General features: G+C 41.6%; 7 protein-coding genes, 3 long non-coding RNA genes, 2 other non-coding genes and 2 pseudogenes across 35 annotated transcripts; 6 read left to right on the forward strand and 8 right to left on the reverse strand.

Annotated features, from left to right (window-relative positions):
* Positions 1-42,492: 42,492 nt before the first annotated feature.
* Positions 42,493-54,112, forward strand: ARL14 (ADP ribosylation factor like GTPase 14). 4 transcript variants are annotated; one of them, XM_059686924.1, is made up of 3 exons: positions 42,493-43,072; positions 44,305-44,387; positions 46,604-46,650. In XM_059686924.1, the coding sequence occupies exons 1-3, from the start codon at positions 42,621-42,623 to the stop codon at positions 46,633-46,635; spliced, it is 567 nt and encodes a 188-aa protein (XP_059542907.1). In that variant the 5' UTR covers positions 42,493-42,620; the 3' UTR covers positions 46,636-46,650. The 4 variants fall into 4 exon arrangements, with proteins under 4 accessions (XP_059542907.1, XP_059542904.1, XP_059542905.1 ...); XM_059686921.1 differs by lacking the exons at positions 44,305-44,387; positions 46,604-46,650 and adding an exon at positions 53,612-54,112 and having other exon boundaries at positions 42,493-43,230; XM_059686922.1 differs by lacking the exon at positions 44,305-44,387 and having other exon boundaries at positions 42,493-43,230; positions 46,604-46,692.
* On the forward strand, positions 46,964-47,788 carry LOC132229144 (PHD finger-like domain-containing protein 5A; annotated as a pseudogene).
* Positions 54,113-55,462: 1,350 nt separating the features above from the next.
* On the forward strand, positions 55,463-79,061 carry LOC132230070 (uncharacterized). Its single transcript, XR_009451799.1, has 3 exons — positions 55,463-55,950; positions 58,764-58,884; positions 78,493-79,061. It is a non-coding gene; the product is annotated as an uncharacterized LOC132230070 (long non-coding RNA).
* Positions 63,161-63,295, reverse strand: LOC132232192 (small nucleolar RNA SNORA43). Its single transcript, XR_009452331.1, has one exon. It is a non-coding gene; the product is annotated as a small nucleolar RNA SNORA43 (small nucleolar RNA).
* A 12,378-nt stretch (positions 79,062-91,439) lies between the features above and the next one.
* Positions 91,440-338,433, forward strand: PPM1L (protein phosphatase, Mg2+/Mn2+ dependent 1L). Of its 2 annotated transcripts, XM_059686926.1 has the most exons (6): positions 91,440-92,606; positions 265,374-265,409; positions 274,982-275,156; positions 331,358-331,519; positions 333,959-337,163; positions 337,196-338,433. In XM_059686926.1, the coding sequence occupies exons 1-5, from the start codon at positions 92,208-92,210 to the stop codon at positions 334,303-334,305; spliced, it is 1,119 nt and encodes a 372-aa protein (XP_059542909.1). In that variant the 5' UTR covers positions 91,440-92,207; the 3' UTR covers positions 334,306-337,163; positions 337,196-338,433. The 2 variants fall into 2 exon arrangements, with proteins under 2 accessions (XP_059542909.1, XP_059542910.1); XM_059686927.1 differs by lacking the exon at positions 265,374-265,409 and having other exon boundaries at positions 91,441-92,606.
* Positions 273,121-273,585, reverse strand: LOC132229219 (ubiquitin-conjugating enzyme E2 L3-like). 2 transcript variants are annotated; one of them, XM_059685967.1, is made up of 2 exons: positions 273,559-273,585; positions 273,121-273,462 (listed from the first exon to the last, which is right to left on the reverse strand). In XM_059685967.1, exons 1-2 carry the CDS (start codon positions 273,583-273,585, stop codon positions 273,121-273,123), a joined length of 369 nt encoding a protein of 122 aa, XP_059541950.1. The 2 variants fall into 2 exon arrangements, with proteins under 2 accessions (XP_059541950.1, XP_059541949.1); XM_059685966.1 differs by having other exon boundaries at positions 273,121-273,585.
* LOC132229220 (uncharacterized) lies at positions 318,941-327,743 on the reverse strand. Of its 2 annotated transcripts, XR_009451657.1 has the most exons (4): positions 327,603-327,743; positions 326,513-326,614; positions 326,363-326,414; positions 318,941-320,072 (listed from the first exon to the last, which is right to left on the reverse strand). It is a non-coding gene; the product is annotated as an uncharacterized LOC132229220 (long non-coding RNA). The 2 variants fall into 2 exon arrangements; XR_009451656.1 differs by lacking the exon at positions 326,513-326,614 and having other exon boundaries at positions 327,603-327,729.
* A 9,711-nt stretch (positions 338,434-348,144) lies between the features above and the next one.
* On the reverse strand, positions 348,145-352,870 carry LOC132230072 (uncharacterized). The gene is made up of 3 exons (XR_009451800.1): positions 351,913-352,870; positions 351,226-351,817; positions 348,145-351,001 (listed from the first exon to the last, which is right to left on the reverse strand). It is a non-coding gene; the product is annotated as an uncharacterized LOC132230072 (long non-coding RNA).
* Positions 352,871-355,203: 2,333 nt separating this feature from the next.
* On the reverse strand, positions 355,204-370,150 carry B3GALNT1 (beta-1,3-N-acetylgalactosaminyltransferase 1 (globoside blood group)). Of its 11 annotated transcripts, XM_059686934.1 has the most exons (6): positions 369,200-369,338; positions 368,167-368,244; positions 367,427-367,517; positions 364,796-364,892; positions 358,264-358,359; positions 355,204-357,283 (listed from the first exon to the last, which is right to left on the reverse strand). In XM_059686934.1, exon 6 carries the CDS (start codon positions 357,249-357,251, stop codon positions 356,256-356,258), a length of 996 nt encoding a protein of 331 aa, XP_059542917.1. In that variant the 5' UTR covers positions 357,252-357,283; positions 358,264-358,359; positions 364,796-364,892; positions 367,427-367,517; positions 368,167-368,244; positions 369,200-369,338; the 3' UTR covers positions 355,204-356,255. The 11 variants fall into 11 exon arrangements, 8 of the variants coding, with proteins under 8 accessions (XP_059542917.1, XP_059542911.1, XP_059542914.1 ...); XM_059686928.1 differs by lacking the exons at positions 368,167-368,244; positions 369,200-369,338 and adding an exon at positions 369,676-370,122; XM_059686931.1 differs by lacking the exons at positions 368,167-368,244; positions 369,200-369,338 and adding an exon at positions 369,676-370,122 and having other exon boundaries at positions 355,204-357,291.
* Positions 370,151-402,574: 32,424 nt separating this feature from the next.
* Positions 402,575-402,698, reverse strand: LOC132232172 (small nucleolar RNA SNORA28). Its single transcript, XR_009452315.1, has one exon. It is a non-coding gene; the product is annotated as a small nucleolar RNA SNORA28 (small nucleolar RNA).
* Positions 402,699-430,013: 27,315 nt separating this feature from the next.
* Positions 430,014-430,817, reverse strand: LOC132229221 (pre-mRNA-splicing factor SPF27-like; annotated as a pseudogene).
* Positions 430,818-440,638: 9,821 nt separating this feature from the next.
* On the forward strand, positions 440,639-443,796 carry LOC132229145 (U4/U6.U5 tri-snRNP-associated protein 2-like). Its single transcript, XM_059685898.1, is given in 4 exon segments — positions 440,639-440,778; positions 440,835-440,959; positions 441,951-443,019; positions 443,021-443,796. Coding segments are annotated over 4 exon segments (1,701 nt in total). The 3' UTR covers positions 443,388-443,796.
* Positions 443,797-450,055: 6,259 nt separating this feature from the next.
* Positions 450,056-482,232, forward strand: NMD3 (NMD3 ribosome export adaptor). 6 transcript variants are annotated; one of them, XM_059686939.1, is made up of 17 exons: positions 450,056-450,146; positions 450,774-450,834; positions 452,198-452,332; positions 454,561-454,657; positions 456,308-456,388; positions 459,223-459,351; positions 459,616-459,706; positions 460,864-460,942; positions 461,625-461,721; positions 464,720-464,837; positions 466,708-466,853; positions 474,518-474,630; positions 475,403-475,475; positions 478,534-478,640; positions 479,645-479,715; positions 480,128-481,011; positions 481,801-482,232. In XM_059686939.1, exons 2-16 carry the CDS (start codon positions 450,791-450,793, stop codon positions 480,256-480,258), a joined length of 1,512 nt encoding a protein of 503 aa, XP_059542922.1. In that variant the 5' UTR covers positions 450,056-450,146; positions 450,774-450,790; the 3' UTR covers positions 480,259-481,011; positions 481,801-482,232. The 6 variants fall into 6 exon arrangements, with proteins under 6 accessions (XP_059542922.1, XP_059542920.1, XP_059542921.1 ...); XM_059686937.1 differs by having other exon boundaries at positions 450,067-450,211; XM_059686938.1 differs by having other exon boundaries at positions 450,067-450,211; positions 480,128-480,960; positions 481,873-482,232.
* A 53,507-nt stretch (positions 482,233-535,739) lies between these two features.
* SPTSSB (serine palmitoyltransferase small subunit B) lies at positions 535,740-566,514 on the reverse strand. 3 transcript variants are annotated; one of them, XM_059686946.1, is made up of 4 exons: positions 565,598-566,514; positions 555,211-555,303; positions 543,704-543,747; positions 535,740-537,779 (listed from the first exon to the last, which is right to left on the reverse strand). In XM_059686946.1, exon 4 carries the CDS (start codon positions 537,745-537,747, stop codon positions 537,517-537,519), a length of 231 nt encoding a protein of 76 aa, XP_059542929.1. In that variant the 5' UTR covers positions 537,748-537,779; positions 543,704-543,747; positions 555,211-555,303; positions 565,598-566,514; the 3' UTR covers positions 535,740-537,516. The 3 variants fall into 3 exon arrangements, with proteins under 3 accessions (XP_059542929.1, XP_059542928.1, XP_059542927.1); XM_059686945.1 differs by lacking the exon at positions 543,704-543,747 and adding an exon at positions 550,352-550,432; XM_059686944.1 differs by lacking the exon at positions 543,704-543,747 and having other exon boundaries at positions 565,598-566,504.
* Between the last annotated feature and the right edge of the window lie 10,202 nt (positions 566,515-576,716).

A 576,716-nucleotide genomic window follows, 5' to 3' on the forward strand; every position in this document is an offset into this window, starting at 1 on the left:
AAGATAGAAATGAGCCCTGACTGGGTAGCTCAGTTGGTTAGAGTGTCATCTCATACACCAAGGTTTCAGGTTCAATCCCTGGTCAGGGCACATACAAAAATCAGCCAATGATACATCAATAAGTGGAACAACAAATAGATGTCTCTCTCTCTCTCTCTCTCTCTCTCTCTCTCTCTCTCTCCTCTCTCAAATCAATAAAAACAATTTTAAAGAATCCGTTTTAAAAAGGAATGATACCTATTCTATCACTGGATTGATATGATAAAATCAGCTAAGGTTTTTTAAAATTATCAACTTTATATATGGTAATCAATTTGTAATGTGGAAGCAAAAATAAGCTAAGTTTTAAATTCTTATTTAATGTTTTCCTCTGCAGTGGCATTTGTAGTCATTTAAGCTATAGGAATCTATTAAAATCAGTGTCATTGGTGGGAGAAATTATTTTTTCTAAGTAGATTTTGGATATGAATCAGCACCACATCCATGAAAGGGAAAATGACGCTGCAGTTTGTATATTTCTAAACACCTTTTGTCTGAGAATATTGGACAGCACAGTGTGAGCTCCTGCCGGGAAAAGAGCAAGTAGAATCTTGACTGAATTTTCCCCTCAGCTCGGCTTCTCTGTGTCCTCACCAATATCCAGGTTTCGACCCAGACAGTTCTGGGTAATCTGGGCTGTGGAGATTTCCAGATCGTAATGACTTCTCTCATACATCAAAATGCCTCTTTCTGCACAACCGAGCTCAATTCCAACTGGGTCACAGTGCTGAGTGTTGACGGGACAAGGCCAAGCAGGTTGCTTGGCTCTGGGCTCCAGCCTGTGGTGCCTGCTTGGCAGCCTCGGAGCCCTCACTTGGGCTTCCCTAGCCTTCACCCTCTTACTGACCTGCCTCTTACTCTCTTACCTCCCTATTTTCTCTCTTCCTTTACAGTGTTTCAGTAACAGCATTGCAAAGCGGTTTTTAAAAAAGAAAGTATACAATAAGTCATGTGAAAAATAAGCAATATATTTTTTTCTCCTCTTCTGCTGAATCTGTATGCAATGTTCCTCCTTCCTGGTTTCTGTTTTTTAATTACATTATAGGTACCTAGTAAGTTAGAACCTTTTTTTTTTTTTCTTTTAAATCTAGTTAGTTAAACTAACCCCAGACTTGATTTGGATTTCACTAGTTTTTTTTTTTTTCTCTATGAATGTCCTTTTTCTGTTTCAGGATCCCATCCAGGACACCACATTATACTTAGTCATCATGTCTCCTTGGTCCTTGCCTGATCTGCGACAATTTGTTAGGCTTTCTTTGTTTTTCCATGACCTTGACAGTTTTGAGGAGTACTAGTTTTCATGACAGTCAGGTATTTTGTACAGTGCATCTCAATTTGATTTTTTTTCTCAGATTAGAGTGGTGTTATGGGTTTTGGGGAGGATGGCCACAGAAGGGAAGTACCATTCTCATCAAATTACATCAAGAGTATCTGCTAGCAATATGACTTATTATTGGTTATGACTTATTATTGGTTAACCTTGATCATTTAGTGTAGGCAGTGTTTGCCAGCTTTCTTCACTAGAAAGTCACTTTCCCCCTTTTCCTATAGTCTATTCTTTAGAAGCAAATGACTAAACTCAGCCCACAATCATGGGAGAAAGAGGGATTAAACTCCATCTCCTGTAAAGGGAGTATCTACGAAAATTATTTGAAATTCTAATAGAAGATTTGTTTTTTCTCCCTTGTTCATGTTTTCAATCATTTATTTATATCACATGGACTTCTGGACATGAATAGATGACGAGACCAATATAGGAAGTTTTGTAAATGCCCAAGCTTGGGCTCCAAGAGTGGAGTTTCCCATGCGGTTGGTCTGAAATGGGGCTGAAGCATGTGTGCTCTTTTTAAATTTCTCCAAACTCTACCATCCTGCCCAGGTTGAGAACCACTACTTTGTTTTTTTCTTTTTAAATTTCAAGTTCATAGGACAGATTTGATCCTACTCAGCTCATGGCATGTTATCATCATTGGTCCATGCGATGTCCTTCTCTAATTTTGTTAATTCCAGTTTTGTCTTCCATTTACACTGCCCCCAAAGATTACCCTATAATTACCATATAGCCCATGGCCCTGGCAGTGTGGTGCCTGACTGTTTTGTCTGGTGTGCAATACATAACTCTAATGTATTAAATGAGTATGTTCTCTTTGTATGTGCTTTTGTAAAATGTTTTGTTGTTTTATGTACATGCATGTCTCAATTATTAAAACAGCACTTTGTAACATAGCCCATTCTCTCTCTCTCTCTCTCTCTCTCTCTCTCTCTCTCTCTCTCTCTCTCTGTTTAACTTTAAAAACCATTAACAGACTTCATTTTTTAGAGCACTGTTAGGTTTACAGAAAAACTGAATGGAAAAATACAGAAGGATCCTATATACTCTTCTTCTCCCTACCCCAGTTTCTCCTTTTATTATCATCCTGCATTAGTGATTAACTTTTCAACTTTAGCTGTCTTAGAAATGAAGAAGAGGACAGTGCTTGTGGTAAGAGAAGCTTTTGACTCCCAATAAATAACTTTCTTATGAATGGATATAAAAGAGATGTCTTGGGATATGGAGATGGATACCATGAGACTCCAAGCTCTTTAAGCAAAAAGAGCTGGATCATTGAAAAATTTCTTTCCCTTCTGACTTTAAAACTCTTGACTCATCTTCAGAGAAAAAAGAATGTAGGTCATTACAAATATCATAGCAAGATTTCAAGTTTTGTGATTTCAGACTTGTGAGAACTAGTTTCAAAGTAAGTTCTCAGTTCCATTTTTTTGGGAATTAAATTAAAAAAGAAAACTGCATCCAGGAGGAAGGGTCAGCTTCTGAAGGGAGGTGGTTGAGGTTCTTCTGATGGTGACTGTCATGGGCGGGGGGGGGGGGGGGGGGGGTGGCGCAGGACACTGAGATCGCCACAGGAAAAAGCCCTTTCTGTCTCTCCCAGGGAGGCTGCGGGGAAGCAAGCCCCTTCTCCGTTTCTGGGGAATGCTGTAAACCTCTCGGAGAGGCATTTTTGGCAGCTATCTGTCAACTTTTCACAGGCGTCTACCTTCAGATCCAAGGAAATTCTATTCAGGTTGGCCTCAATCTGGAAGTTATTTCTTCCCCAGAGGAACTGAACTGGCTGTAAATCTTACTGAAAACCTCAATATAGGCAGAGCACAGAGACTGCTGGTCAGAGACAGGCGCAAAGCTTCCAATGTGGAAAAGGTGTTGCTCCCCAGCAGTAAGAAACTGGCGGTAGGTTCCGTGTATTCAAGGGAAGCGAAGCCCCCGTGGCCATTGTTCAGAGAGATGTCTGGGTAAAATCCGAATGTTGAGCAATTCAAATGCAGATCTGAAGGATCCTTCTAACTGATTTGTTAAGGCACACTGATATGTGGTAAGAACAAAGTGTGGTATCTGGAGGAGGATCAGTGACGTCTAGATCATATGAAAAGTGAAATTCAGTTGAGAACCAACACTTCCTGAGCGTTGCCTAAAAATTTCCACTTCCTTAGTGGAGACATTGAAAGATGACACCAGAACGCATCAGCTCAGTATTTGTTCTGTAATATTAGGGGTGGGAATAGTTAGTGGACTGCATGCTTTTTCTTTTACACGGTGATTCAGTCAGTTTCAATTAGTCTTTGTATTGATTTCATAAAACCCCAAGCTGAAGAACCCCTCCAGATTGCTATAGATAATCATCAGGGCTGGGTGGACCCAAATGACAGTTGCAGGCAGTTGCCTGAGTGAGGTGACCAGGTGGCCCGTGGCCCTGGCAGTGTGGTACTTGACTGTTTTGTCTGGTGTGCAGCTGTTACAGTGGCACTAGGCAGGAAGTAATGTTCATTATGGAGACTTGGGCCCCAGAAGAAAGGAGCACTTTATGTTTAGTCTGTTCTGTTTCAAAAGGCAAGGAGGTGTGTGATGTATTATAGAGATAGTTTTATGTAATGAGTAATTTTTCAGTTTTTATGGTCGAGAGCAATGATTCTCTAACATGACTGTGGATCAGAATCACCTAGAGTGCTGTTAGGACACAGGTTGCTGGGCTCGTCCCTCAGAGATTCTGACTCATTAGGTCTGGAATAGAGCCCGGGAATTTGCATGGTAAGCTTTGGTTATCTAGAACATCCAGATAAATGTCTCCTTATCCTCATGATGCTGAACTTAAAACTTCAGATGTTATTGCCAAATGACGTGGACAGCAGGATGCGCGTTACAACAGGCCCTACTTCCTTTCCTGCACCAAGGGCTTCTGGGATCAATTTGCTCCACTTCCTCCATCCTCTACCAACGCCCACCTCCAAATCAGAATCTAAAATGAGGACTTCACTCTCTCTTCTCTTTCCCCCCAGTTTCTGGTGCTAATACATGTAAAAGAATAGTGAATAATATGTGGCAGTATATAATTGAGCCATTGTATTTCAGGAGTTCAAAGACAGGGCAATCAAGAAAGACCCATGGTGAAGGGATTAAGAAGAGAAGAAGAAAAAGAAAATTCATAGACACAGACAACAGTATGGTGATTATCAGAGGGAAAGGAGGGGCTGGGAGAAGTAGAATAGGGTACAGGGGGGATAAATGGTGACGAGAGGAGACTTGACTTGGGGTGGTGAACAAACAATACAATATACAAATAATGTATTATATAGAATTGTACACCTGAAAGTTATATAATTTATTACCCAATGTTACCTCAATAAATTCAATTTAAAAAAATAAGTAAACTAATAAAATGTTTAAAAAGAAAGATCCATGGTAGAATTGAAATAGAACTTTGATCTTGCCAGAAGAAGGGCACTTGGCTAGGCAGATAGGAGACAGCATACATTTCAGACCAAGGCAGTGTCTTGGGCAAAGACCCAGAGGCAGGACAAGTGAGACCTAGGCCTGAGAGAGGGGTGTGTGTGCTGGACAGAACTACGAAGGAAGAATGAATAGATAGGGTGGGGCTAGGAAGCCAGGCAGAGTTCAGAGTTGATTTCCTAAGAAATGGGAAGGCCTTGTAGGTTTTATAGTGATTAAAGGCCTGCTTCAGCTGGTTTGTTAAGTGATGGAGGGTGCGGGATGGCATGATGGTGGAGGAAGGTAACATCCCTAGATATTACCTCAGTGGGTCTGGGCGAGCTGGGCCACGGCCACACTCTGCTCACTTTCTTCTATTTAAACTTTCTGAAAATCACTCTCACTTATGTTCAAAGTTTGGCATGTAATTGTTCAAACTGATTTTAAATAAAGCCTTATCTTTTTCAGCTTAACACTCTACTCTTCCCTTTTCACAATGTCAGTTATTGTTTGTGAACCAGCCTTTAATGTCTTTGTACCACCTCACTTTCTCATCCCTCCAAGCTTTTTCTTTCCTACCTCAGTAACCTCTATTCTTCATTTGATCATCTAAACCAGTGGTTCTCAGCTTGTGGGTCGCAACCCCTTTGGGGGTCGAACAACCCTTTCACAGAGGTTGCCTAAGACCATCGGAAAACACATATATAATTACATATTGTTTTTGTGATTAATCACTATGCTTTAATTATGTTCAATTTGTAACAATGAAATTGGGGGTCACCACAACATGAGGAACTGTATTAAAGGGTCACGGCATTAGGAAGGTTGAGAATCACTGATCTAAACCTAAATTATTGTTACTTCTTTTTCACCCGGCTTAGTATAGAGGTAAGCATTTTCTTTTGCCTGATGATCAAGCTCATTAAAAGATACACTGACAGATTTTTCCCCTAATATTGCTTCCACTTAATTTATGTCATATATGATTCATAGAGCATCTCAGAGTAAAAATAGGCTATTTTCCTCATTTGAGTAAGGGAATATGAGCACTGTCCCCTCTGTTATATGTGTAACCACATTTCCCTAGTTCGTGCTGATGAAACAGCCGCCTGTCCTCTCAGTCTTCACCGGCCTCAGGTTCCTCACAGAGGCCACAGGGGATCTGCTTCAGAGGGCATGCTCCTGGCTCCAGCATCCTCATTTGCCTTCCTGATGTCAGCCTTCTGTGTCCCACTACCCTCACCCCTCCTCACTCCAACACAGGCATGTTCACGCTTGCTCCTTAATTTCACTTAATGGCTGTCTGTCACCCTTCCCTCCCTGCTTACCCTCCTCCTGGGCCCCAAAGCAGATGTGGGTTTTGCGCTGTGGTTTTCAGGGGCTCTGCTCTTTATTACTGCCCCTTTCCAGGAACAAAGCCCCAGCCCGGAAGCTGAGCTCAGCTGCAGTCACAGGGACACTGCACGGTGCTGCCTCATTGCCATCCCCCCTTTGATCTCCTCCAATGTGCCCAGATCCAGCATCTGCGCCTCAACTCTCCTCTCAGAGAACAAAGAGAATCGTGAATTATGCCGTGAGATTTATGTAGTGATTTCATAAACATTGGGTGGTTTTACTATGGTTTCCACAACTATAAAATGTTGACTTTGGGTAATTTTGAAATGATGATGAGGTACTGCAGGGGTTATAAAAAAGTAATGCTTTTTCTCCCACCTTCGAAGTTCATCTAGCTGGGCTCAAGAGAGACAGATTAACAAGAGAAAGTTCAAATTTAATATTTGTGGATAGGGTATATATGACATTTTGGACAAAGAAGAGGGAGGTAGGGACCGGGTTCTTAGATTTCAGAAGTGAGAATGAGTGATTTACAGGTAGTTGAGGAAGAGTGGAGCAAATGTGGCCGGCAAATTCTTGCTACTTGACTCAGAAACAATGAGACCCAGGGGAAACCTAGCTAACAGGCTTCTCCTATTTACCATACTTCATTCAAATTAGGCTATTCAGGCTAAGGGGGCCATCCTGAAGCAGATTTAAAATATATACATATATATATGTTTATTGATTTTAGAGAGGAAGGGAGAGGGAGAGAGAGCTATAGAAACATCAATGATGAGAGAGAATCATTGATTAGCTGCCTCCTGCATGCCCCACTGGGGACTGAGCCCGCAACCCAGGCATGTGCCCTGATTGGGAATCGAACCGTGACCTCCTAGTTCATAGGTCCACGTTCAACCACTGAGCCACGATGGCCAGGCCTGAAGCAGGTTTTTTTATTTTAATCTCTTGGGCAGGAAAGGGGGGAGTGTCAGTACATTTCCCCGTGCTTTCTGTTTCTACCCCAGATACTGTACATGTGGCCTCAGTGTGCCCAGGAATGGGGTTTCTGAGGCTCTCATTCAAAACCAAGTGTAGCTCTCAGCACCCCAAATGCCATCACAATGTCTACGTTTCCAATGTACACAAATTAGATCCCATTCATTCATTCATTCATTCTTTCAAAATACATTTTTTGAGAATTTACTCTGTGCCAGGCAATATTCTTAGCACTTGGGTGATAGCCGTAAACACAGCAGACAAAATCTCTATCCTCAGAGAATATATATATATATATATATAAACAAATAATATCAGACAGTGAAATGTGCTGTGAGAAAAATAATACAAGGTAATGTTAAAGACAGTGATGGGGATGATGAGGGAGGCCTCTAGTTGAAGTGGTGACATTGACCTGCAATTCCCCAGAATAAGAAAGAGGCAGCCATGAGAAGCCCTAGTCAAAGAATACTCCAAGCAGAAGGAAGATTAAGTGTAAAACATGAGTTAAATGTGGGGGAGGGGGGGAGGGGGAATGAACAGGCAATGAAAAGTCAGTGAGGGATGAGGAGTAAAGGGAGTGATGGGGGATGAGATGAGAGGCAGTAGGGGTCATATCATACAGAGCCTTATAGGCCTAGGTAAGGAGATTAGATTTTATCTGAGTGCTATCAGAAGCCATTGCAGAATTTAACCAGTACCAGTGGAGGATCATGATCTGGTGTAAGTTATTTTTTCCTGTTGATTGTTTTGAAAATTTATAGTTAAGATAACATAAATGTCACCATTTTAAAGTACATAATTAATTGTGTGATTTTTAGCAGTTCATAATGAGAGAAACTATTACCACTAATTCCAGACATTTCCATTATCCCCAAAAGAAACCCTGCATCTATTTTTAAAAAATACATTTTATTGATTTCTTACAGAGAGGAAGGGAGAGGGATCAAGAGTTAGAAACATCGATCACCTGCCTCCTGCACACTCCCTACTGGGTATGTGCCTGCAACCAAGGTACATGCCCTTGACCGGAATCGAACCTGGGACCCTTGAGTCCGCAGGCCGACGTTCCATCCATTGAGCCACACCGATCAGGGCGAAACCCTGTATCTATTAGCAGTTACTCCCCTTGCCCCTTTCCTCAGCCCCTGGCAAAAAAATAATGTTATTGGTCTCTATGGATTTGTCTATTCTGGACATTTCACCTGATGGGATTGCTATAGTAGGCAGTTAGATAGACATGAGTGGAGTAGGAAAAGTAGGCCAGGTGTAGAAAGCCCTGGGTGCCCAGCCACAGACAACTGTTAGGTGGGACCTTTCCTCCCCTAGTATATCACTAGTTGAGGGGTTTAGACCCCCTGACTTTTCATATCTTCGGTCATGTGGTTTGGACCCCACCACCACCTTTCCTCTTGGCATGTCACTAGTCATGCATTTTAAACCCCTTCAAAAGAGGAACAAGGGGCCTGGAGAAAAGTCTCATATGACTCCCATACAAGCCCTGCAGGAACACTCACTTCAGCATCAAGCCCTCAGGACAATGAAGTTCTGACCCGCATCAAATAATCTTAGGAACAAAGCGTCCAGTCTGTGGACCACAGAGACAGAGTTTGGGTCAAACCAGAGATAACATCTAGCCCTCACCTGAGCTTCAGCTCCAGGCCCAGAAAAGCAGCAAAACCAGATGTACTGTGCCATAATTGATATCAGGACCAGCTGAAATGACTAATGACCCTCAATCAGTAGAGACCATGACTTCCCCTAAAATCCCTGCCTTTGGAAAGCAGTTAAAAGCCTTTCAGATGAAAAACCCACCTCCCTCTCCCTCTCCCTCTCCCTCTCCCTCCCCCTCCCCCTCTCCCTCTCCCTCTCCCTCTCCCTCTCCCTCTCCCTCTCCCTCTCCCTCTCCCTCTCCCTCTCCCTCTCCCTCTCCCTCTCCCTCCCCCTCCCCCTCCCTCTCTCCCTCCCTCTCTCCCTCTCTCCCTCTCTCATGCCCATGCCTTTCCTTCCTCCTTTCTTCTTCCAGGTGTGTTATCTTCGCCTTTCTTTCTCCTAAGTTCCACAGGCCCTTCTTTTGCCTCCAACTTGTTTCATGAGTCCACGTAGCCAAGCTGGCTCATTTCTTCTATCTCTGTGACTTTCTAAATGAACTTTCACTTGTGTTTGAGTTTCTTGGCTCTGAATTATTTTCTTAGCCCAACTCAAGGATGGAGGTCCAACATCCGGTGCTGTTTGACATTAACAGAATCATATAGCCTGTTGTGTCTAACTTCTGATACTTTGCATAATGTTTTCAAGGTAATTCATTTTGTAGCATGTAACACTACTTCATTTCTTTTTATGGCAAAACAATATTCCGCTGTATGTGTATGCCATATTTTGTTTATCCATTCATCTATTAATGGACATTTGGGCTATTTAACTTTTTGTCTTTTATGAATAATGTTGTTATGAATGTTTCTGTATGAATATATGCTTTCATTTCTTGTGGGTATATATTTAAGAGTAGAATTGCTAGGTCATATGGTAACTCTGTGTATAATTTTGAGGAACTGCCAAATTCATTTCTAAAGTGGCTGTACCATTTTATATTCCTGCCAGCAATGTATGAGGATTCCACCTTCTCCACATCCTTGCCAGCACTTGTTATTTTTCTGACTATAGCCATCCTCAGGCTAAAATATCTTATTGTGGTTTGACTAGCATTTCCCTAATGACTAATGATGATGAGAGTTATTTCATATGCTTATTGGCTATTAGTATATCTGCTTTGGAGAAATGTTTATCCAAGCCCTTTGCACATTTTAAAATTGGGTTTGCAAAAACTTTCTCCCATTCTATGAGTTATCTTTTCACTTTCTTAATAGTCCTTTGAACTTATGCAAGTTTTTAAAAGATCATTCAAGCAGCTATGTGGCAGATGACCTATTGGGAAGCAAGAATGGTGGTGGGGAGATGAGTCAGGTACTATGGTAGTGATCCAGGCAAGAGATGATTATGGCTTGAATGGTAGATATCATCTGTCTTTAAATTATTATTGCCAGATCTAACGAGGTAGTGTTAAATCAGCTGTCTGAGATTTTATTCCACTTTATATTGTTTTGAGCTCAAGAGAGGAAATTTTGGCACAACTAACATTCATAAGTCTTGTTCATAGACTCAAGAACCAGGCCTACCATGTGACCTTAAGTGGCTGTGGATTTGTTATACAAGTTTAACCATGGCTTTAGATCTGGAATGCCCAAATTGCAAATCCCCCACAAAAAGATGGTAAATTTTATTAGTAAACTCATTTCCATGGAACCTCTTAAAATGAAGAGAATAAGCAATTTTATTGGGTTGAGGTAGAAAAACAACCCAAAAGCCTGTGCCTGAACTCTCCGTCCCCTGCAATAGTCTCCTCAGGAAATCAAGGAGGAATTGGAATAATTTGAAAGTTATGTAACAGCTTGATTACAAGAGGAAAGGAAGTGGAAGAATGGAATCAAAGTAAAGGAAGACAAGATGATTATCTAGAGGGAGTATAAATTTTTCTTAGGAAACTCCCTTAGTCCAATTGTGTTGCTATAACAAAATATCATAAACTGGGTAGCTTATAAACTGCAGAAATTTATTTCTTACAGTTCTGGAAGCTAAGAAGTCCAAGGTCAAGGTGCTGGTAGATTCAGTGTCTGGTTCATAGACACCGGTTCATAGACAACTGTCTTCTCTCTGTAACATCACATGCTAGAAGGGATAGGGAACCCTCCAACCTAATGAGAACTCCACCCTCATGACTTAATCCCCAAAGACCCACTTCCATTAAAATGAATTTGGAAGGCTACATTCAGTCCATAGTGGAAACAGAGTGAGCACTTAGTATATACTAGTAGACTGGGCATATAGGAAGACCAGCATAAGCTCTTGGAGACAAAGGTGGTTATGCACAAAAGGAATAGGATGTGTACTCAGACCTAATTATTTATAAAAAGGGTATTAGAAAAGTTAAAGATGTTTTAATTATTACTGGCTCAGCGGTAGGCGACTGGACCCCATTAGAAAACAAATGAAAAGAGGTAAGTAAGACCTCTGACTAAATTCATCCCCTCTGCCTGCAAAAGGCCAGATCCAGGAGTAAACTGAGAGGCCTTCTCAAAGGAGCAGATGAAGAATCCACAGTAACAGCAATTGGGGAACAACTTTTAAAGACTGGGTAGTTATCTCAAGTGGTCACAAAGAATCTGGACAGATTTGAGAGCAGAAAAGCATGAAATACTCAAATAATGGTTGTATGGGTAAGATTCAGAGACAGGCCGTTATTGCAGGTGGCAAGCAGGTTTTGCCTGTGCCTTTAGGGCGTGTGTTGGAGAAACATAGGAATTTGGCATTCTAACATTAATCAACTAAGTCTAGGCCCAGATTGGATGTTGGTTTGATGAAATAATATCTTCCAGGTGGGACTATCCAACATGGGTAGGAGAAAGTGGCCAAGATTTGTTTGAAGTGTAGCTTTTAGTAGGCTTATAATTGATTGATGTCATATGCCTCCCTAAAGTGGACCTCTATGCATCAAACACCTAGAGGGATATACTAGACAATTTATTTTCTGGGTTACAAGGCAAAGAGAAAAATTAAAAAGGCCTTTAATCCCAGCCCTTCCTGTGTTAGAAAAGGAAAGTAACCAATTTAAAAAGTAGGTTGAACTTTTAGAAAGTCAACTGAGTCATCTGGAAGGAGCAGAGTAACAGTGGAGGGAGGTGAAGCACTAGAAGCATATACTAGGACTTTAGTTAAAGATGTCTCAGAAATAAATGCCATCCCCGGCCTGGGATATTTAAAAGTGGAGGGAAGACAGAGAATCAAGGGCGCCATTGGAGAGGAATAGATTCCCACAGACCACAAGAAACACAAGCTTTGAAAGCATCAACAGTAATTCAGTTCAGGAATCTGCTAGATTAATTAATTCTTCAGTGGAATAAACCAGGTGACAACTAGGTGAAAATCTCTTTTCTAAACAGATTTTAGATTCTAAGCAATTTCATAGCAAGAGGCAATGGAAAGTACCCTCTATGGCCTGGGACCAAAGAGGCCTGCCGATGGGTCTGGTGATGAGGCCCACATTCGGTTCAGCACTGGGATGCCAGAAACATGGTGCTCAGAGGGAAAATGGAAAGCTAGAGATTATGAATAACTAGAAAGGTAGGAGCACATTAAAAAAAAAAAAAAGCCTGGTTATTTGGGCTGCCACCAACACAAATTTCTAACTTTACAAGAAGATTGTAATGTCTCTAATGCTACTATCTTAGGAAGAAGGCTATGTGCATATCTTCAGTACTACTGCCACCCTCCCCCCTACCACAATCTATGCTAATAAAAGGGTAATATGCAAATTGGTCAGGACGCCCTCACACAATGACCAAACAGCAGGCTGCATGGAGCGACCAGGCCAGCAGGGGGTGCAGTGAGGGGTGACCAGGCCCACACAGGGGCAGTTATGGGCAATCAGGCCAGCAGGTAGATGGGCGGTTAGGAGTTAGCGGTCCCAGATTCTGAGAGGGATGTCCGACTGCCGGTTTAGGCCCCATCGCTGGGATGGGGCCTAAACCGGCAGTCGGACAACCCCTGAAGGGTCCTGGATTGGAGAGGATGTAGGCTGGGCTGAGGGGCTCCTCCCTCTCTGTGCACGGATTTTGTGCACTGTGCCTCTAGTATGTCATAATTAACTACCAGATGGGAAATTGATCCTGACTCAGTATAAATTCAGAGATTATGAACTTTAGGAAACTAGCCTGGACTCACTGGCATCATGAAGAGGTTTTCTTTCATCCAAAACCACCGAATCTCTACTAGGATCACTGGTGACACTAACTGTGGGCTCTGGACACATCATTTTACTTATAATAACAAGATTGAATTGTTTCCTAGATTTGGTGAGTTGGGCTAATGCTGTGATAGTTTTTGTGTTCTGGTATGTCTTAGAGTTTTTAAGCACAAGACATAGTGCAGATGCATTCCATATGCTTCCTTAAAACCTATATCCATTACATAGAAGATAGTCCAGGTTTAGCAACCAAAGACAGCATATCTACCTGGCAGCAAAGACCCTTTTAGCTGAGAGGGGACAGAAATTGGAAATCGCAGAGGATAAAGTTTGGACTTTAACTTTTGGATCTTTAACTCACACGTGCAAGAGAACATGATTTTGAACTTTAATTCTTTTGACCTCTAAAATCTTTGGACTAATTTGCATAGAATTTAATCTTTAACTTTATTTTCCTCCCAGGAAAATCCATTAAAAAGGCAGTAACTATTCAAATTTGGGACTTTGTATGTTGATGGCATTTTTATGATTGGAATATGTTTATGTTGTTATTCTATCCCATTGCCAAACCTTTGACAACCCTCCCATAGTTGAAAGTAAAACACTGCCTACCAGCACCCCAGAAGAGCCATGATTCATGTTGGGGGAATAATCTTTTGACTGTGGGGCTGGGATTGCCCAAGTAGATTGTTAGCCTTGTCTCCCAAGGAGGGCAGTCACACCACTAGTTCAAAAATCTGGGGAATGTTGGCAGAAGGGACTCTTTCCTGTGACTTCTCAGTAATCTTCCTGGTCTTTCCTCATTCCCACTCACTCCTCCCAGAACTTGTCAGGCAGTGCTGGGTGATATCAGCAGGCTCCTCCACCGTCTCCCTCCTTCTTCTTGGAGATCTGCCTGCCTGCTGCATGTGCATATTCTGCTAGGTTCCTCCATGTTGTAAGTGATGCTAGCACAGGAATTCTGCCCTGCACAGGGGGGTCTGCGACTTGCTAGCTCTGGGGTCACACTATTAGGATTCGTTTACTTGCTGGTAGAATAATGAGCTATCATTCTGATTTCCATCTGTGTGACTTCTGTGTCTACTTCTCCATTGATTCTTAAATCAGCTTGGGAACATACGTGTCAATTTAACTCCTTTTAGCTCTGTTAGCATTACTATGCATTTTTGAAGGGAGAGCTGATGGTTTCTGATTAATTTGGTGTGGGGTATGAAGGAAAAATGACAAACCAAAGATGATTCCTAGGTTTATTGGCTTGAGTGACTAGGTAAAGAGTGGTACAATATAATATAGAATAATTAAATATTCTATATTTAATACAGATCAGAGGTATACATGTGGTGAGGTGTACATGACTAGCATGTGTTGAGGGAGGTCTTGCATGTGCTGAGTCTTTACTGGAGAGTAGACGGGCACTATACAGATAGTGAGAATGACTTGGAAGAGGTGGGATGGCTTGAAGGCCAGGAGAGTAGAAATCCATTGATGTAGATCAGGTATGGTTCAGATAAGAAATAAAGGCTTCAAACTTGGTGCTGGGAGTAGGGAAAGGGGGATTAATGTAGGAGACATTTAGGAGGTAGAATCAATAGAACTTGACTAGTGGATATGAATAGAGGGATGAGGAGAGGGAGTCAAGAACAACTTTAAAGTTTTACATTTATGAACTTGCCCATCTAAATTAAATATCTGGTAGTTACAAAAATATATTAATTTTATAGATTTTTCAATTTTAAATATGACTACTCTTTTAGCCACCATGAAGGCATGCAAGGTATAGGGAGAGAAAAATGGAAGGATTAACTTCTCCAGAGTCTATGTCTCCTATTCAAAAGAAAAAACTATCCCAAACATTAAAAGCAGCAGCTAAGATTAATCCCTCTGGTTGAAGTGGTCTTCCTTTAAATGTGATATACTACATCAGGGGCTGACAATGGAAAAATATCCTCCAGTTTTTCTATAAGGAACCAGATAGTAACTATTTTAAGCTTTGTGGACCATAGGGTCACTGTTGTAACTACTCAGCTTTGCTGTTGTGGAGCAGAAATAGACAGTAATGGGTATGGCTATGTCCAATTAAACTTTACTTATAAAACAGGTGGTGGGCTGGATTTGGCTCACTGGCCATAGCCACGATTTGCTGATGTCTGCAATTTACATAATACCTTACATGGATGATGAAGTTGCCTTTCCTTCCACTCTTACTAGAGAGCAATGGCTGATCCCCAAACTAGTGAATAAGAGGGCTTTGCAATGTTACACAAGGCTGGGTGGAAAGCGGTACTTGTTTGATTAATAAGTTCCTAAGTTATAGTATCAAGGGAAATATGATTCCCATCTACCGACCTGTTCAGGGTTATTGGCAGGAAATGAACAGCCTGAGGCGAGATGTCTAAATTTGTTTAATGGATGGCCAATGCTGAGGGGAAGGGGAAGAAACAGAATACAAATCTCTCCAGCCCATGTCCTTCTGTCCACATCTCCACCTTCAGGATATAAACCTTCCAGTTCCTTCTATCCAGCGGTAGCAACAGACAGAAGAGAGAAATGTTGTGACTCATAGCGCCTCAGCAAGGACTGAGGATTTCCAGGACCAGGAGGAGGACAAAGGCTTTCTAATGTGGGGAAGGGCCACTCCTGGAGAGGAAAGGTGGGGACCACATAGGGGCAAAAAGAAGTAAGTAAGCCCAGCTGGTGTGGCTTGGTGGTTGAGCATTGACCTATGAACCAGGAGGTTGCAGTTTGATTCCTGGTCAGGGCACATGCCTAGGTTGTGGACTCCATCCCCAGTAGGGGGCGTGCGGGAGGCAGCAGGTCACTGATTCTCTTTCATCATTGATGTTTCTCTCTCTCTCCCCCTCTCTGAAATCAATAAAAACATGTATATTAAAAAAAAAAATAAAAGCACAGTGGTTGTAAAAGGGAGGGGTGGTGTGATGAGAGATGAGGGGTTTATGAGAACACTCTCCATGGCCATGGGAGTATCCATGGGGGAACCCCTCAAGGTCTGGTCAACGAGGCCTGTGCTCATGGACCATGCTCAGAGATGAGCCAGTTCAATAAGGACGGTAATGGTGAACTTCTTTCCTCTACTAGACTCATACAGTTTGGAATCTGTGGGAATACTTGAGTTAAGAATCATTTGACTCCCATTTAGCAATTTTCTCACACTTCTATGCAAACAACCAGGAATTTAATAATAAATAAGTATAGCTTTTTAAAAAATTATTGCATACTAATTAAGGAAATTAATATGCAGCACAAATTCTATTGTTTTATTGTGTGAGAACTGAACAAGTATAATCTAATTGCTGTTTTTAAGATCATTAAATATTTAGGGTTTTTTCATAGTGTGTTACATTTTTTTTTGCTGTTTTTGCTTTCAGGCAAACCCAAATATATTTATTTGATACAAAATAACAACAAATCTTTACTCCAGTCTTTTTGTTGTTGTTGTTAATCCTCACCTGAGGATATTTTTCCATTTATTTTTTTCGAAAGAGTGGAAAGAAAGGGAGAGCTAAAGAGAGAGAAACATTGGTGATGTGAGAGAGACCCATCAGTTGGTTGCCTCCCACACATGTCCCAGCCAGGGCCAGGGATCGGGCCTGCAACCCAGGTACATGCCCTGGACTGGGAATTGAACCTGGGGTCCTTCAGTATGGGGGACGACACTCTAACCACTCAGCACCACAGGTCAGGGCTACACATTTATTTATTTTGATTATGAAACACATAATCTCATTTTAGATACCATTTGTGTATTGATCAGGCTAGGTTAGGCTGTATGCTATGGTAACAAATTAACTCCCAAATCTCAGTGGCCTACCATAACAGATTTATTTCTTGGTCACATTACATGTTGTATTTGGGTCACTGGGGAGTGTTCCCCCACACATCTTGTAGCTGCGTCATCTAGAACATGAGACCCCATGGTTGCTGCCACAGAAGAGAACTGCAGGGTTGCACACCAACTCTTTAATGTTTTGCCCAGAAGTGACACTCATGATATTACCTGATAAAAAGTCTTTTAATATAATTACAGTGCTCTTCTGAAGTTCAGAATGACCTTCCCTTTAGTTATGTCACCCTTCATATAGCTTTTATTGGGTGAATTCCAGTTTTCTTAGCCCAGCATTCTTAGATATAGACAAAGGAATCAAGTCTAAGTCATTTAAATAAGAAGGGACTTATAAAGGGAGATTAGAAAGTCCAGGTAATCATTGGAAAGGCTGGAGGAACAGGTTCTAGGGCAAGTTACCACCAATCCCAGCACCAAACTGTCTTTGTTGCAATGGGGAAGCTACTGCTCCCACTGCTGTCCACAGAACTATGACATTGAAACCACCCCTGCCAGCAGAATGGCAATCGGGACCCTGTCTGTTCTTCAGGTAGTTTCTGACAGGTGCAACTGAGACCCAGAAACTGAACTACAGAACCTCACCATAGACTCAGACAGAGGCTCCAGAGATTAGGAAATTTTAAGTTTTAGAATTCACTTCTTCGAAGACAGAATTTACACTGTGGAGAAAAATAAAAATGTGAGGCTGCTTTGAATCACAAATGTTTACTTTCTTTTACAGAACTCATTTTCTTTGTACTTGTTAATTTTTTTTCTGTTACAAAAGTAATATAACTAGAGATAAGAAAGAAGCACTCATATTGTCACTACCCTAACACAGCTGTTACTATTTCGGTGTATTTCTTTTTCTGCTCCTTTTCTGTGCAGAATTCTTTTTCTATAAAATTATGTGACAATGAATACTGATTTCCTGGTGAAATATTAGAACACAAACATTTCCCCCCATGTTGCCACATTATCTTCAAGGTCATGAATTTTAACGGCTGTGCAATATCACAACCATTGGAATGGCTTTACTATGTAAATTTACCGTGTAAATACAATTCTGTGGTGTAAGTCAGTAGGTATAACGTTTCTGATTACAACTGTAAACTGATTCTTTCATTTTATACTGCAATTACATCAACATCTTGATAGTTACCTTATTTTGTAGTTTTCATCATGATGTTTGCCCTCACAGAGACACAGCCCAAGACTCAATGATAGGGAAGGAAATGTGAACATTTCAGGTAATTGTTTCATTTAAGTACAAAGACAATCTCTACTCTTTAGAAAAAGGGACGTTAGTATGTATCAGCCATCTTGGCAGTCAGTCTTACTTTATATAATGCAGATCATTTAAAAAGATTCCAGGTAACTGTTCCATTATTCATGTGCTTATGTCATCATAACTGCAGTGCAGTTTCTAACTATTATATACAGCAAAATCCAATTTTGTTAAACTATTATCCTTCTCCCCAAAGAAAATGTCACATATATTATAGCCTTAAGAAAACCCATTAATTCATTTGAAATGTATGTATTGAACACTCACTCTTCCAAAGAACTCTGTTATCCATGATGTATGGCATGATTCCTGACAAAGAGAGCTTTCAAATCTCTGATCAGGAACTTTTATTTCCCCTAAAGCAACAAACAGTATATTGTAAAGCCTTTTAAGTTTTATTTAAAGGCACCAAAACAACATTGGATTGACAGTCAAGAGACTTACGTTTTATTCATGGTTGTAGCACTGTGTAATTTTTGACAAGTTACCCAATCTCTGGACCACAGTTTCCTCATCTATGAAGGGAAGTTATTAATTGTGTGACAGCTCAGATTTCTCATTGCCAACGTCCTAAAAATAGGTGAAATATTCCACAGGCAACCAGTGGTTCTCTAGCAAAAAAAATAAAAATAAAAATATATTTATTATACATGTGTATATTTATATACACACATACACATAGGAAAGATATTTGCTTTGAAAAGACTTATAAGTCCCGGTGGCTCCGTGGTTGAGCGTCAACCTATGAACCAGGAGGTCATGGTTCGATTTCCAGTTGAGGCACATGCCTGGGTTGAGGGCTTGATCCCCAGTTTGGGGCATGCAGGAGTCAGCCGAACAATGATTCTCTCTCATCATTGATGTTTCTATTTCTCTCTCCCTCTCCCTCCTCTCTGAAATAAAAAAATATATGTTTAAAAAAACGTATAAAATGGGTATGCTGTGTAAAATGTATGAACTGCTAATATAATCTTAAAATCTATCATGAAAAGAACCGTTACTTCTGAAGAGTCATCTCTAACACTTGTAGCTGTGGAAGTCTTGATCGGTTTCAGTTCTGTCAAAGTGCTAATGAACCGCTGGACAACATTCTCTCAAATGGGGTCATTTAGGTACAAAATCATGTTCAGGTACAGGATTCAATGTAAAGAGAATAGTTACTATTTTTAAATGCCTAATAGACAGCCAGCCTCTGCATAGGTGCTTTTCCAAGTAAAATCTCATTTAATCCTCACAGCAGCCTATGATGGAGGCATTATTATTTGTTTTATAGACAAGAAACGGAGACTTAGGAAGTTAAGTAATTTGTCCACAGCCGTCCAGCTAGCAAGCAGCGGAGCCAGCCAACCCAGGTCTGCCTGTCTCCAAGGTCCATGCTCCTTCCATCCCAACCTAGTTTGTCGCCTCTCTCACTGGACTTAATTAATATTCCCCTTATGGTAATAATCATATCTTATTTGAATTAATTATTTCTCATATCCTGATGTGGTCAAAACCAGTACATTTTCCAAATGAAGTTTAAAATACAGTCTTACTTAAAATCTAGTCTTATTTAAACACACACACATTTGTCCTGGCATTAGTAGGAAGCATCATTATTTAGCGCATAAATAATTTCCTTTATCGGCTGTCTGTCTTTCCCATGAATCATTCTAAAATGAAGTAAAGAAGAGCTTTTCCCCCTGAACCCCGACAGCTCAAGAACATTTGAGTCAAAGTTTCTGAGTCTCAACCATTCTCAGATGAACCCCAGAGTAGTTTCTTTGGAAGGAATGTCTCATTTGTAATCACTGCTACTTCATGTGTAACTACTGCATCAGACTTGCAAAGCCCTTTACAATTATTGTCTAATAAATACTTCCAAGAGCGTCTGGTGACACCAATATTTCACAGAAAAGCAACATGAGATGTAGATATGTTCATGCACTTGGCCAGAGTGACATTCTGCAGACACAGCCAAAGGAACGCTAAAGCAGTCCTGGGCTGTTAGGACAGAAACTCTGCTCCTGGAATAAAACCATTTGACAGTCGTACCGATCCTGTAATTGCAGAAAATGAATCAGTGGGAGAGGTGCCCTTACAAAAATCTAGTTTCCAATTTACTACCCAGAACTGATTCACTTCCTTTTCCAGTTACCTTGGAATCAAGGGTGTGCCCCTGAGTGAACTGATGTAGTTCTTCATTCTTACCTTTAACTTTTGCACTGATTTCAAAATGAGAGAAACAATGCTATTTTCTGTCATAGGCTTTCCTGCTGCCATTGTGGACAGCTCTTTTAAATTCCTGTACTCACATAAGGCTTGATGCAAAATAAGAAGTGTGAGAGAGAAGTTGCCTCTCTCCCCATAAACAGAAGTCCTCTTGTATTTGACTTCTGGCCAGATCCACATGAACATAGGTCCGTGTTATTAAGTCGATACTTTCTGATCCATTTTATTGTTCACTCTTGGCAAAAGGAGCTTTCCTCTTTTAACCTTTCTGATGACTAAGCTGAATGTGTTTGGATGAAAACTTACATAGTTCAGAGAAGGCAGTGAATCTTTGCGATGCGGCTAATAAATACAACTGTGGCATTTTATACTTGATTTCATGATGCTTCGGATTTGTCGTTAATAAGCAGACTTTCCAGCATCACATTACAAATGAAATGCCGGCTTCACTTCAAATTTTATGTTAGGTCATCGGATAATTTGACAGTAACTTCGATAGCTACAAAGGAAATCAAACGGCAGCAGGGTTTACATAAGAAGCTGTGTCTTCCTGTGCATTCAGAATCAGAAAAATAAAACTCCAGTAACAAAAGCACTGGTGTGTTTTATGAGGTAAAATCTGAACAATAATCTTTAGATCAGTTTATGGGTAAATTTACACATGGGATATTTATTAATTTCTCTGAGGTATAATTTAGAAATTTTGGAAGACAATGTCCTTACTTGACAAATACTGGCAGCCCCCTTCAGAATTGATTTTTCTCTGAATGGTTCGTTAAGGATGTCTTCTTAAAATTAATTATGATGAAATTTTGTTTAACTAGTTTTATTTAATCTTCTGAATTAAATAACCTCTTTAAAATATTTATGGAAGGTCAGATTTCTTGGCAAATCCAGAATAAGTGGCAATAAATTTATGCAGCTGAGAAACTTTATATATATATATATATATATATATATATATATATATATCTCCAAAATGTACATAAATCTAAATTCAAATATTTCTGTTTGACGGCCCTAGGGTGATGAATTTTAGTTTTTATAGAATTAATTGGGAGAAAATTTAATTATCAAAATGATGTTTCTGTTACCAGATTAGGTAATTGACTCATTTCTTGGCAGAGGGAGCTATCCATATGAAGTTGCCACTAGACTGGGGACAGAATGATTGGGTCCAAACCTGTCTGTTTGATGATGAGTCACTGATGTCTGGTATTGGGCCCTCACCCATAAAATGTTATAATGATATTTTTAGACTTCAGTGGGTGGTGAAGAATATTTTATTAAGTACCTATAGAGTGCTTTAAAGGTTCCAAGTCCTGAATGTTATTAGATCACAACATACAGAGTAGATAGATATTTAAAAACTGCTCACTCATTACTGTCATGCTTGAATGGATTTCCTAGGATTGGGAAACTTAGTTAGCTAAATATAGAGCCCAGTTGCTGGCATTGGGAGGAAAACTGCTATGTTAGACTCACTGAGCAAGAGTATGTCAGTGTCTAACAGAGCATGGGTCTAGAATTACATCCTCTATTTGACTTTACTTATTGTGGTGTCTTTCAAACTGGTCCTACGGAGATTTCATAATTTTAACTGTGAATTATTTATTTTTAATATTACTTCTGGTTCCATCCAATCCTTAAGGGCAGGAAGATAGTTACTTAAACCTGATCACAGAAATGTAAATGGTTCCACTATATATGGGTGACCCTGTTGTTACCAATGCTCCGATGATTGTGTCACTGATTGTAGGGAGCTCCGGTTTTTAGCTGACTTGGTTACGTGGATTTTACTGGGACTCCTCCTCTCTAAACCACCGAGACGCCTTTGCTAATAGCCCTTCTGAGAGTCTCCAAAGTAAAACAGACATAAAACCTCAAAATCCTGAATATTAGCAGGCACAGAAAATTATATGATCAATGAAGTCTCTTCTAGGCTCCAAATGCTGTAATGCTGCAACTTAAAGACAAAAACAACACACAAGCTCTCCTGACAGTTTCTACTTATCCCACCCAGTGGAGGGCACACAGGTTGGTCTGCTGCTGCCGAGCCAGTTCTTCACTGTTCCGTGAGGAGAGACCTGGGGCATTGAGGTGCAGATAACTAGGCTGCCCACAGAGAGAGCGGGGCCAGGATGTGGAAGACTTGGCGGCTGTCTTAGACACATGTGGTTGCCACTTCTACCCTTTCCTGTTTACCTGGCCCTGCCTGAGAAGTGCCCACAGGTCCCTCTGCTCTCAGATCTCTCAGAAAGAAGTTTTATTTCCAGGTGGGAGAAAGCAGCAGGGTGTAGGCTAGGGGAAGGCAGTGAGGCACCTGGGATGCAACGTTTAAAGAGGCATCTGCTGGCTTGATCCCCAGTGTGGGGCATGCAGGAGGCAGCCCATCAATGATTCTCTTTCATACTTGAGCTCTCTCTCTCTCTCTCTCTCTCTCCTCTCTCTGTGAAATCAATAAACATATATTTTTTAAAAATGCAGAGGCATTTGATCTCAGGGGCAGTCTGAGGGTGAGTGCCTCCTTAAATTTGGTACCCCAAGAGCCAGCCTTAAGAAGGTCTTAACAAGGTCCATGCCAGGGAGAAAACAACCAGCCACAACCTGCGAATCTCCAAGCTGGCAGTGTGAGTTGGAGAAGCCAATCAAACAAAGAGCTGGAAGTTCTTTGGTTTCTGTTGTTTACTGTCCCTGGCTTCAGGGTACCAGATCCCAGCAGTTCCACAACCTTAATGGCCCCCCACTAATTTCCTGCTCTCTCAAGAGCACCCACAAAGAGGAAAGGACTATTAATTATGGGGGTCAATATGGAGACAGCAGGAAGAAATAAGGTGTGGGGTTGGGGGGAAGGCAAGGTCAGATGAATTGTGTACACAAAGGTGGGGCCATGAAGTTCCTCCTATGTCAGCATTCTGTCTGCGGGGCTGGGCCTGGTCCTTGATTGAGGCCACCCTGACAGCCAGCGTTAAAGGCCTGGCTGAGCTCTGAGAACCTCTTTCACCCTCTTGGTAGTTATTGCTCTCCTTTGCACAGAGTCCAGGGTAGACAGACCTGTTTTCATTTCACAAAACTGAACTTAAAAATCTAGAACTGAACTTAAATTTCTATTTCACGCTTTCATTCTCCCTGATAGCAGAAATATAGTCAATAGATTGCAGATAAGCTTACTTCTGGCTTTTTAAAAATCTTTTCTGGTAAAGTCTATGAATTGAGAATTTCCCCTTTCACCTCCATCTCCTTAGAGTGGCACCAAAGTTCTAGGGGTACATGGGGTGGAGTGTGGAGTTCCAGGCTGGCATTCACTGCTTCTGTCCACGTTCCCATTGTCTCCCGTCACCAGGCCAGCACTTGCAGCAAACTTATCTTCACTGTGGTGATTATTCCCGAGCCACATCCTCACCCTTTTAGGGACTAGCAAACTGTTGTCCTCTTGTGCCACTCTGATGATGTCTTAGACCAGCCGTGGGCAAACTACGGCCCTCGGGCTGGATCCGGCCCATTTGAAATGAATAAAACTAAAAAAAAAAAAAAAAGACCGTACCCTTTTATGTAATGATGTTTACTTTGAATTTATATTAGTTCACACAAACACTCCATCCATGCTTTTGTTCCGGCCCTCCGGTCCAGTTTAAGAACCCATTGGGGCCCTCGAGTCAAAAAGTTTGCCCACCCCTGTTTAGACACATCTACACACTTCTACCCTTTCCTGTTTACCTGGTCCCACCCGAGAAGTGAGCAGGTCCCTCTGCTCTCAAATCTCTAAACCCACCTGAGGATTCTATCAGCTATTGTGACTCCTCCTCTACTAGCACCCCTGAGGTCTCAGACATAGCTTTCTCCCCCTCACCCCTCACCCCTATTTTTCTTCTTTTTTCCCCTCTTTTTTTGGGGGAGGGAGAAATAAAAAAAAATATTTTTATTTATTTCAGAGAGAAAGGAGAGGGAGAGAAAGATAGAAACATCAACGATGAGAGAGAGAACCATTGATCGGCTGCCTCCTCACGCCCCACACTGGGGACTGAGCCCACAACTCGAGCATGTGCCCCAAGCGGGAATCGAACTGTGACCTCCTGGTTCATAGGTCAACGCTCAACCACTAAGCCACGCTGGCCGGGATTCTTCTTTTTCTTCTTTCTTTGTTTTTGGGTTTTTTGTTTGTTTGTTTGTTTGTTTTCTGCAGCCATATCTGAGCCACTTGCTTTTGCTTTCTTATATGATCTTCTTTCTCTTCAGCTTGAAGAATTTCTGGCACTACATTGTCTAACATAGCAGCCATTGGTCACATGTGGGATGGGGGTTAATATAACTGATGTTATACTAACTGTGCTATTTTAGAATTTGCTCCCCCCACTCTTACTAGTAGCTCTTAGCAAGCTTTTCCTATCAATGGACACCTACTTTATCATTTTCTTTGTGCTGCACAGTATTAGATGGTTTGGGGACATTATTTACCCTGCCTCCTCATGTCAAACAGAATAAGCTAGGCCATGCAACACTAACAAACTTAGAATATTGGTGGTTTATAAAAGAACTTTGTTTTCAAGCTCATGCTACCCTTCCATTGTGAGTTGACTGAAGGCTCTAAATTATGTGTATATACACACGTGTTTCTATACTTCCTAATCTGCTCCATTTTAAAAATTATTTATTACTCATGATTATTATTGGCTCTTTTTGCTCATTTTCTCTTCCAGGTCAAATTCCAATCAGCTTGTCAAGTTTCACTAAAGAACTCACTTTCGACTATGGCTTTTCTCCTAAAGTCCTCTTCTCCCTCATCTCAGTAAAAGGAATCACTATCCTCCCATTGTTTAGTCACAAATCCTACAAATTATCTTGGGCTCTCTCTCTCTCACTCCCATCTAATCCATTAGTAAGTCCTGTGGCTGCTGCCTTTAAATTATAATTTATAAGCTGACCACACACACAAATATATTTTCTGGCAAGGGTGATATGTCCCTAATTTTTTTAGAAGTCCCAATGTATCCCACCCGGGATAGAAGTGGCCAGGAAAAGGCTGATGTCTGATGACATCAGAGGCACCATGTCTGGACTCCCTCACTCTAGATTCTTCACGTGTGAGCAACATCAACCTCCAATTTATTTAACCCACGGGGTGTTTTGGGGCATTTATTGTCTGAAACCAAAAACAATGCTTAACAAATAGGGGGCAATTAAATCAATAGTATAGAAAAATGTACTGTACATTTGGAAACCAGGTATACTATTCGTCAAGAAATTTCAGAGAGATTTAAGATATAACCCTAAAAAGCATGATGACAAAAATATCAGATCATCAACAGGGTGAGGCAGTTATTCATACTCTTTGTGGAATAGATCTGGCTTGCTTCCTTTCTGGGCGCACAGTGGGACTGCACTTCCTGCCTCCTGTGTTTACATGGGGTCATGAAACTGGTTTTAGCTAATGGGTTGTGAATGGAGCACTTAATTCACTATTTCATAGCCTTTACCCTCGACCATGGTGACCAGCAATGTTCATGGTAATGGCTGCTCCATTAACCAGGGCCCCAGAAAGAGAAAAGAAGCTGGGCATCTTGTTTGTTTATATACTTATCTCCCCCCTCCCATCTTGTATTACAATGTGAACTTGAGAGAAGGGACTCTATCTGTAGCATTCACCACCGTACCTCCAATGTTTAAAATATAACTGACTCACCAATAAATGTTTACAAATATTTGTCACTGATTAATTTTTATTGGACTGAGTCAACTTACTGATTAAATTAGGAGTGAACTGACATTTTTACAATGCTATATCTGATCCTTTACTTGGTTATTTTTTTTAAGATTAATAGTGAAAATTTAATATTTTCTTCATACAGGTCTTGCACATTTATTATTGAGTTTGTCCTTCGATATTGTACAATTTTTTATTGCTAATGAGAATGGGATCTCTCTCAGTTATTGGTGGCTAAGAGGAACGCTACTTATCTTTGTATGCTGATCTGGTATCTGTCCACAAGGACGTCTTGATTTGTCATCCAGTTCTCTGGTTTTTTTAGGTAAACAGTCATGTCATCTGCAACTCTCCTTCCCTTTTCATAGGACTTAGGACTCTTGGGTGAATGTCTTATGTTTTTGGGCTCCCTGGATGCTATTCAAATTAATATTTCATGAAGGCGTTGGTGGTATAGTGGTGAGCATAGCTGCCTTCCAAATTAATATTTCATGACTTTTCTATGTTATAAATGTACTTGTTTGGCATTCTGGGTGGCAGCTGAGAGGCTCAGCCCCGCCTTTTTTCTTAGTGAAGATTATGCCTGTTATTTCAGTAGGCTGTGTCAGGTATTGGGTTATTATGAGCCTGTAGTGATGGAATTCTGGAGACCACTTACATGTGGGTGGGAGAGAAAAATCATTAGTAGACATCTGTGGAAATGCGAGAAGCTAATAACCTGAGCTGAGGACCCGCTTGGTCAGGTCGTCAAGCTGCGGATGTTGGCCAGCTAGCTCCTGTACAGAATCTGAGAAACAAAGGCGCTCCTCCAACCGCAAATGGGAACTCTGGAAGGTAGCTGAAACAGGAGGTATCAAGATTCTATTTGTGGTCCTTTCTGGCCAAACCCCTTGAGAAGTAGCACTCCATTGGAGGAATACTTTGAAGGAAGAGAAAGCTGTGGCTTGTAGGAAGGGCCCCCACAATCTAGACTCTCCAAGAAAGGTTCAGATCTGACTGGAGCATACTTGGTTATCCTTGGCAGTGGCATCATCAGCGTAGTTTATAGGGGCTCAGGCCACAGAGCCACCCTGGGAAGGATCCCTTGGTTGAAGGAAGACTGAGTCACAGATTCTTTCACTAAAGCTTCTTAGGAGCCTTGGACTCTAACTTTCAGGGCAAAGCCTTTTTTATCTCCTACCACCTGGCACAGTGGTTGGCACATGCCAATTAATAAATATTTGTCTGATTGCTTGCATATAGATATTTTATGATGGATACATTTTATTTCTGTCAACCCATCAAATTGAAAAAAATAGAAATTTTCTATACCAAATTCAAGGGAAAGCCGCATTCTATATTTATGAACTTTAGACCTTCCTTACTTTTGAGCTGTTACATTTCATGCTGAGATTTGTGTAAATATATTAATGCATACTTATGTGTATAATATATATATATATATATATATATATATATATATAAATTACAGAAGCCATGCTTCTTTTTTAATTAAAAATATTTTTTATCAATTTTTAGAGAGAGGAAGGGACAGAGAGACATCAATTAGTTGCCTCACACACCTGCCCCAACTGGGGATCAAACCTGCAACCTGGGTATTGAACCCACCACCTTTTGGTGTACAGGACAATGCTCCAACTAACTGGCCAGGGCTTTATGTGTATATTTTTTATCTGGCAAGTATTCAGTAAAAGGTTGGCAGAGCAAGACATGCCAACATGTAGTTGGATATAAAATTGATGGAGAATATAGAGTGGGCAATAATGAGAAGCCCATACTCAATAATCAAGAAGTTTTTAATGTTTTTTTTAAAAAAAGGCTTTATCCTGGAAGTTAGATTCCAAGGGTTACGGATGCTAGTTTTAAAAGTTTAAAAAAACACAAATGATTTGAGAGAGAGAGGAAGGGAGAGAGAAACACACACATCAATTTGCTGTTCTACTTATTTATGCATTCAGTGGTTGATTCTTGTATGTGCCCTGACTTGGGATGGAACCCACAACCTTGGCATATTGGGACAAAGCTCTAACCAACTGAGCTACCTGGCCAGGGCAGGGATGCTAGTTTTAGAAAGTGTATGGCAAATGCAAGTGCAAGTCAGGGTACTTATTTCAGGAAGGAATTGGAGTGCAAGAAACCCAGTACCAGACTTGAGTTTAACATCTGCGACTGGGACTTTTTTTAAAAGCTCCCCCGCTCCACCCAATTAAATAAAATTTACAAAGGCAGTTGCCCAGTTGTTAAAATTAAAATACCCCCGTTATGACGAGGTTAGTGGTAAGGATGACTCTGTCCTGAGTCTTAGAAAGGAAGATTGGAGCTGCTTAAGTACTTGATGTCTCAGATTAGGATTGAGACTACAGTTAACTTCTAAAAGGGGATCCAGCGGCCTCAACTATGAGAGGAAGAATTATAGGCTTGGGAACTATGCTGTATCTGAATCCAACAATTGAGAATGCAAATGTGGTACTATTCCCCTCCTACACTCATAATAGACTATATTAGTCAGGATTCTGCAGAAAAATAGAACAGATATAGATAGAAATGTATAAAAAGACATTTATTGGGAAGGATTGACTCAGCTATACTAATAAAAGGGTAATATGCTAAACAGACTGGATGTCTTCCAGATGACCTTCCGGACAAAGCCATGGTGGTGGGGCTGAGGCAGAGGCAGCTAGGGATGATCAGGCCTGCAGGGGAGAGGAGTTAGGGGTCAGGCCAACAGGGGAGAGCAGTTAGGGGGATCAGGCCAGCAGGCAGGTGAGCAGTTAGGAACTAGCGGTCCCGGATTGTGAGAGGGATGTCTGACTGCTGGTTTAGGCCCGATCCTGCAGGCCTAAACCAGCAGTCGAACATCCCCCGAGGGGTCCCAGATTGGAGAGGGTGCAGGCCGGGCTGAGGGAAACCCTCCCGTGCACGAATTTTGTGCACCAGGCCTCTAGTGTGATTATAAAAGCTGAGAATTCCCATGATCTGCTGTCTGTAAGCTGGAAGCCTAGGGAAGCAGGTAGCATACTTTTAATCCAAACCCAAAGGCCTGAGAACCACAGGAGCCAATGGCATAAAATACCATTATACCAGCAATATCTCTGCCTGATACTGTATTCACAGTCTGAATCTGTAAGCCCAAGAACCAGGAGGATGGATGCCTAAGGGCAGGGTAAAATGGATGCTCCGTCTTAAGCAGAGAGCAATTCACCTTTCCTTTGCCTTTTGTTCTACCAGGCCCTCAGTGGATTGGATGATGCCCAGCTGCATTGGTGAGGATGATCTTTACTTAGTTTACTGATTCAGATGCGAATCTCTTCCAGAAACACTCTCCCAAACACACCAGGAGTCACGTCTATCTGGGCACCCCTTAGTTCAGCCAAGTTTTGCACGTAAAATTAACCATCACACAGACATTGATAATGGACCACAGTACTCTTTCCCATGAAGCCAAGATACAACTTTATACTCCCTCTCAGGATGTTGCTAACAATGAATCTCATTTGGCCAGCAAATATAGATCCACCTGTTATCCCTGTGACCAATCTATAATAATAAAGGTGCAATATGTTAATTAGACCAGATGTCCTTCCGGATGACCTTCTGCATGAAGCTGGGGCTGCGAGGGAAGCCCGGGTCCCAGTGCCTCCCGGTGGCCAGAGGGAAGTTTGGGTCCCAGGTGCCGGAGGGAAGTCGGTGCTGGCAGCCAGGGGAAGGAAGGCTTACTCTTGCAGGAATTTCGTGCATTGGGCCTCTAGTAATAAAATAATAACAGCTACCGTTTACTGAGTGTGCATCATGTGTCATGCACTAGGCTGTGTTGTATCTCATTTGTTCCTTACAATAACCCTGAGAGGCAGATAATATTATTTTCCAACCTACCAATGAAGAAACAAACTTGCTTAGGTTTATACTGGGGGGGGGGGGTGGGGGTTGGAGGGGAGGGGGCGATACAGTTGTGATTGGAAGCCAGGTCTGTCTGATTGCAATCTGTGTGTGACTAAACCTGGAAAGTTTAGGGCTTCAAGCCTATACGAAGCTAAATGCTTTGATTTACTTCTGGAGTATTTAATCTGTGTCTTGAAATATCTCATACTGGAGTTAATTTTAGCTATGCACTTGAACCAGTTGTGCACCGTGGGTTGCACTATTTTGAGGTAAGAGGGCTACTTATGGAGAATAAAAGTGCAAGGGCCAAATCTTTGATAAAAATAATTTCATCTCATCTGACCCTTGATTGGTATTTTTGGGAAACCAATCCTGAGGACCTGCAGCAATGGGCGGGTTTGGGGAACCTTGGGGAGGTGCCATATCTCTTGGTGGCCTGACTTACTATGTCATTGTCACTTTAAGTGTGATAACATTTTCTTTTCTCTCTTATTCTACCATTTCTTTTCTCTCTTCTTACTCAAAAATTCCTGTGGGAATTTCTCATCAAAAATTGTTATTTGGGTATATTAGTATATGGATAATTATTTATACAAGTATTAAACTTGGTCATATACTGTATTCACATCCATTAAGAAAGTGAGACCTGAATCATATTAAGTAATATTTTTATGCTCAACATTTTTACTTTCGCACTTATCATAGGGAGGAATTATTTTTTTAAAGATAAGAAAGAAAAGAGGAAGGCAAAAATAAAATTTGTTGCTTATATGAGTACTAGTGCTCTCTGAAACACAGTATTTTATTTACATACTTCTAACAAATGTAATTAGGATGCATTAAAAATGGCACAAGATGAGCTTTTCCATTTTGACCCTATTAAGGACCATTTTATTTTATTTTATTTTATTTTATTTTTTTATTTTTTTTTTATTGCTTAAAGTATTATAAAGGGTATTACATATGTGTCCATTTTCCCCCCCGCCCCTAGCCTCCCCTATCCCCCAGTGTCTTATGCCCATTGGTTATGCTTATATGCATGCATACAAGTCCTTTAGTTGATCTCTTACCCCCCTACCTCCTGCCCCCCAACCCTCCCCGGCCTTCCCGCTGCAGTTTGACAATCTGTTTGAGGCAGCTCTGCCTCTGTATCCATTATTGTTCAAAAGTTTATAATGGTCTCTATTATCCATGAATGAGTGAGATCATGTGGTATTTTTCCTTCATTGACTGGCTTGTTTCACTTAGCATAATGCTCTCCAGTTCCATCCATGACGTTGCAAATGGTAAGAGTTCCTTCATTTTTAGAGCAGCATAGTATTCCATCATGTAGATGTACCACAGTTTTCTAATCCATTCATCTACTGATGGGCACTTAGGCTGTTTCCAGATCTTAGCTATGGTGAATTGTGCTGCTATGAACATAGGGGTGCATATATCCTTTCTGATTGGTGTTTCTGGTTTCTTGGGATATATTCCTAGAAGTGGGATCACAGGGTCAAATGGGAGTTCCATTTTCAGTTTTTTAAGGAAACTCCATACTGTCTTCCATAGTGGCTGGACCAGTCTGCATTCCCACCAGCAGTGCACAAGTGTTCCTTTTTCTCCACATCCTCTCCAGCACTTGTCGTTTGTTGATTTGTTGATGATAGCCAGTCTGACAGGTGTGAGATGGTACCTCATTGTTGTTTTGATTTGCATCTCTCGGATGATTAATGACTTTGAGCATGTTTTCATATGTCTCTTGGCTTTCTGAATGTCCTCTTTTGAAAGGTGTCTATTTAGGTCCTTTGCCCATTTTTTGATTGGATTGTTTATCTTCCTTTTGTTAAGTTGTATGAGTTCCCTATAAATTTTGGAGATTAGGCCCTTATCAGATATGACATTGGCAAATATGTTTTCCCACACAGTGGGTTTTCTCATTGTTTTGTTGATGGTTTCTTTTGCTGTGCAGAAGCTTTTTATTTTGATGTAGTCCCATTTGTTCATTTTCTCTTTAGTTTCAAGTGCCCTAGGAGCTGTATCAGTGAAGAAACTGCTTCGGCATATGTCTGAGATTTTGTTGCCTTTGGATCCTTCTAGAATTTTTATGGTTTCCTGTCGTACATTTAAGTCCTTTATCCATTTTGAGTTTATTTTTGTGTGTGGTGTAAGTTGGTGGTCTAGTTTCATTTTCTTGCATATATCTGTCCAATTTTCCCAACACCATTTATTGAAGAGACTATCTTGGCTCCATTGTATGTTCTTGCCTCCTTTGTCAAATATTAATTGAGCATATTGGTTCAGGCCGATTTCTGGGCTCTCTATTCTATTCCATTGATCTATATGCCTATTCTTGTGCCAGTACCAGGCAGTTTTGAGAACAGTGGCTTTGTAATACAACTTGATATCTGGTATTGAGATCCCACCTACTTTGTTCTTTTTCAGGATTGCTGCAGCTATTCGGGGTCTTTTTTTATTCCAGATGATTTTTTTGGAGAGTTCGTTCTAGATCTCTGAAGTATGCTGTTGGTATTTTAATGGGAAGTGCGTTGAATTTATAGATTGCTTTGGGTAGTATGGACATTTTAATGATGTTGATTCTACCAATCCATGAACACGGTATGTTCTTCCATCTGTTTATGTCTTCCTCTATATCTTTTTTCAACATCCTGTAGTTTTCTGAGTAGAGGTCTTTTACCTCTTTAGTTAAGTTTATTCCTAGGTAGCTTAATTTTTTTTGGTGCGATGGTAAACGGGATTGTTTTTATAATCTCTCTGTCTGAAAGTTCACTATTGGTGTATAGAAATGCCTCAGATTTCTTGGGGTTAATTTTGTATCCTGCTACATTGCCAAATTCATGTATTAAGTCTAGTAGCTTTTTGATGGAGTCTCTAGGGTTTTGTATGTATAATATCATGTCGTCTGCAAATAAGGACAGTTTTACTTCCTCTTTTCCAATTTGGATGCCTTTTATTTCTTCTTCTTGCCGAATTGCAATGGCTAACACTTCCAGTACTATGTTGAACAGGAGTGGTGAGAGGGGGCATCCCTGTCTTGTTCCTGTTCTTAGGGGAAATGGTGTTAGTTTTTGTCCATTGAGTATGATGTTGGCTGTGGGCCTGTCATATATGGCTTTTATTATGTTGAGGTATGATCCTTCTACTCCCGCCTTGCTGAGAGTTTTTATCAAAAATGGGTGTTGAATTTTGTCAAATGCTTTTTCTGCATCAATTGATATGACCATGTGGTTTTTTTCTTTCAATTTGTTTATGTGATGTATCACGTTTATTGATTTGCGGATATTGTACCATCCTTGCATCCCTGGGATAAATCCTACTTGGTCATGGTGTATGATCTTTCTGATGTACTGCTGGATCCGATTTGCTAAGATTTTGTTGAGGATTTTGGCATCTATGTTCATGAGGGATATTGGCCTGTAATTCTCTTTCATTGTGTTGTCTTTACCTGGTTTTGGTATTAGGGTGATGCTGGCTTCAAAGAATGAGCTTGGAAGTGTTCCTTCCTCTTGAATTTTTTGTAGTAGTCTGAGGAGGATAGGTTTTAGTTCTTCCTTGAATGTTTGGTAAAACTCCTCTGTGAAGCCGTCTGGTCCAGGGCTTTTGTTTGCTGGAAGCTTTTTGATGACTGCTTCAATTTCTTCCATAGTTATTGGCCTGTTGAGATTTTTAGATTCTTCCTGATTGAGTTTTGGAATGTTGTATTTTTCTAGGAATTTGAAGGACCATTTTATTTTAAAATGGAACTTTGAAGCTCTTATGGATCTTAGCTTACTAGTATATCTTGATGCGCTTTACCCATGTTACAGGTTTGAGCAGAATTTTTGAATTTATTTTCAATTTAATTGGTGCAAACACCCAGGAGAATGTTGACACCATTTCCCTCTACAACCTTATGGTTTAGAGCTGGGCACAGGGACAGCAGGGGCTAGTGGGATGGGAACTTGAAGAACTTAAGAAGGGCTCTTTTGCTGGCTCTGGGTATAGGAAATCATAATGTAAAACAAAAACAAAACCCAATTTGTGAAGTGAGAAACTTGTTCACCTAGTCTGTAATACATAATAACAGTTCATTACTTTGTTTCTGGCCACTACTCTAGCATTTCACAGACCTAACCCAAACAGATAGAAGAACGGGGAAAGAAATTAATTGAGAGGAAAAAGGATAGAGCAAGGAGGTAAGAGGGTGAACAGAGAGAACCGAATGACCTAAATCCTAACCACTCCCTCCACATTGCTGTCCATTCTCTTTGGAGGCAGTATGAGGTAATAAGTACGTCAAGTAGATTTTATTACCCACTGTGTCCTCTTACGACTTTGACATCTTGGTTTATCCTCTAGAATAGTGTTTCTCAACCTTCCCGATGCCGTGACCCTTTAATACAGTTCCTCATGTTGTGGTGACCCCCAATTTCATTGTTACAAATTGAACATAATTAAAGCATAGTGATTAATCACAAAAACAATATGTAATTATATATGTGTTTTCCGATGGTCTTAGGTGACCCCTGTGAAAGGGTCGTTCGACCCCCAAAGGGGTCGCGACCCACAGGTTGAGAACCGCTGCTCTAGAAAGACCAGAAAGGAGAATGCCAGTGAGTGGCAGTGGACATACTTAGAAGACGCTATGCGGACATGGCACTCTAATCTTTCCTCCTGACACTGGCTCCAGCGTCCTCCTCTCATGAAGCCAGGCAAGTCTCAGGGGGCCTCTGGTAGGGTGCCCACAGAGCCTAGTTTTCCCAGGGCTGTCCTGCTTTCTGACATACTCACCGTAAGTACCCCTTCCACTTCCAAAACTGTCCAAGTTTGGATGATAAAGGATGCGAGCACCCCATGCATGAGCCATGCTTGCTTCACACAGACCTGCAGCCCCGTCTCCTCTTATTCCTCTGTCACCACACACGTCAACTCCACAGTTGGGAAACTGCTTCCAGTTTCCTGGACACAACTTGCTATTTCACCCTTCTTCTTGATGACTTCTGTGCTTCCTTAAAGTTTTATTACCTCACTGATAGCCATATCTCTGCCATGTTAGTGTCTGTCTCCTTCTTAGACTATTAGTTCCTTGAAAATGGAGACTAGTTGGTTTATATCCATATCACCAGTGTCTTCATTATATACAGACATGTTACATGCTCAAAAGAAGTTTGATGAATGAAGCCATGTCAAAGTTATATATGTACATAAACTAGGACAGGAAAAATATAGGCAAAAGTGAAATTCATAATCATTAGACTTTTGATGTCTCAGATGACTGGAGTTTGTTTAAATATTATTTTTAAAAATATATTTTTACTAGGGGCCCGGTGCACGAAATTCGTGCACTGGGTGTGTGTGTGTGGGGGGGGGGGAGAGTGTCCCTCAGCACAGCCTTCCCCCTCTCACATACTGGGAGCCCTCAGGAGTTGACCCTCATCACCCTCCAATCGCAGGATCGGCCCCTTGCCCAGGCCTGACGCCTCTGGCCTAGGCGTCCGGCCCGGGCAGCGGGGACCCGCAGTGGCAGCGGGTGGCGCTGCGATCGTGCAGGCTCTGCCCCTGCCCCTGCAGGACGCCTCTGACTGAGGCATCCGGCCCGGGCAGCGGGGACCCGCAGCTGCAGCGGCCCCACGATCGTGGGCTCCGCTTTAGGCCCAGGCAAGGGACCCCTAGCTCCTGGGACTGCCAGCTTCGACCGTGCCCAGCTCCCATCGCTGGCTCCACCCCTACTTCCTGCTATCACTGGCCAGGGCGGAAAAGGCGCCTGATTCTCCGATCATGGCTGGGGGGCAGGGCAAAGGTGGCCCCAGGGCCGCCTTTGCCCTGCCCCCCAACTCTTAGCTCCCCCCTGGGTTTCTGATCACTGTCAGTGGCAGGGGGCTTCTTCCTGCTTTCCCTTTCGCCTCCCTGCATTGTGCCTACATATGCAAATTAACCAGTTAATTTAGCCCTGATTAGCCAATGAAAAGGGTAGTTCGTACGCCAATTACCATTTTTCTCTTTTATTAGTGTTAATTGATTTCAGAGAGGAAGGGAGAGGCAGAGAGAGATAGAAACATCAATGATGAGAGAGAATCGTTGATCAACTGCCTCCTGCACGCCCTCTACTGGGGACTGAAGCCGCAACCCAGGCATATGCCCTTGACCAGAATTGAACCTGGGACCTTTCAGTCTGCAGGCTGACACTCTATCCACTGAGCCAAACCAGCCAGGAATTAAATATTGTTTTTAAATAAATTTTTTATTTTTTAAAATAACAAGGTTGTATATAGTGTTATTTTGAAAGACTTAAAAAAATAGTTTAACCTTCAGTTACTTCTTAAAGGGGGAACTTTGTTATTCTGAACACAGCAGATAGACAGGGCTTGCCACTTAGTGGGTTCCACTCAGTAAATGTTAATTGAATAATCACAGATTTATCATGAGTTAGAAGAAAAATGAGAAACTATAAAGAATGGAGACCCATGAAAACCCATGATTTGCATAATTTTTTTAGCTGAAGTGAAAAAGAAACCAATTAAGGTAAGGTGGTCAGGTTGCACCACCCAGTTCTTTGGTTGCTGGCTGGGCAGACACTCAGAGGGAACTATCTATAAATTACAATATATCAATTTTAAACAAGGAATAGTGGGGCTGCCCCTCCCAAGTTCCAGATGGCCCTGACTGCCCCTTTGCTGTTGTATCATCTTCTTGTTCATTTTAATCTTCTTTGGAGCAGGGGCAATAAAAATATTGGGGTGCTGGGAAAGAAGTCCAGCACACAGTAATTTATTCTGCTAGGGCTGTGGTCGGCAAACTGCGGCTCGCAAGCCACATCATGCGGCTCTTTGGCCCCTTGAGTGCGGCTCTTCCACAAAATACCACAAAATACCACGTGTGGGCGTGCACGTACAGTGCGACTGAAACTTCGTGGCCCATACGCAGAAGTCGGTATTTTGTGGAAGAGCCACACTCAAGGGGCAAAGAGCCGCATGTGGCTCGCCAGCTGCAGTTTGCTGAGCCGCAGTTTGCCGACCACTGTGCTAGGGGAATACACTGATGATAATTATCAAATTAACAATTTGAAAATTGCAGGTATCCTATCTAATAAAAGAGAAAAATGGTAATTGGCATACGACGATACCCTTTTCATTGGCTAATCAGGGCTATATGCAAATTAACTGCCAACTAAGATTGGCAGTTAACTGCCAACAAGATGGCAGTTAATTTGCATATGTAGGCACAATGCAGGGAGGCGAAAGGGAAAGCAGGAAGAAGCCCCCTGCCACTGACAGTGATCGAAACCCAGGGGGGAGCTAAGAGCTGGGGGGCAGGGCAAAGGTGGCCCTGGGGCCGCCTTTGCCCTGCCCCCCAGCCATGATCAGAGAATCAGGTGCCTTTGCCGCCCTGGCCAGTGATAGCAGGAAGTAGGGGTGGAGCCAGCGATGGGAGCTGGGCACGGTCGAAGCTGGCAGTCCCGGGAGCTAGGGGTCCCTTGCCTGGGCCTAAAGCGAAGCCCACGATCGCGGGGCCACTGCAGCTGCGGGTCCCCGCTGCCCGAGCCGGACACCTAGGCCAGAGGTGTTAGGCCTGGGCAGGGGCGGAGCCTGCAACCACGGGGAGCTGGGGGTCCCCTGCCCAGGCCTGACACCTCTGCCAGAGGCCTCAGGCCTGGTCAAGGGGCCGATCCGGTGATTGGTGATCGGAGGGTGATGAGGATCAACTCCTCTGGCCGAGGCATCAGGCCTGGGTGGGGGGCAGAGCCGGGGATTGGGGGATATGATGGTCCCCTTGCTCAGGCCTGAAGCCTGGGTCAGAGGCGTCAGGCTTGGGCGGGGGGTGGAGCAAGCGATCAGAGGGAGATGGGGGGTCCCCTGCCCAGGCATGATTCCTGGGCCAGAGGCCTCAGGCCTGGGCGGGGGCCAGAGCCAGTGATCAGGGGGAGATGGGGGTCCCCTGTCCAAGCCTGACACCTCTGGCGGAGGCGTCAGGCCTGGGCAAGGGGCCAATCCTGCGATCGGAGGGTGATGGGGGTCTACGCCTCTGGCCGAGGCATCAGGCCTGGGCTGGGGGCAGAACCAGTGATGGGGGGCAAGTGGTCGATCCTGCGATTGGAGGGTGATGGGGGTCAACACCTGAGGGCTCCCAGTATGTGAGAGGGGGCAGGCTGGGCTGAGGGACACTCCCCTCCCCACACACACCCAGTGCACGAATTTCGTGCACTGGGCCCCTAGTTTTTAAATATTAGCTAATACACAAAACTTCTAAGAGGAGAGAAAGAAAATTTTTATCAATCATGTCCCAGGTTCGGCGAAATGTGTTTTCACATTTATTTTATGTAATACTATAAGTAATTATCACAATAGTCTTGATTTTATCACCATTCAAAGCTTAGTAAGTGCCAGAGGCTAGATTTGAATTCAGACCCAGTGGTCTACTCATATGACCAAAAGAGTTCTTTGTCATTGGGGATGTGGATAAAAGTGCTGGTTCTGTCTTGGAAAAACAGCATTTGGAAAAGCTTTGAAGGTTGGAAGATATCATTCTTCATAGCATCAAAGAATCTCAACTATGATAATGAGTACCTGTTGTTCACATCACATGTTTGAGAACAGAGTATATTTCTGACAACTGGTGTAGAAACATTTGAAGTCTGGAATTTTCTTTGCAACAAAAAATGGAAAATTAAAAATGTAGCCTCGCTTCAGTGGTGATTGCATATTTATGATTTTTGCATTTTTCTATGTATATATGCTACTTCAATTTTCCAAAAGTTTATTTTTTAAAAGACTGATAAAATAGTCCTTGTAGATAAAACAGGGTATATTTCAGTTCGCAGGCCGATGCTCTCTCTATCCACTGAACCAAACCAGTCAGGGCAAAACAGGGTATATTTGAAGTCTGCATAAGCTAAGCAAGTCGCATGACCACATCCTGCTTCTTTTTTATCTGTGAAATATAATGATAATGGAATAAGTTGCCATTTTCTTCCAAGAGATATGTTTCTATATCTTTCCTTGGTCAGTACATGGTTGAGTTTCTAATTTAGGTATATTTGCCTCCCATTTCCATGGTAAGAAATTAAAGAAAATGTTTCTTTCATTCCTGTATTTTAAAGCAAATTTCCTGTGCTACTCAGAGCCTGCCAGTAACTCTCTCCCAATTCTACCTTTTTGCATAATCTCAGAATGATTTACAGAAAACAAATACCTTGCTGATTCCCTCAGGTTTGGCTGGGACAAATGAATCCATAAATGTTGTGGAATAATAGGAAAGGATGTTGAAATATTTGTGGACTTTTAAAATGAAAATTAGCATGGAAAAGAAGTTATTTTACTCCCTTTCACAGAAGAATTATCTTTTCATTTGGGTGTAATATTCATCTAGAACTTGACCTCGCATTTGTTTGGCTATCCTGAAAATAAGGCACAAATTGGTCAAATAGAAAACAGAGTGAAGGCATATATATATACCAACAGTGGGTCTCATAAAGAATATATCAAGTTTAATAAAAAATAAATCTTAAACATTTAAAAAGATAATTTATTGAAAATATGGAATTGGGAAGAGCTCAAGTGGTAGTGTAGTCAGGGTTCCTAAATTCACCTTTGGAAATACAGTCTTATCACAGGTGTAAGCTGAATTATATCTCTACATTACTTCAGACTGCAGTCTAATTTGATTAGCTCATTTCATGAAATTCTTTTTTTCAAGATGTTATTTTGAAAATTTTCAAATCTACAGGAGAGTTACAAAATAGTACAATGAACACCCAATACCCCAACTTAATTCCACCAGTTATGAGTGCTCTCTCTTTATATGTGTTTGCTGAATCAATTGAAATTAACTTGCTGATATCACCCCTAAGTACATTATCAGGTGTCTCTTTAGAACAAGAACATCTCTTATATAACCACAATACCATCACTGTACACAAGACATTTATCATTGATAAATAGTAGCATCTAATATAAAGTTCATAATCAAATGTCCTCAATTGTCATACTTTCTTTAATCATTTTTTTTGGACAAAGAATCCAATCAAAGATAAACATAATCTATTTAGGAATCATGTTATCTTTTAATTTAGAATATTCTTCCTCTCCTCTTTTCTATCTTTCATGATATGGAAATACTTTGAAGAGTCCAGGTCTGTTGTCTTGTAACATGTCCTACAATCTATATTTGTTTTCTAATAATAGTTAAAGATGTTTGTAGGAAAAAAATACATGTGTATGTGCTGTGCATTCCTGTTGTTTCCCCCATACATGTTATATTTTCCCATTTCTGAGACCTTGTTCACACAGACCATCTCTTTAATTACTGCCCTCCCCCCACCACATCTTCACAAGGCTCTGTTCAGTTTTTAATCTTGTCTAGGTGATTTCCCTAATGCCTCCATCCAGAAATAATCTTTCAATATCCAGAATACTTAAGCTTTTCTTTTCTTATTAGAATTTACAATTTTTTTAGTTTGTATTATTATTTTTATTTATTCACATTTTTTTTAACCTTCTCTCCAATGAAAGCCTCCTAAGGGCAGACCTAATTTATTTAGATTCCCTGGACTCTAGCATGATGGTTCACAAAGTAGGCAATCAATATGTATAGTTGTTGAGTGAATGACTAGATGGATGAATAAATGAATGAAAATATTATCTGTTTTCTGAGATATAGTGAGTTGGTTAAAATGTTTCTTTAAAAGGTTAAAATAGCCAAAGCCGGTTTGGCTCAGCGGATAGAGCGTCGGCCTGCGGACTGAAGGGTCCTGGGTTCGATTCCGGTCAGGGGCATGTACCTGGGTTGCAGGCACTTCCCCAGTGGGGGATATGCGTGAGGCAGCTGATCGATGTTTCTCTCTCATCGATGTATCTAACTCTCTATCTCTCTCCCTTCCTCTCTGTAAAAAATCAATAAAATATATTTTTAAAAAAAGGTTAAAATAATTTCTTCATAAGTGTACTTTCTGCATTCAGAATAGTCTACTTAATTAAGACAATAAGATTTTAGTTTTAATAAAAATAAAATATGTATATTATATGCCTTGGTATAAGCTGTTTTGAAAAGCAACTTGCTAAGCATTGAGGGAAGCCTTTCAATCTGGACAGTTCATTCTTTCAGTTTGGAAAATAGTCATATTATTTTTTTGAGAATTTCCTCTTTTGCATTTTTCTATTCCCTCTGGAATAAAGAACTATGTCAGACATTGAAACTTTGGATTGATCCTCTACAACTACTATCTTTTCTATCATATTTTCTATCTTTTACTTTCGAAACTATTTCCTTCCAACCTATTATTGATCTTTATTTAAAATTTGGAAGTCATGTTTTTAATTTTCAAGTTTTGTTTTTTGAGTGGCCTTTTTAATAGCATTCATTTGCTGTTTTATGGATGCAATATCTTTTCAAATCTTTGGAAATATAGATTAAAACTTATTTTCTTCTGTTCCCTGCACTAACTCTGTTTAAACTTTCTTTAAGTGTTCTTATTTCTATCTTGGTCTTTCCCTCATTCACATTAAAGGCATTTTAAATATTAAATATAGACATCTATAAGTGCTGAAAAGCTGATTGGAAACTCTGTGTATATGAGCAATGTTTGCCAACTGCCAGGATGGCTATAGGTCACTTGAATGTTGAGTTAGGCATTAAAATGTGAAAACTCCCAAATGCCAAAACATGGAGGTCTCTTTTTCTGACATCATTCAATTTCTTTAGAAAAGAACCATTCAATTTTTTTTTTTTTTTTTGGCCTAGGGAGTAACTTGTCATTGCTGAAATGTTACTCAGCAAAGGTGTGTGTGTGTGTGTGTGTGTGTTTTGCTCCTGATTCAGACTTTTAGCTGACCCCCTATGTTTTTAGTCCCTCATTTCACTCCTTCCCTCTGTAACCTATGAATCAACATCTGAAGCCTCAATTTCATCCTGTTGCATCAGTTACCACTCATCTCCCATCTATATTCCATCTGCCAGAATTTTGTTAAAATCCCTCACCCTTTGATGGACTCTCCTGTTATGTGTTTACATGTTCTTTTTATTTTTATTTCACCATCATTTTGGTGGAATCTTGAGAAAGAGAGGAGATAAATACAAGAAAATATTTTTTAAGATATTGATTCCAAATAAATCAACTTGTCATCTTTAATCAGACTGTGTGCTTAATTTTAAAAGTGTTTGTGTGCCAAGCTTCCTCCTCTGTAAATCTGGACTTATGAATAGTGTAAATTTTCTGCCTAGAAGATTAAAGAAGTGATTCTCTATGTGATTATGGGAGTAAGGTTCAGACATCCTTGGGTGGTTTCAAGTTTCCTACCGAGTAATCTGGACAAGGGGAAAGTACTAAAGATACTGCATAGGGAAGTATGAGATAAACTCTCTCTTTATGACTTCAGAAGGCTGGTTACTTATTTGCTGCTGGGATAAGATAAATGGTCAAATAATTGGAGAAGTTCTACAAACCGCTTGTCAAGTTAAGTTTTATTCTGTCGCCAACTCTTACATCTCCAATAGCTGGAGGAGAACAGGCTGCAGCACCACCCAGGCAGGCTCCTCCTGAGTCCGACTCACCCACAAACTATTTCCCCCTTGAGCGACTATGGCATTGGCTGGTTACTCACACCAGGGATTCCTGGGGATTGGTTGGGACTGCAAATAAAACACTGTTTGCCCATCATCAAGCCGATAAGCTGCAGTATAAATACACACAAGTTCCTCTTCTCTGCATACAATGGGAAGCATTTGCTCTCTGCTCTCCTCCTAGCATTTTCATGCAAGACCCGGAGAAGAAACCTTGTCTCTGGCCGGAAGGGGATTCATGAAAAGCTAGAAATGGGCCTGTCGAGTTCTAAAAACCCTAAAGTCAAGCAAGCCCAAATTCTCCTTCTGGGCCTGGACTCTGCTGGCAAGTCCACCGTCCTTTATAAACTGAAGCTTGCTAAGGACATTGTGACCATGCCAACCGTGGGCTTCAACGTGGAGATGCTGGAGCTGGGGAAGAGCCTTTCCTTCACGGTCTGGGATGTTGGCGGCCAGGAGAAGATGAGGGCCGTGTGGGGCTGTTACTGCGAGCGCGCCCACGGGCTGGTGTACGTGGTGGACAGCACGGACAAGCAGCGGCTGGAAGCCTCCAGGAGGGAGTTCGAGCACATTCTGAAGAATGAACACATGAAAAATGTGCCGGTTGTTCTGTTAGCCAACAAACAAGATAAGCCGGGAGCTCTGACCGCCGAGGACATCACCAGGCTGTTCAAGGTAAAGAAGCTCTGCAGTGACCGGAACTGGTATGTGCAGCCCTGCTGCGCCACCACCGGGGATGGGCTGCCCGAGGGCTTCAGGAAATTAACCGAATTCGTGAAGAGCTACATGAAATCGCGAGCGGACACCTTCGCGTTCTTCAAGCAGAACTGAGGTCCAAGCAGGGGAAGACGAAATTGAAAGGGTAATTTTTTTTTTTTTTTCCTCTCCATGCCGAGTGAGAAAAGAAAGTTGCTGAGATGGCAAACTTTTTTTCTGAGATGTTATTTCACCCAAATTAAGATAAACAACTCATAATAATAGCTATAAAATACTACTTTTGGCTAGTTGCTTTAGCAGACTATGGTAATAATAATTGAGAATGAAAAATTTACTATTTTGTGCATGTTGAGTGGTTCAGAATAATTATATTTAGGACCAAATAAATTATTTATTATTTTTATATGACTACTAAGTAAACTGTCTCCTATAATAGAGCCAGCATTCTTTCAGATTGTTTTCAGCTGTTTCCACCACACTCCTATGCAATCGTTGGATGGTGTAAAAAAAAAAAAATCAACTTTAAATTATAGAGGGGAAAAAGTGTGATGTTACCATTTTGTAAATCCCTATCTATTCCCTATATAAAATTTCTCTTCTGGGTTCCTGCCAGCTTTTTGAAACCTATTGCTGGGAACTGTACAGTGAATCAAACAATGAACTGCTAATTTACCAGAGGCTGTGTTCCCTCAGAGGTGGCAGAAGTTTGTATCTTAAAGCTCTGGGGATCAGGATAACAGAGTTTAGGGCAAGGCCTGGGATTTAGCTGCAGCCCCAAGACCGGCTTCAGTATAATTTAGCAAAACAATCATTACTTGAGAACTATGTACAGCTCACTGTACTGATCAAACAGGAACTAGAGCCAGACTTTGCTCTCAGAGACCTTGCCGTTCACAGGGGTAATGACATAAAGCTAATCGCTAGAAGAGGACAATGAGCTCTATGTGATATAACAGGAGAGACTCTTTCTGACCTGGAAAAACAGGAAGTGCTTCATGCAGGGAGTGGTATTTAAGAGGGCACCCAACTCCTGGGGACCCCACAAAGTTACAGGTTAGTCACTGGAAGTTCCCACCAGGAGGAGACTCTCTAGAGATGCCATGGGGGGAGGGCAGGAAGAGTGAAGGAACTAGAGATTGAATTGGAATTCCCCTAGAGGCTCAGAACTCCTAAGGAGGCCCTGGTACTAACTCTTTCTTCCTACCCCACCGTTAACAAGGATCATTTGGACTAGAAGAAGGCTTCAAACCTCCATAGCAGACCCTGGGACTCCAAATCTTAAGGTCACAGAGAGAAACAAAGGTATAATAATAAAATAAGGGTGCCAGGCCCTAGATTCCTTTCTTGGTTTTCTTCTCTCATCTTGGCCATGATTTGTTTAGCAAAGATCTGAGCAGCTACTTTTGTGCTATGTGGTAGCAATTCAAATAATAAAGTAGGCATACACATAATACTAGTTCCCATTGGTTGAATACTTGGGTATGTTCTAATATAAACCCTTTTATACATCTTCTCATTTAATGTTCACGACTGCCCTGAGAGGAATAGGAGTTACCTCAATATTACAGATGAGAGTCCTGACACTAAACAAGGTTAAACAACAACCACCACAACCGCACACACACACAAAAGACTTAGTATTTTAACTAAGGAGTGGCAGAGCCAAGATTCAAACTTAGCTGTGTCTAACTTCAAGACCTGTGCTGTTAATTGCCATGATATTGTTTTGTAAGTCAGGTTTGGTCTCTGTCTTCAATGACCTTACAATACACAATTAAGAATAAAACCAGGCTAAATTAAAAATAGAACTACCATCTGATCCAGCAATCCCACTTTTGGGTATATATTCAAAAAAATGAAATTGCTCTCTGGAAGAGATATCTCTCCTGTCATGTTCAGTGCAGCATTATTTACAGTAGCCAAGACATGGAAACAACCTATGTGTCTGTTGATGGATGGATAAAGAAAATGTGGTATATACACACAATGGAATTTATTCAGCCACAAAAAAGAAGGAAATCCTGCCATTTGCAATGACATGGATAAAACTGGAAGGCATTATGCTAAGTGAAATAAGCCAGACCGAGAAAGACAAGTACTGTATGATCTCCCTTACATGTAGAATCTAAAAAAAGCCAAATTCATAGTAACAGAGTAGATTGGTGGTTGTCAGGAGCTGGGGGAGGTGGGAGGATGGGGAGAGATTGCTCAAAGGTACAAACTTTGCATAAGATGGGTAAGTTCTGAAGATCTAATGTCCAGCATGGTGACCATAGTTAATAATACTGTAGAACACACTTGAAATTTGCTAAGAGAATACATTTGAAGCATTCCCGCCCCCCCACACAAAAAAGTTAACTATGAGGTGATGTCAATTAACTCAAGTGTACGAATCCTTTTACAACGTATATCAAATCATCAAGTTGTATACTTTAATACACTATTATATGCAAAATATAAAATATATTTTGTCAATTATACTTCAGTAAATCTGTGGGAGGAAGAGACTAAATCCAGGCCAACATATGGTGTTTTAATAAGAAATTTCTTTGAAAAAACAAGCCAGACAAAATAAATTGAGTATAATAACAGAGATATAAGAAAAATGCTGAAAGATTGTGGAAAAAAGAGTTTCTGATTTTAGGAAGGCCTCAGGGTAGTAGCAATGTTAAATGCTTAATAGCAGAGTTTTCCCAAAGTTTCACAAAATGATTAAAACCTCAAGAAATGCATCTTTAAAGAATATGCATCATCCCTTAATATTTTCCCTATGTGTTTTAAAAAGATCTTAATCTTAAAATTAGGAGTCACTAATTTATGTCTATAAAAAATGTCTAAATAGAAAACGTGTCCCAGTGTACTGAGATTTTGGTAGTTTGAATTGTCAAGTCCTTTGTGGCCCAGTCTTAGCATAATATAAAATTCAGAGAAAACCGTCCTCCTAAAATGTTGAAAGCAAATAAAACTTTCACTTCAGAAAGCTCTAGGTGTGTGCGGTGGACAGATGCACTCTTTAGAGCAAAACTTATAAAGTAGCTCTATTCTATCTGTCGTTTCAACATCCCTCCTCCATACAGTGGCTATACCTCAACATCTTTACTAATATTTTCTCAGAAACTTGAGCACTTTCATGCCATTTCCCCTTTCTTCCCTGAGATCAAATTTATTCTCTTCCATCAGTCAATTGCTTTCTTTGCAATGTAAATTTTACCAATCTTTCTTTGGTGTTTCCCTCCTGCTTTCCTAGTCTGTTCTCCTCCAACACACACACATACACACAACACACACACACATACACACACACACCCCTTCACTCTGATCTACTAATAAAGCCCTAAACCGAGGGAAGAGGAAAAGGTTAGGTAGACAATAGCAAAATATTGCTTAGCAGTTGAGAAGAAAGAGGCTGTGAATAGTCGTGCCTTGATATTTATTATTATTATACATTTTATTCTTTGTTATCTATATGTAATAAAGCAAAACTTAAAAAAGTATTTTTTATTGTGTTTTGTTTTTAGAGAGAGAGGAAGGGAGAGAAACATCAATGTGAGAGCGAAACATTGATCAGCTGCCTCCTGAACGTTTCTACTGAGGATCAAGCCTGCACTGGCCAGGGCAAAGCAAAACTGTTAATTTATCCAAATAAAATAATGACATGGATCTACAGCAACCAAAAGCAGAACACTTCTGAAATGTTCCTTGTTTAAAGATTTAAAGAGCCTGAAAGGAAATATCAGTTAAGTATTTCTAGCTACCGTTCTAAGTATTCCCAGGTGGAAAAAAGAAATCCCTCCAGGGTATAAGAATAAAGAATGGCAAATAAATAAAGCAGCAGCAGTGACTGACACGTTAAAATTGTCAGTTTAAAAAGCTGATGTTTGGACTTGATCTTTTGCTGCAAGCAAGCTGCTGTTGATGCCAGAAAACTGTGTGAAAAATGTGGGGGCTAGTGTGTGATCTGTGACTCCTATGTGCACATACGTGATGAGTGTAAATGTGGCTCCTATCAGGGGCTGTGTGATCTGAGGAGGCCCTGGAATCTCTGATGCCCATCATTATAAGGAGTGCTCCATGCAGGAGAAAGATAGAGATGGTTGTCCAAAGACCATCAATTTGGGGAGCTCTAGGACAGATCTATTCTATGAACACAAAAAATATGGCTTCAAGAAGAGGTAATTGGTGGGCGGCCTCTTCCTCCCCCATCTACTACGACAGAAAGGCGTGGAGAGCAGAACATCGCCCGAATGGCCTGGCAGGACACTGGCACCTTACCACCCTTCCCTCTCCTCTTATCCAGATAAAGTGGTAGGAATGGAAAAGGACTCTTCACAGACCACTCTGCAGACTGTATCAGAGAAGGAAATGATAGATTCATTCATGGTTTTTCTTGAATTCAAAAGCAAGACTGTTTTCCACACTGGTAAGTTCTCTCTGCACCAAGAGCTTCTAAGACAGGAAGAATATCTTTTCAGCCTACTGTTTGAAGAACTGACTACGATGTGTTCTTACAGCAGCTCTGATGGTGGTTGTCCTTGATCCAACATCTGCAGTGTGGTGGGGAGCTCTCAGAACAACAAACTGTGGGCATTTAAACTTGTAACGTGTACCAGGTGGTGCTGGTCCATGTTATTTTTCTTCTAAGAAATTGGTAACCTTTCTTTTTCTATTGTATTAATAAATGTAATTATTTTCTGGTAGTCAGCCACTGTCCCCGTAAAAAAAAAAGTACACACTCATGTTTTCCTTATGTTCTGATGATGAACAGATTGGTTTCTGCTAAAACAAGGAAGGCTGGGAATTTCAGATGGAGAGTCCTGAAGTTCCTGTCCCTTGTAAGTGGCATGGAGAGATAATCCACAGAGGCTGCAGTGCATTGAGTGGGTGGAGGAACAGCCCAAAGACAACACCTGTAAGGCTCTTGTAGACCCTGTGGTTGGCTGCTTTTCTTTGCATGAGCTCTCTCTCCAGAGAGAGACTATGATATGGAAAGAAGACAGAGAGACTTCTCCTTTGGTGGCTAATGATTATTTAACATATTTTGGGATATAGGGTCACAGGGGTTTCAGTCCACCAGCTTTTTAGCATAATATTAACTGTTAGTAAACTGAATTGCTTCAAGCACAAGAAAGCACATTTTACCTTGAAAGTGCCACACAAATATTAAAGTTGGTTATTAGGTGACTTAACCATATGAGTAGCATTTTTCACAAATATTACCTCATTTTGTTCTTGTGAAGTCTCATAACGGATCTCATGACAAATATCAACACTATTTTAACAATATGAGGAACTGATCGAGAAGTTACTGAATCTAGTCCTCTTATTTCCAAGATTTAAAAACATGTAACTTTTATTATACAATGGGTTTTACAATAATGCAGCACATACCACACTACCATTAAATTTGTTTCTGTAACCAAGTGGGACTGGTCAGAGTATTTCTTGGACCCAAAACTTAGGAGCCATCTTCCTTTTCCCCTCATATCTCACATCTATCAGCAAATCCTGGTACCTCTCCCTTCAAAATACATTTCTCTCTGGCCACTTCTCAATCCCCACTGCTACCACCGGACCACCATCAATTCTCAGCTGGATGGCTGCATTCTCCACACAGAATTCTGCAGGTCTGAAAGGAAAGTTAGATCACATTGCTGCCCTGCCTTAAAACCCTCTATTTACTTCTTACTCTGTCTTGTACCTGCCTCCTATATTTCCCACCTCTCTGCCTCTCCAGCCACACTTGCCTTAATGTGCCAGTATCACTTCTAATTTGTTACAGCCTCAGGGCCCTTAAACTTACTGCTTCCCCAGTTTAGAATACACTTTCCTGAGGCCTTCAAGTGGTTCAGGCTTTATATCCGTCAGGGCTCCAAATATGCAGAGGTGTACCTGAATCCTTCTCTGTCTGAACCTCCTCCTCCCTGCCCCTCAATACCTGTTTATCCTGCTTCATTATTTTTCCATAGCTTTTATCATAGCTTCAGTTTATTATTTACTCATTTACTCCTTGTTTCTTTCCCTCCCTAGCAGGTAAGCTCCTTGGGAGGGGGACTTGGTTCACTGTTGAATCCTAGAATAGTACTGAGGATGTTAAAGGTATTAAGGGATATTTGTAGAACAAGCGAATGAATGGTCTGGATCTACTGCATTTGGTCATATCACTTTTAATTTAGAATATTTAAAATGAGGTATCCTCAGGATCCCAGGCTGCCTCTCAGGATAGAGTATTGATCCAGTCATGGAGAGTAAAAGGAATGTCAGATTTGGGTTGACAGCCTCGTCCTAACCTCAGGAGCATGTACTGGGCTGAGAAGAACATGGGCTTTGGAGACAGAAGTGGGTGGGAATTCAGGTTGCCCCTGGTTTTGGCTTTTACTTCACCTCTGAGAGTCTGTCTTCTCTACTAGAACAAGAAATAAGTTTTTATTGTGTTAAGCCACGGAAATTTGGAGGCTGTTCCAGTCATCACTGTCAATCACCCTAATAAATTAGGACCATGGGCCTTGCTCCTCCCACGTGTCTGGAAACCCTCCTTTTCCTAGTCTTCTTTTCCTCACAAATCCCCTCTTCCCTAGACCCATTCTAGGATCTTCATTGGACTCCTCCAAGAACAGGAAGGGAAAAAAAAACAATTTTTCCTCAACTTTGTATTTTGAAAATTTACAAACCTTCAGAAAATTTGAAAAAAAGAGTAAAATTAACACTGATGTGCTTTTCACTTAAATTAACCAATCATAACAATTTTGCCATATTGGAGCACACTCACCTCTCTCTCTACACACACACACACACACACACACACACACACACACACATGCAATAATCCTGACACTTCACACTAAATACTTCATCATCCATCTCCTTAGAATGGACCTTCTCTTACATAATCAGAGTATCATTCTTACACATAAAATTTTAAGCATTAAGTATCATCTCATAGTTTATAGTCAAATCCCCCCAAGTAGAATTTATTTATAGAATTTATTTGATCCAAGATCTATTGCATTTGGTTATATCACTTTTAATTTAAAATATTTTCTCTGCCTTTCCTGTTTTTTTCCACAACCTAGAAATTTTAAAGAGCCCAGGCCAGATAATTTAAAGACTATCCAGCAGTCTGGATTTGTCTGATTGTTCCTGCATGATTAAATTCAGGTTAAACATTTTTGACCAGAATATTGCCCAGGTGATGGTATACTTCCCACTGCATCCATTTAGGAGTCTCTTAGTGTCTGTTTGTCCCCTTATTGATGATGTGAAATTTGATCACTTCCCTTATGATAGGGTTGACTAGATTGCCCCAAGGTAAAAACATAAACATAAAGCCACTGTTAAACATTGTTGAGCTTAGTTAAAAACACACACACACACACACACACACAAAACAGGTCATGAATTATAACACATTGAATAAATAAAAACAAAAACTGGCCCTGGCTGGTGTGGCTCAGTTGGTTGAGTATAGTTCCATGTACGGAGAGGTCACAGGTTCGATTCCCAGGAGGGGGCTTGTAGGAGGCAAGTGATCAGTGTTTTTCTGCCATTGATGCCTCTCTCTCTCTTGCATAAATAAAAACATATTTTAAAAGGAAGGAAATTAAAAAAACAAAAATTGTAAGTTCATTTAATAAATATCACTAACAATATAAGAATACGAAAAGAAAAGGTATAGGGTAGAAGAAAGGAAAACTCTTTTATACAGAAAAATGTGGAGGGCATGATAAATTGGAAAGCCACTATTTTGCAACTGCAATGTAATAGCTAACCTTGGGTAAACACATCTTATTTGTATAATAAGATCACAAAATGATTTCCCAAAATATCTTTTGGCTCTTCTGTGACCTAGGATTAACAAACCTTTGAAATGAAAAGCCTTGATCAGATAAAGGAAAAGCTAGGGGATCCTTCCTTTTGCATATTTTTTCCTTTCTCCCAGAGCTGAAAAAGTCACCATTTACAAGTCCAAGATGAGCAGATTTCCAGTTTTCTAACCTTGGGTTCTTTTAATCTTTTGTCATGAGGCTACAAGGTATATTGGAACTACCTGCTAAAGGAGGCTTCATCATAAACAAAATTGAAGACAAATGTCAAATTGTGAGTTAATATTTACAATATATACCATAGATAAAAATTGAATGTCCTTAATATACACCTTATATTGTTTTATATTGCTACAGCACTAGAGAAAAAGATCCTACTTAGTCTGTTGAGCTAGATAGTGCCCGATTTCCAGCCTAAATCACGTATTTTCAGAGTAAAGCCTCCCAATATTTCCTTGGTTTCTTTCTAAGAGACCAGGCTAGAGGGTAGAAGTCCATAATAATGTTGTTCCAACTTGGAGTAGGGTCACCATAGGTCACACACCCATTTCATCCTGCTATGTCTGATCAGTCTATGTACACCTGTTGGCCTGGTATAAACGTTAATAGTACTCCCTTTCACTCTCCAAAGTGTCTTAAGTTTGGACTACAAATCGTTTCCCTACTTCTAGGAGACCCCTGATGCTTTTTAGGGAAGACTTCATTTGGTGGATGTTGAAGGGTAAATGCCAAACTGGAGGGACGAGCAAAAAGACTGGAATGTGATAGGCAGAATAATGATCCCCCTAAAATGGCCTTGTTTTAATCCCTGGTTGTTACCTCACATAGCTAAAGGAAAGGTGATTAAGTAGGTTGAAGTAGGAAGATTAGCCTTGGATTATCCAGTTGAGCCCAATCTAATTTCATGGATCCTTAAAATTGGAGAAACTTTCCTGGCAAAGTTATTAGTTAGAGTAGTGGTTCTCAACCTTCTGGCCCTTTAAATACAGTTCCTCATGTTGTGACCCAACCATAAAATTATCTTCGTTGCTATTTCATAACTGTAATGTTTCTACTGTTATGAATTGTAATGTAAATATCTGATATGCAGGATGGTCTTAGGTGACCCCTGTGAAAGGGTCGTTCGGCTGCCAAAGGGGTCGCGACCCACAGGTTGAGAACCGCTGAGTTAGAGGAAGAAGGGACTATAAAAGAATGCTCAGAGAGATGCAACATTGCGGACTTTGAAGATGGAATAAAGGGATCATAAGGAATGTGGGCAGCCTCTAGTGGCTCAAAAAAGCAAGGAAACAGATTCTCCCCTAGAGCTCCAGAAAGGAATCCAGCTCTGCCAACATCGACAGAACTGTAACTTTGTATTGTTTGAAGCCATTAATTGTGTGGCAATTTGTTATAGCAGTAATAGGAAACGAATACATGGAATTGACAGCATTTCTAATGAACCTTGAAGGGTTCAATAAGTCATCCATTCATTTAACAAATATTTCAGTCCTAATACATCCCTGAGCCAATGGTAAATAAGATGAACTTCTCAAGGATGACATGAATTATTTAACAAGCACAGGGTAGTAAACCAGGATATGTAAACATGGACGAAGGATATCCCAGGTTGAAGGGATGGCATGGGTGAAGGTTCAGGCAGGGGTTTGCAAGTATATAGATTAAGGCTGTAAATAGCCAGTAGTACAGTGTGGCTGGACCATAAAATGAATGGGAGAGAAGAAATAGAAGTGCAGTTTGGAGGCAAGTGGTAAAGGGCCTAGAATGCCAAACTAAGGGTTTGGACTTTATCCCTCAAAGCAATGGGAAGATACTGAAAATTGTAAAGCAGGGAAGGGGACATAACCACATCTGTGTTTTACAGAGATACCTCTGCTATACCACTGGGAAAGAAACCAAATTTGGTTTTGCTCACTATGTACGTACTTATCAATCAGAAGAGGCTAGCTTATGCTGTGGTAACCAACAATCCCAAAAGTCTATGCCTTAAGACAAAAGAGGTTTCTCTTTCCCATGCTACATGTCCATCCTGGGTCAACATGGGGGATCTGCTCATCTTTTTTTTTTCTTCTCTGAATATAATACTTTAATGTATATATTTGAAAGTGCTCGACAGCATAACAATTTTAAGGCTATAGAGAAAGAACATAGCAAGAAGCTATTGAAGCTATTTTTGTGACCATCTAGCTCAATATGTTGGATCTTTGAGAGTTTTCATGTGAACGCACAGAAGTTCATATTCTACCTATGCCTGTGTTTGAACAAAAGATAACCAATTTCCCCTTAAGCCAGAACATGGAGTTGGGTTTATTAACTGAACCAAGTGCCATGGGAATGGGAGAAGTTAGGCCAAAGAGCAGTGACTAGTGCCAGAGGTCAAGAACATATTACTGTACTCGCGTTCTTGGCTTCAAAGAGTACTAAGAAGGCATGAGAAGTGCCAGGGCCTATACGACAGCCAAGAGAAGCTGGTAGAAGAGAGGGGTGCTAAGATTGTTCCTGGACGTGAAGAGGGAAAGGGTTGGCACATTCTCCAAATGACCTCTTTTTTCACACTGGTGAAGCTGACTCTGTACTCAGCACTCATCAGCAAACTGTGGTCTCAAGAGTTTTTATTTTCTCATAGGGACTGGGATTGTTCTGTGTCTAAAAAACTGTTTCTTTTTTTTTCTTCTCTTCTCCCCTCCTCCCCCCATTACTTTTAAGCAACTGGGAGCTGAGAGCCTAAAGAAGAAGGCTCTCTTCATGGGCAACTGTGAGACTTTATACATGGTGCTGGGCCAGGCCCTGGGGATGAAGAGCAGCATCCCGGCCCCAGGAGCTAGTCCCCTTGGCATCCACGGCATTGTCACAAGGGCCACTGCCTGCAGAAGCATCCAGGAGGCTGTGTCTACTGAACACCTTCATGAGAAGTGGATAGCAAAAAGAGAAAGCCGGAGAAAGAGAGTGACAGAAGGGACTTCTGCCGAGGACACATGTCACACAAATCTGGGTACTTTCAGAAAGTACAGACATTTAATAGGAATTGTACTATTTTTTCCTACATGGATCAAGACAGATTTCCCATGTCCTGTTCATTTGGGTAAATGCTTGGACGGTTTCTTTTAAATGTGAATGCCGTGTCGGGGTTAGGTGCAGAGTCAAATTAAATCGTTTATTTCAAAAATTGACATCAGGTCAACATTAGCCATGAATATGTATATTGTTTAAAAACATTTAACAGTTTAGCTGACCTATAACTTCAGGTGGCTCCCGATGAAGGAGATAAATAACCAATTCTATGGGAAGTTAAGGAACTTAGGGGAAGAGGCAAGAAAATGTAAGAGAATGGAAATCGAGGTAACCCAGTGGACACTTCATGTCACCACTGAGGGTCATCATTGGAAATAGGATGCCTCTGCTCATCTTAATCAAGGATGCAGGCGGAGGAAGCTATCGCCATTTCGTGTTAAAATAAAACCAGGTTAGTCATTCATTTAGCTTAATTATTCATCACTGTGGAGACACTTTTTCACTATGTAAACGGCTTACCCCTGAGCCTTGTTCCACGTTTTGGTCTGAGTGCTCCAAGGTTGCAAACTGTCTGTTCAGTGTGTGCACAATACATTTTTACCAGTGATTCATTGGCTTTACTTTGGCTCTTTCTGAACCTTTGGCATTGGAAAGTTGCCTGTTGCTGGGCCAGAGGGGAAAAAGCTCTGGAGCGCCTCAAAGTGGCAATTAATTACAAGCTGTGTCTGAAAGCAACCGGTCCCATCCACTTTCATCTCATTGATCCCGGGCCAGAAGTATAGTCCCACTAAGTGTGCAGAAGGAGTAAAACTGGCAACGTTTGGTGATGCTTAATGACTAAGCATCAGTAAACATTCATTGGACAAATGAATCAATTGGAAAGAGTAGGTTAGAGGTCATTTGATGAAGTCTTATCTAGTGGAAATAGAGAACAGGAAGGAAAAGGAGACGGGAGCCAGTGACTAATCAGATGTGCAGGGCGTGAAAGAGCAGTTTGATTTTCAGTCTGGAGGAGTGCAGGAAGGGTGATGCCAGTGACACACACACACCGAGAAAGGCGGGCATTTGGATGTGTGCCTACGTGTGTGTGGTCAGTAGAGTGCAGCGGAGACACCTACATTGTCTCACCCTTTGCTGGGTAAAATCTGCAATCGCGGCTTCAGGCCCTTTGCTCTGTATACAAACTGTTTCTCTTTTGTGCCGAGGCGCGGGGACCCGTTTGGAAATCAGAATTGGTCGCTGCTCTGGGTGGACGGCCAGACCCGCCGCCGGAACTAGGATGTGAGGCGCTGGACGCGGATCACCTCCCAGCATTTCCTAACATAGGGTTACGTCCCTTTCACGGTGGAGAGAACAGTGGAGTGTCTGGAATGCAGCTCTGCTGAGTCATTTGGGCCACATCACTTCACGGCTGAGCCTCAGCTCCTTCCATTGTCAAAGCTGACCACCACCGACCCCGAGTTTGTGAGGATTGGGGGGGAAGGGCCAAAAGTCCGAAGACCTACCGATAGCGCGCACGCCACAAACCCGCCACGCCCCCCCCCCCCCCCCCCCCCCCTCGCACCTGCCGGCGCCTGAGAACCAAAGGAGGGGGCTGGGAGTGGGGACGGGAATGGGGATGGGAGTGGAGTTGGGGCTGGGGCTGGGACTGAGCCCCGCCCCTTGGCCGCGCAGAGAGATGACGTCACGCCAGCCCCTCTCCACTCACCTGGAGCGGCCGGCAGCCGGAATAAAAAAAAAAACCCGCACAAAAAACTCCGTTGGCGGCTCGCGCGAAGTGATGACGCCACGCCGCTTGCGGCCTCCGCTGCGCGCTGACGTCACCCTGCGGGCGTCCTTGCCCACCAGGATTGTGACGCTCGCTTGCGAGAGGACCAGCGCGCGTGGAGCGCGGCGGGGCTTCCTGAAGTCGGTGTGACACCAGCCAGCAGGGAGCGTGGCTTTGGGCTCCCGTGTCCGGAACAAGGGGCGCCTGGGCCGACGGTGGCGCCGAGACCGCCTGCAGTTGGGGTTGGGTAGCTCCCCAGGGCAATGTAAGTGCTTCCTCGCTGAAGGGATCGCGGAGGAACTTGACCTCTAATCCAAACTCCTTTAGTTAGTAGTTGAATTTATTGGGGTGACACTGGTCACCACAATTATACAGGTTTGAGGTGTGCAGTTCTACAACACATCATCTGTCCACTGTATTGTGTGTCACCACCCCGAGTCACCGTACATCACCATTTGTTCCCCCTGTGCCGTCTTACCGGCTTCTTTATAGAGTTGTACACACATGTTAGCCGCTACTCATTTTCCATTCACTATCCACCCGTGCCACACGTTAAAGATTAGTTATTTTAAAAAGGTAAAGTCACAAATATTTTTGTATGCAAATTAAAAATGCACATGTGTCAGAGTTTAATTCATTAAAGACCATAAAGTTTGTAAGGTATTCTGAAATGAATTTACATCTTTCCTTCCCTGACTTCCCCTCCATCCAATAGATCAGCAAGTTTTTTTTGTGTTTTGTTCCAATTTTAGTATATGTGCTGCCGAAGCGAGCACGTGTTTTGGTTAAACTCAACTTTCAAAATTGGATTCCTTGTCTCCATTTTTCACAAACACTATCTCAGTCTGAGTAGAAATTATCTATGGATCGGACCACAGCCTTCCAACTGACTTCACCCCCAAGCACCTCCCCCCAATTAGCCTTACCTCCCAAATCCATTCTCTACACAGCTTTCAAAGTGATCAAAACAAAACAAATCAAAACAAAAAACAACAGTAAGTATAATCTAGATTATGTTGCTCCCTTTCTTAAAATCCACCAATAGTTTCTCCTTTGCCTGGAGAATTAAATTCACACTCCTTATGCTTGCTTTCAAAGAACTACTACACGATTTTTTGTGCCTCTTCATCTACCTCATCTGACACTTTCTGATTCTCTCACTGTGCTCTAGAGCCTTCTGCTTCGACAAGGGAGGGAGAGCACATGTTGGGACCTTCTGTTTTGAGGGTTTTTAAAGGCTGGAGGCTTAGGGAGGTCTTGGAGAGGATCTCAATAGAATATTCATCATTTTATGCTGATGCACCAAAATGAAATTTATTCCTTTAATTTCATCTGTCCTTGGGTGTGGTTGGCACAAATGGCACTAATTGCTATCATCTTTCTGAGAAAGGTGATTTCAGCTATTTACCCTCTGGTTGGGGAGACGGGTAAACCATTTACTCCTAAATGTCTTTGGTTACAGAAGATACGGTTTTGTTATTTGCTAGATGGCTATATAAACTGCCTGGCTAACTATCTGTCTCACTTCCCCTATTCTGCTTGTCCTAGCTTACTAGCCAATCTCAAAGGCAAGGGCAATATTCACGAGAGAAAAGTAATACAATTCAGATCCCACCTTTACACAATCTCTTTTACATAGAAGTCAAAGATCTAGCTTTTCTTTCCCTACTTTCCTGCTCAGTGACTGATGGCCACACCACCATTCATTCAGCTATAAAACCCTGGGCATCATTTTCAATTCTTGCCTCATTTTATTTCTCTTACTTAATTACACATCAAACTATTGCCTCCAGTTCTGAAACTTTTCTAGAATTTTACCCTCTTCTTTACTCATACTATTATGGCCTTGCTTGATGTTATAGGAAACACTTCCTTCATTACATTATAGCTTTTTCGTTTGCTTCGCAGAGGAGGTAGAGTGAACAAACTGACTGTTGAGCAAACTGAGGTCCATGTGACCCTGTCCAAAAAGATAAATTATGTGTAATGCAATAGGGAAGAAAACATGTCATATTTGTCAAGTTCCTGTGAGGTATCCTTCTGCATACAGGAATTATGCTTGCTTAGATATTTATTTTTTACTAGAGGCCCAGTGCACAAAATTTGTGCACTGGAGGGGGGTGTCCCTCAGCCCAGCCTGCACCCTCTCCGGGTTTAGGCCCGATCCTGCAGTCAGACATCCCTCTCACAATCTGGAACTACTGGCTCCTAACCACTCGCCTGCCTGCCAGCCTGATCAATGCCTAACTGCTCCCCTGCCAGCCCAATCACCCACAACTTCCCTCCCCTGATGACCATCTTGTGGCTGCTATCTTGTGATGATGTGGGGGTGGCCATCTTGTGATGACATGAGGGCCACCTAGGCTTTTATTAGTATAGATTAGAAAAGAGGTAGGAATGTGTTCTTCAGTGTCCTGAATGAGCTAGAAAATTGTGATTGGTTATCATAATTGAATCTGTTTCAAGTGATGGAAGCAGGTGTGATGAGGTGTCCCCACAGGCTCACCCTTCCTGCCTCCCTTCCCCCATCAGGCCCCACTCCCTGATCGAACTCCCGGACAATGCTGGTTGAGGGGACAATTTGTATATTCCGCTTTTATTATATAGGATATTCAGATTAGTAAACAAATAATTTTTGGAAAAGCACTTGTGAGCATTTATGTCCAATATCAAATCCTCAAGGTCCATATCCCAAAAAGTCTGGGGTCCCAGTCCATGGCTCCAACTTTGTGCACATTGAGAGCCATGTCATATGGTAGTAAGTATAGCACCTGCAAGGTCATGTTAGCAAAGGAAGTGAGGTTATTGTCCCAGATGAATCCTCTGGAGGGAAACTGTAATGCTGACGATCCATGAGTGAAGACAAAATGACATCCAGCCAGCCTCCCCACCTCTTGCCCAAGAGAGAAATGATGAAGCCAGGCCTGCTTTTTCCAGGTCCTTCCAGTTACCACCTCTGGGTCTGAAAGGGCAAGGGGAGGGGTAAACTGAGAACTTTCACTGGGAGATCCCTCCCGGGATGGGGGGCTGGGAAACCTGGGCATAAGTACCATTATCTAATTCTCCTTCCTCTTGCAGATCTCTTGCCAATGCCTTCTCACCAGCAATATTTTCTGATTGGACCTGGAGGTCAGTGTGCAAGAGAGGATTAGAGGAAGTCCACACTGGTCAGCATTCTGGGGAACAGAGCAAGACACAGGTGAGTGGAGAATGTATCCAGAGAAGCAAAGGAAAAATACTCCACGTACTTTCTGAGATTCTGGGGCTTGCCAGCATTATATCTCTCCTTGTTTCCTTTCCTACTGCTGGGAAAGAACCAGCAGAGATGGGCAGAAGAATCCTGCCTAGGAAATTATTTTCACAACAGAAAGCCACATAGAATGGACTCAGCATGGCTATCCATAATTTTTGGATTATGCTTCTTTGGGAAAGTTTTTTGGGTTCCTTCACTACCCCAACCCAGGAAGGGTGCTCTGTCCTGTGACAATATTTTATCAGCACATTGTGTCTGTATTCTACATAGTGTCTTATCTTATGTGCCCAGAGTCTAGCCAGGTTTAGCACAGAGTAAATGTTGAATGGAAGGATGAATGAATGCATGAATGCTTAATCAGAGGATGCTAAGGAGTTTATTAGGGAGATAACAGTATCTTGAATTTCTCTCACTCTCCCACAAGATGGCAGCAATCACCATGGTCCAATTTTCTTATGTGAGGAACTCAGCACATCTTCATTGAGTGCCTTATGAACACAATAAGTCTATTTTTCAAATCATATCAAGGACAAAATAATACACTGATGGGAAGGAAAAGAAAAAAATAAAACTTAATATTTACTATCACTAAATTATTGGATATTGTACTATACATTTTACTTTAAAAAGCATTTGGGAAACATGTGTTACTGAATTTGTGAAAGAAAAATTGCCCTCTGTGCAAATGTTAGATGAACAAATGAATTATCTCTGACCCATGTGGTACCTAGTTGTTATCTGGTCTCCTAGAATCACTCTGTTGGGCTCTTCCCGTACACCTAGCTCTGTTTTCTTGCTCTCAAAGTTAAAAAGTTCATAGGTTCCAGGTTCTCAGGTGGCTCGCTTCTTACTCCAGCCACTTCAGTCTGTGCAGAGACCATACAGTGCTTCTTGTACTGGACAGTGAATGCTTAAACTCATCCCGGTATCAGATCATATTCACTTCTGAAAAAGGACACGACTTTCAGAAAATTGTTACTGAGTAAGTATTCTTTACAGGCTCAGAGGTGAGAGTGTCCTAGTGAGGTTGAGGGTAACTTAGTTTTCTTAAAAGTATTTTATATATATATATACACACACACACACACACACACACACACACACACACGCAGTATACACACAGACACACACACACTAGGGGCCCAGTGCATGAATTCGTGTGCCTTGAAAGGAAGTGTGGGCCGCAAGACTCTGGTGGGCACAGGGGTGGGTCTTGGCCCATCCTCTGCGCCCCCCTCCCGGCCCTTCCTGCTGCAGCCCCCCTGTCACCTGTCTGCTGGCAGCCCTGCTGATGCCACTGCTGCTCCCACGTGCTGATGGCACCGACCCGCTCGCACCCACTGAAGGTGCGAAGTGATTGGGGCCAGTGCCATCAGTAGGTGTGAGCGGCAGCTGCTGCCCCGATTGCCCCTCAGGAGTAGGAGGGGGAGGTGGAGTAGCCCTCAGGGGCCATCAGGGCCGGCAGCCGCCACTCGCACCCGCTGATGGCACCTAGCGATCGGGACTGGCACTGGGCACTGGCAGTGAGTGCGAGCAGCGGCTCTGGCACTGGCAGTGGATGTGAGCGGGGCCGGCACTGGCAGCAGGTGCGAACATCTGACAGGACTGTGGCACGGGGAAGCAAAGATTTTTTAGTAACCACCAGAGGCTTGCCCTGATGACAGCAACTGGCGCCCCACCTTGGTCTGGCACCGCTGCTCACCTGCTTCACTATCCTGCTGCGGCCGCCGCCCGCCATGTTCCGCCTACGCCCCTTGGTGGTCAGCACATGTCATAGTGACCAGTTGTTTGGTTGTTCCTGTTGTTCTGCCATTCAGTCTATTTGAATATTAGCCTTTTATTATATAGAATTATTTCAGAGAGGAAGGGAGAGGAGGAGAGTGATAGAAACATCAATGATGAGAGAGAATCATTGATCGGCTTCCTCCTGCACGCTCCCTACTGAGGATCAAGCCCGCAAGCACAGGCCAACGCTCTATCCACTGAGCAAAACCGGCTAGGGCCTTAAAAGTATTTACAGTTTCTGAGTGTCTTAGAAATCAAGAGCATGGTTCCTACATTAAAAAAGGAAACGTAATTTGCAGAAATCTTGCTTGGATTTTGCTACTTTTGCACTGCAAGATTGCCAAGACTTGTCTTCAAATTTACCAATTCTGGAATTAGCATATATTTGCCCTGTAACTTTAAACAAAGCTATGTCCCAGAGACATGTCTATGTTAGTAACACACAAGAATACGAAGGATGAGGAGGGGGAAGAGAATACAGAGAATGATCACACAACACAGTTGTTTTGGTCCCTGGGCAGTGGAGAGAGTCCCTAAGAGGCTGGTTCTCCTGAATCTCAGTTGCTAAGGGAGAGCCCACACTCCTTTAACACCATCGTCTCCCAGGAACTATATCCATCCTTTTTATAGGATATCATTTAAACATTACAACTGTTCCATGTCAAAGCACAATTTAAAAAAGTTAAAAACATGATTTTCATATAGAAATAGAATGCATATGTGCCAAAATATATTCAGCTCAATATTGAATGAAGGAACTAGTAACATAACAAAGTTGGTTTCCAAAAGCATTTAAGGAAAAGGGAATTATGTAGCATGCTAGGAAAAAAATTTTAAAGATAGTTAATGTCCTATAAACAATAAAATTATAACCCTTGGTATGATTTTTTTCTATTGGACAGAAATATAAACATTAATATGTAACTTCATAATTTGGGGGCTCTAATCAAAGAGCAAATAGGAAAATCAAACCAAGGTACTTTTTCCAAGGGAATCAAACAATCCTTGCAGGCTTGATAAATAACGACCCAGCATGACATTGAAAGGACATAAAGTGATCCTCTTTATTGCTTATAATTTCTTGTTTATCCTCCAGGCTTTTCCTCTCTAGACTGAAAGCATCATGGGGTCAGGGGCTGGTGTGTCTTTTCGCCATTGTGAAGAACTTGCAAACACATAATGAGCAGTGACGGGCGCTGAGTATGCAGTGAATCAATGTTTGCTTAGCCGAATTGAATTGAGTTTTAGAAAGATGAGTAACTTGCATAAGTGGTGAGTGGCAGATTCCCTGAGATTTCTTATAACTGCTCAGTAGGAGGTGTACTAGTTCCTAGGAGTGCTATAGCACAGCATCACAAACTGGGCACCTTAAAGCAACAGAAATTGATCTGCTCACAGTTCTGAAGGCTTGAAGTCTGAGAGGGGCTGGCAGGCCATGATCCCTCTGAAGGCTTTAGAGAAGATTCCTTCCTTGCCTCTTCCTAGCTTCTGGTGATTGCCAGCAAGCTCTGGTGTTTGCTTTTAGCTGCATCACTCCATTCTGCCTGTCTTCACATGGTTGTCTTCCCTCCCTGTCTGTCTGTATCTCTGTGTCTCTTTTTATAAGGACACCAGTGATTGCTAATAAAATATGGCCTCATCTTAATTTATATTTTAATTAAACCTGCAAAGACTATTTTCAAATAAGATCACATTCACAGTACCATCAGTTAGGACTTGAAGATATTTTTAAAAATATATATATATATTTTTTAAATATATTTTATTGATTTTTTACAGAGAGAAAGGGAGAGATATAGAGAGTCAGAAACATCAATGAGAGAGAAACATTGATCAGCTGCCTCCTGCACATCTCCTACTGGGGATGTGCCCGCAACCCAGGTACATGCCCTTGACCGGAATCGAACCTGGGACCTCTCAGTCCGCAAGCCGATGCTCCATCCACTGAGCCAAACCCGTTTTGGCTCTTTTTTTTTTTTTTTTTTTTTGACAGCGGGTCACACCTCCACCCCAGGAGGGGTACCTACAGCCCCCCCTCCCCAGTACCCTGGCTAGGACGGTCAGTTACCATCGGCCCACTGAGGGCATCCACGTGGGGCCCGACTCCCAACTCAGACAGGCAAATGCTGGGTGCCGACCTCTGGCACCCCCACCCCTAACTGACCAAGCCCCTCCCGCTCCCTGAGTTCTCTGCTTGCCTCAGGGTCGCTAGTGTGGGTGCTCATGTGCCAGGTGGCTCCCGACCGCCCAACCAGGGACAGGAAGCTCACAAGCCCAGCCCTCTGAACCCTCCAGGCAGGAGCCCTGTGCTGCCAGCCCCACTGCGTCTGCCACCTGCACCCACCCACCCGCTGAGGTCACGCCCGCGGTTCCCAAGTGGAAGCCTGAGCACAGGTCCCACACACGAACCCCAAACGCCAGCCAGCGGGCGCGCCAGGAATGTCAGGCTACAAACCATTCTCAGTGCCCACGGTTCTGAGCAATGAGCGTAGAAATAGCCACTTCCTCTGTGCCCGGGCGTCACAGGTGCAGCAGGCAGCCGCGTCTGTGGTGCCGGTAGGTCCAGCACCCGCAGGGCAGCTAAAAAATATATATTTTTATTGATTTCAGAGAGGAAAGGAGAGGGTGAGGGAGCTAGAAACATCAATGATGAGAGAGAATCATTGATTGGCGCCTCCTGCATGCTCCCTATTGGGGACCGAGCCCACAACCCGGGGCTATACCCTGACAGGGAATTGAACTGTGACCTCCTGGTTCATAGGTCAAGGCTCAACCACTGAGCAGCACCAGCCAAACTTGAACATATTTTTATGGCGGACACAATTCAACCCATTACAGGAGGCTTGAAGTCAGAAGGTCTTGGGTGTGAATACCTCTAGTCCATTTAGTCAGGTAAGAATCTCTCAGCATTGTGTGTAGGCTTTCTGCTTTCCCAGGTGTTGGGGGAAAATCCTGTTCTTAGCTACATGCAATTTCAGGAGCCCCAGGCACTTATCATGACTATTTTGCATCTAGTCACCTTGTTTTGATCTTTTAGCTCTAGTTCTAGTAATAAATCTCTTTCATGTTCTCTGAAATGAAGTACTTGCCTTTTACCCAGGTTCTAGTAAGCAAGTTCTGACCTTGACCCTGTGTTATCTGAGGTTGTGATACCTGTTCAGGAGACCAGTTCTTCTGGGACCTAATCCATGCCCTGCTCTTGCCAAAGCACCCAGGTGCAATCAAGTACCAGCTGAGCTGTGAGTTACTAGAGAACAGGGAGGGAGCAGGCACTCCACTGTGACTGGCAAAGAGAAAAGTGGGCAGAGATGGCTTGCTTCTTTTTGTCGTTGGCCTGGCATTCACAAGGTGTGCTTAGCTGATTTCTGACCCGGTGGGTGTCAGTGGCATCCTATCATGGTGCCTGTGTTAGAGAGGCCTTTTGGGGTTTGGGAGCAGCAGCAGTCCTTAGCATTTGGCTGAAGAAAGCATAATATTCAAGTGTTTAGCTGTAAAACCTTCCAAATTAGGTTTGTTTTCTGTTTGTTTTTTGTTTTGTTTTGTTTTTTTGCACATCTCCTACAGTAAGCATTTATTAGTTGACTAGAAGCCCAGTGCACGAATTCATGGACAGGTGGGATCCCTCCATCTGGCCAGCAATTGGGGCCAGGGCCGGTGGCTGTGAAGGGACCACAGGAAGGACCGTGGGAGGGCTCCAGGGTGTGTCTAGCTAGCCCCATCTCACCCAGTCCCCATCGGCCGGACCCCAGCAGCAAGCTAACCTACTGGTTGGAGAATCTGCCCCCTGGTGGTCAGTGCATGTCATAGCAACCAGTCAGTCGACCACTCGGTCGGACACTTAGCATATCAGGCATATATATATATATATATATATATATATATATCCATATCCCTTTCAGCATCCATCCGGTGCATGCAATTTGTGCATGGGGGGTGTGTGGGGGGGTGGGCTCCCCTCAGCCCAGCTGCACCCTCTCAAATCCGGAACCCCTCGGGGTATGTCCGACTGCCGGTTTAGGCACAATCCCGGGGATTGAGCCTAAACCGGCAGTCGGACATCCCTCTCACAATCCAGGACCGCTGGCTCCCAACTGCTCACCTGCCTGCCAGCCTGGTTGCCCCCAGCTGCCCCCCTCTGCCGGCCTAGTTGCCCCACGCAGCCTGCTGTTCGGTCATCCGTCCAGTTGTTTCAGTTGTGACAGCCCCTGGTAGGAAAGGTTGCCCTAACTGGGAATTGAACCAGCGACTCAGTGGTGCACAGGACAATGCTCAACCAACTGAGCCACACTGGCCAGGGCTAGTTTTTGTTTTTAATTTAAGTTTTTTATTGTTGACACCATTGCAAATATCTTATCCTCCATTGCCCACCCCAAATTAGTTCTGAAAAACTATGAACCACCTCATACATTTTTAAGTTAGCATCTGAAACTTTTCACCAAAAGTTTAGATAATTGCAAAAGATGAAATATTGGGCATTTTGTAATATATTAACATTTAAAAATAAAATGGCTCCATCTCTCTTTTAAAAGTGTCCAGTGGACTGTACATACCATAATACTTAGATACCACTAGCATGTCTTTACATATCCATAGATAAGTCTTCTAAAGTGGTTAGATTTTTGCAAATTTCTTTTTTCTTCCTTGCATTCATATTTCCATTTTAATTTTTTTCAGAATTTAAACCCTCAAGTAATATATTTTTAAGCATAAAAGCCTTTTATTGTTTATTCTTTGCAAAAAAAAAATCAAGTTTTAAAATTGTCCTCTTGAAAAACGCCATACAGTTCTTCTAAGAGTTAAATTTTTTGGATTAAGTTATTATCATCATTATTAGTATATAATTAAAATATAAAGATAATGAAATTTGATAATTAGTAAATACAAAATGTAAACTTTTAGTAGAAATCCAATTTCTAATGAAATAATTATTTCCCCCCACACTCAGTTCTGATATCTATGAATGATTATTGCTTACAGCTAGAATGAGATAGAGTTTTGTATAATTCTATTACTTTTTCATTTTTTGCAGATAAATGTGCCAAGAAATATTTTTCATATAAGTAATATATCAACATATCAAATATTTAAAAAAGGCTTTATCAAGACTTAAATGATTATTAATTATTGTTTTTACTCTTTTACTTTGAGATGCCTTGATTAACTCAATATAATCACAGAGGATTAGAAAAATGGAAATATTCCTTATTTTCTATGTCTTTGCCATATAAAATGCTCTTCTCTTAATTACATAATTTAAACATTTTCATTGAAATCTTGGAGCTGAAAATTTTCTTCATTTGGATAGTGGAAGGTCTAATTGGCAAACCAGTCATCTTTGTTAGTCCCATCTGTCCTAGTCAGATGACTTATTGTCCATCAGAAAAAAGTTTGACCTCATTTTTCAATTTAAATATATGTGTGTTGCATTTCAGAATAGAGTATAAAAATTACTGGAAGAATTATGTGACACATTTTATAAGACAAATTACTAAAAGCAGTCAAGATTTAAATTATGTAGATCTAACATAGTTAATTTATCAATGTCTTACCAAGTTATAAAATGGTAATAAATCAAATGCTATTTTTCATTACTTAATTTACAATAATGCGGTGTAATTTGTAGCTTAAAATACTACTTATTTGTGAGCGAGAGAGTATGATAAAAAGTATGCCTAGATTCTAATGTTCAGCTTTTGGAATTAACTAAATAAGAACAATATATACAATTAGAATTAACTCCATTAATTTTATTAGACATCATGATCAAGCTTTCCTATGTATTTAAAGAAAAGAAAAGGTAAATAGTACTATTAAAATTAATCAGTTCAGCAGCTAGCATTTATTTAAAAAAACAAAGAAATACTAAACATTTTAAGGTGACATCAGATCAGGATTGTAACTGAAGTCCTTGTATGATTTGGTAAAAATAGATATATATCAATTCTAAAAAATGTTTGTAAAGTTTTATGTGTAAATTTTTATCCACTTAGTCTTTAAACTCTTGGTAGATCAAGATAATATTTTAGTTACATGAAGAGTCAGTTACTCACAATGGTAGACCACAATCCTGCCCCTTGGAGTTCCCACCTTCGTGTAATCCCTTTCTTTTGGTTCTAACTAACAGAATATGGTAAAGGTGATGGGAAGTGATTCTATGAATGTGCAATTTATGTGAGATGAGACTGTCTTGCTAGTAAAGTCACTCCAGAGCAGCGGTTCTCAACCTGTGGGTCGCGACCCCTTTGGGGGTCGAATGACCCTTTCACAGGGGTCGCCTAAGACCATTGGAAAACACATATATCATTACATATTGTTTTTGTGATTAATCACTGTGCTTTAATTATGTTCAGTTTGTAACAATGAAAATACATCCTGCATATCAGATACTTACATTACGATTCATAACAGTAGCAAGATTACAGTTATGAAGTGGCAACGAAAATAATTTTATGGTTGGGGGTCCCCACAACATGAAGAACTGTATTAAAGGGTTGCGGCATCAGGAAGGTTGAGAACCACTGCTCTAAAGCCTTACCTTCCTGGTTTGATGAAGTAATTGACCATATTGAGGAAGCTCATGGGGCAAGGAACTGTGTGCTGGTGGCCTCTAAGAGCTGATGCTATTCTGAAGAGCTGAGGGTTACTGCCAGGAGATGGTCAGCAGAAAGTAAAGGCCCTCAGCCCTATAACTACAAGGGAATGAATTTCCCAATAACCTGAGTGAGATTGGAAGTGGATCCTTCTCCAGTTAAATCTCCAGGTGAGAATGTAGCCCAACTAACCCTTTACTGCAACCTTGTGAAGCCCCAAGCAAAAGACTCTAATAAACTCTAGCCAGACTCTTGGCTCACAGAAACATGAAATAATGAATGTATGTTGTTTTAAGTTGCTAAATTTATGGTAATTTGTTGTGCAACAGGAGACACCTGATAAACTTATCTATTCAGTTTTGGCATTTTTAGGTGCTTTTCTTATAAATAATAACAAATCCTAGAAAATAATATTAGAATAGCTGAAAAGAATTGTCTATGTTTAAATATGAGGGGAAGTCTTTTTTAAAAGAATTTAATATACCCTATTGATTCTTTCTTTGCTTTTTTTTCATGGAACACTTCCAGAATAATGTATGTATGTCTGTTTGTTCGTTTATTTATTTATTTACGTCAGTTGAGAGAAAATAGAAAGAGGCATAGTTCTTACGTGAGGATTTTCATTGTTCCCACTACCCTACTACCCCATAGCAGAATTCCCCAGGCCAAAATACTATTTTTAATACAATGCTTCACTCTGAACAGAAATGTATGTAAGACTAGGAAAGAGAGGAGACTCTAAGGCAGTGGTTCTCAACCTTGTGGCCCTTTAAATACAGTTCCTCATGTTGTGACCCAACCATAAATTTATTTTTGTTGCTACTTCATAACTGTAATGTTGCTACTGTTATGAATCATAATGTAAATATCTGATATGCAGGATGGTCTTAGGCGACCCCTGTGAAAGGGTCGTTCAACTGCCAAAGGGGTCGCGACCCACAGGTTGAGAACCGCTGCCAAGGGTTTTATTATATCCTGATTACTCATTAAAAGATTCCACTCCTTCCTTTAGCCCCCTGGAGGTTTGTGCACTCAAAGAAATTCTCCACTGTAAGACTTGGGATGGGTGAGAGGTGTGCCTTTATTTAAAGAGAGGGAGACCTCTTGGTTCATGGTTCAGTTCCCCGGTAGTGCCACATGCCCTAGTTGCAGGCTCAACCCCCAGTAGGGGGCGTGCAGGAGGCAGCCAGTCGATGATGTTTCTTTCTTACTATTTCTTTATCCCTCTCCCTTCTGCTCTCTCTAAAAATCATTAAAAAAATATTTTTTAAAAGTAGGGTTTTTAAATATTTTTAAAAACTCTCATGTGATCATAGGCACTCTGTCTGGCACATCAATATTGGGAAAGATTATCTCTGGACGTTAAGGACCTAGAAATTAATTCTCTTTACATTTTCTCTGCTTTCATACCCCTTGGAAAGTTTTAGGACTACGCGATTAATCAAAGGCATCTCTAACAATTACAAAACCCAGTCTCCTGATGCAGAGACTTAGATTCTATCTAATTCTCATGGGGAAGATAAAGCTAAAGGGAAGAAAAAACTCTCCACCCCTTTGAAACTTATATTCTGGTGGAGGGAGACATACACTAAATAAAAATAAATGTATATAGTATGTGAGGAGGTTAAGTATTATAGAAAAAATAAAGATGTGGGATAGATGTTATTTGAAGATGGCAATTTAAAGAGTTGGTCAGAGAAGTCCCCACTGAGCAGGGTAACTTTAATTTCTGGGGGAGGTTCCATGCAGGTAAAGGAAATCCAACTGGTATTGGATTTCTAATCTGTAACCTTATGCAATGGAAAACAATGGATCAATCTTTTTATAGGGTTATGAGCAGAATAGTTGTATCCCTAGAATTCTATACCTTGCTAAACCATCATTCACATATTGAAGGAAGAAAAGGACATAAAGAGGCAATTCAAAGAAGAAATGCAAATAACAATAAGCATTTGAAAAGACCTTAGACTTAGTAAATATTAAAGGAATGCAAATTCAGTGAGATGACTTTTTCCCCCCTGTTATATTGCAAAGGTGAAAAAGTCACGTTGGTGAGAGAGTGTGAGGACGCAGACTTTGTTGGTGGCAGTGTAAACTGGTGCAGCTTTTCTGGAGGTTAGTTAGGCAATATATTGAAAAATTTTAATGTGTAAGGCCTTGAATTCAGCAATTTCCCTTACAGGAGTTAATCCTAAGTAAATAGCATATATAAAGACGGACAAAATATATATTGCAGTATCAGGAACAGCTGAAATTTTATGATGGAGGATTGGTTAAACAAACTAAGATAGACACACAGAAGAGAATATGTAGCCATTAAAAATAACAATGTAGCCGTAACCAGTTTGGCTCAGTGGATAGAGCATCGGCCTGCGGACTCAAGGGTCCCAGGTTCGATTCTGGTCAAGGGCATGTACCTTGGTTGTGGGCACATCCCCAGTTGGGGGTGTGCAGGAGGCAGCTGATCGATGTTTCTCTCTCATCGATGTTTCTGACTCTCTATCCCTCTCCCTTCCTCTCTGTGAAAAATCAATTTTATATATATATATATACATATATATATATATATATATATATATATATGTATATATATATATATATATATATATATATATATATAATAACAATGTAGATCTATGAAAGCCTGGTTATTACATATTATTGAGAGAAAAAGAGTAAAATTACATATTTACTAGTGGGAGAGTAACTTGGTAGGGCAGTTTGGTAATAACTATCAAAAAGGTAAATGCAGAAATGCTTTAACGTAGATGTTTCACTTTTTAAAATATATATAAAGATATGTTCAAAAATCCAACAGGCCCAAAATGGAGTCACTGATGCTAAGCCTCTGGTTAACAAACTGAAACTTAGTCTCCGCCTCTCCCAGAAATGGATTCTTAAACCAATCAGGAATCACTAGATCAGCACTACTTAATGTGCCCGGTAGACCCCTGTTATTTCCTAAAGGAAAGTGATCTTGCCTTAACTCAGAATAGACCTGGTTGTCTGAGAGCCTCTGCTAAGTCCTGGCTTGAACATTGGTGGGATAGGACTTCTTTTTATTTCTAGAACTAGATGTCAAGGCAATCAGTAGTGATTTAAGCAGCTGCTTCAGGAGAAATGTCAAATTCTTTGCTTTTTAAAAATATTAGTGGAAAATTTAAAAATCTGTGAACTCTTCAACACCTTCACTTTTCTGAAATCCAAAATCTACACTAATAAAAGAGAAACATGGTAATTGGCGTACGACTGCTACCCTTCCCATTGGCTAATCAGCGAGATATGCAAATTAACTGACAGCCAAGATGGCGGCCGGCAGCCAGGCAGCTTGAAACTAACATGAGGCTTCCTTGCCTCAGTGACGGAGGATTCCAACGTTCCCCGCCTGCGGCTGCAGGCCTCTGAGCCTGCAGTTTAAGAAACATTGTAACAAATACCGCCGGACTTCAGCCAGCAGGATCGCATCATTGTAAGCAAAGGCCAGAAACCTACTTTCAGCAGCCGAGGCCTAAGAGCTGGAGCCAAGCCTCAAGCTAAAGCTGGCCCAGAGTAAAAAAAGAAAAAAAGGAAAAAAGGAGCGGTTGGGAGCTTCAGTCACCCCCAGCCTGAAAACAGCCATCATCCCCTCACCCAGGCTGGCCAGGCACCCCAGTGGGTACCCCCACCCTGAAGGGTGTGTGACCAGCTGCAAACAACCATCATCCCCTCACCCAGACTGGCCAGGCACCCCAGTGGGGACCCCCACCCTGAAGGGTGTGTGACCAGCTGCAAACAGCCATCATCCCCTCACCCAGGCTGGCCAGGCACCCAGTGGGGAACCCCACCCTGATCCAGGACACTGTTCAGGGTAAACCAGCCAGCCCCCACCCATGCACCAGGCCTCTATGCTATATAGTAAAAGGGTAATATGCCTCCCGGCACCGGGATCAACGTGACAGGGGCAGCACCCAAACGCCCTGATCGGCCCTGCTCTGTGTGTGACAGGGTGCGGCACCCCAACGCCCCCCCTCCCACAGGCCCTGCTCTGTGTGTGACAGGGTAGAGCCATAATCTACCCATTGGCCCTGCCTTGAGTGTGTGAGTGGTGGCGCCCCAAGCCCCTGATCGGCCCTGCTCTGTGGGTGATAGAGGGCAGTGCCCCAACCTCCTGATCCACCCTGCTCTGTGTGTGACAGGGGGCGGTGCCCCAACCCTCCCCCAGCCCCCCCCACTGGCCCTGCTCTGTGTGTGACGGGGTAGAGCCATAACCTCCCCATCGGCCCTGCCCTGAGTGTGAGAGTGGCGGTGCCCCAACCCCCTGATTGGCCCTGCTCTGTGGGTGATAGAGGGTGGTGCCCCAACCCGCTGATCCGCCCTGCTCTGTGTGTGACAGGGGACGGTGCCCCAACTCCCCTATTGGCCCTGCTCTGTGTGTGACGGGGGGAGCTCCCCAACCCCCTGATGGGCCCTGCTCTGTGCATGACAAGGTACGGAGCTCCAACCCCCCTGATGGGCCCTGCTGTGTGCGTGACAGGGGGCAGCGCCCCAACCCCCTGATGGCCCCTGCTCTGTGCGTGACAGGGGGCAGCGCCCCAACCCCCTGATGGGCCCTGCTCTGTGCGTGACAGGAGGCAGTGCCCCAACCCCCTGATGGGCCCTACTCTGTGCGTGACAGGGGGTGGCGCCGCAACCTACCCATCGACCCTGCCTTGAGTGTGCCAGGGGGCGGTGCCCCAACCCCCCAATCAGCCCTACCCTGAGCGTGACTGAGGGTGGCATCGCAACCTCCCGATCCGCCCTGCTCTGTGAATGACGGTGGGCGGCGCCCCAACTCCCCAATCGGCCCTGCTCTGAGCTTGACCAGTGGCTGCACCTAGGAATTGGGCCTGCCCTCTGCCACCCAGGAGCAGGCCTAAGCCAGCAGGTCGTTATCTCCCGAGGGGTCCCAGACCGAGAGGGCACAGGCTGGGCTGAGGGACCCCTCCCTCCCCCCCGAGTGCACAAATTTTTGTGCACCGGGCCTCTAGTTACTAATATAAAAAAAGAATGCCCTGCAATTCAGTCGAATTCACAGATACTTACTGGCACAGCTGCCATTTGCACAAGAAAATGAAGCAAAAGTGGCAGGATACACAAGCTATTTGCAGAGGCACTTGAAATCCACAGTCTATGCTTGCATGGATTCCTGGCACCGGATGCTCAGTGGCAACCCGGCATCCAAGATAACTACCATCCTAGCTTAGGTACTTATCACCCTGCAAACCTTAAATTTACTTCACACCTGCTTTTGAAACCTGGAAGTACTGCCAAATTGTTTTCACAGATGGAATTGGCAAAAATTCCAGCATCTTGTACAAAATTATAGATCAGAGTAAATCCACGTCCTAAATTCTTTGGACATCTGGAATATGTAAAAAAACGTGATATCTACTTCAGAAAGGAGCCCAGTGCCCTCACAGGTCCTTTTCATTTTGGTCAGAGCAGTACAATCCAGGAACGGGAGAAGCTGTGGCCCCAGGGCCGGCTTGCCCGGTATTCTCCCCTCAGAAAGCATTCCTAGTCAGGCGAGACTATCCGTGCCCAAAGCTTTAATGACTTTGCTGCTTTCTCTCAGAAAATAATTGTACAAGGTAATTGCTTTTATTATGGAAATGTATTTCTGGACTGAAGTTCAGGGTATTTTGACAATTCAATGCAGTGCCATGTGTATACAAATAAGCTGCTTAGAAGGGGAAGGAAGAGGCAGCCAATGAGAATTCTTTACTAATGCTTTGAGATTGTCTGTGGTTTAAGCAATTAACCTTGTAATTTTGTCTTCAACTCTTAGAAAAAACAATTTGGGTACTTTAAATAACCACAACAGTGCTATATTCGCACTGTAAGCAGAAAGTGCAAGTAATGGAAAACATTGATATGTTCCTGACCATACACCAAGCTTTCCTCCTTCATGTACTAAAAAGGTTGTATGGAATAGTGGTGAAGAGCTTGAATCTAGACCACAGTGTCTGAATCCTGACTGTACCATTAAAAATTATATAAACTGTGTGTGTGTGTGTGTATTGATTTCAGAATGGAAGGGAGAGGGTGAGAGATACACATCAATGATAAGAGTAAGTTATTGATTGGCCGCCTCCTGCATGCCCCCTACTGGGGATGGAGCCCGCGACCTGGGCATGTGCCCTTGGCCAGGACCAATCCTGGGATCCTTCAGTCTGCAGGCCAATGCTCTACCCACTGAGCCAAACCAGCTAGGTCCTGGCTCTGCCATTTGTTAACTGGATGATCTTGGATAGATTACAAACTTTTCGTGCCGAGGCTTTTTTATCTGTAACATGGAGAAAATAGCTGCCTGTGTCATGGGCTATGAGAGCATTTAAAGCAGTAAGCACTATTTAAGCATCAGCGGTCATTATGAACTTTTGGATACATTTTTGTGTTGGAAGTTTTATTGGAATCCCAAGATAACTAAATCAATAGGTACTTCCATACTATATTTTTGCAGACAAAAGTATTTGCTTTGAACAGTCATTTAACTGTTATTAAAAGATGAGTAGCATACTCGTACTTAAAAGTAATTTAGAATATTATACCAGAAGCAGTGTTTGTCTGTTATAAACATTCCAAAAAGTATATCATTTGGGAGTCCTAAAATTTATTTAACAAATATTTATTGAGCACTTACCATGTGTAAGACACTGGTCTAGCAAGGGATTGCTCTGTGTGTGTGTGTGCGCGCGCTTATGTCCTTTAAGGAGGACACAGACAGCAAATAAGCAGATGATAAAGCTGGTGGTGATAGTTCTATGAAAAAATATAAGGCCAAGTCAGGGTAGAGAGTGATGGAGAGTAGGCTTCTATAGGAAGGCCTCTCTGATGAGATCACGCTTGAGGAAAGAGCTAAAGAAGCGAAGGAATGAGCCATGTAAATATTTGAGAGGAGGGGTGTCCAGGAAGAGGGCACAACAGGTGCAAAGAGCGCTTGGTACATTTAAGGAATGGCAGTATGGAATTTAAACCCAGGAAGTTTGTCTCCAGAGCCTACATTCCATATTCCCACATTATCTTCCCCTGTAAACTCTCTGCTTCAGATCTGAAGATTACGTGAAAAAAATGATCATCACTATTATAACATATATAAGTTACATAGACTTACATTTGTTGTTCTGTTGACTTAGAAATTCCAAAGAATCAGTGTGGACAACAAATTTGACTTTTCCCTTTTCAAAAGCAGCTCAGATTAGCAAGCAAAAATATTCAATTAAGAGAAGCAAGTAGGGCACTGTGAAATGCTCCTTAGCCTAGAAAGGCCCTTAGCCTAAGATTTTTGTGTAAAAATTTTCATGCCTAATTCTTTTTCTGAGGCCAGTGCTGGGTCCCTGAAGGGTCTCTGAACCCAATAAAAGTTGAGAATCGTCACATCACCAAACAGTGTTTCAGAACCTAGAAATCTTTTTGGTTTTGTTTTAACATAACATCTCAAAAAAGCAAAAATGTAACAAAAACATGTTTTTAAAAAGGGAAGTATAGAAGAAACCAATTGCTTTTTTTTGTGGTTATGTTTTGTGGTTATGACACCATTTAGAGAATAATTACTAATTAAATGAATTAAAGTTCAGGATTGAAGTCTGGAAGAGCTTATTTTAGGGGAAATTATAAAGAGTAGCAGATAACGTCATAGAAAAGCAGCCACCTGGCTAGAGGAATATTCTGAAGAACATGTAAAACTGAGTGGTATACGCTTTCTATTTCTAACACAGTGCCGGAAATTCTGGGCATGGAGAATCTAAATCAGTGGTTGTAAACTGAGAACGTGTGTTATTCTGGGTCCCCTGAGAAGCCTCCAAAATGGGATTAGATGTGAAAGGATTTTAGTCAGGGAAACATTTGTTTGAGAGAAGGTGGAGAGGAAGGCAGATAAGCCGGAGAGCCATCGAACTGTGATGCGAGCCTGACTCTGACTGAAGGAGACAGAGAAGGAAGGTTTGACGGAAACACCCTAGATCACCTACAGTCTAAGGAGGGCTCAGCAAGGCTGCCAGGGAATCCTCGAGCCAGTCACGGGCTCGGGAAGTCCCCATCTCCCAGGACTCGGCTTGTCTTGGTATTTAGTGTCTCTGCAGCACTCAGTCATAGGCTGGGAATAGCCTGCTGGAATCCTGGCCTCCCCACAAACACAGCGACGGGTTTCAGTGCAGGGCTCTCGGTCAGTTATGCTGCAGCTGATGTTGGAGCGGTGCAGGGTCATGGCCATAGGCGGGTAGGTCTCTGAATCACCTGGGGAGCCATCTCTCTCTTCATCTTCCATCACCTTCAGCCCCAGCTCTTCCACTCCAACTCATTTTTGGGGTGGTGGTGGTTTAAGGGTTACATTTTTAACCACTGAGAATGCCATTTCAAAGTTACACTCTCATCAGGAAAATGTGACAAAGGTATGGATACATTTTCTGTGATTTTGTGCCACAAACACCACTGTTTAGTAGATCGTTTAATATGAAACAGTTTCTACTGACATATCTTGTTTCATTTTCCCATTAGATAGAAATAGAACTTTAAGATAGCTTAAATATAACCATTAAGGTTTTTCTACAAAACAAAACAACAAAACAAAACAAGGCCATGTGCTCATTAGCAACCATAGGGACCTGCTGCAGCCCTGCCCAGGCAGCCAGAAGCTGGCGGGGAGAGAGGTGCCATGCCCCTCATGTGTTCTGAGGTGTTGGTAAAAGGGGTTGAAACCTTAGGAAACAGAAAAAATATCTTCTGTGTTTATGTTTATTTTATGCATGCGTTATTGGGAGTGATCTTTTATAAATGGTTTACTAAGGATTTGCAACAACATTACTTAGTAGCTGATAAACTACTATGTCTGTATCTCTGAATTGTTATAAAAATTTAGAGGACACAGTTATTTAGCAAACAGTTCCCATTTATCTATATAAAACCCTAATATGCAAATTGACCAAATGGTGAAACAACTGGTCTCTATGACATGCACTGACTACGAGGGGGCAGACGGTCAACAGGAGATGCCCCCAGCCCGCAGGCCTCTGACCGGTGGCGATGGTAGGGGGTGGGGCTGGCGAGCGGGCAGCACCAGGCCAGCCAAGGCGGCTGCGAGCGGGGCCCCGATTGCCTTGCTGGTTGCCCCGCAGATCAGCCCTGATCGCTGCCCAGGCCTAGGGACCCTACCCATGCATGAATTTTGTGCACCGGGCCTCTAGCGGTCATATAAAGATGGAGCCCAGTTCCTGTGCTCCCAAGATGATTTCAGCAATGGTAAGTTTAAATGCTGTCTAGGGAAGGGTAGCTCCAAAAGATTACACTGTGGGCTTGCCATACATCCCACCCTCACATCCCTCAGTCAGGCCCCCTCTGCTTTCCGCTCTTCCTCCTCACTCTCTCAGACTGTGCAGTGAAGCACTTCCCACCCCCTGCAGCGCATGCACAAGGATGTCTCTTTTCCCACGGTGGATCTGACCTGGGGTAGAGCACTTGATTACAGGCATCTCCTCTAAGCACGAGTACTCCAGTCTTGAATATCAGGTGTTATAGGCAACAAACGCTGATGGTGTTCTATTTGCCATTAATTTAAGCGGGAAAAACTACAATGGCTATTGGTCAATGCTTAAGCATTTCCTAAACTGTAACACAGCAGAGTAAAAAGCCTGAATATAATAAACAAAATGTTCATGTTCAGATATAAATTGCTCGATCATCACTTTCTGATCACCAAAAAAATTTAATATAATTATTAACTAATGATTGCTTTGTGTGCAGTAAAGTGCGCTATTTGAATGTCCTTTGTAGCTATGCTGGCTAATTTTATGTGTTGACTTCACTGGCCTAAAGCGATGGCCAGATAGCTGGTAAAATGTTATTTATGGGTGTGTCTGTGAGGGTATTTTTGGAGGAGATTAACATTTGATTCAGTAGACTGAGTAAAGAGATCACCCTCACCAATGTGCGTGGGCATCATCCAATCTGTTGAGGGCCCGAAGAGAACAAAAAGGCAGAGGAAGGATACATTTCCTCCTCCTTCTTGAGCTGGGACATCCATTTTCTCTTGCCCTGTCAGAGCTCCTGGTTCTTGGTCCTTCGGGCCCCAGGAAGGTTCTCAGGGCTTTGGCCTCGGGCTGAATTGCACCACTGGCTTCCTGTTCTCTAGCCTGCAGATGGCAGATTGTGGGATGTCTCAGCCTCCATAACCGCATGAGCCAATTCCTGTAACGTATCTCCTCCTATATCTCCTCCTGTATTGGTTCTGTTTGTTCTGCTTCTCTGGAGGACCCTGATTAACACAGTAGCAGACACCATCTGTGACTGCCCATATCTCCCCTGGCCTTTCTGGCCAGTAGCTGATTTCCAGCGCCAGCACCAGAGATTCCTTGCCTGAGGGCTCTCAGAGTCCAGGGGAGCTCGCTAGGTCTTTGTCGCCGGGTGGAACTGTGGGAGCAGCCCTCACCCAGGGACTGACCAGAATAAGGACTGTGCTCCCTCACCCTTCTGGGGGAGTAATGTTGAGGCCCGTACTCTACACTGACTTCCTTTACTGGTATTTCCCAGATCATTAGCCAAAAGAGGTATTTGCACTTGAATCCTTGTCTTAGAAAAGCAGAAACCTGCTTTTGAAGAACCTAAACCAAGACTTTCTACTGTAAACTTTATGCACTATAGATGACTGTGATGTTTTGATCTTTTCCTTAGCTCCAGCAATATCCCACATGGACTTTCCTTCACTGGCCCTCAGCATGCTTTTCAAAGTACCTATGTGTTAGAATATAAACCGTTAATTTCCTCATATATCATTTTGTTTAAAATGTTGTATTGAGTTTTGAGGATGGAAATGTAAATTTTTCCCATATAAATATCTCTGAAAAACAATGACAGTGTATGCAGCTTGAGTACTAAAAATCAAAAAGTATCAAACATTGGAAACAATTAAAATGTCCATCAACATTGGTAAATGGGGCGGGGGGGGGGACATACAAACAATGGAATATTATTCAGCCATAAAAAGGAATAAAGCACTGCCCTGGCCGGGTGTCTCAGGTGGTTGGAACGTCGAAAAAGTGGCAGGTTAGATTCCTTGTCAGGGTACATACCTAAGTTGTGGGTTTGATCCCTGGTAGGGGTGGGTATGGGAGGCAATGCATCAATATTTCTCTCTCACAATGATGTTTCTCTCTCTTTCTCTCAACAGAAAAACAAACACCAAAAAAAATCCCCCACAAACATACCTTTGGGTGAGGATTTTTAAAAAGGGATAAAGTACTGATATGTGTGCAACATGGATGGATTTAAAAATACGCTAAATAAAGGAAGTAATGTACAAAAGGCCACCTATTGTATGAGCCCCGTCCCCGCCCCCTGCCTTTAAATGGAATATACAAAATAGGCAAATAAGGAGACAGAAAATGGATTAGAGGTTGATAGGGACTGGAGGAAGGGCAAATGGGATTGCTTGCTAATGTGTAAAGGTTTCTTTTGGTGACAGAAATGTTTGGAATGAGATAATGGTGATTGTTGTACAACATGGTAAATATACTACAAACTGCTGAAATCAAGATGCATCATACCAGGAAACTGATGACTGGGAAGAGGTTCTGTGGGATATTCATATACAGCCTTGCATTGGTTTGTGTATCAATCTGTTCTGGCTATGTATGGTGTCAGATGGGTACTAGATTTACCAGGGTCACTTGGTAAGTTATATAAATGTCTAATTACTATGTTGTACACATGGAACTAATATAATGTTGTATGTCAATTATAATTGAAAATAAAAAATAAAAAAATCATAGACTGGGTGGCTTAAACAACAGACATTATTTTTTCACCATTTTGGAGGCTAGAAGTCTAAGATCAAAGATCAGGATTGAGGCTGAGTGATTCAGTTTCTGATGACTATTCTCTTTCTAGTTTGTAGGTAGCCACCTTCTTGCTGTTAGAGAGAGGGAGGGAGGGAGGGAGGGAGGGAGGGAGGGAGGGAGATAGATAGGTAGAGAGAGAGAGAGAGAGAGAGAGAGAGAGAGAGAGAGAGAGAGAGAGAGAGAATGTGTGAGATGCCTCTTCTTATACTAATCCTATTGGATCCCATCCTATGACCTTGTTTAACTTTACTAACTTCCTTAAAGGCCCCATCTGCAAACTCAGCCACACTGAATGCTCAGGCTTCAACATATGAATCTGGTGAGGGTGGGGAGGGACACAGACTTTCAGTCCATAACAGATGGCAATTGATGTATTGGTCATGGTTGGAAGCTCTAAGGTGACAAGATGCGGTTAGAGAAAAGGTCATTCAACCAAAACATGAGAAGATTTAATACGTATTAGAATATGCTTTCTTCTTTCTCTCTTCTTATATTTCCTTTTAAGATTTTTACTCTAAACTTTTGTTTTTTTCCTAATAGTTGAGCTCACTTTATATTAAGATAAATTTCTGATTTGCTCTTATTTCTATAATCTCACATCCACCCTCCACTATGTATCTCTTTACCCTGAGATGAACTAATTAAAAATGAGGCCATTCATTTTTGGGTTATTTCAGATAGGTCAGTAAATTATCTTTAGTTCTTATTTATTGGCTTTGGTTGGTTCCATTGGTCAAAATAAAACAAACAAATAAGTTACTCTGCAAGGTGAGCAAGGAAATAGAACATATACTTGCCCATCCACAGACTACTTTACATACTGCATTGCTTCAGAGATTTTGTTATTCTCTAAATAAATGCTGTGAGAAACATTAAAGCATAATGAGCCTTCACAGTGTCTATCATTAGCTTGCATATATGATAATATTTGAACAAATTCATTATCAGGCACAAAGAGAGCAGAAGGAAATGAGATGGGAAGACCAAGGGACTGTCTGGAAAAATATCTAAAGATTTTTGTCCATAAGATAATTACATAATTTTTTTTGAAACAGAAGACTTCCATCAGGAGCAAATATTGTTCTGTTGTTAGGAAAAAATCTGGCAAGGAGATGTTCTAAGGGGATGCTGGATAGAACTGGAAAAACAAAACAAAAACAACGGAGGAGACACCTGAAGAAAAGATAAAGTCCTGCGGATAAGAGGAAAGATAGAAATAGGAAACAAATGAAAACTAGAGTTTATCTCAGAGTAATATGTTTATCATTGCCTAATTCCCTTCTCTCCCCACTCTCATGGATGAACTCAAGCCAAAAAAAAAAATATGCAGAGAGATTTAGATATAATTGAGAAAAGTTGTTAAACACTGTAATAGGCTCACAAAGGAAAGTCCAGACTTCCTTTCTTTGGGTATTCTTAAAAGAAAAACAAGTGTTGTTGTTGTTTTTTTCATTTTCCCTGAAATGTGGCTCCATTCCAATGGACTTGAGAGGAGATATAAATTAAAAACAAACAGAAAATGACTAGTCATTATTCACCATTAGAGCTCTGATGTTATAAAAATAGCAATAATAATAAAGAGCTATTATTCTCTTTCTCCTCACTTAACTAGGCATTCATTTCCTCAGTTCTTTCCAGTAGATCTATTGGGAAAAAAAATGATAAAGAATAGTATTTGTTTAATGCCACAGCATAGTTTTAGGATGTGAATGAAATGTAAAGTACCATGAGAGGAACTTTAGAATGAGAAACCATATAGTCAAACAGACTAAGTAGGCCAGTGCCAATGATTATTTTGATGTTTCCTTTTGCTGTCACATGAAGGAAACAAGCAGCAGCTAAGGATACATGTTCTATCGGGATTCTCTACAGGAAGAAAAAGAAATGTAGGTGCTTCAAGCAGACAGGTATTTAATACGGGGAATTAGGTAATTACAAAAGCATTGTAAGTCTCTGACTAGCTGAAATCAAGGGGCTGTCACTAGGCAGCTTGCCCCACTTCCACAAAGCTCGAGGCTACAAAGGAGGACCTGGGGCCAGACACTCCAACATTCAGCTTACCAGAGCTTGACTATTGAGCAGAAGAGCTATAGCTTCTGCTTTCTAAACCTCACACCAGGTCATGTCATCAGTAGAACCTAAATTACATCCAAAATTCCAGCTGCAAAGAATTCTGGGAAAGGTGGTTTTTATTCTTCCATTTCCCATGATTGGGAGGATGTTTAGAAGGTGGTAGAGATGACTATTGAGGTCCAATAGACAATTCCCAGGACACTTTTTTTTTTTTTTTTTTAGCAGAAAAGAGTCTTGCCAGTCTGTTGTTAAACACAGGCACATAAAAACTTTAATATACACATAAGGTGTATATCTACAAAATAAACTATATTAAAAACAAAAGTAATAACTATTCAAAACTCATCACTTTCTAATTATTTTACTACATTTTAATATTATTTATGTTCTTAAAGTTATTCAAATCAATGGAATCTCTATGATTGAAATACTATATAATATTGTGCTACGATCAACTCCAACTTCATATTCATTCATATAGCTTCAAATCAGCCATGGTGGGAGTATTTATACTACAGAAATTGACAAACAATATAGACCTGGGTCACTTCCCATCCCCAACCCTACAGAGCAAGTGGTTAAACATTTACCATCACTATTTAAAAATATTAGAAGAGTTGTGCAATAAGGAGAAAAATAAGGTAATTAATACATTTTCAGGCAGTTAGAATAGGAAGGTTAAAACTGGAATGATGATTCATGACCAAGGAAAACATTGGGAAGTAGGAAATAACCGGTAGATAATTAAAATTAAATGAAATACATATTTTTTAACTGGTTGGGATCTATCATTTGGAATCTTAGAAATTATGGTATTTAATTTCAGTACTTAGGCTATCTGGTCAATCTCTGGGAATTCCAGGGCCACACATGGTCCAAAGAATGTTCTCTAGGGGTCAGTGATGATTGAAACCCTTTTAAATTATGATACCATTTGGGAAATATTTGTGGAAGTGTAACAGCTTTGGAGGCAAGGATGTGTGCTTTGAATAGATGGAGAGAAGTGGGGGGCCTTTTAAAGAGTCCCTCAGCAGCACAGGTATGGCTGGAGACAAGGGATTGACCAGCTACTTTATAAGAAATGCAGGAGTAAACTAAGGGTGTGGCCACAGTATAAGAAGTTATAGGCAACTTAGACTCGGGTAGCAATGAATAAATGTTGGAGACTACTGAGGCAGCCTAAGAGCCAGGAAAGAGGAACTCCAAGTGCCACGCAAATGCAATGTGTCCTACTTTTACCTCTATATAATCTCAGATCATGTGATTATTTTGTCATAACAATCTTTACCTGAAGTATCTCATCAGGAATCAAACCTCAAATTATATCCCGTGTGACTGAAAGGCTTATCAAGCATTCCACCAAACAGAGTAAAAACAGAAGGGTTTTGTGAATAATCTTATATTCAAAGTACTCAGACTTCCTAATTTAGTCTTTCTACTAGTTCCCCCAACATAAAACAAATGTCTTCAACATAAATAATTTAGGGAACACAGGATAACCAAAGGGACTCCAAATTATTCTCAGGGTGCTCAGAGAAGTCATTAGAAGAATTTGGGTATAAGAATGGGACATAACCATTAGTCTACTTTGGTATACTACAACTAGACATCAAGTGTGGGTTAACTCCAGCTTCTCAAGGACCCTGTTCTTACTGTTCTGCCAGACTACCAACCAGAGTTAGTTGTGATTTTGAGGCTGACACAAAAAATTTTTTTCTTTTTTAAATCGCTCTAAAGAAAAAATATCACTACCTCCTATAGGGAGAGAAACAAAATTTTATCTTTCCACCTATGCTATTTCTTGTTAGCATCAGAGTATTCAACTATTCACAGTGCTTCATATTATGAATTAGAATGTTGATATGTGTTAAATTAGGATAAAGCAACTTAGGTAATGCTTTAGATTAACATTGTAATTTAGGAAGCTTGCTTGAAGATTATCAGAGAAAAACCTAGGGAAATTAGATGAAAGATTCCTAGGATAAGTATGGTTTCTATAAACAGAGTTGGTGCAATGGCATAAAAATTTTATTCTGAAAACAAGTATTCTTGATATAGCTCTGTAATTAATATAAAAACTTGAATTATAAGAAAAGGACCTTGTACTTTTGGAGTCCAGTAAAATAAAAATCATATTGCACCCTAACATGATTAGTATTTGCCAAATTAGTTCTCCATTTGATAGAACATGTGGGATATTAAAGTAAGTCTAGATTGGTACACTATTATACTTATGTAAAATGAATTAATTTTCTTAGATTAACTGCTAAGATTAATTTTCACTTTAAGGGCATTTAAAACACAAGATTTATTATTCAATTTTACATCTAGAAAGGTTTATGAGAAGCACTGCAGATTTAATATAGTTCAATAGTCATGCTCATGATTAACCATTTAGCAAAAAAATCAAATACCCTAAAATTTATAGTAATGGTCTCTCTCTCTCTCTCTTTTTATTTTTTTAAAGAAAACAAAACAAAACAGGAACAAACATAAAAACAGTTTTACACTGGCGCGCGCCACATTTACACCACAAAATACCAACAAATCAGTTTCAATTGTGCAGAGATACAGAACAAGTACCTGAACAGAGGCAGTAGAAAACTGCCTAGGAACGCTTCTCTTCTACCTTTTTTACAAGGCCAGATTCGAACCCTTAGCCAGTCCGAGTTTTGACTTCCCTCTGGAAGTCCCAGAGACGGTGAATACCATCTAGAAGCCATTCCTCCAGATACAGGACAAGTCCCTTAGAGATCCTTGATAACCTAGATCAGTAATCCATTCATCTAATCCTTCAATAGAATAAGAGGCTAGATGAAACCACTCAATGTCCTCCGAGAGGATTTCAGCAAAACAACAAAATCAACAGACTTAACCCATTGGACTCACAAATACATTGGACTCACAAACAAGAACCAAAACCAAAAAAGGCTCACAAACAAATCCAAAGCCAAAAAGGCTCACAAACAAAATCCAAAATCCAAAAGGCTCACAAACAAAACCAAGAAAACCAAGACCAGAAGTACCCTCTGATGTCTCAGGGGTACCAAGGAAGGAGAAGTTATGGCTGCGTCCAGCCCTTCTCGCAATCCACCACCAGTGACCGGTCCCAAGACTCACCTCTAGAGGATTTCTCAGGTGACTCAGATGAAAATTTTTTGGGGACAGGCCAACGTCTCCTGTCCGCTAGCTGGATCCAAAGGGCAGTTCTCCAGGGCTCTGGAACTTCTCAGGGTGCGCACCCCCTAGAGACCCCTCAGTCTCCACAAATTTTCTCAGGGGAGGTTCGGCCTCCCTTTGCGTCTGAAACAGCACCCCTAGGGGGCTGCATCTCACTGGGACAAGGCCTCTAAATGTTGTAAAGTACCCCGCAATCACAGAAGGACGCCTCAAGAAGTTGAATTAAAGAGTCACATTTATTGTAATCCGGGACTATGAGGGGGCATCTTGCTCTCTCAAATCTCATAGTCGTAATGGTCTCTTATAATAAGGAATTTTGATCACACTTTGGAAGTATATATAGGAGCAATGTATTTTCAAAAACCATTTGGCCATAAATTGTGAAGTTAAACATTTTTATTCCCAACTATCCAGTAATTTCACTCCTACAGATATACTTTAGAGAAACTTTTGCATAGATATACTAAGATAGTAAAAAAACTTCATGAAATCATCCTATCTAATAATAGACAAACATGGCATTTAACCATACCTCTGCTGGGTTTTCCATTGGCTAATCAGCAGGATATGCAAATTAACTGCCAACAAAGATGGCGGCCGGCAGCCACGCAGCTGAAGCGAACATGAGGCTTCCTTGCTCCAGTGATGGAGGAAACCAAGGTTCCCCGCCTGCCGTGGCCCAGCTCTGAGCTCCGGAAGCAACGATGTTTCAATTATAGAAGCTAAACAAACCCCAGATACCTGCTTTTAGCCAGCCACAGCCTCAGAGCTGGAGCGAGCAGGACAGCAACAATGTTTCAATTATAGAAGCCAAACAAACCCCAGATACCTGCTTTCAGCCAGCAGCGCCCTCAGAGCTGGAGCCAGGCCTCAGAGCTGGAGCCGGCTCTCAGCTCCAGTGACAGCTATAGAAGGTAAATAAATCCCAGAATAAAAAAAAAAAAGAGGCTGGGAGCTTCAGTCGCCCGCCAGCCTGAAAACGGCCCTCAGCCCCTCACCCAGACTGGCCAGGCACCCCAGTGGGGATCCCCACCCTGAAGGGGGTGTGACCAGCTGCAAACAGCCATCAGCTCATCATCCAGGCTGGCCAGGCACCCAAGTGGGACCCCCACCCTGATCTGGGACATCCTTCAGTGCAAACCAGCCGGCCCCCACCCGTGCACCAGGCCTCTATCCTATATAGTAAAAGGGTAATATGCAAACTGACCCTAACAGCAGAAAGACTGGGAATGACTGGTCACTATGACACACACTGACCACCAGGGGGCAGACGCTCAATGCAGGAGCTGCCCTCTGGTGGTCAGTGGCGCTCTCACGGGGGGCTGGGGGGGGGAGCTCTTCTCAGCCACAAGCCAGGCTTATGGCTGCCAGTACAGTGGTAGTGGTGGGAGCCTCTCCTGCCTCCTCAGCAGCACTAAGGATGTCTGACTGCAGCTTAGGTCTGCTCCTCGCTGGCAAATGGACATCCTCCGAGGGCTGCCGGGCTGCCCGAGGGATGTCTGATTGCCAGCTTAGGCCCAATCCCCCGGGGAACAGGCCTAAGCCAGCAAGTGGTCACCCCCGAGGGGTCCCAGACTGCGAGAGGGCACAGGCCGGGCTGAGGGACCCCCCTACCCCCGAGTGCACAAATTTTTGTGCACCGGGCCTCTAGTTGATTATAATAGCAAAACACTGGCTTAATCTCCATAGAAGAAAGATTAACACATAAATTATGGAACAGGGATACAGTGGAATATTATATAGCAGTGAAGAGGATTGAATTACATGAAACAACATGGAAATATCTAGAAATATTTCACTCAATATAATATCAATTAAAAAAAAAGTACCAGAAGACTATATACTGTAAGACAACTATTTTTTTAAATATATTTTTATTGATTTCAGAGAGGAAGGGAGAGGGAGAGAGAGATAGAAACATCAATGATGAGAGAGAATCATTGATTGGCTGCCTCCTGCATGCCCCCAAATGGGGATCGATCCCACAACCTGGCATGTGCCCTTGACTGGAATAGAACCTGGGACTCTTCAGTCCTCAGGCTGACGCTCTATCCCCTGAGCCAAACCAGCTAGGGCAAGACAACCTTTTTATAAAGCTCAAAACCAAGCAAAACTAAAAGACTATATCACTTAGTGATGTAGACATATGATGACCTTATTTTTTTAAAGATAAGAAAAGATAAAACATAAAATGCAGGATAGTGGCTCCCTATGGAGTATAGGCAGGGAGGTGGGGTGGGAAAAGAATCCCTAGGCTGGTACAAAAATTAGTCACAATCCAGTTTTTAGGTTGGATAGTGGGTTCATGAGTATAATACTTAGGGTTGTGCTTCCTAAAAATACTTTCATACACTCTTTGGTATGTATAGTTTATTTTTTGTCTTTCTTTGACTAATTTATTTCACTTGTATGTATAGTTTAAAAGGTTATACACACATAAGGTGTATATCTACAAAATATTAGTAAAAGAGTCATACTCAATACTCAGTACATATTTATAAGCAGAGGCCTGGTGCATGAAATTGGTGCACTGGTGGGGTGTGTGTGAGTTTGTGTGTGTCCCTTAGCCCGGCCTGTGTCCTCTCACAGTCCGGGAGCCCTCAGGGGGTGTCCGACTGACGCAGGGAGCGGGCCTAAGCCATTAGTCAGACATCCTTAGTGCTGCCGCGGAGGTGGGAGAGGCTCCTACCACCACGTCTGCTTTCGCCAGTCGTGAGCCTGGCTTCTGGCTGAGTGGAGCTCCCCCTGTGAGAGCACACTGACTGACCACCAGGGGGTAGCTCCTGCATTGAGTATCTGCCCCCTTGTGGTCAGTGTGCATCTTAGCGACCGGTTGTTCCATCGTTTGGTCGATTTTCAAATTAGCCTTTTATTATATAGGATGTCAGGACAATTTAATAATACAAATCAAAATGGGAAATTTTAGAAGACAGAACCTACACAGAACCTAGAGACAGAAGAACTTCGCTGGAGAGAACATGGCAAAAGATCCTGGACAGAAACTGGCAACAGAACCTAGAGACAGAACCTAGCGAGAGAACATGGCAAAAGATCCTGGACAGAAACTGGCAACAGAACCTAGAGACAGAACTTAGCGAGAGAACATGGCAAAAGATCCTGGACTGAACCTGACTATAGAACATGGCAAGAGAACCTGACTAGAACCTGGTGACTGAACCTGGCTGGAGAACGTGGACAGAACCTGGCTGGAGAACCTGAGCAGAACCTCTCTGGAGATCCAGACCAGAACTTGGCTGGAGATCCTGGCTAGGCTGCTGATCAACTGAACACTGTCTCCGTGTCCTTCCTTCTTCGCCGACTCCGTCTACGCCTTTGGGAACCCCTGGACCTGCTGGGGTTGGACCCCGGCAGAGTCCTCCCGTGATCCCTCCCTGGCTGGCCACCCTCCCGTGTCCCTCCCCGACCCTGATCATGCACCGGTGGGGTCCCTTGGCCTGGCCTGCATGCTCTCACAATCCAGGACCCCTCGGGGGATGTCGGAGAGCCACAGGCCAGGCCAAGGGACCCAACTGGTGCATGAATTCGTGCACCAGGCTTCTAGTGTTATATAAGACTCAAGAGACTCTCTTTACTGGCTTGATTGAAGTGGCTGAAGAATCCCACATGGCATGGCAGCCTCTAGGCATTGAGAGCAGCCTCCAATTAATATCCAGCAAGAAGCCAGGGTCCTCAACACTACAACCACAAGAAAAGGAATTCTTCCAAGAATCTGAGGAATTTTAGAAGTAGATTCTTATCCAGTCAGGCCTCCAGAAATGAATGTAGAAGAGCTGAAACTTTGATTACAGATTATGGCACCCTAAGAAGAATATCTAGTTGAGCAATGCCTGAAGTCTTGACTCATAATAACTGTGAAATAATAAATATGTCTTAGTGTAAAAAAAAAAAAGGGAAAATTTTAAAATGTGCAGAGAATTTCTGTGTCTAAAAGGCTCATTTAAAATCCAGGGGTTTTTATTTACATTCATCATTAAGAAGCTCTGCTGATAAGTCACTTTACATTAGATTTTTACAACTTTGTAATAAATGGCAAAACCAAAAATGAAATGAGGACATTGCGGAACAACATCATACTCGAAACAACATCGCTCCCTTGTCTCCCTCTGTTTGATTTGTAATCAAACTCTGTTCTAAAGATTTCTTAAACCCAAAAGCTATAATTCTGAAAGTTTCTTCAGAGAATTTATTATTTTTAAAAGCTATTTTTAATGTTCTTTATATACGTGCAAAGCTGACATGAGTTAATTGCATAGTTGAAATGGTAATTACCTGGTAACTATCACTATTATTCGTAGCTCATGAAAACCTAGGATTGCAATTAGCTCTGTTCATTATCATGTCATTTGTAATGGTAAAATATTTGCATAATGTATATTGTATGACACTCTTTTCTTCCCTGTGAAATTCAGATAATATTTTAATTTAGCAACAAATCTTTTAGGCTTTTATGTAGAGATTAAGGAAAGTTACCTTACACTTGTTTTCTGCCACACAAGTATTCATAGTGCTTGTCCCAAAGACTAAAGTCTTTGTGGAATAAGAACTTGTGTATTCTTTTTGAGGTTTATGTAACAGATTTACTAAAATGTTACTAAAGAAGTATAAAAATTAGACTAATCATCTCAGTATCAGCAGGCAATCAATGTATATTAAAGTATTGAATTGGTGGTCAGAACTGAGCTTGAATTCCCAACTTCTTATTTGCTGAACTGTGATATTCATTTAACATCTTTGTGCCCTACTACCCTCATATTTATAAACAGAGATAATAGCTCCTCTAGTCTCCTCACAGGCTTGTTATGAGAATGGAAACATATATGAAAAACCTTTATAACCTCAAGGAATATGCAAATGTTTTTCACTAGAGGAAGGTCTTTTTTATTTCTCAAATATATTAAAATTCACAGTAAACTATATCAAAAAGTTTTTTAGGTATCTATAAATTACTATGTAGATGACATGTATTTCTTAATAGAAATAAGAAAATGCTGATAGGGTCTGCTTGAAAAATCATTCTACTGATTTTCACATGAAGAAACAGATGTAAATATCAAAGACTATATCCACAGACTCCTTAGAATATTTAGATTTTTGGGGGGAAGTCAAGCCCTCCTTTTCCTATTTATAGTTCAATAGTCATGCTCATGATTAACCATTTAGCAAAAAAACAAATATTACTAAAATTTTTGTGTGGTCTTTTCTTTATTTAGGTATTGTGGAAACAGAAATCATGCCTCTCATTACTATCTGCTGTTATCATCAAAAAAGTAATGCTATGGACAGGCTGGATTGTCCTGTAGGTTTGGAATTATTCTATTCCAGGGCTTAGTTTGACTTGCAGTTCTGGTATCTTGATCTGGTATATTGCTCTTGCTGTAGACAAACAGGTCCATGTACAGAGAGGCTGTACAAAAGCCATTTGCTAACTTACAGTAAAAAATACTGGAAACTCATCCTCATAATAACATTAGTGTATTACCTTTGCTTTATAGTTCCCAAAGGCTTTTGAACCCAATATCTCATTTTTGAACCTCATAACTTATGAATTTGGGAGAGAATTACATTACCTAATTTATTTCTAAACTGTTTATTTACCAGGTGCAAAATACCGGAAAGTATAAAGCAGAACAGGTGACCATGTCGCAGTTGTCAGAAATAACACACTGTTAACAGTTTTCCATATTTCCATCCTGTTTTTTTCCTATGCATGTTTATGTAATTGAGATCATATTGTACATGCCGTTTAAATGTCAACGTTTTTCATTTTTTTCTGGTTATGATGGCAATCTATGCCTTTCGTAAAAACTTTGAAAAAGTTGTAGAACACAGACAAAAGTCCAAGCAGAAAAAAAAAACAAAACTGCAGTTAACCACCACGAACATTTTGGTGTATTTCCTTCCAGTATTTTATTCCTTCTTCTTCTTTTTTAAACGCAGTGGGGCTCATACCAAGGCAGGAGTGCTTGGGCGGCCTCCACCGTCCAGCCGGGCGATGGGAACTGCAGATCAGCACTCCTCTTCCTGGACAGGGGTAGCGAGGGGGACTATTTTCCCTTCACGCTCACCCGTCTCCGTATTCTAAGCGGGTTTGTCCATAGTTCTCTTCTTTCCCCCACATCTTCAAGGCCACTGACACCTGCCCGTATTTCAACAAGTGATCCCGACGGCGTCTGGAAGCCCGTCCTCTCCGCGGTCTTTCACTTCTGCTCGTTGAAGGACTCCCGCCCCCACTTCACCTTCTGCGGAGACAGCGGAGGTGGCAGGAGCTTCACAGGGGCCTCCAAACCCAAACGGCGGTCAGAGCCCTCGCCCCGCGGCAGGGTCGGGGGACCGCGGTGTCTCCCCGGGAAGGGTTGTGATTAAGGAGGGTCTTCGCGGCTAAGTCTCCGTTCTAGGGACGAGCGGCCAGCGCATCTTCGCCTCTCCCGAGGTTGTCATCAGAGTGCATTTCCTTGGGGCTCCGACTCTTCACATCCTACTGTTCTCGGGGGGCTCTTCTTTAAAGCTCACGGATCGCTCTTTGCCTCTCAGGGATCCTGGAAAGCCTCTGTCACCGAACCCCAAGGTCCGATCCCCTCCGCTTCGCTTTGCGAGCCCGGAGAAGTGCGTCCCTTCTCGCTTGCCTTACGCCCGGCGAGGCGGGGACCGCACTATTGTGCCGCCTGCCGGAGGGGGGGACGCTCACGTGCGGCTCTCCACTTTCCAGCCGGCTGCAGGGGCTCCCGAGATACCCACGTTCAGACCACCAGGCCCAGGATTACATTGTCCTGGGAGCCCGCGCGGAAGGGAGGAACGGCCGTACACTGAGCTAGGCGGCGGGCGCACCCCTTTGCTCCCCCTCGATTCGCCTGGACCGCACGGGGCTGCAAGCGCGCCAGCCGCCGCCGAGCTTCCTCAGCCTTTGACAGCTCGGCCCGAGCACCTCGCGGCCCGGAGTCCCCGCTCCAGGGGCGGGGCGGGGCGCGCGCGTGCGGAGAGGGGCGGGGCGAGCGGGAGGCGGGAGGTCGGGAGGGGGCGCGCGAGCGGAGCCGAGCTGGGAGGTGCTGGGAGAGGCTGGCAGAGCCGGCCGGCCGCCTGCGTCTCCGCGCCGTTAGAGCTGCGTCGCTGGGCTCCGCGTACCCCCACCTCTGCTCAGGCTCCCGCAAAACTTTTATTCTCTTGGGCCCCCCGGGGTGTCTGAAGGAATCGGAGCACTCGGCCGGCTCTGTGCTCCCCTGCAGCGCCGGCCCCAGAGGGGACCTGCATCCCTCGCCCGCCGGGCTCTCGCGCCCCGCGCCTCCTCACCTGCTGATCGCACCCCGGAGCGGAGAGGGTGCACCCGAGGAGGGGCCGCGCGGGCGCCTGCGCCCCCGAACTCTCCCGCCTACCGAGGCAGACCTGCCCGGCGCAACTTTAACTTGATTCCTTGCGCCCAGCTCGGGCACCAGCTGCTGCTGCTGCTGCTGCTGCCTTCGCCGCAGCCGCCTTCTCGGCCGCCGCCGCCTCACAAAGGCGCGCAGGGAGGGGAGGCGGCGCGGGCGGCGAGCACTGGCGTCGGTGCGCTGGGCGCGGGCCGCCGGGTCGCCGAGGCCGGGAGACAAAAGGGAAACTGCCTCTGTTGGCCGTGCCGGGTCGGAGTAGGGTGCCTCCTGCCTGGCTCCGCGGTCCTCCTTCCCCGGCCATCGGCTGCTGCTCCGCCTCCCGCCCGGCGGACCGTCCCCGCAGTGCTCCGGGACCCGCAAGCCTTCGGGGCGCGCGTCGCTGCCGGCGGTTCGGGCTCTAGCGATAATAAATGATAGAGGATACAATGACTTTGCTGTCTCTGCTGGGTCGCATCATGCGCTACTTCTTGCTGAGACCCGAGACGCTCTTCCTGCTGTGCATCAGCTTGGCGCTGTGGAGTTACTTCTTCCACACGGACGAGGTGAAGACCATCGTCAAGTCCAGCCGGGACGCCGTGAAGATGGTGAAGGGCAAGGTCGCAGAGATCATGCAGAACGATCGGCTCGGGGGGCTCGACGTCTTGGAGGCCGAGTTTTCCAAGACCTGGGAGTTCAAGAGCCACAACGTGGCGGTGTATTCCATCCAGGGCCGGAGAGACCACATGGAGGACCGATTCGAAGTTCTGACGGACCTAGCCAACAAGACGCACCCGTCCATCTTCGGGATCTTCGACGGGCACGGGGGCGAGGTAGGAGTTTTCTGGGGCTGTGTGTGTGTGTGTGTGTGTGTGTGTGTGTGTGTGTGCAAATGACAGGACGTGGTGTGCTGGGGGGTGGGGGTGGGGGTCGAGGGAGGGAGAGGACTTGGGTGCGAGGGGTGTGGTGATGACCAGGTACCAGGTTGGATCAAGCCACTAGTTCCAAGTTGCCAAAAACATGTTCGGACTCAGACTTCTTGGGACTGAGGGTCCATTTTGGAAGAGGGAGGGTCATCCTTGGCTTATATGGTGCCTCATCATTTGTGATGTTTCTCAAGGCCAGCCCCCAGCAAATGACTGTGCAAGGTTTGCGGGGAGAGTTAATGGTTTTCTACAGTGAACTTTGGCCTGGGGTCTGTCTCAGCGCCTCTGTTCTAGGGTTGGAGACCGAGGAAGGCACAAAGAAGGAAGAAAATCTCTTTGATCCTCATTAGGGAAAAGAGACACAAAATGCAGAGCCGAGTCAGTGAGGGCTCAGTGAGGATGAAGGAAGAAGCTGCGACTCCTTCCCATCGCCTTCGCCTTGAGGAGGGACCCTAGGGACATCCCCGCGCTTCTTGCCAACTCCATTAACTTTGCAAATGCAGTCGGGCTAGTTGACAGCAGCGCCTCGCTGGCCGCCTGTGTCTAGCTGGTTCTGCAGCCGGGGACCGGAGATGCCCCTGGCCTTTGCAGAGGTGGCGATGCCAGGTCTCGCCCCTGCGCCCTGGTCGAAGTGGGGCGCGGACGGCTCCCAGCTTCTCAAAGCCTTTATCTGGGGGTTCATGTGATGAGGTTAGAAGGCCGGTTGAGGTCCCTCGCCCTCTTTTCTGCGGCACCCTGATTGCGCGCTGGGGCTCAGATTTCCTGGAGGTCCGGGGAGGATTGGCTCTGGTCCTCGGGCATGGGCCCAGTAGAAATGAGTGGCAAATGTGACTCCAAAGAGCACCGGGCCAGCCGCCCCATCTCTTTCAATTTGGCAGTTTATAACAGTTTCATTGTTGCGTTCTCCCTCTCCCTCTCCCTCTCTCTCTCCCTCTCCCTCTCCCTCTCCCTCTCCCTCTCCCTCTCCCTCTCCCTCTCCCTCTCCCTCTCCCTCTCCCTCTCCCTCTCCTCTCCCTCTCCCTCTCTCTCTCTTTTTTTTTTGGCAGCATACTTTCTCCCTTATGTCCTCCCTACCTTCTTCCCACCCCTTCTTCATCATTTCCCCCCTCTCCTCACACCCCATGCTCCCATCCAACTTCGCCCCAACTCTCTTCTTAGCCCTTCTGATCTGCGGGTGGGCTGTAGGGGATGTCACTCTCTTTCAATCTTTGCTTGTCCTTTGGCATTTGTTTTGGGTGAATATTGAGAAAGCTTCCAATTAGTGATCTTATCTGCATTCTATCTCTGATATAAAGTCACTTCACCTCCCACTCTGCTAATCTGTCCATGATACTGTATCTTACCTGCATTGTAGAAGCAGGTTTGCCAGGAATGGCAAACTTAGTTGGGAAATTTATTTGGTAGAGCTGAAATCAGTTTTTGCTCTTTCCCATTCACCCTAGCCCTTTCTATGTTCTGCCTTTCAAAATGCAGGTTTCTCATTGGTGGTAAATTTGAGCCTCCTGTGTAGTGTGGGTTCCTTTCCTCTGGGTCACAGGGTGGGGGAAAGATGTGAAGTTAATTGGAAGAGATGCTGTGTTCTTGGGTGGTAAAAGCATATCTGAATGACATGGTTGCCAATATGATAACTGATACGACGTTTTCTTGCCTTGAGTCAGAATGTTTATATTTTCATTTTGTGTTCTAGACTGTGATAAGTCTTTTAATAAAGCTTATATTTCTTAAACATTTTTATAATTAAGTTGTTGGCAGATGATATAATCTGTTCCTGGTCTTAGAAAGCACCGCTTTATTTTTAATTTAGAGGTCTGTATGTAATGTTAATGTTGTGAAACTTCGGCTTTGGCTGGTCTGGTGTGCTCTGTTGGCATGTTTTATTCTGCATGTGTAAGTGAATGCTATTTTACATTTTCTTTTCAAACCAGTTAGGGCTAAATTGATATTTTAAAACATGAAAACTGCAGACCCAAATTGGTTGAGAAATTTTCAGTACTGTCTTCTGGTAAATGTGTCACCCAGAGACGGGACTAGATAAGTGCTTTTATTTAACCAGAACTATTTTACATGTACAGGGCTTTTCATTAAATTTTTAAATAATAGAGGAAAAGTGAGTATCATTAGCAAAATTATGAAATGCTTTTTATTTTGCCTTACATTAAAAAGCCTGCTCTTTGTAACATAATCAGTATTGTCACATTTTTAGGTAATTTCTCTCTTGCTTTTTCTTTCTTTCAAAGAAAATCCCACCATCTGCTTCTTACCTTTTGTGTTGTTTAGCTCCTTTAACATTCACCAGAGGAGGGTGCTACTGTTTGATTTTGGTAGAAATGATAGTTATCTTTTTTCAGAGAAGAGAAAGCTTTTTCTGAGCTCTCTGTTACTTATATATATGCTGTCTGTAGAGTGCTACAGAAGGTAACCGAGGAGGCTAATTTTATTTCCAATAATTCATACTAATAAGATAGGCTATAAAAAACCCACCAGGGCCCATCTATAAATGGTAGTGCTTTTTAGATCCAGAAAGGACCTACGCCACATTGTGTGTTCAGTTCATCCCATTTTTAGATGAGATGTTTGTTGATGGCTGAAGTTGTGACCTTCCTAAGGCTACATGGCTAGTTCAAGGCCTTCAGTTTGGTGATTTTTAAAAAAAATATATTTTATTGATTTTTCACAGAGAGGAAGGGAGAGGGATAGAGAGTTAGAAACATCGATGAGAGAGAAACATTGATCAGCTGCCTCTTGCATGCCCCCTGCTGGGGATGTGTCCGCAATCAAGGTACATGCCCTTGACCAGAATCGAACCCGGGACTCTTCAGCCTGCAGGCCGACGCTCTATCCACTGAGCCAAACCAGTTAGGGCAAGTTTGGTGATTTTTATATGAAACCACTGGACAGATTAGTTTGCATATTAACCCGGAAAGGCAGATAACACACTAGGGCAATGATGGTGAACCTTTTGAGCTCGGTGTGTCAGCATTTTGAAAAACCCTAACTTAACTCTGGTGCCGTGTCACATAATTTTTTGATATTTGCAACCATAGTAAAACAAAGACTTACATTTTTGATATTTATTTTATATATTTAAATGCCATTTAACGAAGAAAAATCAACCAAAAAAATGAGTTGGCGTGTCACCTCTGACACGCATGTCATAGGTTCGCCATCACTGCACTAGGGATACAAAGGTGAATGAGATGTGACTCTCATCCTCAAAAAGTTTCAGTGTAGTGTCAGAGACAGACCTGTATGCCAAACATTTCAGCTATGGTATACATGGGGTGATATGGAAACACTGAGGGGGGCATTTAAATCAGACTGGGAAGTGGGAGGCCTGGGAAAGAAAACCTTACTTCAACGTTGAAAACATGGGTTTTGGCTTGACATCTAGCTTTGAATCTCTGCTCTGCCTTATACTAGCTGTGACCTTGGGCAGGTTGCACTTTATCTGGGAGTTTTTTTTTTTTTTTTTTTTTTTTATCTGGGAGTTTTTAATTTGAAAAACAATAATAGTGCATGCAGACTGTACCCTCATCAATTGCATCATACACTGTCTAGGGGAATACCAATGGAGAGAAGGATATGGAAGAAGAAAACTTAGAGACCAAAAAAGACTGCAGTGTTAGGGCAACAACATCCAAGGAGAGAGGCTATACATGTGAAAACTACAATGCAGATTACTAGAAAGGTGTGTATGTTGGATATGGATCATTCATTAGGTATTCCCCAAACTCTATCTCTCTTTATTCTAACTTCTGGCGAACTGACTATTAAATCAGGATTCCCAGTATCCTAATATTGGGATAGCAATACCCTGGCTTCAGGTACAAATTTTCAGATTGGTTAAAAAGACTCTTCTCTATGATTAATTAATAAATTGGTACTCTTTTTTTTTGAATCATATATGAACATTTATTCCAATACTGCCAGCAGTGTGGGAGAGCAGCAGTAAATTGGTATTCTTATTTGTACTTCAGGCTCTTATGAGTTGGGTTAGCATGAGTTAGTTCTCGAGTCTATTCAGCTGTGTATTTTTGACAAACATATCTTTGGCTTTGTTATGTCAAGGACCAGACTCTGGATGGCCACGATTTCTAGATGGATGAAATCTTAAAGAGCCTTGTCTTGATGGTCCTATAGGCCAGCTTCCTCACTTGATGTCCTTGGGCCCTTGAGACATTCTAAACACCAATACTATGGGTAGATGGTTGATTACATGTGTGTATATGTGTGTGTGTGTGTGTGTGTGTGTGTGTGTGTATGTGTATGTGTGTCTAAAGCTATGGCAGTGATTGTTTTGCTGTATTAGAAAGATTAAAACAACAAAGGTTAAAAAATAGCTCAGGTTGTATCAAGTGATGTGGGAAGTTTATTTTAAAAATTAAAACATAATGTTTACCTATGAACATTTTTGTGTGCTTACTTATAATTTTTATCCACAGGCAAAGGTGGGTTTTGTTTTATTTTCATATTATCTGAAGAAATATCACCAATTCTTTGAAGCAGCTTTGTCAGTGTTCATGGCTGGAACCTATCTAGAACAACAGGTTGTTATGTATTCTATATGCTTATAGGCATTACTATATTGAAGGTCACATATTATTATATCATACATTTGACAAACAGCTTGGCCAGTGGTTAAGCTTAGAGTCTCATCAGAGAGAAACTGTACTTCAGATGCTTGTCAGGGGCTACAGTCTTAGGGCTCAGCACTTCTCAGGAGCTCAGAAGAGAAACAGCTTACGAAGGGTTGCCTGAAGGAACTAAAAAGTCTAATTCTTTAGATCAGTGGTTCTTAACTTTTCTGGAGTCATGCTTCTCTTTGAGGATGTTGTGAAACTACAGACATATCCCCCAGAGAAAAAGGGACATGTGCATCAAGTTTTGTTTATAATTTCAAAGATAAGTGGATGCATGAAGCCTCTGGATTTTTGGTTAGTCTAGATACAATAAAATCTGTTTTTGATAAATCTAGACCTGCAGGGAGCTGTCTACTTGGACTCCTTGGCTCAATTGCCTTCCTCTCCATCACTTGCAAATACTGATTTGTGTGCTGGCTAGTGAGGGTTGTTATGACGGGTGGTCTTCCAAAGCTGTCCGACAAATCAGCTGCAAGGATCTTGTTGGAGACTTTTTTGTTAGGTTATATGTTCTCTTTATGCGGACCAAGGGAGAGATAGTTCTCTGATAGCTTTTTGTTTTTATCCGAAGGATGCCAAATCATATACCTGATTGGATTGTTTTGTGTTTGTTGGCTGCTTGCAGTGTTAGAACCAAACCTCTGGCCTGCCTCTAGCAAATGTGCAGAATTGTACTGGAAACATTCATTTGGTGCGTGAACTTCACTCCCAGGACAGCTTATCTTCCTACATTTGGCTTTCCTTTGTCCTGTTTCTGTCTTTCTCGTCTTACATATGTCATTTTATCTTGCTCTGGTATATGTATTTGTGTAAGCTTCATTGGATCCTTTCTGAAATAAGATATGATTCTGAATAAATAAATTATGAGTTGCACAATGAATGATCTGCTTTACAGACATTACAGCTGCTGCTGGTAAATGTTGGGCTCCCATATTACTGACAAACAAGAGGCCTATGGATTTAGTGTGGACACATGCCTTATGGTTTAAGAGAACATTCGCATTATTTTGGTTTAAAATGGCACATTAGCCCTGGTTGGGTGGCTCAGTCGGTTGGAGCATCGTCCATACACCAACAGGTTGTAGCTTTGATTCCCAGTCAGGGCACATCCCAGGTTGTAGGTTCAATACCAGGTCGGGGCAGGATGTGTTTCTCACATTGACCTACCTGCCTTCCCTCCTTCCCTCCCTCCCTCCCTCCCTCCCTCCCTCCCTCCCTCCCTCCCTCCCTCCCTCCCTCCCTCCCTCCCTCTTTCCCTCCCTCCATCCGTGTGTGTGTGTCTCTCTCTCTTTCTCCCTTCCTCTCTCTCTAAGATGAATAATAATAATAAAAACTTCAGGTGAGGATTAAAAAAAGGCACATTAGCATTTCTGACAAAAAAAGCGGGCACTTCCCTCTTTCCCCCCACCCTGAACCTCTTTGTAGGTGTAGGTGAATGTAGGATTCTGGCTGCTGACCTTGATGCGTCTTCTGAACAGATTGTTTAGAAATTCAGTTCAGTTAAACCAACATTTCCTGTATACTCTGCCATAGGTGGAAAACAATGGTACACTGTTGTGTTCTCTATGATACCCAAAGGTGAATCAGTGCATTCTCTGCCCTCCAGGAGTATTCTACCTACTGGGAAAGGTGAGCTTTTTAAAAATAGCAAAGCTTACCAGACCAAGCTGGACCACCTACAGGAGGGTAATCGCCTGACTCAGGGAGCTTCGGAAGTCTTGGATCATTTTTTAAAAGTATACATTTTTATTGATTTTAGAGCAGAAGGGAGAGGGAGAGAGAGTGATTAAAAAATTGGCTGCTTCCTGCAAGCCCCCTACTGGGGATTGAACCCGCAACCTGGGTATGTGCCCTGACTGGGAATCGAGCTGTGACTTCCTGGTTCATGGGTTGACGCTCAACCACTGAACCACATTGGCTGGGCAGTCTTGGATAATTTTGAAGAGGAACTGACATTTGGCAATATCCTAGCATTTCAATAGACAGAGACACATTTTAAGAGATTGGGTGGAGGGAGGATGAAAAGATGACATTACAGGTGGAAGGGCAGTGTGACAATGGTCTAGAGCAGTGTTGGTGAACCTATGACACGCGAACTCATTTTTTTGGTTTATTTTTCTTTGTTAAATGGCATTTAAATATATAAAATAAATATCAAAAATATAAATCTTTGTTTTACTATGGTTCCAAATATCAAAAAATTTCTATATGTGACACGGCATCAGAGTTAAGTTAGGGTTTTTCAAAATGCTGACAGGCCGAGCTCAAAGGTTCACCATCACTGGTCTAGAGCAGCGGTTCTCAACCTGTGGGTCGCGACCCCTTTGGAGTCTAAGGACCCTTTCACAGGGGTCGCCTAAATACATCCTGCATATCAGATATTTACATTACAATTCATAACAGTAGCAAAATTACAGTTATGAAGTAGCAACGAAAATAATTTTATGGTTGGGGGTCACCACAACATGAGGAGCTGTATTAAAGGGTTGCAGCATTAGGAAGGTTGAGAACCACTGGTCTAGAGGAAGTAAGATGCAGGCACAGTTGGAAGAAAGGCAGGTAACCCCATGTCATGTCCCAACCGCTGTCATTCTAGGAGCCCACTCATTATGTTTTTCCATATTTGAGGAGTACCCTCTGTATTTTGATATACTTAATATTGTTTTAGGTTGACTATTTTTAAGTGAAGTCTATTACTTAAAAAAGAAACTTCGTATCAGCACTATAGTGGAAAATCCATACAATGCAATTCTTGGCCTCCAACTCACTAGAAGCTGTCTCCATCTGGATGGAATAGAGTGATTCTGAAAAGATTCCTCTCCTAGTCTTTGGCTGCCTCTGTCTCCCTCCTTATGCATTTTATGCGTAGAAGGGCGGCTTTTAAAATTTAATTGTTGGCCATAATTTGAAGTAAGGCAGGCTGCTTGCTGTCTTCACAAATGGAAGGTAACTCTAATGTTGCCATTCCTTGAGGTACCCCAGTTTGGAACAGCTTTCCACTGTGACTCACATGACAGATGAGATTCCATGTATAATATACCTCCATGGGGAACCCAGAGTTATGGGCAGTTCCCAGTGTTCTCACAGAAGTCCCACCTCATTTCTAATGCAGGTAAATGAGACGACATTATAGGAATAAACCTGAGTTCTTTTTAGCTTATTTTAAAAAGTAAGTAATCCACAAGTTTTGGTACTCGAGCCATTATTGGTCACAAATTGTGACATTTACAATGACAAGATACACCAGTGTGCTGGGACCACAGTTGAGGATCCTGGCCTGGGTTTAGTGTACACACAGGTGATGCTCTGGAACTATTGTCAGCACTGATATTGAAAGCCACGCTGAGGAGCCTGGGCTGTAGGCTGGAGATGTTGGAGAATCATTGGATAGTTTTGAGCAGAGGAATGGCATATGATCCATGCTTCAGTAATCCTGTTCCCATAACCTACAGAGAAGATCAATGTGAATAAAGAAGATAGAAAGTGGGAGGGGGCGCAGGTAAATTGGTAAGGCTGGGCCAAAGTAGTGAAGATGAAACTCAGGGGTGTGGACCATTGCTGAGAGAGAGGGAGAGAATGAATTGGAGAGCTCTGATGTGGTAAGCCTGCTGTCAGGGCGGCACCATCAAAATGAATGAGGGCAGTTGGATGGAGGAGGAAATTTGGACAATAGTGAGTTTGGCTATACATTTGTTTCCTTTTTCCTTAGATTTACACATTTTCCGGGATTCATAAAATGTTTGTTGACCATTTGGTTGTTCAATTTGTAAAACATTATATCTGTCATACCTTATCTAAATGGACACATTTTAAAACAGAAAAATATACATTGTTTATAATATCTAATTATCCAAATAGTAAGACATTTCTTACTGTTTTACGTTGTTAAGTTTAGGTGTTGTTACAAAGTCTAGCTTTTCCAAGACTGAAAAAACAGCATGTTTTCATTCCTCTTCATTTCCCTGGCACTGATTTTAAAATAAAAAATATGTATATCATTCAGTCTCAGATCTAAATGGTCCTCTAGGTGGTCCCTAGGCTCTGTCCAATTTAAATAGAGGCAGATAATTCTTTAGGAACTCAGTTTTTTAATAAAGGGAATATTTTTATTTTGAGTGTTAATATTTGGAGCATTTGTTTTATTCTTAATTTCTGTTTTGATCTTTGTCTACTTAAGTAATATTTTTTGTGGTTTAACTTTTTTCACTATTTTAATAATTGTAGTTAATGAATATCAAAATAAATCCAGAGCAAGTTAAAATATTTTAAAATAAATTTTAAAATTATAAAAGTAATAAGACTACATGATAGATAGTATAAACCCCAAAATTAATCCAAATCTTATTATCCTGTGATATCCACTATTAAGATTTTGGTGTATTTCTTGCTTATATTTTTTATATGCATTTAAAAAAATATGTCTTTAGTGATTTGAGAGAGAGGGGAAGAGAGAGAGAAACATCGATTGCCGGGAGCCGGTCCATCCTTGCTGTTTCAAAGGACCTGGCATATATGGCATACTGTTCTTAATATGTTTGCTCACCTTCTTGGCACTGTGTTTTAACCAAGGTCACCTCTCCGAGAAAGGTTGAATCCCCAGGTAGGGATTTTCCCCTTAAGTTAGGGAGGGAATAAAACCCCTCAACTAAGTGCCAGGCGGGTAATTAATCCCTTTAACTATGAACAATCATGCTTAAACTACATAATCTTTTCTCCCTGGAATGGAGATAAGAAACGCCCTAACCTTTGTAATAGAGATTGATGGGATTGAGTCAACTGGTATAAATACAGATGTAACAAGACAGAAAGAGACAGAACTCAGAACACAGAATCAAGAACACAGGGGCTTGGAAGACTACAGAAATTGGCAAGAGAACCGGACTGAACCTGGCTGGAGAACCTACAGAACCTGGCAATAGAACCAGGCAAGAGAACCCAACCATGCTGATCAACTGAACGCTGCCTCCGTGTCCTTCCTTCTTCGCCGACTCCGTCCACACCTTTGGGGACCCCTGGACCCGCTGGGGTTGGACCCCGGCATCTGGCGCCCGAACAGGGACCCCTAGGTAAGCGCCCCACACTCGGGACGGATCGGACTCCACCGTAGGAAGAGGGTGGATAGTCTTTGCCGACTCCGTCCACACCTTTGGGAACCCCTGGAACAGGATTCCCTTAGGTAAGCCGCCCCATTGAGAACCTCCACACTCGGGACGGATCAGACTCCACCGTAGGAAGAGGGTGGATAGTCTTCGCCGACTCCGTCCACACCTTTGGGAATCCCTGGAAAAGGATTCCCCTAGGTAAGCCCCCCCCCCCCCCCCCCGCATTGAGAACCCCCACACTCGGGACGGATAGGACTCCACCAGGGTGCTATAGACCCCCCTATAGAGGATAAGTAGGGTAAGAAGGTGGATAGTACAGAACTTAGTTTGAGAAGATGTGCCATACTGCGTCTAAAAGAAAAAAGACTCTGTATTGATCTTTTAACATATGTGCTTGCTAGCAGAGGAATTAAGGTTACTCCCAGTCAGACAGAACGTTTTATACAAGAAGTATGTCCATGCTTTTCTGAGGAAGGAAAGGTAAATGTAATGGCATGGGAGAAGGTAGGCCCAAGGAGCCTTATCCTTAACCTCACTGCAACCTTTCTACCCTGGGAAAGTGCAGGATTGGCAAGCTCTCCCTGGGATGATAGATCAGGACTCAGGTAATAGCGGAAAGCGCCAATCCTATTCTTAAAATGGATATAAGAGAGCATTTCAGGTTTTTCTTTTTAATGCCTGCATTTAAAAAATAAAAAAGGGGGAATTTGCCGGGAGCCGGTCCATCCTTGCTGTTTCAAAGGACCTGGCATATATGGCATACTGTTCTTAATATGTTTGCTCACCTTCTTGGCACTGTGTTTTAACCAAGGTCACCTCTCCGAGAAAGGTTGAATCCCCAGGTAGGGATTTTCCCCTTAAGTTAGGGAGGGAATAAAACCCCTCAACTAAGTGCCAGGCGGGTAATTAATCCCTTTAACTATGAACAATCATGCTTAAACTACATAATCTTTTCTCCCTGGAATGGAGATAAGAAACGCCCTAACCTGTGTAATAGAGATTGATGGGATTGAGTCAACTGGTATAAATACAGATGTAACAAGACAGAAAGAGACAGAACTCAGAACACAGAATCAAGAACACAGGGGCTTGGAAGACTACAGAAATTGGCAAGAGAACCGGACTGAACCTGGCTGGAGAACCTACAGAACCTGGCAATAGAACCAGGCAAGAGAACCCAACCATGCTGATCAACTGAACGCTGCCTCCGTGTCCTTCCTTCTTCGCCGACTCCGTCCACACCTTTGGGGACCCCTGGACCTGCTGGGGTTGGACCCCGGCAATCGATCAGTTGCCATCCCTACAGGGATCAAACTGGAAATCTGGACATATCCAAGCTCCTACATTTGGTGTACTCCATCCCTGGGAACTGCTTTCAAGGAAGAAGCAAATGCAGTCCAGCAGGATGAGATTTTTCATCTAAAACTAATCTCATAGATAGGAGATGATAGAAATAGCAGTGGGGAAATGTTAGGGGCAAGAAAGGAATATTGGGGACTGGCTATGGTTGTGGGAAATATTGATGATGCTCTGTTAACCACGATTGCCTTGTGTTGGTTAAAGAAGGACATTCTGACCTGGCTGGGAGTTGTACACTCTCAGGACCTGGGAGTCAACCTTGGAATTTGGTCCATTCTCATGGAAAGATTAACACCCTTGGTTGCCCAAACAATGGAGTCCCACTTTAGCCTCCTACTTCCTCATGCCTATAATCCCTACCTCCCCATGCCTACAATCCAATTTCCTGTGTGATCTTTGTCCTACCCTATATAAGCAGCCAGCTTATGGGCCAGCAGAGCAGATTTTTGTGGATGACTTGCTGTTCTCCCATACTGCCGGCAGTATTGGAATAAACAGTCCTTTTCTGAAAACAAAACAAAACAAAACAACCCTCCCAAACACCCTCCCCCCCAAAAAATAGCCATTCGCAATAAACAATAATGATTTGTGTTTAAAAAAATATTTTTATTGATTTCAGAAGGAAGGGAGAAGGATAGACAGATAGAAACATCAAAGATGAGAGAGAGTCATTGATCGGTTGCTTCCTGCACCCCCCCACTGGGGATTGAGCCAGCAACCCAGGCACGTGCTCTTGGCCGGAATCAAACCTGGGACCCTTCAGTCCACAGGCCTATGCTCTATCCACTGAGCCAAACCGGCTAGGGCAGATTTGTGTTTTATTTTAAAGTAATAAAGGCTTGACTTTAGGAAAGTGTATGGGGTGAACATATCCTTGCATAATTTCTCTTCATCCAGAAGCACTGTTTTGTTTTTAGAAGACCAAATGTCTTACTACCAAATGATGGTTAATTTTAAACAGCAAAATATTATTTTTCTCATTTGTTTATAATACTGGAGTTGGTATGTTTAGTTTGAGCAGATGCTAGTCTTGTGTTTCCATTCCAGAAGGCTACTTAATACATTATTCTCTTAGTCAACCTTAAGTCAAGCCCAAGCTTTGGTGATGGCTAGTTAGAATCTGTTTTTAATATACATATTCAAAAGCAAAGTTTAAATGAACAAAGGAAGCCATCATTTAAAATCTTTCCATAGTACTTCTTACTATAGTACTTTTTATAGCTTTCTTTTATACTTATAGGCCTTCCCTTGAAAAGTACAAAGCATTTTAAGTAAATATTCATGTAGAGAAAAACCATGCATACTGATAAATTGATATCCTTTCAATGAACTTGAAATCTGTGCTATGTAAAGCTGTACTTAAAGAGTGAAGATATAGCCCAGCCGGTATGGCCCAGTGGTTGAATATCGACCTGTGACCAGGAGGTCATGGTTCAATTCCCAGTCAGGGCACAGACCAGACTGCAGGCTCATCCCCAGTTTGGGGCCTGAAGGAGGCAGCCCATCAATGATTATGCCTCTCCCTTCCTCTCTGAGACCAACAGAAATATATTAAAGAAAAAAAGAGTGAAGATAAAATATTTTACATTTGAAAAACAAATCTATAAATTTAATTACTTGATTTCTTTGGATAATTCTTTTCCCTTTCACTATTTAGTGAGAATAGGCCCCAGTGTAATTGACCCTTAGCTGCCCCACCTTTCCTAGGATGAGGGAGGGCTGTGGTAGTTGAGTCTGTAAAGAATGAGACTTCCTTTCCTCCGTTCCTTGAAGACAAGGGAGTTCCTGTCTGCCTCGGGGCATGGGGTTCCTCTGAAGGTAAGTTTGGGGCCACTGCATATAATTGTGCAAGAGGGACATGTACAAGAATACCAGAGACACCATTTTCTAATGTGTTCAGAAGAACTGTCTGCTCCCCAAGCTAGGTAGCTCTGGGGCTATAATCACTTGGAAAGGGCACCTTTCTCTAATTTGTACAAAAATGAACGGTTCCAGAGCATTAGGCTTTCTTTCTGGGACTCACATTTTTATCATGCCATCCATCACTGTTACCTTCCTTGTTCTGCACCTGTGTGAGCAGCTGACAGATAATCTATGTGTCTTACTTGCTAAACCAAAGACCAGTTATCCATTGCTCAGCGTGTCAGAAAACCTTATGACTTCCCTCGAGAAGCATTTGCTTTTCCATGATGATACTCCAGGTTTTTGGTCATTATAAATGTGAGTGGGAATTTAATGCCCTGTAGTAATAAATCTTAAACATTTCAAATTGTATCTTTAATAAGACAGCACTGCTCTTGGACAGTAAAGATTTTAATCTAAAACCACTTAAAAATTATTCTTGTAGCTATAGAATCACTAAAGGGTTGAAATGGTTCTATTCTAATAAGTATATGCTATTTAAAAAAAATCTAATAAGTACCTTCATTTATCTTTTTAATTAAGTAAATTAACTTTCAGTTAAATTAGTCACTGGACATTTTCTGGCCAAAGAAGTCTGTACTGACATTGTCAGGATTTTATGGAAATCGAGTCATAGGATTTTAGACATGTTTGCTTTTTTCCTCCCTAGAATAATGAGGTGCATTTGCTACAACAACTGGTTTACATAGGTATATGATAAATATGGGTGTCCTAGAGTTTGGGATTAAGAAGTTTTTACTTCTCTTTTATTTCAACACTTAGATGTTTTTCTAAACTTCTGTTGAGAAAGAAGATAAATTTTGTCTTTAGATAGGCCTGGCAGGAATCTTGAATTGTCATATAATCCAAATATAGTGCCTAAGGCTTCACAGCTACATGAATAATCTATTTTTAAAGACTTTCATCAAGGAGATTCCATTTGTCTCTGAAGAATTTTTTTCTCTGTAAGCCTTTCTTTCAGGAAATTCATCTTCATATGGGAACTAGGTCTCTTTGCTTTAAGCTTATTTCTCTTAATTTGACCCTCAACTGACATACATTAGGATTAGGTTGTTGCCATTCGTATATCAGTAAAATTACAGTAATTAAAAGTCTCCTTCCCTTCTCCCATTTTAAATAAGTGCATCAATTTATTAGAGAAACACTCATCTCAAAGAAAAAGGAGATACAAGGTATTTTCTACCAAAGTAGAGCTATTTTGATAATAAAGGGAACGTCTTCCAGTTTTACAGATTGGTGGAGTAAATTCTAGCTGGACACCTAGATGGTGCATTAATTGGAAGTTTTTGTTTGCAAGTGATAGAAAACTCAACTGGCAGCAGCTTAAACACTAGTGACATTTATTGTCCAACATAAGGAAAGGAATGGAAGTAGCTGTTTCCAAGACTGGTGAATTCAGCAGTTCAGTAACTTCAAGCCTTTTCTAGAACTACATCCAGAGATACGAGAAAGAAACTCTATTCTTACAGCCTGAGGAAAACCTTTCTAGAAACTACCGCTCATATCTCCTAGGTCAGATTTGTCTAAACCGATGCCTTGGCCATGGGGATACTATCATCATGGCGAACTCTGACCCAACATAGTTCACCTTGGGTTTGGGGAGGAGCCCCGCCTCCTCTGGAAGTCCTGAAAGCCTAGGAAGGTGAACAGAACTAGGGTTTTGTTAGCTAGGAAGAAGGGGAAGTGGGAATGGTGGTTGGAGGGCCACACAAGTGGGAATGGGGTTCAGAGATGGTGGCCTGGATCATTCTTGTTTGCACATTAGCAAATTCATCAGACAGTGTGGCTGTAAAAGTATATAACACTGACATGGGGGAAATTAGCTTTAGAAGACTTTAAAAAAGGGTAAACCATCTTATTTTCAACTGGCTTCAGGATGACTTTGCCTGGGAGCTGAGGTGTAAATTTGGTATTTTAGGGCCCTAACAAATCTTAAGAAATGATTAGTAGTTAGTTTTGTAACTCAGATTTTCTCTCTGTTCTGTGTAAACTAGCAACAAGGAGGGGCCCGAGTGTTTAGAAAACAACAAAGTGGATTCTTTTTTCCTCTAATATATGTTGTTCAGTATAGTTAATGCTGCTGATGAAGGTGTAAGTATCACAGCGGTTCTTCTGTTGGCTGCCATTTCAATTAGACTCTCTTCCTATTCTAGACAATGAATTTGTTGGTAAAATTCAGTAGGATTTTTGTCTCTTAAATATTAGATATCGTAACTTTTAACATTATTATTTTAAATATTTTAATTGGTTTCAGAGAGGAAGGGAGAGAGAGAGAGAGAAAGAGAGAAACATCAGTGATGGGAGAGAATAATTAATCGGCTGCCTCCTGCACACCCCACACTAGGGATCCAGTCCACAACCCAGGCATATGCCCTGACTGGGAATCAAACCGTGACCTCCTGGTGCCTAGGTTGACGCTTAACCACTGAGCCATGCTGGCTGGGCTATTATTTTGTTTTAAGGGATTTGCCCAGCCAGTGTGGCTCAGTGGTTGAGCGTTAACCTAGGAACCAGGAGGTCACTGAAATCAATAATTTTTTTTTTTTAAAAAAAGACATTTGACTCCACTTCAGGTCAAAGAGAAGAGATTCCTGGGAGGTTCAGAATTTTTGTACACATTTTGAAGGGGGACAACCTGGCAGTGGTCTAGGATACAGAGAGATGGGAGGGCGCTAAGCCTTCAGATTTTCCTGTAGACCAAATAAATGCACTTGGAGTAAATTCTGTGTGTGAGGATGAAGTACTCATCCTACCGCTGCTGCTACAAATTGGTTATAATGAGGGAATCTTTTAATTATCTTTTTCTGACTGATTATTGCCAGTCTATACAAGTGCCTATTGACTAAACTTCCCACTTAGTTTTAATAGCCTTTCTGGTGATTCATTTTCTCCTTTTTTTTTTTTTTCTCAAGATATGCAATCATATTGTCTACAAAAAATGTTAATTGTCTTTCCTACTTTCTAAATAATTATACTTTTTGTTTTTGAATTTTTGCCTCATGATATGAACTAGAACAGAACAATGTTTTGTAACAGTCACGATAGTGGGTGTTATCCTGTTCTTGTATTTGAGATTATTTTAAAAGTTTGAGATGAGAGGAATGTGAAATGGCTTCCATTTTTGGATAATAGGGCCAACATTTCTTTAGTAATATAATGAAAGATGAAAACCAGTGGTAAAGTAGGAGCCAAAAAAGAAAGGATGGTCAAAGTGTAGAAACATAGAGAATGAATGATCACAAGAATGGATTAGAACTTAGTGTACATGTGATGCTGAAAATCAGTGGGCATTGATCGCATTGATCACACAAACGCGGTCTTTGAGGGAAATTGTCATCCATTTCACAGAAATGTCCTAGGAGAGCATTAGTCTAAATCATAGGCACAATATCAACTGTATAGGATACTGTTCTGCAGGTTGTGGAAGACCTGGAGAGAGACAGACACACAGGAAACTGTCCCCCTGGAGCCGGAAGTCTGTTGCTATCTTGCTCTGGCACTTTAGCTGGTTTTGATGAAGGTTGTGCTTGTTTTATCTGGGATTCCTTTGTAAGAAACCCCTGCTCTAATTTTCACTACCTGTCTTGTAAGGAAACTGCAGCTGCTTAAGGAAGAGTCTGATAGTGAAGTTTAGTGTACGAAGACAAAATCATGCATATCCAAAATTTCCTCTGAAAGATCTTTCAAATTGTCCATAAAAACACAGTGATTTTGTACCTCTCATTCTGTAGACTATATACTATGTAGTTATAAACGTATAATATCCAAAGTAATATATAGTATAAAGTATCTATTATAATAAAAGCATAATATGCTAATCAGACCAGACATCATTCCGGATGACCTTCTGCACGAAGTTGCGGTGGTGGGGGCCAAGGTAGAGGTGGTTAGGGGTGATCAGGCAAGTAGAGTGGTTAGGAGAGATCAGGCAGGCAGGCGAGCAGTTAAGGGTGATCAGGCAGGCAGGCAGAGTGGTTAGGGGTGATCAGGCAGGCGAGTGCTTAGGAGTCAGCGGTCCCAGATTATAAGAGGGATGTCCGACTGCCAGTTTAGGCCCTATCCCACAGGGGTCAGGCCTAAACCGGCAGTGGGACATCTCCTGAAGGATCCCGGATTGCGAGAGTGTGCAGGCTGGCTGAGGGACCGCCCCCCCCAGCCCCCGCGCCCCGTGCACGAATTTTGTGCACCACGCCTCTAGTATGCATATCAAATAGAGTTTAATAGTGTTTTAAATGACATAGAGTATCTTGAGTTTGTGTAAATTTGTGAATAATACCATTTCACTGTACCTTCTATAAGATAATAGAGTAAGAAAGTGAAGAATATTTTGATTTTTCAGGTGGTGACAGAAACTTTTTCATTTTAAAGAGAACATATTATATATATCCTAGTGTGATCATTTTGAGAAAATGTCATTTCTTAAAATTTTAATGATACGAAGCAGAGTAAACATGTGGATTTTTGGAGTTAGGAGTAAGATGAATATATCCTTATTATTTTTAAAGTCAATTTTAGAAAGATAATTATAATGCCATATTGAATACTTTATTTTTGATCTAAGTGCCAGCCATATCTTTGGCAGCAGATGGGAATATAGAGAGATGGGCACTTAGCCTGGTAATTTATACTCATAAACACATAGAAAAGGTTTACACTTGCTGTTTCTTTCTGACCTATATGGCGTGAGACCCTGCGGGATTTTATTATCCTTTGATTTCAGAGGAGAGACCAATGGGGGACTCTGACCTCTCCTTCTTTGCTGGCATCTCTCCTGAGCATCTGATATGGTACCTTCAGGCCTAAAACTGTTTTGGTAAATGTCTGCTCCTGGGTTTGTCTGAGAAGGAGACTCTTTGAGCAGCAAAGAATTCTTGGAAAAGAAGCTTTTATTTTTAATACCTACGAGATCCAAGTGGCTGCCGATGAAGAAATCACACAGGCAAGGAACTGGGATCCTGATAGTGTCCAGCGCAGCTCTGCACATCTCTGCGCACCTGCCTATCCCAGCCACGGACCCTGCTCTGGTCCACAGAGCCACACAGAGGTAGAAGTTGTTTATCCCCAAAGGATTTTGTATTGTACCGTTTTAGACATGAAAGAGTTCAGGTAAGCATTTACTTTGGAAATATTGCTTAAGTGGGAATTCTTTGATGAAAGGACAGCTAATATTTTTTTTTCTCAAAAATAGAATAATAGAGGGAGTGCCCAGCTGATGTTCCCACTTTACCAGAGTGATACCTTCATGGTGACTTTATGTTAGGGTTATTAGGACATTCTACTTTCTTCACTTAAGAAATTTTAACATTGATGCAATGTTTCTTGGTAACGCCTTCCATCTTCAGATTTTTCCAATTGACCTAACTCTTCTTTTTAAAAACAGTTTTATTGGGACATGATTGGCACACAATATACTACATACATTTAATATATAGTTTGATAAGTTTTGTATATACCTGTGAAACCATCACCATCATCAAGATAACAAACATATCCATCACCTTCAAAAGTTTCTTCATGCCCCTTTGTTATGCCTCTCTTCTGTTCTTCTTCAATCCCTCCATCTCTAGGCAACCACTAATCTGCTTTCTCTCACTATAGATTTATTTTTCATTTTGTAAAATTTTATATAAATGGAAAGTTACAGTATGTGCGCCCTATTTTTCTGCCTCCCCCTGCACATAATCATTTTGAAATTCATCTATGCTGCTACATCCATCAATAGTTTATTTGTTTTTATTGCTTAGTATTCTATTATGTGGATATACCACAGTTTGAACATCCATTCACATGTTGTTGAACAGTTGAGTTTCTTCCCCTTTGTGCCTGTGAACATTCATGTTCATGTCTTTGTGTGGCTTTTATTTCTCCTGGGAGAAATAAAATACCCCAGGAGTAGATTGGCTGGATACTATGGTAGGTGTATGTTAGTTTTTTTTTTTTTTTTTTTAAAAAAACTACTTAACTAAGTATTCTATAAAGGGGTTGTGCTATTTTACATTTCTGTCAGTGGTATATGAGAATTCCAGTGGCTTTCCATCCTTGCTGGTCTTTTAAATTTGAGCTGTTCTAGAAGTTGTTTCTCAATGTGGTTTTAGTTTGCATTTTCCTAAAGACTAATGATGTTGAGTATCTTTTTAGGTACTTCTTTGTAAACATGAAGGAGGAATGGTTATTAAATCTTGTTTTCTTGTAAAATCTGACTTTTGTCCTTGCCTCTGTGGTGTGAGTGAAAAAAAGAGCAAAAGAGGTGAAAGGGCTAGACATAATTAGACATGACCCCCTCTTACTGAAAGGAGAGAGGCCCAGAAGTATAGCCTAGAAATAAGAGGTGTGGACAGATTGCACAAGGTAACCAAGAAATCAGATGAAACAAGGAGAGCAGGAGAGAAGACTAGGGCCTGTGACTACTAACGATGGTTTGTATTATCTGATTCTTTCATTTTCCTAAAACCACATATTCTTGTATTCCAGAGTAAAAATCTGAATGATATTTCTCTTAGAAAAGTGCCTTTGAAAGCATAGACTATAGACACTGCTTCTGCTTTCTTCCTACTTACTCATTTCCTCTTGCCACCTGCCACCTTTTCAAACATGGTTTTTGGAAGGTTTTCAGGGTCTCATAACTTCCACATGTGCTGGCTTGTTTTCAGCCTCATCTTCTTAGATGTTTCTTTAGGATTTGGCTTTCTTGACCACCTCTGTCTTCTTTAGACTCATCTCCTTGGTACCGCTTATATTTTTTTGCTCCTTCTCTGACTTCTTTGGGGGTTTGACTTCCTTCATGAACCTGGGTTTCAAGGAGGGCTGTACAAGGTGAGCTGGTCTCATTTTGTTTCTTTGAGCTAGAATTTTTGTAGCTTCCATGGATTCTGCCATCCTTTCTGAGTGAAGGGCTCTTCTTCCCATCTAGTGCCCACATCACCACATGCTGACTTGATATTTTGTTTCTGGGTATCATTTCCTTAACTACCTGTCTGAAACCGAATTTGCCTCCTGTGTCCCTAGATTAATTTTTTTCTCTAGATGTGTCTCTTCCTCTCATGGGGCTGTCATTGCCTCAGTCTCCCATTCCTGAACTACCATGTCTTTTAAAATTATTATTATTGATTTCCGAGAGGAAGGAAGAGGGAGAGAGAGAGAAACATCAATGATGAGAGAGAATCATTGATCAGCTGCCTCTTGCATGGTCCCCACTAGGGATTGAGCCTGCAACCTGGGCATGTGCCCTGACGGGGAATTGAACCATGACCTCTTGGTTCCTAAATCGACACTCAACCACTGAGCCATGCCAGCTGGACTTACCATGTCATCTTTGTTTCTTCCCTCTTCATTTAAGTCTGTGAGATTTTTGTATAATACCTCTCATCTCTATCTCCATCTTTATAAGTTAGACCAACACCATGCTCCTGCAGGCTTTCATTTCTTCCCGCTAGGATTGTGACCATGGCTTCCTAACTGTTCACTTAGTCTCTGGTCTCTCTCCATTGAATCCATTCACTGATGATAGATCAGTCTTCTAAGAAACTCTCTGGGTGGATACATAGTTTCTTTTGAAAAAGTCTATGATTTCTATCAACCATGATTTATTTCTCTGAAATTTGTCTTTTGTGTTGTCCTGATGGCATCCCTGACTCCTTTACCTTATTCAATCTTATCTTCTGTCACTCCCCTACAAAACTCTGCACTACAGCAAAATTGGTCTCTCCACCATTCCCCGAATACCTGATGGACACACATGCCCACTGCTGTTATTTTGTTAACCATTTCATTCTATGAGAGATTTCTCATTCTTTATTTCAAGGCTCCCTTCAATTTCCAGCTTAAAATAGTCATTTCCGCCTTTGAACTTATGGTCTGTGACAGGCCATTGAACATGTGGTGTTAGTGTTCATTTTTAAGGTACTTTTCTTCTCTAACCAGAGTTCAACTTCCTTGAGTTTCTTGCCTCTGTTAGGTCCCCACGGTGTGCCTCCACTGATCCAGATGGCTTGCAATTTAAAAATAATGCCTTATAATAATTCTAGAAATAGTGATGCTTAACAAATGGGAAGAAAATGCTAAGTTGCATGACTGCATTTGTTATCACTTATATCTGTTGGATACCAGAGAGCTCTGCTCATTCTGGCTGTCAGGCGCCTGCGGCATGTGGGACGCTTTCATTGATTCGCTCACTGAATCCTCAGGGTCCTTTGAGGCAGCTGTTGTTTATCCCCATTTTATAGTTGGGGAAACTGAAGCTCAGACTTCTGTGTGCCCAGGGTTACACAACGTCTAAGTGGCGGAGCTAGCGTGAAGTTATTTTCCATGTCTGCCTGACTTCAAAGTCCTCCTCTTCTCTGTGCCCCACTGCCTTTTGCAGGCCTGGTTTGGCAAGACATTCATATGAGGGTTGTTTCAGAGGTACTATTAGCTCTCTGCTTCTGACACATTAGATTATCTGTAATACATGTTTCAAGTACGTGTGGATAAAATCAAATCGAGGAGATGAAGTAATTTATTTACACTACTCATTGTATTTACGCTTTGGTTTTGTTTTTGTCAACTATCATGGCTTGTGCATTGTATCGTCCATTCAGAGCCCTTTAAATAATGAACAAGGAAAATGCAAATTAAATATATAGATTTGATTGCCTTGTCACGGACCATAAGGAGGGAACTATTATCTTAAAGCTGACATGACCAAGCAAGAATTCATGGAAAAGTTGGAAATTGAGAGGAACCTTGAAATAAGGATAAAACACAGATAGCTGTGGGGAAGAGAAATGAGAAATCTCTCAGAGAAGGGAATAGAGTTAACAACAGAATTAAAACCTAGGCTAGTGGTTTTCATCAGTTTGACAGGTAACTATTTCTGGTTGTAAGGCAGGAATTTTGAGAATTGAGGCTGGCTCCTCAGAAGAAGCTGGGCAATATTCTCAGATTTAACTCCATCTGCCCTTCAAAAGGTGGTTCAGTTATTTCCTCAGGGGTGTTATGGATTATTGGACATTAGACATGCCTCAATTTTCAAATGTTAAGTACAAAAGAACATGTTCTAGAGCTCAATAGAAGAAAATTCAGTCTAGAGCTTGCCTTCCAAAAGCATCATGCAAAGTAAAATGATACATAGTATTTAGTGAGTATCAAAGAGTGGGGAAATGTAAATGAACAATTTCATCTGACTGGGGTGGAAACAGAGATTCTTAGACTTGAGATTTGGCACTCAGACATTCTTGGTTTGTACTCAAAGAATGGAAACATCAGATAAGTTGCACAATAGAGCAGAAAACAACATACTGATACTGTGAAAGTACCTTAGAAAGGAACAGAAATCATCAACTCTATCTTATTTTACCAAATGTCATCAGGATATATTTGTTTCCTCTACCTTAATTATTGAGTTAAAGGAATGGCATTAATTTATTTTTTAAAATCTGTTTTTATTGATTTCAGAAAGGAGGAGAGAGATAGAAACATCAATGAGGAGAGAGAATCATTGATTAGCTGCCTCCTGCCCATAACCCAGGCATGTGCCCTTAACCGGAATCGAACCCAGGACCCTTTAATCCTCAGGCCGACACTCTATCCACTGAGCCAAACCAGCTAGGGCAAGGAATGGCATTTTAGAAAATGTCCAACATGAGAAGTTTGTAAAATGGTCAGGTACAAAATGGACATTTTCTCCTTTGGGGAACTTTATGAATCATGTTGAAAACCAAAGTAACTCAATTCATAACACCATTAGCTACCTTCTTCTCAGCTCTTCCAACTGTGGGAAACAGAACTTGCTTGTGAGTTGTTTTTTTTTAAACCATGCAGTTATTACTAATCACCATTTCAGAGAAAAGTGAGGTATCCCAGGATAAAAACAAGATATTTCCTCAAGCATTAGATTAAGTTTCCCCTGGGCAATATTGAATCTGAGTTGCAAAAAATGTTTACCTTCCTGAAATTGGGGAGAAGTTATGGCTATAAATGGTTAGGTTAGCATTATATCTGTTTTTCCTGTTTAGTTATTGTATGTCTACTTTCAGATGTACTGTACTACCTCAGTGCCTTATGCAGAGTGGGTACCCCATAAATGTTTGCCAGATTAGCCTTATTAGGGAAGATTAGCACTATAAAGACTCTTTTCCATTTCTTCTAGAATGAGCGTTTAATCTAAATACTTTCTAAAATATTTTTCTAAAAATTTTTTAAATTGTGGTAAAAATCATTTAACAAAATTTACCGGCGTAACCATTTTTTAAGTATAGAGTGCAGTAGTGTTAAGTATACAGTAGTCCCCTCTTATCCGCAGTTTTGATTTCTGTGGTTTCTATTACCCACCATCAACTATGGTCTGAAATAGTAAATGGAAAATTTTAGAATTAATTCATGAGTTTTAAATTGTGTGCTGTTCTGAGTAGTGTGATGAGATCTCTTGCCATCCAGCTCTGACCCTCCAGGATGTGAATCATCCCTTTGTCCGGCAGGTCCAGGATATATACGCTCTGCACCCATTAATCTCTTACTAGCCCTCTTGGTTATCAGATCAACTGTCACAGTATGACAGTGCTGGTGTTCATTACTTAATAATGGCCCCAAAGCACAAGAGTAGTGATGCTGGAAATTCAGATATGCCAAAGAGATGCCATAAAGTGCTTCCTTTAAGTGAAAAGTATAATCAATAATATATTTTAAGAGAGACTAATATTCACATAACTTTTATTACATTATATTGTTATAATTGTTTTTATTTTATTATTATTGTTTTTAATCTGTTACTGTGCCTAAGTTATAAATTAAACTTTATCATAGGAATGTATGCATAGGAAAAAACAACATATATTGGTAGGGTTCAGTACTATCCCCAGTTTCAGGAATCCACTGAGGGTCTTGGAATGTATCTCCCATACATAAGGGGGGTGAACTCCTGTATGCACATTGTTATGCATCATCTCCAGAATGTTTTAATCTTGGAAAACTTAAAGTCTATAGGTATGAAACAACAATTTCCATTTCTACTTACCCCTATCTTCTGGTAACCAGGAGTCATTCTGTCTCTATACATGACTACTGTAGATACCATGTGCCGCATCCAGCACGGCTTAGGGTTCAGGATCTGGCGAAGGGGCCGCGCACAAATGAAAACACTAGACAAGAAATATGAATTTAGAAGGCATGGGGGGCCAGATGGTAACCTCCCTCTTGGAGAAGCACACTGAAACTGGGTCCTGTCTGCTTTTATTTAGTTTTAGATACACATCTTGCCCTCAGTAAGCACGGCAAACAGGAAGCAGACAGAGAGTCTCAAAGGTCAGTAAAGATCAGTAAAGATTTACTTTGAGGCTATCAGGTCAGGAAATTGGTTCGAGCCATTGCTATCTCAACATGGAACAATCATTGCATAGCTTTGGCCCTGCCAAAGCTCAAAGTTCATCAGCTTTCCAAGTTCCTTGATGCACTCTCATGATAGCATTGACAGTGGATGGCTCCCTGCATCATGCAAGTGTAATCACTCAATATTTATCTTTTCATGACTAGCTTATTTCACTTAGCAAAATGTCCTCAAGACTCATCCATGTTATAGAATGTGTTAAGATTTCCTTTGTTTTAAAAGCTGAATAATCTATTGTACGTAAATACAACATTGTTTATCCATGTGTCTGTCAATGGCTCTTTGGGTTGCTTCCAGCTCTTGGCTGTTGTGAATAATGCTACTGTGAACATGGGTGTGTAAATATCTCTTTGAGACCCTGCTTTCAATTCTTTTGAATACATACATAGACGTGAGATGGTTGGATCATATGATGGCTGTATTTCTAATATTTTCAGGAACTGCCATACTATTTTCCACAGTGTTTGCACCATTTCTCGTTCCTACCAACAGATTTGAATCCAGGCCTATCCATTACTAGCTGTCTGACCTGGGACAAGCAAATCATATACTCTGAACTGAGATTGTCTGCTCTGCCAGGGGCATATATCTGCTTCACTGAGTGGTGATGGGCAGTGGAGTGCACTGGTTAAGCCCATGGACTCCACACTTAATTGCCTGACTTCAAATCTTCACTCTGTCACTTCTGGTTGTGTGCTGTTTGGTAAGAATCTCAATCTCTCTAGGCCTTGGTTTCTGAATTTGAAAAAGGAGACTAATTATAATAGTATTTATCTACAGGGCTGATATGACATTAGGTGAATTCATGCATGTAAAGCACTTAAAGTGGTCCTTAGCACATAGTAGGCATTCAGTGAATCTTAGCTATTTTGGGGATCAATTTGAGATAAATGATGTAAAGAACCCTGTAGTGTCTAGCATATAGAAGATGCTTGATAACTTTTTTTTTTAGAAAATTTAAATTTTAGTAGCAGTGTATCCTATATAATGAAGAGGTAATATGCAAATTGACCATCACTCCAACACATAAGATGGCCGCCCCCATGTGGACACAAGATGGCCTGCAGGGGAGGGCAGTTGTGGGCAACCAGGCCATCAGGGGAGGGCAGTTGGGGGCAACCAGGCTTGCAGGGGAGGGAGAGCAGTTGGGGGGGGGGCCCAGGCCTGCAGGGGAGGGCAGTTGGGGGGGACCAGGCCTGTAGGGGAGACAGTTGGGGGTGACCAGGCCAGCAGGGTAGGGCAGTTGGGGATGACCAGGCCTGCAGGGGAGGGCAGTTTGGGGGGACCCAGGCCTGCAAGGGAGAGCAGTTGAGGGTGACCAGGCTGGCAGGGGAAGGCAGTTGGGGAGGACCAGGCCTGCAGGGGAGGGCAGTTTGGGAGGACCCAGGCCTGCAAGGGAGAGCAGTTGAGGGTGACCAGGCTGGCAGGGGAAGGCAGTTGGGGAGGACCAGGCCTGCAGGGGAGGGTAGTTGGGGGGACCAGGCCTGCAGGGGAGGGCAGTTATGGGTGACCTGGCTGGCAGGGGAGGGCAGTTGGGGGTGATCGGGCTGGAAGGGGAGCAGTTAGGCATCAATCAGGCCGGCAGGGGAGTGGTTAGGGGGTGATCAGGTTGGCAGGTAGAAGCGGTTAGGGGCAATCAGGCAGGCGGGCAGGTGAGTGTTTGGGAGCCAGCAGTCCTGGATTGTGAGAGGTATGTCCTACTGCCTGTTCCGGGATCGGGCCTAAATGGGCAGTCGGACATCCATCGAAGGGTCCCAGATTGGAGAGGGTGCAGGCTGGGCTGAGGGACACCTGCCGCCCCCCCCCCCCCCAGGAATTTCGTGCACCGGGTCTCTAGTTATAATACACTGCCATTATAACAAAATTTCATTAGCCCTTGAAATTAAATTAGTGGGGATTAGCTCTTAAGAAGTCTTCAGGATAAAAAAAGGAAACTGATCATTCTTTTGCTTTCTGTTTGTACCTGGCAAAAACTCTGTTGGATCCTTGTTTAAAAATGTGATTGAAGAAATGCAGGCCTAGCCAGACTTCTGGGGAATTGTGAGGCCACTAGCATAGCCACCTGAGTACATGGAATGGAGAAGGAGGTTTGGGTTGGAAAGAGTTGTTTTTCTAATCCAGCTTTTAGAGGAGAGGAAATGAAGAAATAGCCGGAAAAGTTTCATTCTTTTCAGACTTCATGGTTATCCTTGGGGTGTTGGAGTGTATTAGGATAGGCAAAGGGGTCCTTTCCTTTTTGACAGTATGAGGGATTTAGATTCACTCAAAAGTAATTTACAGTAGAACCAAATATGCTTGTACCAGTACCTGCCAGGTCCTGGGTTGTAGACAGATATTTATAAGGAACACATGGTCTGGCCCTTCCTTGAAATGCAAGAACATTCTATCTCATTGTAAGATAAAGTGTATGTAAAGGGTTTAGCGCAGTGCCTGGCGTTATAAAGCTTTATCAAGAGTTAGCTGTGGTCATCGTTGTCATCATATCATCATCATTATCATCATCATCATCATCATCATCATCATCATCATCATCATTACTCTTAAACTCTGTGTCTTAGTTTAATTAAGGAACTAATAAAGTCTTCAGTTATATTTTAACAACTCAATTTCCCTTTTATTTATTTTATTTTTTACTTTTTATGGACATACACACATTCAAAAAGTGCATGTCATAATTCTATAGCTTGGTGAATTTTTGCAAACTGAACACACTCTTGCAGTTAACATCTCACTCCAGCAACAGTGCTACCAGTAGCCGGGAAGCTCCATTCATGTTCCCTTCTGACTATTATCCTTTCATTTCTGGAAAGAAAAAAAAAATTTTTTTTTGACCTTAGAAACATTTTGTGACATTTGAACCTATTCATGGCTTTATGTATACTTTTAATAGCTATGGCTGACAGTTATAGCCTTAGCGATGGCCTTATTATATGTTCTTATTTTCTTTTGCTTTACAAAGCACATCTGGTAAGGGATTTCAGTCCTGCAGGTTTTTACATCTGGATATAGATAGGCTGAGTGATCATATAGATCTTTCTCGACAAATAGGTGATGTGTTTCTTGCTTTTATTTGCTCATAGATAGAAGTCCATTGAAACCAAAAAGCTGTCCAATTGTGTTAAAAGAAAAGGAAAATGGCTTGGCTGTACTGCCCCCTTAGATGTCCTGTCTAAAAGCATTCCACATTCAAAAGAGTTCAAGCACATGAAAGAAATCCTCTGGCGGAGGCAGGCCACACAATGCTGGGTGCACTTGCAGGCCCTTGTCTCCTACCATCCAGTGAGATGCGTAGGCCAAAGGACTGGCAATTTCTGGAAGTAATGGACTGCAGAGTATTTACCCTGCTTTTGTCTGGACATAGTTAGAAAACCAATGGAAATTTTTTTCAGAAAACAACTTCCCAAGGAGAAGAATAAAAAATTGGAGGTTGAGTTTGAGGCTTTTTATATCTCCTTTTTGAAATCAAAGTACAGAACACAGTAACTCCGAAACCACCAGGAAATTAGCCTTACCTTGTGTGTCTTGTTGAACTTCCTGGGCACCGCTAATGGCTCTGCTAAAATATTGTGCATGCATGTCAGAATGCCATTACTTATTTTTGGCTGCTGTTTTTATTTCTCGAGATTTACTTTTTTTAATATTGAGGTAGAATTCACGTAACATAAAAATTTACTTGCTTAACATGTACAGTTCAGTGGTTTTTAGTATATTCATAAAGCTGTAAAAACATCGCCCACTATCTAACTCGAGGGCATTTTCTTCACCCCAAGGAGAAACTGCCTGCCCAGTAGCAGTCATTCTCCATTTGATTTATTTAGTTTTGCCAAACAGATGTTGTCATTGTTATCTTTATTTCATAGAATTGTTTCTTCTGGATGGTGTCATGACAGTTGTATGTCCTTTCATATAGAGTTTTGCCCCATCTCGTGTCTGTTCTGAAGTTGATTTGGGAGTGCATTTTTCTACATTACCACCAACACCATGTTGACTGAAACTGTTATAGGACATACAACAACAGTACATTAGTCACAGTCACTTATAAAAAATATTTCAGTGCAGCTGGTGGGAATGCCGACTGGTGCAGCCACTGTGGAAAACAGTATGGCGTTTCCTCAAAAAATTAAAAATGGAACTTCCATTTGACCCAGTAATCTCATTTCTAGGAATATATCCCCAAAAAATAGAAAGGATATATGCACCCCTATGTTCATAGCAGCACACTTTACAATAGCTAAGATTGGGAAACAGCCTAAGTGCCCATCAGCAGATGAGTGGATTAGAAAACTGTGGTACATCTACACAATGGAATACTATGCTGCTGTAAAAAAGAAGGAATTCTTACCATTTGCAACAGCATGGATGGACCTGGAGAACATTGGGCTAGGCAAAATAATCCAGTCAGAGAAAGATAAATATCACATCATCTCACTCATTTGTGGAATATAATGAACAACATAAACTGATGAACAAAAATAGAACCAGAGTCATAGAAACATCAAACAGACTGTCCTACCTATGAGGGATGGCGGGGGGTGAAGGGGTAAGAGATCAACAAAAGGACTTGTATGCATGCATAGTATGTGCATAACCAATGGACACAGACAGTAGGGGGTGAGGGCATATGCTGGGGGGTGGAGGCAGCCGGGGAAAGGTCAATGGGGGAAAAAGGAGACTCATGTAATACTTTAAACAATTAAGAATTTAAATTAAAAAAATTTTCAGTGCATAAGAGTAACAGTATAGTTCCCACAAAACTAACTGTGGCAAGGCATTCTGATTACCTGCCAAAGTTGGCCTGTGTTTTAAAAGTTCAGTTGATTGAGAAATCAAGTCTTGATTGCAGAAAAGCTAGGTTTTGAAGAAAAAATGCATAAAATGTATTTGTAATTACCCTTAGTTGATTTCTGAAGAACTGGGATTGTTTCTAAATGAATGAGATTACCCTACTTAAAAAACTTTAGATTAAAAAACTTTTTTTTGAATCTGTATTTTTATTATTTAAAAAATAATGTACACTTATTGAAAAAAATTAAATATGTAGAAGGGTTATGAAGATTTAGAAAAGTTGTTAAACAAAAAAAGAGTTGTCATCTCACATCTCACTTCATAGAGTTTGTATGTGAAGTACTTTTGTCTAATAATATAATCTGCTTAATTTGTATATAATTTTACAACATATGATGGAAGTGTTCACTTATTGAATTGCATTACTCCATAATTTAACATTGTTTAAAATTTCTGTAAGGTTTAAAATTCTTTTTCTTTCCAAGTAGTGATTGTTAAAAACAAAACAAAACACCTCCTAGTAATCTTTCTTAAAAATTACTTTGGCCTGTTCATGGTCCAGTGGAATTTCTGAGCCACTGTGGAAATGTACATACTTCCAGAGGTGGTCTGTTTATCATCCAAGAAGTCCACACACATCCAGTACTCTTAAAGGAGCCTCCTCCCTCAGAGCAGCTTCTATCCAAAGGCTTCAGGGCCACATGACTTCCAAATTCTCATCTACATCTTTCTTTTTTATCTATAATACTCTTGTTGAGAGTATTACAAAAGTCCTCCATTTTTTCCCCTCTTGAAATCCACCCCTGCTCAAAATCTGGTTTCCACCCCGACCCAGGCCTTCACAATCCTATCATCTGTGTTCTTGGGCAAATTTTCCTATATAATAAAAGAGAAACATGGTAATTAACCATAACTTCGCTACCCTTCCCATTGGCTAATCAGCGAGATATGCAAATTAACTGCCAACCAAGATGGCGGCCGGCAGCCAGGCAGCTGAAGCAAACAGGAGGCTTGCTTTCTCCAGTGACGGAGGAAGCCAGGGTTCTCCGCCTGCTGCTGCCGGCCTCTGAGCTTGCACTCTAAGACACAATGTTGCAATTATAGAAGTTAAACAAACTCCAGAAACCTGCTTTCAGCCAGCCGGCCTCGGAACTGGAGCTGAAACAGTGTTTCAATTATAGAATCCAAACAAACCCAGATCAGCAGCCGAGGTCTTAGAGCTGGAGCCAAGCCTCAGAGCTAAAGCCGGCTCTCAGTTCCAGTGACAGCCATAGAAGGTAAATAAATCCCAGAATAAAAAAAAAAAGAAAAAAAGGAGAGATTGGGAGCTTCAGTCTCCCGCCAGCCTGAAAACGGCCCTCAGTCCCTCACCCAGACTGGCCAGGCACCCCAGTGGGGACCCCCACGCTGAAGGGGGTGTGACCAGCTGCAAACAGCCTTCATCCCCTCATCCAGGCTGGCCAGGCACCCAAGCGGGACCCCTACCCTAAAGGGGGTGTGACCAGCTGCAAACAGCCATCATCCTCTCATCCAGGCTGGCCAGGCACCCAAGCGGGACCCCTACCCTGAAGGGGGTGTGACCAGCTGCAAACAGCCATCATCCCCTCATCCAGGCTGGCCAGGCACCCCAGTGGGGACCCCCACCCTGATCCTGGACACCCTTCAAGGGCAAACCAGCCGGTCCCCACCCGTGCACCAGGCCTCTATCCTATATAGTAAAAGGGTAACATGCCTCCCAGCACTGGGATCAGTGGAGCCGCGAGGCCTCACTGCCCCAGTGTCAAGGGGAGCCGCGAGGCCTCCCAGCACTGGGATCAGCGGAGCCGTGAGACCTCTTGGCCCCTGGAGCAGCGTGACAGGGGGCAGCGCCCAAACCCCCTGATCGCCCTGTGGCTCTGTGTGTGACAGGGGGCGGGGCCACAACCTCCCTATCTGCCTTGCTCTGTTCCTGACAGGGGAAGGCGCCCCAACCCCCTGATCGGCCCTGCTCTGTGTGTGACAGGGTGCGGCGCCCCAACCCCCCCGTGGGCCTTGCTCTGTGTGTGACGGGGTAGAGCCACAACCTCCCCATCGGCCCTGCCCTGAGTGTGACGGGGGAGTGCCTCAAACCCCTGATTGGCCCTGCTCTGTGTGTGACAGGTGGCGGTGCCCCAACTCCCCTATTGGCCCTACTCTCTGCGTGACAGGGGGGAGTTCCCCAACCCCCTGATGGGCCCTGCTCTGTGCGTGACAGGGGGGAGCTCCCCAACCCCCTGATTGGCCCTGCTCTGTGTGTGACGGGGTGGCGCCGCAACCTCCCCATCGACCCTGCCTTGAGTGTGACAGGGGGCGGTGCCCCAACCCCCCAATCGGCCCTACCCTGAGCGTGACTGGGGGTGGCATCGCAACCTCCCGATCCGCCCTGCTCTGTGCATGACAGGGGGTGGTGCCCCAACTCCCCAATCGGCCCTGCTCTGAGCCCGACCAGGGGGTGCACCTAGGGATTGGGCCTGCCCTCTGCCACCCGGGAGCAATATATAAAAGGCTAAGCAACCATCTCACCATTCGACCGGCCGGTTGGTACGAATCGCACTGACCACCAGGGGGCAGACGCTCAATGCAGGAGCTGCTGAGCTGTGGTGACTTGGCAGTGGCGGTTCTCAGTTCTTGTGTGACACACCCTGGAACCAGAGAGGAGGGAGCCGGATCCCTGCAGACCAGGCCGAGGTACCCTATCTGCCAGAGGGACCCCGCTCATTCTGCAGATGCCCTTTGAACCCCGGCGCCGCCCCAGGTTCAGCCGACCTGGGAGGGACCACAGGAGATTGGCTCCAGGGCATGTCCAGCCCATCTCGCCCAGTCCTGCCCCACCAGCCACCATCTAATGAACTTCCTTTCAATGTGCATGAATCTGTGTACCGGGTCTCTATTATGCATATTAGTTCTTTGGTTAATCTCCTTCCCCTCCTTTCCCTCTGAGATTTGTCAGTCTCTTCCATGTTTCCATGCCTCTGGTCCTATTTTATTCATCAGTTCATTAGATTCCACATATTTAATCTTTTAGGAAAAGGATGCATTTATCTCATGTACTAGGTGTAGAAATTAAATACTGGAGGCATCAAAATTCTGTGGTTGATTGGATTCACTAGAAAAAACTCCCCTTCTCTGGGACTAAGTATTTCTCTCTTTTCACTGCTGAATCGTAGAGTTCTGTGTTGTCTCCTGGAGTTTCCCAGAGGCTTTTTGTAGTTATATAGAGATGCTTGACTTCAGAATTGTGTTCCTGGGAATCAGGTATTGGACCAAAGAAAGATCTTGCAGGTAGAAGAGATGTCTCTAGCAGTAAGGTTTTTGAAGTACCAAAAAAGGGATTTGGAACAGAATCCTAAATTTATTTTAGGTCAGACGTATCTAGGAAGACTATAAGTGAACTACTACTTAAAATAAACAAGTTAGAATCAGTTATTGCCTGAGCAACTACCTAATAATGAATTTAGCATCTTTGTGCAATAATGTTTTCATTTTAGAGTAACTTGTAGTAAATTAATTTTAGAATACTTAATATATATTTCTACAGCTTCACTGTATTTTTAATACTATTCTTATCTACCATACTGTTTTATTCATATAATATTGAAGTTCTGTGGTTATTAGACTATGATAATATTGATAATGGACTGGAAAAAGTTCTAGAAAGCCAAGCAAACCATTTTTTTTTTTTTTTACTACATGAATAGTTAATCAGGAATAAGAGTATTTTGCAGAAATTCTGGAACTTTAATGGATATTAGATAGCACTCACTGTTGAAAGAGAAAATGGAAAAAAAAAAAAGCCACAGTGTAAAATGAGGTCAGGTTACACATACTCTGTTTTCTCAGTAAAACAGAGAAGAATTTGTTGGCTCTGAAGCTTACCTTGTGTGTTCAACATCCACAAAAATTAAATAGTATTTTTAAAAATTGTTTTTGTTTCCCCCCCTGCATGCTCTCTCATCCAAAGGCAAATTCGTTATCTTGTGTAATCACCCTGCCAAACATTGATTTATCTCAACCAATCCTTATTATGTTCCTACTATGTCAGGAGCACTGAATTTTGGATAAACACTGAATTTTGGATAAATCAGTGGTGAGTTAGGTTAGTTGAATGGAGAATACTTCTTTTATTTGTCCAGATAAACTTTCCCTAAGGGAAGAATTGGGAGGTTATAGAAAAGGTGTGTTGATCAACAAACTAGGAGTGGAAAGACAAAAGTGAAGATTGTTTGGGGAAGAGTACTTTTGCAAGAAACCACTCTGACCAGTCTATCTGGCTCTGTGGTTGTTCTGAGGGTGACTGGGAAACTTTCTAAGCCTTTGACAAAACCTCAAGCTGTTTCTCCTATTTGAAGAGTAGGGTTGGGTATTATGTTTTGTTTCATCCAGTTTGTTTTTTCTTTATCTCATCCAACAGGCATTTGTAAAGTGTTTGCTCACTCTCTGTTAACCAGTGTGCTAAGTATTTAAAACCAGGAGTTAAATCATCAGAATTATGCTTGAGGGTCTATATATCCACATTTTTTTAAGGAAAGAATTTTAAAAGTTTACTTCCTGGAATATTTTGAATGTTCTATATAATTTTAAGCTTTGTATAAGAAATAGTAAATGATTATTTTATTTACTTAAACAGAAAAAAATTATATACTTAAAAGAAATATTGGTGATTTGTAGTACCATAAGTCTGTGAAAGTAAAAGGAAAGATATATTATTATTTTTTATATCATTCTTTTTATAACTTAAAAATGCCCAAACTAAAAAATTCAAACAGTGTAAAAATAGTTCAATAAAAATAAATCCCCTTTTACTCCAGAGCTCTAAACTTCCTTTCCAGAAACAACTATCATTATTAGCTTTCTGTTGAATCTTTTGAGTAATATTTTAAGCTTGTACAAATATATCTATGTTACTCTAGGCCCCTTTTTATACAAATAGGAGTATATTATGTCAACTCTTCTGCTCCTTGTACTTTTTCAGATCTATTGCATTCTTGTTTACTGGCTGCTCAGTATTCCACAGTATGGGTGAACCGTTCATTATTTAACTATTCCTTGCTGATGGACATTTAAGTCTTACCCAGGTTTTTACGCTAATAGGTAGTGCTACACTGTTGTTGTGTTTTTTTTTAAATATATCTTTTCCATGTGTATATTTTTAAGGATAAATTCCTAGAAGTGGAATTGCTGGGTTAAAGAGAATATAGTTCTGATTTTGATAGATATTTTCAGAAGGAGCTTCATGGGATTTGACTAATTTATATTTTCATTAGTGCTAGGTGAGAGTTCCTAAATCCTCACATTCTTACCAGAACATTACATGTGTTTAAAAACTTTTTGACCTTTGCCTGTTGGATAGGTGAAAATGGTATTTCATTTTAATTTTCATTTCTTTAACTAAAGTTAAACATTTCTTATGAATTAAAAGCCATTTGTTAGTATTTATATTTTCTGGTTTGTGTCCTTTACCATATTCCCATTGGATTATTGGTCTTTTTCTGATTAAGATGCAAGAGTTCTTCTTTCAATAAAAAAATTTGCCCTTTGTCATATGTGCTGCCAATATATTTTGAAGTTTGTTGTTTGTGTTATGACTTACGGCATTTTTTCTTTGCAGATTAAAAAATTCTTATGCTATCAAATTAAGTTCTTTTCTTTTATAATTTTGGGATTTTATGTTTCACTTAGGAAGCTCTTTCACATTTAGAGGTGATAAGGTTATTGTTTTCTTTTAGTATTTTTGTGAATTTATTATTTTTGTCTTTGATCAAGCAGAATTTGAACTCTTGTTTGGCCAGTAGAGAGAGCTTCAGAAGGTCTTTGATTTGTAAACCTCTCACTAGTTCGCAGTGTTTTTATCTGCGTGTCCAGCTTGATTGGTGCTGCTCTGTTTTCTGGTCACACTCACTGGTGTTATCAGGCTAAGGTCATAATGACAGTCACTGTAGTCAGTATCTACTAGACTCCCAGTTGTCATGAGACCATTTTTTAAAGAGAGTGATAGTACGAAGATGTAGGTCTACACACTAAAGGAGTGGAGAGAGCACAGGCTTAGAGTCAATCAGATGTGAAGTCCTGTGACTTCTGCTGTTGAGCTACTTATTAGACTTCTCCCAGCTTTCATCTGCAAATAGTAAATGGGAATAATAATATGTACTTTGCAGAGTTTTTGTAAAGATTTAATGAAATACTGAAACTGAAGAACCTGGAGCATAATTAGCATTTAATACATTTCTTAATAAATTCATTCCCCTTTTCTTCCTACCTTATCATTTAGTCTTCTTGAATGATTTTTTCCAAAGCTCTAGTTTCATTTATTCATGCATTCAAAATCCATTCATCGAGTACATCTTTGTGTACTTTGTGTCAGGCACTATTCCAGGGGCTGGCATTAGAGCCGTGATCAAGGCAGGCAAGGTCCTAGTTCTTAGGAAATTTGCATGCTAGTGCATAGGTAGAAAGACAAAAAATAAAGCAAACTAGAAAATGTGGCGAATGGCCATGTGATAAAAAATTTAAACAAGGAGAAATAGAAATAGAGTATTGGAAGTGCTTCTTTAGATTGGCTGGACGGGAACGGCCTCTTGGATAAAGTGACATTTTACTGAGACCTGAACAACAAGAAGGAGCCAGCTGTATTAAGATTTGGAGGAATAACATTCCAGGTAGAGGGACCAGCCAGGCAACAGTGGCAAATCAAAACTTGTTATACTTCAGGGAGAGGAGAATGGAGCTTTTCAGATAAGGACCAGATCTTGAGAGACCTCACAGGCTAGCATCTGGAGTTTGGTGGGAGGGGAATTTGGAGTTTCTCATAGGCCTAAGATCTATGGGTGTGTGTTAATTTTCATGGCTGAACGATTATGATAAAGTCAACTCTCAGCATGCTCCGGATAACATACATAATATTATCCTTTGGGGAGAATGAGAATGAGAGTCTTATCTTAATATAGTGAAGTTGGTGGATTAAAAATAAAAGTGAGGCCTAATACGCATAACTAATTTTTCTGTGAGCTAATGAGAGGTGATTAAAATAATATGCTCATATAATTAACTTTTAATTATTTTTCTTAGTGCCATTTAGTTTATGATAATTCTTGGGATATTGTGAAAAGTTATGACCACTTAGTTAACAAATTTGTACTGAATATCATATTTGATGGTAGTTTAGGATTAAGACAAAAGTCTATTATTTATTTTTTATTATTTTTTATGTGTGGTGGTTTTTTTTTTAAATTTCAGAGAGGAAGGGAGAGGGAGAGAGAGATAGAAACATCAATGATGAGAGAGAATCATTGGTTAGCTGCCTCCTGCACGCTCCCTACTGGGGATCGACAACCCGGGCATGTGCCCTTGACCAGAATCAAACCTGGGACCCTTCAGTCCTCAGGCTGATGCTCTATCAACTGAGCCAAACCAGGGCACAAGAGTCTGCTTTTAAAAATAAACTTTTTAGAATAGTTTTAGATTTGCAGAAAAGTAGCAAATAGAGTACAGAGTTCCTATATACTCCACACCCAGTTTCCTCTATTATTAGCATCTTACATTAGTATGGTACATTTGTGGAAACTGAGGAACCAGTAGTGATATGTTGGTATTAACTAAAGTCTCTACTTGCAAGGCAATTCTGATGCTACTAATTACCAGGAGTTAGTGTAGACCTCACAGGTTGAAGTCTCAGTGCTCTACAAGGCTCTTCTCATTTCAGATACCTGCCACCCAAGCTTTGGGGTTCTTAGACCTCCTGTGTTTCTGACCAACTAGGTACAAATTCAGGGGTTTCCAGTACCCCCTTAGGTTCAGTGATTTGCTGGAATGACTCAGAACCTAGCAAAGCGCTATACTTAAGATTACAGTTTTACATAAAGGATACAAATCAGGACTAACTAGCTATTGGAGGGGCTATTGGAGGGGCTCGTTTTGATGATGGTGCTGGAGGTGACAATGAAGTACAGAGAATGATGTTGGAATTGATCAACCAGCTGGATGGTTTTGATCCTCTCGGCAACATTAAAGTACTGATGGCCACTAACAGACCTGACACTTTGGATCCAGCACTGATGAGGCCAAGGAGACTGGACAGGAAGATTGAATTTAGCTTACCTGATCTAGAGGGTCGGACTCACATTTTTAAAATCCATGCACGTTCAATGAGTGTTAACAGAGATATCAGATTTGAATTGTTAACACGACTGCGAATGAAAGAAACACATAGAGTGAAATCTGGAGGGTTCCACTGGGAAGCTTTATTGACCTCAGGACACATCACCCCCTTGGCATATTGATATATGATTACCAGCCAGGAAAGCTCATTGTGGAATGTACCTCAATTTGAGTTTGTCAGATGTTCTTCTCATGATTAAATTGGGGTTATGAAGAATACCACAGAGGTAAGTGCCACTCTTATCCCATCATATCAAGGATACATAACGCTCATGACTTATGACTGTTGAGGTCCTTAATCATCTGTCTGAGATCCTGTTTATCAGCTTTCTCCACCCTCTTTCTTTCATGTTGTGCTCTTTGGAAAAAAGTTACCATGTGCAGCACATATTTAAGGAGCAGGGAATTATTCTTTATCCCACCTCCAGCATGGAGTAAGATAAAGGTATTTTTGGGAGAAAGAGAAAAAATTTGAAATTTATAAGTCATTAAGAATTTGTTAACTTTTTCAAATATTAGAAAAATGAAATTTTAAAGCTGGATGGGACCATTCTTTGTTTTGTTAAACCTCACCTGAGGATTTTTTTTCATTGATTTTTTTTTTTTAGAGAAGTGAAGGGAGGGGAAGACATACTGAGAGAGAAACATCTATGTGAAAGAGACAGATCCCTTGGTTGCCTCCCACACGCACCTCGACTGGGCCAGGGATCAAGCCTGCAACTGAAGTGTGTACCCTTGACCAGAATTGATCCCGAGACCCTTATAATTCCAGGACCGATGCTCTAACCACTGAGCACCGGCTAGGGCAGTGTTGGCGAAACTTTTGAGCTTGGCGTGTCAGCATTTTGAAAAACCCTAACTTAACTCTGGTGCTGTGTCACATATAGAAATTTTTTGATATTTGCAACCATAGTAAAACAATGTTTATATTTTTGATATTTATTTTATATATTTAAATGCCATTTAACAAAGAAAAATCAACCAAAAAAATGAGTTCGCGTGTCACCTCTGACATGCGTGTCATAGGTTCACCATCACTGGCGCTAGGGCATGACCATTCTTTTATAAGCAAATTTGGAGGAGCCATAAAGTTAGAGGCCAGTAGAGTCCACTGAAGGGGAGAGGGGCTGCAATAATTCAAGTGCTGCATTTACATGGTTGTCTCAAGTTGTTATCTGTGGGATGTGAGGTGACCTGTGATAACCCTGATGAGTAAAATGCCTTCAGTCTCCTCTGACTACTACCCAAGGCCTCTGATTTGCTTTGTGATAGGAGATATGGTGAGAGCCGCTTCTTTCCATGTGTAAAGCGATGTGTACATTATTTAATGTCAGCTTGGTAAAGTGGTGTGCATGTTAACTTCCATGAAATTTAATTCTTCCGTGGGTTGACTTTTGAAATTGAATTTTGGAGATTTTGTTATTATTGTTTTTATCTGGGCAGATTCAACTTCTGGCTTATGGGAGCATTGTTTAAGGTATCATATATGTTCAGGTTTTGTGGTTTGGGATGACAAATTACATACTTGTGGAACTACTTAGAGGAAAAATAACCACTATGTTAAATCTGATAGTTGGTGAGTGGGTAAACGTGCATTCTGAATTGGCTGAAGGATTTGAGAACCATACTGTAACTGGTGTCCTCATGTAAATAGCTCTCCTGATAAAATGATAGCTTCCAGCCAAGTGGAAATAATGAAATTTTAAGTCACAATATGTTCTGAAAACCATTTGGACTGGGGAGGGGGATGTTGGTCACCTTGTAGTTTTATTTGGATCTTTAAAATTATTATTCCTTCAAGTGCTCCAAGCAGCAAGCATCATTTCTAACTTCTAAAAACACTAGCCCCTCTTGTCTTCATTGTAAACCTTGTGGTTCTTAATGGGCTGAGTAATCCAAACAAAACCCTCTGAGAGCAAGAGCACTATCTTCACTGTATGGGAAGAAGAAACTCAGGGAGGGACTGTGAAACCTCTGATTCGAGGCAGTGGCTGAGCTAGGAGATTGGCCTTGGTTGTCTCGACTGGTTCCATCTCTACCTGAAGAAGAAAAGCTGCTGCGTCTGCTTTAGCTGGTGAACCTCACCCACCTTTCAGGGAACAACACTGTGGACCGGACAATTGGAAAGTACCACCTGGAAAGCAGACTTTGTCATGTATTGTCATACCTTTTCCCCTTCAAAACCCATCAATAAGTATTTTTTCCCCAGTAATTTTTCCAACTTAAAAAATTGTTTTTTAAATCCTTACCTTATGCTTAGAGAGAAGGAGGAGAGAGGGAGAGGGAGAGAGAGGGAGAGGGAGAGAGGAACATCCATTAGCTGCCTTCTGTAGCTCTCCAACTGGGGATCAAATCTGCAACCCAGGCATGTGCCCTGACTGGGAATTGAACTGGCAACCTTTTGGTGCATGGGATGATGCTCAGCCAACTGAGCCACTCTGGCCAGGGCCAACTTTTCTTCTTTTTCTTTTTCTTTTTTTTATTTAGAATTAACCTGCTGGACTCAGTTTAGATGATCCCAATTTTGTTGGCAACATCCAGAGCATAGTCAGGAGCCAGTCGAACATATGCCTTCTTCTCTGTATCAGGCCTGAGCAGGGTGTGACCCCGGCCACGTCAGGGTCATAGAGCTTCTTTACCACCCGTTTGGTCTGGTGCTTGTCCTTGACATCCACAGTGAACACAAGTGTAATGTTGTCTTCTGTCTCCTTCACGGCTGACTTGGTGGTCAGGGGGAACTTGATGATGGCATCATGGGCAAGCTGGTTTCTCCTGGGGTTGCTCTTCTGAGGTTACTGAGCTGCCTTCAGAGCTGCAGTCTCTGTCATTGTGGGAAGGTGGGTGAGGCACAGATCATCTGTTTTGTGTGGCTATGGACGCCTTTCAGCAATGCTTTCTTTGCCTTAAAAGCCTTTGCTTTGGGTTGGGCTTTGGAAAGGGCAGGGGCTTTTTTTCTTTGCTTTTGGTACCATCTTTGTGAAAAGGCCCAACTTCCTCCCTCCCTCCCTCCCTCCTTCCCTCCCTCCCTCCCTCCCTCCCTTCCTCCCTCCCTCCCTTCCTTCCTTTTTTCCTTTATAACAGAAATCCCCTTTTCTGATTTACTTTAGACCACGATTTCTTAGCAGGGACACTGTTGGTACCCTGCTGTAAGGTTAGCAAAGAGACCTTCAGACCCCAGTTTTGACTGTGACGTGTAACCTGGCAGTGCCATGTAGCACCACCAGCCAGCTTCCTTTCCATCAGAAAAGCCCTCTCTGACCACTGTATACACAATAGGACTTGCTCTCTATTTTCTGGTACTTCTATTCCCCCTTGCCCTTCTTATTTTTCTCCATGCCACTCAGCATCTATAGGAATATTTTTTGTTTCTATGTTGACAGAAACAAAAATATTCCCCATTAGAATATAAGCCTCCTGATGACAGGGACTCTTCATGAATTTGCTGAATGCTCGGTGCCTAGACAGTACTTGGCCTCCATTTGGTACTCAATAAACATTGAATGCATGAATAAATGAATATTTTTTATTCCTGTTACATTTTCACTGAGTTTTAAGAAAAAAAGCATTTGTACTGGTTTTAAAAAATAGTTAACATATTTAAATCATCTCATTGTTATTGCCTCAAAATATTATTCACTGTAGAGGTGACCATTTTTAGCCTTTACTGTTTTATATTAAAATATGATTTCTTCTGAGGCTCGTTTCCTTTATGCAGTTTTAATTTTAGAGAACTTTTAATTGTATCATTAACATTCCCGTCTGTAGGTCACTGTTGTGTGGTGGATTGGGAAAACAGGGAGAGACCCTGTTCTACTTATACCAACTTTTTGTGACCTTCAGCTGTCTGTGCTTTTCCCTTTTTTTTTTAATGGAGAAGTTGAAAATACATGATATATTGAGGTATATTTTCTCAATAACTTAAAATGATATTGAGAGACATTTTGTGGCCAAAAACCCGTGGGAGAAAATCTGCTGAATTGTTTTTTTTTTAAATTTCTGTGTTTTCTCTGAAAGGGTAGCAATGCAGTATGTAAACACCCACAACTGTGGTCATTTTTATTTTCGCAATTCTGATGATAATTACACTTGTGGGCCAGGTGATTCACCAAGTGTCTTTAAAACTGTCACCTAAAATGCTATCTTATTTCTGTCCTGTTTGGTGTTTTACCTTGGATTCTGAATCCAGACTCCTTTGAATTAATAAAGTACTGTAAGAACAGAAATCTTTGGTATCCTTATAGCTCTATGGTTTTCACATGTTTTCTGTATTGTTATTTCAGGTAGAGAACAATGATTAACAGTTCAAACAATTTTTTTAATTTTATTTTTTATCGTTCTGGAGGCTAGAAGTCCAAAATCATGGTGCCAACTTAATTGAGTAAGGACTTTCTTCTGGCCGAAGACTTTTTGTTGTATCCTCACCTGGCAGAAGGGGTGAGGGGGCTCGCTGGGGTCCCTTTTTAAAATATATATATATTTTTATTGATTTCAGAGAGGAAGGGAATGGGAGAGAGAGAAACAACAATGATAAGAGAGAATCATTGATCGGCTATCTCCTGCACGCCCCCTACTGGGGATGGAGCCTGCAACCAGGGAATGTGCCCTTGACCAGAATAGAACCTGGGACCCCTCAGTCCACAGGCTGATGCTGTATCCACTGAGCCAAACCACCTAGGGCTGGGGTCTCTTTTTAAATTCTCACCCAAGGACATGCTTAGAGAGACGAGAGAGAGAGAGAGAGAGAGAGAGAGAGAGAGAGAGAGAGAGAGAGAGAGAGAGAAGAAGAAGAAGAAGAAGAAGAAGAAGAAGAAGAAGAAGAAGAAGAGGAGGAGGAGGAGGAGGAGGAGGAGGAGGAGGAGGAGGAGGAGGAGGAGGAGGAGGAGGAGGAGGAGGAGGGAGGGGAGGGGAGGGGAGGGGAGGGGAGGGGAGGGGAGGGGAGGGGAGGGGAGGGGAGGGGAGGGGAGGGGAGGGGAGGGGAGGGGAGGGGAAGAGAAGAGAAGAGAAGAGAAGAGAAGAGAAGAGAAGAGAAGAGAGAAGAGATTAAATAACAGCAAAATATCCATCAGTTGTCTTCCATATGTGCCCCCAGTGGGGATAAAATCTGAAACCAAAGGTATATGCCCTGACCAGGAATTGAACTGGCAACCTTTCAGTGCACAGGATGATGCTCAACCAACAGAGCCACTCCAGGTAGGCCAAACAATTTTTAAAACAAACTTTGAGCCCTAGCTGGTTTGGCTCAGTGGATAGAGTGTTGGCCTGTGGACTGTAAGGTCCTGGGGTTCAAGTTCAGTCAAGGGCACATGCCCAGGTTGCGGGCTTGATCCCCAGTAGGGGGCATGCAGGAGGCAGCCGGTTAATGATTCTCTTATCATTGATGTCTCTCTCTCTCTCTCTCTCTCTCTCTCTCTCTCTCTCTCTCTCTCTCTCCCTCCCTCCCTCCCTCCCTCCCTCCCTCCCTTCCTCTCTGAAATCAATAAAAAAAACAAAAAACCCAAACTTTGATAAGATAGATGTTTTTATGAGCTAGTACACAAGCTCTGTGTGTGTTTAAAAATAAGACTCCATGCATTTTTTATTTTCTATTTATTACTATGTATAAGGCCTGTTTAGAAAGTGTTATACTTTGCTGTAGGTCAGCTTTCACAATTTATAGTATTTGAGAAAACACAGACCTATAAATAAGTCTTTTCTAATGTGGGAGTGATGAGATTTACTAAATGTTTACTAATATTCATTAGGGTCCTTTTAGTATTGATGAAGGAAAAAAAGTAAAATATTCATGAGGTTGTTTATTGTACCTACCTAGGTTATTCCAAACATTGGTGATTTTTATCTAGCAGGTTTAAATAGCCTTTTCTGAATATGAACATAAAACCTTTACTTTGAAGGACATTATGTACTTGGAGCAAAGCAAAGTTTGTTAAGCAAATGGATTTTATATCTTGCAGGGCTAGGGGAATAGTTATACTTTATTTTTGGCAACCTAGGATAAAGAACACTGTCCAGTTTAAGACAGCCAGTCCACAGCCATTTACCAGTTGAGTGGTTTTTAAAGCAGAACCATCTACATTTTCTAGGTTTTATGTACATCAGCAATTGATCCAAACTGTGTTTGTTCCCATGGGCCAAGGGGTTCTTGTGTTGACGTGATGAAACTTGGCATAGTACAGCCCCACAGACGAGCCTGGCCATTTGTGCCAAGGTAACTTGTGCTCTCTTGACTTTACTCAGGGGAATTTTGCAATCTTTTTCCCTGTCCAATCTGTTCCTCTGCCTCCAGTGCATTTCTCTTTTAGTATTTTTCCTTTCCCTTAGTGTTTAAGCCTGAGAAAATTTAACTCACTCTAGTATATGGGAATTCGGGGACTTATATTACCTATAGGTTAAGATGTTGTATAGAGACACATTGCTTAGTCTTGGTTGGCTCAGTGTCACACATAGTTTGAACTTATATAGTCATTTCCAGCTCAACTTCCAGTTTCTCCTTACTTTCAGCCACTGTCTAATCTGGGCTGGAGCTATTTCTGTTCATTGCCTTGGTCACTGGGATAATAGGCAGCTTAAGAACTGTTTTCTTTGCAACTTCACAGGAGTCCTACTTGGGTCTTGCCTGGCATCCCTTACTTAGATGTATTGTTCTAGGCATGAACTCGACCAAACTTCTCCTCTCTAAACGGATTCCTTACATTGGAAAGGTTAGTCTTTGTCTTTTCGGTTCTGCGACATTTCTTTTTTTTTTTTTTTTAAATATATTTTATTGATTTTTTACAGAGAGGAAGGGAGAGAGATAGAGAGCTAGAAACATCGATGAGAGAGAAACATCGATCAGCTGCCTCCTGCACATCTCCTACTGGGGATGTGCCCGCAACTCAGGTACATGCCCTTGACCGGAATCGAACCTGGGACCTTTCAGTCCGCAGGCCGACGCTCTATCCACTGAGCCAAACCGGTTTCGGCGGTTCTGCGACATTTCTGAAAGCTAGTTTTTTCTCACAACTCTGCCTTCATGGTTTTGCCCTACTTTCTCCTACCCTGGGTCCCCACTCCCAGGTGTTCTCTGGGATCTATGACAGTCTGGTCATGTGATTAGAAGAAAAGGATGTGGTCAGCATGTGGCTAGGCAGTTGTTCGTGTACCATCTAAGCAAGGGGCTAGAAACCTACAGGCCAAAGTTCAGAGCTGAGTTTAAAGAGCCCATGGGATGGATCCTGTGCAAGTGAGCAGTCCACCCTATGTCAGAATTCTTTTGACTTTAAAAGATAGCAACAGGGTCTTAAAAGATAGGCAACTGGGTCTTAAGAAGAACACTAGGATTTATTGACCCCTGATCTCATTCAGACCTCACAGCATTCCTGAGGAGCAACTGAGGGACAGATGCATTTGGGAAACAGGCATAGGGATACAGACATGCACATATTTATACTGTAAATTTTAAATGAGCCTAATAAATCACCCTAGAAGACATTATGGTATAGTATGGGCTTTGGGAAGTCATGGACGCCTGAGCTTAAATCTCTTTTATCCTGGCAAAAGCAGTAGTCCTCACTTTTTAAAAGTTAATTTTTAAATGTTTTTATTGATTTCAGAAAGAGGAAGGGAGAGAGAGAGATAGAAACATTAATAATGAAAGATAATCATTGATCGACTGCCTCCTTGATCCCTATTGGGGATCAAGCCTGCAACCTGGGCACGTGCCCTAACCCGGAATCAAACTGTGATCTCCTGGTTCATGGGTCAAGGCTCAACCACTGAGCCATGCCAGCGGGCTAAAAGTTAATTTTTAAAAGAATCAAAGAAAAGCTTTGGTTTAAAAAAAGTATAATTTAAAAAAATATCACTATTCATACCACTGGTGTGATTGTACAGGCTCTTTGTAGCTGGAACATAGACTCTATTAAGGAAGACAATGGCAACATTCCCTTCGTGGATTAACTGCAAGATCCCTAGATTCTTCATTGAGCCCAAACAGGTGAAAATGGAACAAACAGTGCTGGCCAGCTGGTCTGACTTCAGCAGTTAAGCTAGGCCTGGAGATAACTCAACACTCAGTGTAAAATATGCATAAGGGAAATTTAGGGTGCTACTCAAAAGCTAATCCAGGAGTAGTAGAAAGAGACGTGTTTGTTTGTTTTTTCCCCTCAAGAGGCAGTCGTATACTCACAGTTTATTTTCCTTTTTCCCTGTGTGGAGTCAGTTATCTAGGCCTCTCTTCTTGGCATGACCATTCCTATTCCAGCATCTGATGGTTTGTTTAACCAAAATTACATTTGAATAAGAACTTAAGAAATTAGGAATGGTACCAAATTTAGAGAAACCATTGAAGTGTTTACATAAATATCAATTTCTGTATTAAGAAAAATGTTAAATAGTAGAGAGGACAAGTTTAGATAAGATCTAATGAAAAGTGTTCATGTTATCCACCCAATCTAATACATCGTAGATTGCTTTATGGGCTCATGAAGATGACTCTTTTCTTGCTGAAAAAAAAAAATCATTCCACTACTAATGATTTTTCTGCTATTATTTCTTTATTTAGCTATTTAATTATGCATGATAATTGATGGTTGGAGAATATATTTTCAAATTAAGCTTTGAGCCTTCATATTCAAAGATATTTTCCCTTCTCTGTCTTTAGAGATCTTTTTTTTGAGTCTGTGTAATATTTAATCTTTAAAAAAATATTTGAGAGACTCTCAGCATAGAGATTGTTAAAGGATCATTGTTTGTGTTGAATTATAAATGTTACTGTATAATTTCAAGCTTTCAGATATTCTAGTATCTCTCAGTTCAACGACCCCTCTCGGAAAGTCAGAATGCCTGAGAGAATCCCATTTCCATATCTAAAATTGGAAATGACATTCAGAGACTACAGGCATTTTACCAGAGAGTGGAATGATGTGTTTTCTCTTTCTGTTAAAACCTGAAGGAAAAAAATCAAGCAGAGCTCTTCCCTAAATAAACTGTCTGTCTTTGGACAGTACTTTTTGTCCATTTATTCAAGTTGAGAATCCATTGTAGCCATGTATCTATGATGTGTTCCTTACCACTACCCATTTTTTAAAAATTTAGGATGTATATTTTTCCCCTTATCAAATCTGTAGGGTTTTGATTTTCTTTCTTTTTTTGTTGTTTTAAATTTTTTTATTTGGTTGATTTTTAGAGAGAGGGGAAGGCAGAGCGAGTGAGCGAGAGAAACATCGACCTGCTGCTCCATCCATTCATGCACTCATTGGTTGATTCCTATATGTGCCCTGACTGGGGACTTAACCCAAGACCTTGGTGCATCAGATGATGTTCTAAACAACTGAGCTACCCAGCCAAAGCCAAACATTCTCGTTTTCTAATTTTGTTTATAGTCAGCTATGTCTGTGAAATATACCTTTGCCACATTTAAGCCAAGTGCCTTGTATAGATTTTTTTGAGACTCTAAGTGCTCTGTTTGCCATACATGGGCCTTTTCTTGTGACGAAACCGATACTAACTGTCGAGTATGACTCCCTCCACGTTCTGTGTGGAGTAGGGTTCGGTATCTGAAAGAGGAGCCGCACAACAAATGAGAGAAAAAGACACGAGATAATTTTGCAATATTGGGGGACCAGGCCGGCAAGTCCCAAAGGACTTCCACCTAAGCTCAGGCCGCTCCGATCTTTTATTGAGGTCGGGGTAGCCTTAGGGTAAGGAGGTCTGTCTGGGGTAGCTCTAGGGTAAGGAGGTTTCAATGACACACAGATTAGGTCATAACATCACCCTTAGGCAATTTACATGGTTAAAGGTAGGGAGGTGGCTTCAGCTATCATTATCTAGATTAACTGGATGGTGCACAGTTCTGACCTTTGCTAGAATTTCAAAGGTTACTAGCTTTTGGGGGTCTCTGTCTAAACTCAGCTAGTGAAGACAATGAATGGTTTCCGGCACTAACATTGTAGAGAGAGTGCAGAGAATTCACATTTGCTCTTGCGAATTTTGGCTTTTACATATTTGACAACTGATCATCATGTGTGAGGAATCTGCCTTCTCCCTTACATTTGGGAAGTTGACTTTAGGGAAGAGATTGAAGGAGGCCCAAATGGAGGGAGCAAAGTCCTCTCTGGGGACTGGGTGACCTTCCCCTGGCGTCTGGGTTTTCCACCCCCTCCTGTGAGGCTGCCCTGATTGGCAGCTGGCTGTATTCCCAGCCTACAGGCGATCACTGCCCAGGGCCTAGAGCTCTCCCCAGCTTGGCAGATCATCTGTGATTTTTAATGGCCACCTCCGTACTCCAGCGGCATCCGTAATCCAAATCTGACTGTAATTTGCATTACCTTGAAGCCACGTAGTAACTGTGGTCTTTACCTGCATCTAATATTTGTTAAATTGTTTTTTCTTCTTTCAGTTACAAGTAAGAAAGTCCTGTATTGAATGTGAGAAATGAAAAAGTAGGAGCCTAATTTCAGAACAGTGGTACCTTGACTAGCATTACTGTGGGGAAAGCTTTGTCCTGTGGGATTTGTCAGATTGCTGTCTGCCACACTGCAGTTCAGTTAAAAAATGTACTTAAATCTAAAGTGGACACTATTTAATCCTTCAGTAATTTTTTATAATGCAGTAAAAAGGTATCGTCCGTAACTACAGCCCATAGGCAGTTTCTGGCCTGCACACTTGTTTATTTGTTCTGTTCAGCATTTAAAAACCTATAAGTTTCACTCAAGGACCAGATTCTCAGCATCCCTTGAAAATCTGGAAGATGAGTCAATATTGAGCTTTTGTTCTCACATTGGCTGGAGCTAGGAAACAATAGCTCCTCCATCTCCCAACAGTCCCGCTTCCTGGGTTGGGCAGTCTGCCACACCAACTGTTGCCTTGCACTCAAGACTAGGCTACCAATCTGGGCCCTCTAGCACCCTGGAAAACCCTCACTTCCAGCCTCCTTTCCCTCATGTTGACACCCACCCCCTGTTTCACCTGAAAGGAACAACGTGCAGAGCTCCACGGAAGGGACCATGCTCTTCGGCTCCGGGGCCTCCGCACATGCTGGTCCCTCTTCGGGAGATGCCTTTCCCCACTTCCTCCTCCTGGGAGACTCTCACTTAGCTTTTAAGGCCTGACTTGATCAGTGCATTTGAGAAGCTCACCTGGACACCTTGCCCTCTCGCTTGGTTGTGTTAGATGCTCCTTGGCTGGGCTCCCTTCACTGCTCTCCCCACCTCGGTCACAGCACGCGGCACCCTGTGTGGTAACTGTTGTTACATGTCTTTCTTCCTCTCAGATTGAGGGCAGAGTCTGTCCTTCATTTTTTAACTCAAGAACTCAACAATTCTTGGCACATAACACTTGCCATTCATATTTTTAATTGATATGTTTAATGTTGTCTAAGGCAGTGGTGGTCTGGCTTGGTGGCCTATTACCTGGACGCTCTGAAAAATTCCAATACCAGGCCTCACCCCAGACCAATTACATCAGAATCTGTGAGGGTGGGGTCCAAAATTGGTAGTTTTTAAAGCTCCTCAGGTGATTCCAGTGTGTGGCCAACGCTGAGAGCCACTAGTCTAAGGGGTTGCCGTGGTCGGCAAACTGCGGCTCATGAGCCACATGCGGCTCTGTGGCCCCTTGAGTGTGGCTCTTCCTAAGCCTTAGGAGTACCCTAATTAAGTTAATAACAATGTACCTACCAATATAGTTTAAGTTTAAAAAATTTGGCTCTCAAAAGAAATTTCAATCATTGCACTGTTGATATTTGGCTCTGTTGAATAATGAGTTTGCTGACCACTGGTAGGGTAATCTAAAGAAAAGCAGTTTGCTGCGATGTTAGTTCCGGATTAGCACACTTGGTGATGATTTTAGGAAAGTCCACCTGGGATGAACGTTTGCATTTAACTTTGATAAGTAAGAACCTCTCTTCAGGAAATTAGTTTCTCCTACAGCAGTGAAGTAATTCTGCAAGCTCTAACGGTGACAAGTAGCTAATCAGCAATGCCACTGCAGTACATTAATAGCGTTTCGTCATTTTAATAGTTGATGTTGTGTAGCCACGCACCATTTCCCACCTTGCTGCATTTTTATTTAAAATTTAAGTGGATTATTTTTCAGTCACTCTGTAAATTAGCTTAGGCATTTGTTGAGTTCCCAACACCAACTGCTTCTCTTTTGTGCACATCCTCCCTTGTTTTATATTGGGACTGCTAGTTGGAAAATAGACAAAACCAAAACATTAATGGTGTCATGTAGAAAACACACTTGGGATAAAAGCTATTTTAATTTGGTGAAAGCTATCACCAGCTGCATTGTCCAAAGATTAAAAGATCAGTCCTGCTCTGCCCTGTGAGGCTCAGTTAGTTGGGCATCGTCCTGTGCATCCAAGCGTTGCCAGTTCGATTCCTGGTCAGAGCACATGCCCAGGTTGCGGGCTCCATCCCTGGTAGGGGGCATGCAGGATGCAAATGATCAGTGTTTCATTCTCATGTCAATGTTTCCCTTTCCCTCCCTCTCTCTATGAAAATAAATAAAAAAATATTTTGAAATGTTTCTATCTCTCTTTTCCTCTCCCATCCTCTCTGAAATCAATAAAAATATATAAAAAAGAGATCAGCCCTGAGATAATAAATAGTTTGAAGAGGGTTCAGAAATAAATAACCAAATAAAGAAAAGGAAAATAGTGAAGAATTGAGGAAGCACTTATGAATTGGGATTGTGTTTATTTTGGAGAATAATAGGTGAAAAAATTTCTGTATGGGCACTTTTGTGTAGATGAAGACTGTTCTTTCCACTGGGAATGAGGTATAGCAGGTATTTGGTTTAAAATTAAAAAAGTTTTAGAGATTTATGTCTAAATAATCATTTATAAAGACTGTTAGATAGTGATGTTAATTGTGTGATCTCGTCTAGAAGAGCTTTTGGAAGATGATTGACTACTGTCTGCCTGACCAGATAACTTCTTGAGATTTCTTTTCTCTCTGGATTGAAAAATCACTTCCAATTAATCTTTTGTGTCTTTAGCAAATGATCTTTTTCAAAGTTCCCGTTTATCTCGCTGAGAAAGCTGAGTTATCTAGATTGAATCTAGCAGTAGTACCTTATTTGAGTATTTTAGCTTTTCTAAAAATTTTCTGCTTATTCAACTCTGTTTCCCCTTTGGGCTGAGGCTGAAAGGGAGTGATCTGGTTCTGACCTCTCTTCACAGGGATTCTCTTCCTTGTGAGAGGAGGATGGGAGGTTGCTGGGCTTCTGGAGAGATGTGGGAATTTATTAATGCGATAGAGTCAGCTCAGTGGCTGCCTGAGGAGCCCTGGCCAGGAGCTTTGGACTCGCCTCCTGCCCCACCTCTTGACCACTGGCTGGCTCATTCCCACTTGACCTGGAGGAAGAGGCAGCTCGCCCGGAAGGGCCAGACCTGCAGCTCTGCCCAGCCTGGCTGTCACCTGCAGGTACCCGAGTGAGGACACCCGGGATGCAATTACCTGCCTTGACACAGCGGCTTCCAGCACAGCACAGAGAAAGGGCCTGATTAATCATCTAGTCAGCCTAGCCCTCCCAGCTGGATCCCTCTCTTCAGCCATAGCCTGGTGAATCAGGGGTTGCATTTTGCAATCCTGCTGCCCTTGCTCCCGTATTTGTAGGGCAGCCCCTTTTTTTCTGGAGCTGAGAGAGCGGTTGCCAGTGGTTGCATTTTACCTTCCTGGTTCTCTCCCTGTCCTTCTGCTCCCTGTCCCTGCTGCCAGCCTCCTTCCCTCCTGCCTCACACCATCCAGAACTGGGTTCATATGTTTGCTTGGACGGCTTGGGTAAAGCGGTGGTGGCAGCCCGCAGAAGGGTGAGGGTGCTGGCAGCAGGGCCGGGGAGAGATGCCAGCTGCTAATATTGGCGTGCCTGGCACCAGCGCTCTCCCGGAATCTGCTCCCGAGGCCCAGCTCTGCCAGTACCAGGCTGCTGTTTGGAAATAGGAAATTCTGATCTAATTCTGGCAAAATACTATTTTTTCCCTTGAGTTTGCTTAGATTATTATCCAGATTCCCTCCGTTCCTTTGGTTTGGGGATTTGGCCTTTTGTGAAGGTCATCAACATGGAAAAATGCAAAGGAAAGTTGTGTTTACCGTGGCCCTGGAGTAAAACATTGGCAGTCCTGTCTCATAACCCCTGACCGACTCCCTCTTCTTCCTCACATGGAGTTTCTCATCTGAGACTCAACTTTAGTTCCTCAGCCAATCTGAAGCCACTACAGACAGTATTTAAACAGCTTCAGCCTCTCAGGCGGTGGGGTCCAGGTTACCTTTCCAGACAGGTAACCCCTGGACTCCTGTGGTGCCATCTGAGTCTCAATTCTCCTCCCTCCTTACTTGGTACCCTGCTTTCTAGCTTCATATTGACAGCTCTGGACCTGTGAAGCTGACTTTGGGAAGATCACTGGTGCCAAGTATGACATCGGTTGCAACTATGGCACTTGCATCCTCAGTGCTCTTGACGTCTCTCCCAGTCAGCTCAGAGGTCTTCGGGGGATGTCAGATTGCTGGTTTTGGCCAGATCCCCGCAGGCCAGGCCGAGGGACCCCACTGGTGCACGAGTCCGTGCACCGGGCCTCTAGTATCTATACTAATAAAAGGGTAATATGCTAATTAGACCCAGAGACCTTCTGGGAGACCTTCTGGATGTCCTTCTGGACAATGCCATGGTGGCGGGGCTGAGGCAGAGGCAGTTAGGGGCAATCAGGCCAGGGGGGGAGGGCAGTTGGGGATGATCAGGCCAGGGGGGGAGTTAAGGGCGAGCAGGCTGGCAGGGGGGGCAGTTGAGGGTGATCAGGCTGGCAGGGGGGCAGTTGAGGGTGAGCAGGTTGGCACGGGGGGCAGTTGGGGGCAATCAAGCTGGCGGGGGGGGGGGGGAGTTGGGGGCAAGCAGGCCAGCAGGCAGAGTGGTTAGGGGTGATCAGGCAGGCAGGCAGGTGAGTGGTTAGGAGCCAGTGGTCCTGGATTGTGGGATCGGGCCTAAACCAGCAGTCGAACATCCCCTGAGGGGTCCCAGATTGGAGAGGGTGCAGGCTGGGGTGAGGGGCCCCCCTGCCCCCAGGCACAAATTTTGTGTACCGGGCCACTAGTATAATAATAAAAGCATAATATGCTAATTAGACCAGACAGCTGCATGACCTTCTGGATGACCTTCCTGATGAAGCCGGGGCTGCTGCAAGGGCTGAGGCAAGCCACTGCGGCTGCGAGGGCCGAGCCCCTTGTACAAATTTCGTGCATTGGGCCTCTCTCTCTATATAAAATGCCTAACACACTTCTGAGCCCTGAGGAAGAACATCTAATTTCTTTCCTTCCCCTGCTTGGTGTCTTCATCATGACTGAGGTTGTCATGCCCTTTGGCCACAAGGAAGCACTTTCCTTGCCTGACTGCATCCTGTAATTGGCTTTTGCTCTTGGTCACTTTTTCTGGTCTTTGTTGAATCCATATTAGTAGGTCTTGGGCCCGGCAGGTCTTTTTCCTGGCTGTCTTGCGTTTCACAAGAGGGGATTATACAATTGGACAGAAGGTAATCCAAGAAGGTAGCTGCTTTTATTACTCTCGCTCTTGTCCCAATTTGCTAGCTGTTCCTTTGTTCTTGTATATATTTACCTGTAGGATGGGCTGTGTGGTTCCACATGCAGCCTTATGAAATAAGATGCCAGCCTTTCGAATCTGGAGTCTTCTGGCTTCCAACTTGTATAGCTCAGCAGTGAAAATAACATTTGTTGCTAGTAAATTGGTCCCTAGTGGCCATCTTCTGTTTCTACTTTGTAGCTACCAAGCAGCTGGCCATGAATCAGCACAGTTGAAAATATTTTAACCAGACACTTGGACTAGGCACTAATGTTGTATTGCCCAGACCAAGGCAGAGGTCAGCCAGCCAACAACTGATAGGGCACATGGCTAGTGTGTGCTTCTGAATGGTCTGACAGCAAACCCTGGATGCAAGTTCAGTATCCAAAGGGAAGATTAAGGAGGTCATCAATTGTACAATATTTTTCCTTGTGTAGCAAAATCTCAATGTGATTTAAAATGCATTTCATTATGCGCTCTAGTGTCGGTGAGCTGGGTCCAGCTTGCAGCATCTGTTAGGCTGATTTGATGGTTATTGCAAGTAGCAGGGAGTGTTCAAAAGCCTGTTTTACAAGTGTCATAAAGTGAAGGGAAAATATTTTCTATAATTTCAAATAATAGAACCTCAGAGGCCTTTGATCATATTGAAAAAGTCCACGTCAGCTCAAATCACCCTAGGTTTCTGTTCGTTATGTTGTGGCCTTCTGAAATAGTCAGTTTTAATTAGACTGCAAAAAGCATTTATTTTCATTGACAGATTAATGCTGAAGTTGGAATATGCAAAGGCCTGGAAATAGAATGAGGAAATAAATGAAATAAATGCCAGATAGCTTTTGAAACTACTCTAATGGAAGAATCTATAAGTAAGGGGCTGCTATTCCTTCCACTCTACTTAGTAATGGAATATAGATGAGGTAACTAGATTGAGCGCTGATCCTCTGGTAGCCTCCTCTTTTCTCCCCTTCCTGAAATCAAGAGTGCTTTGGCAAATCAAGGCATGGAGTCGATGATATGATTCTCATGCACAGAGTTACCAAGCCTTGCTTAGATTGTGTGTTCTAACAAGGGTCAGCAAACCGACCTGTGGCTATACAATTATTTTGTATAGCTTCATGAGCTAAGCATGGTTTTTATGTTTTTAAAGGGGTGTGAGAGAAAACAAAAGGAGATATTTGACAGAAACCCTATATGGCTCACGGAGTCTGACATATTACAGGAAAAGTTTGCCAACTCTTGTTTTTAATATACATATTATAAACTAGAGGGCTGGTGCATGAAATTCATGCATGGGATGGGGGGCCCTCAGCTCAGCCTGCACCCTCACCAATCTGGGACCCCTTAGGGGATGTCCGACTGCCTCTCGCAGTCTGGGACTGCTGGCTCCTAACTGCTCGCCTGCCTGCTTGCCTGCCTGCCTTATTGCCCCTAACCACCTCTGCCTGCCTGCCTGATCTCCCCTAACTGCTCCCCTGCTGGCCCGACGACCTCTGCCTCTAATCGCCTCTGCCTCTCCCTGCACCCGGGACCCAGGCTTCCCTCCCTCTAGCCGGCTGCACGCACCCAGGACCTGGGCCAGCTTTGCAGGCGCAGCCGCTGGCGCCCGGGACCGCGGGGCAGGCTGATTGTCCTTCTCCCGGGTCACAGCCTGGCTGGTCCCCATTCCTCTCTTGCGAGCTCATTTGTGCCTGGCTGGTCCCCATTCCTCTCTTGCGAGCTCATTTGTGCCTGGCTGGTCCCCATTCCTCTCTCCCCAGTGTTGAGCGTACAGTGTAATGATGTGAGGGCATGACGACCATTTGCATATTAGCTCTTTATTACGTAGGATAAGATTTTCTCTTGATGAGCTTAAATTGAACATTCTAAGCTGTGCTTTTTGTCAGATGAGAACAGTGGAAAACATGTGCACTCCAGGGCTGGACAAACCTGTTCTGGATCCTGGTGTGACTTTCAGGAGGGTTACTTCACTCCTCTGAGCCTCAGCTTCCTGGGAGTTGTTGTCACCCTGTGCCTTGCACTTTAGTAAGATCTTGGCAAATGATAATCCTTGCACATCTCTAAAGCCCATGAGTAGTTGTAAAGAGATTGCAACAGGCTTGTCAGTAAATGGGCCCAGGACATGCCAGGCACTTGGTGTGATGCTGAGCGGGCATCATCCTATCTCTCCAATCCCAAAGCAGGTCCCCTGGACTGTGGTATTGCTATTACTCCTCCCATGCAGCCCCTGCTTCAAACTCGATGAGGCCACTTTTCTCTCAGCTCATTGCTTTGGTGCCTTCTGTGTCCTTCAGTTTCCTGAAGATGTTCGTGTCCTTGAGCCTAAGCTCTGGGCACTCGTCCAACTATGTGTGAACATTGGGCCTTTGATGGTGATTTGCTGCCAAGAACTGTTGTTTCTTCCCTCTTCTCTCCTTCCCCTATTCCTTAAAAACGATGTGTGTATTAACTGGGTCAAAAAGAAGAACTCGATCCTTCTTAACTGTCCCTTTCCTAAATTGGGATTTCCAGATGACTTCAGGCAAGGAATGCAAACTGTTGTTTGTTTTTCTTTCCTCATAAAATGAGATAGACAGTGTCTCTGCTTTATACCACGAGAACTCAAAAGCATTGCATTCTGGGATGAGTATGCCTGGGTGTACCTTTCAATTGCTGAGGTTTTAGGTGTGGCTTTAAAAAAAAACCTTCTGTTTGCAGTTTCAAAATGATTGGGGCTGAGAAGTTTGGTTGTGTAGTTGTGCACTGCTTGATTTTTTTCAAGGAAAAGTTGGGTAGGGTTATTCCTTTGGAGCCCTGAACTCCATCTGAGAGGCGTACCCAAGAGTGTATGCAGAGATCAGGCTGTTCTTTTCCTGGAAAGGTGGGGCTGCTGGGCAAGTCTAGCTTTGGTGCTCAGTGTGTAACCTCAGGGCTGGGGCTGCTGGCCAGGTTTTCTAACACTGATTACAGGTGGCAAATGCGAACTGAAGGTTCTGCACCCCTAGCACATGGTTGCACTTAGCAGGAAGTGGAGAAACCCAAACGTGAGAAAGTCTCTACCAACCTTACAAGAACGTAAATAAGCCCTAGCCAGCAGGATCCTCCCCGGCCTGGGCCCTGGTCAGGGCTCGTGTAGGAGGCAACCAATTGGTGTATTTTTCTCACATCGATGTTTCTCTCTGCCTTTCCCTCTCTCTTCCACCCTCCCTAAAAATCAATGGAAACATATCATCGGGCGAAGATTAGCAAAACAAATAAAAACAAGCAAACAAAAAAAAAGTAAGTAAATAATATTTATAATGTCCTTTTAAAGAATTATTTTTCAATTACAGTTGATATTCAATACTCTTTTATATTAGTTTTAGGTGTACAGAGGAGTGGTCAGACAATCATATAATTTACAAAGTGATTCCCCTGATATTTCAAGTCCCCACCTGGCACCATACGTAGTTATTACAATATTATTGACTGTGTTCCCTCTGTTGTACCTTTATATAATGCCTTTTATTTATGTAGTACTTTCCTTCAAGGACAGAATGGTTTTAGTAGGATATTACTTAAATATTCTGTAAAGATTTTTTTTGACCTTTTTTTTGTACTATTAATAGTATTTTGTTTTAATTTAAGGGCGAATTGGCATTTTTTTACTGAACTGGCTTGAGAAACCCAAATTTTCTAGATGTCAAAATCTAGTTTATATATTTAATGCCCCTGAACTGTATACTTAAAAATGGTTAAAAGAGTAACCGTGTTATGTGTATTGTATCACAATTTAAAAAATTCTACTGTGGATGACCAAAATTCACTTTCAAATAAATTATTAAATAGCAGTTATTGCCCTAACCGGTTTGGCTCGTGGATAAAGCATCAGCCTGTGGACTCAAGGGTCCCGGGTTCGATTCCGGTCAAGGACATGTACCTTGGTTGCGGGCACGTCCCCAGTGGGGAGTGTGCAGGAGGCAGCTGATCGATGTTTCTCTCTCATCGATGTTTCTAGCTCTCTGTCCCTCTCCCTTCCCCTCTGTAAAAAATCAATAAAATATATATTTTTTAAAAATAGCAGTTATTCTTGGATTTTTTGCATTTTTCAAGTTTCTTTAAAAAAATGCATTTCCTTTTTAATCGGATACAGTTTTTAAAAGGTTTTTTAAAATACTGTTCTACAAATACTAACAGTGCTTTCTACCCTCTCACACTTCTGTTAGTTTAGCTTCATGCATGCTTTTGAGCCATACATTTTTATTTTCAAATTCAAAAATATTGTTCTGTAATCATCCTTGCCTTCGAGATTTAGAAGTGAGGAGAATGAGTTTAATTCAATGGAACGATCTGCACACACCATGTATCTACTTTATTCTACAAAGCAATATTTTTTGACAACTTGACATACAGATCTCCAGGTCTGAAACAAAGTAAGGCAATAAGTATAGTTTACATATTTCTTTTCTGTGAAAAACAGAACATTTTATGAAATGGGAAAGAAAGTTCATTTTCCTTTGAAGATGTAAATATGGCCAAAGAAAATGCGGTTAAAATTTAAGATTTAAAATAGAGAGTATTTTTTTTTTTTTTTACCCAACTAATTATAGGTTCTGTAAAAACCGGATATTCTTGGGTTGATGGGGGCAGAAAGGATAATATTAACAATTTCCCAGGAGTCCTTAATTTTGCCCGGCCTTTTTGGTTTGGTGGTTGGGCGTCGACCTGTGAGCCAAGAGATCACAGTTCGGTTCCTGGTCCGTGCACATGCCCGGGTTGCATGCCCAGTCCACAGTGTGGGGTGTGCAGGAGGCAGCTGATCGGTGGTTCTCTCTCATCATTGATGTTTTTATATCTCTCTCCCTCTTCCTTCCTCTCTGAAATCAATAAAAATGTTTTTAAAAAAGAGCCCTTAATTTTATATTGAGTTCTTTTCCACCAGAGATTTACCAACACTGGAGGAAAACACAGGGCCCTATTTAGCTTCTGATAAGATAGAAGGGAAAAATCTAGAAAAATGTAAAGAGAGAAATTATGTTCATGCTACTTCTGTATTCCTGAATAAGTGGCAGCAAGGCATCCTCAATGAGGGCTCCGTTGTTGATCTGAGAGTTTGTATGGCCTCACTCCAGACCTTATTTTAGAACTATTGGCCCAGTGCATGGATTTGTGCACCAGTGGGGGCCCTTGGCCTGGCCTGTGCCCTCTTGCAATCCAGGACCCCTCGGGGGATGTCGGATAGTCGGTTTCAGCCCAATCCCTGCAGACCTGATCCCCGCAGGCCCAATTCCTGCAGACCCGATCCAGACAGGAGGCAGCCCAATCCTGTGCATTGAGCGCCTGTCCCCTGGTGGTCAGCGCATGTCAAAGCAACTGGTCATTCGGCCATTTGGTCGTTAAGTCACTTAGGCTTTTATATATATAGACTAGGGGCCCAGTGCATGAAAGCGTGCACCTTGAAAGGAACTATGGGCTGCGAGGCTGTGGTAGGAACAGGGGCAGGTCTCGGCCCATCCTCTGCACCCCCACCCGGCCCCTACCGCTGTGGCCCTTGGTCCCCTGTCTACCAGCAGCCCCACTCCCACCGCTACTGCTCCCATGAGCTGATGGCGATGGCCCCGCTCACACCTACTGATGGTGCAGAGTGATTGGGGTTGGCGCCAGCAGCGGGTGTGAGCGGGGCCAGCACCGTCAGCAGGTGCGAGTGGAAGCTGCTGCCCCAATTGCCCCTCAGGAGCAGGGGGAGGTGGAGAAGCCTTGAGGGGTGATCGGGGACAGCAGCAGGCGTGAGCGGCGGCTCCGGCGCTGGCAGCAGGTGCGAGTGCCAGGCAGGACCGCGACGCGGGGGAGCAAAGGATTTTCAGTAACCACCAGAGGCTCGCCCCGATGACTACAACTGGCACCCTGCCTTAGTCTGGCGTTCCCACTCACCTGCTCCACCATCCTGCCGCAGCCGCCGCCTGCCATGTTCCACACATGCCCCCTGGTGGTCAGCGTACGTCATAGCAACTGGTTGATCGGTTGTTCCTCCGTTTGGTCTATTTCAGGGGTGGGCAAACTTTTTGACTCGAGGGCCACAATGGGTTCTTAAACTGGACCGGAGGGCCGGAACAAAAGCATGGATGGAGTGTTTGTGTGAATTAATATAAATTCAAAGTAAACATCATTACATAAAGGGTACGGTCCTTTTTTTTTTTTTTTAGTTTTATTCATTTCACACGGGCCGGATACGGCCCGCGGGCCGTAGTTTGCCCATGGCTGGTCTATTTGCATATTAGCCTTTTATTATATAGGATTGCAGTGAGAACCTTGGCTACACAGTTATTCCAGAGCTCAGAACTCCTTCCTACCACCTCCCATTCTGTTGTGCCTGAGTCTTTCTTATTAGTAACTACTGATTAGAACAATGATCAAAAATCATTTTAGTTCTTAGAGTTACTAAGGATTAGAAATTCCTGTTGGTGCCATTGACATAGAGAAGAAGGTGGAAAAGAAATTAAACATAAGAAAGTGGTAGGAAAGAAGAAAAGTTATGAAGAGAAAAATAGAGAAAGAGAATAAAAAGGAAGCTGTAGATATGGGTTGAATAAACTAGTTATTTCTTTCTTGATCCCATACCTGCATGGGTACTTTCAGTCTGTGAACTGTGAGGATATCTCCACATTGAAACGCTCCCCAACACCAATGCCAGGAGTAGAATATAAGATTATATGCCAGACAAAGGATTCGAGGAGTCGTTGAAAATATTTAGGTAAATGAATGGCATAACACACTTTAGGCATTGATTGATGTCAGTGGTTGATGGGCAAAATGGATCGGAAGAGGGGTGGGACATGCTGAGAAATGAGGTGATGAAAGTCTGAACTGGGAGAAACCAAGATGGCGGCATAGGTAAACACCGGAGTTTGCTGCCTCGAACAACCACTTCAAAAATACAACTAAAAGACGGAACGGACATCATCCAGAACCACAGGAAGGCTGGCTGAGTGGAAGTTCTACAACTAGGAAGAAAGAGAAAAGCATACCGAGACTCAGAGGAGGCGCAGTGCTGAAGTAAAATACTAAGGTGCGGAGGTGCATGCAGAGCGGGCTGCCAGCTGAGGGTGGTGCGGTTGTCGTTTTCAATTGGGAGGGAGTCTCAGGCTCTGAGCTCCAATTCCGGGCGAGTCTCTAGGGACCCAGACTCATATGGGAGAAGCGGGACTGTCTGGCATCGCTCAGAACCCTAGGGCAGCTTTCTCTCCGTGGGGCTTGTAGCAATTACTGGGACACTGAGAAGCAGAGACTCTGACGGCAAGACTGAGAGCAGCCATAATTGCTAACCCCGCCCTGTTGATCCTGTGGGACCCACCCCGCCCAAGCCCTGCAGGGAGACTTTTGCTGGATAGCCTCAGGCAAAGGCTAGATTAGCACCTCCCTAGAGATCCAGGAGCCAGGAAGCCCAGAGGTCAGAGTGAGACCATCCAGTTTGCAGTTCCATGGAACCATAAAGGACACACTCAGGGGGCAGACTCAGTGAGCACTAAAGCCCGATCGAAGCAAGTCTAGCCCCAGAGGGGTGTCTCCAGCACAGAAGTTCTCCCACTGCAGACACAGCTGATTCTCACAGCCAATTGGCCTGGAGGTCAATTCCTCACAGTGATAACTACAACAATCAAGGCTTAACTACAACAAGACTGTGCACAAAGCCCACAAGGGGGTGCACCAAGAGTGTCTACCTCAGGTAATTGGGACACTTAGCACAGAAAGGCACTCTATCGACACAGCGAAGCATAAAAAATGCCGAGACAAAGAAACAGGACACAAACAACAGAATTGCAGGAAAGCAAACTGTTGGATATAGAGTTCAAAACCACACTTTTAAGGTCTTTAAAGAACTGTCTCGAAGCCGCCGATAAATTTAATAAGGCCCTTGAAAAGACTGGTGAGACCACCGATAAATGTAGTGAGATTTTCAAGAAGACTGGTGAGACCGCCGATAAATGTAGTGAGATCCTCAAGAAATCTAATGAGACCCTGGATGTTGTGATAAAGAACCAACTAGAAATTAAGCATACACTGACTGAAATAAAGACTATTATACAGACTCCCAACAGCAGACCAGAGGGTCGCAAGAATCAAGTCAAAGATTTGAAATACGAAGAAGCAAAAAACACCCAACCAGAAAAGGAAAATGAAAAAAGAATCCAAAAATACAAAGATAGTGTAAGGAACCTCTGGGACAGCTTCAAGCGTACCAACATCCAAATTATAGGGGTGTCAGAAGATGAGAGAGAGCAAGATATTGAAAACCTATTTGAAGAAATAATGACAGAAAACGTCCCCTACCTGCTGAAAGAAATAGACTTACAAGTCCAGGAAGCGCAGAGAACCCCAAACAAAAGGAATCCAAAGAGGATCACACCAAGACACATCATAATTAAAATGCCAAGAGCAAAAGACAAAGAGAGAATCCTAAAAGCAGCAAGAGAAAGAAACTCAGTTACCTACAAGGGAGTACCCATACGACTGTCAGCTGATTTCTCAACAGAAACTTTGCAGGCCAGAAGGGAGTGGCAAGAAATATTCAAAGTGATGAATACCAAGAACCTACAACCAAGATTACTTTATCCAGCAAAGCTATCATTCAGAAGTGAAGGCCAGATAAAGAGCTTCACAGATATGAAAAAGCTAAAGGAGTTCATCACCACCAAACCAGTATTATATGAAATGCTGAAAGGTATCCTTTAAGAAGAGGAAGAAGAAGAAAAAGATACAAATTATGAACAACAAACACACATCTATCAACAAGTGAATCTAAAAATCAAGTGAATAAATAATCTGATGAACAGTATGAACTCATGATTGTAATACAGTCAGGGACATAGAAAGGGAATGGACTGACTATTCTTGGGGGGGGAAGGGAATGGGGGTGAGGGAAGAGATTGGACAATAATTGTGTGCCTATGGATGAGGGCAGTGGGTGGGGAGTGAGGGCGGAGGGTGGTGTGGGAACTGGGTGGAGGGGAATTATGGTGGGAAAAAAGAGTAACTAATGTAATAATTTGAACAATAAAGATTTAATTAAAAAAAAAAAGAAAGTCTGAACTGGAGCAGAGGCGTTAGTAGGTAGAAAGGAAGGGATAGTGATGAAGACAAGAACTGCTAAAATGGGAGCGACAGTAATTGGATGTGCATGATGATCATGCCTCTGGACTTTTCCATAGCACATACTGCAAATAGTCTGTGCTCAAACAGTGCTATTTGGGAAATCCCAATATTTTAACATTTAAACTATTTTTCATTAATAATACTTTACTTTTGTGGTGGTGCTTTTCATTTTTTTTTACTTTTGTAGATCATGTCCTAATTTTGACTCTATAAGTAAAGGTTTCAGTACATAAATGGACTGGAGGAAACATAGAGTCAAAGATGATTCTGAATGTCTATATCTTAGTAACTGAGAGAGCTGTGGTACCACTGATGAAGATAGAGAAGTTGAGGAAGGGAGTTGGTTTGATTGGAGGAGGGGGATGGTTAGGGTTAGATTGGAAGGCATATTTCAACTGATAATTTACATAGTCCTACCATGGTGAAAATGTATTAATGTTGCAAATGGCTGAACTGACTACAGATACTTTGCTACAATTATTTAACAAACAGCTGAAGTGTCTATTATGTTTAAGACACTATCTCAGGCCCTGATGCATAAAATTGAATGGTAAATTAAGGAAAATGGAATTCAAATTTCTAAAAAGAAGAATTTTCAAAAAATGACTTAGACAACATGAGATCCAAAGGGGAAAACATACAAAAACTACAAGACAAAAGGAGTATGAAAGTGAATCACAGAAGACAAAGAAAGTAAAAAAATAACAAACCACCACTTATAATAAGATGGAACTGTCTTCTGTTATCTCAAGAGGAAAAAATGCATCATTTGTATGGGCACTAGATGCCTGGAAGGTTGCCAATATAGCCTTTGGTGAGAGTCTCCAAAGTTCAGGGGACTTCTGATTTGCAGGAAGCCAGTAAATTTTCTTTTCTGTTATTTATCTAGTTGTTTACTTTCTTTGATTTTTTCTCAGTGTTGTTCTTGATTACAGATGGTGAGAGTAGTGAGGGAGTTTTAAGAAATAGTTGATGTGTGACATATTAGCATCAAATAATGGTAAGGCTCTCAACCTGTTAGGCACATGTACAAATAAATGATATTTTTATCTTTATATATAACTAGGGGCCCGGTGCACGAAATTCGTGCACTGGGTGTGTGTGTGTGTGTGTGGGGGGGAGTGTCCCTCAGCCCAGCCTGCCCCCTCTCACATACTGGGAGCCCTCAGGCGTTGACCCCCATCACCCTCCAATCACAGGATCGGCCCCTTGCCCAGGCCTGACGCCTCTGGCCTAGGCGTCCGGCCCGGGCAGCGGGGACCTGCAGTGGCAGCGGGGGGGGGGTGGGGGGTGGAGGGGGGCCGCGATTGCGTGGGCTCCTCCCCTTCCCCTGTAGGATGCCTCTGGCTGAGGTGTTCGGCCCGGGCATCGGGGACCCGCAGCTGCAGCGGCCCCACGATCGTGGGCTTCGCTTTAGGCCCAGGCAAGGGACCCCTAGCTCCCGGGACTGCCAGCTTCAACCGTGCCCAGCTCCCATCGCTGGCTCTACCCCTACTTCCTGCTATCACTGGTCAGGGTGGAAAAGGCACCTGATTCTCCGATCATGGCTGGGGGGCAGGGCAAAGGCGGCCCCAGGGCCGCCTTTGCCCTGCCCCCCAGCTCTTAGCTCCCCCCTGGGTTTCCGATCACTGTCAGTGGCAGGAAGCTTCTTCCTGCTTTCCCTTTCGCCTCCCTGCATTGTGCCTACATATGCAAATTAACCACCATCTTGTTGGCAGTTAACTGCCAATCTTAGTTGGCAGTTAATTTGCATATAGCCCTGATTAGCCAATGAAAAGGGTAGCTCGTACGCCAATTACCATTTTTCTCTTTTATTAGTGTTGATGATTCATCTTTTAATATTCAGCATTCATTTTCTATAATTATAACATCATTATTGGCACAGATATGACCAGAGGTAATTAATATAACAGTAATACTGCTTCCATGTCTTCAACATTTTACTATGTGCCAGGTACTCTGCTAAGTACTTTTCGTATATTAGCTCATTTAGTTCTTACAAGAACCTTGTGACTTAGTACCTTTCTTCCCCTCATTTACAGATAATGAAAGTGAGGCACAGAGAGGCTAAATGATTTAAGTTCCTATAGCTACCAAGGCTGGGCTTTAAATCTTGGCAGTGTGACATCGAAGCCTTTGATAGCAATGCTATTCGGTATAGATCACCAGGTCTGATTGACTCAAAAAGCTGGTTTATTAGAATTATTGTGGACATAATATCCAGAGAACAGAAGAGCTCTCACTTTTATTTTGCAGTTCAGATCTAGACATAAAGCTCTCATTGAATTTAAGAAAGGGTTATTTATGAGTGCTTGTTAGAGGACTGAATCATAAAGATGATGGTGTTTTGAATGACTGTGTTAGCAATGTTAGTGTGTGGTTAGAGCAGGAGTTGCCTTGTGAGGGAAAGGTCATGGCTGGAATTCTGTGGGTGTCAGCCTGCTCCTAATATGGTCAAAGTCTACCCTTTACCCTAGTTCCCCACATGACAAAAGCAGGCATTTGGGCAGAGGGGTACCACATGTGAGGATGGGGACGGATCACTGCACCTCCATAACTAGGATGGTGACCACAGTCAGGGCTCTGTCATTGAAAGCCTTTGTGAAAAAAAAAAAATGTTTTTTATATGTAATTATTTTTATTTACTTAAGAAAAAAAATATATATGTATATTTGTCTCATTTTTATACTCTTCTTGCTTCTTTGGGCCTCTTTATTTTCATTGAATCCAACCTTACTTTTGGGGTCTCTAAGCCACCATATTTTAATGTAACTTTCCTTAATTTGCAATGCCTGTGCTAGGACAGTGTCATAAGCATAGCAATGGCTCAAATGGTTAAACTATTTAGTGAAAAAGTCTTGTGGTCACCTCAGCCACTTGTAACATTCTATATCCTGATGTAGACTGGCTTTCCTGTGCTGGGAGAAGATGGGTGGTTAATCTTACTCCTTCTGGTTGGCCCGGTTACCCATGGTTCAGCAAACTAGTATCTGTCAGGATTCCACTGTTATCAGATATGGCCTCACTGTAGGTAAAAGCAATAGTCTTGCTTCTGAGGTAAGTCTTATGCTGGACATAGGAATGCATTGGCATCCAGATGTTTTAACCTTTATTGTTGAAAGAATATAATGAATTTCAATTGGGCTTTTACATGCATTTTAATCTATGGCTCAGAATATGATTTAGGGCCTTTGTTAAACTCTGGATTAATGATGTTATTTGTTTTTAATTTTTTCTTTATTATACTTTTTATTATCATTAGAGGCTGTTGGGACAATTGGTAAATTGAATATAGTAAATGAAATAAAATGTTTTGTGAAATTAATGAATATGGAGATATATTAATAGCAACAAAAAAGTCACACTTGAGTATTGAGTATTATAGAGAGTTTCTTTGGCAGTTTTACATATTAATTGCTAAAAATGTGTCAGCATATTTTATGTGATTATTCTTACCAGGTACAGATGAGTTCCCTTCCTGATAAAATTATTATTCAAAGTCTATTTAGATTTATTTCATCTTGTTTTTTAAAGTCCATTTTTTAAGGTAATATGATTTTGGAGTAGGGGTGAAGCAAATGGTGGGAATATTATCACCTGACCCTACTCAGCCTAGTTTTTCTTATTGAAAAGTACTATCTGTAAAAGAAAATGCATATTTATAACACTCATTGAAACAAATTTATTGGATAATGACAACAATCTTTGGGTCGAAAATAGCAATGCAGAATTTGACTTAGTTTTATCACTTGCAGTACTTTTCATTATATCCCCCGTACAGAATTATCAGCTATAAATAGGGATCAGCTAATTTGCTGAAGAGGCTGTAGGTCTACGGATAATTGAACAAATATATCATGGTTTTAAAAAGCTCACATGAGATGACAGTAATAGTGAATAGGGCAGAGGAGAAAAATAGAAGGGGGAAAGAAAAGGAAAAGAAAATAGAAAGGAACAATGATGGATTTGTGTGCAAGAAAATGTGGTTCCAATACCGACCTACTTACATGATTTCTTACTAGGAGGCCATTGTTCATTCTCAAACTTTTTTTGCTTGGCTGGCTTCTTTCCCCATTTAGAAGGAGGACAATCCTCCTCCCTCTCACTCTGGTCCTTTGACCAAAGACTGACTAGTAGTGTTGCTGAGGCTGTTGGGAGAAGTAATGGAAATTTCTATCTGCAAATGTGGTAAGCCTTTGCAAGGGCTGGCTTCCAGCAGAAATCCTGTTATCTTCTTCTTTTCCTTTTTGTTAATCCTTACCTGAGGATATTTTTCCATTGGATTTTAGAGAGAATGGAAGGGAGAGGGAGAGACAGAGAGAAACACATTGATTGGTTGGGACGAGAGGGACACATCGATTGGTTGCCTCCTGCATGCACCCTGACCAGGGCTAGGGAACCTGCAACCAAGGTACATGCCCTTGACCAGAATAAAACCCAGGACCCTTCAGTCCACGGGCTGATGCTCTTTCCACTGAGCCAAACCGCATAGGGCGAAATCCTGTTGTCTTCTGAGATACTTTTTCACTGGCTGATTAAAAAAAAAAATCTTAATGCTTAACGAGATACCTAGAGACAGATCAGTAATATTCATTTTTCTTGCTCTGTTCCTTGTCCCCCTCTTAGGGGGTATGCATGCCTTCATGTACAAAATGCCTACTAGGGAGGGGTGTGTGTCTGTGTGTGTGTGTGTGTGTGTGTGTGTGTGTGTGTTTTCAAGGGGAGGAGTGGCAGAACTGGGGAAAATGTGCACATATTCTAGTATTCAGAAAGACTTCTAGTATTCAAGAAGACACTTGGAGAGAGCGGATAGAAAGTATAAAAGCATGTGGTCAGATCACAATGCTTGGCAAAGGGTTGGCTGTTAGACTGGGTTTTCACACAGGCCTTTGCATTCCATCCAGTTGACTCAGCGTCGTTAGTATAGATTAACATGTATAGAAACCATGTGGATTAGAGGGTTAGGACTTCTTGAATCTATGTAAATATAATGGTTAAGTATCTTTACAAATAGCAGGTAATAAGGTACTTTGAACTCTGACTAGCAGATATTTAGCTACTTTACCTACATAGGTATGTATTCTATGACTTGCTTGACCATGTTTGCCAAACACTAAATCAGGACACATGATGTTGGCAGGGATATGTTTGTGGGGATAGTTGTGACAAAGTATTTATAATTGGGACTATTCCATAGAATTCATACATTCAGCATGCATTGAACAAGTACATTTTGAATGCCTACTGTATGCCAGGCATTATGGGTGCTTGGGAGAGGGGAAGGTAGACAATAAATAGGTAAATAAGTTAAAAAAGTAGGATAGGTTAGAAAGTGATGGGTACTAGGGATGAGAAAAAAAGCATATAGCAAGGGCTAGCAAGTATTTTTGGGTGTGTAGGGATTGCAATTTTTTTAAAAAAATATATTTTAATGATTTTTTACAGAGGGGAAGGGAGAGGGACTGAGAGTCAGAAACATCGATGAGAGAGAAACATCAATCAGCTGCCTCTTGCACGCCCCCTACTGGGGATGTGCCTGCAACCAAGGTACATGCCCTTGACGGGAATCGAACCTGGGACCCTTGAGTCCGCAGGCCGACGCTCTATCCGCTGAGCCAAACTAGTCAGGGCGGGATTGTAATTTTTAATAGGGAGTGAGCCATGGTCATGAAATCCATGGACACATGTTCTGCTCAGCAACAGCTCATGAATGTCCTGCATTCTTCCTTTAGATTCCATAACCTTTTCTGACTTTGAAAAAAGAACCTTTCAGCATGTAGAGGTAGATAAACCACTAAAAACTAAACCAAACCACAACACCCCAAGTACCTTATATTCATATAGCAAAATCAGCTAATACAACTAAGTAGCAAAAATCCAGATACCTTGAGAGAGATGAATAATTTTTTAAAAAAGCAAACCTGCTCTTAATGCAGACATTTGAGTCTGAATAATGTCCATCCAATAGGGTTGTCATGCTTAGCTCAATTGAGGAGGCCTGTGATCAGAAGGAAATGATAATTTCAGGGCAGGAATGTTACACAGTGAGAACTGATACATGTTGTCATTCACTGGCCCAAGGAAGAGCAAGCTGTCGAAGATTGGTCTCCTCCATGCAGAACCGGCTCTGCACTTGTGCCTACCTACCCCTGCATCTCTTGTTTCCCCTACCACTTAAATGGGTTTCTTTTGTTGATCAAAACTCCACCCATCTCCTGGAAGATAGGGACTCAGCTCTTTATCTCTGTATCCTTAGCAGCTTCTGTGGTATCTGGTATCAGTAAGTGGTCAATAAATGTCTAATACATGAATGAGTGAGTGGGACGAAGGAGGTGAGCACAACCGGCGTTTCTCTACCTCACTTTTCTGTCCACAAATAGCTGTTAGAAGTAGTGTTTCCAATCTTTGTCTCATCTCTGACCTGTCTTAGACTCTCCTTCCTTTCACATTCCTCTAAGTAAAACAAAGCGAAACTGTGGTTAACGAGGCTGCCAGACAACTCACTCAACTAACAGAGAGGATAACTAAGGAAGCAGGAATATACAGTGTGGGAAAAGACAGTCTCTTTGATAAATGGTGTTGGGAAAACTGGACAGCTACATGCAAAAAATGAAGCTGAAACACTTTCTTACACCATATACAAAATAAACTCAAAATGGATTAAAGACTAAACGTAAGCCCTGAAAGCATCAAACTTCTAGAAGAAAACATAGGCAGTAAACTCTTTGACATTGGTCTTAGCAATATTTTTTTTTGTGTATATGTCTGTCTCCTCAGGCAAGGGCAACAAAAGCAGAAATAAATAAATGGGACTATATCAAACCAAAAAGCTTTGCACAGCAAAGGAAACCATCAAGAAAATGAAAAGACAACCTATTGACTGGAAGAAGATATTTGCAAACGATATATTTAGTAAAGGGCTAATATCCAAAATATATGAAGAACATGTACCGCTCAACATAAAACAAATAAACAACCTGATTAAAAAATGTGCAGAGCACCTGAATAGATATTTCTCTAAGGAAGAGATACAGATGGAAAGGTGCAAAGACAAACATGAAAAGATGCTCAACATCACTAATCATCAGGGAAATGCAAATTAAATCCATAGTGAGATAGCACCTCAAACCTGTCAGAAGGGCTGTCGTCAGTAAATCAATGAATAACTAGTGCTGGTGAGGATGTGGAGAAAGGGAACCCCCGTGCACTGTTGGTGGAGTTGTAAATTATGGAGGTTCCTCAAAAAATTAAACATAGAACTATGATGTAACCCAGCAGTTCTACTTCTGGGTATTTACCCAAAGAAAATGAAAACCTTAATTTGAAAAGCTATATGCAGCCATGTTGTAGCATTATTTACAATAACCAAGGTATAGAAGCAACCTAGGTATCCGTAAATAGATAAGTGGATAAAGAAATTGTCGTCTATATATACACAATGGGATATTACTTAGCCATAAATAATGTGGATGGACCTAGAGGAAAATTATGTGAAGTGATATAAGTTAGACAGAGAAAGACAAATACTGTATGATTTCACATTTATGTGGAATGTAAAACAAAAGAAATGAACAAACAAAACAAAGCAAAATAGAAACAGACTCAACAGATACAGAGAACAAACTTATGGTTGCCAGCGGGTAGGAGGCTGAGGGGATGGATGAAAAAGGTGATGGGGAATAAGAGGTACACACTCCCAGTTAGGAAATAAGTAAGTCATGGGGACGTAGTGTACAGCCCAGGAGAAAATAGTCAATAACGTAATTTTGTATGGTGACAGTTATTGTGGTGATTACATTGTGAGGTATGTAAATGTCAGATCACTTCGTTGTACGCTGAAACTAATATAATATTATATGTCAATTATATTTTAACTAGGGGCCCGGTGCACGAAATTCGTGCACTGGGTGTGTGTGTGTGTGTGTGTGTGTGGGGGGGGGGGAGTGTCCCTCAGCCCAGCCTGCCCCCTCTCACATACTGGGAGCCCTCAGGCGTTGACCCCCATCACCCTCCAATCGCAGGATCGGCCCCTTGCCCAGGCCTGACGCCTCTGGCCTAGGCGTCCGGCCCGGGCAGCGGGGACCTGCAGTGGCAGCGGGGGGGGGGGGGGGGGCGATCTCCGCCCCTGCCTTTGCAGGATGCCTCTGGCTGAGGCGTCTGGCCCGGGCAGCGGGGACCCACAGCTGCAGTGGCCCCGCGATCATGGGCTTCGCTTTAGGCCCAGGCAAGGGACCCCTAGCTCCTGGGACTGCCAGCTTCGACCGTGCCCAGCTCCCATCGCTGACTCCACCCCTACTTCCTGCTATCACTGGCCAGGGCAGAAAAGGCGCCTGATTCTCCGATCATGGCTGGGGGGCAGGGCAAAGGCGGCTCCAGGGCCGCCTTTGCCCTGCCCCCCAGCTCTTAGCTCCCCCCTGGGTTTCCGATCACTGTCAGTGGCAGGGGGCTTCTTCCTGCTTTCCCTTTCGCCTCCCTGCATTGTGCCTACATATGCAAATTAACCGCCATCTTGTTGGCAGTTAACTGCCAATCTTAGTTGGCAGTTAACTGCCAATCTTAGTTGGCAGTTAATTTGCATATAGCCCTGATTAGCCAATGAAAAGGGTAGCTCGTACGCCAATTACCATTTTTCTCTTTTATTAGTGTTGATAAATAATAAAATTTAAAAAATAAAGTGCTTCTCTTGTAGACAGGAAAAAAAATAAACTAGCGCAGAGGGAGGCTCTTTTGGTTTTCATGTTTCTAAGTGGACATCAGCTACAGCTTACTCTTCCCCCATCTACTCTGAAAAAAAAAAAGGCTGATAGTCCCTTATCAGGGGACTTCTGTTCCCTTCTTGCCTCACTTAACTCCCTTCACATCCTGCAGGAAGACAGGCTGGCACAGGATTTCATTTGTAGCCTGTCAGCTCTACTTGTCAGCTGGCAGAGATATGGTTGAGTATGAAGAGGGGTTTGGGAGGTAGAGTTATTATGAGAGCCGCAGCTCTGGTTTACCGGGAGGTGGGAGGTGCGGGAAGAACACACAGATATTTTCCAGTTCATTAAAGCGAGCAAAAGTCTCCAGCTTTGGTCTCATCAGCATGCCACTCCTGGCCAATTTCTTAACACATCAGGGTGTCCTTCACACACTACACCTCCACCTGCAAAGGGGCCGCCTGGCAACTGCTTCCCAGCCCTGGGAAATTCAGGTGGATTGGCCTGTCACATACACGGGGCTGAAGTCCTTAGGGCAGTTGAGAAAACAAGAAGGGATTTCAAAAGCCTGGCAAGAGGAATCTTGGCTTTGTGAGCTGACCTTGCTCTCTGTTTAGGCATTTCTTCGGGTGCAATGGTTTTTCAGCTTGATTTAAAACGAAACGTAAGGATTTTTCTTTTGTTATCATCATCATTCTCATGCACATCATTTTTTTCGGTCATTGTCATTATTGCTACTTATTGAATGTCAACTCTGAGCCGGTGTGGGCCTGTGGTTTGCATAGATTAGCTCATTTTCCCCAGTGTCCTTCCCAAAGAGGGATTGACCCCAAGCTTTAAACTACATTCTAGCACTAGATCTGAAAGAAAAACCGTATGCATTTTCCTATGGATATGTAAGTGGAGGTAGAACAAAGCCATTAAGAGGAGTCATTTATAAACTTTATTTTTCTTGGGAGTGAGAATATTTCATAGGATTGACACCCAACCCTAAAAGTTAAGTATTTAGTTTTCTAAGTGGATTGGAGAAGTTTGGATTCACATAGAATAAGTCAAACCATCATTACATTTTGTTGCTCTGAAAATTAGACTCTGAGGTCTTTCACTTATTGCTCAAATTTTTTTAAAATGTTTTTATTGATTTCAGTTAGAAGAAGGGAGAGGGAGGGAGAGAGAGAGAGAAATGATGAGAGAGAATCATTGATCTGATGCCTCCTGCATGCCCCACTTGGGATGGAGCCCGCAACCCGGGCATGTGCCCTGACCAGGAATTGAACTGTGACCTCAGGTTCATGGGTCAATACCCAGCCACTGAGCCATACTGGCTGGGCTATTGCTGAATATTTTGATCTTGAGATCCACATGAGATTGATAGGTCAGATCCTGTCCTGTCTATAGTTTTACATTCTGCAGTGGGGGAAATGAAGACCTAAAAATTGCACTCAGAACTTTTTTTCTTGTGAATCTTGATATAATATTTTCTCATGCAATTTCAAAACTATTTTAAATAGGTCAAAAATAGCCTATGTCTGTTACTTGTAAGCATGCATGACATTATAGCAGCACTACTGCTATACTTAAGAACTACTTAATACTTAAGAACTATTTAAAGGAGCTTTTTAAGTACCCACTTTAGCAGAGATTCTAAATCAAAACATATTCTAAATTCCTGTTCCATGTCAGGAGCTATGTTAGGTGTTGGGGGGAATTCAGTTGAGCAGTAACAGTGATGGCCAGCACCCAAAAGGGTTTAATATTGGATGCATTGGAATGCATTTGTTCAAACATGTTTCACATGTTGCCAGGGAGAACTTAGATTTTCATTAGTGGCCACATGATTAAGAATCAACCTATGTGTGGTCTTAATTAACTTTTTAATAAAAATCAGTAATGAGTTGGAGGAAGAGAATATTAGGTGTGGTTCAAATATGAGTTGATGAGAATTAGAGGTTTGTTTATATGTATTTTCTTTTTTGTCAGCAATCCTTCATGATGCCCAGTATCATGATCTAATTTGAGTGGAATTGTTTAAACAGCTCAATATTATATAAGTAAAGCATTCTGTTTCAGATAACTATATTCCAAGTTAATCTAAGTCAGCTAACATGACCCCTGTTACACAAAGACTGGGGCAGAAAGGATGAGGGGCAGGTGGCTACGGCCTCTGCATCACTAGTTCATGGGAACTGATTTAGTTTTGTGTGTTTTTTTTTAAAATGGATTTTTAGAGAAAGAGAGAGAAGAAGGAAGAGGGGGAGAAAGAGAGAGAAACATTGAAACCGAACAGCTGCCTCCTGCACACCCCCTACTGGCGATTGAGCCCCTAACCCAGGTATGTGTCCTGATCGGGAATCGAACCGACAACCTTTCAGTGCATGGGATGATGCCCAACCAACTGAGCCACACCAGCCAGGCCGGGTTTATTTTTGTTTCTGTTTTTTCCTCTACTTTGTTAGGCCACCTTCTAGGGTTAGACAGGCTGTTTGTGAGAAGTTTGGGATCTGTGTGAAGCAATGAGTGGAGGTATGCAAAATCTAGAGTTGAGTCCCAGCTTCATCCTAAGTATTTACCACCTATGTTAATGAGACTTAAACTCTCTGAGGTTTGGTTTTGTCATCAGTGAAATGGATATAATAGTACCTACTTACAGGTTGTTGTGAAGATTAAATCCAAAGATTAAATCCAGGCCAGTGTTGACAGCCTCTCCTCAACTCTTAGTGAACTCCAACTGGGAAATTAACTGCATGCCCTATTATGTAGTTAATGATAGTAACTAGTTCATATGTTGATTACAGTTTGGAATATGGTATTTTCATTATAAATCAAGTATAAATTAATCTGCATTTATTTACTGAATACCTTCTATGCAGTAGGCTTTGTGAATATTAAAGATATAAAGATGAGTAAGGCCTTATTTTATTCAGAGAGTGCACAGTGTACTGAGGAAAGGGATGCAAAGTTAACCATCCAGAGTATAATATGGTGAAATGTTTTACTCTCGGAATGGATGCACTGCTGTGAATTATGGAGATGGAGAACAGCCAGAACTCTGCCTGGTGGGATAGGGGAGCTCAGGACAGGCAACCCTTCTCAAAGAGGTGACTGAACTGGGCCTTGAGATATGACAGAATTTAAAGAGAAACTGAAGGGGTGGTGTAAAAGGGTATTTCAGGCAGAGGAGATGGCTAAGAGAGACATGGGAGGTGGGCCAGGGGACTCAGGAGCCTTCTGCTCTAGTACTAATTTTTAGCTCTTTAGCAAGAAAGTATATGCCTTTGAACAAGTCATTTAATTTCAGCTTCATAATTTGTAAAATATAGGGGCTAGATTGAGTTTTTTTCAACTCTAAAATTTTTGTATTTGTGATTCACAGATGCAGAGAAGCTAAATGAGTTGGTTACAGTCTTAGTCCATCTGGGCTATTTTTTAACTAGACGCCATTGATTGGGTGCCCTAAACAACAAATACATATTTCTCACAGTTGTGGAGGTTGGGAAGTCCAATATTAAGGTGTCAGCATATTTGGTGTCCAGTGAGGGCTTTCTTATATCCTCATATGGTAGAGAGAGAGAGAGAGAGAGAGAGAGAGAGAGAGAGAGAGAGAGAGAAAGCTCTGGTCTCCTCCTCATCTTTTAAGGGCACTAATCCCATCACATGGGCTCAACCCTCATGACTTCTTCTAAAACTGATTACCTCCCAAAGTTTTCACCTCCAAATACCATTACATTGGAGAGTATGGCTACAACATAAGAATTTTGGGTGGGAACACAAACACTTAGTCCATAGCACTTAAAGTCACATGATTCACCTGTGGCAAGGCCAGCAGTGGAACTCCGGTGTCATCCCTGTCTTCCACTCTCCTCCTTCATCTTGCTCCCTGTAGCACCTGCCTTGTATGTGCAGAGTAGATTTGCCTCTAGGAGGTTGAATACCTGTGCTTTCTGAATGTACTCTTTGAGTCAGCAAGCTTTAGTCAACCAAGTACTCTTGGTTATTACCATGTACATTCCAAGCATTTTAGGTTCTTTAGACCGGTTGGTTTCCTTTTGACCTCTCAGTGGATTTTTATAAATTTCATTTGTTAAGGATTATGAAAGCCCTAAATAATGTTCTCTAAATGCAAATTGGTATTCCACTTCTCTTCCTAAAGAGACATTAGCTCTGCTGGAGGAAGGAGACATGAAAGCTTATTTCACCTTAAGAGTCAGAGTTCTCTTGCCCTACATTCTAAAGCAGCATTTTCTACATTAAATTATTGACATTTTTTCCTTTCTGATTGTCATCCCTACTCTTTTGTATTTTTATTTTTTCTTAATCCTCACCAGAGGATATTTTCCCATTGATTTTTAGGGAGAGTGGAAGAGAGAGGGAAAGACAGAGAGAAACATCATTGTGAGAGAAACACATTGATGGTCGTCTCCTGCATGAGTCCCGACCAGGGCCCAGGCTGGGGAGGAGCCTGCAACCAAGGTCCGTGCCCTTGACTGTGCCCTTGACCGTAATCAAACCTGGAACCTTTGGTCTGCAGGCCTGATGCTCTATCCATGGAGCCAAACTGGCTTGAGTGTCACCCCTACTCATATATCATTAGTTTTATTATTAAGTTGACTTACTTTATTTTACTTAAACACATTTAAAAATTTCAATAACTGAGGGCTCACAGGTTGATTTCATTATGTCACTCATTATATTTGCTCATTATATATAGGAGGAGCTGGAAATCTCGATTTTTTTGATGGTGACAATAAAAAAAATACTGTGTGGACTAAATAAAACCTGTGGACTAAATAATTAAATTCTTTTCAGTCCTTAAGAAGAAAATTTTAAAAAACCTTATTTTCTAAAGGTAAACATAGGAAGTGACCAAGTTACTGTTTCATGGGAAGAAGCCAAAGCCGTGTCCCTAATTTTAATATCTTTGAGGAGGACAGTCCTAGCAAGGGATGGAGTAGGGGCAAGAGTTGCCAATGGATGTTAAGGATTATGATACAGAAGGAGCTCCAGATTTTCTATCTGGAGGGGCTGAGGTCTTAAAAGAGAGATTTTTGGGGGAACCTGTTTTGGAGCTGTGTTTGCCTAACTAAATCACTGTTTTTACTTAGACTGTATGACATGGATTGTAAAAAATAATCCAGCTTTATAATATTTTTTTCCTATACTTAAGATAAAATGGAAAAGACAGCAACTGCCCACCTCCAGGAATGGACAGAGATGTTTTAGGGCTGCTAGAGATTAAGGAGGAGCAAAAGCTTCTTATATCCCCAGGCCAATCTTTTACTTACTAGTGTTATGGTTTATTGTTAAAAGAAGGTATGGTGAGATGGTCACATCAGGTCTTCTTAGTCCGATACCATTAATGCAATTATCCACACCCCTTCCCCCCAATTGTGTGCTCACCTTCTCTCTCTCTTTTTTTTTTTTAAAAAAAAAATCAGTTTATTGATTTGAGAGAGAGAGAGAGAGGAAAGGAGAGGGAGAGAGAAACATGGATGAGAGATAGACATCAACATTGACTGGCTGCCTCCTGCATGCCTCCTACTGTGGATCAAGCCTGCAACCCGGGCATGTGCCCTGACTAGGAATCAAACTTGCAATCTCTTGGTGCCTGGATCGATGCTCAACCACTGAGCCACACTGGCTGGTCTGTGCTCACCTTCTTTACACATTTTGACTTTCCAAGTATAGCTACCAGAGGGAGGCAGTGGTTGGGTTGTCAGAATAGAATGTAGGTGTTTCTGTGACTACTTATTGCTAATTATAATTCGATGAATTGACATCCTAGTGTTGTACCTATGATGGTGGCTACTAGGAATCTACTAATGAAATTTGGAATCTCTGGTGTGTGACAAATTCAGTTTTGAACTTGCACAACTCAGGGCCAGACCCTATACTATTGCAAATTTATTCAAGTAGTGAATGCCACTTTGGGGAGGCCCTTTGGGAGGACTTTCCCTAAGTAACACCAAAACTATACCTTGAATGTATGCCTATTTGAATTTCTTTAGTAGTAGAGATGAGATATATAACGCATAAAAGTCATGAGGTACAGAGGGATAGCCCCTTGGAAGTATTAATAGGATTTCAGATAAGCTTGGGAAATGCTGGTTTAGGTGAAGGTAAATTGATTTCTTTTTAAGAGAACCTTTTTCCAGAACATTTCATCTTCTAATGGGTGATCTCCAGTAGAAACATGTTTAAGTAGTGTTTTCCATCTTCATTTATTACTGGCACCTTTACAATGTTTCCTTTGGCAACACCTTTGGAAAACCCCATGAAATATTTTTTAAAGCATGGTCCTAAGAATGCACTGAACTTGAAGTATTTTTGGAATTCTACTTGGGGGTAGAGATGTGTGTCAGTTTGGGGAATTTTTGTTGAATACCAGTTTTCACTGTGTTCCCTAAGACCTACCTGAATGTTCTGGAATCCATCGAAAAACCTGGTATGATCATTTGCTTACTAGGTATTTGAACCTGGAATTGTCCCAGCATGAACCCAGGCCGAAATGGAGGTTGGCTATCTGGTCTTGGAAATTTGGATCTGCATGTTATGGGTCAGCCTAGGATTCCCAGAGTCCAAGACTTTATCTGTTTTGTTTGTTTGTTTGTTTTCCCTGGTAGCTTTCTTCTTAGAAAGGAGCTTGGGAGGTTGCCTATTAAGACCTATTCCAGAACTCAGCCATATTCTCACAGGTAGGACCCAATGAACATATTTAACTGTCTTTATAGAGTTTATTTCCAGAGTATGCAAAGATCAGATTATAGAGTAATATGGTTTTATAGACACTCACGCTATTCTGATTCTAGGATAAGGAAAATGAATGCAGAACTCTAGTTCCAAATATGAAATGGTGATTTTAGGTTCAACTCCATTGTGAATTCTTAGTGTGTAATGACAACATTGAGAGGGAAATTGATTAGCATTTTTAAAACAGCAGGGCAATTATTTCCTGCCCAAACATTGATTAGTCTTTGAATAGGCTTTCTTATAATTCTTTTCTTGCATAGACTGCAGGGTGCAGCACACTTATATTTTATGTGGAGTCAAGCAGAGAAACCTACTTGCTGAGATTAAACTTATTGCTGCTTTTTTCAGCAGGTGCAAATAGCTTTGTCTTCAGTAATTACACTTTCCTGGCTTCATAACACATCAGGACTTCTTTAGTTTTATTTTGATTAAAGGGATTAAAGAAACTATTGCCTTATATTGTGAAATGTGGAGACAATGAAATATTGAAAATTTCCAATGATGTATAGTCCTCTCTTTGGCTTACAGATAGCAATTTGCTTAGCAGCCTTGCATGAGTGCTTAAAAATCCTATTAGCTGAATGAAGCTCATGTAACATTACTTTGCTCCTCGTTAGGTGTTATGGAAAATATAGGGATAAAGAAGACTGGAGCCCTTCTCTTCAGGGAACTTAAGATCTATGTGAAGGGTTAAGGCATAGAAATAAGAGAAATAAATATTGGTATGAGAGTGCTTATGGTGAGTCTCAAATGAATAGTTTATATACTATTACATAACTGGGAAAGGATTTTGTAAGGGGAGAGATTTTTTAATGCATCTTGTGGTAGTTGGGGGTGGGGGCCAGAACTGGAGCTAGTCCCTGGAGGTGGGAAGGATTTAGCCAAGTGGAGAAGGTTAGAAGGGATGCTGATGGCATTACCAAAGGCTGCTAGGCTGGAATATGCCTGCCTTTTCCACAGCGAGTAGACCTCTTTGGCCCTAATAGAGAGCTCATGAAGGAGAATACTTTTGGGAAATAAAGCTGGAGAGGTAGGTTGAATTTAAATTGAAAAGCACTTTGAATGCCAGGCAAAGGAATTTGGACTTTATTCTGTGGAAAATGGCTAACCAGTGAAGCTTCCTGGACAAGAATAAGTGGAAAATGCAAGAAATGGCTTTGTAGTTCGAGCAGAAGTGGCACACAGCTCTGCACTGAGGCCCTTAGGATGGAAGACTGTGAAAAGAACTGTGAGCAAGCGCTGTCTTCACTTCTGATGGGAAGGTAGGGTTAGCTCCTTATTTTTCATTCTTCCCTTTTCTTTTCCTGTTCTCTTTTAAGGCTTGTATAAAACCATTTCTCAGTCTTAAAATACATTAATTCAAACCTGACCTTTCTTACTGCAAGATGGTTTGAATACCCAAAGCTATTTTAGGTTGTTCCAGATTGTCACAAGAGTTGGATGTCCAGGTGCCAATTGGAAGGGCCAGACCTGGCCTGTGGAGGATTGTTTTTAAAATCCGATTCTAAATTAAGCACTTTGGGACAGAAAAATGAGATGTGGCCTACTTCTCACTGACCATTTAACTAAAAGTATAGGTATTTTTCTTCTCTGCCTAAATATTTGTCTGGCTCTTTCAGACTTAAAAGGAATATAACTCAGAGCAAAGACTATTTAGAATCCTCGTTACTCCTTTTTTTCCAGAGTAGTTTCCACTGTGCTTAAAAAGTTATAAAGGAATTTTTCCAAATATTAGGTAATAATTCTTAATTTTAATTTTTTTTTTTTACTCTTGGCCTTCCTATTCTGTATCTCACAAATTATTGAAATGGAATTTAATTTTTTTGAAGTGTGAGACATTGATAGAAGACTTTTAAACATCTAAAATTAATGTGTAATTTTAGATCATATTAGTGGCAGGAGTATAGGGAAGTAGATCATAGAGCCAGAAAAACCTGATTTTAAACCTTTCCTCTGCCACTTACTACTTGAGTGACCTGAGTGTGTTGACTGTGGCTGTATGTCATTTTTCAAGTTCCTTGGATGGAATTTTCTCTCTATGTAGGTGGAATTATTCTGAGACACATAATGACAGAGTATGGGTAAAAACACAAATAGGCTTTTAAGGGTGTCTCAGCCTAGAGACTTTCTGAGACCTGCTGAGATACAGCATAGAAGCAGTAGAGAGAGTTTCTGGGCAAAAAGGGGGGTTAAGGAATATGCTTCTTCTGATTCCAGGCCCTTATCTTCTCTGAGCCTCAGCTTTTCATCATAAAAAATGGAGAATAATACTTATCTTACAGGGTTTTTATGAAGATTAAAATAAATAATTTAACACAATGCTAGGCACATACCAGGCACTCAGTGAAAGAGTAGCTGTTATTATTGCTGGTGATGGTATTTGTTGTGTTTAATTTAATTATTTTTCCCTTAGTTCTGCTACTCTTTTTTCTTTACTTCCTTTCCCACAACCTAGAAGATGTGAATGTGTTCAGAGCCTAATATCTAGAGCTAGGGGAAAGAAAAAAGCAAACAAAAACCTTAGGGATCAGAGTAGTCTTTTTAAGGAAGGTGGCAAGAAACTACTATGTGACACACGTCCATCTCATTGGCCAAATCTTAGTCACATGGCTATACCTTGCTGCAATGGAGGCTGGGAAATGTAGTCTCCTCCCTGGGTGGCCATTACAATGGAAGAGGAGAAGTCTGGATTTTGATGAAAAACCAACAGTTTCTGCCAAAGCATTCAATATATTCCCGTCACTTAGTCCAGTGGCCTCATGGAAACAAAACCAATTATGATGTTTTTTCATGGACAAATAATAATCTTAAATATCTTATAAATGTGTTTGCATTTCACTGATACTCTTAATGTAGAGCATTTTACCTTTAGTTTTTAATTTACTATAAATCATTTGACTTTCCAGTTAGAGAGGGTAAGATTTTATAATCATTCAGTCTAGTATTACATTATTTGTGTTTATGGTAATGAGGTCTTAGAATTTGGGATCTGATCTCCTCAACAATCTCATCTCACAGCCTCAACTGACATACACGTTGTGCCAGTTTCTCCTTGTAGTCACAGATACCTGTATTGGTTAGCACTTCTAGAATTCTGAGGGTCACAGTCAGTGAAATATATACCACAATCACAGTAACATCAAATGTATAAAAACAATGATCACATATCTGATAATATCCTTTTGTGTACCCAACCTACTATTGTAAAAGCTCCTGTCTGGTTTTTTTTTGTTTTTTTGTTTTTTTGTCTGTTCATCATCTATTTAGGTCTTTAAACTGTGTTTAAATTTTTTTTTTTTAAATTTTGAGATAATTGCAGATTTAAGAAATAGTTAAGAAATATTACTAGTATAGTGATATTCCTTTTTTCCCATGAGTCACATCTTACGTAACTATAGTACTTTTTACAACCATAATCCACAATGCTTATTCAGATTTCAGCAGTCTTATATGCATTCATTTGTGTGTGTGTGTGTAGAATTCTGTGCAATTTTATCACATGCATAGATTCATGTGACCACATTTGAGATACAGAATAGATCCATCAACACAAGACTCCTTCATGTTATCCTTTTTTAGCCATAGCCACCTCTCTCCCGAAACCCTGTCTTAACTCCTGGCAACCACTGATCTGCTCACTAGCTTTGTACTTTTAAGAATATTATATAAATGGAATCTTGCGATATGTTGCCTTCTTTTTTTTTGTAAACATTCAGGGCTAGGAACCATTGTCTTAGTCATTTAGCGCAAAGTGGACAAAGAACAGTTAATCTTCTAGGCTTTAGATACCTTCCCTACATCACAGAAAGTTTATGAAAATACAGAAATCGGATATACATGATTTTTTTATTACTTGCAGTTTTTAAAATAATTGTGTATGTAAGCTTTTGAGATTGTCTTCTTTCAGTCAGCATAGTTCCCTTGAGATACATCCAAGTTGTTGTGTGTATCAGTAGTTCATTCCTTTTTATGTGGAGTAGTATTCTTTGGAGTGGATAGAATACTTGAACCATTTAGCCACTGGAAGAATATTTGGATTGTTTTCGGTTTTTGACTAATACATATAAAGCTGCTATAACCATTTGTGTACACGTTTTTGTGTGGGAATTCGTTTTCTTTTCTCTGGTATAAATGCCCAAGAGTGCAATTGCTAGGTCATATGAGAAATGTATGTTTAGTTTTATAAGAAACAACCATGCTCTTTTCCAAAGTGCCTGCAGCATTTTACATTCCCATAAGCGAAGTATCAGTGATCCAATTTCTCTACATACTTGTACTTCGAGTCCTTGCCAGAATTGTTATTATCACTTAATTTTTTTACTATGCATATCTGGTAACTTGTGGTGCTATTTCATTGCGATTTTAAGTAGCATTTTTCTAATGGAAATAAAGAAATATATCTCCAATAAGCACATGAAGAGAAGATGGTACATCTTCTTTAGAGAAATGTCTATTTGAATTCTTTGACCATTGAAAAAGTGTTGAGTTGTAAGAGTCCCTTATATATGCTGGCTATAAATCTCTTGCCAGATATATGATTTGCAAATATTTTCTACCATTCTTGACTTGTGTTTTCACTTGATGGTATCATTTGCAGCACAGAGGTTTTTCATTTCAATGAAGTCTGATTTATCTTTTTTTGTTTGTTTTGTTTTGTATCTTAGGTGCTTTTGTTGTTGTTTCTAAGAATTCATTGCCTGACCCCAGGTCACAAATTTACTCCAATGATTTCTTTTGAGAGTTTTATAGTTTTAACTCTTACATTTAGGTCTATGGTCCATTTTGAATTGATTTTTACCAATGGTGTAAAATTATTTTTTTCAGCTTTATTGAGATATAGTTGACATATAACCTTGTGTAAGTTTAAGTTGTACAATATAAAGATTTGATACACATATGTATTGGGAAATGATTAGCACAATAAGGTGTGTTAACACCTCTATCACCTCACATAATTACAATATTTTGTTAGTGATAACATTTAAGATCTACTGCAGTGATGGCGAACCTTTTGAGCTCAGCGTGCCAGCATTTTGAAAAACCCTAATTAACTCTGGTGCCATGTCACATATAGAAATTTTTTGATATTTGCCACCATAGTAAAACAAAGACTTATATTTTTATATTTATTTTATATATTTAAATGCCATTTAACAAAGAAAAATCAACCAAAAAAAATGAGTTCGCATGTCACCTTTGACACACGTGTTATAGGTTTGCCATCACTGATCTACTGTCTTAGTAACTTTCAAGTAATACAATATTGTTGTCTGTAGTCATCATACTATACATAAGATCCCCAGAACTTATTCTTTTTTCTAAGAGTTTTAAAACTTTACATTTTACATTCAAGTCTGTGATTCATTTGAGTTATTTTTGTAAAAGATGTGTCCATTGTGCCAGTACCATTTGTGAAGTCCAATCAAATTTTTAGGTTAAAATTTTAACTGTCCCAAATGTAGTCAGACTTTAAGCTGACTTTCCTTCTGAGAATAAAGTATATCTGAGATGGAATTTTTTACTTATTAGACTTTAAAGAAGAAAAATAAGAAGTAGAGGTATCAAGAATCTAAGAAGTTGGTCTACCACCTCAGGTTTTCTACCTGGAAAAGGAAGACAGTGCTTCTTGCCAAAATAAAGATATGAAAATTAAAATCAGAAATACCAATTTCTTGTTACAAAGATACTTTATAATTCCACTTAACAGACATAGGAATAGAATAGTATTTGGTAAGATACCTCCCAATAAAGAAAATAAAAAATGAAGGTCTCCTTGAAAATGAAAGCAGATGTATTTTTTTTTAGAAGTTCTAAAGTCTTCAAGCTAGAGTAATGAACCACAATAAAAAAGTATTGGCTTTTCATATTTCAGGTCTTATTGTCTGGAATTTTGTTCATCTGTGGCTTTTATTAGGTTGTTTGTGAACAGTTGGTGCACGTATGGCGAAGTTACACCTCATTAACAGGATATAAATTTTCCATGTGGTTTTGTTGTCTCTTTGTAGTTATTTTACTTTAAGACAAACTTCTGTTTTGCGAAAGTTTGGCATTTCTGTCTTGGGAAATCTCTGCTGATACTTTATATTTGTTTTTAAATTACCCATCTTCTGTGAGGTTTTGCAGTCATGCATTACTTTATACCTTATTGTATTCCTTTAGAAATTTGTGTCTTTAGGTTGCTCAATTTGAAAGATGTATTTAAAAACATCATTATGGCATATCAAATAAGCCTTTAAAAGTACAAAAATATCCTATTATCTAGAATAGCAGAACACTGAGAGTTGTTATGTACACCATATGTTACCAGTGGGTTACCAGTGAAATCAGTTGGTTAGTTATAAAGTATATTTTGACAATGTGTATAGTGCTTTTGCTATGCTCTTTTTAAAAGATTTTTTATTGGCATATACTTTTATGATTCCTATACTATAAAATTTACTCCTGTAGAGTGTAGTGTTTAGTGTTTTTTTAGTACATTCACAAAGTTGTGTAACCATTACCACTAATTCTAGAATCTTATTCTGTTGCTTATTTGTCAGTTTCTTATGATTTATTCTTGTTAATTTTGTTGAGTTTACTCTAAAATCGATTAGAGGTGGTTTACCATAAGAGACTCATTATAACAGAGCCAGTATGATATGAGATAAAAGTAACAATAGTAGGAAGAGAGGAATAAATATAGCAAAAATTTAAACAGAAGCTAATGTAATATTGCTTTTAAGCAAAGCATACAAATCTAAAACTTTGAATCTGACAGTATCTTATCTTCTATCATGGGTACAAAATTATATTCCTAAAAACAAGTCACATCACGCTGCTTCCCTCTTTAAAAGTCTTTAATACCTATAACCAAGAGTCATGTTAATGTGTGAAACTCATTCAAGGTTACATATATAGAAACTGGTGGGTGGGTAGGGGTTTGTGTGTGTGACATGGCACCAATTTTACATAAACATTTTAGGAAGAAACATAATGCTTTATATTAAGTTGAAGATATTGCTTAATGTAAGAAATACAACATAAAACTTCAAATGTAGGCATACCTTGTTTTATTGCCCTTTATCAGATATTTCTTTTCCTTTTAACAAATGAGAGGTTTGTGGCAACCCTGCATTGAGCAAGTCTATTAACACCATTTTTCTAACAGCATTTGTTCACTTTATGTCTTTGTGTCACACTTTGGTAATAGTCACAATATTTCAAACTTTATTATTATTATTATTATTATTATTATTATTATTACATTTTTTGTGATAATTTGTGATCAGTGATCTTTGATGTTACTTTTGTAATTGTTTTGGAGTGCCACAAATCATGCTCATATAAGATGTGAGCTTATATTGATAAAATGAAAGACAGTACCTGCTTTTGATTAATCTGTATTTACTTAAGTAGATACATTTTTATAGACTGTCTATTGTTTAGGGTTAAAAAGGTATCAAAGCAGTGACTCTATTCTTTTCTTTGAAAAGCTGAGGTCTGTGTCCAAACTTAAGGCCAAACTATCTGACAATAAGCAATTCAAGTGTCTATTTTCTTGGCAGTAAATGAGCTCAGCCAGTGGATTACATGGCTGCCCGCAGGGCTTTCCAACTTGAGGTGATTTATCCCTTTTAGGAAGTTCCATCTTCCTGGAAGATGTAAGCACTTCATCTTTAAGAAGAAAGCTTGTTAGGCTGTTTGTTGAACGTCTAATATGAAAGATTTGATGAGAGAAGACAAGAGATACATTTTGAGAACAAGATTTTTTATAAAGAGGGGGTCTTTGGTAAAGTGCTTAGTAGGAACATTAGTTAACTAGCGAGCAGGCATTTGAGGAATGGAGAGAGGCAAGCTAGGAAGTGGGAAGGAATTGGGGAGGGAGGAAGGAGGAAGATAGAAAGTCACCCAAGACACATTTTGTCCTTGTTCTTTAGAGAGAGCCCTGCTGGATGGGGCCTGTTTTCTCTGAGCCAAGACCTTCCATTCTCTTTCAAGTGTAAGTCCCAGTTTTGCTCGTCATAGAAAATGAGTTCATTGTTGTTTCTGACATCATATCAATTTTTCCCCTCCTAAGGGACAGATAATTAGAACTCTCTGATGAAGAAAAGGTCCTACAGTCTCTTTTATAGACAATCCGTTTATGAATCATCAAGTGAAATTCAGCTTTAATCTTCAGAGCAAATGAAGATTAGTTGGGATGTATTGAACTCTGCGTTTAATGTTTATGACAAGTGTTTCATAAGGAAAGATGCTGGCTATTATTCCTCCTCAGGAGGAAATTGTTAAGAAATGATTTTAAGAAGGAAGATTTGTAGCAATGTCAGAAGCTGGAGAAGCTGAGGTAGCTGAGCAGGGCAGCTAGGGCAACTGAGTTTTATTGGGTATTTGTGCAGTTCACTTCTCCCAAAGCCTTTACAGAAAATATTCACTCTTTGAAAGCAGCACTGTATTTTAATGAAGCAAGTTAATTCCTGACAGGGAGAGTTCAATAAAAAGGGCTACTAGTGAGTTTTCGTAATTATTGTCTTATTATTTTCCCCCTCAAATAAAATCCTTATAGTTGAATAATCCCTTGATCAGGGTACAGGGGGCTGGTAATTTTATCTTGACCTCATTCATCCAAAGATGCTTATGACCCAAATGCAAAAAGTCAGACCCTTATACTGCAAAAACCAGCTCCATCCTGTTAAAACAAACTGGATAGAAGGGCCCCAATCTTTCACTTGCCATCAGTCAGCCCCTGTGCTTTTAACATTGTACTTTTCCAATTGTATTCTGTGGACAATCAGTCACCTCTAAAGGTATTTCAGGTAGTTTATTGTAGAATTTTTTTTAATACAATGGTATCTTTATTTTATTTGAGGTTCACCAACAGCAATGCTATTTCCCTAATTTACTGAAAACAAATATTCTTTAGGGTCCTGTATTAGTTTTCTGTGGCTGCTGTTATAAATTACCATAAAGCTGTCAGCTTAAAACAATAGAAATTTATTCTCTCACAGTTCTGGAGGCTGGATGCCTGAAGTCAAGGTGGTAGCAAGGCTGTGCTCCCTACAAAGGCTCTAGGGGACCACCTGTTCCTTACCTCTTCCAGCATCTGGTGGCACCTGGCATTCCTTGGCTTGTGGCTGCATCACTCCAGTCTTTGTCTCCTCCTCCTAAAACTCCCTCTGATTGCATTTAGGGCTCACTATACCCGTCTTCTCAAGATTAGTTGGATCACATCTTTTGCCATATAAAGTAATATTCACAGGTTCTATGGATTAGGATATGAGCATCTTTTGAGGGGGGAGGGGGGCATCATTTAGCCCACTACAAGTACTTTGTCTTTTCATATTAGTCTATAAGATTCAGAAAGTTCAATCTACCCTGCCTGCATTAAGAATATATCATAATAATCTTTCTAAAATTCTGATTAGATCTAGGTAGAGATGAAAATATGAACATTTGCTTTTCTCAACAATCAACCTAGATTTAATTATTCATGTTATGGACTGCACTAGTGGGGGGGGGGGGAAGAAAATATGAAAGGGAAGATAATTCCAGTATTATTTATATTTGAACTATATTGAAACCATTAGACTATTAAAAATCCTTTTTACCACCATTTACATAGTTGGAAAGTATTAAGTGATAAGGGATACATTTGGGTTATGCTGAAAGGGTATTGAAAATAATTTATCTGGGGTTGAAATTTTGTCAGTGAAATATCCATAAGGTGCATACGTTATGAGAAAGTTAGCAAGAGTATTTTGATACAAAGTATTTGTGAAACTAAAGATAGTTTGTACTGAATTTGTTTCCAATTTAATTCATTTTGACAGATGCCAACCAAACTGTTTCTTAATATTCAGAAAAAAGAGAGCAGGTGATGTCAAACTATAATGAACCTTTCTGCTCCTATACCTAGTCTTTCCCTACAGGAACATTTGTAATGTCATCATTACAAATCTGCATACATTAGTTCCTGACAGCAGTGTCAGGTTAATGTGCACCCAGAGAGTAAGGTTTACTGAATTTTCAGGTGGACATTTGCATGCTAGGCAGGTAGTAACAAATTATTTTACAAGATTTTTCTTTCAGATCTTAGGAGTGTCCTCTATTTGTAAACCAGACTGATGTCTTGACCCCATTATGTGGTTCAGTTAGTTTAAAAATGAAGACAGGGGCTTGGGGAAGAGTTACCTTTGTTGCCTGTGTTTACCTGAAATTTAGAGAACTCATTTTGAAAGAGCCAAAGCCAGTTGGTATATCTCTGGGAACTGTCCTTAGACGCCCTTGGCTGGGTGGTATTTTCCCTGTACTTCTGTATAGGAGTAGAGGTGGTGGAATGTACAAGGTGAGGTGTTTTTATGATATACCTGTCTGAGTGTATGTAGGGAACAGTTAAAGGCAAGGGTAGAACCATTCACTGGATTCTGATCGTGGAAAGCCTTGACTACCAGGCTTAGAAATTTGGATTTTCTTCATTTTCTGATCTTCAGCAATCCTGAGAAAGAAGAACAAAGTTGGAGGGATCACAATACCAGATATCAAGCTATAGTACAAGGCCTATAATTTTTGAAACTTGCAAAAATGTATTTTGATGTTTGATTGTAAATTTTCTATCCTTTACCTGGCCAAATGTAACAAACAAAAACTCCTGGATTTTGAATTTTAAATTTCAACCTATCCTATCTAATAAAAGAGTAATATGCAAATTTACCATCACTCTGTGACAAAGATGGCGGTGCCCATAGTGACTGGGCAGGATGTTGGCGTCATCACCCCGGCAACACAAGCCCAGCGTCCGCACCCCAGCTTCGTGGAGGGAGGGGAGGGCCTCTGGCCAGAGGCCGGGGCAAGGGATGCTGGCGTCGTAGCAGGCTGGGCTGGGGGACACCCCCACTCCCCTGTGCATGAATTTCGTGCATTGGGCCTCTGGTATATATATAAAAAAGAAATAGGTTATTTTCTTATGTTACACTTCTTTTTAAAAACTGCCTTTTGTTTTCAGACAAAATATGGAAATTTTGCTTCGAAAGGTCATGGTTTCTTCTTTCTAATTATGTTCCTTAAAACTGACAGTGTGGGCCTTGAAAAGTGTACTACCGTAATTCTTAAATATATTTTTCATAAAGTACATTTTATCTTTAGCCCCTAAAGTCCTCAGGACTTAAACCATTATTTGTAAAATTCATGGCTAATAAAAAACAAAACAAAACACCCAAATACCCAAACTCCTGCTTTGATATACAACTAAAATAGTTTTGGTTGAGTTTCTGGTTGGATCATCAAGATTAAACTCTATGAGTAAGTGGCGTGATTAAGACAGCTGCCTTAAAAAATATAATGCAAAAAAACAGTCTTCTCTTGTCGTTTGTCTTGCAACTGGGACCATATAATTTTCTGAACTGCATATGTATAATAGTCCTGATTTGTGTGGACATTTATAGTCTATTGTTTATTCATTCATCCTTTCATACTGAATATCTATTCTGTACCAGTCTGGCGAATACAGAAATGTAAGGCATGGTCCTTGCCCTTAAAAAGGTTACAGGCTTGTGGGAGTGGCAGGCATAATTGCAGCCTGGAAGAATAAATGCTGTGATAGTGGTAGAACAGAGTCCTGCCTGTGGCTTAAACTCTACCCACATCCCCCAATGAATATTGTCTTCTCTGGATCTTTCCTTCTTGTCCCTCAACCTTTTTAGGTGTGAAAGCACTTTCCTGTGACTGCGTCCTTTCCTGACACTGTTGGTAGCTTTCTGCAGTGTTCCAGTTTTGCCTTTAAATGTTAACAGAGAGAAAAATAATGTGTCTTATTATTTTGAAGCATTTAGGATATCACAGTTGATATGAAAAAAGCAGAGCCTACTGTCCTAAAAGGAAAATTATCCATATTACTATTTATGTGAACTATTTATAGACTATACAACCAGGTGCACAATACTTATATATACACCTATATATGCAATAACTCAGCGGTTCTCAACCTGTGGGTCATGACCCCTTTGGCAGTCAAACGACCCTTTCACAGGGGTCACCTAAGACCATCCTCCATATCAGATATTTACATTACGATTCATAACAGTAGCAACATTACAGTTATGAAGTAGCAACGAAAATAATTTTATGGTTGGGTCACAACATGAGGAACTGCATTTAAAGGGCCAGAAGGTTGAGAACCACTACAATAACTAAAGCAGTGCCTCCATTTTAGAACAAATACCTTTCAAAGCAGCTTCAAGTGTAATGATTCACAGTAGAGTCCTATCTCCTTATTCTTAGATTTGTTTCTATGGTGAAAGACTCTATATTGCCCTTAGAACGAGGGAAATTTCTCTATTTCATAGCTTATATTTTGAATAAAAACACAAGGCTTAAGGGAGCGTTTACTAAACAATGAAGCACAGGTAATTAAAATTCAAGATTGCCTATGTAGGTGACATTAATTTGTTTAAATTCTTTTTTTTATTGTCTAAAGTTTTACATATGTCTTCTTTTTCCCCAATTGACTCCCCCCCCTCCCGCCCCAGCCCCAGCCATTCCCACCCCAGGCAAGCCCCCACTGCCCAGTGTCTGTGTCCATTGGTTATGCTAATATGCATGCATACAAGTCCTTTGGTTGCTCTCTAACCTCCCCCCTCCCCTACCATTTGTCTCTGGATCTATTCTTTTTCATCACATTATGTTGATCATTATATCCCACATATGAGTGAGATCATGTGATATTTATCTTTCTCCGACTGGCTTATTTCACTTAGCATAATGCTCTCCAGTTCCATCCATGCTGTTGCAAATGGTAAAAGTTCCTTAATGAGTTACTGAAAGCTTGAGATACAGTCCTAACTCTCTGAGTTTGGGCATGTCTGAAATAAGGGATTGGTGTGGTAGACTTTTGTTTTGCCGGCTCAGCTTCCATCCTTCTCTATTCTTGGGGGAGTTGCTTCTTTCCAGAATTTGGCCCGCATTGTTCATGTGGATCCAGCTTGATCCAGAGATGTGCTTATGAACCAATCCAGGTCAATCAATTGCTACCTGCCCTGGCCACTGTGGTTGGTTAGGATCAGCAGGCAACCCAGGCTGGATGAGTCAGAAGTCAACTTCTGGGCTTTTGTCTGAAACAATTGAGGAGATGCTTTTTGTCCAATAAGCAGTTGCAGTAGAAAGCTAGATCTACCACTGCCTTTTCAGATATTTGACCAATAAAGGCTTTTTAAAAATTGTTGTTTGTCTTAATCTTGTTTGAATATTCTTTTCTTCTTTCACATGCAAATAGCAGGGTGCAGCCTAATTCATTTGAGTTAGTTAACCTCCAAGGCCTTTCTGTTTTCCACATTCTTTGATTCTCTTCCTTCCTGTATCACATGAGTTAGATTGCTGTGATTGAATGAGGTCAGACAAATAATAAGTGGATATTCTCAGGAGGAGTAATTTCTCCATCTGAGAAATAGCAGTGGAAGAGTCAAGAGTAGTTATCCTACATTTTTATTTCGTTTATCTTTATTCTGTAGTAGACTTCACCTTCTATGACTTTCAGCTACCCATGGTCTAGTTGTATCTATTCCTACTGGGCTCTATACAATAAAACAAAAGAAAAACAAAAACCAAACTCTGCTTGGTATTAAAAATGTAACTTTTTAAGAATATTACATGAGAATGGAGAAAAAGAAGACATCTGTGGTATGCCTGAGAAAACCATAAAGTATCTGTGAGAGGGTTCATGCTGTAGTGAGTAGAATGGGTGCAGTGACATGGTACTTGGTACAGGATCAGAAAGTAACATGGACATAGAAGTCACAGATGAGAGTCTTGGCACTATCCTTATTTAGCTGTACCCTGATCAAGTCATGTAAATCTCCCTCATCTTTTAAATGTTTGGGTCATTGTGAGAATGATGTATATAATGTGTGTGAAAGAAGTTTACATGTAAAACCTCATGGTGGCTGAAAGCATTTAGGAATGAATAAACGTAGCGTACTCAGTGAATTTTACTGATGAATTTGTGACAGGAGAAACAGATTGTGAAATATTGGGAGATGAGATCAGATTTGGAGATAGTTGTCACATTTCCGGTGACTCTGATGGTTCTGCCTCCTTTTTTTTTTTTTTTTTAATATATTTTATTGATTTTTACAGAGAGGAAGGGAGAGAGATAGAGAGTTAGAAACATCGATGAGAGAGAAACATCGATCAGCTGCCTCCTGCACACTCCCCACTGGGTATGTGCCCACAACCAAGGTACATGCCCTTGACCGGAATCGAACCTGGGACCCCTGAGTCCGCAGGCCGATGCTCTATCCACTGAGCCAAACCGGTCAGGGCCTGCCTCCTTCTTTTAAGGACTCCTGTGAGTACATTGGGTCCACTCAAATAATCCAGGATATAATCTTCCCATGTCAAGATTCTTAACATCATCACATCTGCAAAGACCTACCTGTCAAGTTAAGGAAACATATTCACAGGTGTCAGCTTTGGGTGATTACTGTTTTGCCTACCACACTGATGATAATACGAATGAAGACAATGAGGAATGGTAGTTACTATCCTATCTAATAAAAGAGAAACATGGTAATTAGCGTATGACCGCTACCCTTCCCATTGGCTAATCAGGGCAATATGCAAATTAACTGCCAGCCAAGATGGCGGCCGGCAGCCAGGCAGCTTAAAGTGAACATGAGGCTTGCTTGCTTCAGTGATGGAGGACTCCAATGTTCCCCGCCTGCCGCTGCAGGCCTCTGAGCTGTAACTCTAAGCAATTATGTTACAAATATAGAAGCTAAACAAAACCCCAGAAACCTGCTTTAGTCAGTGGGGCTTCAGCCAGCAGGATAGCAACATTGTTTCAAATACAGAAGGTAAACAAAGGCCAGAAACCTGCTTTGAGCAGCGGAGGCCTAAGAGCTGCAGCCAAGCCTCAAAGCTAAAGCTGGCCCAGAATAAAAAAAAGAAAAAGAAAAAAAGGAGCAGTTGGGAGCTTCAGTCACTCGCCAGCCTGAAAACATCCCTCAGCCCCTCACCCAGACTGGCCCGGCACCCCAGTGGGGACCCCTACTGCCGGGGTCCAACCCCAGCGGGTCCAGGGGTCCCCAAAGGCGTGGACGGAGTCGGCGAAGAAGGAATGACAGAGAGACAGTGTTCAGTTGATCAGCAGCCTAGCCAGGATCTCTAGCCTGGATCTCCAGTCAAGTTCTGGTCTGGATCTCCAGAGAGGTTCTGCTTTGGATCTCCAGCCAGGTTCTGTAGCCATGTTCCCTCGCTAGGTTCTCCAGCCAGGTTCTGTCCAGGTTCTCCAGCCAGGTTCAGTAGCCATGTTCTCTCACTAGGTTCTGTCTCTAGGTTCTGAGGCCAGTTTCTGTCCAGGATCTTTTGCCATATTGTCTCCAGGGAAGTTCTTCTGTCTCTAGGCTCTGTGTAGGTTCTGTCTTCTTGATTCTGTTCTAAGTTCTGTGTCTTGCTGTCTTGCTACATCTGTATTTATACCAGTTGATTCAATCCTATCAATCTCTATTACAAAGGTTAGGGCGTTTCTTATCTCCATTCCAGGGAGTAAAGATTATGTAGCTTAAGCATGATTGTTTGTAGTGATTAACTACCCGCCTGGCACTTAGTTAAGGAGTTTCATCCCCTCCCTGACTTCAGGGAAAAATTCCTACCTGGGGAAACAACCTTTCTAGGAGAGGCATCCCCTCCCTGATTTCAGGGAAAAATTCCTACCTGGGGAAACAACCTTTCTTGGAGAGGTGACCTTGGTTAAAACACACAGCGCTAAGGGGAGCAAACATATTAAGAACCGTATGCTATATATGCCAGGTCCCTTGAAACAGCAAGGATGGACCGGCTCCCGGCACCCTACCCTGAAGGGTGTGTGACCAGCTGCAAACAGCCATCATCCCCTCACCCAGGCTGGCCAGGCACCCCAGTGGGGACCCCCACCCTGATCCAGGACACCCTTCAGGGCAAACCAGATGGCCCCAAACCTGTGTACCAGGCCTCTATCCTATATAGTAAAAGGGTAATATGCCTCCCAGCACCGGGATCAGCGGAGCTTCGAGGCCTCCCGGCACCGGGATCAGTGTGACAGGGGGCATCGCCCAAACGCCCTGATCGCCCTGCGGCTCTGTGTGACAGGGGGCAGCACCCCAACCCCCTGCTCGGCCCTGCTCTGTGTATGACAGGGTAGAGCCATAACCTCCCCATCGGCGCTGCCCTGAGTGTGAGAGGGGCGGCGCCCAACCCCCTAATCGGCCCTGCTCTGTGGGTGATAGAAGGCAGTGCCCCACCCCCCACCCCACGGACCCTGCTCTGTGGGTGATGGGGTAGAGCCATAACCTGCCCATCGGCCCTGCCCTGAGTGTGACAGTGGCGGCGCCCCAACCCCCTGATTGGCCCTGCTCTGTGGGTGATAGAGGGCGGCGCCCCAACCCCCTGATCCGCCCTGCTCTGTGTATGACAGGAGGCGGTGCCCCAACTCCCCTATCGGCCCTACTCTGTGAGTGACAGGGGGGAGCTCCTCAACCCCCTGATGGGCCCTGCTCTGTGCGTGACAGGGGGGAGCTCCCCAACCCCCTGATGGGCCCTGCTCTGTGCGTGACAGGGTACCGAGCCCCAACCCCCCTGATGGGCCCTGCTCTGCGCATGACAGGGGGCAGCGCCCCAACCCCCTCATTGGCCCTGCTCTGTGCGTGACAGGGGGTGGCGCCGCAACCTCCCCATCGACCCTGCCTTGAGTGTGATGGGGGCGGTGCCCCAACCCCCCAATCGGCCCTGCTCTGAGCCCGACCAGGGGCTGCACCTAGGGATTGGGCCTGCCCTCTGCCACCGGGGAGCAGGCCTAAGCCAGCAGGTCGTTATCTCCTGAGGGGTCCCAGACTGCGAGAGGGCACAGGCCGGGCTGAGGGACCCCTCCTCCCCCCCGAGTGCACAAATTTTTGTGCACCGGGCCTCTAGTTATTAATATTTTACTTGCTTCCCAAATTACTTCTAGTATTTTGTCAGAGAAAATAAGCTCTTTTATCCCAAAACACCTAAGACGAGCTAGGCTGGCCTCATAAAGGAATTGAACTTCTGATTGAATAAAAGCTTCTCTTTTTATATTTTTATTTTTCAATTATAGTTACATTCAACATTATTTTGTATTGGTTTCAGGTGTATAGCCAGCTGTTAGACAATCAAATAATGTACAGATCATCCCCCAGATATTTCACGTACCCACCTGGCACCACACATTGTTATTTCACCCTGTAGACGAAAATGGCTTTCTTCCCAGGGCTGCCCGGAAACCCCTGGAATGTTATATATTAGTCATCCTTTGATTCAGGCATCGAAAGTCTAGCAAAATGCAATTATGTTTTCTGGAAAGAAACCAACTATCAGCCTAGCACAAGTGACTATTAAGAAGATTGAGTGATTCACTAAGGAGATGTGAAACAGCATAGGTGGGTTTTGATTTAGAATGAGATAAAGGAATTGCTTATAGCAGAGGGTCAGTATTCCTATTTGAAATATTGAACAATTTGTTTGGCTCAGGTCCAGGTAAGAAGACAGTCTTATATAGAAGATGCATAGAAAGTTTTAGCCTCCATCCCTGATCCTACACACACACACACACACACACACACACACACACACACACACACACACAAACACAAACACATACACAAAGAGTTCTGAAGCCATAATACTGCCACATTCCAAATGAGTCATAATATTCAGGGATAACTATGAATAAAAGTTAAGAGGCCATATTTAGGAAAGTAGTCGAAAAATAAATCTTGAGTGAAGGGGCAGAATAAAATGATGATCAGCTTTTAAAAAACACTGGTACCGCTTGCTTTAATTTTCCTTCTAATTTATTATAAATTATAGATCTGACTGAGGAGAATAATAAAGAATAGATTGTCATTTTCTTTAAAAACACAAATCAGACAAATTGTTACATGGCGGGAGGCTATTTCACTAATTTTGACAGCCACTCAATATGTTCATTTACTAGCCTTTCTCAGACATAAGACCAGTGTGGGGCTTTCATTTTTCCAGATGTTTGCACTAATACATTTCCCCTTGATATTTCAAGTACCCACTTGGCACCATGCATTGGTAATTTTGTCAAATTATGACAGGTAAAGGGTGTCCCAAAATTCACGCAAGAAGTAATTTTGTAGAAAACACAGGTTTATAATTAAAAATTGTACATTTTTTTAATTGATTCATAAAGTATACAGTATAGGGTTATGTATGGAATAGCACATAGGGTAAATGGCCTCCACGGCTTTGCTGGCACCTACACAAGGCCGTGGTTTTCATTGGTCTTCATTGTCCCTGCTCCTGGGCCATCATTGGTACTTGGTAATGCTTATCAAATTGAAGGGATTGAAATCAAAGGGCAACAGATATTAGAATATGATTCAATAAACCAAGTAAAATTAGGCTTTTATTTTTTGTTGTTGTTAATGCTCACGCAAAATTCAAATATTGCGTAAATTTTGGGACACCCTTTATAAACTCGAATTTTTTTTTACTTCCAATAAAATACCACAGATTAAAATAGTGCTTTTAAACTAAAGTCTGTAGAATTTAAAAACTTCAGTGGAGACCACATTCAAAATAATCTGTGGCCAACCAGAGGCCATCAGTTATCTGGTTCTGCCTTAGTGTTAGCTTCTAGCCTTCTTTTTCAGCTCCTGGAATACGTAAGGTGATATACCAGCCAGCTAAATTCACTATTTTCTGCTTGGCAGTTGTATAGTCCCCTTCACGCCACTAAATGCCTTCTGTGATTAAATTATTTCCTGCAGATATTTAATCTCAGCCATCACTCTTGCTATCTGGAGAAAGCTTTGCTCTCATCACCTAGTCGCGAAACAGGTTGACATTTCTCATTAAAGCTCCAACGCGGGGTCCTCTCCGGATTTAAGTCATGTGCTGTTGTGAAAAGTGTCTAGTACCTGCATAAAGTGTGACTCTGATGTTATTAGCTGGTGACAGGGCACTTTATAGACTGGACAGCTATCAAGTATGTTGTTGCTGTTTGAACCTTAACATATAATCAATAGGTGGCTCCTTGGTCACACAAAAAAGCCTAATTCTTTAATCTGTTCTTTCTGCCTGAACCCCTCATATCTCACTCTTCTTGAATATTGTTCCAGGTGTCGAGGGGGCAATTTTAGGGATTTCAGAGACTCCTGAAAGCCCCCATGGAGAACTCAGGGTGAAAATGTTCATTCTGTGAGGAAGTTAAGTAATCTAATGGAAATATTTGAATTGTAAAACCAGCTGGCTGGATGTAGGTATATGAAGGAACCCTGGGTGGGTAAAGAAGTTGGATTCAGCAGTGCCTGAAAGTCCTCTGACAGACCATCCCAGACTCTCTACCTCCCTTATTCAGAATCCTGTTAGATATGCTACCACCCTATATTGAACTATAGGGGTCCCACTGACTCTAAAAAAACTCATGTCCCAAGATCTTAGAACCGTACTCTCCATTGTCTTCACCACCCTCTGTTACCCACCCCAGAAGGAAGGTGTGAAAGGATATATAATGAAAATTAGAATTCCAGAGTAATCCGTTTACCTCCATTTAGTCATAGTTGCTTTCAAATCTTGATCGATTCTTTTAGGAAATATTTCTTGAGCAGCTACCATTTGCCAGGTGTTGGGCATAAATGGATAAATCAGACATGTGTCTTGTCCTCATGGAGAGCCAGCACCACCGCCCTGTGGCCCTTCCTGTCCCCAGAGAGAGACCCCAGGCTCAGTGTTCAGGGGGAATTGTATACAGTGCTGTATTCTCAACAGGAAACAAAGAGCAGAAGGTTGCAGAAATTTCTGGATACAGTATTTACCAAGATTGTCTAGGAAGTTTTTCTTATGAGTGGGTAGAAAAATTGGCAACACATTCAGAGTTGCAGGTTTAAAGAAATGTATATAACAAAAAATCCCAATGACATTTATAAAAGATGGACTTTAATCTATGAAGTGTTTAAACTGTGAGGAGGTCAGAGTTCAACACTTTAATCTACCAAGTGTTGTCTGCAGATAAAACTCAGTCAAAAAAGGAAGGGTTTTTTGAAAAAAACAAAACCAATTTTAAAAATTCTGGTGTCTTTGTCATGGCCATAATTTGTTTCTAAAGTATCTAGTTCTGATGCCGGGTACCAGAAAGCAAAGAGCTGAGGTGTTCTGGAAAAGTCAATAATTGAGGCTTTGAAGTGGTTAAAGTATAATGACTAACCAGGAAGACTGACTTTCTAGAAAGATAGAGTCTCAAAGGAGATAGGATCCAGGTTCATGAAATCATGAAGTAGGTGAATAGGGCAAATATGAACTTGTTCATCAAATTCTAGTAACATTTTAAAGCTTTGAAAATATAATCTTAGGGTAGATGGAAGGTCACAGGGATTTTATTTTATTGTTGACCTTAACCTATAGGATTGCCTTATTTAAAACCACCTCTAGGTAAATATCTTTTGCTATTTTAATAATTAGCCCCCCTTGGATTAGCTTTAAAATTGTTCTACCTTTTTCTGAATTTTGTTATATGGCAAATGGATCTTTTAGCCATTTTCTGATACAAGTAAGAAATTATTATAGTGAGTGATATAAACGTATTATATTAATACCCATTAAGTAGTGGCTGGTAGTGTCATAGTGTGAAGTATTAAAGACATGGATAATGTTAAATGTGTATCTCTTAACATCAGAAGTTGTCATGGAGAGCAAATGTACTTTTTCTTCAAATGCATTTTGATATTTCAGAGAGTAAGTACCAAGTTGACAACAGATCTTTTTTAATCAGGCAGATCTCATGCACTCCTAAACTATTTCAGCTGCTGCGGCCTTCTCCCCCTCCAATGGACATTGAGAATTGTCCTCCTCTCCATGCCCAAAAGGTACTCAGCTGAAGCTCTTCTGAATATCAAGAGAGCAAAGCCTCCTACTTAGAAACTGTCTGCTTTGTACTTAGTGCTGTGCAGAATGCCATATAGACATACTCTTTAGTATTTTAATATTAATGGGATGGTTTCATTTTATTAGCTTTGGATAAATTATAAAGGCCAGTGGAGCCCTGGTCCATAGAAATATGACAAACCTTGACAATTTCATTTGCTTTGTTGGAAGGATCCATGTCCCATGTACACTTGATGACTTACATTTCCTTTAGAAATATTAAACATGTTGTACTTAATTCATACTAAGATGGTAATGTGCTCATGATGAAAATAATAATACAGAAATAATTATTGTATCACCACATAATACAGGTGACCCTTGAATAACACAGGCTTGAACTACGCGGGTCCACTTATACACAGATTTTCTTTTCCAATAAATACCTGTATTGTTTTCTCTCTGTGGTGTGGAGTTCACAGGTGTAGAAGGCTGACTGTATGCATTGATCTATGCCATTTTATATAGAGGACTCGAACATTCATGGATTTTGGTATCCATGGGGTCCTGGAACAAGTCCCCACAAATACTGCGAGGCAACTAAGGATTTGTAGAGTCAAAAGTTTTATGCGTTGTTCAAGGGTCAATTGTGTAAACATTGAGTGTCTTTGAATTTTAAGGTTTTCAGCTCAAAGCCACTTGAATAGATCTCACTTAAAAATCTAATGTGTTGCCCTGGCTGGTGTTGCTAATGCACCCAAAGGTCTTAGGTTTGATTCCCTGGCAAGAGCACGTACCTGGCCCTGGTTGGGGCGCATGCTGGAGGCAACCAATTGATGTAGATGTCTCTCTCTCTCTCTCTCTCTCTCTCTCTCTCTCCCTCTCTCCCTCTCTCCCTCTCTCCCTCTCTCCCTCTCTCCCTCTCTCCCCACTCTCGCCCTCCCTACAACCCTTCCACTCTCTCTGAAAAATCAATGGGAAAAAATATCCTCAGGTGGGGATTAACCAAACCAAACCAAACCAAACAAAAAAGTCGAAAGTATTATCCACCCTATTGTACAAAGGTGTGATAATGGTAACTATCTTGCCCCCAAACACAGAACTCATTCTCCTTTATATTTCAGGTGATTTATCCTCATTCAGGAGGTATTTTGAGTAACTAATATGCTATCTGATTACCTCTCTTTTTCTAACGCATAATCTCTCAGACTAATTCTTAGACTCAAACAAAAGCTTTTTTAAAAAATCACCTTTTTATACTCTTAGAATCAATTAATATTACAAGTTTTAAAAGAACTGAGAGAAAAGATGATTAGGATATAATGTGTAGTTACTGGAATTTATTTATTTTTTAAAAATATATTTTTTTATTGATTTCAGAGAGGAAAGGAGAGGGAGAGAGATATAGAAACATCAGTGATGAGAGAGAATCATTGATTGGCTGCCTCCTGCACACCCCCTACTGGGGATCGAGCCCGCAACCCAGGCATATGCCCTTGACTGGAATCGAACCTGGGACCTGCCAACCAATGCTCTATCCACTGAGTCAAACCGGCTAGGGCTAGTTACTGGAATTTATAGGACTATTTCTGACTTTTTAATGAACCCTTGAAAGTACCTGAAGCCTAAATTGATTTAGTAGGAATTTTAAAAATCAGATTCCTATTTGCTGTTTGGCCTAAAGTAGGTTCCACATTCTATGTGCAGTAGAGCACATGGACTTGTTAAGTTCTTTGTATTTCTATCTTTTTATTTCCGATTTTAAGGACATATATCTAAGTGTTAACCTAGGTTCTCGGTCTCCCTCTCTCCCTCCCCTGACACACACCTTCTATTGTTATGTCATTAAAGTTATATTAGTTATAGGTAACTTTCCATGATACATTTCCTAGCCTCCTTTCCTCCCCTTCCTTTCCCTTAGATGTTTGAATCTAGAAGAATTTTTTGAAAACAGACAATTGTAAGCCTTGTTTTTGTTGAGGAAATATTTGAAGTCGGATTAATGTTCTTCTTTGTTTTTATGGTTAAAAAATAGTGATCATGTTTTGATGAACGGCTGGTGAAAGGCAGCTGACAGTACATTTGGTGGCATGCTGTCATTCTAAAGGTCAAACAGCTGTGCCGAAAAGAGTCGTTTAGCCCTTTTAAACCTTTTTGGAAGCTGAGTTCCGGTCCAGAATGTCCATGACACTTCAGCCTATTTAACATATTCTCAAAAATGATTAGGATTCAGGCTAAATAACCTAACCCATTTGACTTCCTACTGGATTACATTTTGATCACCAAGAAAAAATAAAGTTAGTGTTTCAAAGAGCAGGCTGGCTTGTGAAAAGGCTATGCAGAAATATCAGTCTTGGATGGAATTTGAGAAGGATTATATAAGTGTTAGGCTGATATTGTAGAATGGCTTCTAAGACTGAGGAATTGGAGGCATCCCGATTTAATCTTTTGTAACCCAGCCACTTGCGTCAAACTGAGCACTCTGAATACCTGATATTTTTAAAAAGGGTAAGCGCCCTGTGTTTCTTACAGTGGATAAGTATAAAAGAGACAGCTCTTGCCTGTCTGCTGTATTCTCCCAACCTCGGTCTCAGGGAAGGTGGGTCCTGCCATTTTCACCTGGGGATAAAGTGGCTGTCAGCACAGGCAGCATTGGTGACTTCCCCGACTGTGGTTTGTCTTCAGGGCATCCTGCCAACTTCATTGTTGGGGCAGCTGGAGGAATAGGGTTAGGTTTCGGGGCTTTACCTATACAACATGCCCATAACATGAACTCCAGTGGCCCTGGCATGTATCAGGCCATTTATTTAGCACTCCTCCTCTCCTGGCCACGAGCAGGGCATACTTGCCACTGGCCCCTCTTCCTTGGATGTTTTAATGAGAGTTTGTTTTTCCATCTAAAACCAAATCTGAGGAAGAGGGATCTAGTTATTCTTGATGCAACTACTTTATTTTACTAAGGTGGACAGAGTTTGAGTCACGGTTTCACTCTTAGTAGAAAACTCTTTATATTTTAAATAAAATACACTTAATCTTTGAATCAAAACATTTTTTTTTTAATATGACACTTAACTTTTCCTTTTCCACAGCGAGAGAATTGCAAACAGCACTTGAAGAAATCTGCTATGTGGCTGGACACAAACAGTTCAGATTCATGCAACCAGATGCCTCTGGCTGCAAGTTACTGTTTTGGGCTTTAGACTCTGAGGTCCAGCCCTTGTTCTCAAGGGGGATCTTTTATCTGAATAGAGTTTCTAAAATTGTGCTGTGATTAGAAGCTATCTCAGACCTTTGAACTTAAAATCTGGGCTTCACCATACCTACGCAGAGATTTTACTTAAATTACTCAGCGTCTCTAATGCTTGATTGCCTCATCTGTACAATGATAACGAGCTCACCAGAATACTGTGAGGTTTTAATGAGCTCATGTGGGAAATCTAGTAGTACAAGGCCTGGGACAGAAAAGGCTCTTTTTTTCTTTCCCGTTTCTCCGGGCTACATTAATAACTGGGCTTTTGGGAGGATTAGGGTAGAGATAGGGCTTTAAAATGATCAATATCATAATAGTAACAACATAAATATTTAGATATAAAAAACGTTCTGCCTCTTTTTTGGTGAATTTCTTGTTTACATCCTTTGCCCATTTCTATTGTTTGCTCAGCTTTGGTTTGATTCATAACAGTTCCTGGCTATTATTAACATGTCAGGCATGTTGTGAAATTTTTTTTCTGTTTTCCCTTTTAACAGTATATATGGTGTTTTCTGCCCTGAAGAAATTTCAAGTTTTGTTGTCATGTCCTTGAGATCTGCTGTTTTTCTTTGAATATAAGCATCATCGATTGAATGACATATATTGATTCTAGAGATGTCATGTGAAAAAGGAAAGTCTTAGATTCAATGAAATCAGATATTAATCTTTTCGTTCCTGCCTTTGGTGGTGGTGGTGGTGGTGGTGTGTGTACAAATGTTTGCATGTACATAAGTTGGGCTAATTTTCAATACTCAATAGAAAGATAGTGCAGACATAACTGGGAATGGGATTGTTCTCTCCAGTCAAGAAAATTTTGGAAAGAATGTAGTTGCGTGGAGCTCAGAAGCCCTGGCATGTACTTCAGGCATTGCTGTGGGATGCTCTAAAAGTCTTGGCTGCTCTGTTGCCAGCATCACCTGCTGCCCTGGCTGCTGCTCTTGCCCAGCTATCACCGTGATACCTATCACTGTGGCTGCAACCATTCAGAATTTGCTGAGGGCAGGGTTAGTGTTTCTTGCCAGCACCTGCCACTTTCCCTTCCAGACGCTAACTAAAGGAGAAGTCGGGGGAGGAGGACGACAAACCCTGAATGCAGGACACAGAGGAGAGGCTGAAATTCCAGGTAAAGGCTCTCAGGGCAGAGCGCTCTCACCACCACAGCACTGTAAAAAGGTTGTCCTGCCTTCCTTTCAAAAAATAAAAGCCAAGGTTCATCTAAGGTCAAGAAGCAACTGTCCTCCTAAAGTACCCCAAGAACATAACAATGGAATAATAAGATCGTTTATTTAGGAGTCAAGGCATCAGAAGTATCTAAATAGATCAAATAGGACTTTGAATTCATTATACATTTAAAGAGTCGTGCAACTGTAATAATGAAGAGCCACTTATTCTAGTTCAGGGTAAGTAATTACTTGCAAATCATTAGTTGGTGATGTCACAGTGGCCTAAGACCCACAGGATGGTGGACACTTAGCAGATCATGGTTGCTGTGTCTCCATGGTAATCCATAAACTGCGACAGTTCTATTGTTATTTCTGTTTTGGCAGATAATGGTGGCTTTAAAGGCATTGAATCTTAAAGCCTTAAAATCTTGAAGTCTTACAATTGTAATTTGTTGTCTGAAGCTGATAATTAGACTTACTGAGATCCTCCCACATACGACAGGTCTTCACACACAATTTATAAAAACAGAATCCTTAGTAGAGAATTATTTAAATTTATCTTCTGTAATATTTCACTTAAACAAGTGTGGTAGCGTGGTTTTAGCTCTTGGCAAATCCCAAAATGATTATGATGATGATAAAGTGAAGGCAATTATGGGAAAGAATAGTTATTTTATTTATCTATTTTTATTCTCAACTGAGGATATGCTTAGAAAGAGGGAGAGAGTGAAAGCGAGAGCGAGAGAGAGAGAGAGAGAGAGAGAGAAAAGAGAGAGAGTTTGGTTGCCTCCTGTACAACCAACCATCACTGGGGATCAAACATGCAACCTAGGTATGTGTCCTGACCGGAAATCGAACCCACAGCCTTTTGGTATATGGGACAACGCTCCAAGCAACTGAGCCACACTGGCGAGGGCAAGAGTAGTTAGTTTTAAATCTCCATAGACAAATGGGACCAATGCACTTGTTTACTGAGCACTCCTTTGTAATTTCTCAGAAATTAAATAGTATGACTCTTTGACCGAATCCCAAGCTGGAAATTTAAATAGGTAACTTCAGACTAATTGGATTGAAATTCAAGATTGATTCTGGGATGCTTTAGAAATTCCCTTTTTACCCCAGCTTTAAAATGTCAACTATACTTTAATTAAAAAGAGCTTTACATTCCAGAATGAAAATTAGACATGAGGCCAGTGTTTTCTTTACTCTCTTTAAAAAGTGGTGTAAGATACCCAAGGTTGTTTATACTTAATTTCAGGGAGAAGTACCCCCATGCCATAAAAATTTACAATCAGTATTTGGAACAAAGTAACTGGGAACTGGGCCTGGATCATTACCCAGGTCCATGAGCGCCTTCATTTCCTTATTTCCTTATACCAAAAGAAAAAAAAAAAGAAAAAAAGAAAACCCACTGTGGAGTGGCTCTGTTCTGTTCCTCTGGACAGGAGAAATGAATTGCTGTGGTCTGACTCTGCTCGGTGAAAATGGAGCCTCTCATCGTGGTCCTGGTGAAGGTGTTGCCAGATTTCTCCTTCAAACCTGGCAGTCAGTCCATCGATTCCAGATGGTCCTTCAAGAAACACGTTATACACGTTGCAACACAAACAACCTCAAGCTTGCTGTTCCAAAGTACTAATTTAAATGTTTATGTATATCTGATAAAGCCCCCAAAATAGAAAGGCATCACAAAGAATAGTGCCTTATAAAATAGCCAAACAGCCCTGGCCTGTGTGGCTCAGTTGGTTGGACGTCGTCTGGTGCCCCTAAAGGTTTTGGGTTTGATTCCTGGTCAAGGAACATACCCAGGTTGTGGGCTGGATTCCTGGTAGTGAGTGTGCAGGAGGCAACCAATCAATATTTCACTCTCACATCAATGTTTCTCTCTCTCTCTCCCTCCCCTTTCCTCTCTCTTTAAAAATCAATAAAAACATACATTTTTTAAATGGCCGAACAATATTATTAAATGCTGACTAATGTAAAAAAAATGTCTATAGATGTCAAGGCTTTAGTTTAAAAGTCTGCTGTTAAACTTCTCTAAAACAACTTTCTTATAATTGGCACTGTTCAAATCCTTTTCAGAATAGGGTTTGAACGTGAGTGGGAAGAAAAGATGGTTTGAAAGAATCAAGAAGTATACAACAGTGGGATCTAAAAACAAAAACAAACAGAGGTTGAAAGGACAGATCTGATTTATTCCAGAAGAGCAAGGGTAGAAAGGTGATATATTATCATAAAGGTTTTCATGCCCATGAAGTGTTCAATTTTAGACTTTGGGGATTAGATGCTTTCATCTTTGGTAAGGGCAAAATAAAAGGAAATGGTTTTAAGACTGAAACATGAAGTGGTTAGGTTAGACAAAAAATCACTTAGAAATACTTGTTTGCCAGAACTGGTTTGGCTCAGTGGATGGAGCGTCGGCCTGCGGACTAAAAGGTCCCAGGTTCGATTCCGGTCAAGGGCATGTACCTGGGTTGTGGGCACATCCCCAGTAGGAGATGTGCAGGAGGCAGCTGATCGATGTTTCTCTCTCATCGATGTTTCTAGCTCTCTATCTCTCTCCCTTTCTCTCTGTAAAAAATCAATAAAATATATTAAAAAAAAAAAAGAAATACTTGTTTGTTGACCATCTGAAAAACTGTGCCTGAATTTATTTTCTTATCCTCATTATTCAATAATAATTTATTGAAGTTAGCTAACTGTGCTAACTTCCCACTAAGTATACCCATAGTTCTACCCTATTAGTCTGGTTAGGTTGGAGAATCTTGAATTTTCCCTAGATAGTTTTTAAACTGATATGGGATGGTCAGGTATTTCTCAAGGTTATTTTCACCTAAGACTCAGTGATTTATTTTATTTCAGCAGGCTGAAAAATTAAATTATGTGCTTGTCTCCCTCGCTCCTTGCTTCTCTCCCAACCCTCCCTTTCTTATTTTGAATAATATCAAAGAAATTTACATTTAGGTGTCATTTTTAAAATATTCATAATTGAAGTTTCCCTTTTTACTGTGGTTCATGTTATATTGAGATAGAATAATGAAAACATTTATTTTTTAAATATGTTTTTATTGATTTTTGTAGAGAGGAATGAAGAGGGAGAGAGAGAGAGAGAGAGAACATTTTTATTGAGCAGAAAGTGTCCACTTTTGTGTTTTATTTAAAGCATCCTTTTAAGCTCTTATTTATCTCTTCAAGCAGTCCCTGAACAGTAAAGTCATGTTATATGTAACACAGGTCTTTTCTTCATCTTACTCAGGACAGTAATTACAAGAGAAATAAGTCTTTGCCCAAAGCAAGACACTCCTGTAGTGTTGAAAGTTGATATGGGCTTTTAGTATTCACTGAAGTTAACAGCTGGCAGTCATGCAGCAATTTAACAAGTGTATGTTGGCCATTTCCTGTCTTTGGTGAGGTGGGGAGTGGGCAAAGAGACCGGGCATATGAATTTTGGAGGAGAATGGTTTAGGGAGTATTTATTGGATCCAGCTCTCTAGAAGAAATAAATGAACAGTCCTTACAGTCATTGGCTCAGATATCTTTTATAAAATAATCCATTATTATTTTTTAATTCTTTTTGCTATTTTCTTATTCTCCCTCTTCCATCTCTTTAAAGCATTAGCACCAACTCTTATTTATGGAACACCTGCCATATGGCCCCTACTGGGAACTGGGAATACAGCAGTGAACAAGACAGATAGATCAGGTCCCCGCTCTCAGGGAGGAAACATTACTCTACTTTTTTGTATTCCCTTTAATGACAAGGGCCAAACTGGAATTAGTGCCTGAGATGTAGCTTGTAGTTAATATTTTGACTGTATTTTAGCATATTGTTAAAATATTATAAGAAAAAACAGTAAATATACTACTAGTTTTAGACATTCAAAATAGAAATAAACACATTAGCTCTACTGTTTAGGATTTTGGGAGAACAACACGTCTGTCAACATTTGCTTTCAAAAGTTTGCAAAAGATTTAGGTAGGTCTGTTATTCTAATATTTAGGTAGTGTCTAAATTTTATAAAATCAATGTGCAAAATTTCCTTCCATATGAACAGTCACCTGGCATGGAACGTCTTTTCTTCCCACCTTAGCAGGGTACCTCCTCTCCTGCTGTAAGCAAAGACAAAGCGAGATCTTCCAGGTTCTGGATGAGCATGTGTGCATCCCTTCCCCATAATAGCTATGTTCTAAATACTGCTTATATTCTGTTAAGCAATATTACCGGCTATAGTCAGATACATACATTTTTAGACTAATTAGAAGTTTATGTGACAGCCTGGCAATTTAATCATTCTTTGGAAAACTTTGTTTTAAATTCAGAATAGCTGATCTATAGGTGGATATTGGAGTGTTATCTACCCTTTTATTGGGGGGTATATAAGCCCAGCCTCTGTGAAGAGAAAACGCGCATTTCTATTTGTGGGATGTTTATAGTGTTAGAACACAACCTTGCTCCAGTAGAATGAAGATCTTAGCTCACTTAATACACTTCACTGTGAGGAATTTTCTTATCCTCATGGATTGCATCCTGGATTGAGGATTTGGCCCCATTCCAAGTTAAAACGTGGTTATTAACTGGGCTCTGCTCTCACTCTGTGCTGCCAGAAAATGGTATGACCTTTCATTTCAAAGTCATAGAGAGCTGTTAGTTTTCTGTGAGTGTCAGTTACTTACTGGAATTTTGGCTACCCAGCATCTGAACCCCTTCTCAGTTGGAGTGAATTCTTTCCTGGATGGGCTTCCTCCAGCAGGGACCAGATCCTCCACCTTCTTGTCCCGGGATTCTAGGTCTCAGGCATGTGACATAGGCTAAGGAGAAGATTCAAGATTCAGAATCATTTAGAACTTTGAATCTTGAGGGCATGACTCAAAGAAATATAGAAAGTTTATTCTTGTTATCAGTGTTTGTATTGAGAGCCCAGCAACGTGACTGTCCAGTCACTACAGTGGTGGTGAGAAAGGTGTGCTAACTGGATTCTTCTGTGGCTGAGACTCTTGTTTTCCAGTCTCCCTTGATTCTGGCTCATTTCCAAGCCAGGCTTTCAGATTTTCCTTTGAGTCTTAGGATTCTCAATATCCGTCAAATAAACTATTTTGTTTTTTGCTTAAGTCTGCCAAAGTTGGTTGCTATTGCTCTGTAACCAAGACCCTTGACTGATTTATTGTATGAGAGCTAACTGTGCCTGATTATATTTTCCAAAAAATGGTCTTGCCAATATATATCCCAGCCTCTATGCCCTTCTGAGAGTGTAGTTTCCAGTGAGAGGTGAGGGTTTGATTCCCACTCCTTAAACCTGGGTGGATCAGTAGAATGCGGTGTGAGTGACTTCAAAGGTGAGGCCATAAAAGCAATACAGTTTCCTCCTGGTCCTCCCTCCTTCTTGTGACCTGTGCCTTGTGAGCCCCGAGTCCAGGCACCCTGAATCTGCCATGTGAGAAAGATCACATGGAAAGACTACATTGAATTAGAGAGAGATGCCCGAGGAGTCCTATCTATTCCAGCTTCTAGCTAATTGAGTTTTCCCAAATTATGTGACACACAGAATTGTGAATGAGTGAGCTTTCAGATTATTCCAGCTTCCAGCCTTTGAGCTGGCCCAGCAGATGCTGAGCAGAGCAGAAATAAATGATCTCCACTGAGCCCTGTCCAGATTGCAGACTCATGAACAAAATCAACATTGCTATTGTGTGAAGTCAGGTTAGGTTTATTATACCCTGATATACATCTGGGACTATGGCTACTATAAATATTCAAACTAGAACACCTAAGTTGCAATTCCTGGCAAAGAATCATGCCTTCAGGACGTGATTACTGATATGGAATGGACTTCCTGATCTAGTTTCCCCCTTTTGCATTTCCTAGATTAAGAGAGTGATTGTCATTTGGTCTATTGTAGAATTACTTGGCTAAAATAATGTTACAGAGCTTTATTGTTGGAAATGCAACATATCAAGGCTATCCTTCAATACTGAGGTGTTAAAACGACTAGTTTTGTGGATATTTAGAGCAGCTTTACATCTGGTTCCCTTGAGGTCATGAAAAAATGTTGCTCGGCAGTCCCCTGTGTAAATAAATCTCCAAATATAAATTCATTCCCTCTATTAAGACTCTAATACGTCTTTTAAGAAGCATGATGAAAATTCTACTTCTCTTTTGTGTTGGATGACCTACTTGACAAGGGGATTTAGACGGAGTTTTGGAAATTAAGTAAAAATAGCCAAAAGTTATTGAGGATTTACTGTTGCCAGGCACTATGTTAAGTGCCTCCAGGTCTTCTCATTTAAGCAACACAAGAATCTTATGAGGTAGATTTATTACACTCCCTATTTTAAAGGAGAAGAAACACATTAAGGTTACATAAAACTTGCCCAGGTAACATAGTTAGTGGTTGGGATGTGGACCCAGGAATATTTGTGTCTCCAGGGTCAGTGTATTTGTAACCACCATGCTCTACAGCCAGAGTGGCTATGAGGGATACTTCAGTATTTCAGCTCCTGCCTGCCTCTTCCTTGTCCTGAATTACCTTGAAGGCCCCTAAAATTCAGTGACTACACACACAAACTCTAGCCCCTTTTGCATTTTTCCCTTTAAGAATCAGACGAAGACACACTTTTCGGACTTTCTCCTATTTGTTATAAGCCTTGATCCCCAAGCACTTTAAGGGGCGCCACTTACTCTTTTAGGAAAAGTGTGAAAACATATGCTTTATGGGGATCTTGATGGCCTGTGGGCCACCTTTTCCCACCAATTTTTTAAGTCAAATCTACTTTTTTAAAGAAGTGTACAAGTTGTATACAAGTGATACAAAGTGATTTACTCTTCATGATAACACTAATTATTAAGTGTTTGAAATAGAAGATTCCTACCTCTAATATTTCGAATTTGAGTGACTCATGACAATAATTCAAAGGTGGGGCTTCAGGGGGAAGAACTTGGAGACAGCTGTGTGTGTGTGTGTGTGTGTGTGTGTGTGTGTGTGTGTGTGTGTCCCTGCCACACTTCTTAGCCTGGAATAATGGCAAAATGCTGACCTAAAGTCAAAGGAGAACAAGGAAAGTCATATTGATGTTGAATGAGATCCTGAATATTTTAGCTTTTTTAAAAAATGTACATCATGTCTAGTTTCACCAGCATAGATCAAGGCCTATAACAAATGGGAGAAAATTGGCAAACAAGATGTTGGAAGAAATTTATCTCTGTGCTCCTCACCAAAGCCCAGATTTCCTCTCTGCAAGTGCTGCTGCACGTTACTGCAGGTACGGTGCTATTACCATATGCCAGCACCACAGAATTTAAGATTGAGAGGAATTGATTTCCTAGCAAGCAAGAAGCCCCTGGAAACTCAGCGCTCCCACATACTCTGCACCAAGCTCCCCAAGTCCTTTTAGTACAGAGGCTCCGTGAAAGCACAACTGCAATGGTTCAAGTGCTTTACTGGGAGCTGGGCATGTCCCATTTTCCCTAATGACACAGAAGGGAGTGAAAAAAGACTTTATGTTGTCTTTGTGTGTCTTGTACATAGCAACCTGAGCCTTGCCTGTGACAAAAAGACTTTGCTGTTTTTATATTCTTTGAGACTGACTTCTGCACCTAGGCAACCAATCTAAGACGGAGGACCCCCAACTACAGAGGAAAAAGGAACATTGTACTAATTAGCCATAGAGAAAGGGGCATTGCCTCATTCTAGAGCATCTGCGTTTGCAAGAATCCAGCCAAGGACAAAGCTTTGCATTTTTAAGTCTGATATTTGCTCTGGTGTTTCACTGCAGAGACCTAAATTTAACTTGAATACTCCTCTAACGGCTCTTTATTATGAACCGTTGCATCATAGGTATAAATCTGTCTTCAAACTCAGGTCAGTAAGAAATATTCACAATTAAAAAGTTCCTTTTGGTTAGCTTAATTTTTAGCAGGGGATTCATTCTCACCTGGCTGGAGAGAAGTTTGATCTTTGTTATCTGTAGAGTTGTTCCCAACTCTAAGTTCGTAGCAAGCTGAGGATGGCAGTCATTTCTGCAGATATGCCTCTTGCCTCAGTGTGTACATCTTAGGTCTGGCAATTCTCTGTTTCTTTTAGATTATGCCTGGATCAAAGAATTGTTTTGTTCTTTTGAGGATGGGTGCCCAGTGGCTGCAATTTCCTCTCCATAGCTCACCACTTACACTGGCCCAGTTGGACTGTCTGCAGATAATTCAGCTCACACATTTTGTGTATGTAAACAGAAGGCTTTCTTATCTTTACTAAAAACTTGTGGTCAGACGCCTAGTGAAAAGCCAGGGAAGAGAAGTTCAAGTTTGGGGCCTGTATTAGTCCACTCAGGTTGCTATAAGAAAATATGACAGACTGGGTGGCTTAAACAAGAGAAATTTATTTCTCACAATTTTTGGCAGTCCAAGATCAAGGTGCTTTAAGTTTGGTTCCTGGTGAGAATCTTCTTCCTGGGTCATAGACAGCTTCCTGCTTGCTTTGTCCTCATGCAGCAGAGAGAGTACGCATGAGCAGGCTTTCTGATGTGGGGTACGAGAGCACTATTACCATCTTGAGGGCCTCACTCTCATGACCTCATCATAATCTAATTAACCCTAAAGGCCCCATCTCCAAATACCATTGGGCTAGAGTTTCAACATATAAATTTTGGGTGCATACAAACAATAAATCCAAAACAGGGCCTCTTTTTTTCAGATCAGCTTGGAGAAGCTACATATGTATTAATCAAGAAGTGGAAGAACTTAGGAGACACCTCACTCTTAAGTGTGCATACACTTTTTAAAAATATCAGGTCCAGGACAGGGGAGGTGCAGTAATCCTTTCCATTATAATGTGGAACATCTCTACAAATTTAGTTTAATAGGATACATGCTCAATGCTAACAACACCACTGAACAAATTTCACTTATTTATACCAAGTGGGAGAATTCTTCTGTGGTTAGCTCTTCTATCTACAGGAGCTACCACTAAGCTCCCAACATGTATTAAACGCAGAACCTGACTCATTAGCAACTGAGCAACTAGTTCCACTTTGCTCAAGACTAGTGAGGACATGCTGTGTGTGAGGGGAAATATTTGCCTTATATGTTTTTAATTTAGCAGAGAAAGAGAAGGCAAACAAAACAGCATTTTCATATTAAAAGAGTTTGGAAGGTTATATCTTGCCACATGTGTAACTAATGAACATTTCCATGTGTATGACCACTATTGTACACGTCTGAGAAAGAAATGCTACTTTTCCTTCCTCCTCTCTCCATTCAAGGTTGCAAATCCTTTAGGGGAAATATTTTATGCAACTTTTAATTTGTTATCATTTAGATTGTTCAAGTTGTGAAGCTGAACAGTTCCATCCGAAGAATTAATGAATCCTCTATAGACTGTAAATTGGAAAACTAAGGCCCTTTATTCCTAGATCATAATTAAGGGAGATAGATATATCTCAGGTAGATGGGAGTATCATATTCTAAAAGGGAGAACTCTCCCCAGTGTCCTCCTCCCTTGTTCCTGTCATTATGAATGCTCATTATGTTTCCCATTGCTTATTAGCTCTATGTAAGGCACTGGTGGGTGAGGGGAAGCAAACAGGATAAGGGAAGAGAACATTTTTTTTTTTTGCCCCCAGGATCTTATTAGTTGGAGAATGTATACATATGGAAATGTTTAGTAACAATTCTGGTGGCATATAATTAAAAGCCAGAATGAACTGGCAGATAATAAGTTCTGCAGGATGTGGATGATCAAATTAGAATTGCATGGAATGGTTGTTGAAACAGATTCCTGTGTCCTTCCTCTAGAGTTTCTGAATCTGTAGGTCTGGGGTGGAGCCCAATAATTTGGATTTCTTGTAAGTTTCCAGCTGATGTTGCTGATCTGGTGACCACAGTTGGCTAATTACTGCTGCAGGAGATCAGGGGATGGAGAGGTGATGGCACAGGTGAGACTGAAGTGTGTTGGGATGGTGCTTCCTATCATCACTCATGGCCTGCATTTACCCATGCTTCTCTTTCTGGCCCCATTTTAAGAGGACAGCTTGTGGCCCTCTTTAAAATGTCCACTTCTGATGGCATCAGCAGAGTGTGCTTTTTCCTATAATTGGGTAATTCTTCACAAGGAGAAGAAATGCATACCATCTTCTTGGCAACAGTAGAGAAACAATATTCTTGTTTTTTGCTTTGACTATTATTTTATCTTTTATCATTCTTCTGCTCTAAGCCTTCACCTCTATATTCCCTATTATACATTAAGAATTTTTTCTGCAGCCAAATGCAAACAGGAAAAACATGTTTTTGGATTCACAACCCATTAAGTTAAAATTAGGAGAGGAGAAAAATTCCAAAATAATGTAGGGTGAAGAGTTCAGAAAACAAGTTTCCTTGCAAGGGGTTATTTGGTGCTTTTGAGAATAACACTTGCTGATTGAGTACATACATTTCTGGAGCAGAAATGCAATAACATTTTCCCATCCTCTAAATGGGGGTTTGTCATAATGTTTACTAGTAACTGCAGCAAAGTGGGATGTTTCATTGCTATTAAGTTAGTAGCAATCCAAATGTTCCTACTCCCAAATACGCATTTCTCTTACTTTGTATTACTGGGGAAATAGCATTTGCAGATTTTTTGTTGTTGTCAAAGCAATACATTTTACTTAAATGTATCTGAAGTTTCTGTCAAATACCAGGACGAGCTGAATAAAAATTTTTCCTAAAGCATCTCTGTCCTGTGCTGAAACCAGTTCCTAATGTGCCAATGACTTAGGGTTGATCTAATCAAGTTGATTTTGGTCATTTTGAACAGGAACAAGTTATCAAAAGTCTTGCTCTGCTCCAACTTATATTCTGGAACTTTCTCCCTTTTCTCTATTGTCTTCCCAATGATACATATTCAACTCCCAAAATATAGTGATGCTAGGATTTGGGGATATAGTGAAACTCAATGTCTATTTCATAGGACAGTAGCTCTTTGTTTTACTTTATGGTAATTTTTTTAATGCTTGGTTGCATGTGATTCTTAAAATAGAGAGCCACTTGTTATTCCCACATTTCAGCAGCATTTAAAAAATACCATGCTCTAAGGTAAGGTTCTTCTATTTTGAAGCACATCAATGCATACATATAATTAGGCACTCAGAAGGACTGCTATTTTTTTTTTTATAAAGATTTTAACTACAGAATTGGACAACAATCCTTGGATGTAAAGATGCATGTTACATGATCTTTTACTTCTAAGAAGATTGAAGACCTGGTTCTAAGAGAGGGATCCATATCCTTTAAATCAGCGGTTGTCAACCTTTCGGATCTCACGGACCACCAGTGGTCACGGATCACCAGTTGGCAACCATTGCTTTAAATGTTTTCACCGATTTTTTTCATGATGAGGAAGTGACTGAATTATACTGTCAGTTTCTCGAAATTGAGTTATCAATTTTTTCTTAATTTGGCAATCACATAGGAACAGAAGATTAGCAGAGAGACCAGTATGAGGAAGTGGGTTGAGCCTGAATTGTTATTATTCTGTTCTTGACCAGTATCTTTTCAGAGTAATTTTATGACTCTCCTTCCTTTCTTTCTTAAGATGGCAGAATTCTCCAACATGACTCTTCCCCCCCGCCGAACACGACTCTTAATACTGGTGTTGTAGTGACTTCAGAATCTGCTTCTATTTTCAACTATTCTCTTGCGTGGTTTTAAAAATACATATTTATTCTTCCTTTTCAGAATTCTTGATAGGGTTTTCTTGCTATATACATATCCAATGACTTCATTCTCATAATTTGCATCTAATCTCCCATGACGCTTCTTGAACCAGTCAAGTATACTATTAATATATATTTGATATCACTAATCTCTGAATAGAGGGAAGGAGAAAGATCATCTGTCTCATATACATGGTTGAATAACATCTTAATTCTTTTTTAAAAAAATATATTTTATTGATTTTTTACAGAGAGGAAGGGAGAGGGATAGAGAGTTAGAAACATCGATGAGAGAGAAACATCGATCAGCTGCCTCTTGCACATTCCCTACTCTTGGTTGTGCCTGCAACCAAGGTACATGCCCTTGACCGGAATCGAACCTGGGACCCTTGAGTCCACAGGCCGACGCTCTATCCACTGAGCCATACCGGCTAGGGCAACGTCTTAATTCTTAATCTTAATTCCTCAAGAATAATGCTTTCACTACGAGTTGATATAATCTGTTTCATCTATGATTGTTAGTGTAGACATCCTAAAGGATAGGAAGTATCTGATTTTTGGATTCTCCTAAAGGACAGGAAGTATCTGATTTTTGGATTCTCCGGGACCTTTCCCAAACTACCATATTTGTAAGCACTTAGTTAAAGTTTGAATGAATGAATGAACAAAGAAACATGTAAAGGAAAACTATACATATCTCTCATCAAACTGGTACATTTCTTACAATTGATGAACATATATTGACACTCCACTATCACCCCAAATCTATAGTTTACATTAGAGTTCACTCTTGTTGTTATACATTCTATGTGGTTGGACAGATGTACAGTAGTCCCCCCCCCATCTGCATTTTCACCTTCCACAGTTTTAGTTACTCGTCATCACTGAGGTGAGAAAATATTAATTAGAAAATTCCAGAAATAAACAATTTATATGTTTTAAATTGGGTGCTGTTCTGAGTAGCATGATGAAATTTGATGCTGTCCTGCTCTGTCCACCCAGAACATGAATCATCCCTTTGTCCTGTGTATCTATGTTGTATGGTCACCATCTCAGTTATCAGATTCACTATTGTGGTGCCTTGGTACTTGTATGCAAGTAACCCTTATTTAACTTATTAATGGCCCTGATGTGCAAGAGTACTGATGCTGGCAATCCGAATATTCCAGAGAGAAGCTGTAGAGTACTGTTTCCTTTAAATGGAAAGGTAAAAGTTCTCAATGTAATAAGGGAAGAAAATATATCAAATTATGAAGTTGCTAAGATCTGCATACAAATGAATTTTCTAAACTAATGTCACCCTAATAAATTTAATTTTAAAAAGAATGAATTTTCTATTCATGAAGTTATGAAGAAGGAAAAATAAATTAAAGCTAGTTTTTCTGTTGTGCCTTAAGCTATAAAAGTTATAGCCATGGTGTGTGATAAGTGCATAGTTAAAATGGAAAAGGTATTAAATTTGTGGGCAGAAGACATGAACAGAAAATGTGTTCCAATTGATGGTGATGTGTGGCACCACAAAGCGTTGAGCCTTTATGAAGACTTTGGCAGGGGACTCCCTGAAATGAGTCACACCAAGCCATTACTTCAAGTAAGGAACATGGATTTAGGATAGGTTTGGACTGAAAAATATAAAAATTACTTGTGAGAGAGAAAGAGAGACAGAAAGAGAGGACATTCATATAACTTTTATCATAGTATACTGTATAATTCCTCTATTTTATTTTTAGTATTATTGTTAACTAGAGGCCTGGTGCATGAAAATTCATGCACTGGAGGTGGGGTCCCTCAGCCAGGCCTGCCCTCTCTCACAGTTCAGGAGCCCTCAGGGGCGGGAGGCAACCTGGCCATCAGGGGAAGGTGATGTCTCCATCACACCTCTGCTGCTGCCACTGCCGGTAGTGCAAGCCTCGGCCGGCCCTCATTACCTGAGCCTCGGGCAACCCTGGGCGGCTGGGCAGCCACCATCTAAGGCAGTGATGACGAACCTTTTGAGCTCGGCGTGTCAGCATTTTGAAAAACCCTAACTTAACTCTGGTGCCGTGTCATGTATCGAAATTTTTTGATATTTGCAACCATAGTAAAACAAAGACTTGTATTTTTGATATTTATTTTATATATTTAAATGCCATTTAACAAAGAAAAATCAACCAAAAAAATGAGTTCGCATGTCATAGGTTTGCCATCACTGATCTAAGGCTTGCCTGTGCCTCAGGCCAGCCCTCAGTGGCTGGGGGGCAGGGGACTGGGCGCCACCATCTTGCTGTGGGCGCCACCATCTTTGATGGGCGTGGCAGTCAATTAGCATATTCCCTCCTTGTTGGCTGTGGGCACTGCCATCTTTAAGGGCGGGGCAGTCAGTTAGCATATGCCCTCCTTATTGGCTGTGGGCACCACCATCTTTGCCACAGTGTGAGGGTCAATGATCATATTCCCTCTTTATTAAATAGGATCTCTTACTGTGCCTAATTTATAAATTAAACTTTATCATTGGTCTGTATAGATAGGAAAAACATACCATATATATATACATACACACACACACACACACACACGCACACATGGTTTGCTACTATCTGTGGTTTCATGGTTTCAGGTATCCACTGGGGGGGTCTTGGAACATATCCCCCGTGGATAAGGAGGGACTACTGTACAGTAACATGCATCCACCATAATATATCAAGTAATTTTACTGCTTTAAAAATCCTCTTTGCTTTGCATATATGTCCCTTCATCCAGCTTAACCCCTAGTAACCATTGATCTTTTTACTGTGTTCATAATTTTGCCTTTTCCAGAATGTCATATAGGTGGAATCATATAGTGTATAACCTTTTCAGATTGGCTTCTTTTACTTAGTACTATGCATTTAAGATTCCTCCATGTCTTTTATGGTTTGATAAATCTTTTTCTAAAAGCACTGAATAATATGTAACTGTCTCAATATACCACAGTTTATTCATTCACCTCCTGAAGGACATCTTGGTTGCTTCGAAGTTTTGGCAATTATAATTAAAGCTTCTATAAACATCCATGTGCAGATTTGTGTGTGAATATAGTTTTCAACTCCTTTTGGTAAATATCAAGGAGCATGATTGCTGGATTATGTGGTAAAAGTGTGTTTAGCTTTGTAAGAAATTGCCAAAGTGACCATACCATTTTGGATTCCCACCAGCAATGAATGAGAGTTTCTGGTTCTTCACAGCCTTGCCAGCATTTATTTGTTGCTGTCAGTGTTCCGGCCTATGGCCATTCTAAGGTGTATCTCATTGTTGTTTCAATGTGAATGTACTTATTTGCCATCTGTTGCCTTTTAAGGTCTTTAGCCCATTTTTAATTGGGTTTGTGTGTTTCTATATTGTTGAGTTTTAAGAGTTCTTTTTATATTATAGATAACAGTCTTTTATCAGGTTCATATGTTTTGCTAATATTTTCTACCAGTCTGTGGCTTTTATTTTCATTCTTCAAGCTTACTTTATTTAATGTGATTAGTTTTGAATATGTGGTATACTGTACTCATACTATAAAATTTAAAAGGTATTGTATTAGTTTCTTAGGGTTGCCATAACAAAATACCAGAAACTGTGGGTGGCTTTAAACAACAGAAATTTATTCTCTCAGTTTTGGAGGCTTTAAGTCTGAGATCAAGATGTTGTTAGGGCCAGGGTCTCCCTGAAGGCTCTAGCAAAGAACCCTTCCTTTCTCTTCTAGCTTCGGCGGGTTAGGGGAAATCCGTGGTGTTCCTTGGCTTGCATCTGTGCCAACCCAGTCTCTGCCTCTCATCACATGGGGTTCTCCCTGTATGCCCCTATGTGTCTATATCCAGTTTTCTCTGTTCTTAAAAGGACCTTAGTCATTGGATTAGAGTCTACCCCAATCCACTGTGACCTCTCCTTAGCTTGATTATATCTGCAAAGACCCAATGTTCAAATAAAATCCTGTTCACATACATGGGGAGATGGTGATGTTAAATCTTGCACATATATTTTTGGGGGGACATAATTTTATCTGCTACAGATATTAAAAGTGTACAAATGAAATATTTCTCTTTCACTGCTGTCCCCAGGCCCACCCAGTTACCCTCCTCAGAGGTTACCAATGTTATTTTAGTTTATTTTAAATAACTGCAACTAACCTAAAAATGACAACTGGGGTAAAGTCTCATTTGCTCCTAGAAGAGTCAGTCTTGTTTTCATCTGTGTCATTCAGCAACACTTCTTCTGATTTTTAGTCATCAAATTTATCCCATGTCCTTGGCTGGGTTCAAGGATGAGGAAGAAAAGGTGAAATGTTCAAATACACACTAAATATAGTGACCCTATATTAATCATTGAATGAAATAATATTGTACATCAATGTGATTCCCTCATTAAATGCCAGGCATTGTGTGGGTAGCACTTAATCACTCACTTGCTTGTACAAAGTAGGTTTTTGCTAGTTTTAAATCCCAGTAGAATGTTGCTAGTTTCAAATCCTAGTAACATTAATTCCTATAGCGTTTGGTTGTGAGATTTATTTGAATGCATGTTTTTAAGTGGGTATGAATTTGTTGCTCTGTATGTATTATATTGTGAAAATGGTGCTGTTAAAATAAAACTCTTTGTTACGAGGCACTGCTATATTGAATTAGATGAAATTTATGAAAGATCGTTTTGTTCAATGATACATAACGAAAATGCATTAATATCCTATGCCTCCAAAATATGAAATATGGATACAAAAATTATAATGCTGCATAGTAACAGTAAATGATCTGTGAAGTCCTGCAGTAAGCACCAACATGTTTAATTTTGGCTAGTGTACAGCTTCCCATAAATCTCTTTTTAAAAAACAATTACCTCTCTCATTACTATTGTTTCCCAGAATACACTTGGAGAAATGAAGGTCTAAGTAGAAGGTAGAGTTAAAACATTGAGTCAGGCCCTGACCGGTTTGGCTCAGTGGATAGAGCATCGGGCTGCAGACCGAAGGGTCCCGGGTTCAATTCCGGTCAAGGGCATGTACCTCGGTTGTGGGCACATCCCCAGTCAGGGGTGTGCAGGAGGCAGCTGATCGATGTTTCTAACTCTCTCTCTCTCTCTCTCTCTCTCTCTCTCTCTCTCTCTCTCTCCCTTCCTCTCTGTAAAAAAAAACCCCAAAACAATAAAATATATATTTAAAACAACAACAACAAAAAATTGAGTCAGAAACCAGGCAATGAGAGGAGATAGGTAGAACTTTTATGCTGCCAGTCTCCAATAGGAGGTGACTTAGGGCGGGGGGGAAATGGGGGTGTCTTTCTGTTGCCATAGAAACCATTAGTTTGCTGTGCAAAGAGTTGGGTAGAGGGAGGCTAGGGGAAAGACAGATCTGGTGGGAATCCCAGCACTGCCACTTACTAGTTACGTGACCTTAGACAAGTTGCTGCATTTTCTAAGCCTAAATTTCTTCATCTATAGAGGGGGAGGACACAGTTCCTATCCTTGTATTTACTATCTAATTAGAGGATGATATTAGAAGACCTATCGTTATGTAAAGAGAATATGATTATTGCTTTAAGAGATATTCACAGTGGTTGGGGGTGGGGTTTAAAGGAGGTAGAAGCCAGCCAAGTGTGGACAATCTGGAAAAGCTTCATGGAGGAGCTAGCATTTAGGTAGGTAGGTCTACATGAGTTAGTAAGACTGACATTGGGAGACTTATCAGTGGGGAGCACATTCCAGGCAGTGCACAAAGCAAGGGCAAAGGTATGGAGAAGGTAGAGAAAAGACATTGGCAAGAAAAGGAATAGCAAGTGGCCTTATTTCTCCAGAGGCAGTAGAGATGAGCAGCCGTTTTAACTTGGTGGCTTGTGTGCCCTACGGGACCCAATAGTACAAATAGAGTTAGCAGTGCTAACGGTGGCTTTTGAGTAGACTGATGCATTTAATAAGCACTGTGACACCATTACCAAGTAAAGAACCCTGTACTTGATTAAAATTTAGTCTTTTCTAGGTGTTCTTAAAAATTTCATCACTGTGTTCAGGTGCCTGTACACATAATACACTCTGGCACAGAGCCCCCATGCAATGGGATAGGGCCATTTTCATAAATATTTCAGGACTTCTAAATTAGTGTTGAGGGAAAGCTCAATAGATGAGCAAGATTTTTAACATCATTAAATAAAGTAAAACAGTTTTCTTTACTCCTAAATTCGGAAAGCTTACTGTGTTGGTGCAGTGTGATTCCTGTGGAGGGAGATTTAATCTGTGGCATTTCCCAAAATTTTTGGATCTCAGAACTTTTTGCATCCTGCATTCATATTAACATCTCACCAAAGATGTTCTCTTCCAGTCATCAGAGTCAGTATTCTTATTATCTTGGAGCTTTACTTATCCTTTTCCTTACCCGTATTTCCTGTCAGTATACCATACTTTTGGTGACAGATCCTCAGAAGGTTAGCAATCTAGGCTCCCTGGCAATTCTGGTAACTCCCATTTCCTCCTCCAACCGCCCACTCCCTAAACTCCTCCCCTTCTCTGACCGGACCTAACGTATTAGAAATCATTCTGTCACTTGTGTGAACAGTTACAGCCTATTCTTCTAATCACCAATTGTTAAACTTCATAAAGAAAAACATTATTAAAAAGTTGTGAATAAAAAATATAAATACAAACACGTAAGCAAATGAAAGTAGGTTATAGATCACCTCTAGAATAGCAGCAGAGCATTGGAATAGAGTGAAACATGCCTGGACTATTTCATGCAAAGGAAATATATTTTAAAATTTACAAGTTTATTGCTAAGCCTACTGTACTTCGATATTTTATATTTTACATTACTATTTTAAACTCATGTTAATGCATGCTCAAACCAAATAACACAATATATAGAAAACTTTCTGCTACAGCCTGGGGTTTCATATTTTGATATTAAAACAAAACAAACATAATTTGGCTCAGAATTATCAAGAATCTCTTCTGCAGTAGGAAAACCTACACTAAAACTCACATGGAATCCAAAAGGACTTTGAATAACCAAAACAATCTTGTTTTAGACTCACACTTCCTGATTTCAAACTTACTAGAAAGCTATAGTAATAAAAACAATGTGTCCTATTAGTATAGGACAGGCATGTGGACTAATAGAGTAGACTAGGGAGCCTAGAAATAAACCCTTACATATATGGTCACATGATTTTTGACAAGGGAGCCAAGGCCATTCAGTGGAGAAAGACAGTCTTTTCAACAAATGGTTCTGGGGGAAACTGTATATCAATATGCAAAAGAATGAAGTTGGACCCTTACTTTACATCATACACAAATGAATCAAAGATGTAAACTTAAGACCAAAAACTATAAAACTCTTACCAAAAAAAACCCATAGGGGAAAATCTTCATGACATTGGATGGGTAATGATTGCTTGGATATGACACCAAAGACATAGCAACAAAAGTAAAACAGCCAAATTGGATGTTATGAAAATGTAAAACTTCTGTGCATCAAAAGACACTATCAACAGAGACAAAAGGCAACTTACAGAATGGGAGAAAATATTTGCAAATTATATATCTGATAAGGGATTAATGTCCAGGATATACAGATTTTTTAAAAAGAAAACTGTTGTACTATTTTTGTGAGCTGAAAAAAAATTAAAATTTAAAATTTAAAAGTCTGCTCTGCAATTGATACTTCTCTGTGCATGTTTCTTTTGTTTCTTAGATTGTTAGCACTTCTTTAAGAGGTCAGAAAGAACTAAAGTTTTTATCATCTCTGAAAGCAGGGAAGATTACAATTAATGATTAGATTCCTAGAATTCATTGATAATAGGTGTCAATCATTTCAGTAGAAATCATTATACTTTTGGCTGTATAACTCTCTTTTTAAATTATAAATGTTTGGTATTTTGACAAAGATCCCCATGGTAATGTTTTCTTAATAGTTATCAGGTATAATTATATGCATATATAATTATATCTATATATATATAAATCTAAGTGACTGAATGACCGGACAACTGGTCGGTTGCTATGATGCGCACTGACCACCAGGGGTCATGCTCAACACAGGAGCTGCCCCCTGATGGTCACTGCACTCCCACAGCCAACCTCCCATGGCCAGCCAACCTCCCGTGGTCCCTCCCCCCAGCCAGCCAACCTCCCAAGGTTCCCCCTATCCCCTGCTCAGCCAGCCCTGGCTAGAGCCAGACAGCCCCATTGGCCCCGATCGCTGGCCAGGCCGAGGGACCCCAACCATGCATGAATTTGTGCACCAGGCCTCTAGTGTGTGTGTGTGTGTGTGTGTGTGTGTGTGTGTGTGTGTGTGTATACGTATATATATCCTATCTAATAATAGAGAAACATGGTAATTAACCATAACTTTGCTACCCTGCCCACTGACTAATCAGCAAGATATGCAAATTAACTGCCAGCCAAGATGGCGGCCGGCAGCCAGCCAGCTGAAGCGAACATGAGGCTTGCTTGCTCCAGTGATGGAGGAAGCCAAGGTTCCCTTCCTGCCACTGAGCTTGCACTCTAAGAAACACTGTTGCAATTATAGAACCTAAACAAACCCCAGAAACCTGCTTTCAGCCATCAGCAGGCTCAGAGCTTAGAGCGGCCAGTGATGGCAATAGAGTTTCAATTATAGAATCTAAACAAACCCAGATACCTGCTTTCAGCCTGCAACGGCCTCAGAGCTGGAGCCGGCTCTCAGCTCCAGTGACAGCTATAGAAGGTAAATAAATCCCAGAATAAAAAAAGAAAAAAGAAAAAAGGAGAGACTGGGAGCTTCAGTCGCCCACCAGCTTGAAAACAGCCCTCAGCCCCTCACCCAGACTGGCCAGGCACCCCAGTGGGGACCCCCACCCTGAAGGGGGTGTGACCAGCTGCAAACAGCCATCAGCCCGTCATCCAGGCTGGCCAGGCACCCCAGTGGGGACCCCTACCCTGATCCGGGACACCCTTCAGGGCAAACCAGCCGGCCCCCACCCATGCACCAGGCCTCTATCCTATATAGTAAGTAGGTAATATGCAAACTGACCCTAACAGCAGAAGGACTGGGAATGACTGATCACTGTGACACACACTGACCACCAGGGGGCAGATGCTCAATGCAGAAGCTGCCCTCTGGTGGTCAGGGCACTCTCACATGGGAGGAGCTCTGCTCAGCCACAAGCCAGGCTGATGGTTGCCAGTACAGCGGTGGTGGTGGGAGCCTCTCCTGCCTCCTTAGCAGCGCTAAGGATGTCTGACTGCAGTTTAGGCCTGCTCCCCACTGGCAAGTGGACATCCCTCGAGGGCTGCCGGGCTGCCAGAGGGATGTCTGATTGCCATCTTAGGCCCAATCCCCCGGGAAGTGGGCCTAAGCCAGCAGGTGGTCATCCCCTGAGGGGTCCCAGACTGCGAGAGGGCACAGGCCAGGCTGAGGGACCCCCCTTCCTTCCCGCCCTGAGTGCACAAATTTTTGTGCACCGGGCCTCTAGTATGTATGTGTGTATATATATATATATTAAATGTAGTGTCATGTAGTGGAACTAAGAAGTCTGTCTTCAGTAATTCTCAAGCAAGATGTCTTCACTTCCTGACTGGATACCTCAAAATATACTAAAGTTGCTTTCCTCTCATCATCAAAATGCATATACTTCCTGTTGGAAATGATAACACTTCTCCTTATTATGATGGATAAAAATTTTCTCTAGGCAGAAGGCAGTGAACCAATATAGGGAAATGCCTAAAGGAATGTGTATAAGTTGCCAAAATGTGTCCCTTCTGAGATGTTTCCAAAAGCATCATGAATAGCATGTCGTGAATGCCTTCCCTCCAGCTGAGCTTTTGGAATAGCTCACTCAGCATTTTTGTTAAATAATATCCCTGGGACATGAACCAAATAGCATTCTCCGTTCAGTCTCATTTGTCATTTTTCTGATTCCACAAACCAGTCTCCAGATGTCAAAATATGAAGGTGAAATTGACTGGAGTTGTTTTTATTTACAGAGCTCTCTAAATCAAACCAATAGAGAAAGATTGTCCTCTGCCTCCCATGCACCTAAAGGCTTGACACTAGGAGTTTCTAAGTCATCTTTAACCTTCATTGTAGTTCAAAGCCATATACTATACTTGGAGGCCATTTTATCTGAGTTATGTAATTTGTTTCATAATTTTGCCAGAGTAAAATGATGGGTCATTATAACAGACACTTTGCAGATATTTACAAGCATTACACTGAAGCTCAGTTGCTATTTTAATATCTCTAGCATTGCATGAAAGATTTAGACTATTGTTTTCCATTTCTGTTCTAAGTCCTTGTAAGCGTAGCTTCAAGATGTGAAGGAAATGTGAAAATGTGCTATGAAATACCAAAGTGTTCTGTAAGTATTGATTATTATATTGGTTTTGTGGAGCTTGACTTACCTGTTCTGTGTGCATTTTAGGTTTTCAAATGTGTAAGTTTTATTATATTCTATTAGGGGAAAATTGCTCATCTAGTCTTTTGAACTGCCTCAATTTTAGAAAAGAAGAACTCATAAATATTACCAAGTTGAGTTGCTTTATTTTTCACACCAGAAACAAATGCCTAGAGAGTACCTTGCCCAAGATCACAAAGTGGAAGAAGAGTTGAAAGAGGAACATATAAGCCTCAAATCCCTGGCTTATTCTTCATTCTTCAGTTTAGTAGATGTGGAATCTAGTTAGCAACATCAGCAACAACCACAAAACATGTTGGCTTTGCCCATCTTATTAGCATACTTTTTTTTGGCATAAAAATATACTCAATAACAAGTATGCCTCAGCAGATTTGATTTTCCCATAATCAGGCACCATGATCAATTTAGAAGTATGGATCTAATGATTTTGAAATTATAAGATTCCTGTATTTTAATTCACTCCATAGGACTTGTTAACTTAGTGTTATCTAATTTTATTCCTTTTGCTAAACCACTTGCGTTCCACTGTTTTTCTCCTATGCTTTGTATTACACTATGCCTTGGGGAAGAAAAGAAAGTTTTTATCTAATGTTACATTCACATCATTGCTTAAGAACTGGGGTTAGATGTAATTTGGGACTTTACTGTGGTATAACCTGACTCTGAATTTTGTCCTCACATTGGTGAGCTGGTGGGAAAAGTCCTAACTTGCCATTGGGAAACCTGGCTGCATTTCTGCAGTGCTACTTCTCACACACTGTTTTTATATGGGTCATTGCTATCCCTCGGAACCTGTTTTATGATAGATAACAATGGGAATACTTGTCCATTCTGTGTCTTAGAATGTGACACTCATAGCATTTCTCAGAAATTTGTAAGAGAGTGCTTTGTTTTGTTGGGGGCCCTTGATCCTTTGGGTATGTTGACTCAATCGGGACATTAAGGATGTCACCCCAAACCCCTGATATCTATTAATGAAGAAGAAAGAGGAGGAGAAAAATGTGTTATATGTTGAAAAATGTAGCCAAAACAGTGTAAAGGGATCTAATATTGTTAGAAGGAGCACCCTGCCCCCCTCCCGCCAACTTTTAAAATTGATATCTTGGGATCAAGAAATTGCTTCATCTGCGATTTTGTAGCTTCTCTTTCAAAATCTTGCCCTTTCCTAAAATCTCCTGTCAAATGCTGCTGCTTCTTTAAGCTTCTGATTCCCCTCTCCCTTTCCGTGTTAGGTTGAGTATCATATATATATTTGTTATTTTTTACTTAGTCTAGAATTGGAATGAAAGCTTCTTTGTATGTCCAAAAGCTTGGGAATTAATAAACTCAATTTTAGAAAAGAAGAACTCATAAATATTACCATGTTGAGTTACTTTATTTTAGGAGAAGACCTTACATGTTATAGTTGCTCAGTAATATCTGTTAAATTGATTTTGGGGGGAAAATGCATTTTTTAGTATTGTTTCCCAAATTCTTTCCTTTTAATTTCACATTGAGTTGTTTACCTAGGTTTAAGCAGTAGTTTTTTTGGGGGAAAATCTTTCACTTCAAATCCCTTTCAGTACATCTTCCTTTATTAACTTGAATTTTATAAGTTTAAAAAGTGTTATTTTGTAGTTTATTTTATATCACAGTCCCCCTTTATTCATGGTTTCACTTGAAACGGTTTTGGTTACCCAGTCAATTGCGATCTGAAAATATTACATGGAAAATTCCAGAACTAAACAATTCCTAAGTTTTTAAATTCATCACCGTTCTGAGTAGCGTGATGAAAGACGCCTCATGCGGTCCAGCTCCATCCCATACAGGACGTGAATCATCCCTTTGGCCAGCATATCCACACTGCGCATGATCCTCATCCGTTAGTCACTCAGTAACTGGTTGGGGTATCGGAGTGACTGTTAGGTATTGCAGGGCTTGTGTTCAAGTAACCCTTATAGTAGCCTAACGCAACTGCACACTGCCTACGTCATTCACCTCACTTCATCTCATCCCATAGACGGTGTACCATCTCACATCATCACAAAAAGGATGAGCCCAGCACAATAAGATAGACCACATTCACACAACTTTCTTTACAGTGTGTTGTTATAATTGTCCTATTTTATTATTAGTTATTGTTGCTATCTTACTGTGTCTCATTTATAAATTAAACTTCATCATAGGTATGTTTATATAGGAAAAAGCATAGTATGCATGGGGTTTGGCACTACCTGCAGTTTTAGGCATCCACTGGGGTCTGGGACCATATCCCCTGTGGATAAGAGGGGACTACTATAAATCAATTCAGATGCACATCTTTTCTGAAAAGCTTAATGTTAAATCTAATTTTCCATTCACATTTTCCCCCCTCTAGTGATCATATTTAAGTATTCAAAGTTAAAAACTGAGTGTTGGGCAAATCATGCCTCAAAACATTATTTTTGAAAGGAAGTTTATTTCTATTTTCTCATAGCAAACCAACTTTTAAGATAAAATTGTGTTGTCTTAAAGATTGATGGCGTGTTCAAGATGGTAACCAAAGCCTTCCTACCCCCTTTAAAATGTAAGTACAGGAGCCATTGTGAGCAATGATGCTTCACGTTTCATTTTCCACTACTAGTGTTTTAAAATGATAAAAATTATTCTTTGAAATATTATGGTAGAAAATAAAATATATCTATTGGCTGAGAGCCATGTGTTTCTGATAGCTTTGTCTGGAGTTATGACGGAAATTTAGACAGAATCGTAACTCAAGTTGACATTAACGGGAATCACTTTATTTTGATTTTGCCTGGCCTTATTAGAAGGTCATTTAGGAATTTTAGATAATCAGATGATTCTGTGAACAAGTAGAAATAATGCTTTAGTTTTTGAGTTTTAATCTTTGGGTGCTCCCACTAAGTGTAGCTTCCGTGTGCACCTTTCTTTTTGACTGTTAACATCTCTTATAGCTATAATGATTACTAGTCTAATCATAGTAAATAGCTGACATTTCTTTTATTCTGACTTTTGTAAAGATTCATTTTCAGATGGTGTCCCTTAAAGTCTCTGACTAGATAGTCCCTCTTTGCTTTTCTTAGTCTTCTGCTGTGCCCCTTCTATGCACCTCTTTAATGGAGGTGGTCCTTACCCTTAATCCTAATATGAGACAGAGAAACCAAGAGAGCTCAGTGGTAGCATCGACTCTGACAGCTAATGAGTTTTAAATCTTTCAGCAAATGCCTTCTCCTCTCCAAACTTTATTTTCCTGATCTCTAATATGTGGGTTGTATTAGGGGATCCCCAAATGCCTCTGACTCTAATATTCTGTAATTCATCAAAATTCATCTGCCAAAATGGCACTGTGATAATTAGATAGAGTGACAGCTGGGTGCAGAGAAATGGCAGAGCTAAAAGCTCCAGTCTACACTATCCCTGGTAAACATTCATGTTTGCATATTTTAATAATAATATTCTCAGCATTCCACCTCTACGCAATCACTCACTTAGTGAAAACCCTTCTCCCCCTTAACATTCTACAACTGTAATTTAGTGAAATCCATTAGTACAAACAACATGGAGTAAGAGTGATATTTTATTATACCTTTAATATTATTCCTACTATTTGAGAAGCCAAATGAAAGATTTTTAGCTTTGACTTTCAAGAAAGAAAAATATCATCCATCTTTATTTAATGGAAAGGAAAAGGTCTCCAATAAAGAATAATGCTTCAGAATTGTCGTTCACTCCACACTTGCTTCTTCTCTTTTGGCACGCGTAACTTCGTGCATTCTTAAGCATAAAACAAGGTGGCACTTTAAATGAAGGTCATTCTGAAAAATAAAGTAGACCAAAATATTGCTTTACTCTTAAGGATAGTAATAAAGTAAAAAACAAAATAATAGCGTATTCATAGCTAATATTTGGAGGTATTTCTTAAGTCCAGAAAGGTCAGAAGGAAAGCCAGTAAATGTCAACACTGTTTGTCAGGTGGGGAGACACATCTCCTGAGGAATTTAATTTATATTAATAAGGAGTGACCTGCCTAAGGCTTGCTTGGGGATTGTTCTGGTGTCAATTTTAATGGATTCCTAACAAATTATTCAACTAGACAACCTCAGATGAGGTTGCTGTTTAATTGTGAGGCATCAGTTACTCTGATCCAAACTGAACCACAGTCATGTGTTGGGGCTTCTTGAGGACTCGCCTAACTAATGTGATAACTTGCTGTCATTTCTGGCACTTGTTTGGTGATCAAGGAGGGGACCAAGCCAATCCTAATGAGATACTGACAAATGTTCTAATTCAATTCGGCAGATATTCTTGAAGACCTATCACTGAGGCAATGGGAGTGACAATGGAGCTGCTCTTTATGAGCACTCACTGTGTGCCAGGCCTCCTACTAATGTTTTATATTCCTGGTTTCTAATCTTTACAATAACTGTACAGAATTACTGACATGGAAAAGGAGACTCGGAGATGTTACATAACTTGCTCAAGAGCATACTGTTAAGTAAACTGGCAGAACCAGGTTTTGAGAGGTTGGTTTGGCTCCAGTATACATGGTTTTATACTACTTATCTATTCCTTAGGTTTTTCCTTTATTCATCCAACTTCTCAGTGTTCATAATAGTTTCCCTTTATATAGCACTGACTATGTTCCCGATAGTGTGCGTGGTGTTTTAGATTGTAAACCTACTAAATAGATAATACTAATTCCACTTATAAATGAGAAAGGAAGGCTAAAGGGTTAGTTTGCCCTGTCATACTGCTAGAAAATGGCAGGGCTGGGATTCTAATCTCAGTCTATTTGACCTTCCAAAACTATGCTCTAACCATGAGAGAACAGTTCTAACAGCACTGTACCCTGCGCTGGTGAAAGGTGATAAAGCCCGGTCCCCTACGCTCTAGGACAGTGGTTCTCAACCTTCCTAATGCCATGACCCTTTAATACAGTTCCTCGTGTTGTGGTGACTCCCAATTTCATTGTTACAAATTGAACATAATTAAAGCATAGTGATTAATCACAAAAGCAATATGTAATTATGTATGTGTTTTCCGATGGTCTTAGGTGACCCCTGTGAAAGGGTCGTTCGATCCCCAAAGGGGTCGCGACCCACAGGTTGAGAACTGCTGCTCTCGGAAGTCTGTTGGGTTGAGCTGGACATAACTCGAGTGCCTGTAAAGCCAAGCAGAATGATGTAAGCGTGAAATGAAGGGATTTTAAAAAGGTGCTGAAAGTACAGAGGTAGGAAAATTAATGTGAAATGGAAGGTCCAGAATTGTTTTGCCAAGATGGAGGCATTTAATGAATTGGATTTCAAAATACAAAGAATGAAAGGAAATACATTTCAGACGCGGGAACTAATTTCTCCTTGGGTACAGCTTTGGTCACATTCTTTAGATTTGAGCGTATAGTGTTTTTGTTACTCATTTCAGAGAGTTTGTAACTTTAGTTTTGATGTTTTTATTGGCTCATGACTTCTTTTCTAGTTGTCAGAATCTCTATTTGGTTATGTTTTTTGTTATCTATTAAGTTGTTTTGATTTGTATTATCTTTGTGTCAGGGAAAATAACTGTCATTCTTACTTTAGCAATTCATCAAGGTTTTCTATGTGGTCTAGTAAATGATCAATTTTTAGAAATAGTCTATGGATATTTGAAATGAATATTTAGATGTTGATGAACTTTATAAAGAATTAAAAGAATAAACTTGTTTATTAATCAAGTTTATTAATTATACTATTCTGATCCTCACATATTATTATTTTTTTTCTGAGGAGCTAACAAATTCTGAGACAAGAGTCTCCCACTGGCATTTTAGATTCATGAGATTCTTCTCATATTTCTTAGTTTTTACTTTCTGTAATTTGATGCTGTGTGTTTTGGTATATAAAAGTGCTTATGTTTTCTTGAATTATACCTGTATCAATATAAACTATCTATCTTTGCTCCATTTATTTTTTTGCTTTAAATTTATAGTATTATGAATATTGTCATAGCTGACCTGTTTATATAGCAGATATATTGTGTTCACCCTTTTGTGTCATTTGTTTTTAGGGGTGTCTTTTATATTAAGAGCATTTTACTCAGTTGGATGGTCTCTGTTTCTCTGAGTTTGTTTTTGTTTTGTTTGTTTTATTTTGTTTTTAGATTCCATATGTAAGTGAAACCATATAGTATTTGTCTTTCTCTGCCTGACTTATTGCACTTAGCATAATACCCTCTAGGTCAGTGATGGCGAACCTATGACACGCGTGTCAGAGGTGACACACGAACTCATATTTTTGGTTGATTTTTCTTTGTTAAATGGCATTTAAATATATAAAATAAATATCAATAATATAAGTCTTTGTTTTACTATGGTTGCAAATATCAAAAAATTTCTATATGTGACATGGCACCAGAGTTAAGTTAGGGTTTTTCAAAATGCTGACACGCCGAGCTCAAAAGGTTCGCCATCACTGCTCTAGGTCTATCCATGTTGTTGCAAATGGCAAGATTTCATTCTTTTTTTTTATTCAGTAATATTCCATTGTGTCTGTCTGTGTGTGTGTGTGTGTGTGTGTGTTCACATCTTCTGTATCCATTCATCTATCAATGATCACCTAGATTGCTTCCATATTTTGGCTATTATGAACATGGGGGCGCATATATATATATATATATATATATATATATATATATATATATATGTATATATATATATATATTTAAATTAGTGTTCATGTTTTTTTCTTTATTGATTAAGATATTACATATGTGTCCTTATCCCCTATTTGCCCCCCTACCCCTCCACTCATGCCCTCACCCCTCTGGTGTCTGTGTTCATTGGTTCAGCTTATATGCATACATATAAGTCCTTTAGTTGATCTCTCCCCTTTTCCCCTGCCCTCCACTACCTTCCCTCTGAGGTTTGAGAGTCTGATACTTCTCTGTCTCTGGATCTGTTTTTGTTCATCAGTTTATGTTCGTTATATTCTACCAATGAGTGAGATCATGTGATATTTATCATTTTCTGACTGGCTTATTTTGCTTAGCATAATGTACTCCAGTTCCATCCATGCTGTTGCAAATGGTAAGAATTCCTTCTTTTTTACCACAGCATAGTGTTCCATTGTGTAGATGTACCACCGTTTTTTAACCCACTCATCTGCTGATGGGCACTTAGGCTGTTTCCAAATCTTAGCTATAGTGAATTGTGCTGCTATGAACATAGGGTGCATATATCCTTTCTGATTGGTGTTTCTAGTTTCTTGGGATATATTCCTAGAAGTGGGATCACTGGTTCAAATGGGAGTTCCATTTTTAGTTTTTTGAGGAAACTTCATACTGTTCTCCACGGTGGCTGCATCCTCATGCACTAATGGTGGGAATGCAGACATGTTTTGTTTTTTGGGGGGGTGAATACCCAGAAGTGTAATTACTGGGTCATATGGTATATCCAGTTTTATTTTTTCTGTGAAATCTCCATACAGTTTTCCATAGGGTCTGCACTAGTTTGCATGAGGGTTCCTTTTTCTCCACATCCTCGCCAACATGTTACAGTGGGGCCTTGACTTACGAGTTTAATTCGTTCCGAGACCGAGCTCGTTAAGGAGCTCGTTAACTCAAATTACTCTGTCAACTCAATGCAAAAAATCAGCGGAGAGACAGCTGGTATCTCAAAAAACTCGTTAGTCAGGACACTCGTAAGTCAAGGCCCCACTGTATTTTGATAATAGCCATTCTGACTGGTATAAAGTAGTATCTCATTGTGGGATTTTTTTAAACTTTAGAATTATTTTATTCTGTTCTTCATCTTGTAGAGAATTTGACATTATTACTGATACTAGAGGCCTGGTGCACAAATTTGTGCACAGGTGGGGTCCCTTGGCTTGGCTGGCGATTGGGACTCATGGCAGGGGGTTGGCCCACAGGGGGAAGGGACCATGGCTGGCCGGAGGGAGGGACCACGGGAGGTTGGCCCCAGCAGCAAGCTAACCAACGGCTGATTCTGTGAGGAATTGGGCTCCCTCCTCCCTCCTGTCTTGGTCCGGGGTGTGAGTAAACCAGATTTGGGCTCTCAGGGCCCCAGCAGCAAGCTAAGGCACGGCCGATTCTGGGAGGAATCGGGTTCTCTCCTCCCTCCTGTCTGGGTCCAGGGTGCGAGTGAACCAGACTCAGGGCTGTCAGGGCCCCAGCAGCAAGCTAAGGCACAGATAATTCTGTGAAGAATCAGATTCCTCTTCCCTCCTGTCTGGGTCCGGGATGTGGGTGAACCAGATTCGGGGCTGTCACGGCCTCCGCAGCAAGGTCTGGATCAGTGCGTGTCATAGCTACCGGCTACCTAGTCATTCCAGTCGTTCAGTCGTAATGGTCGCTTAGGCTTTTATATATATAGCTAGGTGCTAAGTAATAAAATTCCAAATGTCTGTTTAGAAAATTATGACTAGGAAAAGTATATATTTTTTCCCTTCCTGTGACATTCTAAAGAAGGAAAAAAGGCATTGTTTGATAATAGGTGCTGTAGCTATGAGATGAAATGCTTCAAGCTGTGTGAATCTGAATGAGTAAAAATTCTAAAGACAGTGATCAAGATTTTAAATGTCTTATTAAAATACATTTCTTCACCAGAGGGAGAGACTGTAAATACCATCTGAAAATGAGTCTCAGTCGCTGGAATCTCCTTTCAGAGTGACTTGATGACTTTGATAAGCTCCTTCTGTGACAAAATTATTCTTTGACTCTGAAGAGTAGCTATTTGGTAATTATATAGAAGTTGATTTTTTTAAACCTAGGGAAACACTTCATTTTGATGAAGTGACAAATATATCTCACTAATTTATGAGAACCAATTTGTCATGACAATTTATCAATCAAATAAAAGATGAGTCAAGAGAGCAGTGTGTCTTTGGAATGCCTGACACCATGGACTGTAGCGGATTCAGCAAACACCTGGTGAGCAGTTAATAATAATGATGATGATATGTATGGAGTGCTTGTCATGTGGTAGGGACTTGGAAGCAAGCTTTATTTTAACTACCAATTCTCACAATGACCCTAGGAAGTAGGTCCTATTGTCCTTCTCATTTTAAAGATGGGGAGGCTGGATCACAAAGAGGATGGGGAACCTGAACAAAATCACAGAACTAGGAGATGGTGGAGCTGGGATTTGAAATCAAACATCTGCCTCTAGAGTCTTAAATCACTGCTGTTTCTTAAATGTGGGATGACGAAAGTTTGAGGTTTTCAAGAAGCAGGCCATAGTCATTGTGGTTTTGATTTGCATTTCCCTGATGATTAGTGAGGTCTGTGCATAGTTGAAAAGTGTTTTTTTGAATGAACTCTGGGTCAGAAATGTTATGTGTTAATCTTTTGTTGTTGTGGTTGAATTTTGATCAGGTCAATTTTTAACAATCTGTTGGAGAAAACTGTCCACCTTACTTCATTGGTTGCAAGGAATCTCTCCTGTGTTTGTTTTGGAAAAGTTTGATCTCATTTGTTCATATTTTTCAAACAATTTTTTATAAAAGTATGGTTTATTTATGACTTCCTGATTTTCCTATGCTACATTTTCTTATAATTATTGTTTGTCTAATTTTCATTATAGGATTTTTTAGGAGGATAGGAGGCAAATGAGTAGGCTCAATTCTAAATCTTTAAAACAAAAATATATAAAATGTGTTTGGATTTAGCCAATTACAATCCTGTCTACCTATTTGAAAAATGAAACATTTATCAGAGTACATGTGTTTATTTTAACTTGTTAAGTCTAATGACAATGCTCAGTGGTGCGTATGGATTCCCAGAACCTTTGCAAGAACTACACAGCCCTGGAATTTGGAAATCATTGCGATGAATATGGAGCAGAATCATAGTTACTATGAATGGTGGAAACATGGGTGTTAAGTGGTATCTCTAAAGAGTATTTGCATGTAGAAGAACTCAATCTTCTTATTTCATATTTGAAAACCATTTTAGATCATTCCCTAGTACTATCTTAGAAAATTCAGGGTAAGTAACACAGGTGCAGGAGAAGTAAAGGCTAGGCAGCTCTTCAGAGATGTTATAAAGATAACATTTTCCTTGATTTTCTGAAGTCTATGCACAGTATATTAGGGGAGTGGAGAGGGAGAAGGAGGGAGAGAGAGCGGGAGGGAGGGAGGGAGGGAGGGAGGGAGGGAGGGAGGGAGATAATGAGAGAGGAGGGGGGAGAAGAGAGATCTGTTATGATAGCAAGCCTATGATGTGAGGTGTGAACGTGTGCTCCTCAGTCATCTCGGCTGCCTTGTGCCTCTCAGTCAGGTTGTGAGCCTCTTGCTATGCTGGGTGTGATTTTAGTGATGAGAGATACTGTATGTGATTTTGCACAACATGCTCCAACTTCTTCATCTGGTTTTGGTGTTGGAGAAGGACTGGCTGAGTTAGACTCACTGGGAGATGATACAATCTATATTTCCATGACCCTTACTAAGGGATCTTAAGGGTAATTTTTATTGTGATTTGCTAACCTAACCTCATATAAGGTTACTGTACTGAATTTCTGTATTTTCCCTACCAGTTCTAATATATAACAATGTCTTTCTGAATATGTGTTCTTCTGACAAAGAGCATGTTCCGCTAATCAGTCATTCTCAATCTCATTACATCCCAAATTGAATCCAGTTCACCTTGGACCATTATATTTTTATAGGTTGACACTGATTTATTGATAAGTGTGGAATATTGACCTTGCAATTACTTGAATGCCCATCTAATATCTCTGAGAACTATATTTTATCTTCCTAGTTTTTGATGAGTCCTCCTCTCTCCCCTCATCACTAAAGGTAAGCTTTAAAATCAGTAACTTTGAGGATTACCTTCTTTTAATAGTTAAAATCAAAATCATAGTATATTTATAATTTCTATATATTACAGATATGTTGTTTTAAACAATTATGACAAGCGGTTATCAAGAAACTTATACAATTTATTTAGTATTCTAAGAGCAAGTCATCAAATATACAGATTAAAAGCTATATAGCTTTTTATATTATCACTCATTAATTCTTTTCCTTCCTTAATTCTTGCTCCCTTTAAGAACAGTTTCCTATTCTTAAAATTCTAGTATTGGTTAACCCTATTCCCATCTTCTTTTTGATGGGAAAAGTAGAACTAGAGAATGCATATTTTAAAAATTTATAAAATCACAATATTTATAAGACAGTTTCTTTTTTTTTTTATTTGGGTGCTATACATTTTAACTTCTCATTTAAACCTTTTAAAATTTTACCTCTAGTTAATCAGTTTTATCCTTTCATTTCTCTTTTGTTTACTTTTGGGCTTCTATTTATTGAACAATTCCTAATTTTAGCTAGACTTCTTTCTATTTCCTGCTCCTTCATAACATGTTTTTAAAAAGAAAGACCACACATTTTGATGTTTTAAAATGTTATCCTTCCCTTAGTGCTATTGGTTTCTGCAAGGTTGTATTTCTATAGCAATACCAATTTAAGAAAGGACTAAAATGCCTGATGATATATGTGTATTAGGTATATATTGCTGCATAGCTGATAACTAAAAGTTTACTGCTTAAAACAACGACCATTTATTTTCTCCCAGTTTTGGTGGATTAGAAATCCAGACACAGCTTACCTGGTGCTTCTGACTCAGGATCTCTCATGAGGTTACCGTCAGAGTGTTGGTTGGGGCTGAAGGCTCATCTGAAGGCTTGACTGGGGAAAGATCCACTTGTACACTCACTTACCTGATTGTTGGAAGAATTTAATCCTTTGTGGGCAATTGGACTGAGGGCCTCTGTTTCTAGTGTCTGTTGCCTAAAGACCTCTCACAATTCTTTGCATATGGTCCTTCATAGGGCAGTTTACAACATTGCAGCTGGCATTTCGTAGAGCAAATAAGTGAGATAGCAGGATGGAGCACCCTAGATGGAAGCCACAGTTTTCTTGTAACTCCAAAATCATCACTTTTGCCATGTTCTGTTCCTTTGAAGTAAATCATTTGGTCCAGCCCATATTTAAGGGAGAGATTACACAAGGGCATAAATACCAGGAACAGAGATTATTGGGGGCAATCTTAGGGTCCACGTGCCACTGTATGTGTGTTAGGAGCATAACATAATACATACTTGGATACAGTAAATGCATAGCTCCCATGGAAAAGGGAAGGTGGCAGTAAAAGTACAAGTTTGAGCTAATACCTTGGGCCACAGTAGCAGGGCTTTGTAAAAATATAGATAATGAGAAATAAATAGTTTAGGATGAAAATTAAAAAAAAAACTTTCTTGTAAACATTAATTCTAGTCCACTTAGAAAAAAACACATAAAAAATAAAGAATAATTAAGCAATTTATATTTAGGATTAAACATTTTTTTAATGTATCTGCTTTTCTCTTTTTCTCTCAAGTTTATATTTTTTTATTTGTTCTGCACATCTTCATTTTTCCTTAATTGATAATGTAGTTTTTTTCCCTCTTAGGTATATAAGTGTATTATATTTTTTGTATTATTTTATTTATTGCTGAGATTCAGTTATTTTTTTCAGCATCCAAGAATTGTCACTATGGTTAATGAAAGGACTATTTACAAGAGTGGGGCAGAGTTAAGAAAAATAAAAAAGGGATGGCGAAGGACCCCTGGGTTAGCAACAGTTTAAAGCTATTTCTGTTCCTAAGCCTAAAGAGGAAGGGGTATCATGTTACTGAGAACCAGCAAGAGTTGAAGATAGGAGAGAGGGTCTTTTCAGCAGGAGCAGCAACACAGTCACTGCCAGCCTGTAGTCTAGAGGGAAGAACCCAAGAAGATAAATGTCTCTCTTTATCTCCCCTCCTTCTTATTTCCTGCTTCTCATTAGTCAGACCAATGAGAAGCCAGAAGGCAAGGGAGTCCAGTTGATGCTGGCCATGCAGATCAGCCTCTCTGGGCAGAGCACTTAGAGAGTAGAGAATGATTCTGGGGGCAAAGGAGAATATTCAGCAAAGAAGGAAAAGTCTTTTTTATTTCTTTGTATTGCCCTTGTTTGAAGTATAAACCTATTTGAATGTGTCCACTATCCTAAAAGATTTTGAGTTTGTGCTGATCTTTAAACTTGAGTGAACTTATATTGCTTACAATCAACTCAAGAAATTTGGCCTTAGATTTTCTTTTTAAAGTATTAGATCATGTTTATATTAGATTGTACTTATGATCAAAGTCATGACCTAAGAGTTGCTTTTACTGTGGTTGTTTGACCTTAAAATAACTTACACAGAAGAACTATGGATCCTTGTTACATTTGGAACAATGAGAAATGGATGTCATGCTTATACAAACAAAGATTTTTTGTTGGAAATTTGTTTATCAGTTTCCTTGAGCCCTATTTTATAAATACCCATAAACTAGAAGAAGAAAGTCTGCTAGACAGAAGTTGAAACTATATGTAATCTTATCACTACTTTCCTTTTTTAGAAGCGTATTTTAGATTTAGAAACGGTAATCATAACAGAAGCACAGAGGATTGATGAAATTTATTCACCAAATATTTTTGGAGACCTGTCTACTTAATGTGAATGCACAGAGATAAATAGTGTAAGAATATGGTGATTACCAAGACAGAGTCTCAAACAGTTCACCATCAAGTAGGGCAATTAAATGCATGAACAACTAACTACAATAATGGGCAGAGTCCATAAGTACTCTATTGGAGGTGCAGGTTCTCTGCACACCCATACAAGAGTGCAGGTGGTGATGCAAAGGGGCTAATATTTAATATTTAAGCTGAGCATTGACTAGTGAATTGAAGATCTATTGTTAGAAGTCAACAATACTACATTAGGAACTATGTTTATAACAACTTGAAAATGTGCCCCCTTTCCTCCCAGGACCTCTAAATTCTGCTCTTATGGGTGGGTTGAGAGGATCTTTAGTAACTCTGGATCTCTAAAAAACATGAAGGGGATCCCTGTAGCTGAGGTGGTGTTCTGGCCTAGTTAATACCCCTTAGTCCTGAGAAGAGGGAAGGGGTTGTGGCTGAAGAATCTATTTTTTGTCATGATGGGTCCTGTCATACTATGTCAAATGATGTCCTGAATATTAACCATTCCCCCTTCAAGCCACAAGTGAAAGAAGAACCTGGCTGTTAATATTAAAATATTGAACATATAAGAAGAGCAATAATGCTTTCTATTATCCTCAGTCTTGAAATATAATCAAAACTTGAAACTTTTCAAGTTTCTTTCAGTTTAATTTTATGGCTGGCCTGACTTTCTCTCTTTCCTTCCTTTCTCCCCTTCCTTCCTTCCTTTTTATTCTCAGTTATTTTCTAAGTCTCTTTTTTAATGTGTGTATATGATTAAAATTTTTCTCAACTGCATATGCTAAATGAGCTTTTATGAAGTGTTTATTTTGGTTTTTATGTTTCTGGGTGTGTTTTTTTTTTTTCAGAGCAATTGCGATAACTTTTTTAGCATTGCATGTTGGTTGTAGGCTGTAGCAGGTAACCAAGATGATATATGGCATGGTGAGTCATTTCTTCTGGGATTCAAGACATTCAAAAATTGTTTTTGAGGTACAATTGACATATTATATTAGTGTACAACATGATGATTGGATATTACAAAATGATCACCAAAATAACATCCATAACTATACACATTACACATTTTTTTCTGATGAGAACTTTTAAAATTTATTCTTAGCAACTTTCAAATATGCAATGCAGTATTATTAACTATAGTCACCATGCTATATCACATCCCTTATACTTATTTATTTTAAAACTGGAAGTTTGTACCTTTTGACTCCCTTCATCCATTTCGCTCACACCTCTGGCAGACACCAATCTGTTATCTGTATCTATGAGCTTGTTTATTATTATATTGGTTTTTTTTATTCCACATGTAAATGAGGTCATGCCTTTCTCTGTCTGCCTTATTTCACTTAGCATAATGCCCTCAAGGTCCACCCATGTTTTCACAAATTGCAAGATTTCATTCTTTTGTATGACTCAATAATATTCTATTGTGTGAGATATCACAATTTCTATATCCATTCATCTATTGATAGGCACTTAAGGTTTTCCATATCTTGGCTATTGTTAATAATACTGCAATGAACATTGGGGCACATATTTATTTTTGAGTTAGTGTTTTCATTTCTTTGGATAAATCCCCAAAAGTAGATCATATAGTAGTTCTGTTTATAATTTTTTGAGGAACCTCTCCATATTGTTTTCCATAGCGACTGCAGCAATTTACATTCCTACCAGGAGTGCACATGGAGACCCACATCCTCACCAACACTTATTTCTTGTCTTTTTTTATAATAGCCTTTCTAACAGATGTGAGGTAATATCTCCTTGTGGTTTTCATTTGCATTTCCCTGGTGATTAGTACTGCTGAACACCTTTTTATGTACCTGTCTCAGACATTTCTTAAACTCAGGGAATTCGGGGACTGAAATTTGAATTTACCCTACTGTATAAACCACTTCAACATTGTGGTGTTTTTATAAACAGTTCAAGTTCCTCCACATCTTTCCCAACACTTACCATGTCATTCTTTTTCATTTTAGCCATTCTAATAGGTGTGTGGTGGTATACTAGTATCATTGTGGTTTTAATTTATATTTCCCTGATGACTAATGATGTGCTTGTTGGTTGTTCATGTATCTTATTTTGTGACATGTCTGTTCAAGTCTTAGGTCAAAAAATGTTTTCTATTGTGTAGTTTACCTTCTTATTATTGAGTTGTAAGAGTTCTTTATATATTATGGATATAAATTCTTTACCACATGTGCTGTGAATTCTGAAAGTAATTTTTGACCACTAGACATTAGTGGTTTCAATGCATAATTGAAATAAAAATGATGGTCTCTCTAGATGCTAAAATATAATGCATCTGGTGTGATGTAGCTCCCTTGAGTACAATAGGAAAATATAGATTAAAGAAAAATTTTCCACCTCCAACTTTCATGATCTCAGATATCAACCAAGATGCCTGCCTACATATTTCTCTTTTCAGTACACTCTGATATCCACTTTTTAAAAAGTGTATTTTCTTAGACAGCTGCCAGTTGAGTGCCTGTTTCATATTCCAGTTTTTTTTTATGGTAACACCTTTGAGAACCATATGCATACAACTTCAGCTTCTGCTTTTTGCTCCATATGCTTCTTGTTCCATTTCTAGGTATCAGAAATGCATTTTGGCTGAATATGTGCATGATGAAAATGGAGCTCATGGGTGGAGTCAGGCCCCCTAGATAGGAAGGAAAAGAGAACTTGACTACCACCAACTTTTAAAAAGTGACTTAGAAAGTTAAGCACCAAACCTTTTTCTGCCAGCAACTTTCATTTCATGGGGCAGAACGGGGACATTCCTCTCAATAGCTTAGAGGACAGGTGCTGAGGGACAAGAGGCAATTAGGATTCTTGAATGCTTCTAATACCATTTATTTCTGTTCCTCTACAACTCCCTATCATCATCTGCTCTCATCGAATTAGAGGCTTACATGACAGTATTTGGTTCAGTGACATTGTGTAGGCATTCCGTAAAAGCATTAGTGGGACAAATTTGGTCTCCAATCCCCTAATGCTTAAAGATATTAAAGAAATCTCCCAATCTACTGGCATTATAACTCTCCTGTTCTAGCTAGATTCATCTCAACTTACATTGTTATGAAAGTGTTTCCACTTTTAGAAATTGTTGACTTTTCCAGAACCTGCATTCCAGGCCTTGATGACTCTGATTATAACTAGTCAATGAACTTGGTAAGCAAAGTACTCCCTGTATGACTAAAATTGATACCATAAAGTCCTTTTTTTCTATCTCATATACTTTAGGCATAGCAGAATTCCTCCAGCTCACTCATGTATTCTTATGTTAGACATGATTTTCATAAGCCTGCTTCTCTGATTTCCTTGTCCATAGTTATCAAAACAAAAAGGCAGGTGGGATACAGAGGGTCTCCTATAAGCAGAAACAATGACAGCAGAGACCACCTTATAAAAAAAGAAGGAAGGACATGATTTCAAAGCCAAGGCTAATTTGGGACCAGTTAGTATAGGTAACAAACCCCAATGGACCCTGAGGATATCCCTGTGTTATAATGTGTGCCAACAATGTGATGGCCCGAATTACAAAGAAACATTAAATTACCGTCAGTGTTCCTTTTGATCTTTGTTTGTAATAAAGTCCCAGCTATATTTCAAAATAAAATGATTGAATAAAAGTCATTACACATCAATATTTAAGGCCTTGACCGTAGGAAAACTTTCTCCTGTTCTCTGCCCTGATGCCCTGTGCCCTGCCTCTGCTCCCCTGCGCGCGCACACATCCAATTAACTCTTCTCACCCAGGACTCACCTGCTAAGGGCATTTCCCCTAAGAAAAGCCGGTTTAGCTGCTTCTCCTTTGAGTGCCTTTAGCCTGTACTCTTCATGCCTTATGGCAATTGCCTGTTAACTTGCTCATCTTTCCCACCAGACCGCAAGCTGTTTGCTGATGTATATGCTAACACTTAGCGCAGTAGTACCTGGCACATTATAGATGCTTAATAAATAGTTTTTGAATAAATGAATGTCTGAATAAATGGGAATGAATCTAGAATAACATCTGGTTAAGATAGTCTGTGCCGTACTTTGGAAAAGCAACATGCTCAAACCTTTGGAAAATTTGTGTTTGAATGTGTCTGGAAATTTCTGTTACAAAGCATCACAGGGGATAAGAGTTCAGAATAGGGTGAGGGATGTTTTTCAGATGTGAAAAACAAAAGTTAATCTAAAACGTGATGATATATATAATCTAACAAAATAGAGAAGTTATGATTTAAATGTATTTTTCCATAAGAGCTTTTGTTTCATATTAAAATATCCACATCAAGTTGCAAAATTGGATAGAGTATATTCCTATGACTTAAAAATTATTTTGAAAAATGACACTGAAGAACCATTAGTAGTTCACCATTGTCTTGGCTAATACGGAACAATAAGAAATGTGTCATTTCATGGATCTAGTTACTAATAAAATATTGTTGTCTGGAATCATTTGAATCCAGAAAATAATAAAAGCTATATCAGACAAGTTTTCTAATAATAAAAAATTAGATGGTAGTAGTAGCATTAGGTGAAAGCACTAAATTTCCAAATGCTATGTTCAAATCATTACACTTGGAAGCACAATGATACATACAGATGAAGAGGAGCTCAAGTTTAAAGTACAGTGCCAGGAATAACGCAGATTAAAGAGAAGGATTATTAAACTCTAGGTAGTTAATGAAATCCTTCTTTGTGAAATCTCTTCAGAATAGGGTAATGGCTTTGAAATTCCTTTTATTTGTATGAGTGAGAATCATAACTATTAGTGCTCTTTAGTTTTAGAGTAAAATTGGTGAAATCCCCTACATACAAGAAGCGTTGGGCTAAACTGGCTATTTTTAAGGCCCGCTCTGTGAACCCTGTGATGCAGCAGGCTGGCTGCCCTACCAGACTTTTCTGAGGGCTTCTCTTTCCGTTGGCCTTTCCCCTCCATCTGGCCTGTGTCAACTGTTATGCTTCTGCTTTTTCATTTATCTTAGATCATAATTGGGCTACTTAAGAACTGGGCTTTCTTCCAGAATAGGATATTTGGTTGTGATCCTTTTGACATAAGATTTAAGGCCCTGAAGATAGCAGGCATACTAAACAAAAAAAGCAGTGGATATAATAGGTATCCCCAGACCCTATCCTCATGCCCCTGACAGTAGGTACCCTCTATATATTATGCACTTTGTATACAGAAGTATTTAATAGTTGGTTTTTAGACTGAAGAAAAATATCCCCCTGTCAGAAATAGCTGCATCAAAATGTCATATACCTGCTTTTTCCTGTTTTGCATTAGAACATTAACAAGTGAGTAGCTGGTGTGAATTACTCTGTGAGCCTCAGGCTTAAGAAAACATTACTTACCTTATTTTTATTACTCATTAAGTAGGTTTTTTGAGCCCTTCTTGCCAGGAAGCTGATGTTGGTCATTATTGTGGTCCTCCCCAAACACACACACACACACACACACACACACACACACACACACACTGTATTGTCCTGCCTCCCAGGGCTGAAATGGTCCTGGGAACCAGGAAAAGGCCTAGTCCTGAGCTGTTGTCATGGTCACCCTGGCTCTTTCTGTTCACTTTGCCAAAGCTGAAATGGCACTTCATCGCTGGGAGTGGGGAGCTCTGAGAAGCGCCCACCACCATCCTTGTCCCTGCAGCCAGGCTCCACAGGGCAAGCCAAGGGCAGCATGCTTCAAAACCAGACAGTGTCCACACCAATAGGTGGGCAACCTGTTCAGAGGTGTGCTACCTCTGGGAGCTCTATGGGAATAAGGGCTGTCCTGTGTTGTTGTTTTTTTGTTTTTGTTTTTTAATATTTTTATTGATTTCAGAGAGGAAGGGAGAAGGAGAGAGAGAGCCTGCAACCCAGGCATATGTCCTGACTGGGAATTGAACCAGAGACCTCCTGGTTCGTAGGTCCATGCTCAACCATTGAGCTATGCTGGCTGGGCTTACAGTGATGTTTAATGACCCATCTGGAAGCTCTAAATTTATAAAAGTCTAGGACCACAAAAACCTGTTTACTTTATCCTGCACATGAGAAGGCCTTAGTTTTTAGGAATGCAGTATATGGTCTCCCATCCCCCAAGGATAGCATATTTCCTTGGGACACTGTGCTAGGCAAAAGTTAAGACAGACATGGATCCTTTCCTCATAAAGTATATGAAAAAGTGAGATTGATCACATCCTGGTGGTGAAGTTTTGGAACTATAAGGACAGGTGTGATTTCTGCCAATGCATAAACTACTAAAGGTCCTAATTTTCTGCTGCTTTGGCATGTAGCTAATGCCTGTTCAGTTGGGGTTCCTATAAAACTAACTTGGGGATTATTACTAGCAAAGGAACTAGAATTTGTGCCTGGTTACATCAAGAGTCACCTTGTGGAACAAAGAAAAAAGTTCACCTCTAAAAGCCATCTATTTCCTATTCACTGATGAGTTTTATTTTTATTAACATTTTTTGCTTTATTTTTAAATAAGCTACTCTGCCTTTTAAGATCTCACTATAGATACCACAATAAAGCTTGATCATAGAGTTTGGCCAGCCCCCTAGAAGCCAGTCAGGAAATTGCAGTGAGTCACACATTACAGAAACCAGTTAGGCTGATTGTTGCCTTACTTCCACTTGAAGATATTTTTTGAATGAATATTTTATTGCTCCAAAAGAGCTTCATAAAAACCGGATGTTTTATTTTCAAAAAAAGGACTATAGAAGTTATGCTAATCAGTCAAGATGACTTAGAAAATGTGTCCTTATTTCAGCAAGTTTTAGGTCATTGAATAGTATATGCAACTGGTTTATTCGGTGAGTTCAACTCATGGCAACACTTGTGAAGTAGCCTTATTCTCTCACCACTGCCTTCAAATCTTACCACGTCAATGAATATTGAAATGGGTGCTAGTACACTAAATAGAAAAGCAGTTAGGCTTAAGAAAAAAATCAGTTTCCTCTTCAGCCACCCTCACTTTTAAACCAGTGTTGAGGCTGAATTGGAAATTCAGACAGTAGATGCTTCCTGTATTTGATATGACCCAAGAATGATTATCTGCTGGCCAAAATTGCAGTCTTTTTCAACAAAGCATGTGGGGGTGCATTTGAACCTTTGAGAATGATAACATCTCAGGCAATCTTCTTGGGCTCAGGGACTCCTGACATATTCACAAGATGGTTATTTTTTTCTCAGGGGGAGCAGATGGAATTAATAAACTCTATTATTTGTTGTTCTTAGGTAAGTTAAACCGCAATCCGTGTTCCCCTTTCCCATAGGATGAGCAACTTCAACAAAAAAGTTATCAATTTTTCTGCAAATGTACTGCTAAAAGTGTCTCTTTAGAAATCATATTCACTTGTTTCTTTTAGGATGGAGGTTCAGGTTTATTCTCTCTCCCAAAAGATGAAAGGGGATGTGATTAGATGTCACCATTGAGCAATGATTTCTGTCTTAAGGAAAAGAATGATTCTCTTTGGAATAGTCTGTTGGTTGCTCCCACAGCAGTCGCCTATGGGCTATGAGCAGCACTCTGCCATATCAGCTAGAAGCCTAGACATTTTGGATACATTTGAAGAATACATTCTTTTGCAGAGGGTTAGAAGCAATGTGGGTAATAACTAAATATTGTATTTGAGAGAGATATTAACAACTTTTAGCTGGTCTCTGCTTCTTTATATCCTGAAAGTTCCAAAATCAAAGAATAGTCCAGCCCTGAGAGAAAAATCTTTTCTAGTTTTGGCAGGTTTTGTCCTAGAGAGTGAGGAAACCAAGTCTAGCCTGATAGTGACTGCGGCACCTTCCAGATGTGGAAGTCAGCACCTAACTATACTTCGTTCTCTAGGACAACATAAAATAGTTTAATAAGCCATGGCGCTTAAGCGTTAGCAAAGTGCAGCATCCACAGTATAGTTGGTGTCTGGAAAGCATTTGCTATTTCAAGGCTTGATAGAGGTGTTGTCATATGCCCTCCTTCACCTAAATATAATATATGGCATCTCCTGGCGGATCATAGAGAAAAATCTCTCGAGCTGAGAGATCCATTGTGCAATAGTTAGGCTTACATCCATTTGGGACTGAGGTAGGTCAGTTATGATATTTTACAAGGTCAACCTAAAATTACAAGCTAAGTCCTGACTATGCCTGATGATAGGCAATAATTCACATTTAGATTTCCTTTCAGATGTGTATCCTTCTGTCAGCTCTTTACTGGCATAAAACTTTATTGTAGAAATGCTGGAGGCTCATTTTTACTGAGCTCAGCAAAAATATGTAAAATGGCTCTTCTCTTCTGTTTGTTTTATGTTCCCTTTAAGAATAAATGGCACCTGTCCAAACAAACTCAACTTGTAAAAATCAGAAAATCAGGAAGCTGTTTCTAATCGTTGAAATTGGCTCTTAGAATTCTAAATGCAGAGGCTACCTGTTATCATCAAACGAGAAGCAGTCATTTGCAACAGTCGCTGTTTTGCAAATCTGATTTACCAGTTCACCAGAACCCCAATTTGTAAGTGTCACACTCGCATGCATACAATTGAATGTCTCAATCCAATTCACGCTGCCAGTGAGTTTTGGAAATAGGAATCATCACGTTTTGGAGAGGGTTATTAAAATTTATTTAGTACCTGTATGTTATAGACACATCGATGGAAAGACAATATAGTTTTACTTCTAAGCTAGCCATTTGGTGATCAAAACAACAATTCAGTTGAGTGTGGCTTATTTTCTAATGTTGTCTTTATTAGCAACATTGGTGGCCTTGGATTTCTTCAGCAGTTGTTAAGTGTTTTAGTAAGTGAAGCTGTGTGTTCTCGGGAGGCTGTTTGTTTTGCTGTCAGCTAGCCCATTATTATTGAAAGTAGAATAACAAACTCTTTTAACCCATCATTTCAATAAGTCCTCACCTCTGTACCATTAATAATAAGCATAAAAATGATGACCTTATGTTTTTAGAGAACCTTAAGGTTTAGTTTCAGCTGTTATCTCATGTAGTTTCCTCAGATGAAATTGATAATATGACTAAAGCAGACGTTTTGAAGGAAGAAACTGAAGCTTAGAGAGGTGGCTGGTGCAGGGTTGAAAAGTGAGTTGAGGGCAGATGCAGACAGACCTTTTAGTTCTCATTCTGCTCTTTCTGGTCCTACAGGGAGCTAGCACTGGGTTTTGAGAGGGTTGGTGATGGTAGATGATGAAGCCTACTCTGGCTGTAGGGCAAGCTAATTTCACAACCACAAACCTCCAGATTCAGAAATCTAGCAGCAAGGAGTACTGTTGATAGCAAGAGTGGAGGCAGAAGTGAGGGAAGCAGGATGAGAGATGGGTGTGTAACTGGGAACTTTGAGGCAGGGGCCCTGAGAGGACTGCTTCGGTGACCTGATGTAGATGCAGCTAGAAAGGCTCTGTACCGACCTACCTCCTTTCCCCTTTCCCGTGGCTTCTTTTTCTCTGCCATTTCATACAGCTCCAGTGAATCGCTCCCTTCATGATTTCTGAACCATACAGATGGTACCATGCCTTTTGATACTAAATTAGAATTCCAGAATTTGGGAACTGAAGTTTACAGATCTAGCCAGGCCCTATGTCCAACGGTGATGGATTGAGGAGACTGCAGTGTTTGTGATGAAATGACTAAAATCATAGCCCTGGTTCACACCTCTTTCTACTGCGTAATTACTCTGTTGTTTCATTTCAACAAGCCAGTCTCCACACCAGGAATTTAAGCTCTGTGAGGAGGAGGACTTCCTAGATCTCCCCATGACAGCTACACAGTACTGAATACCACATTCATCGAGTGCAGGGGTGGGCACACTTTTTGACTCGAGGGCCACAATGGGTTCTTAAACTGGACTCAGAAGAAGGAGCTACGGCCGTGTTTCCCGACGTTGCCATGTTAACACTGCTGCTGGTGAAGGAGCGGAGGGGAGAGCAAGAGAGCCTCCTGCTCTTTCGGCTCCGCGGGCCGGATAGAACAGCCGAACGGGCCGGATCCGGCCCGCGGGCCGTAGTTTGCCCACGGCTGATAGTGTCATGAAAGCATGTGTTGAATTGACTTTGGAGCAAAAGAATTCTGCTAGCTGTGCAGCCAAGTAGGGGGATGTTTGTCTCAATTTGAGAAATCTCTTTTCTGGCTCTGCTCTGAATGTGCTTTGGCAGTGGCAGCTGCAGGTGATGGGTACAAACACAAGTGCTAATGCTACAGGATTGCCTTTGACCCAAATAGATGGTCATCATGACAGCATTCTCCAGAGCCCTCTGTTCTTGTGTGAAATATTGGATGTGTAAAGCATGAATTGATAGAGGAACTTCTTTAAGAGGCAAGGCATTTGTGCTTGTTTTATTTCAAGTATATTCCAAGGAGCTTGTTATAGCCCTATAAGTAATCATTGATCCTCCCAGGATGCCTCACAGCATATATTTCTGTTTTGCAGATGAATCAAGAAAGCTAGAGCTGTTTGGTTTTCTACCTGAGGCAAACAGGTTGATATAATGCAAATTAGATGCTCCGAAGGATGATGGGGCAGGAGGTCTTTTTTTGCATCTTTGCTTTTGCCAGATATGTATACAAGGAACATCTCATGCCTGAGCATAAAGACAGAACACCCTCACCTGTGTCACTTTAACACACCAACATCAGCAAAGGCCCAGAATCAAAGCCGGACTGCATTATCTCTTCTAACCAGAGCTCTCTCAAGAAAGTACAGTTGGGAAAGCAAAATAATTTCCAGTTGTATCTTGAAGTTGTCTGGTGTGATACCATAGATGTGTAATATATATTCTGGGTATTTTTAAAATAGGGAGAAATTTCCCGGCCGACATGACTCAGTGGTTGAGCGTTGACCTATGAACCAGGAGGTCACAGTTCCATTTCCGGTCAGAGCACATGCCCGGGTTGCAGGCTTGATCCCCAGTGTGGGGCATGCAGGAGGCAGCTGATCAACGATTCTCTCTCATCATTGATGTTTCTAGCTCTCTCTACCTCTCTTTTCCTCTCTGAAATCAATAAAAAAAATATTTTTTTAATAGGGAGAAATTATATAGTGATAAACAGAAGAATGGTTTAAGCAACTACATTTAAGGCCTAAAAAATCACCTACATAAAATTTTTTTTCCTTTTTTACTTTGTAGCTGTGTCTGTATTCTGATGCTGAGGAGTTTTCTTTTTAGATCGGAGACTTATCCGGGCTGGTGGTGAAATTGTTATATGTTATGTGATTTTTATGCCATGAAGTTTCTCATTTTCACTGGATCTGTCATTTCATGTGTGTGTGTGTGTGTGTGTGTGTGAGAGAGAGAGAGAGAGAGAGAGAGAGAGAGAGAGAGGGGGGGGAAGAGAGATAGGGTGATTAACATGTTTATAAGAAAATCTTTTTGTGGCTGGTCAAATGAAACTTGCCACTAATGCTTAATTTTATTTTGAGTATATGAATTTATTATACTAATTTTTCCATTTTTGTCAGGCAGTTGCTATGTTGTTCAAGGGCCTAGCTTGGTATTTGGGCTCTTCGCTGTGCAGTAGGGCAAGAGAAGAATGCCTGGCATATGATAGGTAGTAGGTGCTCAGTATATGTGCATTGAATGAACTAAATAAACAGAAGAATGACTCCAGAGCATACCACAAAACATGGACTAAACCAGTAAGTGATCTATTTTATAATCATAGATTTTATAGTTAGAAGTAACATTAGAGGTTACTTATCTAGTTCCCTATTAGGAGATACCGAATGAATTAGATCTGTTTGCTCTAAAATATCTTTTAAAAGACAGATTTGGAGTATTAGGAAAGGTACCAGATTTACATACAGTTAGATCAGTGGTTCTCAACCTTGGCTGCACATCAGAATCACCTGGGAATCTTTTTAAAATCCTGATTTCTGGGCCTCGTCCTCCGGAAATTCTGTTTCTTTGTTATGGGGTGGAGCCACAACATTAGTAACAAAGAAACAGAATTTCCGGAGGACGAGGCCCAGAAATCAGGATTTTAAAAAGACCCCCAGGTGATTCTGATGTGCAGCCAAGGTTGAGAACCACTGAGTTATATGATCCGGTTTCCATAGCCAGCCTACCACCTGCTTTTCTATGTGCCCTTGGATATGTTACTCAGCGTTTCCCCCTCCAAAGGAAGGATAAAATGAGAGAGTGGGTGCACTTTGTGGGGTTTGTGTATTTAATCTGTTTGGCAGCCTTCTTCACTACTAGCAACAGCTGCCACACTCCCCCTGACCGCAGGGCGCATGGCCCGGTACCTTACCCCACCTGCGCACAGCCATTGGCCGGGGAGGTGGAAGCATGGTTGCAGGAGGACCAATTAGAGTATTCCTGTGGGATTCTTCAAGCCAAACCTGACCAGGCCTTTTCTTCTAGGACAGTACTGCTGTGAGAATTTGAGCTTGGAGCACTGTTGGAGAGAATAAGATGACAGAGAATAGTAGAGATATAGGGCAGATGGGGCTTACGTTTCTTGGCCCTGAGGCAAACCTAACTCTTGTCTTCACAGCAGTTGTCCTTGTTTTTAACTTCAAAATTGCCATTTAGGGTTTAAGGTAGCAGATTAGTTTGCTAGGCTGCCATAATAAAATACTGCCATCTGGGTGGCTTAAAGGACAGAATTTTATTTTCTCACAATTCTAGAGTCTAGAGCAGTGGTCGACAGACTGCAGCTGGTGAGCCACATGCGGCTCTCTGGCCCCTTGAGTGTGGCTCTTCCACAAAATACCATGTGTGGGCATGCACGTGGTGTGCGATTGAAACTTCGTGGCCCATGCGCAGAAGTCGGTATTTTGTGAAGAGCCACACTCAAGGGGCCAAAGAGCTGCATGTGGCTCGAGAGCCGCAGTTTGCCGACCACGGGGCTAGAGAGTCAAGATTGGGGTGTTGGCAGGTTTGGTTTCTCCTGCGGCTTCTCTCCTTGGCTTGCAGATGGCCATCTTCTCTGTGTCTTCACATGGTTTTTCCCTCTGTGAGTGCCTATCCTAATCTCTTATTTTTATCATGACCGGAAAAGGAAGGAGGAAGAGGAGAGAAAAAGAGAGGGGCAGAAAAGTGCTTATTTGATTGACTGAAATGGCCTGGAGTTTTCAGTGCCTCCTAAGTGCATAACAATGCTCTTTCTCTCCTTGTTACCGGGCCCCTACATTTTATTTGTAATATAAGCAGTGCATTTTCCTTACCTCTGGGTTTTTGACAATCCATTCCATAGGACTCCGTTGTGGAGTCCTTTCACCCCTCCGGGTGCTCCTCTTGGGCAGGATCTAAGTGGCTTCAGAACCACTTTCTCCTCGTGGCCCAGATCTGTCTGCAGGGAGGACTGCAGAACCTCGGACAGACCATAGCCGGGAATGCGGCCAGTGTGGCAGTCCCTTCGTCCTCCCAGCTCTCCTCCAGCCAGAGTCAGATACACCCCCGTGCACTCCTCCCCATCCGGGCACCTGCCGAGCCTTCTGGACGGCCCTCCTGGAGCTTCTCTCTCCTGACATGAGCCAAGGGAAGGTGCACCCACTCCTTCACCCTATGTGTGAGGAGGGACACATGGAATAGCACTCTCCCCAGAATCTTCCTCAAAAACTTCCCATCTTTATTCTCTGGAACCTTCATTTTGAATGTGAGGCAGGGCCTTTTGGAACCACAGAGCTGGTTGTTAGGTGTTTCTTTTATAAATTTGCCTGTGGGCCTGGACCTTCAAGTTGGAATGCTATGACCATTATATCTTGGTATCTCCATAGAAACTTACACATTTGAAACACCTTTTTAAAAAAGTGCTTTGTGAATTGTGAGGTGCTACCCAAATGTAGGGAATTAACTCCCTTTGCCCTAAAAAAGTACAGGAACTGCATGAGACAGAACAGAGGATAAAGTGTGGCTTGAAGAAGCAATGATTTCCAAGAGATTTATAGAGGTTGGTCTGTATGACTTTGGGTCTGTGTCTAATGAACACATACTTGATTACTTAGTTAAGGTAGAATTGTTACTAATACACAGCTTCCGATTTGTGCTGCTCTCCTAACTAAATGTTTAAATGGCAGTAATTAGAACAGTAGGGGACAAACATTTGAAATGAAAAATGAGAGTCATCCAGGAAGCCAGCATTGCTCTCCCTTGAGTAGAGGCAGCCTGCAGTTGGCCCACACACACACCATGTCTACACACTCAGTGTAGGTTTTTGTGGTGTGGTGCTTTGCCAAGGTGCCCAAACCCATTGGCCATCCTGTACTCAACTCCAAGAAAAGCCTTCTTCACTGAGAGGAATTGGAGAAATTGTCAGAGAAAAGTAGAAATCCAGTGGGAGCTGCAGTCATGGGATCCCCAAGTCTGCATTCATCTGTTGAGTTCATTCAAGCAATTATTACTAAGCACCTACTCTTTCCCAGGCACTTATCTCTAGTGGTGAACTAAACAGAACTTGCAATGTAATGGGGGAGACAAACATCAAACATTTTAATGTACAATTGCAATTGTGCTAACTGGCAAGAAAAAAAAAAAAAAACAAGACAGGACCGGGGAGGGCAGGGACTTCCTAGTTTGGGAATGGAGAGAAGGCATTCTTGGCCCAGGATATAAATGGTGGGTCTCACTATTTGTCCATGTTGGCAGTTCACATGCACTTATAATTAGGTACCAGTAATCAGTAATTCTCAATGAAATATTATATTTGATTAGAATGTAGTGTTTTCCAGGAGAACGACCCACGCCTGTTCTTCCAAAATGTTATCTTCTTCAGGTGGTGTTTGACCCTTTCCCCAAGTAGAACTTGGGATTTGTTTAAAGAAACTGCTTTGGAAATCCTCCTTATTTACCGGAATAGAAGTTTGTGTAAAATATTTTCTCTAAGTGGTCAATTCTGTCCTCTAAGAGCTTCTTCTTATCTGAAACCTGAAGAGCTCTCACAGAGGAGTCATTCTTTTGATTTCTGTTTTCTCATTCTCTGTGGTCAGTCCCTCTGTGTTTTGATTCTGTTTCAAAGCAGGGAAGTGGAGAGAGTCGGGAGGATCAGTGGCAATGAGTAGTTTACTAAAAGGAATGTTTTCTCCAAAACAAATTACCAGAGGTTTTCTTCAAGAAAGCAAGAAAGTGAATATGGTTATGAAAGTACACTGTGAACATCGAACAGTTCAGCTAAACTGAAATGGCGGATTGAGAAAAAAAACCCCTGAATTTCTTCTGTGATAGAATGTCTGCTTGAAGCAGAGAATGCTTGACACCAGTTCGAGCTATGGGTTGTCCTTTTAATTTTGATAGAAATTACTCCTCAATGCCTTGTGACAAAGGAGAAGTGGCACTGTACAGTGCACTAAGAAATGTGGTTTCTGGCTTCTATTTTGCCACTGAGTATTGGTCATCCTTGAGTAAGTCACTTGGCACTCTGTACCTCAGTTTCTCTAGCTACAAGATTGTAGAGTCGGGATAATACCTGCCTACTGTCTCCCAGGATTATTGTGGGGATAAATGAAGTAAACTTAAGATGTTTTCTGATAATAAAAATCTTCACATTTAATAAATTATTTTCATTGCCCTTTGTTTGTTTTTGAGTTTTGGGGTATGACATCTTAGACCATAAAGCCATTCTTCCCAAGTTCATTTATCCTGGGGCCAAGATTCATGACATCTTGCCTGTGTACCTGCTTGAGTAAGTTTTCCAACGCGACTGACCAATCTGGGTATTCCTGGTGGTTGGGTGTAATAGAAAAGCATGCCATTTGAAAACAGGGTTTAATTTCAACTCCATTGTTCACTGCTCGGTGACCCTGGGGGAATTTATTCCTTCTGTGTTTCAGTTTCCCCATCTGTAAAATGGCTCTGAGGATAAATGATAAAGATTACCGAAGTGTTTAACACAGTACCAGGTGTTACGATAGGCTTTTCGTAAGTGCTGGTGCTCTCCTCCTAAAACAGTAAGGAACCCAGTATTTGCAAAACAGATTTTTTTTTTTTTTAGAAAATAAAAGGATCCACGAAGGGTTATGATTAATACAAATTTAGTTTCTTATCAAATTTTGCTGCAGCTGAGAAAGTGAGGCACATCTGGACTTGTTTTCTAATAAAATCATATTCGAAAACATTTTAGTCTTGGTTTTATATACTTATGATTTACAGGGAACTGAGTAGAGCTGTTTCTTGATAGATATATCATAAAAATTCATTTTTATTTTATTACAATTTGAAATGTTACAACTTGAATAAATGATTTTTGTTGTTTATGTGGGATTTATGTCTTACCTATTTTCAGAAAAGTTTTTAAATTGTTGATAAAATTAAACCCGGTGGAAAACAAAGCAGTTAAAAATGACATTGGAATAAAAATAATAAAGGCAGGAAAATCGAAAGGTGCAAAATACCACTAAGGGGAAAGAAGAGTAAGAGTTCTCCTTGTTTGTTGCATTTCTTGTGGTTTCATCATCGGTTTTCACTGCCCCTCTTCGAGTGCCCTTCCTCTCAGCGCTGCCTCCTCATTATTTGCAGGAATGGGAGACCTGGGAGCTTGGGAGGTTGGTGGGAAATGAGCCACAGCTGCCCAAGAATTCGCAGCACACAAATAGAAAGTGTACATTCTTTTTGTTGCCTTGACAATCTTCCCTGAATTGAAAGCTTCACACATTGCATCTGCAAGTGTGTTGTCTCTTGCCTGGGATGGAACCTAACTTTCTGTCTTTATCAGAGATGTTTCTGGGCTGGGAATCACCGGTAGAACAAATGACTTCAGGCAATCTGATTACAGAAAAGAGGACTTTGATGCATAGCTTTCTGTTTATGAATTAAAAATGACTATTTCTCTTTAAGAAGAGTGCCTCTTGAGGAATGTTTAATGGAGGTTTATGCTGTTATGGATGTTTCAACCTAATGGTGTAATTACCATATGTCATTAATCCTATTCCTAAAGGGATTTTGTCTTTTTTTTTTTTTCTTTGAAAGCTAGAGGGTAACAAGAGCAAATGTTTTCAACTTTAGCACATTATTCATTTTAAATACAAGTTGACAAGTTGAGAATATGAAAAACAAGAAATGTAGATGATCAATTTTTTGAAAAGTGGAAACCACTAAACTGTGTTTAAAAGAATGCCTCATGGCATCTTCCGTGTTGGTATTAGTGTAAAACAACCTCTTGCTGCATCTTCTATATTTAACTTTGATTATATCTGTGCTCTTCCCCACCCCATATACTTTTTTGGTCCCTGCTGGGACCAAAGTCAAATGATTAGAAAGGAGGGAAGGTTAACATTTAAGAGGTACTTTTAAGAGATTACACATAATTTTGGGCTCACTCTTCTCTGCAGGAAAAAGATGGTTTGATCTGTTTTCTTCCTTTCTTTTCATCCAAGATTATTTTATTACAAAAGTAATATGTATTCATTTTGGAAATCCTAAAGAGTAGAAAAAAACGTAAAGAAGAAAAAAATCACATTTAATTCCTCCACCCAGAGAGACACACTATTGAGAGTGGTCTGTGAGTGGCATCCTTATTTTATGTGTATGTGAGTTCATGCCATGGGACAGATTGGTAAACTTTTTAAAAATATATATTTATATTGATTTCAGAGGGGAAGAGAGAAGGAGAGAGATAGAAACATCAATGATGAGAGAGAATCATTGATCGGTTGCCTTCTGCATGCCCCACACTGGAAATCGAGCCACAACCCCGAGCATGTGCCCTGATCGGGAATGGAGCCATGACCTTCTGGTTTATAGGTCAATGCTCAGCCACTGAGCCACACCTGGCCGGGCTGTTTTCACGTTATAAAAACCTCTTCTACATCATCATTTTTGATGGCTCTGTGGTGTCCTCTGTATCGTATAATTAATTATATCTTACAGGGACAAAGGTAACTCGCAGCCCGTGTATCCCAGGCACCAGTGAGGACCTGTGTGTACTGGCTGAAGACCGGCTGCAGGGACTGCTCCACCTCTACTTTTTTATATCTGGAGCCTCGATTCCCTGGCGGCTGTCTCAGCTATCATTGTACAAAGCAAACAATATAACTTGTATACATTTTTTTTCTTTAAAGAGAACATGTGGTCTGCAGGGACTCTTCCACTCCTTTTAATTATAAAAAATGAGCCCTGTGAACTTTATATTGGCAATCATTTAATTCTCTCATCCTGCAGGATGCAGTTTTAGATTAGATTTACTAACCTAATCTCTACTCCAGCTCCATCCTTAAAGAATTGTGTGATTTGCAACCGCCGGGGTTCCCTTTCTGACCGGGAGGAGGCCAAGGGAGTGACTGGGTACATAAATCAGTACAGGTACTTAAATGTTTCTTTCTTGTGTGTGGTTTCAAGTAGTCAAAAGAGTAGTGATCCATCAGTTACCTTGTGCCAAGCCAGGAATGCTGCACTGCAGCGGAGACACTGGGAAATGGGAAGATTGCAAATGCTTAGGCAGTGCTGAAGACAGTGCATGCAGCCGCCCCCCTGTTTGTTTTTCCCAGCGGACTTGTCCTGGGGCCTGGAGCTGTGCACCACAAGAACCTGAGTGGAGAATGAGCCCCCTGAAGGAGGCTTAATTGCACCACATCAAGCTCATTGAGTCAGCCAGGTCATTAACTCCTCGGAAATTACTAGCTGCTGCACTACTGGAAAATGTCATCAGGTCCTTGTACTGAGACTCCTAAACATGAACTTTGCATAGTTCATGTTTTCTTGTAGTGTAGAAAGATCAGAAAAACATTTTGACTATCTAGTAAGCTGGGGGTGCCAGCTGCTGTGTCCTCCGCCACCATTGCTCTCCCAGGCCTGCATCTGACTGCAGGCAAAGAAAGCCCTGCACAAGGAACATATCAAAGGCTTAGTGATAACCAAAGACCCAGATTTGTACATGGGATTTGAAATGGATCCTTGACCTGGGTGTTTTGTTTGTCCGTTTGTTCCTCTCATCTGTTATGACTGTCATGTGTGGAAAATTGGGGGAGAATTTTTAATTTACTGTCTTGACAATATTTTAATGGCTCAAGATTCATTCAATCCTAGGCATCAATCTAATGGCACATGAAGAACTTATGCAGCATCTTCTCTTACACAGGTATAAATGTCTCAGATGTTTAGTATTCCCAAGTACATGTGTTTTGTTTTATATTTTGAAATACGGTTTCAGCATCAACAAAATTTTTTTTATATACTACATATTTTGCTTGTGTGATTATATGAGTTAACTAATGGCAGAAACATTAGAATGCAAAACAACCTAAAATCTGAAGCATTGGACATAGTTGTGAGATTTATATTTCTTAAATGGACTTAATATATTCTGCTTATCATTATCATTATTATTATTATTATATTTTCTTTTTTGGAGAGTTTAATTCATTAGTCACCATAATTATTTTATTGATCATGACCTTTTAAATTACTTTCTTATCTGAAAAAATGAAATCCTGACTTAATAGTTTCCCAGTTAACTCGACTTATACGTAAGCATAAGTTTATGTAACTACTTTTAATATCTCCTACTGCACAGTGTGCTTTTTTCTCTCTGTCAATAAAATAAGTATTTAATTCTCCCCCTCAAAATTACTTTTTAAAATTTTTCATCACTTCACATAGGTGGAGCCCCATATCTATCTCACAGCAAACCTCCTGCAGCCGGCCAACCTCCTGTGGCCCCTCCTCCCCCCCTCCCCCCCGACAGGCCAACCCCCAGGAGGAGGGGCCGCAGGAGTTTGGCTGCTGGCCCAATGGGGACTGGGTGAGACAGCCCCAATCAGCCCCGATTGCCGACCAGGCTGAGGAACCCCACCCATGCATGAATTCGTGTACTGGGCCTCTAGTATATATGTAAAAGGCTAAGTGACCGACCCACATCCATCCGACTGTCTGACTGGCTGTACATATGATGCACACTGACAATTTAAAAATAAACGTTGACTTACACATGTGTGATACATATAAAGCTCTCGCTGGTGCCAATCTCACGCGTGTGCTTCGATCTGTCATTGTCGATCCTGAATTTTGTTGACACTTCTAGTATAGAGAAAGGACAAATAGTGATATTAAAATATTTCTTCTAATTAATTTTCTTTCAATGTGCACGAATTCATGCACTGGGCCACTAGTATGTTAATAATCGTGCAGTGTTTGATAGGATAACTCTGAAGTAGAATGAGTCTTACATGAAAACACCAATCTAGTATAATTTTTGTGCTGGCCAAGTGGATTTATTCTTCCCAAATTTAGTTTACTTTCATTGTGATAATACATCAATGGTTCTTAGCTCATTGCCTGGCACATAGTACATGCTCAATAAGTGTTAGCATTTGTGAACATTTTGATTACACCCACCAAAATATTTCAGTTCATTTTTTACCTATAATTGCAAGCAGCTCATCTGTTTTTTGTTTGAAATAATTAAATCTCCAAGTATTTACATAGTCTTACAGAATTAAAAGAAAGTAAACTCGGAATAAATTTTAATAAAATATGTTTCCCAGGAGCTAGTAAAATAATTTACATTCATTTCATAGTCATTAAAACTCTTTTCATTTATCATCCAATTCATTTAATGATAAAAGAATGCAAAAACCACATAAGGGAAATCTTTGACATAACAGGAATTAATGCCTATTGTCTGGTTAAAGCATTTCAACACTTTGTACTGTTTTTATAATTCTGTATTCATCTAGGTTCCCAATGTTTTATGCCCCAAAGTGCAATGAGTTAGCATGAAGAGTTATTGAATAATAGAAACTACTCATGCCACAAGTTCAGGATACCCTTCTAAGTGAGTGTACTTCAATATTTAAATTATTGTTTAATATTAGTTTTTGTAATTCTAGATTTACATAAATTAATTAAGAGTGCATAGTTTGTTAGGTGATACTTCAATCATTTTTTTTAAAAAAAAACTAACATCAAGAGTGCTTGCCCTAAGAGATATTTTAAAAATTTTACAACTATTTTTCCTGCTTCATTCTCATATCATGACTGCTTATTTTTTTTAAGTAAATTTTTATTGATTTCAGAGAGGAAGGGAGAGGGAGAGAGAGAGATAGAAATATCAATGATGAGAGGGAATCATTGATCGGCTGCCTCCTGCACAACTGATAACCTGGCCATGTGCCCTGACTGGGAATGGAACTGTGACCTCCTGGTTCATAGCTCAACATTCAACCACTGAGCCACGCCAGCCACACATGACTGCTTATTAACACTATATTTGTAATGTTGAAAATCCTTCAAACTAGGTCTCATTTTTGCAGCCTTAGTTAAGACTCAAGAGAATTGCTGTTATTTAAAAAATGGATTTGTTCATTGCTACTAATGTGACAGCAGGAATTTGAAGCCATCTGATTTCTTAACTGGTTCTATTAATTCAGTTAGGGCCTCATACTGCCAATTGATGGCTGCTAAGTCACTAAAGCTAACATAGAGATTTTGGAGAAACTTCTAATGCTACATGAAAATAGCATATTTTTAACCATATGGATAATTGATATGCCTCTGTTGGCTAGACTTACACAATTTAACTTTGCGAGATTACTACTTAATATGTTACCTGCAAAGCAGAAAGTTTGCCAAACAGATATTAGGAACCTGTGAACTACTACTTTTCTCTGTTACTAGTCTATTGAATTATAGTCAGTCCTCAGGCTTTCCAGCTTGTATAGATTTTACAGATTCTTTGTATTCTGCCTGCATTACTCATTAGCACCTCCAAAGCCGGATAGTATGATAGAGGGAAAGAAACAAACAAGCATACAGATAAATATATTTTAAAAATTCATGGCACAACATTGAAGACAGAAAGAGATTTTGAAGATCCTCCAACCCAGTGTTTTCCCTTCAGCCCACTTTCCTGTCTTGCAGACCAGGAGACAGAGGGGTTAAGGAGTGTGTCTGAGAGCACGCAGCCACAGAGCTGGCCTCTGCAGTGGGACCCAGAACCCAGGTTTCCTAGTTGTGTTCAGCTCTCCTTCCAGAAGAAGCTGGAACAACAGAAAACTTCACTGCCCCACAGTTTACTGTGGAATAGAATGAATTGCCCAAGGAAAGCATGCCTAGCGTACTTCTCAAGGTTTTTTAAGTATGTGGGTGGTGGGGAGAGACTGTTAGTTGAGCCGGTCCACCGTGGGAACCCAAGGGCAGGCGGGTGGCAGTGCTCCAGCATATTGTTTACAGTGAGCTCTGGGAATTAGCTGGGAAATTTACTTTTTAAAGTAACATCTGTCAATTGGTTCAACTATTCTTTTAAAGTCAGAGAGAGAGCAATCACTCCATTCCTTCATGCATCCTCAAACATTGATCCATCACATTTAATTCACAGGTCCATGAAATAGCTCAATAAGAATGTTACATTTCCTCTTCCTTGAAGTGCATTAGAAAAGTAAGTTGTCATATAGGTCATTTTAAGTCATCTCTTCCCTGATTGGTGCCTGTTTATAGAACAATTAAATTGTAAAATTGAAATTTGCTGAGAGAGAACTTAAATGTCCCCCCCCCACACACACACACAAAAGATAAATATGAGGTGATGGATGTGTTAACTAATTGGGGGGGGGGGGTCCTTTCACAATGTATACATATAACAAGTACCATGATGTACACTTTAAATATCTTACAAGTTTAGATATCAATTATACCTCAATAAAACTGAAAAAAAGAACAGCTGAAGTGTGATGCAGTTATACCTTGGACTTTCTCTGGGAAATATTTGGGTTTTAGGACCCCAAAGCATCATCAACTATGCAGCCCACAAATTGTTGGATGTTGTTGTTGTTGTTTTTTTAAAAAAAGCCTTCAATCTGATTTAAGGCCCCAGTAGGCAATTGTATTTGAAAATAATGGACCTGTTGCTATCTGATTTAATATGATGAACTTATTAAATTTCAATCTCCCTTCTGCCAGACTTTGCCTATATCAATTTGTCCTCGCTGCAGCTCCACTTTCTGCTTTAATCACAAATCTGGTAGTCAATTATTTTGTTTAAAACACTTTAGGGCCCTAGCCAGTTTGGCTTGGTGGTTAGAGTGTCTGCCCAAAGACTGAAGGGTTGCTGGTTCGATTCCAGTCAAGGGCACTACTTTGGTTGCAGGCTCCATCCCTGGCCCTGGTCGGGGGGCGTGTGGGGAACAACCAATCAATGTGTCTCTTTCACATCAGTGTTTCTCTCTCTGTGTCTCTCCCCCTCCCTTCTACCCTCTCTAAAAATCAATGGAAAAAATATCCTCAGGTGAGGATTAACAACAAAAAAACAAAACAAAAAACACTTTAGGCATTTGTTTGCATGGTAGACTCTACAAGACGATTCTTCACATGCTATGGATTTAATAATTAGATCTTAGAATCAAGTATTGACTTGGGTTGAAATCCCAGCTCTACCATTTGCTAAGTTAAGCGAGTTTATCTTTTAGGGCCTTATCTGAAAAATGGAAATAAAGATAGTACATACTGCCCTGATCGGTTTGGCTCAGTGGATAGAGCGTCAGCCTGGGGACTGAAGGGTCCCGGGTTCGATTCCGATCAAGGGCATGTACCTTGGTTTCGGGCACATCCCCAGTAGGGGGTGTGCAGGAGGCAGCTAACCGATGTTTCTCTCTCATCGATGTTTCTGACTCTCTGTACCTCTCCCTTACTCTCTGTAAAAAAACCAATAAAATATATTTTAAAAAAAGTACATACTTATGAGTTATAATGAGTAAATAAGATAATACATTTGAGTGCTTAGCCTAGTGTTCAGCATATAGAAGTATCAATAAATGTTAACTATCGTTACTTATTATTATCATAGACTTAAAATTCCTAAGTATACCTACATGATTCCAGCCTGCTGTCAGTTCTTCATCTTCAGCCATTCGTTCCCCCTGGCTCTCCTTCCTGAAGCTCACATACATACTCTTCACACCAGCTCTAAAACCTAATTTTAGCCTCAAATATACCAGGCTTTTTCATACCTCCATCTTTATGTGGACTGTGTTCTCTGCCTGGGTGGCTGCTCAGCCCATTGTTCTGTTCATCCCTTACATCCTTTAAGACCCAGCTCACATATCCCTTCTGACATGTCTTTCCAAGGCTTCTCTAAAGAGAAGTTCTTGTGCCCTTTTGTAGTTACCTCTTGACCACTCATATGCGTCCTTAAGCCATAAGCTCCTTGTGGGCCATGGCTCTGCTCTCTATTCGGCATAAGGCTGGCATTGTTGACACTCAGTAACTGTTGAAAGGATGAACACTTGAATGAATTACTAGTCTTGCTTGGTAACCCAGTACAGGCAGCCATCTGCTTTTCATAACTGAATTTTGATAATTGCTCGTCTAGTACACAAGAGGACAACCATCCCTTACTACATTTTATCTGAATGTCGTGGAAGTTAGGCATTTCGCCTGATTCATGGATGCCATCTGGTGGAGAAAAGGGTAACTATAGGTGCGTGCTTAACCAAAATGACTTGGAAGTTAAGATGATTACTGTCCATTTATATAGAAGTTCCTGCTGCTTCATGGTGGTTTCCAGAAGCAGAGCCAGGAATTTCTCTTTCATTCTTGTACACTTGGTTCCTTAATATTTTAAAAAATTGGTCAATCACGTATCAGGTTTGAAAACATTAATTTGACTAATAAGATGTATGTAACTAAATATTAGTGACCTGTACAGTATGTGATAGAATAAAACTCAACATTTTATAATGCTTGTTTATAAAAATATTTAAACTGTAGGAACTTTGCAGACCCCAATTGCTTTTCTAACTGCTTTAACTTCTACAGAGGATAGTGAAAACCGGTGGCAGAGATCCTAGGGCAAATGGTCCATCCAGTGTATACAGCTCTCAGTTTCTAGCTTGCATGTGGATTTTTTCTAATAAAATGGAGAAAAATATAGTGCAATGTGATTTAAGGTAAACTGATTATCTGAAATTTGGATGTTTCTGTGACACTGAAGTCTTTTGATTCATTCATTCACCAAGTGTTTCTTGAGCTAATGCCTGATATTGTACAAAGTGCTAAAGAACCAGAGATGAAAGACATAGTTTCGATGTTGGCCCAAATAATGAATATTTAAGTAAGAATACAAAGCTGTATAAATTTGCATAAGATGAGTCACACCAACTCCATTTAAATTTTCTAAGAGTTCCTTATGTTCATTTACCTACTATCCATGTGCATTACCAATATCATATATGCAAAGTATTACCAGTTTTAGTCATGCAATTTTGATGGATTTTCTAAGAGTATGTGAATCTAAAGAAAAATTTTCTATGATGTCTAGTAAAAGATAGATATGCATTTACATTTTATATATTTACATTTTTGACTTGTACTTCACTTATCTAAAGAATAAACTTTTTTTAAAATTCATTTCTACTCTCTGGAGCACTGTAATGAACCAGAAAGTAAACAAACAAACAAACAAAGACTAACATGAAAATAACAATCACAAAGTCCATATACCTTTTGCTCCAGTTAGAAGGTTAAACGTTTTCCAAGCCTCTAGACTAGGTTATTATGCATAAAGTAGCTGCTTTGAAGCAGGATTATCTGCCTATGGAGGGAGAACCCAAAGCTCATCACAGCAATAAGACAGCAATTTGGTGCGGGAACCAACTTCACATGCAGTGGTCATGCACATACATTCCCACCCTCCCTTCATGTTCTAAAGATGGCCTTAAATCATGAAAAAAAAAAAAAGCTTGCCCAGCCAGTGTTGCTCAGTGGTTGAGTGTTGATCTGTGAACCAGGAGGTCACAGTTTGATTTCCTCCCGGTCAGGGCACTTGCCTGGTTGCAGGCTCAAGGGGCCGTGCAGAAAGTAACCAATTAATGATTCTCATCATTGATGTTTCTATCCCTCTCTCCCTCTCCTTTCCTCTCTGAAATCAATAAAAAAAAATATATTTTTTTAAATTTCTGGATATTCTCCTGTACCTTTTCTGAAAAACTGTGGAAGTATGTATTTTACTCTAGAAACATTTCTACCAGAAGAGGTTAAAATAATTTTCCATCATTTAGAATAGTAAAGTTGAGTTAAATGGGACATTCACTTATGTAGAACTCTTCATTCCCTGATGGCACTTGTTCAATGATGTATTATGAAATTAAGCTATCATTTATAGAACTTTCATTTGAAAAATTACATAGGACACACACGTATATATCCAAATTTAATTTTATCTTTAACTGGAGAACTGGGAAGGACCCTGAGAATTTACCTACTTCTTGGAAAGGATACCATTAAAGTAATATATTTAAACTAGAGGCCTGGTGCATGAAATTTGTGCATGGGTAGAGTCCCTATGCCTGGCTGGTGATCAGGGCTGATCAGGTTCCCCCCCGCCCTCCCCACCTCCTCTTTCCCTCGCTCCCTCAGCGCCCCACTGCTGCTGCTGGTCACCTGCCATGTTCTGCGCCACACCCTAGTGGTCAGCACCCGTCATAGTGGGCAATCGAACTCCCGTTCTCCCAGTCAAACTCCCAAGGGGACACTTTGCATATTAGCCATATGTGTGTGTGTGTGTGTGTGTGTGTGTGTGAGAGAGAGATATATAAAATTTTGTTTGGTACAGCTCTTAAAGGAAAGGTTTCAAACAGAGCTGTCAACTCATTTACTTTATAAATAGCTATTCAAAGCAAAAGTGTCCAGCCACCTTCTTCTAAAGTTCTATTGAACTTAACTATTTAAGTGCCTGAATGTGGGTGTATGATTTGTATTAGAAAAGAAATCTTGGTTTGTTGAGTGTGTCTCAGAAGTCACGTTGATTTGTTTAATGATTCTTTATCTTAGGGCACTTAGGTCAACACAGTATGTTTTGGAGAAGAATCATAGGTACTATCTTGGGGATTAAAAGGAAATCAACAATTGAGTATTGTAGATGGCAGAGTTTATACTTTTTCTAGTCTAACTATTTGCATGCTGATTTATGACATTTGGAAATTGCTTGTTGCAACAATCAATCTTTAGATGGGTTTCTCTCGGATATAGACTGTCTGGGTATATATAGGACATAAAGATAGGACACTGCTCCATAGCAGATGGGTTTTGCTTGCCATTTCAGAGACACCAGCCCTCACTAAGCAATTCATTATTTTCTAAGGTTGAAGCAGCTGTGGATTACTACAATTACAAATTTATTATGTCCCTGCCAATCTACTATGAATCCTAATTCAAACTCTGCATGTCTCTTTGGAATCTTGTTAATTTTCTTGTGATTATGTAGTTCCTGACAAATAGCCATTTTGAGACTCCAAAGTTGCTTAAGTTCATTTTTTATGGGGCATCACCAGTTGCCATTGGTTTTAGAATGCCTAATGAATGACCTTTTCATTTTTACTGCTACATCATGTCAAAGCAGCCATGCTTTACAATGTCTGGCTGTATTTTTATCCATCCATTTCCTCTAGAATTGCTGCAGTACTATACTCTCCAAGGCTCCCTCTGACTTTTTAGGTTGTATGGTCAAGTGGAAAGATATAGAATATTTAAGAAATCTCTCTGGGGTATTAGAATTTTAAAATTACTTGATTGGATTCACACAGTAAACTGTACATGCTTATGTTTTAGAACTGATCAAATTGTTTTGTGGCCTAGCTGGTATGGCTCAGTGGTTGAGTGTTGATCTATGATCCAGGAGGTTACAGTTCGATTCCGGTCAGGACACATGCCCAGATTGCAGGCTTGATCCCCAGTGTGGAGCATGCTGGAGGAAACCGATCAGTAATTCTCTCTTATCATTGATGTTTCTATCTCTCTCTCCCTCTCCCTTTCTCTCTGAAGTCAATAAAAAATATATATATATTTTTAAAAATTTGTTCTAGATCATGAGATATTTCAAGGTAACAACTCTGTACAACTTATTTTTATACACCTGGAATCTAACACAGTGCTCAATACATGAAGGCAAATGTGAACTAAACAATACACACACACACACACACACACACACACACACACACACACACGTTTTGCTTTAGTTCAGCCATTTATCTAAACAAGGGCTTGGCAAACATTTTTTGTAAAGAGTCATATAGGACATATTTTAGGCAAGATGATATGTAAACAATTGGATGGGATTGTGTTAAAATAAAACTTTATTTATGAAAACAGGTATTTGGGCCATAATTTGCCACCCTGGATTTAGACCAAGGCTCATAACCACGTTTCATCTTGTATGGTAACTTTGATTGATTGATAGCTACCTGGAATACTATATTGAGACCGATTCTCAGGGTGGGTTGGGGCTTAAGGCAAATAACTATTTGATGGATTAATAATGTCTGCCATAAGCATTATTTTGGCCCTTCCTCTAATATATTTTAAGAACACTCTGACCTGTGCAGATGGTTGCCTTTATATTTTGGTTTTGTTAGCCAGAGAACTCAGTCAGTTTTTAATTAATCTCTAACAAAACAAAAAAAGGCATCTTAAGGCATATATTTTGTGTTTCAACTTTATTCTTGATTCCATCTCTATTGTACTATCTTACCTTCCTTAGCTATGGATTCCTAAAACTTGCCTATACAGAATATTTATGAAACTTCAGATTGTGTTGAAGAGTAAAGGACTATATAAGAGGTGTGCAGAGGCACATCTGCAATGCAGTGATACTTTTTAGGGTTGTTGTGAGGAGTAAATGAAAGCATAGTGCCTGGCACAGTAAGCACTCAATAAATAGTAGTTGTTAAAGATACGCCTGCTAAGGAGCTGGGCCAGCCCACCTCTCTTATGATTTCTGCAGCCCTCCTCCCAGGCAGGTGGGAAACCCCGTGGAGAAGTGAATGCTCTCTCAATTACCCGGATTTCATCTTTCTGAGTGAAGTCTCTCCCAGTGGGCTATACTAGCTACACTATACGGTTGAGTCCTTTGCTCCATTCTTCTGTTTGTGGGGAACTTCCTGCATGGAATAGGACCATGTATCCAAACAGAAGGATAATGAAGTGGGATTCAGTGTTGGGAGACCATTGGACTTCCTTCTTACTCTCCATACATTTTTGAAAAGGGAAAAGCTCATTTTAGTGATTTGTTTTTAAAAAATATATATTTTATTGATTTTTAGAGAGAGAGAAAGGGAGAGAGAGAGATAGAAACACTGATGAGAGAGAAACATCACTGATTGGCTGCCTCCTTCACACCCCTACTGGGGATCCAGCCAGCAACTGGGGTATATGCCCTGACCAGTGACCTCTTGGTTCATGGGTTGACACTCAACCACACCAGCCAGGCTCATTTTAGTTTTATTCCTCTGACTTTTAGGGTGAGAATTTCACAAGTTGGGACAAATGATTCCCAGCTAGTTGATGCGTATCAGTTGATGCTATTTTAGCTGCACAGGTACCTTCGTAAACATCTTTTCTGACTTAAAAACAAAATGAATAGCCGAAACCGGTTTGGCTCAGTGGATAGAGCATCAGCCTGCGGACTGAAAGGTCCCAGGTTCGATTCCGGTCAGGGGCATGTACCTTGGTTGCGGGCACATCCCCAGTAGGAGATGTGCAGGAGGCAGCTGATCGATGTTTCTCTCTCATCGATGTTTCTAACTCTCTATCTCTCTCCCTTCCTCTCTGTAAAAAATCAATAAAATATATTTTTAAAAAAATGAATAGTGTAAGACACTCAGATGTGTTATGACTCTGTATGCTATTGCAAAAAGGTCAACACTTGGTGTAAATGCAACATTTCAGGGTAATGTGGAAGGAGCACTAAGGCTCTAGCGGTTGCCTGTACTAAACAAATCTAGGCAGCCCTGTGAGCACTGGGTGAGAGAAAAAGCATGAAAAATATGTGAGGCATTGACTGGGCAGTCAAGGCTTAGGGACTTAACATTGTTCTTCAGGTTCTTTATAATAACCCCATTTTAATAAAAAGAGTACAGAAACGAGCCCCCCCCCCCCACCCTGTGCCCCGCCACAACAGAAAGTTATGATTGGTTTTAGTTGGGCAAGTGTAGTGCACATTGCTTCCTTCCTTCTGTTCCTCATCAGACCAGAGGCTGGTCTCCAACACCTCAGAGTGCAAGTCCCTCTTGAAGCTTTCCCTCCTATAAATTGCAACATTTATTCACCCGTGGCTTTCATTTGTCCACATTTTTTAAAAAATTGTGTCGTAAAAATGCTCTCTTTATTGCCTGTATTGACCTCTTCTTCCTCCCTTCTTGCCCTTTACCTGCGGACCTCCTGAAATGTTAGATCTACGCTGAAGCATCACTGTCTCAGAGAGGCCTGCCTACCCCCATCCAGCTGTTTTGTTTTCTCCCCTCAAAGAACCTTTCCTTAGCGCTTCTCTTTATACACTTAAGTGGTTATTTGGTTAATTTTTGGCTCCCCACTAGACCATAAGCACCCAAAGCACAGAGACATGCCCACTTTAACCCACCTTTATTCCTGGCAACTAGCACGGTGCCTGCCACATGGTGGAGACTCAAACATTAATGGAAAGGCTGTAGCTCATGACTGCATCCCTGCTCATCCAGCTGTTGCCTTTCAGTGTGGAAGCAGGACTTGGGAAAAGACATATTTTTCTGTGTAAGTCCATGAAATATCTGCCCATTGAGATTTTAAAATGTGTCACTTTCTATTTACACAAGCAGGTGCATTCACTGCTGAAATTATAGCTTTTTCATGCAATTAGGTATCCCATTTTCCTCCTGCTAAAATAAGATACCCTTCCAGATTCTAAGCTATACTGCTGGTGATGCTGATTTTCTTTTTTCCTGCTCCATTTTACTGCGACTTTCCACCAGTGGTCCCCGCAGAGGTCAGGGCGGCCAGTGTTCTGTCCATGCCTGGGCACGGTCGAGAGGAAGTCACTGTGTTTTCAAGGTGCTTTGCCGCAGGTCATTTGGTGGCCTGTTTCACACAGCTTGCCGGGCCTTGCTTGATTGCCCACAAGCTGTTGGAAAAGGGTTCCAAGTGCTCATGGCATCAGAAGTACTCAGGTCAGTTAGCTGGCTTTAGGAGGGCTCAGCCTTTCAGAGACGGACCAGGCTGGCAATTTTATACGACGAAAGAAAGCCCATGGCATTGAGGGTACAGGCGGTGTGGGAATGTCACTGCATACAGTCAATGTTTCTACAAGAATTAAACATATGTATTTGCCAAACTGAGTCTTGGGGGATGCAGATGGGCTTATTATTGTGGAGGGTCTGATACAACTCTGGATGTACATCAGAATTCATTGTATAGCTTTGTAAGAATACACGTACCTACACCTTATAACGTTAGAACTCTAGGAGGAGAAACTGGTCAGTTTTATTCTTTAGTGAGCTTGTTAAAATGCAGCACAAGTTTAAAAAGCATATTTTAGAGTCGCAACTGAAATATCTCGATTTATTAAAAATGGAACAGGACCCATGTTCTGCATTTTTAAGGAGACATTCCCTTTCCCATCCCAGATGATTCAGGAGCAGTTGGTTGAAGTACCACTCTTGATTAAGTTCAACCACGAATTTCGTAGCTGTGCGGCAGGAGTCAAGTGAGGTCCTAGAAGGGCTCTCTTGCCCAATCACCAGCCAAGGAACACTTTGTCTGACTGTGTTTGGGCTGCCTTCCTAAGGGACTTCTCCATCATCATAGCTATAGAATTCTTTTTGCTTAATAACTCCTGAGTGAGTTATAATTCATTTATAACAGTTGATCTCATTGGCTTTCTGAGTCCCTAAGGGCATTTTCAGTTAGCGTTCTGCGTGGAACTTTCTAGAACACACTTGGCTAGCACTCACAGAAGGTAATTTTTCCTCAAGCTTTATAACCCAAAATTCAGAAATGGGAAGGAATTTATGCGTAACCATATTTTTCTTTGAAATAGGAAATATTTTCCTCTCTGTAAACAAACATTGCCTTGCATTTTTCTTCTATACATCTCAAATGTATAGAATGTGAAACAATTTATTTCTTTCTATACCTGCCGAAAAGATAGGAACTCACTTATCACAAAAAATTTAACAAGACTGCATTGGCTGAAGGCTGCTTGTTTTCTCAACAGATTTACAAAAAACTCTGCGGGTGGGCTGTTTTTATATTGCCATCTCTCAGGAGATCTTAAATGTGTGTGTGTGTGTGCTTTAAAAAAAAAAATTAAGCCTGGCTGGCATAACTCAGTGGTTGAGCATCCACCTATGAACCAGGAGGTCATAGTTTATATTCCCAGTCAGGGCACATACCCGGGTTGCAGGCTCGATCCCCAGTGTGGAGTGTGCATGAGGTATCTGATCAATGATTCTCTCACATTATTGATGCATCTATCTATCTATCTATCTATCTATCTATCTATCTCCCCTTCTTCCTTCCTCTGTGAAATAAATAGAAATATATATTTTTTAAAAATTAAAAGAAGCACCATGGAACTAGCCTGTTCCCCCTGCCTCTCTCTCTGTAATGTGTGTGATGACCGAGGGGCAAAGACTCCATGAATCATCCCTTTGGTAGTAGGGAAGTAATCTTAACTTTTCTTCAGGCTGTATACAGACACATTTTTAATCCCTTCAGGTTTGAATGTAGATTTGACCAAAATAATAAGATTAGGAAAATGGATCACAAAGCTAAGCCGTATTTGATTACCTTACTGCCATTAGAGAGTAGGGATTTAGAAAAGGGAGGTTATTTAAGTTAACACATTTAAAAACCACGATCTGCAGTCAGGGAAGCCATCATTCAGGACGTAGGTTTTTAGTTATACTTTCACACTATGGCATGTGTGGTACTACCATGGGAAAATGGCCTCAGATTAAAAATGAATGAGATGACTTATACAGTTATTAAAGATTTGTCATTTGAGAAATTCCAGAGGAATTGTCCTGAATAACCTATAACTTAGCAGTCATCACCTTAATGTTTATGCTAAATGAAAACTTCAGTCTTTATGCTCATTAGGAGTATGATTTCAAGCCCCTCCCATGCTGAGTGCTATGTCCTCTCTGGTGGTCATTTTGCCCCACAATTAGCAGCTGCACCTCCACATATTTGGTTCTCCAGAACAATATTAAATCTCCATCATAAGCACTGGCTTTCATTTACATACTTCAGGGTTAAGCCCGGGTCTTTTTCCTGATGCCATCTCTCTTGAAAGAATCAAATCCGCCTTCTTGGTGCAGAATTATGAATTCAGGAGTGCAAGATGGTCTGACTTCTCAAAGATGCTTTTCTTATTTAAATGACCCCTCCAGGTTAGAAGTGGCAAAGACCAAAAAGGGCAAGAAATGACTTGGCAGGTGTGAGAGGAACAATTCTCCTGCCTTATGTCCTCTTCCTGGTGGCCAAGGATACTCACTCTGACTTTGTTTTAAAGTTGCCTGGAGCCAAAGAGGAGTTGTCAAATATTAATAATAATGTTACAGAAGAAAGATGGATTCCAAGGTGAACCTAAGTAAATTAACGTGTGGTCTGCACGCTGGCTGCTGCGAAATCAGCACATTCACTTCCTTCAAGGGCAGGGAAACCTTATCTGCAACAGAAGTAGCACTCCCTTCTCTCTCCTGTCCTCTTGCGGTGCGAGTTTGGGAGGGTCTCCTTTGCCATCTCTCCTTTATCATCACTCCTGCATTACGTTTTCTCCAAATTCAGTTCTTTTTCTACTCACTGGCTGCAGAATTGATTCGCCACTTTCCCTCTCTCGTATGTCTTCTTCAGAGCCAAAGTCTGCTTCGCACCCAGAGGGGCACTGATCAGATGCCCTTCGAGCCAGATTTAGCACTTTCTTGTGTGTGTGAGTTCACTGTTAACTTCATCCATAACGTGGGTCAAGGATCAGTTTCTTTGCTTTAGTCTCCTTTTTGTCCAGTTTTAGATGCCTGGGTCCATTCACAGTCAACACTCTTGTGGGAAACATAGCACTGTGTTCCAGGTCAGGCAGACATGTGGTGTAAATGTAAACTGAAAGGCACTGCGAATGCTGGGGGTCTTAATCCAGCATCTAGAAGGGCTGTGCGTAAATTAAATAAGAGTCCAGAGACGAAACATAATTTTGGAAGGCATTTTGGGGAGTCAGAGAAGATTTAGCTAAAGGAACTAAGTTCTCCTTGTCTCAGGACCCCTTGCTTTTTATTAACACAATTTGTCCTAAGGTGAGGTAGATATACACATCAAAGGCCAGGATTTGTATACAGAAGCATTGTCAGATTGGAAGAATTGCCTATGGCTGTTCAGGTGTTTGGCCAGTAGGAGGCAATAGCATGTAGATTAAGATGGCCTCAGCTGTCTGGCAGCAAGCAATCATTTTATACATCCTTTTCAGGTTTGGGGAAATGCCCTCAGCCATTCCCAGATGATTCAGCCCTGCTGACATGCTGGAATTGGCTTCCGGCACACTGCCATCAATTGTTTGTCCCATTCATTTCAATGGAGCTTGAGGCCTTCTCTCTGCCAAATTAGAGGTGTGTGTGTGTGTGTGTGTTTCTGTCTGTCTGTGTGTCTGTGTATCTGTGTGGATGTGTTAAATAAACTGAAGGGGGGAGAGTAATTTATAAAATCAGAGAATTTGAAAGATATTAAAATTTTGAAATTTTTCTTTTATCTTAGCAAAACACACTTTTGCAGACCATCCTGGAGGCAAAAGTGGGTATTTCTTCTTAACATGCATTGCCCACGTTTTGCAATCTTAGAATCTCATCTGCTGGTTTTTTAAAGTTCCCTTGAAATTGGATCTTTACAACAGGACCAACATTTATAACACAGATCATTAGAAACTAAATGATAAACTCCATTCCTTGGTTTAAATATATATTCTAAGTAAGAATTTATTTGCTATAGAGGGAGCTTTCTTTCTTTAAATACCAAACCTGAAATTTTAAAGGATAGAATTGCATACATTAGACTAAGCCTTAGAATTGGTAATAAAATAGAACATTTGATTAAAAAGGAGGGGACAACAAAATAAAAAACTCCCACAACTATGAAATACGCAGTTTTAAATAAAAATTATAAGGCATAGTTTCGTAGTTAAGGATATCAGAAGCCTATTTTAATTTAAAGTCTATTAAAGTTCAAAATGAATAGTAAGTTGACCTTTGCAAATTCCAGGAGACAAATACGTACTAAAAATGATTTGAACATAGGTCTAATTTACTTGTGATCTTTCTCTAATGGGGGCTCTGTTAGATTTGATTCAGTATCACTTAATGCTTTTCTTGAAAATAGCTTTTGCCTCCCTGGAACTCCTAACCAAATCATTACTCTGGTATTTTTCTTTGGAATTCTATTAAATAAGTCTAATATCTTTTCCTTGGGGAGGTTTGCCTTTTTTGAGCAGAGGAGGGGATAGTACATACTATACGAAGAGGCGGGTAGTTTTCCAGCTTACAGTTAAATGTTAAAAAGTAAATTCAATATATTGTTTCACTTGACTCAGTTTTCCCACTGAAGCCATTTTACATGTTGCTCTTTCGCGTCTGTCACAAGTCTCTGCTCATGTGCTCTTTTGTCTCTTCTTAAGCTGCTTTGCTTTACAAGGCAATGTCCACAGTAGGCATCTCTTCTTTAAAAATATATTTTTTTTCTTTTCTGGTTCAAAACCTATTGGTGTTTCCTGCTCCCCCATTCACTGTATAACCAGAGATAAGTTGTTTAACTCTGAGTCTGTTTCCTCACCTGTAAAAACCTATAGGGTTGCTTTGAGGATTAAATAAGTGAGTACATGTGAAACATTCAGCACAGTACTCAACCACTCAGTAAGTGGTCAATCGTTTTTCTATTATATGTATTTTAGAAAAATTGAAATATGCTGAAAACATCATAGAGGAAAAATTAATATCAAACTTTTGCTACCCTGGATAACTAATGATACATCCTATATACTAAAACCTAATATGCTAAGTGTCCGACCGTTCGACCAGTCACTATGACCCGCACTGACCACTGGGGGGGCAGACATTCTGACCAGTAGGATAGCTGGCTGCTGGGGTCCGGCTGATCAGGACTGGGCGAGATGGGCCGGACACACCCTGGAGCCCTCCTGCAGTCCCTCCCCTGCCCTGATTGTGCACTGGTGGGGTCCTTAGGCCTGGCCTGTGCCCTCTCGCAATCCAAGACCCCTTGGGGGATGTCGGAGAGCCGTTTCAGCCTGATCCCTGTAGGCCAGGCCGAGGGACTCCACTGGTGCACGAATCCGTGCACCAGGACTCTAGTATTAACATAATTCAGCCAATTTTTTCTCATACAGGTAGTATAGAAACTGTTTTGTAACCTGTGTTTCATTATGAACATTTTCCCACATAATTGTTACTCTTCCAGAACATGATCTTTTTTCCTGGTGAATTTTTAAAATTCATTTTAACATTATAGTTGACATACCATGACATGATTTTCAATAGCTTCGTTGTTTTTTGTTTTTTGTTTTTTTCCAATGCATGGACATCCCATAATTTAATCACTGGTTTCCAGACAAATTTTCATTATCATGAATAATATTTGATAAACATGTTTGCATACAAGTCCTTAATGCTTATCTTTAACTTCTTAAAATAAATTCCGAGAAAGACATGCTAGGTAAAAGGTGTAAACTGTTAACGTTTTTGTCACATTTTTTCACTTTCTGTACAGGAGTGTCTGATTTATAGTCTAACCACAATGTAGAAGGCCAGCTTTCCTTTCCTTTGGATTTTTTTCCTTGTCTCCTTACTTTAATCTCCTTCTGTTTCAGTGCATCTTAAACTCAGCTCCAAGCACATTATCCCTCGAACAATATTTGATGATTTCTTTTACTCTTTAAGACGTTTCAGTTTCCTGTCACTGCCACAAGTCAAAACTCCCTGGCTAACGGGGAGGTAAGCCTTCTCCACCTGCCAGCTTCCTCCTCCTCCCAGTCTTATCAACTCCATTTCTTATTATCTCTCCCTGTGAACTCATATTTACTACTTCTAGATTGCATTTCTTTTCTCCAGTAAGTGCTTCTAACCTCAAAACTGATCTTTAAACTCTACTGGAATGATTTCCTGATTCTTTTTCTTGTCTCTTCTCCTGGATTTCTCTCCTTGGAGGCTGGGCAGCACTTAACAGAGCTCCTATGTTAATTAAATATGCTAATTCATCTCAAGATTCATGCCTATTTTTGCATTGCTTTGGAAAATGTTTTTCCCTGGTATTTCGTGTGTGTGTGCTGTTTGAACATTAAAATTGCAGGTTCCTTGATGGCAAAGAGTTGTTCTCCAAATAGTGTCTAGTCTAACGTGCTGTACTCAGCAGACACTCAATAAATTGGAATTGGATGGCTGACAGGTTTTCTTTAAAGATGAATTGTGAAGCATTTACTAGCTTTTAAATTACACTGGCCAAATCTTTTCATATACATTAGTAATTTTTTTTTAAAAAAGTATACTTTATTGATTTTTCACAGAGAGGAAGGGAGAGAGATAGAAAGTTAGAAACGTCGATGAGAGAGAAACATCTATCAGCTGCCTCCTGCACATCTCCTACTGGGGATATGCCCGCAACCCAGGCACATGCCCCTGACCGGAATCGAACCTGGGACCTTTCAGTCCGCAGGCCGACGCTCTATCCACTGAGCCAAACCGGTTTTGGCACATTAGTAATTTCTTAAAGAATGTACCACTGTACAGTAAATAGTTTCTGTAGTGTAATGGCTAGTGTCAGCATTCTACCTACTAGGTTCCCAGGATTTAGACCCCTAGTCATTCTCCTTCTTTACTGCCTTCCAGATTGCAGGTGGCCTGGGTAATATAAATGTATACAAATTCTGTAAGAAGTTGCAACAGGCTCCTTTTGTGCCTTACCTCACAAGCATTAGCTCATCTAGCTTATGTTTTTATTCCCGCTGTTAACTATCTTCTTGGTATAACCAGAGGACTCCATGAACTATGTATCTCCTACTGTCTGCCCTGAGGCTTCTCTGCTACCCACTGGGGTTTGTTTGGGGGGAGGAGGTTGGGGGAGAGAACCTACTCAGTAGTTCAGACAAGCACAAACCCTGGAAGAATTCACACCCCCAAGGCAACTCTTACTAGTAACTCAGGGGCACAATTCTAAGGTATTCAACTCCTCAGAGGGTCCCTAGCAGAATCAAGCCTATTACCAAATGAAGAAAGGCAAGAATGGAGTTCAAACAGTTATACAGAGGAAGTCATTAAAGCTCCATATGTAGCATTGCATGTTAAGTACTCCATAATTTACCATTTTAGCATATAAATGTTGATTTGGGTTTTAGATTTTACTTTCCTAAAATAATGGCATCAATGGCAATTAAAGACCAAGTGAAGTTCCATTTGCCAGTAAGAAACCAGACTCTTGTGGTCTATCTGAAGTCATGAGAGGAGGTGCTGTTTGCAGACAAATAGTTATGAACTGTAAACAGTTTTCTCCAAGGGCTACCTCCAAGTCCCTAATTCTTGGATCTGGTCAAGATATAAGCTTATAGGGTGCAAAGCACCAAACCTGATGCTGAGAGAACACAAGGATGTGTAAGATACAGTCCTTACTTCAGCCAAACTGGGGAGCTAAAATACCTATACAGATAGCTTTTTAGTACTTGAAAGTTCACTTGCTGCTCTTAGGTGTGTTTACTAACAGAGTTTATAGCCTTTGAGCCAGACTTTGAAGGATGTGAATGATTGGCCAAAACCAATAATTTATCTACTTTCACTGAGTTATTCTGAAGATACAGAATGATAACAATATACATTGCTCAGAAAAGTATAAAATACTAAACACATGCAAGATACTGATAATGGTTATAATACAGGGTGGGTCAAAAGTAGGTTTAAAGTTGTTCATATGGAAAATAATCTAATAATCTTATCTAATAAAAGAGAAACATGCAAATTGACCATACCTCTGCTACACTCACAAGCCATGCCCACAAGCCACGCCCACCAGCCAGTCAGAGTGACTATATGCAAATTAACCCAACCAAGATGGCTGCTGGCAGCCACAGAGCTGGAGCAAGCAGGAGGCTTGGTTGCCCCAGTGATGGAGGAAGCCAAGCTTCCTGCCTGCCCTGGCTGGCTGTGGGCTCCGCTCAAGGCAACAAAGTTTCAATTATAGAAGATAAATAAATCCCAGATACCTCCTTCCAGCCAGCCTCCACTGGGAGCTTGGGTGGTTGGGGGCTGTGGCCAGCATGCAAACAGCCGTCAGTCCCTCACCCAGGATGGCCACACCCTCATGGGTGAGGGTCCCTACTGGGGGGCTTGGCCAGCCTGCAAACAGCCATCAGCCCCTCACCCAGGCTGGCCAGGCACCGCAGCGGGAACCCCCACCCTGAAGGGGGTGTGGCCAGTCTGAAAATGGCCCTCAGCCCCTCACCAGGCTGACCAGGCACCCCAGCAGGCCCCCACCCTGATCTGGGACACCCTTCAGGGCAAACCAGCTGGCCCCCACCCATGCACCAGGCCTCTATCCTATATAATAAAAGGGTAATGTGCAAATTGACTCTAACAGCAGAATGACTGGGAATGGCTGGTCACTATGACACACACTGACCACAGGGGGAGCTCTGCTCAGCCACAAGCCAGGCTGACGGCTGCCAGTACAGCAGTGGTGGTGGGAGCCTCTCCTGCCTCCTCAGCAGCACTAAGGATGTCCGACTGCAGCTTATGCCTGCTCCCCGCTGGCAAGTGGACATCCCCCGAGGGCTCCTTGGCTGCCAGAGGGATGTCTGACTGCCAGCTTAGGCCCAATCCCCCAGGAAGCAGGCCTAAGCCAGCAGGTGGACATCCCCCGAGTGGTCCCAGACTGTGAGAGGGCACAGGCCGGGCTGAGGGACCCCCCTGAGTGCACAAATTTTTGTGCACCGGGCCTCTAGTTAATAGATAATATACAAGAATAAATGTATTTCATGTACTCATAACTGTAAACCTACATCTGCCCCATCCTGTATTATTGTTTCTGAAAAAGATTATAAGAATATGCAATTTAGGGTTTCAATTTCTAGAAACTCTTATCATTGATTAGAGAACAGATGCCATCCTATATTTAAAAAATTTTTTTTCCTTTATTTTTGAATTCTAGTAAAATTTTAAATTATTCTTTGTATTATATATTACTTTTGCAATAATTCCAATATCAGTTAATATTACAGCCTATATTTTTAATTGCGATATAATTGACATTATATTAGCTTGAGGTATACAACATAATGATTTGATATTTGTATATATAAAGAAATGATCACCATAGTAAGTCTAGTCAACATCTATCACCACACATAGTTACATCTTGTGTGTGTGTGTTGAGAATTGTTCATATCTGCTCTCTTAGCAACTATTAACTATACAATACAGTATTATTAACTATAGTCAGCATGCTGTACATTGTATCTTCAGTACTTATTTTATAACTGGAAGTTTATGCCTTTTGACCCCTTCACCCATTTTGCAACCTCCCACCTGCCCCCATCCCCCACCTCTGGCAACCACCAATTGTTCTCTGTATCTATGAGTTTGGTTTCTGGTTTGTTGGAAATTTTTTCTTTTTTTAGATTCCACACATAAGTGAGATCATACGGTATTTGTATGACAGCCTGGTTTTAAGCATAGGTACGAGCTTGAGAATAAGGATTGAACTGCCATTTGAATACATTTAGAGTATCACCTCAGTATAAAAGGTGATTTCTTGAAATATCTTGACAGAATCTAGTACTTTGCTAGAATTATTTCTTTCTGTTCTTCCAAAGAATCTTTCCCAATGGAAAGAACTCTATATATGGAGTTATACTATTTTAGAAATGAAATGCCAAACTATAACTTCAATATAGTAAAAAATATAAATCCTGTTTAAAGACCAATATCAGAGTTTCAAAAAAGTAGATCAGTGGACATAATTGGAAGGAAATGTGTGGTATGCTTTCAGTAACACAGAGCACACCAATATTTATAAAAATATGCATTGTAGAATTATTCATTATAGAATTACTTCCTATGCCTCATAGATATTTCCAAGGGAAAAAAGACAGATGTTACACTGAATAACAAGGTCATCTGAGTTTAAAAATAGTTATTTTGCAGTATGCCTCTTCCTTGTCCAGTATCAGGAGAAAATTGTCATTAAACTCTAGAATTAAATATATAGTGTTAACATGTTGAGTCCATTCACATTTTGTGAAATAACTTTATTTGCTCTGCAATAGGTGGCTAGCAGGTAAATTGAACAATGTTTGGTGATATTTTATTTTATTTTATTTTATTTTATTTTTTTTTACAGAGAAGAGACAGATCTTTTATTGAGTAGCTACTAAGTACCAGGTACCGAGCCCAGCACTTTCCAGTATGTGTGGCCTCATCTAGTCTTCACCACAACTCTGTGAAAGTCCTATTATGCTCCTGTCTTAAAGATAACGAAACCGAAGTTCAGAGATTCAGTTGCCTGCACTTGGGCACAGAGCTACCGCTGAACCAAACAACTCAGATCTGTCTGAATCTGCAGCCCGTGTCCTTTCTGTCAGATGCCATAGTTACAGCTGGGCCGTGCTGAGTCCTATACGGGAGAGTTTTCTGGACCAAGACGTTCATCCCTTTCTGGTCACTCTAAGTGGGTCCTGCTCGCCTGCCGGTGACCATGCTCGCCCAGGTCAGTGGGTTCGTCCTCAGGACCCATCAGCCCCCACTTGACTGTCAGCTCCCCTCTTTGCAGCTCTCGGGGTTCTTGGTTCTCCAGCTCCTCCTTCCGGTTGTTTGGTTTCTGTGTCTTCGCTACTGTTCTCAGTGTCTGGGTCCCAACAACCTAGGGACTTCCCCTCTGGTGCTGACCGCCCTTGGTGTCTGCTCCCGGGTCTCTTGTGCGGCTACGATGGGCAGGTGGTCCTGGAGGCAGCTGCCTGGCCTCGCTTGTCAGTGGGAGCACGGGGCCGCCCTTTGTCTGCGCCATAGCTTTAGTGCAATAATTCCCCTTTTAAGTAGAAATATCCTGACGGTACAATGCTACATGTTTCTGTTTTCTCAAGTAGTGATTCTAAACATTACTTAATATGGCAAAGCTGTCGGGCCACTGAAAAGGTCAAGACCGAACATCTCTTGGCAGTTCTATTGTGTTTGTTTACCTGTTTCTGGCGTTTGCAGTTAAGGCTGGTGTTCTCCCCTCCTCCTCCCCAATCGGTGTAGCCTATTTTTTTTTTTTTTTAAAGAACATCTTAAACGTTTAATCCTTTCTTTACAGGTTACCTAAGATCACTTTTGATTAAGAAAACTGTAGAAAGTTAGTAACTGCCACAAGCAAACGCCGGTTGGTGGCGCCGTCCGTTGCCCACGGAGCCCTGCTTTGCGGGGTGTCGGCAGGGCCCGGGGTCTCTCCCACTCGCTGGACTCCATCGCGGCAGGTTTTAGTCCACAGGCCGCTTCTCCCCGTATTTCTTGGTGAACTCCTCCGCGTTCGTCCAGAACTGTTTCCGGTCCTTGGCGTACTCCTCGGCCAGGTCGTCGCGAAGCGGGTGCTCCGGCTGGGGCTCGTTCACCAGCGCAATGAGGGCCTGGATCACCTGGTGGGTTTTCGTCGCTGGCTTCCAGTTTTCGGCGCTGATCACTGGCAGGCAGACCTGGCCCTTGTCATCGACGTTGGGGTGGTAGATCTTTGTCTTAAAGGTGACCTTCGGCGGCTTGAATGGGTATTCTGCGGGAAAGTTGATTTCGATTCTGAAGGCCCCCTTGTCATAGGGAGGGTTGTCAGGAACGATGAGCCCTTGCCAAGTCAGTACATTGGCGTCATCTACCTGGATGTTACGGAAGTTTTTCATTCCGTGTTTGCGGATTTCTTCCAGCTCCTTCACCAGCCTCCTGCTGGCCGCCATCTTGGATCTGGCACTGCTTTCCCAGGGTGCATCTTGGCTGGGCGGCTGGAGCCCCCCTCACTCATGTTTGGTGATATTTTAAAGTTGTAATTTCATCAACAACTTAATTAGGGGATATAAACATAAACCTGGAAATAAAAAGTATTGTATGCTATATTTGGCTACTCGAAGACTGAAAAATAACTTTCCAGTGGACTTTTCCTGGGAAGTCAATGGTTCGTTCTGGCAAGTTTCTTTTCATCTTAAATTGTGCAACATTTAAAAGAAAAACTATGAAGGTTACAAAAATTATGTTTTAAAGATAATTTTTTAATTACAGAAGATTTTAAAAATATGTTAAATTATATAGGTGTGCTGTTCCTTATTCTGGGCCCATACCCCACGGACAGTTCTTTTTAACAGTTTCTTTTACTTCAGTTTCTAATGGGTATGCCTTCATTTATTTGATCAAATTCACAGCAAGGAGATGTTAAACTCTTGGCATTCTTAAGAAATATGTTTTAAGAATTTCAGTCACTGATTCATACATGCCACTCTATCACTTAATTTCTTTCTTATAGTTCTGTTTGGTTGTGTTCTTGGCTGGAAAGGGGAAGAGTGTGCTATCTCCCCAGCCCCCCAGACGAATATATTAGAATCTTCAGGGAGGTCTTTGTCACAGTATACATGCCTTTCTTCCTACCTCCAAGGGAAGCATGCCTACTGGGTTGAAAATCACTGCATGTAATTTCAGATGTCCCTAGTTGGGAGTGCATTGTGAGATAGTGTAGAAGCAGAACAAAGTCAAGTTAAGAATAATATGTATATAAAGGCCGAGACGTTTCAGTGGTGAACAGTTCTTTTTTTTCTGGCTAACAGATATCGTCTTAGATATTTTCTTTTTCCGTTTATCCCACTATTCCATTATCAGCTCGTGCAGAGGGCTCTCCGTTCTCTTCCCTTCACAAGAATTCCTGTGTGAGCATTAATGAGTAGAGAACAACAAAGCAAAGTAGAGATATGGCTGGCATAGCATAGACTGTCTTCTGCTGAGACGAGTGACTGGCTTCTGCATTCTAGACAAGGGCAGTCATATTTATATCAGTAAGATTACTATGATGGGGCCTTCAGAGTTCAGTGGGATAATTGTTGAAACTTCGAGTACTAACTCTATGAATGACAAACTAAATCTATCATCTTTTAGACCTTTCAACCTGGTAGAAAACTGTTAGAGGTCTGTGATTCTGCCTATTTGAAGAGTCACCTTACTGGGCACAGTGGAGACTAAAAATGACAAGGACATGGTTGTCTAAAGGGTTAGTGCCACAGTGCTTTTGAGTTCTCACTGCAGCACCTAAAACAAAGTGAAAAGGCTAAGATGAGACATACTAATTTTTTTTACCTGTTTTATTTGCAGACTGCAGCTGAATATGTAAAATCTCGACTCCCAGAGGCCCTTAAACAGCATCTACAGGACTACGAGAAAGACAAAGAAAATAGTGTTTTGTCTTACCAGACCATCCTTGAACAGCAGATTTTGTCGATTGACCGAGAAATGCTAGAAAAATTGACTGTATCCTATGATGAAGCAGGTATGTTGTCTTTCATACACACACAGTCACACGATTTTTTCTCCCTGCAGAAATTTCTTTATACATTGGTTAAATTTAGGCCCTTTTTCTGAGGTAGAAGATGAAGGGCAAACTGGACCCAAAGTTAGATAGTATGGATTAACAGTGAGTTTCTTCTCTGCAGTTTTAGTATAAAAAATTTCATCAGGAGGTTCCTAAAAATGTCTCTTAAATATCAACTTCCTTTTACAGTTTTGCTCTTTTTTTAAAAGGAAATTTCTTGTCTTTTATCAATCATGGGCTCTTACTGATTTAATCTTTTGAAGTGTCACTTCAATTTCAGATACCAGCTGAAAACTTTTGCATCTGATAATCCAAGAACTATTATTTGCTTCAAGTATTATTTTTAATTTCAGAGAATTTCTTTTCTAAAGAGGTGCCATTTTTTCTTAAAGTTTCAAGCTGAACTTGATTTTCTTTTTCTTTAACTCCTTATGTGAATCCTAGCTCCTCTTATCATACCAGATACTTCGGTTCTTTGTCTCCCATAAGTTCATCCTATCCAAGGGAGCTTATTATTGAAGGCATAGACAGACCTCCTTATAACACCATTTTTATTTATTACATGGTCTGTCTGCTAAAACCCAAATTTTAATGAAACCAGTGCAATATTACTTGGAATTATTAAAATATTTAATAAAATTAAACTTAGGAGAAATATCCTAATTAAAATGGTCATACTGCCTACCCCCCAACAAAATGGAGAAGAAAGTAACGTTTCTACTAGTCAAATGTTGGTAGTATCAATCCCTATTACTAGGACCTTCTGTTTTTATTTCCACAAGGAAGTTGTTAGCATGCATCTCATTTTCTTTCTCCTGATCCTAAGCAGTCTCAGTGCTGATGTTCTTAACATTTGATTTCAAGCTTGAATAGCAAACAGAAGAGTAAATTAAAAAACAAACGTTATGCTACACATGCCTAAACAACTAATGCAATTTTTTTAGTTATTAAGCTGTCCCCATTTATATTCTGCCTTATTACCCCTTTGCCTCCCTCTCAGACAAGATTCACATTTCAAGCCTTGCCTAAGACATCTCTGCTCTCTCTGATTCTTCTTTACTTTATTAATTTTCCAGACACATTGGTTTCTTCTGTCTGCTGGGTGGTTAGATATTTGGTTACTGTGTTTGCCTTGTTTTTCACATTCTTGTCTTTAGAATTCTCATTCATCTCTTCTCTCACCCCTAATGGTTGGCCCAATCAAAATAATATTTAAATATTTATAGCATCTCAGAGATCACGGAACTCATATACTTCACCTCCTTCCTACCCCCATAATCATTTTATGATGAGAAAACAGAGACTCACAGACTTGCCTGCAGTAACACAAGTTACTTAGCTATAGAGCTGGAACTCCAACCTCCTATTACAAATCAAGCCAGGCTTTCACCGCCTGAATGCAGGTTCTCATTCGTTCAGTAGACATTTGTCCAATGCATAGTGATATAGTAGGCAGCTGGAAGAAAGAGGGAAGGGTTTTGAAATGGCAGAGAGGAATTAGAGATGTTGAAAACACGTTTTGTTTTTAGGTTATCCTCACTAAGGATATTTTTTTTTCATTGATTTTTAGAGAAAGTGAAGTGGAAGGAAAGGAGGCATAAGGAGAGAGAGAGAGGAGGGGGGAGAGAGGAAGAGAAACATGTATGTGAGAGAGATGCTTCTATTGTTGCTTCCCACACTCCCTGACCTGGACTGGGAATCGAACCCACAACACACACCAGCAAGGCAGATCTTGTTAAAAGTCTAGCTGGAGAGCTAAAACACACATATGTGACTTCTGAATAAAAATTCCTGAGGATTTAGGGAATGAGTACACTCTATAGTATTCACAAGCTATTGGAGTTAAGTTCTTTAGGGGAGGACATTGACCCTGAAGGACAAATGATGAATGTGGGTTTGTGCAGATAAGAGAGATGCAGTTTTTGTGAGGAAGGGGCTCAAGTAGACACCAAGGTGAAAAAACTAAGACCCATAGACCTGCTTACAGTAACAGAGTTACTTAGCCATAGAGCTGGGACTCCAATCTCCTTTTATAAATCAATCTGGGCTTTCACTGCCCTACTGCAACCAGGCACAACTTCCCACCATTGAAATTGTCTACTCACCTGCATGTTGTTGAGCAACTACTGGTCTGCAGAGGTGCTTTTGTACATGGCCTTTGGGAGCAAATGCTTTGACACAGAATTAATGTATCAATAAATTTGCATCATGAAACAGCAGAAATCACTACAGGATTGAGAGTAGAAAATCTGAATTCCAGTCTTTTCCTCTAGCTTAATGGTGACCTTTAGCAAATTAATGTCTTAGAGCCTCGGTTTCTTCATCTATAAATTTGGGCTAATAATATCTCACAGGGTTATTATGATAAGAAAGTATGTTACATTTGAGGAAGTCCTTAGAAATTATGTTAGACATGCCACTCATGCCAAATGAGAACAGATTTATGATCTTTCTATCCCACAGACCAGTTTAAAGTACTCAGAGGTTTTTCTTGGCATGTCGTCTCTGGGGAGGCAGAGGCAAATTTTTAAAAATGATCTTCAGAAGCTTTGAGAAGTCAAGCAACATCTATGTTAAATCACCCACTCCGGGCTCAGTTTGCCCTTGGTCGTTTCTGCATGAGGTGACGCATTTGGTGGGGGCTGTGTATGTATGAGTCAGTGAAGGTCATTGTGTGTTGTAAAATCTAAACTGCCTTCTGCTGCACTACCCACATCTTAATAATTTCATTCAAAGAACGAGGAGAAGATATAAAAAGTCATTGCTATTAAAAAGAAAAATAGGTTATCATAATACAAAGGAGTCAGGAAATAGAAGAGAAGGTACCTAATACCTTCAGATATAAACATCTTATATGAAGACATTCATTTGTTTCAACTGCTTACCTTCTTTCCATGCTATCCCAGTTTTTACTTGTTCACATTCTTAATTCCGCTCCCCCAATTTTAGGAAGTGATTAATTATTAATTAGAAAATGCCCTTCTTTGTCTGTGGAGAGGTTAATTTGCCTTTCATGCTCATCCGCTGATAAATCAGGCTGCGTGACAGTTACCACATTTGTGGTTTCTAAACTTCTAAAAACCAGTTAATGAAAAATCCTTAGACACTTGTCTAAAACCATTGGCTCCGAACCTTTCCTCCCTCCTCTCTCTTCTGTCTTTCCCTCTCAGTTTCCTCCCTTCCCCATTAAACATATTTGCTCCCAAAGGCCATGTACAAGAGCACCTCTACTCTTCCACAATTCAAGTATCTAGAAACCTGACTTTCGGCAAAGAAATGGGAAGGAAGCAAAAGCCACCCTCTGCCATACTATGTCACAGAAACTTTAGATTCTCACCTGGAATCTGTATATTTTCACTTTAAATCATTCTCACCTGTTAGATTATATTTTCTGATGTGATATTTTTAAAAATTCTTGTTCTGACATTGAGTATTGTACTTTTATTACTGAAACAAATAGAAATAAGTAGAATGGTATAATAATAGAATAATAATTATCAATAATCCTGTCATTGTAAACATTTGGTACATTTCCCTCACTCTAAGCATTTTTGAAATGTTATTGATATCTAGCAGCATCCTACATTTTTAATTTAACACTATGACATAAGCTCTTCTTTATTTTATTAAAACCTCTTCATGTGATGATCATTTTAATGGCTAATAATATCCTATTCTTTTAAAGTACCACTTAGTAACCATTCTCCTATGTTGGACATTTGTGGTTTTGTTTTTGCAAATAATGCTGCAATACATATGATGTGCATTTGTCTGCATTTCATATTACTCTAAAGAGCAGATTTTAGAAAAACCACAGTTTCGAATTAGAATTAGAAGCTGGGGAAAGGAGATGATACTGGAAACAGAGACCTGAGGGCAGCAAGGAATAAAACCAAAGAGAAAATTCATAGAAATCTACAAAAAAACAGTTACCATATTCCCAGCATTGTGCTGCACTCTACGTCAAGTCGGCATTCACAGACTCTGTAGTATATAGAGTTAACATCATTAATCTTCACAATGATGACGCTGAGTCACAGAGCAAAGGTTTAATTATACTCTCTGTATAAAAATAGGAATTGTGTAAACCATTTTAGGAGGATTTTCATCCAAATGGTTTATTTTGAAGTTTTGATTATTGCAGTGATTATTAAGTTTTGTAGTATAATTGAAAGAGGTCTTAGAACCAAAAGACCCAGATACTATTCCTAGGCCTGCTGCCAACCAGATATATGACCTTGATTAAGTCACTAAATCTCCCTAAACCCTGTTGTGCTATAAAACAAAGGAATGAACAGGATCTCATAGATGTCTTCCATTTCTAAAACTATGATTCTGGTCTCTTGGCAATGGAAAACTCAGGTGGCCATAGCTTCTGCAAGGTAGCATGTAGCTTCTTCTTGAACTTTCTGCTTGCTCCATCATCTTTCTCCTGTCTCTTCACACAGCCCATGTAATTTACACAATAATCAGGCTCAAAGACCACTATTCAGTCTTTCTGTCATCTGTCCAAAAAGATGCCTAGGCATACTTTTGTTGGTGGGATGGGAGCCAGGCAAAACTAGATTTTGATAGAAGAGGCTCTGAGCCATCATTCATGGGTCCTCATTAAGATAGCTTAGATATTTTTACTAGCATTTATTAATGCTATAGAGTAAGAAAATATGGTTTGCAGTTGATCTATTAATATTTTTATTTAAAATCCAAGTTTATACACATTTCTATAGATTCAGCTTAGACACTAAAGGAAGCAGTGGCATGATTTGAAAAGTGATCAAAATAGCATTTCCCACCATCTCAGAGAACATCATTACCTAAATATTCATTGTTTGTTATAAGAAGCAAAAATATGAAGGGTTGAAATAACAGGAGAGGGAATCTTTCCTTTCATTGTTTATTTTTGTGCTGGTATATTATTATTCATGTTTCTTTAAGTAATGTTAAATTGGTTTTTTAAAAATATGTTTTTATTGGTGTGTTGTTGTTGTTTTAGAGAGAGAGAGAGAAGAAGGGAGAGGGAGGAAGACAGAGAGAAACGTTGATATGAGAGAGAAAAATGGAGCAGCTGCCTCCCATATGCATCCTGACCAGGGATCAAGCCCTCAACCGAGGCATGTGCCCTGACCGGGAATCCAACTGATGACTTTTCAGTGCATGGAACGATGCTCAACCCACTTAGTCACACTGGCTGGGGCAAATTGTTTTTCATTTATTTTTAATTTTGGGCATGAATAAATAACCTACATATTCTCTTGTTAAGGATAAAGTAATATGGCTTGTGATGCCTTGTGTTTGAAGGAATTGGGAGGAGAGTAGGCCCCTTTATTTGAGAGTGATAGTCTCTGTTGCACACTCAAGCACCCTCAGGCCTGGGAAACGGCACTTTGGGAACAGCTGAGTATACCTGTGGTGGGTGGATTGGCCAATGGCGGTATCTTGTTGCCGGCCTCCAGACAGTTGCCTAAGTTTCAGCTTAGATCTTTTTCTCAGAGTTAAACCTAAGACCAGCGAGGATTTTATTTCTGCTCTTGCTAGAAATCCACATAGCTTTCCAATGAGCACAATTTCCTACCATATAAAACGAGCACTTACAAGTAGAAAGTGAACCAGGCATTGCAGGTGAGGGAAGGAGAGAACTCAGCTGGCTGTTTTTTTGTGTTCATCTGGGCATCAGTTAAAGCTGGGGACCTACAAATCCATTTCCAAGTGTCAGGCAATCACACAACTTTCCCAGAGGAGGTGAGAAAGCAGCGACAGCATTCATTTTTCAGCCTCTGCTTTGTGATCCCCTGATGCAGCTCTACATTGGACATTCCTGAGAGCTGAGCCCAACCAAAGCTACCTGCCGGGAAGACACACCACGTACTGTACTGTACTTTTTGGAGAAATAGCTTTTTTAGAGGGTGGGGGAATGTGCTCTAAGCAATTTAGAAAGTAGCTGGAGGGTTACCTCCTATTGAGCTTATTTTATTCTTCTTAAAATAGGTGGTACCTAAAAGTTCATCTACGATTTAATTGAGCCATTATTGTCAGAGCAATCAGTGATCTCAGAAGGAAAGCCATTTCCTGACATGGGGGGGTGGGTGGGGGGTGGACGGGGCGGGGGGGGGGGGGGAATTGAACACACATCGAGAAACCAAACTCAAGAAAAGAGATTGTGAATTATTTAGAGCCTTTTCAGGTTTGCCAAGAACATAAAACATATAGTAAAAGGCATTTGCAGGAAGTTCTTCACTCTAACAATTGAGTGAATTTCTCAGTAAGTTTCTCAAACAGGTCCTAAGGGAAGAGGTGGCAGCACTAAGGTTTCTTTACTTTATACCTTCAATCAGGACCCGGTTACTGATCTCAAAAGATATTCTTGCCAGAGGCTTGCTGATAGGATTTGGAAGGAAGAAAAAAACAGGGACCCAAAAGAAATTTAAAAAGGGAAATTGAATACTGGTCATGCAACCTCTGACTCCAACTTCTGAATTTCTGTAAAAATATTACTGTATTATTTTTTCACTATAAGAGTAGTATAGTACATTTAAAACATTTTTAAAGTATGGAAAAGTAGAAAAGGAAAAGATAATCTCTATATTGTTACTGATGGGTAGAGTTCTTTGTCCCTACCTGTTGCTCATGGGAGTAGAATTCTTGGGATATCCCAAGAAAAATAGTCTTCTGAGACTTGCATGAGAGACTGAATGATTTTTATTTGCATGGAATTAAATCCCTGAGTTTCCAACATCCCGCTTCCCTTTGTCCTGCCAAGGAAGTAGTCCCATTTTGTCTTTAACAGGGCTAAGATCAGAGCCAGTGTCCAGAGTTTCCTTTCCATGTTGGAGCATAGTCAAATCCAGCACCAAGCTAGCTTAGTTTGTGTCCCCAGTTGCAGTCCATCAGTCCATGGTATGTGGGGTCCCCAGGGCGACTTGGCTATGGGAAACATGGGCAGGAACAAAGTCAAAGGAACCAGAGAGCTAAGGGAGCCATGAGCCTAGAGCTGAGAGAGCAAACTCCTTTTTTTGGGAGATTATGTAACCCCAAATTTTTGCAGGCTTGCATTGGCTCCACCTCTTTTAGCCAGTGATTTCTAGCACCTTCCTTGGATCACCCCAACTTTACTGTGCATGGGCCCATCTTCCCTTTATTGGCTCCTTTTCCACCAGTGTTTTGCAGGGAATGGGCTGGTGCTTCCCAGGGGAGTGCAAAGTTGCAGCTCCCTGGTGAAGCTTCCCAAATGGCCATGCTATGTCTGGCCTCCCCCTTTGCTCCTTTCCTATTATTAATAAGTAGCTAATACAACAATATCATTATTACTTAAACATAACCACCATTTTTAGTATATTTACTTCTAGTCATTTTTCTCTGCTGGGTTTTAATTATTTCTACACAAATTTTTATATCTTTTTTTCATCAACATTGAAATATAATATTTCTCCATGCTCTTAGAAACTACTCATAAAAGTAATTCATAATGGCTGCATAATGTGGATATACCACCATTCCGATAACCCTTTAATGTGTTCAACACGGTCCCTCTCTTTTATCCGTGTTTTAGTTCTCATCACCATGTAGAATACCTGAATTTGGAGGTGTGTTTCTTATTTGTGAAAAGATGAGAATAGCAACTTGATTAGCATAAACATAATGAAGATGTTTGTAATGCAGCTAGTTTTTAGTTATATAGCAGCGGGAGCAGAGGACTTAAATAGGTAGTCGAAATCCACTTATAATCAGAGAACTTCTTCTGGCCAATAATATCAATCTTGTTAATCAAGCTGATTTGAATTTCTAACACTTCCCCTTTTGTATCATGGATTGAAGAAGCCAAAAGATAGGGAGTGGGGGAGTAGCTTAAAAAAGTGTCTTTTCATCTACAAACTAGAAAACTGACAAACTGACCACCGTGGCAGTTCAAACCCAAACGTGTGATTCTCATGTCTGGGGTCAGTTTCTGTGTCTGTGGCGAGCTATTGAACCTCTCTGATTGGTTTCTTCAACTGTAAAATGAGGACATTGGATTAGATATTTTCTTAGGTCTCTTCCAGTGTTGACATTGTATGATTCTGTCTTCAGTTCACTTAGCATTCATTGGCTCATTCATTTATTCACTCTGTAAACATTAACTGAGCACCAATGAGCCAGGCACTGTGCCCTCCTCTGGGAACACTGGGATGACCATGTGGCCCTTCACTCCGTCTGTGTGTGTGTGGGGGGTGTGTGTGTGTGTGTGTGTGTGTACACTTCTCTGTGCATGTGCATGTGGTAGTGGGAGGCCAGGGAGAGAGACAGTGGTAGGAACGGGTGACTAGAGTAGAGAGGAATCGGTGCTGTGTTCAGAGGACAGTAGATACCCAGAGGAGGAAGGAATTAGGTTTAGGATAGAGAAAACAAAATAAATATACTTATTTATTTCTCTTAAATAAATCAGAAAATCATAAGAGAACCCATAAGTCTCTTGAACTGTTCATCTTGCACTTTAATTAATGCCCATTGAATTTTTAAAGGCAGGTTTATTGTAATGCTCTTTTCTTTCTTTCCTTCTGTAACTGTGGTTATATGCCAGTGCCTTATACAGACTTATTCTTGCCCTCTGCTATAGCATCACCTTCCATATTCTAAGATTTACTCTCCAAATAATATTAATTAGTTTACATTAGCTTATCTCAATGTTATCAGCATTGCCTGTTTCCTTATGAGATCTCCAATATTTAAAAAAAAAGATAATTCACGTAGAGGATTGTAAAAGTACTTTGATGGGGAAAATACACTGATCCAAGTTTTGCAGTGAACAAAATAAAATTTAAAAATTTTTTAATTCTGGAAGCCACAGGCTAACACTGAGATTCTGAACCAGGAAGTGCCACCTCTGGTGATTAGCACATTTGACTGGAGCTGTTTATCTTTTGAATCAAGTTGTCATTGTTAGCCACAAGGGAAGTAATGTTACTACCTGCTCTAAAGTAGTGTTTGATTGCGATGGGCTGGAGAAAATGTGTGCACTTCAAAGAAAATAATTGTACCGGGTGGTCACAATTTAGAAGGCATTGACCAGCCAGTGACAGGATGCCGATGCTATCTGTATCTCTTTCTTTCTTTCTATTGGAATTTTGTACCCAGGATTCTATAGACCTTGTTGGAATAAATTTTATTCCATAATAAATTTTAATGAGATCCAAGTTAGTGGTAAGACCTTCAATCTGTCGGGGAAAATAGGACAGTGTTTAAAGTGCCCGAATTCCTAATGAACTTCACTGTCCATTTGTATTAGTGAGAGGTAAGCAAAATGCATCCTCTGGCTGGCTTCCAGACTGGGAAGATCTGTGATCAGAGGCAGCTGGACTGCTGTTTAATGTCATATCGTAAGATGTTGAGTTTAGTCTTTGGAAGCTAATAGACACTGAAGTTTTGTCCGATAAATTGCCTCCTGAAAGGCACTGCTTGCAAGTCACCTTCTAGTGCCCAGAGGTGTTCTCTTTGTGTTTATTTCTGTAGTTAATGTCCTTGTCTCAAGGCTGTGTGGCTTAAGCCATGCTGATGAATCTGGTCGGATGAAGAGTTTCTACAGTATGTGCCCTCAGGAGGCACCTGAATGTGTGAAGTTCTTGCGATCAATCCAAGGGAACTGTAAGCCGACTACACAGAAATCACTAGGACAAACGCTGTTCATTCACACAAACATTTACTGTACCGGGTTCTGGCTGGGTGCTGAGGGTCTAAGAAATGGAAAAGGACAGCCGCGTTAGAAGCCTTCTCCCTTTGAATGTATTGCTAATCTTTCCTGTGGTCACTATAAATCTGTCTTCTAAGTTCTGCTTCAAAATCACACTCTTACCTGGCTTTTTTTTCACCTGAGCCTGGCTTTCCATTCCTCCGATCTCAGTCTTTCTCATTCAAGGAAGTAGCAAAATTGCATTTTTTTGTTATTTACATTCTACTTGCTTCCTGAAAGTTTGATTTACCATACACCCAATAATAATGTTACAATAAAAATAGAGAATCAAATCCACAAAAAGAGAAGGAAGCAAATATGCTAACCATGAAGGATAGACAAAATAAAACAAATTTTCACTAGAGACGACTTCTCTTCTGGTATTAAGTTTATGGGGACTTTTTCACAAGATACCCTGTATACGGGGCATTAAACATGATCTCCACCTGAGTTCCCTGAAAGCAGAGCCTGAAATGAAAAGCTGAGTGCAGCTAGTTAATTCAGGAATATGAAGTAAGGGGCCTTGGTTGTGAAACAGGAAACAAGGGAAAAGAGAAAAAGGGGAAGCTACTAGGAGGATACACAGTGGAGTTGGTCTCCCTGAGGGCACCTGCTGAGGAACCTTCTAAGGAAACTTATGAATGGGGCTCAGACCCATCCTCTAGCTGGTGAAGGAGGAAGCATTTAGCTACTAGTGCCCTCCCCTCATTTGTTGAGGGTAGCTCCATTTACATTAGCTTCCCTGCACTTTGGTTAACATATGCCTGAATGCTAAGTGGGTTCTTCAGCGCCCCCCCCCCCCCCCCACACACACACACATTGGCATCAGAGAAGCTCCAAGGAAGGAGTCAAGTCAGCATCTGGGCTGAACTGGTCCCTATACCAGTAGCAAGAGAGTGTGAAATGGTGCATAGGAGATGTCCCATATAAAAATGCAGCAGGTGAAATCTTAAAACTACTTTACAGGAAATACTTGTGAGTTCATCATATGGCCATGATGAACTCACATGTATTTCCTGAACCATCATCTATAAAAGCTGAGGATACATAATTCATGTTTTTTTTAAAGCTCCTGTATAAGCATATGGCTATGTCCAATGTAGAGCATACTCAAATGCATTTACAGAAAATCTTACATATAGCAGAAGACAGAAGGTGACGGTGCTTTGTTTGATGTAACCGTTCTCAGCTTCCCAGCTCAAACCAAAATAAATAGACTAATCCTCATTTTTATGATGAATGAATTGAAGTCCCCCAGCCCTTCAACCTGAGTGGCACAGTGAGATCCAGCTTTCAAACTGGGTTGTATATTTTAATGTAAGTAAAAAATAATTGCCTTCCATAGATAACTCACAATAGTGGTTATTCTGGAGAGGAGGAGCTGGGGAAAGAGACTTAATTTTTTTTTTTACTGAACCCTCTTATTGCACTGTTTGAATTTTTAACTTTGCCCATGGACCTTCTATTTTTAAAAATTTACAAAAAATAAATAAAACTAAAGAAAATCTTCCTAGTACATTGACCCTTATCTTCCATGCTGGAAATAGACTATCAATAAGGCAGAAAGCCATTCTCCTTGTTTTCAATAAAGCTTTTCACTAAATCATGTATATTCCTGGAATAAGTAAAAAAAAAAAGAACTGAGTGACAAGGCCAGCCATCACGGAACTGCAGTGTCAGGGTTAGAGAAAGTGGGTATCGAGACCAACTCAGGACTGTGCCAAAGAGCACCTGGGTGCCAGGGCCCCCGCCATTGGGTTCTTAGTAGTCTTCATACCTTGAGCCAGAGCTGATCCCATAGTCCAGAGAGGGCTGGTTTTACTGGAAAAAGAAGAGGAAGAAGAAGAGTATTCATGGGCAATGAGCTGTTGGGGATTCAGCAGTTCCTGATCTCACTTCCTGTTGGTTGCCTCTGCTTCACCTCAAGCTTGATACTCATGTGTCTGGCAAGTTAACTGACTTGCTGTGTTACTTGACCTTTTAGTCACATTCTTTCTTTCCTGAACGACAGCCAAACCTCTACTGATTTTCTTATAAGGAAGTATAGTATAATGGAAAGAGCCTAGGCTTTGAAGCCACCAAGCTTTGTGATAATTCCTTATAGTATCAGACCTTATGGCGCTTCTTCTGAGAATTAAAAATAACACATGGAAAATGATGGGCATATGGTAGGCACCCTAAATGATGGCCTCTTTGTTGTTATTTTTGCTGATACTTAATTTGGAATGTATTAGTTTGGTATGTAAGGGTATTTTTTCAATCCCCTTCACAGTGGAGAGGATTAACTATCTTGTACTTTGCATGAATTAACTTCCTAACCAGGACACAGCAAAAACCAGCAAAAGACTGGCCCTGTCCTTGTCTTTCCTTGCCCCATCATGGGTGGAAAAGCAATTCCTCAAGTTAAGTGTTTTTACTATGTTTTTAGAGTCTGTTTTTTGCTTTTTCCATTACTGGGTATTAGTTATCTCCTGCTGCATAACAAATTACTTCAAAATTTAGTAGCTTAAAACACTAAATGTTTATTATCTCACACATCTTCTCAGTGTCCAGAATCCTGGTTGGTTCTCCCGTGAGGTTGCGGTCAAGTCGTCAGCCAGGGTAGCAGTCTCTGAAGGCTTCGAAGTCCTCTTCCAAGCTCGCCCCTGTGGCTTTTGGTAGGAGGCCTCCTTCCCCCACGGGCCTCTCTACAGGCCGTTTGTACATGGCCTTCCTCAGTGTACGTGATCTAAGAGCAAGAGCAAGGGAGTACCTGAGACAGAAGCTGCGGTCTTTTATAACCTAGTATCAAAGTGGCATGCCATAATTTCTGCCATATACTCTTGGTCACACAGACTAACCCTAACTCGGAGTGGGAGGGCACTCCACGAGGGTGGGAATACCAGGAGATGAGGTCACTGTGGGCATCCTGGAGATAGGCCACCACAGTCTGTGTTGTAAAAAGATCTATTCTGACTCTGCCAACTCCTTCATCTCCCCCTCTCTATTATCATCACCTTTTCCTCTCATTTTCTAATCACTACCTACATCTGCTTCTCTTAAGTCCAAAGCTGGAGTGTTCAACCCTGGAAACAGCACCAGGATGACCTTAGGATTGTTTAGACCAGCCGTGGGCAAACTACGACCCGTGGGCCAGATTCGGCCCGTTTGAAATGAATAAAACTAAAAATAAAAAAAGACCGTATCCTTTTATGTAATGATGTTTACTTTGAATTTATATTAGTTCACACAAACACTCCATCCATGCTTTTGTTCCGGCCCTCCGGTCCAGTTTAAGAACCCATTGTGGCCCTCGAGTCAAAAAGTTTGCCCACCTCTGGTTTAGACCCAACATCCTTTCCTGTATTTGCAATTTATGTTCCATTTGATTAGTGACAGTGCCTTCCATGTATCAGTTGTCAAATATTTTGATGATCACTTCTGACTCCTCAACCCCTCAAGGATATTTCTTTCTAGAGTTTCTTAACACAATGCACAGTGTCTTAGTCTATTCCAGGTGCTATAACAAAATACCACAGACTTATACCACCCAGCTTAAAAATAACAGAAATTGATTTCTCACAGTACTAAAGGCTGAAAGTCCCCAAGATTAGGGTGCTCTCATGGTCAGGTGAAGGCTCTCCCCTGAGACATATACTTCATACTTCTTGGGTCTTCACATGGTGGATAGGGCTATGGGGCTCTCTCTCAGGCCTCTCCTGTAAGGGCACTAATCCTCTTGATGAGGACTCCATCATGACCTAATCAAGTTCCAAAGGCCCTGTCTCCTAATACCATCATATTGATCATCAGGATTTCAACATTAGAATTTGAGGACGACACACATATTTAGACCATAGCACCCACATACCTCTACAGATATGAAATTGAAGCTAGTTTTTCACAGCAGTATCCTCAATGCTTCAAGATAAAGGCATTATTCTCTAGATTGTAATAGCCTTTCTCTCTCTCTTTCACTATTCCCTCACTACTTATCCCTCATTTTATTTTTTCTGTTTATTCCTATGTTCTAAAATCTAACACATTTAAATTTTTTATTTTTATTACATAATTTGATTACCTGTTTGTTTTTTAATTTTTAAAATGGATGAGTAGCCCTGGCTGGTTTGGCTCAATGGATAGAGCATTGGCCCATGGACTGGAGGGTCCCAGGTTCAATTCTGGTCAAGGGCACGTACCTTGGTTGCAGGCGTGTGTGGGAGGCAACCAGTCAATGTGTCTCTCTCACATCAATGTTTCTCTCTCTCTGTCTCTCCAACTCCCTTCCACTCTCTCTTAAAAAAAAAAAAAAAATCAATTGAGCCCTAACCGGTTTGGTTCAGTGGATAGAGCATCGGCCTGCAGACTCAAGGGTCCTGGGTTCGATTCCTGTCAAGGGCACGTACCTGGGTTGCGTGTGCATCCCCAGTGGGGTGTGTGCAGGAGACAGCTGATCGATGTTTCTCTCTCATCGATGTTTCTAACTCTCTATCCCTCTCCCTTCCTCTCTGTAAAAAATCAATAAAATATATTTTTTAAAAAATTAATTGAAAAGTATCCTCCTCCGGTGAGGATTAACAAAAAGATAAAATAAAAGAAAAACATAAAAGGAAAAAAAAAGAAAAAATACAATAAAATGGATGAATAGAATAACTGGATAGATTGTTTCTATATTTGACCCAACAATTGTCTTCAGTAAAAAAAAAAAAATGTTTCCTCTCCTTTCTTTATTGCGTCTTGGGTGCCTCTTCTATAGTGTAGAGAAAAAGTGAAGAAGCAAAAACAAGGAAGTCACCGATTATCTTGTCTGTCTCTTCCACTTCTCACTATGCCATAATTGCCCTTGCTTGTGGTCCTCTACTTTTCTACCAAAGCCCTATCTCAGATTCTTTGTTCCCAAAGAAAACAGCTATAAACAATTAAGTCTCTCATTGTGTTAGCATTAGGGGAGAAGAATGTGGATGACATAACAAGTAACTTTCCCCCCATTTCCTAGCTGTTTCTTTGCACCTAGATTCTTTTTAAAATGTTTGGAGAAAAACATTATTTTTGAGAAAACTCATATATTTTTAACCTATCACTCTTTGCAAATTGCTTTCCAAGCCACAGGAAATTCAATCTGAGATTACCCATTAAAGAGTTAGGAAAAATGAAAATGCCCTCATGGAATTAGAGGTGCATTTGATTTTTGCACTTATGATTCAGCTTGTGAAAAGTCTTGGCCTACATAAATAGAAAAATTCAGCCAAATTTGCCTACTTGTCTGCAGGCCTACATGTATTTTAAAAATCAGACCTGAAGGTGTTATGGGCCTGGTGTAATTGCATTTGCAAATAAAATGCAGGAAGGTCTAGTGTTCAGAGTACAATTAGGAGTGTTAATTTTCCCTTTTTGCTGTAATGTCAGTAATGCCAAGCCTCTTCCATTGACTGTACTTCCCTGTAAACCTTCCTCTGTAGGGGAAATCAGTATTTCAGAGCTACCAAAGAAAATGAACTTGTCTAAAAACAGTTGCCTGTTGACAAGATTTTAGCAGATATTTATTTATTTATTTGTTTAGTAACATGCAAGCTTTACAAAATACAATGAGGTCAGATATGACATCTGTGGTCAAATCTACTTCTAATCTGTAAATCCCTGGCTAGCTGCAGTTGAGCTAGTTTTTAAATGGAGATTTTGAAGGCTTACTGAATTTATGACATTCTCAGCATTTTTATATCTCTGAGCACTTGGAGGCCCGCAGTTGCATTCGGTGCTCTGGCATCAGCATACTGTCCCTGGTGCCTGCTGGGTCTTTCTTGCTAGAGTCTCAAGTGAGTTTCTGTTTTGCCCTGCTTTCATTTATCAGGAATTGTTTTCTAACAGGCCAAAATAATAAAATTGGTTTACTATAATACTCTTTACAGGAGTGCTTCCCAACCAGGGGCAGTTTCCAATCTATCTCCCTCCCCTGGACATTTGACAATGTCTGGAGGCATGTTGATTATCACAGCTGAGGAAGGGGAGTGGAAGGGAGGGCAGGTGGTATCTAGCCAAAGATGCTGCTAAACATGCTGTAATACACAGGACAGCCCCTCACAGCAAAGAATTATCTGGCCCCAAATGTTGATAGTGCCAAGGTTGAGAAACTGCTTTAGAGCAATAGTTACCAGCCTTTGTAGCATATTAGAATCACCTTGAGGGCCTTATGTTCCTACTGCACCTAAGTAAGTTAGAATCTCCGAGCAGTGGGGCTCAGGCCTCAGTATTTTGTAAAAGAGATTCCGTGCCCAGCCACGGTTGAGAGCTGCTACTTTGGAGCAAACATTTTTAGAGGACATGACCAGTTTAGGCATAATCCCAGACAGTCTCCTTACCGAAGTACTTGAAGGGATTAAAATGTGGTTTGATGTATTGGACAATATCCACAACATGGTATTGTAATGAGTTTCCAGTGAATTTTCAATAACTTTTTATATTCTCTAAAACCCGCACTTGAAACTTGAAAAAGTGCTATTCTCATTGCCACATTGGAAGTTTGTTTACCCATGGTCCTTTCTAGCTAATAAAATATGTTCTTTCTCCTTCTAAGTGGAGATAACAAGTATTTACAGGTAGCTCTGGTCATAAAGTTCTCTCAGATAACGTTTGGAATGTTTGCACCAGTGATGATTTGTTTTCCTCAAAGGTTTCTCGTGTGTCCTTTATTGCTTGAGGAACAAGTCTCATCACTATGCAAAGGAGCTAAAATGCTCTGGCTAAGAATATTTTATTCAAATTTGCCCTTTCTTCCCTTTCTTAACCATTTTATCTCACCCCAAATTAAATTTTAAATGCATTGATAGTCACCCTGGACTCTAAACAGATAAATATTCTCCAAGTATTATTAGTGTATAACTTTTTATTTTAGATGCCTGTGTTGATGGCATAGGTTCTCAGGACTCCTGTCCCCCCCCCCAACCTGCTCCCCCCCCCAAAAAAAACAACCCACAAACAAACCATAAATGCATCTCAAAGGTTTTGACAGTCAGCATAGACTGAACAATTCTTAGTGATGTATTGTATCATAAAAACCATTCCATTTATGAAAACTAGCACACACCTGCCTAGTAAACAAAACAGTAAAACTGTCCTCTTCCACATTTGTCTCAAAGCCTTGGTGGAGATCAGGTTGTTGCACTCTGGAAAACATCCAGCTTCTTCGAAGAAATAAGAGTGTGGTGTAACTCATGGAGAGAGCCATCTGATGGTTGGGTCATTAACCCGCAAAGCTACCTGTTCCCCCTTAGCTGGATCCCAACCTGAGGCCAATATACAAGGGAAAACATGATCAAGGGGAGGACAGAGAGAAAAGAGACAGTGATCTTACTTGATTATTTCTTACTTCTCTAAATTTTTCAAAAACATATGACCCAGGCCTTGGAAAGGGCATATGCAAGGGAGGGACCTTCATGTTTCAGCTTCATTAGCTTCAAGTTTATCTGCCTCTGGCTAAGGGCTTATTCTTCCTCTTGACTTAGGAATTAGACAGATGATTTTTATCGTAGTTATTAGGCAGTTACTATCATTTCTGACAGTAATGTAGAAATGAGGTACTCTGATTACATTCTAGACTAGGCCATAAAACCCCAGCAAAGGAATGTAAATGTCTGACTTCAAGACTCAGACAGAGGCAGGATATTCAGGGCAGTTCAGCACCTAGCACCAATCACTCCAATCCAAAGTGAGAGGTGAGACAGGCAAGAGTCTAAAGCAGTGGTTCTCAACCTTCCTAATGCCGCGACCCTTTAATACAGTTCCTCATGTTGTGGTGACCCCCAACCATAAAGTTACTATCGTTGCTACTTCATAACTATAATTTTGCTACTGTTATGAATCATAATGTAAATATCTGATATGCAGGATGTATTTTCATTGCTATAAATTGAACATAATTAAAGCATAGTGATTAATCACAAAAACAATATGTAATTACATATGTGTTTTCCGATGGTCTTAGGCGACCCCTGTGAAAGGGTCGTTTGACCCCCAAAGGGGTCGCGACCCACAGGTTGAGAACCGCTGGTCTAGATAAATTCCTCAATATGGGGAGAAATGTATGCAAATCTGGTAACTAAGCTCTCATATCATAATCTGTTGGATACTATTTCAAAGTCTAGTTAGACTTGGAATAAGTGTTCCTAGTTTAACCCAAACTGGCTTTAAATTCTGGCCAACCAGTTACCAGCTATGTAACTTTGAGATAACTGCTTAACTTCTCCAGTTAATAGTTTCTTCATCTGAAAAATGGGGCTAATAAAGAATGGTGCCTACAATATAGGATTACTGTTAAGATTAAATGACACAATACATGTAAAGCAGTGTGCAAGGATAACATGCATGGGATTGTTTACTTCATTATTATTGTTATTTTTGGCTAAGGGAAGGAGTAGATTTCTTTTTAAAATCGGTTCCTAATATATGGGATGGATGTGTACCTGAGGACAAAGGGGAGGATGTGATAATGTCATGCCAAGGATGCTTTCTGAGTTACCATGTGGAACATCCCAGAATTCAAAACAAGTTTCTCAATGTCACAAAGCATGGAGTAATAGTTAGGCTTTATAAGGGAAAGAGGGACCTTTTAAGGCCAAGATTGGCAAGAGAAGGTCTAGGTTCACATACTCTAGCACTCCAAAGCGGTGTGCCCATGGCCAGTGCTCTCTACCAGATGCATCGTGGTGCCAATATTATGCGGAGAAACCGCATCTTCATACCCCATGTTATCTCCCCTTTTCTATTACCAAGTATGAAAGCATTCTTCTCACTGGTGGATGCCTATACTTCTCAAGCAATGTAGATTCAGGTGCCAGCTTTCCAGATGTTAGCTGGGAATACCAGCTTCCCAGCCTCTAGACACCTTGGGCCATGAAGTTGTAGCCCCTCTGGCTGGAGGAAGAAACACCAGATACTATGGGAAGCTTTCAAGATTGCCTTTTCATGCATACGTCTAGCACATTGAAGGAATGGCTAAAAGGTAGGGCTTCACTGGGAGTATTGGCCGGAGTGCCAACTCATGGGCTCATTAACATGGGGGCCAAAAAATAGTCAGATTGTTTATATGATAATGCAGTGTTTTAAGAGATGGGGGGGGGGGGCTCCTCAGAGGGAATGTCCAGAAAACGGTCATTCCAAAGATCCAGGTAGAGGTTGCATGCCTATTTTACCTGGGCAGGGGGTAGGGGGGTGTGGGGGGTGGGGGTGGTGTCACTTCTGCCAAATCGTATTGGTCAAAGCAGTCAAAGGCCTGCCCAGATTCAAGGGGAGGGAACAAAGACTCTACCTCTTCATGGGAGGAGTGTCAAAGCATTTGTGGCCATTAAAAAAGATTGTTACATTGGTCTACCAGTTTCACTTGTTTCTTGGTTTGAATTCTTTTTATTTTTTATTTTTATTGACAGTATTACAGATGCCCCCCCCCAACATCCCCCCTTCCTTTACCCTCTTCCACCTAGCCCCCACCCCACCCCAGACTTTCTCCACACCATTGTCTGTGTCCATTGGTTATGCATATATACATATAAATTCTTTGGCTAATCTCTTCCTGTCCTCCCCTCCCCCTAGATATGTCAATCTGTTGCCTGCCTCCATGCTTTTGGACCTATTTTGGTTTGAATTCTTGAACCAGGGGATCTGATTGGCTCAGCTCATTGTATGGATGGGTTCCTTTGTTCCTATCAGCTATGGTGAAGGGGACAAGCTTACATATTTAGTAGAATGTCTCTTACCTGGCTCTGGAAGAGGCAGGTTCTCTAAGAAGACTTCATGATTGAGGAGGAAATAATGGGATCTCTAGTGTAGACACTGCCAAGTGTAGCAACCATATTCCTGCCTTCCATAAGCAGTTGGATAAATAGAGGGAACCTGGAAAAGGGAGAAGGAATAGGGCAAATGCCATGAGCTGACTGAAGGTCATAGGAGGCACAGGCTCTGTGAAGAGCATGGCATTTGAGTTGTTTACATTTATAGGACATCCACAAGAAAGTAAGTTCTGGAAGCATTCAGGTTAAGCAGTTAGTGAATGATATGAGAAAGTCAGTCTTGTTCTTGAAATGAGAACAGATTTGACCTTGAGCAAAATCAAAGAATGATAGACTACTTCACAGCTGCTATAGGTTTCCAGTTTTTAGAAGCAGATGTTAAATATCAGATTTTCTTGGCTTTTACTCTGTCAGTCCCAGTCAATAATTAACAACACTGAATGAAACATCTTTCCTCTGAGATTCTCAAGCTGCTCAGCTGATCAGCTTGCGAACATCCTGGGGTAGTAAGCAAAGGAAAAATATGGTTTCAATTTTGGGATGTGTGCTACTAAAGCAGGCACTAAAAAGAAATACAACGTTTTCTAATCTTCCTTTCTGCTTAGGAGAACGGATTCATGGGGAGGTTAGTAACTTTCCTGGGGTCTCAGAACAACTTAGCAGCACAGAATAGTCAGTCTTTAACTACCAAAGCTTTCCTGGGAACCACCATTTATGCTCTACTTACCTGCTGCGTCTGTTCAGATAGAATTTGTAGTGGTAGTCAGTTAGCTGAACACATCTGTCTGTGCAATTCTTTGTGCTTGAGAAGAGGGCAGGGAATGTCTGTGATTTTATAAACTAGTTCTGTGGATCTCTTGATTTTAAGGGGAAATCAAAACCTTTATTAGAAAACACACACATTTGCCATGGAAAGAAGTCATAATTCTTTTGTAGAAGAGATCTAACCAGGGGCAGCTGATATAAAACCAATGTGTTGATTAGAGTGAGTGTTATACTCATTTTTTATGTCAAGGGAAGGAAAGGAAGAAATAGACTGAAACAAACAGGACAATTCCTTAGGAAAATCAGACATGTGAAGAGTAGAAGGACTTCAGTGCCTGGTGTTGGAGGCCTGCCTTTCCTATCAATATTTTTAAATCTGTTTACTTACTCCTTACCCATTACTACTTTTTTCCCCCTTTGATTTTTATACCACCAGGTCCTGTAAAGCCAACATGATGGTAAGTTCCTCTGGAGTGGGAAGTCAGAGAAAAACAATTTGAGTATTTCTTTCCTCTCTGTTAATACTCTAAAACAGTCATTCTCACCTTTACAGAACCAACACTTTTTAAATAAAAAATGCTTTAACACTCTAGTTATTATCCTGAAGTGAAATTTATAGGTAATATTACATATCTATATGCATAATGTTTTAAAAATTCAGTGAAATGCCCTAATAATATAAAGGGATAAATAATAATATAATAAAATTATATGCATTTCAATATGTAAATATTCAGGCATGACTGTGTTAGAAAGGATAATGGTATTGTCAGATGCCTGCACTTTGATGCTTGTGGTACCTCCCTAAGTACAGTAGCTACAGATGCAGACTGAAGGTTGGATTATTTTGACAATTGAGATACAATGAGTGGTGCTGTTGTTGATGAAGTGATTTTTCCAAGATGGGACTAATTCTTTGTAAAGTTCTGAACAAAATAGTGTAAGCTCCTCTTACTTTTCACAGTGATGGCATTCCTGGAAAATTCAGTGTATAAATAGAGCCATTCCAAAAATATTTTTTGTCTACATGTAAAACAGAAGATCCTGGTCATCCTATCTAATAATAGACAAACATGGTAATTAACCATACCTCCGCTACGCTTCCCATTAGCTAATCAGCAGGATATGCAAATTAACTGCCAACAAAGATGGCGGCCGGCAGCCACGCAGCTGAAGTGAACATGAGGCTTGTTTGCTCCAGTGATGGAGGAAGCTAAGGTTCCCTGCCTGCCATGGCCCAGCTCTAAGCTCCAGAAGCAACAATGTTTCGATTATAGAAGCTAAACAAACCCCAGATACCTGCTTTCAGCCAGCCGGGGCCTCAGAGCTTAGAGCGCCAGTGATGGCAACAGAGTTTCAATTATAGAACCTTAACAAACCCAGATACCTGCTTTCAACCAGCTGCGGCCTCAGAGCTGGAGTGAGCAGGACAGCAACAATGTTTCAATTATAGAAGGTAAATAAATCCCAGATACCTGCTTTCAGCCAGCCACGGCCTCGGAGCTGGAGCCAGACCTGAGAGCTGGAGCCAGCTCTCAGCTCCAGTGACAGCTATAGAAGGTAAATAAATCCCAGAATTTAAAAAAAAAAAAGGGGGGGGAAAAAAGAGGCTGGGAGCTTCAGTCGCCCGCCAGCCTGAAAACGGCCCTCAGCCCCTCACCCAGACTGGCCAGGCACCCCAGTGGGGAGCCCCACCCTGAAGGGGGTGTGACCAGCTGCAAACAGCCATCAGCCCGTCAACCAGGTTGGCCAGGCACCCAAGCGGGACCTCCACCCTGATCTGGGACACCCTTCAGGGCAAACCAACTGGCCCCCACCCATGCACCAGGCCTCTATCCTATATAGTAAAAGGGTAATATGCAAACTGACCCTAACAGCAGAAAGACTGGGAATGAGTGGTCACTATGACACACACTGACCACCAGGGGGCAGACGCTCAATTCAGGAGCTGCCCCCTGGTGGTCAGTGCGCTCCCACATGGGGGAGCTCTGCTCAGCCACAAGCCAGGCTGATGGCTGCCAGTACAGCAGTGGTGGTAGGAGCCTCTCCTGCCTCCTCAGCAGCGCTAAGGATGTCTGACTGCAGCTTAGGTCTGCTCCCTGCCTGCAAGTGGACATCCCCCAAGGGCTGCTGGGATGCCAGAGGGATGTCTGATTGCCATCTTAGGCCCAATCCCCCCGGGGAGCAGGCCTAAGCCAGCAAGTAGGCACCCACGAGGGGTCCCAGACTGCAAGAGGGCACAGGCCGGGCTGAGGGACCCCCTACCCCCAAGTGCACAAATTTTTGTGCACCGGGCCTCTAGTGTGATTATAAACAAGGTTTTCGCCTCTATTATTTGAAATTTGCATGGGATGTGGGTAAGTCTTTATTTGGTAGGACTGTCCATCATATTTCAGAATCTCTAGTGTACCTCACCCCTGTGTGTATGTGTGTGGTGGGGGGCGGCGGAAAGGGGGTAACCATAAACATTGTGACAACCAGAAATGCCCCACAAATATTCAAAATGCCCCCATTCAGAACTAGTGCTCTTGAGTCTAGAGTAAAGGTGAAAAAATAAGTTCATGGCAGTCCTTTTTTAAAATATATTTTTATTGATTTCAGAGAGGAAGGAAGAGGGACAGAGAGAGAGAGAAACATAATGATGAGACAGAATCACCTATTGGCTCCCTCCTACACGGCCCCCAGGGATTGAGTCTGCAACCCGGGCATGTGCCCTGACTAGGAATCAAACCATGATCTCCTGATTCATAGGTCAATGCTCAACCACTGAGCCACACAGGCTGGGCTCTGAGTCCATTTTGAAGTTATCTGATAATATTATTCTGTATTAATAAGTAAAAATAATATTCATTTAGGTAATAAGCATCTAACAACAAAAACCATTTATTACATTGTGTCCTGTAGTATATAGGTCAGTGATGGCGAACCTTTTGAGCTCGGCCTGTCAGCATTTTGAAAAACCCTAACTTAACTCTGGTGCCATGTCACATATAGAAATTTTCTGATATTTGCAACCATAGTAAAACAAAGATTTATATTTTTGATATTTATTTTATATATTTAAATGCCATTTAACAAAGAAAAATCAACCAAAATAATGAGTTCGCGTGTCACCTCTGACACGCGTGTCATAGGTTCGCCATCACTGATCTAGGTGATGCCTAGCAGCAATATCCCATGGCTTGTTAGCAGCTACCTAAATTATGGAACAGAATTTCCTAATCTAGATTACTCTTGAGTTTGAGAAATTATCTGATTCTCTATAGCAGAGTTGGGGAGGGGAAAGGAAGTCAGTTAAGAAAATACAGGAACTGAACTTCAATCTTTCCTACTAAAGAGGCCCAGAGTAGAAATGGTCACAAGGTTGTAAAATGTTGTCTCTTCCCTGCTCTAGGTCTGCAGCTGAAAAACATTCGGGTAATGATTCTAAACCATCAGCAGCAGTCTGCCTGGGTAACTTAGAAGCTTAGTCATACTATAGCTCACAGGCCTCAACCCTACAGACTGATTTGGTAAATGCGGAGGGTCCCAGATTCCTAGGGTATGCGTGTTGTGCAATTAAACATGAGAACTGCAATAATCAGCTTCTGTAATTTTTAGAGGAGCATGTGTCACAGTAAGAACACGAAACGGACATTTGAGATCACTGGTTCTCAAACATTAGCAGCATCAGAATCACCTGGAGGGCAGGGCCCTGCTTGGAGTTTCTAATTCAGTAAGTCTGATGTGGGTCCTGAAAATCTGTATTTCTGTCAGGTTTCCAGGTGATAATGATGGTGGTCCATGGTCCACATTTGGGAAATAACTGTCCAGGATAACACCTGATGGATATGGTTTATGTAAAAAGACAATGTTGAATTTGGGTATCGCCAGTCTCAAATGTGCTGGCTAAGGGAGTTTCTGTTGTACTTATAATTTGATCATGTCTGAGACACAATTCAGTTTGTCAATTCAAATGCAATTCATCAATTGAGATGGAGACTGCAGCCAGGAAATCAAGAGAAAGCTGAGACTTGGAAGGACAGCAGTGGAGAAATAGGAAAGATCACCAAGAGCCATGATGTGCCATTAGAGACCAAGGCCAAGATCATCCACACCCTCATATTCCCAGTTACTGTGTATGGATGCAAAAAAGTTGGACAGTGAAGAAGGCTGATAGGAAAAAAAAATTGAGTCACTTGAACTACGGTGTTGGAGGGGAGTTTCACAGACACCCTGGACTGCTAGAGCAATTAAGTCTGAAACATCACTGGGGGCAAAAATGCGAAACCGAAGCTGACCTACTTCAGACAGTCATGAAAAGACAGGGTTCTTTGGACAAGACAGTAATGCTGGGAAAAATAGAAGACAGGAAAAGAGGAAAACCAACGATGAGATGGGTTGACTCCATAAAAAAGCCATTGGCCCAGAGTCAGAGAAGCATCGTTCAGACCATCAAATCTCAGAGGGAAGGTAGGGGAGGGTGGGGGTATGGGGGAGAGATCAATCAAAGGACTTGTATGCATGCATATAAGCCTAACCAATGGACACAGACAACAAGGTGGGTGAGGGCATGAGTGAGGGGGCCAGGGGGGTAATGGGGGGATAAGGACACATATGTAATATCTTAATCAATAAAGACATTTTTTTAAAAAGCCATCGGCACAAGCAGGACTGTTGAGGATAGGACACTGTGGGCGCCACTCATTCATAGAGTCTTCAGGAGTCAGAGCCAACTCAGCAGAATGTAACACACAGGAGACAGTGTCAAGGAAGAGTCACAGATGATACCTTGGGCTGGGTTTTTGTTTTTGTTGTTGTTGTGCTAAGCAAAAGAAACAGTCTCTAGCTAATGTAAGCAAAGAGAAATTTATTGGAAGGCTATTGGGTGGATTTCAAATTTACTGGGGAACCAGGCTTGAAAAATATGCAGGGGTAGAGGCGGGCCCATATCAGAACAACAGCTAAAATGTCACCACGGAACTAATCTCATAAGGATGCTGCTTCCCCAACTGATATCACAAACACACTGGATGCTGCACACTATTGCTGCCGTTGTTTCTCCTGGAAACTGGCCGAGATGACTACTGCCTGAAAGAATCCTACCCCACCCCTGCCGTTTTTCATGTTTAGCTCTGCATCAGTCTCGGGCCAGGTGACCCAATCGCTCAGGCCTTGCTCAGGTGCAGCCTCCTGGCTAGCAAAGGAGGCTGTGCAAGTATTAGAGCTTTTCAGTTTCTCTGGCAGGAGATAAAGTCTCCCTCCCACCAGTTATTGAAGTGATAAGGATATCCCAAATATGTTAAGTAGCCACTGGAGAAGACTTTTGACTAGTTGACCTTGACTGAAAGGGAGACTGGAATGCTGTTGGCAGAAATTTGTATGTTGACAGTGGAAACCAGATTGGGAAAGTAGTTGTTGTAACCTTTTCCACGTGTCAGTTATGGCTATTGAAGTATGTCCTAGGAAATCTGGGCTGTTCCAAGCAGTCACACCGTCAGATGCCACATGGGCCAGTTTAATGACTCACTTTGTTGTCATCTTAAGAACAACCTGGAGTCAGACTTGAACAAGACTAAATAACTCCAGGTGTTGATAGCTGGCCCTTTTCTGGCTTTAAAATTCTCGTGATGCGATTTAAAAAGTCAGCTGGACAAGCAGGAAGCAAAGAAGCAAATGTGTTTTGCAGTTTTGTTTTTCTAGTATTAAAAATTGCTTCTTCCGCATTAAATAAGGACAACCTATTGCTAACAATCTCAAAATAAAATTGTGCATGTCCCAAAGAACCAACCAGGACTTAGAACAGCTGAGAACCATGGGCTCCTGGTCTCATACACAAGGAAACAGATTAGGTGAAAAACTTCAGAAGAGTATATAGCAGAGCCTTTCTGAAAAAATATAATAGAAGAAAAGTAATATGTAAGTGAAAGGTCTGATTGTAAAATTATTTTGAATGTATAAGTAGCTTTTGCATTCAAGACAAATAACATTACTGGAAAGCTTTCTCTCTGTTGGAAGACATTTCTGCATTGCAGTTGTCACATTAAATAACAGCGTGGTAAAAGTGCCCCAAATTATATTGAAACTAGAGGCCCAGTGCACAAAAATTTGTGCACTCGGGGGGGAGGGGTGGTCCCTCTGCCCGGCCTGTGCCCTCTCGCAGTCTGGGACCCCTCGGGAGATAACGACCTGCTGGCTTAGGCCTGCTCCTGGGTGGCAGAGGGCAGGCCCAATCCCTAGGTGCAGCCCCTGGTCGGGCTCAGAGCAGGGCCGATTGGGGAGTTGGGGGGCCGCCCCCTGTCATGCACAGAGCAGGGCGGATTGGGAGGTTGCGGCGCCACCCCCTGTCACGCACAGAGCAGGGCCAATTAAGGGGTTTGGGCGCTGCCCCCTGTCACTCACAGAGCAGGGCCCATCAAGGGGGTTGGGGCTCCGTACCCTGTCACGCACAGAGCAGGGTCAATCAGGGGGTTGGGGAGCTCCCCCCTGTCACTCACAGAGTAGGGCTGATAGGGGAGTTGGGCACCGCCCCCTGTCCCACATAGAGAAGGGCAAATCAGGGGGTTGGGGCACCGCCACTGTCACACTCGGGGCAGGGCCGATGGGGAGGTTATGGCTCTACCCCATCACACACAGAGCAGGGCCCGTGGGGGGGGGGGGTGTTGGGGTGCCGCCCTCTATCACCCACAGAGCAGGGCCGATCAGGGGGTTGGGGCGCCTTCCCCTGTCACGAACAGAGCAGGGCGGATAGGGAGGTTGTGGCACCGCCCCCTATCACACACAGAGCCGCAGGGCGATCAGGGGGTTTGGACGCTGCCCCCTGTCACACTGATCCCGGTGCCGGGAGGCCTCGTGGCTCCGCTGATCCCGGTGCTGGGAGGCATATTACCCTTTTACTATATAGGATAGAGGTGACTGAAACTCCCAACTGCTCCTTTTTTTCTTTTTTCTTTTTTTTATTCTGGGCCAGTTTTAGCGCTGGCTCCAGCTCTGAGGCCTCTGCTGCTGAAAGCAGGTATCTGGTTTGTTTGGGTTCTATAATCGAAACAATGTATAACTCCAGCTCTGAGATCCCGGCCAGCTGAAAGCAGGTTTCTGGGGTTTTGTTTAGCTTCTATATTTGTTACAATGTTTCAAACTGCAAGTTCAGAGGCCGGCAAGGCAGGCAGGGAACGTTGGAGACCTCCGTCACTGAAGCAAGCAAGCCCCATGTTAGCTTGAAGCTGCCTGGCTGCCGGCCGCCATCTTGGCTGGCAGTTAATTTGCATATCGCCCTGATTAGCCAATGGGAAGGGTAGTGGTCGTATACTAATTACCATGTTTCTCTTTTATTAGATAGGATGACCAAAAACATCATACTTAGGTACAACAGGATAGATTTCCACCTTGGATTCACTGTTCCAGTTGTTTGCCACCAGCTTCTGTTTTAATTGTTTAGCTTTGCTGGTTGTTAATGTTTTTATTACCACCCCTGCTAGAGTGTGTATTTATTTTCCAAATAGCAAAAAGTATATACAAATTAGTATAACAGAAAAAACACATAAAATATTATTTAATATGATGTGATTCACATTGCTATTCTTGTGCCTCCTCCCTTCCTTTCCTTTTTTTCTTTACAGAAAATCATACAGGTGACTTTGTCCTCACCTTCATTATAGTCACAAAATTCAAAAAGGACTTTTTTGAGGGAGATTTTTGACAGGTGTCTTTGAAGAGATGTCTGGGGAGACTTGGAGCCCCTGGATGACACTTTAGGAAGTTGAACAAGACTGAATACATTTATTGGCAGTACTAGCAAGACTGTTAAAAGTCTTTTCTTCAGTGTAAATTTTTGTGAAGCAAGAATAAATATTAACCATTAAGTTTGCCACTATAACACAGGGATCCCCTGTAAAGCCTAGTGGGTGGACACTAATATGATCCTAATAGGCCCAGAACTGACAGGGCTGACTTGAAAGTTATTTCATAATTGCATTTATTCCAGGTGAGTTAAAAGATACATGGCTTTTTAACGAAGACCTTGACCTGGTGAGAGAATGAGTTTCAGTTTTTCTGACTCGATTATAATAACATCTGCTTCTGAAAGCCCTGATTTCTCAGTAAAGGCCACTCAAAGTATGACACTGTTGCTACCTCCTGGCAGCAGACACAACATTGGTGCAATGTGGATAAAATGCAAAAATGCTAATAATAGCTTAGTTTGGGGTTTTTTTTTTTTAGCACCTTCTATGTGCCTGTATTCTTTTATGCATTCTAGATGTAGTAACTCATTTAATCCTCACAATCACCGTATGAAGAAGGAATAACTAAGTCCATGTTTATAGATGAAGAGACTGAAGCATGGAAAGGTAGAGTGATTTGCTTAAGAACATACTATTTTAAATGGCCTCACCGAGTTTCTACTGCAGACAGTTTCATTCCAGAGTTTATAGTCGAAGAAAGCTTTATGTCAAGTTGTGCTGCACTTAGCAAGCCATATATCCCTGCCTTAATCTCGCCATGACTTTTCATATACATTTTGAATCCAGAGGATTGTATCATAGCCCTGACTGGCCTGAGGGAGATAAAAACCTCTCAAACCTTAGCTATCGATCCCCCAGGACACTGCTTCCCGGGGGACTACTTCACATTGGCTCAGTGTTTTTTTTCCCATCTATCTCAACTTGCTACTGCAATTTCAGCTATAATACTCTTAGGAGATTGCTGGCATAATCTTTTTTCTTTTTTGGATGCAACCCCCTTACTTCCCCAATTCTGACTTCAGGAATGACACAGCTTCCTGTAATTCCTCAGAGTGCAATTAAGATCACTTAGCGACTTTCAAAGTCCTGCTCACACACCCAGTGTTCAGGGCTCATATCTCAGTCTGAAGCTTCTATAATTTGGGCCATTTTGCTTTGTGTAGGACGTTGCCAAGAACAAAAGCAAAGTTCTCACCTTTTTGGCTCACTGAAAGTGTTTTTCCCAGAATCAGAGTCTGGGCAGCCCAATTGTAATCGCAGCCCATAAAATGGCAGTTGTATATAAAGCTTCAGCATCTTTTGTGTATTTATATTCTAAGTACTGATTTACAGGTATTTTTCCTTGCCAAGACTCTGAGGTACTCCAGAGCAGGATCCGTTGTGTTCGCCTTTGTATCCACCGAATCCCGCAGATAATCGACTGTTGGTAAATGTATGCTCTGTGAAGGGGTGGTAGAATAAACAGGCCATGGAAAGGAACCGCTCTTTGGTATGGCAGCAAGTCAATAGCGAAACATTCAATACACTTGTGCTTTAAGTAATTAGAGATTAGCGGCCAGAAATTGAATATGAGGTCAGAGCTACACATACAGACACAAAGATTTCCGATAAAGAATTAGAAGTTGAAGCTGTAATCCAAAAATAGGTCTTAAAGAGAAAAGCTGTGAAGCATCAGGAAGTAAAGAGTGAACCTTGAGAAAACACACACGGTGTGGGAGAGCACGAACCAGCTAAGGAGCTGGAGAGGTGGCATCCAGAGAGGTCAGAGCAGCTCAACATCATGCCCATGTCAGAAGCGAAGAAAGATGTGAATTCCAAAAAGTGACCAGTAGGAGCAAACACATGAAACACATGGCCAGAAAGCAGGATCAGGTAAATAAGGCAAGTTCAAAAAATGAGGGAGAGAAGGCCAATGAATTTGCCAACAACAAAAAAGTTATTAGCAGCCTTTAAAAATATATTTCCAGTGCAGTAGGTTTTTTTCCACATTTCCAACTTATTTATATTGATTTCTTAAAAAACCAAAACACTATTGTTTTGTTAGAAATATGTAACCTTTTGTCATTTTTATAAGATATACTAGAGAAATTTACCAATTAGAAATAATCACTTTAGGAATTTCTCCCCAGTTGCACTGTGTATACAGAGTACATTCTTTAATAGGTCATTCGATTCTTTTTTTCTATAAATGCTGCACAGCTCAAAGATATATTGGACTAAAACCTCTTTAATCCATCAATGACCAGCCTAAAGAACACCAGGCCATTGAAGAATTAATTTTATTTCCTAAGTTTCAGGTGTATTTTAAACTCTTCTTGGGAATTTAATTTCAGGAACATGGCTTGAGTCTACTCAACCTATTAAGATTTAAGACCTTCTATAAATAATTATAATTTCTGATTAAGTCTAATAACAGTAATTGCTTTTTCCTCTCAAGTGTTATTCTTCTAAGAATCACAGACCAATTATTTGGCCACTTCTCACAGCATCCTTATAGGCTAGATTTTAAGAAAACACCCCAGGAACTAAAAGCCTGTAGTTTTAAAGCAAACAAATCCAGCTTTTCTCAAAGACAGGGAAATATATGAAAATCAGGTCCAGTCATAAAAAAATTATATCTTAAACATATGCATGCCCTCAGGCCTTACTTTTTCTTCCTATCAAAACATCACTATCCGTGCCCTCAAGCTCTTTTTTTTTTCTCCCTCCTATTAGAATTTAGGATTGGAAAAAGATCTTTTTATCAGCCATTCATAACTTAATGTGAATTTAATATGAACCCTCCCAAGGCATCTACATTTCAAGCATTTTTCTAATTTATGTATTTATTCACCCAATAAATATTTATTGAGCTTTCCGTGTAATACTAGTTTCTGTGAGAACTATAAAGTGAATTAGATATGAAAGCTACTTTTAAAGTGGTGTGAAATGTATGCAGTCAACTATGAGTCTGAGGCTCAGTGCAAAGATCAGGGCTGGAAATAAAAGTTTGGAAGTTTTTAACAGGTAATATTTAAAGCCATGGCTGGCATGAGACCAGGTAGGGAGTAAGCGTAATTGAGGGAGAGTTCTGTGGACTGAGCCCTGGGGTGCCCCACTTCAAGGTGGGGGAAGTGAGGAAGAAGCTGCAGAGGCTGAAGAGCAGCGGGTGAGTGAGGTGGGAGATTGCATCTCAGAAAACAGCCCTTTGCAACTGACTCTTTCATTAGTCAATGCTAGTACATGTGTCTACGGGGTTTTCTCAGTTGCCAGTGTGATCCTGACTCCTGGTTATATGGTGGTGTTGGTCTTGGATTATTCTTGACTAGTGAGACCAGTGTACTGGATAGCTTCCCACAGTGTTTTCCATATAGGTGGTTTCTTTTCTTTTCTTTTTTCTTTTCATAATGAAACCCTTACCATTATGTGATCTTACACCTGGAAAGTTAAGTAAATATATTCAGAAGTTTTAAAAAATAACTTGACCACCTATTACCCATACCATTTAGAGATGCAATATTTGTTTTTTTCAAATAGGATGCAAACCCACTTTCTACATCCGCTCAATGAAAATAATGTTTTGAAATCCCAGTCTGACTACATTTGTGACCCAACCTCTCTTCTCATTCATTTATGCCCTCTGCAGTCAAGGCAGCCTTTCTGCAGCCTCTTAAAATGCAGTATAGGAACCTATTGATTTCACTGTTCTTCCACCTCCCTCCTTGCCTCTGGCCACAAATTAGTCTGAGTCAGAAAAGGTGGTGAGATAAAAAGGCTATATATAGACTGTCCTTTTCTATTCTTTCAAAAAGCTTAAAAAACACACACACAAAAAAAAACAGGTGCAAACTATATGTCCTCCAGTTGAAATCCTTTGTACTTTCAAAGCAAATATTTGGCTTGCTATACCCTATCCATTAAACACAGGAAGCAATGCTGGTCAGAATGTATCTTTTCCTAAAAGTATATTGCAGAAGATATTCAAAATCACCCTGTCACTTAACAGAAGTAATTGTTTTTATCATCAACCCTGAAATGTAAAATGTCCATGTTGTTTTTATGTTTCTGTTCTCTAATTTAGGGAAGAAGATATTGAGCTATTGTCTCATAAAGCCAATATTACTTTCTTTTTTCAGGTCAGGTTTTTAGCAGTAGAAGAAAGTAGTGTCAGCATTAATTCTTTAAATGTCTGTCCTTGCCTTCATCTTTTGGTGTGGGATGTTTTGGGGGGGAATTATATTGCATTACTTCTAAGCAATGGATTCTGCCATTTATGGAGCAAGAGGAGTATGCCTGAGTTTCCCTGGTGCTGTGTGCGAGCAACCCCGCTTCCATGTAAAAGGAGAATGCAAAGAAGAGAGCTGCTACCTGAGGAAAGGCCACCGCTGTAAACCATGGAGCAGTAGGTCTAGAAGTGTGTGGAGGGCAGTTGGTAGGGAGAGAAGCAAAGGGAGGGTGCATAGGGGAGAAGACTGTTAATGAATTATCTAACTACACCCCTCCCCAACACACATACACACACACACACACACTACATACCAAAAGCATCATAATATGTTTTTATTTGGACATATTTTATTTTTAATTAATAATCATGTACTATATTGGGTTTTACTTCCCAGGTTTTGACAGCTTGAACCTAGAATCCCATTGCAGACCCTGTCTTATTTTTTAAAATAATGCTGGTGATCCTTCTTTCACTTCAGTGCTTCCAGACTGGCTGGAAAGCGAAGTGATTATTTAAAGGGTACCTCAGTGAAATTAGCAGTAGTCTGAAATATAGTGGTGCCGCTGTTATGCACAAATTCTTCATAAAACCTCACTGCCCGGGCTGGAGATAATACAGTTGTAGTAAAACCAATTTGTCAAATGTGATCTGGAAACCTAAAGGGGATTTCCAGCAGATGTGTTCTCCTAATGCTGGCGCTAAGTTGATCAGAAGATGCAAACACCATCTCTAAACTGGTCATTATTTACATCCTTTGGCTGCATTCACTAATTAAGTGCTCCTAGCACTTGGCATCCGTCTCCAGGCAAAGGCTTTCTTGTGTCATGTTGCTGAGCCAGGTCTGGGCCCTTCTGTTTTATGTCAGAGGAAATATTTTAGCTCTGAGTCTCTTTGTCCAACTGGATTTGGCAGTTGTCTTGTAGGTTTGCTTTAGTTCTTTCTTTAGTTCAGCAGGAATCAGTTTACTAAGCTAGCTGCTGTTTGGACTGGCTAATTAAACCTTCTCAGTGTGTGTGTGCAGACCACCTCCAAGCTAAAGACAGCCCTGCATAGAACTCAAGTTCCATGTGTATTCACTAGGACAGATGGGTATTGTGTTACCTACAGCCAGTCTGACTCCACTGTTTGCTGTCTAATTGCATGTCCTTGTGAAAATATATCCCCACTTGAGAAGTGCCCAGAATTCCCAGTATTTGGGGAATCTTGTGGAAAGGAGAGAAGTGGGCTGAGTATTCATTCCTTCATGGTTAGCCAGGCCACCAAGAGATGTGGCTATATGACATGGGACACTTGGCCTCCGCAGAAACTTTGGAATTAGCTATTTATACTCTCTTATCAAGGTTTCATGCAAAGTGGATAACCAATTATGCAAGCTTTCCCAACACTGCAGTTCCTTTGGCTGGGAGGTGTTCTCAGCAGCTCATAAAAGAAAAACACAAATATTGTCTCAGATAGTTAATTGCATTTCGCTATGGTCTCCATCCACATTCGGGGAGAGACCCATCATATTCCCCTAAGGAGCTATCAGCCTAATGGATTAAACAGCTGTGCAAACAGTTCTACTGCAGTGTGATAGATGGTCTCTCAGATTTCTAAATGAGGCAAATGGCTGGATGGTGATGCCCTAACCAAGTTATAGAACCCTGAAGAAGGAACAGGTTGAAGGAGGGAGAGAGGTGGGGAGAGATATTAATTTGGGTTTCCGGTGCTTACAGGGGCGGTTCTACATTGGGCTTAGGAGACAGATGAGGAACTGATTTTTACAGGAAACTATTATTTTGTCAGGGCCCTATCAAAAGTAAGGCATAGTACAAGCCAGTTTTGATTGGAGGGAGAGATACATGAAAGGTTAAGAGTGATAGGACACCAGGTTAGGGGGCTAGTAACCTTGTCAAGAGCAGTCTTACTAATTCTCCATTTTATTAAGAGTGGGCCCTGATTACAGTATGTTCAAGAGTTGCAAACTTTCAGAGAGGTTAACCAGTGAGTGGGCTTTTAAGAGAACAGCACATGCTCAGGGGTTGGGTATGAGAGAAGAAAATGCTATTTTCATTTCTTTGAACATGATAATTGGAATGTTGTCTGAACCAAATACAAGTCACTTTTTCTTTCTTTTTGTTTGCCAGATCTGCTGGTCTTGCCAGATGTTGAAATAGCCAGTTTGAATTATTTCCATTGTTTTTTCTAGCTAGAAAAGAATAGATTTCTGGAATCTGTCATTATTTTTAAAGAACTGTGAGTAGAAGTGATTCATAGCCTTCATTTTTGCATGTGACTCCTTAGAAAGAGGGAGTTGAGGGTATGTCTTCTGTTACCGCGAGGAACATGGTAAAATTCTCTCCCAAATGACCCTCATTTAAAGAACATTCTTGAATCAATGCCATAGTGAAAATTAAAGAGGAAAGGTAATGTCGCAGAATACAATACACAGCAGATTGTCGGAACTTTAAGGAGTTTGAGGGAGATTAGATACAGAGCAGTGTTACACTTTTCTTTTTAGCTCAATTATGGAGTCTGAACATCTTGACTCAGCTGATTATGCAGATTGGCTCTTCAGCAGCACTTTCATTTCTTCACCAATTTTCCTGTTCTCCAAAGACCTTCAAGTTTCTATCACATCGCGTAAGGAACTGCCTCCATTTGGGTGTTTTATTGAAGGTCCACTGGGTTCCATCTTCTTAAGTAGATGTCCACCTCAGAAGTAAGTGCCCATTATGCCTGTTGGGTTACAGTTATACTAAACTCAGAATCGTTGTGGGTGGTTGAAAACATTTCAGTGCTCAAGGAGAGGGTAATTAGCTCATTTAAATCCTCTTCTGTGTCCCATTCTGTCCTTGGTACAAAGGTGCCAGCCTGTCTGTGTACGAATTAGTGGGGCATATAGCCTGGCGTTATTTAAGTCAGCTATCAGTCTCCAAAGAAACTGAGCAGATTATGAACCGAATTAAATTTGCATGCAGACTGTGTGCACATGTGTTCTCCTCCTTGTACGTTACGTGCTGGCAACCCCCTTCTCAGCAGCAGTTCGCCAGGGAAGGCTAGCTCTTTATAGAAGAGTGTTCCATGGCAGATCACAAATGCCGGATTTGCATTTACACATAAAAGACCATGGCGAGTCAATTTTTAAAAGTGCGCTTTTCATTTTACACACAAATTGGCTCTAAACAAGAATTTTCCAAGTAGAAATCTCCAAATGTATTTTGTTTATTCAACAGTAATAACATCAAGTGGTTTTTATATCTTCTCTCTTTGTTCTATTAGCATGAAAGGTAGCATAGATGTTTCTATTGATGAAATTCCAATCGTATTGCTTTAGGCTTTTCAAAAACTTTGATTTAAGATACCATATTAAGTAAAATGTCAAACTATAATTGATGGCAAAGAACATTAATTAGTTTAGGATTAGATTTAATTAGCATTTTAATGAACTTGAATCATATCTCTTTGAAGAGGAATTTTGTAGAGATTTAGTATTGTGAAGTTTTTTTTGTAGTTAAATATTTACTGCACACTAATTACTATAAACCTGATATAAAATTTAAATCCAAGAAAAAATTGATTATTTCTTAAAAAACTAAAAATTAATAGAAAAATAATGTTAAGAAAACACAGGATCTTATTACTATAAGAAGCTGATGACAAGATAATCAAAGCAGAGCTGCATATTTTCCAATGTGTGTTCCTTGGGACCCAGGTACTCCAGGGAAAAAATGTTTGGGACACGTTGCATACCATAGCCCCTGTTGGGATCTACCATTTGACAGTACCTTAAAAGCTCTACATCAGTGGTTCTCAACCTTCCTAATGCCGCGACCCTTTAATACAGTTCCTCATGTTGTGGTGACCCCCAACCATAAAATTATTTTCGTTGCTACTTCATAACTGTAATTTTGCTACTGTTATGAATCGTCATGTAAATATCTGATATGCTATTTGTGCTTTTCGATGGTCGCGACCCACAGGTTGAGAACATCTGCTCTATATAGACCAATAGTTTAAGTGGTTTAACTTTGATAATTTGGTATTTCCCAAAGTTACTAAAGCCTGAACCCTTTTACTGAAAAACTCTTATTTACCTCCAGTTGACTTGGTACTCCATGGAATCACTAAAGTGGAGGATAAGATTATTTAATGAATTTAGTCGATTGATTTTAGATAATACTGTACATGATGCTCAATTTTAGATAACACTATATATAATGCTCAAAACCTCATTCCAAATTTAGATCTTTTTGGTAATTATGGTTCTCGTTTTAACTACATACTAAGATAAATTCTAAGGTACTTTTCAGTGAGTTCAGTAGCTGTTTTTCTTTGTTTAGCTTTCTTTTTAAGGGAAGATTTTTTAAAATGTTTTCATTGATTTTTAGAAAGAGAGGAAGGAGAGAGGGAGACGGGGAGAGAGAGAGAGAGAGAGATCCTGCACCTCCATCTGGGGATGGAGCCCGAAACCCAGGCATGTGCCCTGACTGGGTGATCCCTCGGTGCATGGGACAATGCTCAACCAACTGAGCCACACCAGCCAGGGCCAGAAGCTAGTTTTTTAATATTGCAATATAACAGAAATTCATTCAGAAGTAAAATAGAATCAAACCACCATTTAGCGGCAGAACTTTTATGTATAGAATAAATTCACAAATATATTTGAGTAGGTTTGTTTATCCGCCACTGTAATATCATTAGTCATTCTGCTCATATTTGCTAAGTACATCTATTGTGTGATATATGCCCACAAGATGATATGTCATATAGCAAGTTGGCCTTAACCTCTAAAATCTTAAGCCAAGCAAACTGTAAATGTTGTGGTAAGCCTAGAAAAAATAAGTCTTCTCATAACTCAATTTTATACTCTAATATATTCTGGTACTTCAAAATATTTGAGCATGTACTTAAGTCAAATTTGTTCATTATTCATTTCTTAGTGGAACATTGAAAATACCCTTTTTTCCCCTTAAAGTTTATAAGCAATTGAAAATAAGACATGGAAGACACTTAAGTAGCAATTAAAATAAAAGCTCTATTTTGATAATGTGGATTGAGGAACCTGATTTTAATATGAGCAGGCATTTCAGAGAAGAGGAAATAGGAATAAGCCTTAAAAAGATGCTCAACCTCATTACTAATCAAGTAAATGCAAATTAAAATCACCAGGAGACACCATTTTATCTACAGCAGATTAACAGAAATTAGAAAGCCAGCAATATAAAGTGTTGCTGAGAATGTGGAGCAACAAGAGTTCTGCAGTTGAGCATTGCTGCACTTTGGAAAGCAATTTGGCATTATCTAGTAAAGTTGAAACTGCACGTATGCATGACCCAGCAGATCCATCCCTAGGTGTATATTGTAAAGAAATGTGTAGCTTGGCCTGTGTGGTTCAGTGGTTGAGTGTTGACCTATGAACCAGGAGGTCATGGTTCGATTTCCAATCAGGGCACATGCCCGGGTTGTGGGCTCGGTCCCCAGTAGGGAGTGTGCAGGAGGCAGCCAATCAATGATTCTTGCTCATCATTGATGTTTCTATCTCTCTCTTCCTGACCTTTCCTCTGAATTAAAAAATAAAAATATATTTTTAAAAAAGAAAAAATAAGAAATGTGAAACCTTGTACAAAAATATTTGTAAGCATTTGCTTATAATTAGAAAAAATAGAAAACAAAAACATTTATCACCTTAGGCATCGATCAGGCTGGCAGGGGAGTGATTAGGGGGTGATCAGGAAAATAGATAAATGAAGAGTAGAGTACTGTTTGTCAGAGAAAATGAATGAATTACAGCTACATATGTCAACATGGATAAATATCAAGAATATTAGATAAAAAAAGCAAATTGAAAAAAAATACACAGAGAATGATTCTGTTTTTGTAAAGTTAAAACTTGACGAAACTAAAAAATATATTGCTTAGAGAGCCATCCATTCATAATTAAACTTTTTAAAAAAATAAGGAAATGATAAGCACCCACTTGAGGGTGGACGGGAGCAGGATGAGGTCAGAGAAGGGCATACTGAAGACTTCCTAGTCATCCTGGCATGCAGCCTTAGTTGTAACCCTCGCGTTGCACTGGTTTGCATGTCATTTAGGTTTCCTTTTATTATTGTGGTGCTTAATCGATGTTTTTGTTAGATCTGAGTATCCTTCATAGTTTTTTTTTTTTTTAAAGATTTTCTTTTGTTGGTATGGAGAAAAGAATTTTATGCTCCACAACCTGTAGGTAACTGCCTGGAATCCCATCACTCTAATTTCTTATTTATCTAGAGTTCTTTTATAAATAAGTTTGTGGGTTCCTGACCCCCAATCAGAGAAACCCCCTTTTAATGACTTATCCTATATAATAAAGAGGTAGTATGCAAATTGACCATCTCTCCAACACACAAGAGGGCCACCCCCATGTGGTCAAAGATGGCCGGCAGGGAGGGCAGTTGTGGGTGATCAGGCCAGCAGGGGAGGCCAGTTGGGAGGGACCAGAACTGAAAGGGAGGGCAGTTGGGGGTGATCAGGCCTGCAGGGGAGGGCAGTGGGGGGGAACCAACATGCAGGGGAGGGCAGTTGGGGGCAACCAGGCCTGCAGGGGAGGGCAGTTGGGGGGGACCAGGCCTGTAAGGGAGGGCAGTTGGGGGGGACCAAGCCTGCAAGGGAGGGCAGTTGAGGGTGACCAGGCCTACAGGGGAGGGCAGTTGAGACTAGGCCTGCAGGGGAGGGCAGTTGGGGGCAACCAGGCTGGCAAGGGAGGGCAGTTATGGGTGACCAGGCCAGCAGGGGAAGGCAGTTGGGGGCAACCAGGCTGGCAGGGGAGGGCAGTTAGGGGCAATCAGGCCAGCAGGGGAGCAGTTAGGCATCGATCAGGCTGGCAGGGGAGTGATTAGGGGGTGATCAGGCTGGCAGGCAGAAGCAGTTAGGGGCAATCAGGCAGGCAGGCAGGCGAGCGATTAGGGGGTGATCAGGCTGGCAGGCAGAAGCAGTTAGGGGCAATCAGGCAGGCAGGCAGGCGAGCGGTTGGGAGACAGCAGTCCTGGATTGTGAGAGGGATCCCAGATTGGAGAGGGTGCAGGCTGGGCTGAGGGACACCGCCCCCCCACCCCCCACCCCCCCATGCATGAATTTTGTTCACCAGGCCTCTAGTATTAAATAAAAATCTGGAAGAAACACAGGGAAAAATCTATACCTTTCCTATTGAAGTGATGACTGAGTCAGCCCTCCTTTGGCAGTCACCAAAACCTCCTGTGGTAGTCAGCACTCTAAGATGACTCCCAAGTACCTAGCCCCCTAATAGACACACCCTGTGTAAACCCCTCTCATTGAGTGCTTGGTGGCGGGGGCGGGGGGGGGGGGAGTGAGTGCATGGAACCAAGAATGTGCTAGGCTAGTGGTTCCTGTCATTGGATTGTTATAGAAGCAAGGTGATGGCCCAGTCATCGTAATGACATTACAGTATGTAAGCTCCTACTCCTGCTGGCTTTGAAGCTGCCATGTGGCTAGGAATTGAGGGCCACTTCAGGAGCCAAGAGGGACGCCCCGCCAACAGTCAGCAAGAAAGTAAGTCTGTCCTACATCTTCAAGGAACTGGATTCTGCCAGAGACCTGGATGAGCTTGGAAGAGGATACCAGGTTCCATCTAAGAACCGCAGTTCTGCTGACACCTTGATTACATCCTTGGGACTTTGAGTAAAGACCCAGTAAAGCTGAACCCAGACTCCTGGGATCCAAAGAAATTGTGCAATAATAAATGTGTGCTGTTTTAAGCTGCTGAATTTGCAGTAAGTTGTTACAGGGCAATAGGACGCGAACACACACCTATTATTATACCTAACTGCTGAACAGCTGGGGCTGCCAACCCATGTTGGCCCCTTCTTTCTTTCCTTTCTTCACATTTTCATAGAGTTGTCAGTTTCTAGGAACAAGCCAGAATTGATATCCTCTTTCATCATGAAAAGAAGATTGCCACAGTTTAAGGCCTGTACTCCAGCCAGTCCTCTTTCCCCTTTTATCCGAGAAATGCCCTCCTCATGTGCCTGGGAAAGGCTGCCAAAGCTATAACACAGGTTACTAAGTAAGAAAGTCAAGCTTCCTTCCTTCCTTCCTTCCTTCCTTCCTTCCTTCCTTCCTTCCTTCCTTCCTTCCTTCCTTCCTTCCTCCCTCCCTCCCTCCCTCCCTCCCTCCCTCCCTCCCTTCCTTCCTTCCTTCTTTCCTTCCTTCCTTCCTTCCTTCCTTCCTTTCAATATTCCTCCCCTCCTTTCTTCTTTCCCTTTCTTCCTTCCTTTCACAAGCATTTCTTAAGCAGGAGCTGTGCTATGCCCCATGCTTGCAGAGATAAAGAAAATAACCTTTTCCTTTAAGGAGCTCACTATTTAATAGTGGAGACAAATTACCACATGGTAATTATTCTGCTCTTGAACAAGCTGCTAAAAAGTGGGGGAGAGAAGGTAGTAATTATTCTGGAATCTCTTCCTTTCACTGTACACACCCACTCTCTCCATTCTCTCATACACTTATTAGGATCCTATATAAATAACATTTTTGGTTTTAGTCGAGGTTGATTTCTGTTTAAGGCACTAAATTGCTGTTCAAAATGATAAGGTTCTTTTAAACTGATTTGTGCTAGTGGGGGAAGCTGATTTGGTGTTTAGGCCTGCATTTCCCTGTAAATTCCAGCCAGGACATCGATGATGTCCTTCTGGTTTTATTTTTCAAAGTGTGGAGTTTGTTTACCCTAATAGTCAATGGAATATGATTTCAGAAACACCATTCTGAAACATTAAAAGTGGGAGGAGTACCAAACAACTATTTGTTACTAAAGCCTGCTGCTGTTTCCGAGGCTGACGTTTACGGGGTTTTATAATTAGAGCAGTTTATGCTGGCACCACATCTTGTATCTAAAAATGGCCAAGTTAAACAGGATGTTGATAATCTGCTCTTAGAACAGCTAGGTTACCTAGATAGCTGCAGCGTCCCTGGACAGTTTGAACCGGAGGCAAATTAGTTGAATATGATGAAAATAAGTTGTTGCCATCAAGAGGAATTTGTTTACAGTACTTAGATTTTCAAATAAAAATAGGTTCCTATCAAAATCCCTGGGTCACAGGTTGAGGAAAAGTAAGTACAAAATTATGCAAACTCCAACAGGTCTTTTATTCCTCTAAATCTGAAACCTATGTCCAATTGCTTATAAGTGGCATTTCTTACCAAAAACAAAACAAAACAAAAAAAAAAAAAAACACAGACAAAATAAACTATAAGTATATATATAACAGCTATAGAAGAGAGCTTAATCTCGGCCTTTGGCTAAGGACTGGTTTTCATTGCTGTCCTTTTATCAATGTTCAGAAACAAATTGCTTGATGCCTCTCTAGGGTGAACATTCAGAAGATGAAGAGGCGCCCCAAAACATTCTGCTATTGCGCAACTGGCTTTCCTGACTGTGCTCCATAAGATTTCACATGAAAGTGCACTTATGTCAAGCCTTTCATTTCACCATGATCATTTTACTATCCAAGTTTTAATTATAGACACTGTTTCTGATGTAGCAATCCTCTGCATTCTCTTCCATTTGAATTAAATTGAATAAATGTGGCCATGCTCTACTCTACACTTAGAGGCTAGAATAGAGAGAGGGAGAGAGGCAGTGTCTGTACAAGAGGTACATCCAGGTTAAGAGGGACCATCCAGTCAATATAAGCAGCCACAGGAAGGATGAGATAATGGGAGGAAATTCATCACTGACTCCCAGCTGTGCTTAGCTTCTAGTTTATAATGATTACTTTTTCTAAAGCAGTGGTTCTCAACCTTCTGGCCCTTTAAATACAGTTCCTCATGTTCTGACCCAACCATAAAATTATTTTCGTTGCTACTCCATAACTGTAATGTTGCTACTGTTATGAATCGTAATGTAGAGACATAGAGGCCACGGGGAGACCAAGACTGGGGACAGGTCGACAGCCCTACCCAAGGCCGCGCCAGGAGAGACGGAAACATTAAGCCCCGTTTCCCAGGTTGGGAGGCCCTGGCTGGGGCCTGAGTCCCAGTATCTGTACTTTGGGGGGGCTTGTCTTTGGGGCCGAGTGCCCGGAAGGTTCAGCAGCCCATCTGATGATGGGGAGGGGTGACAGTATTAATCCACATTTATTAGCCACTCATTGCTAAGGCAAGAATGTGGTATTAAGTGATGGAACACATGTAAGATTTGTCCTTGGGGTGCTGCCAGGGACAAGCACACGAATCGTGGAAAATGAACTCTAAGGCCTGTGTTACTTGCCCCCATAGCAGGAGAGCAGGAAGCGTTCTAATCGGGGAATGAGTCCGCTTGATTCTGTGTCTGTATGTGTGGATGTTAGACACAGACAGAAACAAGGACCACAAGTCAACACATGCGTATGGGTCACCAACCAATGTCTAGACCAGCCGTGGGCAAACTACGGCCCGTGGGCCGCATCCGGCCCTTTTGAAATGAATAAAACTAAAAAAAAAAAAAGACCGTGCCCTTTTATGTAATGATGTTTACTTTGAATTTATATTAGTTCACACAAACACTCCATCCATGCTTTTGTTCCAGCCCTCCGGTCCAGTTTAAGAACCCATTGTGGCCCTCGAGTCAAAAAGTTTGCCCACCCCTGGTCTAGACACTGTTTAGGCCTTGAAAATACAAAGAAGCTTATTAGGAAGCACTTGACCCACTAGAGTATGGAAATGTGCAGATGACCCGATACTGAAGGAGAATAGTTCAGAGAGCAAGATACTTCCGTGGAGTTTGGTGCCTTTGGACCTGTTTTTAAAGTCATTTATTTGATTTCTGGCTTTGTCATTGACTACTGTTTGACCTTGGGGAAATTACTTCTGTTTCCTGAACTGTGAAATGGGAACATTAATACATTTGAATGGTTGAAGATTCGTATGTGTAAAAACACTTTGCAAAAAATATCAGCTGTTGGTGCTTTGGATAGAGTAAACAAGGAAGGTGTGGCATTTTTGAGCTGGTACTTCAAGGACAGCTAAGATTTCAAAGTCCAGAGTCTAGCTGAAGTGGGGGTTGAATGAAGAACTCCATACGGAGGGAATGAAATGAACAGTGGCCCACATACTAACTAAAAACCTAGAATGTGCTAGGAGACTGAGATCCAAGATGATTAAGACCTATCCCCAAAGAGGGCAACTGAGAACATTCCCATTTTAATGTGTCATGAGTTTATATAATAGGAAAGCAGTGAAAGCGTGTATGGTAAGTTTATTCATTTATGCCACAGACACTTGGGGGTCCAACATGTAGCAGGTATCTGTGCCAGCAAACAGATAAGAAGTTAAAAAATGGCAGAGCTAACCTTCACCCCAAAGCTGCACAGCCCACACATCATACTCTTGCAGAGCTGGCTTTGACTAGGACAAAGCCTCGAGTTACTAGATCTGAACCTGAACTTGGGTTTAAAGATACAGTAGCCCCTCCAGGAAATGCCTGGTGGGGCCATAGGTAGCTATGAAAACATAGCAAGATAAAAAGAACTAATCCAAGTAATGTAAATATCTGATATGCAGGATGGTCTTAGGCGACCCCTGTGAAAGGGTCGTTCGACCGCCAAAGGGGTCGCAACCCACAGGTTGAATCTAAAGGCACAAGTGTGGATGTCTGACTTATGCTTCTTAGCAAGAATTATTCAGAGTCTCAGGGGATGCCAGAGTAATTTGAAGTATCCGTACTCGTTTTTATATACAGTTGACCTTTCAACAACATGGGGTTAGGGGGCACCAGCCCGCTGTGCCATCAAAAATTCACATATAGCCCGGCTGGTGTTGCTTAGTGGTTGAGCATCAACCTATGAACCAGGAAGTCACGGTTCAAATCTCTGTCAGGGCACATGCCCGGGTGCGGGCTCAATCCCCAGCTGGCATGCAGGAGGTAGCCAATCAATGATTCATCACTGGTGTTTCTATCTCTCTCTCCCTCTCCCTTCCTCTCTGAAATGAATAAAAATATATTTTTTAAAAAGAAAAGGAATGGGGTGTCAGACAAGACTTCTAAGCAAGAGAACAAAAGGAGAAAGAACCCTTAGGCAAGTAGGCTTGACCCTGAAGACTGTTTCCCACCCTCCCTCCTGAAATGGGGACCCAAAATGATTCCTTCGTTTTATTTCATTATCTTTATAAGCTTCCACCATAGACTAGATGACCACTAAGGTCCCTTCCCCCCAGAAATTCAGGAAGGTTAGAAGATTATATTTCAGAGAAGTATCAAGGGAGGATCAGATGTCCTTTATCTGTCGGAGCAGGCGAGAGGTCAGGTGCAGTTAAGGCAGAAAGTTCAGGAAGATATCACAGGTGAAAGCTAAGGGTAGGGGTTATGGTGTTCTTGTAATGACCTGGAAAGAAAACCACAGGGAACAAGCAACCGTTGAACAATGACTGTGTGCCAGATAATTTCTTAGGCCTTGCTAGAGATTGCTGAAACCACTAAAGCTTAGATCATTTACCCGAGGGCATTTAGCTACACTATGAAGCTAGGTTGTCTAATCTAAAGCTCATGTTCTTTCCATCACCCTCTCTGGCAGAACAGCTCTCCCTTGCTTTTGTGGATGGCAGCCGTGTATTCTGATCCTGAAGCAGCAACAGCAGCAACCTGTGATGAGGGTTCAGCTGGGCTAGCTCCCCTGCTGATGGTGCTGTTGAATCGCAAACAGCTTTTCTGTAGGGGCCATGGAGTGTGGAACAGGGCAACAAGAGTCCATCAGTAGCATCTTCCTCTGCCTGGGGAAAAAGTAAGAAAGAGAAAGCGAAGTCTAACAGAGCTGACCTTCTTCGTTTTTTGTCTCTCTCTCACTTCCCATTTCCCCCAGTCCACTTTATGTTAGGGCTTGAACACAAAAGGCCAAATTTTAAAGAACAGCCTTGTCATAGTATCAGTAGGTTTAACCAAATGGTTAAAGTGGAGCCAGTTGCTTTCCCTATAAGTGGCAGCCGTGGAATTGTCTTCATTTTATCCTGTTAGGGTTGAGTATTCCAGTATTTCAAAGAGAGATGCTATCCTCACCTGCATTCATTGCAGAGCCCTGACCTTGTGTTGGTTGACCTAGTTGCTATTATTCAGTGTTCACCTAACACCTAGGATCCTTAAACCAAGGGTAGGGGTGGAGAGGGAAGGGGTAGAAGGGGACATTGTGGAGGCTTGGAGCATTGCTTGTGAAGGACAGACACAAGTAGAGTGCCTCAGAAGACAGAAAAGCCTTGGAGTATTGGGTCTAGGACAGTGATGGCGAACCTGTGACACGCGTGTCAGAGGTGACACGCGAACTCATTTTTTTGGTTGATTTTTCTTTGTTAAATGGCATTTAAATATATAAAATAAATATCAAAAATATAAGTCTTTGTTTTACTATGGTTGCAAATATCAAAAAATTTCTATATGTGACACGGCATCAGAGTTAAGTTAGGGTTTTTCAAAATGCTGACACGCCGAGCTCAAAAGGTTCGCCATCACTGGTCTAGGAGATGGGCTCAGGGCCCCACACCGACCCCTGGGAAGGAGATAGAGTAGGTGATCCTTTGAGACAAAATTGAGCCGTCTCACAGTTTTGCTTGAGCTTGGGTCTGCTTATTGAATAGGTAAGTAACCCAAGCAAAAGGAAGTGGTAGACAATTGAGGAAGCTTTCAAACCTGGTGTAAAGCATGTAGTGTTGTGGTTTATGTGGTACAGGGCCACTTTAATTTTGAGAGAAGTAACCATTAAGTCTCCAGGAAGTGGTTTTGACTATTTTCAGAAGTGTTGAGGGCTTGTGTCTCATTATTTAAAGGCAAAATGCTTACACCTTCTCTTTGTTGTTGGTATAGTAATACATGCTGAAGGAATAAATAAAATAAATAGGAGATGCAAGATTAAAATGACATGAATGGAAGAAGTACAGGCTAAAACTCATGTCAGAATGATTGGTTTATTTCCCAATTAAATAAAATCATGTCATGCTTCATGCATGAGTACTGTAGGGGAGGAAAAATTTTCCCTCTACCCTTCTAGGTTCTTTTGGCTGATCTCCTAATTAAACTGATATAAAATGAATTAACAGGAGAAAACCAAGTTTACTTTTGTACATGTAGGAGCCTCACATAGACATGAGAGGTTCGAAGACAGTCAGCTAATTGAGGCTTTATGCCATCCCGAGCTAAGCACAAGGGGTTTGGGGTCCCCAGACTTAAGTGGGAAGGAAGACAATTTACAAGAAGAAGGGAAGAACAAATGTTTGGTAAACAAATGTTTGCTATGCCCCCCAGAGACAGTGGGACACAGAAGGGCATCCAGAGAGGACTCCCTGAAACTTACCACACTTACCCCAAACTCTTTGTAGTTATTTCTTAGTGTTAGCTCTCTTCCTGGACTAGGCCCTGTATCTAAATTCTCTCTTGATTTAAAGGGAAAGTAAAGAAAAGAACTCTTCCCGAGCCTTTTGGGACTTGTCTTCAGCAGAAAATAATCCACATGTCACATGGCAAGCTTGTGGATCCTTAAAAGTCGACTTCCAGAAAGGTGGTCCTGGATCTTAGGCAATGTATACTCCGTTTGGAAACTGGGTATAAATTAACCAAATTTGAGCCTAAAATGAGTTATTCCGTTTGTGTTCCCTCTTTAAGGCACAAGAATTTTCAGAAGTTGATGAGCATACTCTAAAAATTACTAGCTGGCTAGTTGCTTGGTGCTTAGTGAAATATATCCTTTTATCTCTGGATAACCCTTTACTTTCATCTTTTCATTAAGATATTTCTTTCAAGGAGTGCCAGGTCAGCATTTTTAAATCAAAAATTTTAAAGTACAGTACATAGTTTTATAAATTATATCCTTAAGGATTTAATTCTTAAGTACTGCTAAGACACATCTCCCTTCCTTTTTTAAAACTCCTCAGCTGGTTGTCATTCAGCCATCCAAGCAGGATACTATTATAACATGTGTTCTTAATTTAAGATCCTTAAGGCTGGGAATTTCCCATTGCACATTAGTTTTAATTTCAATTTGCAAGCTATCAAGAGCAACATGTTCCCTCTCTATAAGGTTAAACATGTGCACTGAAACAGAAGAGAAAAATCAAGTACCATAATTTACTATCGACAGCGCTGAAATTGGGTACTATAGTACATGGTCAAAGCCTTTTATTAATAAAGTAATCACAGAATATTCTATATGGATGATTTGTGGACATTTTAAAGTCAGGATGGGAATTTGCTTCTTTTTCATGTTTTCTTAATACACTCAATTTTCTTAAGTAGCCTGTGGGTTTATATTCATATTTGCAACTCAGGAATGTTTTTAAGAGCTTTTGATGTCAGTAATTTCCGTATTGAGATTTGACATACACTTGCACTCATGTTAAATCAGGGGCCCTAGTTATCATCATTTTAAAAGAATCTTTACACATACACATACACACCACTCAAATACAAGCCAGAAATTCCTCCTTACCAACTTTGTTCAGCTAACTCCTATTCATGTTGAAGTGAATCTCCTCCGTCTCATAGCACTGTCAGGCTCCTCTCTCACCCAGATTCTATCGGAATGCCTGGCATAGCAGAAAGTGCTTACTAAAATCGTGCTAAATGAATTAATAACTTGAGCTAGCTAGCAGATGAGTTCAGAGGCTATAGAAGCATCATTTAGGGACTCAGACGGAATCTTGTTGCAGCCAGAATGGCAGGAGCCCAGCAAGTCAGGGAAGACGCCACCCTGGGGTTCATAGCTCCTTGAAGGATGGGATGAGGCCAGACCAACAGGGGAAGCCACGTGGTGAGGTGTCCCACCCGCACCTAGCAGTTCTACAGGCCTGTGGGCCACGACCAGCTCCGTGTGCACAGCTTCTTGCTTTTGTAGGAACTCGAAGAAGCAGAGTAGGTAGAGAGAACCATTTTCCTGGTGCTGCCCTAAACAAAATTTAATTACCTGCATCATGCTTAATGTTTAAAAATCTCGTTTTCTAGTCAAGTCAGAGGTGGATTTCATTGTGTTTGCCTAGAAAATAGCCTGGTGACAAGTGAAAAAGCTACCTGCAGAAGCCTGTTGGACTTCAGGTGGATCCCCAGGGAGGGGCTGTGAGAAGCTTTACTTCTCAGCTCTTAACCAGAGGGACAACTTTTCAGGGATCCTGAAAGAAGCTCTAGATAAATGAAGGTTGTGCCCCTTGAAGTGTTGCTTTTCAGCTCAAATGATGTCTCCTGCAGTTCATATGTTAAACAGTTGGGGGTCAAGAGGGGATTTAGACCTACTTAAAGCACAGTGTTCCCTATTTCCTTATAGAATCTCCTCATTTTTAATTGGCCTGGCCAGCTCCTTTATCAGTTGTGCTCATGCAGTTCATGCCTTAAGTGCCAATTAAACTCTTGGGCCTATAACTGCTTTCTTTTCACACTTGGAAAAAAAATATGAACCTTTAAGTTTTATTCAACGGAAGCTCAAGCTAGCAGCCTGGAATATGCTCCAGTCCTGGGGAGGTGCCCAGACGACTAGACTGAGCAGCTGACATGCAGCCTAAGTTCTAGTTCTGTTGCAAACCAGCAACTGTAATAACCAATATTCTCTTTGTTTCTAATGTTTTCTATACATATGTATTTATTAAAGTAAATGAAATTGCATTAATATTTTATAGACAATTTTTCCCATGTAAAAATACTAATGTAATATACTTGTAAAGAAACTTTATGTATAGTTTTATTTCATTTTTCACTTATCAGCACTTTCCCATGACAATATGTATTTTTCAGAAGCACTATATTTGATGCTCATAAAATGCTTTATTATTTGGATATTTCATAATGCATATATGTCTACTCATTTTCATTATTTCTATTGTCTTGCTGTTTTAAATAATTCTGTGAGGTCAGTCCTTGTACAGAAGTTCTGTTGTCATCTCTGATTATTTCCTTAGGATAAAATTCAAGAATTGGCATTATTGAGTCAAAGAGTATAAGCAAGTGTTTGTTCTGTTCTTTGTTTTAAAAGTGAAATATATATTTTAAAATCCCTTTTAAGAAGCTGCTTTTGCACTCATTTTTATTCTACAGATTCTCCCCCTCCCCCCCTCCTTTCTTTGTGCTGGGAACCAGTAGGCTATGTGAATTTCTTACCCTATTGTGTCTTCAAGAGGGAGTTAAGGTCTCCCTGCCTCCCAGCCAGCCTCCCTTCAGTTCTCTATTCCTCCTTTTATCTCCCCAGACTGAGCCCCTCTGCTTATCATTCCCATCCACACAGCCATAGCATTTACCACGCTGGATCCTAAGTGTCTGGTTTCATCTTGCCATGAGGTAGTAAATCCTTGGGGTTAAGGACTATACTTTGCTCATCTGGATTGTTCCAGTACCCAGCCTAGTAATTTGCATGCAGTAGGCATTGAATGAGGGAACAAAGAACATAAAATGATTCTGTACACACAGATGCACATGCACTTATGCACACACACAGTCAATCTTATAATTAGAGGTTGGAGAGAATAACATGGTCGTATTTTCTCCATTGTTGATGTGCTGATGGGATCTCACTTTTTCTGTGTTCAGATGGGCCAGATGGAAGTAAAGTCAGGATCTAATCAGATTTTGGGGTAAGCAGCCTTCGAGGAGGGGTAGATTTCAAGTCAGTTTGTAGTCCCACTGATGTCAAAGTAAGCTAGTTAATAATAATTGGATTAAGTTGGCCCAAATCTGATTTGACTTTATCTATTTACCCTAAATACACATCATTGTTCAACCTTTATTTTAGTCCTTTAAATGGGGGATAGAAATGACTGTGTTCTGTTTGTATGGAAAAGATCCTCTGGAAATAATTTATGTAATTACAGAACCTGCCAGTGGCCCGATTCACAGGCGGCTCAGCCTTGGTTAGCAAACATTGTTGGTACCTGCTAAAGCATTTTTAAAATTAAGTTTCATAATTGTCAGGGTAAAATTTAAGATATGTAATATGCAATAAACATGTGATGTCTTTCCATCTATACACTTTATGCAGCTACAAAATAAACATGTATAGAAATCTAACAATTTATCTCTGTAGAACTGAATATAACTTAACTTTGAGTTTGTATTAACTGATACTAAAATCTTACTCTATTCATTTCCAGGTATATTTCATAATTTCCTGATTTTTCTCAGGTTTTTATGTGTAAATACAAAGTGAGTTCATGTTTCCATCCCTCTTTTCCCCAGGGGCGATCTAAGTATTGGGATTTGTTACTGTTCTGGCACCTGCTGGGATGACCCAGGGTCTTCAGGACATGTGGTTGGATGGCCCACATCCCAGCTCTGAAGCTCCTGAGAGTTGCCATTCCTCCCTCAGGGGCAGCCCAGCAGCTCCTGATTCACACTAGACTAAGTGAGCTTCTCCTTCAACCATTGCCTCTACATACTGGGGCAAAAGTGGATTTCTTGGGGTATGTCGTGGAAAGCAAGGTTTAGGTCTTCTGGGCTTCGAACTCCACATAATTCTTGAAGATCCACACATCAAGGGCATCCTCTTGTTTTCCTCTTTCTCTCCCATCTTCCCTTCTCTGCCAACCACCACCACCGCTCGCCACCCTCCTGCCTGGCCAGTCTTAGTGGTCACGGGGAGCCAGAAGAGAGGACTCAGGGGGCAGGAAAACTCACTGCTCCATCTTCATATGCCTGTGGTTTAGACCAGAACCTGGACTAAAAAAGATTTTTATCTTGAGAATACTGTATCTTTGTGAATTTCCACAGTCACCTTGACATTCAAAAGCTAAACATGACTCTTTCTGTTTGCACTTCAGCCAGAGCAGTTCTAGTCTACCCTGGGATGATTGGTGCCTCAGACTGAATAAGGGAGGGCCATGCACACGCAGTGGGGCAGTAACTTCATTAATATCTCCAACTGTCACCCTCCAGCACATGTGTGTATATGCAATAGGTTTATAGCTTGTGGTCATTTAAATAAACTTAATAATTTCAAAGGCCAGGTTTGTTTTTCATTGAAACCATATGGATGAGGGTTGATTCTATGCCAAGAGAAAGAAAGTGTAATTCTCTGTTAAGCACCATATGAATCAGGTTGTACCTTTCATTTTCAGCCTTCTTCTCTTTCCTCTCTTGGCCTTTCTTCTCTTGCCCTTTAATGAAAAAGCAAACAGCTCTTTTAAGAAAACTCAATTGCCAAAGTTTTATTAGACCCCACTCCCATAGATTTATAAAGAGATAGAGATACTACCTGTAATTTGCTGGAAACCTGAAGAAAAATGAGCTATCTCACCGAAGAATCAGCAAATAACACGAAGACATGAAAAAAAATATATAGTCCGTGCTTCTTTGGCTTGTATAGGAAGAATCAGAGAACCATGAAATTAATTTTATTTGCCATTAAGAGATACTAGACCTAGAATCCAGGATGCGATTATGTAATTATAAATTAATTTCAGTTAGCATGCTCTCATCTGAACTAAATGTCAGCAATAGTTATGAGAAGTATGTTAATGAGCATCACAGAAGCTTGTCTGCTTGCTTGTTCTCAGGGAGCCCAGGGAGTAGAGATAAAGGCTCCTGCACCAAGAGGGCCTACTGTGGTTTTCAAGACTCCCCAATGCATGTGCTCAGTTTAATAGGGAGCAACTCTCTCTCATGTTCCTCCTTAACTGAAAAGGAAGGGTTAGAAGGGTATTCCCAGACCACACTCAAGTGTGAAGTAAACATGATTATTGTAGCAGCTGAAATGTGAAGTTGAAGAACATTTCAATTTCAAAATGGTGTTCAAGAGCATCTGATGACACATCTATATTTTAACTCTGGTGAAGTGTGAAAATTAAATGAGTACTCCATCGGATTCTACGGATGAATTATGACCTCCCCCCTTAAATAAATTGTTTTTTTTTTATAGTTAGGGTAGCATACCTCATTTGTGAAAAGACCTTTCTGGCATTCACACACTATTTCTTATTTCTTCTAGTCATTTTGTTAGTTATATGTGTGCCAAAGAAGAGCCCAAGCATAGCTAAATCTAGAATTAAACTACATAGCCCTAGGGTTTAAAATAATAGTATTTGTCATCAAATTGACTGCCTCATGTTCAGCCAGTGTCAAAATCAATGGTTGATATTTGTGTTTACGCAGAAATCAAATGGAAGAAATGACGATTCTAATTTGTAATCGACCTTTTTCTCGCGAATTGTTATTCCTGCCACTCTGCCCTCCAGAATGTGATGAGGGGAAGTTGAGGCAGCTCGAGTTATAGAGGAAGACCCAAAAAGGAGCCATTTGGGGGGGTGGGGGGGTAGCTTCTGTGCATGCCCAGTCTGGAGACTCACCTAAGCCTCCTCGCATGTATATATGTGCCCCATCGCTGCTTTCTCTGTGTGGAAGTTCACGAAGAAAGTTTGCCCTCCTGGTACTTCAGGTCTTGGTGACCCAAGGTCTTAATGTGTTCTCAGCAACAAGGTATTTTGTCCTGTGAAGTAAGATTAGATTGTAAACTGTCTCTTCTAATCCTGCTAAGATTATAAAGCCCAAACAAGAAATTGCTTACAGTAAAGTGTCCTGGTTTGCTTTAGAACATTCTAGGGCCTGCAGCCAGGATTCAGGCAGGTTTCCACAGAAGGAAATAGTGACATTTCAGTGATCCTGAGCCCTGCCTGCAACTCTGATTTCACATCGGGGACGCAGCCATTTTGGCCATGGCTCAGATTCTATTGTTAGCATAGGCAGTCCCCACTTCCTCAAAGCAGAACCTTCCGGAAAGCTGCGTCATGAGGTTGCTCTTATTTACCCATAGAAACAATGGGATTGTGCTCTTGACAAAGGAATGGGCCAGCCATGAATCTTAAGTATTTCCAACGCGTGAGTAAATCTGAACAGCCACACTCTAAATCCCTCATTGATAAGCCCGCCTTGGACAATAAGCCCCTGAATCAGGTACTACAAGGAACAGAAACACCCAGCTTAAAAGCCTTAAGTAGTAAAGACATTTCGTGTCTCACAGAACAAGAATAGGCGAGTCCACACTGGCTCAGCAGTTTCATTTTGTCTCAGGAACGAGGGCTCTTTACTTCTGCTCTTTCCTCAGCACAGTGCCTTGGACTGAGGCATGTCCCCTCAAAGTTGCAAGATGGTGGAGAAACACATGAGCCAATGGTAGGCCAAAGAAATGAATCATTTTCAGCATTGAGTCCCTTCCAGTGAGAGAGAAAGCCTTTCCCAGAAGCCCCAGGCAGAACCCCCCTTAAGTCCTTGTCCATGGAGCACCCAGGACATTATCCTAGACTTTCCTCCTCTCCTTTATTTCCTTCATTCTCTATGACCTACCCTTTCTGGTGTTAAATAACCTGTCCCGTACCCTCTATTTCTGTGTGTACTATGTCAATTCAGATCCTCATTAACTTGACCTGTTCTCCCTGCTTCCAGTTTACCTTTTACAGTGCCATTGAACTGATCTTTAAAACACAGATCTCACTATATCACTGTCCTGCTTAAAACCCTTCAGTGGTTCCTAATCACATATGTGATTAAATTTCCATTTTTCTTCCACTGGCTATAAGAATGACCTCTCCCCTCTTTTAAAAAAAAGAACAACAAAAATCCTACATGGCAGCTCAACACAGCAGATGATGGCTGGAGAGCTGCTGTGGCTGGAACGGGGATGGGGAGGGGTTCAGAGCTCAGCCGGCGGATGCCTCTGCTTCCCTCTCGTGGAGACCCCAGAGCCTTTCCCTAGATCCTCTGTAGCCAAGGCAAGTGGAAGCACCTACCAGGCAGTGAATTTGGACCTCAGGAGTGTCATTCAGGCAGCTGCACACACTGCGATGGCAATGGAAGAGAAGGTCAGGCACGTACTCTCTCACAGAATGCGGAGTGAGAAGGGAGGAGGGCCTTCTAGAAAGACAGCTTCAAGAGTTATGGTGATGGAATGCCCCCATCATGTAATATTCAGTAACACAATGTTTCTATTTCATCTTTCAAACTCTGGCAATGTGCCTTAGAGGAGAAGTTATGCTCTGATTGTGTTAGGCAAGTCAGATGCTTACAGACAAGGTGAGAATGGTTTAGAAGACCAAAATGCAACTACTATCAAAAGCTGAGAATAACGAATTGTAACTGTGTGAATAGTTCCTGTGTTTACATTTTCATCCTTACAGTGTTGTGTGTGTTTTTAAGGTAAAATATTTGCAGTTGGCTTTGATAATCCCTAAGATTAGTCTTTTTTCCTTTCACAAGGATTTCCATATTAGAAATGCTGAATTGACCAACATTTCATGTGTTTCCATGTCTGATCAGGGTAGTTTGAGGTTAATGGGCTTAAGAATGGAATTACAAACCCTATATAATAAAAGCCTAAGGGGTGTCATGTGACGTCGTCGCAAGATGGCCGCTGCAACATCATCACAAGATGGCCACCATAAGATGGCCAGCAGGCGAGGGTAGTTATGGGTGATCAGGCCGACAGGGGAGGGCAGTTGGGGGTGAATAGGCCAGTAGGGGAGGGCAGTTGGGGGCAAGATCAGGCCAGCAGGGGAGGGCAGTTAGGGGTGACCAGGCCAGCATGGGAGGGCAGTTGGGGGTGACCAGGACTGCAGGACAGGGCAGTTGGGGGCGATTGGGCCAGCAGGGGAGGACAGTTGGGGGTAATTGGGCCAGCAGGGGAGGGCAGTTGGGGGCGATCAGGCTGTCAAGGAAGCAGTTAGGCATCAATCAGGCCGGCAGGGGAGCAGTTAGGGGGCAATCAGGCTGGCAGGCAGAAGCGGTTGGGGCAATCAGGCAGGCAGGCAGGCAAGCGGGTAGGAGCCAGCAGTCCCGGATTGTGAGAGGGATGACTGGCAGTCGGACATCCCCCAAGGGGTCCCAGATTAGAGAGGGTACAGCCTGGGCTGAGGGACACCCCCTCCTCCGTGCACAAATTTCGTGTACCAGGCCTCTAGTAGAGCTATAAGAACTGAATATGCTAATTATTCTCCCTGCTCTTGATAGCAACCTGTATATATTCTTTATGTCTATTTAAGAATTCATTCTTTTGTGTTGTTCCATGAAGACTAAAGAGCTGTTTAGATGCAGTTTACATTCTGTTATGGAATATGACTTTCTTAATGAGGAGGTTAAATATTAATGAAGACTAATTGATGAATAATTTTAACAAGCAAAGGCATTATCAGTTTGAAGCAAGCACTTAAAGGGCTGTGCATTCCAGCATGTATTTGCATACTCGGTGACATTGTCAAAAGGGAGGGAGGAGGAAGGAGAGGAGTTGGACAGGGCATCGGGCAGGTAATGAGGGCAGCTCCAATTAGACCAGACTGTCCAACCCTATTTGCTTTAATTCATTCTCATTCCAAGAAGGGTTTGAAGAGAACGTGTCTTTTTGTGTCTTGTGTGGGCTCCAGGCAAGCAGGTCTTCAATCTTGTCACCTCCCCATCCCCCTCCACCCCCGCCAAACCCTCCCTCCTGTCTACCGAGGCCTCATTTCTGCCATCACGGTAGGTTTTTCTGCTTCTACCTTTATGGTCTGCCCCCACCACACCCTGTTTATGACCACTAGTCTTTGCTGTCAGGCTGTGCAGGCAAATTTGTATAGGCAGCTCCCTCACGGCTCCCGATGGCTTCATAGGATCTGGCTGCTGGCACCTGTCAATTACTGGCTCTTCCAGGCTGTCCAGCCGAGGAGCACCCCCCCCCCCAACTCTCCCCACTTTCAAATGGATCTTCACAGAAACTGGGCACTGGCGAGAAGCAGAAAATATGTATCAATTGTCTGAAGCTTCAAACTGATTGTTATTCTCTCCTAATCCTTTTAAATGTGGTATGTGTTTAAATTAAGAGTAGCGGAGACAAAATGACTTGGGAAAATGATAATGTTATGCTCTCCTGTTTCAGTGACACGGTAACTTGGTTAAGAAAATTGACTGTCAGATTTGATCAGTGTTGTTGACTTGAATAGCTGTCATTCCCAGGCTGGAGTAGAATTCTCCCCCAGCAGGAGCGGTTTAATGACTAAAGGATCCAGTCACCACACGAAGCAGCCGCACCTCCATGCATTGCTGACCTCCTACATTGCCTCTCTCTTCTGCTTTTCAGGTACCACGTGCTTGATTGCTCTGCTGTCAGATAAAGACCTCACGGTGGCCAACGTGGGTGACTCCCGGGGGGTCCTATGTGACAAGGACGGGAACGCCATCCCCTTGTCTCATGATCACAAGCCTTACCAACTGAAGGAGAGAAAGAGGATCAAGAGAGCGGGTGAGCTTGTGAACGTCTCCAAGCCCTGTCTGCTGTCTCGCTGGGTGGACAGGGGCCTTGCTTGGATAGCCCCTGGGGCATCAGAGGTTTAGTTACCTGCAATTAGTAGACCCCCACAGAGGCTGCCACTGAAGCAGCTGAGACTGGACTTTGTAATATTGCCCAGCAAAATAAAACAGCCACTGAATTCGCCCTTCTTTATGGTCAAGGATTCCAAAAGGGCCCAAAAAGCCCTTTGCTCATTGAAAGGCTAACAACATCTTTAGACCCCTGCTTGCCGTATCCCGCTTCCCTCCAGCCATTCCAGACTACTAACCTCTCCCCAAATGAACCGTGTTTCTGATACCTCGTGCTTTTTTTCTTTGTTTTAAATATGTTTTTATTGATTCTAGAGAGAGAGAAGAAGGGGGAGAGAGAGAGAGAGAGAGAGAGAGAGAGAGAGAGAGAGAGAGAGAAACATCGATCAGCTGCCTTCCACACACCTTCTACTGGGGATCAAGCTCTCAACCCGGAATTGAACCGGTGACCTCTTGGTGCATAGGATGATGCTTAACCAACTGAGCCACACCGGCAATGGCTGATATCATGCCTTTGCAAATGCCGTTCCCACTGTCTAGTGGATAGCAATTACTTGTCCTATAAAACCCAGTTTAAGGGTGTCCTTTCGGAAGCCTTCCCTGTCACACAGTACCACAGGCTTCCAAGCTGGGTTAGGTGCGTCTTTGTTCCTTCCCCAGCATCCTCTGTGGACCTCGTGGGTCACCTTTTACAAAGTACGGTTCTCTTATCTGTCTTGCCTTCACAACTGGGAGCTCTTTGAGGCAAGAACATGGTCTGTCCGTTTCTCCAAGCACCTTGCTCAGTACCTGGTATAAATAAATACTTTAGGGAGTGAGAATCCCCTTTTTATTCTTTTTTTTTCCCCCACAACTAACGGCTGGGGATATAAACTTACATTCTGGAATTGAGATGGAGATGGGGAATGTAGTAGACAGCCTTCCCTTTTGGGACATCTACTGTGGTATGTCCCCTCCTGCTGTTGTGTGACAGTTTGCTGCACCCAGTTGGGCCAGATCATGTTGGTCTTTCTGTCTCCATTCTTGAGGGTGTCTCCAGCAACAGTGACACCAACCCTCTATCACAGGATCACTGGGTTGGGAACCAATCCTAGCAGTTGACATACGCTTTCGCTTTCCCTACCTTATGAGGTCGATACTGTCATCCTCACTTTACCACCAAGAAAATGGAGCCTCCAAGAGGCTTGTGTACACAAGGACGCGTGGCTAGTGAATGGTGAGACCCGAATTGAGACCAGGACTGTCTGACTCCAGAGCCCGCGCTCTTGCCCATGAGACCACACTTCCTGAAATGTTCTCAGACATCCCCAGCCCAGCTTTATGCTCACTCCGTCCTGATCATCACAACTGGAAATCATTCCTTCCTCCTCTTCTGGGGGTGCTTGTCTCTCCTGCGAGAATACTACTTTGTGCTTGTAGCTGTTGGTACACGCGGATTTTCTTTCCTGCCAGACTGTCTAGTTCTTTAGAGAAAAGACTGGATTTTGCACAACTTTATAGTCTGCAAATCGCCTTGCATGGAGTATGTGTTTAATAACTACCTGACAAATAATATGTGAATGAACCAAGTTCTAATTACTTTAAAGAAAAATAATAATAATATATACTATTGAGTGCATGTTACATTCAGGCACTGTGCTAAGTGATGTACATGGAATAACTCCTTTCTCAGAACTCAGTGGAATAGGTACTATTATTGTCCCCATTTTGCAGCCAAAGAAACTGAGGATCAGAGAGATAGAGTTTCTCATCCAAAGTCACATATAGCTGGAAATAGGATAGGAATAGGCACCCTGAATTGAGCTCAAGCAGCCTGACCCAAAAGCTGAGCCTTGAAACACTGTGCTAAAATACACAGGTGTTTTTTGTTTTTTGTTTTTTTTTAATCCTGAGCCTATTTGGGGTACTGTTTTGAGAACTATAAAGGCACAGTGAAGGGCAGTCTCAAGCTAAATGATGGATTCCAGCGCTGTCTCTGGTCCCCAAACACCTGCCTTTTCCCACTCTCCTCAAATCCCCACCCCCAAAGCTTTCTACTATCAATCACTGAGCTGTCAAGGTGTTAAGTTAAAACTGATGCCCTCATCCACACACATCTCCTACCCTCATTATTCTTATTGATATTTTCTTGAAGTCATTTAAGATACAAGGATGAGGGCAGGAGGATCTACTGGTAGAGTGTCAAACCTCAAGCCATGCGGCAGGGGTGCTGTTCCTTCCTGGCAGTGCCAGGGTCGGGTGAGGGGAGCACATGCGATATGTCACCTGCAACAGGTCGGCCTTCTGTACACGTGCCCAGACTGTATGTACCAGGTGTGTGAGCTTTCTGTTGGTCAGGCTAATGAGCTCATTCTCTTCCCAGGTGGTTTCATCAGTTTCAATGGCTCCTGGAGGGTCCAGGGCATCCTGGCCATGTCTCGATCCCTGGGGGACTATCCGCTGAAAAATCTCAACGTGGTCATCCCAGACCCAGACATCCTGACCTTTGACCTGGACAAGCTCCAGCCCGAGTTCATGATCTTGGCATCGGATGGCCTCTGGGATGCTTTCAGCAATGAAGAAGCTGTCCGGTTCATCAAGGAGCGCTTGGATGAACCTCACTTTGGGGCCAAGAGCATAGTTTTACAGTCATTTTACAGAGGCTGCCCTGACAACATAACAGTCATGGTCGTGAAGTTCAGGAATAGCAGCAAAACAGAAGAGCAGTGAGCCCTTCAGGGCTCAGCTGCCGTAGACTAAAGGACTTTCAACACACTGGTCTCTTTTAATGTCGTGAAGCTGTGGAAGTTACAGTTAGGATCCCCCATCCCAGACGTGGGATGCCCCCTCCCTGGCGGTCTTAGGTCTGTATCCAGTGACGATGAAAAGAGGGCCGATGTTGAGAGGCTGGAAGATCGTTTTTTCATGTTTCCCGATTCATCCAACGTTCAAAATGTACAAATATCTAGTCGTAGAGTCACATGTATGACGTGCATGGCGTATGTGCCATGTGTTCTCCCTTTTAAGGTTCTTTTCAAGATTTCAAGATCCCTTACAGGGCCCTCCAGGCATCAGACTTTGGAGTAGTGAGCAGGGCAGGCTGCCCAGAGCTGCAGGAGACAGGCCCCGGCGTCCCCTGCGCGTCAGGGTGGCAGTTCTCTTACTGAGGGCAGAGCTGCCCTGCGGAGGCTTTGCCCTCCTGCGCCCAGGTTTTCCACTCCGCAGCAGCCCAGAAACCGATTTGGAGTGGTTTGCTGTTCCGTGGCTGCTCTTGGAAACGGAGGGAAGAAGAGACTGCAGCGGCTACACAGCAGAAGTCGCCTTTCCCCTCCTCCCTTTATTCCTTGTATAGACTTGTGTACCCTCTAGCCGGTCTTTGTGCCAGTCTTTGTGCGCTTATTCTAATCCTGCATGACCTTAACCTTTTGCTTACACCTTACTGTATGTAATAGGCAGCTGTTAAACTTCACCACTGGAAGCCACGTTTTTTTTTTTTTTTTTTTTTTTTTTTTGTCTTTTGTCACCAAGAAACCTATTAAGGGAAGTCAGAAAAGCAAATCACAGTTATCATAATTCCTTCCATCTTTAAGGGTAGATAGGGGGCGGGGGGGATAATGGCTGAATGAGTCACAGAGCCCCCTTAGAAAGTTGCTTGTTTGCATTGGGAGAGAAAGTTGGGGAGGTTACTACCCTGAATTGAGCTCCAGCTGCCAGTTGTATGCCCTCCCCCTCTTCTCCCATCCTAGTAGCTTTCAAGTATCTTTCAAGGAGTGTTCTGAGAAGCAGCAGAACTGCATGAGTACTTCTTGAAACCCAGGCCAGAGTTCCCACCCACATTTTGGAGTTTGGTGGTAAATTGTGGGATGCGCTTCTCCATGACTGTGGAGAAGCAGGTAGCTTCCCCAGGCCAACCATTCAGTGACCACAAAGCGGGTTGGGAATTCAAGCCCAAACCGGTATTGTAAGGCAGCCCAGAGTTATTCTGGGGCCAGGCTTGCTGCTCTCTGTTTCCTATTACCAAAGTCACATTTCCAATCTCAGTATTTTATACGTTAATTGACAGAAAATGCTCAGGCATCCTGTTTGCCTGACGGCGGTGGCTTACGCAGCCAAACAGGATTTTCCGTGCGTTCCCAGCCCTGTGTCTGAAATGCCAGGGTGTCCACCTGGCTCTGTTCTTTCTGAGTCGGCATTTGTCATTATAGCTTCTCAAAGGCCCCATTCGCTTTCCACAGCTGGGAAGCTTCTCTGAAGCAGGTTCCAGAGAGAACCCGGGAGGATGAAGAGTCCCTTGTGGTCACCAAGGACTGCAGTCTGTCGATTTCCTCCCAGCACTTACCTTTCTTTGACTCCAATGAGAATGAATAACAGTTTCCCAAGAGCTTTGATTACTTTCGTAAACTGTGATTTTAGAATTCCAACATTAGGATTAGAACCTTGATAATTTTTAAGCCATAGAATGTCCTAGTACAAAATACCTACCACCATGTAGACTGAGCTCTTTGCCTAATTAAGAGGCACGGAACAGTTGGATGTGTGTATTTGGGGTGGGGGTCAGGCGGGGAATGTGGGGAACACACTGACTATGGTCAGTGTGGGATTATCAGGCCAGGTGGCCCGAGTTTGCCTGAAGATTTAGGATGTTCTAACTCCAGAAAGTTACCAAAGCCCATCATCCAACTCAAGTTCAAGAATAAGCTCTTTAATTTTACGGTACACAGTCAATTTTCCTTTTTTATTTCTAACTCCAAAATTCATAATCATAAGGAAAGATGTTTTTAAATGCCATGATTGTTGTTGTTGTCCAAAATTAAAATAGTATGGTTTTGGTGAGGATGAAAAAGAAAAGCTACTAAGTTAAATTAGTAAGTTAGTGTTGTTTGCTGCAGAACATCTCAGTAGGTGGTGCTGAGGGCAGGAGTGCATGACTGTCCCCCTAGCTGAGGTTCACACGGCATCTTCTACGTTTTGCTTTGTAGAATTAATTCATTTCTGACTTTAACCACGTAGTATGTGTATTTCCTATTCCCTTTTTCCCTCTCATTTTGGCTTGTAATATAGATTTTTAAAAGATAGAAATTCTAGGCAGAATAGTAGCACTTTGGTTAATACCTATGTCTACAAAATACTGCAATCAGAGTATTTTGCTCCCTTTCCCTGTCCTGGAGCTCTCTCTCTCTGACCCTCCTCCAGCTGTTGGGGGTCTACAGACTCACCCTCTGGGTGCCCTGTGGCTCCTGGCTGCTCCCTTCTCCTAGGGACAGGGAAGGCTGTATGTAGCCACTAGGGAAACTGAGTTGAGGAGTTTGCATGTGAAGCCTCCCTAAACAGCACTGCCAAAGCTTTGGATTGTCGCCGAGGCTGCCCAGACTCCCCAGCCCGAGTTCACCTTGCCAATAGCTCCCATGGTGCCAAATCTGGGATGGTTTTTCAGTCCTTTGGAAATGAAGCTGGGAACGAATGACCACATGCCATGAGCCCCCAGCAAGATGCCAAGCCCAGGCCTCCTCCATGCGCTGCTCTGCTACTTACTGCTCCACTGGCCACTCTTAAAATGGATCGGGATTTTGGGGGGGGGGGGGCGCGGGGTGGGAGGGCGCGGGGGTGGGGGGTTGTTTAGGAAGGGAAAATTTAAAAAAATCATTGTATTTGCAATTCTCTAATCAGTGGAATAAATGATACTTACATAGAAACTTCCAAAGCCAGTTCCCAAGACCTGCATTTATTTAATGTGATCCATTAGCCCAACTCTGAAGTTGTAGTTCTCATGCACATATGTACACATTACTGGTTACCAGTGGCCTCTTGAATCTTGTCTATGTAATACTCTTATTTCAGAGTGTTTTATAGAGTGAAGGGGCATATGCAATCTGGATAAGTTAAAACAGGCCTTATTTCATACAACTTGAACGATGCCAACCCACGTGCATTTTGTGCAAACATGATTGCATGAGAGTGATGACATTATCGTTTTAATCCTAGAGTAATTTTAGGAGATTGATTACACTATTGAATTGGGATATCTATATCACTGGGCTATCTGACAATACACAAGGGATCCAGAAAGGCAGTGATCACTTTTTTCTTTACCAGGCAAACCTTGATTTCCTCCCACCCCCCAAGTTGTTTTCAGGTCAAACTCTTAAATCTGAATCCATGCAGAAGGTTTAGAAAGGGCAACATTTCATTGTACATTTCAAAGTATAGTAATACATACTCTGGGTAAACAGTTTCCAATGATTTCAGATTTTTTCCCCTCCTTTTGACCCATCTCTAGATTGATCTTTCCTTATTATGCCCCCCAAATTGCCTTAGCTCATCACACCAGCATTCCTGACCCAGAAATGACATGCCTGTTAGATACCACACTGGGGCCTATTTAACTGCCTCTAGATTAAATCATGGATATCTAGACTTTTGAGCTAGTCAGCTGCATACCACCGGAGTAATAGAATCTCAGTATCTCCCAAAGTGAGTTCCACAGAACTTTACATGTCCTGCAGAAGGGAGGAAGCACACCACGGATGTAATTTCAGTTAGGGTTGTGTTTTCCAGATTAATCTGACCACAGAAACTTTTTTTTGAGTAAAACTTAGTAACATTCCAAGGAGCTCATGTTCCATAGGACACACTTTGGGAAATTTTGTTAAATGGAAATATTACTGTTTTTTCATCCACTGTGATATGACTCTTTGTAGTTGTAGTACAATTTGTAATTTAGAAGCACCAATCCTTTTGAGTAAGAGGCTGAGCTGTTCATGAAAGCAGTTTTAAGAAATAGCATCCTTTACTGTGACCATCAGCAGCCTCGCATGGACAGTAGAAGCCCAACAATCCTACCTGAAGCCCCAACCATTGTCTCCCAAGTGTAATATGCTAATTAGACCAGACGTCCTTCTGGGATGAAGCCGGGCCTGCAGCCACGGGATTGAGACAGCGGCCCTGTGGCTGTGAGGGAGGCAGCTACGGCTGTGAAGGCCTAGTCTTGCAGGAATTTTGTGCATCGGGCCTCTAGTTTAAATAGTAGAAAATGAGGGGGAAATTATAAACTGTTAACACTGTCCTCTGTTCTTCTTTCCAGATTCAATGAAATAATTTGAAATCACAGCTCATTTGTTCTAAAATCCCTGTCCCATGTTGTCCCACCTTTCACATTTTCTATACAGAATTAAGTTTGGTGAGTTATCTCTTGCCTAAAATGTCAGGTTTATTGTCACTCTCGACCTGGACAATGGTTTCTGGAAACTCTGAGAGATAATCTCAAAATAACAGATGAGACAAATCTAGTCAAAAACATGGCACAGCCCTGGCTGGTTTGGCTCAGTGGATAGAGCGTCGGCCTGTGGACTAAAGGGTCCCAGGTTCGATTCCAGTCAAGGGCATGTACCTTGGTTGCGGGCACATCCCCAGTAGGGGGTGTGCAGGAGGCAGCTGATCGATGTTTCTCTCTCATCGATGTTTCTAACTCTCTATTCCTCTCTGTAAAAAAAAATCAATAAAATATATTTTTAAAAAAACAACAACATGGTACAAAGTGAATTTAGGGAAAAGTCATTAACCTAAAATCACATCCAATATTTAGGAATACACCTGCCCTCTGGAGGTTACCCAAAGCAGTAAAGAACTGAAAATAAAATCACTTAGGTCAAGAGGAAGATTACAAAGGGCAGGTGACAGTCGAGACTAATGCTTCCATCAGACATGTGCTTCTCCACATGTTTCTAATATGGAAAAGTTTTGATTCTTAATAATGTGGCTGCTTTGTCCATTTTTAATTTTTCCCATTGTGAAGCTGAAAACTGTTTAACCAAGGGATGATTATGACAATTTTTATGTGTTTAGTAACAAAACACACCATCATCTGTACAATCACCTTAATAAATCCAAGGTGAGGACTTTGAAGAGAGCAGGTAGTAACTGTTCGTTTTAACAAAGCATCACAGGCATTTTCACAATTCAAAACTCTGCCCCAAAGCAAGCAGGCAAGCAGCCAGCAAATATGTAGATTCTATTTAGAGGTGTGGTTCCATTTATCCTAAAAATCCTATAATCTGGCCTCTGACATTTGCCAGATCCAAATTAATCTCAAAAACCTCCAGCGACCGGAGTCCCTAGCTCTGAGGAAAGCAGCTTACTGTAAAGGCCTGGTAACAGCTTGTGGCTGGGCCTGTGAGGGGGCCGGACAACCTTGCTGGGTCACTGGCTGCCTCTGTAGGAGACGGACCGTGTCATGAAGAAATTCAGAGGTTAAATGTGATATCATGCGTTAGTATCCCCACCTATTTCTAGATTAATTAGATAATGCATAATTTAAGATGTGTTGATTCAGAAGCAAAGGTAGAATAGTCAAGGAATTGGGGGTAAAAAAAACACCTTTAGAATACCCAGATAGTATAAAAATGTGAAAAGTAGGTTACTCAAAATTTGGATTATCAGACTTTTACCATTCACAAGTTGTATTTAATAGCGAGTTTTTTGACATCAGCATATACATGAGTAGAAGGCAGTTGTTCCCACTTTTCACCTATTCAAATGCAAGGCTTCCTGAAGAGTTGACTAATGCTTTGCTTACATGTTAATGAAGACAAACTCTAATGCTCCTCTTACAGGACTGGCACAGGCAGAATCCCAGTTAAGAAAAATAGTCTGGAACATTTTTAATCAAAAAAATACAAAATTAATTTCCAGTGTGATCAAAGTCAGAATGTAAAGAAAACATTTTTAAGAAAATATAAAAGACAAACTCATAGGGGAATACTATAAAAGGAAATATTTTAAATTAAGAAAAAGACATTTTATTGCATCATGAATCATGCTTTCTGGTATTTGTGCTCTTTCTAATGTGAAGGAGATAATATTGAAGTAAGAAAATGAACATTGAGTTATTTGTAAAGCTAGTAAGATTATACTTCCTATTTCATTCATCCCCAATAAAAATGGATAGATATGGTCTTGTTTATTGCTGTCCTAAACTACCTTAACTGTCCTAGAATCTGTTCCCTTTCCAAACCCTAGACATGGTTTTACCCTAAATCCTTAAAATGTATGAATTTTCGAGAAGGAAATACCTTTTTAGAATTTTTAAAAAAATAATAGACTGCATGATAGACCTTCCATTTCAGAGGGCCCAGATAAAACTGAGGTCAGATAGACAGTCACAGCTACACGTGAGAGTGAGTTTAACACACTGGTAGTTTTCCACACGCCAACATGAGCACCAGTGAGTATTCAGTTTAAAACAGAATTTCACAAAAACAAACTCCAGAGTGATTGAATGTTCTTGCTTCTTAGAGATATTTCTAATCCATATAATGCAAAGGGTCATATTTGCTCATATAAGCTTTTAAAATCCTGTAGAAGTGATGTATTAGACATCTCTAACCCAAGAGAATGATGTCTCTTGTGCAAATTTTAAATTACCACCTGCCTTAGTATGTAAGGACAAACAGTGGCTGCTTAGTTTAATAATGAAAAGGTATAAAATCCTGCTATGGGGGTGGGGAGGGAGGGGGAGGACTAGAACCATGGGGACTTCAGTGAGAATACCCATATTTGAGCTCCAAGACCACAACCAGTCTATGTGTTTGTCATCTTTATTGCCCTTTTACCTCAGGCATATATTCAGAAAATGGAAGAATAAATACAAAAATGGAGAAAACCCAGTAACTTTTGTTTCTGTTTTAGAAAGCTGTTTGCCTTTTTAATTGATCTGAAATGCATGTTCACATTGAAACATTAACATCTACAACGTTGTCCCAGTTTACTCTCCAATTACTAAAGTCAATGGTTTTGATTTATTGCCCTTAGCAGCGCTTCAATTCAGATTACAGAGTAGAAATCTATTTTGCAATGCCTCAACATCCCCATGGGCAGCCAGAAAAAAGAAAACAAAAACAAAGAAGTTCTGGTGAGTTCAGAAGAATGATTATTTTGATGAGCCGGAAAAATAGTAATGAAACAGTTAATTCCAAAACACCTCTATGTGTTCACATACATAGTTCCTATATGCCCAAAGTACACGGTGTATTTCTCTTTAATATAAGCATCTTTGCATTTATAACAGATTGATCTACCTGGTGAACAGATTGAATTGGGAAAGTCACTGTTGTTGTTTTTTCTAAGCAAATCTGCTTATGTATTTTATTCTTTCCTTTATTAATTTTCTTCCCTGAGCACTTGCCTTGCGCCAAGCAAAGATAGTCTAATTGAGCGTATCTAGAGGCGGGCACTCAGGCACCATCCCTGCCTTCTTGGCCCTTGGAGTGGAGGCTGCACAGATAGTCTAATGCTCAGTATTGGTCAAATGGGTTGAAAATTGGCATCTTTCATGATTTCCTTCAATGGGCTTAGATTTGAGAGGACAGGCAGAATTAGATAAGTCTTTCCTACACATAAGAGAGGGTGAATGGTAAAAGATTGGGAATATCTTGCCCACATTCAAGCAAATTACCTCAGATAATTACACTGTGTTTGTTTGGTCCCCTATGTTTTCCTAGGATGGAGTGGGAGGGGGTGAGACAGGAAGGTGGGGACCAGGGGGCGGACATCTATTCAAGGGCTCAGCAGTACATGCCAAAGCCAGGTGTCTCCCTCCCGATCCTGAGGAGGAAGGAGAGAATGACAGAAAAGGAGAATGAGAACATCTCTCCGTGGCCTGTTTTCATTTCTGTCCCAGGAGGCTATTAGTGTAACAACCTCATGCCCCCAAAGAGAACCCAGAACTGAGAGTGTTCATCATCAATGTTTATCAATTAGTAAATTTCTTATATAGAAAATTGACATATTTCAGAAATACAGTTATTTCTTGGTTTTGAATATGAACAGAAGACTAAGTGCCAGATTTTTTTTTGAGAAATCATAAATTTGGTAGCCATGCTTTAGACATTCTAGAACCTAAGCACGGAGTTTAAGTTTTGTATTCTGAATAAGAATAGCAACACCTATTTTCTGTATGGCAAAGCAAAACTAAACACCAGACTTTTGTTTTTAACCACAGAAGTCATCACTTCTAAATTCTTTGGTCATTTTCCCTAGACCAGCGGTTCTCAACCTGTGGGTCGCGACCCCTTTGGCGGTCGAACGACCCTTTCACAGGGGTCGCCTAAGACCATCCTGCATATCAGATATTTACATTATGATTCATAACAGTAGCAACATTACAGTTATGAAGTAGCAACGAAAATAATTTTATGGTTGGGTCACAACATGAGGAACTGTGTTTAAAGGGCCAGAAGGTTGAGAACCACTGCCCTAGACATCTCTTTCTGTTTGTGCCAATTGCTTCTTTACCCCAGAAATATTTGCTGTTGCCAAGTTACATTAGAATCCTATTGAATTAGAATAATAGAAAGTGAATGAGAAGAGATTGGGAATATCTCATTGTGATCAGAAGTGAAGTTTTTGTGGTTTTGTTCTTAAGCATGAGAACACATAAAAGGAAATGAAGCCAATTTCTGATTTGGAAAGATTAAAACCGTAGGTGGAGCCAAATAATTAAGGAAGGAAAGGAGGGTTGGAGAGGGTAAGAGAAAAAAAACCCCACATAATTGAATAGTGTTTTTTCATGAATGGTATATAGCAAAAGTTCTGATCTCTTTTTCTGCTGAATTTTGAAATAATAACATTATATAAGCCTTTACTATACCTACTTCAATACCAGGGAAGTTTTTTCCATCAGCCTTTTCTTGCTATTTGAAAAACCATAAGAGGTTATTTGTTTATAAAACAACTAGAGGCCCTGTGCACAAAACTTTGTGCACTCAGGGATGGGGGAGGGTCCCTCAGCCCAGCCCGTGCCCTCTCACAGTCTGGGACCCCTCGGGGGATGTCCACCTGCTGGCTTAGGCATGCTCCCCGGGGGATAGGGCCTAAGCTGGCAGTCAGACATCCCTCTGGCAGCCTGGGAGCCCTCGGGAAATGTCCACTTGTCAGCGGGGAGCAGGCCTAAGCTGCAGTCAGACATCCTTAGTGCTGCTGAGGAGGTGGGAGAGGCTCCCATCACCGCCGCTATGCTGGCAGCCCACAGCCTGGCTTGTGGCTGAGCTGTGCTCCCCCCGTGGGAGCACACTGACCACCAGGGCATCTCCTGCATTGAGCATCTGCCCCCTGGTGGTCAGTGTGTGTCATAGTGACCAGTCATTCCCAGTCTTTCTGCTGTTAGGGTCAATTTGCATATTACCCTTTTATTATATAGGATACCAGGATCCATAATTTATAAGTCAGTGCTCTCCTTTAGGTATCTTCAAATTGTATTGAATAATGAGATCACAGGTCAAAAGGACTGCTCAACTCAGTCAGGCTTTCTGGTAAGTTAGTTTCTGAGAACCATCCATAAGAAATACCACAGAGCCTTGGCAAAACTTCATTACTCTTGTTACTCTTCAGAGGTTTTTATACCTACTCTTCTATTTCTGTCTCCAAAAAGCATTTGAAACAAGGTTAAATGTCTGTTGGATGCAGAGCTCAGAGTACATGGCAGTGCATGGCCACTCAAGATGCATGGCGTGTCCTTCAGGTCCTTCCGATGTGTGCTAGGCTAGGGGTAGATGCAGCTTTGTAGAGACTAACGTGTTCATGCAATCACCAATTCTGTGTTGTTGTAACAAATTGAACAGCTAAAGATTCACCCTTGATGACAAGATTAAAGCAAAAATAAACGCATTCAAGTTATTGGACTTTACACGTGGGACTGCTTGTTTGTTTTTGTTTGTTTGTTTGTTCTGGTTAAACTCATCTTTCACCCTAAAATTTTGTAATTACCTAATGCTTCTGAGTTAGAGTAGCTGTTGAGTTTAGAATCACAGAAAGCAAAGAAACAATTCATGGGCGGGGGGTAAGACCAAAGCATAACAGAAGCAGGAGATACAGGAGATGTCAAGATGGGGCATTCTCATTTGGAAAAGAAAGAAACTTGGCTGCGGTTCAAAACAAGGTAACTTTAAGCAATGTGTACAAATACATGCAACAAGTATTGTTTATTGTTAACACAACATTTGCCCAACCTTATATCTCCTTAACCAAGTTTATATCATATAAACAGTATTAGGTGACAAGGGTTAGATTAGCTATATGTACATGTAAACTTGAGCAATATGGCATGACACTCCTCTGAGAAAAGGGTTCAGAAAAGCAGATCCATCTGCAAGGGCTTTCACAAGGTGCAGGAAGAAACACTGGAGAGTTTGAAGGCAGTGAAATATAAATATACATATACATCATATACATATACATATACATATACATATACATATACATATACATATACATTGCTCAAATGTGAACAGTGTCAAGCACCTAGAGGAAGAACAATAAAAGTTAATCACCAGATTGCTGAAATTGGAATTGGATGTAACAAAGCTGAGAAATGTGGCCTTGGATTGTTTTTCTTCTTTTCATTAAAAATAATATTTGATAGCCAGAGTAGAAAATAAATTCCAGAAATTCTGGTCTTCCACTCCTTTTTCTGGGTAGAAAATTTCTAAAATAGAAATGAAGGATATGATTAGAGATTTCAGAATGGATATTTATCATCTGGGTTAGAGGAGGAATTGTAGACTTTTCCAATACTAGCCACAGATCCAAAGAAATAGGAACTAAAGGCCACAAACATTTTTAATTATTTAGGTATTTAGATATTGATCTTAGTAGGCTCAAAGCAGTTACAATAAATATGGAATTAAATGCAACTATGGGCTTAATGAGGAAATAGATAAGTCTCAACAGAGAAATGGAAAATTAAAAACGAAAATTAAGAATAGAAAAGTAAATAACTATAATGAAAAATTCATTGGATTGGCTTCACTGAATTTGGAGATGGCAAAAGAAGGAGTCAGTGAACTTGATTAAAACAAATTACCCAATCTGAAGAAAAGACAAGAAAATTAATGGAACCTCAGGGACATGTAGGATACTATGAAATCCTGTATAATAAAAGCCTAATATGCAAATTGACCAAACGGCAGAATGATCAGTCACTATGATGCGCAGTGACCACCAGGGGGCAGACACTCAACGTAGGAGCTGCCCCCAGGCAGCCAAGGTGGGTGCCAGTGGGGGCCCTGCAGGTCACCCACAGATCGGCCCTGATCTCTGGCCAGGCCTAGGGACCTTACCCATGCACGAATTTCATGCACTGGGCTTCTAGTATAAGATACACATTATTCTAATGCAGCCGTGGGCAAACTACAGCCCGCGGGCCGGATCCGGCCCGTTTGAAATGAATAAAACTAAAAAAAAAAAAAAAAAAAGGCCGTACCCTTTTATGTAATGATGTTTACTTTGAATTTATATTAGTTCACACAAACACTCCATCCATGCTTTTGTTCCAGCCCTCCGGTCCAGTTTAAGAACCCATTGTGGCCCTCAAGTCAAAAAAGTTTGCCCACCCCTGTTCTAATGCCAAAAAGAGATAGAATGAGAATGAAGCAGAAAAAATATTTGAAAAAATAATGGCCATAAATTCTTCAAATTTTATGAAAATATTAACATATAGAACCAAGATGAACAGCAAACTACAAAGAAGCTAAATAAAAAAGAAAGCACACGCCACAAAGAATTATCTGACCCAAAATGTCAATAGTGCCAGGACTGAGAAGCCCCACGCTAAAGAAATCGATTTTTAAAAGTACTTTAAAAGAGTTAGAAAGGCAACTGAGAAAATTAAATGGAATACTAGTCGCTAATCAGTTAACTCAAAAGGAGGCAGAAAGGTACAACAAAGGTGCAAAATGGATGGCACACTTAAACCCAGTCATACCAATAATCACGTTAACTAATGGGCTACACATTCACTAATGGGGAAAGCTTTTTTTTTTTTTTAATGTTTCTGAGACAACTGGATATTTGTATGGAAAAAAAATGCATTGCAAGCCCTTTCTGACTCTGAATAAAAATTTTAATTTGAGATGGTTCATAGACCTAAATGTAAAACCTAAAACCATAAAAGAAAATATAGAAGACAATCTCTCAGACCTTGGTGTAGACAAAGATTTCTTGGGCAGGGCACAAAAATCATGAACCATAAAAGAAAAAAAGAAAAAAAATATATATATATATATGAATGTATAATGCTACAAACACTTTTGAGAACTGTTTGGTGTTTTGTAATAAAGTTAAATACAGAGCTTCCCCATGGCCCAGCAATTTCATGTCTAGGTGTTCACACAAAAGAAATGACAGCATAAATACATGAAAGAACTTGCACAAGGATCTTCACTGCAGTCGTATTTATAGTCGCCCCCCAAAATGGAAACAATCCAAATAGATAAAGAGACTGTTGTTCAATTACATAATGGGATTAACACTCCTCAGGAAAAAGAATAAACTTCTGACACACAAAACAACATGGATTAATCTCAGATCCATTATGTGAGGTCAAAGAAGCAAGACTCAAAATAACACATCCTGCAGGAATACACGTACATGAAATTCCACGGGGCAAAGCTAAATCGATAGTGATAGCCATCAGGCAGGGGTGGCTCTGCAGCAGGGTGGGGGCTGGGAGTGGGGTGGGGTGGGGTGGGGACCCACTGGCCAGCAGCATTGGGAACCTTTCTGGGATGATGGAAACTGTCCATGCCTTGCGTTAGGTGGTGGTTGCACAGACGTATAAAACTGCCCAAGCTCATCGAACCGAGTGCTTAAGTTTTGTGAGTTTTAATGCATGTTAATTATACCTCAATAAAAAAAAAAATACCGTTGACAACAGCATCAACAATATAAAATATTTAGGACTACATCTAACGAAAGATGTGCAAGACGGCCACATCGAAAACTTTGGACTATTGCTGACAGAAATTTTAAGAGATTTAAATAAATGGAGAGGCAGATGACATTCCTAAATTGGAGGACTTAATATTGTTAAAATATCCTTCCCCACAAGATTTTAGATTTAACGAAATCCAAATCAAAAGCCTGAAAGCCTCTTATAGAAATTGACAAGCTAATTATAAACTTCCCATGGTAATTCAAAGGACATGTAATAGCCGAAACAATATTGCCGTGTAAAGTTTGTTCCCCCCGTCCCTCGAGGTTCAGGGTTCAGGATCTGAAAGAAGACCGCACGCAAATGAAAGAGACAAGACAAGAAATAATAATTTGGAAATATTGGGGGGCCAGGAGGGCAAGTCCAACTCAAGGGGAAGGACCTCCACTGGTGCGCAGGCCTCGCCAACCTTTTATTGGTTTGGGATACACCCACGGCCCTTAGGCAGGCAATTTCCAGTAACAGGCAGACTAGCCCATCAGCAAGGATTACATAATAATAAATGGGGAAGTTGCGTCAGCTACCACTGTCTGGACTAACAGTGGGTGCACAGCTCTGACCTTTGCCAGGACTTCAAGGATCACCAACCTTCCGGTTCCTTGTCCACACCTCTCTGCTAGGGAAGACAATAGGCGGTTTCCCACAATTGTAAAAGAAGAATAAGGTTGGAGAACTTATATTACCTGATTTCGAGACTTAGCATAAAGTATACTAGTATATACTAAGTATAAATTTTATTACAAATTGCAAATGAGGCGCTGGTCCCCACCCCACCCACCTCTGCCCCAGTCCTCACTCACCAGCCTTCTCCCTCCATCCTACCCACTGTTTCTCAGCAGCAGGTGTCCCTTGGGGTCCCACTAGCTGGGATTGGGTCACGTGCTATGGCCTCCGTGGTGGGACAGCCTCTGCCTGTGTGTGGGATGGGGGGTGGGGGGGGATGGGGGGCAGGCAGGGCTGGTGGCTCAGCAGCAAGCCCAGCATTTGACCCTCCCCCACCAGCTTTCCCCCAAGACAGCTTCTGATCCTGCTTGTAAGTTTGTTAATATACTTGTTAAAACATTTATGTTGTAACAGTCGTTTGTCCTTGTTGTTGAAAATGAAGTCGTAAAAGTTGCTTTACACATAGAAAAAAGTGACTGAGAGGCGACTCCTGTTAACATTTTGGTGTATTTTCAGCTTACTTGTTTCTGCAGTTTCCACATATGTAGCCAGAAGGGGGAAGCGTGGCATTTCCACTCGTTTCAAGTGCAGCTGCTGCAACCTTTTATGAGAATGGCAGAATTTATCTTGAGGGAAGTTGATTTTTTTTTTAATCTGGGAAATGTCTTGAATGGGCTTCTTTAAGGGAAAAATGCAAGCAGTACTCACCTGCCTCCCGCACCATCTGAAAGGCGAGAGCAAAACATCAACAGGGCTAAATTGGAAGACATTTTAGAAATTGTTCCTTGATAACCTAAAATGGGGGAAAGACTTGGAAATTGTTCCTTGATCACTTAACACAGGGGCAAGGGCTTGGACCCTGGAGCCAGGGCCAGATCTGAGAGAGAAGTCTTGGCCCTGGGCCACGGAGGGTGTCTTGGTCCTTTCAGGCTGCCATGGCAACGCACCACAGCAGGGTAGCTCATCAACAGCAGCCTTCTGGAGGCTGGCAGTCTGGGCGCAGGGGCCAGGTGGTCAGGTCCTGGCGAGGGCCTCTTCTGGGGTGCAGACTGCACACTGTTGCATCTTCACGTGGTGGAAAAAGAGACCAGCTCTCCGGCCTGGTCTAGGAAAGGCACTGCTCCATTCACGAAGGCTCCCACCTCAGGACCTAATTCCCTCCCAAGGGCCCACCTCCAAAGCCATCAGTGGGAGGGAACCACACACGCAGTCCGTAACACAGGGCCACAGCTGGTGGGAAATTTGCTTGATGAGAAACGTTTTAATTATCTGTGTGCAACAAACCACCCCAAAACTTGGTTAGTTTCAAGAAAATTTAGCCTTTTTTAATGTTCTTATTAATTTCAGAGAGAGGAAGGGAGAGGGGGAGAGAGATGGAAACATCAATGATGAGAGAGACTCATGGATGGGCTGTCTCTTGCGCACCCCCTGCCAGGGGTCAAGCCTGCAGCCCGGGCATGTGCCCTGACGGGGAATTGAGCCGTGACCTCCTGTCTCATACATAGGTCGATGCTCAACCACTGAGCCAGGCCAGTCGGGCAAGAATAGTTAGCATTTCTAATGGTCCTGTGGGTTGATGGCCATCAGTTAGGAGGTTCTCGATTTGGGGCTGATGTAGTTGAGGCTGGTGTTATCTGAAGGCTCAACTCCAAACTGAGTTCTACGCTCACGTGCCTGGTGCCTCAGTTTGCGTGGCAGGGGCATGGGGAGCTGGCCGGCCGGCATCTCTCTCGCCAGGTGGCTGGCTCGGCCTTCCTCCCAGGGTAGCGGGCTCAGAGCGGCTGGACCTTTCACCGAAGCATGCATTCCCAGCGGCTTCTTCTGAAGGACATTACACTGGGGACGTTTCGTATCCTCGTGGGGGTTTACGGATTCTGTTCGGATACTGATGGGAAAGGAAGGCTGGAGTATGCGGACGGATCAGGGCACACACAGTTCAGAGCACATTAGCTAGAGACACACATGTGCATCTCACATTTTTTGCTTTTAAATAAATTCAGGCTCATGACAAAAAAGCCTTTTCATAAACATAATTTTTAATGGCTGTATTATATTCATTTTTTTACAAAACTGAAATTGAATCAATATTCTCTTAATGTTGAACACTGAAAGATTTTTAATTTAAAAAATAACATGGCAATGAACATCTCTGGTAAATTCATTAGGAAAGACTCCCTGTGTAACTTCTGAGGCAAGAGCATAAATATTGGAAAGGCAAACTGCCAAACTGCCTTTCAGAAGCATCTACCAATTTGCACACCACCTGCAGGGTAGGAAAGGCTCTCACTTTAAGGTCAGCCGTAAATCAGCTCTTGTCCCCTTCCTCTCCTTGTGTTCTGTTTCATTTCATTTTGTTTTTTAAATATGTTTTTATTGACTTTTACGGAGAGAGGAAGGAAGAGGGATAGAGATAGAAACATCAATGATGAGAAACATCATCAATCTGCTACCTCCCACACGCCTCCTACTGGGGATTGTGCCTGAAATCGGGGCATGTGCCCTGACTGGGGATCAAACCAGTGACCCCTTGGTTCCTGGGTCGACACTCAACCAATCAGCAACACCAGCCAGGCCCACTGTGGCCATGTCCTTTTCCAGGGCACACACCACCCGACTCACCATTTTACTGGAGAACTTCCCTCTCCCCTGAAGCATTTCTGCTGGGTCTGAAGCTCAGAGCCATCCACCAAGGACTCGAAGAGTCTTTCCTCACCTGGGCAGGTCCTGGCTGTGTGGGAGCCTTCCCACAGCGTGGGGATGGGGAGACAGTGGGAAGGAGGGAGTTCTTTTCGGTCAGGAAAGGAGGGATGCCTCATCCTGGAACTGGCAGTCATCAGGGTATTGGACTAGAGACTGAAAGATGCATCTTTTCATGGGATGGACCTGGTGGCCTCACCTGGGAAGGGGATGGGCCCGTTATCACCTCACGGATGCCAGAGAAGAAATCTCTGCAGCAGCCTGAGTCCTGCTCCTCCACTGGTGGCTGGCAGGTTCCTCCTCCTCCTCCTCCCCTCCCCCCTCCTCCTCCTCCTCCTCCTCCTCCCCCCCTTCCTCCTCCCCTCTTCATCCTCCTCCCCCCTCCCCCTCCCCCCTCCCCCTCCCTTCCCCCCCCTCCTCCTCCTCCTCCCCCCCTTCCTCTTCCCCTCTTCATCCTCCTCCTCCTCCTCCTCCTCCTCCCTCCCCCTCCTCCTCCTCCCCCTCCCCCTCCTCCTCCTCTTCCTCACGGTGGCCCAGAGGTGTCTGTCTGCCTCTCTTCATGTCTCTCCATTCTCCCAGCCCCGGTGCTGAGTTCGGACTCAGAGCAGTGGGAAGGAAGGGAAGTGACAGAGGAACAGAGAGCTGGGATGGGGATGGAGACCAAGCCCAGAGCCTTGGGAGGGTTGCATCTGCACGGAGCTTGGGCAGCCTGGGCTGCAGGGGGGCTGGTGGAAGTCAGAGTCTGTGGGCCCCAAGAACCTCAGCTGACTTCTGAGTGGCAGCAGCAAGATGCCTTAAGATGACTTATTTAACCACCACTAAGTGTGGGTGCTCCGGGACAAAGTCTGAAAAACTGTTTTAGAAGCCCAGAAGTAGTTTGTTTTTTTTACCAATAACAAAAATGATAACAACGAACAGTTATATAGCTATGTGCCAACAACCCTACTAGGCAGGACATTTCCCTCATTTTTGTAGGTAAAGAAACTGAGGCACCAAAAAGGTAAGGTGATTTGCCCAAGGTCCTGGAGCTAGCCATCAGAGAAGTCTTGGTTCAAACCCGGGCAGCCTGCTTCGGCTTCCTAAAGATTAAGAGAGCCTTAGTGTTTCTGGCCTTAGGATCTGAAATAGCAAAGAAATATATCCTCCATTACAGGTGGCTTCAGGGTTGCCATAATGTCATTTTACTGTGTTCTTTCCCCCTGGGTGATGGACACCTTTTCATTGAAATTGTAGCACCCAGCCTGTGCGGCTTCGTGGTTCTCATGGTTCGAGTCCCTGTCAGGGCATATGCCCAGGTTGTGGGCTCGATCCCCAGTAGGGGGTGTGCAGGAGGCAGCCGATCAATGATTCTCTCTCATCATTGATGTTTCTTTCTCCTTTTCCCTTTTCTCTGAAATCAGTAAAAACATATTTTAAAAAAGAAGAAGAAATTGTAGGAAACAAGTGGAAGCCTGTGGCACAAAGACCCCGGTTCCTACTTGGAGCTGACTCACTGGCCATGGCCCTCGCCCCCCTCCAGAATCCTGGATTCTACACCCCTGTCTCCTACACAGCCCCCGGTTATTTCCAGAAGCAAGCACCCCAGCCATGGGTGCTGAGGACATGCTTTTATTTTGAAATGCATATGCAGCAAACTTGGTATGATGTCATCGGAGACCCCAGTGACCTCTCCCTGGGACTTGGCTACAGGACTGTGTCATACAGGGAAGCGACTGCTGGAGTCGCTGCCTGACCTCCATTTGCTGCTGCTCACTGGCACCTTCCACCGTAATATTGAAAATTGTACATAAATTTCATTAGCTCCCTTCCTATCACACAGAAGCCTGAAAACCACGGTGAGAAGACTTCTAAGATCTCTCCCAGTTTATAATGGTCTTTATTATCCATAAATGAGTGAGATCATGTGGTACTTTTCTTTCATTGACTGGCTTATTTCACTTAGCATAATGCTCACTATAGCAGGAAGGCCGAGGAGAGTTGTGGGGGGAGAGGGGTAAGAGATCAACCAAAGGACTTGTATGCATGCATATAAGCATAACCAATGGGACACAAGACATTGGGGGGTAGGGGAGGCCAGGGAAGGTCAAGGGGAGAAAAAAAAAAAAAGGAGACATATGTACTACTCTTTGTAATATTTTAAGCAATAAAACAAAATTTTAAAAAATAAAATAGTTATATAGTAAAAAAAAAAACAAGAAGATCTCTCCCAGCTCTAATATTTCACTACCCCCGGGGTTGTGTTGACCACGCCCAGGACTTAAAGACTACGGAAATACAGGTTTTGTGCCTGTCTCTTTTGTTTTGTTAATCCTCACCCAAGGATATTTTTCCATTGATTTTCAGAGAGCGTGGAAAGGAGGAGAGACAGAGAGAGAAACCTTGCTGTGAGAGAGACACGTTGATTGGTTGCTTTCCACCTGGCACCCTGACCAGGCCCAGGATCAAGCCTGCAACCGAAGTACATGTCATTGACCAGAATCGAACCCAGGACCCTTCAGTCTGTGGGCCAATGCTCTATCCATTGAGCCAAACTGGCCAGGGCTGTGCCTGTCTTTATCACTTACCTACAGGACGAGAGTGGCCATCTTTGTAGCCTTTGTCCTTACAAGACCCATGAGATGGCCCTTCTCTTGGGCACAAATTCTGTCAAGAGACTTCCACTCAAATTGCACCCTGGCCGTTGGGGCCTGTGTCCGGTGCTTGCTTCCATCTCCGACCAACACCCCATCATATCAGTTAAGGGCCCAAAGCACCAGCTCCAAGTGAGCCAGAAAAACCACTGAGCCGCTCAAGCCAGCTCAGAAACACAGGAACTCCCCCTGTCCCCTCCCCCCCGCCCCCAAGCCCTTTCACATACTAGTTGTGGCAGATTACATGTCTGTACCCAACTCTTCAGCCTCCACCCTGTAGAACAATGCATTCTGGCCGCTCCAACGTGACCTGCACTATATCCTGTGAGAACACAGACTCACTGAGCTTGGTATGAGATTCGCTTTGGTCAGTGGACCTGTACGCCGAGTTTCCTCCAACTCCTTTTTCCTTCCTCCTACAGCAGCATGCTCCAGACCGGGGCTGCCCTTCAGCTTGGGTCCTGAGATGAAGAAATGCATGCACCCGGGCCCCAGCCAACGATGGCAACCAGGGGTGTGCAATGCGGGTAAAAAGAAAACATGGTGTCAACCTCTGAGGCCTGGCAGCTGTACTTGTGGCCTAATCTGGCAAGAGCTAATGTGCGAGGGGTCACAAACTCAGAGCTCGTGGGCAAGCAAACTGGAAGAGTGAAGCCGAAAGAATGTGTAAGACGTGGGACTGGCAGGGCTGTGGCAGACAGGAAGTAGCCTAAGGTTAGGCTCCAGTGTTAAAACTGATTATGGGTTAAAATAAAAGAAGCTGTTTATGTGATTCAACATCAGAGGCCAAGATCTTAATAACACAGAGGACTAATTTGTTTTACCTGAAAGCTTAACTACAAAGAAACATGTAGTTAAAAACAAAAAATGTAATGACACAACCTCATATTGATTTTTATAATCATTTAACTTTTTCAAGATCTTTCAGGCACCAATCTCTAGTTGAGAAGGGACAGTTTTCTGAAATTTGGCAATTATTCACATTTTACGTCTGTGTTGTTGTTGTCTTATTTTAAAGTGAAGAGAAATTATTTTTTATTTTAAAAGTTCTCTTTTAGCCCTGACCAGTATGGCTCAGTGGATAGGGCATCGGCCTGCAGACTGAAGGGTCCCAGGTTCGATTCCAGTCAAGGGCATGTACCTTGGTTGCGGGCACCTCCCCAGTGAGGGGTGTGCAGGAGGCAGCTGATCGATGTTTCTAACTCTCTATCCCTCTCCTTTCCTCTCTGTAAAAAAATCAATAAAATATATTTTTTAAAAAAGTTCTCTTTTAAAAACTTCTGAGTTAGCTTCACAAACAACAATATAAACATTTACAAAATTAATCAAATCTAATCATACCACAAAAATAATCACCACTTGTCTTAAAGAAAGTGACTCCTATGTGAATAGGGATTGACAGGGGCATAGATTGATTCCATAGACTACTTCACTGAATTGATTTTATTATGACTGAATCAGGTCTGAGACCAGGGAAATGGAAATAGCCTTGTTATAGAGACTCACAAATTACAATAGTTCTAATTAAATTTTTTTCTTATAGAAGAATTACAAATATTTGTGTATTACAAGAGCTAACTATGTACTTTCAAGTTGATATTTTCTGCCAAAGGATTTGATCGCTTGCCATCATTTAATCCAGAAAAAAGGAATCAACTGTCCCATTTCAGTCATAATTGGAAATTGCACAATACCAAGAATATGGGGAAGAAGCGTTCCTCTTTAATCGACTAGTAACAGATCCAACAAAAGAGACATCAGTGCTTCCATAAAAAAAATAAATATACTTCTACACGACATGAAAATCAGCTTTGCTTTTAGACCACACATTAGGGCTTTCCTCTTGATGTGAAACTAATAACAATAGAGCAGCACTGTTTTTTTTCCTCTTTATTCTCAAACTGATTGCTAATGAGAAAACACACGGAGATCAGCAATGTAACTCAAATCTTTAGTCTTCTCTTTCCAACTCAAGTACCAGAATACGACATTCCTTTCGATGTATTCTCGCCATCAGAGTCTTTTCTTTTTTGCCTTTAGAGTCCTTTCCCAAAGGAAACACACTGCCTGGCATTCTATGTTAATCCTAATTCCCAGGTAGAAAACGAGACCGATAAAGTGACATCTAAAAACACTGGATTATATTTTTAAAAACAAGACAATAGTGTAGATTTTCTCCCTTTCATTCTTCTCTATATTACCACAATAAAATATTTATCAAAGTTAAAGAGATTATTGATACACAATAATGACCAATAACTTTACATTAATGGAGTTATCAATAACTCATTAGTGAAGTAACTGGAAAAGAGTTCCAATGTAAAGGGTGATTCACTATTCTGTTTATACAGTATTGAAAAAACATAACATTTAAACACTCAAAAATTTCTAAGCAATATTAAATAATAATTGATAACTCTGAAATACTGCAACACCTTGAAGTACCTTCTAAATGACCAAAGACAGGTAATAGTTTGGTATAACTCCAAGTTTTTACACAGAACTATATATTTTTAAAATTGGTAATCCACATAAGAGATACACAAAACCATTAACTGACTATACTATTCAATAAATAGAGCTCCACATTGCTTTGTTATGAACTAATGAGCTTATAATTCAATAAAATCCCTTTAAGAAGTTCTAGTCTACAGAATGATATATTCAAATTGTTTGGTCCTGTTATTAACAAAAGACTTTGTTTCATTCCTCTCAATATCATCTTTAAAGAGCCTGATTTGATTTCTGTCAAAATATAACACAAGTGAAGTGTAAGCCTGTAGTCTCTAGTCTATGGGTGCGTCATGAATTTCAGTTCAGTGCAAGCCAACACAGTGACCTTCTCATGAGTGTTCCATTACAGTGCCAACTCTGACGCTTCCCACAAAGTGTCCTGTCCTTCTCTAAGTTTTGAGTAGAACATGAAATTAATAATGGCATGTGGTGTTCCTCAGCATAACCTGCCAAAATGTGATAATTTCCTTGGAAGAAAAGCCATGGGCTGCAATCACACGTCTGAGTTGACAGACATCCAAATGAATCCTATACAAAAAGAAAAGGTTTGTGTCTTCTGGAATATGAATGTCCACTTTCAATAAATTCAAACAGATCCCAACATAAACATCTTCAAACTTGATGGGTTTGACGTGACTCATCATCTCATAGATTTTGGGCACCAAGTCTCTGGACATCACATAACCAAACCCACTGCAGTAGGGAGGGAACACCTTGAAGGGATACTCCTGATAGGAAATATGGGCTTTTTGGTAAAACCCTCTATAGGAATAATTATCGATTAGAGGATAACCGGTGAAAAACTTCTCTGACTGGTTTAAATTTAGAAGATACTTTACTAAATTGCCAGTATTGATAAAGACATCAGTGTCTGTTTTCATGACGTACTTGGCATTGGGGCAAAACTCAGTGACCCACCTGAAGGCCATAATGGTTTTCAAGGTCAGGTTATTGTATGTGTCTAAAAAATCTTGTCGTATTATGTCACCGTAGAGGAGGTGCTCATCCTCTAGGGACAATGATAACACTTTGTCTTCCTTTTCGGCCTGTTGGCCTAATAAGAAAAATGTAAGAACCTCGTATCCCCACCAGGACTTTTTTTCACCCCAAGTAACTCTCACGGCCTGTCTGGCTTTCACATCGGAGGGGTGTGAGGTCACCAGGATGACAAGAAATGGGTTTTGATGAGAGCAGTTGGAATGCTCTTGAAGCGTGAAGCGGAAGTCTTGCCTGTAAACGGGCTCATACTCATAGAAGTACATCCAGTTGACGCGCTCGATCACATTGTACTGGGGCAGGCTGAGGTACCACATCACCAGGAAGCTCAGGAGTGACAGCAGCAGGAGGCTCCATTTGAGGGATCGCAGGGACATCCTACTGGGGAGTGCGGTCAGGAGAGCCAGGGCCATCCACAGCAGCGCACAAGCACGTGGCTCAGCTTCTGGAAGACTGACCAGAGACCAGGCTGGTCATCCACCACCCAAAGCACATTTCCAAATGATACCTGACTGGCTACTTAAGGAGAAAGAGCAGGAGAACAAAGCTCCAAGCAAACCCCCAAATCCTAACCCGAATCTTACTGACTTCCTTTAACTGTAAACAAGTGGATACCAACAACCAAAAATATCGTTGAGCTTTTTACATCAAGATAAAGGTTAAAAATATTCTTGATTATTTTGGAAAATTCAGAGTTCTTGTTTCACATTAGTTCCTAGTTCTCATTCTAACAAAGCAGCACATTTTAACGAGTCTCGGACAAACGCAGGAAAAGTGCCCTGAGTAAAGGAAGTCGTTTATAATTGCATGTAGGCAGTGGAGGCCCTGTTAACTCTTCAACATTGGGGAAAACTCAAAACAGCAACTCTCATTACAGAAGTTAACGTACATGCATTTTACAAGCCACGGTTTCCAAGTGTGAAAATGTGACTGTGGTTATGATGCCTATGGCCTGTGGGACCATGAAGAAAATAAAGCAGCAGCAAAAAGCAGAGGAACGATCTAGTCCAAAAGGCAGGAAAGGCCTCTCAAGGACTGGCCAGAGCAGAATTTGGGCTTCCTACTACACAGGTGGGCAGAGAGACCAGAGTCTACAGCCCAGCTCCTTCCTTTCCCAACAAGGCAGGCGTGTAGGTTGTTTACCTCTTGGGGCCTCAGCTTCCTCCTCTTGACATCTTGAAGATGTTAATACTGTGCACATTTGTGCTAATGTGTGCAAAGTATGTGGGCCGTGTTAGTTATTCAACAAACAGAGGCTTGCCATCACCAGCTGTGTTCTACCCTTGGCATCTTTTCCATTCTATCTGTGTCTCTGAATTGATTTTTACTGTCAAAAGGGATCATTCAAAAGAAATAATCTTGATGAATTCTCACTACCTGAAGAAAAGGGGGTTTCAAAGCCATAAGTATATTTCTATTTATTACCTTCTTCTGGATTTCTTTCTTCTGAGTGAGTGGAAGACCTTCAATTTCACCAAATGAACATTCAGTAGTAAGCAGTAGTCAGAATGCTTGAAATCTCTGTAAGATACATAAGAAACGTAACAGCATTGACATATGGGTCAGGGGACTAGGGAGGTCAAAGAGGGAAAGGGAGACTTATAACTTATAATTTAAAAAAAAAAATACTGCTGGTCTACAGAATTCAGAGTTCCTGACTTCATCACGGAAGAGGGTGGCTGGTATCCAAGACTTAAAATTTCTAAGTTCTCACGTCAGCTGGTGTCTCATGTCCCTCTACGACAGTTCTACTTCCCCCTTAGAGACCTCAGGGGCCACTACAGGAAGTAAAACACGGCACTTCTCAGTGACACTGCTGTACCCTATCTTTAATTCTGTTCCTGTAACTACTTCGTAAAGGGACTGCAGGGATACCTCCCACACTCAACAGTGTGGGTGTCAGAGTGGAAGAATGAAGGAGGCATGTGGGGAAAAGGGGAAAAAATAGACTAACCACAAATACTATAAAACAGTGGTTCATTCAGGGTGAGGGAAACAGAGGCATTCTCATATATTTATAGGTTTCTTTGTATTTGAAATTTATCCCAAAAAAGGAAGAAAAAGCATAATAAAAATGCTTGGATATCAGAGCTAAATGGCCCATCCTACATCTTGACTGCAAAACTTAAGGACTGTGTGCCCCTTGGGGAAGTTATTTCACTTCATAAGAGGTTTTTTTCCAGCTCCAAGCCAAGAATCCCAATGCTAATTCAGTTAGTTCGAGGTTTGTGGGGGAGAAGATGGATTGCCCAGTCAGCTCAGGGGCCCTCAGCAATTTCCAAAGTGGAATGGCACGCAGGCATGTGGATGGATGCACACACTATGATGTCATGGGAATCACACTGGCCTGGCCTCAGGTCTGGGATGGGCTCATGCCCTGACGCGGGATCACAAGCAGCTGTTCTCCTAGCATAGGCCTCCTTGGGCCAGCTGAGCAGTGGGCTTGGTGAACCCTGACATGGTTCTAAATCGCAAATCCCAGGGGAGGGACAGGAAGAAGACCCTGAAAACATCGACGAACAGAAACATAGAAAAAGGCCAACGGGGAAGTAGACCATGATTTTATTACTGAGATCTTATATAATAATGTCACACGTCACTGTCAAGAAATAAACTATATATAAATTATAATTTAAAAGCAATTTCCATTTTATTAAAGATAAACTCATGATTATATGTAACTACACGTGCATTCCCCAACTGGATCTCACATCATCTACATTAAGCAAACATCCTCTCCTATCCCACAAGCCTAGTGCAATGCTGGCTACACAGCAGCTGCCAGTAATTACTTGTTGATTGGGTGGTTGATCCTTAACAGCTGAAAAAACATCTCAACTAACAGAAAAGCCCAGAAAACCTCCAGAGATAGAGCACGTCAGCTTCCAGGTTATGAAGCATGCCAAGGCTGTCACCATCATAGGAAACCGCCATCCCAGACAAGTCATCGGCACCTCCGTGATTAAGCACCAGAACTTACTGCCCAGTCCAATCCCAGGCTGAGTCTATGTCTTATCAACAGGTGTTTTAGCTTCAAAAGGGCTTGGTGGGGCAAAAGAATCAAACTTAAACCATTAATTTTGAATGGAGGGCTCCTCAGAGTTTTTCATGTTAATGTACAATCTCTCAGAAGAGGATATATTATGCAATGTTTCTCAAATTTGTCTGAACAAAGAACCCACTTTAATTCTCAGAGTCTGTGGCAGGACTAGAAGAATTCCATACTTTGGGAAAGCCTGCCCTAGAACATCATTGCAATCACTGAATTAAACTAGTTTCTGTGAATCCTTCCTATCTAATAATAGACAAACAGGGTAATTGACCGTACCTTCACTACGCCTCCCATTGGCTAATCAGCGCGATATGCAAATTAACTGCCAACAAAGATGGCGGTTAATTTGCATACATAGGCTCCAAGTGGCAGAGCAAAGGCTGAAGGCGAGCCGGAGCAGCGAAGACGGAGGATGGAAGGCGGCTCCGGCCAGGGCCGCGAAGACAGAGGATGGAAGGCAGCTCCGGCCAGAGCTAAGGCCTGGGTCCCTGGTGCCCGCAGCCAGGAGAAGGGAAGGCCTATTGCACGAATCTCTTCATGCAACAGGCCTCTAGTTAATAAATAAGACTTTTTAAGGGCAGTTTAGAGTTAAAAAAAAAATTTTTTTGGAACATATTGGTTCAATTACTTTGGAAAACTTTTCAGTGTTATTCACTAAGGTTGAACATCTATGTACCCTATGATACAGCAATACCACTCCTAGCTACAAACTCAACAGTGTGTATGCATATAAGGACACCCAAATATGCCCAGAATGTTTGTAATAGAACACTTTTCATGACAGCCCCTACCTGGAGTCAACCCACAGTAGAAGAGAGAAATACATTTTTATCATAGCACATTGTACAAAATGAAAATGAACAAACTGCAACCTCACATGACATCATGGAGAATCTCTCAAAGATAACGTGGAGCTAACGAAACCAGACACATCAAGAAGAGACGTCATGATTCCATTTACACAAAGTTGAACAGCAGACAAAAGCAATCTGTGGTGTTAGAATTGAGGACTCTAGGGAGAGGGAGGAAATACTCACTGGGAGAGGCTGAAGAGGACTGGCTGGGCTGATGGTTCTATTTCTTGACCTAAATTGTGGTTACACATGTGTTTACTTGGATAACTCATCTTCTAACTTTGTGCAGTTTCTTTTTGTTTGTTATACTTCAACAGAAACATTGAGTCAATTGGCAAGCCAATGAGTCATTTTGCGTATCTGGTTACTGTGTGCAATCGGTGTTGGCAGTTGTCTACATGACATGACGGCCCTGGGTGCCTGTCGTGGTGTGTAATGTTCCAGAGAACCCACAAGTTAAGGCACTTTTAAAACCTTTACTGTTTGCATTTAATAGGTAAGAAAACTAAGGCTTGGGGAGAGTCAATAACTTGCCCAAAGTCCCAGGTTTGTAAGTGAGGGAGACAAAATCAAACAGGACTCCAGATCTCAGGTTCTTGGCCACTACCTTCTTTTTTTTAAATTTAATTTTATTGTTTAAAGTATTACAAATAATAGTACATATGTTGGCCACTACCTTCTTATCTATCCTAGGGAGTCTGCTGCCCACCCCTTGACCAGGGTTGGGTTGAGTGGGTTTTAATTTCTTGCAACCATTGAATCTTGATAGAAACAGTAAAGCAGCATCACAGGCTTTAAACAGAAAGACTCAAGATTCCCACTCTCAAAACCTGAAATCTGAAGTATTAACAACAGTAACAGTTAATAACTAGTCATTCATAAAAATACAGACCTTATTTTGTAACAAAACCATGCTGGGCACTCGGAAATAAATGGGGGAGGGGAGAGTGACCTGGGGGATTCAGTTCAAATGAAAATACTAGTAAGTACTCCAGAGAAACAGAACAAAGAGTACCATTATTTAAACCAGAATGACCTGGAATTCTTTCCTGGGATGCAAAAATGTTGGTTATTTTTTTGCAAAGGGAAAGCAAATTTAATTATTTTCAAAAATATACAAAAATTTTTCTAATTGCAAATGTAATGTATATGTTACCCACCCTTGCAGAGTCTGCACTTGCTCTTCCTCTTAACTCATAAGCCGGTTCTGGAAAAGGCTGGCTCCTTCTCACGCTGCAGGTCTCAGCAAAATGTCACTTGGGAGAGTCCTCCCGAACCTCTTATCTCAAGCAATACCCCCAGCCCTTATTTTCTGTCACATCTTCCATGCTCTCCTTAGCATGTAACCCTACCTGAAAGGTTTTGTCTACTTGTTTATTGCCTGTCCTTGCCTGCCTTGTTCACTGCCATATCCCTGGTGCCTAGCACATAGTAGGTGCTTGCTGGATATCTGAATATTATGCAAATGGCCTGGGAAAGTGCTTGTATGCACTTTTGTAAGTACCGTACACACATCAATCATGTCCTATTTCTTATAAATACACACCCATGAGGAAAATTTCTCAAATTGAACATATTAATTCAGAAACAAAGCAATACAAAACTCTACCATTCTGACCACTAAGTATATCAGAAACAAATAACCGGTGATGTTTCACAACTTCTCTCCTGCCTCTTTCTTTAGCCCAGTGGTTCTCAAGCATTGCTGCACATCATAATCTCCTGGAGAACTTGAAAAACTCGACACCAGAATACCCGCAGGGCCAACCACCTCGGAGTTTCAGAGGGCGGTGAGGGTCAGGCAGCTTCCCAGGTGACTCCAATATGCTGCTCTAGGCCCTCGAAGTGCAGTGCATGGGACCTTGACAGACATGCAGACCTGCAGGCCCCACCCTGGACCTCCTAAATCAGAAACTACATTTTCTCAAGTAACACATATAAACACGCAGGATGGGGCTGGCACACAGTGACAGCTGAGTAGATGGTACTGCTATTGTTAAAGTCCACACTATATGCTCCATACCTTACTCTTATTTGCTCATATTTGTTCTATCGACAAACCCCGCTGCTGGCTTTAACGTCTCCCATAGGACAGTGCACACTCTAGAAACACATTTAAACAGGCAAATAAATCCTAGTCCATCCACTTTTTCCCTCCAAATCAGCAGGCCTTCTTTTAGAGCCCTCGGATTATGTTTCTTCCAGGATCTTAACATTCCTGTTGTTCTGCATCCTGAACATAGAAGCCGACGGGATCCGGCGGCAGCGGCGCACAAAGCCAAATGTGGACTTTTCGGGACCCTCCTCCACACACAGGCTCCCCTCTCGCATGACCCTTCCTCCTGCCCTACAGTCCTCCCGTGGCTGAATGACATTATTTTTCCCGGTATGATGTGCACCGCCACAAGTCCTACAACAGGTACTTCTAGCCACTGGAGAGGAACGACAAAACACATTAACCTTTTCAAATGGAGGTGTGAGGTATTCAAGTGGCATCAACCTACTGTAAGAATTGTGCATATTTGGTAAGGTTTATATTTTTCTTTTTACTTTGAAGCACACAGCTGGATGTAGAATAGAGAATCAACTTGTATTTATTGAATGAGTGAACTGTGACCGTTATGTTTACCTGATTTAATAATGCTTAAAAGTAAAATACGCTTTAATCTGTCAAAAGTTTGCATTAAAAAGAACCTGCCTTTTACTTCATCCATCTTAAAAGGACCACTGATAAGTCAGATGTAAGTCGTTGGTGATGCATTTGGTTTATCGTCTTCCGTGAGGACTAGAAGTAGTGGCACTGGGGGATGTCCTAGTCTGGAGAAAACAAAAGCTTAGAAGAGCCACGGTAGATGCTTTCAAATATTCTGAACAATATGTGAGTTTTAACTCCAGAAGGCAGATGGAAGCCCAAAGATTAAAATCAGTGAGAGGGTCCAATATAGATTTCTAGAACGGACTGCTCCTCACCAGTGGAAATCTTCAAGTGGTTGGCAGGAATGTTACAGAAATTAATTCCTCATTGAGTTTCAAGTTATTTTAGGTAAGCTCTATGGTCTCTCCCAACTCCAAGATTCCATGACTTTGTTACTGATGTTTAAAATGCAGTATATGGAAAAGGTTTATTTTTTATGTAATTTAAAAACATTGTTCAATTTTTAAGAACGAATCTGAAGTATTCATCGAGTTGAAGAAAAAAAAAACAACTACCATTAAGCACAACTTTCCATGGTTGTTACACAGTTTTAAGTAGAGGGTGAGCATAAATACCTAATACTCCATCACCACTTCCCAATTCTGCCCTTGGATTGCCTGCTGGTTGCATCAGTACTACCTTCAGGTATATTCTGAGATACATGAGAGAATGTTTTTCATGCAAGTCTTATTAAAATAAAAGCCTCCTGCCTTGGTGTGTTGAAGTAGAAGACACGTGGAGTTTTAAAAACGTATTTTAAAAAGACATGATATACTGGTATACATATAATATACATATATATACATATGTACTATTTGCAGACAACGTACTTTCTTGTAGGAATAATATGTGGGAATATTTATAAATTTCTGGGATTGTGTTATGTAAAGTCTTTGGGCTAAGAACAATAAGAGCAGCCAAAAGCAGCAAAATCTGAGAAGCAAAATTCAGTTGCAATTTCCTTTTTGTTTCTGCCCTATCTGCACTTGCAACAACAACAACAACAACAGCAACAAAACCCACTCTTAATAATGTGAATGCATGTTAGGATTTTAAACGGGGTTTTTTGTTTTATTTTTTTAAGGAAAGGTGGGCCTGGGCTTCAGTCTGTATCACTTCTATAGCAATTTACAAAGCACAGTGACTATCCTGTAAAATAAGTGTAATCACCCTATTTGTCAGAGACCTGTGCAGTCCAAGGACAGGCAGACCTGGAGCCCAAGCTCAGGCCCACCTCCAAACCCTGTGCTCCTTCTCCAGAGCACAGTGCCACAGGAGAGCCAGCCTCACATCCGATCTTACAGCCTCTTGAGATTCCTGGGCAGGGAGCAAAGAGTAGAGCGAAAGTGGCCTTACCTTTGCACTCAGGGGTGGGTGGTCTGAGAGAATGCCATGACAGAGCAGCCTGCGGGAAGAGGCACCAGGATGGCCGGATCCGGAGAAGCTAGGAAAACTGGAGCAGAGCAAAGATCACACCCATCAGGCAGAAGAGCAGAAGGCTGGACTTCTGTCTGTTGCATTACAGCTTTACCAACTGGAGGACATTTCATTCACTCATTCGGAACACTGGACAGGTCAGAGGCTGGGGCTGCAATGGGGAAGATGACAGACAAATCCTGCCCTCAAGCTGCTGCACTTCGTGGAGAGCGAGGAGGAAGGCTCCTATCTCCAAGTTGCGCACCAAATGTAATGAGTGAAGCTCCCCTGGAGAAGATGAAGGGAGACCTCCCTCCTCAAATGTCTCCAAATTAGTGGGCAGCCTCCATGGCAGGGAGCTGGGTTTGCAACTCTCAGAATGTGTAGATGCTCAATTAATGTGCAAATTATAGGGCCGGTGTCAGTTTAGAGAACCATTTAATACTCTAAGAGGTATAAGAGTCAATTACCATTTTTATCTTAGAAAGTGGGTAACTCCATCTTTGAAAACAAAAGTCTGTTACCAAAATAGTAGCCAAATACAGTTCCAGATAAGAGACATGGTTTGAGTCCTCAGTCACAGCGAGGGTAGGTGGCCGCAGACTTGTCTAAGCACAGCTTAGGAGCTTAGCAAAATTCTATGTCCTAGTCCAGAAGTGGGCAATTTAAAAAAGTAAATAAAAAGCTAGACAGCAAACATTTTCTTTGTGAGCCATATGGTCTCTACTCAATCAATTCTGCCTTTGTAGTAAAAACAGAGCCACAGACAATATTAAATATATAGGTATGGCTGTGCTCCAATACAATCATCATATATAATAAAAGCCCAGCGACCATAATGGTGTAACAACCAGAACGACCACTCGACTAGTCACTATGAGGTACATTGACCACCTCTCAGTGCCCCCCACCCCTGGCCTGCAGGCTCTGATCGCAGGATGGCGAACAGGGAACCACGGGGAACGGGGTGGGACTGGGGACTGGCCAGCGGGCAGAAGATGGCCCTGATCGCAGGCTAGGCCTAGGGACACTACCCGCACACGATTTCATACGCTGGGCCTCTAGTTTTGTTTATAAAACAGGATGCTGGTGTGGAAGTGTTTGTTCTAACACAGTGGTTCTCAACCTTCCTAATGCCGCGACCCTTTAATACAGTTCCCCATGTTGTGGTGACCCCCAATTTCATTGTTACAAATTGAACATAATTAAAGCATAGTGACTAATCACAAAAACAATATGTAATTATATATGTGTTTTCCGATGGTCTTAGGGCAACCCCTGTGAAAGGGTCGTTCGACCCCCAAAGGGGCCGCGACCCACAGGTTGAGAACCACTGTTCTAACATGAAACAGCATGCCTTAGGACATCAATAAAATGTCCTAAGATCTCTCTTCTCTATGTTCCCTAGTGACCTCAAAGGGCCAGGCTACTGAAAAGAGGGTCCTAGCGCTGGTAACATGTTTCCTAAGTGAAATGGTTCCTGGACGGTAGGCAGAGCTGATAATTATTAACCTGGGCTGTGGATATTACATGGGGACAACAAAAGGCTTTGGCTCTCTGGTTGACTAGATATATTCAGGATCAGACACACATAGAATGGTAAACTCTCATCATCTACTCTAGTTTTTGGTTTGTATTCCTTAATTTATCAGAGCTTTGAGTGGTACAAGCTCATGAAGCCAGATATTCCATTCTGCAACCTCTCCAGGCTCTACCCTACAGATGATCTCCCCATATTTAGATGTGGCCCCTGCACCTCTCTATGCTTCTAGCCCACACCCTCTTCTACCCTCTCCTCAAATTCACAATGTGTCAAAAGCTCGGGTGCCAAACACAAATCAGTATTTATAGTATGCAACTTCTTATTAAAACCATTGTTCATAGTCCCAAAAGAGATATTGGCCAAAGAGCTTAATGTTAAGTGAACTGCAATTTCTGAATGCATCTGTTGTATAAGGTCATTTAAGGACACTCTGTTTGACCCCACACATTTGACCTCAATCATGAGCTGTGACGTATGGTTAGCCACCAACACTGTGAGCAAGAATGAGCAATGATAGCTTTTAGAGCTGCAACAGAATAGTACATTTGTCCTAGACATTATATAGTGGCGAAAGAGATAAAGGTATTTCCTAAAATGGGATTCTACCTATAACATCCAATGGTGGACAGAACAGAGCTGGAGACTGGACAGACAGAAAAGGCAAATCACTGGAAGGGGAAAGAAAAAAGAAAGTATCCACTGGATTATTTTCTTTGGGATAAAGAGAATGGAGTCAGAACTTGAAGTTGACTATAACGGCCAAATTAAGTTTATATAGTTAAATTTTCCTGAGGTACTATGGTATTTTAACAATAATTCCATTTTTGAAAAAAAAAATTTTTCAAAATGATTTAGTAGACCTTAACTAAGTCTTATACCTTCTCAAATCCTTTGGGGGAAAGAAATACACTAGAATATGTAACAAAATTTGTAGCTGTGTAAATGATCCTTAAAATTTTGTAAAGGAGACTATTATGTCAATCTTACGCATGCAGGATAACTTCTAAATTAAAGTAAGATGAACTTACCTGGAGAATTTCAGATGAGACCAGAGCACTAGCTGAACTTCTTTGTTGTTTTCTGTATTCCATGCTTTAATGAAAACAGATTCGCTGGGGACTATTGAACAGAGGAACAGAAAAATAATACATCTGAGTCAGAAAACATTGGGCACTATGACATCTAAAATTAATGTTCTAGCCTGGCTGGTGTGGCTCCGTGGTTGAGCGCGGACCTATGAACCAGAAAGTCACGGGTTCAATTCCCGGTCAGGGCACATGCCTTGGTTGCAGGCTTGATCTCCAGTGTGGGCGTGCAGGAGGCAGCCGATCAATGATTCTCTCTCATCATTGATGTTTCTATCTCTCTCTCCCTCTCCCCTCCTCTCTGAAATCAATAAATATATATTAAAAAATAATAAAAAATCAATGTTCTATACCTAGCAAGCTATGGGAGCAAATTATTATATATTGGCACTTCATTTTTGGAAAAATGATCCTGTCTTCTTCCTTCTTGTCCACAAATCACCTCATGCATCTAATCTGGAAGTATACTTAGCCACTGTTTTGATAGACTTTATTTTCAGGGTTGGAATTACCCAATGACCATTCATTTGAATAAAACTTTCTAGTCTAGCAGAAAAATGTCATAGGCTCTTATCCCTCAATTTTAAACAGTTCCCTTCGCTAGGCTGATACAGGTCCAATTTGCGCTTTTAGCAGGCATCCACACAAAACCAGATTCTGAAAGCACAGAATCAGCGCCCTACCTCTGGCCTAGCCGCCCGAGGAAAGCTAAGACACAAACTTGTTCCCGGTTGAGGAATGCAAACTCAAACCTTTTACCTCTGAAAACAAAAAATAAAAAGGGCATGGTTTGATCGTCTATTCCAAGGGTTCTCAACCTGTTGGTCGCCTAAGACCAACCGAAAACACATATATAATTACCTATTGTTTTGGTGATTAATCACTATGCTTTAATGATGTTCAATGTGTAACAATGAAAATACATCCTGCCTATCAGATATTTACATTACGATTCACAACAGTAGCAACATTACAGTTATGAAGTAGCAACGAAAATAATTTTATGGTTGGGGGTCACCACAACATGAGGAACTGTATTAAAGGGTCGCGGCATCGGGAAGGTTGAGAACCACTGATTCTATTCCTTGGTCATAGCTCTTCCTGCCAAAGCAGCCACCTCCTAAACGCCAACACGATGTGCAAAACACACGGAGAACAGAAAGCCGCCGCTGCCGGGCCCATCGCCCTGCTGGTCCAGCAGCGAGGAGAGGAAAGCAGGGCTACAGAAAGCAAGCCGCGCTTGCTGCGGGCATCACTCCTGGCTGCGTGGGAAACTGCGACTACAGGGCACCTTTAAGATTTCTTTTGAAAGGCTTTATATACTCGTTCACATCGCCTCTTACCAATCACGTAACCACTCGGGGTTCCTCCGCTCTCTGCCCGATTTGCCCATCCTCCTCCTCAGTTCCACATTCTTCCCCACCTCTCCCCAAGAAGAGCCCTCACACAATTCGGCTCCGGAGCCCTCCCTGCGCGACGGGAACGCGTTCGCCTCGGGTCCGTTGGGGGTCCACGGCCACCAAAACCCCCTCTCGGTCCGATCCCCGCCCCCAACACCCCCCTCTACCCGCCCGCCGCCCCGCTCCCCGGCTCCTCGCCCGAGCGGCCCGGATTTACGGGGAGGCTGGGGCTGCACCCCGGAGCCGGGCCGGGCCTACGGCCCGCTGCTGGCAGCCAAGACCTGAGTCCGCCACGCATCCCCGGTCCGCCACGCACCCCGGCGCTCTCCGGCTCGCCCAGGGCGCCGCCGGGCCCCTTCTCCCGCGCCGGCCGGGCTCGAGCAGCTGTCGGTCGCGGAGGCCGCAGCCCGAGGGCTCGGCTACTCCCCGCGCTCCCGACCGGGCCGGAGTGGGCGGCGCCGCCCAGCCTCCTCCCAGCCTCGCGGTTCAGCTCCGGGCGTCCCCGAGGCGGGCGCGTCCGGGACGCCGCGGGTCCCCAGATCACGCCCGCCACCCAGCCCCGGGGTCTCAAAGCCTCGGGGCCGCCCCAGCCCCCGCCGCAGGCTCACCTTTTCGCGCGGCGCGCGCCCCGTTCGTGCGCAGGCGGTGGCCGCCTCTCCCGCCCCGCGCGCACGCACCCTCCCCGCTGCCGGCGCGCTCAGACCACGCGCAGGGCCCGAGCCCCTCGCTCGCTCGCACGCACGCGCGGCCCCGCGCGGCCCCACGCGGCCGGCGGCCCGCAGCCCTCCTCACCGGCGGGGACGCGCTCGCACGGTCCTCGCCATCACCGAGCACCGTCGCCGTGGTACTAGGTATGCGTTTCACACTCGAGGATGGCAGAAGTCGGGCGAGGTCGCGGCGGACCTCCCGCAGAGATTTGGTTCAGACTCGCTCCCCTTGGTCTGCTTGCAGAGTTCGAAAGCTGCGTAAATGCCACACACATGCTAGAGGCAGTCATGGGGGGGATTTACTTATTTCTATTAAGAAATAGAACTATTAAGGAAAGAAGAAAACAGGGGATTCTTGGCTCTCTCCGAAGAAATGCGCGTTCGCCTCCTAGAATCCATGGAGAAGGAAGGGCGGGAGTACGTCGGGCTGACAGTGGTCTGGAGTTGGAACAGGAGTCCGAGGCCTAGGGCGTCAGTCCCGTGCCGTTTGGGAATGCCTCTCGGGAAACTGTCCTTCGGTCTGGAGAAGTCAAAGAAGGTCAGCCCCACCCAGAGCCGTCACCATCTACGTAGTTCTTCCTGGGAGGAGTGGCGAGGCTCTCGGGCGAGGGTGGCGGTGGTTGAAATAATCTAGGAATAATACTTATTCTTTCTCGGAACCCCTGGAGGGGTGCCATCTAACAACAGTTCCCCCTCCTGGCCACTGGGCTCCCACTGTGTGAAAAGTTGAAAGAGCCCTAGCTTTTGGCTCAGCGGCTCTAGAGCGTCCTCCCGCAGACTTGAGGGTCCCTGGTTTGATTCTGGTCAGGGGCACATTCCCAGAAGGGGGCGTGCAGAAGGCAGCTGATCCATGATTCTTTCTCATCATTGATGTTTCTATCTTTCCCTCCCTCTCCCTTCCTCTGAAATCAATAAAAATATATTTAAGAAAAAATAAAGTTGAAAGAGTAGGTCAGTGAACACCCGTACGAAGGCCTCCCAAGATTGTATAACATTTTTCCATAAATGCCTTCTTTCTCTCTTCCCTAAATACTTCAGCCTGCATTTCCTAAGAATAAAGACCGAGACATTCTTCTATGCAGCCATATAAGAAACTTAATCCCATCTGAGAAGTTTTATAATTTGATGGCACCTGATATCTAGCCCTCATGCAACTTTCTCCCGTTGTCAATAAAAGTCACATGTTGTAGAAAGAGTCCAATGAAGAGGCGTGCATTGCATTGCTGTTATGACGCTCTCTTTAAATGCAGAACAATCCTCCACCTTTTTTTGTTTCATGGCATTGACTTGGTGAAGAGTTTAGGCCAGTTATCTCAGAGGGTTTTACTTTCTCGATTTGTCTGGCCTTTTTTCTCTCCTGATGTCATTTAACTTTTTCTCTATTGACCTCATTTTCTGTAAACTAGAAGGGAGGTTGAGATGTTTGATTGGATGGCAAGAACCCTTCACTCTTTATGACAGCGGTTCTCAACCTGTGGGTCGCGACCCCTTTGGCGGTCGAATGACCCTTTCACAGGGGTTGCCTAAGACCATTCTGCATATCAGATATTTACATTATGATTCACAACAGTAGCAACATTACAGTTATGAAGTAGCAACGAAAATAATTTTATGGTTGGGTCACAACCTGAGGAACTGTATTTAAAGGGCCAGAAGGTTGAGAACCACTGCTTTATGAGGTGCTGTTCATATTGTTTCCCCTCAGGAAGAATACAATTTTAAATGTGAAACACATACTATTAATTCTTAAATGAATAATATCGGGTTGACCCAGTATCAGTGATCACTGAAATTCCAAGTGTCCTCCAGACTTCTTTATTATAAAGTCCATTTTGAGGTTAACAGGCATTATGTGAGGTGGAGACTTTGGAACTTTTTGGAGGAGAACACACAAGTTACAAATCCATTCACCTACATGGACTGAGTAATCGTCTGGATCATTCTGGTACCTACTTGCTTCGGATGCTTCACTAAATTAAATACTAGCGTTATTCAAAGAACAGCACAGTTCTGGTCTCGGTGGAGCTTGGGCCACTTTAGAGTTCCTGTGCATAATTTTGGGAAAAGCAGTGATGCATTCTACAAGTTCCTGTGGTGTATGTTTTTAAAGAATATGTTTTTGTTGATTTTTATAGAGAGAGGAAGGGAGAGGGAGAGAGAGGCAGAAACATCAATGATGAGAGAAAATCATTGATTGGTTGCGTCCTGCACGCCTCCCCACTGGGGATCAAACCTGGAACTCCGGCATGTGCCCTGACCGGGAATCAAACCAGTGGCCCCTTGGTGCATGGGATGACACACAACCAACTGAGCCACACTGGTTGGGCTTGTGATGTGTATTTTAAGAAGATTTGATAAAATCCAGGAGGAGTTTTCTATATTTAGCTGGGCATACTTGATCTAAACTCCTAGTTCCGTTCTATTAATAGAAACAAAGCGAGACTATGCGTGGCGAGCCGGCATGGCCATGGCATGCTCAGCCCCAGGGCGCCTTATGTGCCATGCCAGCTCAGCCTGGTTCAGTGACCCTGAGTGGGGGTGGTGAAAGGCTTAGAAAAGACAGACAAGAGTATAAAAGCTGGGTCTCGGTGTGACGCTGCTCCCCTGATGGAGAGAGAGCACCCACGCCCACAGCCGTGTCTTTATTTTATAGCTGATGCCACGAGGGAAAGTAAGGGCATGATCAAATGTTTACAACATTCTCGCAGGTTTCAGTCCTACTCAACTACATGCACCTGAACTCTGTCAAGCCTACATCACTCAGGCACGTGGGGCCACGTGTTTGGGCCATAGGTTCAAGCTTACAACTATAGCTATTGGCTATAATTGTGCTGGGAGGGCTCTGCCCTCCAAGCTGGGACTTGCACGTGGCCATGAGAGGACTGTGCCCTCTCCTCAGCCCAAGGCTTGAACCTGGCCAAACACTGTAGCCATGCCCCACAAATATGTAATCGTGTATATGGCCTCTGCCTGTGGTAATTTTGACTCTGACTCATAGCATAGATGTCTATGAGTGTGAGCTCATCCATTTAAGCTCATGAACTCTGCTAGGCAAGAGCTATGTCAAGTTTACTCTGTTTAACAATGACCACTTCAACTCCCACAGAGAACTCTCCAAGGATATCATCTATCCCACAGACAAACGTAGTGTTCTAAACAAACAGCCTGTATCCCCACTTCTCAAAACACAATTTTTAGTAAGGCAATCTAAGTCAGTGGGTGGCATCAATGGTTTTGCTATCAAAGTGGGAGGGGGAGCTTTTCCCCACTGAGTGCTAGGGGTGGAGTCCTTATGATATCTTAAGAAAAAGGATTTTCTGAGACTTGCATGGCAAAACGAGTGATTTTTATTTGCGTTTCCAAATTCTCATTTCTCTTGGTCCAGTCATAGAAGTGTAGCTGGGGTTTCAGTAAAGCTGAAGCAAAGCCACTGTCTAGAGTTTCCTTTCCATGTTGGATCTGGTCCAGTACAGCATCAGGCTAGCTGCAGTCCATGAGTTCATTGCATGTGGGGCTCTGCATGTGGAGGGGTCGGCCATGTGGGCAAATGCAAGGGAGCCCCACAAGCCACAGTCACACAAGTCCCAAGAGTCCCAAGAGCAGCAAGAGGAACCAAGAGAGCACAAGAGTGTGCGTTCCTTTGTTTAGGGAATTAATAGCCCAAATTTCCGTGTGCTTGGTTATTCTCTGCACACCCCCCCCTTCTCTCTGGGATTCACCTCTGGACCTATTTTGTTCATCAGTTTATTTTGTTCATTAGATTCCATATATTAGTGATATCATGTGATACGTGTGTTTCTTTGGTTTATTTCACTTAAGATAATACTCTCTAGGTTCCTCCATACTGTTTTCTCCAAGGGTAAGAGATCCTTCTTTTTTACATAGTATTCCTTGTGTAAATGTATCTCAGCTTTTTCATTGTTCTTAATCCTTACCACAAGATATTTTTTCCATTAATACTTAGAGAGAGTGGAAGGGATGGAAGGAGAGAAGGAGGGAGGGTGGGAGGGAGGAAAAAAGAGAGAGATTGGTTGCTTCCCCCATGAGCCCCTATCAGGGCTGAGGATCGAACCTGCAACCCAGGTACCTGCCCTTGACCAGGACTTAAATCCCAAACCCTTTCGTGTGGAGGCCGATGCTCTAGCCACTGAGCATACCGGCCAGGGCTGTACTGAAGCTTTTCTATCCACTCATTTACTGATGTGCACTTGGGCTGTGTCCAGATCTTAGCTATTGTGAAAAGCGCTGCTCTGAACATTAGGGTGCATATATTCATTCTTATTGATGTTTTCGGAGTCTTAGGATGTATTCCTAGAAGTAGAATCACTGGGTCAAAACAAGAGTTCAGTTTTTAATTTTTTGAGGAAATTCCGTACTCTTTTCCACAGGGAATACACCTGTCTATATTCCCAGCAGTAGTGCACTAGGGTTCCCTTTTCTCTGCATCCTTGCCAGCACTTATTTGTTGATTTATTGATGGTAGCCAATCTGGCAGGTGTAAGATGGTACCTCATTGTCGTTTTGATTTGCATCTCTCTGATGATTAGTGACTTTGAGCACTTTTTCATATGTCCTTTTTGGAGAAGTGTCTATTTAGGTCCTCTGCCCATTTTCAAATTGGATTGTTTGTCTTCCTTTCATTGAGTAGTATGAGTTCTTTATATATTTTGGATATTAACCCCTTATCAGATTTTCAATTGGCAAATGTGTTCTCCCATAGAGTGGGTTCCCTTTCCATTTTTTTTTCCCTTTGCATTTTGAGGATGGTTTCTTTTGCTCTGCAGAAGCGCTTTTTTTTTTTTTTTTTTAATTAAATCTTTATTGTTCAGATTATTACATTTGTTCCTTTTTTTTCCCCCCATAACTCCCCTCCTCCCAGTTCCCGCCCCACCCTCCGCCCTCACTCCCCACCCACTGTCCTCATCCATAGGTGCACGATTTTTGTCCAGTCTCTTCCCACATCTCCCACACCCCTTTCCCCCGCAAGAATAGTCAGTCCATTCCCTTTCTATGTCCCTGATTCTATTATAATCACCAGTTCATTCTGTTCATCAGATTATTTATTCACTTGATTCTTAGATTCACTTGTTGATAGATGCATATTTGTTGTTCATAATTTGTATCTTTACCTTTTTCTTCCTCTTCCTCTTCTTAAAGGATACCTTTCAGCATTTCATATAACCCTGGTTTGGTGGTGATGAACTCCTTTAGCTTTTCCTTATCTGTGAAGCTCTTTATCTGACCTTCAATTCTGAATGATAGCTTTGCTGGATAAAGTAATCTTGGTTGTAGGTTCTTGGTATTCATCACTTTGAATATTTCTTGCCACTCCCTTCTGGCCTGCAAAGTTTCTGTTGAGAAATCAGCTGACAGTCGTATGGGTATTCCCTTGTAGGTAACTGAGTTTCTTTCTCTTGCTGTTTTTAAGATTCTCTCTTTGTCTTTTGCTCTTGGCATTTTAATTATGATGTGTCTTGGTGTGGTCCTCTTTGGATTCCTTTTGTTTGGGGTTCTCCGCGCTTCTTGGACCTGTAAGTCCATTTCTTTCACCAGGTGGGGGAAGTTTTCTGTCATTATTTCTTCAAATAGGTTTTCAATATCTTGCTCTCTCTCATCTTCTGGCACCCCTATAATTCTGATGTTGGTACGCTTGAAGCTGTCCCAGAGGCTCCTTACACTATCCTCGCATTTTTGGATTCTTTTTTCATTTTGCTTTTCCGGTTGGATGTTTTTTGCTTCCTCGCATTTCAAATCATTGACTTGATTCTTGCGCTCCTCTGGTCTGCTGTCGGGCGTCTGTATAATGTTCGTTATTTCAGTCCGTGTATGCTTAATTTCTAGTTGGTTCCCCAATATAAGATCGAGGGTCTTATTAGTTTTTGTGTAGAGCTCATTAAGTTTATCGGCAGCTTCTAAACAGTTCTTGAGAGACCTTAAAAGTGTGGTTCTGAACTCTATTTCTTCCATTGACAATTTTGTCCTGTTTCTTTGTCTCCGCATTTTGTTATGCTTCCTTGGTGCACCCCCTAGTGGTCTTTGTTCGCAGTCTTATAGATAAATCTTGATTGTTGTAGCTAATTCCAGGGAGGGTTTGACCTCCAGGCCAAGTGGCTATGAGAATCAGCTGTGTCAGTAGTGAGAGAACTTCTGTCCTCTAGGGAGGTGCTAATCTAGCCTTTGCCTGAGGCTATCTGGCAAATGCCTCTGCGCAGGGCTTGGGCGGGGCGGGTCGAACAGGATCAACAGGGTGGGCTGGAGAGAGCAGTTATGGCGGCTCTCAGTCCTGTCCCCAGGGGCTCTGCCTCTCTGAGTCCCAGCACCCGCTGCAAAGCTCGGAGAGAAAGCTGCACTCGCTCTGACCGAAGCCAGACAGACCCGCTTCTGCCGTTTGAGTCTGGGTCCCTAAAGACTCGCCTGGATCTGGTGCTCAGAGTCTGCGACTCCCTCCCGATTGAAAACGCCAACCGCGCCCTCCGCCACCAGCCCGCTCCGCGCACTCCGCACCTCAGAATTTGACTTCAGCACTGCGCCTCCTCTGAGTGTCCGTGTGCGTTTCTCTTTCCTCCTAGTTGTAGGACTTCCACTCAGCCAGCGTTCCTGTGGTTCTGGGTGATGTCCCTTCCGTTTTTTGGTTACACTTTTGAAGTAGTTGTTCAAAGCAGCAAACTCCGGCGTTAACCTATCTGCTCTGCAGAAGCTTTGATGTAGTCCCATTTGTTTATTTTTTTTCCTTTCTTTCTCTTGCCTTAGGCGATGTATTTGTGAAAAATCTGTCACGTGAGATGTCTTCTGTTGCATATTATTTTGATTTATTTATTTATTTAATTAATTTTTTTTTTTTTTTTTTTTTACAAACCTTTAAAAGGCAAACGCTATTCTTAGCTCAAGGACCCTACATAAAAGCAGGCTGAGGGCTAGATTTAGCCCGCAGGCTGTAGTTTGCCAACCTCTAAACTGGAGAGTCAACTGAGCTGAAGGTCCAGGTGGCCTCACTCACGAGTCTGGCAGTTGGTGAGGCTGTCCACTGAAGGCCGCGATTCTCCTCGGGAATCCTCCAGAGGTTTCTGATCCTCCATAGGCTACCCTGTCCGTCTGTGGGCAGCACCCAAGAGACGGAGGTGGAAGCTGTCAGACTTGCTAGGACATAGCCTGGGGGGTCAAACAAAGTCACCATGCCACCGTCTGTGGATCAGAGGGAGCCAGGAGGCCAACCCAGATTCAAGGGCACACAGGCTCTTCCCAATGGGAGGAGCTGCAGACGGCATGTATGGCTGCAGCTTGCAGGACTAAGTGGGAGATTTCTACTGCGTGCACCACCAAGGGAGGCTAAGGACTGATGCCAACTGACTTTGACATTAGCTTGGCTCTCAAAGCCTTAGTCGGATAACTTCCAAGTGAGTCATAAAATGGAATTTATAATCTCTGATGGCAGCTATTGTTCTTACCTTCTCCTTGGCCCATACTGCCCCAGCCTGCTTCTAATCCTGTGAGCATGCACTCATTTCCCTCAGTGCTTGTTTACAGTGACATTATCAGTTGCCCGAGAGAAAAGACCATGGTATGTCTTCAATATATATATATATATATATATATATATATATATATATATATATATATATATATTGAATATATATATTTGTTTGCATATTGAATGAAAGGAATGAAGAACTTTATGTGCAGAAAACCTGATTGTATACATAGAATATTCAACGAATTCCAAATACACTTTAAATCTAAATATGAATGATAAAATATTAAACTTCTAGAAGAAAAATATTAAGTATCTTCAAGATGTTGGGATAATTAACAATATTTTATTTTTATTTTTTTTGTCTTCTTTTTTTTTTATTGCTTAAAGTAATACAAAGGGTATTACATATGTGTCCATTTCCCCCCCCCCCCCCAGACAGTCCCCTAGCCTCCCCTATCCCCCAGTGTCTTATGTCCATTGGTTATGCTTATATGCATGCATTCAAGTCCTTTGGTTGATCTCTTACCCCCTACCTCCTGCCCCCTAACCCTCCCCGGCCTTCCCGCTGCAGTTTGACAATCTGTTTGAGGCAGCTCTGCCTCTGTATCTATTATTGTTCAAAAGTTTATAATGGTCTCTATTATCCATGAATGAGTGAGATCATGTGGTATTTTTCCTTCATTGACTGGCTTATTTCACTTAGCATAATGCTCTCCAGTTCCATCCATGCCGTTGCAAATGGTAAGAGTTCCTTCCTTTTTAGAGCAGCATAGTATTCCATCGTGTAGATGTACCACAGTTTTCTAATCCATTCATCTACTGATGGGCACTTAGGCTGTTTCCAGATCTTAGCTATGGTGAATTGTGCTGCTATGAACATAGGGGTGAATATATCCTTTTTGATTGGTGATTCTGGTTTCTTGGGATATATTTCTAGAAGTGGGATCACAGGGTCAAATGGGAGTTCCATTTTCAGTTTTTTGAGGAAACTCCATACTGTCTTCCAAAGTGGCTGCACCAGTCTGCATTCCCACCAGCAGTGCACAAGTGTTCCTTTTTCTCCACATCCTCTCCAGCACTTGTCGTTTGTTGATTTGTTGATGATAGCCAGTCTGACAGGTGTGAGATGGTACCTCATTGTTGTTTTGATTTGCATCTCTCGGGTGATAAGTGACTTTGAGCATGTTTTCATATGTCTCTTGGCTTTCTGAATGTCCTCTTTTGAAAGATGTCTATTTAGGTCCTTTGCCCATTTTTTGATTGGATTGTTTATCTTCCTTTTGTTAAATTGTATGAGTTCCCTATAAATTTTGGAGATTAGGCCCTTATCAGATATGACATTGGCAAATATGCTTTCCCACACAGTGGGTTTTCTCATTGTTTTGTTGATGGTTTCTTTTGCTGTGCAGCAGCTTTTTATTTTGATGTAGTCCCATTTGTTCATTTTCTCTTTAGTTTCAAGTGTCCTAGGAGCTGTATCAGTGAAGAAATTGCTTCGGCATATGTCTGAGATTTTGTTGCCTTTGGATTCTTCTAGAATTTTTATGGTTTCCTGTCGTACATTTAAGTCCTTTATCCATTTTGAGTTTATTTTTGTGTATGGTGTAAATTGGTGGTCTAGTTTCATTTTCTTGCATATATCTGTCCAATTTTCCCAACACCATTTATTGAAGAGACTATCTTGGCTCCATTGTATGTTTTTGCCTCCTTTGTCAAATATTAATTGAGCATATTGGTTCGGGCCGATTTCTGGGCTCTCTATTCTATTCCATTGATCTATATGCCTGTTCTTGTGCCAGTACCAGGCAGTTTTGAGAACAGTGGCTTTGTAATACATCTTGATATCTGGTATTGAGATCCCACCTACTTTGTTCTTTTTCAGGATTGCTGCAGCTATTCGGGGTCTTTTTTATTCCAGATGAATTTTTGGAGAGTTCTTTCTAGATCTCTGAAGTATGCCGTTGGTATTTTAATGGGAAGTGCGTTGAATTTATAGATTGCTTTGGGTAGTATGGACATTTTAATGATGTTGATTCTACCAATCCATGAACACAGTATGTTCTTCCATCTGTTTATGTCTTCCTCTATATCTTTTTTAAACGTCCTGTAGTTTTCTGAGTAGAGGTCTTTCACCTCTTTAGTTAAGTTTATTCCTAGGTAGCTTAATTTTTTTGGTGCGATGGTAAACGGGATTGTTTTTATAATCTCTCTTTCTGAAAGTTCACTATTGGTGTATAGAAATGCCTCAGATTTCTTGGGGTTAATTTTGTATCCTGCTACATTGCCAAATTCATGTATTAAGTCTAGTAGCTTTTTGATGGAGTCTCTAGGGTTTTGTATGTATAATATCATGTCGTCTGCAAATAAGGACAGTTTTACTTCCTCTTTTCCAATTTGGATGCCTTTTATTTCTTCTTCTTGCCGAATTGCAATGGCTAACACTTCCAGTACTATGTTGAACAGGAGTGGTGAGAGGGGGCATCCCTGTCTTGTTCCTGTTCTTAGGGAAAATGGTGTTAGTTTTTGCCCATTGAGTATGATGCTGGCTGTGGGCCTGTCATAAATGGCTTTTATTATGTTGAGGTATGATCCTTCTACTCCCGCCTTACTGAGAGTTTTTATCAAAAATGGGTGTTGAATTTTGTCAAATGCTTTTTCTGCATCAATTGATATGACCATGTGGTTTTTTTCTTTCAATTTGTTTATGTGATGTATCACGTTTATTGATTTGCGGATATTGTACCATCCTTGCATCCCTGGGATAAATCCTACTTGGTCATGGTGTATGATCTTTCTGATGTACTGCTGGATCCGATTTGCTAAGATTTTGTTGAGGATTTTGGCATCTATGTTCATGAGGGATATTGGCCTGTAATTCTCTTTCATTGTGTTGTCTTTACCTGGTTTTGGTATCAGGGTGATGCTGGCTTCATAGAATGAGCTTGGAAGTGTTCCTTCCTCTTAGATTTTTTGTAGTAGTCTGAGGAGGATAGGTTTTAGTTCTTCTTTGAATGTTTGGTAAAACTCCCCTGTGAAGCCGTCTGGTCCGGGGCTTTTGTTTGATGGAAGTTTTTTGATGACTGCTTCAATTTCTTCCATAGTTATTGGCCTGTTGAGATTTTTAGATTCTTCCTGATTGAGTTTTGGAATGTTGTATTTTTCTAGGAATTTGTCCATTTCCTCCAGGTTGTCTAGTTTGTTGGAGTAGAGCTGTCCATAGTATTTTTTAACAATCGTTTGTATTTCTATGGAGTCTGTTGTTATTTCGCCTCTATCGTTTCTGATTTTGTTTATTTGGGTCCTCTCTCTTTGCTTCTTGGTGAGTCTGGCTAGAGGTTTGTCAATTTTGTTTATCCTTTCAAAGAACCAGCTCTTGATTTCATTGATTTTCTGTATTGTTTTTTTGGTCTCTATGTCATTTATTTCTGCTCTAATCTTTATTATCTCCTTCCTTCTGCTCACTCTGGGGTTTTCTTGTTGCTCTCTTTCTAATTCTTTGAGTTGTAGAGTTAGATGATTTACTACCATTTTTTCTTGTTTTTTGAGATAGGCCTGTAGAGCTATAAACTTCCCTCTCAGGACTGCTTTCATTGTGTCCCATAGGTATTGGATTGTTGTGTTTTCATTGTCATTAGTTTCCAGGATGTTTTTAACTTCTTTTTTGATCTCATTGGTAACCCAATCAATATTTAATAGCATGGTATTCAGCTTCCAGGTGCTTGAGTATTTTGGGTTGTTTTTATTGTAGTTTATTTCTAATATTATGCCATCGTGGTCTGCGAAGATGCTTTTTATGATTTCAATCTTCTTGAATTTGGGGATACTTTGCTTGTGACCCAATATATGGTCTATTTTTGAATATGTCTTATGAGCATTTGAGTAGAATGTATATTCCCTGGCTTTGGGGTGAAGTGTTCTGAAGATGTCTATTAAGTCCATCTGATCTAGTGAGTCATTTAGGATTGCTGTATCTTTGCTGATTGTTTGTCTAGAGGACTTATCCAGTGCTGTCAGTGGTGTATTAAAGTCCCCTACTATGATTGTATTGTTGTCGATCTCTCCTTTGATATCTTCCAGGAGTTTTTTTATGAATTTGGGTGCTCCTGCATTGGGTGCATATATGTTTACCAGGGTTATAACTTCTTGTTGTATTGATCCCTTAAGTATTATGAAGTGGCCTTCTTTATCTCTTGTTATGGCCTTCACTTTGAGGTCTATTTTGTCCGATATAAGTATTGCTACCCCAGCTTTCTTTTCCTTTCCATTTGCCTGAAAGATATTTTTCCATCATTTCACTTTCAGTCTGTGTGAGTCCCTTCTAATGAGGTGGGTTTCTTGTAGACAGCAGATGTATGGGTCATGTTTTTTTATCCATTCAGCCACTTGATGTCTTTTGGTTGGAGCATTTAGTCCGTTTACGTTTAAAGTTATTATTGAAAGGTACTTGTTTGTAGCCATTTCTTTTTTTGTGTGGCTGTTTTCTTTCTGAGCTTTTTATTTCTTCTTTTTATACCAGTCCCTTTAGCATTCCTTGCATTGCTGGCTTGGTGGTGATAAACTCCCTTAGCCTTTTTTTGTCTGTGAAGCTTCTTATTTCCCCTTCAAGTTTGAATGATAGCCTTGCTGGATAGAGTATTCTTGGATTCAGTCCTTTGCTTTGCATCACTTTGTAAATTTCCGTCCATTCTTTTCTGGCCTGATGTGTTTCTGTTGAGAAATCATTTGATAATCTAATGGGAGATCCCTTGTATGTAACTTTCCGTCTCTCTCTTGCAGCCTGTAAGATTCTCTCTTTGTCCTGAACATTTGCCATGGTAATTATGATGTGTCTTGGTGTGGGTCTTTTCAGGTTCACCTTGTTTGGGACTCTGTGGGCTTGTGTGACTTTTTTCTTCCCCACCTCAGGGAAGTTTTCTGATATTATTTCTTCAAATAGGTTTTCTAATCCTTGTTCATCTTTCTGTTGTTCTGGCACCCCTATTATTCGTATGTTGTTTTGTTTCATGTTGTCCCAAAGCTCCCTTAGGCTCTCCTCCTGTCTTTTAATTTTTTTCTCCAATTGCAGTACATTTTGGGTGTGTTTTGCTTCCTTGTCTTCTAATTCACTAATTCGGTCCTCCGCTTCTCCTAGTCTACTGTTGATACTTTCAATGGTGTTTTTTATTGCAGCTATATCACCCTTCATTTCTTCTTGGGTCTTACTTCAGTTGTTGATTTTTTCATCTGTTTCTTCTAGCTTCTTCCATATGTTATTGATTTTTTCATCTGTTTCTTCTTGCTTCTTGCATAGGTAGTTGACTTTTTCATCTGTTTCTTCTTGCTTCTTGTAGAAGTTGTTGATTTTTTCCTACATCTGGTTTATGCACTCTAGGACCTTTATTCTGAATTCTTTTTCTGTTATGTTGCATGCCTCTGTATTACTTAGCTGCTTTTCTGGAGAGTCCTCCTTCTCTTTCCTTTGGGGGTTTCTTTGTCTACCCATGTTTGATCTCACTGACATATCTGGACGTTGAGTCGTTCAGTGGCTGCTCCCTGGGTGGCAGTGACTCCTTGGTCTGTGGTTGTTCTTCGGGCGGTTGCGGTAGCAGCTGCTCCTCAGTTGGCAGCAGCTCCTCTGGTGGGTGCTGTTCACAGCTGTGGTGGGTCTTCTGGCTGGTGGGGCGAGGTTTCACGTACAGCTGCTGTTCCTCAGCAGAGGGTGTGGTGCTCAGGAGGCTGCTGTTGCTTGGATCTGCTGCGTTGATTTAAAGGCACAAAATACAACACAACAAGGCACCACGTACCAGGCACTAAACACAAATATCTTCACAATATTAATAACCCCAAATAAAGGTGACCACCCGAATTAAGAGAATTAAGGGATAAGGAAGAAGGAAGAGAAAAAGATAAAAGAGAAAGAAGAAAAGGAAAGTAGGGACCAAAAAAAAGGAGTGCAAAAATGAAATTGGGAAAAAGGAGGGGGGAAAATAGAAGCGAGAAAAGAAAAGAAAAAGAAAAAAAAAAAGAGCGAAAAGAGAGAATGAAGTGGAAGAGGGGAAGAGACTTTTTATATGAGGAGAATACTCCTATAGCACCGCCACTAATCCCAACAAATTCCAGCAACAGCTCCCTGGAGATGGATGCAAACTAGAAACAACTAATAATATAACGATGAAAATAGAATGGAGGACACTAATCCCAAAATAAAATAAAGAAAAAATAAAATGGCACTTTAAAAAATGGTAAAATGGTAGCAGTAATAATACTGGTTAAAAATAAGAAGGTAGTAATTAAAAGGGTAAAATCAGGTGATGGAAAAAGAAGAAAAGAAAAAAAAAAAGAACAGAAAAAAAAAGAAAAAAAATTGGTTTCTTAGTTAAAAAGTGAAAAAAGAAAAAAAAAATTGCAGTTGTGACGGTCCTTCGGTTCTTCTATTCTTCAGTGTGGCTCGCCTTAGACCTTCCAGGTATTCAGGAGAGTGTTGAGTTTCCCTGCGATATACTGTTCCTCTGTGTTGTAAACCACAGTCCTTATTTTAAAGCATGCCGCATTTATTTCCCAGACTGCCTTATTTTGTGTTTAGCAAAGAGTCAGTTTGTGGGTCAGCCTCTGGGTGGCAGTGTTCTGGGGTTGGCCTCTGAGGCTATAGGGCCTCTCTGTCCAGTGGAAGTTCACTGCCCAGAGCTGACTGCGTAATAGTTAGTTACCGGTGCTATGTTGTTGCTGGGATTGAAAATCCCTCTATAGGCCAGACCCTGGGGCTGATCAGGTTATTTTAATCCTTGATCTCGTTCAGGGTGGAATCTGGGTGTGGCTGTGCTCCTTGCCTGGGGGCTGCGGGGAGGAGTCTCACTCTCAGGAGAGAATGGTGCCCCCGTCCTGGGCTCAGGGGTGTCTCAGCACTCAATTCGCTGCCACCTCTCCCGGCCCGCCTTTGCTCCTCAGTCTTTCCCCAGATTCCACTCCTCCACACACTCTCCCTCTCTTCAGCACAGGTGAGTGTCTGTATCCGAAATGTCCCATGAACAGGATTCAGTGAAAAAAAACAAACAAACGCTGGCCGCGGAAACGGGGAAGGCTTGGTTTCTATAAGCTTCTTCTCTTACCGGGACTGCATGGTCTGGTCAGCTCTTCAGGCTGTCCCCTTTAGGCTCAGTCCTCCGTGATCACAGAACCCAGCTCTCAATTCCCCCGGCGGCGCCAGGAATCCCGCGGTTCTCCTTTCCCCCGTCAGGGGCTGTGCCTGTCCCAAGGGACGCAGTCTCCCTCCGACTCTCTGGGCTCAGAGGTCTGGCAAACTTTCCTGCCCAAATCCCTGGGTTTTTTTTTACCTTTCCAGGGGAGTTCTGCTCTTCCCGGCTGCAAACCGTCTCACCAGCTGAGCAATTTCGCCAATTCGGGGTGGGTGTTATTAGTTTTAGCTGCTCACTCCATTTGCTCTGGGACACGACCTGGGACACGTCTGCCTATATTGCCGCCATCTTCCGTCTCTTCACTTGATTTTTTAAAAAAATTTTTAAAATTTATTTTCTAGCTATCTTCTGAAAAAGCCTAGAAGCAATAATATTCCAATAACATTGGGTATATCAAGTACGCAGATGCTGATTTCTAAACATTCTCCACTGAAAGGAACTAAGGTTTGGAGAAATGGCTGATTCCAAGTCTGGGATATGGGAAGTACACAGTGAGTTGGAAACACCTTGTGCTCAAAAGTGAGGAAGTGCTCAAATTGTAATGGTGACAGGTGAAAGGATACAGGGCTAGCTTAAATTTGTCCCCCTGGCCAAATTTGTGGTAAGTTGAAAACCAAGAAGAATAATGATGGTAATGGATTACATTCTTTTGAGCTAGAAAAGAACCCATGAGTCCTTAGCGACACTCATAGTCAAGGTGGTGATAGAGGTGAGCTTTCTTCTTTCAAAGCCTACGAGCTAATAAATGAAGAAAAAGTGATGGAATTAGAAAAATCACCATTTTGTAATCACCATTGCAATAATCCAATGATCTTCAATGGATGCTAAAATTATTTGGTGAAAGATTTTTGAGAATTATTGGGCAATAGGATATTCATACATAATCATGTACCACCAAACAGATTATTTGTTAATTGCAATAGAGTACATACACACACATGCTCCAGAATCTGTCCCATGATCTTTACAAACCTCAGGTAGCCCAGAAATGGGAGATATTCCACAGTAATCTCCATTGGAAGAAGAGACTTTCTTTTGTCTTTGGGTGTCATGTTTTGGAACACTCCTACAGCTAGAGACACAAAGGTATTTTCCTGAGGGAAACGGAGGCTACCAGAGTAGAGAGGGTTAGTTTGAGAAGCTAAGCCAAGTAAATCTGGTATGTCTTGCCACAGAGTGGTATCTTAACCAAGCCAAGACCCTGCAGAATTGTATCTTCCACAGGAGAAAGGATTGTTTTCCACATTTGGATTTAGACTGTGCTCTGTTTGGTTCTTACCTCTGGGGATGCCTATAAGCTCTTCTGTGTGGCGTAGCACACACAGAACCAGGAGCAGAACCCCTAAAGCTGCAGGAGAGATACACTTGACCGTCTTCCAGGACTTTGAAGACGTGACCTGGACTTGGTCTAGTTAGCACAGAGTGGCTTGTGGATATACCCACAAAGATTCCATAACCCAGAATGTGCTGATATTGGCTGCTGATATGTTGTGATTATCCTAAAGATTGGGAGGGGGTAGAGCTCAGGATAACCGTAGCCCTGAGGTTTGGTGTGTGTGGGCGGGGGGTGTGGTGGGGGCAGGGCGGGGGGAGAGAAAGGTGGGGAGGGCAGATTCTTTTGAAAAGAAGTGTAATTCCACTCGTAATAATCTACCTGAATAGTAGTTATAAATTACTGAGGATGGAGGAGGGGCAGGAACTAGAGAGGAAGAACTTTGTACTCGTCTGAGCCCTCATTGAGAGTTTGGCATAAACCTTGAGGCATCAAGATAGTTGGGAGCTGAACAGAAGGCAGTCAAGGTCAAGTCCCACTGGAGGGTGGCATCTCTAAGAGATGCCATTTCTTAGAGCCGTTGGAGTGGCCTGCCACCTGTCTCAGGGATGCTGGGGGGATTAAGGGAAGGACCTTCCCCAGGTAGGGAGACAGTGGTAAAGGCCAAAGTTGAGATAGCAGGGATATCCCCAGGTAGCCAAGATACAAAAATAGTTTGCAACGAATAGAGACCATTAGGCATAAATTTTATAGAAGTTGATTAAATGAAGGAGTATGTATTCATTACTCATTTTTTTCTCCCTTTTTTAATAGGTTCATAATCTCCTATCAATAATACTGAAATCCCAAAGATTTTAAAGCATTATTGTTTATAATTTACAATGCTCTTACTTGGTAGCAAAACTTGACTAAGACTTGTGCGAGGTTATTTATACTCTTTATATATCTCACTGGACTTCTGAATGTCCATATGATTTGCTGTAGAAAAATTGATGTGTTTGTTAATAGGACACTGCCTCAGAGTTCTCTTGGCATGCGGCCTGGGCCCCATAAATCGGAATTCCAAAACCTGTCCGGCCACCAGGGATAAGGATTTAGATCTAGATAAGGCATTTGTACCTGTATCCACTTTCGTATCAGCCGGAGATCTGCCTCAGGGCCCCTGGGAAATGGGGCCTGTTTCCTTTGATTCTTGGCAATAAATGCCCTCCCCTCCCCACCCCAACACACAACCTTGCTGTAGGGGAGAACCTGCACACTGGTGTGTACCACTGGGTCACAGATCTTGCCTGGTCCACACAGGTTTAAAATACTTGAATATGTTGCCAGCAGGTACAATTTAAGAGGTTACACATAAAAATCTAAATTTCTAGTGTCTCTCGGGAAATTGGAAAGCTAACAATATTCAGTCTGCATTCTGGGCAGTTGTTGGAGCTGAACAGCAGCTGTTTTGTTTAGGTGGGACCATTGTCCTCCCTGCCACAGTTTCCACCACTCCCAAGAAAGCTACTATTTCATATCTACTATGAAATGAGACTCAAATTAGTGACAACCTAGAGATCTGTCTTCCTTCAAGCCAGTAGCTGTTGTTTTCTGAGGGGGATGAAAAGGGGTGGAAAGCTCGCTTCATTTATTTTTATTATCCCTCTTTGTGCTGTAAGCATTTTAATTTTCAATCCCTGCTGTATCCCCCAGTCAAAGCTTTTTCCTCAAAGGCCCTGGAAACCCCAAGTGAGTTACCATCGAGCTGTTGCCCTGACCCAGCAATGACCTTTTGTTGACTTTGGCTCTTGATGGAACCCAGGACATTTTTCCATAAGAGGCTTGCACCTCTCGTGAGCCACTCCCTGTGCATTCCTTTCTCCAGGCCTGGGAGGTCTTCCCGGGAGCTGGCTGTCTTCACTGAAGCCCTCTCCAGTCAGTGCATTTCTTTCTAACTATCCTGTAGCTTTTCAGCCTGTGCCAGCTGGCGCTATTTGCATTCTTTCACACCGCGGTCCTGGGTCCTGGCCCTAGCAGGCAGGGTATGGCCTGGCTGCATAATGAACGATGGGTCTCCTGTATCTCTGGCTTCCATGAGGTGCCCTTGTTCTGATCCTCCATGCTCCTAGGTCGCTGGTCGGCAAACTGTGGCTCTCGAGCCACATGCGGCTCTTTGGCCCCTTGAGTATGGCCACGAAGTTTCAATCGCACTGTATGTGCGTGCCTGCACGTGGTATTAGGTGGAAGAGCCACACTCAAGGGGCCGCAGTTTGCCAACCACTGTCCTGTTTTCCTTTGGGTTTCTAACCCCAGCCTGGTCACCTGTAGTTTTTGTTTGTTGATTTTTTTACCCAGGAGCTGGCATTTTGGAAACCCCACTACATATGTCAGCCAGAAGGACTCAAGGCTTCATCCTGATGTGTGATGGAAAAAGAGCACTGAGCGAGGGCCCAGATCTGGCCTCTGCTCCCTGTGACAGCCTCACTGGTGGAAAGTCCATGAATGAATCACTTTGCTCTCTGGTTCTTGGCTTTCTCGGTTGTAAAATGAGGCGATCACACTGTAGGTGTACTTGATATCCTTTTCTCCGGCTTAATAGGCACCCCCTCCAGTGGATAAAATATATTTAATTTATTTGTGTGAACCTGTTCCCCTCCTTTTCCTGTTGGCTTGGTTAGGGGATCTTGATAGAAGAAAACATTTATCTCCTTATTTGGAGCCATTCATCTCCCTATTCTTGCTGTAATCATATACAATCGGTACAGATATACCTCATTTTATTGTACTTCACTTTGTTACACTTCATAGATTTTGGGCTTTTTTTTTTTTTTTTAACAAATTGAAGGCAAAACCCTTCACCAGCAATAGATTATGACTCGCTTTATTGCAATAGTCTGGAACTACTAGTAAACCCTCAATATCTCTGAGGTATGGCTGTATTTCAGAGCTGGCCTCTCTCCTGGGAGCAGACACAGAGCCTGAGTAAGACCAGAATCAGCATGGGGGGTTGAGGGGGGAGGCGGGGGGGTGGGGCAAAGGCTCCAGACCTTGAGATCAAATCCTGGGCAGGTAATTGCTCTGCTCTGGAGAGGAACAGATGGGCACAGACAAAATTAAATTTTATCACCCCTTCCTAGCCTTCCTGCCAGGCAGTCTGCTCCTGTTCTTGAGGTCAGATACCGGCTGCCTGCTGCCTGGCCTCATTTCTCTTGGGCAAGGACCTCGGGTCAGACCTCTGAATGAATCAGGGATGAACCTCTTACTTCTGGGTGACCTTCAGCCATTTACCTTACCTCTGAAAAGTGGGCTAATTATAGTGCCTTTTGCATAGGGGTGTCAGGATTAAATGAGATAATGCATGTAAAACTCTTAGTGCAGTGCCTGGCACATGTTAAATATCCAAAAGCTGTTATATTGCTTTATCATTGTTAGCACAGTTTATTTCCCCAGAGCCTCCAAGACTCTCAGTGAAAAATTATATTCCATACTATGCTGCGGTAAAAAAAAAAAAGGAACTCTAGCCTTTTGCAACAGCATGGATGGAACTGGAGAGCATTTTGCTAAGTGAAATAAGCCAGTCAGAGAAAGATAAATACCACATGATCTCACTCATTTGTGGATTATAGAGAACAACATAGACTGATGAAAAGGGACAGATCCAAAGACTGAAAAACAGCGATCAGGCTATCAATCCCCAGAAGGAAAGTAGGGGAGGGTGGGGGTAAGGGGAAGAGATCAACCGAAGGACTTGTATACATGTATATAAGCCAAACCATAGGACATGGACAACAGGGGGATGGGAGCATGAGTGTGCGGGGCGGGGGGGGGGGGGGGGGTGGGGAGGTTGGGGGTTAATGGGGGGATGAGGACACATTTGTAATACCTTAACTAATAATAAAAAAAATGTAAAAAAAAAAATAAAGGTACTGAGATAAGCTAAAAAAAAATTATATTCCATCTCAGAAGTATCCAAAAAAAAATGTCCTTTTTCTCAAAAATTAGTTTATGGAGCTAATTTGTTCTTATGAAGCTGGTAAGCAGGTTCTCCATTGAACATCTGCCCTTTGCCTTCCCAGTTCCCACTGACAGACTGAGTACAAAGGAAAGCCACTACTAGAGCTCCCTTAAACTAGAAGAACCTGTTCTAAACTAAAAGGCCACTGCCTCACTCCACCTTCACATGTAGCCCCTAAAGTAAGCTACAGATATTCGTAAGGATCTTCTTTCAAGAAAAGAAGAACTTTCAGTGATCATGACATTTTCATCCCTTAAAAAAATGTTGTTTTCTGGTACAACAAATGGGTATGTTTTATTGACTCCTATGGGGATTTTTTTTTTATCTTTAATTGTATTTATCTTCAATTTCACATGTACTACTTTCATTCTGATAAAAAACCATCCAAACAATACAGGTAAAATGAAAGTGTGAAAGTCCTTATCACCGTCCCTTCATTCTTTCCCCTCTATCCACACCGCCCCTGGATCCCCGCGCCCCCCCCCCCAAAAAAAAAAATTCCACTGCCCTCCCAGGAGAAACCACTATGTGGCTTCCCAAATCCTTTTCCCCACAAACCACTGGAGAGCAGGATTTCCATGTGTATGTAAATGAGTGTGGGCTAGACTTAGTGACTTGTTTCACCTCATAGATGTGGTGATATTCTATCAATAGACTAGGGCAGGGATGGCGAACCTTTTGAACTCAGCGTGTCAGTGTTTTTAAAAACCCTAACTTAACTCTGGTGCCGTGTCACATATAGAAATTTTTTGATGTTTGCAACCATAGTAAAACAAAGACTTGTATTTTTGATATTTATTTTATATATTTAAATGCCATTTAACAAAGAAAAATCAACCAAGAAAAATGAGTTCGCATGTCACCTCTGACACGCGTGTCATAGGTTCACCATCACTGGAATAGGGTAAGAGTGATGGCATGTCACTTCCAAGATTAGGTTTCAAAAAGAATGTTTTCTGTCTTGTCTTTCTCTCAGAGCCCTGCTCTGGGGATGCAAGCTGCCACATTGTGAGCAGCCCTATGGAGAAGCCACATGGAAAACATGTTGATCTCTGGTCAACAGCAAGTTAGGACCTCATTGTCAGCACAGCTGAAAACAGCCACAACAGTGAGCTGGAAGTACATCCAGCTCCACCCAAGCCCTGGATAATCGCAGCTGCGGTCAACACCTTGCTTGCAGCTTCCTGAGAAAGTGAACACCACCTGATTCCTGACCCACAGCAGGGACACAGTAAATGTCTGCTGTTTTATGCTAACTTTTGGAATAATTTGTTCTGTATCAGCAGAGGTGATGGTTAATTTTTTAAGATATTTGATTTCAGAGAGGAAAGGAGAGGGAGAGAGAAACATCAATGATGAGAGAGAATCATTGATCAGCTGCCTCTTGGACGCTCTCCATTGGGAATCACGTCCGAAATCTGGGCATGTGCTCTGACCTGGAATCAAACAGTGACCTCCTGTTTTCATAGGTCGACGCTCAACCATTGAGCCATGCCAGCTAGGGCCAGGCAATGGTTAATTTTATGTGCCAACCTGACTAGGCCATGGTGTACCTGATTGCTCTGATTCACTGGAGAACCCAGACTAACATAGATTTTGATCCGAGAGTGGTTCTAGTGGAACAGAACGTTTAGGATAAATTTTCTGGAAATGACTCTCTAATCTGATTCGATTAAAAGACGCTAATGACTCTGTTTCTAGTAGTAGAGAGAGCACTGATAGTTCATGACATGATCTAGTGACACAGATATGTGTAATGTCTGCATTGGATACTTCCAATCAAGCATTTATAAGAAGCAAGCAGCTGGGTAGCTGTGTATGTCACTTTTAAACGTTTTTGGAAATGTAGCAAATATCATGAGGTTGGCTGGTTGCTCCTCATGTTGCTGGACAAAGTAGTGAAGGGAAAGTTTGAGTTCGGTGATTTGAATTTCCAGCTCAAGCACCACATAAATAACCTGAAAGCTTACTTCCATGTGCCCTGAAGGACTCTAATCTCCTGCAGCTGCAAGGCTGAGAATGCTGAAAAGCAAATGCTGAATCTCATCCTGTGATTAACTGAATTACAACACACTCCCAGCCTCTGCAGGGTGTCTGCTGTTGGAGTAGGGTATTGATTGGGAAACAGTGCGATCTTATAACCTTAATGGGAACATGTGGAAGACCCCGAAGAAGCTGGAGACATTAAGCCCCTAAATTCTGACGAGTGTTCTTTGCCAGTGGAAGAGTCTCCCCACCCCCAGTAGAAGTACCTTCCCTACCCCCAGTGGTAGCAGCCTCTCCACCACTATCTGATGGGATTAACCTTGTCTTGTCAGGAGACTGTATTGGCCTCCCCTGAGGCTAGTGACCCACAAGCAAAATTTTTGCTGCTTATTGCCATGACCTTATGCTCTGCTAGCTTAGAGATCTTAGTTCAAGGGGGAAAATGCTTCCATTAGGGGAAAATGCTTCCATTAGGGGACAAAACAATGGTTTCATTGAACTGGGCATTAAAACTGTCACCCAGCCACTTAGGATTCCTCGGACCTCTGAATCAACAGGCAAAGGAAAGAGTTACTGCACTGGCTGGGGTGATTGATCCTGACCACCAAGGATTATTACTCCACAATGGAAGTAAGGGAGAGTATTCCTAGAACACAGGAGATCCCCTAAAGAGGCCTAAGTATTACCATGCCCTGTGATTAAGATCAGTAGGAAACTACAACAAGCCAATCCAGGCAGGACTACTAATGTCCCAGATCCTTCAGGTATAAAGGTTTCGGTCACTGCAATGGGTAAAGAACCACACAACTAGCTGAGGTGCTTGCTGAAGGCAAAGGGAATCCAAAGTGGAGAGTGGAAGAACGTAGCTATAAATACCAGCTATGACCATGTAACCAGATACAGAAATGGTCTGGCGACGTGGGCTTAGCACAAGTGAGTTCATTTTTGAGCCTGCTGTCTCTTTTTTAACAAATGAAAACTTAAGATTTTAAAGAAATAAAATCTCTTGATTTCATACAACAAAAAAACAGTGTGACCAAACAAAACACATATGTGGGCTGGAATTTGTCCTTGGGCCATCTGTTTCCGGTTTAGGAAAAATTGTTCCATTAATGAGATGTTTTACCCTGAATTTAGAATGTGTTCAAGCTTTCAAATAACTTGTGGAAACCAGCAGTAATGGTTCAGTTTCTGGGCACACAGAGGTCAGTGACACGTCGCGGCCACCCTAATGGAGCTCTGAGTGTCTTCAGGGAAGGGCATGTGGCCAGAGGCTGATAGCACAACATGAGCGTATGCAGGCAGGAGCCTGCAGACATGCAGTTAGCCCAGCCATGGTGCTATGGGCTGAACTGTGTCCCCCACCCCAAATTCACATGTTAAAGACCTAACCCCAGCACCTCTGTATGTGACTGTGTTTGGAGATAGGGACTTAAAAAAGGTAAATTGAAACGGGTTGTTAGGATGGGCCCTAATCCAAGATGACTGGCATCCTTATCAGAAGAGGAGATTCGAGTACACACCGTCACCGAGGGAAGGCCATGTGAAGACACAGTGAGAAGGTGGCCATCTGCAAGCCAAGGAGAGAGGCCTCAGGAGAAACCAAACCTGCCAACACCTTGATCTTGGGCTTCTGGTCTCCAGAATTGTGACAGAATAATGTCTGTTGTTTAAGCTACGGAATCCGTGGTATTTTGTTATGACAGCCCTTGCACACTAATACACATGGGAAGCCTTACTTTTGCTTCAGGAATCTGTGAAAGTTTTGTAAAGAAAGTGCTACCCATAAAAGTCCTGATTTCCTGCCTGGCCAGCATGGCTCAGTAGTTGAGCATTGACCTATGAATCAGGAGGTCACAGTTCAATTCCCCATCACGGCACGTGCCAAGGTTGTGGGCTCAATCCCCAGTGTGGGGTATGCAGGAGGTAGCCAATCAATGATGCTCTCTCATTGATGTTTCTATCTCTTATCTGAAATCAATAAAAGTATGTTTTTTAAAAAAGTCCTGATTTCCTTCTGTCACTTCAGGACATTCTCAGGTTCAAGTCCCAGTCACTGCATCTCTCTAAGCAAAGTCATCTCTCCTATAACTTTCATTGCTTTCTATATGTTTGTAACCTAAAGCCTGTCCCTCAATCCTCATTTTTCCTCTACCTGACCATTCTACCAGCCACTAGACATGTCCACCTAGATGTCTCCTAAACCCTAAATGAAAATATCTTCCTGTTCTGCCCACTCCCCAAGCACATTCCTTCTCTGGTCTTCTTGCCTACTATTCTTCAGTAGTAATACAGAGAAATTTGAGACCCAGCCTAGACTCTTCCCTCCCCTTTACCCCCACATCCAATCTGTCACTGGTTCTAACTCACCCCTCTCCTAATAATCTGGCTTCCCCTTACTGTCTCAGCCCTGCCTAATTCAGACCCTCACTTGTTCCTCTTTAGATTATTTGCTAGCCTTTTTTTGGTCTCTCTCTTCTCCATTTTGCCGTGGAACAATCTTCAGAGAACACATCTCACAATGTCTTGTCTTTGTTTAAAGTCCTCTAATTATATTTCATCATCCATAGCATAAAATGAAAACTCTTATGTGTGTCAGGCAAGGACTTCACCAAGAGGACCCAGGCTACTCTCCTTGGTCTTATCTTTGCACTTCCCCATGCCCAGCTGCTAGAAGTTCCTCAAATAAGCCATTATTTCACATCTCCTTTTCAGACTGTTCTCTCTTTTCTCTTCCCTGTTCACCTGGGCAGCTCCTGCACATTGTTGAAGACTCTGCATTGTCATCACCCCATTTATAGAATCTCCCTCACCTGCACTCTGTTCTTGAAGAAGGTTGGTGGAGAGGAGCCAGCACAGGCAGCAGACAAATGCCTGTGAACAGCTCTGCCTACCTGCGCTCTAAAGCCACCAGAGGCACCCCTGGGAAAGGTGCTGATTCTACTGGGATGGCTGGTGACATGCCGCCACCACATGAACTGGCAGCCTCTGCTTTGCCACAGCACCAGCAAGCAGTTCATCCTGCCGATTCGAAACTTTTCACAGGGTCTGTGAATACTTTTGGTGGCCCTCCCTCTGATAGGACACCTGCAGGCACTTAATCTACATACATGTACCTGTGCCCAGGTCATTGTCACCATCATGAGACTGTCTAGACCTGATACCATTGTATTGATGGTGAGCATCATCACTCGGATGGGCCTGCTTGTCCTGCCCATTCCATCCCCACTGTCCTGGAGCGGCCACTGTGATTGATCAAGAAAGTCACCAACTCCTGGGGTATCAGGGCTACCTGCTCTCTGACTACCACCCCTTATTGAGTACTCAGGATCTAGAATGTGCTGCCTCACACCCTCCATGTCACTGCATTTGTTTATAGCCACTACTCACAGACACACCAGCAAGGACGCTAGAGCAGAGCATCTTGAGGACAACACCTTTGAGACAGAGTAATCACTGGAGAAGTTGAATAGCCAACACCAGATCAAGGCCAATATTTGGTTCTCTATGAAGGATCTTCTATCCATCTATTTCGGGGCACGGTTATGGTGTTTCGGCCACCATGTGTGTGCTTCAATGTGAGTGTGTGCCTATTGTGTGAGTGTGTGTAGCATTTCTTTTTTGTGTGTGCAAGAAGCATGTCTTAATTTCTTACTCAACAGCATCTCCTTCAGTCTGCACTAGCATCCCATTTCTTGGCTGACTCCTTGCCAGTGGTGATGCCAAATGGGAAAAAACACACAAAAAACGGTTAACATTTTTCATTTTTTGGCCCAAATGACCTGGATCCTGCATTTCACTTTGTTCTGCATCACCAGCAACACAAATGTGCATATAAATCGTAAAATGGAATGAGGAAAGAACAGAAACATGTAAAACATTCTTTCCTTTTACTTGATGAAGCAATCAAACTAGTCTCTAAATATTTTCCTTGTGGTGGAAGCATACATTATTGCACAGACATTTTGGTCACATATTTAACTGCACATAAAGGTAATAGATACAGAATACAACAACATGTGGAATGTGTTCCTAAAATTTGTTTCTGGTAACATAGTCTTTATGTTGTTTGAGAGCTAAATTTCATGTTTAAAGTATTTATTTTAGCACTAACGAATATTCCCATTCCGGAAGACATTTTAAAAGGAAAATATCTAAAGAGTGGCCAAATTTTCCTGTAGGTGAATTCTGATTCAGTATGCAGGGTCCAATTATAGTGAGAGCTAAATTTTGGCTAGCTTATTAAGGTCAGCGAAAATGGAATTCTACACATCTCAATCATATCCCCTATGACTAATTCAGTCCATAGGATTGTGCGCATGAATATTTTATATATAACTTCCAGTAATAGTGCTCATTCTATCAATCAATATCAAATTAACCCCAAGATTACTGAAAATCCAGAATAAAATATAAAATATCGAATCATTCATTTTTAATAGCATAGGTTAAAAATGTGTATTGCTCTGGAGAAATGACTCTTGATTTTGTAATGTAGAATTTATGAGGCAGTCTGGGGCAGGGGAGAAAGTTCTGCCCTCCCTCCCCCATGTCAGAGGAGCAGCTCAGTGGGAACAACCAGCAGCCATCATCCATGAAGCATTGGCCCTCCCGTGTCTTGTATTCCTGAAGCTGCCCGCCTCCTATTCCACTTGTGGAAATTCTGTTCAATGTAATGTTGTCTAACACTTCAACTTAATAAGCATTTAATGAGCAAAGCATAATGCCCGGCTGTATTAAAAAGGATCCCTTAGTTGTACAGGAAGGCAGTTCTAACTCAGGTTTGCTTATGTGAAGGGTAAGGGTGCAGAGAGGTCTCATAAAACCTATGCTAGGATGGTAGCCAGGCCTCACCGGCATGAAAAGCTGCCCCACACCTTCTTCCTTCTCTTCCGTTGACTCACACACCCTCTTCTGTTTCCTTTTTCTCTTTGCATGGTGTTCTGACTCTGCCAGTATATCTGCTTCATTCTGCTTTGTGTAAGCCTCCTGTCTGCTCTCTTACTTGCTTGTACATGACCCATCAGGGATGCCTTAGGTCCTATGTCCACATTATCCTCCAACTAGGTCTTGTGTGTTTACATAAGTGTGTGTTCATGTTCTACATTCAAATTCAGAAGAAGAGAATCTGATTGGCTTAGCCCTAGGCCAAGTATCCACTGTTGCCACAGGAAGGAGGGTTCAAAGGTCAGGTATAATTAGGTATGTTACTTTTGTACCGTGGAAAGCATAGTCAAATTATCCAAAAAGACATGGGAGTGGGAGGATACAACCTTACAGAAGAGGCATATATAAGGACAGATTGTGATAAGAGTACAGAAAGCTCCTGGAATATGGAGGCGGGCAAGATGGAGACAACAAGGGTGTAGGAGCCTTTCTGTGCTTGGTGGACATGCAGTAGTTTAGTATGTCAGGAATGCCTTGAATGACAGCCTGGAGGTAAGTGTGGGGTGAAGCTCAGGGAGATGTGGTGCTATGAGCGTAGGCATGACTTGAGAGGCAGCTGGTGTTACTCCTCGGCAACGGGCTGTCATCAAAGGTTTGTGGTCGGGAGAGTCACATGATCAAAGCTGTGTTTTATGAAGGTGTCTCAGGATGTGGCGTAGGGCTGGGAGCTTCTGCAGGTGAGTCTGCATGAGATGTAGTAGGGTCCGAATTAGGAGAAAAGCCATGGAAGACAGTGCTCATGAATAATTAACATTTAACAAAGGTGCTACAACTTTACTGCGGAATGTATGCATAATGATTGGAGTTTGAAATGCTGGGGAAATGCTAAATATTCCTAGTAAAATCTGACATGATTTTTAAATAGTTAAATTTTTAAGTGTAAGAAAGAAGAAGAATATGATGGTGGAGAAGTGTTAACACGGTTGTGTTTAGTTTAAACACACACATAAATACTTCCTGTGAGCCCTGGAGGACTGCTGCCTCACAGGCCAGTGGCTAGGATGGCTCCCCCTGCTTGGTCCAAGCCTGGTGTGTGGGGTGCCATAGCCGGTGCCTCAGTGAGGGACCAGGAGCACCACAACAGTGATGGAGTTGATGTGAGGGAAAGAGCTGCTGTGCAGACACCCATGCAGGAAAGACAATGTTGCATCTTGGATTAAAATGCTGACTAGGAAAGACGTCCTAAGGTCCACAAGTTGCTGAGTTCCGTTAGAAAATAGCATCCCAGTTCTCTGGAAGGTGATAAAGACAGAGAGCTTGGACCTGGGATGCTGGGAGAGGACTATGGCTTAGAGCAGTGGTTCTCAACCTTGGCTGCACATTGGAATCACCTGGGAATCTTTTTAAACTCCTGATTTCTGGGCCCCATCCTAGGGAAATTCTGTTTCTTTGTTATGGGGTGGGGGCCACAACATTAGTAACAAAGAAACAGAATTTCCGGAGGATGGGGCCCAGAAATCAGGAGTTTAAAAAGATTCCCAGGTGATTCTAATGTGCAGCCAAGGTTGAGAACCACTGGTATAGAGGAAGTGAGGCTTATAAATCTGAAAGTCATCTTGTTATCTGCTAGGACCATCAGGCTGTGGCCTGGAGCCCCATCCTCAGTCATGGAATATATTCTTAGCACTTAGCCGAGGTAGGGCACTGTACAGGCACCAGGGAGCCTCGAAAGCCAGTGGGGCAGAGGGGCCAGTGTTTTCTGAGGACCTGCTATTATTCAAGGCACGTGGTTAGAAGCTTTGCAAATGTCATTTAAAATTCTTTATTTTACTTCTAGAACTCTCCTTTTTCAAATTGCAATTAGTAGGACTTTTTCCTCTGGCAAATCAGAGAATGCCGGGAGCCGGTCCATCCTTGCTGTTTCAAGGGACCTGGCATATATGGCATATGGTTCTTAATATGTTTGCTCACCTTCTTGGCGCTGTGTTTTAACCAAGGTCACCTCTCCGAGAAAGGTTGAATCCGCAGGTAGGGATTTTCCCCTGAAGTTAGGGAGGGAATAAAACCCCTCAACTAAGTGCCAGGCGGGTAATTAATCCCTTTAACTACGAACAATCATGCTTAAACTACATAATCTTTTCTCCCTGGAATGGAGATAAGAAACGCCCTAACCTTTGTAATAGAGATTGATAGGATTGAATCAACTGGTATAAATACAGTTGTAACAAGACAGAAAGACTCAGAACTCAGGAGACAGAATTCAGAAGTCAGAACCTACACGGAGCCTAGAGACAGAAGAACTTCGCTGGCGAGAGCATGCCAGAGGATCCTGGACTGGGACTGGCCTCGGAGCCTAGAGACAGAGCCTAGCGGGAGAACATGGCAAGGGATCCTGGACTGAACCTGACTACAGAGATTGGCAGGAGAACCTGACTGGAACCTTGACACTGAACCTGACTGGAGAGCCTGGACAGAACCTGGCTGGAGAACCTAGCGAGGGAACATGGCTACAGAACCTCGCTGGAGATCCGAAGCAGAACCTCTCTGGAGATCCGGGCTGGAGATCCTGGCTAGGCTGCTGATCAACTGAACGCTGTCTCCGTGACATTCCTTCTTCGCCGACTCCGTCCACACCTTTGGGGACCCCTGGACCCGCTGGGGTTTGGACCCCGGCATATGGCGCCCGAACAGGGACCCCTAGGTAAGCGCCCCGCACTCGGGACGGATCGGACTCCACCGTAGGAAGAAGGTGGATAGTCTTCGCCGACTCCGTCCACACCTTTGGGAACCCCTGGAACAGGATTCCCCTAGGTAAGCCCCCCTCCCCCATTGAGAACCCCCACACTCGGGACGGATCAGACTCCACCGTAGGAAGAGGGTGGATAGTCTTCGCCGACTCCGTCCACACCTTTGGGAACCCCTGGAACAGGATTCCCTTAGGTAAGCCCCCCCCCATTGAGAACCCCACACTCGGGACGGATAGGACTCCACCAGGGTGCTACAGACCCCCCTATAGAGGATAAGTAGGGTAAGAAGGTGGATAGTACAGAACTTAGATTGAGAAGATGTGCCATACTGAGTCCAAAGAAAGAAGACTCTGTATTGATTCTTAGATTGAGAAGATGTGCCATACTGAGTCTAAAGAAAAAAGACTCCGTATTGATCTTTTAACACATATGCTTGTTAGCAGCGGAATTAAGGTTACTCCCAGTCAGATGGAACATTTTATACAAGAAATACGTCCATGCTTTTCTGAGGAAGGAAAGGTGCCAGAATGGTAAATGTAGAGGCATGGGAGAAGGTAGGCCCAAGGAGCCTTATCCTTAACCCCACTGCAGCCTTTCCACCCCGGGAAAGTGCAGGATTGGCAAGCTCTCCCTGAGGTGATAGATCAGGACTCAGGTAATAGCAGAAAGCGCCAATCCTACTCTTAAAATGGATACAAGAGAGCGTTTCAGGTTTTTCTTTTTAATGCCTGCTTTTAAAAAATAAAAAAGGGGGAATTTGCCGGGAGCCGGTCCATCCTTGCTGTTTCAAGGGACCTGGCATATATGGCATATGGTTCTTAATATGTTTGCTCACCTTCTTGGCGCTGTGTTTTAACCAAGGTCACCTCTCCGAGAAAGGTTGAATCCGCAGGTAGGGATTTTCCCCTGAAGTTAGGGAGGGAATAAAACCCCTCAACTAAGTGCCAGGCGGGTAATTAATCCCTTTAACTACGAACAATCATGCTTAAACTACATAATCTTTTCTCCCTGGAATGGAGATAAGAAACGCCCTAACCTTTGTAATAGAGATTGATAGGATTGAATCAACTGGTATAAATACAGTTGTAACAAGACAGAAAGACTCAGAACTCAGGAGACAGAATTCAGAAGTCAGAACCTACACGGAGCCTAGAGACAGAAGAACTTCGCTGGCGAGAGCATGCCAGAGGATCCTGGACTGGGACTGGCCTCGGAGCCTAGAGACAGAGCCTAGCGGGAGAACATGGCAAGGGATCCTGGACTGAACCTGACTACAGAGATTGGCAGGAGAACCTGACTGGAACCTTGACACTGAACCTGACTGGAGAGCCTGGACAGAACCTGGCTGGAGAACCTAGCGAGGGAACATGGCTACAGAACCTCGCTGGAGATCCGAAGCAGAACCTCTCTGGAGATCCGGGCTGGAGATCCTGGCTAGGCTGCTGATCAACTGAACGCTGTCTCCGTGACATTCCTTCTTCGCCGACTCCGTCCACACCTTTGGGGACCCCTGGACCCGCTGGGGTTTGGACCCCGGCAAGAGAAATTCCAGTAGAACTTTTTCTTTGTCGGATCTCCTTCCTCATCCTTTGCCCCAAGCACACAAGAGGGGAAGTACTCCCTCCAGAAGTCAGCAGTTGAGATGAGGAACTTGCCTTGTCCCCAGGTCACCTGACATTTCACCAGCCCACACTTCTGACTCATCCTTACCCCTCGGAACCCCTTTGGCCTGTCAGCTCTGGGCCTGGTCTTCCCCCCGGGGCCTGACGCTCATCCTGAGCGGCTGCTGTTTCTTTTCCTCAGGCAGCTGCTCTTTCTAACCAGAGCCCCCAATCTGTTTGGGGAGCTTTGTCTTCCAAAACCTCCCCTTCCAATGCATCAAAAAGACAACATTTTTAAAAAACAGCACACACACACACACACACACACACACACACACACACACATCCCTGTCACCTGCTCTCAAACATAAAATTTGGGGAGGAAAAAAGCACACTGAGAAGATAGCACATTGTACTATGTATTCTGTAGGCCCTCACTGCTTTGTATCTCATCTCTTTATTTGTTTATGCAAATGCTAGCTTTCCAGTCGACAAAGTAGAAAATTAAGAACTAGAAGGATGGGAATCTTTTAAAATTAAAAATAGTTGTGCAGTGATTGAGGGTAAAATTTTGCTGTTTTCAAGCATTGTTTTAATGTTACTATTTTAGATTTACAAATTAATGTGCGTTTTTTAAATAATTTGAATATAAAGTGCAAATCTGGGATTTTTTTTCCCCATTTGCATTGGTTCAGGATTCTTCCCAGATAGTTTCCCATCTAACTGGACATGAATGAATGCCATAATAACAACCAACCCAATTTCTTCCCTACATGAAGAGTTCTGATTGTCTAACCATTATGCATACCCTAAAACTAATACAAAATAATATTTAAAATAAATAAGTAAATAAATAAATACTGGTTGTAAAGCCTGGGTTTGCAACAGCTTTTTTTTTTTTTGAGCATTTTTGCATCTTTATTGGCAATTCCTCTACTGTGGAATGATTAAGTATTTTGTGATTTTTTTTAATTAAATCTTTATTGTTCAGATTAAAAAAAAAAAAGAATTCTGCATTCCAACCCTTAGCTTGATCTAAACACTGTACCTTGAACACTGAATGATGTTGCATAGGGAATTTATTAGATCATTTTAGTAATTGATCTTTTTAATAAAACGTATATACTATTACATATAATTATTTTAGAATTATTTTCTACACATTTGGATATTTTACATTTTCAGACTATTTTCTCTATCTGGGATGCCTTCTCTTCACTCATTGTATACATGAATTTATTTTAAATGTAAAAAAGAGCTTGGCAGGTGTGGCTCAGTGGTTGAGTGTTGACCCATGAACCAAGAAGTCACTGGTTTGATTCCCGGTTAGGGCACATGCCCAGGTTGTGGACTTGATCCCCAGTAGGGGGCGTGAAGGAGGCAGCCAATCCATGTTTCTCTCTCAGTGATGTTTCTCTCTCTCTCCCTCTTCCTTTCTCTCTGTAAAATCAATAAAATAAAATATTAACACACACACATACTACATAAGTACATTGTTATTATAAAAATGGAAACAATACAGAAGTATATATAGAAAATCTTTTTCTCCCTTAATGTAAGATAATGTGATTGTGTTTGGGGTATCAGTGTGCCAACTGAAAAGCTAGGTCCCCCAGACTTCCATGTAGCGCGTGTGGCTGCATGACAGCTCTGGCAACGAGCTCTAAGTTGGAGTCTAATGGAGACACAAATATAATCATGCACACATACAAATATACACATCTATTCACATGGGAGGAGAGCAAGAGAAGTAACTTTCAAAACCAGAACCTATTAAAAAGTGTTTAATTTATTATTTTTTATTTATTTTAATTTTTTATTTTATTTTATTTTTTATTTTATTTTTTAACACTGTCTAAGTCTATATAACGGCTTGTCTCACAGAGGAGAACACCGGAATAGGTTAGACTTTGTTGCTGTAGCAAGCTCAAATTGTGTCAGACAGTGTCGATCATCTGCCACAGAGTGTTGCTTGCAAAAAAGTGTTTAATTTAGTTGAATAAAACAGAGGAACTAATTAAATGCCTCTGAAAGCTATGACTAAAATAGTCAGAAAACCAGAGAGATACCCCAAATTCAACCAGATACCATTTTAATACCCATACAAATTATAGAACGAATAACAAATATTTGAGACCAAAATATATCATATTAATGTTTTCTTTTGCTAAAGACTCTATATATATTTAGAATTACCGAGTTGTAATAAGAATTTTACTTACTAGGTTAACAAGGTAGCCTTGTGATTACAAATTAAACTGTAGAATTGAGTAATTTATTTAAAGGTATGGATTTTAGTAGTTTTACTGTTCATGTATAGTATTAGAATACATATATAATAGACTTTAAGTTTCAACATATTTTTAAGTTTAATTCATAGGAATGACTTAATTACTTGGGGCTATTTGTCATTTAGACAATTGAAGGACTTTAAAAAGACTGTATTAAATTTATAAGTCCAGTTTAAAACACTTAAAAGAGTTTAATTACCTAAGTTAGAAAATGTAATAAAATATTAATGGAAGGTCATTAAAGTGACAGTTTAAATCTGCTAGGCTTATAATGGAATAATAAAATTTGTAAGCTGAACTTAAATGTTTAAAGAATTAAATTAGAATTCATGAATTAATAAATTATTAATTTTTAAAACAAAATTACCTCTGAATTGCTTTTTTCCTGTGACCATAAAGAAATTCATGTTTATACAAGGAAAAGCAACAACACTAAAATGAAGCTTAAATAATTGTCGAGTTTGAATCTTCACCTTTGAAACATACTTTGTCTTATGTACCCTATGGTCAAGACAAAAGACTGAAAACCATTAAAAATTTGTAGTCATTATGGTTTTTGTAATTATGTTTTAATTTTAGCATTGAATGTTTTTCTGCTATGAAAGATGACAAAATTAACACGAGGATAATAGGATGACCAGCCATCCCACTTTGTCTGGAACTAAGGACCCCCAGTACTAAAATTATATCATTGGCCATCTTTGTGGAAGGCATTGTGGTAGAGAGGCTAAGGCTCTAGCATCTACATATGAGACTAAGCTCTTCAGCTTACCGCTGATTTATCATGGGCAAATGACTTACTTTTGTGCTTCTATTTTCTCCTCTGTAAAATGGTGATAAAACTATGAGTATCAATCCCAAAAGGTTATTGTGAAAATTAAATGAGTTACTGTACGGAAAGCACCTACAATTGTACCTGGAATGTAATAAGCACTAAGTATATATGACCTCCCATTGCTGGGGCCTCACCCTCTTCTTTATTTATTTATTTATTTATTTATTTATTTATTTATTTATATATTTATTTATTTATTTATTTTTAGAGAGGGAGGAAGAGAGAGAGAGAGGAGAGAGAGAGAGAGATTGAGAGAGAGAGAGAGAAACATTGGTGTGTGAGAGATAAATCGATTGGTTGCCTCCTATATGCACCCCCACTGGGGATCAAACCTGCAACCTAGATATGTGCCCTGACCAAGAATTGAACTTTTGATCTTCCAATGCACGGGACAATGCTCCAACCAATTTTATTTTATACGTTAATAGATCTGATGATTGTCACCTTGTTATTGGGTTGTTGTTTTTTTCTCTTGATTTACTTCTCAGTTGGCTTTTATAATAAAATATATATATATTAAAAAATTTGTTACAAGAAACTCATAGGAGCTGCGTTCTCTGAGATTTTGGGTTTTGAAAATGTCTGTTGCTTTGCCTTATGACTGAGTGGAGTGATGTTCTTGGAAGACAGTTCTCCATTTTCTTTCTGGCCTAGAAGTTTGCCATACCAAAGCCAGAGGCCAGCCTGACTTCCTTTTCTCTTATAAATGAATTGTTTTGCCAGAATATTTTAAATTCCTTTTTAAAAATTAATGTTTTAAATTATTGAAGTTCAATAACGTAGCCACGTTGTATCTTGATCTATATCAATTTTTTCTTATACAATGTGTCCTAATTACAGATCCAGTCCTTATATGTCAGTAAAACTTTACTGTAGTTTATTTTCAAATTCTTTTCCAGCTGAGTTTTACCTCAGAGCATCGATTATGGAACAGGTCATCTTTATGTTCTTCGTTTTTCCTGTTCTCTGAAATTGCTTTAATCTCTTTGCCCTTCTCCTCCTCATTCATTATGATATTCTCAAGTCTTTCTTTCATGCCATAAGCAGACAGTGGCAGTGGCCTACGTGATGTATGTTTCTTCTTTCTCACTAACAGAACCCCGGGCGTAGTTCTGGCCAAAGAGCTATAAGTCTACCATATGGGATTTAGGAAAACTCTCTATAAGTTTACCATTTGGGACTTCGGTCTGACTAAGCAGGCACATGCCTTTTATCTTTCTTCCTCCAATCTCCCCTTCTGGAATACAGATGCAAGGTGGAAGGAAAAGAGCTACTTTGGTATTAAGAGGTGAAAGGATGAAAGTACATGCTAGGTATGTCGGAGCAGAGAGCTAGCAGGATCTTTGATGGCTTTTCTGAAGAAACAAGAAAACCACTACCACAATTTAATTGACAACTGTTTAGTTAAGTTTTCTGTTACATACATACAATTGAAAATAATTCCTACTGATACAGACCATTTATTTAATTTTTAGCAATGTTAAAATGTGGAGTATTTGAGTAGTTTTCGTGTCATTTTGAGTTGGAGTCATCCTGATCCATTTTGGGGATTTGCTCCAATTTTGACATATGTACTCCTGAAGGGAACAGGATATTGTTTTTCCTTTAATGGTGAAAAATATTTAAAAGGAAGGATTTTTGAAAGATTTAAAAGTCAGGTCACCAAGATCAAGCAAGTGTCATCCTCAGTGATAATTACATGAGTCCATGGGAGAACCACAGAAAGGGAAAGCGAGACAGTCAATGGGCTGTTCTCCTTAGAGAAATGGGCACTCTTTCTGCCTATTTTCAAATATTTGACAATGAGATGTTTTTAAAAAGTATTTTCTGTTTTCTACTGCTTTTGAGGGATTAATCCAGAGCCTAGAATTCAGAATTCAGAAATGAGTTTGAAATTGCCTTGACAATATGCGTATTGGATAATAAATTTGATAACAGGTATTTAAAGCAAGAAAGCATGAAATAGTTTAACTCAAGATAAAAGACTATAGCCAATATTGGCTTGGGATTTAGAACAAATCTGTACCTTTTGTTGTCATTACTGAATTAGAGTTGCCTGGTGGCTCTACCCTACTCTTAATTAAGCACTTAGGCAGCCACAGTCATTAACTCCTTCAGGTCCCCAGGATATTACTTGGTTATTGCTTCAATTTACTGTACTAAGCTCACTAATAGGCAATGCCTTAAAACACTGAGAATACCTAGGTCATAATATGTTTAGACTTCTATATGATTAGAAGGAAAAAGCAATTCTAATTTAGTTCCTCGTTCATTTTAATTTGGGTTAGCAGATGTTCGCTGTGTACTGCCGTCAACTATATAATTTGCATTATGAAAGAGCCTATAATACCAATTTGTCAGGTCTATTTTTTGTTATAGTGTGGCTTTAATGTCCTCCAAAATGTTGCTATAAAAATAGGATACTTTTATTTTCTAATTCATGTAGAATACCCCACAAGCAAAATTGGGCTCGTAAAATTCAAGCAATACTTTAAAATTAGTTTTGGCTGAAGAAGGAATGAGGGAAATAGAGAAAAAAATAAAGTAAAGTGAGGGAAGGAAGGGAAGGAAGCTGAACAATGAAGCTCTCAGCTTTCCCAGGACCCACAGCCACTGTGGGGACAGGTGGTTGGTGGGTGGGGGAAGCAATTCGCCTGGAGAACATTCCTATTTCTAGTATCTATATAAATAAAAGCCTAAGCGACCGGTCGACCGGTAGACTGGTCGACTGGTCCCTATGATGTGCTCTGACAACCAGGCAGCAGGTGCTCAACACAGGGGCTGCCCCTGGTGGTCAGTGCGTACCCATAGCCAGCCTCCTATGGTCAGCCAACCTCCCACGGTCCCTTCCCCTGGCCGGCCGGCCCTGATCGGGACTGGGCAAGATGGCCCCTGATCGGCCCTGATTGCCAGCCAGGCTGAGGGACCCCATCTGTGCATGAATTCGTGCACCAGGCCTCTAGTTTCTAGTATAATGTTACTATTCAAAAACGTACCTTACATGGGGATTTTTGTCATGGGTATATAGATATTGAGGAAGATTTATTTTTACAAGCCGCCATTTTGATAAATGGAAGGGAATGTATTTATGAGCACTTTAATTTTATAATTGTTTAGCCTTATTTGGAGGTAGTCAAACAAAAAAACGTTTTTCTTTGTTTTAAGCCTCTGAGTTTGGGGGGGATTTTTTATGCAGGAATAGGTCATGAATACAACCTACCTCATACAATAGTCTTGGTGAATAAATGAGAACAAGTGAAAAATAAATATTATCATTACGAGTTTGGTTTATCAGAACTTTGGTCAGGACATGACTTCTTTTAAATAGATTACACTATCTGTTGATGTGTTCAATTTTTGACATTCTGATAACTTTTAGTTCTTGTTTTGAGTTTCTCTGGATTCTGTCACTCTTTAAATTAGGGGCTACAATCATTCCTACTTTCACTTCACATTGGGAATATACTTGACAAATAGTGAGTTCCTAGATTTTGTAATAAATATAAAATACATTATGTTGAAAAAATATTCAACTACTCTTTGGAAACCTGTATATATAGAAGAATAGAGAAAAAAATAGTTTTTGGCTCACGTGCTGAAAAGTCACTTATCAAGGCCTACCTATTTTCTGAAGGGGTTTAATTAAAGAGTAGTTACTTCTATAATCTCCTATATTTGGGCCTATTCTTAAAAACCATGGGTCTTATCAGTAACAACTTCATCTTTACATATATTGGTAGATAATGCTTACAAGATAATATTTTAATCACATAAGGCCTAGATCTCAAACAATTTCTTTAAGGCTGAGCAGGTCAGGAACATAAACGGAGACAGGTCCTTTAGGAGCTGAAAATACTCAGCTCACCCCAGTGTTCTCATACAGGAATTTGAATTCTGGGTTGCCAGATTCTCCAAGTTTCAAGAGAAGATGTAAATCTGTGGGGTGTTTTTACAATACTTAACAAAATTTTTTTTTAATTCTCCATATTTTAAAATATTGTATCATTTAAAAAAACACACTTACAGTTCAAATAAAATATGTCTGTTGGCTAGCGCCATATCCTAGGTACCAAGAGATAAGAGAGAAGCTAAGTGTCTGGTAGTAATTGTATTATGGACAAAGCCTGTATCTACTGGGAGTTTTCGAAGTATGCGTTCTGCACATTTCTAGGTGTCGGATAACCAATGCATGGTTTCTATAAAAAGTTCAGCACTGATGCTCCATCATCAGACAAAGGTAGTGTTTAAAGTCTTCTCATCAACAGTTCTCATTCATACAGACACACTAGTTAAAATTTCCAAGAAAGACATTTCCCTGCATCTGCAACCACTTCCATGTGGCTACACAATGGCCTGCAATCTGACAGTGCTGATAAACCAGCTGCAGAAACAGTAAATGGAAGCCAGTGTAGCAATAAGGGGTCAGCTGCCAGCTGGCTAGCGCTGATTTATAATCATAGGGCCAAGAAAGCTGAGGCTCTCTCTTCCTCGCTTTACTGTCAGCAGTTTGGAGGGTCCAGAATACATGTGCTCTACTCGAACCTTTCCTCCTTGCACGTTCACAGTGTTTAATACTTTATTCAGCATGGCTACTCATGTAAAATGTGAGTTTATTGTCCTTTAATCATAACCTCAGGAATATTATAATTGTATAATTACCGTGTAGGGGATACCTTTTGAATTGTTGGAAAATGGGAGAGGATGACATCTTAGGCATCATTTTTACCATATTCTGTTGGTCAAGGCAAACTAGAGGCTGGCTGAGAGTGAGCCATCTGCCCTATAGAATCCCTGCAGGACTCACACATTAGGGATACCAGGGGTTACGTATGGTCTTGAAAATGGGAATCTCCTGAAGTCAATATTTAGAGAGGTCAGACCTTTAGTTTTCCTTCTATGCACCCAGTGATCCCCAGGCAGGCAATCACAGGCTTGTTTTCTGTGGCTCAATTTCAGAGGAGTAAGTGTAGGCACACTATGTGTGGTAGAAGGTGGAGGTAGAGGACAGAGCTTCTAAAATCCTTGGAATTTCATGAGTGATAAGAGTCTTTGTAATTCATAATGAACCCCTTTGGATGCAAATGAATTTATACTAATGAGGTGACTTAGATTGAGGCCCTGGCCTGGCCTCAGGGGGTTGCTGGTCATCAGAAAGACCAAGTGATTAGAGGGTTGGGACTTATAGCCCCAACCAGAGACCTCCAGGGAGGGGGGCAGGGACTGGAGATTAAGTCTATAAAAATTCTGAACAATGAGATTTGATGAGCTTCTGGGTTGATTAAGATGAAATGCTTGCTGGGAAGGTGGCAAGCCCAGAGAAGGCTTGCAAGGTTGCCCTATATGCATCTCTTCCATCTGACTGTTTCTGAGTTGTATGGACAAAAAAGGGGACACATACTAAACCTGATGAGTTTAGGGGAGGCCTGCTTGGCAGCCTTACAAACTCAGAGACCTAAAGTAACCACATAGGAGGGTCCGAACATAAAAATTCCTAACTAAAAGCGAGTAATGGTGAGTAGCCTCATCCCAGGCCTGTAGCTTCCTTGACAAAGGTCAATCTTTACCTTAAGCGAGTCTATCTATTGTCTTTTTACATCCGAGATAGCAAACCTTTGGAATGTCAAGAGTAATCCCTTTTTCCAGACCCCAGAGGGCACAACCGCCTCCCAGAGCACAAGACTATAGAGCCCTTCCATGATATCTTGTTCCCACATACCATCTCTATGTGCTGTAATGTTAATTGTTAATTATCCTATACCCACCAATGTACTAGTAAAAGAAGTATGTGTCTCTTTGTTTTTCTCTTTATTCAGTTCCAGAGATTCCCCTGCTTTACTTTCTCCCACCCCCTTAATCTACCACCAGTGGATTTCAGGTAATCCCTTTATGTCTCCCCCTTTGATTCTAATGTATAAAATAAGCTGCAAAATTGCCATTCTGCAGAGCATTTTCTCAATCCACTGAGATTTTGCTTCCCGGCAATTGTCATCAGTTTGGCTCAAATAAACTCATTAACATTCTTGACAGGTTTGGATGTTTATTACATCGACAGTTGTAAATGTAAGCAAGGTATTTCCCTGAGTTCTGTGAGCAATTCTGGAAAATTATCAAACCTTAGGAGGGAATCATGGAACCCATTTATAGTACAGGTTAGAAGTATGGGTGGCCCAGATTTGGGATTGGTGTCTGAAGTGGGGGCAGTCTTGTGGAGGACTAAGTCCTTAACCTGTGGGGGGGGTCTATGCTAAATCAAAGTAGTTACTGTCAAAATTGGATTGTAGGACTCCAGTTAGTGTCCAGAGAATCAGAGAATTGATTTTGGTGTTAACAAGTATTCCAGGCACGCATACACATCCTTTCTCTATATACTGATTACTAGCATCTTATTAACTAAGACGTATTCTTACATTTTTCCCTCCACGAAATAATTAGAATATTAAGTTCTTTTCATTGGTAAGTATAAATTCAGCAAGATTTTCAATTGATTTACTGGCAGGACTTTTGGCAAATGTCTGATTTCTACAGCAAAGCGATTATCAGCAATGCTATTATTCTCCTTGTTGATGTGCCAGAAGTTTGTATTTCTCTAATTAATAGATTTGGGGGAGCCATTTATATTTTTCCCTTTTCCTTTTTTACAACCTAGTTTTATTAATTTTTTAATTCAGTGAATTTAGAAAGAATATAATAAAGAAATCAGAAATCTATAGAAAACAATTACAAAGCTATGAAAGTAAAGTTAGATATATTTTATAAAATATTATTTATTACCTAAGCTTTTGGTTTTTCAGATTCCAATGATCTATTTTCCTCTTAACTTCCTTTTAGAGTTTCAAAACAATGTTCTATACAAAATATATATTAATCACACAGACACACACACACACAAAAGTGAAATGCTTTTTATAAAAATGACGCACAGAAAAAATAAAATAGAAAATGAAAAGAGATTGAAAGGAGATACATGCATAAAATTGTTAATCATGGTTTTCTCAGCTAACTGGAAAGAGTAGCAATGAAACCTGAAATGTACCATTAAGGCTTTTACTCGCTCCAATGATATTTATCACCATCATGTTATTACCTCCTGTTAAACACCTGGACAGCTGCCTGCCCCTGCTCCTGCCTATCAGCACCACAGACCTTGCTGGGGAGGGGACAAGGGCTATGTTTTCTGAGTGCTGCTTCCAAGTTACCGGAAAGTTATTCCTAATTTAGTCCTCAAGTAAAAACAGACTTTGAGGCCTAAGGCTTTAGAAACTCAGAAAATTCAGAAATAAGGGCTTATCCTGTCTAATAAAAGAGAAACATGGTAATTAGCCATACCTGCGCTACCCTTCCCATTGGCTAATCAGGGCGATATGCAAATTAACTGCCAGCCAAGATGGTGGCCGGCAGCCAGGCAGCTTGACGTGAACATGAGGCTTGCTTGCTTCAGTGACGGAGGACTCCAATGTTCCCTGCCTGCCGCTGCCGGCCTCTGAGCTTGCAGTTTGAAACATTGTTAAAAATATAGAAGCTAAACAAACCCCCAGAAACCTGCTTTCAGCCAGCCGGGATCTCAGAACTGGAGTTGAAACAGTGTTTCGATTATAGAACCCGAACAAACCAGATACCTGCTTTCAGCAGCCAAGGCCTCAGAGCTGGAGCCAAGCCTCAGAGCTAAAGCTGGCCCAGAATTAAAAAAAAGAAAAAAAGGAGCGGTTGGGAGCTTCAGTCACCCAGCCTGAAAACAGCCCTCAGCCTCTCACCCAGACTGTCCAGGCACCCCAGTGGAGACCCCTACCCTGAAGGGGGTGTGACCAGCTGCAAACAGCCATCATCCCCTCATCCAGGCTGGCCAGGCACCCCAGTGGGGACCCCCACCCTGATCCAGGACACCCTTCAGGGCAAACCAGCCGGCCCCCACACGTGCACCAGGCCTCTATCCTATATAGTAAAAGGGCAATATGCCTCCCAGCACCGGGATCAGCAGAGCCACGAGGCCTCCCAGCACTGGGAGAAGCATGACATGGGGCAGCACCCAAACCCCCTGATCGCCCTGCGGCTCTGTGTGTGACAAGGGGCGGGGCCACAACCTCCCTATCTGCCCTGCTCTGTTCGTGACAGGGGAAGGCACCCCAACCCCCTGATCGGCCCTGCTCTGTGTGTGACAGGGTGCAGCGCCCCAACACCCTCCCCCAAGGGCCCTGCTCTGTGTGTGATGGGGTAGAGCCATAACCTCCCCATTGGCCCTGCCCTGAGTGCAACAGTGGCGGCGCCCCCAACCCCCTGATTGGCCCTGCTCTGTGGGTGATAGAGGGCAGCGTCCCAACGCCCCCCCCAAGGGCCCCGCACTGTGTGTGTGACAGGGTAGAGCCATAACCTCCCCATCGGCCCTGCCCTGAGTGTGATAGGGTGTGGCGCTCCAACCCCCTGATCAGCCCTGCTCTGTGTGTGACAGGGGCCAGTGCCCCAACTGCCCTATCGGCCCTGCTCTGAGCCCGTCCAGGGGCTGCACCTAGGGATTGGGCCTGCCCTCTGCCACCCGGGAGCAGGCCTAAGCCAGCAGGTCATTATCTCCCGAGGGGTCCCAGACTGCGAGAGGGCACAGGCCGGGCTGAGGGACCCCCCTCCCCCCCGAGTGCACAAATTTTTGTGCACCGGGCCTCTAGTCTATACTAATAAAAGGGTAATATGCTAATTAGACTGGACATCTTCTGGATGACCTTCCAGACGACCTTCCGGACGTCCTTCAGGACAAAGCCATGGTGGTGGGGCCAAGGCAGAGGCAGTTAGGGGTGATCAGGCCAGCAAGGGAGAGCAGTTAGGAGGATCAGGCTGGCAGGGGAGAGCAGTTAGGGTGATCAGGCAGGCAGGCAGAGGTGGTTAGGGGTGGTCAGGTAGGCAGACAGAGATGGTTAGGGGCGACCAGGCCAGCAGGGGACCAGTTAGGGGGCAATAAGGCCAGCAAGCAGAGGCAGTTAGGGGTGATCAGGCAGGCAGGCAGGCGAGCAGTTAGGAGTCAGCAGTCCTGGATTGCAAAAGGAATGTCTGACTGCCGGCAGGATTGGGCCTAAACCAGCAGTCGGACATCCCCTGAGGGGGTCCCAGATTGGAGAGGGTGTAGGCCAGGCTGAGGGACCCCCCGCCCCCGTGCACAAATTTTGTGCACCGGGCTTCTAGTAGTAGAATAGAAAACTGGGGAGAAAGGGAAAGAAAGAGAAAAAGACAGAAGTTGTTTGAAATTCTCCTGATACACTCAGGAAAAACAAAAGGAAAACTGAATGCCAAATTGATATTTTCCCCATAAATTACAGTTCATACAAGTGCATGTATTTTGGAGTGTTGCTATGTGCTCAGCCATTTACAGTTAATTTTCTACAACTAATTTTATAGATAATAAAAACTAAATGTAAATGTACTTTATGTAAGGTAGCATAGAAACATTGGGATTTCCAAATAAGTTATTAACTGAAACATAATTTTCCAAAACAACCCAAAAAAGAAAACAGAGTGGCATTTAAAAAAATGTATTAAAAACTGTGTATGGTTCACACATCAATATGCTTTCCTCCATCCAACCCATAAAAGGCAGAATCACTATTTCTTTATTTTAAACTAGAGGCCCGGTGAACAAAATTTGTGCACAGGTAGGGTCCCTAGGTGTGGCCAGCAATCAGGGCCAATCAGGGCCTTCTGGCTGCTGGCTGGGGCCTTCCTTCCCTGGCTGCTGGCTGCTGTCTGGGGCCTCCCTTCATTCCATGCTGCCCCCTGGTGGTCAGCACACGTCATAGTGAGCAATCGAACTCCTGATCTCCCAGTCAAACTCCAGAGGGGACACTTTGCATATTAGCCTTTTATATAGAGATACTAGAGGCCCGGTGCACAAAAATTTGTGCACTCGTGGGGGAGGGGAGGTACCTCAGCCCGGCCTGTGCCCTCTCGCAGTCTGGGACCCCTCAGGAGATAACGACCTGCTGGCTTAGGCCTGCTCCTGGGTGGCAGAGGGCAGGCCCAATCCCTAGGTGCAGCCCCTGGTCGGGCTCAGAGCAGGGCTGATTGGGGAGTTGGGGCACCGCCCCTGTCACACTCAAGGCAGGATTGATGGGGAGGTTGCGGTGCCACCCCCTGTCATGCACAGAGCAGGGCCAATCAGGGGGTTGGGGTGCTGCCCCCTGTCACTCACAGAGCAGGGCCCATCAGGGGGGTTGGGGGTCCGTACCCTGTCACGCACAGAGCAAGGTCGATCAGGGGGTTGGGGAGCTCCCCCCTGTCACGCACAGAGCAGGGCCCATCAAGGGGTTGGGGAGCTCCTCCCTGTCACACACAGAGCAGGGCCGATCAGGGGGTTGAGGAGCTTCCCCCTGTCACTCACAGAGTAGGGCTGATAGGGAAGTTGGGGCACCGTCCCCTGTCACACACAGAGCAGGGCGGATCAGGGGGTTGGGGCGCCACACCCTGTCATACTCAGGGCAGGGCCGATGGGGAGGTTATGGCTCTACCCCATCACACACAGAGCAGGGCCCATGCGGGTGGGGTGGGGGGAGTTGGGGTGCTGCACCCTGTCACACACAGAGCAGGGCCGATCAGGGGGTTGGGGTGCTGCACCATGTCACACATAGATCAGGGCCGATCAGGGGGTTGGGGCGCCGCACCCTGTCACACACAGAGCAGGGCCAATCAGGGGGTTGGGGCGCCGCACCCTGTCACACACAGAGCCGCAGGGCGATCAGGGGGTTTGGGCGCTGCCCCCGTCACGCTGATCCCAGTGTCTGGAGGCCTTGCGGCTCTGCTGATCCTGGTGCTGGGAAGCGTATTACCCTTTTACTATATAGGATAGAGGCCTGGTGCACGTGTGGGGGCCAGTTGGTTTGCCCTGAAGGGTGTCCTGGATCAGGGTGGGGGTCCCCACTGGGGTGCCTGGCCAGCCTGGGTGAGGGGCTGAGGGCTGTTTTCAGGCTGGTGGATGACTGAGCTCCCAACCGCTCCTTTTTTTCTTTTTTCTTTTTTTTATTTATTTTATTTTATTTTATTTTTTTTTATTGCTTAAAGTATTACAAAGGGTATTACATATGTGTCCATTTTATCCCCCCGCCCTAGACAGTCCCCTAGCCTCCCCTATTCCCCAGTGTCTTATGTCCATTGGTTATGCTTATATGCATGCATACAAGTCCTTTAGTTGATCTCTTACCCCCCTACCTCCTGCCCCCCAACCCTCCCCGGCCTTCCCGCTGCAGTTTGACAATCTGTTTGAGGCAGCTCTGCCTCTGTATCTGTTATTGTTCAAAAGTTTATAATGGTCTCTATTGTCCATGAATGAGTGAGATCATGTGGTATTTTTCCTTTATTGACTGGCTTATTTCACTTAGCATAATGCTCTCCAGTTCCATCCATGCCGTTGCAAATGGTAAGAGTTCCTTCCTTTTTAGAGCAGCATAGTATTCCATCGTGTAGATGTACCACAGTTTTCTAATCCATTCATCTACTGATGGGCACTTAGGCTGTTTCCAAATCTTAGCTATGGTGAATTGTGCTGCTATGAACATAGGGGTGCATATATCCTTTCTGATTGGTGTTTCCGGTTTCTTGGGATATATTCCTAGAAGTGGGATCACAGGGTCAAATGGGAGTTCCATTTTCAGTTTTTTAAGGAAACTCCATACTGTCTTCCATAGTGGCTGCACCAGTCTGCATTCCCACCAAGAGTGCACAAGTGTTCCTTTTTCTCCACATCCTCTCCAGCACTTATCGTTTGTTGATTTGTTGATGATAGCCAGTCTGACAGCTGTGAGATGGTACCTCATTGTTGTTTTGATTTGCATCTCTCGGATGATTAGTGACTTTGAGCAGGTTTTCATATGTCTCTTGGCTTTCTGAATGTCCTCTTTTGAAAGGTGTCTATTTAGGTCCTTTGCCCATTTTTTGATTGGATTGTTTATCTTCCTTTTGTTAAGTTGTATGAGTTCCCCATAAATTTTGGAGATTAGGCCCTTATCAGATATGACATTGGCAAATATGTTTTCCCACACAGTGGGTTTTCTCGTTGTTTTGTTGATGGTTTCTTTTGCTGTGAAGAAGCTTTTTATTTTGATGTAGTCCCATTTGTTCATTTTCTCTTTAGTTTCAAGTGCCCTAGGAGCTGTATCAGTGAAGAAATTGCTTCGGCATATGTCTGAGATTTTGTTGCCTTTGGATTCTTCTAGAATTTTTATGGTTTCCTGTCGTACATTTAAGTCCTTTATCCATTTTGAGTTTATTTTTGTGTATGGTGTAAGTTGGTGGTCTAGTTTCATTTTCTTGCATATATCTGTCCAATTTTCCCAACACCATTTGTTGAAGAGACTATCTTGGCTCCATTGTATGTTCTTGCCTCCTTTGTCAAATATTAATTGAGCATATTGGTTTGGGCCGATTTCTGGGCTCTCTATTCTATTCCATTGATCTACATGCCTATTCTTGTGCCAGTACCAGGCAGTTTTGAGAACAGTGGCTTTGTAATACAACTTGATATCTGGTATTGAGATCCCACCTACTTTGTTCTTTTTCAGGATTGCTGCAGCTATTCGGGGTCTTTTTTTATTCCAGATGAATTTTTGGAAAGTTCGTTCTAGATCTCTGAAGTATGCTGTTGGTATTTTAATGGGAAGTGCGTTGAATTTATAGATTGCTTTGGGTAGTATGGACATTTTAATGATGTTGATTCTACCAATCCATGAACACGGTATGTTCTTCCATCTGTTTATGTCTTCCTCTATATCTTTTTTCAACGTCCTGTAGTTTTCTGAGTAGAGGTCTTTTACCTCTTTAGGTAAGTTTATTCCTAGGTAGCTTAATTTTTTTGGTGCAATGGTAAATGGGATTGTTTTTATAATCTCTCTTTCTGAAAGTTCATTATTGGTGTATAGAAATGCCTCAGATTTCTTGGGGTTAATTTTGTATCCTGCTACATTGCCAAATTCATGTATTAAGTCTAGTAGCTTTTTGATGGAATCTCTAGGGTTTTGTATGTATAATATCATGTCGTCTGCAAATAAGGACAGTTTTACTTCCTCTTTTCCAATTTGGATGCCTTTTATTTCTTCTTCTTGCCGAATTGCAATGGCTAACACTTCCAGTACTATGTTGAACAGGAGTGGTGAGAGGGGGCATCCCTGTCTTGTTCCTGTTCTTAGGGGAAATGGTGTTAGTTTTTGTCCATTGAGTATGATGTTGGCTGTGGGCCTGTCATATATGGCTTTTATTATGTTGAGGTATGACCCTTCTACTCCCACCTTGGTGAGGGTTTTTATCAAAAATGGGTGTTGAATTTTGTCAAATGCTTTTTCTGCATCAATTGATAAGACCATGTGGTTTTTTTCTTTCAATTTGTTTATGTGATGTATCACGTTTATTGATTTGCGGATATTGTACCATCCTTGCATCCCTGGGATAAATCCTACTTGGTCATGGTGTATGATCTTTCTGATGTACTGCTGGATCCGATTTGCTAAGATTTTGTTGAGGATTTTGGCATCTATGTTCATGAGGGATATTGGCCTGTAATTCTCTTTCATTGTGTTGTCTTTACCTGGTTTTGGTATTAGGGTGATGCTGGCTTCATAGAATGAGCTTGGAAGTGTTCCTTCCTCTTGAATTTTTTGTATTAGTCTGAGGAGGATAGGTTTTAGTTCTTCCTTGAATGTTTGGTAAAACTCCCCTGTGAAGCCATCTGGTCCTGGGCTTTTGTTTGATGGAAGCTTTTTGATGACTGCTTCAATTTCTTCCATGGTTATTGGCCTGTTGAGATTTTTAGATTCTTCCTGATTGAGTTTTGGAATGTTGTATTTTTCTAGGAATTTGTCCATTTCCTCCAGGTTGTCTAGTTTGTTGGAGTAGAGCTGTCCATAGTATTTTTTAACAATCTCTTTTTTCTTTATTCTGGGCCAGCTTTAGCTCTGAGGCTTGGCTCCAGCTCTGAGGCCTCGGCTGCTGAAAGCAGGTATCTCGTTTGTTTGTGTTCTATTATCGAAACACTGTTTCAACTCCAGTTCTGAGATCCCGGCTCGCTGAAAGCAGGTTTCTGGGGTTTTTTTTAGCTTCTATATTTGTAAGAATGTTTCAAACTGCAAGCTCAGAGGCCAGCAGTGGCAGGCGGGGAATGTTGGAGTCCTCCGTCACTGAAGCAAGCAGGCCTCATGTTCGCGTCAAGCTGCCTGGCTGCCGGCCGCCATCTTGGCTGGCAGTTAATTTGCATATCGCCCTGATTAGCCAATGGGAAGGGTAGCGGAGGTTCGGCTAATTACCGTGTTTCTCTTTTATTAGATAGGATACTTCTGCACCTTAAGGCAAGTTACAAAAATCAGTGGTTCTCCACACAAACCATCTTCAGGCTTATTTTTCTCACTGTCTTGTCCTTCCCTTCATTTTTCTAGTTAGAGCAGAGGGGTTCACAGGATGTGTTCTGTTTAATAATAGAGAGCAGCATTGGCAGACTGAACATATTTCCAGGTTGTTTTTTCCTTCTCAGGATAGATTTTTCAGCACTTTGGAGAGTGCTGAGGCTTGCCTGGTGTGATGATGATAATGTACTCTCTCATAAAAGAAACCCTGGTTCTTCAGATGGGAGCTCATTTTTACTCCACCATTCCCAAGATGAAGGAGAAGGTACAGTTTTTTGAAATGGAATAAAACATTCAGAGATAGTAGATGATTGAACTGGAAAAATAATTTAGGCTCACTGATTAAATGACAATAACTGGAGGTAGTGCGATTTAAGGTCTCTGAAGTATCAGAGTAGAAGCTAGAATATCATTTGTTAGGGATAATGTATGAGGGACTCAAGCATGATGGATAGTAGGACAGGGCAACTTCTTAAGAATCTTCCAAATGTTGAGCATTGGCTCCCTGAAAATACTATCAAAATAACCTGTTGATAAAACAAAGTTTTTATTGCAATAATAAAGGAGAATGCTACCTTGAAAAGTCTTATTAGTGTTTAGGCATGGAGGACAAAGGAAGGATATTTGTGAAGTTTTTAAGATATGGTTTAAGGTGGGCCCTAAAATGCAGGCTGGGGGCGGCTGAGGAAGTGGGTCCAGGATTTGTAGAGGTGGAGGGAAGGTCTTGATTAAAATTGGCAAAGTCAGGATATAATAGTTTACATTTGGTAGATACAGTGAGGGGAGGGTTTCAAAGCAAGACTCAGAGAAACTGAATTGAGCCAACTATTATTAGTTTAGCACTTTCAAGAAATACCCATCTCTCTCTCTCCCATTTTTTTGTTTTTTGTTTTTTGAGGCAACCAAAATTTTTGGTGGCCTTGTTTTGACAAGGCTTAAAAAAAATAATTCTAAAAAAAACAAACAAAAAATCAAACAATAGTCCAGCCGGCATGGCTCAGTGGTTGAACATCAATCTATGAACCAGGAGGTCATGGTTTGATTCCATCAGGGCACATGCTGGGTTGCGGGCTCAATCCCATTGTGGTCTGTGTAGGAGGCAGCCGATCAATGATTCCCACTCATCATTGATGTTTCTATTTCTCCCTTTCTCTCTGAAATCAATAAAAATATATTTTAAAAAACCACAATAAAGTTATTTACAAATTTATTTTCTTGGGCAAGAGTTTCTTAAAATAGAAAAGTCATTGCAGTCAAATAGTAAAATCATGCCAGGAGCCGGTCCATCCTTGCTGCTTGACACAGTCGCTGCAGGGAAGAAACATCTGCACAGCATATGCTTCAAGGGACCTGGCATATATGGCATACTGTTCTTAATATGTTTGCTCACCTTTTTGGTGCTATGTGTTTTATCCAAGGTCACCTCTCCAAGAAAGGTTGTTTCCCCAGGTAGGGATTTTCCCCTGAAGTTAGGGAGGGAATAAAACCCCTTAACTAAGTGCCAGGCGGGTAGTTAATCACTTTAGCTAAAAACAATCACGCTTAAGCTACATAATCTTTACTCCCTGGAATGGAGATAAGAAACACCCTAACCTTTGGAATAGAGATTGATAGGATTGGAATCAACTGGTATAAATACAGATGTAACAAGACAACAGGACACAGAACCTAGAGACAGAACCTAGCCAGAGAACATGGCAAAAGATCCTGGACAGAAACTGGCTACAGAACCTGGTGACAGAACCTAGCTAGAGAACCTGGAGAGAGAACCTAGCAACAGAACTTGGCTAGAGAGAACATGGCAAGAGAACCCGGACAGAACTTGGCTGGAGAACCTAGACAGAACATGGCAGGAGAACCTGGCTAAAGAACCTGGCTACAGAACCTGGCAACCGAACCTGGCCAAAGAACCTAGAGACAGAACCTGGCTATAGAACCTGGATAGAACATGGCAAGAGAACCTGACTAGAACCTGGTGACTGAACCTGGCTGGAGAACCTGGACAGAACCTGGCTGGAGAACCTAGCGAGGGAACATGGCTACAGAACCTGGCTGGAGAACCTAGCAAGAGAACATGGACACAGAACTTGGCTGGAGATCCTAACCAGAACTTTGCTGGAGATCCTGACCAGAACTTGGCTAGAGATCCTGGCTAGGCTGCTGATCAACTGAACACTGTCTCTGTGTCATTCCTTCTTTGCCGACTCCGTCCACACCTTTCGGGACCCCTGGATCTGCTGGGGTTGGACCCCAGCAAAATCATAATGATAAAGACACTCAGTTCTTCATCCTATGGTGCTGCTTTCAATCTTGGCAATCCTGAAATACTATGATTTCTCTGCTTCAATTGGAAGTGGGATAAATGAAAGAAAAGAGGACTGGTTGGTTGTCTTTGGCTGCCTTCTAAAATACATTTCGTTTTATTTATTTAAAGAGATAACTTTTAAAATAATAAAATCAATACATGTTCATTATAGAAACTTGAGAAGACAGAGAAAAGTTTAAAGGAGATGTAGGTAGGGTTTTGACCTTTAATTTTTTCTCTATTTCCCAAAGTTTCTGTAATTAACTTCAAAGTAATTAACTTGAAGTTTTGCATTTGATGACATCTTAGTCTTTACAAAAAAACAGATTATATAAACCTGGAGGGAAATGGGATGGACATAGTTTATTATGTACATGTAATAGTTAATTAGATTGTTTCTTACTAACTTTCCTAAGTTCGTGTTTATGGATTGAATTGTGTCCTCCCAAAATTCATCATTTGAAGCCCTAACTGCCAGTACCTCAGAATGTGACTTGTTGGAGGTATGGCCAATAAAGAGGTGATTAAGTTAAAATGGGTTTCTTAGGGTGGCCCTCATCCAGTATGACTGGTGTCCTTATAAGAGAAGATGTGAACACACAGATGGATATCAGAGGTGAGCACGCATGGAGTAAAGGCCACATGAGGACACAGCAAAGAGGCAGCCGTCTCCAAACCCAGGAGGCAGGCCTCAGGAGAAATCAAACCTGCCAATACCTTCATCTTGGACGTCCAGGCTCCAACACTGAGGAAAGTTTCCAACACCGAGTAAGGTCTCCAGTCTGTGGTATTTTGTTATGGCAGCTCGAGCAGGCTAATACAACGTGCCTATATAATTACTTCTTTTCCCTTCAGTTGAAATTACAGTCCAGGACTTTTCTATTTTTGAATATGAAAATTCTCTGCTGATCAGCATGGAGACATGGTAATGTCAAGAACAGGCGCTCCTGGTCGTCATTTCTTTAGCAGCTTTCAGGTACACAGTTGCAGACAGTTTTATTTTGAGGCTTATCATGGAATTCCAGGGTTTTGACTGTGTGACCTATTTGGTTAAATCCTTTAGGTGAATTGAATTCTTTTTTGAGGGAGCATAAGTAGCTTCACTAAATGTCAGCATGAGACTTTTGACAGATTGATGCTCAATATCTTAGTGAGAGTCCTTCACAAAGCCCAGATGAGTCACATCAACCTCCCCTTGCCTTGAAAATTCTATTTCTACTCCACAAACTCTGCTAGTTTCTCCAGCCTTTGACAGCATTTCCTGGCATGTGACAGGCAGTCATTTTGCAATTGTATTAGTGACAATTCGGAAGACAGCTTTATTTATATGTGGCCGCTCTTTCATTGTTAATATTTACTTTCCATAGCGAACACTCTTGCAGCTCCATTTCTGTGCTCTCTGTGGGCACAGTTTTTGAAGACAATTTAAGAAAATTGGGACTCCAAGCTTAGGTCAAAATGTTTAACCTTGAATGTGGTTATCAATGCCAACTTACTACTCAGCTGGTTAGTGACAATATATTTTTAACTTCTCTGGTCATACAAAACCAAAAACTTTGCTAATTTCATATATGAAAGTGGTATTTCATCACTTCATGACACATATAAGGTGCAGCTCAATATTTAGATAAGAAAAAAAAATATTTAGATAAGAGATGAATAAAAATGTATATCTGAGAACAAAAAAAAATTGGAAAAATCAGAGAAAAATAATAATTTAAAACCAACTTTGAGGACAGCCATTTCTGCCTTCTGTGAGGGGTATGGAGAGGCAGGACACCATAATTCATTTCTGCAGTTAAGCAATACTGGTCCATCTCTACTGCTCTCTGCCTTCTCCTCAAAGACTGCTGGGTGGCCAGAGGACTTCAGCAAGAAGGATATCTGATATTCACCTTTGTGTTGTGTGTCAGGTGCGACAAGCATGCAGTCCCACCCTCTGTATACCTCATTCCAAAGTCCAAAAGCAGCTGCATATGTATTAGGATAAAAAAAAATGTTTTGTCTGTCTGGCCAGCGTGGCTCAATGGTTAAACATCGACCTATGAACCAGAAGGTCAGGGTTCAATTCCCTGTCAGGGCACGTGCCCGGGTTGCACGCTTGAGCCCCAGTAGGGGGCATGCAGGAGGCAGCAGATCAATGATTCTCTTTCATCATTGATGTTTCTCTCTCTCTCTCTCTCTCTCTCTCTCTCTCTCTCTCTCTCTCTCTCTCTCTCGTTCTCTCTCCCCCCTTCCTCTCTGAAATCCATAAAAATATATATTAAAAAACAAAACAAAAAAAAAATGTTCTGCCTATAAAGGGAGAGGAGAATGTTCCCTCTTCCTTTCCTTTTGAAAGGGTCTCTTCAGAAACAGAACAGGCCTTGAATTTCTACTCTCACTTTTGGGAACATACATCAGTCTCTCCAGGGCTACATCAGCCCCCGGCCCCATCTCCCGTTCCCCTTTGCAGAGATGTGTCCAAGCTCCATGCTTCAAGCCCCCTTGAAATGTCTACACACAACCCTGGAGTCCATCTTGAATAACTGTCTCTCAAGGAGATGAGGGAAGTTCCGCTTTTCTTTCTTCTGCTTTGCTTAACAAATTGTGTGAAATGTCCTCCTGACTTTGTAGTTACTCACAGGCTCTCTATGTGCACGAATTACTCCGTGGTGTTTACTCAGTGATCAGGGTTTTTTTTCTTTTCTGTATTGATGTGCAGGGATTTCTCTTTGTTGGTAGAATTTTCAGTTCCCCAACATGTGCAAATGTTATTTTGTGCTTTAAAAAGAAATCAAGGAAAATGACCATTCTCTAGAGAAGAGATATGGCATCCACAGCAAAGCATCCTTACACAGAAATCATTTAGCAAAAGCAAAAGTTTGGAGCCAGAGAAGACCAGGAGAAATGTAGGGGCACCCCCTCCCCACCCCTCCCTCCCCACCAAACACAGACACACTTTAACTCAGAGTGACTCTGAGTTTCCAGTTTTGAAATTGGAATCAATTTATTAAGACCTTCTTATATTAGCTTACACCTGGGACAAACACATAAGCTATTAATTTTTTACGTAATTGGGATCAACCTGTATGGATTGTTGATTTTAACATTTTTTTGTTTTAAGGAACATTTATGGAACATTTTTCCATGTAATGGAACATTTTTAAAACATCAGTTTTGATGGCTATGATAATATTAAATGGATACAGAAAAGTTTAAGACATTTTTTTTTTTTTTGCTTTTATAGACATTTCAATGAGTAGCTCTTTTTTAAAAAAACAACAACACCTTTTATTTGGAAATAATTTCAAACCTACAGAAAATTTGCCAGAATAATACAAAGAATAGACATATACCCTCTACCTAGATTCACCTATTATTAACATCTTGCCTCATTAGCTTTATCCTTTGTTCTTTGTTGTGTGTGTGTGTGTGGGGGGGGGCAGGGGGCGGGTACTTTCTCTCTACTAACTTAGGTCAGAGTTTGGTGGGAGCCTGGGAATTAGCTGACAATAATTAGATTCATGGGAGAAAAGACCAGGTTTATTTACATGCATGTGGGAGTACTCATAACAGTTTATTTAGCAGTTGAATAAGAGGAAAAGAGGGGGTGGTTAAGAGCTTCAGTGGGAAAGTATGGAAGATTTTACTGGGCTTTCTCATCCTGCTGCAAATGGGCAGTCTCTTTCCTGGAAACTCCCTTGGAGAGGAATTTATGACAGCCGAATTCTTACCTCCCAGGTCTGTTTCCTCCCAAACAGGAAACTCCCTTGGAGAGGGGTTAATGGCAGCTGTATTTTCAGGGGCCTCTGCTTTAGTGAGATACGGGGAGATCAAATAAGATGTCTCTCTTCATGTCTATCTAGAGGCCCCGTGCATGAATTTATGCACAGGTGGGGTTCCTCAGCCTGGCCGGCGATCAGGGCCGATCTGGGTGGCTGGCTGGGGGGAGGGACCACGGGAGGTTGGCCGGCCGCGGGAGGTTGGCTGTGGGAGCGCAATGACCACCAGGGGGCAGCTTCTGCATTGAGCATCTGCCCCCTGGTGATCAGTGAGTGTCATAGCAACCGGTCATTCAGTCGACTGGTCATAACAGTCACTTAGGCTTTTATATATAGATAGATAGATAGATCCAGATGGATGTAGATGGATAGATAGATATATTTTAAACTCAGAGAAATAATATGTATATTTTTCTGAACCATTTCTTCCCACCATATTTACTCCTAATACTTCAGTGTGTATGAACTGTTAAAAAGGTAAACAGAGGCATAATAAAAATTTTAAGAGTTTAGTTGAGCAAAAACTGATTTTGTTTTTGTACTATGCCCTCATGTTTGGCTTCAGATAATGTATCCTGCCTAGAATAGTACATTAGTGATATTGTATCCTCAGGAGACCACATCTGGAGGTGCACAATGTGTGTGCCATCTGCCCTTCTTTCCTGATGTTAATTTTGATCTCCTGGTCCGGGTGTTGTATGGGTTGTTCACATTATGATTAGTTGTTTTTTTCTCTTTACCATTCAGCCATCTGTGAGATGGCACCCTTTAGTGAATATCAGATTCTAATCCTGTTAATCATCTTTGAGGTTTTGTTATCTGCTTATAAACAGTTGGCTTCAATTATATAGACTAACATTTCAAATTTTCTTCCCTTCTGACTTGAAGCCATTAAGGACAAAGCCTGCCCTCTCTTCCTGCCAACTCAAGCTGGACAACTTGATAAAAATTTCACAAAAATCACTGCAACAATTTAGGTATGGGCAATCTTCGTGCCTATTGCATGGGCCACTCATAAAGTTCACTGAACACCTGATGGCATCACCAGAGACATTCACACTTCAAAAGATGCTTCAAACTCAACATCTGAAAATCACTGGCTGTTCTCAGGACTCAGAAACTGGGTTTATAGTCTGCTCCAGCTATTAACCTTTGCTTTTGTTTTGTTCCTACAGTAATGCCTCTTACTAAATACCTGATTGCTTAAACCAGACGAGCCAAACTTTGATACAGGGACCACACCTATATCACCACTGTAAGGATTCAGAATATGCCACATTGGCATATTGATTATTTTGAATTAAAGGTAGTTGTGAAACAGCCAGTGCTAGAAGGACACTCTGACCCTCCTTTGTCCCTCCTAAAAATAAAAGATAAATCTTGCCCTACCCGGTTTGGCTCAGTGGATGGAGTGTCGGCCTGCGGACTGAAAGGTCCCAGGATCGATTCTGGCTAAGGGCATGTACCTTGGTTGTGGGCGTATCCCCAGTAGGAGGTGTGCAGGAGGCAGCTGATCGATGTTTCTCTCTCATCGATGTTTCCAACTCTCTATCCCTCTCCCTTCCTCTCTGTGAAAAATCAATAAAATATATATATTTTTTTAAAAAAAGATAAATCTTACCACTTTTTCACCATTTTATTACCCTAAGCTTAAACCCCTTGTCTTGTTAATTTTCCACAAATGTATTGTTTCTTTGTCTAAAATGTGTGAACCTTTCTCCTTTGGTCACTTCCTTGAATCTCATATCTTTGTGGGGTTCCCATATGTACATACATAAATAAATTTGTTTTTCTCCTGTTGATCTGTCTTTTATTATGAGCAGGGTGGCTGTCAGCCAAGAACCTAGAAGGGTAGAGGAAATTATTTTTCCTCTCCTACACTGGCTCCTGAAATAGACACAACTATTTAACTGAACTCACCTATTATCGGGACTAAGAGACTGGTTCAGTGAGATGGAGGAATATACCAACTCAACTCCTATGAAACTTCTTGGAGATTACCGTATTTTTCCGTTTATAAGATGCCCCCATATATAAGACACCCCCCACTTTTCCAACCCAAAATTAAGAAATCAATATTTTAAACATAAAACAGAACACATTTTTATCTAGTAACTAGAGGCCCAGTGCACAAAATTTGTGCATGGGTAGAGTCTCTAGGTCTGGCTGCCAATCAGGGCCTTCTGGCTGCCGGCCAGGGCCTCCCTTCCCCGGCTGCCGGCTGCCAGCCTGGGCCTTCCTTCATTCCACACCACCCCCTGGTGGTTAGCACACGTCATAGCAAGCAATTAAACTCCCTGTGGGAAGGCATCATGAGTCCATGCAAATATTCTGCTATTCATCATTTTTTTTCCCTCTAGATTTAGCATTTATTGATAAATTTTGCCTGCACTAATCAATACTATTTTGGCTGAAAAATTAAGATTTTTTTTTTCTTTTTTTTTTTTTCTGTTCATCAGATTATTTATTCACTTGATTCTTAGATTCACTTGTTGATAGATGCATATTTGTTGTTCATAATTTGTATCTTTACCTTTTTCTTCCTCTTCCTCTTCTTAAAGGATACCTTTCAGCATTTCATATAATCCTGGTTTGGTGGTGGTGAACTCCTTTAGCTTTTCCTTATCTGTGAAGCTCTTTATCTGACCTTCAATTCTGAATGATAGCTTTGCTGGATAAAGTAATCTTGGTTGTAGGTTCTTGGTATTCATCACTTTGAATATTTCTTGCCACTCCCTTCTGGCCTGCAAAGTTTCTGTTGAGAAATCAGCTGACAGTCGTATGGGTATTCCCTTGTAGGTAACTGAGTTTCTTTCTCTTGCTGTTTTTAAGATTCTTTCTTTATCTTTTGCTCTTGGCATTTTAATGATGATGTGTCTTGGTGTGGTCCTCTTTGGATTCCTTTTGTTTGGGGTTCTCCGCGCTTCTTGGACCTGTAAGTCCATTTCTTTCACCAGGTGGGGGAAGTTTTCTGTCATTATTTCTTCAAATAGGTTTTCAATATCTTGCTCTCTCTCATCTTCTGGCACCCCTATAATTCTGATGTTGGTACGCTTGAAGCTGTCCCAGAGGCTCCTTACACTATCCTCGCATTTTTGGATTCTTTTTTCATTTTGCTTTTCCGGTTGGATGTTTTTTGCTTCCTCACATTTCAAATCATTGACTTGATTCTTGCGCTCCTCTGGTCTGCTGTCGGGCGTCTGTATAATATTCGTTATTTCAGTCCGTGTGTGCTTAATTTCTAGTTGGTTCCCCAATATAAGATCGAGGGTCTTATTAGTTTTCGTGTAGATCTCATTAAGTTTATCGGCAGCTTCTAAACAGTTCTTGAGAGACCTTAAAAGTGTGGTTCTGAACTCTATTTCTTCCATTGACAATTTTGTCCTGTTTCTTTGTCTCCGCATTTTGTTATGCTTCCTTGGTGCACCCCCTAGTGGTCTTTGTTCGCAGTCTTATAGTTAAACCTTGATTGTTGTAGCTAATTCCAGGGAGGGTTTGACCTCCAGGCCAAGTGGCTATGAGAATCAGCTTTGTCAGCAGTGAGAGAACTTCTGTCCTCTAGGGAGGTGCTAATCTAGCCTTTGCCTGAGGCTATCCGGCAAATGCCTCTGTGCAGGGCTTGGGCGGGGCGGGTCGCACAGGATCAACAGGGTGGGCCGGAGAGAGCAGTTATGGCGGCTCTCAGTCCTGTCCACAGGGGCTCTGCCTCTCTGAGTCCCAGCACCCGCTGCAAAGCTGGGAGAGAAAGCTGCACTCGCTCTGACTGAAGCCAGACAGTCCTGCTTCTCCCGTTTGAGTCTGGGTCCCTAATGACTCGCCCGGATCTGGTGCTCAGAGTCTGCGACTCCCTCCCGATTGAAAACAACAACCGCGCCCTCAGCCGCCAGCCCGCTCCGCGCACTCCGCACCTTAGAATTTGACTTCAGCACTGCGCCTCCTCTGAGTGTCCGTATGCGTTTCTCTTTCCTCCTAGTTGTAGGACTTCCACTCAGCCAGCGTTCCTGTGGTTCTGAGTGATGTCCCTTCCGTTTTTTGGTTTCACTTTTGAAGTAGTTGTTCAAAGCAGCAAACTCCGGCGTTAACCTATGCCGCCATCTTGGTTCTCTCAAGATTTTTTTTTTTTCAATTCAAGCATTCTTTACACACTATAAGTCAGCACTTTTTTTTTTTTTAATCCTCACCTAAGGATATGTTCTTATGGATTTTAGAGAGAAAGGAAAAGAAAGAAGAGAAAGAGAGAGAAACTGCGTCCCAACCAAGGATTGAAAATGCGCCCTGGATATGTGTCCTGACCAGGAATAAAAACCACAACCTTTAGGTGTACGGGACAATGCTCTAACCAAGTGAGCCACCTGACCAGGCCTACAGGTCAGCACTTTCTTACAGCTGCAGTGCATGAAATTATGCTTCTCTCCACCCTCATTAATACCTATTATCTTTGCAACTTAATAGATTATAAAGTATATTGTATCTTCTTGTGTTTCCTAGATTTTTAATAGGGTTATTAATTTTTTAACTGTTCTTATTAAACAATATGTTTATATTATGTCTACTTGTATCAAGAGCTTAGTGTTTTATATATCTGCATGTTTATATATATTAATGCTTTTAAACCATTTTCATATTTGTGACTCTTATTTTTCTAGTTTGTTAGTTGCATTTCAATTTTGTTTATACTTTTAACTTAGATTCACGTATTTAATTTTTATATTGAGTCAGATGTATCCACCTTTTCCTTTGTGATTTTTTTCTATTGAAATAATACTTAGAAAGTCTATTTCATCGAGTACATAATAAATTATGTGCTAATTATTTCAGTGTTGGTTACACCCATGCTGCCCACATTAAAAGGTTAATTTTTGTGCAAGAGAGGGGGTAAGAGAGAATGACAATTAGTTCCAAAGATAATTTCATAAGAGTAACAGTTATTAATACTGAAACTTTTAATGAAAAAGATTGTGTGTGAATTTCTAAGAACTCTTTTAATATCAGGATCATTCACAACTCGCTCCTTAGGGTCAAGTATAGTTGAAAGATAATATAACAGCATTAAGCAAAAGATGGCTATTTTTATAAAAGACCAAATGGGGTAAAGACGCCCTCTAGTGGAAGTTTAGGTCCTTTCTACAATCAAGCTGAAAGGAGAAAAATCTATCCATTGTTTTATAAAATGCTCCACATAAGCCAGTGGTTCTCAACCTTCCTAATGCCTTGACCTCTTAATACAGTTCCTCAGGTTGTGGTGACCCCCAACCATAAAATTATTTTCGTTGCTACTTCATAACTGTAATTTTGCTACTGTTATGAATCGTAATGTAAATATCTGATATGCAGGATGTATTTAGGCAACCCCTGTGAAAGGGTCATTTGACCCCCAAAGGAGTCGTGACCCCACAGGTTGAGAACCGCTGAGCAATTGCAGTGTGGGGCTTTTGCTTTCTTTCTAAACAACAAAATCAGTAACAGAGTTAGGAAGTTAATTCCATTATATGAGAAATTATATTTCCATTCATATGTTCTTCTTGAATGAATGTTATTTAATTATTTCTAAGGCGCATTATCCTGTAAATAGGAAAAACCAAATTGCCATGATCAGCAAAGTCTCTTGTTTTCCCTTGTGATAAAAAGTCGAACACTCTGTATTGATAAGTAAATATATTCCTTCTCATACAAGTAAATATTTTTTCCAAGTTGAAACTTTTTATTTTTCTAATGTACAAATAGAAGATCACGGTCCACTTTCTATGGTTTCTAAACCAAGTGATGTTTTCCGTAAGATGCTGCCGACCTGCACAGAGCAGTGCCTGATCTTCTATGAAAGCCCAACCTGCCTTCCTTCCGACCCACCGAATTAATGTCTTTTCAGAAGGCTTGTTGGGTGTTTTCTTTGTTGTCCTCTCCGAGTTGCTGCTTCATTTGAAAGACTTCATTTTCTAATTGTACAATAGTCCTTTCAATCTCATAATTCTTACTGACCAGGGATACCCAATTTGACTCCCTTTCTCTTAAGTTAGATCCCGCTGTGAGTTGCATGTTCTTTCGCTGCCAGTTTAAATCTTAAATATGCTTCCTTAACTTCTGGAGCTTTTTTCTGTGCATGTTCAGTCATAGGAACTAGATCTTCATTATATACTTTCCAAGCATTGCATCTGCGCTGTGACATTAGTTCTAGATTCTCAATTCGAACCGCTAGATCCTCTAACGGGGCCATAGAATTGTTTACACATTCTTGCCATGCAGTAATATCATTTTTCTGACCCAAGAAAGGGGCTGGAAGTTCATATCGTTTCATACTGAGCAATTCAATTGGTTGTTAAGCAGCCCATCTTTCAAATTCATTTCTCATTATGTCTGTCTCAAAGCAGAACTATCCAGGGCTGTCAGGAAGCTCAGGTAGTTCTTAGTAGGTCTGTGTCTGCATTTCCTCCTCCGTCAGTGCTGCAGCCACTTCCCACATGCCGGGTGCTTCATAACCTTGGTCAAAATATGGCAGCGCATCCACCCCAGCCTCTCCAGCCACCCAACCCATGCCCGCCATCCATAAATTCACCTAAGTTTTCTCTCAGACAAGTAAATATTGATTTCTTGTACAAGTAAATATTTATTTTTTTCAATAGATAATCAGTTTTCAGAATTTGCTTTAATTTTATAAAAGAAAATAATTTGAAAGTTATCAAAAGATCTATGATAAATGCCTAGAAAAGGAAGACATTGACAGAAATGTTTATTTTATGACTTTCCGTGTCAATGTGTTTGGAAAAGAGGCAAAAGGATAAAGGAATTGCGTGCATAGTGTTGATTTTTTTGTGTGTGGGGAGGGTATATTCTCAGAGGCTAGCTGAGGGTCTTGTTCATAGTGAAAATCAATAAACACTATTGATTTGAGGTGAGACAAGTTTTCCCTAACCATCTAAATAAAATCTCTTTTTTGGATGAATTATTAAAATGACTGAGATGATAAAATATTTGAAAAATGCAAAAATCCTTAGTTTCATTGGTTTAAAATTATGCCCTAGCCAGTTTGTCTCAGTGGATAAAGTGTTGGCCTACAGGCCAAGGGTCCCAGGTTCGATTCCCATCAAGGGCAAGTACCTTGGTTGCCGGCTCCTCCCCAGCCTGGGCCCTGGTAAGGGCTCAGGCAGGAGGCAGCCAATCCATGTGGTTCTCTCACATCGATGTTTCTCTCTGTCTTTCCCTCTCTATTCCGCTTTTCCTAAAAATCAATGGAAAAATAACCTCAGGTGAGGATTAACAAGTAAGTAAATAGAAATAAATAAAACTTATGAATTGTTTATTTAAAAAAATAAAATAATCCTGTAAAACTCACACATATAGTCCTTTGGTTATGACGAAAAGAATGTTGAAGTACAATAGTGAAAGGATGGTCTTTTCAACAAATGGTTCTGGGCGAATTGGATGTTAATCAGGACAAAAAATGAATCTTAGCTTCTACCTGACACCATAAAGAAAAATCAATTCCAAGTGCAGTGCAGATCTAAATGTGAAAAGTAAAACAGCAATGCTTCTCATAGGAAACACAGACACCTCAAGGATAGCAAATATTTCTCAAACTAAAGACACAGAGCACTAACCACAAAGGGAAAGTTGCTAAGTTGTACTAAATGAAAATTAAGAATGTTTCTACATAAAAGACACCATTAAGAGCAAAGACAACATGCTGGTAACAACTTATGTAAGTAAGCTTAAAAGTATAGATGATAGTCAAATGTAGCAAAATAATTAGGAGGTAATGAATTTTGATTAATTACTAGTATTACTTTGTTTTAATATAACTTATTTAAATGTATATAATTTAATTTTAAATCATGGTTGTGTTTAACAACCAGCTCTCAAAGTTGCTGAAAATTTAATTGTTGGCTCCTGAGAGCCAATGAGAGCCAATTCCAGCCCACCATTGACCCAACATGGCCAATTCCAAGTGAGGCCCCATGACCTGACAAGTCCTGGATATATCCCCAACAGAAGCACCCACATAAATTCACCAAAGACATATACAAGAATGTTCACAGCAGCACTATTCATAATAGCCCTGAATTAAAAGCAACCCGATCATCTATCACTAATAAAATAAGTAAACTATAGTGTATTCAATAAAAAGAAACAAACTACTTTTATACTGGTATGTACCAATATGGATGAATCTCATAATTGTATTGTTGAATGAAAGAAGCCAGATCCAAAGATATACATGCTGCATGTTTTTATTTGTATAATGTTCAAAAATAGGTAAAGTCATTTATAGTATACTAGAGGCCTGGTGCATGACTTTGTGCATGGGTGATGTCTGGCCAGCCTGCCCTGATGGGGACCAATCAGGGCTGGGCTGGCCAGGGGGAGGGGCTGCAGGTGGTTGGGGGGGGCGCTGATTGGGGCCTGGATCGGGCTGGTTGGCTGCCACAGTGGGCATCATAGTGACCGGTCGTTCTGGTTGTTTCGCCATTCTGGTCGCTGGGCTTTTATATATATAGATGAGTCAAGAGAGTGGCTACCTCATGGGATTGGAGTGCAAAGGAGAGTTCTGGGGTACTGTTTATATTATTTTTCTTATCTGGAACTATTTACAGAGGTGTGTCCAATTTGTGAAAATTCATCAAACTGTATAATTTAAGATGTGTGTTTTTCTGTAAATGCTGCATTTCAATAGACTTTACTTTAAAACATTTTTAAAAACCCACTTCCTAGATTAAAAAACAGCAACAATGACCTAACTAATAATTCCAAGGTAAAAGTAAGTTGGCTGATTATATCAGAAGGAGTAGGGGATTAGAAACCAGAAGGTTAAGTAATAAGTCCCATTATCCTATATAATAATTGATGGTACTATGTGATGGTAATATGCAAATTGACCATCACACCCTCACAAGATGGCAGCACCCATGGAGGGGGTGGGGCTGGCTGCTCACTGCCAGCTGCCCAGGGCTGGCCCTAACCACAGGCAAGCCTCAGATGGTGGCTGCCCACCCGCCCAGGGCCAGCCGAGGCTTGCTCTGCCAGCAGTGGCAGCAGCAGAGGTGTGATGGGGCATTGCCTTCCTCTGATCGCCAGGTCGCCTCCTGCCCCAAGGGTTCCGAGACTGTGAGAGGGGGCAGACCGGGCTGAGGGAACCCCCCCCTCCAGTGCATAAATTTTTATGCACTGGGCCTCTAGTCTCACTATAAGACCCTGTAAAAGGATTTTTTTTCCTTTGTGACTCATCCTTTCTGCTAAAAAACAGCAGTATTGGTGGATTTACACAAGCCAAAAAATGAAAGGAAAAGTTTACCAAATATCTGTATTATTCTTAAACAGAGCTAGACCTTTAATGAAGCTAAGTTATATCAGAGAGTAATGTATTAAAAAAAAAAGTCCACATGGTTAATAACAATGACCTTAATGATAAGAATGAAATCACCTTTTAAAAAGTTTTCAAAGACATAATAACCTTGCTCATTTTTTTTTCCTATGGCCTGGATCCACAGAAGGAGAACAGCTACAAGTTGATAAAATGAGAAGGAAAGGCGTGCTTCTTAGTAAAAGATATGGGTAGATGGTTAGATAAATATTGGAAATGGAGTGAGGACTCCATCAGCCATTAACACAGTGGAAGGCAAGGAGCACATTTCTGCTGAGAAGTTATTTTGACATTATGTGTTTCAGACAAAAATATTTTCCAGATATTAATTCCTATAGAATTATATGCCTAGATCTTCAAATTAGTATCAATTACTTTTTAAGGTTTTCTCTTTATAAAGCACATGAAAATATTACATACAAAAGGATAGTAGACTCTGTTGCTACACTAAGACCCTCCTTCTAGAAGCTTTACTGCTATAGCACATTTCACATTTCTTAAATTTTTATGCCTCCTTTGCCCTAGACCAGTGATGGCGAACCTATTGAGCTTGGTGTGTCAGCATTTTGAAAAACCCTAACTTAACTCTGGTGCCCTGTCACATATAGAAATTTTTTGACATTTGCAACCATAGTAAAACAAAGACATATGTTTAATATTTATTTTATATATTTAAATGCCATTTAACAAAGAAAAATCAACCAAAAAATGAGTTCGCGTGTCACCTCTGACACGTGTGTCATAGGTTCGCCATCTCTGCCCTAGACTTTCCTTTCTATGTGAATTATTTAGCAGAATTTAGTTTAAGAATATGTGATATGTCTAGAAGAGTAATTTTTTTATTTATTTATTTTTAATTTCCTTACTGGAGGATATATTTATTGATTTTTAGAGAGACAGGAAGAGGGGGGGGGGAGAGAGAGAGAGAGAGAGAGAGAGAGAGAGGGAGAGAAACATCAAGTGAGAGAAAGACATCGATTGGTTGGTTGCCTCCCATAAGCACACTGACTGGAGATCAAACCCAAAACCTAGGTATGTGCCCTGACCGGGAATTGAACCCACAACCTTTTGGTGTATGGGATGACACTCCACCCAACTGAGCCACCTGGCCTGGCCAAGGGTAATCATTTTAGATGGATGTGATAGAAAGAAATAATTTCCTTTTTTAATGTATATTTTTATTGATTTCATAGAGGAAGGGAGATAGGGAGAGACAAACATCAATGACGAATGAGAATCATTGATCGGCTACCTCCTGCAAGTCCCCTACTGGGGGTGGAGCCCACAACACGGGCATGTGCCCTTAACTGGAATCGAACCCTTGACCCTTCAATCCACTGAACCAAACCAGCTAGGGCAAGAAATAATTTCTTGAAGGTTCCTGTGAGCCTTACATTTTGGTCAAGGATGAGAATCATCACTGAACATCAGTTTTGCAATAAATCTACCCATCTCTTTTCAAAAGACCTTGGAACTGTTTTAGATATTTGGCTCTGTACACTCACCAACCTTATAAATGTGAATAATTGGCTCAGATTGACTAAACAACCACATGAAGACACCACTTGGGTAAATCAAACAAGATTTCTATATTTAAAGGTGCAGCATTGTAGTCAGAGCAGGTAGGGTATGCAGCTCTCATTTCCTCTTTTAACAGAGAGAAGTGCTTCCCCTTGAGGATCCCTCAAAATGACCACACCAGTAGATATGCATTTGCGGATGCTCAGTCTGAGCAAATGAAACTCACATCAAGCCTTTCAAAGCTCAGCTGCCCCTTCAAACCCAGTCTTACACACAGGGTGCTAAAGCAGCTTGGGACATGGCATTGCTTGGGTACATGGTGGAGACAACTGCACCCTGGCCAGGTGTACCTCATCTACCTCAGAGTCATATAACAGGGTAGGTTAAATAAACTCCTCATTCATTACTCTTAACCTCTCCAAGCCAAAACAGCCTGAACCAGATAGAATCCTGAATTCCATGCTATGGAGCCAGAGTGAGGATCTGTTACCAAGATGGTGCTGGGAGTCATGTGAATGCATCCTTGGACCAACTCTTGGGCCTAATCCACGAGTCCAGACTTACTTACTAGTATGTTGGCAAGGAATCATGAAAGTGAAGAAGGAAAAAAAGGTGCAAAATATCTGCCTCAGCTATAGACTGTCCAATTATGTAGTCACTAGGCATTGCAAAACAACTTTTCTACATCATTTTTTAAAATACGTGGTTTTGTTTATTGTTTATTTGCTTTTGCTTTCTAAACCTATGCACTGAGATATGATAAAATTTATATCTAGACATTTTTCATCATCAGCCTTTCATCAGATGAAACACCCATTTGCTTTGATCATGTCCTTTCTTTCAACCCAGTTTTGAAAGATGGGATGCAAGTTGCTGTGTCTCAGTGAAATCCCAGCAATTTGCATTAATCAGTGGCTTACTCCATAATATTCAATCTGGAAAGAATTGCTCCATGTTACTCATCTCTTCCTAGAGCCTGGTCTAACTTAGCTACTCTTTCATGCTGAAACTTACTCATACTGGATCATTCTGCTGAGACAGCTGATTTAGATCAGAACTTAGGCTCAAACCCTGACTTTACCACCAATGGGCTCTGTGATTTTTCTCTTTTTTTTTCTAATATATTTTTATTATTGATTTCAGAGAGGAAGGGAGATGGAGAGAGAAAAATCAATGATGAAAGAGAATCATTGATCAGCTGTCTCCTGCACACTCCACACTGGGGATCGGGGATCAAGCCCACAATCTGGGCATGTGCCCTGACCGGGAGTCAACTGTGACCTCCTGGGTCATAGGTTGACGCTCAACCACTTAGCCACGGCAGCCAGGCTGTGATTTCTTTTTTTAAGTCGAGATAGATCTTGAGCTTTGGCTTTCCTCATCAGTGAAGTGGGATTAACTCTACCTTATGTGTTTGTAGTGACAGATAAGATAATGTTTGTAACCTTGCCTAGAAAAGTGTTTGGCACATAGTTTATGCTAGGTAAATATAAAACTGAGTCTAAATCTGACAGTTTAGTCTTTTGCAATGTAGCACATACAAAAATTCTTCTGCTATGGACGGGTTTTATTGAAAGACCTCTAAACTCAGCAATAAACTAATTGCTAGGATTTTTAGAGGATGAGTTTGTTGTGTTCTGAACAGAAGTTAAAATGCTTACAGCTAAAAGCATTTCCTTGTATGTGAGATTAAGGCTGTGACTACATGCCAAGCAACTCATGAATAAATATCATGTTCTGGGCTACCACTTACCCTCTTGGAAGCTTTTTGAGAAAATTAATGAGTGCATCCAAGAATGTGTTGAACTCAAGTAAATTTTCACTGAGCTGTTCAATTGCTCACTCTGTTAGATGGATTAAAGGTTATTGGAGAAGGGCCATAGTTGACAGTGCCGTTGATGGACTAGGAAACAGTGAGCCAGCACATAATGCAGGCAAAGAATCACTCCATAGAGGGGTTAAGATTTTAATTGGTTTCTCAAGGCACTCACAGACTCTATTTAGATTCTAATGCTGAATTTGAGAGGATTACTGGAAGAGTGCAATCATAACCATTAGACCATTCAGGGCTGTATTAGACCATTTAGGGCTTTCTATTTTGCATTCATAAATATTAATTGAATGCATTACCACTGTCTAAAAATGGCCTAATAAATATTTACCAAGAACAGGCAGCTATTAGACTTCTTAACTCAGTGCTTCCAACTGTGTTAATTTTGTCAATGAATGTGCAAATTACTAAGCTTGTTTAGGGGTTCTAAACTCAGAAGGGGCAAAGGTGGGGGAGCAGGAGGGAGGTATTTGAAAATTAGCAAGGAAGGGAACAAGGCAGTAGCAGGTAGTGGCTCAACTCTCCCCCATCTCTAGTTACTGCCCAATCTCCTTCATCCACTCGCATGATCTGGGCTCTGTTGATTGCAGGAGCCTGCCCTGAACTTCTCAGCTAGTGATGCAAAGAAGCAGGGACTATGGGAAGCCCTGTGGTGGCCACATACTGGAGTTCCCAGGAAACAGGGAGTTTGGTGCCAGCAGAAGCCTTGTCTGAGGTGTAGGTGTAGCATGTATCCTGTGACAGTGTGGTCTTGATGGGATGAGTTGGTCCTGCTGTGTGGGTTTGAGTCATGTTCCTGGCTGCATGGCCCTGAGTCTGGTCCTCCACCCTCATTTGGATTCTGGGGCTGACCAAGAGCATGTTCACAAATTCTTTTCTGTTAAATTAGCCAGAGTCAGTTTTTTCTTGCTTGTCACTAAGAATATAATGTAGTAGAGCAATTAATTACATTTTTTAAAAACCAGTGTTAGGCTGTCAAAAAGTTCCATAAATTGGATTTGGTATGGTGCCCCAGTTTGAAACCTCCCTGATATTACAAGCTCCTTTATAAATGAAGTGGGAGAAGAGAAAATATGAACAGAACCCATACAAGTTAGATTTCTTAATTTTTTCCCTCTCCTCATTATCAAAGGAATACATCATCCTATCCTTTAAAAAATTCTTTAGAAAATTGTTATAGGTTCAAAGAAAAGGCAAGGGTCAGGGGTGGAATGGTTGGTGCATAGTGCCGGGGTCCAACCCCAGCGGGTCCAGGGGTCCCCAAAGGTGTGAACGGAGTCGGCGAAGAAGGAACGATACAGAGATAGCGTTCAGTTGATCATCATAGCCGGGTTCGCTTGTCAGGGTCTCCAGCCAGGTTCTGTACAGGTACTCCAGTCAGGTTCAGTGTCCAGGTTCCAGTCAGGTTCTCCTGCCAATCTCTGTAGTCAGGTTCAGTCCAGGATCCCTTGCCATGTTCTCCCGCTAGGCTCTGTCTCTAGGCTCCGAGGCCAGTCCCTCTCCAGGATCCTCCGGCATGCTCTCTCCAGTGAAGTTCTTCTGTCTCTAGAGAACGTTCTGTGTAGGTTCTGTGCCTAGGCTCTGTCTCTCTTGGTCCTGTCTTCCAAGCCCTGTGTTCTCGATTCTGTGTTCTGAATTCTGTGTGTTTCTGTCTTATTACAACTGTATTTATACCAGTTGATTCAATCCTATCAATCTCTATTACAAAGGTTAGGGCGTTTCTTATCTCCATTCCAGGGAGAAAAGATTATGTAGTTTAAACATGATTGTTTGTAGTTAAAGGGATTAATTACTCGCCTGGCACTTAGTTGAGGGGTTTTATTCCCTCCCTAACTTCAGGGGAAAATCCCTACCTGGGGATTCAACCTTTCTCGGAGAGGTGACCTTGGTTAAAACACAGCGCCAAGAAGGTGAGCAAACATATTAAGAACCATATGCCATATATGCCAGGTCCCTTGAAACAGCAAGGATGGACCGGCTCCCGGCAGCATAGGGGACTTCTAGTTTGCTGGAGCCCTTGACAGTCAATAATTGATAGCGACAAGTGGGCATATTCCATGATATCTAGAACAATAGCGTAGCCCGGTAAGAAATGAGACGTTTCCCTTTCCTCTTTTGAACACTCATACAATCACTAAATATTCTCTATTTTAAGCAAAACCTTGTGCTAACAATCTAGAGAAACTCAAAGATGTATGAGTCACCTTAAAGGAAACATATTCATCCATCCATCCAACCATTCATTCATCTTTCAAATGTTTATTAGACTCTCCTGTATGAGACCTGATGGGAACAAAGGTATACAAGGTATAGTCCTTCCCTTCAAGGCTTATGCTTAGGGTATGATCATTTGCATGACTAGAAGCCTGGGTAATCATGACACACAGGAGCTTATTAGATATATTTATCTACTTAAGTTTTTTGTTAAAATTTTAGGCATGTGCAACCAATTATCATAGCTTATGATAAATATATATATATATATATATATATATATATATATATATTTAAATATATCTTTATTGATTTCTGAGAGAAAGGGAGAGAGAAAGAGAGATAATAAAATCATTGATGAGAGAGAATCATTGATTGTCTGCCTCTTGCACACTCCCTACTGGGGATTGAGCCCACAACCTGGGCATGTACTCTGACAGGAACCAAACCTGGGACCCTTCAGTCTGCAGGTTGATGCTCTACCCACTGAGCCAAGCCAGCTAGGGCAGCTTATGATATATTTTTATTTTATTTATTTTTATTTATAAAAATATTTTTATTGATTTCAGAGAGGAAGAGAGAGGGAGAGATAGAAACATCAATGATGAGAGAGAATCATTGATTGGCTGTCTCGGGCACATCCCCTACTGAGGATCGAGCCCACAACCCTGGCATGTGCCCTTGACTGGAATAGAACCCAGAACTCTTCAGTCCTCAGGCTGATGCTCTATCCAGTGAGCCAAACCAGCTAGGGCTTTTTTAAAAAAATTGATATTCACTGCAGTATTTTGAGTTCATAGATTTAAGCAGTATAGATTCAAAATGTTATGTTCCCAAAAGTAACCTGTACATTAGTTAAAAGCATGCATCTAAAATTATGACCAAGCTCTTTTTAAAACACAGAAATGTAGAATTTTTAAAAATGAAGAGACTATCGCCCTAAGCGGTTTGGCTCAGTGGATAGAGCGTCCGCCTGCGGACTCAAAGGTCCCAGGTTCAATTCCAGTCAAGGGCATGTACCTTGGTTGCGGGCACATCCCCAGTAGGGAGTGTGCAGGAGGCAGCTGATAGATGTTTCTCTCTCATCGATGTTACTAACTATCCCTTTCCCTTCCTCTCTGTAAAAAATTAATAAAATATATTTTTTAAAAAAATGAAGAGACTATCTATGAATGTCAAAAATCAAATGTGGTTTATATTGGAGACAAATGACAGCTATACGATTGAACTCTTCAAAGCTGGTTACCTAATATTTTTCTTGTTACCTAAACAACAGCAATAGCACTAAAAGAAAATTACACTTGCCTTTTAATCACCAACTGAGCATTAAGGAGGTTCTGCAAAAAAGGTAATGCCACTGAAAGGCTTCAAACTTCAAATTAAAAAATCTGCTAGAGGGAGTCCGCAGCCCCCGCGCAGGGCGACTTTGCTGGTAGTGGCGATGTCGGCCGGTCCAAGCGGGAGTCTCGTGGTTCCACCCGCGGGAAGCGAGTCCGAGTCTCGGGCCAGCTCCGGTCGCGTCAAGCGGGAGCGAGAGCGGGAGCCCGGGAGCCGGAGGCGCAGATCGCCGGCGGCAGCCCGGTGTGCATGAAGCCGCAGCCCGGTGTGCATGAAGCGGCAGCCCGGTGTGCGTGAAGCGGAGGTCGAGTAGGCGAGCACGCAAGCGCGCGCTCACGAGGCCCGGGCCCCCATGGTGCCCGCCGTGGGGTGAAGCGGGAGCGCAAGGCGGAGGAAGAATCTGAGCCTGAGCGGGAGGTGCGAGGTAAGCCCCACTCTCGGGTCGGATAGGACTCCACCGTAGGAAGAGGGTGGATAGTCTTCGCCGACCTGTCCACACCTTTGGGAACCCCTGGAACAGGATTCCCCTGCTGAACCAGAGGGCACAGGTGACTCCTCCCAGGACACCGGCACCACCATCAAGCGGCCCAGATGGACCCTCTGATGCAGCCCTTCAACTCGTTGACGCTTCGGGAAGCCCGTCGCCAATGACGCTGCCCGCTAGCCAGATCAATAAGGACAACCAAACCACTGACTTGAGGCCAGCTGAAATCCCTTGACTGAAGAGGCAGCAACCTTCTACAGGAACAAGGCTCCTTGTGCGCTCCATCCACTATGTTTATAGCTTTGCTCGCTATCATTACTTGTCAGTCTTCTTCTAAGTCTTAAACAACCCAATCCGAGAGGTGGCCGCTGATTTACATGCGCTATCATTTAAAAAATAAAAAAGGGGGAATTTGCCGGAAGTCGGTCCATCCTTGCTGCTTGACACAGTCGCTGCAGGGAAGAAACATCTGCACAGCAAATGTTTCAAGGGACCTGGCGTATATGGCATACTGTTCTTAATATGTTTGCTCCCCTTCTTGGCACTATGTGTTTTAACCAAGGTCACCTCTCCGAGAAAGGTTGTTTCCCCAGGTAGGGATTTTTCCCTGAAGTTAGGGAGGGAATAAAACCCCTTAACTAAGTGCCAGGTGGGTAGTTAATCACTTTAACTACAAACAATCATGCTTAAGCTACTTAATCTTTACTCCCTGGAATGGAGATAAGAAACGCCCTAACCTTTGTAATAGAGATTGATAGGATTGAATCAACTGGTATAAATACAGATGTAACAAGACAGAAAAAGAACCTGGCTGGAGATCCTGGCTAGAACCTGGCTAGAGAACCTGGCTAGGCTGCTGATCAACTGAACGCTGTCTCCGTGTCATTCCTTTTTTGCCGACTCTGTCCACACCTTTGGGGACCCATGGACCTGCTGGGGTTGGACCCCAACAAAATGGAATCACACTCAAAGAATGGCCGAGTGGTTTCTGAGGACCGGAGGAGCCGCCACTGCCCATACCTGGATACCATTAACAGGAGTGTGCTGGACTTGGAGTTTGAGAAACTGTGTTCCATCTCCCTCTCGCATATCAATGCATATGCCTGTCTGGTGTGTGGCAAGTACTTTCAGGGTTTGAAGTCTCATGCCTACATCCACAGTGTCCAGTTTAGCCACCATGTCTTCCTCAACCTCCACACCCTCAAGTTTTACTGCCTTCCAGACAACTATGAGATCATCGATTCCTCCCTGGAGGATATCACGTATGTGTTGAAGCCCGCTTTCACAAAGCAGCAGATTGCAAACTTGGACAAGCAAGCCAAATTGTCCTGGGCTTATGATGGTACCACTTACCCTCCAGGTATTGTGGGCCTGAGTAATATAAAGGCTAACGACTATGCCAACGCTGTCCTTCAGGCCCTGTCTAATGTTCCTCCTCTTCGGAACTACTTCCTGGAAGAAGACAATTATAAGAACATCAAGCGTCCTCCAGGGGATATCATGTTCTTGTTGGTCCAGCGTTTTGGAGAGCTGATGAGAAAGCTCTGGAACCCTCGAAATTTCAAGGCACACGTCTCTCCCCAAGAGATGCTTCAGGCTGTTGTCCTTTGCAACAAGAAGACGTTCCAGATCACCAAGCAAGGAGATGGAGTAGACTTTTTGTCCTGGTTTCTGAATGCTCTGCACTCAGCTCTGGGGGGCACAAAAAAGCAAAAGAAAACTACTGTGACTGATGTGTTCCAGGGGTCCATGAGGATCTTCACTAAAAAACTTCCTCATCCTGATCTGCCAGCGGAAGAAAAAGAGCAGCTGCTTCATAATGATGAGTACCAGGAGACGATGGCGGAGTCCACCTTTCTGTACCTCACTCTGGACCTTCCCTCCGCACCGCTCTACAAGGACGAGAAGGAGCAGCTTATCATCCCCCAGGTGCCGCTCTTCAACCTCCTGGCCAAGTTCAACGGCATCACTGAGAAGGAATATAAGACTCAAATGGAGAACTCACAAGCTGCCTCCGTATCTAATCTTTTGTATTAAGAGATTCACTAAGAACAATTTCTTTGTGGAGAAGAACCCAACGATTGTCAACTTCCCTATTACGAATGTGCATCTGAGAGAGTACCTGTCTGAGGAAGTGCAGCCCGTGCACAAGAACACCACCTATGACCTGATCGCCAACATCGTGCACGACGGCAAGCCCTCCGAGGGCTCCTACCGGATCCACGTGCTTCATCACGGGACAGGCAAATGGTATGAATTACAAGACCTCCAGGTAACCTGCATTCTTCCCCAGATGATCACACTGGCGGAGGCATACATTCAGATTTGGAAGAGGCGCGATGATGAGACCAACCAGCAGGGGGCTTAAAGGAGAAGCCAGCCAGGGCTTTGCTTCCCCGGGCCTTGTTGAATATGTAAATAAACGACTACAGTGTAACTGAACATCCCTGGGCCAGCCGAGTTTTTATGGGTGTTGGTTCATCCAGAGCATCAGAGGGCCCACCTGCCTGGGATGACTTTGATCAGTTTATTGTAGATGATGTTCTTTCTCCTTCCTGTCTAGCTCCCCTCTAGCTTCAGCAGGCCAGGACTCCTTCACAGATTATGTAATTTATTTCTGAGTAGCTACGAGTATCTGGAGGACAAGATCATTTCTTCTAAGCCTCAAAGCTTCAGGATTCTAGGAATAAGACCATGAAGCCTGTAGCATCCTTTTTTCTTCTTGAATTATTTTTAGAATGAATTAAATATTTTCCTGTTTGTAAAAAAAAAATAAACCTGCTAGGCTCAGATGAAAATATGGAACGTGGCAGATGAAAAATAAAGATACAATTGGTTTATTGAATAGAATCAAAAGTTGCCAACATTTCTTTGACTCTAGGACAGCGGTTCTCAGCCTGTGGGTCGCGACCCCTTTGAGGGTTGAATGACCCTTTCACAGGGGTCGCCTAAGACCATTGGAAAACACATATATAATAACATATTGTTTTTGTGATTAATCACTATGCTTTAATTATGTTCAATTTGTAACAATGAAAATACATCCTGCATATCAGATATTTACATTATGATTCATAACAGTAGCAATATTACATTTATGAAGTAGCAACAAAAATAATTTTATGGTTGGGGGTCACCACAACGTGAGGAACTGTATTAAAGGGTCGCGGTATTAGGAAGAGAACCACTGCTCTAAGACCTTAAAATCTAGTTGGGATGATAAACTGTAAACCCATGAAGAGATAAGAAAAATCCAGGAGTTAAGTTACAATTCACATGCATTAAGGTGGCTGGAGAAGATGATCTTTAATGTCCCCTCCAGCACTACACATCGATTATTCTGTGACAGCTGTAAGAGAAATGTCACAGGGCAGTGCATGATGAATTGCAATTCGGAGGTGCAGACACTAAGTACTGTGAGGTCGAAAAAGGGAGCGACTGCCCAGGGCTGGAATGGTTTAGGAAGACCTTTAAAAAATTCTGAGCTGGCTACAACAAAAGCCCAATTCAATTAGGAGAGCGAGAGACTGATTATAATACACATTCAGGCCAAGCTGAGGGGAATGAGACACAAAATACTGTAGAGAAAGAGGAAAGGAAAAGACAGCAATTTGGTTCCTGAAACACACAAAGAATACTAAGTAGTTATCATGCTTTTCATCCTTACAATAGATAGTTTTATTGATAGGCAACATTTATCAGCCTTGCCGAGAATCTCCTGAGTGAGGAGTCCATTAGAAATGTGTTACAACTAATAGAAAACCTGGCCAATAGTGGCTTAAACCAATAAAGTGGCTTTTTTCTCCTTAAATAGGTAGAACTCTGAAGTGGACGGCTCTTTCTAGCTCTCTGTGACATCATCACAATGGCATTTGCCTTTATTGCTTGTTGCCTATAGTCAGGAGGTGGCTGCTGTACCTCCATGTATCACATTTGCATTCCAGACAGAAAGCAGGCAAAAGGCAAAGGAGCAAAGAGTGAGAGCAAAATGGCATACCCACCTAGTCTGTGCCCTTTTGTTCAGAAAGCTGAAGTTTTCCTGGAAGATTGCCCAATATACTTCCCATGTTAACCTGCTGCCGAGGAGACTGGGTAGAAGTGTAATGTGGATGGGGTTAACCAGCCAACCAAGGATGAAGACCAAAGTGTTAAAGCCTTGTGAAAAAAATTACAAAAGATAAAACCAGGGAGTTGCTTTCCTTAAACAGGAAACTTTACCCTACATCTGAAAAAATCAAACTTTTAAAAAGTTTTTGATAATTGTAGATTCACATACCATTGTAAGAAACAAAACAGAGAGATTCCTGAACGCTTTAACCTTCCCCCCCCAAAAGACAACATCTTGTACAGCAATAATACAAGACCACAACTGGGATATTGACATGGATACAGTCAAAATACAGAACATTTCCATCATCACTAGGATCCTTCATGTTGTTTTTGTATAGCTACAATGAATTCTTTCCTGCCCTTTGCCTCTTTCTTCATTTGTGGCAACCATTAATCCATTCTCCAGCTCTTTAATTTTGTCATTTCAAGAATCCTATTTAATAAAAGCCCAGTGACCGAAACGGCAGGATGACCAGAATGACCAGAGACCAGAACGACTGCAGCCCCTCACCCTCGCCGGCCCCGCCCCCCAGCGGGGACCCCTACCCCAATCCGGGGCCCCCATCAAGGCAGGGCTGGCTGGTCCCCACCCGTGCACCGAGCCTCTATCCTATATAATAAAGAGGTAATATGCAAATTGACCATCACACCATCGCACAAGATGGTCGCCCCCACAGGTATTGGGCCTAAACTGGCAGTCGGATATCCCCCTAGGGGTCCCAGATTGGAGAGGGTGCAGGCTCGGCTGAGTCCCCCCCCCCCCCCCGCACAAATTTTGTGTACCGGGCCTCTAGTCCTATATAACAAAAGGGTAATATGCAAATTGACCCTAACGGCAGAACGACCAGAACGACCAGAACGACCAGAACGACCACTCAACCAGTCACTATGAGGTGCACTGACCACCTCTCAGTCCCTTTCCCTGGCTGTCAGGCTCCGATCGCCCGTTGGCGAATAGGGAACCAGACTAGTATCTTGGGTGGTGCCAGGCCAAGGCCCCCACCTTACCACCTGCCCCACACACCGAGGACAACCCATGGTGGGGACGGGGCCAGCGAGCGGGCGGAATGGCCAACCTCTCAGTCCCACCCCCAGCCAACAGCCTTCAATCACCCAATGGCAAACGGGGAATCAGGCGTGGGTGGCGGGGACGCGGGCGGTGCCAGGTACAGAGATAGACAAACTAGAGTTCAGCTCCTGGTCCTGCACTCACTTGCTGCAGAACTCTCAGCAAAGTACCCAGGCTTTTGGAATATCAGCCTCACCTGTAAAATGTAAGCTCCATGAGGGCAGGGACCAAGTCTGTGTTGTTCCCTGTTGTACATCCAGTGCCTAACAAACCTGGCACTGTGGCTCTTGGTGCCACATCAAATAGGGTATTGAGTATGTTGAGAAAGAAAAAAAGAGCTGCCTTGGACATTCAGAGGCTGGCCTGAACTCACAGGTAGACCATGTTACTCTCCTGTTGGGCATAAAAAATGTCATAGAGTACCAACCTCAGACAAGGTTACTCCGAGACCATGATAAAACAAGACAAAGCAAAGCCACTGCATAACTTTGTCTGAGCATAAGTAAATACCAGCTCTCTGTGCTGCCCACACAATTCCAGACACTTACTCCCTCTTTTGGCCAAAAGCAGTGACGGCCACTTCTTTACCAATTGCAGCTTTATTCTTCTGCCTCTCTTCCTACTCACAAGATTTATTGAGATTTCCAATAATAGAATTGTCCCTGCTTTCTGACTACATCTAATCTACAGCAAATTCTTGCTTTCTTAGACTTTCTCTAAGTCACCCTGCCAAACCTATGATAATTTTTTTCCTACCAGCCTCTTACTAAAACACTCCAGGATTACTCATGGTCTGTTTGCACTTACTTCAATGAATAATAAACACAATCTGTCTAACTAGTAGTCTTTCTAGTGGTACTTGACTTAAGGGAAATGACAATGTGAATGAAAAAAATAAATAAGAAGAACACTGTCTCTTGTGAGTTTTTATCAAATGGATAATTTATTTGCCAAGATACACTGAGGGTGTGTTTTGTGCCAGGCATTTTGTTAGGTTCAGTGAATAACGAAGGGCTCAAACTGCTCTCCGGTAGTTTGAGCCCATGGAACATGCAGAAAAGAACCTGTATTATCCAATTTAACGTTGCCAGCACTGCTATAGAGCATATACCACCTATCAAGATGTTATACAACCATATGTAAAGGAGGAGGAGCATCTATTTTTAGATCTATAGCCTCCAGAACTGTAAGATAATAAAGTTGTGTTGTTTTAAGCCACAAAATTTGTGATATTTGTTATGGCAGCAATAGGAAACAAACATAGGATGCTCGAGCTTAATCTTTAAGGTGGAGTGTCCCAGGCATAAACAAAGGTAGACTAGTTCTTGTGAGGAGCTTCTTGTGGGCTGTGTGCTTAGAAATGTGACAGGATTTGTCAGGGTCAGATCCTGAAAGGTCTTTCTATGCAGAAAATTGGAAATAATTCAGGAGGTGATCAGAGACCACTGGAGGATTAACAGCAGGGAAAAATCAGATTTACATTTTAGAAGGATGGATTGGAGTCTGGAAAAAAAAATAATGAACTGGAGACTTTTTAAGTACCCTGGGCAATAAATGACGAGAGACATTCTTTGATCACCTGCTATAAGATGATCTTGCTTTTTCCTTGAAATTTGGGTGAGAACACTTGGAAAAAATATGCATGTGCTCTTCAAATATTTGAAACTCTGTCATGGGAAAGAGTGGATAGACATGGTCTGTTCTGCTCTATGCTCAAGGAATCCTATCTAATAAAAGAGAAACATGGTAATTGGCGTACGACCGCTACCCTTCCCATTGGCTAATCAGCGAGATATGCAAATTAACTGTCAGCCAAGATGGCGGCCGGCAGCCAGGCAGCTTGAAGCTAACATGAGGCTTGCTTGCTTCAGTGACGGAGGAAACCAACGTTCCCCGCCTGCTTTGTTGGCCTCTGAGCCTGCAGTCTGAAACATTGTAACAAATATAGAAGATAAACAAAACCCCAGAAACCAGCTTTCAGTGAGCTGGGATCTCAGAGCTGGAGTTGATACAGTGTCTCGATTATAGAACCCAGCAGAGGCCTCAGAGCTGGAACCAGAGCTAAAGCTGGCCCAGAATAAAAAAGAAAAAAAAAGAAAAAAAAGGAGCAGTTGGGAGCTTCAGTCACCCGCGAGCCTGAAAACAGCCCTCAGCCCCTCACCCAGACTGGCCAGGCACCCCAGTGGGGACCCCCACCCTGAAGGGTGTGTGACCAGCTGCAAACAGCCATCATCCCCTCATCCAGGCTGGCCAGGCACCCCCGTAGGGACCCCCACCCTGGTCCAGGACACCCTTCAGGGCAAACCAGCCAGCCCCACCCATGCACCAGGCCTCGATCCTATATAATAAAAGGGTAATATGCCTCCCAGCACCGGGATCAGCGGAGCTGAGAGGCCTCCCTGCACCGGGATCAGCGTGACAGAGGACAGCACCCAAACCCCCTGATCGCTCTGCGGCTCTGTGTGTGACAGGTGGCGGGGCCACAACCTCCCTATCCACCCTGCTCTGTTCATGACAGGGGAAGGCGCCCCAACCTTCTGATCAGCCCTGCTCTGTGCGTGACGGGGGAGCTCCCAAACCCCCTGATCACCCTGCGGCTCTGTGTGTGACAGGGTGTGGCGCCCCAACCCACCCCACCCCCACGGGGCCTGCTCTGTGTGTGACGGGGTAGAGCCATAACCTCCCCATTGGCCCTGCCCTGAGTGTGAGAGTGGCGGCGCCCCAACCCCCTGATCAGCCCTGCTCTGTGGGTGATAGAGGGCGGTGCCCCAACCCCCTGATCCGCCCTGCTCTGTGTGTGACAGGCGGTGGTGCCCCAACTCCCCTATCGGCCCTACTCTGTGTGTGACAGGGGGGAGCTCCCCAACCCCTTGATGGGCCCTGCTCTGTGTGTGACAGGGGGGAGCTCCCCAACCCCCTTGATGGGCCCTGCTCTGTGCATGACAGGGGGCAGCGCCCCAACCCCCGGATTGGCCCTGCTCTGTGTGTGACGGGGTGGTGCCGCAACCTCCCTATCAACCCTGCCTTGAGTGTGACGGGGCGGTGTCCCAACCCCCCAATCGGCCCTACCCTGAGCGTGACTGAGGGTGGCATCGCAACCTCCCAATCCGCCCTGCTCTGTGCATGACAGGGGGCGGCGCCCCAACTCCCCAGTCGGCCCTGCTCTGAGCCCGACCAGGGGCTGCACCTAGGGATTGGGCCTGCCCTCTGCCACCCAGGAGCAGGCCTAAGCCAGCAGGTTGTTATCTCCCGAGGGGTCCCAGACTGCGAGAGGGCACAGGCCAGGCTGAGGGACCCCCCTTCCCCCCCCAGTGCACAAATTTTTGTGCACCGGGCCTCTAGTAAAGTTATAAGGAAACATTAAGTGCACTATTAGGAAGTGTATTCTCATAATTACAGTGGCCTAAAAACAGCATAGACTTCTCAAATAATTATGCCTTACATTGTTCCTTTCATCTGTTCAACAAATATCCATTTGAGCATTTAGGATGAGGCAGGCATTAGGCTTATGGTGGTGAACACAATAAACAAAGGCACTCCTCCATGGAGTTTAATTTCTTTGTGTAATGTGACACTGTTTACAGATAGCTTTTATATGATTATTTCACCAAGAAGCAAGCTCCCAATCCGGATATCTGAAAAGTGGGCGAGGTTGGGTTGGAGTTAACTGGGGCCCGAGAAAATCGGTAAGGAAGATACCCCAACAGGAGAGTTGGAAAGTAGGTCTAAGTCTCAAGCAGCTTTGGATGGTGCAACCCCGCCTTTCCTCCAGGATGCTCGCAGCTGCCCCGCCCCTCGCCCCGCCCCTCGCCCCGCCCCGCTGCTCGGCTGTGCCCGCCCCTTTCTCCGCCCACACCAGCTCTTTAACTCCCAACTCTCGGCCGCGAGAATTGGGTCCTTCTGTCGCGAGATCTTCCCTGTACCGGGCGGTTCGCGGTGGCCGTTGGGGTGGGTGGCGGGTCATAGTTCTGTTGCGGCTTTTGAGACGTTTGGGTCCTGCCCGTAGGAACTAAGTAGGTTCTGGGAGCCGAGTCCCAGGCTTTTGTGGCGCGGTCTCCGGGGCGAGAGTGGGGCGCACCCCCCGGGCTCGGCCGGCCTCTGGCCGCGTGCGCGCCGCGTGTTCCCTGCGGGTCTTCATCCGAGGTCTCCGCGGCGGATGCGGGGTGCGGGGTCCGGGGGCGTGGGTGGCCCGCGGCGCAGTGACACCGCCCGGGGATTCCTGCGGGTCCGGGAGGGTGGCCCGCGGCGCAGTGACGCCGTCCAGGGGCTCCTTGCGGCTGGGGTCCGAGGCGGGGGGATGGAGGGGGGGTGCCCGGAGCGGCCCGGGCCGCCGGCGTGGGCGCCCAGGTGACACGTCGGGTCCGCGGCCACGTTGAGGGGCCCGAGAGGGTCTCGCAGACGGGCGACTCCGGCATTCCTTGGTTTTCATATTAAAGAAGTGCTTTCAGAGTTACCAAGTAGATTGGTTTTTCTTGCTGCTTTACGGGCTTGGCTGCCTTATCAGAGAGGCAGGAGGAAGGTGTGTGTGAAGTGCATGACCAATGACAGGTGCCACGATGTGCTCTTTCTTTTTAGGATCGGGCACCAGCGCCATGGAGTACCTGGCGGACTCCGCCGAGCGCACCCCCGGACACATGTGAGTCGCGCCCCGTTCCTCCATCCCCTTAAATGTAACGATGTTAACGTGGGTCTGAAACTTACTGTGAGAAACGCTGTTTTTTTTTTTTGGTTTTTTTTTTTTTTTTTTGAGGGGGCAGTTCTTTGTCTTAAGTGGAAAAAAAAAGAAAATCCTTATTTTCTGAGGAAATAGAATTGATTTTTACTTGGAAAGTTATCGCAAATATTTGCTTAAAGAGTGTTAATGTATATAGTTATCCTACGTTCTTCTAGATGGGCACTGTCCAATACCGAGCCATTAGCCACAGGTGGCTATTTAAATTTAAAGTAATGAAGATGAAATAAAGTTAATAAAAGCCAACATTCAGCTCCTCGGTCGTGCTGAGCTACATTTCAAGTGCTCAGTAGTCACATGTGCCTGCAAACATGGCATCACGGGTTACAGGACATTTCTTTGGGACATCGTCAGTGATTCTTTTTTTTTTTTTTTTAAATATATTTTATTGATTTTTTACAGAGAGGAAGGGAGAGGGATAGAGAGTTAGAAACATCGATGAGTGAGAAACATCGGTCAGCTGCCTCCTGCACACTCCTCACTGGAGATGTGCCCGCAACCAAGGTACATGTCCTTGACTGGAATTGAACCTGGGACCCTTCAGTCCGCAGGCTGACGCTCTATCCACTGAGCCAAACCGTTTAGGGCGTCATCAGTGAGTCTTAAACATGTTCTGCTCCCAGTGCATCCAGGACCCCGACACTCTCATCAGTTACATGGAATCACTAGACTTGCTGCTCTTTGCAGCCTGTAAAAATTTTCTGCTCTGGGTAAATGTTTACATTTCGGCAGTCCCTGTGCTATGCCGAAGCTTTAAAAAAAATGTCTTTGGACTATAATGCTATCCGAGGACGTTAGACATAATTCAGACTCTATACCCTTTGGATATATTTTGAGGCTTTTTGGAATTTTGGCCATCCTTAATTTTTTGTTTTTAACCTCAGTATTCCAGGTTGTTCTTTATTGCCTCTGTGTGTGTGTGTGTGTGTGTGTGTGTGTGTATGTGTATTTTTTTTTTTTTTGATTTTTTACAGAGAGGAAGGGAGAGAGATAGTTAGAAACATCGATCAGCTGCCTCCTGCACACCTCCTACTGGAGATGTGCCCGCAACCAAGGTACATGCCCTTGACCAGAATCGAACCTGGGACCTTTCAGTCCACAGGCCAACGTTTGAAGATGGCTTTTTTTTTTCTTATTTGCTGCTTTTAGGGTAGAAATATTATGGGCCTAACTTGAAGGCTTTTGTTTATTTGTTTGATAGTTTTCAAAACGTAACCAGTGCATTTGTGAAATCTCATTTGTAAACTTTATGCTTTCTTTATTTAAGCTTGTGCTGCGAATGTGGTGTTGTAATTAGTCCAAATCCAGCTAATATTTGTGTGGCCTGTCTGCGAAGTAAAGTAGACATCAGCCAAGGCATCCCGAAACAGGTCTCTGTATCTTTCTGCAAACAATGCCAAAGGTATGGTGCGATACCATTCATCCTACTTAGGGTTGAGATTTATATATAGGAGAGCAACCAGGATGTGCTAGGATTACCAAGGTACATGAACAGAGTGCATGTAATAGAGAATTAATTTTTATTTATGTCAGTGTTGCCAAAGATTTTAGAATTTGCAATTTTATAGTGTACTTCTTAGTTTTCCCTGCTAATCTGGTAAAGATGTGTAAAGGTATATAAATTTGTTATTTTTATGTTCAGAGATTAGTGGGTTTGCTGTATACAGTTAATATATAACGAGTTGATGTTTGTAAGGGTGTGAACAGTTTAAGGACATACTATTATTATCATGGTAGTTTTTACCCTCTTAGTCACTAGAAGCTAAAAAAGCACCTTATATTTTTAGTAATTTAGCAATGTGTTTTAAAAATTACATCTATAAATGTTCCCATCTATCTAAAATGACTAGTTAATGGGGGAAAAAGCTCAGTAAATCATATCTGGAATGGTCTGAAATGAAACTGGATTTGAAGGCTGAACACCTGAAAATTAATGTTCATATTCCTTCTTATTCACTTTAGTTATTGCCATAAACCATGTATATCTATCTAGTAGGCCATTGAGTAACACAATCCTGCCCAATGAGACTGTTCGTAAAAATTATATGCCTTTGATTTCTCAAATGGATTCGGATTATAGTAGTTCTTAACTTTTTTGGAGGGGAGGGGTTACAAATCTTTGAGAATTTGAAAAATGTATCTCCCAAGCAAAATACTTAAAATGTGTACATATATAAATACATGAAAGTTTGTGCTGTCTCGGGGTTTACAGTTTGCAAGCTTTGCAAGTGTGAGGCTAAATGTATGATAAATATTTGCTATTCTTAAAAGAATGGTGGAATGAAAAAAGCACTGGACAAAGAATCAGGATACCTAGTTGCCTTGGGTTTCTCACAAACTAGCTTTTTGAAACTCTTGGCCAATTAATCACTCTAAGCCTTAATTTCTTCATCAGAATGAAGGAGCTTTATTAGATGACTAGAGGCCCGGTGCATGAGCACTGGTGGCGGTGAGGTCCCTAGGGCTGGCCTGTGGCTCTCCGAAATCCCCCGAGGGGTCCCAGATTGCGAGAGGGCACAGGCCAGGCTGAGGGACCCTACCGGTGCACGATCAGGTTAGCTTTCAGCCGGACCCCAGCAGCAAGCTAACCTACCGGTCGGAGCGTCTACCCCCTGGTTGTCAGTGTGTGTCATAGCGAACAGTCGACCGGTCGCTTAGGCTTTTATATATATAGATATATGAAGCTCTTTCTAACTGAAAACATGCTTACAACAAAGGGACCTGTATAACATTTTTGAATGAATCTTTAAAAGTGTAGCAAAAAAGTATTTGAATAGCACATTAATTTAACGAGCATTTATTGAGCACTTAATATGTGCTGGGCATGGCTGTAAGTCCTGGGTGGGCTGGGCTAAAACACTTAAAGCACATGCATAAGGGATTTTAATTTTAACTTAGGTTTTATGAAAGATTTTAAAACTTGAGTTTTACAGTTAAAATTTGGAAAGGGACTTGAAATAGATGATAGTCTGAACTATATTGGTACATAGTATGTGGTACTAATTTATCTTTTTAGTGTGAGAAATAAGCAGTTCCCTAACATTATACAAGTACATTGCAAATCATTTTATTTATTTATTTAATATATATTTTATTGATTTTTTACAGAGAGGAAGGGAGAGGGATAGAGAGTTAGAAACATCGACGAGAGAGAAACATTGATCAGCTGCCTCCTGTACACTCCCTACTGGGAATGTGCCTGCAGCCAAGGTACATGTTCTTGACCGGAATCGAACCTGGGACCCTTCAGTCCGCAGGCCAATGCTCTATCCGCTGAGCCAAACCTGTTAGGGCTACAAATCATTTTAATGCCATTTTGAGATTCATGGAACTTTTGATCATTTTGTCATCCTCACTGGAACTCTTACTGGTGTTTGAAGAATAAGACCTCTTTAATAGATTATTTTAGATTATCTTTTGCAAATACCCAGAATTTTACCTTTTTAACTAAAGCTACCCTTCTAATCGGAAGTTTTCTAGAACTACTAAAGTATATTTGGGATAAGTGCTTCAGATCAGCCCTGAGTTATTATATCTGGTTAATAATCAATATTATATCTGCATATTGATGGAAATTTTTTGTTTTTCCTTGAGAAAGTCTGGGTTTCAGTATATTATCTTCTCTTTCAGATATTTCCAGCCACCAGGAACTTGGATACAATGTGCATTAGAATCCAGGGAACTTCTTGCCTTGTGTTTGAAAAAAATCAAAGCCCCTCTGAGTAAGGTAGGTCAAATAGCTACCTTTTTGTAATAATACCTTTTTAATATCTCATTTTTGGAAAATCCTTGTGTAAGTAGGTTTTTCAAAAGTAACTATTAAATGATACTGTTGGTAAGCACTCTACTACAAATGTTTCATTTTTAAAGTTACATATATTCTTTTTATGAAAGTGAAAATCTGCCTGCTTTGAAAGACTTAATATACAATCAAATTTGTCATTCATTATTTATGGAGTACCTCTTACATGCAATTAATTTCTTGGGAAATACTTGTATAAAACCATTGCTAAACTTTGTCTTTTTCCTTTTGTATTCCTTTAAATCTTTATGTTGTACTGTTTTGTCTTTTTTCCCCTGTGTTCTTGGCAGTTTTCTTTATCTTCCTGTCTTTGTATTGATTTTTCCCCCCAGTAGTAATATTTTTAAGCTTCAGTCTTGATGCATTCTGTTCTTGAATTTTACTGAGGGTTTGTTAATAGGTTTTTAAAAATTTATTTTCTATTTTCTGATTTGTCTCCTTTATTTTTGGAGTCAGTTTTTTGTGTACAGTAAAACCTCAATATATTCTGTATTGCTGCAGCTATACTAGCTAATCTAGCTCTCACCAGCCAGGACTTGATTAAATTATCACCTGCCACCGATATCTCCCAAATATGTTGTCTAGAGCTCAGATTTCTCCATAGAGCTCCAGACTAAATGTCTTATGTACTGAACAGCTTCACTTGAACATCTCATAGATAAATCCTCTTAAACTCAAATGTCTGAAACCAAATGTAACATCTTCTCCATATTAAATCTGATTTTTTTGTGTCAGAAAAATAGCTTTATCTAGAAGCCCAAGCTGGATACTTGAGCATCATTCTAGAATGCTCTTTTTTTTTCCTTCCATATCTAGTAATTAAATCCTATAGATTTTATCTACTGAATAGATCTTGGATCTTTTTCTGTTATTTTCAGCATCTCTTAGTTCAGCTCACCTACAACTTCCAAATTATTGAAACTGCCTCTCATTCTCTCACCTCCTTCTTTAAAATACCCATTTTAGCAATATTGGTCTACGTTCAGTTTCTCACATAGCAAACTGTTCTTGGTCTCTGCTGATCCTGCTTATTTAGCAGTGTATTTAGTAGTGTATTATCATTGTGGATTTGGTGTTCAGTGCATGAAAAGCCCTCTAATGAATGTTCATTCTTTATTTTATTTATTTATTTTTTGTTAATCTTCACCTAAGGATGATTTTCCATTAATTTTTAAAGAGAGTAGATAGGAGGGGGAGAGACAGAGAGAGAGAAACATCCATGTGAGAGAGACACATTGATTGATTGCCTCCTGCATGTGCCCTGATTGGTGCTGGGAACTGAGCCTACAGTCAAGGTATGTTCCCTTGACTGGGAATTGAACCTGTGACCCTTCAGTGTGAGGGCTGACACTCTAACCACTAAGCACACTGGCCAGGGCAGATTGTCCTTTTATTTGCTGTTTTTGTTGCCATACCTTTCACGATAAATTTTTATTTTTTACTGGTTAGGTTGGGTAGTGATGCTAATTACAGATTTCTTTAACATCTTATGAAATTTATTTGTTAATGAACTGTTCTTTCATATTTTTCTCCTCATGGTAATTTATGTTTTGTTCTGTTTGTGTTTTATTGAAGGTTCGGCTTGTAGATGCAGGCTTTGTTTGGACTGAGCCCCATTCTAAGAGACTTAAAGTTAAACTAACTGTTCAGAAAGAGGTAAGCTATGCATAATTTTCTCAGCATGGTTAAAATATAGGTAGTCAAAATGAAGGGGCTATTGGTAAGTTACTTTATGACTTGAACAGCTTAAAAGGACATGAATACACTCTTAATTTAAACTTTTGTTTTCTTTTGAATCATTTGAATCAGAGCAGCAGTTCTCAACCTGTGGGTCGCGACCCCTTTGGCGGTCGAACGACCCTTTCACAGGGGTTGCCTAAGACCATCCTGCATATCAGATATTTACATAACGATTCCTAACAGTAGCAACATTACAGTTATGAAGTAGCAACGAAAATAATTTTATGGTTGCGGGTCACAACATGAGGAACTGTATTTAAAGGGCCAGAAGGTTGAGAACCACTGGCATAGAGGATTGGGTCACTAATAATAGCAACCATTGCTTATGATTAATGGGCTAAGATAATCTTATTTTTGTGTTATTTGGTTTGCTTAATACCCCAACTTGGGCCCATAAGATAATCTTTTCAAAGTTGTTTATTTATTTATTATTTTATTACTTTTTAGAATATATTTTTATTGATTTCAGAGAGGAATGGAGAGGGAGAAAGAAACATCAGTGATGAGAGAACTATTGTTCAGCTGCCTCCTGTACTCACCCCCACACTGGGGACCAAGTCGGCAACCTGGGCATATGCCCTGACCAGAAATTGAACTGTGACCTCCTGGCTCATAGGTTGATGCTCAGCCATCTGGCTGGGCTCAAAGTTATTTTTATTAGGAAAAAGATTGAAGCTGAAACCGGTTTGGCTCAGTGGATAGAGCATCAGCCTGCAGACTCAAGGATCCCGGGTTTGATTCCAGTCAAGGGCATGTACCTTGATTGCAGGCACATCTCCAGTGTGGAGTGTGCAGGAGGCAACTGATCGATGTTTCTCGCTCATCGATGTCTCTAACTCTCTATCCCTCTCCCTTCCTCTCTGTAAAAAAACAATAAAATACACATATTTTTTAAAAAGGGAATTAATTAGCGGGGATATTTTAATATTGCCATTTGCCCTTTCTCTATAATAGAAGTGTGAGAAATGAAAGGAAATTAGTAAAATGCATATGAAAATAATATATAAATTTATTAATAAACAGTAACAAAAGGATATAACAACAACAGAGGCATGATATAAAAACGACAAAAACATGATATGAAAACAACAAAAAATGATATGAAAACAACAAAAACATGATATAAAAACAGCAGTGATGCAAACAGTGACTGATAAATTGATTAAACTTATTCTAATATCTCCCTGTATAACACATTAAGAGTGAAAACACTTTCAGAGTGCTTGAATTGGTCATTTATATTGGGAATGAAAGTTTCTTCCACCGAGAAGTAAATTTGCAGCAATTCCTGTAGACGGTGTGGGTAAAACAGTACCACCACAACCTCTAATATAATGTATTAAAACTTTATTGTGGGGAGCCGCTACAGTGTTTTGGACAGGTTCAAGCCTTGGACTGATGAGAGGGCACAGTCCTCTTGTTGCCACATGCAAGTCCCAGCTTGGAGGGCAGGGCCCTTCCAGCACAATTATAGCCAAAGGCTGTAGTTGTAAGCTTGAACCTATGGTCTGAACACGTGGTCCCACGTGCCTGAGTGATGTAGGCTTGATAGAGTTCAGGTGCATGTAGTTGAGTAGGATTGAAACCCAGGAGAATGTTGTAAACATCTTGGTCATGCCCTTACTTTGCCTCGTGGCATCTGCTATAAAATAAAGACACGGCTGTGGGCATGGTCGCTGTCTCTCAGAGAAGCAGTGTCCCACTGAGACCCAGATTTCATTCTCTTGTCTGTCTTTTCTAAGCCTTTCAGCTGCCCCCACTCAGGTTCACCCCTGGCCGTGGTGGTGCGGCACACTTTATAAAGATATGCCTCCACGCTCCGAGGGCAGGTTCCTGCCTCAAACCCCACCCTTACAGGGAACAGCTCCGGGAAACAGCTCGGGGGGAGGGTGCAGTTGTGTTTCCAAGACAACCCCTGCAGGACTGACTTCCTTCTGGTTGGTCATGGTTCTGGCCGTGATGTTACACCCAGGGTTTTTATATAAGTAGATATGCAAATACTAGAGGCCTGGTGCATGAAATTTGTGCACTCTGGGGGATCCCTCAGCCCAGCCTGCACCCTCTTGCAGCCCAGGAGCCCTTGGGGGATGTCCTTAGTGCTGCCACGGAGGCGGGAGAGGCTCCCACCACTGCCGCTGCCCTCGCCAGCTGTGAGCCCGGCTCTGTGGGAACACACTGACCACTAGGGGGCAGCTCCTGCATTGAGCATCTGCCCCCTGGTGGTCAGTGCGCATCATAGCGACTGGTCATTCTGCTGTTTGGGTGATTTGCATATTAGCTTTTTATTATATAGGCTGTCATATATAATAAAAGCGTAGTATGCAAATTGTCCCCTCGACCGGGAGTTCCTCTGGAAGTTTCATCAGGGGGTGGGGTTGGCTGGGGAAAGGGAGGGCGTACCCTGCCGGCAGCTGGCAGCTGCTAGGAACCCTGCCAGTGCACTAATTTCATGCACTGGGCCTCTAGTATAGATATAAAATTCTGTAAAAAAAATTCTCAACCATTTCAACTGAAGGTAAATTTGAAATGTTAATATAGTAATAAATACTACAAATTAAACCTGTATATCTTTCTTGAAATAGTATAACTTATTTGTATGACTTAAAGTGATTGTTGATATTCTCAAAGCATTAATGGAAAAAAATTTTGAGTTAACATATTAAAAGTGCCCTCTTTTAAGAAAATGATTTGTTATTAAACAAAAGGAAAGGATGAAGGAGTATGATTTTTTTTTTTTTTTTTTTAATCAGGTGATGAATGGTGCTATCCTTCAGCAAGTATTTGTGGTGGATTATGTTGTTCAGCCCCAGATGTGTGGAGATTGCCATAGAGTAGAAGCTAAGGATTTCTGGAAGGCTGTGGTTCAAGTTAGGCAAAAGGTAATGAAAGATGATGAGTGAATCCTCCAGTTTGTATATCTTCTTCAGTTACAAAGAGCTAGTAAAACCTCCTTTTCCCCTTTTTTCCAAATCCTTTATGCACCAGGGCTAGTCCCTGGAGCATCACCTTTAGAAATAGATCACTATTGCATTTTAGATAATCTTTAAAAATTATTTTAGTTTTAAAATCAGTGTGCTATATCTATATATAGCTCTTTTTTTTTTGCATTTCATCTATTAATTTAATAATGCATTTATGTTTAGACTTTGCACAAAAAAACTTTCTACTATCTGGAACAGTTAATTTTGAAATATGGAATGCATCAGAATACACTTCGTATCAAAGAAATTCATGGTGAGTTAAAATGTAAAATCATTTGAAATGATGTCAGAATTTTATTTCAGCTACCCTAAGGACTCTTTTATTTTTACTGATAATATCTAAAATAGTACTGTTAAAAAGAACTTTCTGTTAGGAAGAAAAAAAAAATCTTAGTTCTTTATCTGGACTGTCCAGTATGTAGCCAGTAGCCAGATGTGACTATTGGATACTTGAAATGTGCCTAGTGCAACAGAGGAACTGAATTTTAATTTTTTTTCTGTTTTAATTTAAATGTATACTAAGTAGCTAGCAGATGAGCAAACCAGTAACTACATTAATAGATTGTCAAGTGCTATGATAGAAAATTCATTGGAAATTTGTTTTAAGCAGAGATCAGTTTTTGATGGGAACAAAGTTATTTTTGAGACCTCTAAGTTATTCTGTTGTTTTTTGTATGCCTAGTGGCATTTATTATGGACTAGAAGCCCGTTGCACGGAGATTCGCACAATAGGCCTTCCTTCCTCTGGCTGCTGGCACCAGTTTTCCTCCGGCACTTGGGACCCAGGCCTTTGGTCCGGCCACAGTGAGGCTTGGCTTCTCCGCTGCTGCTGCAGCGGAGAAGCCAAGCCTCTTCAATCATAAGTCTTCAGTCCGGCCGGAGCCTTCAGTCTTTGCTCCGTGCCTGCGTATGCAAATTAGCCATCTTTGTTGGTTTAATTTGCATACTCATCCGATTGGCTGGTGGGCATAGCGGGATGATGCCAATTTGCATGTTTCTCTTTTATTAGTGTAAATATATTAAATCAGAAGACTACACTTAGTAATAATAAATTGTGATAAACAAATGATATAATTAGATTTCTTAAAGATGGAATTTAAAATTTTTTGTATAATTTTATAATGGCTCTTTAGAGCATATTCTTATCACTTGCTGTTGCGTAGCATACTTATACAACTAGATTATGGATGAATATTTCTTTAATTAATAAAATATAAATATTCTTTAGCACACTCTTAAATTTCTTGCTAACAGTGCTTGCTGTTGGTGGACATGCACATTGTTATTCTAGTCTCTAAAGTGCAGGTTTAGAAATAGCTTTTCTTAAAGGATTTGTTATATAGTCATGTTAGTAGAGGAAAATCTTATTTTGCAGAATTATTTTCATGTTTTTTGTTTTTTTTTTAAAAGATGGACTGGATTTCTATTATTCTTCAAAGCAGCACGCTCAGAAGATGGTAGAATTTCTTCAATGTACAGTTCCCTGTAGGTATGTTCTGAACCTAAATGTGATTAAATCCAACAAGTGGGAAGTGGATATAGGTCATATCCATGCTTCAGACTGAAACAACCTCTCTTATGCTAAAATATTTAAAATTGTAGCAGGAATGCTTACACAATTAGTGAACATTTATTTGTTTTAGTCACTTTAAGGGAAGTATTACCCTAAGAGCACATAAGAATCACTTTGGGGATATAAACTTCACCCTGTGGTAAGCACTATAGTGCGAAACGATTGATTGAATATCTTTAAATAAGAGAACAGAAAGAAGGGGTAGAGAGCTTTGGGGAGAAGCTTCCTGGAGGAGGAAGGACTCTTAAAATGGGAAATTTTCAAAGGTAGAGTTTATATTGAAAAGTGAGATTAGTGTGAACAAAGACTTATGGATATTAGTGTACCTTCTAATAGATACTGCATATGGATTAGAATGGTCTGAGCCTAAGACATGTTTGTAGGTTTTTAGTAGATAAAGTTGAAAATAGTTAGGGTGTGCTCATATTGGTGAAGGTTTGAAATGTAAGTGGATGAAATTAGGCTTCTCCATAGCCGACATCAGAAAGCTGTTTCGGACTTTTGACAGTGATGGTTGGATTTGACGAAAATTGATATTTCGAGACCTTATAAGTAAGACATTTGTCTTTTCATTACTATTAATTTTTTCTCTTAATAGATACAAAGCCTCACAGAGACTGATCTCTCAAGATATCCATAGTAACACATACAATTACAAAAGCACTTTTTCTATGGAAATTGTTCCAATATGCAAGGTACTTTTTCTTATTTAATTAATCCGAGTCTATAAAAGAGTACAAGTAATTAATTGGTGTATATGTAATGATTAGCTTTTGGTTTTCTTCTGGGGTTGGTTAAAAATTTAGAATAACTTCCTTCATAAATGATTTCTAACACACTAAGCCATGTGAAAAAGATGTTAAAAAGTAATTACACTTAAAATTGGCATACCCTTTCTTTTAGTGTACTAATTAAAAGGCCTGTCTCAGTTTTTTAATGTCCTTATTCCTTAAAATTAGTGATCCTTTGGGACACATGACAGTTCTATGAAACTTTGATACAGGGATTGACATTAAAATAAATATCAGTGAACTACTTTGAAATATGTTCAAATTGGATTTTAGCATGATGAAAATAAGCAGTATTGTAGAAATGAGACCATAGAATCATTTTTGTGATTTAAAAACATAATATGAATAACACTTAAAATGTGTAGGTTATCATTTCATTTAATTGTACTAAGGTAAAAACTTGCTTCTAAAAACATAAGTGGATTAAAATTCAACAAATAGTTATTGAGGATCTAGTGTACAGAAGGCTGTGTGTTAAGGATTATGTCTCTAGAGGTCTCTGCAATATAGGATCTTATATGTTGATATTTAAATCCCTAATAATAATAAGTGCCATAATTTATTCTGAGCATTCTGTAGAAGTTAATATGTAAGTACTTGAGTATATTTCACCTCTTTATGTTTCATAATAACCGGGGTAAACTATACTAGCATTTTGAAGATGAGGAAATTGAATCTTCTGGGGATTAGATGACTTGACCAAAGTTACATAACTGTAAAATGATGAAGCCAGGATTTATTTGTACCTACGTCTGTGACTTTCAAGCTTTAAAGCTGTTACCGCTAATTTATAATGTAATGCAATTTCAGGGATGAAATGATGGCTTAAAATAGGGTTAGCAAAGTTTTTCTGTAATGGGCCAGATAGTAAATATTTTCAACTTTTAGGCCATGTAGCCTCCTTTGCAACTATACAACTCTCGTTGTTGCATAAGATAGCCATAGATAATAGGTAAATGAATGGCTGAGGATGTGTTCCAGTAAAAGTTTATTTATAAAGGTGGGCTGTGGGCCAAATTTGGCCTGAGGGGCATATTTTGCAAACCCTGATTTAAAACTGAACATTTTACTGGTGCAGAGCTTGGGAAATATAAATCTAGGTGTTAGGGCATATTTAAGGCCTTGTGTATAAAGTACTTTGAGTGATTCATACAGATAACTAGATGCATACACCATGTAAAGTAGTATTTTCATTCATCTTTGGAGACTCTAAGTTAAAAAGGAAGGACTGGAATAGGTACTGTTAAAGATGCACAGATGTCCTTTTAGTGGAAAAACCTATGATTGTGAATAGATGCAGCTTAAAATATAACCCATATTCTTTTATATTTTAACTAGGGGCCCGGTGCACGAAATTCGTGCACTGGGTGTGTGTGTGTGTGTGGGGGGGGAGTGTCCCTCAGCCCAGCCTGCCCCCTCTCACATACTGGGAGTTCTCAGGCGTTGACCCCCATCACCCTCCAATCGCAGGATCAGCCCCTTGCCCAGGCCTGACGCCTCCGCCAGAGGTGTCAGGCTTGGACAGGGGACCCCCATCTCCCCCCGATCACTGGCTCTGGCCCCCGCCCAGGCCTGAGGCCTCTGGCCCAGGAATCATGCCTGGGCAGGGGACCCCCATCTCCCTCTGATCGCTTGCTCCACCCCCCGCCCAAGCCTGACCCCTCTGACCCAGGCTTCAGGCCTGGGCAAGGGGACCCTAATATCCCCCCCAACCCCCGGCTCCGCCCCCCACCCAGGCCTGATGCCTCGGCCAGAGGAGTTGACCCTCATCACCCTCCTATCACTAATCACCGGATCGGCCCCTTGACCAGGCCTGAGGCCTCCGGCAGAGGTGTCAGGCCTGGGCAGGGGACCCCCAGCTCTCCGCGGTTGCAGGCTCCGCCCCTGCCCAGGCCTAAGGCCTCTGGCCTAGGCGTCCGGCCCGGGCAGCGGGGACCCGCAGCTACAGCGGCCCCGCAATCGTGGGCTTCGCTTTAGGCCCAGGCAAGGGACCCCTAGCTCCTGGGACTGCCAGCTTCGACCGTGCCCAGCTCCCATCGCTGGCTCCACCCCTACTTCCTGCTATCACTGGCCAGGGCGGAAAAGGCACCTGATTCTCTGATCATGGCTGGGGGGCAGGGCAAAGGCGGCCCCAGGGCCGCCTTTGCCCTGCCCCCCAGCTCTTAGCTCCCCCCTGGGTTTCCGATCACTGTCAGTGGCAGGGGGCTTCTTCCTGCTTTCCCTTTCGCCTCCCTGCATTGTGCCTACATATGCAAATTAACCGCCATCTTGTTGGCAGTTAACTGCCAATCTTAGTTGGCAGTTAATTTGCATATAGCCCTGATTAGCCAATGAAAAGGGTAGCTCGTACGCCAATTACCATTTTTCTCTTTTATTAGTGTTGATACAGTTTATAAATAGATACCCCCATTACTGGTATTATTTTTCAGTGTACACACAGAGGTTTACTGTTTGGGGCATATTATTAATGTAGCCATGAGAGAGAAACATGTGGCTCCCCTGAAATTTGTTTTTTATGGAGATTGAAAGAAGTCACAGTTAGATTTAGAAAATCACTCTTCTTCTGGTGCTTAATACTTTGCTTAGAGTGTACAATGTTAACATAGAGTGATAAGCATTCACACTTCAATAAATTTGAAATAAATTTAATAGCTTAATGAATATGTCCTGAAAAAAAATTAAAGCATTTTTATTAAGAGAAATATCCACATTTTAAGAAGGTAATAGCTTATTTTTTGCTTCTCTAAAAATTCCCTTTTTAGGCCCTTTGTTGACACACAGAATTAAAAATTTAATGTTTTAGTTTGAGCAAATGGACTTGGATCAGGTATGCATTGATGAGTGTTTTTTGAGACTGTTACTTAGGATTAGCTTCACTCTAAATGTTAGTTCTTATGCCTAGGATAATGTTGTTTGTCTGTCTCCAAAACTGGCGCAAAGCCTGGGAAATATGAACCAGATCTGTGTGTGTATTCGTGTAACCAGTGCCATCCATCTCATAGATCCCAATACCCTACAAGGTAAGTTTCCAGAACTGTTTTCCTTGACACTTCTATCTGTCAAGCAGTAATAATTTATATTGTTAATTTTATCAAATTTTTCAATAATATTCTGAAAAACTAGTTAACATTTTTACTATTGTTTCTTACAAAACACTCATTTTTAAAGCTTTTGATAAGTTACCTTGTATTTTTTACTTGAAGAAATAATTCTGCAAACTTTTAAAAATGTACTAGTGTTATGCTATTTATTTTATTTTTTAATTTTAAAAAAATATATTTTTATTGATTTCAGAGAAGAAGGGGAGGAGAGAGAGAGAGGGAGAGAGAGAGAGAGAGAGAGAGAGAGAGAGAGAGAGAGAGAGGAGAGAGAGAGAGAGAAACATCAATGATGAGAGAGAATCATTGATTGGCTGTCTCCTGCTTGCCCCTTAGTGGGGATTGAGCCTGCAACCTGGGCATGTGCCCTTGACCAGAATCCAACCCGGGACCCTTCAGTCTGCAGGCTGACGCTCTATCCACTGAGCCAAACCAGCCAGAGCATATGCCATTTATTTTTACTGAAATTGACTTATTTACCTCATTTTACTTTTGCGACTAATTAAAGTTTAGGACAGTTAACTTTTTGTAATTCAGTAGAACATTTAGTTTAAGTATGAATTTTAACTAATATCATTACTATACATAATTTTTAACATTTCCGTGATAAAAACTATTTTTTAAAGAAGATCCCATATTGATAGGTGTCTCCTCAGGACTTGTTTACATCTCCTACTTCTTGATCTTTTTCACTTTTTATTTCTTTTTCTTTTTCTTTTTTTTTTTTTTAATATATTTTATTGATTTTTTTACAGAGAGGAAGGGAGAGAGATAGAGAGTTAGAAATATCGATGGGAGAGAAACATCGATCAGCCGCCTCCTGCACATCTCCCACTAGGGATGTGCCCGCAACCCAGGTACATGTCCTTGACCGGAATCGAACCCGGGACCCTTCAGTCCGCAGGCCGATGCTCTATCCACTGAGCCAAACCGGTTTCGGCAACTTTTTATTTCTAATACAAGTTTTCTGTTATTAAAAATTGAGTTTATTTTGCTATTTTCCCGAAAGTCATTTAATATCCTTGTCAATTAGATTAGAATTCATCAGGCAGAGGTATTTTATAATACTGGGATGAACATCTGTCAGGTAAAACTTTTCCATAAATTAAGTGCCTAAGATGACTGACTGCTAATGTTTCCTAAATAAAATGTCAACCCATGAAACAACTATACAACTGATGGGATCTGACCTTATATTAAAGTCACTTAGCCTTGTGGTGGTGTGATGGTAATAACTATTTAAAGATAATGTTTGACACCTGATAGTCTCTTGTGCTGTGAGCAGTTTGGGCTGATTTATAAGATTAAATGGTGATTCTAGAGCAGTGGTTCTCAACCTTCCTAATGCCGCGACCCTTTAATACAGTTCCTCATGTTGTGGTGACCCTCAACCATAAAATTATTTTCGTTGCTACTTCATAACTGTAATTTTGCTACTGTTATGAATCGTAATATAAATATCTGATATACAGGATGTATTTTCATTATTACAAATTGAACATAATCAAAGCATAATGATTAATCACAAAAACAACATGTAATTATATATGTGTTTTCCGATGGTCTTAGGCGACCCCTGTGAAAGGGTCGTATGACCCCCAAAGGGGTTGCGAACCACAGGTTGGCAACCCACATGCTGAGAACTGCTGCTCTAGAGAGTGAGTTGCCCCTGTTGTTCCTGTTGACCTGATGCTTCCCACTTCGTACATACCAAATTGTTCCTTCTTGTAACACTTGTTGACTTTTAAAACACTTCATTTCTCTTGTTCTTTATATCTGTGTTTATTCTTAGTGGCAGATGTTGATGGGAGCACTTTCTGGAGTCACCCTTTCAATAGTTTATGCCATCCCAAACAGCTAGAGGAGTTTATCGTAATGGAATGCAGCATAGTCCAAGATCTAAAACGCAAAGCAGGTGCCGGAATGATATCAAAAAAGGTAAGTACTATCTTGCACATCTTTTTTTTTTTTTTCTCCCTCAAATTATTGTTTTGGTCTCAGTAATTCTAAAATGTGTTTCCAAATAAAGCTAACACCACACTAGATTAAAAATGCACTCCATGTTTGTATATTGTTTGCTTTTAGCATGGTCATTGTGGTGATTATTATCAAGCTTACACTATCTGGTAAGTTTATTTTTTTGTTTAATGTGAAACATTTAAAAAAGTGTTTATTATTATGGAAAAGCATTTTCTTGCTTTACTTTTGTACAAGAGGACCAAGTAACAAGTTAATCTTTTATGAAAGCTGTATTATCAGTAAATACTGAATACATCAGTTTGCATTTCTAAAACATGGGAACATTCTCTACATAATCAAAGTGTTATCATACTGTTATGCAAAATGCTGAGGTTCCAGAAAACCTCAGCATATTGTTTATGGATTCCAAAGAAATAATCTGGAGGATTGGATGTGAAAGACTGGTGTTTATTAGGACTTACATGTATACTTTTGAAGCGGCCGCATGGGGTGGGGGGACAGTCAGGTGAAGGGGCAGCCAGTACTATTGTTTTGCTGCCACACAAGGTTTTAGAGTACAGAAAACAGGGCATGCAAGGGGAGGGGAACATGCATGAATTCAAAACAGTAACTGTTTACAAGCCAGGCTCATACCTAGAAGCCATTTCTCTTTGGCTTTTCTTAGATTGAGTTGCTGGTTAGGTTCTCAAGGTTTCACAGTCTGCTTACAGATGGCCTTCACTATTTCCCACAGGGTGGGAAGGGGAGTTGGAGCATGGGAAGGGGCCCATGTTCCCATTTACCATAGACATACATATAAACATTATTATTTAAAATTTCCTCATTTATCCCACAGTATCTTTGATGAGTTATTTAAACTAGTATCAATTTGGGGATCATACATGGAATGTAAATATTATACCTCTTAGATCTTTTATTTAGCGATAGCCCCCCCCCCTTTTTTTATGATACCAACTTTCTAAGTAGGGCATTTATCTTGTGGATCTCTCATTGTTTCCCCATGATGTCATTTAACTTGCTACTTAATCTCTAGTAATTCCTTTGAGAAAGTGGATCTAAAGGCTTGCTTACATTTATTTTTGGCCAGAACATTTGAGTGGTGATGTTGTGTATTTTCTATGATGTATCAAGAAAGAAGTAATGGTTGGCTATTTCACTGATAGCCAGATCTCTCTATTGTAATATTATAATTTCCCCCCTTATTAGCTGGTCTGCCTTGAGGCAGGGGGTCCCGCGGAGGTGAGGCCGACAGAGTCCTAACGAAGCATGCCCGACTCCGGAGACCAGGTTTAAAGACGCAGGTCTGAGTTTATTGTTTAAGTGCAGCAACATATATAACATTCCAGACCAATCAGAAGTTTACACCATCCTTAGGGCAACCAATAGTAGGAAAGATCAGGGTACTATGTAGGGGCTCTAGGGGGCTTACTCAGGCAGGCGCTGCCACTTCCCGGTGTGCCGAGGAAGCTTGTATAGGCGGAGTGCGCTCACGCCATTGCATCTGCCACTGCACTGAGGTAAATCTGAGCTCTTCCCACATGCCTGACTTCTTTTTTTTTTTTTTTTTAATATATTTTATTGATTTTTTACAGAGAGGAAGGGAGAGGGATAGTTAGAAACATCGATGAGATAGAAACATCAACATCTATCAGCTGCCTCCTGCATACCCCCTACTGAGGATGTGCCCACAACCAAGATACATGCCCTTGACCGGAATTGAACCTGGGACCTTTCAGTCTGCAGGCCGACGCTCTATCCACTGAGCCAAACCGGTTACGGCATGCCTGACTTTTTTCTTTGCTTGCTTCCTTCCTTTTCCCCTTCCTTTTCCCCTTTCTCCCTCCCTACTTCCCTCCCTCCCTCCCTTTCTTCCTTCTTTCCTTCCCCTCAGATTGCCCCAAATTTTGCCAGTGGGAACCCCTTGAGAATAGTTTCAGTGCCTTGTTAAAAATTTTTTTCTAGTGGCTTTTATTTTTATTTTTTTAGAGCAGTTTTAGCAAATTAAGAGGAGTTCAGAAATTTCCCATATACCCCTCCTCTACACATGCATAGCCTCCTCCATTCTTAATATCCCCCCCATCAGAGTCTTCCTAGCCATGAACATGGAATTTCTCTACATTTATTTAGCTGTTTTTTTATTTTATTCATCAGAGTTTTGTAGTTTTTCTCATAAAGTTCTTATATGTATTTTATTAGATTTAGACCTAAGTATTTCATTTTGGGGGGTACTAATATAAATGGTATTGTGTTTTTAGTTTCAAGTTCCACTTTTTCATGTTGGTATATAGGAAAGCGATGGACTTTAATTTATGACCTTGTATCCTGTAACCGTGCTATATTCTGGTAGTTTCTTTGTTCATTCAGATTTCCCACATACTATACAGTCATTATCTGCAAGCAAAGATAATTTTATTTTTTCCTTCCCAATCTATGTATTTTTCATTTTCTTTTCTTGTGTTTTTACATTATCTAGGATTTCTAATAGGATAGAGCATCCTTGCCTTTTATCTGATCTTAGGGGGAAATCTTTGAGTTTCTCGCCATTAAGTATATTAGCTGCGTTTTTTATATATTCTTTATCAAGTTGATGAAGTTCCCCTCTGTTCCTACTTAGAGTTTTTAACATGGATGGTGTGTTGGATTTTGTAAAGTGCTTTTTCTGTATTGATACTATCATAATTGTTTTTGGTATGATTGATAGAATACATTAATTGATTTTCAGATATTAACCCTTTGTGGTCGTATTAAATTTGGACATGGATGTCGTACTGGTCGGAATTAATTTCCATTGAAAGAGCAGTGATACATAACATGCAAGATTATGAAGGATAAACAAGATTTATTAATTCTTTTTTGGAACTACGTCACTACTAGTAGAATCACTACAAACGTTATCACTTTCTGCGTCAGAGTCAGTATTCAAGGTGCCAAAATAAAACTCTTCATCGTTACTTTCAGATTCGCAGTACACTTCTTTCGGTAACTTTCTTTTTGCCATTTTGGAGTATTATTTTGAAATATCTTAACAAGCGAGAATGCCTAATTACAGTTAAACATAATTTGTAAAGCTTTATTTGAAATTCTCCAAAGTATCTCCGAAGCTTGTCAATTTCTTCACTCTCAAAAGGCGACTGACTCGCCACGGTGTTTTGCATGGCGAGTGTGGAACGACCGCATTTGTTTATATTGAGTTTCGATATCTGCGATTTGTCGGGGCAATGTTTTAGTTCGTGACAAGGTCGTTTAGACACTTAAGAGCTTTCAGAGAAATTATGAACTGATACATGAATGGAATTAAGATTCGTACGGTTCCTTGCTGTGGTGACTGAGAGCAGACATACGACCGGAACAGTAAGAAAGCTTTGGTGGCTGAGAGTAGACAAACGACTGCAAAGGGTTAAACCAGCCTTGCGTACATGGAGATAAGTCACTTGGTCAGGATATACAGTTCTTTTGTATTTTGTGGAGGATTTTTATATCTATGTTCATGAGAGAACGCTGGTCTGTAGTTTGCTTGCCTGGTATGTCTTTGTCTGGTTCTGGTATTACAATAATGGTGCCCTTGTAAATGTGTTAGGAAGTATTCCGTCTTTTTCTGGAAGAGATTGTAGAGAATTGGTGTAATTTCTTGTTGAAATGTTTGGTTAGATTCACCAGCAAATCCATCTGGGCCTCGTGCTTTCAGTTTTAGAAAGTCATTAATTATTGATTCAATTTCTTTAATAGATATAGGTCTTTTCCTATGTCCTTTTGACATGACTTTCCTAGTCTTGAAAGCATCCTTAGTTTCTTGCACAACACCACAGTGTTTAGGTGTTCTAGAATCACATTTTATAGTTTCTTACCCTATGTCTGAAATCAGGTATTTCTTCAAGGATATAAATCTGTGTTTGTTTGTTTTTTACGATGAATTAGTATGTAGATACCCCTATTCTGTATACTAATGGTGCTTATATTGCTTATTTCTAGAGAAGTAATATTGTGTTTTGAGGCAAAAATAACTTCTGATAATTTTGGAAAATCAATGGAAAGGGAATACAGGTTACTTTTCACATTTTTATTTATTTATTTATTTATTTATTTATTTATTTATTTTCATAGAAATGTAGGTTTATTTCTATAGAGACATGCTGAATACAAAGGGCTGAAATAAATGAGTAAAATAATATAACACTAATAAAAATTAATATTTTTCTTTTTTATTTTTTTTATTTATTAATTAAGTCTTTATTGTTCAGATTATTACATTTGTTCCTCTTTTTCCCCCCCCATAACTCCCCTCCACCCAGTTCCCACTCCACCCTCCTCCCTCACTCCCCATCCACTGTCCTCATCCATAGGTGCACAATTTTTGTCCAGTCTCTTCCTGCATCCCCCTCACCCCTCTCCCTCCCAAGAATAGCCAGTCCACTCCCTTTCTATGCCCCTGATTCTATTATATTCACCAGTTAATTCTGTTCCTCAGATTGTTCACTTGATTTTCAGATTCACTTGTTGATAGATGTGTATTTGTTGTTCATAATTTGTATCTTTACCTTTTTCTTCTTCTTCCTCTTCTTAAAGGATACCTTTCAGCATTTCATATAATACTGGTTTGGTGGTGATGAACTCCTTTAGCTTTTTCTTATCTGTGAAGCTCTTTATCTGACCTTTAATTCTGAATGATAGCTTTGCTGAATAAAGTAATCTTGGTTGTAGGTTCTTGGCATTCATCATTTTGAATATTTCTTGCCATTCCCTTCTGGCCTGCAAAATTTCTGTTGAGTAGTCAGCTGACATTTCGTATGGGTACTCCCTTGTAGGTAACTGACTTTCTTTCTCTTGCTGCTTTTAAGATTCTCTCTTTGTCTTTTACTCTTGGCATTTTAATAATGATGTGTCTTGGTGTGGTCCTCTTTGGATTCCTTTTGTTTGGGGTTCTCTGCGCTTCCTGGACTTGTAAGTCTATTTCTTTCACCAGGTAGGGGAAGGTTTCTGTCATTATTTCTTCAAATAGGTTTTCAATATCTTGCTCTCTCTCTTCTTCTGGCACCCCTATAATTTGGATGTTCGTACGCTTGAAGCTGTCCCAGAGGCTCCTTACACTATCTTTGTATTTTTGGATTCTTTTTTCATTTTGCTTTTCTGGTTGGGTGTTTTTTGCTTCTTCGTATTTCAAATCTTTGACTTGATTCTTGCGGTCCTCTGGTCTGCTGTTGGGAGTCTGTATAATATTCGTTATTTCAGTCAGTGTATGCTTAATTTCTAGTTGGTCGTTTATCACGACATGGAGGGTCTCATTAGATTTCTTGTAGATCTCATTAAGTTTATCGGCAGTTTCTAGAAAATTCTTGAAAAACCTTAAAAGTGTGGTTTTGAACTCTATATCTAGTCATTTGCTTTCCTCCATTTCTGTCATTTGTGTACTGTTTCTTTGTCTCCGCATTTTTTATGCTTCCCTGTGTTGATAAAGTGGTTTTCTGTGCTAAGTGTCCACTAGGTCCCAGTGGTTCAGCCTCCCCAATTACCTGAGGAGGACACTCTTGGTGCACCCCCTTGTGGTCTTTGTGCACAGTCTTGTTGTAGTTAAGCCTTGATTGTTGTAGTTATCACTGGGAGGAATTGACCTCCAGGCCAATTGGCTGTGAGAATCAGCTGTGTCTGCAGTGGGAGAACTTCTGTGCTGGAGACACCCCTCTGGGGCAAGACTTGCTTCAATGAGGCTTTGGTGCTCACTGAGTCTGCCCCCTGAGTGTGTTCTTTATGGTTCCACGGAGCTTTGAGCTGGATGGTCCCACTCTGAAGTCTGGATCTCTAGGGAGGTGCTAATCTCGCCTATACCTGAGGCTATCCAGCAAAAGCCTCCCTGCAGGGCTTGGGCGGGGCGGGTCCCACGGGATCAACAGGGCGGGGCTAGCAGTTATGGCTGCTCTCAGTCCAGCCCTCAGAGGCTCTGCTTCTCAGTGTCCCTGTAATCGCTGCAAGCCCCTTGGAGAGAAAGCTGCCCTCATGTTCTGACCGATGCCAGACAGTCCCGATTCTCCCGTATGAGTCTGGGTCCCTAGAGACTCGCCTGGAACTGGAGCTCAGAGCCTGAGACTCCCTCCGGATTGAAAACGACAACCGCGCCCTCAGCTGCCAGCCCACTCCGCATGCACCTCCGCACCTTAGTATTTTACTTCAGCACTACGCCTCCTCTGAGTCTCGGTATGCTTTTCTCTTTCCTTCTAGTTGTTGGATTTCCACTCAGCCAGCCTTCCTGTGGTTCTGGATGATGTCCATTCCATCTTTTAGTTGTATATTTGAAGTGGTTGTTCGAGGCAGCAAACTCCGGTATTTACCTATGCCGCCATCTTGGTTTCTTCCCTCTTCACATTTTTATTTAAAATAAAAAATGTAATAAGATTACTAGGAAGAGCAAAGTTTTATCATTTACAATAAATGTAGAATACCACTTTTCCTTAGGCAAATATAAAACCAGATAGTATATATTTTTGGTTTTCATACGTCTCTTGTAATTATAAGCAGTCTGGTAGCCAGAAAGTGAATCCTGTTATATAGGATTTAGTCTCTTTCTGGTAATTCACTTTTTTAAAAAACAATTTCTTTCCTGAACTTAAGACTTTTTAAATCTCAGTTTTTCCTTTTATCACTACTTCTTTTCAGTTCTTTGAGATTCTGTAGTTCTATCTGTAGAACTAAGTAAGTTCTAAATTTTGGTAAGTTTTTTCTTACCAAAAATTCTTAGTATTGCTCTTGATCTTAATGGATCTGTTTTTGTTAGTAAAAGATCTTGGCATGTGCTGTACTTATCTGCAAGTCTGAATGTCAGTTACAATTGCTTGTAAAATTCTGTGTTGGAAGGGGACTTGGTTTTCTAGTTTAAAGTTTCAAACTTGGGTTGTTGTTTCTGCAATGGTTTTTTTTTTTTTTTTTTTTTTTTTTTTTTTTAATGTTAACACTTCAAAATAGTTGGCATCCAAAAAATAAACTTGATAAAGTTTTAGGTTCTCTAGTAAGTAGTGTGGCCACTAGGGTTGCTAGAATGTTTTGTCTGAATAGTCCTGATTTTTTTTTTTAAGTTTATGTGTAAAAAACACAAGGGGTTGCTTAATATTGGACTTAAGATTCCCCTATTTTCCCAGTTACTCTCTTTGCTCAGTCTGTATTGGCCCATCTCTCTGTGAAAACATTTCTTATGAAAATTCTATATATGTGGCCCTGGCCAGTGTTGTTCAGTTGGTTGGGCGTCCTCCTGTGCACCAAAAGGTTGCCAATTCGATTCCCTGGTGGCGGGGGAGTGCAGGAGGCAACCTTGTTTCGCTCTCACATCGATGTTTCTTGCTCCCTCTCTATTCCTCTCTCTAAAAATTAATTTTAAAAATGTTGTTTTAAAAATTCTACATATGTCTGTTTTTAGGTGACATTGGTATATTTTATAAAAGCTTTGACTGAAATCTTAAGAATATGAATTTCGTAGGAATCTTTTTTTATACTCATAGAGTAATTTGTTAATTTGTCAGTGTTTCAAAGATCTAAAAAATAAAATAATTTCTGTTTTTAAAATGAAAATTAGAAAACCAAAATCATTGTATTTGTTTTCTAAGAAATGCATTTTGAGTTCCATTTTCTTTCCTGTTAAGCATACCCTTGGGGAAGTCTGGGTACAGAAAACATCTGAAATGGATACAGATAAACAGTATTTTTGTCGCACTCATTTGGGACATCTTCTGAATCCTGGGGACCTGGTATTGGGGTTTGTATTATTTTACAATATTTTCAGTTGTCAATTTGCATTGCAGATTTTCTTCTGGAATCAGCAAAGCTATCTATAAATACTAAAGTTTATTCCAAAAAGAATTTAAAAGTTCCCACTATTGATAAGTAAATTAAACTATGGATTGGACAGAAGCCCATACTTATTCCATTTGGTCGTCATCTTAAAGCGTTATTTGTTCCAAAATTTTGAGTAACTGAACTCTGAGGTTGTATGGTTAGATCATATTTACAGCTTTCTGAGGGGAGTTTTTATTATGCATATGCTGCTGCTCAGACATTTCACTTTTACAAAATGGCAGCCATGTATGTAAAGGGCCTTTACAGGCATAGGATAGCCCTTTCTGATGCAGAGCTTATCATCTTGCCTTAAACATTACTTTTGCTCTTAGGGTTTTAGTTAGTTTTACTAGAGAATGAGGGTGTTTTTTTGTTTGTTTTATTATAAACTGAATGGAAAATTCTAACAGTCCTTTAGATTGATATGTAATTCTGTTTTGCTTCTTTACAAATACATGGTGAGATAGACAGTAATAGATATGTGAAACTCAGATATAGAATGCATTGTTATCTTTGCTATGATATGTAGAAGATTGTTCACTGTATTTGTACACTGCAAAACTTTTCAAATTGGTACGGATATTAAATGTTTGATTTTAGGAAGAAATTTTAGGTGATCATCCATAAAATAAAAAGTTACATGGAAAGGGAAAACGTATTTGCCATTAAGTATTTTATTATTTTCATTTCAGGTTTGATTTGGCAAATTGTAACGTAAATGATGAACATGTCAACAAAATGAACTCTGATAGAGTCCCAGATGTGGTAAGGCTTTAGAGTTTTCCCTTTTTTCTTGTGTTAAAGAGGATTGATGTAACTCTTATGGGTAAGATGCACAAGTTCACATTTTAAAAATAAATCAATTTAGAGGTTTCTTTTGAAATTGCACTTAAGGTATAATAGCAAAGGCCTTCATTTTAAGTTAGCACTTTTCAACTAGTATGCCACAAGATTTTTTAAAATTTGCAATACCTGACTATTAGTCAGATGCACTGACCTCTTTTCTCTTAGATTGTCAAATAAAAAAATGACAGGCAACACAACAATAGCCGTCTGGTATAAACGAATCAAAAATATATTTATTTTTTTGTCAGATGGGCAAAAAATAGATTTTTTGGTGTGCCACAGAATTTTAGTAACTAGTTTATGTGTGCCATGAGATGAAAAAGGTTGAAGGTTGCTGTTTCATATGATTTTTCTTAGTGGGGAATACCCAAGATTTAAAGAGTTCTTCTGTTGCTCTTATAATTAAATTATCATATTCTACCAAAAGAACTATTAATAGAGGAAAAAAAGAAATTTGCAGCTAAAGTCGATGACCTTTATAGGTTATTCAGGTTCATTCTTTTAGGCCAGGGGTGGGCAAACTTTTTGACTCGAGGGCCACAATGGGTTCTTAAACTGGACCGGAGGGCCGGAACAAAAGCGTGGATGGAGTGTTTGTGTGAACTAATATAAATTCAAAGTAAACATCATTACATAAAAGGGTATGGTCTTTTTTATCAGTAGTTTTATTCATTTCAAACGGCCGGATCCGGCCCGCGGGCCGTAGTTTGCCCACGGCTGTTTTAGGCTCAGCGTATTTCATGTATTGTTCAGTTAGGAAGGCATTTAGAGTTAAACTCTTTCTGGTTGGAATATAATTGCAGTTGAAAATGATCTTCACACTAGTAAGTCTTAGAGAAAGAATCTGACCTTTGAAAAAAAACCTGTTAAATTCTAGCATCTACACTAATAAAAGAGAAATGTGGTAATTGGTGTATGACCGCTACCCTTTTCATTGGCTAATCAGCAAGATATGCAAATTAACTGTCAGCCAAGATGGCGGCCGGCAGCCAGGCAGCTTGAAACTAACATGAGGCTTGCTTGCCTCAGTGAAGGAGGAAACCAACGTTCCCCGCCTGCGCTGCAGGCCTCTGAGCGGCAGTTTAAGAAACATTGTAACAAATACCGCCGGACTTCAGCCAGCAGATTCGCAACATTGTAAGCAAATGCCAGAAACCTACTTTCAGCCGGAGGCCTAAGAGCTGGAGCCAAGCCTCAAGCTAAAGCTGGCCCAGAATAAAAAAGAAAAAGAAAAAAAGGAGCGGATGGGAACTTCAGTCACTCCCAGCCTGAAAACAGCCCTCAGCCCCTCACCCAGACTGGCCAGGCACCCCAGTGGGGACCCCCATCCTGATCCAGGACACCCTTCAGGGCAAACCAGCCGGCCCCACCCATGCACCAGGCCTCTACCCTATATAGTAAAAGGGTAATATGCCTCCCGGCACCGGGATCAGCATGACAGGGGGCAGTGCCCAAACCCCCTGATCGCCCTGCGGCTCTGTGTGTGACAGGGGGCGGGGCCCCAACCCCCTGAGCAGCCCTGCTCTGTGCCTGATAGGGGGGAGCTCCCCAACTCCCCCCCCCCCCCACGGGCCCTGCTCTGTGTGTGATGGGGTAGAGCCATAACCTCCCCATCGGCCCTGCCCTGAGTGTGAGAGTGGCGGCGCCCCAACCCCCTGATTGGCCCTGCTCTGTGCGTGACGGGGTGGCGTCGCAACCTCCCCATCGACCCTGCCTTGAGTGTGACGGGATGGTGCCCCAACCCCCCAATTTGCCCTACCCTGAGCATGACTGAGGGTGGCATCACAACCTCCCAATCTGCCCTGCTCTGTGCATGATGGGGCAGCGCCCCAACTCCCCAATCGGCCCTGCTCTGAGCCCAACCAGGGACTGCACCTAGGGATTGGGCCTGCCTTCTGCCAGCCGGGAGCAGGCCTAAGCCAGCAGGTCATTATCTCCTGAGGGGTCCCAGACTGCGAGAGGGCACAGGCCGGGCTGAGGGACCCCCCCCCCCCCCCAGTGCACAAATTTTTGTGCACCGGGCCTCTAGTCTATATCATAAAAGGCCAAATGAGCAGTGGCTCTCACTGTGGGGCGGGGCGGGGCAGGGCGCCGCAGTGTGCCGGCAGAGCCCCAGGAGCATGCGAGGCATGTGAGGCGTCGCGAGGTGGCGGACATGGTCCTGATGGTAGGCTAGGCCTAGGGGACCCTACACCGCATGATTTAATTGTGCGCTGGGCCGCTAGTGAGTTTATAGGAGTCATGAGCAATAGTGAATGTGAAATGTGAAAGATCTGCTTCCTTAATCTTTTAAAATAAACATTGATCCCTTTAGCTGTGGGCAGAATAAAGTCATGGTATAAGGTAGACTCCTCTCCTCACCACCCAGTTAGGCTTCTGTTAGTTAATAGATTAAGATATAGAAGCATGACTTAGGTGTAAGTTGGTATTTCTAAGTAGGTCATAAAAGCAGATCATGATGGTCTTAAAAGATTTTGTATTGTGTAAAATTATTCATTCTGCAATTTTATTAAACTCTTCTAGGACATACGTTGTGAATGATATATATAGTTCTGTAATTAGTGGGAATAAAAGGGAGAAAAAGTGTCTGTGATAATGTTTCAGAATGACTTATGTGAATGGTACCTAAAAACTGAATGATGCTGTAAAAACATACCAGACACCTGAAGTTTTTGGTATGAAGGAAAACATTTTTCAATTACTAAAAAATTTTAGTAAATTTTAACAATTATACAAAAAAGTCTGAATGCATTCTCATAAAATAATAAGTACATGCAGAAAAATATTAAAGGTTCTCTTGACACTGCCTCTCAATCCCTCCCTACTCCTTTCCCCTATGGTATAACAACCACTGTCATCAGTTTGGTGACTTCCTGGCATTCCCATAACCTATTGTTTTTTATTTTCGCTGGATTTTGAGGCAGTGTTACCTAGTTCCCATTTTGTATAACTTTGCAAATATTTTTGTTTCTTTTAGGTATTAATCAAGAAGAGCTATGACCGTACCAAACGTCAGCGTCGTAGAAACTGGAAACTGAAAGAGCTTGCAAGAGATAAAGAAAACATGGACACAGATGATGAAAGGTCCCACTTTTCTTTCAACCTGTGTTTGTCTCAAAAGAAATTCTTATGATAAATCTTTATGGTTTTTATATTAGAAAGAGTCATCACACAATGATCCTTGCACTCAATACTAATTTTTTTTCTTACCAATGTTTGATAGAATCAGTATAACAGTGTAATGCAATTTAACACAGATTTAAGTATTATTTCCTGGGTTATGACCTGACAATTGCAGTGTTATTGTAAACAGTTTATTTGAAAAGACAAAATATAGTAATAGCAAGTGAGTACTATGACCTGGGATACAAAGAAAATGGGTCATTGATATCAAATATGCTATTTTCAAAAAAATGTAAGGAGAAATGAAGATATTATGTTCTAGTAAAGTGTATTAGATAATTTGAAAAGTGGCCTTAATGGTAAAGACATTGATATCTAAAAAAATGAAGAGTTTAAATAAAATTGTGTCATTAAGTGTGTGCGAAACAGCAGTATTTCTAAAACATTCTCATGTAATTTAAAATAAGTATGTATTAAATATGTAATCATAAATTAAGTAGGTGTAAGTATGCATTTGACTATTTCATTTATAGTCTTAAAAGTATATATGAAATTTTGAAAGAAAAAAACTTTAAAAAAATATTTTGTTGATTTTAGAGAGTATGGGAGAGTGAGAGAGAGATAGAAATATCAATGATGAGAGAGAATGGTTGATCAGTTGCCTCCTGCATGCCCCCTACTGGGGATCGAGCCCATAGCCTGGGCATGTGCCCTGACCGGGAATTGAACCATGACTTCCTGGTTCATAGGTTGATGCTCAACCACTGAGCCACACTGGCCAGGCGAAAGAAAAATTTTAAAAAAACTCATCCGAATATTTAACATGCATATTTGAAAATCAGATATTATTTTAAAGATTGTAATACTTGTAACACACTTACCTTATACTTGTGAAAATGAAGAAAATATGACTATACTTTCTTGGTAAAGATGAAATATTTAAATGTTTCTTTCTTCTTCTATAGGCAATACCAAGATTTCCTTGAAGATCTTGAAGAAGATGAGGCAATTAGAAAAAATGTAAACATTTACAGAGGTTGGTGTTTAAGTGTTTTGTGTCTTCTATATTATATAGATGTATTCCCCCACAGTGAGTATTACAGTACCTTAAACTTTGATTCTATAAATGACTTTTATTGTGTGTTTTTTAAACTATTTATTGTGTGTTATTTAAAAAAAACTTGTGGAACAATAAATCTTATTAAAATGTTTGCTACATCACATTTGCATCCTAGGATGATCTCTCAAGTTGTTGACCCCTATACTAGTAGATATTTATTCATATACTTATGCAGCTCAGTCATTCAATGAATATTTGAATGTCTGCTTTAGATATGATATAAGAGCTGTGGATATAACATGGTTAAATAATAGTAATGATGGTAGGGGCTGGTATTTGCGTATTTCCGTATTTGTATTCATTTGAAATCCTTGTGTTTTTTTCTTAGATTCCACCATTCCTGTGGAAAGTGACACAGATGATGAGGGAGCACCTCGAATTAGTCTGGCTGAGATGCTTGAAGACCTTCACATTTCTCAAGATGCTACGGGGGAAGAAGGTGCCTCGATGATGACATAATGAGATAATGTTGTGGATGGTTTCCATATCTGTAGGCTCAGGATGTTGGATAAAAGAACCTTTTCTATTTCATTCATGCCTTCATATTTACAGAGGAGAAACTTAGTTTTAAACCTAAATAAATAGGACTATTTTGATTGCCCTCTCAAAGCATTGAAAAAGATGGATGGCTTAGAAATTTTAGATAAAAGATTATGGAGAATACTCCTATTACTGATATTTAGGCTATTTTACCTGTAGGATTTGATTGGTTCACTTTTTTTCTTACACAGTATTTTTACATAAAAATTGCGCTGGGTTTAAAAGCTTAAAAGTTATGATTCCTTGGAGGTTACCTAAGTCTGAAAGCGTAAAGCAAGCTTTTACATTCTTTTTATATTGATTGCTTTAGTAAAAGAGCATATGATGAAACATTTTTAATATGAACTTGTTATGCACTTTGATCCACTTTAGATCAGTTTTATGTTTTTGGGGTAGGGAAGTTGGGGTTCAGTTTATCACTGGACATCCAGGAGGAAAGTAATCATTTTTATTAACACCTTTAAAAGTTGATAAATTGACCTGGCAGTTTATTAGAAGAAAATATATTTAAATTATTTGTGGATTTGTAGCAAACATAGACTAATTATTTAAAGGTTCAATAACAATTTGTACCTTTGTTATTTTTCCCTATGCCAGCAGCTTAGGGCAGTAGTTGCTTATGTCATTGAAATGTCTTCCTTTCATTTCAAAGATTTTGCTTTTAAAATTTTGGTTTACTGCCGGGGTCCTGCCCCAGCAGGTCCAGGGGTCCCCAAAGGTGTGGACGGAGTCGGCGAAGAAGGAAGGACACGGAGACAGTGTTCAGTTGATCAGCAGCCTAGCCAGGATCTCCAGCCAGGATCTCCAGCCAAGTTCTGGTCTGGATCTCCAGAGAGGTTCTGCTTAGGATCTCCAGCCAGGTTCTGTGTCCATATTCTCTTGCTAGGTTCTCCAGCCAGGTTCTCCAGGTTCTCCAGCCAGGTTCAGTCACCAGGTTCTAGTCAGGTTCTCTTGCCAATTTCTGTAGTCAGGTTCAGTCCAGGATCTTTTGCCATGTTCTCTTGCTAGGTTCTGTCTCTACGTTCTGTTGCCAGTTTCTGTCCAGGATCTTTTGCCATGTTCTCTCCAGCGAAGTTCTTCTGTCTCTAGGTTCTGTGTAGGTTCTGTCTTCTAAGTTCTGTCTTGTTACATCTGTATTTATACCAGTTGATTCCAATCCTATCAATCTCTATTCCAAAGGTTAGGGCGTTTCTTATCTCCCTTCCAGGGAGTAAAGATTATGTAGCTTAAGCATGATTGTTCGTAGTTAAAGTGATTAATTACCCGCCTGGCACTTAGTTAAGAGGTTTTATTCCCTCCCTAACTTCAGGGGAAAATCCCTACCTGGGGAAACAACCTTTCTCAGAGACCTTGGTTAAAACACATAGTGCCAAGAAGGTGAGCAAACATATTAAGAACAGTATGCCATATATGCCAGGTCCCTTGAAACAGCAAGCATGGACCGGCAGTTTACAAATTGAGAGGGAAGGGATTCTCTCTCTATAAGTTTCTATCATTGAACACATAACCATCACAAAGAATATTAGAAGTCAGCGTATAGATGATGAAGTAGTAAGAATGATCTTCATGCTTTATAAAACCATGAATCAGATTTGAATGAGGAATGCCTTCCACATCCTTGAAAGAAAAGAGCTGGCTGGGGTTTTGAAGTGTTCTCAGAATGAAATGGTAACAAAGGAAATTGATTAAGTGCTGAATGGAACATTTTCCTTTTTTTTTTAAAGATCGAACTTCTTAATTCTGAAGTTATGAATAAAGGCCTAACTTCCTGTATGGCTTGTTTTCTGTCTCCATATTTAAAGTTTTCACTTGTGGTCTGTGTTTATTTGTTCTATGTAAAGACTTTAAAAAGCATGAAAATAAAAACATTTTCCCCTTCTTTGTGTCCTTGAAGTGATTGCATCAGTGTTATATTTAAATGACAATATCTCATGTAGTTTTCCAAACTGGAATTGCATTATTTAAGCATTTGTCATGATTTTTTTCACTGAAAAATATAGTTGGCCATTAATCTGTGTAATCTTCTCTTATGGATGCCATGTCTTTCTAAGTAATGTCACTTACCGGTTGAAATAGGTTGTGAAAGGTGCAGCAATGTAGCTAAGAGAAAAGCTGTTTGTCAGGAGTTGCACAGCTATAAAGCCTTGATAAATCTGCCATTTTAGAGTTTAGTGAATAGGCTATGGGTCTCAAAATACTCTTGTGATGTTCCAGAGTTGCTACAATTTGGGAATGCTGGTATTAGTGAATTTCACAGGAAGCTGATGGATAACCCAATTTATTGATAGGAGTAATTTCTACATCAGTATGATTAATTGTCTTCTTTGGAGCCAGATCTGCACTGGAAACTGCTGTTTTATAGGCAAAAGTCAATCGAGCCAGGAAACAATTGAGGGAGAGAGTTGCTTGTGTAATTCGGATGTTAAACAGCATCAAGCTAATTGCTTGCCACAGCAGAACCTGGAACTCGAGGCTGTACGCTGGGACACATCTATCTGGTCAGTACTGAATCAGTGCTAGAGTTTGGACTCTTAATTTATCCTTTCAATTACTTGATCTGTATGTTTAGTCCAAGGAACGTTTACTTTGTTGTGTAACTATTTTTTCACATTTTCCTCTTTCTAAGCATGAGGATACAAAATAAAAGGGCTGCTGGCATTATTTAGCTGTCTTTACCATGCTGTCACACTTCTTTCTTTTATATGACATCATGGGGAAATAAATATATGTGTGTGAAAGGAAGTATAGAATGTAGTTAAGCCCATAGGCTCAGGAGCCAGATGTACTGGGTTCAAATCCAGCTGTGACCCTCAAGCAAGTACTTAACCATCTCTGAATCACTCTGCCCTGGAATGGGAATTTAGTTGTTTAAAATTGTGGGTCCTATTATGAGGTTAATAGAAAGGCAGTTTTTTCAGATGGTCTTTATTCTCTGTACTGACAAAGTACAAAAAAGGAAGATGAATGGAGCAATAAAAAGGAAGATGAAGGGGTGCTACCCAGAGATGAGAAGCTGCAGGTGCTGCAGCCCTTAATTGACCTGCTGCTGCACTTAGAGGCAGGCTGGGCTCACTTACCAAAGGTTCTGCCTATGCCCCATCTTCCTCTCCCCACTCCTCCCTCCAATGCTGTTCAATTGGTTGCCTCCTACACATGCCCCTGACCAGGGCAGGGGATTGAGCCTGCAACCCAGGTAAATGCCCTCGACTGGAATTGAGCCCCGGACCCTTCAGTCTGAGGGTTGACGCTCTATTCATTGAGCCAAACTGGCCAGGGACACATTTGTTTCCTCCTTGTCTTTTGGCCTTTGTTTTTAATGCCCTTAGAGTCACAGAATTGAATTGATTATGCTCATTTCATGGCATATTGATTTTGGCCCATGCAAATCATCATGCCCATTCCTCTTTGTCACCCATGCCCACACAATACTGCAATGAACAATTTCATCCCTTTTTTGTTGATCTGTTGAGAGCTTCTGAGGTGTATACCCAGTGTGGTAGGCAGCCTCTAAAATGGCTCCCAGTGATTCATGTCCCCTCTTTTGAAGTATAATTGACATACAGTATTATATCCATTTCACATGTACACCATAATGATTCACATTTGTATACATTGCAAAATGATCACCACAGTAAGTTTAGTTACTGCCTGCATGCTCCTTGTTTAATCTCTTCCCTTGAATGTGGGCTGGACTTAGTGATTGCCTTCTGATGAATAGAATATGGCAAATATGATAAGATCTCACATCGAAGGTTAGTTTTTTACTAAAGATTTGTGACTTCTGTTTTTCTTGCTGTTTCTCGTTCTCTTTGGAGGAAGCGGAGGGCTATGTTTTAAACTGCCCTGTGGAAAGGTCCACGTGGCAGGGAACTCTGACCTAAAGCCAGTGAGGTCAGAGTTCTAAGGCCTGCCAACAGCTCTGAGTGAGCTTGGACGCTGGCACTTCCCCATTTATCCCGGAGAACACTGCAGCCTCTGCTGACCCGTCCTTGATTGCTGACTTTGAGAGACCCTGACCCAGAGGCACCCGGCTAAACCACATCTGGATTCCTGACCCACAGAAACGTTGAGAGAAATGTCATTTTAAGCCTCTAAATCTTGGGGTAATGTGTTACACGTAGAAATGTGATTTTTGGGTTGTAGGATATTTGCACACATACTTCATTAAGTACTGCTAGATTTCTTTCCTACCAGTAATATTGGGGGTTCTGTTCATACTTTCACTAGCGCTTGCTAATATCAGACTTTTAAAATAATTTTTGCCCTAATAGGTGTAAAGTGATATCTCATTTTAACTACTGGATAACATGCTGAGTATCCTTTCATATCACTGATCAGTGCTTGTATGTAGTCTTTGCTTTGTTTCTCTTCTATTGAAATGTCTTGTGTAAGTAGCCCTTGTTGATTTTAGACATTGCATATATCTTCACTCATTTTATCAGATTCTCAAGTACTGTTAAGTATTTATTTTACAAATAAAGTGGTAACTTAATCCATTCATAAATGTGCATAAAAATGAGGTATGGCCATGTGGTAAGTGACCTCAGGCTGATAGAACTGATGCATTGGTCCCCAAATTACAGAAACTATAAGATAAGTATGTTGCAAAATAACAAAAATGTGCTTTCCTACTTTTTTTTTTAAGCGAGGGGAAAAAGCCCCCAATTTTTTTAAACAATCATTTTTTTAAGTTTAGTTTAAAATGTCCACCAGATGGCACCAATGCATGATAAATACTTAGGAAAATTAGAAGCATTGTTCTCACACTTATCTTAAAATCTGTTGAGATAAAAATATATTGACAATGTAATTAAGGTTCTATGGTCCTATAATGGCATTTATCTGATTCCTCTAACTAGCATTTATCTAATTATTTGCTAGAGTTCATTTCTTTCACTTGGGGTAGAAATGGGAACATTTTTAGCCTCACTAGACCATGAATAGTGGGGCTTTTTTTTTTTTTTTTTTTAATAATCATTAGGTTTTGAGTTAAAGCCAGGTTTGCCTCCAATTTAAACATCTTTCAGTGCTTATGAAACCTGCAGGTTTGGAGGAATAACAAACATTTCATTGCTGTAATTTTGTATATTGAATTGATAATGAAAAGAATAGCCAACATCCACCTCATTCACTGGATAGATCTATAAATCCATTTCCTTTTGGGAAAAGGGCATAGAGGAATTTATAGCCCTTGAAGAATAAATTTATGAAGTAATATGTTCAAGGACCATAAAAGTGACTTCCAAGCAACAGCCTGGATTCCAAATATAAAACTTTAATACCATTTATCCTGAATGGCACTAATGAGTCAGGCTCTGTGTCTGTGCTGCGTATCTTTGGAAAGTTTCTATGAGCTCCCTCTCATCATCTGAGGGATATCCTTTCCGCATTATTGATAACATTGAAAGACCCATCCAAGCATCAGGCTTTTCATCCCTGGAAAACATATCTCCAGCACCTCCTTACTGGTGTTCATTTGTGGTGGGTACTCTGTATGCTTTCACTGTTTGACCTACTCTTAAAAATGCTTACTACCAGTATGTCCCAAAGTGTGAATAGTGAAACTATAGTCTTTCCACAAGCTACTTGGGGGAAATTGTATGCTATGGTTAAGCATTGGCAAGCTACTTTTGTCTTCACATTATCACATTAAAGACTCTTTGAAGCCTTATATGAAGTGAATCTCAATAGAGTGATACTGCCCCCTTGAGGATGTTTTATAAATTATTAATTTGTGAAAGTGTTTTTGTTGCCCTGATTGGCCAAGAGGACATGGATGCTAGATAGACTGCAGTAAACAGACAGTCCCATAAAAGCAAGAGTTGTTCCTCGCTCCCTGGGACTTAAACTTGTACCTGTTGTCATGTAGCTGAAAATCTGTTCATCATTAAGCTTCTGGCCTAGCTGTTTTATGTATAAGCACAAAGTAGTTGTGATTTTATCATTGTAGACACTGAATGTCTTAGGAATACAATGGCCGTATAAGTCAAGGAAAGGTTGGATTTCATTTTGTTTGGAGCTTTACAAATAATTGTTTTTACTATTTCAGAAAAGCACATTATGAGCAAATGCCACTGCATGTAATTGAGTCGCTGATACAGCACAACTTTGTACACTGGGGCAGGTGAAACATTCCACAGTGAGTAGCTGTCATATTCACCATGATTCTTCAACATGATAGATGCAAGTATCTGACTACTTACGTCTTTTGGTTTAGTCAGTCCCAAACATTTATGTATAAAAGATATGTTGTTGTTGTTGTTGGCTTTCTGGATATTCTATTTGTGTAGGACATAACTATGAATTTGTTTAGGATGGTGAGAGAGATGTTACAAAGATACGTGTTTATAACAAGGGCTCTATGTACCTGATACGGTTGGGAACCGCTATCCTAGGTACAGAAACTGGACAATTTTCTTAACTGAGCATTTGCTAAATTAATTGGATAATAGAACCTTTATTTTATGTAACCTCTGTTAACTCTAGGGAAAGCTAAACTAATGCAAACCCTGCCATTAATGAAACCTTTATGGTACTTTATATTTCTCAAAATTTCTCATATTTCACATGCCTTATGTCAACCTATTTTAACATTTTATGAGGTGCATAGCATAGGTATTCCTCATTCTGTAGATGGAACAAGAGAATTCAGGTGACTTATTCCTAGGTCACTCAGAGGTCTGGCAGACTCAGATGACAAGCGTGGTCCCCTTTCTTCTACATCTTGTGGTTCTGGACATTTGCCAGTCCTTGCACAGGCCTTTCTCCACCCTCCATGCTTTTGTGGCTGGGAGTAGGTGGGGGAGAGGTGAACTCTGCCTCAGAGCAGCCCTGGGGCAAGTGAAACATTCCACAGTAAGGGGCTGACCATCCAGCCTGAAGCACACTCATTTCTTATTCCTACTTCTTGCTGCTTGCCTTTCTTGTGATCAAAGGGATGATCAAGGGAAGGGAGAGAAAGTTAAAACTGCCAGATGGAATGTACGATTTGTGATTTAGCATTGCTTTGTGTTGCTTTGTTTTCCCATTATCTTCAGTAACTCCTGGGGCTATGGTTGGTATTTGCATAACCAATTCTAGTTGAGATCACAGGCCTATTATAGGATGTCTTTATCCTCAAGGGGAAATAATAATGGCAAACAGTGCTTACTGCATATCAGACATCATGCTAAGTGCCTATGTACAGTAATTCATGTAATCTTTATGAGGTAAGACTTTATGAGGTAAGTAATAATATTATCTTCGGAAAAAAAATATTATCTTCGTTCTCATGAAGAAGCTGAAGCAAAAGAGGGTTAAATCACTTACTAAAGGTTATACAGCTAGAATAGTGGGGAGAAGGGTTCAGTACTTTGCCACAAGTCTTACATGTAGTACTAGTAAATGGCAGAACTGGGATTTGAACCTGGGCATTCTGGCATCACAGGAAATGTTGCGGATTATCAAAGAGGAACAGACTGGGGTATACTCAGAACAGGACATCTGGAGTCTTGGGGTTTTCTTTTAGAATGAATGTTGTGAAAACTTGTCTTGAAGACATATAGTAACCAAGATTAAGCTTTGATTTTGAAATCTAAAGGGTGTCATGGCATAAGAGGTCTTAGAAGGAACTTCCTACCTCTACGTCTCTCCATTCAGGTGTCGAAGTCTCTTAAATTTCATCCCTAAGTATCAGACCTTTGAGTTTTCTCCTGGTTCAACTGTTAGAAAGATACAGTACAGTACTCTTAAAAGACTAATGTGTTAAACTAATTGACAGACAAGTATCAGTGGCATCACAGTTTTGAGCAAAGTTCCAAAGAGGTGAGGTAGAGCTTTCTGGTCAGCTAACTTCCTTTTATCTTTCCTTCCCTCTTCCTTCCTTTGCCCTTCTTTGGCTTTAATAAGTGAGACCAGAGCTGGAACTCCAGGCAGAGCCACAAGTGGGACACTGGGTGAGAGGGTGGTGGTGAGCTCATGGGTGACCAGAGATGAGGTGCAGTGGGACCTGCCCAGGGAGGGCTGGGGACCATGGGCATATGCCAAGGGAGTGCCTGCTTGCTCAGGGTTGGGCACTGGGCACTTGCCATGCAATGGCAAACAGGTAAATAACTTAGTTGGCATCCTTTCTGATTCCTGAATTTAGATTTTAAAATAAGGTAATAGATTTTTTTTAAAGTCTCGGTTCTGATGAATTGTTCCTTAGAACTCCTTATCAGCATGTTTTTTTTTCTGCCCTTTACGTACAGTTATCCAGATTGTGATTTTAGACATTTACAAGCCTTGTGTAAACTTTGGTTTACATTCCTCTTATTATATGCAAAAGGGAACATGCATGATAAAAAAAAGATGAGGAGGATTTGTTTCAAACAATACCACGGGACATTTTCATGTAGGTATTAAGAAGTTAGGTGCTTTGAATACTGAACAGTCACTCAACTATAGGCAGATGAAATCTGAAAAGGGCTAAAATGATTTCGAGGGCCTTATATGGCCCAAGGGCCAGACATTTCCCACCTCTGTTCTAGACCAATGGACCTAATAGACATATACAGAAGCAGAATACACATTCTTCTCAAGTGTGCATGGGACATTCTCCAGGGTAGATCCTAGGCAATTCTTGCTCACTTAAGAAGATTAATATCATACCAAGTATCTTTTCTGTCCTCAGTGGTATGGTCTAGAACTCAATAGCAGGAGGAAAGATGAAAAATTAATAAATATGTGGAAATTGAACAACATACTTATGGACATCTAATGGGTCAAAGGAATAAAAAGGAAAAAATTTATTTTGAAACAAAAATGGGAATAAAGCATACTAAAACCTATGGGATGGAGCAAAAAACTGTCCTAAAAAGGAAATTTACAAGCGATAAATACCTACATTAAGAGAAAAGAAAAATCTTCAATAACTAACTTTATACCTCAAGGAACTACAAGAAGAAGGAAAAACTAAGCCCAGAGTTGACAGAAGGAAGGAAATAACAAAGATCAGAGCAGAAATAAATGAAATAGAGACCAGTGAAAGAGTAGAAAGGATTAATGAAACTAAGAGCTGCTTTTTGAAAAGTTAAACAAAAGGAATGGAAGGGTTCACTAGTGCTGCTGTGGTAATCACTGTGCAGAATGTAAGAGTATCAAACAGCAAGTTGTACACATTAAGCTCACCTGGTGCTAAATGGCAACTCAGTGATGCTCAGATCTGTGGGTGAAAAAGAAGAATCTTAAAATGTAGTCTCTGCCCTTTAAGGAATCCATAGTTTAACTGTGAGAGAAGAAACACACTTAAAATGAAAAAGAAACGGAAGAGAGTAGATTGGGCCTGAATTTAATTAAAGACTAGCGGATGAAGGCCTAAGCCAGTGACGGCGAACCTTTTGAGCTCGGCGTGTCAGCATTTTGAAAAACCCTAACTTAACTCTGGTGCCGTGTTGCATATAGGAATTTTTTGATATTTGCAACCATAGTAAAACAAAGACTTATATTTTTGATATTTATTTTATATATTTAAATGCCATTTAACAAAGAAAAGTCAACCAAAAAAATGAGTTCGCGTGTCACCTCTGACAGGCGTGTCATAGGTTCGTCATCACTGGCCTAAGTGGACAGCGGTGGGCCATTGTGATCTGAGGGTGTGGGAAGGCTTGTGAGCCTTGAAGCACCGGCTCATTCACAACCAGCAATCCAGGCCTCACAGTTCTCTCTCAAGCTGGGAACCTCAGTCTCTTCAGGCCACAGTTGACACAAACGAAGGTATGGACATCAGCAGAATGCTCAGAATGCAGCCTTAGTTCAACTTTCTTCTGAATACCTTGTGAAGAAATTGCATTTACCATGGAAATATTTCTGGCTCTCATACTTCAGGCATGGGCTCTTTTGTTGGGCCAAAGTGTGGTGTAGAGAAATGGCCACTGCTATGTGGCTGGCATTTCACCACATGTGGACGACACGGGTCAATCGGCCTTTGTGTCTGGGAGAGTTTCCCAGCTCCACCTGGGGCATGACTCAACTTGTTGGCCTCTGTTGCCCCTTCTGTGGCATGTTTTCTGTTCTGCTAGATTGCCTTTCACTGTTTGAGAAGACGGCCCTCATCCCTGAGGCCTGTGCAGGCACATAACTCAGACCGCATATCCCGGGTCTCTCCCCAAGTTCTGCACCTGGAACACTAGCCTTTGTTAATTTTTTTTTAATTCCTCTGGGGCATGAGATCAGACGTCCTCATCAATAACCGGCTTTCCTGTCCTTGTGTTGCTGCCAGGAGAGAACGAGGTAATAAGACCCACGATTTATTTGGACTGGCTCTATTAAGAACTGACAGAGTGACGGTTGATTCCAATCATGCTTTATTCTTCCTCTGCCCTGACTATTTCATCCCTGCTGGGAGTGACTCCCAGTCACTGATTTTAAGCTCCGAGAGTAAAACAGCACATCTCACCTAAAGTATCAATGAGATTGCCTCTTTCCCCACAAAATTTGGAGGATTTTCAAAGTCTTTCCCGAGTTATTACCAGAGGATTGGAAAGTTCACTTTCTGACTTATTCGCTTACCCTTACAGTGTTTCAAAGGGATCTGCAATTGGCTGCCCAGTGATGAGTTTGTTGGTTGATTCATTTTACACATGTTTTTTCAGGTGTCTACTCTGTCATGCTCTATTCTAGGTATTGAGAATAGAGCAGCGAATAAAACAGAAACCTGCTCTCACTTAGTGGAGGAAGACAGACAAAAAAAACACACACAAAGGAAATAAAGTAATTTATTTGAGCATGAGAAGGAAAAAAATGAATTGTGGCAGGCAACGTAGGTTGCTAGTTTGGGGGAGAGAAGGAGGGAAAGTGTTTCAGTTTTAAATATTATTGTCTGGAAAGGCCTTGCTGAGAAAGTGACATTCGAGCAAAGGCTTGAAGGAGGGGAAGAAGTGAGCCATGTATGAGGGGGGAGGGTGGGGACAGGCGCCCTGGGGTAGGACCTGTCTGGTATGTTCCAAACCAGTCTGGTGATGACAGTAGCACAGACACAGCTTCTGCATGCCTAAAGGCTTATATCCATTGTGTAGTCTTCCATGTTTCCCCAACTCCCATTTATAGATGAAGACACTAAGGCACAGATGGGTTAAGTAACTTGCTCAGGACCGCATCTGGAATATGGGGGAGCCCAGGCGCCTGGCTCCAGGGTCCTCGTGCTCAGCTGCTCTGCTCTGCAGCTGGGCGTTCAGTCCTTTGCAGATGGGAGGGCTTGCTCATCACATTGCACTGGGCCGCTTTGATTTCAGGAGAATATATCTCCCTGGCCTTAATGTGAGTATCAGTTGTGCTTGTCTTGAGGTGCTGTTTTTTGTTTGTTTGTATTTTTAAATATAATGAACACTGGTCTCTGCTGGTCGTTATTTTATTTATCTTGGTTGCTGAATATTTCAAGGTCTGTTCATTTCTTTTTCTTTATTACTGCATGTTCTATTTTTGTGTCATTGTAAACTACTTTATATCCTTGTAGATCTAGGGAATGATGAATGAGTGGAATACATGTTAGAGGAAGACTTAGCCGTTTGGAACTGCTCTCCAGCTCGACCTTCAAGACTGGGATGCCCATGTCTCCTTTTGCTCGCCCCAGCCCACCCCTGTGGCCCATTTCTGATTCCCTCAGGAGCTGGTAAAAGAGGAGAGAAGCCAGCTTCTCTTTGAAACCCCAGCGCTGACTGCTGCAGTCCAGGTGGAAGTTAGGAGCATCGACTGAGATCAAACTTCATTCCCTGACCACTTCTGGTCCAGGGTCCAGGTCCTCGGCATCTTCACCTGTAAAATGAAGATAAAAAATGATATCTACCACCCTAGCCGGTTTGGCTCAGTAGATAGAGTGCTGGTCTGTGAACTGAAGGGTCCTTGGTGCAATCCTGGTCAAGGGCATGACTTCAGTTGTGGGTTCAATCCCAGGCCCTGGGACCAGCCCTGGTCAGGGCATATGTGGGAGGCAACCAATCGATGTGTCTCTCTCACATAGATATTTCTCTGTCTTTCCCTCTCCCTTCCATGATCTCTAAAAAAAATCAATGGAAAATATCTTCTGGTGAGGATTAACAATAATAATCCTATATAATAAAAGCCTAATATGCTAAGTGTCCAGTTGTCTGGTTGTCCATTCAACCAATCAAAGTGTAATATGCTAATGATATGCTAAGGTTGCTTGATCGCTTGCTATGACATGCACTAACCACCAGGGGGGCAGACAGTCAACCAGTCACTATGATATGCACTGACCACCAGGAGGCAGATGCTCCCATTGGTAGGTTAGCTTGCTGCTGGGGTCCGGCTGATTGGGACTGAGCGAGATGGGCAGGACACACCTTGGAGCCCTCCCATGGTCCCTCCCTGGCTGGCCAATCTCCCGCATCCCTCCTCGGCCCCAATCGTGCACCAGTGGGGTCCCTTGGCTTGGCCTACACCCTCTCACAATCCAGGACCCCTCGGGGGATGTCTGAGAGCCAGTTTTGGCCGAACAGTGGAACAACCAGTCGCTGTGACATGCACTGACCACCAGGGGGCAGATGCTCAATGCAGGAGCTGTTCCCTATTGGTCAGTGTGCTCCCACAGCGGAAGCTCCGCTCAGCCAGAAGCCAGGCTCACCTGAGGGCTCCCAGACTGCGAGAGGGCGCAGGCCGGGCTCAGGGACCCCCTGAATGCATGAATTTCATGCACTGGGCCTCTAGTAATAATAATAATAATAATAATAATAATAATAATAATAATGCCTACTTCTTCATATTGTGAGGGTTAAGTAGGATCATATTCAGTGTACTGTGTGCAGCACAGAGCTGATTGCATGTAACGTGGGAACTTTACCTGTTATTGTTATTATAGTTATTTAATTACAACAAACAAAAACCTACTGGGCTTGGTTGGGACCTGGTTCTCCATCTTACCTGTCAAATGCCTGTGGGGCCTCTTGGTGGTTCTGATCACTCACAGCTTGGCTCCCCAAATGGGTACGGCCTATTGGAAACGAAACAAAACAAAACAAAACAAAACAAATATGAATCGAGAATAAAACCAACAAGCACCACGAGGCTCCAAATCACTAAAAGCCTCAGTCATGCTAAAGTCAGGGCTTCGCAGAGGTGCCACGGGAAAGAGGACAAGGAGGAGAGGAGCTGTGTCATACGTACCTCTGCTTGTAAGCCAGTCCCCTCCCCTGAGCCCCCCCCCTTTTTAAAATATATTTTTATTGATTTCAGAGAAGAAGGGAGAGCACGAGAGAGAAACATCAATGAGAGAGAATCATTGATTGGCTGCCTCCTGCACTCCCCCGACTCTGGAATCAAGCCCTCAACCTGGGCATGCCCTGACTGGGAATGGAACCATGACCTCCTGGTTCATAGGTTGATGCTCAACCACTGAGCCATACCAGCCGAGCTCCCCTGAGCCCCTTTCAATGGCTCAAGAATAGTCTAGGCTTCTCATAACATTGGCATTGACTTTTTAGGATTGCTTCAAGTTCTGCAAGAAGAAAATGATCCTGTTAAGAAGTCCAATTAAATATATTCTAATTAGTGGTGTTAGGGGAAAAAAAGGCATTTTCAGACTACATCTGCATGTTTGGTCATTTTTATCCCATAGGAGTGTTGAACTCTGACCTTTGTGGAGTGGCTCGGTGCTGTGGGGAGAACATGGAAGTTGGGCCCGACACTCGGCTGTGCAGTGGCAGGCTGTGGGAACCTCGGCCCAGGCAGCAGGTCCTCATCTGTAAAGTGCGAACAGCACCTGCCTCACAAGACAAGACGGTGGAAAGAATTAAGTGGCTTGGCTGTGGGAAAGCTCCGAGCAGGTAACCCACTTTCAGTCATGTCAGTCTGATTTTTTGAAGCTTTTTCAATAATTGTTTAACTTTCTGCCCCATCATTAGAACTGCTTAGTTATTCAGGATTTTAACATCCCGTTTATGGATAATCAAAGCCCTTTGCTAATACGTCTGTCTTCTCCTGATTTTTAAAATTGCAATGTAACTGCCAGTCAGCCTGTCACTGATCGGAAATAGCAGATGATTCAACATCATTATTCCTGAATGCCTTAGTAAAATGGTTTTATAAAAAAGTTTAAAACTATAGTAAAGATGAAGTTTTATTTTTTTAAATTTATTTTATCTGTGGACAGATTTCACAAGTTGATAGTTTTCTCATTCTTAAGTTTTTTTCTGATTGTGCAATTATCACACAAATGTGAAGCTCAGAATTATATCACTCATCATCTTATTGCCCAGAAATAACCACTATTAAATTTTATTTTTTTCCTTTTTGTACATATATTTCTTTATGTGACCTTTCCACCTAAAAGCATATCATAAGTACTCTCCATATTGCTAACATTTATATCACTTTCATAACGGATATACTACGATCTACATATTTATTTTCCTAATTTAGACAGTAAAGTTTTCCAAGCTTCTCTGCCGGCAGTGTTCGGGGATGTAAGCCTTTGTGTGCATTTCTGATTGGTGTCTGATGATCAGTTTCTAGAAGTAAGATTATAGGGTCAGTCTCAGGTGTGTATTGCTGTGTCGCATGTCCTCAACACTTAAAACCTCGTCACGTAACCCACAGCAATCTTTCTTTGCCTCACAGCTTTGTAATCTGGGAATGCTTTGTTTCTGCGAGGTTAGCTGGCTGGGTGGTCTAACTGGGGCTGGAGGACCCACTTCCTGGGTGACTCACATGACTGACAAGTTGGTGCTGGCTGGTGGCTGGGGCCTTGGTTCTCCACCAGGTGGGTTTCTTCAAGGGGTTTTAAGATGGAGGAGGTGGGAACTGCCAGTTCTCTCAAAGGCTTGGCCCGACACTGGCGCAGACTGTCTTCTAGAATGCTCTCTTGATCTAAGCAGTCACAGGCTGGATCCCAGAGGGAGGTACAGAAGGAAGTGACAGATAATTTGTGGCCATTATTAATCTGCCAGAGTCAAAGAGTATCGCTGAGGGGTCTTTATATGTCACCAGATCACAGATCACTTTCCAGAAGGTTGTGCTGAAATGCAGCTCTACCAGCTACTCACATGACACTCACAAACCCATGATCACACTCACCAACACTAAATATTAACCATTTTAAATCTCCACTTATTTAATATGTAAAATGTGGGCTCTCATTGTTTTACTTTAAATTTATTATTGAGTTCCCATATATTTGATAAAAATTTACATATTGTTTTCTTTGTGAGCTGTTTGCTCATTTGGGGGGGCAGTTTGTTTATGTGTTAAACAAACATAGAATTACATAAGCTGTTTATTATTGACAACATGAAGAATGTGTCATGTGTAAATCTTTTTAATGTGTAAATATTTCTTTCATTTCTCTAATTAAAAATCAAAAACCTTTCCCTCTTAATTGAGAAAAAAATCAAACCCTTTCCTATGAAGTTCACATAATTTTCATAAGAGTCTAGCAGAAATGCATTGGTCTCAAAATAATGATATATATTATAGTAAAATCTTTTGGATCAATGTCAGTTTTATCATCTAACATGTCAACAAAAAACCTGGAAATGATATGATTTATTAATTATCCACATTATGGAAGGACTGAACCAAAAAAAGAGTGTAGGTAACTTTATAGCAATAGAAATGGAGGAACAAAATTGTGTCATCATCCCTTGATTTTCTCTTTATCCCTAAGTTGTCTGGAGGGCAAGTGCATTACCCCCTCTGAGCCTCAGTGTTTTAAACTGTGAAATGGGGATAATGGCAGGTGTACTGTGAGGCTTAGAGAAGATATTTATGAGGGGCCTAGTGCAGGCAGGGCCTGGTATGTGGTGGGCAACATCATTATCTGCCTGTTATCATTCTGTCTCAAGAATCAAAAAGACCTTCTGCCAGAATAGCAGAGTAAGTTCCCTGACTGGCTTTCCAGGCCAGGATTTGGGTTGTGTGAATCGTTATTTAGCTCATCTCATTGTCCATTACTCATGGGTAGATGTCTCCACATGGTATGTGCGTCGTGGTGCAAATCAGGTGCCTTGTTGCAAATCACTGTCGTCAAGCCACAGCTGGAGCGACTGTCTGTGGGATCATATGACAGAGTCCTTGAGAACGAACCTTGGGGAGTTTCTCAGAGCAATCAGGTGTCCGATCTCACTGCTCTGAGAGCTCCATGCTAGTATTATGACTGATACCTTCTATTTGTATGGCACTCGACAGTGTTCACAGGGCTTTCATGTGTCTTGTCTCCTTTGATCTTTGCAGCTATCCTGGGAGGCCTACAGATCAGATAATATTATTTCCCTTTTATGCATGAGAAAGTCAAGCCTGGGGGGTGTATGACTTGCCCAAAGTTACAAAGCTAGTAAGTGCCAGACCTAGTAACAGATGTGCCAGACCTAGGGGTGCCATCCAGAATTTTCCTCTTGGATGGTATGCTGCCTAACTCCCACCAAGGACACTGCAATGGGGCCCTACACGAAGGGTTGTGTAGGATGGATATTTCCTGCTTGTCTTCTATTAAAAGGAGTGGAGAGTGTAGTAGTCAATATGGGCTCTGTCATTGTCTATATTTGGATCCTGCTTCCATCTCTTGTTAGTTGTGAGCACTTGAGGAAGTCAGTTAACCTCTCTGTGCCTCAGTTTCTCCATATGTAAAATGAGAAGAATACCAGTGCCTAACTCATAGGACTGTTGAGGGTTTAAATGAAATCATCTATGGCAAGCACAAGGCCTGACTCCCAAGTAAATGACAACTAAAACCCTTGGTGTGATCTGAGAAACTGAAAACTTACCTCCTTTTAAATAGTCTGCACTGCTGTAACCGGTTTGGCTCAGTGGTTAGAGTGTCAGCCTGCAGACTGAAGGGTCCCGGGTTCGATTCCGGTCAAGGGCATGCATCCCCAGTGAGGGGTGCGCAGGAGGCGGCTGATAGATGTTTCTCTCTCATTGATGTTTCTAACTTTCTATCCCTCTCCCTTCCTCTCTGTAAAAAAATCAATAAAATATATAAAAATAAATAAATAAATAAAATAAATGGTCTGCACTGCTTGCCTGCCACTGTGCCTTGGGCTTCAGGCATTGGTTTCAGGAGGGCCTGCTGTAAGAGAATGGTGTCCCATGGGAGAGGCAGCCATCCGCATTGCACTGCACTGAGGGTCCACCACATTATTACTGGTTATCAGATTAGCCCTGAGGGGAGGGAGCGCCAGACAGGAACTATTGATAGTTTCTGGTTTAGTTCAGTGGTTAGAGCACCGCCCCCTCAGACTGAAGGGTCTCAGATTAGACTTTGATCTAAGGCAGTACCTCGGTTGCATGCTCAATCTCTGGCCCAATCAGAGTGGTTATGGGAGGCAACCAATTGATGTGTATCTCTCACATCGATATCTTTTTCTCTCTTTCTCTCCCCCCTTCCCTGCCTTCCACTTTCTCTGCAAATCAATGGGGGAAAATATCTTTGGGTGAGGATTAATAAAAAAAATAAAAGTGGCTCAGCTAGCATAGGTCAGTGGTTGAGCGTTGACCTATGAACCAGGACTCCAATTCGGTTCCATATGCCCGGGTTGCAGACTCATTCCCCAGTGTGGGCCATGCAGGAAACAGCCGATCAATGATTCTCTCTCATCATTGATGTTTCTATCTCTCTCTTTCTCTCCCTTCCTCTCTGAAATTAATAATTAATTGAAGAAGAGGAGAATATGCCACCCCCACATATGACACTTTGGCATATTGATTATTTTGAATTAAAAGTCCTAAAGAAAGAGACAGTGCAAGGACACTCTGACCCTCCTTTGTTCCCCCTGAAAGCAGGAAACAGTCTCCCATGCGGAAGGTACCCGACCTGTACCAGGAGGGTGGAAGGCATCCTTACACCCAGAGATGGGGAACTTAGGGCCCAGGAGATTGTATAAACAGACTTCATTACTTCTTCATTAATTTACTGCCCCAAGCTCAACACCTTTATCTTGTCAATTCTTTACTAATTTATTATTTGTTTGTTTGTTGTTGTTTTTTTCAGGCAGGTAAAAAAGCTGCTTGCTTTGGTCTCATATTTTCTTTATGGGCTCATGTGTGTACAAAATTAAATTTGGTTTTCTTTTGTTACTCTGTCTTAGGTCAACTGAATTATTAGGTCAGCCAGAAAACCTATAAGGCAGTGGTTCTCAACCTTGGCTGTTTCTTTGTTACTAATATTGTGGCCTCACCCCATAACAAAGAAACAGAATTTCCAGATGAGGCCCAGAAATCAGGATTTTAAAAAGATTCCCAGGTGATTCTAATGTGCAGACAAGGTTGAGAACCACTGCTCTAAGGGAAGGAGAATCATATCATATGAAGACCTTTTGTGATTTTCCATCTTCACTTCATGTTTACATTATCTTTCCATCTCCTCAGTAACCCTGAGAACTCTCCCTTCATGGTTGCACTGGGTTCCATATGTGGAGATATTATTTGTCATCAATTTGGTATGGGAGACAGTTTTATTTTCCTATTATATTCAGTAAACATCCTTTTACAAAAGTCTTTTGAGATCTTCTCTAATTATATTCTTAAAAGAAATTCCTAAAAGTAAGTCAAAGGGTATATGCATTTTGAAAAATATTGCTGAACTGTCCCCTACGAAGTTTTTATCAATCTACTATTCCCACCAACAGCATATGTATCAGTGATCAAATCATTCAAGGCCTTCCACATTTTCTTCTAACCAACTTTTCCTTTCACCCTTTATTATACAGAATGTATTTCTGTATAAAGCCTCTATTTCAGATCTGCCCTCAGTTCAGCTCCATTGTTTTGCTCAGTGTCTCTCAAACATCCTCCTTGTACCATCTCTGGGCCTTTGCCATGCCTTTCTGGAAGTATCTTCCTCCTCTGAATCAGATGCAGTAAATCATATCCCAACCCAATGCATGCCTCTCTTGATTGTCCAATTTAGTCGACTATCCTCCCTCCTCTGAAGTCCCTCTACCTCCCATTGTCTGTGCTACTCAGTTGTTACTTGTCACATGCTGCCTTGTTTTGTGAATTGTCTTTTCATGAACACATAGGTTGTTTTCTGAAGAACTCATATAGTACAAAGTTACACTTAAAAATCCCTCATAACATGTACAAATGTAGCTTTGCACCTATATTGTGATACATATATGTCATAATATATAGTACTAGAGGTCCAGTGCACAAAATTCATGCACAGGTAAGGTCGTTAGCAGCTGCTGGCTGCTGGCCGGGGCCTTCCTTTGTTCCGCACCGCCCCCTGGTGGTCAGCACACTCATAGTGAGCTATCGAGCTCCTAGTTGGTCGAACTCCTGAGGGGACACACTGCATATTAGGCTTTTATATACATAGATTGAACTCTGATGAGAAATTAGAATGAAAGCTTAAGCCACCCTTTAGGCAACTGTCCCACCAGATCAGACCCTCCCACTGCTCCAGGCACCAGCAGAAACCAGGTTTGTCTGTCAGGCCTGTCCCAGGCATCCAGGAGACCTTGAATCTAAACTCCTCTGTGCTGTTTATCTGACTTGAAATGATAAGGACTCTTTTCCACATAGAGTTTAAGGAATAAATAGCTGGATTCAACTTTAAATCCCAAAGTTATGAAAAGCATAATCTGATCAATATCTAGGATCAGGGATCAATGTCAGTCTGACAGAGGATATACATATACTGCAGCAATAAACTCAAATATCTTTAAAAATGCTTAGCTGAATGACAGAGGAAGTCTAGAGACTGTTAGTGATCGGAAATGATAGCTCTTTCAATAAGTGCTGAGATTGCAAACATGTTAAACAAGTTACATTATATAAATAACAAGTAGCTACATAGTGCAACCATGAGAAGCTGAAAATTCTGTAAGTTCATGTTTAGATATAACAAGTGCTGCTTTATCATAACCAGATCATTATAGCTGCCTTATTAAATTATCCAGTTAACATTCTTGGCAATCTTAGGAAACAAGGGATATGAGAAGATAATTAAAACTGACACTTGAGATACTCCGCAGTTTACAGAACACAGTTAATGGGTCCCTCGTGATGCTGGAGTAGCATGGCCACCCTTTTAGTCAGGTGTTAATTGTGCAGATGAGTAATTGGAGATGTGAGATTAAAAACGTGGTTAAAGCCATAAAATCAGTAAGTGGGGTCTGTGAGGCTCAGGCCAGGTCTGTCCGGCTCTCAGTCATAGTTCACTCTCATTATAATCTGTACTTCTGCTGCATCTTAGGAGCAGGTTTCAGGTTCAGAGGCCCCTCCCCTGCATCGGGCCTTTGCACTTTCTGTTCTCTGCATCTGGCCAGTTCATTTCGCAGACACCCCCTTAGCTTGCTCTCTCACCTTCCTCAGTCCTCTGCTCTGATGCTACTTTTTTTGTGAGTTCTTTCCTGATTATTTAAAATACCAGTTACCCCTACCCCCATAGATTCTCAAAGATTTTTTTTTGCCTTTTTCTTTGCTTGATTTTTTCAGAGCGCTTATTGGCCTCTGATAGTACTATTTACTTGCTAACACTCCCATATAAACTCTACAAGGACAGGAATAAAAATTCCCTTCCGTATTCTAGACCTAGAGCAGGGGTGGGCAACCTTTTTGTGAGTGCGTGCCAAAACCAGCAAAATCTCTGACTCAAAATTCTTCTGCGTGCCAACCCTAATTTTTTGAGATATACTTGATATCTCTTAAGGTGTACGTATGTGAAGAACCTTGAAGAAATAATAAAATTCATTCGAGCGACAAAAACACAGTATATGATGATGAAAAATACATTTATTTTTTAATGTATACATGTACACTGATAGTCCGACAGAAAACTTTATGACTCCGTTTGATATTATCAGTGGGACTTTTGCTGCTGCATCACTGATGACAGAGATTTTACATCAGGTTTATATTTCGTGACCTTCAGAGATATGCACGAGCTACTACTTTCATCCGTCAGGCTACTTTTATTACGAGACTTAACAAAATTCATCACTGAGAACAAAGATTCACAAGCGTATGTGGATGAAACCAAAACACTGGTCGGATCTAGGAAGGCAGGGAGAGTTAAGGTAGAGGCATAGAAATTGCTCTTCCCCTCTCTCGTCAATCCATGTCTATGGTCTTTAAGATAACTTGTTATGTAAAATTATTTATTTATCTAAGATGCACCTACACTGAATTTATCTGAAAAATAAAAAAGTCGATATTAAAAAAAAAATTGTAAATGGAAGATTATAAGAGAGGGTTTCGCATGCCAGCAAAAGTTACTGGTGTGCCATGTTTGGCACGCGTGCCAGGGGTTGCCCACCCCTGACCTAGAGCAATGCCTGGCATCTAGAAGACAATAAATATTTGTAGGATATATACAAATTAGGAAATAAATCCATGTAATTTCAAATTCAAATTTATCGCAGTGCATTTGGCTTCTATGGCAGTAGTCTGAATGGCCTGATTTCCAGCTCTGAGTTCTTTATTCATTCACTCATTCACTTTGCTTTGCTTTTGTAGACATACTTTATCCCCACCTGCAACCTTTTTATGTATGTAAGTATTTATTCATTGTCTGTCTCCTTTCCTTATTACAATATAAGGGACTATGTATGCCTTGTGAAGCGCTATACTCCCACATAGAAAACAGTGTCTGGCATACAATAGGTGTTCAAGAAATATCCTACCTAATAAAAGGAATATGTAAATTAACCATCACTCCGCAACAAGGATGGCAGCACCCATAGTGGCCAGGGCGGGATGCTGGCGGTGTTGCCCTGGCAACACGAGCCTAGCGTTCACGCATCAGCCATGCGAAGGGAGGGGAGAGGCCTTTATGCTGGAGGCTGGGGTGAGGGACGCTGGTGTCATGCAGGCTGGGCTGAGGGACCCCTCCACCATGCATGAATTTCGTGCACCGGGCCTCTAGTATTTTATAAGGTAATGAATTATAAGTACATCCATTTAAGAAACACTTGTTGAGTACCTACTATATGCCTGGCACAATCGATCTTTTTAATTTTATTTTGTTTTTCAATTATAGTTTATATTCAATATTACCGTAGTTTTCCATGTACAAGATACTATTTTTTTTCTAAAATCATTAGACTGAAAATCAAGGGGCGTCTTATACATGGAATTCAGCTGAGGAGGGAGCCATGTGGGTGTGTAGCTGCCCATACCTTGTCAATCAGGATTCCTCCAATCATGAACCTTATTGTTACTGACATCAGTTGATGCCATAATTAGAGGTGGAGGTGGAGAGTGCACAGATGTGCAACAGGGACCCACACATTCTGAGCCCATAAAGATGGCAAAAAATAGAAAGATAAATACCGGTAAGTGATTGTCTTACTCTGCAAAATTTAAACTGAATGTAATCAGCTATGCAAAAGAGCATAGAAAAGAGCTTCAGAGAGACAATTTTGACCGCCTCCCACTGTGTGTATGATCAGACAGTGGAGAAAATAGAAAGAACAACTCCTTAAGATGCCAAAAAATAAGAAGGCCTTAAAATGAAAACCAGCAAAATGTTTAAAATATGGATTTCTTAATTTTGGGTTGGAAAAGTGGGAGGCATCTAATACATCATCTTTTACATGGGGGCATCTTATACATTGAAAAATATGGTATTTTGTATGAATTTCAGGTGTACAGCATGGTGATTAGATAATCATATACTTTGCAAAGTGGTCCCCCTGATATTTTAAGTACCCACCTGGCCCTATACATAGCTCTTACAATATTATTGACTATATTCCCTATGCTGTACTTTTCACTCCTATGATTGTTTTGTGACTAGCAATTTGTACCATGAAATACTACTCAACAGTAAAAAGTAACAAACTATTGATACATTCAACAACCTGGATGGGTCTCAAGGGTGTTATGCTCATTGAAAAAAGTCAGTCTCAAAGGGTTATATAAATGTAACTCCAGTTACATCACTCTAGAGGCCCAATGCATGAAATTCGTGCAAGAGTAGGCCTTCCTTCCCCTGGCTGCTGGCACCGGCTTCCCTCTGGCACCCAGGACCCGGGCTTCCCTCTGGCCACCAGTAGGCACCTGGATCCAGCTTCCCTCTGGCTACCAGTAGGCACCTGGATTCAGCTTCCCTCTGGCCACTGGCAGGTACCCGGGACCTGGACTTCCTTCATAGCCCGGGCTTTGTCTGGAAGGTCGTTTGGAAGGACGTCCAGTCTAATTAGTATATTATACTTTTATTATTATAGATTCTTAGAATGACAAAACTATAGCAATGGAAAGCAGATTAGCAGCTGTGATGGGGTAGAGACAGGTGTTGGGAGGGGATTGAATATACATGGAGAGAATGATAGGGCTCATTTGTGCTGATGGAACAGTTCTGTATCTTGATTGTGGTGGTGGCTACATAAATATGTACATGGGATTGCATATGCATGTGCTGCATAGAAACTGTACACAAAAACACACAAATGAGTGCATGTAAATAGTAGTGAAAGCCATGCACAGTCTGTAGCCTAGTTCATAGTATTGTATCAATGGAAATGTTCTATTTTGATATTGTATACAAGATGTTATCATTTAGGGAAGCAGGATGAAGGGCACAATAAATATCTCTCTATATAAAAGCCTAATATACAAATTGTCCCCTCAGGAGTTCTACCGGGAGATTGGGAGTTTGATTGCTTGCTCTGACGTGCACTGACCACTAGCGGGTGATGCAGAACAAAGAAAGGCCCTGGCCGGCAGTTGGAAGGCCCCCAATTGGCCCTGATAGCGGACCAGGCCTACCCATGCACGAATTTCGTGCACTAGTCCTCTAGTTTCAAAATAAAAAGTGTAAAAAACTAAGTAGTAAAAGTTCTTATAAAAAAACTGTATTTCATTAGTAATTTGAATAGATGTGATAATGATTTTGAACATAAAAGAGGGGAGTAAGATTTTAGGCCTGGCTGGACATTCTGGGGGAGGTAGAGGTGCTTCCAGGCAGTGGGGAAGATGGCTCAGTGAACATAGCTCAGTGAGCGGCACATTGTCTACTGGGAGGTGAGCTCACAAACACACACATATAATCTGAGTCAAATAAATTGAGTAATTCCAAGCAACGTATGTCAGGAATTGAGAGAAAGAGGCTTCAAAGTGGCCTGAGAGACTGAGGAAAAATTTCTTGGAGGAGGTGATTTCTGTAGTGAGCCTTGAAGGCCGAGTCTGATGCTGAAGGTCCAGAAGAAAGTGAGGAGGGATTTCATGTACATCTTAGATTTTTTTTGGAGCTACCCAGCCGGGGCCAGATTAGGATTTTCTTGATCAAACTTCTACTTTTTCTCCACATTTAATCTTTCATGCCTTTAGCCTCTGAAGCTAGATGTGTTTCTAAATGCTTATAATGCACCATGGGAACTGGATTGAAATGTACTTGTTTTGAAGTTCAAAGACTGTTTGGGGTTTACTTTATAGTTCTTCAAACAGAATTACTTTGTGGGAGAACTTGAAGTCCTGGGTTCTTTTGCCATTTGCGTGGAGGTACCAAGCTGCAACCGTGTAGTTAGGAACCCTGCCAAAATAAAAGAGTATTTTTTCACCCTCATAGTTTTTTTTTTATTAAGAAGAACGTGAAACATGAATTGAAATGGAAAGCAAAGTACTGCTGAATATTCCCCCAACCCCTGGTAGGGTAGGGGCACAACAGCCATTTGCAGTTAATAGAGTCTTGATTCAACATTTTCTTGCATTTACATAAATTTGGACTCCAGCCCAGAGAAGCCAATTTTCAAAGGAAAGCTATGTGTCAGATATAAATAGACCCGGAGCCCAGGCAATTTATTCCATCATCTGTTGTGATAAGGGACTTATCTTTTACTTGGCCCTGCTTTACCTTATTGACAAATGTTAACTGTATTATGTACCTCGTGAAATTTTACTCTGAAATTTTGGCAGACATGAATGCATACTTTAGGAGAAGATTGAAAGAGCCCTTTAAGCTAGCTGTTGAGAAAAGATGCTCTTGCAGGGCCAGCCATTAGAGTGCACGGGTAACTATAGAAAGAACCCCAGACATTTGGTTGAAAGGAACCCTGGAGATCACCTTATTCAAGAGCCTCATTTCACAGGTAAGGAAACAGAGACCAGAAAAAAATGCTCCTTCTTCAGTGAATAAGTAGTTTTCAAACTGTTCATTCATTCATTCATTCATTCATTCATTCGTTCGTTCGTTGGTTCATTCATTCATTTATTTCTTCAATAACCCTGAGCACCATAAGCCAGATATGGTTCTGGGTATTAGAGTTATAGGGACCTGCTCCCAGGGAGCTTTCATAAGTATTTTTGTGAAGGTGGGACTTGATAATTAAAAAGTAAACAAATTACCTGCCAATTTCATCACAGTGCTAAGTGCTGTAAAGAAAAGTAGGAAAGGAACTCTCCTGGAGGTGGGAGGAGCTTGGGGAGGGCCTTTTTGAGGAGATGACATTAAAGCTGAGACCTGAATGACTAGAAAAAGCCATCTGATTGAGACACTGGGGGAGATTGTCACAGGTGGAGGAGGTGCCCAGGCCCTGAGGCAGGAAGGTGACTGGCAGGTTCAAAGCGTGAAAAGCAAGACCAGTGGGTCCGGAGGGAGATGAGCCTGAGGCCCCGGGAGAAGACTTCTTAGGCGTTGAAGGATTAAACACAGGAGTTGCAGGATATGATTTATATTTTGTTGAGTGTGATGTGGAGTGGTAGGGAGGCAAGAGCAGAAGCAGGAGATTAGCTCTGCAGTCAGGCCAGGCAAGAAGCTTATGGCCTAGAGTAGAGGATTGGCACAAGGGAGCGAGACAAGTGAATGGACTTTGAATATATTTTAGAACTATGGTTGGATTGGATGTGGATATGGGGCCAAATGAGAAGAATCAGGACTGGGGTTTTTGGTTTAAGCAGTTGGGTAAGACCACTTCCTTGAAAGGGGAGTTTGGAAGGGAGTGGATTTTTGAGAGTGTGGGTGGGGAGGAATCATTTATTCCAAAAAACAAAGTAGGTATGGAGATCTGGAAAAACAGGAGCAGATCCATCTTGGTGGAGCAGTAAGTGAAGGCCTCACTTAGAAGCTAACATCAGAGATGTGGTCTGAGAGGCACAAAGAGCCAGCTGAGAGAACATTTCAGATAGAGGGAACCACAGGTCCACAGGCACAGGGAGGAAATGGCAAGTCAGAGGTAGCCACAGAAGCTGCGGTGGCTGCAGGGCAGGGAGTGAGGCACTCAAAGAGAGTGGTTGCTATTGTTCACATTGCCCAGGAACAGGTTTAACACTATAGCTTAGATGGGAAAGAAGAAATATTGCTTTTTCTTCATCTAAACTGACCTGATTTTCCTCACAGCTGACATCCTGAATAGGAGATAAGACTAAAAAAAGAGAAATTTTAACCTGTCCATTTATGGCACATTCCTCGCTTTCAGATGACTCCATTGCATTTGCAAGGTGGCAGGGAACAGAAAGGCCTCAGGTCCACACACAGTTGTCTACTGCCCTCGGCTCCTGTCTTTGTCTGTCTAATCAGGTGGCGGGGATGAGGGCACTTGGTTGACCATCTTTGGAGAACTCAACTCTTAGTTTCTTCTCTGGGCTTGGTTGGCCTGAAGGTCTTTCCTGCAGACTCACCCCTACTTCCATTTACTGTGATGCCACAGTTCCTTCTCCTTAAGGTCTGAGGGCTCCTGTGACTCCCAACTTAAGGCACTTCAGAGTCGCCTCACCAGTGCTCTGTGGCATCTTTGTCAGCAGAAACATCATCTTCTTCTGACATCCCTCAAGAGGCAGGCAGGAACCCCTAGGTCTCTTGTGTGCCACGTGAGAGCCAAGCAAGGCTCAGTGACTAAGCACTCTCACTGCATAACCGGGATGTGCTGCCATTTTCACTTTATTGCAGACATTCATTGTTGACGTCCTATGTGGCGACATCTTCCCAGAGCTATAAAAGGGAGGTGGTAGCAGCTCTTGGCTTTCTTCTTGACCCTTGTCGTGTCTGACACCAGCCCCTCTCATCTTATGGTCTGGGGAGGTGTGGAGGTGCATGTAGTCAGATCCATAACACATGCATCTGACAGCTTGCTTTCCCTGTCTATCTCTCTTCTCTTTCTAGTAAATTTCTGAGCTGGAAGGGGTAGTGTCCTTCCTCCTTATGTTGGTTTTAAAACATATTTGCAAAAATTTTGATACTCTTTTCATCAAAAAGTGGAGTCTATGTCACTTCCCTTGAACTTGGGTAGACATCTGTGACTTCCTTAATAAAAAGAATATGGCAGAAGTGATGCAGCATGACACAAGGCTAGATTAGAAAAAGTTGTGCTAGCTTTTTCTGGGACTTGCTCTGGGAGCCTTCAGCCCTCACATGAGAAGTCCATTACCCTGAGGCCACCATGCAGGGAGGAGAGAGAGAGAGAGAGAGAGAGAGAGAGAGAGAGAGAGAGAGAGAGAGAGAGAGAGGATGTATTGGAGGGTGGGTGGGTTCTAGGAGCTTGAGCTGTTAGCTGTGAGTGTGCCCAGCCCAGGTGCTGACATGCAAGTTAAGGCTTCAAGATCATATCAGTTTCAACCACTGTCTCCCTCAACCCGAAGAGACACTCTGAGAAAGAAGCACCTCACTAAGTCCATTCAATGGTCAGATTCCTGAGCAAAATAAATGATTGCCTTTGTTCTAAGCCACTCTTTTGGGTGGTTTGTTAATAGATGACTGGAGTACTCACTCTTCCTAGACATCACATTCTTACCAAGCTTTCTCTTCTATCTTAAATAATCTCTACATTATAGCTCATAATTAAACTGTAGGTGCAGATCTTTAAGTAGAGGGACCAATTACCATAATTTGCCTGGGACTGAGAGGGCTTCTGGGATGTGGGACTTACAGTGCTAACACTGGGAAAATCCTGGGCAAAGCGGGATGAGTTGGTCACCCTACTCCAAGGCTTGCTTTTGTTATATAAAGGAAGCTGGAAGAACTTAGAAATTTTAGAATTACTATGTATTACGATGCATTTTAACAAGAAACAGCTTTGGGCATGGATGCTGACCCTTTGGTCTAGGACAGTGATGGCGAACCTTTTGAGCTCGGCGTGTCAGCATTTTGAAAAACCCTAACTTAACTCTGGTGCCGTGTCACATATAGAAATTTTTTGATATTTGCAACCATAGTAAAACAAAGATTTATATTTTTGATATTTATTTTATATATTTAAATGCCATTTAACAAAGAAAAATCAACCAAAAAAATGAGTTTGTGTGTCATAGGTTCGCCATCACTGGTCTAGGACAGTGGTCGGCAAATAGTCAACAGAGCCAAATATCAACAGTACAACGATTGAAATTTCTTTTGAGAGCCAAAATTTTTTTTTAATATATTTTTATTGATTTTTTACAGAGAGGAAGGGAGAGAGATAGAGAGTCAGAAACGTCGATGAGAGAGAAACATCGATTAGCCGCCTCCTGCACATCCCCCACCGGGGACGTGCCCGCAACCCAGGTACATGCCCTTGACTGGAATCGAACCCAGGACCCTTCAGTCCACAGGCCGACGCTCTATCCACTGAGCCAAACCGGTTTCGGCGAGAGCCAAATTTTTTAAACTTAAACTATATAGGTAGGTACATTGTTATTAACTTAATTAGGGTACTCTTAAGCTGGCCTTTGCTAAAAATGTCCTCAATCTGATTGAGGTACGTTCGCTGAGGTCGACCCTTTCCAACTTTCCCATCCACATTCGTCTTGTATACTTGTTTTGTCTATCTCCTTTCGTTCATCTCTCTATATATCCAAACCTTCTCAACATACCTAAAAAATGTTTCATTTTATAATAATAAAGCCACCATCACAAAATAATTACAATTCTTAAATTGATGACAAAAATACCTGTAGGATTTGCAGCTGGTTGGAAAAATGCAGGTAACTTTATGCTTCGAGTAGGTACTTTTGTCACCCGTGCGCGATTTGCGGACGCGAGTAGCGCTAACCACTGCACAGTGAGACTGCTGACTGACTGGCTCACTCAACTCGTGCATGAATCACGCGCGCCTCCCCCTCACTGTGTATCCTGCGGCCCGCCTGTGCCGTGTCTCCCCTCTCCCGACCAACCAACACCCCCCACTTCTTCTAACGCCACTTCTTCAAAATAGACTCGCCCAGGCCGAAAACCGACTTCTGCGCATGGGCCATGAAGTTTCAATCCCACCGTACCTGTGTGCCCGCACATGGTATTTTGTGGAAGAGCCACACTCAAGGGGCCAAAGAGCCACATGCGGCTCGCAAGCCGCAGTTTGCCGACCACTGGTCTAGGAGGTATCTGCTCTCCCAAAAGGATGGCTGCTATCTAGTCAATGAGTGGGCTACATAGGCAAAGATAATTACAGGATATGCATGTATGTCAAAAATATCTCACAACATGCAGATGGGGAAGCTGCATCTAGACAAGGTCACTGCCTTGCCCAAGGGCAGTAGTGCCAAGGCCATGATTTGGGATGCAGACCCGTACAAATCCATGGTTTTGATATCATTCCAAGGCTCTTCCCTTCATATTATGTCACTACCCATCCATAACAATATCACCATGTAAGAACGGTATAATAGTGACCCCTAGAAAACATTTAGGTTGAGAGAGAGAGAAGTCTTTGCTAGCAAGTATATAGTTCACTATCTTCAGCTCCAGGCAGCTCTGATGAGACTGAATTTTAATCTCAGCCATACCTGGCCAAACCAAGAGCCAGAAAATCCTGTCCAAAACAAAACCCTAAACAACGTGGGGTCTGCACTGAAACAGTGGAGTGAATGTTAGTGGAGAGTTGTCAGCTCTGGTGCTGCTGTCCCAGATGAAGCCCAGGTAACTGTGGGTCCAGATTCTAAGGCTCTTCATGGACGTGAAGGCGGCTTCCAGCTGGCGTCAGGGCTCGTGCGTCTGGATTCAGGCAAGTGAGCCTCCCTGGGTGTGTCTTTGGCAAAGAGGCCCAGGCTGCTTTGGCTAATAAAGGGGAGGCTGGAAACCCTCTGCCCTGCCTGGAGCTAAGGATGGTAAACTGTGTGGGAGGGCGGGTGGAGAAGGAGCGTCTTACTACCAGGTCTGACTTGGCAGGAAGCTGCCACTCTGGTGCTGTCCCCACCTCTGTTTAGAAACTGGATGTTGTATGCCTGGGTGTGGGCTGTGTGTGTACTTAACAACCAGAGTAGGGTTTTTATCAAAGAAGGCAAAGTGCTCACTGATAGGACTCCAAGAGCAGGGCCACCCAAGAGCCAGCCCCATCCTGCCAAAGAGAGCCAGGGGGAGGCTGTGTTCTGACCAGCAAGGCAATGTGGTGATGGGTATGTGAATCACACCTGGGTTAGATCCAGCTGATGTGTGAGCAGGCGTGAGCTGTGTTTCATACAATGATTACAAGAAAAAGCCCTATACTTTTGCACAATGAGTCCTAGGAACTCCAACATTTAAAACAACAACAACAACAAGTTAAAGCTCTTGGGATAGGAGACTATTTTGAGTTTTTAAATCTTGCCTTCTATATTTCCTCCTTTCTCTTCCTTCCGTTGAAGCAGGTAGTTAAATCACGTCTGTTCTTTGCTTCCATGGAGGGATATGGTTGGGAAAAAAGTAAGCAAGTCTGCATGTCTTTCTGGCTTTAGGGGAAGTGGGCAGGATGCGGGTCAGAAAGCACAGAAACAACATATTCGCCTGAAACCCAAAAGAAAAAAGATCTCTCAGAGACTAGAGAGAGATTTCTCAGGGCTGGAAAGGGGCAACATGGGGAGAACAGAGAGCTCAGAAGTCCTGGGACAGAGATAAAACATGCCCTGAACTTTTCTTTTTTTCTTTTTTTTTTTTTTCATAAATTTTTTTTTTTTATTGCTTAAAGTATTACAAAGGGTATTACATATGTATCCATTTTATCCCCCCGCCCTAGACAGTCCCCTAGCCTCCCCTATCACCCAGTGTCTTATGTCCATTGGTTATGCTTATATGCATGCATACAAGTCCTTTAGTTGATCTCTTACCCCCCTACCTCCTGCCCCCCAACCCTCCCCGGCCTTCCCGCTGCAGCTCGACAATCTGTTTGAGGCAGCTCTGCCTCTGTATCTATTATTGTTCAAAAGTTTATAATGGTCTCTATTGTCCACGAATGAGTGAGATCATGTGGTATTTTTCCTTTATTGACTGGCTTATTTCACTTAGCATAATGCTCTCCAGTTCCATCCATGCCGTTGCAAATGGTAAGAGTTCCTTCCTTTTTACAGCAGCATAGTATTCCATCGTGTAGATGTACCACAGTTTTCTAATCCATTCATCTACTGATGATGCCCTGAACTTTTCAACATTCTTCATTCATTCAACTGTGCACACCATGCGCTGTTCTAAGAACAATGCACAAATGCGTAAAGATTCTTGTCCTCAGGGAGCTTACATTTTAGTGATGTATGAGAGTGTGGTATGCACTATTCCAAGTGCATGGCCTGTGTTTACTTCTCACAGCCAGTCAGCTAGATACTATATTCCCAGTTTACGAATGAAGAGATTGAGACAGAGTTACGTAACTTGCTGATCTCATAGCTAGCAAGTATCCGACTTGAACATAAACCTGGACAAGCAAGCTGGCTTCATTTTCCTTAACTGCTTGCTTAATTTCCAGGCAGGGCGTAGGGAGGGTGGCAAGACACTGGGGTTGAGAAAGCTGCTCAGGCAGTTTCACAGAGACTCCCAGGCCCCAGGTGGGTTTGGCAGCGGTGGAAAGACCCTGACGTTCTCGGGGCCACCCCCTGCCATGATTGATGTTTGTGAGTCAGTCTTTCTCTGCCTATGATTCTAGGACCCCAGCATGAGAGGGGAGGAGCCCCGGCCTAAAGTTCATTTCCTCCCTGCCCACCAGGTGGGAAGCCCCAAACAGAAATGAATCTGAGTTCAAAAAATAAAGATCATAAAATAGAAAGAATAGCAAAAAAATAATAAAAGAAAGAAAACATATTTTTGGTTTTGGGCTCAGATCCAGCTGCTATCTTATGAAAAGCATGGGGTTAGAGAGAGCTGTGTGCTGCCTGGGGAAGGAGTTAAAAAATCTGAATTTCTACCCCTCCTCTTCCCACCTGATACTGGGGCATTGTAAAAGGAAGACATAGGATTTCCTGATTGCTAGAGTTGGCTACTTAACCAGGTCAGAATATACTCTCATTTTTTCTCTCCCAGAGAAATGAGTTACTAGAATTCTACATGGGTGTGGTGTACTCTGTGTGCCTATTACTTTCTAATGAGCATAACTATAGGGTTTCCCCCAAAATGTATACACACGCTTTGAAAAATGATAAAGGCAGTATTTATAAAATACATTTCATTTTCAAATTGAGCTATTAGCTGTTAAAATGTGTATACATTTTGGGGGGGCACCCTATATATTAGATTATTAGAGTGTAAATCCTGCAATGGGCAGTTAGAATTGAACTGCCTGGGGTCAGTGCCCTCAGCTACCACACTGGGAAAAGATCTTCAAATCTGTCCAATAGTTATAATTCCATGATTTAGTAGTTGCATAAACAGATGCAGGTTCTGTCCACACAGGTGAAGTCTGTTCAATTTTTCTCTGTTAAAAAAAAAGATTAGAAGTCACTGTTAATGCATTGGTTTTTAAAGCCAACTTCTCTTAAGTTATGAGGCCATTTCCCTCGAATCACTTTGAGTAATTCATTCAGGGGCTCTAAATGCTCTAGATTATATATATATAATTTGATTTCAGAGAGGAAGGGAGAGGGAGAGAGAGAGATAGAAACATCAATGATGAGAGAGAATCATTGATCAGTGCCCCCAAATGGAAATCGAGCCCCCAACCCGGGCATATGCCCTGACTGGAAATCAAACTGTCACCTCCTGGTGCATAGGTCGATGCTCAAACATTGAACCACACTAGCCTGGCTAAATGCTCTAGATTTTTTTAATGAAGTTGGATTACCACAAGTATATATTCTGATTCAATTTGTCTTGCACCTATAAAACGTGGTTTTCCAGGCTAAATTGAAGAGTATGATCTTATTATCTTGAGGTTTAAGAACATCTCTATAAAACTGCTGCTTGAAGACATTCTGTTATGTTACAAATTTTCCTTTATGTAAGAATCCAATACTTTGTTCCTTTTAGAGTTTATGAACAAATTGAGTTCCTTGTGTGACAAGCAGTGTGAACTCAGCCCACACTCCCTGTCTGCCTAATGTCCTCATCCTCAGCTTGCGATCAGCCCCTCGAACTAGGCTTTCTGCTCCCAGCATGCCCGCCAGCCAGGGGACCAGTAGCACTCAGTTTTCTGTACTCCCGGCTCAGCAGTTGTCGCAGGGGTTGAGTGGGAGTCTTGCTCTTGCTCCTGTGTGCTCATGCAGAAACCCCATCCCACTGCCTGTCTGTTCCTCAGTGAGCCTAAGTCATAAGGTCCACAGTGTCAGAGGACAAAGATCTTGGAATTACTTTTCCATTGCTGTTGTAACAAATTACCACAGACGTCATGCCTTAAAACAACACAACTGTGTCTTTAAGTTCTGGAGTTCAGACCTCCCTAATCAGAATCACTGGGTTAAGGTCAAGAGTCAGTCTCCAGGGCCGATTGCTTCTGGAAGCTTGGAGAGGAGGATCCATTTTCTTGCCTCTTGCAGCTCCCATGGCCTCCTGCATTCTTTGGCTTCCGGATAACCCAGGATAATCTTCTCATTTCAAGATCTTTAACTTAATCACACCTGCAAAATCCCCTTGGCCATGTAAGGTAACATATTCACAGGTTGGGGGGAGGTTAGCGTATGGATATACTTAAGGGACTATTATTCAGCTTACTACAAAAGTCAACAGTGACCCTGAAAAACTGGGGCTCCCCCAGCATCCAGCATCCAAGCTGGATGTCCAGCAGGCCCCCCTCAAAGAGAACGCCACTCAGTGTTGCCCAGGAAGCCTGAGCTGCTCTAGTGCCTGCTGTGAGGCATTGATGAGTTCTGATTCCCTTCAGGATTGGCAGTGCTGCTCCCACTGCTGCTTCCTCTGTGAGTCCACATTCACCCTCCTGAGTGCCTTAGTCAGACTAGTACAGGGGTGGGCAAACTTTTTGACTCAAGGGCCACAATGGGTTCTTAAACTGGACTGGAGGGCCGGAACAAAAGCATGGATGGAGTGTTTGTGTGAACCAATATAAATTCAAAGTAAACATCATTACATAAAAGGGTACAGTCTTTTTTTTTTTTAGTTTTATTCATTTCAAACGGGCCAGATCCGGCCCGCGGGCCGTAGTTTGCCCACGGCTGGAGTAGTAGGATATCTGTGTCTGTAGGTATAGATATAATCAGTAGGATATGTATATGTGTGTTTATGTATGTATGGATATATGTATACACACACACGCAGTTGAGATTGATTGATTTATGAGGATTTGGCTTACATAATTATGAAGATTGAGGTGTCTCACAATCTGTTGTCTACACAATAGAGACCCAGGAAAACCAGTGGTATCATTCAGTCTAACTCCAAATGCTGATGGTGTAAGTCCCGGTCCAAGGTCTGGAGAGGATGAGATGAGGTGTTCAGCTTAAGTAGTGAGGCAGGAAGAGACGGGGGTGAATTCCTCCTTCTGCCTTTTCAAAATATATATATTTTATTAATTTTTTACAGAAAGGAAGGGATAGAGTTAGAAACATCGATGAGAGAGAAACATCGATCAGCTGCCTCCTTGCAACCAAGGTACATGCCCTTGACCAAAATTGAACCTGGGACCCTTTAGTCCGCAGGCTAACACTCTATCCACTGAGTCAAACTGGTTAGGGCCTCCTGACTTTTTTTTTTTTTTTTAATATATTTTATTGATTTTTTTTACAGAGAGGAAGGGAGGGAGATAGTTAGAAACATCGATGAGAGAGAAACATCGATCAGCTGTCTCCTGCACATCTCCTACTGGGGATGTGCCCGCAACCCAGGTACATGCCCTCAACCAGAATTGAACCTGGGACCTTTCAGTCCGCAGGGCGACGCTCTATCCACTGAGCCAAACCGGTTTCAGCAAGGGCCTCCTGACTTTTGTTCTATTCAGGCCCTCACTGGGCTGGATGATGCTCACCCATATCAGGAAGGTCAGTGTATTTTACTGAGCCCACTGATTCAAATGCAAATCTCATCTGGAAACACTCTCACCGATACACCCAGAAATAATGTTTAGTCTGGGGACCCCATGGCCAGTCGAACTGAGGGAGAGGCTGTCACCATCCACCATGAAGGTCCCCTACTAGACTAGACATTGATGCATTCTTATTGATTAAATTCCCTGGTGGTGGAATTGATCCACATGTAAATTAGAGATGCACAGTCTTAAAGCTGCAGTTGTGTGAGCTGCTTCCTGAATAAAGTAGCATGGTCCAGGCTTTATATTTTATACAGGATGTTTGCCTTCTTCTAGGTACCTATCCAGCCGTTTTGAATTTGATGGATTTTGAACTTGAAATCCCTCAAAAACTGTCTCATTACCCAAAGAGGGAACAATTAAAATTTTACACAAATTGATCGTATTTACTTAATACGATTGCCTGAAACCCCAAGTATTTTTTGTGCATGTATTATCCTCTTGGGCATCTGGTGCATGGAAACCCCCGTCTGTGAGTTTAGTCTGAGTCAGCCACCTGCTTCTCCTTCAGGAAGTGCTCCTATGATAGCCTGGGCATACCTCAGTTGCTCAGTTAAACCCATTCTTAGCCATCATTATGAGACTGTCTACCCCACTGTATGCTGGGCTTTTGAAGTCCTTTATATATATATACACATGGGCAATAGGTACATGAAAACCTGCTCAACATCACTAATCATTAGAGGAATGCAAATCAAAACCACAGTGAGATATCACCTCATGCCTGTCGAAATGGCCATTATAAAAAAGACAAGAGATGCTGGTGAGAATATGGAGCAAAGGGAACCCTTGTGCATTGTTGGTGGGATTGTAATCTGATACAGTCATTATGGAAAACAGTATCAAGGCTCCTCAAAAAATTAAAAATATATCTCTGTGCCTCAGTTTCCTTATCTAAAATGTCTATCATAGAGAGATTGTGAAGATTAAATAATCTAATATTTATAAATTGCCTATACCCAGAACATAGTAAGTTCCACAGCAGCAATTGTTAAATAAAATGAGGGTCCATTGTAGATTTTTTGAACACTGAAGTGGTGTTTTGGAGCAGGGTGAGAGGTTGTAATAAAGGCAGGACAAGTGGTCCAGTTCCAGCTACTGTTTTTGTGGAGCTGATTCCCACTGACCCAAGGTGTGCTGCCTGTGTAAGATATGCTAGTGAGCCACCATGGGCAGGGTTAAGACCTTGAAAGTGGGGATGAGAAAATTACATATCAGAGATTCTATCCATCAGACAAGTTGTGAATAGGCAGTTTGGAATTATAACTTACAATTAGAAAATTTCCATCTTTTATGACCATCAGTTAGTGGAGTAAACTGTGGTTATTCTAGTGGTGGAATTTCGGGCCTACAGAAGGAATGGAAATGGCACAATGTAAGAGTCTCCCTCTGTTGCCTGTGTGTAAGGCTGGTCTACTGAGATTCGCAGGAATTTCTGGTGGAAATTTCCAGCAGTGCAGTTGTCTGTGTTGTGCTTGATTATCCTACTGGAACTATGGAACAGTGACTATGTAGGAATCTGGGAAGAAACAGATGCTATACTCCAATTGCATTTGACAAGTTTAAGGACCATTTACAGAGTTAGGCAAAACAACAGAGAATGGTGCAGAACCTGGGGACTAGCAACCTTGGGAAAACCTTAGCAGCACCCATTGTCCCTGAAGGGGCAATGACAGGGAGGGTTCAGAACCCAGAGAGGGCCGAGGACAGAAGCTATGAACTTTGATACAGGGGCATCTAACCAAGGGCTCCCTGGAAAAGAGGGAGTTGTGAAAGTGAATAGCAGAGTTTCCTCTTACCCCACCTTTCAGTCTCCTGCCAGTGCACCCACTGCCTGAACCTGTGTGGAAACTGGAAGACACAGGAGTTCATTGATACTGTTCATAAGGGTCAGCCTCCCCAAAGCACGGAGCAGGTAGAGAAGGCCGGAATGTGAGCCCGAAGGGGCAAATAGCAGATGTCCAGCAGAAACAGATGGCATGGGCCAGACAGGTCAGTTGGCTACTGCCAAAGTCAACCTAATCTCATAAAACAACTGTATTAATATTAATAGTAATACTTGTTAGAGTAAAAATATGGTTTTTATCTACTGGGCATCCCCTACAGGCCATGCTTTAAAAATTCTTGGGGCACATTGGTTGAAAATTACTGGTATAACTCATTAAAAGGAAAGTGTCCCTTTAAAATACTGTTTTCAGAGAACCAAGATGGCGGCATAGGTTAACGCTGGAGTTTGCTGCCTCGAACAACCACTTCAAAAGTGAAACTAAAAGACGGAACGGACATCACCCAGAACCACAGGAACGCTGGCTGAGTGGAAGTCCTACAACTAGGAGGAAAGAGAAACGCATACCGACACTCAGAGGAGGCGCAGTGCTGAAGTCAAATACTGAGGTGCGGAGTGCATGCAGAGCGGGCTGGTGGCTGAGGGCGCGGTTGGCGTTTTCAATCGGGACCAGATCCGGGCCAGTCTTTAGGGACCCAGACTCAAACGGGAGAAGCGAGAAGCGGGACTGTCTGGCTTCGGTCGGAGCGTGCAGCTTTCTCTCCGAGGTTTGCAGCGGTTGCTGGGACTCAGAGAGGCAGAGCCCCTGGGGACAGGACTGAGAGCAGCCATAACTGCTCACTCCCGCCCGCACTGTTGATCCTGTGTGACCCACCCGCCCTGCCCAAACCCTGCACAGAGGCATTTGCCGGATAGCCTCAGGCAAATGCCAGATTAGCACCTCCCTAGAGGACAGAAGTTCTCTCACTGCAGACACAGCTGATTCTCACAGCTACTTGGCCTGGAGGTCAAATCCCCTCTAGTATTAGCTACAACAATCAGGGCTTAACTACAAGACTGCACACAAAGACCACTAGGGGGCGCACCAAGAAAGCATAACAAAATGCGGAGACAAAGAAACAGGACAAAATTGTCAATGGAAGATATAGAGTTCAGAACCACACTTTTAAGGTCTCTCAAGAACTGTCTAGAAGCCGCCGATAAACTTAATGAGATCCTCAAGAAATCTAATGAGACCCTCGATGTTATGATAAAGAACCAACTAGAAATTAAGCATACATGGACTGAAATAACTAATACTATACAGACTCCCAACAGCAGACCAGAGGAGCGCAAGAATCAAGTCAAAGATTTGAAATGCGAAGAAGCAAAAACCACCCAACCAGAAAAGCAAAATGAAAAAAGAATCCGAAAATACGAAGATAGTGTAAGGAGCCTCTGGGACAGCTTCAAGCGTACCAACATCAGAATTATAGGGGTGCCAGAAGATGAGAGAGACCAAGATATTGAAAACCTATTTGAAGAAATAATGACAGAAAACTTCCCCCACCTGGTGAAAGAAATAGACTTACAGGTCCAAGAAGCACAGAGAACCCCAAACAAAAGGAATCCAAAGAGGACCACACCAAGACACATCATAATTAAAATGCCAAGAGCAAAAGACAAAGAGAGAATCTTAAAAGCAGCAAGAGAAAGAAACTCAGTTACCTACAAGGGAATACCCATACGACTGTCAGCTGATTTCTCTGAAAGGACAGAGCAGGACTGATGGAAGCCGCAGGGTGTATAAGTTACTCAGCCTGCCCTTATCTCGGCCAATGGGAAAGCGGGGGAAACTAGCCCAAGGCCAAAAGTATGCTGGCCACCCCCCCTGTCTTTGTGTAACCAGACCCTAGCTGCACCCTGCCCCAACCCCCGACCCCAAGCCCTATAAATTCTTTGTTCTCTTGGGATTCGGGGCTCTCTCTTGCACCCAGTAATGGAGGCAAGGGGGGGACCAAGTGAGCTTGTATAAGAGATCCTCTGCTTTTGCATCGGACTGGCTCCCTGGCGTGGTTTCTTGGGGATCTTGAATTCTGGGCATAACATTTTGGGGGCTCGTCCAGGATCCCCAACACCATCGATGGAACTCCCAGTTCGGAGGGCCTGACTGACTGCGGTAGGTCTTGTTTTGTTTGTGTCGTGTGTTTTGTTTTGTATCTATCCGGTGTGAGCTCACTTCTGAAATCTGTAAATGCCTGTAAATGCCTGTAATAATGATCTGAGTGGATGCACGGGATCAACAGGCGGGAGGAGCTGGGGGACGCCCCGATCCTCCATCTGAAGGGGTATAGCTTTGCTTCCGCAGAGTCGGAAGGTCTGTAGGAACCCCCTTAATCTGAGACAGGCAGGAGGAGTCAGGGGGCGCCCCGATCCTCCATCTGAAGAGGGGAAATTTTGCTTCCGCAGAGTCGGAAGGTCTGTAGGAACCCCTCAATCTGAGAAAAGGCGGGTCGCTCCTGCTGGTTGGCGCGCAGCCAACGTCTGGCTTTCGTTTTGTTTTGTTTTTTTGTTTTTTTTTGCTTCCATGGAGTTGGAAGGCTGTATTTCTTTGGGCCCTTTAGTTGTTTGTGTTTCCGTTTTATTTTGTGGACTTGCTGGATTAATAATTTCAAGGAGATTGGGGGAGGCTTTAGAGCTCCCTCAGGAATGGGAAAGTTGTTAGGAATTGAATGGATTGTTTAAACTCTGAATGAATGTCTGGTGAAAGTGTATGAATATGAAGGGAGGGGGACTGCTCTCACCCCTCCTTTGTGTGGCGGTTGGGCGGCTGCCTGAGTGAGGGTCTGTGGAAACAGGTCACCCCCTCCCCAAGTATTCTAAAATTAAGATCCTTCCAGTAATTGAAAAGCTTTTACAAATTTATAAATGCATCCGGGATTTCTGTGCACATGTAAAGGGAAAAGGCCAGCTTAAAAACGAGTGCGCATAGTTTTGAGCTGAACTTGACCTTTTGCTGGGTACAGAATAAAATCCCGAGACTGTTTTGGCCTCAAAAACGGTGAAGATGAACCTGAGAAAGAAATGCAGACAGGTTTCCCAAGGCGATTTAAAGTAGCTCTTTTGAAATTTCCCGCCCTGAGGTAAGTACCACCAGGAAGTTGATAGTCAAGTTTACATGTGAATAGCTATGGTTTTGTTTCTTGACTTCCCCAACAGGAAAATTGTGACCATTTTAGCAGCTATGCCAGGCTTATTGGCTGGAAGATAATTATAAAAAATATAAACAGCTAATGAGACAATATAATGTTGGCCATCTACCTTTTAGGGGTTTTGGTTTGCTCTGTCAGAGAACAGTGGACAGCCACAATGTTGAGCTGTGTGACCTGGCAGCTGCCATGTCAGCCACATGGCGTGCCGCACCCCTGGGGGCCGCCATCTTGGAACAACAAAGGCTCTGCCCTCTAACTTAACCAATCACAAAAGGAGTGTCTGCTTACTAAGGGAGGATAGAATTTCAGAGGTGGAGTTTTAAGGCGGAGTTTTACTGCGGAAATGCGGATGGGGCAAAAAGTGTGCTAGCCTCGCAGATTTATTTAATACTTAATAAATTAGCAATCACGGTCTTAATATAATTTCAGTGGTATGATAGCAGTAGAACCACAGTTATACATAATATCATAAACAAATTAAAAGTATATTAAAAACTGTTTTTAAGTGTTAAAAATGTTTTCCTAAGTTTTACCTAGGTTACCCAAGAAAGATTTTTCTTTTTTCTGTGTCTCTTAAAATGTATTGCTAATCACCTAAGAATTAAGGCTAAAAGTTCTAGCTACCTGAAAAGCATGGCCTTAATATAATAAAAGGAAAAAAAAATATTAAATGAATGGTATACCAGTGAGCTGGGACTGGTCACAAATGGTGGATGTGAGAAAGAGAGCCCTCCCCATCTGTTCCTGTCTGCTCAAGATCCGAAGACTGTAAAAGTATTTGTTCACTGAAAGGATGTAAGTATGAATGTTTATTTGATGTTTGTATGTCTACTTGGGTATAATTATTTGTTCATGTAAATGTGAAAGTATATTCTGTGCTAGGTTGGGATTTTGGAATTCTGGGATAGATTTAAAAGGTATTTGTGGCTTTTCTAGTCTGATTGGAACATTTAAGGGTGGGGCTCACAGTTCCTCAGGGCAGAGATTCCATGGGCCCTTCCCCCTGCCTGTGCTGAATTAAATAATACAGGTCAGTGTCATTTAGCTTGCTGGTTAAAGGAAAACAATGGGCCTTAGAATCTGTAAAGGTGCGCGGGAATGAAGCTGGTCAAATGTACTGAAAGGGTTTGGTACCTGTTGCTGCTAGCAGAGGAGGGGCTGATACCCCTCCTAGCGCACTCCCTTGAAAAAGGCCTGGTTGCTGCTCTGCCAAAAGGAACTGGTAGAAAGGCAAGAAAGCAGAGCGCTGTAACTGATAAACAGGGTTACCTAGAAGCCATCAGGACTTTGAAGTTCTCCAAGAAAGGAGGAATCTGACTCAGAGACTGGTGAGGACTGGGTGGCTTTTCTTTAACTATCTCTTTCCTTGAGAGGGCTCCAGAGGGCGCACGAGGACATTTGGCCATGCCTCCGCGCCATCTATGAGACCAGCCCAACCCCAACTCCTCATCAGCACAGACCAGGAGATTGGGTCTACATCAGAAGGCACCGCCGGGAGACCCTAGAGGCAAGTTGGAAGGGTCCCTACATTGTGGTGCTGACGACCCCCACTGCTCTCAAGGTAGACGGCATCACGACCTGGGTCCATCCAGAAAGACTTCATCACCAAATGGAGCATCAATCGATCAAGATCAACGCAACCTGCTCAAGCTCAAGCTACGGAGTGCTTGACCTGCCTGATGCCGGTAACATGACTCGCGATCGCTCCTGTCACCAGGAGCCCCCACAATACTGTGTAATACACTTAGATAATGCCTGCATTTTCATGAACATGGCTCCAAAAAGACAAGGACCATTTATAGAATCACATGTTTAGTAGAAGATTTGGCTACCTGAAGCGGCCATGATGCCAATATTATGTTTATGTTATATTGACCTTTGATTCTTTTGCAGATTTGAATGTATGTTGGCTGTCCTGGAAGGAAGCTGTGTGGGGTGACCCCCAAAAGTAAAGGGTGTCTAGCTGCCAAGAGGACAAGTGCCCAACTGGGCAGGGAAGGGTGCCCATCAGGTTTTGGTCTCTGTTGAGAGACAGCTAACAGTTGACAGCCTGTAATACTGTCTTGCAGGCCTGCGTGACCATGCCCATGTCAGGGGTAGTAAAGCTGGAAAAAGCCTGTTTAGACTAGAAAGTCTGAGGCATGGTTATGCATAGAAAGAAGGTTTTATACCAACAATTACTGTTTTGTTTTAAATCCATGAAAAGAAATTAGCAAGGAAAGTCAGAAAATCTTAGAGTAGATCAGTATGTTTTTCTCTTTATGTAATTCCTCCGAAATCTGGCAATGCTAAATAAGTACATTTCTTTGCATAGATCCAATGAGACTGGTTCCTAATAATGGTTTTATTAATGGAAAACTTTGACTGGAATATCATGTTTTAAAAAGCCCTGTTTGAGCTCTAAAGACTTGAAGCCACTAAGAATGCCACGAAGAAAGCCTGGTATCCTGCTTGGGAGCCCTGAAGATGGCTGGCGCTGGAGCGTCAGGCCCATGCCCTACCATCACTGGCGGTTGATAAAAATAAAAGGAGAGCAGTAAAGATGCCTCTGCATCCCTGCAGAACCCCCACACACTCTGGGCCGCAACGAGTAGGAGGGCTACTGAGATGGGCCTTAAAGCCTGAAGCGTGGGCTCAGGTGGAGTTGCTACAGGTGAGGGATTCACTTAACTCAGCAGATACTGCAGGCAGGCCTGATGGCATCTGGATGGCTTGGCTTCCTGGCCCTACGGGGCACATTAAAGTTCAACCATGAAATTCCAGCAAAGGTAGTCAGTTACCATTCTTGTTGTGTTTATGCAAACATCAGGACAGTAGATAAATTAATCTTGATTTGGCTTTTTAATAGCCATGAAGGAATTTTAAGAAGAAAAATCCTATTTCAATAGAAAGCTAAAATAATTTCTTTCCCTTCCACCGGACCATTTCTGTATGCCCAGTACGGGCCTCTAGCAACGGTGGAATAGAAATGCAGTCCGTCTCATGATTGAGCCGGAAGTTCCAAGACAAGGGGGGAATGAAAGGACAGAGCAGGACTGATGGAAGCCGCAGGGTGTATAAGTTACTCAGCCTGCCCTTATCTCGGCCAATGGGAAAGCGGGGGAAACTAGCCCAAGGCCAAAAGTATGCTGGCCACCCCCCCTGTCTTTGTGTAACCAGACCCTAGCTGCACCCTGCCCCAACCCCCGACCCCAAGCCCTATAAATTCTTTGTTCTCTTGGGATTCGGGGCTCTCTCTTGCACCCAGTAATGGAGGCAAGGGGGGGACCAAGTGAGCTTGTATAAGAGATCCTCTGCTTTTGCATCAGACTGGCTCCCTGGCGTGGTTTCTTGGGGATCTTGAATTCTGGGCATAACATCTCAACAGAAACTTTGCAGGCCAGAAGAGAGTGGCAAGAAATATTCAAAGTGATGAATACCAAGAACCTACAACCAAGATTACTTTATCCAGCAAAGCTATCATTCAGAATTGAAGGTCAGATAAAGAGCTTCACAGATAAGGAAAAGCTAAAGGAGTTCATCACCACCAAACCAGTATTATATGAAATGCTGAAAGGTATCCTTTAAGAAGAGGAAGAGGAAGAAAAAGGTAAAGATACAAATTATGAACAACAAATATGCATCTATCGACAAGTGAATCTAAGAATCAAGTGAATAAATAATCTGATGAACAGAATGAACTGGTGATTATAATAGAATCAGGGACATAGAAAGGGAATGGACTGACTATTCTTGAGGGGGAAAGGGGTGTGGGAGATGCGGGAAGAGACTGGACAAAAATCGTGCACCTATGGATGAGGACAGTGGGAGGGGAGTGAGGGAGGAGGGTGGAGTGGGAACTGGGAGGAGGGGAGTTATGGGGGGGGGGGAAAGAGGAACAAATGTAATAATCTGAACAATAAAGATTTAATTAAAAAAATAAAATACTGTTTTCAAATTAACTTATAGTTCAGAAAAAGACAAAAAATGTTAATGCTTCTTTTATTTTTTTACCTCCTCCTCTAGCCCCCTCACCTCTCCCTCCTTTTCTTCTTCTCCCTTTCTACTTCTCCTTCTCTTTCTCTTCCTCCATCTTCTTCTTTTTCCTGAAAGATGTCCTTTAGGTGCATCTTTTGATCCAGAAGTATGAAACAGACATATTCCCAAGTTGATGAAGCTGTTATATAGAAGTATCTCAGGACTGTGCTCTTCATACTAGTTATCTTCGAGGTACATAAATCAATACTAAGTCAAGAGACACTCAGCATTCTGTAATTCCAGTTAATAAAAATAGGAGGAATGAGGGAAATATAAAACCACCATTAGGTAAATCAAATACCACAGTAATAACTTTTGCAGGCAAGACCCACTGATGGATAAAATTAGTGGGTGAAAGTTGAAGTAGAAACAGGATTGTTAGCAAAAATCTCAAAGTATCTCCCCCAAGATATTTATTCATTATAAAGTGAAAATAGTAACTTGCAATGGAGAACACAACTGATGCCACAGCGACTAAGTAGTCAAAGTTAATGTCCAAAGTTAAATCACTGAGACATATCAACATCATGTACCTCTTGATAATGAGGCACCGAAAAGGCCATAACATCACTTTGGCAATAATCTTGCCAAAAAGATATAAAACCTCTATTTAATCATGGGAAAACATCAGATAAACCCAAGTTGAAGGATATTCTACAAAATAGCTGCCCAATACTCATTAAAAGTGTCAAAGTTATGAAAGACAAGGAAAGATTGGAGAAGATTAAGGAGACAACCAAATGCAATTTGGAATCCTGAATTGATCCTGGAACAGAAAAGACAAAACCAACAAACAAAACCCTAGAGAAATCCAAATAAGATCTGTAGTTTAGCCAATAGTATTGTGCCAATATTAACTTCCTGGTTTGGATGAGTGTGCTATGGTTACACAACACTTTAACATTAGAGGAAGCTGAGTGAAGGGAGTATATTTGGAACAGGAAACTCTCTGAGCTATTTTTGCAACTTTCTGGCAAGCCTAAAATTATTTCCAAATGAGAAGTTAAAGTTTGAAAAAGCCAAAAACTCAAGACAGAGACTCTCTCCTCTTGACAAGGGAAGAAAAGTTTGAAATGTTTAAGACCATCTTTGGAGGGTCAGGCAAATTGACAGGATAAAGATCTTTGAGAACATATTGTAGTTTGGGTGAGGAATTTTATTGATTTTATTTTGTCCTCCTTTCCCCATTCTCCACCAAAATATCTTGCTTTTCCTTGACAAGTGCAATTTAAAAATTGTGTTGTATTTTAAATGTTATCATTATAAAATTCTGAGCACACAGTTTTTCCTATTGAGAACTCATTTTCAACTTTACACGGAGAGGAAATGAGTTTTGATTCCCCCAGTTATTTGTGGTAGTCTGCTTTCAGGGACTGTATGTCATCTTTTAAATGAGTCACAGTGTATCTGAATCTGGTATAATTAATCAGCCAATGTCTACTTACCACTTGCTGAGAACTTGGAACATAGCTGCAATCCTCAATAAGCTCACCATTTCTTTGGGGGAACAGGGTGAATATAGAGAAATCAGGGCAAAACCCTAAATGAAGCTCTGAATAAGGTCATGGTGCAGAATTTAAGCACTGTGGGAGGGCTGGTAAAGGGGGCTGGAATGGTCACAATAAGTTATCTGCATAGAAATTATTTGAATATCAAAACACCAAGTTGTATGCCTTAAATATATACAATTTGTATATGCTGATGATATCTCAAAGCCATTAAAAAAAGAACTTATTTGCTGTCAGTCTTGAATTGTAGGCAGAATCCACAGATGGTGGAGGAAAGGAGTCCAGATTAGGAGGGGACACGCCACTACTCGACTGGTCAATGAACAGCCTGCCTGGCGTGAGCAGTGGAAGTTGAGCTGAAGTTGGGTCAGTAGCCAGTAGTAGGAGAAGAGGAGAGAGTGGATTATGGAGACAACTAACAATGAGATCTAGGATATTAGATTACAAACCTGTAGCAGATAATAGAGAATCTTTGTAAGTTTGGGAACAGGGAGGCTCTTGTAGTAATCCAGATGGGACCTGAGGCCTCGCTAGGTTTGCATGTTGATAGCGGGGATGGGGAATGGATAGGACATAGAATATCAAAGGAAATATTAAAAATGTGATGAGTGAGAGAGATGGAGAGGAGTCACAGAGGACCTGAAGATTTTATACTTAGGTAGGTTAAGTGCCAATGACACTGTCAGCAGGAAATTCAGCAGGCAAAGGAATTTATGCAAGAGGACATCTTTTCGGTGTAAAGTCTGATATTGCAAGAGATTAAATTAAAAATGTTTTAGTAGTAGTTTTTAAAACTCACTCATTTATTCAACAATTGCCTGTTTGTTGCCAGGATTTATGCTAGATGCCGGAGATACAAAAACCCATGATGTGGGTCTTATCCTAAAGAAGTCTGACAAAGATGGACATATATGCTATGACGGTAGAGAGGATGAAAGGCTCTAGGACAGTGGTTCTCAACCTTCCTAATGCCTCGACCCTTTAATACAGTTCCTCATGTTGTGGTGACCCCCAATTTCATTGTTACGAATTGAACACAATTAAAGCATAGTGATTAATCACAAAACAATAAGTAATTATATATGTGTTTTCCGATGGTCTTAGGCGACCCCTGTGAAAGGGTCATTCGACCCCCAACGGGGTCTCGACCCACAGGTTGAGAACCGCTGCTCTAGGAGCACAAAGGAGGGACAGTTTCCCAAGGTATTGGGAATCGGGGACTAGATATCCAGTTAAATATGGAAGATCTGAAATTTTGGGGCTCATCAGCAAGAAGTGTTAAGTGGAAGCCTAGATTGGCTAAGTTCAATTTTCATGAGGGACAAAAGGCAGAAGGCCCAGGTGTGAGCGCTGCTGAGATTAATGGTGAGGGAGTGGGAGAAAGTCAGGAGTCAGCGAGGGAGAAAGCACTGGGAAAGTTGCGGGAGACTCTGTCCTGGTGCCATGGACGGTGAAGAGTTTTCAAGGAGTGGAGTTTGCCAATTGTTTGAGTTTCAAAACGGCTTGCAGGGGATTGTTTCAGTGGAGTGGAAAGGGCAGACCTTTGAGAACAACTAGAGAGGGAATGAAAACATTGAGCACTCATTTGAAAAGTATGGTAATAAAAGAAAGCTAAAAAATGGGAAGGTAACCAGAGGGGGCGCTGTGAGTGAGTGAAGTAGTCTTTTCCACTTGTTAACTCCATTCACAAAATACTGATTCAGCCTCCAGGCACTGTGATGGGTACATTTCTCTTTTACCCTCACAACTTTTTAAGTGGATATTATCTATTTAGCAAATATTTATTGAGGGCTAGTTGGTGCCAGATAGTGTTTCAGGTGATGAGGCTACAGTGGGAGACAAAAATAGATAGTTTTTGCCCTGTATTGTCTCAGGGAGAACTGACATTAAGTGAATTATGTCACATATTATGAAAAATTGTGATCAAACAGGGCTGTGCTCCAGCTCACCTTTGCCCTGTGAACAAAAGTTTTACTGAACAAATTAATAGAGGAAAAGCCACGAACATTTTTTTTTTAAAGTTCCAGTTTTCAGAGAAGTGTGCAAATGGGCACACTGGGTTTGCTGTAACTTTTATGGCACTTGGTTGTGGGCACTAATGTTAGATGACTTCAGGTGGAAGCTTGTTCTGCTGCCTTCTGGAATCTTTTGACTTATCAAAGGCATCTTTCCAAAGTCAAGAATGGTGCCAAGAGTGAGATCTGAAAGTGACGGAGCTGCTTTGGCCCTGAGCCTGGGGAGCTGAGTCAGGTCGACCAAATGTCTCCTCCACTCCAACCTCTCAGGGGCAGCCTGGAATTTAGTACCCCAAAATGCTCCTTACCAGGGGGATCTATTGAGTTTCCCCAGCAGCATTGCCACTCCAGCCTCTGGAATTTGTCACTTGGTCTTAACACCCTATTTCTGTTCTCCTAACTCCTAATTATTTCTTTTTTGCCCAGACCATGATCTCTGTTTTTAACCTGCCTGGTTTCTTATTGTTTCTAAGTTGGTTTCCATCTCTGGAGAGTCAGGCTTCCACCATCTGATGTTTCATCATTTCTCCCCTACCCCTTATCTAGGAATAGATGCCCCTTATCTGCCCCTTTATATGAAAGCAGGTAGACTTTTGAGGTTGGATCAAGTGTTCTACTATGGAAATGAACCCAGAGTTATCTGGGCGTGGCTTTGAAGTGAGAAGCCAGCTGTTTTCCCAGACATTTCTGAGCGTCTAAGTGCTTTCAGGTCTACAGGTGAACGTGTCTTTCAAGTCTTGTATCTTTGCAAGACCATGGAATCCAGTCATCATGATCAGGTTGAAATTATTCATTATTATAATACATTTGAAAAATTTGACTGTTAGGTAGAAAGGCATGATCACCAAACCAGAAACAAGTAAAATTAGGATTCCAACGTGGACCCATTTTATTCTCCATCTGATCAGTGTGCTTTCCTGTTGGCTCAGCCACCCCCGAAGTAGGTTTCAGAGTGTATAAGTGGAGACTCTTTGTTTGTCTGAAACTCACCAGGATGTAGCATCTTTTCCCTCACATTCTCATGGTGTTATCGGCTCATTACCTTTGATTTATTGAAGTGTCTGAAGCTCTCAACTGCAAGAGGGAACTCTCCCTTACTCTCTGATGTCCTGAGATATTTTCTCCTCTCCTAATTAAGAGTTTTATTAAATCCATCCCCCCCTTCCTAATAACCTAAGAATATCACCTTAAGTGACATTTTAAAAAAATATATTTTATTGATTTTTTACAGAGAGGAAGGGAGAGGAATAGAGAGTTAGAAACATCGATGAGAGAGACACATCGATCAGCTGCCTCCTACACACTTCCTACTGTGGATGTGCCCGCAACCAAGGTACATGCCCTTGACCGGAATCGAACCTGGGACCCTTCAGTCCGCAGGCCGATGCTCTATCCACTGAGCCAAACTGGTTAGGACCTTAAGTGACATTTTAAGCCTTTCATATGTAAAGCAAGTTACCACAATTATGACAAAACTGAACTTTATTCTTGCAGGCATTTAATGTTTTCTTTGAGTTTTGGGGAGGGCTGGTCAACCCCATTTACAAAAGAATGTATTTTGAGACCCACACACTTGGCAAGGGAGAATGTTTATTAGAGAATAAACTGATTTTAATTGCTTATTTCAATGTGGCTAATTGCTCTTTATCCTTTAATATGTAACTCAGGCATTACTTCATTCAGGAAGCTTTCTCTGAATATCCCCATCGGCACCCAAATTCCCTGGGTGGGCAAACCAGGATATATGGTCACCTCTATAAAGATCTGCCTAAATCTCAAAGTGCTTACCATGTCGATTGATCTCCTATAATCACAGAGCATCAGTAAACAATACAAAGCAAAAACAAAACAAACCCTAAAAACTCTGGGTACCATTTCATCCAATGGTTAAATACATTTTCTCTGGAGCAGACTCCCTGGGTTCCAACTCTCCCACTGACTGTGTAACCGTGAGCAAATCCCTTAACAATCGGGGCCTCGGCTTTCCTCATCTGCGGAATGGGAATAATAGTGGCATCCACCTAACAGGATTAAATGCATTACATACACAAAGTGCTTACAACAGTGCCTGACACAAAGCACATGCTACACAATGACCATTTATTATCATGGAATGTGGTTGGCCTAGAAGAAGAGGTAGAATTTGAACTGGAGCTGAAGGTTAAGCATGACTGGGTAAAGACAGCTATATGCCAGTGAGTGTGTAACACACATTTTTATATGGCTGTAAAGATAAGCAGTTAAGGTAGTGTAAATAGTTGCATTCATTTTATTTCTACTGGTTTCCATGCGTTGGAGAAGTAATTCTTTGGGTATTTGGCTTTCTCCTGGCCTCATGACTGACACTGATGTGTTGATCATAGTGTTCTTTCCGGTGAGCAGATGCAACCTCAGAATGTGTCTCAACAGGTTCCTCAGGGAGTGCCTTCCAGTTTGGAGGGACCAGAGAGATAAAAACACAGATGCCATCCCCAGGTGAGTCCTTCATTTCACAGTAGGGAAACCTGGAGCCTACAAAGGTGAAGGGAGAACTGGAAGTTGGGTTTTACTCCTCTCTGGTTAATAGTTATTTTTCCATCGTACATGACTGGTGTTTCTTTTTGTATCACACGTATCATTGGCTAGCTTAGTTTCTAATTAGAATGGCTTCTGCCACCAGTTACATTGGTGTAGCACTAGACAGTTAAATATATATCTATAATAATAAAAGTGTAATATGCTAATTAGATCAGACATACTTCTGGACGAAGCTGGGGCTGCAAGGGAAGCCCAGGTTCCGGGTGCCACAGGGAAGCTGGTGCCCACAGCCTGGGGAAGGAAGGCCTACTCTTGCATGAATTTTTGTGCATCGGGGCTCTAGTATTTATATATATGTGAGCCTGTGTGTATGTATGTGTGTATATATAGTTAAAAGTTTATAAGTAACAGAAGTGAAATGAATGAATCACCAAAGTAGTAATTAGTAAAAGGGTATTGTGCATACACCAAAAAAAAAAAAGACAGTTTGTGACCTGGGAAAGCTCAAACCACAACATGGACTGAGGCTCAGAGTGTGTCCTTGTAAAGCATTTTATGGAGTGGGAAGGTCGTGACTGTTTCTTCTTCACAGTGATTGGTTATCAAATTAGACTTTTCTTAAAATGATAGGGAATTGGTTAGTGGTTACCTGATACCAATTTTTGGGAAATAATTTTGCTTATGATTTCCAGAGGCATAAGCAAGAAATGACCCAGGCGAAGTTAGTCTTGCACAATAAGCTAAATTACGCTTTGCTTGAATGAGTCACCTAATTCTGTCTGCTCAGGGAATTTTCAAGGCTGGTGTCCATATGTTTTTGATATTTACAATATCACATATACATCGTGCATATGTATGTAATATACCACACATTAAAGATGTATAGCTGCCAGTGATTGAAAACAAAAGGAAGCAGGGCACCATCATTTGCCCGCAAGATGCTCAGCGTTCCAGTGAGATGAGTAAGCCCAGCAGGCTCTGAGCAGTGCTGATGGCTCTGTCTGTCTGGCTTAACCCAATTATCCTGACGTGATCTTGTGCTCAGGTTGCAAATGAAAGAGCTCCACCAGGCTTATCGGCACGGGCTGCATGCATTTGGAGCTTCATGCCTACAAGCTCAAATTGGGATATTTTACTGCTTTTAAATGATGCGTGATGAAATGATTGAAGACATCATTACACGGAATAAAATCCAGCGGGGAGTGTGATATTATTAACTACTTAGTACTTCCAGCTCTCGTGGGGGTGTTTAGTACTTGTACTCAGGGAACAGCAGGGAAATCGTGTCTGTTGCAATTAAGACTGTATGTAGAGAAACGGTGGGGCCTTGACCATAACATAGACATGTTCAGGGAACCGGCGAGTGGGAGAGAGTCAGTGGAGTGTCCAGCTCTCGGCTGCATTTTAGTGACTTAATTAGCATTCACTGAACCCTGGTAAAGAGGTTCTCCATTTCTGCTGAATATTAGAGTCACCTGGGGAGCTTTTTAAACCATCAGACTTGGGGCAGGGGCGCTCCAGGGATTTCGATTTAATGTTTCTGGCTGAAGCCAAGCATCAGCGGTTTTTAAAACTCCCAGATGATTCTAATGTAGAGCCACAGACGAGAACAAATGGTTTGGTACTTGAGGAGCAAATATCAATTAGCAAGACACCTATTTTGATCCTCCGCCTTTTTAACAGTGCTCACGTGGGGATTGCCTGGAGCGTAAATTCTCAGCAGGAAAGAAGAAGCAACAGGCAGGAGAACTCAAGGACCAGCAACAACATCCTCACTGCTCCTTCGGACGTTCAAAACTCTCCTTATAGGTGAGCCACTCTACACAAATCATGTCTGGAATAGGACTCCATGCAGCCTAAACTGGGATAGTAAGTTCATGAATGTATTCATCTCTCTGTGCATTTAGTGAGCTTTTACCAGAATTCCTGGGAACACACAGGTCCATGCTCTCCGGAAGCAGCGCCTGCGTAACTGGGAACTGAGCGGGAGCGGCACAGCATGTGCCCAAGTGGGCAACAGACTGCTTGTCCTGCCTCCTTCCGTGGAGCGGGATGCGTTAGGGAAATGTTCAGGGCTGGGGAGTGGTGTCCCCTTTGCATGATGAGGTGCAAGAGATAAGCTACTAGATGGGGTCACATTTGACAGGTAGCTAATTTTCTTGGATACTTTGCCTATTGCCTAGACCAGAGCACGAACCACTTCCCTGTTGTTGTTGTTGTTGTTTTTTATTCTGTTCAGAGCTGCCCGTCCTCACACGCAATCCCTTTTCCTGGTGAAAACTGAGATTGCAGAGAAGGACAGTAAACTTGCGCTGCATGTAGAAGGCAGGTGAGGGCCGGGAAGAGGTTAAGAGGCCTGAGGGCCTGTGGGGGAATGAGAGGAAGGTTCCCAGTAGGGTGGGTAGGATGGCTACTGAAATGCAAGCCTCTCCCCTTAACCCACCACCCACCAAATGAACTAGATTTTCTCTCCCAGTTCTCAGGCAAAGAACCGATTGGTTGCTGCTTGGAGTTTTGTGTATTTGCTTGCTTGCTTTTATGGACTGCATTCCCTTTCTCCCACAGCAGGGATGAATAGTGTTAGGGTTACAAAGGCCTTAGACTGTCAGGGCAGGGACAGGGTCCTCTCAATCACCAGGGAACGCTTAGGAAAGCTGAAATGCTGAATCACTAGAATGTCATGGACTGTTGCCCTTTTCATGGGAAGAATTGCTGAGAGACTTCAGTCCCCAATTTTCTAACGAGGTTATTGAGAAGTAGTGATGGAGAGGGGCTGGGGATGGTGAAAGGCAGAGGGATCCTTGTAAACCAGGCCTTGGAGGGAAGGCAAGAGCGACTGGAGGGTGGAGAGAAAATCAATTGCCTGGTTGTGCAGAAGATTTCTTACCTGGGGCAAAAGTGAATTAATTTAACAAAAGAAACTAAAAAATTAATATGAACAAGATATAATTTAGATATGGTTCATGTTAGGGAAAAAATATGCGAGATCAGGGAAGTTCATGGAGGAACTAAGATGGAAGAGAGGTATTGCAATTTACTTGGAAGCGAGGGCCTTCCAGTATGAATGTAGAAACTAGAGGATAATGCTTCCTTTTCTTCCCTCTCCCCTCTCCTCCCTCCCTGGTCTCTCCCTCTCCCTTTCCTCCTCCTCCCTTTTTTCCATCTCACTACTGAGTGGGAGTCAGAGCTGAGTGACAACAGGCTGTCCTCAATCACTGGTCCCAGTGATCCACACAGTGCCAGCCAGGGAATTCACCTGCCCTGTGTGGCTGTGCCAGGCAGGGGCTGGGAGGGTGGGACGTGAGGGGCTCTCCTCTATTTTGCAGTCTCCCCCTCTGCCACAATCAGACATCTGGATTAAGCAGCGCCTCTGTTAGAAATACAATAATTAAAAGGAGCCATTTGAATTTTGAATTTCATATGGATTAAAAGTTTGAGAGAAGTTTGGATTTTACTCAAATGCAGCCCCCAGGTGCTCCACCATCCTCAGCCCTCTGTTGCCTTTTCTCCAGCACTCTGCTGTTTTTTTCATAAGATCGTACAATTCATAAATATTTTGTTTGCATATTTTTTCTTGTATCATCTTGCCTACAGAATTGTATGATTCATGAATTCAGGGATTTTTCTGTTTCTGTCTTGTTCATCTTTGTTTCCTAGTGGTAAGCTCAATGAATAGCATATGGTAGACTTCCTCCTCAGCATTTTTTAAATAAAAAATTCAAACATCCAGTAAAGTTGAGAGAACTTTACAATTAATACCTTAATATCTACCACCTAGTTTCTACTGTACTTTATCACTTATTTTCATCTCTCTATTTCTCTATCTATTAATACATGGTGGACTTTTAATACATTTGTTGAATGCAAAATGAATAAATGAATGTTATTCTTTGGGTCAATAGCCAGAAACTGTCCATTCTGAGGTTGGTCCAGTGCAAAGTGAGCTTCCTTGTTTCCGTGTGGAACTGTTATGTTCCCTGGGATGTGTATCTGCTAAGCTCCGTACCAGGCCTGGGGTAGACACTGGGGATTCAGAGATAAGGTCAGATTTCCTGCCTTCTAGGGGCACATGCTCTACTTGTGAGAGGAAGAAAAAGTTAGCGATGAAAGAAGAAAATAAAAAATGTGGACTAATGATATTTTTTCATATATGACTTTTAATTAAAGATGACCAGTGTTATCTTGATGTTAAAACTGCCTTATTTCTTGACATTTTGTGTTTTGTTTTGTTGCCAAGTAGATAAAAGCAACTATAGACTTGGTTAATACCAATGAAGAAACATTTTGCGATTCCTAGTTTAGTGAATGACACATGCAAGCCTATTTCAACTATGAAACTTTGGCCTTTTTTTTTTTTAAAGCGTTGTATAACCATTGAAACATACACATAACAGAAGCCAGGGAAAAGCATGTAAAAAGTGTTTCTAATCCAGGCTATGGTCAAGGACAAGAGCATTTCTGCCTCGTCTGACAGAGCAGGCAGGGCAGGCAGACTTCCCTTCCGCAGATTGCCCCCCCCCCCCCAATCATATTTGATTGTATGTTTTGTACCCTGTGTTTGTTATTTTGATTGCCTAGAGGAAATGCTTACCTTTAAAGTGACATCCTGGGGCTGTGGTTTGCAATATCCTTTATCAAGCTTGCTGTGTCTGTTCATATTTATTTTAATTCTTCTTTTTAGAAGGAGGATTTTAAGGTCAGTGCAGTACCTTTGTGATTGCATTCCAAGAGTACTTAGCAGGGGTCCACGTACTAAGGGTGTTGAATCATTGTGAACTGGGATTGCATCCAAGTTCATGCTTTAACTGAGAATCCTCTGTTAAATATTTAAAAGTGAAAGCAATCTTTCAAAAGAGGCATATGGACCTGGACAGCATAGAAATGATGAGCACAGTACGCGAGGAGGCAGCAAAGGCGGAAGCTGGGTCCTGGGCTTGTTGTGTCTCTGACCTCAGCTGTCTCCTTTCATTTGACGGGGTTCTGCTTTCTAACACGTGGTGACTCCCATTCCATCAGCTTTCATTTGCTCACGTTGTCCTCCCATGAGCTTTTGTGTGGTCCTGACCTGGATCTGCTTCCTGGCTTTGCCTCTAGTAGCTAAAGGACCTTGAACAAGAAATGTATCTTTTCCAAGTTCTATGTTCCTTACCTGTAACTGGGAGACCGTGACACCTACCTCAACATGTAAAACATGTCCACCATGGAGAAGACCCTTGGTAAATGTTAGTTTTAAGATCAGTTGCCACAATGGATTAATAAGAAATGATAATTTGAGGGAGAAATATGAATGTAAGCATCTAGTGCAATAGGAGGAAAAAGCAAATCTGAAGTGGATATTTTATTTATAAAATGAAACCTAATTTTATTTTGCAAAAATCAACAAATACATGTTCAGATCTGGTTTATCTTCAAACCATGTGCTTGTGTGTGTTTTTTAAAACAAACGTGCAAGGTAATTTGGCATGCCAAACATCTTTCTCTCTAGCTCTTTTTGGAATTTTTTTTCTCCATAACACAAACAAGGGTGCAAATACTGTCCAAAAACTATTTATACTTTTACCCTCCAGTATTACTAATATTGATATTTATTGAGAGGAAAGAAAAACTTGATCTTTGGTATTCACATCTGATTCAGCAGTATAATTAAAATTTGCAAATGTTTTTATTTTTTTAATTTTAATTTTAATTAAAAAAATTTTTTTTATTGATATCAGAGAGGAAGGGAAAGGGAGAGAGAGATAGAAACATCCATGAGGAGAGAGAATCATGGATCGGCTGCCTCCTGCACCCCCACACTGGGGATCGAGCCCGCAACCCAGGCATGTGCCCTGACCTGGAATTGAACCGTGACCTCCTGGTTCATAGGTCAACGCTCAACCATGGAACCACGCCGGCTGGACTAATTTTTATTTTTTTTTTTAAAAAAATATTTTTATTGATTTAAGAGAGGAATGGAGAGGGAGAGAGAGATAGAAACATCAATGATGAGAGAGAATCATTGATTGGCTGCCTCCTGCACACCCCCTACTGGGGATCCAGCTCGCAACCCAGGCATGTGCCCTTGACCAGAATCGAACTTGGGACCCTTCAGTCCTCAGGCTGATGCTCTATCCCCTGAACCAAACCAACTAGTGCAGCAATTGTTTTTAAAATGAACACTTTGAAGGAAATTTAATAAATCTTGATTTTTGCTCTGCAAAGGAGTATTTAACTGGAGCTGTCAAGTTCCTGCTGGTAGAATATTACTCCCAGCCTATTTATTAGCTTTCTTCTTGTAGCGCAATACATGCTCTCCCTCCACTGAGTGAAAGCACAGAAAAAAAACAATTTCTTTTCTCTCCCTCCCCCTTCCTCCCCTTCCAGCATCATGCAAGGCAAGACAACATCACAGTCACAATGTCTGAATTTACTCTGATTATATTTTGTTTCTTATATGTAAAAATTATTTCGTATTATAATAATTACTGGGTTATCTAAAATCAACATTGTTGGTTTTAAATTGTTATAAAGCCAGACTTTTAGAGACATTTGAAACAATTCAGGAACCATGTCTGAAAGCAGATAATTGCCTTCAGCCTATTCTTTTGCACTTGGAATAAAAGGATTTTAGGTATCAGTAGTTGAGTAAAAAAACAATACTTTAGGGGGCCCATATAATTTATTCACATCTTTATATTGTAAACAAGGATCTGATACTTTTGACAGTAGCCTATGAACACATTTTTAAAAATATATCCTTTAGTATAGAATAGGTATCAAGGGAGCAGATATTTTAAACACGATTCTGATAGGTCTCATAAGCCTACTTTACAGAAAAATTTTATATGAAATTTCCTGATTTAAAAAAACAACAACTAAAGTCATAGATTTAAGTTGAGAAAATATGGTACGTGAGGTAAGGTCATTGTATTATCTTGGTCTGATGCACAATGTAACATGTACAAAAGAACCTAAAGAGGCATCTATCTCAAATTTCAGGCAGGACCTAAGAGTGCATAGAGAAGTGAGAGCTTTTTAGATCAGAAAGTGAAAGAAGACACAGTAATCACCTAAAACAAGGAGTTGTAAGCAATATATACATGTGCACTGCCAATTCACAGAACGCAACCAAGATCAACTCGAAAGTGTACTGTGAATGCCACAGATTTTGGAGAAAAATTCCCAAGCCAGGCGGATGTGGATTGGGATAAAAACATAGGCAGTATACACCACCATAGCAAAAATGGTTAGCAAGATGGTATTGAACATGGATTGCTCCCAGGGCTCCAAGACAGCACAGCAGCTGATGATTTGGTATTGATAGTAGAGCCAGGAGAAATAGTCCTTCACACGCCTGAAATCCATGGTTGGCTCCTTCAAGCTGCAGAAGGCCCGTCCTGTTAAAGAAGGCAACAAATTAGAAAAAAACTACGATAAGGAGCCACACACAGAATCTGTTGAGGTTGTCATGATTTTAACATGATCATGGAAAGGGTTAATATGAATATTATATTGAGATATTATACATAATGTATCATAGAAATTAATAACATTGCCACTATAATCATTAACACTAGACAGCAACAATGTTATTAATGTAACATTCATCCAAAAATGATAATTCCTAGTAATAACTCTAGCGATAACAATCTAAAAATTGAAGCTGACCACACTTTCTTTAGCCATGTATACAGAGAGAGAGAAACATGCATTTTCTGTTCTCTACAACATGTTCTGAAAGAAGATGGAAAGAATTGCATGCAGAAGAGTTAATACAGCGACTCTGAGGCTGCTGTCTCTAGAAGGGCCTGGTGCAAGTTTGGCTTTTGGCTGGCGCCTGGGATCCTGGGTTGTGGAATGTTCTCTCTATTCTCTGATGGATAAAGATGATTCACAATGCCTAGATTATGCAAACACTGTAATTAATGGTGAACACCTGCTTTATTCTGGGAGCCTGAAATTTTGCTCCTTGCCAGGCAGAGGATGGCCACATAACCAGTTCCAATAAGAATCTTGGTGTGGAGTCTCTAATGGACTGCCCTGGGCAGAAACATTGCACATGCATCACTTTTTGCTGGTAGAGAAGGGAGCATACGCCATGTCTACTCATGGGAAGGAGAGAGCATAGGCAGCCTGTAAATGGATTTCTTCAGATGTCACCAGTGTCTCTCTTTCCTTGCTGATCCCATTGCATATCCTTTCATTGCTATGAGCCATAGCTGTGGATACAATGTATGTTGAGTCCTGTTAGTCATTCTAGTGAGTCCCCGAGCACCTGGGTTGTATTGGGGATCTCTGAAACAAATGGGAAGCACAACGTGTACCCTTGAGTAGTCATTTGTGATTGTTGCCCCCCCTACCCCCCCATATAGGACAGCTATAATCACATGTAAATCTTCTAGAAAGAAAATGATCCCGGGGAAGGTTTTGCCGACTTTCGTTGACATTGTTGTGTCTGTGGGGAACAAGCTGAACATTGTGTTGTTTCGCTTACTCCTGAGATTAATGGTGCCACCTCATCTAGGTCCATTTTGATAACATTTACTATTCAAATCACAGTTAACTTTCTTTGAAGATCATTTCTATCTTCTGACCTGAAGCTGTCTCTTTTTTCTCTGATTCTCCTTTGAGTCAGGCAAGATGTTTTTTGCTCCAATGTCTCAGACTTTGGGGAGACCTTCATGATCCTAGTGCCTGGCACAGAGATGGTCATCAGTCAATACTTGCTGAGTGAATGAGTTAAGGAATGAATGTCAAGTCACCAACTTAAAAAAAATATGGGTCACTCAGAGTCCCAGCTTAAATAGCATATGGTTCACTGCTGTCGACTTTCAGTAGCTTGGCTTTGATAAATAACACTTTCGGATAAGGATAATTTCCACTTAAGATGGCAAAAAACTTAAGATGGCAAGTCTTTGTGTTACCAGGTCGTAATTCTCTGTAATAATGGTCAGGATAATTCAAATGAGCAGATAAAAGAACTGGAGTTGTTTTACTTTCCTATGAAAAGAAAAGTCAGCCTCCCATCTTCCCTCAAAGCCAGAGTGGGAACTAAGTAGGGTGTAAAGACCTTGTTGTGGTAGGTGGACCTTGGTGAGAAGTGACTGCCAATGATTATTTTTTTTTGGACTCCTAGCTCTGGTTGCAGAGAAAGAGCAATGACCCATGCTGTTAGGTCTGGAAGGAAATGAGCGACAGAAGGAGTGATCATTTCAGTGAGTGAAATTATTTAAGCAACTGGGATTTTCCACAGAAAATTATAGGTTATCACTGTTTGAGCTTTTAGGCTATCTTACTAGACAACTGTATATGTCAAACTCAACCTAATTTTTTAAAAATCTTATTCATGGCGACCCATACTTGCTCCCTCTTCATTATCTAGATAGGGTCTGGGGTGGTGCCAGGTAGCTGATCAGTACATGAGAGTACATTCTTCAGGGGTCAAGTTCCAGGCTAATTTTGAAGATGGGAGAATGTACTCAGACAGGGAGAGACCCTCTGCTTAGGGAACTTGGTCCAGTTGGGGAGACAGGTAGCAATTAAATAATATATACAAGACACAGCAGACTCTCATAGCCAGTTAGCCTGGAGGTCAAATCACCCCCGGTATTGCCGACAACAATCAAGGCTTAACTACAACAAGACTGGGCACAAAGACCACTAGGGGGTGCACCAAGAAAGCATAAAAAATGCGGAGACAAAGAAACAGGACAAAACTGTCAATGGAGGATATTGAATTCAGAACCACACTTTTAAGGTCTCTTAAGAACTGTCTAGAAGCCGTCGATAAATGTAGTGAGATCCTCAAGAAATCTAATGAGACCCTCGATGTTATGATAAAGAACCAACTAGAAATTAAGCATACATGGACTGAAATAACTAATACTATACAGACTCCCAACAGCAGACCAGAGGAGTGCAAGAATCAAGGCAAAGATTTGAAATGCGAAGAAGCAAAAACCACCCAACCAGAAAAGCAAAATGAAAAAAGAATCCGAAAATATGAAGATAGTGTAAGGAGCCTCTGGGACAGCTTCAAGCATACCAACATCAGAATTATAGGGGTGCCAGAAGATGAGAGAGACCAAGATATTGAAAACCTATTTGAAGAAATAATGACAGAAAACTTCCCCTACCTGGTGAAAGAAATAGACTTACAGGTGCAAGAAGCACAGAGAACCCCAAACAAAAGGAATCCAAAGAGGACCACACCAAGACTCATCATAATTAAAATGCCAAGAGCAAAAGACAAAGAGAGAATCTTAAAAGCAGCAAGAGAAAGAAACTCAGTTACCTACAAGGGAATACCCATACGACTGTCAGCTGATTTCTCAACAGAAACTTTGCAGGCCAGAAGGGAATGGCAAGAAATATTCAAAGTGATGAATACCAAGAACCTACAACCAAGATTACTTTATCCAGCAAAGCTATCATTCAGAATTGAAGGTCAGATAAAGAGCTTCACAGATAAGGAAAAGCTAAAGGAGTTCATCACCACCAAACCAGTATTATATGAAATGCTGAAAGGTATCCTTTAAGAAGAGGAAGAAGAAGAAAAAGGTAAAGATACAAATTATGAACAACAAATACGCATCTATCAACAAGTGAATCTAAGAATCAAGTGAATAAATAATCTGATGAACAGAATGAACTGGTGATTATAATAGAATCAGGGACATAGAAAGGGAATGGACTGACTATTCTTGAGGGGGAAAGGGGTGTGGGAGATGCGGGAAGAGACTGGACAAAAATCGTGCACCTATGGATGAGGACAGTGGGTGGGGAGTGAGGGCGGAGGGTGGGGTGGGAACTGGGAGGAGGGGAGTTATGGTGGGAAAAAAGAGGAACAAATGTAATAATCTGAACAATAAAGATTTAATTTAAAAAAATAATATATACATATATATAATTATCAATTACATTATTGAAAAGAGCTGAGCATAAGAGGCTATGGGAAACCTGATCCAGTGTGAGCATATCTCTGAGGAAGAGATGTTTGAGATAAGATCCAAGGGATGATTGTGTCTAACAGAACAATGGGTAGTCAGGTAGGGAGAGTGGCCAAAACAGAGGGCTCAACTAGTGCTTATGCAAAGGTTAGAGGTGGGAAGGAGCTTGGTAGGTGGTCTAGGGGGGCAGGTAAGGGAGCGTAGAAATCTAGTGAGGGAGTCTGGGAGTATGAGAAAATGAAGGGGAGGGAATGGTTAGAGTGAGGCCAGACACTACAGGGCCTAGTGGATAGGCTGAGTACTTGCTCTTTATCCTGTAAGTGAGGTTTTTAACACGGGAATGCTGTTAAAAGAGGATGAGGCATTAGGCTCCTATGGACATGCTGCCTTCCCTGCACTCTAAAGCCAAGTTGAAATGATTTTGAATAACAGTCATCTCAGAAAAATCAATGCCTCTGCTCTCTTATGGACGTTACTTATTTACAATCAACCCTGTACTGAAAATCCATTTAAAATAGTCCTAATGATCTTTTCAATTTCATATATGAGATAAATTACTCATTTACAAATATTATTTACTTTTTCTCTATACAGTTTAGCTTTTAAAAATGCACAAGTTAACTGCCTGGCCATTGCTTTCCCCTCTAAAATTAAATTTCTTGCTTGCACGTCCCTGATGGACACCTTGCCTGCAGGCCTGTTGAGAGACCCTGAGACTGAGGCACTGAGCTAAGTCATGCCCAGACACCTGAGCCATAGAAACATTCATTGCACCGAAGGTGGACGCCTTGTGAGACCTTGGTCACATACTGCTAGCAATTTAAAGAACTGAGATTAAAATTTTTTTTTCTTGCCCATTCCTATGGTTCCCTGTATTGTTTTCCAGCCTTTTCAGTAGCCAGCTCAGACATATGAAAGATGCTTTATATTGTCACATCTCACTTTACTCTCATCAAATCTAGAGTCAGTCCATAAAAAGCAGTGATTTTCCCCTTTGATTCTTTTCCCTCTTGTTGATGAACAGCAATTTTAAAGATTGTGTATTCATTTTTTATTATGAAAAGGTGAGAAGAGAGAGAGTTGTTTATTATTGGTAAACCTTCTGCTACAACCTATTGTTAGAATATGCACTATATTTAGGTTCTACATTTGTAGGTTAGCAATTTTCAACCTTTTTCCATCTCATGGCACACATAAACTAGTTATTAAAATTCTGCGGCACACCAAAATATTTTTTTTGCCAATCTGGAAAAAAAGTATAATTTTGATTCATTCACACTGGACAGATAGTGTTGTACTGGCTGTTGTCAGCTTTTCATTTGACGATCTAAGGGGAAGGAGGTCAGTGCCCCTGACTAAATATAGTCAGCGATTGCATGTTTTTGTTTTGTTTTGTTTGTTAATCCTCACTTGAGGATATTTCCCCCCCATTAGTTTTAGAGAGAGTGGAAGGGAGGAAGAGGAGGGAAAAAGAGAAGAGAGAGGGAGAAAGATCGATGTAAGAGAGCCATAGTCTTGCAAAGACTCAAAGTTGAGCAAGGACAGTGGAATCAGGTGTGTAGGAAATCTGGAAAACCTCAGCCCCACCCTCTCTGTTTCCCCAGACACTACTATTTCCTTACTCATGACTTTCCTGAAACCACAGAGTTCAGATTCTCCTCCAAGCTGAAGGATGATCTGGAGGTTTGTTTATTGCAAATATTACTGGGAAATGACAAAGCTAAGGTTCTTGTTAGTAATGTTCATCTTCACATGGATAAAAGACCCAAAGCAGAGTTTTGCCAGATGGAGGGGAAGGAGAGGGAGGAGGATTATGAGTTTGGGGAGCCAGAGGGAGAGACTGAATCCTAAAGGGAACCCTGTGACTGGGTGGGGACACTAGGACAGTGGGAAATAGCAAGGACTTGAAGGTCCACTAAGAATAACTTCATACCTGGCTGGGGAGTAAGAGTCTGTCTTTCATTGCTGAATGTCACTGCTCTTTTAGCAACAAGCAATGACATTTTCCTCTCACTAGATCTGTGTACAGTGGAGGAGGAGGTAAAATTTCCTCTCCTTTCCCAGAATGAAAGGGAGAAGACCTGGACTTATGATCCACATTACTCAGGGGGAGGGCTTTGTTCTGGCCTGAATGGAGGAGAAAGTTAAAATAAATAGAGCAATAAAAACAACACGTGTTTACATGAGCCCACATGTGAGTCACGAAACGAGGGCACTGCAGGGAGAATATGCGGAGAAGTAACAAAAGCAGAGACTGGGATGGCTCAGGACGCTCTTTGTTGTTGTTTTTGTCCATGGGAACAGGAGTGGTAGAAAGTTAGGCAACCTCAATGAAAGATGAGTAGCAGATGTTTGGGTAGGGTGGACTTTACCTGGGGAATATTTCAGAAGACTTGATCCTACAGCTCTCTTCCACCTAAAGAAAGTACTCCAAGTTATTGGATTTTTTTTTTCAGTAAGATGTTTTCCTTTCTAAGTACTAGGTATAAAGGAATGTTAAAAGAAACAAAACAAACAAACAAAACCCCCCAACATATTTGGGGTTAACTTTACTTCTAAAATGTCAGAATCTGGAGTTGAAGAGAAAAGTCAGAAAGACCTACAATTGCCCTAGCTGGTTTGGCTTAGTGGATAGAGCATTAGCCTGCCGATCAAAGGGTCCTGGGTTCGATTCCAGTCAAGGACATCTATCTTGGTTGCAGGCTCCTCCCTGGCCCAGGCCCTGGTCAGGGCCCATGCAGGAGGCAACCAATTGATGTGTTTCTCTCACATCAATGTTTCTGTCTTTCACTCTCTCTTCTACTCCCTAAAAATTAATAGAAAAATATCCTTAGGTGAGGATTAACAAAAAAAGGACCAAAAAAAAAAAAAAAAAAAAAAGACCTATAATTGATTTGGGTTAACTTCTTTCCAACTTATTTTTTTTAAATATATTTTATTGATTTTCCACAGAGAGGAAGGGAGAGGGATAGAGAGTTAGAAACATCAATGAGAGAGAAACATCGATCAGCTGCCTCCTGCACACTCCCTTACTGGGGATGTGCCTGCAACCAAGGTACATGCCCTTGACCGGAATCGAACCTGGGACCCTTGAGTCCGCAGGCCGACGCTCTATCCACTGAGCCAAACCGGTTAGGGCTTCAACTTATTTCGGAATTCCACATCAATCACTCAGCTTTTTGTGTGCTTCATACTTGGAACCTGAACATCTAAGACGTGAAAAAAAGTGTCCTCCTCTTGCCGAAAAAGGTATATCTAAAAAGGGATGGTGTATTCAGAAGTAGCTTTCTTTGGAAAGAACTCAACATGACTTACTGAAGCTCAGACTTCCTTTAATTAAATTATTTATTTTAAAAAGGAGCAGAGTGCTTTCTTCCCAAAGACCAGTGTGGAAAGAGGGTTAAAAAAGAGTAAAATTATGGTGGGGAAGGCTACTTAGCACCACCTCAGCCAGCTGATCAAGGCCCACATCCACAGTGATAAATCCTGCTGATGGTACGTACCTATGGTATCATGCCGTGAAATGGTACCTTAGCTTTGTTAATCTTCCTCCCAGTAACCCAACACCCCAGTCTAATCATGAGAAAAACACATCAGGCAAATTCCAATAGAGGAGCTTCCTATACAATACCTAACCAGTGCTCCGTAAAACGCTCAAGGTCATCAGAAACAAGCCACATGTGAAAAACTGTCACGGCCCAAAGCGGCCTAAGGAAACACAACTAAATGTATTGTGTTTTCCTGAATGGAATCCTGGAACTGAAAAGGGATAGTAGGTGAAAATTAAGGAAATCTGGGCAAAGTATAGGCTTTAGTTAATGATAGTGTTTATTAATGTAAGCTGTTACTAGGGAACTGGATGGAGCGTATATGGGAACTCTCTATACTATACAATTTTTTCTATAAATATAAAACTGTTCTTTTTTAAAAATATATTTTTATTGATTTCAGAGAGGAAGGGAGAGAGAGAGAGAGATAGAAACATCAATGATGAGAGAGAATCATTGATCGGCTGCCTCCTGCACGCCCCCTACTGGGGACCAAGCCTGCAACTCAGGCATGTGCCCTTGACTGGAATCGAACCTGGGACCCTTCGGTCCGCAGGACGACACTCTATCCACTGAGCCAAACTGTTCTTAACAATAAAATCTACTAAATATTTTTAAAGGCAAAACAACAACAACAAACAAACAAACCCTACCACCACAACAAAAAACAAAGGAAATGTTTGAAAGGTCCAGAGTTATCCCTATTTCAAACTCCAGTGAACTTTGCTTACGTTGTTCTGAACTTCTGGAAAACTTTTTCTAAAAATTCTTAACAGAATTCAATAATACCCTTCCACAAAGGATTGGCATTCAAACATTTTTAAACACAATGCAGAGGAAAAGTACATTTTACAGTGTGATGCAGGCTACATTTATACACATAACCATATAACTAAAACAAACATCTCAAAATAGTTTGTTTAATTCTGGTAACATACATAAAATAGCAGTTTATTATTCTTACCCATTATGAAATGGACAGTTCAGGAGTGTAAAACAAACATCTCAAAATAGGTGCATGCTGATACTTTCTTTTTCATTCTGTTCTATTTGATTAGTTTCTACTGTATTTTGTTATTTTCTTTGTTCATAAAAAAACACCTTGCTCTGGCTGGTGTGGCTCAGTTCATGAACTCATGGGGAAAAACCAATTGTGAAGTGATGTTAAATTCCATTAAAATGGCCTTTACAAATACGTACTCTATGTGAGTAATAATTTAAAATTGGTAGGTAGAAAAGTGGTTCTAATGGGAAAAAAATATCCCAGGATGGTAATATCTGGAGACATGAATTCTATTGCAGCTTTTTCTTTTGCTTATTTTCTTTTCTTTTCCTTACTTTTCACTTCTCTTTTTTTCTCTATTTCTCTTCATTCATTCAATGATTCATTCACTTTACTTTGTGTCTTTGGGAAAGTTCCAAATCTCCCTGTCATGTCTTTCCTGTGTAAAATAAAGGTAAGTCTGTCTCGCTGATGAGATAAGGAGTGTAGGGAAAGGCTTTGCACTCTTCAGAAGTAATAGTAATAGTGATAGTAGTGTTTATTGTTGTTCCTTGTGAATTGGTACAATTTTAAACTATTTGCAACACTTTACTAAATTATAAAGTCAAAAAGTCCTTGTGGCATATTCCATAACGGTTACTTTAAAAATGAAGTGCTTTGTATACTTTATAGGAATAAAAAACCTTGGCCCTTTATTAGTCTTGCTAATTGAAGTGCTTGGACAGTAAAAAACAAACAAAAAAGCCAATGCATTACCACAAATCATTACTTAAAAGGCACTGCAATCTCTGAACAAATTTTCAAGTGTGTTTTGGTCAGGGCCACCATACACCGTCGAGTGGGCTGTGTACTGCACAGTCTTACGTGGTGGCTCCTGTCCTGGGGGATGAATCACAAGCTGCTCTTTTAGGGTGACTCAGGTCCTGTGGTTAATGGAAAAACCTCAGATCCATGTAAGAGTCAGGCCCAATGTTAGCTTATTGGTTTCACCGTTTCCAGATATCTTGCTCTAAGTTTTCTGTGGGTGACTACAGTATTTTCTGTGCCCCGTAGAACGTTCCATCCTTGCTTAACATTTCCCTGGGAATTTTCTTTCCATCGTAGAGTACTCTCCAGCCGTCCTTAGGTAAGCAATTCCTCATGCTGATACCAGGTTGAATATTAGAAGTCAGACCAGACGTGATGGATTCAGAGCCCAAATCTTAGAGTAAGCTAAGAAAACCATTAAGAGCTGTAATGAAGCAAAGCCAGAGAAGAAAATCAAACAGCCATAGGGCAGTTAGGGAACTTTCTTTACCCATTCATGAAATTTTTAGACAATTCTATAGACTCCTCAGAGAGGAAAAAAAAACAATCAATTGTAAGTCAAAGCATATTATTGCTTTTAGGCAACTAAGTTATTCCTAAGTTTTATAATCTTTTACATGGAAGTGAGTTACGAAATAATGTACTAAAAAGAAACAGGAATCTGATTAGTGTCGAGAAACCAAGATGGCGGCATAGGTTAACGCCGGAGATTGCTGCCTCGAACAACCACTTCAGAGATATAACTAAAGGACAGAACAGACATCATCCAGAACCACAGGAAGGCTGGCTGAGTGGAAATTCTACAACTAGGAGGAAAGAGAATATCATACCCAGACTCAGAGGAGGCGCAGTGCTGAAGTGAAATACTCAGGTGCGGAGTGCGCGCAGAGCGGGCTGGCGGCGGAAGGCGCACTTGTTGTTTTCAATCGGGAGGGAGTTTCAGACTCTGAGCTCCAGATCCGGGCGAGTCTTTAGGGACCCAGACTCAAACGGGAGAAGCGGGACTGTCTGGCTCCGGTCGGAACTCGAAGGCAGCTTTCTCTCCGAGGTTTGCAGCAGTTGCTGGGACTCTGAGAGGCAGAGCCTCTGCGGACGGGACTGAGAGCAGCCATAACTGCTTGTTCCGCCCGCCTTGTAGATCCCCAGGGACCCGCCCCGCCCAAGCCCTGCGCAGAGCCATTTGCCAGATAGCCTCAGGCAAAGGCTAGATTAGCACCACCCTAGAGATCCAGCACAGAAGCACTCCCACTGCAGACACAGCTGACTCTCATAGCCAGTTAGCCTGGAGGTCAAATCACCCCTGGTATTGCCAACAATCAAGGCTTAACTACAACAAGACTGCCCACAAAGACCACTAGGGGGTGCACCAAGAAAAGATAAAAAAAAAATGCGGAGACAAAGAAACAGGACGCAAATGTCAGAAATGGAAGATATAGAGCTCAAAACCACACTTTTAAGGTCTCTCAAGAACTGTCTAGAAGCTGCCGATAAACTTTGTAAGGCCCTCGAAAAGACTGGTGAGACCGCCGATAAATGTAGTGAGATCCTCAAGAAATCTAATGAGACCCTCGATGTTGTGATAAAGAACCAACTAGAAATTAAGCATACACTGACTGAAATAAAGAATATTATACAGACACCCAACAGCAGACCAGAGGAGCGCAAGAATCAAGTCAAAGATTTGAAATGCGAAGAAGCAAAAAACACCCAACCGGAAAAGCAAAATGAAAAAAGAATCCGAAAATATGAAGATAGTGTAAGGAGCCTCTGGGACAGCTTCAAGCATACCAACATCAGAATTATAGGGGTGCCAGAAGATGAGAGAGACCAAGATATTGAAAACCTATTTGAAGAAATAATGACAGAAAACTTCCCCCACCTGGTGAAAGAAATAGACTTACAGGTCCAGGAAGCGCAGAGAACCCCAAACAAAAGGAATCCAAAGAGGACCACACCAAGACTCATCATAATTAAAATGCCAAGAGCAAAAGACAAAGAGAAAATCTTAAAAGCAGCAAGAGAAAGAAACTCAGTTACCTACAAGGGAATACCCATACGACTGTCAGCTGATTTCTCAACAGAAACTTTGCAGGCCAGAAGGGAATGGCAAGAAATATTCAAAGTGATGAATACCAAGAACCTACAACCAAGATTACTTTATCCAGCAAAGCTATCATTCAGAATTGAAGGTCAGATAAAGAGCTTCACAGATAAGGAAAAGCTAAAGGAGTTCATCACCATCAAACCAGTATTATATGAAATGCTGAAAGGTATCCTTTAAGAAGAGGAAGAAGAAGAAAAAGGTAAAGATACAAATTATGAACAATAAATATGCATCTATCAACAAGTGAATCTAAGAATCAAGTGAATAAATAATCTGGTGATCATAATAGAATCAGGGGCATAGAAAGGGAATGGACTGACTATTCTTGGGGGAGGGGGGAAGGGGTGTGGGAGATGCGGAAAGAGACTGGACAAAAATCGTGCACCTATGGAAGAGGACAGTGGGTGGGGAGTGAGGGCGGAGGCTGGGGTGGGAACTGGGAGGAGGGGAGTTATGGTGGGAAAAAAGAGGAACAAATGTAATAATCTGAACAATAAAGATTTAATTAAAAAAAAAAGAAACAGTCTCACCAACAATTTATCCAAGTTGTTGTTGGTACAGTTTTGGTTTGAGTTATATACAAGAGCAGAGTGTTTTTGTGGCTATCTGAACCCCTTACTGCCTCTCATTTTTATTAACACTAACAAAAGCAGAACAATAGGAAACACGTATTTCTTGTCCAACTATCATTTGAGGCCATGTAGCAACATGGCATGTGTTGAGTAATTGTGTATTCAAAGCTATAATTATTATTTTTGCTTTTATTGTTTTCAGACTCCAGAGGTATTTATGAATAAAGGACTTTTGTTGTCTGGGAAGAAATTTTAGAATTTGACTTTAACAGATATTTCATAGTAATTTAATAATTATTAAATTCAGATTAGATCAATCTCAGTGTTGTGTGGCTATCAAAAAGAAGATAGGGTACCTTAATGTTGAGTAGATGTTATGACTAGGAAGAGAAATTTGTGATGGGGGACTGATATATCTTGTCCTGTTCCTAGTGACTTTTCATTTACTCATATAAAGACAGGGCAGTTACCCCTGTTTATTTCTGCCAATATTGGAGGGGAAAGTAGGGCTTCTGGGCCAAGTATTTAACTATGATGTCATTTCTTAGAATGAATCTCTTTATAAAAACCTGTTGAAAAAAAGAAAAAGAAACCCTGTTATCCAATAAGGAAAGAGGAAAGAGTATAGCTCTGGGTGGCTTTTTCCTTCTGAAGGTATTTTCCCAAGGACTACCACGCTGTTTTTAGAAGGGAAAAGTAAACCGAGCTGCAGCACCCACCACGGCTGGTAATGAAGTCAGTCACTAAATGTGCACACATGCTAAAGCAGCATTATTCACAGTAGCCAACAGTGGAAGCAATCCAAGCACCCACCAGCAGATGGGTGGGTGAACAAAGCGGGGTAGGTACATACAATGAAATAGGATTCATCCTTAAAAAGTAAGGAAACCCTGACTCATGTTACGACATGGAAGAACCTTGAGGACATTATGCTAAGTGAAGTCAGTCAGTCGCAACGCAGATAAATAATGTCTGTCTTCACCTACATGACACATCTAGAGTAGTCGAACTCTAGATGAAGTGGGGTGGCGGTTACCAGAGGCTAGAGGAAACAGGACTGGGAGGTGCTGTTTAATGGGAATGGAGTTTCAGTTTTGCAAGATGAGAACATTGTGGTTGCACAACAATGTGAATATACTTAACACTCCTGAACTGCACGTTTCAAAACGGGTAAGAATAATAAACGGTTCTTTTATATGTATTTTACCAGAATTAAAAAATTAAATATCAATGAATAACTCTAAAAATGATGAAGGACTGAAATTGAAAAATATACTTAGAAATAGTCTGAATAATATTTTTAAAAATTCATTGAGATTCTTAATTTGTAATGGGGTATTACTAATTTGGCAAAGTTTCATAGATGTACCATCCAAAACTGAGTAAACAACCCCAAAGATCTCCAAATAATAATTGTGAGTTCCCAGTTGGGGTTCCCTTCTTTTTGTGAAAATTGGCAGCTGCCAAAGTACCAAAACACCTTCTGAAAAGAGGGTTGACATGTTTAGTTTTCTTCCTGGCATCAGTGAACTTCTAGTAGCTTAATCTCCTAGAGTACTTGTGGAAATGATAAATTCTATAATGTGCCCATCTATATTTTTAAAGAATGTGAAATAAGGGGCTCATAAGACCCCAATACTCACTGCACTTGAAAGGGAGTAAGAATGGGAAAAGTGGCTAAATCATTCGGCTGAAACTACTTTTCTGTCATGACAAACCCCTTTCCTGAGAACTGTGTTCCATGCATATCTTAGCAGTTCTGCCTTTCTCTTTCATTACCAGCTCTTGGCCATCAAACCCAGGATTTGGGAAAGGAACTACTTGCTTACCATGTGGTTCTAAGGACTTGGTTTTCGTAGGAGCTAGACGTCAGACCATGAAAGATTAAGCTTTTATGTCACCTCTATCTATCAGTTATATTTGATGGTCTTCGGAAACAGACTTTTGTTCAAAGAACAAACTGAGGGCCAGGACGGGAACTTACTGCAGTACTGACTTGTCAAATGCATACCCACTGAGCCCTGTTCCCAGAGTTCTATCAAAGGAAATCTGGTTGCATAGGTAGTTGATCAACCAAAACTCTTCCAATAAAATTTTCTTATACTAATTTTCTGTTTTCTTTGTAATTATTTTTTGGTAACATTGAATACGTTTACTCTTAAAACCTTTTGTTTTCCTGTTGTTCATTTTCCTTTTCCTCCTCATTCTTCTGGCATATTCTTTTTTTTTTTTTAAGTAATATTTTTCAAGAGAGTGGAAGGGAAGGGGAGAGACACATAGAGAGAAACATTGATGTGAGAAAGACACATCCATTGGTTGCCTCTTGCATGTGCCCACACCAGAGCTGGGATGGAGCCTGCAACTGAATACGTGCACTTGACCGGAATTGAACACGAGACCCTTCAGCCCATGGGCTGACAATCTATCCACTGAACTAAACTGGCTAGGGCTCTTCTGGCATATTCTTTATTTCTTATTCCACAATCTGGAAACTGCTAGTGACGAGTTCAGTGTTGTTCTATTTTGGTGACTAGCAACACTGATCTTTCATAGGAGTGATTTTTGTGACAATAGCAATGTAGCCTGTACTTGTTCACAGCCCTCAGCTGACCTACTTCTGTATCTCAGTTATTACTGTGTTTAGGAGAATGAGTAGAGAGCTAGGCTTTCTCTAGGAGTCTGCATTGTTGCCATGTTCTCTCTGAAAACCCCCAGATCCAGGGGCATTTCCCTACTGGGCTGGTTAGCATTCCAGGTCAGCTAGTTACTGAAGTGATGGGGGGCGGGAGGAGGAAAGAAGGGAAAGGCAGGAGTTTATAGAGTTATGTCAAAACTTGCTTTTAGGCAATTACATTACGTACTCTAATTACACTTTGTGATCTTGTACTTAGAAGTGAGCTACTTAAATGATAAACTTTACTAAAAGAAAAAAAGTTTGCTGACAATTTAGCAAAGTGGATTTTTCATTCTCCTGAGAAGAACAGTGAGGACACAGTATTTACTGTTGGTTTCCTTCTCTTTTGCCTTCTAAGTGCCTGGCGATGGCTACGCTTGTAGTGAAAAGGGGAGAAGTGCTGAACTCCAACTTGTTCTTTTAAATGGGTAACAATGGTTTGTTTCCTAAAAACTTTGTTCATTCTCAAGTAAATGTAGAGAAGGCTCACAACAACTGGGCATATTAGGAGAAATATTTTCAACCAAAAAATTTTGTAACTGATAAAACTACAGGCCTAAACTGGGTGAGACGAAATGTTCTTTTCCCTCTTTGAATGAGTGTGGGTTTGTTTGTCAAGTATACCAGAGGGAATATCCTAAGACATAAAGATATTTGGATTAAGCCCAGCCAGTATAGCTCAGTGGCTGAGCGTAGACTTATGAATCAGAAGGTCATGGTTCAATTCCCGGTCAGGGCATATGCCTGGGCTGAGGGCTCCATCCTCAGTAAGGGCTGTGCAGGAGGCAGCTAATCAATGATTCTCTCTCATCATTGATGTTTATGTCTCTCTCTCCCTTTCTGAAATCAATAAAAATATATTTTAAAATGATATTTGGATTAAGATACATGAATCTTATCATGTAGAAGTCTTCAGGAACAGAAACAGCATTTATTAAGTACCACTGTGGCAGGCACTGGCAAGGTGCTTAACTTAAATGATTCCTATTTTTATTTTTTAAAAATATATTTTTATTGATATCAGAGAGGAAGGAAGTGGGAGAGAGATAGAAACATCCATGATGACAAAGAATCATGGATTGGCTGCCTCCTGCAAGTCCCCCACTGGGGATCGAGCCCACAACCCAGTCATGTGCCCCTGACCAGAATCGAACCTGGGACCCTTCAGTCCGCAGGCTGACGCTCTATCCACTGAGCCAAACCAGCCAGGGCATGATTCCCATTTTTAAAATTAACTATACATATTGAGGTAAATTGGTTAATAACATTATATAAATTCAGGAATACAACATTATAATTTGATATCTGTATACTCTATTGCATGTTCACAGGCAAAAGTTCAGTTTCTACCTGTCACCATATATTTGAACCCCTTTAGTTAATGTGCCCCATGATGAACACACAGGGAGCTGGGTGAGAATCCTGGCAAAAGGCAAGTTGGAGAGTCGTTAACAAGCTCTGGCTCTGGATTCTGTCTGGGTTTGACCCTGGCTAAGCTACTCCACAGCTTGGACTCTATTTCCTCGACTGGAAAATAGAAATGATAATAGAACTTCATATGATTTCTAGGAAGATTAAAAAGTGTAAAGTATTTAGGATAATACATAGGAAGGGCTAAATGAATGTTAACTGTTATGATTACTACACATTATGCTAATGCACAATTGCTAAGGCTATGAATACCAGGCAAAGAATAAAGGAGAATGAGATCATTTCTAAGGCACAACATAGGAGCTTTATTAGTTATTAAATTACAAGTCTTTTTAAGAGAGGTTACTCTTCAAAATGTTTATTCATAATGTCATAAAGGAGATAAAATATATATGACCTCATTTCAAAGATTAGGAAACTGGGGCTCATTAAGTTTTTGTACCTCATTTATTGTCAAAGCTAAGGAGGTGGTAATACTGGAATTCAGTCCTGGACTCTCTCGCTCCAAAATGGTTCATCACACTATACTGCCTCCCGTAGCAGTGCTGTCCAAATGCTGCATGTCCATCAGATACTTTTTGAATTAGTAAAATCAAGCCTTATTATCAATAACTTTAATATCAGAGCTGCCCAGAGTATTTTTTCTGGTTATTTTATTTTTATTGATTTCAGAGAGGAAGGGAGGTGGAGAGATAGAAACACCAATTATGAGAGAGAATCATTGATCGGCTGCCTCGTGCATGCCCCAAACTGGGGATTGAGCCCCCAACCTGGGCATGTGCCCTGACCAGGAATTGAACCATGACATCCTGGTTCATAGGTTGATGCTCAACCACTGAGCTATGCCCGCTGGAAAACTATTTTAAATGAAGAAATTGTTGTAAACCATTTTAGAACCATAAATCTTTTCTAGCAAAAGGGAAGGATTAAGAAACAATCATTCAGAAGATACATCTATTTCTTTTTTTTTCCACACCCCCAACTCTTTTTTTCCCCATTGGCTATTGGTTTAATAAAAGTGAGTAGGCAGCTAGTGGTAATCTAATTTTTTTAAAAATTCTGTTTCCTTTTTTTTTAAAATAAAAAGAAACAGAAAGAAAATAAATTCCTATTATGAACACTGACCATCCCCACTTTTATTGTTAACATTTTTGAAAGAAAATGTTTTCATCTTATATTTCTCTATTAATTTGCCCCATCTGGTTAACTAATAACTTATTAAAACATTACTCCTCTCTTCATCGAAGTTCCTCCAGAATAAGATGCTGCTCCATTTAAATAAAAGATGAAGGTTGTCGACACAGAAGCAGCCTCTAACCAACAGACCCAGAAATAAGATAGCAGCTGGTGCTATGCAAGCCCGATACTGGCACTTGTACTGGCATTGGCCAGAGGTTCTTAACCTGGAGGCCAAAAGTTGGGGGTAGCATGGGGAACATGTATGAGCTCCTTGGAATATTTGCAAATTTTGCATGAAGTTTTCTGCATATACTTCAAAGGAACCTGTGTAATGCCTGTTAACTAAGAGCCAATGTTTCAAGGCCTCACTACTAAAGCTAGTTGCCACACTTGACCCCTTTGTGTCATCTTAAATGCCATTATAACATTGAGTATATAATATGTCTTTGTTAGCTACTTAAGTGGGAACCAGAAACTTCGTCTTGTTAAAGATGTTGTCTTATAATCAAAAGGATCAGGTTTCTAAAAGCGAAACTCCATGGTGTGATTAGAAGAATTTACCTGCCTAGGAGGGTCCAAGCTTGGGTTCTTGTTCTTGCTCCTCCACGGAATAATTCTGGGTTACTTCTCCTCTCTGGGCTGCTGTTTCTTCATCTGTTAAAACAAACATTTGAATAAACCCAAAGATGTCTTCAAATTTTAAAACATTTGTGTTCCCTGTAAAAGATTATTAAACCTCTTAGATGGGTGTTCTCCCACAAAATTTTAGAATGCATTATAAAAATAAGGGATGACAACCTAGTCTTATTTTAAAAATTACTTTTAGAAAAGGTTACAGTTTGAGGACATGCACCTGGCTAGTGACTTCCCAATGTACTCTAAGGACTGTAAGGTGTCACATTACCATCTAGGGCGTGTCAGAGGTGACACGCGAACTCATTTTTTTGGTTGATTTTTCTTTGTTAAATGGCATTTAAATATATAAATATATAAAATAAATATCAAAAATGTAAGTCTTTGTTTTACTATGGTTGCAAATATCAAAAAATTTCTATATGTGACACAGCACACGAGTTAAGTTAGGGTTTTTCAAAATGCTGACATGCCGAGCTCAAAAGGTTCGCCATCACTGATCTAGGGCAAGGTTGAGGGGATGTCCCAGGTGGGACAGAGAGATGAGCCACTCCAGCAGGGCAAGGCTTGTTTCTTATTTGTTGTTATTAGCTGTATCACATCAGGCAATTCAGGTCGTCTTTTCTGAATCTCTGTCCTCACATGTAGAATGATGATAGCATCTTATTCAAAGGAGCATTGTAAGAATTAAATGAAATAATTTTAAGAAGTGTTTTATAAAGATGGTGAGTGGGTCTTTAGTGGTGAGCCCAAGGGCTATGTATTTTGTTCTGACCATGGCAGCATTAGTGTCCACCTGAATTAAGTCATAGGAAGTATGGGTGGTCAAATGTGCAGATGAACCCAAGTTATGGGGTGGAATTAAAAGACTGAGCAGGTAAGAGAATGACTGAGGGTAAAACTTTGGGGGAAATATAAAGTCTTGTTCTTTAGTTCACAAAGTCAACTGCCCAAGGGTAATATGGGGGGAAAATGTGGCCTGTGAGCCAGTTTAAGTAAAAAAGACTAAGAAATTTTACTTGACTTCAAGCTCATTATGAGCCAATAGTGTTGTGATATGGTTGGCAAATAAATAAATGATCCAATTGTCTTAGTCCATCTGGGGTTGTTATAGCAAAATTCTACAGATTGGGTAGCTTATAAACAACAGAAATGTTTCACATTTCTGGAGACTAGATCGAGTTGCTGGCCTGGTTGCATTCTGGTGAAGGCCTCTTCCTGGTTCATAGCCAGCACCTTCTTGCTGGGTCCTCACATGGTGGATGGGGCAAGGGATGTCTCTGGAACCCCCCCCTCTCTTTTTTTAAAGGTATTTTTTATTGATTTCAGAGAGAGGAAGGGAGAGAGAGAGAAACATCCACCGCTGCCTCCTGCATGCCCCCTACTGAAGATTGAGCCGGCAACCCAGGCATGTGCGCTAACTGGGAATCAAATCGGTGACCTCTTGGTGCATGGGAAGACACTTAACCATCTACGTCACACCTGCTGGGCTTTGGAGCGTCTTTTATAAGAACACTAATCCTATTTATGAAGGCTCCCTCCTCATGACCTAAGCACTTCCCATCACCTTTGGGAGTTAGAATTCAACATGAATTTTAGGGGTACATATTCAGACCATAGTACCAATATTCTTATGTATGTATTTATAGAAGTACTGTGCCATGGCTGAGAAAAGGGGGCTACCGCTCTTGGCTTTGATGAGAATCCTTCTTCCAGCTGTTAAAAACCATCACTTCAGACACCCTAGGAAGCTAGATGGAGAGTGTCTGGAATATTTCCAACAGGAAATGTTGAGAAAAGGTTAGGGGGAAGAGCATGTCATGGAGGTCTTAATAGATCTAAGATGTTTTAAGTGGTATTATAGCTGTCATGGAAGGGAAGGCTTGGAATAGTTTTATTGTTTTCAGAGATGATTCTTGAGAAAACCTTTAATCAATATGAGCTACCTCAAGGGGAAGAGGTTGCTTGGTTGAAGTAGTGAGAATTCCATTAGGGAAACTGTTTATACAGATAATGGACAACATCTTCTGAGGGTTGCTTTTATCACAATTATTATTGTGTTTCTCTTATTTTTCTAATATCAATCAAGCATAAATGAATCAGGAAGCTTTAATAGAAAAAATGATAAAATATTTATTCAAGGGTCTTAGAGTTTGCCAACTGGAAACACAGCTAGTTAAAACCTAGAACTGTTCTGAAGAAAAAGAAAAGTTAAGAGTTCTTATTGTAAAAGTCACATCTTTGAGAATAATCAGTCTTGCATTATTGGCCCTTGTATTGATCCAGGAGAGTTATCAGCCAAATGCCATGTGTCCGGTTGTGTGTCACTCTGTATCAGGGGTCCTCAAACTACGGCCTGCGGGCTACTTGTGGCCCACCAAAAACATTTATCCGGCCCGCTGGGTGTTTTTGCCGCCACTGTGTGCATAGGAATTTGTTCATAGTTTTTTTTTTTTAAACAATAGTCTGGCCCTCCAATGGTCTGAGGGACAGTGAACTGACCCCCTATTTAAAAAGTTTGAGGACCCCTGCTCTGTATGATAGATGCCAGGTGGTCTGGAGGCTGGGTGCCAGGTGGTCTGGTCAACTAAACATTTTTTCCCCCTAAATCCTTAAGGGCTGTTAGAAGGTTATCTTATAGGATTTATACATGTATATTCCAGGCACAACTGGAAGGTTCAAAGGTTTAAGTTCCCAGATAGTGAAAGCAAGAATAGAATCATTTTTCAAGGCTTAGCCTACCTGATTTTAACAATTCAGCAGCTTGACCATAGAGACTCCATTTTATTTCTTCACTCTGTTCCTCACTACCTGCATTTTATTTCCTCTCTTTCTAAGAGATTCGTTTCAGGTGACTCTATTGAACCTTCAGAGAGTTTGATGTAAGAGGGTAATATGGTGACTCCCATTGGTCTGGAAGAACGAATTCATCCCAAAGGTCATGGGATACCATATCACCTGTTCATGTTCACATCAGTGTTTGTTTCCTGCTAAATGGAGGAAACCAGTGGAACAACATTTTGTCCTATATTATAAACTGATTTTCCTGCCCATCAAAACTAGAACTAGGCCAACACAATTTAATTTTTTCTTTGTTTAAAGTTTTAGGCAATGAAACATCTTATTAAAAACTAGAGGCCTGGTGCATGAAATTCGTGCACTGGGGGTGCAGAGGTCCCTCAGCCCAGCCTGTGCCTACTCGCAGTCTAGGACCCCTCACTCCTTACTGCCCACCTGCTTGCTGCTCCTTAGTGATGCTGCGGAGGTGGGAGAGGCTCCCACCACCGCTGCTGCGCTCACCAGCTGTGAGCCGGCTTCTGGCTGAGTGGTGCTCCCCTTGTGGGAGCACACTGACCATCAGCGTCTGCCCCCTGGTGGTCAGTGTGCATCATAGCGACTGGTTGTTCCACTGTTCGGTTGATTTGCATATTAGGCTTTTCTTATATAGGATGTAGGGACCAAGCTGTCCCTGTGGAGTAGATAAAATATCTGTGGCCTCAAGGAATAAAAAGAGTTGGTAAGTAAAGTATTAGGGTCAGTTACATATTCTTTCTATGCCTATTTTTTTCTATCAGTGAGATGACAATAAGCTAATTTACTTAAAAATTACTTTAAATTGGATGACTAAAAGATACAAAAAATGATACTTCCCTCATAATTGGGGAAGAGGCCAAATGAATTTCCTCTGATAGAAGTAGAAGGAAGCATTTAGAAGGTAATACGTAACTGCATATGAGGAAGTAGTATGATAACTCTACTCAAGGTCTTACACAAAAAGAGGATTATTAGATTTTCAAAAGAAACAAAGATAATATAATACTCTTAGGTTTAGATAAGATTCTACTTCAAATGAATTTTTCCCTCCACTTTTCTTTCTTTCTTCTGCATTAGTGAACTTTCACTGATGCTTATTGGGCATGACATTCTATGAGGCATACCGAGTGTGTTCCAGAACAGAGATGAACTGGTGCTCTGATATTTGTGGAGGGTGTGGTGAGAGCTGGAGAGCCATTGTATTGCCTGAGAAATGTTGCTCTAGACATGCCCCTTGAACTTTTTTAAATTTTATTGTTCAATATCCTACTTATATGCATTTCCAAATTTTCTTTTTAATCTTTTCCCAGATCTTGAACTCAAAGTGATAACTTTAGCTTCCTCATTGACATCCTTTGATCTTATAATAGAGCTGAAAGGGCAGGGATGCAATATGTGAATAGCAAACTGCCACCCAGGAGACTGTCATTCCACATTGGTAATAATAGCAGATATTTATTGAGTAACTCTCAGAGCTTTGCTAACCACTTCCTATGTATTACTTGATGCAGTTCCCTTAACAACACTATAATGAAGGCACTATTTCTATACTCGTTTTATACATGAGGAAACTGAGGCATTGAGAAATTGAAAAACTGACCCAAAGTCTCACAGCTAATGTAGAGCACATGCTCTTAACTACTCTGTCAAACTGCCTCTCTATGCAAAGAGCTCTGATCATAACCTGGCAAATCACCCACCCATCCATCCATCCATCCATCCATCCATCCATCCATCCGTCCAATAAAATAGTCAACAAGCTTCTTAGGCCGCTTTCCAGAGAGGAGGAGGGACACTTATGCAAGCATCTGCACACAGTGTGCTAAGTACTCATCATGCCTGGGAAGTGCAGTGCAGGGGCACAGAAGGAGGCTCTAGCCCAGTCAGGAAGCGGGTGTCAAGGCAGGCAGGTCCAAGAGTTCTGTCCTCAACACTGTGTGCTTCATCTATTTTGCAGCCAAAGGCAAATGCCTTAACCTCTAGAAAGAAAGATCTTTGAGACAAGGTCCTCCTCTGTGTCGTTCCCCCAGGGCCTGGCACGTAGTGACTGCTCAATTAAAATGTGTGAATAAATGAGAATTCTTATGCTCCATAACTCCACTATTCCAGGGAGTCTTCTAACTTATTTTTAATGACTCTAGACATTCTCAAATGCTTCTTGTCTAAGCCTGAAATAAATGTTCCCTTTTGACTTAAAAAATCAAGTCGGTGCTCCCTTTTAAGCCATTTTCTAAAAGCTCTATTCTGGGAAAGCTACCGCACCCAATATATTCTACTAGAACACTGTATCCTCAAGTATCTTTAAAAAAAATTTTTTTTTGTTAATCCTCACCGGAGAATACTTTTTCATTGATTTTTAGAGAGAGTGGAGGGGGAGAGACACAGAGAGAAAGAAACATCAATGTGAGAAAGACATATCTATTGGTTCCCTCCCACACGGATCAAGCCTACAATTGAGGTACGTGCCCTTAATGGAAATCAAACCCGGTACCTTTTAGTCCCAGGGCTGACACACTCTCCACTGAGCCAAACCAGCGAGGGCCTCTAGTATCTTTTACAACAGGTACTCTGACTAGAGATTCTAGGACATTCTGGGAGAATGGAAACTCTGATTGCTTTTGCCCCTCCTTTTTCCAGCTCCCCTGTGGGATTCCATGCTCTCCTCTGCAGTTAGAAAAGATTTATTCTCTCTTCACCTCTCCAGGATGGCTTGGGAATTTTTCTTCCCCTCAACCTCTTCCCTACCTTTTCACTTTTCAAATGGTATTAATTTTGGGAAAGTGGTTCTTAATTATTTACCACACAGTCCTCTGGCAGACTGCAAGACTCCAGGGCAGAGGGGAAGAGAAAGGCCAACAGAAGGCTGAAAGCTTAAGCTAATGGTTTCCTTCATGAGAAATTCTGTTATCATAAGGTGGTGTTTTATTTAGGTTGTAGTTCTTAGTTGTAGAGCAGGTATTACATTTATGTCTTCCTCGTGTCAGCTTGGAATGTGTTGTGGCTAAGGTAATATTTTCTTTAGTGAAATAGCAGTAAAACCAAGGCAGCAAAAACAACAACAACAACAACAAAAAGAACACGCCCTGAAGGGAAGGGCAAGCCAAAGCTCCTAAGGGGTAAGTTAACTTGGAGTTGGTAATCCTTATGGCCTATCCCAGAGTCACAGTGGCCAGGTTTGTAATGATCTTTACCTTATTTTTAAAAACATGTTCTTACTGATTTCAGAGAGAGGAAGGGAGAGGGAGAGAGAGATAGAAACATCAACGAGAAACATTCATCAGCTGCCTCCTGTACTCCCCCTACTGGGGATTGAGCCCACAACCTGGGCATGTGTCCCTGACCTGGAATTGAACTTGCCACCTCTAGGTGCATGGGATGATGTTCAACCAATTGAGCCAACCAGTTGGGCTTTGTATTATTTAATTACGAAATTTTACTTGCTAGCCTGATGCCACAGTTTAACATTGTACCTCATTCCCTGCTTAATTTGTCTCCAGAGCCTTATCTCCTTCTCATGTGCTACATACCTCACTTATTATTATTATATTTTATTACATAAATGTCTGACATCCCCTGGAAAATATAAGCTCCCTTAAGGACAGGAATTTTTGCTTCTTTTGTTTATTCATGTAGGGCCTAGAATTGTCCTGGTACTGGGTAGATGCACAATAAATATCTGTTGAATACATTAATTATTAATCCTGATCAAAGCAATATTAATAAATAACAACTATGATCAAGTTTCTTTCTACATGTATTTAATTTATAGACAGCAGTTGGGCATTTACAAAGCAGTTGATGGTCAAAAACCACACAGAACCCATTTTCATCAGCATGGTATGCGCTTCTAAACATAGACGTGGGAAGATAAGCCTGTGCCGGCGGGAATGGGAAATCTGGTGGCTTCTGATGAAGGTGGACTTACATGAATCCCTAAAACAAAGGGTGTGGTCTGGCTCAGTGTACTCATAACAAGTTCATGTGCTGCTCACGACCCTCATGAAACACGATCACTAATTTTATATTCCCATTTCTGGACAAAGCATTATCGTCCAATTCTAAAATTCTCGGTACAGGATCAGGCAGTTTACTGGGACTCAAAACATAAAAGATGAAAAGAGGAGTGTAGTAATTATGTGAGAGTTTCCTTGTACTTGACATCATTATAATCACAGGACATGCTTCCCAGCAATGACATGGCAGCGTACTCTGAGGACCATAGTGGCTGCTACAGCTCTTCCTTTCCCCCGTGACTCCTACTTCCAGGGCCAGTCTAGTGTAATCTGAGAGTCAGGTAACCTCCCTCTCCCGTTCAGTGTGTCCTGCAGAACTGATAAAAGACTAGACTTATCTAGAAGCAGGAGGAACACCTGGCCTCAATGGACTTGGATTAATATTATGAGTGAGTGAGTGCATCCTAAAAGATAGGGCATTGCAAGAAAATTCTCTATAGGACTACATGAATGACATTTGATTTGTTTCTAACCAGAAGAGAGCCTTGGCAGGTGTGTAAACACATGCAAATCACATAGCTGTGTAACACCTGTGCCACATTTTATTACTTCCTATGTTTCAATGTGACTCTTGGGAAAAAGCCTCATGTAAAATATTGGTCTAGTGGTAAATGGGGATTCATGAATCTCAAGTTCTAAACCATCTATTGTTTCTAATATCTTGGATAATTTATAAAATCTATATTGAGATATAATTCATATACCACACAATTTACACATTTAACGGACACAGTTCAATGGTTTTTAGTATACTCACAGTTATGCAACCATCACCAGTCAATTTCAGAGCATTTTCATCACTCCAAAAAGACACCTTGCATTTTTAGCAGTCACTCCCGATTCTTCCCCAATTCCACCCTCCATTCCAGCCATAGGCAAACACGAGTTTACTTTCTGTCTTTGTGGGATTGCCTATTGTGAATATAACACAATATGTGGTCTTCATTCACTTAGCATAATCTTTTCAATGTTCATTCCTTTGTACTGCTGAATAATACTCCATTGTTCCAGTCCATATCACACTTTATCCATTCATCAGTCAACACTTGGGTGTTTTCACTTTTTGACTATTTTGAATAATGCTGCTGTAAACATTGGTGTACAAGTTCTTACATGGACATAGGTTTTCAATTCTCTTAGATGTAAACCTAAGAGTGAAATGGCTGGGTTATATGGTACCTCTATATTCAACCTTTTCAGAACTACCAAGCTATTTTCCACAGCAGCTCAACATTTCATATTCCTACCAACCATATATGATGGTTCCAATTTCTCTATCTCCGCTCCAACAATTGTTATATGCTTTTTTATTATAGCCATTTGGTTGGTGTGAAGTGATATTCTGTGGTTTTTATCTTCATTTCCCTAAAAGTAATGATAGTAGGCACATTTTCATGTGTTGATTGGACATCTTTGAAGAAATTCTGTTTCTAGAGAATTGTCTAAAATCTCGTGCCTGACAGGGGTGGCTCAGTGGTTGCTCATTGACCTATGAACCAGGAGGTCACGGTTTGATTCCGTGGTCAGGACACATGCTCGGGTTGCAGGCTTGATCCCCAGTCGTGGGCGTGCAGAAGGCAGCTGATCAATGATTCTTTCTCATCATTGATGTTTTTTTTCTCTTTCTTCCTTCCTCTTTGAAATCAATAAAAATATATTTAAAAATAAAAAAAATCTTTGCCCATTTTAAAATGGGTTATTGGTCTTTTCGTTGTCTAGTTTTTCTTCTTTGCCTTAAGAATGAGGGATGGTTGGAGGAAGACAGCCTCAGACCTCTCACCTAATCTTGGCTAGATTAGAGCTTCTGCAACATAAAGCTGGGAGGGTTAGATGCTGGTGGCCTGCTTTTCTCAGAAATATACTATAGCTCTAGACTGGGATTGAGGTTGGGAAGGAGCCCTGTGTTCTTGGCTGCTCCTACCTGGAGTACCATCATACCCACCTGGAGGGGGGCAGGGAAGTAGGTTGTGGAACTCTTGCTGTTCTTACTGAAATTTAGTAGTTTGTGTTGAATAATTTTTCTGTATTTGTTGCATTTTCTCAGGACAATTTCTAGAGACTGAATTGTTGTTTGCCTATAATTTGCACCAGTTATTGTTGTGTTGCTAAAGAGTGGGTTTACGGAGCTCTTCATTCCAACATTCTGAAGGTTGAGTCCCATTTGAATAATTTTTAATGAAGATTTTGCATCTTGTATACTTGGTGGTAAAATCATTTATGCTGACATAGTAGATATAGAATTAGGAGGGACAGTTTTTACAAAAGTATTTGTAACAGAAGTTTTTACAAACAGGGGGTTAAGAAACCTGATAGAAGTTGAGGGCTGATTGACTTTCAACTTTAAATCCAGTCAAATTCTAGACTGCCTATGCATTTGGTTTGACAAACCATTCTTAATTTATTGTTATTAAATAGTTGCATAGAAATATTTGAATAATGAAGGTGGCTGCATTTCATATGAAAGTTTGTTGTTGCTCTAGTAATATATGTACAAAGCCATCCGAACTACTGAAACAGCATTCAAAATGATGCCTATTTTCAAAAGCATAGGATTATAATTAATTCTGATGTGAAAATCAAGGTCCTAATACCTCACTAGTTTTATACAATATTCTAAAAAGTTGACAAACAAAAATGACCATGTATTTCTTAATTTTTGTTTCATGCAAAGAACTACCGTGCCACAAAGAGTTTTAGAAAAACAACATTCCCAACATTCCTGATGCATTTATTTGTGGTTTTAGGGCAAGTACTTACATTTAACTATTCTTCCAATTCTTTATTTGATCCATGGCTGAGCTCATATGTTAATTGCCAACTAGGTGAATTTCACTTGAGTTGAAATAGATCTCTGAATTAGAATCTCTGCCCATATCGAAAATCTTTCTCTCTCCATTCCCACAACCCAATGGCAAAGTTAACTATCATACCTTCCTTCTTGGGTTTAGAAGTCTGGGTTACTTATAAGTGATCAGTTAAGCACTCTTGAGAAAATACACACTATTAATAATTATGAGAAAATGTTGAATGTATTTCTTGGAAATCCATCACTCTTGGGGCAGTTCACTCGTGTGTATTATTGTCTGAAATAGCTTATGGGCAAAAGGTATTGCGTAAGAGTCTGAAAGTAGATAAAGAGGAATATTTAAGAATGAAACCAAGCACCTCCCAATGATATCTCCCTGAATAGCTATCTCTGAACTGCACAAAGATAAGTAATGAAAGTCATTTACAAAGTAATTTTCTCTTCTCTTGGCTTGGAAAGTTTTTGTAATAAAGTTTGGTGTCTGTTGAGTGAAACATCATAGTTTCTCACATGGTTCAAGGCAAATGGAAAAAAAACACCCTTTGAATTCTTAAAATTTTAATGCAGTTAAATAATACACTGATAAATGGCATTAAAGCTCGGTACTGTTTTTCCCCTATAAAGGCAGAAATTGTATCCTATTAAAATGATGTTTCAAGCAGATATTTCCGAAGATGCTTACCTCCCGGTTGGGTGTACCTCTCTGCGGCTTAGGTGAGCGCCAGCGCCTTGGCGCCTCTCCAGATGGTGCGAGCTTCCCCCTGCGCCCGGCGCCTCCGAGCCTCCCAGAGTGGGGTGTTCGGCCCCGCCGCCTGCCCTATTGCCAAAACTCCAATCTGCCAGACCGATTAATTATTGACAAAAGGAAAACACTCCCACGCAAACTTGTGTCCAACCGCGCTGCTCCAGCGACTCCTCGCAGAGCTGCACCACTCCCCTCCCCCTTTGCTCTACGGTCCCAACTTCCCACAGGCTGCCTCTGGCTGTCAGCGCTGGGCGCTCGGGCTGGTCCCGGGAGGAATGCCGCCCTGCGATTTCCACATTCTAAAATTCGGTTTCCTGCGGCTCGTAGCACCCCCGGGCTCGGCCTCTCAGGTGCAGGACCCTGGGGAGGCTGGGGAAGGCGGCTTCTGAGAGCAGCCGAGGAGGCTGAGGCGTCCCTGTCACCTCCGGCTACTGCAGTAAAAGCCCGAGCGCAGCCGAGGCGGGGATGGGGAGGAGGGATAGGGAGGCGCCCTCCCCCCACCCTCGGGCTGGGAGCCCCGACACTGCTAAAGGGGCACATCCTTCGGAGGGGTTGGGGAGGAGCAGAAAACCTGGGGGCGCGAGGTGGACGCTCTGGGGCTTTAGCCTACAGGCCGGCGTTCACCTGCCGGGAGACAGCCAGTGCCCGGGCGCATCCCTCCGCAGACACCGGCGAGGGGCCGAAGCCGGGGCGCCCAGCGGGACTGTGGTCGGAAAGTCAGCAGCCTGCGAAGTGATCCCAGGGCTCGGAGGGCAGCAGTTAGCCAACGGGCATCCCATTGCTATTTTGTGTGTCTGAAACCGAAGAAGAAAGCAAACCCTTTTGCACCGGCAGCTAATTTCTGTGCCTTTGAACCGCACCCCCCCCCCCCCCCCCCCGCCCCGGCAATCCATCCATTCTGCCACCTTCCCTGCACCCCGTAGCTGGAGGTCAATGCTGAGAAGCTGGACTCGCCAGGGAGACAGATGGAAGGACTGCCCTGGGGAACTCGTGTGTGCGCACTCACAAGTGGGGAGAGTTAATGTGGGCCCGGACTGCAGCAGGAAGCAAACTGGGCAGAGTGCGGGGAGGGGGCTGGGTGCTGCAGACACAGCGCTCAGTTGTCTTCCCGCGGAGGTGCAGGCCCGCAAAGAACCTCTATCACGGAAACCCGCGCGGACACCATCGATCCCCTCTCCACCGAGGGAACTGCTTGGATTCAACGCGGTGGCTGCGAGCTGCGAGCGCAGAGGCCCTGGAGGCTCTCACCCCTGATGTCTGCGTAGCCGAGCCGCTTTGGGCCCAAGGGGCGTCGGGGGAGAAAGCCTCGTTTGATGAATGAGCGTTTGGGCGACACCCGACAGTCAGCCCGCACTGGCACTGCCGGAGGAGGGGGAGGCACCGCACATGCCCGGCCATAGCTGACTCGGCAGAAGCGCGAGTTTCAGCTGCTGGCAGCTTTCTGCTCATTCTCCCAACATTCTTCCAGCAGGTTCCAAGCCGCCGGTGCTCAGTAGAGGGAGACTCCTGTGACTGGGCTGGGGTTTCTCCACGCGGAAGCGGGGTGCCCCAAGGGGAGCTGAAGGGAACCAATAGAAACTGAGCGCCTTGGAGCCTGTGTTGGAAGTTTTCCATCGTTCTCTTTCCCTTCTCCTGTATCTAAATATTAGCAACCGCTGTTGATTAAATGTCTTAGATTTCGTCATCACTTGTGTTGCTCATATGCCTTAGCTCCTGGCTTCTCCTGACAACCCCCATAACCTTGGCAAAGCAAACACGATCGCCCCCATCTGGAGAGAAGAGAAACTGGAAGCCCCCAAAGTGACTTGCCCAGGGTCACAAAACCTGCTTTGTGGTAGGGCCAATACTATCGACACTGGTTCGCAGGTATCTGGCTTCTCACTAGATCGTGACACCCGCACCCCACCCCCAGGGGGTTGTACATTTGGGGAAGAAACAGGTCTCACTTCCTGCCAAAGGTTTGGGACATGGATATGAGACCTTGCATCCAGACCATTAAAAATGATCTTAAATGACACTCGTGTAATACAACAATATTACAATATTGTAATGCAACCATATACAGATACACCTTTCTCCCCCTCTCTCTCCCTACCCCCTCTCCTCCCCGCCCCCTTTTTGGTACCAAGTACCTGTGACTTATTCAACTCTGTGTTCTATAAACCATTCTTTCCCTAGGGAGACACATCGTTTATCCTCCTATTCCAGACCAATATCAAACATACTTTAACCCCGTATCGCAGACTCGGAGACAGAACTCTTCACGTCCGTTATCACTTTAAAGATGTTTACTAAAATAGTAGTTGATAAGAAATAGAAATATTTGGGTTTTGAAAGTAGAAATTAGCTTCAAGGTAAAAACTTCCTATTTTATAGAGACAGAATGATAGATTAGTACATCGAGGATAAAAAGTTGTGCATTTTTGTTGGTTTTGATTTTGTTCTAATTTGCCAGCAGCTCTGGTGAACATAGGTAGAAGGTAGCATGGATATTGGTGTCAGCGGAGGTCAGGGGCCTCTGGTCGGAGACAGTACTCTGCGTCCTCAGCTCCTATCTTCTTGTAGGAACAAATTCAAACGAGACAGCGAACAGCAGTAAAAGCAGAACAGAATTTATTTGCAAAAAAAGGAATGCACTCAGATATAGTTTGAGCAGGCAACCCAGCCGGTGGAAACCTAAGCAAGTGCCATCCTCAGTTGGGGTTGGGGAAACTTATACCCCTACTGGAGTGTCCCTAAGTAAGTCTGCCCCTCCCTTATTTCTCAAAAAATATCCCCCCCCCCCCCCCGCCAAACTATCGGGCTCCTTCACCCAGGTGTTATGCCACGGGTTAGACCACATCCTGGAGGGCCTTGGAATTCTCCTCACAGAGGGGCCTGGCGCCTCCATTGTCTCGTTGTGGTTTGTCACGTCTCACCGGCATCCCCTCCAAGCCCAGCTGCCTTACCCAGCTCATATCTTTCTAGCTGCCTGCTCTGACATTTACAGTAACATATTTGAACTACTCGGGTCTTATTTCACGTTACCCTTATCTTCCCTTAACGTAGAAAATGGACTTTATATGGAGGAGAGAGAGCAGTTCCACATTTCTATTTGAGGGGTTTCTTAGAGGTGACAACTAGGAGGAAGGCGAAGACTTTTGTCATGAAGCTGCATGTCCATAGTAAGTGTCCAAGTCTAATTCAGGAGCAAATTAAATAAAAATCGGAAGACTTTATTTTTTTCACCTTAGTTTCAAGGAAGCTGATAGTTTCTTAGAAAGAAAAGAATCTGATTTTTGTTGTTGCTAAGGGAAGTTGAGACATGATTTTGAGTCATAGGTTACCTACGTATTTTCCTCGAACTGTTGGGTGAGCCATAAGTGATCAGTTCCAGGTTATAAGGGTGAAGACTGTTCTTACTGTGGTGGCTTTTGGAAGCAACACATTTTGGGGAAGGGCGTACTAAAGTCTCTTTGGGATGTCATTGGACACTGCAAGTCCGAGCCTAAGTCCTTCTACGGAGTAAGGATCTTTTCAGGTCCCGGGAGAAGAGAGCGAGAGTGGGACTCATTGCATTTAGCAATAAAGGACCTATTTGGAGGAACAAATACCACAACTGTGAATTTAGAGCCATGGTTGGACCTGGTGGTGGCTCTGAAGCCGCAAGGAATCCTGGAGCGCGGATTTTTGTTCTTTGATATATTGAAGCCCAGGGCAAGTCGTTCTAGTCAGCAGTATGTCAACATTTGTGTCCTCCCCGTGGAGGCATTTGGCTCTGAGACTGTCTCTAAGTTTAGAAGCTGCAGAGGCAAGAAGATAATATCCTTTTCCTATCAGCCCCTTCTCCCTGCAGGCATCTGAGGGATACACAAATGAATAAATGCTAAGCCTTCCTTTTGATTTCGAAATCAATAATAAAAAAGGAAGGAGCAATTAAGAAGTAGATCAATAGCTGAACCAAAATGAGCACTTGGAATTTCCCTTTACTTTTGAAAAATGTCTTATATTAGACTGTGTTTTTTTTTCTTTCCTGCTTCAGGCTTTCATTCTTTATACTGAAACAATGTAATAGTTTGAGTTCACTATTCCACAGTGATGTTGCATTGTATTTGCCCCAAATCATCTTTACTGAGGTTTCTCTTTCATCATGCCTTTTATGTTTTTAATTCAATGGTTGGCTTTACATGTGGTCAAAGGTTCCTAGGTACATACCCTCTTGCAGTGCGTACTCCTTCTCTGGGCCTGTAGAAATCTGCTTTTTACCAATCCATCTTCAAGTTATCTTTCAGGGAGGCTAGAACAAGGTTTTCAGGACTCTGCAGGGTTCAAGATAATTTTAGTAGTAATTATAAAAACAAAGTGTTAAACAAGACTGGAGTTCATTTTTTTAAAAAAGTGGAGGCATTCTTAAGGGAGAACTGTAAAAATTTTCAATCAAGGACTATCAAATTGAAAACTTCAGTTTGTTTTGTTTGTTTGTTTGTTTTATTTTGCTTTAAACTCATAGACAACCCAGCCACTGTGGCTCAGTGGTTGAGTGTCGACCTGTGAACCAGGAGGTCACAGTTTGATTCCATGATCAGGACACATGTTCAGGTTGCAGGCTCCATCCCCAGTGGGGGTCCTGCAGGAGGCAGCTGATCCATGATTCTTGCTCATCATTGATGTTTCTATCCCTCTCTCCCTCTCCCTCCCTCTCTGAAATCAATAAAACTATATTAAGAAAGAACACTCATAGTCATAAACAACAGTATGGTGATTACCAGAGGGAAAGGGGATGGGGGAGGCAAGAGAGGGTAAAGGGGAATAAATGGTGAGGATGGAAGGAGACTTGACTTGGGGTGGTCAACACACAATACAATATGAAGATTATGTATTATAGAATTGTACACCTGAAATTCATATAATTTTATTAACTAATGCCAACCCAATAACTTCAATTAAAAAACATTTAGAATACATTTGGTTGCATGTTGTGAGATAATGTATAGTGGATAGTCAATTATGCTAATACTATTTATTAAATAATTCATTCTTTCTGAATGATTTAAAATAACATTTTTAAAATTTTTATTTATTGTTTGATTTTGAGAGAGAGAGAAACATTTAGTTGTTGTTCCACTTATTTATACATTCATAGATTGATTCTTATATGTGACCTGACCAGGGATCACAACCTTAGCATATTGGGATAATGCTCTAACCAGCAGAGCTACCTGGCCAGGGCAAAATGACATTTTTATTAGTTGTTATATTCTTCTTATACTTATGTATGTTGCTTGACTTTATTCTGTTTCATTGATCCATTTTACTTTTTTATTTTTTTGGACTCAGGTGCCCACAATTTTATTAGTAATATTCCTTGCTTTATGATATACTGTCAACATTGGTTTATGAATTACTTGGTTTCTTTTATTTAGTGGGTTTGACAATTGAATAAACACCTACAAATTTAAAAGAAAAGGACTTGTGTGCATGCATAACCAATGGACACAGACACTGGGGTGGTGGGGGTTTGTCCGGGGGAGGGGTGCGAGTGGCCAGGGAGGGGTCGATGGGGGAAAAAGGAGACATATGTAATACTTTAAACAATAAAAAAATTAGTAATAATAATAATAATAAAAGAAAACTTTAGTTCTGCATCATGCCCACTAGGGGAGAGAGGGAGAAAAAGTGGAAAATGCCAATGGGGGAGTTGAAAAGTAGTTGCAAGCAGACAGTTCTCCCCTAGAATGAAAAGAAGGATAAAAAGAGGCTCAGCCAGGGAGAGAGGCAGGATGGAGAATGAGAAGGGGGGAGGGGAAGATTTATTGGCAAATGCCCTCAGGTGACACCTGCATTTTAACCACCATAGTAAGCAGCACAGTTTTATTTGAGCCCTCCTGTAACTAGGGGAGGTTTCTGACCTTCTGTGCCTCCTGTGAAGGATGGGATGGCCATCCTTCTCTTCCCTGTATCCTTTTGAAATATACCTTGCAGCTCTGATAGTTGACTTGTTTGTTTATGAGGAAATAATCAACATTCTTTAAAATGCATATAGTCTTCTCCAGTTATACCAGATAGCATTCCTGACATGACTGGGAAATGCCTTTTCTACTCATATGTACTAATGCCCATGTTTATGTTCTCTAAGTCTGGTCATTTAATACGTGTGCAAGGCACGTGTTAATTTGAATTTAACACACACGTGGCCTGATAGTTGTCCGGGAGGTTTGGGCATCTAGATTACCTGGTGTCCGAAGGTCAGCCCCTATTGACGTGATGAAGAAGGTGATGTTTGTAAAGGGGGCTGTCCCATGGCCTTGTGCCATAGCAGGTGCTCGGTGGTTATTAGTGTTTTTTTACTTTCTTAACAGTGAAGTGATAGTGGAAGGTGTTTTTTTAAGTGGCAAAATTATAATCTAGGGCTAAATGGGTTGACTAAGACTCTAATTTTTTTCTCTGAGTAGATTTTATGTTCATATATGCAGATGGCCTTGCTAAGATCCAACTAACATTAAAAATTCAAAAATATTCACACACACACACACACACACACACACACACACACACACACACTATTCTATATAATAAAAGGCTAATATGCAAATCGACCAAACAGTGGAACGACCTGTTGCTATGATGTGCACTGACCACCAGGGGGCAGATGCTCAATGCAGGAGCTGCCCCTGGTGGTCAGTGTGCTCCCACAGGGGGAGTGCCACTAAGCCAGAAGCCAGGCTCACAGCTGGCGAGTGCAGTGGCGGTGGTGGGAGCCTATCCTGCCTCTGTGGCAGCGCTAAGGATGTCTGACTGCTGGCAGGGAGTTGGCCTAAGCCAGCGGTCAGACATCCCCCGAGGGCTCCTGGACTGTGAGAGGGCACACCCCCCAAGTGCATGAATTTCATGCACTGGGCCTCTGGTATATATGTAATTTTTCTCTTCCTGAAGTCAGAGATAATCTTTTAGAATCAGTTGCTCAGAGGTCTCTACCTTCTTTTCTTCTAGCTCCTGACCCTATACTGGGAGTGAGCTGCCTGAAATGCCATCTTCCCCAAGGATATCCTTCATTGCACCCTCATATGCCCAAGCCCAGCTTGCTCTTGTCAGAGAATCCATTCTAACAGTTCAAGGAAAAGGCAGGTCAGCGTCAGCACGCTGCCTCGAGAATCTAGGGGAATCTGAGCACACAGGAACTGAGCCCCAGTGGGGATGGTTCCCCCAGCCCCCAGCTTCTCTCTGCATATGCCCTGTTCCCTTCTGAATTGCTCTGTGAGCTGACCTAAGTCAGTGCATTGAGCACAGATAAGCAAGTTATTTGGTCATGGAAACATTCAAGCATCAATAGTTAGGGGTGGATGAGCTACCCTGGTGGCCAGCACCTAATGAAGGTGGATACAGTCTGCCATATGCACAGACACTTGACAAAACACCAGCCCCCTCCCTCGCAATGATTTCTGGCTTCTCTCTTCAGTTAAATCATTTTTCTGCCCATCTCTTCCCACCCTTTGCCCCTTTGGCAACCATCAGCTCGTTCTCTATATCTATGGGTCTGTTTCTGTTTTATTTATTCATTTTTGTCATTTTAGATTTCACATATAAGTGATATCATACAGTATTTGTCTTTCTCTGTATGTTTCACATCATGACTTGTTTCACTTAGCATGATGCCCTTTAGGTCCATACATGTTATTGCAAATGGCAAGATTTCATTGTTTTTATTGCAGAGTAATATGCCATTGTATATATGTGCCACATCTTCTTCATCCATTTATCTGTTGATGGACACCTAGGTTATTTCCATATCTTGTCTATTGTAAATACTGCTTCAGTGAACAAAGGGGTGCACTTATCTTTTCTAATTAAATTTGTTCCCCTTTTGGATAAATACCCAGAAGTGGACTTGCTGGGTCATATGGCGCTCTACTTTTACAACACTAATATTTAATTTAATGTTTCATATTTGCCTTTAGGGCTTCATACACTTTCCTCTGGCTATTTTGAGTGTCCCTTTGATATTACTAGCAAGTATTTTAGTGATAAAATACAGTTCCTTCTCATCTGAAGTCAAAACTTGTGTTTTTGCAGCCTCAAGGGAACCTCAGCAATAGAATAAGTCATTTAGGGTTGTTCTGGAAAGTTTCAAAATGTTTTTACAGCTATGAATACTTATGATGATCTCAACCACTCACTAATTTATCCAATGAGCATTGATTGGGCACCTATGTCCTGATGTGCCCACTCTGGCACACAGTGGTGACAATCACAGGCTGACTTCTCTTGATGGAGCTTTTTGCGATGGTAATTAATTGAGCAGTCTTGACTCCCTTCTAAGGCTGTGTTAGATACCTCCACTTTGAACAAAAATCATATCATATGAAGAGTAGGCCACGGAGCCAGGTAATGTTCCTCTGAAAGAGAGACGTCTTGGAGATCTCTGTCTTTATCGTTTTGAAGACTGCTATATTTTCGTCTCCTAAGAATATAATAGGAAAGATTCTTGCAATATAGGCTGATGGGAATTTAACCTAAAAAGATGTCTAAGGCCCCTTTTCATATCTAGGATTTGGTGAATTAGTAACACATGAAAGGGAGGTGTCTCTCCACAAAGACCCAGAAAAACACAGAAACCCTTCAAAAAGTGCCATGTGACTCTATGTACCTATAATGAGCTCCAATGAGCAGGCAGGCATGGGTCATGTCCATCACAGTATTACCCTTGCTCATCCTTCATCATTTTGCACAAAGGAAGTCTAGAGACTAACAGGAAAGCATTAGGGAGCTTTTATTGATCTCTGCTTCTCACGGTGAGGGGAGATACAGATTTGTTAAACTCAGTGAGCTCAGGTGAGACTCTGGCTGTCAATGTTTATGCAGAAGCTGCAATTAGCATTGGGGTCTGAGGGGTCTTCTTCTGATCTGGCAGAAACATTGCCCATGAACACTTTTGAACTAGGCTTGCTGATAGTTTAATATATCGATGCTAATAAAAGGGTAATATGCTAATTAGACCGGACATCTTCCGGACCAAGCCATGGTGTCAGGGGCCAAGGCAGAGGCAGTTAGGGGTGACCAGGCCAGTAGGGGTGGGCAGTTAGGGGTGCCCAGGCCTGAAGGCAGAGGTGGTTAGGGGAAATCAGGCAGGCAGGGGAGCAGTTAGGGGTATCGGGCAGGCAAGCAGGCAGAGTGGTTAGGGGTGATCAGGCAGGAAGGCAGTTGAGCAGTTAAGAGCCAGTGGTCCAGGATTGTGAGAGGGATGTCCAACTGCCGGTGTAGGCCTAATCCCTGCCCTCGTGGGATCAGGCCTCAACAGGCAGTCAGACATCCCCTGAAGGGTCCCGTGTTGGGGTCCAACCCCAGCAGGTCCAGGGGTTCCCAAAGGTGTGGACGGAGTTGGCAAAGAAGGAATGACATGGAGACAGTGTGCAGTTGATCAGCAGCCTAGCCAGGTTCTCTAGCCAGGTTCTAGCCAGGTTGTCTCTTTATTCTCCTGTTACATCTGTATTTATACCATTTGATTTTAATCCTATCCATTCTATTCCAAAGGTTAGGGTGTTTGTTATCTCCATTCCAAGGTCACTACTCTATTGTTCTGTTAAGCTACAAGAAAGTAACTGAAGGAGATTATCCTAAGTAAAGATTATGTAGTTTAAGCGTGATTGTTCGTAGTTAAAGTGATTAACTACCCGCCTGGCATTTAGTTAAGGGGTTTTACTGATTTGTTCCCTTCCTTAGTCCTGTTAATCCCTAACTCTGGGAAAAATCCCCACCTGGGGAAACAACCTTTCTCGGAGAGGTGTCCTTGTTTAAAACACATAGTGCTAAGAAGGGGAGCAAACATATTAAGAACAGTATGCCATATACGCCAGGTCCCTTGAAACATATGCTGTGCAGATGTTTCTCCCTGCAGCGACTGTGTCAAGCAGCAAGGATGGACTGGCTTCCGGCAGTCCCGGATTGGAGAGGGTGCAGGCCAGGCTGAGGGACACCCCCCTCCCCCCGAGCATGAATTTTGTGTACTGGGCCTCTAGTGTGTGTGTGTGTGTGTGTGTGTGTGTGTGTGTGTGTATGTATATATGTATGTATATATATATATATATATATATATATATATATCTCCAATTTACTTCTTTGTGAAATATAGCAACTTTTGTCACTTCATTTTGGAAGGAAATGTGTTTAGCATTTATTCTTGCAAAGTATTTTTCTACTTAACATTTGGTAATATTTCCTCATTGTCAATAAATAAAATTGTGACTTCCTGCTTTGTTGGGTGGGCAGTGTTAATTTTACTTCAGTGCCCATTGCAGTTGGAGATGTTTAAGCAGAGGTTTGGTAGGGATTAATATAGGGTGTCCCCTCAACATGTATACATACACTTTGAATAAATATAAAGGCAGTATTTATTAAAATGCATTTCATTTTCAAAATTGAGCTCTCAGCTATTAAAGTATTTTTGTGAGGGGACACCCTGTATCGTAGGGCAGTGGTTCGCAAAGTGTGGTCTTTAGACCAGTAGTAGCATTCATTAGCTGCACCTGGGGACTTGTTAGAAACCCCCCTGCTCTGGGTGGTTCTGATGTATGCTAAAATCTGAGAGTCCTGTACAGGAATTTGAGCCTTCGATCAGTGCTTCTTTAGAAGGAGATGGAGAGCATCAGAAACACTTGGGTTTCTTCTTTTCTCAAGCTCTCGCTCTCTCTTCCCTTTCCTACACCCCTCTGAATACTTCCATTACTGCAGGGTGAACCATTGGACTAGATGAATGAAATTTTCTAAGAGACAATCAATCATGATGGAGTCATGCCTTGACCTTGTGACCTTTTTAGGATACTTGTTCATAAAGGCGTATAAAGTTTCCTGTCTGTGCCTCCACGGCAGGGACACTGATAGCCCCAACTGTTCGTATAAGTCAGGCAGAAATAGGTGAAGATATGCTGTTTTACAATCTCAGACTAGCCTCTGGCTACAGACCTCTCCCAGGAAACTTGAAAATGTTTCTACTCTTTTCTGAAGTGAAGGTTTTAGTCATATTGTATATAATGCCTTGCACATTGGGTTTCTCAAAGGTAAGCTGCCCATTGACTAGCATCGA

Source organism: Myotis daubentonii, chromosome 3, assembly GCF_963259705.1.
Source record: "Myotis daubentonii chromosome 3, mMyoDau2.1, whole genome shotgun sequence".
Lineage (NCBI taxonomy): Eukaryota > Metazoa > Chordata > Mammalia > Chiroptera > Vespertilionidae > Myotis > Myotis daubentonii.

Coding starts and splice junctions, on each gene's coding strand:
- LOC132229219 (XM_059685966.1), bottom strand. CDS start 273,585: ATGGCGGCCAGCAGGAGGCTGGTGAAGGAGCTGGAAGAAATCCGCAAA.
- PPM1L (XM_059686926.1), top strand. CDS start 92,208: ATGATAGAGGATACAATGACTTTGCTGTCTCTGCTGGGTCGCATCATG. Junction 92,607..265,373: donor TCGACGGGCACGGGGGCGAG/GTAGGAGTTTTC, acceptor CTTTTATCTTAG/CAAAACACACTTTTGCAGAC. Junction 275,157..331,357: donor TGTATCCTATGATGAAGCAG/GTATGTTGTCTT, acceptor TCTGCTTTTCAG/GTACCACGTGCTTGATTGCT.
- NMD3 (XM_059686939.1), top strand. CDS start 450,791: ATGGAGTACCTGGCGGACTCCGCCGAGCGCACCCCCGGACACAT. Junction 456,389..459,222: donor AACTAACTGTTCAGAAAGAG/GTAAGCTATGCA, acceptor TTTTTTAATCAG/GTGATGAATGGTGCTATCCT. Junction 461,722..464,719: donor AAATTGTTCCAATATGCAAG/GTACTTTTTCTT, acceptor TCTTATGCCTAG/GATAATGTTGTTTGTCTGTC.
- SPTSSB (XM_059686946.1), bottom strand. CDS start 537,747: ATGGATTTCAGGCGTGTGAAGGACTATTTCTCCTGGCTCTACTATCAA.
- B3GALNT1 (XM_059686928.1), bottom strand. CDS start 357,251: ATGGCCCTGGCTCTCCTGACCGCACTCCCCAGTAGGATGTCCCTGCGA.
- ARL14 (XM_059686921.1), top strand. CDS start 42,621: ATGGGCCTGTCGAGTTCTAAAAACCCTAAAGTCAAGCAAGCCCAAATT.